General features: G+C 39.9%; 10 protein-coding genes across 20 annotated transcripts; 4 read left to right on the top strand and 6 right to left on the bottom strand.

Moving 5' to 3' along the window:
* Window positions 1-106,709: 106,709 nt before the first annotated feature.
* On the bottom strand, window positions 106,710-116,749 carry LOC139480413 (ELAV-like protein 1). Of its 6 annotated transcripts, none has more exons than XM_071263477.1 (7): window positions 116,442-116,749; window positions 114,513-114,643; window positions 113,512-113,752; window positions 111,315-111,430; window positions 109,863-110,016; window positions 107,916-108,162; window positions 106,710-107,597 (listed from the first exon to the last, which is right to left on the bottom strand). In XM_071263477.1, the coding sequence occupies exons 2-7, from the start codon at window positions 114,561-114,563 to the stop codon at window positions 107,249-107,251; spliced, it is 1,158 nt and encodes a 385-aa protein (XP_071119578.1). In that variant the 5' UTR covers window positions 114,564-114,643; window positions 116,442-116,749; the 3' UTR covers window positions 106,710-107,248. The 6 variants fall into 6 exon arrangements, with proteins under 6 accessions (XP_071119578.1, XP_071119579.1, XP_071119580.1 ...); XM_071263478.1 differs by lacking the exon at window positions 109,863-110,016 and adding an exon at window positions 109,646-109,799; XM_071263479.1 differs by having other exon boundaries at window positions 111,315-111,418.
* A 586-nt stretch (window positions 116,750-117,335) lies between these two features.
* LOC139479960 (cytosolic carboxypeptidase 6-like) lies at window positions 117,336-239,966 on the top strand. 2 transcript variants are annotated; one of them, XM_071262909.1, is made up of 12 exons: window positions 117,336-117,374; window positions 118,098-118,223; window positions 123,682-123,806; window positions 126,489-126,583; window positions 127,484-127,700; window positions 142,618-142,753; window positions 143,276-143,390; window positions 143,561-143,672; window positions 144,443-144,645; window positions 231,605-231,717; window positions 234,375-234,558; window positions 235,985-239,966. In XM_071262909.1, exons 1-12 carry the CDS (start codon window positions 117,350-117,352, stop codon window positions 236,121-236,123), a joined length of 1,590 nt encoding a protein of 529 aa, XP_071119010.1. In that variant the 5' UTR covers window positions 117,336-117,349; the 3' UTR covers window positions 236,124-239,966. The 2 variants fall into 2 exon arrangements, with proteins under 2 accessions (XP_071119010.1, XP_071119009.1); XM_071262908.1 differs by having other exon boundaries at window positions 234,375-234,573.
* Window positions 239,967-241,796: 1,830 nt separating this feature from the next.
* On the bottom strand, window positions 241,797-322,053 carry LOC139478195 (guanine nucleotide exchange factor subunit RIC1-like). Its single transcript, XM_071260567.1, has 33 exons — window positions 321,848-322,053; window positions 294,858-294,965; window positions 293,938-294,026; window positions 290,605-290,715; window positions 279,736-279,878; window positions 278,393-278,437; window positions 275,660-275,793; window positions 275,054-275,145; window positions 274,601-274,689; window positions 273,745-273,889; window positions 273,007-273,055; window positions 272,213-272,392; window positions 270,403-270,633; window positions 270,026-270,136; window positions 269,076-269,165; window positions 268,623-268,788; window positions 268,218-268,325; window positions 267,252-267,379; window positions 265,608-265,736; window positions 264,936-265,032; window positions 263,025-263,140; window positions 262,233-262,279; window positions 261,972-262,096; window positions 260,988-261,130; window positions 260,433-260,519; window positions 259,940-260,024; window positions 257,295-257,541; window positions 256,347-256,520; window positions 255,729-255,841; window positions 255,077-255,274; window positions 254,262-254,430; window positions 249,660-249,848; window positions 241,797-247,898 (listed from the first exon to the last, which is right to left on the bottom strand). The coding sequence occupies exons 1-33, from the start codon at window positions 321,986-321,988 to the stop codon at window positions 247,658-247,660; spliced, it is 4,320 nt and encodes a 1,439-aa protein (XP_071116668.1). The 5' UTR covers window positions 321,989-322,053; the 3' UTR covers window positions 241,797-247,657.
* A 5,633-nt stretch (window positions 322,054-327,686) lies between these two features.
* On the top strand, window positions 327,687-338,075 carry LOC139480308 (dynein light chain Tctex-type 5-B-like). The gene is made up of 3 exons (XM_071263362.1): window positions 327,687-327,805; window positions 336,767-336,980; window positions 337,498-338,075. The coding sequence occupies exons 1-3, from the start codon at window positions 327,687-327,689 to the stop codon at window positions 337,699-337,701; spliced, it is 537 nt and encodes a 178-aa protein (XP_071119463.1). The 3' UTR covers window positions 337,702-338,075.
* Window positions 338,076-356,823: 18,748 nt separating this feature from the next.
* Window positions 356,824-376,960, bottom strand: LOC139480496 (sorting nexin-7-like). Of its 2 annotated transcripts, XM_071263586.1 has the most exons (11): window positions 376,823-376,960; window positions 373,921-374,112; window positions 372,639-372,749; window positions 371,262-371,423; window positions 369,229-369,424; window positions 368,165-368,295; window positions 367,203-367,271; window positions 363,418-363,504; window positions 362,587-362,691; window positions 361,829-361,981; window positions 356,824-359,706 (listed from the first exon to the last, which is right to left on the bottom strand). In XM_071263586.1, the coding sequence occupies exons 1-11, from the start codon at window positions 376,949-376,951 to the stop codon at window positions 359,584-359,586; spliced, it is 1,458 nt and encodes a 485-aa protein (XP_071119687.1). In that variant the 5' UTR covers window positions 376,952-376,960; the 3' UTR covers window positions 356,824-359,583. The 2 variants fall into 2 exon arrangements, with proteins under 2 accessions (XP_071119687.1, XP_071119688.1); XM_071263587.1 differs by lacking the exon at window positions 363,418-363,504.
* A 147-nt stretch (window positions 376,961-377,107) lies between these two features.
* On the top strand, window positions 377,108-392,246 carry LOC139479010 (SOSS complex subunit C-like). Its single transcript, XM_071261739.1, has 5 exons — window positions 377,108-377,193; window positions 385,598-385,763; window positions 387,042-387,081; window positions 389,190-389,240; window positions 390,258-392,246. Exons 1-5 carry the CDS (start codon window positions 377,163-377,165, stop codon window positions 390,354-390,356), a joined length of 387 nt encoding a protein of 128 aa, XP_071117840.1. The 5' UTR covers window positions 377,108-377,162; the 3' UTR covers window positions 390,357-392,246.
* Window positions 392,247-394,042: 1,796 nt separating this feature from the next.
* LOC139480242 (transient receptor potential cation channel subfamily A member 1-like) lies at window positions 394,043-419,146 on the bottom strand. The gene is made up of 19 exons (XM_071263281.1): window positions 418,985-419,146; window positions 418,389-418,539; window positions 417,513-417,677; window positions 413,663-413,772; window positions 413,313-413,400; window positions 412,887-412,912; window positions 412,241-412,332; window positions 411,635-411,767; window positions 411,360-411,437; window positions 408,315-408,454; window positions 407,746-407,921; window positions 407,077-407,160; window positions 403,884-404,026; window positions 402,048-402,163; window positions 401,216-401,414; window positions 398,112-398,177; window positions 395,375-395,570; window positions 394,610-394,673; window positions 394,043-394,247 (listed from the first exon to the last, which is right to left on the bottom strand). Exons 1-19 carry the CDS (start codon window positions 419,144-419,146, stop codon window positions 394,043-394,045), a joined length of 2,394 nt encoding a protein of 797 aa, XP_071119382.1.
* A 6,890-nt stretch (window positions 419,147-426,036) lies between these two features.
* LOC139479026 (transient receptor potential cation channel subfamily V member 5-like) lies at window positions 426,037-472,265 on the bottom strand. Of its 2 annotated transcripts, none has more exons than XM_071261761.1 (24): window positions 472,163-472,265; window positions 470,109-470,241; window positions 469,315-469,451; window positions 460,540-460,829; window positions 459,284-459,434; window positions 458,236-458,400; window positions 458,017-458,126; window positions 457,582-457,669; window positions 452,947-452,978; window positions 451,054-451,145; window positions 447,969-448,101; window positions 447,370-447,447; window positions 446,545-446,684; window positions 446,029-446,204; window positions 445,575-445,658; window positions 444,584-444,726; window positions 444,138-444,253; window positions 442,183-442,384; window positions 441,806-441,874; window positions 436,601-436,814; window positions 434,545-434,596; window positions 433,877-434,016; window positions 433,299-433,357; window positions 426,037-428,992 (listed from the first exon to the last, which is right to left on the bottom strand). In XM_071261761.1, exons 2-24 carry the CDS (start codon window positions 470,225-470,227, stop codon window positions 428,972-428,974), a joined length of 2,811 nt encoding a protein of 936 aa, XP_071117862.1. In that variant the 5' UTR covers window positions 470,228-470,241; window positions 472,163-472,265; the 3' UTR covers window positions 426,037-428,971. The 2 variants fall into 2 exon arrangements, with proteins under 2 accessions (XP_071117862.1, XP_071117863.1); XM_071261762.1 differs by lacking the exon at window positions 451,054-451,145 and adding an exon at window positions 450,013-450,104.
* A 6,099-nt stretch (window positions 472,266-478,364) lies between these two features.
* LOC139479666 (phospholipid phosphatase 1-like) lies at window positions 478,365-488,239 on the top strand. The gene is made up of 6 exons (XM_071262510.1): window positions 478,365-478,449; window positions 483,763-483,914; window positions 484,298-484,596; window positions 486,638-486,695; window positions 487,045-487,221; window positions 487,503-488,239. The coding sequence occupies exons 1-6, from the start codon at window positions 478,377-478,379 to the stop codon at window positions 487,692-487,694; spliced, it is 951 nt and encodes a 316-aa protein (XP_071118611.1). The 5' UTR covers window positions 478,365-478,376; the 3' UTR covers window positions 487,695-488,239.
* Window positions 488,240-499,303: 11,064 nt separating this feature from the next.
* Window positions 499,304-566,710, bottom strand: LOC139478211 (uncharacterized). 3 transcript variants are annotated; one of them, XM_071260589.1, is made up of 32 exons: window positions 566,572-566,710; window positions 564,715-564,940; window positions 562,920-562,952; window positions 559,039-559,224; window positions 556,976-557,077; window positions 555,086-555,200; window positions 554,230-554,392; window positions 552,488-552,571; window positions 552,111-552,247; window positions 551,788-551,922; window positions 540,527-540,774; window positions 537,599-537,642; window positions 522,649-522,855; window positions 521,647-521,866; window positions 520,599-520,709; window positions 519,600-519,703; window positions 518,339-518,486; window positions 516,722-517,001; window positions 515,767-516,017; window positions 514,625-514,744; window positions 514,085-514,240; window positions 510,634-510,750; window positions 509,603-509,776; window positions 508,921-509,154; window positions 508,200-508,286; window positions 507,695-507,781; window positions 506,196-506,291; window positions 505,403-505,510; window positions 504,730-504,885; window positions 503,461-503,553; window positions 502,841-502,984; window positions 499,305-502,011 (listed from the first exon to the last, which is right to left on the bottom strand). In XM_071260589.1, the coding sequence occupies exons 2-32, from the start codon at window positions 564,871-564,873 to the stop codon at window positions 501,967-501,969; spliced, it is 4,344 nt and encodes a 1,447-aa protein (XP_071116690.1). In that variant the 5' UTR covers window positions 564,874-564,940; window positions 566,572-566,710; the 3' UTR covers window positions 499,305-501,966. The 3 variants fall into 3 exon arrangements, with proteins under 3 accessions (XP_071116691.1, XP_071116690.1, XP_071116692.1); XM_071260590.1 differs by lacking the exons at window positions 562,920-562,952; window positions 564,715-564,940; window positions 566,572-566,710 and adding an exon at window positions 561,967-561,992 and having other exon boundaries at window positions 499,304-502,011; XM_071260591.1 differs by lacking the exons at window positions 556,976-557,077; window positions 559,039-559,224; window positions 562,920-562,952 and having other exon boundaries at window positions 499,306-502,011; window positions 566,590-566,709.
* Between the last annotated feature and the right edge of the window lie 10,006 nt (window positions 566,711-576,716).

The raw sequence follows: 576,716 nt of genomic DNA, 5'->3' as shown, positions 1-576,716 counted from the left end.
ACCGCTGCACAGACAGCCGTGCGCCCATTTTACCATCAGTGGAACGCGCACGTTAACGTCCCATAATCAACTGGTAGTCTAATAGGGGATAATGACAAACATCATTATATTTCAATTTATACATTTTTTTTCTGCTTTAAAGCAAACCCTTCCAAAACCGCTTCATAAAATACCTATTTTAAGCAGCAGACGAAGCGGAAATAGCACATAGTGTTACCACCGCTATCATGGCAAATTACATATTCAAATTACAAACCGTTTCAGTAGATAATGAGCCATAAACGACTTCCGATGTTGAAAACATGTTGGCACTCACAGATTGTGTTGGATTAGAACTCTCTCTGGTTCGCGCCAGTACATCTACCTGCCAATTAATGGCCAAACAGCGCTTTATGCCTGTAATGAGATTGGCTCACGGTGCCAAGATTCTCTCCCTATAAACGGAGTCAGATTTCATCGGATTCCAATCAGCAACCTGACTCTCGGAGGCAATTACAAACACCAGTATTAGCATTGCCTAGTGGAAGCAGAGCTCCAAGTGTCCGCTATCTATTTGTGGTGACATGTCATGAGACGAGTGTCCGTCTCATGGGCAGATTCTGATGTGTCGACGCCAGTTTTCGTGGGCATTGATTTCACGAACCAATCAGGGTTTTGTCCAATGGTGCCGGAAGGCGGTGTTTGATCTTTTGCAAGTGTATTTGAAATATCAAAATAGCCATTTTTAATTGCGAATTATTGTTTAAGAGGTAAAACGAAACCAGGCTCGCTATCTGTGACGTCATTCGCGTTTCGTCCTAAAAAAACGTATCAGCCTGCTCACAAGCTTGCTGATCTCAATGAAGCAGTAAATTGGTTTTTGGTATTTGGGTTTCCCGCCATGACGTGGTTAATATTAGTGGACTCATTTAGATATATTCCGCATAATCAGATCTAAACAGTTTGTGTTTAGAGACATGAAGATCCGGGTTAGAATCGGTCTTCAGCAACCCATGCTTGCCGTAAAAGGCGACTATGCTTGTCGTAAAAGCCGACTAACGGGATCGGGTGGTCAGGCTCGCTGACCTGGTTGATGCATGTCACCGATCCCAATTGCGTGGGTCGATGCTCATGATATTGACCACTGGATTGTCTGGTCCAGACTCGATTATTTACAGACCGCCGTCACATAGCTGGAATATTGCTGAGTGCAGCGTTAAACAACAAATCAAGCAAGCAAGCATTCGGTTTTGGTTAACAGAACAAAGATTGTTACATTTCAGATAGTCCCCATTGTTGAAATATTTATAATCAAAAATAACATCCATGCATTCGAATACAGAACTGTTTCGAGAACTGTGTTATAATTTACCATGTGTATCTCATGATTATTTCTCGAGTCCCCCCAAAAAATTCTCCAATGTCAGACCTACTTAAAGTTGTCGTTTATCACACAGACAATTGCGATCATTTGTGATTGGTTTCTGATCAAACTGGCCGTTAAACCTGAAACACGCTCTCACGGCTTATTGTCATTTGGGCCTTGTACAATAACCAGGAAGCGGTAGACAAGTTAACTTGTGTTTATTGACTCAGTCTGCCCCTATAAGTCAATACGTCCAGACCTATTAACCCTATCCTAGCTGATACACACATTGGAATCACTACCCTCACCGTTAAACTGGTTGCACTTTTGGTACGCGCGCACATCTGTGTAGATATTAGCAGACAGGATCCAAGTCCAGGCATCATCGATCATGCTTTTGGCCAGAATAGTTTTAGAACACTGTTACAGGTATGTCTAAATGAAAGGGTCAACATTTATGAATCTATTTGGATGACTATGCCGGGAAAATCCATTTTTTCACGAGGTCATCAACAGAAATGACAACCTGAGTATGCCTTTCCATAATTTCTTTTTCTTATGTTACGTTAGCGCATGTCCGTGGCCAAACGTGTCATTTCGGAATAGTTGAAAAATACACATAGTACGCAGATACAGGGTGCATTTTGTTATCAAAAGTTAACATGCAAGTTCTTTCGGTAATCCTGTTATTTTTCCCGTTGTCCTTCCTTATGCTTGCCGCTCCAATCAACAAAGACTATATCGCGACGATTGTTAAACAATAGAGGTTTATAAACCACTTTATTACATTTGTTTAAATGTCCCTTCTCCTAAACTTTTAATATCTACCAAACAAATCTCTATGGCGGTTCTGGACAGGGGAGGTTTCCCGCCGACTGGCCATGAGAGCATAGTCTGTCGCCCAGACCCTAGATAATAAATGTAAAAAAACGTCTAAAATGATTGGGTAAGTCTAGATTGCCTCAGCCCTGAAATTAAGGATTTTCTGGACCTGATTTGAGTTGTTTCATTTCAATTTGTAGATATATATATATATGTTTAGATAAGATAACTTAATTTCGGGGACTAAATGTCGGCCTAGAGAGAGGTGAGTACTGTGGATCTGACGTGCACGGTGCACGGTGCTTCCTCAAGCTGTGTCCCCGTGCCTGGGCTGTGTGTACCGTTGTTATTGCTCTTTACCAATGGTCTGCCTTTCCCGGATTTCTTTATTTCCATGCCGCCGTTAAGTAGCATGATTGTGGCTGATTAGGGCGTAAAACAGCATCCACTCGCTCAGTCACAAGCAAATAAACAACACGTGTTTATGATAAAACATTGCACTAGTTCCTCTGCGGAATATGCCAGGAATCGTACCCTCGTCACGGTTCCGACATTTGGTAGATTTCCCTCAGTGATTATGTAAAACACACGACGACCTCTCGTACATACACACATATCTTACTGTAATGCCAGAAAAAAACGCACATTGATTGGCAGTGGTGTGAATACAAAAACAAAAGTTGTCTAAACATCTCCGATATGGGTAGACATACGGTAGAACGCGCGATGACAGACACTAACGAGATTCTCGCGGTTCCTCGTAAGACTTATGTCAAAACCAGGCGCTAAGGTGATACATGCGAGGTCAGTCGGCAGATGTCTCTCCAACCCACCAAACCATAAATCCAGCAATTTGGAACTTCGGTGCAGAGGTTTAACGTGGACCTAGCAATTAGTCCCGATAGGAAAGAGTTAAATATGAAGGTAGCAGCAAGTATGGAATGCTCACTGAACGTTGGAAATACGTATTCACCCTATTACCGTCTGAAGTCGTAAAGTACGTGGAAATCAGCGCTTCCGAAACGTAACTTGAGGTCAATCAGTGCAGCACGTGATAATGACCCTTTAAATACCAACCATGCATAATAGTAGTATATCAATACAGTTATACATCTCTCTATCGCTATATATTTATTCAATTGTTTTTCTCTATTTACTCACTCACTATAACACACTGATCCATGTGTATATATAATTAAAATTCTAGTCTGCCATATACAGACCCTGCAACACATATATCCAATACAGCCCATACAAGTCTATAATAGTGGGCAAGTCTAGATTACTGCAGTTTCAGTTTCTGAAAATGAAAGTCTCTGGGCTCCCTTTTATTATATTTTATTAAGATAATTTGATAATAATTTAACTGTTTTTGTCTGTGAACTATATTTATTTCAAAGTCTATTATAATTATTGCAACTGAGGAAGTGGCTTCTATGGCAACAAGTTCCAAATGTGATGATAAAATAGAACAGCACTAAGCCTCACTGCACCTACTGTCACATACACCAAAAGTAAGAAATGTGACCGGCACAGTGGGGTTGATGGAGACAATTGTAGAATTATAAACGAAATATTTCGGTCTGAGTTGTCTAGGTCATATGACAAAATAGAAGACAGGTTGTATACTTTTATCCTTCGGATAATTTTCAAGGAGAGAAACACGGCGAACGCGAGTCAATTTCAGTTATAAATGGAAAATAACTGAGTATGTCACAGGCTATTTGATCGTTGCAACAACTTGTTAAACTGAATCAATATCTTCTACAGCAGAGCTGGACAGCTTACAAATCACATTCTCAGCCATATCACTGAACATAAACGTCTTTTCTTGTATTTCAGTTCGATTTCATTTATTTCAGTCTACGTCACAACATTACTAAAAGCATGTAAGGGACCACCCTATTCTTTCATATTACGGATTAGGGCAGATGTGAAATAGGGTTTAACGTCGTTAATAGGATTGTAGCACTTATATCGACATGCATGTGTGCGTGCGTGCGTGCGTGTGTGTGTGTTGTTGTTGTTGTTTTTTGTGTGTGTGTTGTGTTTTGTGTGTGAGTGTGCGTGTGTTTCTATAAAGTATATATTTTGTACAATTAGGGTGATCGAATAACGCCCGTCAAATCGGACACTATCATTATTGTTGGTATCGAACATGCAAATGAATTCCAAGTCAAATATCAATGTCAAATGAAGTTTGTCTTAAATGGTTTATACGTTTGAAAAACTATACTTAAACCAATTGCACACAGAATAAACTGCTTTTGAAAGGATAAATAGACAAATGAAAAAATGTCCGCGTGTACCTTTTTTCTCGAAAGGGCTGAATTAATAGGAAAAGATACAATAAGCTATCGGACTTGATAAAAAAAAAGAAGATATCAACTACTGACGTTGGAAAGAAGCCAATGCGGGCAGTGGGCGGGGCTCAGAAGCAATCGGAAGCTTCCTAGAGATTACATACAGCCGCGGGTGATTCCGAGTGCAATTATCGCAAACAGCGCAAGGTCATGTTCGATGCATACAAAACAGTTATTGCAAACGTTTCTGAATGTTAAAAAGAAGAACAAATCACTCAAGATGACGGGCATATAAATGGCTTGATTTCGTCAAAGCAGTGATGAAAACATCAAGACAGCACAGCTAACTTCCTGCACAGCCAGGTAGTATACAAACATTTAGCCTCTGAAATCTTATATTACACAATATCCTTCTTGACTCTAAAAATAAAACAAATTCCCAATGCTGATTTGTGGAATAGAGCTAGCTTGAGCTGGCTAGACTTGCTTTTGTATGAATTTCTAGATTATTATTTTTTCATAAAATAAATATATATTCCACGGTCATGGTGCAAGACTACCAGGTAGCGATGGGCGCAGTTCTTGCCATGGCTACTGTTTTACTTTGCAAGTGTAAATGAGTGAAACTTATAGCAATCAGCTTATGTCAGTTTAAAACCAAAATGAACAAATTATAACTGTCGTAGTTTGAGGTTTCATCCATTCTGAATATATCTCTGACAGCCGTGTGTGTGTCCTAAAGAAATAATTTAATCCCGTAGTTACTGATCAAACTTTATTTAGCCTCCGGTTTTACACACACACGCGCACGCCCGCAAACACACACGAACATACACACACACGCACACACATACACGTACGCACGCACACGTGCACACACTTGGAAGTCATACACACACGCACGCTCGATCTCTCTCTCTCTCTCTCTCTCTCTCTCTCTCTCTCTCTCTCACACACACTCACACTCACACTCACACACACACACACACACACACCATCGTTCGGTGTTAAAAAATGAAATTGTTGGTCTCCTATGAAATGTATGCCATCAAAGGTATGGTACATTGTGGCTCCCTAACTTTACTCTTTTTCATATCACAAAAGCCACGGGCGTTTGAAATTCAATTGATTAGGATTGCTCGCCTATCACTTTCTGTAAACAGACACCGCACATGCTGTGTGCATGAACAAGCACATTTAAATTGAACCCCTGGCGATTCCGGTTTAAAGGAGAACCACGGCAACTTACATGTACGATGGTCGCAAGCGGTGACTGAATGGATCGGATGGTGGCCAGGTTGATCTCGTGGATAGTTTCTCCGTCAAATAACTAGATCATTGCTGACTGCGGCGTAAAACAACACCAAAACAAAACTGTTCTATTGAGCATGAAAAAGTAAAATACAATACAAAGATCGTACGCACAAGTCAGCCGTATATTCAACTCCATTCGCTCGGCCCCATAGTAGGCAACGGCTTGGCTGACATTTAGTCCCAGAAATATAGTTATAATATTTTAAATGTATATCTACAAAATAGACAAAATAAAACCCTCGACATGCCAACTCATTCTAGACTTCAGACAGACTAGGCACCGGTAGTTGACTACACATATTGCACCAGTGTGGGGAATTTAACCCGGTGTTTCACAGCAGATGTAATTCAAAATTAACGTATCCTTGATAGTTTCAACAAAATCAGTAATGCAATATCGTGTCATTGGATTTTCTGGTCCATCCCGTGATTGTATGGTTTGTTTACAGGCCGCCGTCGCGCGGCAAGAGTACTGCTATGCAGCGTCAGGCTACAAAATTAATAAACACTTACTATTTTATGAAGAATAGGATTATTTTTTTGTTTGAGTGTCAAATATTGCATACACTGATAGAACAAAAGAAAACAGTGCATTGCAATATCCGGCAATTAAGGCCTACAAGACACTGGTGATATTAAGTATATGCACAATATTAAATAAAATGGTAAAAAAAAGTATATATTTAATAATTTTATAAATACATTTAAAACATACAAATGCAAATTGTGCGAGTGGTGGGTGCTTCCGGCAGGACAGGGTATGCTTACCCGAACACCAGGTGTCATCACTGACTGTCAGTGATCCAGTAATTTACTATTAACCACTATTTTGCTTTTCGTCCAATGGAATCTGTTTCGGCGGAAAACCGAGGCTGGTTACTCTCTGGTGTTGACGTTTGATATTCAGTGTGACGACCGAACGCTTTAAGCACTTCAATATCAACCCTCGAAGGTGCGCATGCTTTTAAATTATTTGAAAACATAAAAATCTTTTAAATGGATCGTTATTAAAATATTATTAACTTTCTTCTCTCTTTTATGAACATTGTTGTTCCAGAAATCATCTGATTCTTTAAAAAAAACATCCCAGAAAAACTATATGGGCACCGATAAGAACCATCTTTTCCCCCACTGATCTGCTGTTTATTACTGAAGTGCCTATCAGGAACTAATTAACACAAGCACGACAGGGAGCAGTCATTTAGCCACACGACCAAGAGCTGTTTGATGGAATCTCCTCTACAACAGTAATTAACAAAATCGCTTGTTCACCGGACACGGATACGGTGCCCTGGGGTAAGCTAATACCAGCCTCACCCCCCGGGGGTTAGGCGATATGTGATGTCTCAACCCGCGGGGCATGTTCAGGTGTAGTGTTATCGCTCAGCTGAATGTGCAACGTGTCAAACTTCACACTTCATTTCCTCGTTCTTTGGCATCGCTTACGGAACTGGAGACCCTGTGGGGAGTGTTGGTGATATACGTCTTCACATATACTTGAAGTTTATTGTTTTTGCGGATCCTTCTGTTCTGGGCTCGTTTTTGCAAGCCACGTGCGTCGTTGAGACCTTTAGTGGTGTATTTCAGTAGGCAGTGATGTAGGAAGGTTGTGAATAAAACTGTATAAAGCTCGGGTCAACTGCCACTCGACAGCCCCTATTTCACACCGCATGTGTGCTTTATGCACTAGGTATCAAATGTTAATTAAGTCACGTACGTAACCTTCGATTGTCAGATATCGTACATCATAAACCCAAAACCGTAGTCACATCTAACTGGACATAAACCCACAGGTCACACCTCAAACCGTACGTCACGCTTTTCACACCACAAATCCCACACCTCACTCAACGCAAACCGCAGGTCACACCTCACTCAGCACAAAGCGCAGGTAACATCTCCATCAGCTAAATGTGTGAAGCCCATTTCTGGTGTCCCCCTCCGTGATATTGCTGGAATATTGCTAAAAGCGGCGTAAAACCAAACTCACTCACTCACTCCATCAGCTAAACGCGCAGGTCACATTTCCAACAGCACAAAGAGCAGGTCACATCTCAATCAGCACAAACCGCAGGTCACATCTCAATCAGCACAACCCTGCAGGTCATGCCTCATACGGCACATAGGGCAGGTCACATCTCAATCAGCACAAAACGCAGGTCTCATCTCACTCAACGCAAACCGCAGGTCACACCTCAATCAGCACAAAGCGCAGGTCACATCTCCATCAGCACAAAGCGCAGGTCACATCTCACTCAGCACAAAGCGCAGGTCACATCTCACTCAGCACAAAGTGCAGGTCACATCTCCATCAGCACAAAGCGCAGGTCACATCTCCATCAGCACAAAGCGCAGGTCTCACCTCAATCAGCACAAAGTGCAGGTCACACCTCAATCAGCACAAAGCGCAGGTCACATCTCAATCAGCACACAGCGCAGGTCACATCTCAATCAGCACAAAGTGCAGGTCACATCTCCATCAGCACAAAGCGCAGGTCGCATCTCCATCAGCACAAAGCGCAGGTCTCACCTCAATCAGCACAAAGTGCAGGTCTCACCTCAATCAGCACAAAGCGCAGGTCACATCTCACTCAGCACAAAGCGCAGGTCTCACCTCAATCAGCACAAAGCGCAGGTCACATCTCAATCAGCACAAAGTGCAGGTCACATCTCACTCAGCACAAAGCGCAGGTCACATCTCAATCAGTACAAAGCGCAGGTCTCACCTCAATCAGCACAAAGCGCAGGTCTCACCTCAATCAGCACAAAGCGCAGGTCACATCTCAATCAGCACAAAGCGCAGGTCACACCTCACTCAGCACAAAGCGCAGGTCTCACCTCAATCAGCACAAAGCGCAGGTTTCACGGCCATCAGCACAAAGCGCTGCACACCACATGCTGCACGCTAACAAATCTGTAAATTACACGTCACACCACGTCATACTGCACATCATACATTACGCACCACGTCACAATGTACATCACACACACACCTTCAAACACATTACATACGACACACACACATCACACCACGTCATACTACACACGATACAACAAGTATATACATACACACGGGTCGTTGTTGTTAAGATTGCGTTTATAACGCAGATCAGTGTTTACAGATATTCTATCTAAGATATACTTCCAGTGAAGCTGAACAGTACTGTTTAGATCAGTTTGCCTACTGGCGTTACAATAGCCCAATTGTTCTCAATGGCGATGTTAATGTGATTGCGCAACATACACACCCACAAGGCATCAAAGCATGCCGCTATCTGCGGGACGCTGCATAGCGCATGGTGCACGCGACTTGCATCAATGCCAGCCTCAGCAAGTTGCAACATGCACCGCGTGTGTCTACGGATTAGCAACATCATATGCTAGCTAACTAGATGCTACTTGGGTCATCATACTGACATTGTAACACTGAGTGACGCCATCTTGGTAATCTGGAGTATTTGCAAACTATCCAGCAGGGCCAGCTGCCTACTGCATCCAAATTAACATTGTTCACGGTTAAACATTTATGAATTATTTTCATATTTCATTAAAACAATAATCATGTTACATTTAAAGAGCCACTAAGCAAAGAAGCCACTAAGCAAAGAATAACTTGCAAATTGAGACATAGGACTCCAAGCAGGATGATTCAAGTTCCTCAAACTCGACTTTGTTTGTAGAGCACTGTCCCTCTTGAACCAATTAACCAAAGCTGTACAAGTATTTTTAGGGAGTGGGGGCATATTGTTCAAAGCTACATGGGTCAACATCACTCTTTTCAATATTGAATCACATGAATCTTTATCGATGCATATATGTGATTCACTTCCTGGTGAATTCGTGTGATTATGTATTTGTGCCTGGGTGAATTCGTATTGATTTCCAATTTGTGATGATAATGAGTAAAACCTTTCTTGACGGCTCTGTGACAATATTTAACAATACCAAAGTCTGATAAGAAGCTCAGAACTCAGACAAGATATCTATTAACTGAACCATCTTCTACAGACTATGGTGTGGACCTTCTTGTCAGTCCATTGTGTAAACGTTCTTGAATGGACCATCTTCTCAGTCCATTGTGTGGACCTTCTTGTCAGTCCATTGTGTAAACGTTCTTGAATGGACCTTCTTGTCAGTCCATTGTGTGGACCTTCTTCTCAGTCCATTGTGTGGACCTTCTTGTCAGTCCATTGTGTAAACGTTCTTGAACTGACCTTCTTGTCAGTCCATTGTGTGGACCTTCTTCTCAGTCCATTGTGTGGACCTTCTTGTCAGTCCATTGTGTAAACATTCTTGAATGGACCTTCTTGTCAGTCCATTGTGTGGACCTTCTTGTCAGTCCATTGTGTGGACCTTCTTGTCACTCAGCACAAAGCGCAGGTCACATCTCCATCAGCACAAAGCGCAGGTCTCACCTCAATCAGCACAAAGCGCAGGTCTCACCTCAATCAGCACAAAGTGCAGGTCACATCTCAATCAGCACAAAGCGCAGGTCACACCTCACTCAGCACAAAGCGCAGGTCACATCTCAATCAGTACAAAGCGCAGGTCTCACCTCAATCAGCACAAAGCGCAGGTCTCACCTCAATCAGCACAAAGCGCAGGTCACATCTCAATCAGCACAAAGCGCAGGTCTCACCTCAATCAGCACAAAGCGCAGGTCTCACCTCACTCAGCACAAAGCGCAGGTTTCACCGCCATCAGCACAAAGCGCAGGTCACATCTCCATCAGCACAAAGCGCAGGTCTCACCTCAATCAGCACAAAGCGCAGGTCACATCTCAATCAGCACAAAGCGCAGGTCACATCTCAATCAGCACAAAGCGCAGGTCACACCTCAATCAGCACAAAGTGCAGGTCACACCTCACTCAGCACAAAGCGCAGGTCTCACCTCAATCAGCACAAAGCGCAGGTTTCACCGCCATCAGCACAAAGCGCAGGTTTCATCGCCATCAGCACAAAGCGCTGCACACCACATGCTGCACGCTAACAAATCTGTAAATTACACGTCACACCACGTCATACTGCACATCATACATTACGCACCACGTCACAATGTACATCACACACACACCTTCACACACATTACATACGACACACACACATCACACCACGTCATACTACACACGATACAACAAGTATATACATACACACGGGTCGTTGTTGTTAAGATTGCGTTTATAACGCAGATCAGTGTTTACAGATATTCTATCTAAGATATACTTCCAGTGAAGCTGAACAGTACTGTTTAGATCAGTTTGCCTACTGGCGTTACAATAGCCCAATTGTTCTCAATGGCGATGTTAATGTGATTGCGCAACATACACACCCACAAGGCATCAAAGCATGCCGCTATCTGCGGGACGCTGCATAGCGCATGGTGCACGCGACTTGCATCAATGCCAGCCTCAGCAAGTTGCAACATGCACCGCGTGTGTCTACAGATTAGCAACATCATATGCTAGCTAACTAGATGCTACTTGGGTCATCATACTGACATTGTAACACTGAGTGACGCCATCTTGGTAATCTGGAGTATTTGCAAACTATCCAGCAGGGCCAGCTGCCTACTGCATCCAAATTAACATTGTTCACGGTTAAACATTTATGAATTATTTTCATATTTCATTAAAACAATAATCATGTTACATTTAAAGAGCCACTAAGCAAAGAAGCCACTAAGCAAAGAATAACTTGCAAATTGAGACATAGGACTCCAAGCAGGATGATTCAAGTTCCTCAAACTCGACTTTGTTTGTAGAGCACTGTCCCTCTTGAACCAATTAACCAAAGCTGTACAAGTATTTTTAGGGAGTGGGGGCATATTGTTCAAAGCTACATGGGTCAACATCACTCTTTTCAATATTGAATCACATGAATCTTTATCGATGCATATATGTGATTCACTTCCTGGTGAATTCGTGTGATTATGTATTTGTGCCTGGGTGAATTCGTATTGATTTCCAATTTGTGATGATAATGAGTAAAACCTTTCTTGACGGCTCTGTGACAATATTTAACAATACCAAAGTCTGATAAGAAGCTCAGAACTCAGACAAGATATCTATTAACTGAACCATCTTCTACAGACTATGGTGTGGACCTTCTTGTCAGTCCATTGTGTAAACGTTCTTGAATGGACCTTCTTGTCAGTCCATTGTGTGGACCTTCTTGTCAGTCCATTGTGTAAACGTTCTTGAATGGACCTTCTTGTCAGTCCATTGTGTGGACCTTCTTCTCAGTCCATTGTGTGGACCTTCTTGTCAGTCCATTGTGTAAACATTCTTGAATGGACCTTCTTGTCAGTCCATTGTGTGGACCTTCTTGTTAGTCCATTGTGTGGACCTTCTTGTCAGTCCATTGTGTGGACCTTCTTTCAGGACATTGTGTGGACCATCTTGTCAGTCCATTGTGTAAACGTTCTTGAATGGACCTTCTTGTCAGTCCATTGTGTGGACCTTCTTGTCAGGACATTGTGTGGACCTTCTTGTCAGGACATTGTGGGGACCTTCTTTCAGGACATTGTGTGGACCATCTTGTCGGTCCATTGTGTAAACGTTCTTGAATGGACCTTCTTGTCAGGACATTGTGTGGGCCGTCTTGTCAGTCCATTGTGTGGACCTTCTTGTCAGGACATTGTGTGGACCGTCTTGTCAGGACATTGTGTGGACCTTCTTGTCAGGACATTGTGTGGACCTTCTTGTCAGGACATTGTGTGGACCTTCTTGTCAGGACATTGTGTGGACCTTCTTGTCAGTCCATTGTGTAAACATTCTTGAATGGACCTTCTTGTCAGTCCATTGTGTGGACCTTCTTGTCAGTCCATTGTGTGGACCTTCTTGTCACTCAGCACAAAGCGCAGGTCACATCTCCATCAGCACAAAGCGCAGGTCTCACCTCAATCAGCACAAAGCGCAGGTCTCACCTCAATCAGCACAAAGTGCAGGTCACATCTCAATCAGCACAAAGCGCAGGTCACACCTCACTCAGCACAAAGCGCAGGTCACATCTCAATCAGTACAAAGCGCAGGTCTCACCTCAATCAGCACAAAGCGCAGGTCTCACCTCAATCAGCACAAAGCGCAGGTCACATCTCAATCAGCACAAAGCGCAGGTCTCACCTCAATCAGCACAAAGCGCAGGTCTCACCTCACTCAGCACAAAGCGCAGGTTTCACCGCCATCAGCACAAAGCGCAGGTCACATCTCCATCAGCACAAAGCGCAGGTCTCACCTCAATCAGCACAAAGCGCAGGTCACATCTCAATCAGCACAAAGCGCAGGTCACATCTCAATCAGCACAAAGCGCAGGTCTCACCTCAATCAGCACAAAGCGCAGGTCTCACCTCACTCAGCACAAAGCGCAGGTTTCACCGCCATCAGCACAAAGCGCAGGTCACATCTCCATCAGCACAAAGCGCAGGTCTCACCTCAATCAGCACAAAGCGCAGGTCACATCTCAATCAGCACAAAGCGCAGGTCACATCTCAATCAGCACAAAGCGCAGGTCACACCTCAATCAGCACAAAGCGCAGGTCACACCTCACTCAGCACAAAGCGCAGGTCTCACCTCAATCAGCACAAAGCGCAGGTTTCACCGCCATCAGCACAAAGCGCAGGTTTCATCGCCATCAGCACAAAGCGCTGCACACCACATGCTGCACGCTAACAAATCTGTAAATTACACGTCACACCACGTCATACTGCACATCATACATTACGCACCACGTCACAATGTACATCACACACACACCTTCACACACATTACATACGACACACACACATCACACCACGTCATACTACACACGATACAACAAGTATATACATACACACGGGTCGTTGTTGTTAAGATTGCGTTTATAACGCAGATCAGTGTTTACAGATATTCTATCTAAGATATACTTCCAGTGAAGCTGAACAGTACTGTTTAGATCAGTTTGCCTACTGGCGTTACAATAGCCCAATTGTTCTCAATGGCGATGTTAATGTGATTGCGCAACATACACACCCACAAGGCATCAAAGCATGCCGCTATCTGCGGGACGCTGCATAGCGCATGGTGCACGCGACTTGCATCAATGCCAGCCTCAGCAAGTTGCAACATGCACCGCGTGTGTCTACAGATTAGCAACATCATATGCTAGCTAACTAGATGCTACTTGGGTCATCATACTGACATTGTAACACTGAGTGACGCCATCTTGGTAATCTGGAGTATTTGCAAACTATCCAGCAGGGCCAGCTGCCTACTGCATCCAAATTAACATTGTTCACGGTTAAACATTTATGAATTATTTTCATATTTCATTAAAACAATAATCATGTTACATTTAAAGAGCCACTAAGCAAAGAAGCCACTAAGCAAAGAATAACTTGCAAATTGAGACATAGGACTCCAAGCAGGATGATTCAAGTTCCTCAAACTCGACTTTGTTTGTAGAGCACTGTCCCTCTTGAACCAATTAACCAAAGCTGTACAAGTATTTTTAGGGAGTGGGGGCATATTGTTCAAAGCTACATGGGTCAACATCACTCTTTTCAATATTGAATCACATGAATCTTTATCGATGCATATATGTGATTCACTTCCTGGTGAATTCGTGTGATTATGTATTTGTGCCTGGGTGAATTCGTATTGATTTCCAATTTGTGATGATAATGAGTAAAACCTTTCTTGACGGCTCTGTGACAATATTTAACAATACCAAAGTCTGATAAGAAGCTCAGAACTCAGACAAGATATCTATTAACTGAACCATCTTCTACAGACTATGGTGTGGACCTTCTTGTCAGTCCATTGTGTAAACGTTCTTGAATGGACCTTCTTGTCAGTCCATTGTGTGGACCTTCTTGTCAGTCCATTGTGTAAACGTTCTTGAATGGACCTTCTTGTCAGTCCATTGTGTGGACCTTCTTCTCAGTCCATTGTGTGGACCTTCTTGTCAGTCCATTGTGTAAACATTCTTGAATGGACCTTCTTGTCAGTCCATTGTGTGGACCTTCTTGTTAGTCCATTGTGTGGACCTTCTTGTCAGTCCATTGTGTGGACCTTCTTTCAGGACATTGTGTGGACCATCTTGTCAGTCCATTGTGTAAACGTTCTTGAATGGACCTTCTTGTCAGTCCATTGTGTGGACCTTCTTGTCAGGACATTGTGTGGACCTTCTTGTCAGGACATTGTGGGGACCTTCTTTCAGGACATTGTGTGGACCATCTTGTCGGTCCATTGTGTAAACGTTCTTGAATGGACCTTCTTGTCAGGACATTGTGTGGGCCGTCTTGTCAGTCCATTGTGTGGACCTTCTTGTCAGGACATTGTGTGGACCGTCTTGTCAGGACATTGTGTGGACCTTCTTGTCAGGACATTGTGTGGACCTTCTTGTCAGGACATTGTGTGGACCTTCTTGTCAGGACATTGTGTGGACCTTCTTGTCAGGACATTGTGTGGACCTTCTTGTCAGGACATTGTGTGGACCTTCTTGTCAGGACATTGTGTGGACCTTCTTGTCAGGACATTGTGTGGACCTTCTTGTCAGGACATTGTGTGGACCTTCTTGTCAGGACATTGTGTGGACCGTCTTGTCAGGACATTGTGTGGACCGTCTTGTCAGTCCATTGTGTGGACCTTCTTGTCAGGACATTGTGTGGACCTTCTTGTCAGTCCATTGTGTGGACCTTCTTGTCAGGACATTGTGTGGACCTTCCTCCCAGTGTTGTCATGATACCTTATGATTTTGTTGAATAATTCCCTCGACACGAAGAGCCAGGGTCAGGTCACCTTACTAAGCCATTTTCAAGGACATTCACATAGGTCATTGTCAAGGACATCCACATAAGTCATTGTCAAAGTCATCTGCATACAAACGCATGGTCAATGTCCTCTTTTGCTATCGAGAAAATTACCAGACTTCAATATCAGGACGAAATGAGAATACTATCCTTACTTTCTACATCAATGTGAGATCGCAATGGTATTTCAGTTTCAATTTTAGTATTCAAATTGCGTCCGAAGTCAGTGAATTTCAAAGATTTGAACATCTGTTCATGGGGAGATATATAACTGTCCATGATGGGTACCAAAGATCCAAACCAAATAATCCCCGATCGCGTAATGTACAAACGTCTTCTCACCAATATTGCATCAAAAACATTTGGAGTTTCTTTAATGTGGTGAAATTCGATTTATGAACTTCAAAATGGTCCTGGTTCATCAGCTTACTTCTGCAAATACATCTTAATGTTCCACAATTAACTATTCTAGGGATTCTTATTATAGTGACAGTATGTCAACCAAGGTCGAGACGACACTGGATCGAAAGATGTCTACTTCACTGGTTCAGGTTGCACGTGACTCATCCTGTCTGACACGACCTTCACTTGGACTTAGTAATAAATGACAGCAGTTTACATACATTATCCCAGTCTCTTACACCGTTATACACGCCCTGATTGAGACACTTTAAAATTCATGACGAATGAGTTTATATTACATCCGCATTTCCAAGGAAACCAAAATAAATAAATAACAAATAAATAAAAAACATATGATTTTAAAAAAAATCTTGAGAAAAAGGGGAAATTATTGCTTTCCCACTATGAATAATTCATCGCTCGCCAAGCCTTTCTGAGATTACTATATGTCTGAAGGCTTTGATTTCAAATTTAATTCCAAATCACCTGCTCACGTGCAATCGGTTGCCATGGCAACCGACAGCACTTCCCAGGTGCTAAAGATAGTTACTTGAAGAATGAGTGCGTTACGTGCTGAGCTGTGGTTTAAACTGCTCAATTCAATACTTTAGGTCACAGCGTCTGTCTGTTTCATTAATAGATAATATTAATAATTGTCCATTTATACAACATAGTGAAACTGTAAGGGACGAAAATATTAACAGCTAATAACTATGGTTATGGTCGCCCAACCAAAAATACGATACAATTACAATTCTCGATAATAACATTTGACGTAATAATCGATAGTTCATTTCTGTTGAAAAACTTATTAATTAAATCATGACGGGAAAATAAAGATGGCTGACAGGTGTCGGAACTAACTTAATCGCATTTTATTGACTCTGTTGAGAGTGTTGTCGTTTGAATAACGCCTAACGCCCCGAAATCGAACGTTCTCAGGAACATGCAATTGAAATTATTGCAGATCAATAAAAACACACTTTCACCTCGGGTTCATCTGAACGGGGATTCTGGTTTAAGTTACAAAAGTAACAAAAGATATTATTGATGAGGGATGACTGGTCCCTAATCCCAGAATACCTAGGTCAACATGGCGGCACCTGTTAACCCTGGCTGGTTGACTGGCTTTGTCTTAACACATTGTGCGCAGAGGCGTCGTCTGGGTATGTGTTCACAAAGCGCACGTGGTCAGAATTATACCCGCGTCGCAGGTTCACATCGATTAAAGCTATACCATTCTTTGTTCGGTTTTACATCGGGATAATTTATATCAATAGCTTAATTGGTTAATCGTTGTAGATCCCTGATGATCTGAAATATACCCGTGCTTATGCTCGTAATTTCGCAAAGAGTATTTTTTGTCAGTTTAAACAATAAAGGGGGTTTAATTCATTCGAATGTTTATACAGTAAATTGTGATAATTAGTTGCTTGTCATTGTGCATTTGTTTTATGAAATGTTCATCCGGTATTTTCGTACGACCCGACTGCACTTTGCGAACACGTTCTGACACTAGATGGCAGTAGCCTGTTTCTGTTAAAAGGTTAACATAGTTCTAAGCAATATTATTACTACCTCGGGGCAACGGGCAATTTCGTTAATATTAACTGTCTAATATAAATAATAGCAAATAGATTTGTGTGATCTATGGATGCTCGGCTTTGACTGTTGAGTAGAGGGTATCCATAATGTTATTTGATGAGATAATAAATATTAAATGATCCACAGTAAACTACGTTTATAACGAACACGTTTATAACGAACTCACAGTTATAACGCACATATTTTTAGGTCCCGATCATTTGCTGTATATATGCTTATAACGAGCTACGGTTAGAACGAACTACAATAAGTGGACAATTTGAGTTCGTTTTAACCATAGTTTACTGCATATAAAAAGATATAGCAAGGGGAACTAGCACACATTATCACTGAGCAGTGCAGTTGTATCCGTTACCGATTACCTATGTAACATCCGTTACCACTTTTGCCTGGAACCTGGTACATCTCTCCTATCTCGTACCCGTTACCGATTACCTATGTAATACCCGTTACCACTTTTGCCTGGAACCTGGTACCTCTCTCCTATCTACTACTCGTTACCGATTACCTATGTAATACTCGTTACCATGTCTCTGTCTGGTACCTGGTACCTCTCTCCTATCTAGTACCCGTTACCGATTACCTATGTAATACCCGTTACCATGTCTCTGTCTGGTACCTGGTACATCTCTCCTATCTAGTACCCGTTACCGATTACCTATGTAATACTCGTTACCATGTCTCTGGCTGGTACCTGGTACCTCTCTCCTATCTAGTACCCATTGCCGATTACCTATGTACAACCCGTTACCATGTCTCTGGCTGGTACCTGGTACCTCTCAGGTATGATACCTGTTACCAAGTTTCTGGTTCTCCTTATCACTTCCCTCTCTTACATTGGCCCTTTCCTTTCATGTACTCTTTAGCCTTCTCTCTCTGGTACCTGGTTCCTCTCAACTAATTGCGTGATACCGGTTACCTCTAAGCTATCTGGCTCTCCTTACCACTACCCAAACTGGTCCCCGTTACCCTCCCAGTTGCCTCTACCCCTCCCAGTTGCCTCTACCGTATAGCACTGCAGCAGGTTACGATGATAGCACTTAATTGGGAACTTTGCCTTGTCTGATGAAAAAACACCCTACATCACGTAGTTAGATGGGCCCTCCCAGGTCTGAAGTTGATGCATTGATATGTGCACATGCTGAATATCATAACCGCCGTCTGTTTTAAGTGGCCAATACATTATTCCATGCGAGAATGCAAATTTAACGTTAACAGCCGCAGGGGCGTCACAAGCGGACTATTTATCCTGTCATTAGTCTTTAGTCAGGTACAGACAGATATAAACCTTCTCACCCGTCACAGAAAGATGATAAAATCGCCTCATCCATATATATAATTCCTCCGTCTCGGGCCCCGAGGGATACCATGTAGTCATATTTCACACGGCCGAGACGTCCCGTTACAAACGAGCAGTTCTCCTGCAATTTAAAACACATGGTTTATTCAAATATGTCTCAATATAAGTGTTTGTGTATTAGACGCAACGCGTGGCCACAGCCCTTGTGGATTACACCTTATCAAATACTTATTGTCCTATTCAACCATGGTACCATCGGCTTTCACTTCTGGGACGTCAAGGTTTAGCATGATTGTCTTCGCTGGTTACCCAACGTCTTGGACAGGCGCCATCTGGATTTGGTCCAGTGAGGGCGGCAGATCAACAGATGAGAATAGAACCTACCCCCCTCGTCGCTCCTAGATCAGTCCAGATATATACTGAATGAATGCAGGTCCCTCCGCCCACACGCCCTACGTCAAGTTGTAGCTAAGTGTGTTCATATCGAGCTGTCTTCAAAGACACGAAACTCGTGGATGGCCGATCTTAGCGGTGTGTTTCTATCTATATATCTGTTTGTTTTGTCTGGAACTAAAGGTTACAGGTTGTTCCAATATATAAAGTATATATTTAGTTAGGAGATTTGTTATATATAGTATAAGATGTTTTGCGGTGAGGAAACGAAACATGACGTTCTCGGGTGACGTTGACGTTGACACATGCTGACGTTGGTGTTAGCATACTTGCTGTGTTCCCTCACTTGCTACAGAGTCAGCTTTGTATGTTCCTTTTGGCGTCATTATGATCACCTTACAACTCAACCTTCAAATAATAAAATTCAGATAAGAATTATTAAAAACCTTCAAACCTCACCTTCAAATGATAAAAACATTGAAAACAATGAAAAAGATAATTAAAAGAAACGAAAAAAGAAAACAGGTTCGTAAAAAACGAAGCAACATGCAACCTGGGTTTTTTTTTATCCAAGTGAAAAATATTTTCTTGCTGACGCCTTTACATCTTGTGCAACCAATATCTACGGCGTGACTTACACTTGACCAAAGTAGTGGCAGTCTGTGAAGTCGACATTTCCTCTCATCCAGAAGACGCCCTGCCGGGAATGTAAAGAGCAGGCGCGCTGAACTCCACCCCGTCGTTCTAGGTGTAAACACGCTTCTAGGCAGAAGGTACCGGAAATGCCACCCTCGGGTCTGCATGTGCAGCCAGAGAGAGACGTTTGCGCATGAAGTGCACCCTGTATCGTTCTTGTGTAACGTGTGTGTGGCGGCATATGCCCCGAAGCTGTAAACACTGGGTAATATGTGGAATCAGCTACAAGATTGGAACAGAATGTTGTTCCATGTGTATGCAGATTTCTTAAAATATGTATCTATTTGTATCTATGTGGGTGTGTAACTTGGTGTTACATTTGGGATGTTATAAAGTTGGTTGAACACCTATTTCAAGATGTTCCTGTTGATGACTTGTTGATATTGTTCCTGAGACCTCACCTTGTGATGAAGCTGTTTATCCTGACAATATTGTAAACAGAGGCGGCATGTTAGTATCTGCAAGCAATCAGCGACTGTGTAATGAGCGAGGGAGGATGGAGTTTGGTTTAACGTCACATCACGTCGTGTCAGGTAACGGATAACGGGGAGGGTGGAGTTTGGTTTAACGTCACACCACGTCGTGTCAGGTAACGGATAACGAGGGAGGGTGGAGTTTGGTTTAACGTCACATCACGTCGTGTCAGGTAACGGATAACGAGGGAGGATGGAGTTTAGTTTAACGTCACATCACGTCGTGTTAGGTAACGGATAACGAGGGAGGATGGAGTTTGGTTTAACGTCACATCACGTCGTGTCAGGTAACGGATAACGGGGAGGGTGGAGTTTGGTTTAACGTCACATCACGTCGTGTTAGGTAACGGATAACGAGGGAGGATGGAGTTTGGTTTAACGTCACATCACGTCGTGTCAGGTAACGGATAACGAGGGAGGATGGAGTTTGGTTTAACGTCACATCACGTCGTGTCAGATAACGGATAACGAGCGAGGATGGAGTTTGGTTTAACGTCACATCACGTCGTGACAGGTAACGGATAACGAGGGAGGATGGAGTTTAGTTTAACGTCACATCACGCCGTGTCAGGTAACGGATAACGAGGGTTTAACGTCACATCACGTCGTGTCAGGTAACGAATAATGAGGGAGGTTTGAGTTTGGTTTAACGCCATAGCACGTCGTGTCAGGTAACGGATAACGAGAGACAATGGAGTTTGGTTTAACGTCATAGCAAGTCGTGTCAGGTAACGGATAACGAGGGAGGATGGTGTTTGGTAACGTCTTATCACGTCGTGTCAGCTAACGGGTAATGAGGGTGGAAAGCGGCGCGGGACCCAGACGTTTACCGCTTGGTGAAGCACACGAGCACGACTATGGTGCTGACAGACCAAGGATAAAGATTGGCTAGGATTTGTGACTTGAACCCACCAAAAGCGGGATCCCCGCACATCCAACGACTGCGACGGTTGGTTACTTTGCTGTTAAACGCCACACTCAGCAATATTCCAGCTGTATAACGGTGGTCTGTAAAAAATCGAGTCTGGACCAGATAATCAAATGATTGATATCATGAACATCGATCCACGCTATCAACCAAGTCAGCGAGCCTGACCACCCGATCCCGTTAGTCGCCTCTTACGATAAGCATAGTCGCCTTTTACGGCAAGTATGGGCTGCTGAAGACCTATTCTACCCCGGATCTTCACGGGTCTTGGCCGCTCGGTCATCTTTTGAATGAATATGATTGTTAATAACATATGTAGGACATTGTCGAATCGAGGATACATTGGATTAGTGAGAAGGGCAACACTATCACACCGAGGGGCTTAAAGAAGTGGTTACATGAGGAATGTCCTTGAGGGGATTCGAACATGGTTTTAAGACGTGTCGTGAGCGAACACGTTTACCACTAGACTAAAGGCACCAAAGGACAGATGATACAGTCTTTAGCTGCACTAATTCTTCTCTACACGTCTAAACAAAATATGCAAGTAGGGTACAACTTCAGAAAGTTCAACTTGAAGTCTGTTTTATGCGTTAACAGTGTGTAACGCCAGTTCCATCTGAGGAGTTGGTATTGATCTTGACAAACGTCCAATCAGATACCATTGTGATATTGATAGCAACCATGTATAATATTCTATCAGTAAACACGTTTCAATAAATCCAGTAAACAAGTTCCTTCAAGCATTTTGACACACTTCACTTGATCATAATACCAAAGGGGGCGGTCGGGTAGCCTTGTGGGTAAGCGAGCGCTCGTCACGCCGAAGACCCGGGTTCGATTCTCGACATGGGTACAATGTGTTAAGCCCATTTCTGGTGTCCCCCACCGTGATATTGCTGTAATATTGCTGTAATATTGCTAAAAGCGGCGTAAAACCATACTCACTCACTCCCATAATACCAAGGTCCTATGGATGCATTAAAGATGGTCATCGAGTCATGCTAAAAGCCCGCAGCACCTAAAGTAACAGTGATCTAAATTGTTATTATTATATTCTGCACATGCCAGCTGTGTATCTAACTTGATAGGTCTCTGTTGTGAATAAAGCATGTACACAATTAATTGACAAACATTGTATACAGCCCTGCGTGTTTTTGTTCGACCAAGGTGACACTAGAACAGTTTGCAAAACGGCTGTTGGTTACCTGTTATAGGATTGCTAAATGTTCTTTGTTACAGTGGTGTTTACGGTAGGAGAGGTCTAGCTTCGGTTTGTACCTCCGTTAACGGAGTAGAAGTGGTACCTGCCGCCGTTTGGGGGGGGGGGGGGGGGGGGGGGGGGAGAGAGAGAGAGAGAGAGAGAGAGAGAGAGGGGGGGGGGGAGGGATCAGAGGGGATATATTCCTGGAGATCACCAACAGACTGATGTAACGCCGATAATGCCAACTGTCAAACGGTTTTAGCGCGCCGGAATGTCGAAATGGTTAAATCAGTGTAGATAAAAGAAAAGCTACGCACATGAAAACTACTTCTGTATTAACTTACAGTCATTGTATGCACCGGTTAGTCATGAAAAACACCCGCTCCATGTCCCACAGGGTTCATAGACTTGTTTAGGTTTGATCGCGAGTACCTAATGGTGTGTTTAAGCTGTATGGCACGCCTCAGTGCCGAGCCTGGAATGCGGGGATTTTAAAAATAATGTTCGTCACTGATCTGTTCTTCATCAATACGAGATGGCCCAGTTGGTTAGCTTTTCAGGTTCGAACCCAAATTCTCTGGTCGGTTCATGGCTTGCGTTAAGTGGTCAACGTCCACGATCTGGGCCAAGTGGATTTATTTTTCCAGGCAGGATGTGTAATTGGAATATAATGTTCAACTGGAATTTATCCTACTCACTCTTTTATAACATTCCTTGGTTTATGCCGCCGATCACTGAACACAGAACGACATGTAAATGTATTAGAGACGCTAATGAGAACGAACCTTCTTGGCTCGAAAACTGGTGGTTTGACAAGCGACTTGACTATACCTTCATTCGTTATTCATTTCGCACTGTAGGCCCATTGTACATTCAGATAGTCAGGTCCACAACTGATGTTAAAGAGCTTGTATTCATGGCATGGAATATATATAATGAGAGGTTTTGCATGCTTGCAGCATGACATGATGACAACAATATGTTAAATTTATGTAATGTAGGATGGACATAATACTTTCCTGAAATATATTTATGTCTAAGATTGTTATATGTTTTACAAATTAGAGAAAACGGTAATCCTTTTCGATAAGACCAATGTTACAGAGGTTACAAAATCTTTGGTCTCTTGAGACATTGTGATATCTTCCAACTTCATGTAGGAGATACGGTTCAACACAAAATTTTACTTTGAATAAGGAATACGTATGCATTTTAGGACTATTGACAATATCTGAATGTCATCCTTGTTCATGAATATATTTTAATCGCAATACAAATACAATATAGTTTTGGAAAAGAAACTGATTGGTTTTCCAAAATATAGTCGAAACCAAATTTATATGAGGTATTTTTACTTGACTATATAGAACTGGTGGTGTGACACTCGACTTGACTACAGAACTGGTGGTGTGACACTCGACTTGACTCGAGACGTTGTTTCGTGACAGTCGACTTGACTACAGAACTGGTGATGTGACAGTCGAAATGACCGCAGAACCGGTGGTGTGTCAAGCGACATAGCTACAGAGCTGACGGTGTGACACTCGCTTTGACTCGAGAACGTGTAGTGTGACACTCGAGTTGGCTATAGAACTGGTGGTGTGACACTGGACTTGGCTATAGAACTGGTGGTGTGACACTGGACTTGGCTATAGAACTGGTGGTGTGACACTCGACCTGAGTCGAAGACCTTCAGCCTATATATAGCTATACGATTTCTATAAAAACAACTTGTTGAGTTCATTTCCCCAACTTAAAACTGTATAACCGTGTATAAAACTGTGGCATTGAGATTTGACATCTAAGACTGTGTTTTTAAAAGCAGTGGTTTTGTCTATAACACTTCACTAGTTTTTAGTGGTCCACACAGCGCTGATAGCAATTGGCGTCGCTCATCGTTACGGAAAGACCGCTTTCTTTATCTTAAGTGGGAGAACTCTCTCAAAAGAGTTTGAACGAATATGCCACGGAGATCAACATTGGGGTTCTCTCTTTTTTCAATCATTTTCTTAACTTCGAAGAGCTAAATTAAGTGGAGGTCTACAGTTGTACAAACCCACGAAGGAGACGTAAACGTATGGTACATGAATTCAAGAGTAACCTGGAATCAGTCTGGTGCCTATATCAAGTCCATATATAGACGTGGAAATCTGTGCCTTGTGCTGGACTAACGGTCGACTTATTTTCGAGTACCCGTCCTTTGATCCTCGACGTCACCACGAGAACTAATGGCGTGACACACGACACGTGATACCCGACTTACACTTGTGGTGTAATACTCGACATATACCCGAGAATTCGTGATGTGATCCTCGACTTGTACTCGAACGCGTGCAATATTCCACTTTGACCCGAGAACTCGTTATGCGACACTCGACTTTAACTCTAGAACTCGTGGTGCAATACTCGACTTTTACTCGAGAGCTCGTAGTGCAATACTCGACTTGTACTCGAGACCTCGCAGTGCAATACTCGACTTGTACTCGAGACCTCGTAGCGTGATATTCGACCTCGATTCGAAAATTCGTGGTGCGATACTCGACTTCGACACAAAAACGCATGAACCTGAGACATTACCTCTATGTAATTAAGGTGATCATTAACTGGTAATTTTGTATCTGTTTTGAAATTTGAGTTCACAGAGAAAATATTTGAATAAATTGAATCAAAGCCTAGACCCTCTTTGATCATACTTTAATATTTAAACGTATGCTACTCAGACAGATCTATATACATCGCTGTCTTTCATGTACATGGCGTTGGGAGTCGGTATTTTCGGAACGAGGCTGAGAGCCGATTGCACTTTGAAAACCAACACTCCAAGAAATACAATAGAGAATGGGCACCGTAGGTTTCCCCTTACTACTGTCATTTAAAACCATTATCAATATCGACAAAGACCAGCAGGAATGCTCGTGGTTGCGCCAGTCTCAAATCAGCTTAAGAAACGCTAGCAATAGACCTTCTCTTAATAATCAATCATGCAATTTACAAAGGTCAGAGTGTAATTGACAGACTGTCTTGATCGCTGGTTTTAACGTACACCGATTCCGGGCCCATGCTACTGTCTGCTTGTTTGAAGTAATGGATATCCATCACAATCTTCCAAATATGGTCCTAGACTCGAAACGGACAGAGATCACTAAATGATATGGACAAACGTGATGAAATTGAAGAGAGCTCATCCGTCTTGACTGTATCTGTTATAGAAATCGAATAAAGACAATGGAATAATGCTTCTTCCACAGAAACAATCGGAAGATGTATTTCAGAAGGTAAATTTATTGTTCTCTTTCTAGTTTGGGAGCATTCATTTTGATCAGATAGAAATCAAACGACCTTATGATTGAGATTTACTGTGTTGGTGTCGTGTGTAGCGAGTGTAGCATAGATATAGTGCTTTTCTCGAGACAGGGGTCTCATAGGACGATATACCCTTGTGCCAATGACTTCTCAGCACGCTATATCTGTGGCTCTCGCCCATTAGGGTCAATATAAGGATATAGAAGACACCACACAGTACAAAGGACATCTTAAACAACACAGAAAAGACAAGCAATGTTATTACAATTAACGACTTGAGTTAAAGGGAGACTATGCATTGGTCAATTGGCAAACCTGGTAAATTTGATGCACGTGATTCACATCTTGTTTGTCTGTAAACTGACATCTGTTTATGTGTGCCAATCATACAGCTGATGAACTGACTACGCACACAGGGACATCATTTGACAAAAGTCACTAATTACAACGTCTGGACCGAAGCATACTGCCTCTTTATGGAGGGTACATTTAGGCCTAGCTCTTCACAGCTATCTTCAGACACGGGCCAATTTGCAGTCCTTGATGTTTTGAAGCAAGTCATGGCCTACTGTGTTTGTCTTCTAACTCAAATTGTAATGTGAATCAGTTTAGTAGTTAATGTTCTAATTGGACAGATAATTGTTCTAATTTCACATATGACGTTAAGCGTAACGTCTAAACAGTGCCTGTAAATGGGCAGCTGGTCATAGTCCATCCCTGTGACTACCACCGTCCTACCAGTTATTGTAATCGTAGTCAAACTGCTGGAATAATGGATTTACCTCGCCTTTGAACAAATTGTCGTGACGCAGATCGTCTTGCTGAAACTCCAAGCCCCTATTCTTCTGACAGACCAAGCGTCATAGCCAGGAGGAATCTTACATTCGAACCCCCGATAGCGGCTCCTGAGGCCCCCTTCGACTTTGTTTGCCAAAGAATGAGAGTTAAGATAGTCTTTGCACTGAGGTCGCTTTCTGGAACATGACACTGGCGGCAAAGAAACGCCAGTCTACACAGCCTGACAGCGCATGGTCTCACGAGTCCCTTAGAGGAGATAGAAGAGTGACACTGAACCGTTAGTTAGTCTACACATGTTGCGGTATGGTTCTGTAATCATTTCGACTTTCAACCTAACCAATTTGATTTTAGTTTTTCTCTTGGCCTGTTTGTATATAACGATTCCGACATACAGTCATCTGAACAGGTCGTTTTCCTGCCGTTGCTGCAGCTGTGTGAATTAAGCCAGTCAGTGGTAGATAGTATCCAGGCTGCTTCACGGAATCATCTACAACGCAGGGACTGCATAGTTTACGGAGTCAATCATTCCTTGTAGCTGTCCAATGTGAAATAGAAGAAAGGGATTGCATAGCTTACGGAGTCAACCATTCCTTGTTCCTCTCCAATATAAAATAAAAGAAAGGGATTGCATAGCCTACAGTGTCAATCATTCCTTGTAGCTCTCCAATATAAAATAAAAGAAAGGGATTGCATAGCTTACGGAGTCAACCATTCCTTGTTCCTCTCCAATATAAAATAAAAGAAAGGGATTGCATAGCCTACAGTGTCAATCATTCCTTGTAGCTCTCCAATATAAAATAAAAGAAAGGGATTGCATAGCTTACGGAGTCAACCATTCCTTGTTCCTCTCCAATATAAAATAAAAGAAAGGGATTGCATAGCCTACAGTGTCAATCATTCCTTGTAGCTCTCCAATATAAAATAAAAGAAAGGGATTGCATAGCTTACGGAGTCAACCATTCCTTGTTCCTCTCCAATATAAAATAAAAGAAAGGGATTGCATAGCTTACGGAGTCAACCATTCCTTGTTCCTCTCCAATATAAAATAAAAGAAAGGGATTGCATAGCCTACAGTGTCAATCATTCCTTGTAGCTCTCCAATATAAAATAAAAGAAAGGGATTGCATAGCTTACGGAGTCAACCATTCCTTGTTCCTCTCCAATATAAAATAAAAGAAAGGGATTGCATAGCTTACATTGTCAATTATTCCTTGTAGCTCTCCAATATAAAATAGAAGAAAGGGATTGCATAGCTTACGGAGTCAACCATTCCTTGTTCCTCTCCAATATAAAATAAAAGAAAGGGATTGCATAGCTTACAGTGTCAATCATTCATTGTAGTTCTCAAATATAAAATAAAAGAAAGGGATTGCATTGTTTACCGACTCAATCATTCCTTAATAATATCCACTAAAAATGAAAGAACTGGATCTCTGACCGTCTTCAAGAACAAAAGAAAAGACTTGATAACATAGTTTATGGAGTCAATCATTCTCTGAACTTCTCCAAGATTAAATGAGGACAGGGGTCGGGTTTCTTGATTTGACATGTAGATTGCTTATTTCTTTATTCATGGTTCATAATGCACTTGGAATGAAGTCCCCTTCCGTCGAGAATCATTTCAGACAGACGGAATCTCGATGATCCATTGTTTTGATGAGCACAACATAAGTACATATACATTGCGTCGAAGACCTGGGTCCCGCTTCACGAAACGATATTAGCGATAACATTGGCTTACATGAGTCTTGAGGGGCCTCGTCAACGCGGAACTGGGCGATTGTAAAATAAGAATTCACTTTACCTGGAAATGCTGAATATTGATTAAGTGTATTGTGTATACACTGTACTTTTGTAATGCAGACTGATGTGCAATGTAAAGACATGTTATCTGTTTGTGTTGTGTATTATTCTAACTTTGCATTTGAGGCTTTAGTGAGTGAGTGAGTTGGGTTTAACGCCTCTTTTAACAGTATTCCAGTTATTTAGCGGCGTGTCAGCTTAATGTGGGAGGAAAGCCCGAAGTGATGCAGATCTCAGACGTTTACCACTTCGGTGAAACCCACGAGCACGGGTATGGTGCAGACAAACCTATAAACATAATCGGGGCGAACTGAGATTCGAACCCACAATCATAGGTTTCTGGCGTGGCAAAGGGACGCAACTCTGCACAGCGAATCGCGGCACCTTAGACGACTGGGCCACCCGTGCCCCCTTTGAGGCTTTAAACATCGTATATCATTTATGATCGAAGCAAATATTCTTCTGTCAAATGTGTCATTGCCTAGATCGGTGTACATGATATCAGCATTTCTCGAAAAAAGAGTAAAAGCGTTTATGGATTATTGTCTTTTTAAATCCTATAAGATATTGCAGCACACGAAATCCTCATATCGACATGGCCCCATATATCCAGAATATACACCCTGCTACTACACTAACACCACACAACAAATCCATTAAAATGATTCAATTTTGCAACATCACGACGCAGTTAACTCAGCTATTCTAACCCATGTACAATCTAATTTATAGGAGTGCATGAAATCCCGCTTCATCGAGTTTCAGTACAATTTCATTTTCTCGGAGCGCTTTCGCTCGTCACAAGCGTTTTTACCGTTATAACTCTCCCTGAATATCCCAGCTGCAACAATTTAGATGATCTATGGGCAAGGACAGGCTAGTGTATTCGCCCCAAGGACCAAGTCCAGTCTTCCAGTCTCTGGACCGACGCTCACCGGGTCTCAAATATGACTCAAGGGAGAGAACTGTTGAGATGCAGGTACGAGTATCTGGCGTATCTGCGTCCTTGGTGATTTGTCACCTGTCTTCCGTTTAATATAGAATCGTTAACGATAGCGAGTGTGCCAAGTTTGAATACTACCAATGTTTAAGAATCACACAGTTAACTTTAATATGTGGACATGATAGTGAATGAGTAGTTTGGTGATTGCGTGCGTGGTTGAGTGAGTGGTTGAGTGAGTGGTTGAGTGAGCGGTTGGATGAGTGAGGTGTTGAGTGAGTGAGTGGTTGAGTGAGTGGTTGAGTGAGCGGTTGGATGAGTGAGGTGTTGAGTGAGTGAGTGGTTGAGTGAGTGAGTGAGTGAGTAACTCTGACATGACTTCCCATGCCTGTCCGATCACAATCATTGAGACCTGTCAATCACTGGATTTTTCTGGTCCAGACTCGATTATTTACAGACCGCAGTCATAAAGCTGGTATATTGCTGAGTGCGGCGTTAAACACCAAATAAACAATCTCAGATGACGCAATTCTTCTCTTTTTACCAAAATTCTAATGTTATGTAATTCGAACAAAACCTCAAAGCTTGCATTACATTTGTCTCTAATATAGCATCTGCTACTGGATTATACCGCCTTTATACACAAACAAACACACAAACACAAACTTACATGTACGTTGCTTTATGAGTGAACGAATCTTGAACTTGGCGACCTTGAAGCCTCACCCCACCTTCCTACTGGAATAAAAATACGGAGACTGAAGCATTCTCATATATGTCTGATCAAAGGTAACCTCTTCATTGTTGACGATAACAACCTTCATCAGTTGTTCCAATATGGACCAAAATATCACGAGCAGACACCTACAACTTGGGATCAAAATTATTATTGATGCTGTCGAAGCATATGCCCAAAAATGGGCCAAAAGAGAAGTGGAATGTGTTTAATGTTTTCCAGGGTGGAGGAAGTCAGTGCGTGATGCTGTTATTGGTAGAATTCACAAACCCAAACCGAGGAAACAAAATGGAATACACCCGTTCTGTCCCAGCCAGGTATCATCCAAAGTCTGGCTGCCCTACATAAAAAGGTTGTGTTTGTTACCACTGACCTAAAATAACATAGCCAATATATGTAAGCCTCACTATATCATTTTTTTAATCAGAGAACATGGTATTATTAAAGTGTCATATCAAATTGTGCCACATTCAGGCCAGTATGTTAACTGAGGAAGACATCTGTCCTAATCATGTATCAGTACCATCAACTTTTGGCTTGACACTAAAACTTGAAGACATGTCCATTCTTCTTTTGTACTCAATTCCAAAGCTCCATAAAAATCCGCACAAAGAGAGGGATATTGCTGGGCCCAGCAAATGTACCACCAAATCCCCGTCTCAAAGATTACCCATATTTCTTAATACAAAGACGGATTTTATATTCACAGAAAGTATTTGAGTCAAGTGGCATTAATACATAAACCTCAAAAGATTTGTTTGACTTTTTACAATCTCAGAAAAAACACAGTTCAATTATTTCAAAACATTTGATTTTTCAGTTGTACACACCACTATCCCACATGACAAACTTCATACAAAACTTAAATCCTGGATCCGTGGGGCGTTTGTTACAAAACGTGGTTACCATAGATACAGTTACATATCTATCTTCAGAGGTTCAGGGCAATTTGTAAAAAATGAAAGCAAATCCCATCTGAAGTTTACTGAGAAAATAATATGTGAAATACTAGACTTAAATTCAGGGGTAAGACATTTTGGCAAGAAGCAGGCATCCCTATGGGCACCAGTGCTAGAAATACGGCAGTGCAGGGAGTCCGCCTCATCTGTTTCATAGTTAGATCTATGCATAAAGATTCAGAGTGACAAAACACTCACCACAAGACTGTATGACAAGAGGGGTGACTTCAACTTCCCAATAGTCAACTTTCCCTTCATATCGGCTCTATTCCTGTAGCTCCAGCCCTTGGTGTCTGCACTCACAACTTTTAAGTTACAATCTAACATGCTCTTTCTGCCAAGATTTCAAAGATCGTCATACGACTTTTGCTCAGAAGCTGTTGGATCATGGCTACAAGATTCAAGGCCTCGGTAAAGCCTTCAAAACATTTTATGGTGGACATGTGGAGGGCATTTCTAATTTTGACGCATTGACAAAAATGGTGTCCCATCCATATCCCTATTTTGAGTACCATATGTTCCCGTTTTTATTCGGGTCAACAATTAACATGACACCGGTGGCGCAGTATATGCTCACCTTTTCGCGAATACCTAGACTAACACCTAGTCTCTGAAATGAACATATTTTACAGCAAAAAAAACAGCTATAAATAATAGTTATAAAATATAATGAAAAGGAGCCCAGAGATAGTGCAGTAATCTAGACTTGCCAAACAATATAGACTTGCATGGGCTGTAATGGATATATTTGTTTGACAGACTAGCGAACACATGGTGTCATCAGTATTTGACAGTGAATCATGAACACATGCTCATGATATAATCGGTATCGTACAATGGACTCTGCCTTTATTCAGATTTCTTCTGAATATGGAAAGGGTTGTGCCGCTTTTATTTATCACTTCTCGTCCACATTCTGTTCAAAGGCGAGAATTGGGATCGTCCCTAGATTTCGCAAATGCAGCGTTCAATACCACGCGTGACGGTGACGGTAGCGGAAACAGTCGAGTGGACATATATGTAGGTCAAGACTACATGACCTAGATTTGACCCGTGTCTGCATTCCTAGGACTCCCCGGCTGTCGTCCAATTAGACAGACTCGGTTATCAGAGTGTAAACAATACCCAGACATCATAAACATGGACGTCGAATGAAATATGGGCACTGATATCATTTTGTAATTTCACCTTGCTCAATTTCCTCTGCAATCAAGGAACGGCAATGGCTGATGTGTGGGGGCCAAACTGTCTACAATTTGTCACAAGTTTGCATGTCCCAGAGAAACTATTTACAGTAAACCCCAGTTAATCCAGATAGCACCATTCCCAATGAAATAGTCCTGATGAACATACTTCTGGATAAACGATGTCACTGTTATTGAACAAGGGAGAGCAGTCCAATCGTTCCTTGTGGTCCTTGTAATCCTGTTTCTATTTTAGAAGATTAGAGTTAACTGTAGAAATTTGATTTTGTCGAATTTTGATTTGTATGCGACATCGAACTTTTGAATTTCTCCCTAATGTCGTGGCGAATATTTAGACATGTAGGTTCCACTGTATTGTCCTTGGAACGGGGTTTCCGGATTAAATTGGTTTCGGGTTATGAGTTTAGCCTGAAGGTTAATAACTGAATTGGTCTACAAAGTAATGTCAGCAGTCGTACTTTCGTAACTCCGACCTTCTAACGTGGATCTTCGATATTGTCGCGATACTATCGGTGTTTGGTGCGGGGCCCTGAAGACATACATATAGGCTCTATCAGAAACCCCCAAGGATAATTAGACAGAGTTGTCTCCCCGGATAATTCTGCACTTCCGGCGTGTATATTCGAAACGAAACATGACAGATGATGAATACGTGACTCTTGTTTATGGATAACAACCACTTTAATCTTTGTATCGACGACTCAGGGTCCCTTCATTAGATGACCCGCATCGAGTTTAAAATATATACATACTGATATGTTTACATAAGGTTGGATAAAAGTACAAAACTAACAATATTCTGACCATTATGACCACCCTATTTTCTGACCACAAACCAAATGTCTCCATGCACAGCGATCACTGGGAAAAACAGGAAGATGTGGTAGAAGGCATGAGATTGTTCTACGCCGTAGGGGCAAGATAACATACATTCAACCACGTCGGACATTGTATCCATCCGATCCTCATTAGTCACAACTTGCCACAATGGGATACAAGAGACCAATTCTCCCTAGGAGTTTTAAATTGAGCTGTGAATAACCAGGAACAATATTTCTAAAACGTTGAAGGTGATGTTTGTTTTGTCGATATTTTTTCGGCTTATTTGGTAACATTTAAGCCAACATGAAGAATTCTCATTCTGTGACAGCATGACAACAAAGACGTGAAAATGTGGCCGAAACGTTATGCCATACGTTTATACAGGATATTCATGTCTAACGACGACGCGTCGATTACTATACTTAAGGAAGGTACATGAAAAGGTGATTTTTTAAAAATTCTCATTTTGATTTGATCCTTGAAGTCAAACTGCCCGTTCACCCCAATACTTACCCTATACAAAACTGAAAGCTCTTATATGAATCAATTTCCAATTTATGAGGAAAATATCCCCAAACAATTTCAGCGGCAATTGTATATGTTGTGCACCTACGCCTTAAAGTTTAATAAAATGTTAACGATCGTATTGCGTAAATGCTGAATACAACGTTTCACCATCAGGTGTGCTAGTCGGTATCTATCATCGTGACGTCACGGTTTTACTACGCGTACATAGCCCCAAGCTCCTCACATTGGTGTTTTGTTTCTTCAGTGTCTGAAACGTGAGCATACCAAAGGTGTCATGTGCTGTGGTGGAGCTTGGAATGTGGATGGAGAGCTAGCACCATGATTAGTGTATTCCTTGGTCGGGTTCGAGTGTTCACAATGAAATATATATAGTCTGTCTCGCTGTCCCTGAACTATATGACGTTCCCTTCCACCCAGCTCTCATTGTAATGCTATAGCTCTAAATGAAGCAAGTCCAGATTTTCCTAAGGTTCTGAAATTTCACTATCCCTTGTGCTCATTTCAATTATAATATAGTCGCTTGATTCCATCAAAATGATACATTTTAAGCGTTACTCCAAAAGATGTACATCAAAGAAGGTTAGAGAACATCAATCTTGTTGGGTATGATGTTTGACATATATTTCATACATATAATAACGTGTCACCTTGGTGGCAAAAACTAAAAATGATCCGAACGGAGTGGAAATTTGGAGGCAGGAAGATTTTGGCATTGCTAAGAGGTTGGAAGCAAAAATGAAATTGTCAGACATATCTAAGGGGGTGTTTTGGGGCTCCGAACATGGCCGAGAAGAGTTGCGCAAAAGCAAAAAATGACTGGTTCGGACCTCGTTATCGACAAGAAACTTCCATGCCCAAGGTCTAAGACCGATCACACAACTTCTTATTTCACTCCAATATGGTGGCCAAAATACAGTCGAAACGTTTTCGCCCAAAACTAAAAATGGTCCGAACGGAGTGAAAATTAGGAGGCAGGTAGATTTTGGCATTGCAAGAGGTTCGAAGCAAAACAGAAATTGCCAGACATATCTACGAACATGGGTATGATACTGACAGGCCAATGGTCATTATATGGATTAACCCTGGATTCGAACCTGACTGCGGACAGGTAACGGGAAGTAACTCTAAACAGTGAATTGTGGCGCTTTATGTACTCGCGGCCTCAGAACTGTGGCATGCACGTGTTAATAACAGATTGGCCAACTCAACTGTTCACTGTTGTTGTTTTGATCCGGTTTGTCCGTTTGTCCATTTGAGAAAATAAAATATGCTTGATGTTGAATTTCAAGGTACGAAGTCGGGTACTCATAACGCAATATTGAATTTTCAAGATAACATGGGTCTTTTACGTAATATGTTGCATATTTCAACGCATCTTGAACATTTCACATACCATCTTGAAAATTCATCTTATGAATTGAATTTTCAAGACATATACATTTTTGAAAGACCTTATTAGGCTTACGGTTTTTCGGTTTTATATGAAATTTGTAAGAAAATCGATATCGAATCATTTCGACTCTGACACTTCAAAAGACACAAAGATGAGACACACGATCTCGCCACAAAGAACACCGCGTGCAACTACAATCGCATTGACCTATTTTGAAGAAGGGATGATATTATTTCTCCGATTATTTGATAAGAAATAACTCAATTCTTGATATGCCCATGATACACTTGGGATCAACTCCCAGGACAAAGTGAGTCTAAAAATAGTTACACGCGTCTACGGTCACCTTGACCTTTGACGTTTAATTAAACCTAATTCAATTTTCCGATTTCGCCACTCTGCAGAAAAGAAAATAACACGTTTCAATTCTTCTCTGAAGACGAGTTATTTCCCTTTGAAAATTAATCTATTTAATTATCGATTAGTATGTCTGAAATCAGTCAGACGGGTATTATGCCGGTCTACAGCAAATTACCATTAGGAGCCGGGATTCAATCAGATTACTGAAATTACACTTACAAAGACACACACTGTAATCGTAGTAAGTCTGAAACGCTCAAAGCCACTGACAAGATTCAGAGATCCACAAATGTCAAAACTTCAGTAACAAATTACAACTAACTTCATCGAAATAATCAATATGGATTTATAAAAAATCATTTTGTATGTTGAATATGACGTCGTAAATGACGTCATTCGTATATAGAAATTGGACAAAATACCCAGCCGCCGGGAAACTAGACTTATAGTTTCACGATGTGGTCAGCACCTTCTACAATATGTTTAATTGATCAAATTTTGTTGTAAAGGTTCAAAGTAGAAATCAATAGTACTATCGTCAGATCTGTAATGAAACCGTCTTGAGAGTGTCTGCGCATACAAGCAGCCTATTTAGCCTTACATCTGGGAGTGTCTGTGTCTGTGTCTGTAGGTAGTTCTCTTGGATCAATCGGCTTGGTTATGTCTACAGAGGGAGTCTATAGTATTTGATCGAGTCAACAAGGAAGATTAAAAACCTGCTTCGCAAATATGTATTTGGTCGATTGAATAACCTGATGCATGTAAAATGTAGCTATTGAATATTTGAAATGTTCTAAATGAATGTTGATGCCTTAATGACATTGCGGTTTCTCCATAAATGACGAATTTGATTTTTTAAGAACGTCTCCAGTGTGGCATTAAAAGTTATAGCAATCATTTAAATAATTATAGAGATCTAAAGAACCAAACCGAGTTAGTTTTTTTTCTAGAACTCCGGAACATTTAATATTTCCATGGCAATGAAACGATTTTAACTGTTTCTCATCATCATCATGACAATTTCAATCATGCAGTGTGAACGATCTTTCAGAAGGCATTCAATTTCTTCTCGGCCTTGTCCATTAAAACATAAATGAATTTCAAGTTTTCAAGCGGTAAACAATTGCCTGGTTACGTGGTCAAAATATTTTGAAGAGAAATATTTTTTCATGGCCTAATTTTGTTCTCACTAATGACAGTACTCGAAAGTTAAAACCATAAGAACACAATAATACAATAATATTTTTACCAGGCCATTGTATTATATACAGCGGTTTCGATCCTGTTTCCTATCAATAGCTCTTTTAGGGTGTACACAATGATTTTCAGGGCACTTGGGTAGCCTAGTGGTTAAAACGGTCGCTCGCCACGCCGAAGTCCTGTTTGAATCTCCTCATGGGTACAATGTGTGCAGAACAACAGTCGTCCCTTAGTATTTGGGGAAATATTGCTGCATGGTTGCCCTGGAAACAATGTTATGTAGTCGCAACTGCAACAAGTGTTTCCTTGCACGTGCGTATGCCAAATTGCATGGCAATGTGCAAACTGTGCTTCTGTTGGTTCTGACGCAAACAATAACAACAACTTTAACGGACAGTAGTAGAAACCCGAACATGGAACAACCCCCAGGACGGGAAACTACAAGATTAAACTCAGTCAGCGTTAAAGTTAATGTCTTTCGTGTACGTAAACCATGCACTCTAAATCACCTTCAACAGACACCAACCTCCAACTTTAACAACCTCCTTGGTTCTAGTTTGAGTATAACAGGTTTTCGTCCCTGCTGTAAAACACTAACTGCTTTGGAAGGGATCAAGGTTGTTTGAATACTTCCGAAACATACCTTCGACAACAATTATTCAAAGTCTAATTTAATTTCAACACGTTTAACACGACGGGGAAGCTAGCCTTGTGTCTTGCTCATCCGAGTGTCAGCACCTCTGGGATCGGCCATGTTTTATTCACCAGATCAGGGGAAATTGAAGCAATGTGCGTGCACACCCCGTCGACAGCTCGAGAAACCATCTCCCTTGTGGCCGATTCAGAGAAGGTTGTACACAGGTTGATGTGTTTTCTCTGCTGATCAAATAAAAAAAATCGAGTTAGCGTCCACGATAGATCCATCATTGAGAAACTCGTGAGATTATCGAGTAGTCACTCCTGTATATCTTCGTCATGCCAACATTAACATGTCTAGTGGTGGTAGGTCGGGTTGTGAGGAATGGTTTCTGTCAGACTTACGAGGGAAGGTATCAGGGGTGGGGGATGGAAGGTGGTGTTATTGCCCAAATCATATTAATAATGAGACGGATCCTGAGTGCCATTCTACGTTCTGCTAACGTCAGCAACTATCTGTGGCAGTTGGGGTAGGCAGATTGTCTGATTATCCCGTGATGCTGTGGAGAATTTATTGCAAGGCCTAATGATTGATAATTGTTGCTATGATTGACGAGGAAATCGAAATATATTTATCAATCATGTTGCCACTAAAAGCTCGGAGAACCCTCCGTCATGTGTAGCGTGATTTGGTGGTTCAGTAGATCTATCAGACAAAGTCTGTCGGTCATTGATCCAGCTCCTGGGCATTCGTGGAGGCGACACAGACGTTGACGTCGTTACTCCGGGCCCTCCTACCAGGTCGTACAGACGTTGACGTTGTTTCGGGCTCTCCTTTCTCGTGGTAAAGACGTTAACATTGTTTCGGGCTCTCCTCCCCTGTCGTTAAGAAGTTGACGTTGTTTTCGGGCTCTCCTCTCTCGTGGTAAAGACGTTGACGTTGTTTCGGGCTCTCCTCTCTCGTGGTAAAGACGTTGACGTTGTTTCGGGCTCTCCTCCCAGGTCTTACAGACGTTGACGTTGTGTCGGGCCCTCCTCCCAGGTCGTACAGACGTTGACGTTGTTTCGGGCCTGCCTCCCAGGTCTTACAGACGTTGACGTTGTGTCGGGCCCTCCTCCCAGGTCGTACAGACGTTGACGTCGTTACTCCGGGCTCTCCTTACATATCGTTAAGACGTTGGCGTTGTTTCGGGCTCTCCTCTCTCGTGACAAAGACGTTGTTTCGGGGGTGCCTCCCACGTCTTACAGACGTTGACGTTGGTTCGGGCCTGCCTCCCACGTCTTACAGACGTTAACGTCGTTACTCCGGGCCCTCCTACCAGGTCGTACAGACGTTGACGTTGTTTCGGGCTCTCCTCTCTCGTGGTAAAGACGTTAACATTGTTTCGGGCTCTCCTCCCATGTAGTTAAGACGTTGAGGTTGTTTTCGGGCTCTCCTCTCTCGTGTTAAAGACGTTGAGGTTGTTTCGGGCTCTCCTCTCTTGTGGTAAAGACGTTGAGGTTGTTTTCGGGCTCTCCTCTCTCGTGTTAAAGACGTTGAGGTTGTTTCGGGCTCTCCTCTCTTGTGGTAAAGACGTTGAGGTTGTTTTCGGGCTCTCCTCTCTTGTGGTAAAGACGTTGAGGTTGTTTTCGGGCTCTCCTCTCTCGTGTTAAAGACGTTGAGGTTGTTTCGGGCTCTCCTCTCTTGTGGTAAAGACGTTGAGGTTGTTTCGGGGGTGCCTCCCTCGTCTTACAGATATTGACGCTGAACGTACGGTAGGTTATATCACGGGACTGTACACTACGGAAGGTTATATCACGGAACTGTACACTTCGGTAGGTTACATCACGGAACTGTGAACGAACGGTAGGTTTCAATCACGGAACTGTGAACGTACGGTAGGTGACATCACGGGACTGTGAACGTACAGTAGGTTATAACACGGGACTGTGAACGTACGGTACGTTATATCAAGGAACTGTGAACGTACGATAGGTTATATCACGGAATGTGAACGTATGGTAGGTGACATCACGGAACTGTACACTACGGTAGGTTACATCCCGGAACTGTGAACATACGGTAGGTTATATCACGGAACTGTGAACGTTAGGTAGGTGACATCACGGAACTGTGAACATACGGTAGGTTATATCACGGAACTGTGAACGTACGGTAGGTTATATCACGGGACTGTGGACGAACGGTAGGTTACATCACGGAACTGTGAACGTACGGTAGGCTATATCACGGAACTCTACACTACGGTAGGTTATATCACGGAACTGTGAACGTAAGGTAGGTGACATCACGGAACTGTGAACGTATGTTAGGTTACATCACGGGACTGTGAACGTACGGTAGGTTACATCACGGAACTGTGAACGTACGGTAGGTTACATCACGGAACTGTGAACTTACGGTAGGTTAAATCAAGGAACTGTACACTTCGGTAGGTTATATCACGGAACTGTGAACGTACGATAGGTTACATCAAGGGACTGTGAACGTACGGTAGGTTACACCAAGGGACTGTGAACGTACGGTAGGTTACAACACGGAACTGTGAACGTACGATAGGTTATATCACGGAACTGTGAACGTACGGTAGGTGACATCACGGGACTGTGAACGTACGGTAGGTTACATCGCGGTTCTGTGAACATACGGTAGGTTATATCACGGAACTGTACACTACGGTAGGTTACATCGCGGATCTGTGAACGTACGGAAGGTTATATCACGGAACTGTGAACGTACGGTAGGTGACATCACGGAACTGTGAACGTACGATAGGTTTTATCACGGAACTGTACACTACGGTAGGTTACATCACGGAACTGTGAACGTACGGTAGGTTACATCACGGGACTGTGAACGCACGGTAGGTTACATCATGGAACTGTGAACATACGGTAGGTTATATCACGGAACTGTGATCGTACGGTAGGTTACATCACGGAACTGTGAACGTACGGTAGGTTATATCACGGAACTGTACACTATGGTAGGTTACATCACGGAACTGTGAACGTACGGTAGGTTATATCACGGAACTGTACACTATGGTAGGTTATATCACAGAAATGTACACTACAATAGGTTATATCACGGAATGTGATCGAACGGTGGGTTATATCACGGAACTGTACACTACGGTAGGGTACATCACGGAACTGTACACTACGGTAGGATATATCACGGAACTGTACACTAAGGAAGGTTATATCACGGAATGTGATCGTACGGTAGGTTACATCACGGAACTCTACACTACGGTAGGTTATATCACGGAACCGTACACTATGGTAGGTTACATCACGGAACTGTGAACGTACGGTAGGTTATATCACGGAACTGTACACTATGGTAGGTTATATCACAGAAATGTACACTACAATAGGTTATATCACGGAATGTGATCGAACGGTGGGTTATATCACGGAACTGTACACTACGGTAGGTTACATCACGGAACTGTACACTACGGTAGGATATATCACGGAACTGTACACTAAGGAAGGTTATATCACGGAATGTGATCGTACGGTAGGTTACATCACGGAACTCTACACTACGGTAGGTTATATCACGGAACCGTACACTACGAAAGGTTAAATCACGGAATGTGATCGTACGGTAAGTTGTATCACGGAACTGTGAACGTACGGTAGGTTATATCACGGAATGTGATCGTCCGGTAGGTTCTATCACGGAACTGTACACTACGGTAGATTATATCACGGAATGAGACCGTACGATAGATTACATCATGGAACTGTGAACGTACAGTAGGATATCACAGATCTGTGAACGTACAGATTGATGTTTTACCAGCTCAAAACTCTCATCTTTGAATATCTAAGGTTAAATCGCGTTGAACTGAACTAAAGAGACAATCAAAATGTCAAGTTCTATGAAATGTGTGGTCATTTTCATTCTCAATGAGAGATTTGAGTTCTCCTGTTTTGGTTTGTTGCGTAGATTGTTAAAAAAAGTTATCAAGCCATATCATATTATCATTATCGTCGTCACTTTTCAATAATCAATCCATGCATATTTATCCCAAATAGTATCACGTTGGGCAATATGTTGGCCATGATCTAGTATATAAACATAATTTATTTATGATTCATCGGTCATTTAATATTTACATCGGACTATTTGTCAATATATGTACATACCTTGATCCGGTAGACGATGGGATGATGAAGCACAAAACATTTTTTTTTTGTCGTGAGTGAGTATGGTTTTTACGTCGCGTTTAGCAATATCCCAGCAATATCACGGCGGGGGACACCAGAAATGGGCCTCAAACATTGTACCCACGTCGGAATTCGAACCCGGGTCTTCGGCGTGACGAGCGAACGCTTTAACCACTAGGCTACCCGACCGCCCCGATTCGTTAATAATTGGGTGTAGTTTTAATCCAATTTGTTAGTTTGACGATTTTCTTAACTGCATATGCGTTTTTTTTCAATAATTCTTTCTCTCCTGCTTCTAAATATTTCTGAGAGATCTTCAAGGCTATTTCCTTACACTTTGTTTCAAATCTAATTACCGTTAGCCACATTTGTGGAAACGTCGAAAGTGATGCAACACTACACTTGATACTGTATCCAGATCAATAGACACACCGCCTCTGTTCAAATAAATAAAGCTTAATGTTCATCGATATTTGCGTCTTTCTCGGTTTGAAAATTTATCACTGTGCTTATTTGCCATTTCTCCAATCGAAGGCGACGTTTTTTCAGGAAAGCGTCAAAGGCACAAAGTCGTTTCCAATCAGTTTCCACCAGCGAGGGAACGCGAAAAGATTTATCATGTTTCAAGCTCGTTCTCTGTATAAAAATCGATGGTTTGCAAACGCGGTTCATGGGCATCCTTGAGGGAGATTGTCGGTCTTGTCTCTAAAACAATACGAGGTTGTACTTAGAAACGTTTAGAGTCCTTAACAAGATGCTATTCCAACTAAGTAGACATATAATTACACAACAACAATTTTAGCGTCTTACACGCTCCGTTAATACGAACGTTTCGGTTTCATTAAGATCAATGGTTTAACAAGTTTCAAGACAGAGTATTATTCATAAGTGGGTGTCCTGTTTAATGAGGTTCAGATGAAAGTAGGTTCACTGTAGGACCTCATGGTCACACAAAGAATGAAGTATTACGTAAATCGTTTGACAAATATTATACTCGACATCTGTCCGTACAGAATTGTTCAAAGGTGTATTTATATTTGCCATCTACTACGCTCATGTACAAGACCAAACAGTGAAAGAAGATACACATTGGTTACTGTAATCCAATATTGTATGTGCGGGGCATCTAAAGACGATAAAGATATATTATTTTGACCATGTGCCAATATTGTAACAAATGTAAGAAAATGAGTAAAAGACATTCAGAGTACGATGAGTATGTTTATTTTCATTTCGAGTGAGTGAGTGAGTGAGTGAGTGAGTGAGTGCTCTTACGGAGCAGTCAAAACTATTGCTCTATTTAACGGCAGTTGGTAAACATAATACATAAATGTATACACATACCAGCCATCCAATCCTCCTCACTCGATTCTCTCGACAAATCCGGGGTATTGTGAACCTAGTCTGCCACAGAAATCACAAAGGGTATCTTCACCGACAGTAAATAAATAGATTAAAAACCGACGTGTTTATACTTACATTACGTTCCCAATGATAAGCTGAGCCCTGAAAACAGCATAAAGAAAAAAATATAAATTAAATCCTTTATTTGAACAGCAGCAGTGGGTGTTTTCTTTAGGAGATCCACAGAGTATCCGGGGAAGATGGCTGATGTGTTCAGATAGTCAACAAATGTATCATCAAATCTGACATAATGTTAAACTATTAGGTGTTCGCGACAAGTTTAAGAGTGTCCTGCCCTACTGGTAGCTCCGGTACACTGTGAAAATATGTTAAGAACGTTAACACATACAAGACATGTTTAGATCTAAACATGCATAGGAAAGTGTTTAAATCCAAAACGGAATACACATTTGGTGATTGTATCTAAACACATGAAACACCACGTAAACACATCCCTAAAATCTAAACCTGTTTAGAAGTTAAACAGTTTTAGAATTTAAGCATGTTTTATTAAAGTGCACAATAAGTCAAATACGGATAAGACTTATATTATATAATGAAATCAGATGTTAAAATCAGATTTACAGGCACTTTCAAAACACATATGCCACCCGCTCTTAAAACGAACGTGGTACAATACTAATATAAAAATAAACACATAAACCAAGCTTGGTCTTTCCCACATTTAGACTCTAAACACGTTCAGCTATTAAACACAACCCTAAACATGTTAGCCCTAAACATGTCAAAATTATGGAACAAGGGACGTATTTAGGTATGTTTAGGGTCTAAATACATTTTTCACAGTGTAGTGTTTAACGAACACTTTGGAGGTTTAATGAAGCAAGCGAGCATTTTCTTGAAACAAAAACAAGCACGGCATGCATTCTCACACAAGATCGTCATGTCAGATCGTGCAAATTTCCTCTTAGACGTAATCAAACTAAATACTTTCACCCCTTAAAAATTTCAAATTTTAAATTCCGATTTTTACGTGTCACTCTTTCGTAAATGTGGCTCTAACACCTTAATACCACCAATTATTTATAAAAGCATTAAATCCAAATGGATGTGAAGGGTTTAAAAATAACGCTATTTATATTATCTCGGTTATTTGCTTCTGAGGCAGGTACGTTGTCCGGTTGCCAGTAGGAGTGGGTGTTCTACTGATCGGGAACTGGAACGGCAAATGCCAATTGATTTAGATCGCCTTGATGGAATGGCGGCCTCTCCCAGCCCATGTGGGATATTGGATTTTGCTTCAGCCATTCCGGGAAGGCCCGGTCACGTTTCCCGTTTAAAATGTAATTTACAATGCGCCGGGGTGATACGACATTTCTACAAAAGACTGCCCAAAACAAATTGATGGTTTAAAACATGCATCTCAGTGACGCAAGTTTCTACAAAATAAAGTGCAGTTTTACAAATTGTGAGGCTCGACAGCCTGGCTTGATCGAGTATAAGATGAGAAATACATGAAAAACTTAATTTTCGATGGTTAAAGTCGAATAATTTTATTTGCTTGAGAATGATATTAGTTAAGTGGCAGTTGTTATTGTATGATGATTGCTGTATTGGAAAGTCAAAATAACAAGCATCCATGCATTTGTAGTTTGTGATTCCTATGTTGCACTCAACTAGATTGTGTGACAGGATGTTGTTTATTTGTTGTTTTACAGTCACGTTTTGCTCTTTAAAATACCAGTTTCGAAAAGCATGCCAGAAATGCGCATTTGACTAAGTGCCTTTTTGCAAATTTTATATTTTATTCAATACTCCACTTTGCCCGATCAAACCAAGACATGATTTATTCAAATTTTTGTTTTGATTAATGCCGGCAGGAGCACATAATATTTTATCATCTGTAACTCGCTCCGGTGCTGGTGTGCTGGGCTGTGAAGCACGGGGTCGTGAAGGCTACTCACTTCACTCCCTGCTGCATCCAGCTTCTCCTCCCCTGTACCCAGAGTCGCCTCACAATGTCTGTTAGTGTTTGTAGTGTTATGATTCATTTTCTCTTTTTATATCACACACCCATATATGTATGTTCTTGTGTTGTTTAATCGCTGCACACCCATACATGTAGGTTCTTGTGTTGTTTAATCTCTGCACACCCATATATGTATGTTCTTGTGTTGTTTAATCTCTGCACACCCATATATGTATGTTCTTGTGTTGTTTAATCTATGCACACTCATACATGTAGGTTATTGTGTTGTTTAATCTCTGCACACTTATATATGTAGGTTCTTGTGTTGTTTAATCTCTGCACACCCATATATGTATGTTCTTGTGTTGTTTAATCGCTGCACACCCATATATGTAGGTTCTTGTGTTGTTTAATCTCTGCACACCCATATATGTATGTTCTTGTGTTGTTTAATCTATGCACACCCATATATGTAGGTTCTTGTGTTGTTTAATCTATGCACACCCATATATGTAGGTTCTTGTGTTGTTTAATCTCTGCACACCCATATATGTAGGTTCTTGTGTTGTTTAATCTATGCACACTCATATATGTAGGTTCTTGTGTTGTTTAAACTCTGCAAACCAATACATGTAGGTTATTGTGTTGTTTAATCTCTGCACACCCATATATGTATGTTCTTGTGTTGTTTAATCTCTGAACACCCATATATGTATGTTCTTGTGTTGTTTAATCTATGCACACTCATACATGTAGGTTATTGTGTTGTTTAATCTCTGCACACTTATATATGTAGGTTCTTGTGTTGTTTAATCTCTGCACACCCATACATGTAGGTTATTGTGTTGTTTAATCTCTGCACTCCAATATATGTAGGTTATTGTGTTGCTTAATCTCTGCACACTCATACATGTAGGTTATTGTGTTGTTTAATCTCTGCACACTTATATATGTAGGTTCTTGTGTTGTTTAATCTCTGCACACCCATACATGTAGGTTCTTGTGTTGTTTAATCTCTGCACACCCATATATGTAGGTTCTTGTGTTGTTTAATCTCTGCACACCCATATATGTAGGTTATTGTGTTGTTTAATCTCTGCACACTTATATATGTAGGTTCTTGTGTTGTTTAATCTCTGCACACCCATACATGTAGGTTATTGTGTTGTTTAATCTCTGCACTCCAATATATGTAGGTTATTGTGTTGCTTAATCTCTGCACACTCATACATGTAGGTTATTGTGTTGTTTAATCTCTGCACACTTATATATGTAGGTTCTTGTGTTGTTTAATCTCTGCACACCCATACATGTAGGTTCTTGTGTTGTTTAATCTCTGCACACCCATATATGTAGGTTCTTGTGTTGTTTAATCTCTGCACACCCATATATGTAGGTTCTTGTGTTGTTTAATCTCTGCACACCTATATATGTAGGTTGTTGTGTTGTTTAATCTCTGAACACCCATACATGTAGGTTCTTGTGTTGTTTAATCTATGCACACCCATATATGTAGGTTCTTGTGTTGTTTAATCTCTGCACACCCATATATGTAGGTTATTGTGTTGTTTAATCTCTGCACACTTATATATGTAGGTTCTTGTGTTGTTTAATCTCTGCACACCCATATATGTAGGTTCTTATGTTGTTTAATCTCTGCACACCCATACATGTAGGTTCTTGTGTTGTTTAATATCTGCACACCTATATATGTAGGTTCTTGTGTTGTTTAATCTCTGCACACCCATATATGTATGTTCTTGTGTTGTTTAATCTCTGCATACCCATATATGTAGGTTCTTATGTTGTTTAATCTCTGCACACCCATACATGTAGGTTCTTGTGTTGTTTAATCTCTGCACACCCATACATGTAGGTTCTTGTGTTGTTTAATCTCTGCACACCCATATATGTAGGTTCTTATGTTGTTTAATCTCTGCACACCCATACATGTAGGTTCTTGTGTTGTTTAATCTCTGCACACCCATACATGTAGGTTCTTATGTTGTTTAATCTCTGCACACCCATACATGTAGGTTCTTGTGTTGTTTAATCTCTGCACACCCATATATGTAGGTTCTTATGTTGTTTAATCTCTGCACACTTATACATGTAGCACCCACAGCATTGTTCAAGGCCTGCCTACCCTATTCTGTACTGTCCTGCATAGTCCAATCGCTGCCTCCCTATTCTTCGTTGCCATGTGTAGTTCAAGCTCTTCTTATTCTAGTCAGTACCGCCATGCATTGTTAAAGGTCTGTCGTTCCCATTCGTTTTCCGAGGAACACGTTTTTCAGAACATGACAAATAGAAACAGACGAAATTCTATTTTTCATGTTTGGTATGTCCGGACACTATCATTAGTCCCTTACCGGTTAATATGACAAATGAGAATTTGCTATATCCTCCTGGCGGAGTCCGGCCACGGATCCTTGTCGTCAGTCCCTTCTTGAATTCAGTGTGTCCTCCGCCACTGCCCTGTCGTATATAGACAACAACTGCTTTACAGCCCACCACACGCATTATCCTTCTCAAGGAAACAGATTGATACCAAGGCCACCATCACCAATTAACAACGAATGGACTCAAACCCAGACTGTCATGAGTAAGATTAATTACCCAAATCATGTCCTGTCTTTCATCTGCGGACAATTTCCTATCGTGACAGATCCTCCGCGTCTTCTGGCTAATCTTCGCATGACGGCTTGTTTTCTATTCCAAGCCCGTAGACTTACGTGATGAAGGCATTACAAACTTAATCATGATGTCTGAAGCGGACAGCCAAACAATGGGGACACGGTCAGCACTGAAGCATTGCCAGAAGACTTGGTCTCCGCACCGCAACGTGGCAACTCTAATAAAATAAGAAACAGTCCGTGCTGCGCTGATATTTGTAAGGTTGGGACCAGACTACCAAATTTAATTTGCATCCGTTGCCCTAAGACTGTGAGGATTGTGCAGCGCTGGTCTGTTTCTCTACATCTTCAAGAGCTTCGTAATCGTGCAATGTAGTTCGTACATCCACGGCGAAAACAAAATTACTGATGGAATCCAAAGGCCCACTGTTTACCTAATTAGAGAACTTGTAGTTGATACATGGATATTTGTCACAATCGTCTCGATTCATGGAACACGAATTCAATGAATCAAACTCCATCAAGTACCCGTTTGTTTGGTCCCATTGTTTGTGCTATGTATTTGTTAGCAGTTACTCATACTTACATTACACAGAAATAATACTCGTTGCACAGATGGATCTAATTAAATCCATATAGTCTTCTGTTTTAGGTCACATCATCTTGAAGTGCTATTGTATTCGATAAAGAGTAGAACAGGGCGTCTCCTAATCGTGAAGACATTCGAAGTGTGAAATGAGGTTTAGCTGGAAGCGCTCGTAAAATGTCAATGTGATCTGTGAGTGTGTTTAGAAGTTGGATGTGTTACTGATGCCTGTGGTGACGACAGGTGACATTCAAACTTCTGTTAACTTGCCCGCTTCTGGAAACCCTCTGGATAAGTCATTCACAGCTGTTTGTGTTTGTATGTGCTTTATTTCATGTATGTACGTTGTATATACCACTCAAAATATGTATTAACTGTTATAAACTATTTCTTCCTGAAATATGGTTGTACTAATATATTACTAACACTTTCCCTGAACTACAATACGGCATTGTATATGTATGTGGTCTTTAACATGTATGCCCATGAATATATGTTACGGAGATCTTTACCTGCTTAGTTTTATGCCCACTATATAAATGTAGATCATAACCTCAAATTGCAAAATAGGTTGAAGAAGGGTGCACTGTCGTGCACCAATTCCTATAATAGAGTTCCTGGGATGTGTAAATCAATTCACTCTTCACTGGCATGTGAATGTAGACTGTATCGTTAACGCATTCGCGCAGGTGGGTACATTCGTCTGTCATCTGTAGTCATGATAGTTCGCTTGTTTCCTCCCTTGCTTGTTATATTTCCCATGCATGACTCTACTCCTCGTTATATTTCTCATGCATGATTTTGTTTCACGTTATATTTCTCATGCATGTCTCTGTTCCGTCTCATATTTCTCATGCATGATTCTGTTCCTTCTCATATTTCTCATGCATGGCGCTCTTCCCTGTTATATTTCTCATGCATGTCTCTGTTCCGTCTCATATTTCTCATGCATGTATCTGTTCCTTCTCATATATCTCATGCATGGCTCTCTTCCCTGTTATATTTCTCATGCATGTATCTGTTCCTTCTCATATTTCTCATGCATGGCTCTCTTCCCTGTTATATTTCTCATGCATGTCTCTGTTCTACGTTTCATTTCTCATGCATGATTCTGTTCACTCTCATATCTCTCATGTTTGTCTCTGCTCCCTTGATGCGTTAAGATCCGGGATAGAACAGGTCTTCAGCAACCCATGGTTGCAGTAAAAGCGACTATGCTTGTCGTGAGAGGCGACTGACGGGAACGGGTGGTCAGGCTCGCTGACTTGGTTGATGCATGTCATCGTTGCGTAGATTGATGCTCATATTTTTCACTCGATTGCCTGGTCGAGACTCGATTATTTACAGTCCGACCTCATATAGCTGGACTATTGCCGAGTGCGGCGTAAAACAACAAACAAACAAACTGTTCCCTCTCATATTTCTCTTGTATGTCTTTGTTCCCTCTCATATTTCTCATTCATGATTCTGTTCCGCATTAGTTTTCTCACGCAGGCCTCTGTTCTCTGCTTTATTTCTCTTGCCTCTGATTCCTGTTACAGTTCTCACGCAGGCCTCTGTTCTCTGCTTTATTTCTCTTGCCTCTGATTCATGTTACAGTTCTCACGCAGGCCTCTGTTCTCTGCTTTATTTCTCTTGCCTCTGATTCCTGTTACAGTTCTCACGCAGGTCTCTGTTCTCTGCTTTATTTCTCTTGCCTCTGATTCATGTTACAGTTCTCACGCAGGCCTCTGTTCTCTGCTTTATTTATCTTGCCTCTGATTCCTGTTACAGTTCTTACGCAGGCCTCTGTTCTCTGCTATATTTCTCTTGCCTCCGATTCATGTTACAGTTCTCATGCAGGCCTCTGTTCCCTGATTTATTTCTCTTGCCTCTGATTCCTGTTACAGTTCTCACGCATGCATCTGTTCCTCGTTGACCATGTCAACCTTTTCTTTTTGCATTGTCCTGTGTCCACGTTTCTCCCTATGCATGTGTCCCTTACCTACACGCTCGTCTCTTACTCGTTCACTTGTAGTACTGCCATTGTCGCTGCACACCGCGAGTCGGGAACTAAATATTGTGTATGAAAAAATTCAACAAATCACACACGTAAATGATGCTTTCGTAGGACAATCAATATAAGCTGGAAAATGTACGTTTGACATTTTCTCTCTTTGTCAAAGCGGTATCGATTGATATTTTTTTTCATATATATCCTTATTGCGTCTACTGAGCTGGTGTATTAATACCATGAGCATTTGGTGGATAGTTGTAGTTTTGTTTCTGGTTGGGAAACATGGAGACTGGATGGTGCAGTCTCTGCATTGGATCTATGCACTATAAATGATGCATTTACTGAATATGTTTAATCATCCCACAATTCGTTTCTCAAAGTTTATGTTAAACGTTTCTATTATTCTATTTCAAGAAATGTTTTATTACTTAAATTAAAAGACCTACTTTACATGCACTCTATTCTGTAACATGTCTGGGTAAGTCGATATATGTTCCTTCTACATCACAACATTCTTAAACATATCTGAATATCTTTACGTATCTTACAGCGACGACGTTTTGCAGCAACACCCCTTTCCTGTCATTGACGTCAATCGTCATTTCCAAACATGGTAACAGCCAGGTCGCACACGGCTCGCGTCAGTGGAGCCTTTCTAGCCAGAAACAATGTAAATATGCTTTCTTAGCCATCCAGATAGCCAGATTTGAACCCAATTGAGCATCATTGGGATGAAGTCGACGTTTACGACAGCGTCAACCACAGCCTACAACACTTCAAGAAATGTCTCCAACACTGCAGGGGGAATGGAGAAGGAATCACCTGGCCAGAATTTAGAGACTCACACAGTCAATGCCCAGATGTTACCGTGCGGTTATGCAATCACGTGGTGGTGATAAGAAATATTAAAATTGACGTCACCACTGACCATCTGCACGCCATCCGAGTGTTATTAAATCCGGAACATCATCCAGACAAACGTTATTGCTCCAATTGTGTGAAATTTCATGTTTTACAGACCGCTTGTTCATTCCCTATCTTGGGGATAAATCCATTTACGGTTAAATGTTTCAGCTATGCCTTTCTATTGTTGGAGAGTATATATAACTTGCCAGATGAAAGCAAGTATGCCCGGCGGGAGGCCATAAATGTCCAATTACACCTAGTCAGTACAAAATGCATGTGTCACAGACGAAAGCCCAACTATATACTTAGATTTAGATAAAGTTAATCAGTTAAAAAATTATTTTTCACCCATCGCAGATGGTGATGGGAGTAAGGCGACATTGCCTAATGTGGAAAAAACATACAGATAAAACATTTAGCACATTGCGAATAAACGTATAATTATGAAATAAGTGATACAATAAAGCTTCGGGCCCAGATCGTATAAGTCATAAAATTCTAAAACATACTGTAGCATTAAGTTAAGTCTTATGTGTATTTTTTAATAACTCAGGGGGCACGGGTGGCCCAGTCGTCTAAGGCGCCGCGATTCGCTATGCAGAGTTGCGTCCCCTGTACACGCCAGAAACCTATGATCGTGGGTTCGAATCCCGGTTCGCCCGATTATGTTTCTAGGTTTGTCAGCACCATACCCGTGCTCGTGGGTTTCACCGAAGTGGTAAACGTCTGACCCCTGCATCACTTCGGGCTTTCCTCCCACATCAAGCTGACACGCCGTGATATAACTGGAATACTGTTAAAAACTCACTATTTAATATCTCATTGAGAACGCGTACATATCCAAGCCAATGGGAATTAGCACATGTTATGCCACTATTACAAAAAGGTGACCCATTGGTATCCTCATATCATAGACCCAATATCTTTGATAAGCTGTATCGGGAAAGTATCCAAACGAGTTGTGTTCAAGCACTTGCACAATTATTTTCATGAGAATTCGTTGCTGTACAAATACCAATCTGGATTCAAATCTGGCCACTCGACCGTCCACCAACTGGCGCATTTATTTAATCAAGTGTGTAAAGCAGTCGATAACAAAGAGTTCTATTGTATGGTATTCTGCGATATTTCAAAAACGTTTGATAGCGTATGGCAGAGTGGGCTTATATATACATTGTCATGTTATTTTATAAACGATGGATTACTAGAGTGGCTGGCTGATTACGTAACAGCTCGCAAACAAACTGGTTTTTTTTTTTTAAATGGAACGTTGTCTAGCACTGAAGAGTTAAAAGCTTGTGTGCCACAGGGATCGGCACTAGGTCCTTTCTTGTTCCTTGTGTATATCAATGATATTACTGATAAATTGAACTGTGCAACAAGATTATTGCCAATGACACATCCCTATGCATATCATCTAAGGACATTGAATAGAAAGAAACTACTATGAATAACAATTTAAACAAAATAAATGAATGGGCTCAAGACCGGCTAATTCTACATAAACCGAGCAAAACAAAATCAATTCTTGTTTCCACAAAAGAGCCTCAGAGTACTTTGAAATTGTTTTTGGATAATCAAAACATTGAAAATGTTAAAACACACAAACACCTGGGTGTTATATTGTCGTCATCAGGCAAGTGGTCATGTCATATTGATTCAATTATTAAAACAACATCAAAGATACTTCATTCAATGAGAAAGCTTAAGTATATGCTCTGTCGCAGTGTGTTGAATAAGATTTATGTAATGTTTATTAGACCACATTTTGAATATGCATGTGAAGTTTGGGACGGTTGTATCAAAGAGCAGAGTGACAGATTAGAAAAAAAAAACTGGAAGCAGCAAGAATTGTTACTGGTTTACCAACCTATACTTCCGTCAAAAATATATATTTCGAAACTTCCTGGGAGCCCTTATCAGAGCGCACGAGAATACGTAAATTGTGTTTATTTTATGGAATATATAACAATATGACACCTTCATACCTGAAAGATCTTGTACCTCACTCTGTCGGGACAAACATAACATACAACCTTAGAACTGCTCCCAAAATAAATATGCCGCTATTACGTACTAAGTTATCTGAATCCTCGTTTATACCATCCGCTATCAAATTGTGGAATACATTACCTACTCGGCAAAGGAATATTGAAACATTCCCTAGATTTAAATCCAGTTTAAGAACAAATAGATCTACAGTTCCATCATATTTCACATATGGTCTAAGGAAAGTTAACATAATACATACAAAATTAAGATATGATGACAGTAAATAAAAAAAATGCTTTATTTAGGAAAGGTTTAAACGAGGATCCAAAATGCCGATGTGGCAGCCCACGTAAAAATTCATATCCTTTTTTTCATTGAATGTCCTTTATTTAAATCAGCCAGAAACGAATTGATAATTGTGAAAGATACATGTGATGTTAATATTGACCTGATGCCAGTAGGCAATGCAATTTTACCTAATCATGTGAAGGAAAGCATTTTTAGGAATGTACATACATATATAAAGAAAACAAAAAGGTTTGTGTGAGCAATGTGAATGTACATACGTTTCTCTCTTTCTTTCCTTTCCTTTCTGTCATTTAATTTATTAGCTGTAAATAAAAATACATGTAAATCTATGGGAGAGGACGTTTTGAGTTGTGATAACTGTGCCCAATCCTTTTCATGGGAATAAAATATGTTTAAACAAAACAACAACTAAAAAAACAATACATGTGTCTAAAAAGTAATCAACAAAACAGTGTCATGGTGATAAACCATATGCTAAACAATTACTTTTAGGGAACGAGAAATTGGGCGGTTTTCCTGTGCGATTTTTTAAAGGGAACCTAGCAGTATTCCATTTATATGAAAGGGACCTGTAAATAAACGATTCTAAACCAGACAGACTAGTGATTGATATTATGAGCAACGACCCACACGTCCGACATGCAATCAGCCAAATCACCAGCTTGACCACCCGGACTATTTCGTCACCATCTACAAGCCTAGGTCAACCTAGTCAACCATGACTTACCACGGGTATTGTAGAGAGTGAGTAAAATAAAATGTAAAGTCGCATCAACCTTATTTCAACCATACAGCAACCACGGGCGAAACCATTTTAGCACACAAAAGAACAATTTCACCTTTAGTCATGGTTAAAAAACTTAATCTGTAATCTACTACCCCCTGCGTATTTTTTTAAACCATATTTACCTAATTAACATCTGATTATAGGCAAGCTTAGATATCATCTGGGCTGGGGGCAGTTCTTGTTTTCAATTATCTTGTAAAATCCGAGATACATTTTTCCTCATCGCTGATAGGTTTCGAATGTGTTTTAGCCTCTGGAAACAATGGTTCAAATTATAATCGTTTGTCTCATTTTGAGGGATTGTTGAAAGAAATGTGAGACAGTATCCGCGTTTTACTATAACAAAATAAAGACTGCTCCAGTTTATAATATCACGTTGCTATGGTAGTTTTCAAGAGGAAGCTCATTTTTATCCCATCATACTTAAACCAGGTCATAATATTATATCAATAAGCAGACAATTTCATCGAACCATCTCAATCTAATCTATATCAAACATCGCTGCAGGTGCCCTGCCGAGCGTAGCGCCAGAACGCAACCTTCGACGTCATTGGCCAGTCTATTGTCTTGAGGCTACGTTTCGTAGACGCAAAGCTTGCTGGGGGCTTCATGTGAGAATTGGATAACGTATAACCAGGCAATCCAGAAAATAGAATGACAATGATTATTGCAAAACATCTGGAAGCCCTCTGGAACCTATGAAAAGAAATCCAAAGACCTAAAATAGCTTGAGCTCACGTTGATATCTGAACGTGTCCTGAACCCATGCTCCCCAAGAGTCGGATCTTTTCATTTCGGATTAAAAAGTGAATGAAAAATTGATTAAGTTCTTTTATATCATAAAGCTCCCAAGATGCAAGGAGCTAATATCGGACATGCTGATGGCACAGTTATTTAATGTGTCTAAGTATTCTTTAGAGTAATACTGACGGTTCGTATTAGGATATTGATAAAAGAAATTCTTTACAGAAACGACAGGAAACAGATGGAAGGGGTGGTAATACAAAACATTATCAAGCACCAAAACAGTAATGCTGAAGGATATTCGTTATATAAACTGCCGGGCAAAAGAAAGTATACACCCATGATTGAAGGCGGTTAAAACTGGAACAAACAAGAAATGGTTATTCGATGCTGGTGTATTTGATTCGGATGTCACATGCGATGTGACTTGCATCATATCAATGAGTGACGTCAACTGGTGACGTGCACGTGACTTCTCAAGGAACACGGGTCGCAATTTCACACTACTCAGTAAAGAGAAAAGTGAAGCGTGGAGTTTCAAGTGTATGCTTTCTTTTTGCGCGGCAGTTTCTTTGACAAGTATCGCAACACAAACCAAATGGTTTCGTTTCGTGTTTACCGTTTGTTTCATTTCACAACTGTTTCTTGTTCACCGGGTTTCAAATCCATTAGAAAAATATTCTGAAATAAGATCAGTAAAAAGGGAAATATCAAGATATTCTTGAAAGGTTAAATACTGATTCAAAGAAATATGACCGGCCTAGGTAATACAGAATGACTGAATGCGTCAGTGAGCAATGAAATATATATATATATATGTGTGTTATTGCACTTCCTTACTGACGGGCGGTGACAGTATGGCTGTATGCATTACACTGACGTGTGTGTGTGTGTGTGTGTGTGTGTGTGTGTGTGTGTGTGTGTGTGCCATGCCCGCTGTTAAAACGTGAATACCCCACTGGGACACAGTATACTGACTCCGAGCCGACCAGTACTTGTTTTGCCGAGCGCCAGGCAGGGTAACAACAAGTACGTCTTTTTGTATGACGCGGCCGTGGATCGAAACCCCGAACCTCCACTTCCCTTGTCGGTAAAACACAAGAGAATACTCAGAGACAGATGTACTTAAAACATAAACAACAAGGGACACTGCACTGTGAGCCAGCACACGTCATCGACACGCATAACCGGGGGAGGAGCCTAGCTGGAACTAGGGCGGGTATAAGATGACGTCAGTCAAGGTCACGTGGTTTTGGACATGGCTACGCAGCAAATGAATGTTTCAGTGTGTGTGTGTGTGTGTGTGTGTGTGTGTACACGTGTTAACTTTGTGTATCGGTATAAACTGACTAACTTCATGTCTAGTTGTTTGTTTGTTGTTTCACGTCACACTCAGCAACATTCAAACTATATGACGCCGGTCTGTAAATTATCGAGTCTGGACCAGACAATCCAGTGATTGATATCATGAGCATCGATCTACGCAATTGGGAAACGATGACCTGCATCAACCAAGTCAGCGAGCCCCTGACCATCCGATCCCGTCAGTCGCCTTTTACGATAAGCATAGTCGTCTTTTACGGCAAGGATGGGTTGCTGAATACCTATTCAAACCTGGGTCTTCATGGTACTAACTTCATGTAGATTTCCAGGTAGTCTGGTATTCCGACTGCTTGTATACGGACAACCGCGAGCAGGATATGCTGCTCCTTAGTAAGAGAAAGCCATCGATCGATACCCAATGGTAGGAAGACCTAAAGTGACACGTGACCTAAATACGTCACAATGAAATTTCATTTCTGCATAACACACAGCTGTTTTAACTGCCACTTAACTCTACTCTTAAAAACACGTGACGCCAAAGATAGCATGATGATGTAGGCCTCATTTGAGGATTAACCAGCTCTTGGAATAAATGCTCAGTGGCTACCTTGAATGCGTTTAATGATCTCCACTGCAGACACATCGGCAATTACCGACGTTTTGTTAACCGAGTTGCGAAACACCCGGAAAAACCCGAGAACGTATATTTTGAGTGAAATCAGTAAGCTCGGCTTTCCATGAGACCTGGCACAGACACTGTGTAATGCTATGGGTATCGTCCCCGCTGTCAAACATATAACGAGGGGTCTATGAGACTACACGTTCACTGCAATCAAACTTTTGAAGCGTTCAAGATTTGCATCGAGTTATGAGGCACACTGTTGAAATCAATTGTTATCCTCCGAGTGACTTCAGCTTTATTTCAATCTTCAAAGGCAGGGTTTAAGTGTTGCACGTTTATTGCTCCATGGAAAACTGAACTGGTGTCTAATATGCTGCGGTACTGTCCAACATGAATCCTTTATCAACTCATGCTTAAAAAACAGCGTCATAGGAAACGTCTTCAGAAGTGCAGTTAGTAAAGTGGAATATAACCATTAACATCGACTATTTAATTGCATGACAAGATCAAAGCATTTTTTCCAATGATTTTTTTTATATATTTTCATTTCTGATGATTGATACTTATTTCAATCTGATTTAAGGAGTCGTGCTTACCTCTGCCTTCTGATAAAGTAACGCACATCTTTAATGATAGTCTGTTGGAAAGAGTGCGAGAATCTGCTATCTGTCCCTAAAGTGACATTACTTCCCTGACATCAACTGGGAGAAATAGAGGCCTTTTTTTCTAATGTCATATGACAAAAAGGTTCATTACCACCAAAGTGCCACTGGCCATTTGTTATACATTTTCTTTTTAAAAAATCTCTGGATTTGAATACCGTATGAGATGCCTTCATATAAATGGTTTGTTATAACATGGAACTTCAACCAACGATTTAATATATATCCACTTTCTACCTTATATATAACCAGTCGGAGCTACCAAGTATCACACAGAGTGTGTGAATGGTGTTACGCGTTGATTCCTAAAATGATACAATATGTTAACCAAGAGATCTGTACGTAAAAGAACTTAGTGTGAAACCAACAAACATCCAACAAGTGGTATACAATCAACAAATATATTACAAAATTTCACTGTTTATACAAATCGATACAAATTACCGCACAGCAATTACAATGGCAGTACACCATACAGTGGTATTACAATATTCAATAACAGTATATAATATGATGGCATCGGTCAGTAACAAATATATAAATACAGTGGTGACAGCAAAAGTCAGTGACAATAATAATATAAATTCATCCAAAGGCGACAGCGGCCAAGCTTCTGGTACATTGTCATATAGCACAAAAATGCATATTTTTAAGTCAGAACTCCTGGTGTCTCCTGAGGCAGTAATTGTTTGTCAATAATAATAGATTATTTTTTTTAACTGAAGAAATCTAGACTTGCCAAAGTATTATAGACTTTGCTTGTGAGATTTCGTATAATTTTGAATCAGGTTTGTATATGAGATTAGAAGTGCCCCTTTTATTATCGTATGTGCAGGTTTGAACACTTCAATTGCTATACCCGTGTAACATTCTTTTGCGGTTCAATTTTCAGGAGTTGGACTCGGCCTAATATAACAAACACAACCCAAACCAACGGACGATACCGTCCTTAACATCGTTCCGTTAACTATATCGACACGCACCCATCGTCCTTAAGGCGAGGTTTGGGCGGTCGGGTAGCCTAGTGGTTAAAGCGTTCGCTCGTCACGCCGAAGACCCGGGTTCGATTCCCGACATGGGTACAACGTGTGAAGCCCATTTCTGGTGTCCCCCGCCGTGATATTGCTGGAATATTGGTAAAAGCGGTGTAAAACTATATTCACTCACTAAGGCGAGGTTTCAACAGGAATTTGGTCTCGCTGTATTTATCATGTGCTGTGATTCAGTCAATAGAAAATAAGTTAATTCATCAACGCCAGGACAATACAATTAAAAATACACCCCATTACTTACTGGCAGCTGATGTTTATTTCCAAAGACATATGACAGGATCTAATGTTCCACGCCCAAGTACGGCCCTGTCGACCCGATGGGCAGAGTCTGACTGCATTCAAACCTACATCTGCAGCATGGAACTGTAACATACAACATGCTCTAAAACCCAAGCACAAATATTCAAAACGGTAGAATTGTGTACCATTATTCCAGGTGAAAACACGAGTTCGTTGCGATACATCACTCCAAGCAGTTCTTTGATAATTGATGTTTAGGCTGATGAGAATTGGCAACAATTCTAAATTCCATTCTTGACATGAATTGAGTAACGTCTGCCCCTTGTGTGTAACACTGTAAACTGAGCTGTTGCGTTGAATTAGTTTTAGGTGCTTGACCCCATGGAAGTTTGCTAGTCCCTGTTTTACAGCCCTCTACTTATCCTATCAACGCGATCTAATCACACCCTGATGCTAAACAAACAAGCTCGCCAGCCTCGTTTGAGGAAGACACCATTCGTAGATGAGCAAGGCTTTCAATTCCGTCTGTACAACAAGGAGAGATATATTGTTTTCTTGTCGTCTGCTCCAGCTTTCCGAGGCGGGAAAGACTGGTGCAACTTTAAAACATTCTTAAATTGAGATACTTCTGCAGTGATCGGCAGGTTGATTCGTTAGGGAAATGTCAAAATTTGTTGCAACGATTTTGCCAAACCAGTTGATCGCGAATGTCACACACGGGTTCTTTTCAACCAATAAACACCGCGAGAGCAAACGGTATGCTTGGTGGTGCAGCAGTCACGTCAATTTGGCTCAGTAATGGAAGAAAAATACAACCCATTCCCAGTTCGCTTAGGAACTTGACTTTGGCCTGCCATTTAACGGCCAATAATCGAAAATTATTGGCTGTCGGCCGCGTCTATCGTGCAAACAAAAGTCGACCTCCCAGTATAGTTACGTGCGTGTCTTCCCAACTTGGAAACATGATTATTACGAAAACGAACGGATATTAAGCAATCTAGTCGTCGAACCTAGAGCATCACGTGACCTTTACCAGGCCGTTACCAATGCGCTCTGGTACACTTGAAGGCCCATCACGACGCAAGCGGCATAGGTGTAGATGAATCTATTTCGCTGATCATATTTACGCATTACCTCTTTTAAATACGTTCTACTAATCTTCAAAATCTGTGACTCTCAACCAGTCACCTGAATTTGGACAAATGCTTTCCCGCAGACAATTGCTTTCGATTTAAACTTGAGACCATTCGTTTAAGACACTACACAACGTCTGTCTTTGAAAGCAGATCTGAAAATACACGCACGGTTTGTATTTCCTGCGTTGGTAAGTTCTGTGAGTTTATTGGCACGACTTCAGATGGAGTTTGTTCATTTTCTCAGAATTGCTGAGTCTTCACTCCAAGAGTATAGCCTGTCACCTCCAGGAGACAAATATACACCTTCAGTTTTATTTTCTATATCATTACGCTGAGTGATTGTCAGTCCGGCGTGGTCTAGAAACCTCTCTGTCAAAAGGCTAGTCGAAACACAGTTCATCACTCGGACAGAAACATTAAAGGCAACCGGAAAAGGTGATATTTTCTTCTTCGATATATAAAACTTGTTATTATCTTGTCAAAATGTACTTTGTGGGGGACAACTACTGATTATCTAGGGGAACCAGAAGTACTGGAACAATGTGATAGAAAACGTTTAAACATTGTTTGGAACTTCTTTCACCAAATCCGGCCGATTCACAAAAACAATCTTAACACTAAAATTATCGCTGCTTTATCTCGTGGCTCTGACTCTGAACACGATCGGACATTTCTGTTGAAAGCAGATTCATCTTTGGGGTTACGAAAAAGGACGAGGTTTGCGGATTGCGTGGCTGCACGTCTAAACCATTGCCGATGAAACATAAAAGGGAGATGTCGGCCATTTTTGCCGAGTTGGTTTCAAAGTGGTGAGTCGACGGCTTTCGGTCGATTATATTATATAGGATTAAAGAATTGGGAGGTGTCATTATTGGAATCGACAGAGTAATCACACTAGACAAGGTAGATATGACGTTATTGTGCCTGATTTACGAGCGGTACTGTATGGAGTGTCTGGCCTTGTGTAAAGGTATAATATAAGAGTGCATTCTGACACGTGTGATCTAGAAATGTTGAAGCAACGACACAAGGGTCTGTGTCCTGGCCCGGAATATAGACCGTGTGCCCGTTCCACAAAGCGGCCTTAGCGCTACGACTGCCATAAGCCAAAGGTAAAGTATGGGACCGCCTTAGTGCTAAGATGTCTTTGTGAAACGGGGCCCTTGGTGTATGAAGGCACGTATATGTAGACGTGTCGCGAAGAGGCGCTGATGAAAAACCAATTGTAGACAAGTGGAAGACGATGTGAGAGAACGACTGAATTTGGTTCCGCGCACTTAAGTTCTTAGTTATATCACCGCGTATCAGCATAATACGGGAGGAGCGTGCTGACCCATGCAACGTCAACGATGATCCACCAGCGTAAGTATGGTGCTGGGAAACCATTGAACATGTGGGAACATGGGATTTGAACTACCGATTATGGAGTCCTGTCGCGACGAAGGTACACTACTCTGCACTTGGTGCAGAAAAAAGACTCAGTCATCTGTGTCTTCTGAGATCATAGAAACAACAGAACGACATGGTCTCAGGTCCTAAAAGCGACTTTAATACTAAGACTGTCGCGACTCCCGCACAGAGTAATGGGATAGTCGCAGTCCTAAGACTGATTTGTGGCACTGGGCCCATGGAATCGCTCCATAAAGCTATCTTAGTGTTATTTCGATCGCCTTGGCACCATGTTGGATCACAATGTGTTGCATAGTTTGGATTTATGTAATTAGACGCAGAGACGAAACTGGGAGCTTTACTCTGAATAATGTAGTTATTCCGTTGGCACCGTGTTGGACGAGCTGCACTTATCGGGTGTTATGTTAATTTCATCATTATAAACAAAGTAAATTAAGTATAGAGGTACTCCATTGTCAGGTTTAGCGACGTTTACAGCGCCTGCAAAAACACTAGACAGGTCCAGACCTTGCTTTTGACAGTGTAACATTTTGCGTTATTTATATGTGTTTTTGTACAAATTCAAGGATACATTCATTGAATGTACTCTCACGAGCACTTCAAAATTTCCATCAGAAATATAAAACCAATATTCTTGGTTTCAGGAAGCTTCGAAATGTTAAAGGGGAATTGACAGTCACAACAACTTAATTTAAGTCGTTCAAACACTGCTTTATCTTACTTCTAACCAAACAAATTATGGTGAGGATCAATTTAACAGTTAATGCACGCCCTTTAATACGAAACAATGATTGAGTTCCATACGAGGCACTCGTTACAATGTCTTGACATGTTACTGAAATGGGCAACGGATCGTGGAGAACAGTCACTTTTTACGTAATGTTCTATATAAATCTAGAAACATCAGTTAAAATGGAAAGAATGAATCCTTAAACAACTGAGAGCATTTGCCATATATCTCTAACACCCGCCACCATGCCGCTTGTCGACACAATCTCTCCATGAGCACATTGGGTGCTAGACGCAAGCTGGAACAGAGGGTTCTGAAGCCTCACAGCCGAGATTGCGCGTCCTTGAAACACGCCAAGCTTGCAACCCGATACCCCGACAACGGAGTCTCTGTCGTTGTCGAAGCTGCAGTTTTGACCAAACCTTCTCTTATCTCCTAAATCTTTCGCCAAAACTAATACATCAGTAGCAGTTTTCAACAAACTATGTGCTTAAAGAGATCCGTCGCCTGCTCCTCTCGTCACAGAACGAGCCAGAGGCACATCAGGCATGTGTTGGGCGGCCAGTGTGTTTACTTACGTATCAGTTACCTTTAGATATATTTCTTTAGGTGCTAAACGTTGTAAGCTTTGTCAGAATATATTTCCAAGGGGTTTTTTTGTGAAGCGCGACGTTACAATTAATGATAAAGTGTAACTGGTAAACACCATCGGGTTATGGCCAACAGTTTCTGATGGGTCATGGGTCATTGTTAACTGTATCTAGAGCCGTGTTGCATGGCTAATGATATTCAAGGTCGAGGTCACGGTAAACATATATGCTGAAACGTTGAACTCCATTTATCGCAATACATCGATCGTTGCGCAGCGCGACAAACCCCGGGAACCCGTTTTAACCCCAGTGGGCGACAGGTTGTCATATTGTATCTTCTGCTTTACGTTATATCCGTTTTCCATAACTGATTTTGGCGAAACCTTTGTGATTAAGCATGCCCTAAAGTATTAAAATCTGCAAATTTGATAATTTCAATGTACTTGCTCTTTAAGGCTGAATTAGTGTTGTTCCAAAAGCTATTGGGTAATACCGTACTCTGCCTGTCTTGAACTACGGAACACGACACACATTCAACATTCATGTCTGTATATAGTTGAAGACGGTGTAATTTATTTTGCTTCCAAATAATCCACATAAGCACCTAGATTTAATACATACACCACTTACCTCGAATCAAGAGAGCTCCGTGAAGATCCGGGTTAGAATGGGTCTTCAGCAACCCATGCATGTCGTAAGAGGCGACTAACAGGATCGGGTGGTTGATGCATGTCGTCGTATCCTAATTGCCATGACAAGAGACCAATCGGATCAGGATAACTTGACATTCATTCGATGGTGCTCTATTGACGATGTTTCACGGTGCGATACCATGGTCTAAAATTAACCAAAATCAGAATCAGGTGTGTGTTAAAAAACCTAATTCAGCAAAAGAATATCGCCTCTGGTCATGGTAAACACGACAATAGCTGACACTTAAGGTTTGCATACTGTGAAGTAATAGTCAATAAATTTCTACATTTGATCATCAACTAACAACAGCAGTGGTCGCTTCCAATAGTTCTTGCCAATTTCACAATACAATAAATCAAAGTATGATTGTCGGGAATGAAAACGAACTAAAAATTAAACCACAATCAATATATTTTCACAAGGTTTTCAAATGATGTGATATTATGTTGGTAACATTTTTCAAAATAGTTTTTCGACGGATGTCCTTCGAGTGAATGTTTAGTTTTACTACGTATTGGTTATATTCAAACAAGGAAAGACCAGACAGGAGCACACGCCTGTAAGTACTTGGCAACATACAGCTGTGAGACAGGTGCTGGTAGTGAAATGAGCAGACGTGAACATCTAATAATTAATTTGTTGTTGCCTGAAGTAGCAAGACGAAAATCAACTCTCTATTTACCAATGAATGAAAGAAATGTTGAGGCTTTCATATAGTTTTCCTCGGTAACTGAATCGATATCCATATCATCTATCAAATGGGTTTTAGTTCATAAACACTGCAGTTCCCGTGTGCCACACGGGCCGTTGAAGCGACAATACCACGTCGACGTGTTGCCGCACACAATACAAGTGTCTGCCAAATGCTTGTCTTTCTTGGAACAAACACAATAAGTCAAAGAGACGAAGTTCACTGGAGCCGTTGCTGTGGTGAAAAGGAACAGTTCTCTTTTATCCAAACGATCTCATTAAAAATTAGCAAAACCGGAGTGTACACGAAATAATGCTCAGGATCATGAAACTTTTTAGCGTGCTTACTAACACTATGCCAAAGGGTGTAACTAACATGAAAATGTTTCTCATCAAAGACGTATCCAGACACTTTCGTTTTCATCTTGTTTCTCAGAATTCAGGTCAAACGACTATTTGATATGGGGTGGGGGTAGGGGTAGGGGTAGTGATGGGGGTAGGGGTGGCAGTGCATGTGTTGGTGCCGTCATGGGGTCATTAGAGATGAGGTGAGGTGAAAGGGGTTTAACGTCGCGTCCAAAAGTATTGCACTTCTCTAGCTACGTGTGTGGGTGCTTGTGGCTGCTTGTACTAGTCCGGACTGATGCCGTTTTTATAGCGCTAGCACACTGAGATACCATGCCGTAGTTTAACATGAATACCCCACTCAGACACAGTATACTGACTCCGAGCCGACCAGTCCTTGTTACCGCCCCTGTATATGCCGAGCGCCAAGCAGGGTAACAACAAGTACGTCTTTTAACGGCTTTTGGTATGACGCGGCCGGGGTCATGAGAGAATTAGAAAATAGTATTGTTTGATCACTGTCTCAAAGTTTTCCTGGACAAGAAGAACTGAAAAATGTAATTTCTTTGACAAAAATATCCAGCAAAACAATTATATTTTCTTGTAAAACCTCAAGCCACTTTCCGAGCGAGTGACACCTTTGTTACGAACTCAGCGAACGAGATACCGCTATGACGAGCTTAGTAAAACCAGAGAGGAAAGATAACTCTTCCGTTAGTTACCACCTCGACTGGACCAAACCAAAATTGTTTAAAACGCCCCATTGACTTCTTCATGGATAAACTAGATCCTGTCTGGAGAAGACGCCATCTTTGGTATAGAAATAGCCCTGATTGCGTCCTCGTAAATCCTACAATATGAAGCCACTCCCGGAGACACTTTACTTTGCTGAAGGCGTTACTACCTCTCCACTGTTGTTACACGTGATGCTGATGCAGTAGAGGGTGAGTGTCAAGGCTGTGGTTATAATGTGAATGGTAATGAACCTACGTGGTGCCGCTGTTGTTATTTATAAGGAAGGTTTACATGTGTTGTGTATCGAGGGCACACTTTAATCAAGAAAATGGTGTAATGGCATTGGTGGTTTGCTGTTCAAAGCATGATTAATTCAATGTTTGATGGAAAATATGCAAAATTCGCGTTAGTCAACCCTTAATTTGTAACTTAATGAAAAATGGGTTTTTAAATCAAGAACTTTTGGAAACAGTTTGTTGGTTTAGTGAAGACCTCTTCGGTTATTGGCCATGGAGCAATGGATGCAATTTACACACTGTATCCTATATGAGTTTCCGTTATACTTTTGATCCCCATCGATAATTCATTTTTGATATGATTAAATGAATTATGGATATCACAAAGTCGTTTTACAATGTCATAAAATATTTCCAAGTTCGATTTTTAGACATTTAGAAATGAATATAAACGTGAGGTGACTTATGAGGCGACGCCAACATACATGTCGGTGATCATAGCGGATGTAGACACACGTTAACCATGGCTTTTACACATATACTGAACCGCATAAGTTTACCATTGAAATACCATTTTTGGAGGTATCTCGTTTTTGACGTTTGTGAATCGATACTAGCGCAATGCTATAAACAGCGCCCAACATTTTTGTATCGTTACTAGCGCCATGCAAAGACTTACGAAGAATAAGAGAAACAAGGCTTTATGACGAATGCATGCTGGCCAGGGTGCACGAATGATTGCCAATGTCCACGTGAGAGCCATCAACAGATTACAGCAACGATACCAGGTCACCAACAGCATGCAGTCGTCCAAAAGCTTGGTTTCTCCATGGACACTTAATACGGTTATTAGGGTCTATATTTAGGGTCCATAGTTTCCCTGATTCTGAAGTTTTGGCATGGCGCTAGTGAGTGAGTGAGTTAAGGTTTAACGTCACATTTGCGACATTTCAGCCATACCGTGACGACATGGCGCTAGTAACGATACAAGAATTTAGGATCCGCGTATTGGGGTGCGTTTATCAGAAAAGGCACAAGGAAACGCAAGTGAATTTTTATTTTCATGGAAAGCATTTGGGACTTTTGTTTGTAAAGCTGCGTTTTGGCGACCGATTATATTCATCTTTGTGTCCATTTTCGGCCGTTAACATTAAAATTTGGGTACGGGATAATGTCAAAAACGAGATACCTCCCAAACATGCATTGATATTTTAATGGGAAACTTTCATGAAGTATTTTCATGAAGTGACGTTTCTTTTGTGGTTCAGTATATGATTAAATACAAATCGCAAGAACACACAACGTGCAACTGTTTATGGTTGACGCGTTACTATGGAAAGGTGGCGGCAGATTGCTTGGTCGTGCAAGAGGTTCCTGTCGTTTTGATTTTTGCGTTTGTACAAACCAAGGGCGGGTAACTCATGTTGTTACTAAACCGAAGACAAAACCTCGCATTATCACGTCAAATGTATATCAGGATACCCGTGGGTATTTTAGGTAAGATTATAGATTATATGCTTGTAAGAGGCGACTTACTGGATCGGTTATCAGGCTTGGTTGATCGCATGCCCATTGTGTCGATTGATGCTCATGATGTAAATCATTAGATTGTCTAGGTCCACAGTCGATTATTTACACACCGAGTGCGTCATAAAACAACAACAGACAAAGAAAATCTGGAGGTTATACATTTGTTATAGATTATCGACGGGGGATTTAGTTTATTTAGTAATGAACAAACTATTTCATTTGACTCTTGACGCCAATGTTATGACATTTTCACAAAATTTTCATAGATGAAACTATTTCCTTTTTTACTAAATATTTGGCGACTCAGCTACACGTGTCCATATATCAACAATGACACGGATTTGTGACAGCGCCGTGACGTGCCCCACATGTGACATCTCGTGGTCACCGTGTCAGGTCACAAGAACCGTGACGTCACCGCCACTGCAGAGTCGTTGTGCAAATCCGGACGCTGGGACAAATGAGCCTCGGATTACACATACGTTCAATAACCTGCCGAGGACATCAAAGCCAAGATCTCCTAACGGGTCTCATAAAGGGTCTCCTGCGAGACACGGAAGCATTCAATGCATCTAGGGATGAAGGTCAGCTCAATTTGCTGCTACTTGCAGATGGTGACATATAGCTGGCATGGCTATTACAAACATCAGTAGGTCTAGAATAAATACCTACATGCACCAGGTCCCTTGATGATGCTGATGAAGTGCCGCTTTTAACCTTTGATTAAAAAGATTTTGTTGAAGTACAAAGAGAGTCGTTGGACGTGTGCTTTGTTCAACGTGGTTGATTTGGTTTTCTCTTCTCGGTGAGGATACAGTTAATAAAATCCCGGTTGGGTAGACGTTCCTGTTATATTAGCTGCGGTTGACAGCGATTGAAGGGGAGAGCGTTGGGGGAGTGTACGTACAGCTAATACGATAAGAAGTGGGTAGCGTTACAGAAGTTAGAAAAAGCAACGTGATGTGTGTCGAGAATTATACAAACAAGAAACGTGACTTGTAATCGAATCGTGAATGTAATGTGACGTATCATGAGAGTTGTAAGTTAGAGCAAGTCATGAACCGTGTCGTGAGAATCGTAAGTGGAAGCAAGTCATCTAACATGTTGCGATAATCTTAAGTTAGGACAAGTAACGTAACGTAACGTGTCGTGTTAGAGCAAGTCATGTGACATGTCGTGAGAATCGCAAGTTAGAGTAAGTCATGAGCCATGTGGTGAGAATCGCAAGTTAGGGCTGGTCATGTGACGTGTCGTGAGAATCGTACGTTAGAGCAGGTCATGTGACGTGTCGTGAGAATCGCAAGTTAGAGCAAGTCATATGACGTGTCGTGAGAATCGCAAGTTAAAGCAAGTCATATGACGTGTCGTGAGAATCGCAAGTTAGAGCAAGTCATATGACGTGTCGTGAGAATCGCAAGTTGGAGCAAGTCATATGACGTGTCGTGAGAATCGTAAGTTAGAGCAAGTCATATTACGTGTCGTGAGAATTGTAAGTTAGAGCAAGTCTTATGACGTGTCGTGAGAATCGTAAGTTAGAGCAAGTCATATCACGTGTCGTGAGAATTGTAAGTTAAAGCAAGTCATGTGACGTGTCGTGAGAATCGTAAGTTAGGGCAAGTCATGTGACATGTCGTGAGAATCGCAACTTAGAGCAAGTCATATGACGTGTCGTGAGAATCGCAACTTAGAGCAAGTCATGTGACGTGTCGTGAGAATTGTAAGTTAGAGCAAGTCATGTGACGTGTCGTGAGAATCGCAAGTTAAAGCAAGTCATGTGACGTGTCGTGAGAATCGCAAGTTAGAGCAAGTCATGTGACGTGTCGTGAGAATCGTAAGTTAGAGCAAGTCATATGACGTGTCGTGAGAATCGCAAGTTAGAGCAGGTCATGTGACGTGTCGTGAGAGTCGTTAGTTAGAGCAAGTCATATGACGTGTCGTGAGAATCGCAAGTTAGAGCAGGTCATGTGACGTGTCGTGAGAATCGCAAGTTAAAGCAAGTCATGTGACGTGTCGTGAAAATCGCAAGTTAGAGCAAGGCTTATGACGTGTCGTGAGAATCGCTAGTTAGAGCAAGTCATGTGACGTGTCGTGAGAATCGCAAGTTAGAGCAAGTCATGTGACGTGTCCTGAGAATCGTAAGTAGGAGGAAGTCATGTAACGTGTCGTGAGAATCGCAAATGTTATAAAAGTCATAACGTTTGGTCGAGCAACGAAACATGGGGTGAAGCTATAAAATATTGTATCTAGTTGGCGAGATATTTTTCAGGTCTTTCAGGTTGTTGCATTTGGTCTGTAAATTTGCACGAGTCTATCAATAAACATACGACATTTAATCCCAAAATCCTTTCCTTATAAGAGTTCCGCTGCTTTTGCTGCTCATTTGAACCTGTGGTAATTGATTTAAAAAATACGTGTGTTTCTTCAAAAGAAAGGTCTCTTTCGAAATAGCCACGGAGCAAGATATGGATAATTTTGAAAGTTATAAAGTTATTATGCTTCTTAATTTTTTAACATCGGAACATATATGATTCGTGCCTTGTTACAACCCTTAATGTAAAACTTACTCTTAATGTAAAAAATGTCACATTAAAGGTTACGTGTTTACATTAAGAGTAACAACCCGCAACCCTTAATGTAAAAAATATTTTTTTACATTAAGGGTTAATATGGTATATATCGCCCCTTAATGTAAAATATTCTTAAAAACAAAGTTTGATTGGAAATACATGTATAGGATACTTTTTGCTATTTTCACGATATATATTGTTTTTGCTCGGTTTCTTGCAATTATTCGTTATAAGCGACAGCGTGAGATACTGACTTTGCTCAGATCTGAGAACATGAGGGGCTGTTATAAGAATGGCAGGCTCGTCATTGAGGACATGCCAGCTTCTACTCTGGAAGGTGATGAGCATCAGTTGTCGGGATCGGCTCCATTCGCAGATCGCAACTCAAGTGGAACATCGTCAACTGTGGATCAGGAGCGGGGGCTGCCGTCAAGGTCGAAGGTTATGCAAAAGTATATCTTACATTGCAAGGGTTGAAACAAGAGTTAACCCGTAACCCTTAATGTAATTTTTTTACATTAAGAGTATTTTTTACTTTAAGGGTTGTAACAGTGCCTTAAAAAAACTAACCATACAAAACGTCAGGAATGACGTTATATAATACTGGTCATATCATTGATGCGGTACAGATTTTGTTCGTGATTTAAATTGAAAAAAATCCAATAAAAATCCAATAACAAGAGAAGCAAAGTAAACGTTTTATTCAGGTCACGTTTAGAAAAAATAAAATGTAACCATATAAAGACACAAGACCTTTGATGAAGGACATTACCAGTAACCCATGCTAAAACCGAACAAAACAAGGACTCTAAGAGTTCATCCCACGCAGCACTATTGCTATCTCGCGAGAAAAGACAGTCGAACCTTGAACCATTTCGCAAAACATCAGTTATATGAGCATCATATAATAGAAGAAATTTTTCACCACTTTTAAGGACGAACTAGCAACACCAGTGGAAAAGGTCATCGACACTCAGTAATTTGAAGACGAGAAAAAGACTGAATCTTTATCTGTCCTCGCTGTGTCTCAAGCAAATTCAGGAAGCTAAATCATCACACCGCTATAGTGAATCAACTGTTAGAGAGCAGACGACATACCGGAGCAGACGACACAATGAAGCAGACGACATTGACCGGAAGGGCCAAATCCACTCATCAACTCCCTGAACCAAAGGCAGAAAATCAATCCAAAGTCGTTATCTTCAGTGCTGTTTTCGTATATTCGTCTTAATGAGTTCTTTGGGGTGGTTAGAATACAAGGTGTGAAAGATTGGCCTATTTTGGCTGTGTATATGGGTTTTCGGCTTGATTAATGAGCAGTGACATGTCACTTACTTACTGTAGGATTTAGCACTAATCAATCAATACAACACTCAGGATTCATGCCACATCATACGTGTCGCGTCGATTGACAGGCATTCATGTTAACTGAACGCTGGCACCGGCAAAATTGATTCGCGGTTATATAGGAATAAAATATGATTATATCAACACTAGAAAAAGAATGGATTTTAATGAGTGAGTGGGGTTGCTTAACGGCTCTTTGAACAGTATTTCAGTTGTATCGGCTTGCTGAGGGAGGAAAGCCCGAAGTGATGCAGGTCTTAGAGTGAGTGAGTGAGTGAGTTTGGTTTTACGCCACATTTAGCAATATTCCAGCAATATCACGGCGGGGGACACCAGGAATGGGCTTCACATATTGCACCCATGTCGGGAATCGAACCCGGGTCTTCGGCGTGACGAGCGAACGCTTTAACCACTAGGCTACCCGACCTCCCGCAGGTCTTCGACGTTTACCACTTTGGTGACACCGAATCCCGGTTGTGGTGCTAGTAAACTAAGACACATAATCAGGGCGAATCTGGGATTCGATCCCAAGATCCTATTTCTGTGGCACGCCAACTCTGCACAGTAAATAGTGGCGCAATAGCCGACTAGTCTACTCATGACCCGAAGCTTGAAGAGTAATCATACTTTCACTGGTATACTAATGGTTATAAGTTACGCAACCATCAAAATTACGTTTGCTTACATATATACCGAAGGTAACATCATACAATTTACTTTAACCTCATAGAAAGTGACATTTGTTATCAGAGAGGTGTGCGATCTGCAACGGGAAAACGATTTTGTACACATAGCTTTGTCGTTAGGTATGTTATTTGTTTGTTTGGTCAAATGTAGTGAAGGAGTGTCGAAAAATACGTAGTAACGACTTTTCATTTTATGGTCATCGCATTTGCAACATTTAAAGAAGTATTAAAAGTTGACAAACACGGCCCATTGTCGACGTAACCTCCAACTTCCATTACTTACAGGAATGTTGTATGTTACTGCACACATCCGGGCTCTGTTCCTCGCGCTTCATGTTTTGCTGTAACCCGATAAAACAATAATCACTGACACTCATGTTTGGATCACAATCATTATTCGGGTATGCTGTTGAGAAACTTTGAATGCCATTATATAGCTGCACGATTAAACTCATAGATGTGTGAAAAATAAACTCTCTGCGTGAAAGAACTGTTTAAACTTTGGACAGTGGGCATAAACATATTATCTTCATATCGTTACTCCCTATTTTCCTCTTTTCATGTGATCTCACAACACCTGCTGTTGGTCATAACGCATAAAAGGTATATTTAACAGTGGGTTCTGTATAGATAGGTTTCCTTTCGGCTGAATGCTGATAGAAGCGGGTAACAGATGGCATGCCGTTGTAAGTAGTTGACATTTTAAACCAACAACCTTTGTAAACATTTGATATTTCAAACCAAGACAAATGGCTGTACATCCAGAATTTCTACTTATATTTGTCACACCACCTGCAAAAATTATTCTGTTTGTCCCTCGATTATCATCATATATACCAGCAAATAAAAGTCAGATACATAACACAGACAATGTATTTCAGTAACAGGCCGCAGGCCTATGATACATTACTATAGCATGATAACTCACGCATGCTAGATTAAAATACATACAATTATATATAAATATATATAATATAAATTTCAATTGAAGAATGCCAGTTTTGATACAGGTTGTCTTTGCTGAAATTCATTTAGGAATAATGTTTTATCGCTGATTTCTTGTTGTAACCAGACCAGACGAAAAGTTAAGCTGAACAAAATGGTTTTAATTGATGTAGCCCATGTCCATATAAATGTATCAATAACTTAAAATGAATATTTATATACACATACATCAAGGGTCTAAATTGTTTAGTCCGACACCTGGTTATTACAACAATCTGTCAAATCCGACCAATCAAAGTTCAAATAACCGTTTCAAGTGAAGCAGAGGCCAATACAACAGTAAATTGTCTCACATATTTAAGAAATTTAGCTACGTTTATTTACCATGTAATGAATGTTAGATATTTTTTATTACGATTTGCAAGCTGTCCTCAGCGTATTGGTGTATAACTGGACTGAGATGTACACTGTACCGGATACCGCACCATGGACCAATGTCCTACATCTGTACCGAATAAAGAATACATAAGTCTCACATATTCACACGTGAAACCTATATAAAAAAGATCATTGTATACAAGAAATAGCTCGACCTACACACTGTTCCTAAACTTCTCCAGGGGGCATGGGTGGCCCAATCGTCTAAGGCGCCGCGATTCGCTGTGCAGAGTTGCGTCCCCTGGACACGCCAGAAACCTATGATTGTGGGTTCGAATCCCGGTTCGCCCCAATTATGTTTCTAAGTTTGTCAGCACCATACCCGTGCTCGTGGGTTTCACCGAAGTGGTAAACGTCTGAGACCTGCATCACTTCGGGCTTTCCTCCCACATTAAGCTGACACGCCGTGATATAACTGGAATAATGTAAGTGTTAAAAGCGGCGTTAAACCCAACTCACACACACTCACACCTAAACTTCTCCCATTGTTGAAGTCCCGGTCTTTCAAGGATTTCCCATTAGGTATGCAGTACTTTCTTGTCACGTGGTCCCTGAATCAATACGTGGGGGTCACACAAGAGGAAGTGTCAATCTGGATGCTGCCAATCTTTGATTAAAATTTGATGATTTGACACTGGTGGCCGAGATACAAAGCGGTTCGACACGAAACAAACATGCATTCACACTTCAGGTGTGGACCATAAGAGTCACGGGGAAGCTCTTCCTTTTAAGCAATTTACTTTCACGCTTTTTTCAGATTGGGTTATCTGCTACTGGCTTCCACAGAGAAGTGCTATGACACAGGCGAATATTTTTGTACACACGAATTGATGTTTTTACACCCCAAAAATCGCCCGGTAGCGGATTCATAATTGACGTGGTTTTCAACTCGAATGTTCAAATTTGGGTTTGGGTGTTACTTCTTCGGCAACGTCGTCGTTGTAAACTGCGTGTGTATGGTTTAACTGGGATGTTCAACGTTCAGCATTTGCCATGCAACACTGCAGGTTAGGAATGTAGTCGTGTTCTAAATGCTGGGATCACAACTCGAACGAGTAGTCTGTCTTACAGACCCTGATACAAATATATATCAAATACAGCCCATGCAAGTCTATAATGTTTGGCAAGTCTAGATCACTGCAGTATCTGAAAATGAAGAGAGTCACTGGGCTCCTTTTTATTTAATTTTTATTAAGATAACTGAACAACTGTTTTTTCAGAAACTAGATTCTAGTCTACTTGAACGAGGTTCAGCAGGCGGAGTGCGGCGGTGCTACTCGCTTCATGCTCTCACGGGTGGCCCAGTAGTCTAAGATGCAGCAATTCGCTGTGCAGAGTTGCACCTATGATCGTAGGTTCGAATCCCGGTTCGTCCTGTTTATGTTTCTAGGTTTATCACCACCATACCCGTGCTCATGGGTAAAAGTCTGATACCTCCATCATTTCGGGCTTTCCTCCCACAGTAGGCCGAGATACAACTGGAATACAACTCACTCACTCATTCACTAACTCGCACACTCTTGCTTTCACACTGAAACAATCGCACCGTGAAGATCCGGGTAGAGTAGGTCTTCAACAACCCGCGCTTGCTGTAAGAGGCGCCTATACTTGTAAGAGGCGGCTAACGGTATCGGGTGGTCCATCTCGCTGACTTGGTTGATGCATGTCATCGTTTCCCAATGCTCAAGACATCAATCACTGGTTCGGCCGGTCCAGACTCGATTATTTACAGACCGCGGTCATTTAGCTGGAATATTGTTGAGTACCAAACACAAAATCTGAAAAAATAGAGCTGGTGACTGCCAAGTGACAGTTTGAAATGTGTTTCTGTTGTTCCCGCCGAGAGGTAGGATTAGAGATGTAATCACTTAGATTGTATATTCCTCAAGAGCTGACAATGAAGTATGAGCTCAAGCTGATCCAATCACTGGACCATAAAGCGTTAGGCCAGCCAGCACGCACGTTACAGTGGTGGGTTCGACTCTCTCTTTTAAAAAGCGATTACTATCCACGAAGAGTGTCATACGTTAGGCGAGCTGGGACAGACAAGTAAAACTAAAGAGCCTTACTATTATCACGTGTGTGACTTGTTTCCAATCAATCTCATTAAAATCAGATCTTAGTTCTCGCTACCGCTAAACAAAAATCTGAGGACATCCCATTAAGGGTCACGTCAGACCGACCTTGCGCGAACTTTGACCGACCAATGGAATGACCAATCAGAAGGCAGCTTTCTCGTGCTTTACGGCAATAATTTCAAATTGGCGACTACGCTTCGAAACATATTTTGACAAATTCTCCATTACAAATTTGAAACCTGAACGAACAAACATTCTGGAATGGCTTATAGATAGTCTAGATTGTAAGGATTCAGTCGTTAAACCCGTAACTATCGTTCGGAATAGCCCATGTTAAAGTTTTCGAGATTGCATGATTAGAAAACACATTCCGACTGTCACTTTCATAATCTGGTAAGCGACGCACTGATTGGTCGGATGAAAGGTCGTTCTGACGTGACCCCTAATCGGATGTCTTCAGATCTTTGTTTAGCGGTATCGAGAACTAAGGTCTGAGTTTAATGAGATTGTTTTCCAATGAGTGAGCAATAGTCCGCGGGGTTACATCAAGAATAGGCTTCACACATTATTCCCAAGTGGGGACTCGACCCTAGGCACCTGGTGGAGACGAGTCAACGATTTAACCACAAGGCTACCCATCCGAACTTAGGTAAAAGATAGCGTTTCTATCTTATATCTTCCCACTAAATCAACACAGAGTCATGTGGCCAAGTGATAGGTACATCCGAAAGTGTCCATCCTTCATCTGTGTACCATCGCCTGAAGACGTTAACAAGCAGACGACACCTCAGACGAAAGAGGTCAAGGACGCTATGCACCATTCGGGGAACTGACGAACCTCATCTATTCTTCGAAAACGCGTCAACAATTTATCCTTAGAATCAGTAAACAACATCGTTACGAACATCATCAATCCTTCGAGACACCAGATTCTTCCTAGCTAGACGAGTTCATTGCCTCAGATACACAGACGAAAATGACACCTGGTGATCAGTCCTTTGGAAATAAAACCAATTTGGACAAATACTGGTAGTATACAGACTGGTAATTCTAAATACAGCAACACTATAGCAACGGGTTGTCGAGGAGCAACGTTCCTTCTGTCCCTGCAGTGTGAAAAATGAGTTTGTCAATATCAGAAGTTCATTCGTATTATTCCGAACAGCAACTACAGAATAGTTTTTGTAGTTTACAAATGAACTATTTTCTATTATGTCCTGTATCCCTGTACCGGATAGGCGTTAATCCAACCGAGAATTACGACGCCACACTCCGGATTATCGAGGTTTCGCAGTATTCCATAAAACTATATGATTAACAACATTAATTTTAAAAGCACCTCCTTAAATCAACATGCCCAAAACGTGTTTAACATCGACCTAAAACACACATGTTTTTTTATTCAATCTGATTTACGAAAGAAGCATTGTCGAGGGTACAATGTGAAACGGTAAAGGAAATCTCTTAAATGCCTCGTGTCCATCCATAGCATTGGAATTACGGAGCAATGAAGGCTATAAAAAGATACTCTTCCACAAGTCGCATTTGTACCTACCCGTTAGTACCTACCCGTTATTATATGCCTGGCAAAGGATGTTCACTTGGAAACAGTCCCCGAAATTCACACACACACACACACACACACACACACACACACACACACACACACACACACACACACACACACACACACACACACACACACACACACACACACACACACTTCCGACGTCATGTGCACGTCACCTGTTGTGAGATACTTATTAATGCATGTGATGTATGTCACGTCGCCTATCATAACCGTATCAAATACATCATCATCGAATAATAATAATAATAAAACTATTAATACATTAATACAGCGGAACCTCTCTAAACTGGACTTATATGGGGCCAGATTATAATCCGTAAATATAATCCGATTTGGACAGAGTCCGGTTTGACAGATTCCACTGAGTACTTGTAAAAACATTACTTGTAAAGCCAGGTAGCAATTTCCACTGAAATGGAGTCGCCTGATTCTGATGTCCACGTACAGTGTTACTAAACGTTTGTTTCCCGTTCAGTCGGTAGGTTACCCGCCATGATCTCATTACCCTGTTTACATTTATACGTCATTAAAACATTATTGTAAATCGTCAGCGTGTTCCGTCGACCGATTCAATTTTGTGATTGATGGTTGACCATGGCTGGGTGTTTGACCGAGCAACAATAAAGTCTAGACACTTACACCAAACCTCATCATCGGAAATGAATAACCAGCCACTAGGTTCTAAATATAGACATTCATTATACTAATGACGGGAATAGCTTATCCCATTTGTAGAAGGCTTTCTACTTTTCTGTTAATGGCTATCGTCTTCTTCGCACCGGTTCCTCCATACATATTTCGAAAACCTTTTTGAAGGAAACTACGGCTTCCATGCCACAGAAGAATGGCCAATAATCTCCAAAGTGCTTCCAATGAACGTTTATGAAGCTGATCGTTCTACATGACCGATTGCTTCAAAATCCCAGTTTGAAAGCTCTGCTCTATGCATTATTATGCATCACGGGCTCTGTACAATTCAGTGTTATTTACCGGCGTTAAGGTAATATATTGATGTGCAAGATTCCGTGATCTCGACTGTGTTGGAAATGCCAAAGTGGTACCAATTATGATGTCTAATGTACATTAAAAACGGTACAATGAAACCCATGCTAGAGTGTAACATGTCAATGTACTAGTATCTATCTGTCGCTTGCATTATGACGAACTGAGGGGGCGTGACTTAGTTGGGGGGAAAAGGCGGAGATATGCTGCGGTTGGAGAACGGACAAAGGCAGGGAAACTGCTGATGAAGACATTTTAAGGCGACACTTGTTGTTATTGCTGTCCTTGTTGTTGAACGACACACTTGGCAAAATTCCTGCTATATGACGGTGGCCTGTAAATGATCGAGTCTGGACCGGCCACACAGACAGACTGTGAATGGTATTGAGCAACAACCCACGCCGTGGGAGTACAATGACACGCAATCACCCATGGGTTGCTGGGGACCAGTTCTAACAGGAATCACCATGTAGGAGATGGGAGAAAACATGTAGGCAGGGAAAAGACTCACCTTGGGTGTTAATTTGCAAATTACATGTTTAAATAAATACTCCTTATCGATATATTTTGCCAATGGGAGTGTTGTGGTTGGGAAGAGTTTATGAAGAAGAGGGATGGCCATGTTCATGATATGATGAACAGGATAAGGAACAGGGGTGGTATGCATGAAATGGCGAGATGATTGATTCATGATTGAGAAATATGCCAAACGATATCGGTTATTGAATGTGAGGGACGTGAAAGAAAGGTTTTTGCATTCCTGAAGAAACAAGAATAAGTTTAAAGGTTTCAAGAAAAAGGGAGTTTCAAACAGAAATATACCACGGCGTCCACTGAGAGCCAAGAGGCGGCGTTCGCGAAGGTTCAAAAGCGTTGTTTAAGTATTATAAAGATTTGGTGTTGATCTAGAATCATGACTTTTGGTCATGCAGAACCAAGAGATGATGGTCATGTAGAACTAGGGTTGGTCGTGTTCGTGAAGAAACCCAGAGGTGATGTTCATGAAGAGCCAAGAGGTGGTAGTGGTTAGTGGTGGTGTTGGGGTTCACGAAACACTAGGTGCAGGTGGGGATAATCACGAAGAGCCAAGATATGTAGTTCATGAAGAACCGTGTGTGTGTGTGTGTGTCGGGGGGGGGGGGGGGGGGGGGGGGGGCTGCTGCTGGTGTTCGCGTTCACCTAAGAGGTGGTGTTCACACAGAGCTAGCGGGAGCTGGTGATGTTCGTGAAGAAACCTTGAGATGGTGTACATGTAAAACCAGGAGCTGGTTGGCGTGTTCATCAAAATCAAGAAGGTGGTATTTACAAGAAAAAGGTGGTGGTGTTCATGAGGAACCAGGAGTTAGGCTGAGTGTTCATGAAGATAAAGAAGATGGTGTTCATTAAGACGAAGGAGGTGGTGTTCATGAATAACCAGGAGTTGGTTGGAATGTTCATGAAGATCCAGAAGGTGGTGTTCATGACGACGAAGGAGGTGGTGGTGCACATGTGGAAAAAAATAGTTACGCAAACACGTGATATCAATAGATATGTGTATATACGATCAAGGTTCATGCCATGTTTATGATCTCAGCAGGTTAAAAAAAACAATATAATCCAATCGCAGGCCTAATGCATTGTTGTTTGGCAACTCGACATTAATATTGATCGTGCATTCAAAGTACGGTAGTCAGTGAACACGTGTCTACGGGGCTTCCTTTCAGCAATTACATAACGCACCCCTAATAGCATGCGATCTTCAGCATCCAACACTGCACAACGGAAGCAGTTAGTGACGAATGTTTCGAAGTCACCATGTTGGTCCAACTGCAATTCATCACAATTACTGCGGCCGTTCAGATTCATATACGTACTGCAGCGTCTTGATTACTTCCCATGGCACAAACAATATTTACAGTTCGGTTATTTAAGTGTATGCCATATGTCACTTAAGAGCATAATGATAAAAGCCTAGAAAATCTAATTGATGAAATAATGTAGTGTAATGAGACCACATTGAGGAACCGTATGTCTCTTCCGCCTGCGCACCGAAAATAGAAGGCACTCGCTATATAGAGTCTTGGAAAATATACCACGCAGTCTGGTCGGTTTAAGACTGTAGGCATCATGATAGTATGCTTATATAAGTATACAAATCTAGCCGGTGACGTCATCCGTTGCCATGACGAATCAATGATCCTGCAATCCATAAAAGCATGCCTTACAGAGGAGGCAATCGACGTTAGTTTCTTTTTGTGCTCTGCTAAATGAGTCCGTCAAACCTATGAGGCTGGCTTGTTTGTAGAAACTGCACAATTCCGGTCACGACCGTTCTTGATTGCTTCCCTTCTCAGTGGATCGATCTCATTTCAATTACGTCACTTCCGGTAAGTGGAAATCGCGAGACGGGGGCGCTTCTTTCGCAGTATATAATAAACGAACGTCACGAACAGATCAGAGGTATTGTTTTCTGTAGCAAGTACGACCTTATCAAAGAAGGCTGAGGACATGCCCAATCAATCCCCGTCGCGTCCACTACGCCAATACGACATCGGAAGTGAACGGTGATGCTGTATTGGATTTGGCAGGACTTGACTCACACACTTTCCGTGTCGTTGGCTGAAAACGTGAACAGTGTGATAAACCAAAGAAGTCAGCTTGCATTGCCCAACTGTCGTGATGGGGGTCAAGGGACCCCGGTCCACAATTGTCATCGCTTTGAACTTGAGTCTAACCCGCCAGCTTTGAAGCTGGGTCGGAGTAGGCAGTTTATTTACCGGGATGCCAATTATGACTTGTAGAATAGATGAAAGATGGTGAGGGGGACATTACATCAAAGATGTTGTAGACGGCAAGTGCCTGAAATTTTAATTAAATGGGATCCTTTTCGGTTTGCAATGAGCCAAGATGCTAGCCAGAATCCATGTCTTGAGCTTACAGAAGAATCGGTTCCTGTGTAGTCTGGGTGTAATTTCATCTAGATGATCCCAGGTGGCAATAACAGATCCGTTATCGCCACTAATTCTAATACCGGCAATCTCCTTAATATCTGCTGTCTACCCATACAAATACTTCAAGGCCCCCTACGAATGACCAGGTTTGGAGCAGAACTTTTGATGTGCAAGACGATTCATCACTAAAAGAATCGGTAAATAAGGAGAGATATTATCAAGCACTTTATCTTGATGAAACCCTAAGGATAGGTCTATGTTGTCTTCAAACACATGTTAGGTGCAGTCACAGCACAGGCCAGTGGTCGTGATTTAACCAACGCTTTAGCACGGCATCCACATTCTGGAGGCAAGGATGTAGTGCATTTGTCATGAAACACTTGGGCTTTCTATATTTCTCAGCACAGTAGTCATCGTTATGTTATGTGGGGATATAGGTGTTTAAACATAACTATCCCTCTCCTCTACTAGCATAACAAATATATGTATATATACGTATTTGTCTACATTATTTTTCGATGTTTCTTGGTCGTTTTGGTTCAAGCCCAATATATTTCAACCATTAACCACATGACCCTCGTTGCCTCTCAGTAACCTCAGCTATCTCCTGATCCACCATTCATCCAAAAAAACATCCTTGTCCCTCAATAACCTCAACCATCCCCTGACCATCCCTTTACCCACAACACCCCCCTCGTCCCTCAATAACCTCAACCATCCCCTGACCATCCCTTCATCCACAACACCCCCCTCGTCCCTCAATAACCTCAACCATCCCCTGACCATCCCTTCACCCGCAACACCCCCTTGTCCCTCAATAACCTCAACCATATCCTGACCATCCCTTCATCCACAACACCCCCCTCGTCCCTCAATAACCTCAACCATCTCCTGACCATCCCTTCACCCGCAACACCCCCTTGTCCCTCAATAACCTCAACCATATCCTGACCATCCCTTCATCTGCAACACCCCCTTGTCCCTCAATAACCTCAACCATATCCTGACCATCCCTTCATCCACAACACACCCTTGTCCCTCAATAACCTCAACCATATCCTGACTATCCCTTCATCCACAACACACCCTTGTCCCTCAATAACCTCAACCATATCCTGACCATCCCTTAATCCACAACACACCCTTGTCCCTCAATAACCTCAACCATATCCTGACTATCCCTTCATCCACAACACACCCTTGTCCCTCAATAACCTCAACCATATCCTGACCATCCCTTCACCCGCAACACCCCCTTGTCCCTCAATAACCTCAACCATATCCTGACCATCCCTTAATCCACAACACACCCTTGTCCCTCAATAACCTCAACCATCTCCTGACCATCCCTTCATCCACAACACACCCTTGTCCCTCAATAACCTCAACCATATCCTGACCATCCCTTCATCCACAACACCCCCTTCGTCCCTCAACCATCCCTTCATCCACAACACCCCCTCGTCCCTCAACCATCCCTTCATCCACAACAACCGCCTCGTCTATCAAGAACTTAAGCTGAAGGCTTTTCCCGTTCTATCGCATCTGTCACACCTATTTGCATGCACATATTTTGTTCGAATAAGAAGCGTCCTGTTTGTGAGCCTTGATTTGCCAGCTCCATACCCTTGCTCGATCTGAGTCGAGTAAATGGCATGACTCGGTGTGTACTCAAGCCTACGCACCATGCCTCAAAGCATGTATATCAACTGTCGACCAATTCCCTCAGGCATATGCATCTTAATTCATTGACGATTCTCTGTATATTTCACCTCGGTTCCAGAGCTTCGTAGGTAGTTGCCCTTTTCCTCCAGTAAACACCGGACATCAATAGGTATCAAAACCAAACACAAAACAGTACGGATTGATCTATTATTTGTTTGTTCTTTAACGCCGCACTCAGCAATATTCCAGTTATATGACGCCGGTCTTTAAAGAGTCGAGTCTGGGCCAGAAAATCCAATATTTGATGTTATGTGTATCGATTTGCGCAATTTGCGCTATGATGTCATGTATCAACCAAGTCACTGCGCCTGACCGCCCGATCCCGTTAGTCGCCTCTTAAGACAAGCATGGGTTTGTTATGACCAATTCGAACCCGGACCTTCTTCCTGATTCAATCTTCCCGGATCTTGACGGATGCGGATTGATCTGTTCATAGAGCCGGGTCTCGCGTCAATAGATTACTTGTTCAATCTACAATGTATAGCTGGCACTGGGACGTCTCGCCATTCGTTTTTTTATCCAACTGGTTTGATAAACGGGGGATATAGTGACCAGCATATCCAGCCGTCAGGCCGTTTCTTGTTGGAATTTTTACTATACAGATCGGTCTTGTGGTGAACTGGTGCCTTTTGGTGATTTTTGTTTATTTATTTTTTAAATTATTTTTTTAAAGACAAATTGGACTTATACCGAAGATGAGGTTAGTGCTCGTTTCCGTGGCAGAAGCCGTTCCAAAGCCGTTAAATATTTCTTGATGAAACTTGCTATACAGATCAGTCTTGTGGGGAACTGGTGCCTTTTGATGATTTGGAATATTGAAAAATACTGAACAGCATTATTTTTTCTTCTCTGAACTGAAGGTATCCAATGGCAATGAACCAAAAGTGGGGTATAAGTAGCCAAACTCCATTTCTGAGTTGCACTGTGGCTTGGTATCTCAGTGGGCTAGCAATATAAAATCGGCAAAACGTTGTTTTTATCAGAGCGGCTCTCATAACACTGAAAAGGATGTCTCGTTACAATTGTAATTCATTAGGTTCATGTTAATTGTAACGACCATAATTTGTAACGTCTTTTTGTCAGTCTTTATTATGAAAAATGTAATTAATTGAAAAGTTGTAGATTGACTTGTGGTAAAACCTGATTGATATTTCTTGAGGATGTTCTGGAGAAACACTAATCTTTCAAACATATTGCCAAACACAGAATTCAAACTGATAGGCCGGTAATTTGAAATAAGTGTTTTGTCACCTTTCCTAAAAATAGGTGTTAGATTAGAGTGTGTCCACTGAGATGGAAAAGCACACTGCGTTAATGTCTTGTTAATTAACACATAAAGGTGCTGTAATCGAATGTATACAGAGAGCTCTCTCTCTCTCTCTCTCTCTCTCTCTCTCTCTCTCTCTCTCTCTCTCTCTCTCTCTCTCTCTCTCTCTCTCTCTCTCTCTCTCTCTCTCTGATCTGCGCCATCTGGAGAACAGAATTTATTATCTAATTTATATCTATAATTTCTTTTTCCGTTACCAACACATGTGTGATACCATTCTTTCAAAAATCATTCAGAGTACGTAAAACCTTGTACGCATCATCAAGAGTAGAAATGGTCATATCTTTAAGTAGCCTTTAGAGGTTGGATTTGTTGATATAAAACGTCAACCAGTTTCGGTTATCCGCCGAAATAGAATTGATTCTATTGGGCGAAAAAGGCAAAATATTGATTACAATTATATGGAATGGGTCACAGAAAATCAGCGACAACACCACTGTGCCCAGGTGTTCGTGAAATGAACTAGTGACTTTCGTACTGGACTCTCCGTTACTGCTCATACTGGACTATGCGTTACTGCCCATACTGGGTTATCCGCTACTGCCCATACTGGACTATGCGATACTGCCCATACTGGGTTATCCACTACTGCCCATACTGGACTATCCGCTACTGCCCATACTGGACTATCCGTTACTGCTCATACTGGACTATCCGTTACTGCCCATACTGGGTTATCCGTTACTGCTCATACTGGACTATCCGTTACTGCCCATACTGGGTTATCCACTACTGCCCATACTGGACTATCCGCTACTGCCCATACTGGACTATCCGTTACTGCTCATACTGGACTATCCGTTACTGCCCATACTGGGTTATCCGTTACTGCTCATACTGGACTATCCGTTACTGCCCATACTGGGTTATCCGCTACTGTCCATACTGGGTTATCCGCTACTGCCCATACTGGGTTATTCGTCACTGCTCATACTGGGCTATTCGTTACTGCCCATACTGGGTTATCCGTTATTTCTCATACTGGGTTATCCGTTACTGCTCATACTGGGTTATCAGTTACTGCTAATACTGGGTTATCCGTTACTGCCCATACTGGGTTTTTCGTCACTGCTCATACTGGGTTATCCGCTACTGCCCATACTGGGTTATCCGTTATTTCTCATACTGGGTTATCCGTTATTTCTCATACTGGGTTATCCGTTATTTCTCATACTGGGTTATCCGTTACTGCCCATACTGGGTTATCCGTTATTTCTCATACTGGGTTATCCGTTATTTCTCATACTGGGTTATCCGTTATTTCTCATACTGGGTTATTCGCTATTTCTTGTACTGGGCTATCCGTTATTTCTTGTACGGGGCTATCCGTTATTTCCCATAATGGGTTATCCGTTACTGCTCATACTATGATATCCGTTATTTCCCATACTGAATTAGCCGTTATTTCTCATACTGGGTTATCCGTTCCTTCTCATACTAGGCTATCTTTTATTGCTCATAATGGGTTATCCGTTTTTTCTTGTACTGGGATATCCGTTATTTCTCATACTGGATTCTCCGTTATTTCTCATACTGAGTTATCCGTTATTTTCCATTATGGTTTATCCGTTATTTCTCATACAAGGATATCCGTTATTTCTTATACTGGGCTATCCGTTATTTCCCATTATGGTTTATCTATAAGTTCTCATACTAGGATACCCGTTATTTCCCGAACTGGGCTATCCGTTATTTCAAATACTGGATTAGCCGTTATTTCTCATATTGAATATCCGTTCCTTTTCAAGTAAAAAGTAGTTAGAAACACTTCGAAACATCTACAAAAAGATATATATTTAGATTTGTTTTCTTGTCTTTGAGAAGATAAAACAAAACAAGCCTAACAAAATTCTTGAAATTAATACGTTTCTGTAATTATATGTCGACCCGTGGGTTAGAATTTGTCTTCAGCAACCCATATGCTTGTCGTAAGAGACGAATAACGGGATTGGGTGGTCAGACTCGCAGACTTGGTTGATGCATGTCATCGTATCCCATTTGTGTTGATCGATGCGCATTATGTCAATAACTGCATTGTCTGGCCCAGACTCCGTTCTTTACAGAACGCCGTATTATACATGGAATATTGCTGACTGAGGCATTAAACAACAAACAAACAATTGTATGTCATTACACAACAATAATGTCATAATGTTCGTCTGTATACTGGGTTATTCTGCACGAGATCCACAGTAAAACAGGAAGAACAAGATAAGGAAATAGACAAGATTGTCCTGTGGGTCGTTTAATAATCTAATGTAGACCCCCCTCCGCCACCGTTATGTGTTACTGCAGGTATCTCTTCGCGAAATATTGCCACAAAAACATGTAAAAGCTAAGGTCCGCTATACATATGTATAAATGTGTTTACTCTATCGCCCTGGTGTCTGTCTCGAATAAGATACCTTATATACTCACAATGCCGATATTTTCTCGCGGCTGTGGTGTGATGCTACTCTTGTGCCGATACATGTCGGATAATGCGTTGTTCCCTGATATGTGCCAGAGGAATTTGGGGTTCCGCGGAGATGTGTGTTTATGAATGCTGGGTCTTTGTAAAGATTGGCGTGCGTGGATGTTCACTTTTTCTCATAAAATAATTAATTTGTATACCTCATAGACAAAGAAAATAACGCTTCCTACGCAAGAACGGGTGCTTTTTTTGTAATGGAATCTGTCGCTATGTCACGTCGGATTTCCGCGGAATCTGTCGAATATTGTTGGTATGTTGTGTCGGCGGCTGATGTTGAGCTGTAGGAGCCAAATGCTGGCACATCATAAAAACACAAGCAATTAAACTGATGCAATACCTCCGAGCTATATTTCACAAATTAAAGCTATTGAATCAAATATTTAAAGTAAAAACTACGTTCTTTCCATGAAATAATTACACAGCTTGAGTAACCATTTTACATATTTTTCAGATCGGAGTTTTGTTTGTAGTAACTCCACAACATGAGTATTTACCTCCCCACGGAGTTTTGAACCAACTGAAATGACGATCGGGTGACTACGTATGTGACCGACTGTGGCAACGTTCCTGGACGTCGTGACCCGATGTCATGCTATCAACCACAGGTGTGTCGAGTCTAAGGCGTTATCTGTGGTTGTCACGACGAGGAATATACAGGTTATTATCCGGGGATGTGTCATACTAATTTTACGAAACGCGTGTCAGAATTCTTTGATTTGTAAAATCAGTATACAAATGCGGGAGTATAATTTCTATATTACCTTATTTTAATTTTGTTAATCCTTTTCAGCTCCCCTTTAGAAAAATGCCAGAAATGACAAAAACAATACACTGGTGCACGTCAAGGGATATTTGCACTAGTGCACATACGATTTTAATGAACTCGGTTATTTACAACCTTTTGAGTAATAATAGTGTAAAAACTCCATCATTCGTATCACCCTGATGGTGGCCTACTTGTCGAGCCTCATTAAATGTGAATTAGTGATATTTGGGTAAAAGTGTTTACACATATCAGTTCTGGACATGTTCTCAACTTGTACAATATCCATTTAGAATATAATGTTGGTATTAAAAGGAGGATTGTAGAGACACGCAACAGCTATTACGCAGCAACCAGGCACCAGCAACAGCGGTAGTTTGTGCCGACAGTATCCTCATGGATGTCCAGTTGCGGTTGTTGATGATTATCTGGCAGATGATGATGTTTGATTATAACACATATCTTTTCCCTCGTCATCAGACACGTGGCTGTGAGAAACGGATTAATGCAAAACGGCAAACATGCGAAACCCCTTTGTTCTGAAAAAACCACAATTTCTGTTAGGTATGAATAAGAACCTTATTATGTTTAAAGGTTTTGAAGGTGCGCGCGAAGAGTCTATGTCCCCTGAAGGGGCGTGTTCCGGCTGAGAGTGCACGCCTATACACGTGTATGGATTCAATCTCCACGTTGTCATTGTTATCTAATGGACATGAGAGTTGATAACAACAACGATCATAATATGTAACAATGATATCTTCAAACCCAATGTAACCATCAATGCGTCCTGGAAATCGGGATCGGATATACGATTTTTTATATTTTATTTTTTATATTTTACGCTGCACTCAGCAATTTTCCAGCTATATGTCAGCGGTCTGTAAATAATCGAATCTGGGCCAGATAATCCAGTGATTGACAACATCAGCCTCGATCTACACATTTGGGATACGATGTCATGCATCGTCCAAGTCAGCGAGCCTGACCACCCGATCCCGTTAGTCGCTTCTTACGACAAGCAGAGTCGCCCCAAGCATGTGTTGCTGAAGACCTATTCTACTCCGGATCGTCACGTTTCTCGGATATACGAGGTTCCACAATATAGACATGGGCAACCGATTCCTCCACTTGAACCACTCATACAGTTAACACATGTTGCCCACTGGCTTCCAGGAATATAGCGGGGGAAATAATTCTTTAATGAATTTATCTGTTAAATGCCATGAACATATATAATGAAATATGCATCCTTTTTTCATTTACGTATACACAAATAATTAAAGCAAGTATTAATGTCAGTATGTACTCAATACAGAAACATCTGTTGAAATAAATTAATATTTTATAATGATGAATCATATTCGTTTATATCAGCTACTATGTACCTGGGTGCTACCGTGCGTGAAAAAAATACATAGAATCATTCGACATATAACATCGGGACGGAATCTAATAGCTTGCTCCACAAGTACATATGTTGGTGGTAACAGGAGTTCTTGACAACCGCGTAAATAAATAAATGTTTCACTAACGCAAAAAAAAAAAAAAATGATACGAAATATCATGATATGCGATGCACGCGCAGTACACTCCGACACGTGTATAAGGGAAGCTCTCGAAAACCGGAGCAATCCAGGACTTTGATCTTAAAATAATTCCATGTGGAATTTGTTTCCTTAAGCCAGCAGTTTGAGCAAACATGGGTCTGCTATGCCGTTTTTGTCATATTTTATGGGTGAATTTTGGCATGTGGTGCTATTTTGGTCTGAAACGATACAATATAACGCTGGAAAGAGCAGGCCGGTGTAACGGCTCTTTCCAACCATGATCGTTGGTTTCCTCGAGCGTTGATTGATGTGATGTTTCGTCCAGATTTGATTGTATCTATCGCCATGTACCGCCGACTGGGTGTAATTGGGGTATGAGCTTGTCACTTCTCGTCATCGTCTTGCGTTTACACCTCAGGCCTTTAGTATACCTTTAAACAGCTGTCAGTGACGTCATAGCGACAGATAACGGCCGAGTTCAAAGGGATGCTTGTGTTTGTATGGCGTGTATCTCACGTGCAGCACGATTTTTGCCAGCGTTGCCGCATTGTTGCGTTTGGGCGATACTTCCAAATTTCACAGGTAATAAAGACGAGCAATGTTCTGCCGGTTGAGTGGAAACGAGATACGTGTTGCGAGAGGCAGTGAGATTGGATGACGATATTTTCCTCTTGGCATGGTACGGAGGTTGATCAAGTGTTGAGACATGTGATCTTGACTTGGACTGAGTGATGAACAATCTCTTTCCGGCGTACTTCCAATGCGTGAATAAGAAACCAGTTTATTTTTTTGTAATTATGTGTGCGTGCACGACGTATCCCGGATGTTATTTGCCAAGAAGCATAACACAACGTCGTGTAAACATACAATGAAAACACCCGACACTACGTCACAAAAATTAGTTGCTCTTAATAAGAGGCTGTCCTTTCTTTGCAATATAGTTGTACACCATAATTCTAAACGTTCCTACCACGATTTCGATATATTAGTTTGAACTTGTTTGTTTGCTTGTTTGTTTGCTTGTTCTTTAACTCCACACTTACCATTATTCCAGCTACATGACTGAGGTGCACACTATCCAGTGACTGACATCATGAGCATCGATCGACGCAGTTGGCATGCATCAACCTAGTCGGAGAGCCTGACCACCCGTTCCCGTCAGTCGCCTCTTACGACAAGCATAGCTTGCTGAAGATCATTCTATCCTGGATCTTCACGATTACGTCGGGCTTGACGACGGTATTATCTGGGTGTGACAAACGCTGCCCTATATTTCAAGTGACATCGTACTGGTATACACTGTTTATCCGCCACAATGTATTCCTTCCTTTTTTTTTAGAGAATGTTAAGATTTTCTTGTTCATCTCGTGGAGTGTCTGGATAAAGTTGAGCGGTGCTTCACTGACCAAATATCATGTTGATGTACATCGTATTGTTGACGTGTAAATTACGTCAAAATAGTTCGTTTGTTGTTTAACGCCGCATTCAGCAATATTCCAGCTACATAATCGAATCTGGACCAGACAATCTAGTGAATGACATCATGAGCATCGATCTACGCATTTGGGATACGATACCATGCATCAAGTCAGCGAGCCTGACCACCCGATCCCGTTAGTCGCCTCTTACGACAAGCATGGGTTGCTGAGGACCAATTCTAGCCCGAAATCTTCACGGGACCGTCAAAAATAGCAAAGACGTCACCGTTACTCTTTGTGAACGTCACGTTGGCTCTGTAAGATTCTCTCCAGTGACGATGATAAATGTATATGAAAAATTATTAATACGTAGTGTATCATAATGAGAATAAGAAGGTCATTCTGGCACCCTTGTTGACGTTATTCACACATCATTGTTGACGTAAATTGTAATGACGTAAAATGAAATCCAAATGACAAGTGAGTTGGGGTAGTCTTCTGGTTAAAACCGTATCTAGACACGCATAGAAAACCCGGTTTCCATTCTCACCATAGGCTTGTTTTTATTTAATCACACGTGAGAATACTTACCGTGCCGTGTAGCATATGTGTGTACAGGAGCTCATGAATATTCATGATGTTATGTTATATGCAATTTACAACGTCGATAACATGATGTTAATAATCAACTTTGGTCGGATTGTTATGACAAATTCAAGGAGACCCCGGCAACATGCTGTGACCGTGTAAACAGTGTGAATGAGATGTGTTTGACGGTACTCGGAACCCTATTTCAGTCACGTCACTAGGTGCTATGAGGTTGGTTTGTTTGTTTGTTTATTGTTTAACGCCGCACTCAGCAATATTCCAGCTATATGACGGCGGTCTGTAAATAATCGAGTCTGGACCAGACAATCCAGTGACTGATATCATGAGCATCGATCCACGCAATTGGGATCGATGATATGCATCAACCAGTCAGAGAGCCTGACCACCCGATCCCGTTAGTCGCCTCGTACGACAGGCATTGCCGCCCATTACGACATGCAGTGGTTGCTGAATGCCTATGAGGAACAAGGAACCAAGTTTGTGTTTATCCCTACTGCCGGGGCTCAGGCCAATGCATTGGTGATGAACAGCTGGTTATTATCCCCCGCCCAACAAAGTTGGCGGGGGATATAGAAACGGGCTCCGTCTGTACGTCCGTCCGTCCTTACGTCCGTCCGTCACGATTCGTTTCCGGAGCATAACTCAGAAACCGTTCGATATTTTTCATGAAACTTTGCAGGTCTCTCAGGTACATGCTGAACTGGTGCCTTTTGCTATTTAGAAATTTTAGAAATTTTTATTTTTCCGTTTCCTTGGCAACAAGATGGACTTATGTTCTGTGAGGGTAGGGTTCTTTTCCGGAGCATAACTCATAAACTGTTCAATATTTTTTCATGAAACTTTGCAGGTCTGTCAGGTACATGCTGAATTAGTGCCTTTTGCAATTTAGAAATGTTAGAAATTTTTATTTTTCCGTTTCCTTGGCAACAAGATGGACTTATGTTCTGTAAGGGTAGGGTTCTTTTCCGGAGCATAACTCATAAACTGTTCAATATTTTTTCATCAAACTTTGATAGTCTGTCAGGTACATGCTGAACTGGTGCCTTTTGCTATTTAGAAATTTTAGAAACTTTTATTTTTTACGTTTCCATGGTAACAAGATGGACTTAGGTTCTATGAGGGTAGGGTTCGTTTCCGGAGCATAACTCATAGACAGTTCAATATTTTTTCATGAAACTTTGCAGGTTAGTCAGGTACATGCTGAACTGGTGCCTTTTGCTATTTAGAAATTTTTATTTTTTTACGTTTCCATGGCAGCAAGATAGACTTAGGTTCCAAACTCTTCTTTTTTTTACAATTTCCATGACAAGTTCCACCTCGGTTAAAAAATGTTAGGGTTTGTTTAGATTTAATTATGTCATAAATTCTGCAACAGGGGCGGGGGATATAGCCACTCTTGTTAATTCTTAAAAACACACTATTCTAAAATGCATTGAAAACACAATAGAAAACTTACGTCTACGAATAGGGACCAAACATATTGTATATGTATTAACAATACCATTGTCCCATAAACTCCCTACCTCTCTCTATGTTTAATATGACATAATTATAAAACTTTATTTGAAATAATTTGAAGGCATAACAATGAAAGTAATAACGTAATTAAAATTATATTACTAATCCGAAACTGAAATAGTCATCTTCACTGTACATTCAATACAGAAACATATGAAAATATGAACGTTTTAGCACACGTACATGTCTTTATCTTTAATGTGCAGTCAATTCGGGAGACAACGAAGTACACCAAGCACGTCACAATGACATACTGGGATACCATGAAGAACACTATTTGATGTCTTGTAGTAAATATTCAGACATAAGGCACTCCCTTTTCAATTCTCTTTCCTCAAAAAATAATTTGAAAGCCTTACCATCACTGAAACAAGTAGCCTAATGTATTTCAAATGATGAACCGGGTGACATAAAAATAATCTGCTACAGGTACCAGCTGGAGGAAGGCCTCTACTGACGAGGGTTGTCTGCTTCGGGAATAAAATAACGAACTTTTTCTATTATTCTATAATGGCCTACTTATAGACATTTATCTTTGACCTTTACAGTTGTACAGTACAGTACAACACAGTTCATGATAGATGACCTGTTCATTACATGTTTATTGTTTGTAATGTGTAAGAAAACGAATATAAATTCATGGAATTACCAAATATATTTATTTTAAAGTTTCATAATCTGCTTTATGGTAATGTGTCAATTTTACACAGGCAAATGCAAATTGAAAAAAGCACCGAAAAAAGTCCTGATTTTATTACTAGAATGGCTAAAGGCGATATTTTAAAAAAATATTAATTTCCTGCTACATATGCCCATGGTAAAAATTCCTCCCTAAATTTCAACTTGTATCCATCACATCACTAGTCAATCAAGTCCATTATTCTTCAGGCATTTTTTTCTTGTTTTCCTGATTATATTGTCAAAAAGCCAGTATGCTGAAGGCAAAATGACAAAAAATAACATATTATCAGGGTTATTTTTTCAGTTAATGTAAAAAAAAAACTCTAACCAAAGAAAACGAAAACACAAACAAGAAAATGGCCAATCAAATTAGACACACTGTTTTAATTACTTTATTTGAAACAAATTAGGGCATACTTATCCTTAAAACAATAAATAAATATTATTATTGAGGCCTTAAAAACGTCCCTGTAATGCGATGGTAGAGCGACAGTGATGACACAGTATGACAGTAATGTCATTACAACGTCATGACAGATGACAGACGGTGTGGTCTGTTTCCCACGCCACCGTCGCTCTCTCCCTATTGTCAGCTTCTTTCATTCAGGGTGAGAGGACTATGACGTAAGTGTAATTGTCTTGGTGACCAGCAATATGTCGCCTCCGCCATGTGGTTTATTGCGGTGTTTCTCGCCAGGTGTCACTAGTCATTGACGTTGTGTAGCGGCCAGCCCTGACCTCCAACAGAGAGTTTACGGTCACCTTGACACCAGTGAGGGGAGGCAGGTTGGACTGTAATTTGGGGGAGACAAAGGCATAGCAAACACACACCAACCCGACCCCGCCGCCAAAATGTATGTTTTATATTCTAGGGGCGGATTTTGTGTGGAGATTAGATATTTTTTTTGCAACCCTGTAATTTAAAAATGAATCAAACTCCAATTTTAAAATTCAAATGTTCATGTTTAGGGTATAGTGAAATGAAGTTCTGTTCTTAAAATGCACAGCAGGTTCTACCTGGCAGAACGCTTGAAATGTGACCTTCATGATGTGACACAAATAGCAATTAATGCGGCATCGAGGTGCCCTGGTCTGTTTTAACAATCGATCGTGTGTGCACAATTAGAAGACAGCAGTCTGTACAGCCATATTGTCGACATAGTTATTTAATTGACATTATCGGTAATCTATGCATTTACACGATCACACTTGCTTTTGCCTATGGACATATAGGCCATACACTGATGCTGTGTTGTGTGTGTGTGTGTGTGGGGGGGGGGGTATTGGATTTGAAGTGATGCAAGATGCAAGTATTAGATGTTTGTCAAGGTGACGTACCAAGAAACATTATCAGGGCGAATCTGGGATTCGATCCCACGATCATATTCTGACAGGGCAAGGGGCGCAAGTCTGAACGGCTAATTGCGGCGCCTGTATGGGACATCATCAGAGTGCAAAACATTTATGGACAGATTCAGTCAATATAAATCATGAACATTTTTTGGACAGTTATTTTGGGAGCTGTCGCCTAAATGACCCATTAGTGATTTGGGTTAGACTAGTTCATAGTAGCACAAGGCGACTAAATTGCTCGTTTTGTCAGCCTCAGCGTCCTAGCAAATTGCCTGTTTTCGTAACCTGGCGGCGTGAGTCGTTGCTCATGATGTCATTCACTGGTTTGTATTCCAAAGACGCAATTATATACAGGCCAACGTCATATAGCTGGAATATAGATGAGTGTGGTGTTAAACAACAAATTAACATACCTACATTTGTAAATCAGCAGCGATGTGACAAAGTAATGTGTTATTGCAATTAAGTTCTGTAGGCAGTCGCAGCGCATTCCAGCAGCAGTGCCAGTTTAAGCAGTCATTCAAATTCCAGCTAAGTGCATGCGAACGACGTTGTGCATAGCGCCCACACCCTGAGAAACTACGGAGGGAGAAAACCTGGTGTGATTGATTAACATTGCCTGTTTGTCTAGCGTGTATTAATTGTTTGCTAACGCATTCTGTCTCTTTGTACTAGGAACAATTGCCCATAATAGCAAAGCCACCGTAACTATAGTATTTATTCTAATGGCTCCCTGCCAATCCCCGCAGAGATATGAAGTACACCTGAGCAGTACCGATATCCTGTAACGAATGTCTCTTCCGTCCTACCGCCAGACTTCAGACGACGCAAACGGTGGATATAAGGAATTATCGTCAGAGAAGTTGCATACCTAAAATCATGACCATTTCACTGAAATTACTCGAAGAGACACTTATCCAACGGGAAACAGATGCGAAACAGACGGCAAGATGTTGCAACGCGGATCATGGCGAGAAAGACTGATCGCCTTACGGCCATTGTTGGCTCCGGACAGCCTGTCGCTGCCCATGTCGATGAGTGCTGAGTAAATCGTGTAATCCGGAGCTTATCCCGACCCATCCCTCTTCTCTCTTGCAGGGTTATCGAAATACCCAGCTTAGAATCAAATGAGTGTTGCCGCAAAACCGTTATTCCCAGGTCCCTGACATCTTTATCGTCCCTGAGTCGCAACCTGTCGCTTACAAGAGCTAATGCAACAGAATGTCGCGAACTTAATGTTTTCGCTGTGCATTAATCAACGGATTAGCCTACAATAGAGATCGTATCCTTTACTAAGCTTTCTGATATGCCCCCAGCAAGACTTACAATCTTTGTCATGCTGTACTAAAGTTGAGGGTCGAGGATCGAAGCCCATAAATTGTGCAATATAAATCTGTCACCAGCTGGCTTGAACAGTCATGATATCCTTGAGGTCTTTTCAATGTGGTACCTTCAATATATCACAGCAGAATCAACGTCATCTGGTCTCCCTTCTGTAGGGCTGGTCACAGATGCGTGGTGGACGCATTCATTACCGCTAGACACACGTGGTGGAGGCTTCCTCGTGTGTTCCCAATGAACCCATATACTCTTCAGTATAATTGCTCAGTGATAAGATCCGTTTTCTCAGCATGAATACCTCTCAGTATCTATAAATGTGTTGATGTATAAATTACAATCATCAATTATGGATCGTAAATATACAGATTTAATCATAATACAAAAAACAGCAAAGCAGTAGTCTTTCGTCGCCTCGCAAAAGGAATGTTTTCGGTTATTCTTCTTCTGTTCTGATGGTCTGTTGACGGTGCGAAAACACAAACATATTCTGTTCCAGTATGACATCCATCTATTTTGTTCCAGTATGATATCCATCCATTGTGTTCCAGTGTGACATCATACATTCTGTTCCAGTGTGCGTCCATCATTTTTGTTCCAGTATGACATCCATCTATTTTGTTCCAGTGTGATATCCATCTATTCTGTTCCAGTGTGATATCCATCTATTCTGTTCCAGTGTGATATCCATCTATTCTGTTCCAGTGTGATATCTATCCATTCTGTTCCAGTGTGATATCTATCTATTCTGTTCCAGTGTGACATCATACATTATGTTCCAGTGTGATATTCATACATTATGTTACAGTGTGATATCCATCTATTCTGTTCCAGTGTGATAGCCATCTATTCTGTTCCATTGTGACATCATACATTATGTTCCAGTGTGATATCTATCTATTCTGTTCCAGTGTGATATCCATCTATTCTGTTCCAATGTGATATCTATCTATTCTGTTCCAGTGTGACATCATACATTATGTTCCAGTGTGATATCCATCTATTCTGTTCCAGTGTGATATCCATCTATTCTGTTCCAGTGTGATATCGATCTATTCTGTTCCAGTGTGATATCATACATTATGTTTCAGTGTGATATCATACATTATGTTTCAGTGTGATATCATACATTATGTTCCAGTGTGATATCCATCTATTGTGTTCCAGTGTGATATCCATCTATTCTGTTCCAATGTGATATCTATCTATTCTGTTCCAGTGTGACATCATACATTATGTTCCAGTGTGATATCCATCTATTCTGTTCCAGTGTGATATCTATCTATTCTGTTCCAGTGTGAAATCATACATTATGTTTCAGTGTGATATCATACATTATGTTCCAGTGTGATATCCATCTATTCTGTTCCAGTGTGATATCCATCCATTCTGTTCCAGTGTGACATCATACATTCTGTTCCAGTGGGATATCCATCTATTCTGTTCCAGTGGGATATCCATCCATTCTGTTCCAGTGGGATATCCATCTATTCTGTTCCAGTGTGACATCATACATTATGTTCCAGTGGGATATCCATCCATTCTGTTCCAGTGTGACATCATACATTATGTTCCAGTGTTATATCCATCTATTCTGTTCCAGTGGGATATCCATCTATTCTGTTCCAGTGTGACAACATACATTCTGTTCCAGTGTGACATCATACATTATGTTCCAGTGTAATATCCATCTATTCTGTTCCAGTGTGATATTCATACATTATGTTACAGTGTGATATCCATCTATTCTGTTCCAGTGTGATAGCCATCTATTCTGTTCCATTGTGACATCATACATTATGTTCCAGTGTGATATCTATCTATTCTGTTTCAGGGTGATATCATACATTCTGTTCCAGTGTGATATCCATCTATTCTGTTCCAGTGTGATATCTATCTATTCTGTTCCAGTGTGATATCCATCTATTCTGTTTCAATGTGATATCATACATTATGTTCCAGTGTGATATCCATATATTCTGTTCCAGTGTGATATCCATATATTCCATTCCTGTGCAATGCCCAGCTGCAATGTTTCAGAAACACAAAACTCTTCCTTTTACATAACACGGCACATCAGCATTATGTAACCAGAAAACCAGTGTCGGAGACGTTAAGTATTCATGATGAGCACGGACATGCTGCTGACATACCAAGAAGTAGGTCTCGAGTCGAAACTAAGATTCGAACTGCCATCACCGGAGTGCCTAAACGATGAAACCCTGCTTCTGTTGAACTATGTACTATACAAATACACTATATTGGCATCGTTCAGTCTCATTAACACATGGCAATAAACCTTTCCGAAGACACCCAATGTCCTAGAAACACAGATGCCAAAGCCATGACTTAAAAAAAAGAACATTTTCTTATAGATAGTCTGGAGTATGACACTGCTTTATAGGTCAAGGTTACCAATGGTGCTCATTGTTCTTTCCAGCTAATGGCTGAGGTCAGACTTGCGACCTATTCACTTCGCTCTCGTTACACGTACAGATCAACGAACTTCACGACGCCTTCCGATGTGATTGTCAAAAGGTCTCTAGGAGCACTGGCACAGAAGAGTGTAATCCTATCAAACTGATCCGTTACACAGTATCAAGGGCATGCTATGTATCTGTAGCATGCAAGTGAAGAACCCGAAGTTCCACCAAAGGATGGCATCACTTAACATTGCTATTTCTACCTATCCAGCTGTAATAACAGTTGGTCTCAACCATCAAGCCTACCATCCAATTGTTGTATTTACTGACGGCTTCAACACCTCAATGTGATTACGAAAACTTTTTTCATATGTATGAGAGCATCTGTTTTGCAGCATGTTAAGCGCATGATATATATGTTTAGATTGGCATAATGGAAGCGATTCCTTTTTTAGGAAACCAAATGTGGAGGGAAAGTAGTAAAAGAGAATTTCATAATGCTAATGGGTGAGATTAAAGAGTATCCTGATGTCATTAAAAGAGCTGTTTGGAAGGTCAGATTAGAAATTGGTAGTATCGTATCAAATGTCAGAACAGTTGAGAAAGAAAATGATCTACAAATGCGAAATAGCAGTGCCTGATCATTATGTCATCCCTCAGATCTTGGGAGAAGGCGTGGAACACAGAGGAATGGCTACCGATCGAAAAGTTCACACGGTATTTATTCAGTTTTTTCGCTTTAAAAAAATCCCGAATGTGTGTTCCATCGGGTTGTTCAAGAACTGGGGTTTTCGGTCGTTCGATGCATCTGTATCCCGAGGCTAGATTTTAACATTTAACAGTGATCATCCACACGTACAATATGTCTGACGTTAACATTTCTTTACACTTGGTATCCATGTGTATATGGCGCTTACAGAAGAGCTGTAGATGAAGCAAGGACGGATTATGAATAAAAACGGCACCCCTTGTACGAGTAAAAGGTTAATAAAATTCAATGTATGGGATTCAGTTCACACGTATGCCCTTGTTTAAGATCTACAGTTGGTCGGGACTGTCAGGTGACAGTACGCCTTTACATGGACAGCGCATGCGTATCACTGAAGGTGAAGGTGAACGGACGTCATGCTTTGAACATGATCTTCGTATTAGATATCTAGGTTTTTGCATTTGAGAGTAACACGCGCAGCAGTAGTAAACGTTTCCTCGCCTACATCAAGAAAAATCGGCAAGGAACATCTGACTTGTAATACTTGACACCTGCCGAGCCATACATCGCAAACGGTTCAGATGTCGAAATGCATATGCATGGGGCACCCGGTTGGAGTACGGTTCAAAGTCTGCATCTCCTTTGTTTGAAAATTGGTATTTAGAAGCATATTCGAATCACTGTGGGATGTATGATTGTATCTAAAACTGACCAATCTTCAATCATTTTGCGCGTGCTGACCCGTGTTGGTGGTACAACAGCCAAGACATTCTCTAGGTTTACAGTTTTCGCGCACCACTGCCGCTGGACTGACAAGGGGTTTGTTTCCTGATTAATATTAGATGCCTGTGGATCAATCTCATTAAAGCTTTTACCCCCATACATCTCTGTGTGGAGATCTGACAACACCCCAATAAAAGGCTGCGACATGTGAACCCTGGGCGAACCATGTCCGACCAATCTAAATGAAGAATGCATCTTGTGCTAGTCAGATGTCAGCTTATTAAAACGTTTCTGTCCCCCCCCCCCCCCCCCCCCCCCCCCCTCAAAGAACACACATATATATATATGTTCGACAGAACTCCCTTTGGGGTATAGATACCATAGCGCTCAGAAACGACGGGATAGATAAAATATCCCAAACAATCTAACAGCTCCCCGATTAAATTCCTTTTCGAGATACAGAAGTCAGATATGGTTGTTTGAATGCTCACTTGTACCGATACCTTAGAAACCCTCGATTCTGATTGGATGATTAGAAAGTTTATATGACGACTTCCTATGGAGGTGTCTAAGGCCTTCTGGGAGAAAGGCATCCTATGTGATCTGATTCTTATGAGATCGTTTGTGGTCCAGATTGGACGAGAGACAATAAGTAATTATGGTCAGTACTCCCTTTTAACTTCTGCTGGCTTGATATTGATCTTAGCAATATGTACTCAATGGTCTGTTAACGTCTTTTGAGACCGGAAGTCATTATCACATTTGGTTAAAGGTGGACGATGCACCGCGATCTTATGACTATGACTAGTGTAGTTCAGAGTAAGTGTATTTAGCGCCTTGTGACACTGTCTATTTCCAAATATGTCATCATGAACTGCTATTTGATATTCATCCCAAAATGTGAGCAGATAAATAAAGTGGCTTTTAAATGACATGGCTGAAACTGGCTGGGACTGCAAAATGGCCCGAGTCTTGTACACCTTTTATGATGATATCTGCCACGTAGTTCTCAATATATTCAACGCATTTACAATCTGATAATCGTTTCGTTAATAACATCTCAACATTGTTACTTTTAGCTACTGACTACTTTGTTTCGCGGTGCTACCGGTAGGACATGGCATGCTTACCATTGTAGCGAATACCTGGTGTCATCACTGATTTTCAGTGATCCATTCATCATTTTCACCACTAATTTGCCTCAACGCCAAATACAATCTGTTTCGGTGGATAATCGAGACTGATTATCCTCTAACGTTAACGATTTAATTTTGAAAGACAACATGTCAAGCTGAGTATTGAAACACTATTAAGTAGTTGAAAAACACATACATGCACAGGTGTCTTCTTTGGATCGAATTTCATATCAGATTCGACCCAAAAGGACTCCCAATTAAAAAACGTGTCAAATAATCGGCTTGTGATGCGAAAATCGATGGAATATTATGCCTAGACAACTTACAACCCGTTAGACGCAGTCTAATCGATTATCAAGCAGTGACATATATTTGGAGCAAATTATCACATATTTGCTCTCACGCCGTCTGGTTTATTTATATTGAGTTGCTATATATGGATGAAGCCATGAGTTTTGACTAGCGTCGGGGTTACAATAGTAGGTATGTGTGTTCCACAGAGATCCTAATTACCTTCATTTGAAGCCGAGCGGAAGCCCTAGCGTGGTCGAACTTTGTAGAGTAATTAACAACGTCAGATATAAAATACGGACGCATTACCGTGGACTGTGTGGGAAAACGACCACCCTCTGACATTTCCAAAATACCGTTGGTTGGTCAGTTTAATTTAAGATGCGAACAAGAGTAAGGAGCTGAGAATGGTTTCTGATTTGGACTTACAATGTACATGTATATCAATTACAGGTAGAATTTAAGAGCTTTTTAGGGATCTAGTAGGCGGAATACGAAGGATGAGAGGTTCTTTGGAGTATATATGACAGGGATTCGTTCCTGGAGGAGACCTGGTTTGTGTCTATTTTAAGTCCTTATAGAGTTTATTCGCCATTCAGAACCCGATTTGTTCTTTCTTTTAACTGCAGTTTAATTAATTATATCAAGCTGTATCATTGTGAGATATCAAAGTCTCGACCTACTCCGAAAATGGGCGCCTGATTATGGAGCATTGTCCCCCCGTAAGGGAAACTTACTGTGGAAATAGTTTCTATACGTAAACGAAGGAAAGACATTTTACTTTGGTGCATATAAACACGTGAGCTGAATAATCATAGTCATATATCTATTTCAAGTGCTTTTCGAGGACCGCTAACCACTTCCAGCGTGTTTAAACATAATTATAGATAGTTTAATAAAAACCTATTTAGGTTAGCCACACTATCATCACTGTGAGAACAAGTGTTTCGTGATTTGATTGTATTGTTACATAACATGTGGGCTATAAGCGAATGTGACACTAGTGCTCAGTTGATGCTCTTCAAAGAACGGCAAATTGTCTTACCCAGTTCTGAAACTGTCGTCACTCATAAAGTGCAACAAGCAGCAATTACTATAGAGTGTTGGCATGGCTGATGATTCAGGGATACCTAATAATGATGCAGCTAGTCCTGCACCATGACTGTGGAATTTATATTTGTTTAGGTATTTTTTTATTACTAAAAGCCAAGGCAAGTCTAGATCAAACTAACACAGTCTAGTTTGCTTGATTCCACACACACAGCAGAAGAGAAAAGGTTCTTTCAAAAAAAAAGAAAAAAAAAGAAGAAATATTTTCATTGACATGCTTTCATTGACTAAGTGTTAGTCTATATGATTCGGGACACTTCAAGAACATGAACGATTTCTGAACCCGTTAAATTTAAGCCAAATTTAAGTTGTTTTATCATTAACATCTTTCCAATTTTGTGTTTTTAGTTGTCTATAAATACACGTACCGACAATGATCACAATAATTCGCTTTTTCAGTTTAATGCAGATTGTAGGAACATTGTACTACCTCAAAACAACTACTCACTGTTATACATACAACTCCGGCAGGTGACATTTACGTGTGGTCATTATGTTATCATGATGGATCAAGCAGATATAAAATAAATCCTATGTTTGTTATGGGTGAAGGAGTACCGCCTCACCCAGGGGCTCGGTTTTGTAAGCACTATTTTGGTTGCAATCTTTGCAACAAAAGATTTTCGAGATGGTGCACCTGCTCTCTGGGACAACTTCCAATTGGTTAAAAGAGGCCTCCCAAGGGACGCATGCGCAGTGAATGAGGACGACGCTCAAAGCGCGCCTGGGTCGGGTCATATTTTCTATACCATCTGTCACCTCGTCCCGCGAACAAGTCGTGTGCCCAGGTTTGGGAACAATATAGATAATGCATTCTCTTTCTCTGTGTGGCCAGCTGTTTCCGACATTGAAAGGATCTGAATACCAACACAGATGCTGCTTCGGGTAGCCCGCGTGGCATGCTCTTATTGCTTGTATATGCTCATTGCGTGGAAACTCCCGACATAAAAATCGCAGAGCACTTGTAGCAATACATTAGAAAAGTATGGTTTGAGATTTATATTTAATTTTTTTTTCTCAGTGGGTGGGTTTTGTAAAACAATTCACGATTAAAATCGAGATTTAATTTTAATGTAATATTTACATCAATCGAAACCTTTTATGAACATACTTTACACAATATTAGGTGTAATTACCAAAATCGGTGGAAAGGCAGACGTAAGTTGTTTAAAATCACTTTTACACAGTGAGAGCGGAACCCGCTCTAGATGATGCTATACGAATCCCGTCTGGAGGGGAAATAGCCACCGCGGTAATCCAATTTTCCTTATCATTTTGTATCGTGATCTTTCCATACTTGTAAATCCTGTGGGTGATGGCCTCGCGTTCGAGGTGTGAGAGTATCCTTGGCGAGGTCTCGGGAGACTCGGCAACTTTCAATGTATCTCGGGCGTTAGGTTAACGGAGTCCTGCATTGAAGTCAGCTACCCCCTTTGCTGTCGACACGGCATCTCGGGGGACCATTCCTGACGGACTGGAGTGGGCTTGGGTTGTATGGTAATTGGGAATGGTTGTATATACACGGGATACATCGTCTTTGATCTGTGTCCAATAGTAACCATGTGTATACCACGGTATAGTCGTTAGTGAATCGAAATGTAACACGATATTCACTAGTTCCACGTTGGCCATCACGCACACGGTATATATATCATAACGGTTATCCTACAGCTATTGGGACAAACAACATTGGGAACTCTCTTCGTACATGTGCTTACGTTGGCCCTGAACCAATAGTAAATGGGACTTTAAACAAATAATTACCATCTATATCGTTTCCGAAATTAGTGAAATTGAACCTACATTTGGAGCTTATTAGAAGCCTAACTGAAAAAATAATAAATACATATTCCACTGAAGTATTTCCTTCCACACAGGACTGATGGATTCATCATACTATATATATATTTATTCTTATTTAGATTTTACTGTAGGTTTCAACATGATCCACCTTGGAGGTTTAGCTAGTGTTGCTCATAGATATCATCCCCCTTTTCTAGGATTATGGTGTGTGACAATGCGCACTGCCTAGCCCAGGTTTTAACCCACAAACACCACCACCTGGTGCTCTTTACCATGTGTTCCCAGACACTTAGGTTGGCTTAAGCAGATTCTTACTGACTACACATAGAGCTGAACCCTGACAGTGTAGACACCTAGTTTCTAATAAGGCCAGACAATTCGGACAGAAGTACATATAAATAGTATTTGTGATGTCAACTGTTTGCATATTTTAATGTCTGCTATACATTGCCATGAGGAACAAGCGGAACACTAATCGAGCTATAACCTCTGTTCAGTAATGGATCACAAACAAGTATTGTTGACTCAGAAAAAGGTAAACATTTTCATGGCTATGATTGCAGTTTGAAGATTTCATAGACCCGATTGATTTATTTAAGAAACACTTATGAAAACATTTTCCAATGTGTGCATTTAAATATCTTGTTGAACCTAGGAATGCAGGACTAATACTTCTGAATTGGTATCTTTCAAGCACCTCCTCAATTCAACATGGAAATGCCATACACCATTCTCAAAATCACAGCTTATACAAGTATAAACAGATCAGCTTTGCAAGCAGAATCATTCCATTTCACCAAAACAGTATTCCCAGTAGTAAAAGCATGATGTCCAAGAGATACTTTATTTGTTTAGAACTAAGTAGCTTAATCATCAAGGGACTAATCTGGTTAATGCTAAGAAATCCTGGCATTAGCCCAAGCTGCGGAATGAACACACCCTGTCTAAGACTACCTCAATGTCATATTAGATGGTTAGTAAGTATGCTGTCTTCAGTCACACAGCCAAGCAGTCATAGTATGGGGAGAGGTCACTGGATCAGATTAAACTGATGTGAAACTATTAGTAAAGTGTAATCACTTCCAAGTCATGGAAGGAAATGAATTCTACTTAAACAATCAAAGATTTTCTTTGGTAGGGATCCAACACCCAAATCCGTTTGAATGCCATCACATGATCACTTCAGTATGTAGGAATGATGTGGCTTTATTCACTGTCTAGTCTATCCATACATTAACAGAGTATGTAACACAAGCAATTATTGGAGTAACACTTTCCATCAAACTTACATAAGCTGGTGTTGGGTGAATGAGGATGATGGGCGGGTCATTAAGTCTTACCTAGGCTGAATGACAGGAGAAATAAGAAATGATGTGAGAGTATAATTTCTTGCAAGTTTTTATTTGTGTAAATAGTTTCACATGTAAAAGTACAAATATTGCAATACAACTGAAACTACGAATAATGACAACAGCTCGGAGCTTCTTGTCTTTGGGTACAACAATACATACTGCTGGAAAGTAGAGAGAGGAGAGAGAGCACATTTTGATTTGGTGGATACTGATTATTTTAGCAACTGGGGGACGAGACAATCTACTACAAGTGATACAAACGCAAAGCTTTAAAGCACACAGAGACGGTGAAATTGAAACTCTAAACTCATTGGGTGGGACTTTGTAGGACATTCTTCTGCAACTGTGTAACCCAACAACACTATATTGTTACCCTTGGAAACAGCCATCCTAACAAAGTCTAACCCCATGTCATTATTTCATGGAATGAATCAAGAGAAAAAATTCTCAAACAAGAAAAAAACACTGAACAAGAAAAACTTTGAAAATTGAAAACTCTCAAGAATACAATAAAATCTATAATAAGATGAAACTATAAATTGAATAAATCTATCAGGAAAAAGCTACACTCACACAAGGAGATATAGCAACGTTCCTGTCAAACTTCAGTTGGGTACTGAAGACAAATTGAAAATTGAAATAGTGAAATAAGAATTGATCCGGGTCAAACAATCATGCATAACTTTTGTCTGCTCTTGCTTGTACTACAGGTAAATAAGTTGGTAAAATGTGCAATTTGAACAGCACAGATTTGAGAACATGGAACAGAAAATCTACCATATATAGCACTGTTGGATAGTTGGCACATGATTTAACTGTAAATTGGGAGAAGAATAATGATAGGTCTAGATCAGCAACAAGACTAGAAGATTTGCCAGTGTAGTTCTGGCCACACATAGTTGTCAAAAAACACATGTAACAAATTCCACTGACCACTATTATTTTCGATAGTCTCCAACAATTAAAATGGGTAAAAGGGATTGCATATATAATTGGGCCTCAGGGCCTACAAGGAGACATCAGTTTGGAAGTCTATGTAAAAGAATATTTGCTGTTTGTCCATAAAATAGAACAATTATACGTCATAAACAGTTTCCAACAAGACTGCCAAAACGTTCGCTCCTTCAAAAAAGAGCAATAAATGATCCAAACATATATTCAATGGTTTCTCTTAAAGGTATAAAAACTTTTATAAACTTGGAATTAGAATCAATCATCACATTTGTGCACTGCTCCTTTTATACAGATTGTTCCCTTCTCAGTTTATACATTTTAGCATGAAGGCTGTTCAATATATACACAAGTATCTATCCTGCATGATCACACATTATGCAATGTATGTGGGCATGTGCATACCACAGTCTGTCTTTCTCTCTCTCCGGAATGTTTCATACACATTCAACAATGTGTAAAGTGTCTCAGTCAAATATGACCAAAACAAATGAGTTTAATTAAAAAATGTTTTGTGGTAATTGATGAAGATGCCATGACTATTGCATCGGATATATATAATATATACATGAAATTGTGACCTCTTCATTAATAATTAATCTTAATAGATTGATCAACAGTTTTGAGTGTGGAAGATCCGAAACCTGATACGTCAGCATGTATGGTCGTAAAATTGAAATGCCTATGAAAAGTATACATACAGTTAACATTGTAAAATATATGAGATGGGATATCTCCAACAAATTCATTTTCATTATCAACATTGAAAATATCCAATTAATTCACACATGCATTGTTATTCTTCAAATGCATGCAGAAATTAAAGAAATAAAGAGAACGGAAATCAGAAAACTTGGCCTTCAAATAAAACTAAACTGGAACGAATAACTCATTCCCATTCCAACTCAAATGTCCAGACAAACAAAAGTTATGAATGATTGGCATCAAAAAGGGTGCACTGAACTCGGTGAGTGGTTGTTATTATACATTCAGTTTTCTGTCAGTCTAGTTCCAAACTTTCACACTGTCATCAGACAGAAAGGATTGGAATTAGGAGACAATGGATTAGTACAACACGCTTTGTAACAAAATAAAATGGATGGGCCTATCAAAGTATAGGCTCATGCAAGACAAAACAGACACAACAAAATCAAATAAACCAAAATTTAATATAACCCACAAAAGAACCGTGGATCCAATATAAATAATGCAATAAATAAATGGACTGAGGGAACATGTAGAACAATACTGAAACAATTCAAACTTGAGCTTGCTACGTGCACTGTAAGCACATTTCTCAAAAACCGATAATAAATTATGCGATATGATTTTTCACAGATCTGGCTCTTCCAGTCTTCCTAAGACACAAAAAGCTATTTTAATATCAACACAAATATTAAATAGAGACAACTCAATATACACCGAAAAAAGGTCAAATAAATTATGCACAAAGAGTAATGAACACAAGTGGTTTTCTTAGGAGATTCTCCCACGATTCAGTTTGATAGATAATGGAAAATTTGACTCCATATATGCAAATTATCGTCATGGATTTCCTGAATGTTACCTTTCATAGGCAGTCATAAACAAATCGAAGTTCTTCATGTCATGTCTGCCCATGACGAATGAAAGTCCGCAATTTTTGTTGTAGAAATGTATGGGGTGACTAGATGATCAGACGTGCGTGTCTTACGCCTTGAATTTGTTGGTTTTGAACGACACCTGCAGTACGCGATTTCCCAGACTGAAGCCGTTGAGGCTCTGTATTGCCATCATGGATTCATCGTAATTGGTCATGGTGACAAATCCGAATCCTTTGCATTTCTGGGTCTGGAAATCCTTAATAACCTTGACGCTTTGCACTGCACCGAATGGTCCAAACAACTGCCACAAAACACTGTCCTCGGTATCCGGCGCCAGGTTATACACAAAAATACACCATCCTGTGCCATTGAGAGCGCCAGCTGATGCACTAGTTGTTGCCGATGCTGTCTGAAGGATTGTGTTCGGTAACAAGCCTGAATCCATTGGGGAATACCTGCAAGGTAGAGATCCAAAATATAAAATCAGGTCTGCATGATTTGAAGACAAACATCTATTCAAAGGAAGTGTGCCATGAAAATACAGGCTACAACATAGCCATGTGACATATAATAAAGAAAGCCAATTTAATTTGAGTTTAGCCTTACAATTCATACACATTCATTACACATCCAATCACTAAAGAACTGAACACACTGCAATTTATACTTGCTTATTTATAACATATTTGCAATTAAGCTTCTGAAACTCTATAGGTTCATTATTGCTAATGTTAGAATATCCAATTAGATGAGTTTCTACACTGTTCACACACCTCAATCTGCTAGCTGCTGTGGGGTGATGAATAGGTCCATAGTACCTCCGTGTTGGGGAAACGTAGGTAGCTGCTAGGGCTAAGGGTGTGAGTGTTGTCATGTTTTTGTTGGAGCTTGGGGAGTTTGCAAATTTGACAGTGATTCCTTCAGTGGCCCCCTCTGGGATATGCCCATGCAGCTTGTTGATTGCTCGTTCAGCTTCCACTCGCTGGTCAAACCGAATAAACCCTACCCCTTTGGATAAACCTGAAATAGTAAAGTAGCATCATATTACTATCTGAACAAGATAAATCTCCATTATCCCTACAAAAGAAAGGAAACTCATGAAATACATCAAAGATGCTTTTCCTTTGTATAGGTCTTGTCTAAACGTTTGTCGTTACATGAAAACTAACCCTAAAGCTCAATTTTAACATTTATGTACATGGCTAAACATGTAGAGTATTGCTGATCAAATTTAAAAATGCAATATTTGATAAATACTGTGCTGACGCTTGACAAATGATTATATTTCTTGTAAGCATATCTCAACTACACCAAGCATTTTGATAATATATACAAGCACCATCGAGTACAAACAAGTTGAACAATCGGCTTGGGAAGTTACTGGTAAATGCAGACTGACAGTGGAAACACCACTACTGTATCATTACATTCAAATAAACAATGACAACTAAATGTGGAAAGTAACTTAACAACTCATGTACATATACTTAAAATATACAATTATAAACATGTAACAAACTAAATATGGCAAGTGTTACAAAATAAACATGTTGATATAAATGTAGGCACTAACCAAGTGTAAAGTAAGGGTGGGTGTACTTTGACTTTTTGAATATCACCTGACATGGCAAGTTTATAAATGATATGTGCATTTCTTTGCCAAAACTATGACACATTTTCTGGAAATTACTGCCTCACAACTGTCTAGAAGGATCTGACCATTTCAATAGGACAAGAAACCCAAAGAAACAAAACCAAATTTTCAACTAAGTTTTCCTCCTTCATGCCTTGGAAAAAATTATTTCACAAACAGACAACAACAAACTCAACATTTCTTGCCAAAATAAACAACAAAGTATTCAAATTACTAAATAAAATTAACCTAGAGATAAACTTTAAACAAGTGGATATAATTCTTCATTGATTTTAGAAGTCCTTTGACGCTTTCACATGAATTCATAACCTTTGTCACTTCTTTCATGGGACACTGAACAAGCCAAACTGTCATAATCTTTACAAAATGAGAATGTTAGAGTAGTGGATAGTTAACTTCCTGTATCTCAAATCGGAACTTAAGAAGTGGGAAAACACACTAAATATCTAGCAATTGACAAAACTTCTTGAACAACATCCATGCAGATATGATCAACAAGCCACTTGTATTGGAAACATACAACGCTGAATGAACATCAAGCATACAGAAACATATGCAGTACTCAATGTAAGATGAACAATCTGCTGAGGTAGATAAATCATATCGGATGAAATGGTAAATCTTGCACAAGTAAAATGTGTTATCAAATCATGCAGATTAGTAGGAAAATGATGATCTAGCAGAAACAAGTGGAAAACAACGCATTCCAACCATGTTTAACAAAATAACATAAGAACAGAAGTGAAATATTGGTCAACGGAAACGAAATGAACGTTGAACTGCCCGGTATGGAGGCTGGACTGACGGACAGACCCATCATGCACACAGACTAATGAGAAAGACTCTGACCTGTGGTATTATCGTACAGAATTCTGGATGTTATAATCTTTCCACACTGTGAAAACAACTTCTCCAAATCCTGTTGTGTCATAGACTTGGGCAAGCCACATATATACAAGTTAGCACCCTTTATACTTTCACTACTCGGTCTTGCATATGATACCTACAAATAATTGTTGAACAAAGTAAATAAATTGACAAAATCAAATAAATCCAAATAGAGTACCTGTGTTTTGGTCATATAGTATTCTTGAAGTTATGATACTTCCACAAGAAGAAAACAGTTTCTCCAAGTCCAACTGAGTCATAGATTTTGGCAAGCCACTAATGTAAAGGTTTGCTCCTTTAATACTTTCACAGCTTGGTCGAGCATACGACACCTGAAAGTTAACGAAGAGACTTAAAATGCAAAACAAAACAGTGATGGAGAAATCAACAGGAAAGAAATCAGGGAACAGAAGTTGGAGAGAACGGCCGAGAACAGAACTAAACATAAACAACTGAAAAACAGAGCAGCTGTAGAAGTGAGACAATTTAGCAACAGAAGACAAGGAATCCTCCACACCACACCATCCACAGTCATCCCAAGTCCACTGCTTGCCCAGTCAGGCTCAACAAAGAAGTGAAATGCTTCTATGTTTTGTCCAATATAGCAGATTTGGTAAGCCTCTCTGTTGATTTCCCTACCAGCTTTTATTTTAGGCAAGGAAGTTTGTCTCACAGCTTGCTAGAATTTCTGGCATACTCACCATTTCTCCCTCCTTTTCAATCATCTACTGTTTTTACCTGTCTGTTATTTCTTTGCATGTGGTCAAAAAGGCAGAAATGTGTGAAGCAGAATGAAATGTGCAAATTGTCTGTCATATCAAAGTGTGATTGACAGCATAAGCACCACGTTAATTACATGTCTCTTATAGGTAATACTGAGCCTCAGCTAGCTGTCTATCAACAATGTGAAATGTGTCATGACGTCCCTGGATCCAGATGAAACATTAGTTTTCTTCTATCTTGTCAATATAATCTTCATAAAAAAATGACATTGCATACCTATGAAGGCTGCAAACAGTTACTGGGGTTGTGTGTGTTCAAATATTCATGTGTCGTGTGAAAGTTATACACAATCCAACAAATGACATGTTGATTTGAGTTCAAAGCCAGCTATATGTTCACAATAAAGCAAAAGTGTTTTTGCCACTAATAAATATCTGAACAAAAGGCCATCTACCAAACCCATGACAGGTTCAGCTGACTAGCCAGGCTGGATGTGGATGAAGGTGGGCGGTGCAGAGCACAAGGATTAATCAACAAATCAAATGAATTAACTAAAATTACCTTAACACTACTACATATAGTTAGTAGAGTGCCGACAGGAGTCACATGACCTTTTTGGACTTGGAGGGTTGTTTTGGCATTATTAATACATATAAGTACAAGAATGATGCAGTCACTCATTAAAACCTGCATGAGCTCTATTTAAAACAAATTGTCAGGAAGATTGGAAAAAATAAGAGAAAAGTTTCAATTAAAAATCAATTCTAATGGTGATGCAATGTCCCATTACCAAACTCAAGAGTTAAGACTCAAATGATGCAGTTACAAAATTATGCAGTAATTGAAAAGAAAGGTTTACTGAAAACGATGTTTATTCCATGTGATGCAGAAAAGCAGGTGTTGGTACCTTTATGGTTTTGTTCTGTAGCCGCAGTCCGTTCAGTGTGTTGATGGCTTTCTCTGCATCCTCTATCCGCTTGTAGTTGACAAACCCGTACCCCAAACTCTGTCCTGAAGGGGAAACTTGAGATGGTTACAGGATCAGTAAAATGAAAATAAAGGTTTCATAACATGACAAATACATCCTAGCTAACAAAAAGTAGTCATTTACATACACTCATGATAAGTTAAATTCAATTTCTTTGATCAAATAAAGATTATTTCTTTGAATGTTTAAGAATATGAGTGGAGATAAGATTAATCGAGTTCAGTGTTTGAAATTTAATTTTACTTTCTGACATATGCAACATGTAACGAACAATAAACTCTGAATTTATCTCACTTGGTAGTAAAAAGTGTTGAATGATGACAGGTTGTCAAAATATTGTCTAATTCCAGCACATAATGAACAAGAAACTACACTCGAGTGCACAAACCTATCCATTCAGACATTCTTAAAGAACAAAATTTCATTGCATGGTTCAACACAGAAATGTGATACTTTGCTCAAGTTTCTGATTCCATCATAGGCACATAGATAACAGAAGGAAAATGTGCTCCCCTCCTACCGCAAGCTTGGCAACTGGCACTCCGCTGCAAAAACAAGCCGAGGGAGCTAGATCTGAACTATCGCATATCCCGCTGGTGATCTACTCTAAGACTAACATCCCAAGTCCCATCTTGAAAACCTCTTATCAAAGTTCCCTGCCCCATCTGCTGCCTGCAATCAGCACGGATGGCACTTCCATGTTTGCCCCTCAACTCCAGTTTATCTAGTACACCGAGACTAAATCACACAACACTATAGACAATTTTAGAGGGTCTTACAAAGTGCTTCCACATGCGCCAGTTTGAATAATGCTGTATGTGTTTATCTGGAAATATGGGTCATCCTGAGCATGTTTTCTTACAGTTCCTGTATTTCCTTGTTTTCTTAGTAGTGGAACAGGGAGTTTTTATTTAGGCTCTCTGAGAATGAGTCAACTACATGGTATTCCCACTACACATGCTTCAGAGCCTTTACAGTAATCTTCTCTACCATATAATGCCGCATATTCCAAAATCAATACTGAGAACCAACTAGAACTCTGAAATGCACCTGTCTGAGTAATGGGCAACAAAATAATTAAATGTGGCATATGTTTCCATCTTAATTTCATTAGCCATCATGTGCAGCTCAATACAAATGCTATTATCTTGTTCCTGACAGATCTCGACCCTTAATTAAAGTACACTATTAATCCTGGCAGGAAATCCCTGAACCACAAGGAGAGCTACCATAATCAACTGACTCACTATACCACTGCAGCTCTTTGTTATTGACAACTCCTGCCCAATTTATTATTCATAGCGGTGTTCTGTGAGCACCAATAACCTTGGTGACAATCTAGTGATCTGGTGACTTATTCCTGTCTCAAAGCGATGACTCAAAATCAATTTGTAATGGCTTATCTACTATAGTATGCTGTTGATTCATCCTGACAACTCCTCACAGCATGACCTCACTACTGAGGCCATTCTATAACCAGAATATGTGTTCTGGAATTGTTGAATCAATACCATTTGGTTTGACTCACACTACCATGACAAATTCAGCCATCATCAACACATGGTTTCAAAATATCCAGACCATCTTAAATAGAACTAAACGTAGTTTACTATCACCATTATTCTTAACTTCAAAAACTAATTTCATAACCCCAATTATCTCCTGAGCTAGAAATGATTTCAGATAAACTTTCCACACCTCGCCTACTTCTAACAAGGAGCACTTTGTTTTGTAAGTACCATACAAATAAGACTCAGATAGACCAGAGAACTCTTAAATATAGATAGTTACACAATTAAGGAAAATACCCAAATGATCCACTATGTACATAAATGAATACCTCAAAAGCCGAATTTCAGGTACAAATTCAAATCTTGCAGCAAATTCCACACTGAATCGATGAGTTATGATTAAATTAGCCTCGAGTCAACATTGTTATGGAGACAGCTGGTGCCCTGCTTATTGTCTGTGTACTACACAAAGGGGAGTGGGGTGTGGGAACAAGCAGAGGGGGAGGGAAGACTACTGGCTGTCTACCCCAGAGGACGTGCACAAGACCCTAAAATATTGGAAATGGGCCTAAAATTGCATATAGCTGTAAGGAGGTGATGCATACCTGTGGGTTTGTCCCTGATGAGTTTGCAGCTCTCCACCTCCCCAATACTAGAAAACAGCGATCGTATATCCTCCTGTGTCATTGTCTGTGGCAAGTAATTCACAATCAAGTTTGTTTTACTGAGATCATCCGAGTGCGAATCTGTGGGTGAGGTAGTACCACCATTTGTTACTTGTGTATGGGCGGCCACCCCAACCTGGGATTGTGGGTCCATCATGTTGTGGCCGTCAGCTAGTGTGATCTGAAAACATGATACAAATATTCATTTTTTAGTTCTTTCTAATAAACCAAAAATTACATTCTGATGATATTATGATCATTCTAGCCTGATTGGGTTGTAATATCACTTTATGAAATTATTCCTTTTGAGAATATTTCTTTTTCATGGTAAAGCTGTAGGAAATACGGGAACTTAAAAAAGGACCTGCCACTAATGCAGAGCACTAATGCAATTAGTTTATTTTTACGCATGCTGAACATGAAAAACAAAATATCATACACAATGTGTTTAACAGATTTTTACATTTTGGATGAAACAAAGTCCAACAATTTGAGATCTACATTACATACATTATAACCTGACTACAGGGCAATTGTCAATCTTAATACAGCAAATTCCTTGGATATTACGGCAAGTTTTATATACATTTACTAGCAGCATTTAGGAAAAGAAGAATGACCCTCTTTTACAGAGCCCATACACAGCACTCCTCAAAACAGCATGGCATTTTTTGGCTGGCTCAAATACCGTTGTGGGTCAGATCGACAATTTAATTAGTCAAAATAGACATGTCTAAAGATACCATTAAACAGAAATATCAAGCCAATCCATGGCAACACTGTATCATGCCAGCCCCGAAGAAAAATCAATGCTGTTTATGGTCTCTACATCAGTGAAACTGCTTCCATTTCTTTGTTACAATCAGATTCACCAGCTCGTTAGCAGCGGCAAATACACCAAACTAACAAATGTGATATGATTCTATCTTACACATACTCACCATACAAGGGTTACACAAAGGATAGCTAGATTGATTGCAGTTTTGTGCCATTATTGCAGATGGATCAAGGTCCTTTGTTCTCGGCTGTGCCACTATTTCACATTCAATAGCAAGCTAACGGTTTAGCACCACTGAAGCAGACGGAGAGAAAAACATCGACTTTAACAGAAGGCAACAACAAAAGTACATACCTGCATTGAGAATATCCTAAAATAACTGAGAGAACAAAAAGGGAAAAAAGGTCCGAGAAGACTACTAGCTGTGTGCACAGTAGCAGTCAACTGTATGAATGACAGGCTTCACTGCCTGACCTCAACATAAATAGCAGCTCGAGAGGGAGAAAATTAATACTGATGTGCTGCTAGCCAATCAAATTGTTCCTAGATAAAGCCAGCTTCTGTTGAGGGGGACTACGCCAAATGTCTCTCTGGGTGTCAGTGATTGTGGTACTTGAACAGAAGGGCTCTACCACTTTGACTTTATTGGTTAACAGTTTACAGTAATATTTGAATATTCACATGATATGTAAAGCTTGACAAAGTGCAGCGGTTGGTCAGATAGAGGAAGCCTCCTCACACTGATTGCATCATAGACATTGGACCACTTTCATCATCGTTAATGTTATTTAGGAATTATGGACATTATCATGAACTTAGTCTCATGCTGGACATGTGTACTCCGTCCATAAAGTGTATACATACTACTTGCAGGTAAAACATTCAACATTCAAAATAAATTCAACATATACATGAACTGTTGATGGTAATATCACAAGAATGACTTACTCTTGTTCATTAATGTCAGAGTCTGAATGTTGAAGGTAAAACTGTTGATATTCACAAAAGATCAGGTAATTTTTTTTATCAATTTGGGCTGCCAAAGTATGAATAATCCTGTCATTTTTTAAATAACTGGTGTCTCCTGGCCACTCCTTATTCATTCTAATTTTTCAAATCCTTAATCTTATGATGCCTCTTAACAGAAACATTAAAATGGAAACATTTATAAAAAAGATAAATATGGTACATAAATATACTGTTCTGTACAAGACTGACACAAAGCAGTATCATAAAGACAGCAGTTGCATACTTAGCAAATAACACTGATTTCACACAGGAATCCTTCAACAAATACTTTAAATGTATTCTAGGTTGGGTTGAAGCGTATATATTTCAAAGGCTACAAAACCGCATCCAAAATAGTCACTATTACAATGACAGAACACGCATGATCATGTGAGGTGTGAACAGCTGGCGCTTTCAAATAACAGGTCAAATTACAATTTGGATACAACGAGATGATGAAGGCCTGTATACGAATTTTGAGTAATCATATAGTATATATACTGGACGGACTTTATCAGATTCTAGATTTATGGCCCACCTGTAAATTTGAAAAGAGACTTAAATGCATTTCAATGTCATTTTACGATATCCAGGTACAGACGACCAGTAGTAAATAAACAATAAGCAGACATCGGAGCAAGATAGCCGTCATGCACGGGCAAGCTACATGAAAGCCATGCCGCTTTGTTGTCATCAGGCTCGTGCCGAGCTAGGCTCCCACGTGCCGTCGACCCCAATATTTGGCAGGTGGCACGCGATAGCCTCGCTCACACCTCTCTGTTCCCGTTAGCTAGTAGCCGCGAAATTTTGACAAGTTAGGTGTGGACAGAATGGCCGTTCGCCACCTGCAGTCATAACATCAATTAAACTAGGTTAAGTCTACGTTCCCAAATCACTGGTAATATAGGTTTCGGTGGCTGGTAGCGTTTAGGGAACACGATCACGGGTTGTGGAACCCAGCAGACGAATGAAGGAAACATCATCTGCCAGGCGGCGAAGGCCCATGTGTTCATCGCGTGTTGTACTCAGTGCTACACACGTTAGATAAACAGTTTATGACAACGGTACATGGAATTTCACCTACCTTAGAAATGTATAATCCTTGAATTATATCGGAGTTTGTGCAATAAAATAACAGCAGTCTCGATGTGCGCGTGAACGCACTTTGGAAGATGTGAAATATTGGCGGCTTTGGCTCCGTGAAGAAATACTCCAGTTTTGTTACAAAATGATATTCAAAGAATGACAGTTTCTTCAAATTGAAATTTAACACTTCTACATCAAACAAGATAAATTAAATTTAAGAAAATGTCACTGAAATAAATTGAAAACGTAACCAAATTTCCACACCACAGCTACTAACAAGAACATAACCAGCAAAGATCGGTCTGTTACTACATGGCGCATTTATACTACGTCACTGAGATCGATCTGTCAATAAAAATGAATTGTGTAACTTTGGGCTACTGTGCTAATTTCTGTTATACTATGCTAACAGACATACGATATCAGTCATGTCAGGACAAAAACAACTACTTAAATTACTATGCTCACAATAAATTACTATTTTGTTATTGGGACTATTTTATTCAGCGGCGTGATATAAACAAGTTCGAGCCGTTAAGGTGGCGGGAATACTCATGGGAATAGTGCTGGTGGTAGAATTTTATGTATGGGGGCTAATGTTTTATTGATCTGCTCGGCATAATATGAAGTTCCTTCTTTCAGATCTACGGGAATTCATACACCGTGCTAATTCAAATTAAAGCACAGTCATTTTATGCACGGCTGCAGGGTCCGTCTTTCTTGACGTCACACTCAAATCATTGAATTCTAAATCCAGTTACTAGTTACTTGACAGACCAGTTGAAACGCACAAAGCAGCGATTGGACAGTTTCTACAGTTGCAATACATTAGCCAATTGAAACACCAGAACGGCAAACCAGTTCCGTTATTATTCGCGCATGCCCACATAGCTTAAAATAACCAACATGGCTGACAAGCGAGGGGATTCAGGTTTGTTTACAGTTGCCTAGTACCGCGAGCTTGGGGTTCTAGTGACGTTTGACCGAATTAAAGTGCATAAAATGTTAGATATCGATGTGCAATAATTAACAACTTTTCCAAATTCCAAATTCCACGAAAGCAACGATTTACAATTCAAATTTAAAAAAAATGTTATTTCGAGGAAAGATGTCATTTGATAATTTGTTTGGATAATGACGTTGGAAACATTAAAACAAAATGATATGCATAAATGAAAAAACTACAACGATGTGTGCATAGTTGATGCCATTATAATTGTAAGTTAAGTCAATGGGTGTACTGTGAACCACTAGATTATGCATATTTTTGAAATTTATCTTAAAATAACGAATATTTAATCATGAATAAAAAAAAGCCTAAATTCATATAGCCTATCTGCTACAGATTAATTGCAAAATAGAGATTGCTTTTTAAGCCACCGTAATGGAAAACAGCAGGATTTGGACCCAGTATTTCAAACCATTATTTGGCTTTAGTCAAAGTTGTTTACAATCAAAATGTACACAATGCTGGTTTATGGCTGAAGAAGAGCATACATTAATTTGTTGAATAACAATATCTGTATCTCATATAGATTTTAATCAAAATACGTTCAAGAGAACATAAACAAAACCCAGGTAGATCATCTATGTGCATACATTCTATCATGGCATATTTGATGACATTGAAAGGTTTGTTTATGTTGTTGACTAGGAAGTGATTCTGATAGCACTGAAGAACCGGTTGTTGGAAATGTCAACAAATTTGCAGTTGTCCCACCAGGCTACAGTGGAAAACCAAAGAAAGGACATCTCATATTTGATGCATGTTTTGAAAGTGGTAAGCCTCTTTCTTTCCTTACTAGTGCTATAATGAGTAGGTCTGTAATGGGACTTTTTGTCACAAGACCATACATATATTAATTATAAGATCACGATATGATACACAATATGAAAAATGAAAACTTGACACATAACATGTTTTGAGCCCAGTTGAATGGCACAACACTAAAAACTATGTGTCCAATTGAACTACTCTTGCAAGTGACGGAAATTCTGTGCTAAGTTCGAGATGAGAGCCAGAGACGTCACTTCCAAAACAAAACTCTTATTGTGACTGGGTCCATTGTTTATTTCAAAATGGAATGGAAAAGTAGTACACTAGTTAATCAGGGATGCATTTTAAGAGACATATTCCATCATCATCATCAGGTATTGGAAAGAAACGTGACCAAACCATATTTAGTAGTGGTGTAAGTATATGGTGATACAGTACTGTATCGTGATAAGAGGCCCATGATCCAATACATCGATTTATGATCACTGTATCGCAGTACATATGATACATTTTATTTCAAGTTATATTGGTGTAAAAACATGTGAATAATAAGAGAAACTGTTCAACCACCAGCTTACATAATTGCTCTAGTATTTCATGTTTGGACATAAATGACATAACATTCACAGCGCCCTCTACCAATATGTTTCTGCCCTACAATATCCCATCTTTGATCTCTGAAATGTAATAACAAATGATTCAGGGTTGTCATTCACCTGAAAAGAGAAAGAATATCAACTTGTGAAAAGGAAGTACTGTCCTGGGATACAAATCTTATCGCACTCATAGTATTGGGATATGTATTGTATCACGATCCCACTGTACCGTTACACCTCTATTATTTAGTAGGTTTGAGTTATATAATCAAACAATGCCTGGAAAAGTCTTGTACACACTGGCAGGAAATATCATTTTTGTATTTTTGCAATTAATTTTCATAAAGTTATATTGGTTACCCTTATATGTATGTGTATCGTATGGTATCAATACATAGTTTTCTGATGCAATACTTGTTTTGTGGCACAGAGTATTGTGATGCATAATATGTATGGATAATCTTTACACACCTAGTAATATTTCCTCAGTATTGGTGCATTGGGATATTTTGTATCATATTGTAAAGTCATTTACCTGTTTTAAGGATGAAATGTACTAAGAGAAAATGAATGTTAAAACACCAGTTTTTGATAGTTTCCAAGTCATTGTTAATTGACTCTAGTTCACTGAATTTATTTTGGTTTGGTGACTAGTGATTTCCTCGTGAAGAAGGATTAGGTTTCCTTAACTTAAGAAGTTTTATATATATTAACATGAGTTTGTATCACAACCTTATTATCAATATACATATCATATAGTGTTCAAATGTGTTATTGTACCTCTGTTCATTATTACTATAGACAATACAACATTTGTCACCACCCATAATCAGTGTAGACATATGGTAGTCAAGTTGTTGCTGACAGTCATCTTAAAGACTCATTCATCTGAATAAGTGGACTAATTTTTATTGGCCCCCTTAGGGAATAAAGAGAAATGAGTTGTTCACACTCTATGTCTTGTGAAAGGATTGAGGTGTCATACCCAGTGGAAGCAGAACTGAAATGAGGCCAGTAACGACTACATATGGTCCTGAACTAATCAGCTAATTAATCTCATTCAATTTTCATGTTTAAACAAATCACAAATCATGACCAATCATCACTACAGGTGACTACTAATGATTATTGATGGATAATGAATGGTATTTGCTTTCTTTCTGCTTCATTATCTCCCAATAACATTAAATGATGTGATTAAGAAGTATGTAAAGAACTTTCGTTTCATTTGTAAGGTCAGAGTGTTTATATCCCATAAGTGTTATATATACTCCTTCTAAAGTGAATTCAGGGTCGTATTTAAGAAGTCTTCAACCAACAATTGATTGAGGTGAATTTGCTTGATACAAATGTCATTAGACATTTTCAAGAGTTTGTATTAATAGGACATTTTTCTATATTGTTATCATATTTTAAAACAACAACTTTAGAGCGTTTTGTTTGACAATCAGTCAGTGCATTGGAAAAGGAACTGAATTGGAGCCCTATATCCTGAATGGCTTGGTGCAAAACATACATTGATTAGACTGATTAATTGGTATATTTCTTAGGATATCATGCCATTATGATTGTGGTAATAAAAGTGACGCAGAATTTGAAGTAGGACGTCTCCATTGAAGGTAATTGAATACTGGCCTTTGCTGAAGGCCTCACTTATCATGTGGGGGAACGGGTGGCCCTGTCGTCTAAGGCGCCGCGATGGGCTGTGCAGAGTTGCGTCCCTTGGGCACGCCAGAAACCTATGATTGTGGGTTCGAATCCCGGTTCGCCTTGATTATGTTTCTAGGTTTGTCAGCACCATACCCGTGCTCGTGGGTTTCACCGAAGTGGTAAACATCTGAGATCTGCATCACTTCGGGCTTTCCTCCCACATTAAGCTGACACGTTGTGATATAACTGGAATACTGTTGAAAGTGGCATTAAACCCAACTCACTCACTCACTTATCATGTGGCATATAATTTTGTTAAGTGAGAAAACATGAAAAGGTTGGGTTATTTCTAAAATATATGTTTAAAATGTTCACATCCTCTCATTTGAGTAAATGTTATTTTGTGAACTATAAATCATCATCATCATCATCATCATCATCATCATCATCATAACCACCTAATGTGCTCAAAGTCAGTATAATGTGTCTCATTTGGCTAGCACTATTATGAGTAGTAGTGGGACGATGCATCAGAGGATCTCAGTTTTTTACTGCTCGATACAAGTATCAATCAATCAATCACAGTCGCACACTCACTAAAAAATATCGATCGTTACCTTGAATGTTGTCTTTAATATCTGTTACGCCAAACACTAATTAGTAGGGAAAATTAATCATGAAAACATAAATATTTTCATCCAATCATGATGTGCCATACCTGACACTGTCAACAGTAAATCATCAGTGTGCCAGGTATTTGTCCATCTTGTTATGAAAAAGATGGCTTACGCACCACAGATAAGAGCACATGCAAGTATTGTGATGCATACCGGATCATGACCACGGTATCATGATACGTATTAAAGCACAGTTGGTGTATTGTCCCAGCCCCATTGGAATTATCGTTGACGGGAAGAAAATTAACGCTTTTTGATATGAAATTGTTGTCATCGATAATACATAAACCATTGTGATGAAATAAAGTTTAGATTTATCGATACAGACTTGTTATTGTCAATCATGTCAATTGTCAAAGATGGGAAGCAACTGCTTTTTTTATTATCTCAAATGTCCACAAAGTAATCTATGCATAATTGTGTCACTGCACACCAGTGGTGTGAGATACATGTACAAATGTATGTTGATTTCTTTTCGTGACTTCCTTGCATGTTTGCTTGAAGTTACTTCTCCGATATTTGTAGGTAATTGATCAATATTTAGTTAGCGAGTATCAATCTCTATTATCAATAACGATTGCCAGCCCTAATAATATCTATCATGGTTTTTATCCTCTCGCTAGATATACACTGTAATCAACTCTTGTCAAACAAACTATAAAGCTCTAGAACAGAGAGTGTATCCTGTGGAAGGCTGCGATCCAGCCACCCACGCCAGCAGCTTGAGAAAATTCTGTTTTTGTTTTCCATTAGAATGTAACAATACAAGATTCTCAACACTGATGAAATAAATCTCCCTCGGCATCAGGAACTGATGCACTTCCTGTTTTTTTGTTAGATTTTTATGTTTAGACCTGCACTTCGGATATATACTATTGATCCAATCTTCTAAAGCAAATAGTAATTTTGCATCTTGGGATTTTCATCAGGTCATATCAGACTTTTCTTTTATCATTGGCAGTGTGGCATTAAAATTCTTGCAGATATCTTTTGAAACTTGGACAGTTATTTATTGCTCTGTTGCTGTGTATCATTTTTCATATGTACAATAGGTTCAAGGATATGGCAGTTGCTTATACACTATGATTTCATGAGTTTTGTTTTATGATTTTTATAAAGATTCCAGTTTAGAAGTTATTGATTTGTTTTTGTATAGTTGGTTGTAAGACTGAAAGGTTATGGAGACCGCAGTCTGCTTGAATGTTTTCAGTGCAAGTCTCCATGGGTTTCTGGTTTAGAATTGGTCCCCAGTAACCTTTGCTTGACGTAAAACTAAATTGATCAGGTGGTCACTGTGACTTCACTGATCGTATACTACTCAAAAGAACTTAAAGAACACCCAATTCTGTCATATTACTTTAGTTAATTAGATGTTCCTTAACTTCTTTTGAATAGTATATATCATGATGCCTCAATGGTTAGGACTGCTGCACTGGTTGTGTCAATCAGCTAAGCATTCAGACCAGCATATCTGATTCCTGTATCTCGAAAACAAGCTGAAATGACCATCTCTGAATGTAATATATTCAGGCTGCACCGTATTATAATTGTGGATATTTTGATCACCCTGTCGTTTCTGAGCTTGATGGTGTACCATCGAAGGAGTCCCGGGTAGCCTATTTGTGTTCTGTGGGTTTTTGTCGCTGTACAAATCAAAATTTCTGAATTGAGGCTAAGAAGTGAAGCTGAGTCATTTAAGAAAGATGACATCCGATTGGCTAAAGAACCCACACACTCTTCATTTAGATTGGGAAGTCAATCAATCTCATTAAAATCAGACCTTAGCCTGCAACCGCTCAACAAAGATCTGACGAACTTTCATCCAACCAATCAGAGCATCACTTACCAGATCATGAAATTGACAGTCAGAATCTCATTTCTGATCATGCAACCTCGAAAACTTTAACACAGGGTATTCCAAACGATAGTTACGGGTTTAACGACTGAATCCATACAATCTAGACCATCTATTAGCCATTCCAGAATGTTCTTTTGTTCTGGTTTCAAATTTGTAATCGAGAATTTCTCAAAATATGTTTCAAAGCGTTATCGCCAATTTGAAATTAGTGCCGTAAAACACGAGAAAGCTGCCTTCTGATTGGTCATTCCATTGGTTGGGCAAGGTCGGTCTGACTTGACCCGTAATGGGATGTCCTCAGATCTTTGTTTAGCGGTAGCGAGAACTAAGATCTGATTTAAATGAGATTGGGAAGTCAATGTTATCTGAGGTTTCACCTGACCTGACGTCCTTGGGAGGTGTCAACAGATCTTGGCTCAGGAAGGTATCATGGTAATAGGTGTGATTGTAATGAGACTAATGTTCATGATAAAAGCGGACAATTTGACTCAAGGGTCAGTAAGAATGCATTATCACCATGTTAAGCTATTAGATGAAATGAACTTATGAATTTTAATTGTGTTAAACTACAGGTCAATTTACACTCTTCCCATGCTTTATGTGGTATCATGTATAGGTTATCTGATGTGTATGTTAGTGTTTAATTCTGTTTTTCTGTACAGTTTGTTCACTGTTTTCAGGAAATCTAGGGCGGGTAGATTACATCACAGAGCATGAGTATGACTTGTTTATACGCCCGGACACCTGCAACCCACGGTTCCGAGTTTGGTTCAATTTTACCGTGGAGAATGTGCGGTCGGACCAGGTGAGGCATTACGGTTATGGAATTGTAGTATTTTCAGGGGTAAAGAATGGCCCAGTTTTTTTAGGCACTACAATTGCTGCCTTAGGCATGCAAGAAACCTTTGATTGTGGGGTTGAATCCTGATTGCCTTGATACTGTTTCTAGGTTCCTCAGCACCTACGTGTCCATGTCAACTTGTTGTGGGACATATTGTTCACATATGCGTGAAATCCACACAAGCATGAGCACAAACCTGGAAACATAATCAGAATGAAACAGGGATGGGTTTCTGACACATCTAAAGGATCTTAGGCCATCCATATATTTTTTTATGTGTTTCTCATCTCCAACCAGAACCAGCAAGAGTGTAGGCGACCTCATTGTTTAACAGCTAGATCTCTGATACGCATTCCCATGTCTCCAGTTATGCTAGAGATGAGATGGCCAAATTACTGAGTCGGTGTGTGGTGGTGATCTTGGCCAAGGCAGCCTTAAGATGTTTCCTCAGGAAAGCCACTTGTCATGACTCATCATAGAGTCCCTGATTAGAAGGCCTGTGCGCCAGGACTGTCTTTTGCTGCTCTAGCCGAGAACCTAAAGCCTGTTCAAGATGACGCCCTAGTGATCAGGAGGTTAGGCCACACTGGGAGTTGTAGTGGATCGTTTTCCTCTGAAGCCCCTTGTTCTCCCCACCGTTGCCCTGGTACTTGTCCCGGCGAGGCTGGAAGTTTCCTTGCGACTTTCCTTGTCCACGCCCTTTGCCACGATAGCAGCTAAAGCCACAGCCATGGTGCACAGGCCCTCTAAATCGGGGACTCTAGGGTGACAAGTGGCATTCCTTTGATTCCTTTTGTAAACAGAAACATCAGGATCCCACTTCAGCGGCTCCTCAGTTCTTTGCTGAATTCCTTCTGCTCCAGCACAGCAAGCAACATCTCAAGGGCAGCACCATCACTACCTACCTGGTGGCCATTAACTCAGTGTTGGCGGTTCCGGAGGATCGTAAAATGACCAAGATTCCGGAACTACTTGGGATCTGAACATTGTTCTTAGGTTTCAGCTTGGTCTGCCATTTGAGCCTCTCCACTCAGCCTCCTCTTTAACCGCATCAAGAAGACAGTGTTTCCCTTGGCTCTAGCTATGGTGGCAATGTTTAGTGAGCTGCACGCACTTGACATCACCCAGGTCTGTTTTGAGCGCAGGGCGCAGGGAACGGTTCACCTTGGGCTGTGCTGGGACTTCATTGCCAAGAATCAACTCCCAGGACAGTCTGACAGGTCTTTCACCATCACCTCTTCTTGATTGTGGGTAATGAAGATGAGGAGGACCTCAGTGCCCAGTTTTTTTGCACTTTGGGTTTTTCACTGCCTTTTTAAGACTCAACGTGGTGCCCAGAAATGGCTTTTCATTCCCATCTCCTTGACATCCCGGACAGAAGTCAGACTTAACACCATGTCCCTGTGGTTATGAGCAGTCATCCTTAAGGCTTATGAGGCCACTGGCCTTAATCCCCGAGGGCCAACAATCCTCACGAGATCAGGGCGGTCATTTCTGTGAAGGCTCCCAACAGCAATTGTTCCACAAGATCCATCATGGAAGGGTGTTGGCCTGAGGGACTTGCAGGATGTGGCCTTGGAAGACGACGAAGGCTTACACAATGCCAGATGCCATTAACATCTCCATCTGTCCAGAGCCAGCCTTACCAACTCTTGCAGTGTTCGTACGCCAGATAGGGAGGTCCTTATGCTACAAGCACTGGCTTGATAAGTCAGTACTTAGTCTGTAGCATATGCTATTTTCTCTGGTTGCCTTTCACCTCAACTTCCTCATACTCTCGTTCCTTTCCTCAGACATGTTTGGTATACTGGTTGCCGACCTGCACACGGGATGTGCCTGCCAGTTGTATAGACATCTTCGTCTTTCCCGATGTCTTCAGATGGTACAATCAAGCAGTAATGTGAAGATACATGACGTCATCACTTCTGTGGCCGTTTGCGCTGTGTAATGGGGTCTGCCACACAACTGATTGGATCACCTTCTTCTTCAGCTGGAGGGGCGGTCGGGTAGCCTTGTGGTTAAAGCATTCGCTCGTCATGCCGAAGGCCGGGGTTTGATTCCCAACATTGGTACAGTGTGTGAATATTGCTAAAAGTGATGTAAAACCATACTCACTCACTCTCTCACTCTTCAGTTGGACCCCACACATCATCGGTTTTCTGTCAAAAGAAAGCAGTAAATGTATTTAAGAGTAATGCAGGATAAGTATACAAATGTAAAAGATATTTAGATTTACTAGATTTTATGAAGTAGATTGATTCACTTTGCCTCGGAAACGAATTCTAGAAAAATATAAGTGAAGAAAGATCATGCTGACCTGGGTCTTTTTATGAGTCTGCAATGGTAATAGTAATTTTTTTATCACATTAGGACATAATTTGAAAATTTTATATCATTTCACGTCAGAATCCATATACAGACCCTAGCTGAGTAAGCCGGCTGTGCCATCTGTGCCCTGAAGTAAAACTTCTGTGTTTAGTATGTACATAACTGTCATCTCATTCTGGGCATGTTGTGTTTAATTGTGATAATGTTGGATGCAGTAATATCAAGCCTGCAATAAAGCTGCAGATCTACTCTTACTGCCCTAGTGCTGCATCTGCTCTTGTTTTTCACGCCAACATTTCTTGCACTTTTTCATTTCAGCGTGTTATCTTCAACATTGTCAACTTTAGTAAGACCAAGTCCCTGTATCGGGATGGAATGTCACCTCTTGTCAAATCAACAAGTAGGCCAAAGTGGTAAGTATTTGACACAATTATCTTATAAACAAGGAGCTGTGTCATTCCAAACAAGCAATCTCTATCAAAGGACTGACTACCTCAGTGTTTAAATGGATAAAGCATCTGGCCGGAGAGCGGAAGATTTGGGTTCCTTCTCCAGGCGTGTCATACCAAAAGATGTTAAAAGATGGTACTTGTTGTTACCCTGCCTGGTGCTCAAGTAAGGGGCTAAAACAAGGGCTGATGGACTCAGAGTCAGTATACTGTGTCTGAGTAGGGTATTCATGTTAAACTGCGGCTTGGTATCTCAGTGGGCTAGCACTATAAACTGCCATGAGTCCAGACTAGTGCATGCAGCCACACACGTGCATGCAGGTTGCTATATAAGTGCAATAATCTTGATCGTGACATGAAAACCCATTTCACCTCACCTCAACTGTCAAAGATCCTCTTAAACTTTTAATGTGTGAAGCCTATTTCTGGTGTTTTTTGCACGATCTGAATATTCACAAAGTGGACACAATTTATGAATGACAACTTTGGTATAGATCCTTATACCGTTGTCAAGCAAGGCAAACCTTGCTTGACATCAGTAAAAGGATCTATACCAAAATGTCGCCATTACAGTAGAATAAAGAAGTTGTTATCCATAACTTGTGTCTTCTTTGTCACTCGTCAACTTCTTAAAAATGCCTTTCAAACGACTGAATAATCCTTTGTTCTCAATCACTTTGATCTTCACATTTCTGTTATTTCTGCATTATAAATTAAAAAAATTAAGATTTTTATTCACCTTAGAAAATGTTTTAAGTCATATGCTGAAAATATTCTTTTCAACTTTTATAATAAATGTTTTTATTTAACTAATCTGTACTTTTGTTCAGTGGCTAAATCAATAAATGTCTTGTCTTTTCTCAGGGTGAGAATCCCGGCCAAACATGTATATTATTATCGCTGCCCTGACCATCGAAAGAATTATGTCATGTCCTTCGCTTTCAACTTTGACCGAGAGGATGATGTCTACCAGTTCGGCTACTGTTACCCATATTCCTACACCCGATTACAGAGCTACCTCGATAACCTAGAGAAGAGAAACTTGGACTTCTTTAGCAGGGAACTACTTTGTCTGACTGTGGTAAGTTGTTTACATGTGGAGGTTGTGGGGTAGCCTTGTGGTTAAAGCATTTGGTCGTCATGCGGAAGGCCTGGCTATCCCAACATGGATACAATGTGTGAATCCCATAATTCCTTTGAATACCTTACCTCTATTACATCATAGCCATAAATTCCTATTTTGCCATTAGTCTTTAGATTTTTAAACAGATGTCCTCTTCACTGCCAACATATGTATTCAATGTAAGTGCCCACAGCGATGTTTGCTTTTTATTTTGGCTAGTGAACAATCCCAATTAGCACCCTTCCGATCGATCAATGCACACAAGACTTATTTATTCGTGTATAATACGCACTTGTGTGTAATATGCACCCTTAATTACAGAAATTAAATTCTTAATTATGGAAATTAAATAATCTGTCGTGTATAATACGCACAGGCTGTAAGCATAAATCACGAAATTTTTGATCTTTCAACTCTTTCACCAAAATCATATTCTAATAAGAGCCCCTATTTCTAATTCTGAGAGCGCCCTGGGCGCTTATTACGTTGGATACGGTAATAGTTGTGAGGCAAACCCTATCCTCCACACCAATGCAGCTGTGATTGTGTGAGGCGGGAAATGACAATTCTTTTGTGTGTGTCCAGATGTATACAAGCCAAAACTTTTTATCTCATCTGAACACATTTGTTTTTTGTTATTTCACACTGTTACTTCTTGTGATCGTCTTAAAGACAAGTACAGACAAGTTATGGGAGTATAAGAAGCAAGATCATTGTCATAAATAGTTAGGTTAGAAACGTAGTGTAGTAGATGGACTCTCCCTCTCATCGCCATCCATGTGTGTTCGGTATGCAGCATTGATCAACTGATTGGAGGTCCCCACCCTATATGCCAAACATGCAAAACGTGTATGTGTTCTCCAAGCTGAAGATATAATCTCTGCAAACATCTATCTATGAAGGAGTATATTTTGGAAGCTTGGGTACTAACCCGGAAACTTCTAGGAGTACTAGAGTGTCGGCAAGGTAGTCTACCCTACTAACTACAACTAAGAAAAGGATAAAGTCGGATAAAGTGTCTCTTCCTGGAAAATATTCCTCCACTGAGTTCAGTAAACACACATGACAAAAGAAATGTCATTAGCAAGAATCTCGAGTCTCGCAAATCCCCGTTTTAACAAGTATCATGAGAAAAAATATGCGCCATATGCGTCTCATCACAGAGGGTTACCTCCAGACGAGTAATAAGTATGCCACCTTGAGACAGTACACCACCTCGAGACATTACACCACCTCGAGACATTACGCCACATCAAGACAGTACGCCACCTTGAGACAGTACACCACCTCGAGACATTACGCCACATCAAGACATTACGCCACCTCAAGACAGTACACCACCTCAAGGCAGTACACCACCTCAAGACAGTTCATCACCTCAAGTCAGTTCATCACCTCGAGACACTACACCACCTCAAGACAGTATGCCACCTCAAGACAGTTCATCACCTCAAGACAGTACGCCACCTCGAGACAGTACACCACATCAAGACAGTACACCACCTCAAGACAGTTCATCACCTCATTTCAGTTCATCACCTCGAGACACTACACCACCTTAAGACAGTACACCACCTCGAGACAGTTCATCACCTCAAGACAGTACGCCACCTCGAGACAGTACACCACATCAAGACAGTACACCACCTCGAGACAGATCATCACCTCGAGACAGTACACCACATCAAGACATTATGCCACCTCAAGACAGTTCATCACCTCAAGACAGTACACCACCTCGAGACATTACGCCACATCAAGACATTACGCCACATCAAGACAGTATGCCACCTCGAGACAGTTCATCACCTCAAGACACTACACCACCTCAAGACAGTACACCACCACGAGACATTACGCCACATCAAGACATTACGCCACATCAAGACACTACGCCACCTTGAGACAGTACACCACCTCGAGACATTACACGACCTCAAGACATTACGCCACATCAAGACAGTACGCCACCTTGAGACAGTACACCACCTCGAGACATTACGCCACATCAAGACAGTACGCCACCTCAAGACAGTACACCACCTCAAGGCAGTACACCACCTCAAGACAGTTCACCACCTCGAGACACTACACCACCTCAAGACAGTACACCACCTTAAGACAGTACACCACCTCTAGACAGTTCATCACCTCAAAACAGTACGCCACCTCGAGACAGTACACCACATCAAGACAGTACACCACCTCGAGACAGATCATCACCTCGAGACAGTACACCACATCAAGACATTATGCCACCTCAAGACAGTTCATCACCTCAAGACAGTACACCACCTCGAGACATTACGCCACATCAAGACATTACGCCACATCAAGACAGTATGCCACCTCGAGACAGTTCATCACCTCAAGACACTACACCACCTCAAGACAGTACACCACCACGAGACATTACGCCACATCAAGACATTACGTCACATCAAGACATTACGTCACAACAAGACACTACGACACCTTGAGACAGTACACCACCTCGAGACATTACACCACCTCGAGACATTACGCCACATCAAGACAGTACGCCACCTCAAGACAGTACGCCACCTCGAGACAGTTCACCACCTCAAGACAGTACATCACCTCAAGACAGTACCTTTATTACAGCCTAACAATAAGGAAGAACATCCAACCAAGCCTTTGTTTGAGTGTGCAGGTTATGAAGAGCCAGTGACAAAGGCAGAGGAATTCAGCACTCTTCCCTTTCTGTTGTATACTGACAACATATTTAAAAGATAGATATGTCAGAAATAAATAAAAATTGGGTTAAACTTCAATTCTTTTTCCTATCCAACATATCTATATGGCACCAGAGTACAAAGACTCATCAATGTTCTATTAAATGTACTTCTGTATTAATAGAGAAGTTTCTATGATCATACACAGACCATGGGAGTTAATTCATATTTCATAAAAACAGGGTCCTCTCCTATGTGAGGCTGGATAATGAACTTAGCCAGACAGTATAAAGTAAAGGGTTGAGGCAGAAATTCCTAATGTATGAGGGTGATGTTATGATGGAACTTGATAGTGAGCAACAGAAGGGCCTTAACTGGACAGAAGGACTTCTATCTGCTAAATGTACCTATATGTCCAAGTACCACAACTTGTACAAGGTGGTCGAGGGGAGTGAGACAAAACAAGGGTCGTTGATCATACACTGCCAACACCAGACTTCAGATCGGTTTGTCCAAATTCCACATTGAATGTGACAGCTTCTGTTTCTTCTACATGAGTGCAGCTGAAAACAGTGTGGAGACAATATTTAAATGTCAAATCATTAAGGACATAAGAGCCAGGAGAGTGTTGTTAAGGCAAAAAAATAGGATCATCCATACACAAAAAAATCCCCTAACAGAAAGAAGTGATGGTGCGCAACATTGTTTACATTAAATAGGAGGCTTGTGACTTCTATGCTGTCAGCAGTGTCCATGCTCCATACTCCTGATATCAGCATCACATTGATTGGCAGGTGATTATCACAGACACACAAATTGTTGTGGCAGTGGTGTCTTATCCTAATTTGTTGTCAAATTCATCAAATTCATCAGTTTCCACAAATTCAGAAGGGAGAGGATGATGACTTGATGGACAGAGCCATCCTTGGGTGCTGTAGTGGACCACAGAACAAAGCAATGTTCATATCTAGGAGGGCGGGCACCAAATGTACTACATGTACCTGGGTACTCACCCCCCTATTACCCGACCCTACCCAGGTACCCACTGTAGATCTATCTCAAGAGATAGGTACAAAATGTCAGGTTGGAAATTGTTTTTACCATATCCCTGGTAAAACATATGTAGATAAATGTATAAAACAGTCTGGTCATGCATACACTGAAGTTGATTTAAGTTATATCTTCATTCAACCACATGAAATGTCAGAAGGAATGTGTTCATAGTCAGAGAGAAATGTTAACATTAATAACTTGTAGTGTAAGTTCCAGATAATTTTTGTCATTAAACAATATATCACGTGACTAACCATGGGTCCGGGTAGTCCTGTGGGTATCCGGTCCTGCTCAGTACCCACCCAACCCGGGTACCGGTACCCGAGTTACCCATCCCAGCCCAAATATCCAGGCCACCCAAATTGTCCCCAGCTTCAGTTTCATTCTTTTTAAATTTGCCTCTACATTCGTGGCAATAACAATCCATGGTCAAATATAAACAGGAAAGACTATAAAGTATGAATTACTGAAAAGTGCAGTCTCCCTACAGGTTACACACAACCAAATGTTTTCCTATAGTTGGATAGATGTTTTGTTGTTTAACACTGCACTCAGCAATATTCCAGCTATATGACGGTGGTCTGTAAATAATTGAGTCTAGACCAGACAATCCAGTGATTAATATCAGGAGCATCGATCCACACAATTGGGATCAATGACATGCATCAACCAAGTCAGCGAGCCTGACCACCCGACCCTGTTAGTTGCCTTTTATGATAAGCATAGTCACCTTTTATGGCAAGCATGGGCAGCTGAAGACCCATTCCAACCCGGATCTTCACAGGCTGTTTTCCTAGAGACTTTTACAGTAACATTATACTTTTTTTAAATAACTAGGCTTTCAACAGGTATTACATGTACATGTGTGCACAGTCTGGCCTTAAAACAGCAAAAAAAACTAAAATATTGGACTAGCTTAGGCAGTTCCTTTTCCGAGTGCAGGAAGCTGAATGCACCATCCCCAGTTCCGCACCAATTGTTATATCTGTGGTCAAACATTGATAAACATGGTCAGTTTCATTTACTGGATGCATGTACTTTTGAAAAACATAAAAATCTTACACAAAATCTTCTGATCACAGCTGCCAGATCAGGCCCCTCACAGCGATAGCCCGTTCCCGGAGCTCTCTATACTATCGCTGCCACCAGTCAAAACTCCCCACTGTGATAGGTGGCCCCAACCATGTTTGGAGTTGAACTCGCAGCCGAATAACCGTTATGTTTACAAACAAGTGACAAGCGTCGTGACGCCAAATACACTTACCGCTGCTAAATTACTGTTCTTTGTTTGTCAATTTGAATTTCTATTTCATGTAAACTATCATGTAATTGATATAGTAAGAATGTAAGGGAGACGTTGGTTGATTTTCCATTAGTCTTCAATCTCGAACTAATCTGATTATTAAAACAACAAAGTAAATTCATCTGGAAAACATGGTCAGTCGTTAACTTTTTCAAAATGAAATATGCTGGCATTTCCAAAGACATAAACAAAAGTATAGACGTTACTACAATTGGGGTTAGAGGGCAAATTTCAAAATTCTTGTAATGGCCACGCCCAAACTGGTGGCAGCGATGTTACCGAGAGTGTAACGAAGGTGTCACGCGCTGGGAAGGAGCTTGCTGCCAGATTTCAGTCTGCGTTCTATCTTCTCTACAAAAACTGCTGGTTGAACGACTGATTTGGTGGAGTACGTAGAACACCCATAGAGGCTGGTTCTAATACCACTATACAGTCAGATATATCATCTGATTAATGTTTCGTGATGGGCAGTAAGCTCAACTGAGCTATGTTATGGCAAAACTTCGTTAATTTTGCTCTTTAGAAAATTCCATTTTTGAATCATTGACATCATTGACATGATAAGATGTGCACTTTTCAGTGTACTTTTCCAGACACTGGCTGATGGCCTGTCATGAGAGTCGGGCCGATCTCCAGTATGCCAGGTTCAGCTGCACCTACACTGTTATATCTGTCATAGGTTGTTGTGATTTATGATGACTTCCTGGAGGTAAAATCAATATTCACAAATAGTGAAGACATCATAGGATTAAGAATACTGGTGGGAATTCAAAAAGGGAAATTTTGGGCATATGCTTTTATATTTACAGCATTGTTTCATTCACATGATGTGCAATTTTGGGAAGGAATGGGTTGTTTTTTTCAAAAATATGTTTTCACAAAGGCTTTACATTTTGAACCCCAATGGGGTAGAACCAAGGTTCTCAGTATCCAATTTTTGTTGGGGTGGGTGGACGGGGAGGTACAACAACATGGGGACAGGGTTGTTGCACAGTGTCACCTGGCTCACTGGTTTCTCTGTTGGCGTGGAGTAGGGCTGGGACGCGTAACTCAGTACTCGTCGGATGGGTCCTGAGTAGGACCTGGGTACCCAAAGGACTACATGGACCCGTGATTAGTCACATAATATATTCTTTAATGACAACAACAATTCACATTTTTTTCTGACTTTCCCGCATTCCTTCTGACCTTAATATGTTTGGGCAAAGATAAAGCTACAGTCAACTTCATAGTATGCATGATCAGATCGTTTGTTACGTTTAGCTAAAATGGTATTGCCAGGGCTCTGGGAAACCAATACCCAATCGGACATTTTGTTCCAACCTGGGTACCTGGGTAGGGTCGGGTAAAAAGGGGTCAGGTATTCGGGTAATAAATCTGGGCTCAGTCCACGTGTGGAGTGTGTGATAACAACCAATGGTTTGCCTTGCACACACTTTACATATGCCTGGTTAGTTTTCATGTCCTAATGTGAGTATTGTATTGTCATGTATCAATACCAAGTGTTACATACATACATTTATTATATACTTCAGTGTGAAAGAATTGAGAAAAGTGATTTTTTCATTGCAGTGAACATAACACTTGATATGACACTGCAGTAAACTTAACACTTTGCCGGAACTATTGTCATACAAGAGCTACCTCCCCATAAATTGTCTCCCTTTATCGTAAGTGTCTCTCCCGTTCACTAACTGTTGACTTCCTTTTTACGTTACTTCCACATTGACAGGCAAAATAATGACAGATGGTCATTTATGGAGTTAATATCGCTCCTTGCTGTTTGCTATTCTCTTGAAAATGTGTAGTTATAAACTGTAATTTTCTCATTTAACTCGTTAATCAAGATTGTTCGTTTCGCAAATCGCGTGTTACTTGATCATCGTGTATTCCTTCGCTTCCAACAGCGGTCTTGTAGCTTTCAAGAACAATCTTTTTAAGTTGATCATGTATGTAATCATTTCCAAATGTATGATGGGGTAGGTGGAAGGGGGGGGGGGGGGGGGGGGGATACTTGGAAAGTCCACCGGCCAGAATGATAACACTCCCCCAAATGTTCAAATTTGAACCAGCCCTCGGGATATCTTTTACATCAGCAAAAATGGCTCGGGCTAGCGGGCAAGTGCTAATTTTGTGGTATGAAACTTAACTGCTCTGATAGAGTTGGCAAAAGGAGCCATTGTTAGTTTATTTTATGCAAGTGCACTTACATGACGTATGTTCTAGTCTCTGGATTCTTTGTTGATGGAATATAGCTTCGGGTGTCAAGTTTTCATGTATTGTAATTCATTGTGACTTACTATCAGTACATATTGAAATGCTAGCAAAGTTCCCGCATTAGGCAGTTTCAAAAATAATAATGTTCAAATAATGCAATAAGAACTTAAAGAATTGTGTGTTTTGTTTCACATCCAACTATGGAAGAAGCAAAATAATTTGTCATTCATAAGATCAATAAAATTAAGCCATACTTGATATATTATTATAAGGGGTGGTCGGGTAGCCTACTGGTTAAAGCGTTTGCTCATCACGCAGAAGATCCGGGTTCGATTCCTGACATGAAGCCCATTTCTGGTGTCTTCTGCTGTGATATTGCTGGAATATTGCTAAAAGCGGTGTAAAACCATACTCACTGATATATTTTCTATTTTCAACACTACCAAACCCTCTGCTGCACACTTTTTTTATACCTATAGATTAAGAAAATTGACTTTAATATTTGAGGTGAAACGATACAGCAAGGTGATGATATGATACATATCACGAAACATGGGTCACAATATGATATGTATCGCGATAGGTCAAATAGCGTGGAAACTTCTTGGCTATAAATACTTCGGAGTAGGTTCAAAAGAGAAAGCTAGCTGTAGACACATTCTTAGCAGCTTTTTATAGTCGTGAACTTCAAATGTTAATTACAATACATTTGCAATATTTGACTGACAAACTAGTAGTATATGTGTGAGTGTGAATTACCATATACGTAGTAATCATGCCAAACTTTCATGCTTCATGGGGATCAGTTAATCGACCCAAATGCCTTTTTCAAGAAAACATCAAATATATGAATAAAAATGATTCCTGCAGATTATTTTGTTAAGAAATGGGTTGAAACTCTTATACTGAATTTATTGTGTCCTTATCCAACTCAATTATGTGCAATGCAACATTAGTTTAATGCTATCTACTTTAACATTCAAATCCTCAAACAAAATGTATGTGTTCAATTTTATGTAAACAGCTCTTGAAATATATTATGTTTTACGCTTGGATTAGAATTCTTGAATACTAACTAACACAACACATGTTGAGGATCTGCCACCATTTACAATATAACCATTTGTTCCAGTGATGGAGTTGTGTTGAGATCACTCATGGTCCTGGCACATGTGGCTAACTACTGATAATGGCATATTGAAATTTCTCTGCACAATAGCTTTCCAGTTTCACCAGGCCCAGCAATCAATAGTTTCTTTATTAATTCTATATCATAACCTTGGTTGGTTGTCCTGGAGATCACTCACTCATGGCCTGAACAATGTTGACATTCGAAGGTTCCACAGGTTTTGTGTCTTGTTTTGATTTTAAACCGATTTTATTGATTCATTAAGAAGCTAACACGTTAGACATATGCGTTGAAGTTAACAAATGAATGTTTTTTTCAAAAGAATAAATTCAGAGTATTTAGGTACAGAATTGATTTTTGTTCAGTGGAAAAAAGAATCATGAAGGTTGTTTACGCTGGTAACAGGTTGTGAAATATTTTGATTGGCATATTGTGGTGTGGAAATATTTCCAAATTGTTATGGATGATGTTGCAACACAGATGCTGCTTGAATATGTGTGACAATTAGGATTCAGATAGGTTGGCAGTGTGTGTGAGCAGGAACATGGATAGAGTCTTTGAAATTATAAATGTTTGATAACAGGCTTTGCTACAGACAGTTATAGGTGACAATGTTTTGAATTGTTTACATCTTTTGTCACATATTTGAAATTGTAAGGGTAGATACCTCAACATAGGTATTTAGTCTCAGATGTTTTCTGCATGTCATAAAGAAAATTAACACTGCAACTTTAGCTTCTTTAAACCTTATCGTGGGATTCCTTCTACAACAGTGCAGGGATATTTAGTATGAAGCACACGAGCTACGAGGATTATGGATTATCTGCCCTGAGGGAATTAATTTTGTAAGTTCTTAGCCAAGGGGCATTAATTCATGACTGACACATAATCCATAACTATTATTTGCAGTTATTTTATATATTACCATGAGTCTTTTTGTAAGAAATTGGATGAAGAATGTATGGATTTTGGATGACCCCAAAAAGTTTCAGCTCGGTCAGACGATTGTTGTGCCATGTGGTGACGTCACATATGATTCTGAACAATGAATGACAACGTCTTCTATTATCATGCTTATTTACAAGAGTGCACAGATATGACACAGATGTATACTGGTGACCTTTGTCCCTGGATGTTGTACAGATATGACACAGATGTATACTGGTGACCTTTGTCCCTGGATGTTGTACAGATATGACACAGATGTATACTGGTGACCTTTGTCCCTGGATGGTGTACAGATATGACACAGATGTGTACTGGTGACCTTTGTCCCTGGATGCTGTACAGATATGACACAGATGTATACTGGTGACCTTTGTCCCTGGATGTTGTACAGATATGACACAGATGTATACTGGTGACCTTTGTCCCTGGATGTTGTACAGATATGACACAGATGTATACTGGTGACCTTTGTCCCTGGATGTTGTACAGATATGACACAGATGTATACTGGTGACCTTTGTCCCTGGATGTTGTACAGATATGACACAGATGTATACTGGTGACCTTTGTCCCTGGATGGTGTACAGATATGACACAGATGTATACTGGTGACCTTTGTCCCTGGATGTTGTACAGATATGACACAGATGTATACTGGTGACCTTTGTCCCTGGATGTTGTACAGATATGACACAGATGTATACTGGTGACCTTTGTCCATGGATGGTGCACAGATCAGCAACAATTGAAAACACCGGTCCTGACAACATTTGTCCAGCCACGATTTCTGAACACTGGCTGAATATAATGTGGCCAAGTCAAGTTTTAAGTATTTGTACATATTAGTTAGATATTTAAGATGTTACATTTCAGCTTTTTACGTTACATACAGTACATTAAGAACCCTTAGAGTTGTACAAGGCCTCAATACAAAAAGCCTAACTCTGCACCCTGCATCCTGCATTTCACAATAGCCACCTTACTGGGTCAGGCCGGGTTCTGACACGTGTGCTTGCACTGTGCACAAGTTTCTTTTGTCTTTCTGCTTTAGTTTCTCTGGTCAGCTTACTATCTATTTTGTATATAGTTTTAGGTTTCTATCAGGCATATGTAGTAGGCAGTCTTACACATATGTTTGAGGAGGTCACTTTGATCGTTTTCCTTAACTCCACGCCCTGCTACAGTAAGATCTTAATCATGTCGATGTCACTCTTATCATCACTTAGGACCGCCTCCGTGCTCCAGTGGTAGAGTGTCCATACCGGAGAGCGGAAGGTGCGGGGTTTGATCCCCAGCCGCGTCATACCAAAAGACGTTAAAATATGGTACTTGATGTTACCCTGTCTGGTGCTCGGCATAAAGGGGCTAAAAAAAGGACTGGTCGGCTCGGAGTCAGTATACTGTGTCTGAATGGGGTATTCATGTTAAACTGCGGCATGGTATCTCAGTGAGCTAGCACTATAAATCGGCATCAGCCCGGACTACTGCAAGCAGCCACACACGCGTGCATGCACGTCGCTATATAAGTGCAATAATCTTGGACGCGACGTTAAACCCAATTTCACCTCACCTTATCACAACTTACAACTTTCTCTGTTTTTGCAACTGAAGAAACTGAGACCTTCATCGGTTTGGATATCCCTGCCATTTCATCCCCCTATGTGATATACGCTTGAACCAGTTAGTCCAATGACCAAAAAGACCTCAAAATATATGAACAGAAACCATATACTGATATGAATCAATGGCGAGAAACTGTTGGAGACAGACGGTTGGGTGTGTGTGTGTGTGTGGCTAAGTTATACATAGGTATATGGGAGTACCTCCCATGTTTTATGAGGAAAAGACAATAAAAAATTCTTCTTTTGTACATACATTTCCTGGGTGCTGAGTAGTGTTGTAAGAGAGTTATTTCTACAATATATTTGCCGGGCCAAAGGTCAGACAGCATCAAAGAGTTCCCTGTTCGAATTACCGGTCAAAACTGGAAATTACCAGTAAACGAACACAGTGACATGGCATTGCCAAGGGCTGTTCGTGTAAACAATCAAGCAATGGAACAATTCTCAGTTAGACTTTCCGAAAAACTGACGTTCTCATTACCAGTGCCCTATGGGTAATAGAGGAATGATAGAGTTGCTGTAGACATGTTCTTCTGCTCTTTTGGTAAATGAAACTCTAACAAGTGGATGTGGGTTTATGCAGATTCCTAGTTGGGCTTTCTTTCCTTTTTTTGCCTCTTTCACTTTGGCTGGGACTTTGAAGCTGAAAATCTAAAACTTCAGTGTAGCGAAAATGTTGCATGTACCAGTCACTACAGTTGCTACATTGAAACAGATACATTTTCTGTAGTCAGAAAGCTGATGTTTTTTCCCACAACATTCAGCAGTATTACACAGGTTTCACACAGGCCTCAAATTTGGCAGTGTTGTCTATAAAAGGCCTTAATTTGGCAGTCCTGTCCTGAAAAAGCCTTAAATTTGGCATTCCTGTCTTGAAAAACACCTGTTTTGGCAGACCTGTCTTGAAAAAGCCTTAAATTTTGGCATTCCTCACAATTTCATAAATACCTTGAAAAGCTCTGACAGTCATACAATTTGGCCCTCACTCTAGGAAGGTTCATACTCCAATGAACTCAAACAAAGTGAAAGTCAGTTCTTAAATAAGATGGTCCCATTTAGCCTTACAAGTCTCTGCTGCTCTGTTGTTACACTGTCCACAGTTGGGAGATTTGGCCTAGTTTTAATGGCACGCTTGGAACAAGTGGCAAACTCTACATGTGACATGGGTAGGCAGCGGGGGGGTCAAGGGGCTACAGAGAGGGGGTTCTTGACTGCTGTTCTTGAGGACAGACAATGAAGATCTTGCTACTGACAAAGCCATTGGGTAACAAAGTATATCCTTAGTTTAGTCGGCTTTCAGTAAGGGAGCAGTGGGTTCCTAATCTGCTTCCGGAGTCCCTAAATGTGCACTGAAGAGCAGTACGATGCTGACTAACCCAGGTGGACCAGTGATGAGTCCTGATGATCATATCTTACACACCTGTGTAGATTAGCATATTTCACACCGAAAAGTCATCCAACATTTCTAGGAAAACCTCCTTTAAGTGCTGCCATCGTTACATTGTATCCAGCTGTTCTGTAAGCTATGATAGAACTTGTAAATAAACACACAAAGTGAATCGCAATAGCTATCGGAACATTGGTACAAGCAAGTGCCCTGTTTGTTTGCTTCAGTGGGTCCTGGAAGATTTTGTTGTCTTAACTATAAACAGTTTTTATGCAGAGATATTTACTCAAGCAGAAGGGCCTGAGAAAAAATAGATATACTTGTTGTTATTGTTATCGTTGTTATGATCCAGTTTGTTTGTTATAGTAAGCAGGAAATATACCACTTTCACCTTATAAGAACACTCACATGTTAGATTTGATGTCAGAGATCCAGCTCAAACATTGATGAAACTAGAACTTTTGTTTTGGGGATAACTGGTCATTACACAAGGTCATTGATAACTTTAGTTGTATGTCCTTTAGGGCAAGAATGACCTGGAAAAATAGCAACGAGCAGAAAAAATATGACAAATGAATTTCACTTTAGGATTGATCTTGTAAATACTAATTATGTACATGTAGGTATGAATACACAATGCCTTTAAGAAAGTGGTCAAATGTAACAATTGTTGTATTTGGGATTACACTGTCTTAGTAAAGTAGAGATACTGGTACTTTGGGGTGGAGGAAAGGACAGTCCCATCCAGGATTCGAACCCTCACTTTCAGAGTGATGCCCCTAATCGCCAGCACAAAGTCAGTGATCTAACCCACAAGAAATGGAGATAAACCTACTTTGTTTTTATATTAGAGGTTTTCATCTCTGATTTGAAACCTGTAAATATTTTTGATTCAATACCTCATGCTGACGGCACTTACTGGCATGAGTAGCTAACTACAGTACAAATAGTATAGTATGCATAGCAGTAGAAGGAATATGTTGCTAGTACAGCAAGCTCTGGTATGAATTGCAACCTAACACTGATTAGCCCCAGGTTAGAAATTACTGAAACAAATTGTGGTGTGCAATTTGATGGATTTTATATATTTTTAATCATTATTAATTTTTGTCAAATAAACAATTGACTTTGCATGGAAACTTGTGATTGTTAATGCCAAGTGAATATATAACCATTATGATTGTCCAGATTACATTTAAATAGTTCATGAGGAAAAGGTCAGTTCTACAGAATACATGGAGTAGTATGGCAATAATCTTTGAACAAAGTAGGATGTTTGAATTTATTGATGCATATATCAAGATCATATGTATCAATGTTGATTTATAGTATTCAGTTTCTCAGTTCTTAAACCGCCTCAGTGATCTAGTGGTAGAGCTTCTGCCCGGGAGCGGAAGGTCTGGTTTTAGATCGCCGGCCGCGTCATACCACAAGACGTTAAAAGATGGTACTTGTTGTTATCCTGCAAGGCCCTTGGCATTAACTTGCTTAACAAGGATTGGTTGGCTTTTAGTCAGTATACTGTGTCTGAGTGGGGTAGTCATGGTATGGTATCTCAGTGAGCTAGCACTATAAAATTAGTCCAGACTAGTACAAGCAGCCACATACACACACACTCACACACACACATGCATGCATGCCGCTATTTAAACCCCATTTCAGCTCACCTCACCTCAGTTCTTAGCAATCTTCAATAGGCTTAAGATTGTAACAGATATTTTCTGTCTATACTAATACACAATGGTTACAAGAAGCAAGGGATACACAGGAATGTCAAGAAATTGTTTATCACTTTCAGTTTTCAAGTTAAAAGTCATAGATTGCAATATGTTGCGTGAGGAAAGGTCAGTAGATGTGTGTGTCTGAGGGGTAGTCCCAGGGGTCTGCTTGACCAGGTCTGACATGTTAATGACTCCAACAAACACTTTCTCTGCCTTACATCTGAAGTACATCTTGCCCGGGAAAAGGAGGTCTGTTTGCCTCTGATGTATTATTACCACCTGCTACAGTATGTATTGGCACTGATGGAAAGGGGTTTCCAAAGCAGTGTCTTAATAGGACAAGTACTAAAGTTTAAGATGGTACTTGGTTATCTTGTTGATAATGTTAAAATTTACTGCTGTGGGGATGCCAGACAGAGAAGGTCCCTAGTGTACCAAGCTTGTTTTAATAGTCAACCGAAATGGAGATAGGGTGGTTACAAGGAGTGAATCAGCAAGGCCCAGACTTGATTATGATTTAGCTGCATTTACCTGGTTAGGATATTGCTGGAATATTGTTAACTGCAACAGTAAGCTACATTATCTCACTCATTCCCTTAAGTAAAGTGTTCTATGTGCATCTTTTAGGGGCAGCAAACAAATATGTTCTTGTGGCAGACACATGTGCACACAGAAGTAACAGCCTGAATCAAATCAGTGATGCAGAGATCATTCAGGTTGATTTGTATCCAGTAAACAGGACTATGTAGCAGGGAGTTCCTGGCATTTGTCTGAGTTGTTTCTTGTGTTGTTTCGGCAGCAACAGCGCCGACTTGACGTGCTGACCATCACCCACCCTGACAACCTGGAGCATGAAGGGGAGGAGAAACAGAAGACTGTGTTCATCACCGCCCGCGTCCACCCTGGGGAGACTCCCTCGTCCTTTGTATGTCAAGGTAACACTGCCTGGGGAGACTCCCTCATCCTTTGTATGTCAAGGTAACACTGCCTGGGAAGATTTCCTCATCCTTTGTATGTCAAGGTAACACTGTCTGGGGAGACTCCCTCATCCCTTGTATGTCAAGGTAACACTGCCTGGGGAGACTCCCTCATCCTTTGTATGTCAAGGTAACACTGCCTGGGGAGACTCCCTCGTCCTTTGTATGTCAAGGTAACCCTGCCTGGGGAGACTCCCTCATCCTTTGTATGTCAAGGTAACACTGCCTGGGGAGACTCCCTCGTCCTTTGTATGTCAAGGTAACACTGCCTGGGGAGACTCCCTCGTCCTTTGTATGTCAAGGTAACACTGCCTGGGGAGACTCCCTCATCCTTTGTATGTCAAGGTAACACTGCCTGGGGAGTCTCTGACATCCTTTGTATGTCAAGGTAACACTGCCCATAACAAAATTCAGCTGTTGCTGGTAGGAAAATGTCAAATTTGGTAAACTGACTTCAGCAGTAACCATTCATATTTGCAGGTGTGATAGACTTTCTGGTCAGCAACCATCCAATTGCCAAGATCTTGCGGGAACACATTGTGTTCAAGATTGTGCCAATGCTGAACCCTGATGGGGTATTCCTTGGGAACTATAGGTAAGATTCCAAGTTGTACTTCAACATTCAACTGCTGCTGTCTTGATTTTGTAACCCTATATTCAGTATATCTACAAACATCTTGACAAACCTAGGTAGCTTCAATAACTCTGTTTTCTATTAACAATTATGTATTGAATGACATTTAGTCTCTTTTCATTTTTGCACAGGTGCTCTTTGATGGGGTTTGATCTGAACCGCCACTGGCTGGAACCTTCTCCGTGGGCCCACCCCACCCTATACGCCACCAAGAACCTGCTGATGGAGCTTGACAGAAGTGATGTAAGTGACACTCAGAGGAGACTGGGGGGGTTTCAGTGGACGTCAGGTCCTGGCAGATGTGGGTCATTGATGATTCAGTGGCAGAGGTGGATCCTGGATGTTTTAAGTGGAGGGGGAGGGGCATCACATTGTAAATGTTAACCTTCAGTGGGTGTTGAAAGGCAGGTGCTCTCAACTCCATCACTTTGGACTTTCCTCCTTCAAAATGGTGTTCAACCAAAATCACTTTTGTGAGTACAGGCAATACTGACTACCGTATTCGACATGATAAGTGCCCTGCTCTAATAAGCTCCCACGGCGATATATGCTAATATATTGGCTAGTGAACAATCCCAAATAGCAACCCTTCTGATAGATCAATGTACACAAAACTTATTTATTCGCGTATAATATGCACTTGTGTGTTATATGCACCCTTAATTATGGGAAATTAAAATCTGGAAAAATATATCTGTCATATATAAACATTTCAGGCTGTCAGCATAAACCACGAAATTTATCTTTCAACTCTGTTTTTTTTCTCCAAAATAATATTCTGAAAAGAGCCCCCTATTTATAATTTTGGGAGCGGCTTGGGCGCTTATTGCGTAGAATACGGTATTTCAAAATGAGAAATTTATTGAAACTATCTGTTGTACATTCTGTTTTTATCCAACCAAAATGTAAATTCCATAACTGTAGTTGGTTATGCATTACAATCACAATATTGCGTAGTCATGGTAGTACATATAGTATGTTGACAGTTATGTCCGACCCTTATTCTCCTGCAGAAATATGAGGTGGACTTTTACATAGACCTGCATGCACATTCCACTCTGATGAACGGCTTCATGTACGGCAACATCTACGAGGACATGGAGAGATATGAACGTCAGTCGGTGTTCCCCAAGCTGCTGTGTGCCAATGCAGAGGACTTCTCCCTCGCCAACACAAACTTCAACAGGGATGCCGTGAAGGCAGGCACTGGCCGAAGGCAAGAATTTAGTCTTTAATAAATGTACTGGATGTAAAGATGATGTGTTGGATGATTGGAGGACAGGTACCTAGAGTTAGATTCTGGAGAGTCATGATGTCATATCTTGAAATAATTACTCCACAACTTGCCTGTATATGTGTACCATACAGGCAAACTGTGTAAAATATAAAAATTTCTCTTGGTTGAAGGATACGTGTTGCATGGGCACATTGTGTGGGGACACGTGTCGCATGGGCACATTGTGTGGGGACACGTGTCGAATGGGCACATTGTGTGGGGACACGTGTCGAATGGGCACATTGTGTGGGGACACGTGTCGAATGGGCACATTGTGTGGGGACACGTGTCGAATGGGCACATTGTGTGGGGACACGTGTCGCATGGGCACATTGTGTGGGGACACGTGTCGCATGGGCACATTGTGTGGGGACACGTGTCGCATGGGCACATTGTGTGGGGACACGTGTCGCATGGGCACATTGTGTGGGGACACGTGTCGCATGGGCACATTGTGTGGGGACACGTGTCGCATGGGCACATTGTGTGGGGACACGTGTCGCATGGGCACATTGTGTGGGGACACGTGTCGCATGGGCACATTGTGTGGGGACACGTGTCGCATGGGCACATTGTGTGGGGACACGTGTCGCATGGGCACATTGTGTGGGGACACGTGTCGCATGGGCACATTGTGTGGGGACACGTGTCGCATGGGCACATTGTGTGGGGACACGTGTCGCATGGGCACATTGTGTGGGGACACGTGTCGCATGGGCACATTGTGTGGGGACACGTGTCGCATGGGTACATTGTGTGGGGATATGTTCCCATTGTTCCCATTTAGACGCCTGCTTGTGATTGGTGTTTCAGTTAGAATGACATGGTGTGTTACTACCTGGTACCCGTTTAGACGCCTGCTTCTGATTGGTGTTTCAGTTAGAATGACGTGGTGTTACCACCTGGTACCCATTTAGACGCCTGCTTCTGATTGGTGTTTCAGTTAGAATGACATGTGGTGTTACTACCTGGTACCCATTTAGACGCCTGCTTCTGATTGGTGTTTCAGTTAGAATGACATGTGGTGTTACTACCTGGTACCCATTTAGATGCCTGCTTCTGATTGGTGTTTCAGTTAGAATGACATGTGGTGTTACTACCTGGTACCCATTTAGACGCCTGCTTCTGATTGGTGTTTCAGTTAGAATGACATGTGGTGTTACTACCTGGTACCCATTTAGACGCCTGCTTCTGATTGGTGTTTCAGTTAGAATGACATGTGGTGTTACTACCTGGTACCCATTTAGACGCCTGCTTCTGATTGGTGTTTCAGTTAGAATGACATGTGGTGTTACTACCTGGTACCCATTTAGATGCCTGCTTCTGATTGGTGTTTCAGTTAGAATGACATGTGGTGTTACTACCTGGTACCCATTTAGACGCCTGCTTCCGATTGGTGTTTCAGTTAGAATGACATGTGGTGTTATTACCTGGTACCCATTTAGACGCCTGCTTCTGATTGGTGTTTCAGTTGGAATGACATGGTGTGTTACTACCTGGTACCCATTTAGATGCCTGCTTCTGATTGGTGTTTCAGTTAGAATGACATGGTGTGTTACTACCTGGTACCCATTTAGATGCCTGCTTCTGATTGGTGTTTCAGTTGGAATGACATGGTGTGTTACTACCTGGTACCCATTTAGATGCCTGCTTCTGATTGGTGATTCAGTTAGAATGACATGTGGTGTTACTACCTGGTACCCAGTTAGACGCCTGCTTCTGATTAGTGTTTCAGTTGTGTCTCTGGCCATTTTTTCTATTTCAGCTAGAGTTTGAACTGCAATGTCTTTTAAAAAAAGGTTTGCCAGTGCAGTGTTTTCCTCAGCCGTAAATTTAACTGTTACTCTCAGTTCTCCCCTGCTACATCCGAGATGGAGGAACATGACATTTATTACTCCAAGGCCCATGGGAATAGGCCATTCGGGAGAACGACAAATACAGAGAAAATTAAAAGGACCTCAAACTCGCTTTGGACACTCTTTTTATGTCACAAGATAATGCTTCCTTATTTGGGAATCTTAGTCAACCCCACTGCAAGATAATACCTCCCTAAGTTGACAAGACGTATAATATCTTTGGGGCTCACATCACAATGTCACTCATGTCACAACCCTTAATGACACATGTTTACTGACACACCCTCTGATGGAATATGTTTACTGACACACCCTCTGATGGAATATGTTTACTCACACACCCTCTCATGGAATATGTTTACTGACAACCTATGATGGAATATGTTTACATACACAACCTCTGATGGAATATGTTTACTCACTCAACCTCTGATGAAATATGTTTACTGACAACCTCTGATGGAATATGTTTACTGACAAAACCTCTGATGGAATATGTGTACTGACACACCCTCTGATGAAACATGTTTACTGACACACCCTCTGATGGAATATGTTTACTGACATACCCTCTGATGGAATATGTTTACTGACACAACCTCTGATGGAATATGTTTACTGACACATCCTCTGATGGAATATGTTTACTGACACAACTTCTGATGGAATATGTTTACTGACACACCCTCTGATGAAACATGTTTATGGTCATAACCTCTGAAAACAATATTTACAAACGGTTGCCGTGAATGGTAAGATACCTGTCGGTGCCTCCTCATCTGTTGAGTGATGCTGTTGTTTTGTTATGTTTGGAAGCTTATTTGTACACATGCATGTTGCCTGACAGAGGTGGAGGAGAGCAGCCAGAAGGTGGACTAGTTACAACCATTAGGATACCTTCAACATGAGTCAAACTCTCCAACTACCCAGACAGTTGAAACTTGGTTTACTTGACAGCAGTTCAGCGAAGCATGTCAGAGACTGGAGTCAGTTTTCAAATTCCTTTTCTTGCAAGAACATCACATAGCCAATGGATTCCTGCTTGTTGTTTGTTTGGGGCTCTAAAGAAACTTGCATTTTTCTCAAACAGGATTTAATGACTTGCTCGTCTTTTCAAATTATTGTCTGAACATCATAAACAGCTGGGAAAAACCTGTTGAAAAGAAAGAGACTTCATGCCTTAAGCTAGCTTGAATTAGAAACCACATGAAATTCCCCAGAAGCAGTCATTATGTCGTAATCAAGGATTAACAGTACAAGCCATGTTCAACAATATGTGTACAACAGAAATTGACAAGCTAGATAGCATCAACAAATTATGTTCATTGATATTTATTGCATCCTTACATAACTTGGTATTTGCATGGAGAATGTTGATATTTTCACTGACAAGAAATGACAATTACCCTCAGTGAAAGGATTCTCCAAGGGAGACGGACTTAACCTCTGTTATTCATACATAACGTGTCATCATTCCACAGGGAAATATACAAATTAATGATCAGAGAGGGTGATATTTACATTTCCTAATTTTCATATTGCTATTCATCTTCGCTTGTGCATCAATTTGTGCATCGATGGGCTTCAGCGAATATCAGATCTTGCTGAAACAGCAGCCCCGGATTTCTTTGTGCGTGATTGATGAATTAGGTAACTGAGAAATGAGTGATAGCTATGTACAAGTGCAAATGACATGATTAAAAATGGCAGTATTGGTTTTTGGGACGACCATTAATCAAGTGAAGACACAGATGAGTAACACTGTAAATGTTAAATAATGAACCATTCTAAGTAATGGAGATCGCATCTTCACTACCTCACTTGGGAAAGAAATGTCTTGCTGGCGTAGCGTAGCTGGTTTGTTATGCGAAATTGATACTTGTTTTATTCATTCTTTTTCCATACAGACATAAACCCTTGTCAAGAACTCTTCTCTGTGACTCCATCATTTGTTGTGTTGATGAATGATACAAGTAGATCTTAGCTTGCAGCACTGGGTGTTTTCAGTGTGTAAATACATCAGATATGATCATGAAACCTGCATGAATGCAGAGCTTGTAATCGTTGATTGACATTCATTATAGTGAGTACAGTACATGATCCATGGCTAGTCAAGAAAATAGCTTCTGACATTTTCTGTGCAAAATGAGAGCTGGAAGAAAATGGAGGGTTGTGAGGTGGCACGTTTTTTGTGGAAAGGAATTGGATGGCAAAGGATGTTGACACTTTAGCATGTAGGTAGTCAGGATAAACAATTCATTAAAATGTCAGAGCGTACAGGATTGTATGTGCTGAATGGTCCTGCTCAACCTACAGGGATTTATCTAGACCTGCTTAAGGCCGTTATTTAGCCCCATAGATGCCAAAAAAGCAAATGTCAGTTAAAGAGGGAATTAAAAATTTCCCAATTCATGTTAATATAGTTATAAGAAATGTTATGGCTTGGCAGAGGTCACTGATAACAGGGCCAATGAAGCAGAAGAGGCGTTAATACTTAGTTTTACATTATCACTCTGAATGCAATGTTAAAATAACTCTGAAATTAGGAAAATAAACCTTTTTAAAAAATCCCAATTTTGGACAACAAAATTTTATTTTGTTTCCAATTTGCCTACTGTGGGCACTTTAGAATCCTAGATACATCCCTGAACTAGGACTGGTGCTTGTCAAATCCTTTACAGCGACCAATGAATGACATATGTGAAGCTTTCATCATTATGAGTTGCAAAGATTTCTTTTTGTAGAATATATTTATGCAGTTTAAATTCATGTTCAAAATGCAAACAGTAAATTATGACATTGACAATTTTTGTGTGTAACAATTTGAAATGGATGACAAGGTGGAATTATATTTGATATATTTGCATGTGCTCAATTATAAAACAGTCTGCAGAATAGTCATTAAACTTGTAAAAAGAAATTACAGTACTCAGTTTTGTTGAAAATATGGATTTAAAAACTGGGATGTCAGGGAATGGAAAACTAGCAATTTCATATGGAGTAAGTTTGAAATAAACAAGCCCTTGTCCTTTTCACTATGTACATATTCATGACGTTGTGATTGCTTCAGGAATAAAAACTTCATCTATTATTTTCAAACAGTCTTTCAGTCAGCTGATCTATCAAAATAAATCTTATTTGATCACGGTTTACGTGGATCGACATCATCGTTATTGTTTGCGAAATTACACTGCCATATTCTGAAGATTGTTAATCAAACTTGCTGGCATATTCCATTGAACAATATGTCTAATAAGATGCAAGAACATAAACAATATTCCCTCAAAGTCAGCTTGGAACAATCGAACGAGGAACGTGTAGAACGATATTGATTAAGCCATTTCACATTGTCCGACAACTTGAAATGAGATTGTTTGAATAATCAGCCTTAATCCGAAGGGGCAACGGTGGTATGTAAAAGTGTATTGTATCTCCGTACAAGTTTTTACAGTGTCAGCATGTAATGATATTGATCAAGTGTCCAAATTGCTAGCCAGCAGTAACTGAATTGGACTGTATGTAGAAATAAACCTTGATCTATGACAAACCTCCTTGCCTTCTTGTGGCGACGTTCTTGCAGCCACACACCAACCTGCTATAACTCAACTATGTTGTGAGAGCTGAGTCATTAACAAGTAGAAAAAGCCCAGATTAAATTGTGTAACTTCAATCAGTTACAATATCTATGTAAATAAGTAAATGGGCAGTCTTGAAGTATCTTGATAGATTGTATCTTGTTAATGACATCCAAATGAAGTTTTTACACGTGAAAAAAGCATTTTCATCAAGTACACTGGTTGCGATCAAATACGACGACCATGGTTTCCATGGATCTGTTTTGGGTTGAGACAGGAGAATGTGATTGCTGCGCGTGGCATGCAGGGATATCCGGGATGATGCTTGAAAGAAGTCAAAACTCTGCCGTAATTACCGTTGATGCTTTTGTTAGCTTTCTGTAATTCCTGGAACTCCTAGGTTGTGTTTGTTTGTGAGAATGGTATGCATCATCCGTAACCATTATTTTTCTTTATCAAACTACAAACTTTGGTTTTTTGGGAGGCTAGAATTATGTGGGAGTAATTTAAACATGGAAGGTGGAATGTGCCATGCATCGAGATATTGGTTGGTGGTGAATCTGTGGCATCAAGGTTTGCTTCATTTTCATGGGATTGACACTTTGGCGCTATACTGATTTGAAAGAGGAATGACAATTGGGAGCCTTTAAATCTGCTTGTGACAAGAATCAGCCACCATTATCTCATTTTAGGACTGTTACTTTTGTAATATCAGTGGTGGAACTTTATTTGTCTGAACTGTTAATCCAGAGAATTGACCTTTTATATTAAGGTCAGGTTATTGCTTGTTCTCCATGTCTCTGTGGGTATCAGTGACTCATTGTGCAGAGTTGCTCCCCTTAACTATGAAAGGATCTGCTGATGTGTTTGAATCCTAGATTTTTGCTGATTATGCTTGTTGGTTTTGTCGGCATCATACAAGTGCTTGTGGGTGTCATGTTTGTTTTTTGTTTGTTGTAAACGCCGCACACAGCAATATCAATATGATCGTGGTCTGTAAATAATTGAATCTGGACCATACAATCCAATGACTGACATCATGAGCATCGATCTACACAATTGGGATACGATGACATACATCAACCAAGTCAGCGACCCTAACCACCCAATCCCATTAGGATCTCATGACAAGCATAGTTGCCTTTTACGTAGTGTATGTCTATGATCTGCGTCACTTTTGGCCTTGCTCCCACATTTAGCTGACCCACTGAATACAACTAAAACCCTGTTGAAATGAAACAGTGTGTTAATCTCATTGCTACATTATTTCCACTGTACATACATTTGTCCTTTTTGGGGGGCGGTAGGGTAGCCTAGTGGTTAAAGCGATCTCATCACGCTAGAGGCCTGGGTTCGATACCCCAAATGGGTACAATGTGTGAAGCCCATTTCTGGTGTCCCCTGCTGTGATGTTGCTAGAAAGTCGAGGAGGGAAATGGAAAAGTCATTATGACTGGTGTTGGGAATTGGTTGTAAAATCATGATTGATGATTGGATCACCCCAACTGATCAATCATCAAAATTAATTGGTTTGCTGTTTTTCAATGTTAAGTTCAGTAAAACTACATCAAACCTAACAAAAAAACACATACTTACTTCAGCACATTATTTCCAAACAAGAAACACAGGCATCACTGTGTCTCACTTTCTCCAAGTACCAAGTTGTAAGTAGTTAATGAATATTAATAAAGTAAGAGAACAGGTGAGAACTTGAGAGATAGGGTGCAAAGTTTGTAAAATTTGTTTATGGTAATTTGTGTTGGAGTACCTTTTTAACGACTAGGTAGATAGTCAATATGTCAAAGACCATTTTTGAAGATCAGTAAAAAAATATTGATTTTTGTATATTTATAGGGAATGTATCATACGACTCAGTCATACCTAATGACATGGAAACTCAATGTTAACTGGTTGATATTATGAATTTGTTTCTGATGCTCTCAGTTTGGACTGCCATATTAGTTTTGTTGAATATGTCTGGTGAAATTTGGCCCAAGAAATCAGTTTGATTTAACCAAATTTGAGAAATCCAAAATGATTCACCCATACCTCATTCTGTGTGGTTGGTGGCAACTTTGCAATCAAGACACAGGTAGGGTAGATGTGAAAATCTTAATTCGTGTGTAGGAGACTCACAAACTCTGCATCAAATAACTCCAGAAAAAGATAATTGATTTTCATGCTTGTTCGTAATTCGTACTTTTAACACAATCATCAAGTGACGCCACGATGTAAACTAATAATTATGTTTTTCCAGAATTCCAATTAAATTGATGTTTATGGTGAGTTATTTTGCTGGCAAAACTAAACAGAGGCAGGATCTTAACAGCAAATTGTGTTTGGATATTGTCTTTAGTGTTTAAGGAAGTTTTTGCCGCGGTGCTGAAATGTGACCGGTATCTGAATAAGATCAATAGCCTAGAAGCAGGATTGCCGATCTTCCATTACCATTCTTCAGACGCTGGACTGACTGACTAAACTCAATCATCACTAGCCTCCATCACCAGCATCCACACCCTGCCAAGTGGGGTGAACATGGAGCCCAGCGTGGCGGACACAGCTGCAACACTGGGCACGTTTTGTGAGGGGAACCTTTGCGTAACAATCTTGGAGGTCTTTACAATATCACAAAGACTGGTATATTTTTTTTAGATTTTATTTTGTTTATATTTTTATAAGAAAAATTGTTCAACACTGCGCAGATATGACAACAGTTGCGTCACATACTTTTCTGTCTTTGTGACCAGATTTGTCTTTCCTTGTCTTTTTTTTTGGACTTACTCCTTATAGTTAGGCTGTCATTACTTAAGCTTACCAGACTGCATCAGATAAGTGGTTAAAGAGGCACACTGTGAGAAATTCAGATTGTTGAGTAGAGCCAGTATTCTAATACTGGGACAGTAGTAATGGTGTACACACAGGAATACACTGGCAGCATGTTGCCTGTTATTGGAAACTGACAGTTGCAGGGCTGTCTTCAGGAACAATAACTATAAATACTAGCCTGGTAAATATTGCAAACTATGGATAGATGGAATAATGCAATGAGATACAAAGTGGGATGCTTCGCATTGCTAAATATCAATATTAGCATAGCAATAGGTTGTAATGGCCATCTGTTGTATTGCTGAGCAATTAATATTGGAAAATGCTTCTAGGAAATATCTTCGATTCAAATTTGAATCCTGAGCTGAAATGGTGCATATGAGTTACTACCTCTGTGTAGCATCAGTTTTTGACTTGAATCAGACTGGAATGTAAAATCAAGAAAGCTGAATGTGGGATTGGTTGGGTTGTTGTTTAACGCCGCACTCAGCAATATTCCAGCTATCTGACGGCGGTTTGTAAATAATCCATTTTTGAGCAGACAATCCAGTGACTGCCATCATGAGCATCGATCCATGCAATTGAAATCGATGGCATGCATCAACCAAGTCAGCGAGCCTGACTACCCGATCCGTTACTGACCTTTTATGACAAGCATAGTGGGTTTTTACGGCAACCATGGGTTGCTGAAGACCTATTCTACCACGGATCTTCACAAGTCACTTGTTTATGAAGGTCAGAATTAATGTGTGCCTAATTGGACACCCTTTTTCAATTACAGGTGTTACCCCATCCCACAAGACTTATCCGCCCACCCACACGCCCACCCACACGCCCACTCACATGCCATCACGCTCCTATTAAACATCATGACTGCAGTTGTCTTTATATCCACGCAGAGGATATAAAAAAGTTATTTGTGAATGATGCCAATAGCAAATTATTAATTGTTTTGTTCGCTAGATCGTCCATTATTACTTTGCTAGCATGACAAGGAAATTATGTTAAACTTTCTGGACTGAAGGTGCCATGCAGGTCGTTTCATTAGCCATTCACTTTGATTAAACTTTGATCAGGCTATTCTTTTCTCATCGGTGTTGGTCATGCGATTGTTTGTTTGCTTCTTGTTAGTAAGTCGGCTCAGCAATATCGGCACTGTTCATTAACAACAAATCTGCAGTCTCACGGCTTGGGAGGCCAAGTGTTGCTTTATCCGATTTTAAGATATGATAAATCTTCTATGACAGTAGTTTGGATTAGTGTAGGTTTTATGGCAGCATATCATTCAGGTCTCACTGATTGTTTCTCTATTCTCTACTAAAGGCCGTTTGTTGCAGGAAGGACTGGGAAGCTGTACTACCTTGGACCAAAATAGTAGGCTGTTGGGTCTGTTTCAGTATTATTATGGGTATATAGATCGAGAATTATTTTATATTTTTAAATATTTATAGCAGAGAGACAGGATTTCAAGGGGTTGAATAATACCTAAGCTTGTGAATGAATATTTGTGAATAAAAGATTATGCCTTGTTGTTGCCTGACAATCACTCTTCGTAAATATCCCTGGATTGTTCCTCTTGTAAGACAAGGACAGGATTGATGACCAGCCAGTTGGTCAGTATGAAGTATGTCAAAGAGCATGTGTCCAGAATAAACTTGCTTTGAGACTTCTCAACAAATGAAACTTTCAATGGATACTGACGAGTCTTCTGAATCTGGTCTTATTCCTTTAGTCACCTGTTAGGACAAGCATTGGTTGCTGGGACTCATATTCCTACACAAATCCCCCACCTAAACATAATAATTCATTTGTAAAAGTAAGCATGTAAAATATCATGCTAACAAAAGTCGCCATTTGAGAAATTTGGAAGGATTTCAAAACAGATTTCTAAACTCTTCAAATTTAGTTTTAGAAACATTTACTATTAGGAGCAGTATTGGTAATACTTCAACACATCTGATTGTCAGTAAAATCGACAAATATTTTCAAGGCTTTCTAATCATGTTTGTAATGTTTGTAATATGATGAGTGACAAACAGTATGTCTACATGGATATGAAATGTCAGCCATAGTATACCAACTGAATAGTGTCACAATAAATACGCCCCAGCAATCACTGCCTGAGTCAGTATACTAATTGAAAGGTGGTTAATAAATTGTAATTGAACAATATGAGAAATTGCTCTCAGAAACTCTGTTAGCTATTGATTGACCTCTGCTTGTTAAGGGCAGATAGAAACCTGACTCAGGGATAAAAAATATGGCAAGGTATCAAAACAGTTTTATTTTTCAAGCAATTCTATTCATCAAACCTGTTTATGAGAAAACAAACTTGTTCCTTCTTTTTCCATTTTTGGCGTCTGATTCAGATCTCTCGTACGTGGACAGTTACGAGATTTTGATTAGTTTCTTGGAAGAGAGTAGCGACTGACATTGTTCTACACAGTACTGTAACGATTTTCTACTTAAGAGAGCTAATTCTCCATGAAAGCCGTCTCATTAGCCAGCAGCGATTATGTAACATTGATTTGCCTAATCAACAAGACTTGAACATTAAACCATAAATTCTCACATGACTCACAGACACTAACAATGCCGAGGAAATATGTGATTTTGAGATTGATGTTTCAAAATTCATATGTTGCGTCAGAAGTGGCTGTATGGCACTTGTTTGAAGGCCAGGATTGGCGTAACTCCCCAGCGTTGTTAACACGTATTGTCTGAAATGAACGCAATCCAATAGAACTCCCTGTATCGACACCCCAGCATACAGTCCACTTGAATAGGAGATTGATTTGTCGTGAATCATGCATTGATACTTGAACTGGGCTCATCAAGGGGAGAATGTTTTTAAATACACTTGGGATTTTTTTGTGACTAGATTTCAGCATGGAGGTCCTTAGGGGTCCTAGTAGCCCTCTGTCTCTCTGGCATCTCCTTCTCAGTTCACACGTCCCAATCTGATGCTTCCGTGGTGAAACAGTTTCCCCTATAAATGCCGGTCTGTGCTCTTGAACCTGTTGTGACTCTCAATTATTAAGTAAATTGTAGACGAGGGATTTCCATGGTGGAAGGTCTTTGTGAGTTGCTCGCCTTGCAACCCGGCCATAAATGTGTCAGAATCGTCAATTTATTTTAAACTGAATAAAGAAATGATTTAGGGTATTTGTGTCCTTTTCATTTCCATTTCAAATTTCATAATAAAATATGACCTGTGGTTTTATGATCCAACTTGAGCTTCTTTTTGTTGCTTTTAGAAGTTAACTTTAGAAGATTACTCAGAAATAGTTCATGGTTTGTTACACATGCAAGACAGTTAAAATTATTTTATTGCTTCTATTGCTGAACTTGTTTTTTAAATCCCTCAGGGTTAAGTCATATATCTTCATCTGACTGCATCCTGATCCCACTCTCAGGCCAAAGACCTCCAGCCCAGGTCGAAATGGCTGACCTTGGACATTCTGTCCTAGACATGATCATCCTTCCACACTGAGATCTTCTGTTGAGGGGACATTCTGTCCTAGACATGATCATCCTTCCACACTGAGATCTTCTGTTGAGGGGACATTCTGTCCTAGACATGATCATCCTTCCACACTGAGATCTTCTGTTGAAGGGACATTCTGTCCTAGACATGATCCTTCCACACTGAGATCTTCTGTTGAAGGGACATTCTGTCTTGGTCCTTGGGTGAAATCTAAAACTTTACAGCCTGTAGTTAAACATGTTATCCCTGTGATTTGCAAGTATTACAATAAATGTTACTTGAGTATAACTACTTCACACAAAAAAGGTGTGGAGTAACGTGTACACATTCATCAGTTTTTAATCATATAATTAACTACCCTTATGCCAAAGTTGTATTTCAGAAAATAGTACATATATCATTTACATTGTTCCAGCGTATTGTTGCTGGTTTGACATTAATGAAGTCAGTTCTTCTCCCCAATCAGTGGGAATGAATGCCATGGTGTCTGTTCGTAATGAACCAGTGATTGAGTTCAGTCCCTCGTGAGTCAGCTAGCGTTAGACCACTGTGTGCACATGGATCCTTCCATGCTGTGGTTGTCCCGACAATGCACATTATTACAACTCAGTGTGTTTAACGGTAAATGATTACATGACAACAATCAGGGATGTCATGATACAGGTGTCACATGATACGATACATATCTCGATACAAAAGCCAAGATGTTATACCTATCTCAATACTGCACATACAACATTTTGTCCAGAAAACTGAGAATAGACTCACTCAAAAATGTAAAGAAGGACAGCTGACTAATACCCATCAACATGACACAGAGTCAAGTCAACTATTCTGTATGGAAAAATAATAAGAAACAAACATGTTTACTGTATTATGGTTTCGCATCCGAAAGATGACTATGAAAGTAAGGAGGAATTTAAAAAAAAAAATTGTACTTCTTTGTTAATATTGATGCGAGATCAACTTGGACAATCGATATGGGGTTAAATGTGAATTGATGCCAGATTAAGTGTATCGAGTATCGTATCGTGCCAAGTTTGCCTATGATGCACCGGTGAATCGTGACTTCACTGACTACAATGCTGCTGAAGTAATGTGTTAGATCACATTGACAGATGAAAAACATACATGGGTCTACATCTCCAGTTACTGATAACTGGTGCCTTGTGCAGTAATGTATTCTGGATATAACATAATGTTTTAGGCCCCTTGTTCAGATGTGACAGAATCATGTGAGATGGATCAGACCACAGCTTTATTTGTTTGCAGGAGTTTATGCTTTATAAAAATAATACAATTAAAGGAAATGTGATACATGGGTGTGAGGGTTTCATCAGATGTGGGAAATACTAATCATATCTGATTCTACATCCTGTTAGATAATTAGGACTAGTGCCTGTAATAAGCATTCAAACGACTAACAAATTGTTACTTTTTAATAACAAAATATTCCTATGGTATGCCTGATTGTGTCAGTGTAGCCTCCCTACAGGAAGCACTGCTGGCTGATTGTGTCAGTGTACCCTCCCTACACCAGGGACCGATGTCTGATTGTGTCAGTGTACCCCTCCCTACACCAGGGACCGATGTCTGATTGTGTCAGTGTACCCTCCCTACAGGAAGCACTGCTGGCTGATTGTGTCAGTGTACCCTCCCTACACCAGGGACCGATGTCTGATTGTGTCAGTGTACCCCTCCCTACACCAGGGACCGATGTCTGATTGTGTCAGTGTACCCTCCCTACAGGAAGCACTGCTGGCTGATTGTGTCAGTGTACCCCTCCCTACACCAGGGACCGATGTCTGATTGTGTCAGTGTACCCCTCCCTACACTAGGGACCGATGTCTGATTGTGTCAGTGTACCCCTCCCTACAGGAAGCACTGCTGGGTGATTGTGTCAGTGTACCCTCCCTACACCATGGACCGATGTCTGATTGTGTCAGTGTACCCCTCCCTACACCAGGGACCGATGTCTGATTGTGTCAGTGTACCCCTCCCTACACCAGGGACCGATGTCTGATTGTGTCAGTGTACCCCTCCCTACACCAGGGACCGATGTCTGATTGTGTCAGTGTACCCCTCCCTACACCAGGGACCGATGTCTGATTGTGTCAGTGTACCCCTCCCTACACCAGGGACCGATGTCTGATTGTGTCAGTGTACCCTCCCTATAGGAAGCACTGCTGGGTGATTGTGTCAGTGTACCCTCCCTACACCAGGGACCGATGTCTGATTGTGTCAGTGTACCCCTCCCTACACCAGGGACCGATGTCTGATTGTGTCAGTGTACCCCTCCCTACACCAGGGACCGATGTCTGATTGTGTCAGTGTACCCCTCCCTACACCAGGGACCGATGTCTGATTGTGTCAGTGTACCCTCCCTACACGAAGCGCTGCTTGGTGATTGTGTCAGTGTACCCCTCCCTACACAAAGCATGGGGGTACACAGGACCTATTTAGACCCAGAATCCCATCCCTCTAGAGTATTGGGGATATCTGAGCTCTATCCTGATCCTGAATCCCCACTAATGACAAGCATCTACATTTCTGGCTTTTAATGTCAGCTCATCCATGAACCAAGTGATGAAAAATAAAACGTCCTAACAAGTTATATGGAAACAATGTACACTCAGTGGTTAAGAATCTGACTTCTGAAAGTTTGTAGTTGAATGTGATCCGTAAGTTGTAACAAAAGTTTGTATTGTCTGGAAGTTGTAAGACAATTGGTTTCACATTTGTTATAAGTGGTTCATGTTTCTGCTGTGTCAATGTCTGTTGACGACCAGTATTTATAACAGTGACGGCTGATACAAATTGCTGTGTTGGATAAAACATCTTATGTGTAATAGACAAGGTAATCATTGAGAATTTCCCTCACTGTGACATATCATAGTAATTAACATTATCAAGGATTGAATACTATACACCATCAGACACCCACATTGGCGGAATTGGCTGAGTATTTTATTCAGATGACTTTTAATGTTGAAATATATTGTATATCTTGATACGAAATATATTGATCTATTTCTTCCAAAGAAAATTACAAATTCTTGGAAGCAAATTCTGGAAGGTGAACCAGCAATTTCCTTTTGTTGTGTGAAGACTATACTTTCAGTGAGTGGTGCAGTCATATGATTATATGTAGATGCACAAGTGGACACATATATGTAAGAATAGTCCAAGCAAATTTACTTATGAAATTGCCAGTTGGTTGATGTTTGGGATGCAAACAGCATCAGAATTGACAAGCGAACACGTTCTATTGCCATTTGTTTCTGCTTGTGTGGTTGATAACTGTTCTGGTATTCATCATGGGAAGGAATTACATCCGAACGTCTTGTCATCTGTATAGCTTTGTGTGACGTGTCCGAGGTAATTCTTTCATGTTGATCCAACTGTACCTGAAATGGACATGAAACTGACAAGGTTATCAATTTCTCCACTTCTAGAAACTGTGGCGGTTGTTTGTTAATTGTCACAGCTCCACTTCTCTGTCTATTGCTGAGGGTTTGTTTCACTCCAGGAACAATTATATAGCCATGGTTATGGGAGGAAGCGTGGTTATAGCATCACTCGGAAACATTGCTGGATCTGAAATTGGCATATATATATATACATGGGACGTGTATAACTTGATTCCAATAGGTTATGAGAAGTATTTTTGAATGTTTTGAAAAAGTATTCAATATGAAATACATTTGGTTGTATGAGGTTCCAGAAATGCTTCAAAACTTATTCCACTTTAAGAATGATCCAATTGTTGATGGAAATTAAACATTTAGCTTCATTTATTTCTCTCACTGCATTGTTGTAGAAAGCAAGCTGGCTGTTGCAAATCGTGAAAAAAAAATCATCAAAAAGGTAATTCGAATACATATGACAACAGTGACCGTTCGTTTCACAGGTGTCCAGAAAGCTATTATGTAAATCAGATGGTTTCAAAAACACCATCTTCAGTCAAGAGGAAATGGAAGAAAAAGTAATCCTTTTTTTTTTTAGGAAAAAACGTCTTTGAAGAAGTCTAGAATGTCCAAGATGATGTACGGAATGCTATTCCTCAGAGTAAAAATTGCAACATTATGAGACCGAGAGCCTTGTTTATGCCTCAGCTAATACTAAATCCTTCTCAGAGGTTTAAAATCTTGTTAAAATTGGCTTACCAAACCGCCCCATCTGTGCTAAAAGTGTTTAAATTGTTGTAAAAACAAAATTTCTTTCTCAGCAGCTGAAAACCTTCCGTTTAACAATGTGAACGACTTAACCTAGGAGAATCTATGACATGTAATTATCTCTCGTCAAGAAGACGCTATTGATCAACAAGGAATGAAATCAGCCATGCAGCCGTAGGCATTTCACAGCACACAAGGCAAGTCCTCTGTTGACGTTTGCGATGGTGTTGCCTGTGCAGATGTAGTTACTGAGATTGGGCTGACTGGAGTTGACTGGTGGCTTGATTGACAAATATTGGTAGGTTGGTGGTCATCAGCTGACAAGCAACAGATCCTCCGTGGACATTTTGATAAGATGACCACTTGACATCCGGGAGGGTAGACTGCCGAATTGAGAAGGAAATTGCTTTAATTGATACATAGCTGACCTTGTGAAACTTCATTAATTGTGTGGTACTGTTGAATTGATTTGGACTGTGTTTATGCTCTTGCTGGGGCTAGCTGAGGTGGTTTGGGTTATTGAAGGTCAAGGGGTCAGTGTTTTTTCCTGATGGTTTGCAAAACAAATGTTGCCCTTGTGATGGTTCCAGTTCAGAATAGATCTGGAGACTGATGGCTGCAGTAAGAGCTGACTGATGAGGATTGGGTGTTTGCAATTTCTGACCTGACTGTGTCCTCATCCCCTGATGGGTTGGATCATTGCCAGTGTTAGTGGGTCTAGGGGTCTAGGTTTGCTCCTATAGTTGGGAACTTTAAGCCCACCATGCTTTCTATATGGGCTATGACAAGGACCCCTCATTTCTGACAATGATTTCTCATGCTGTCTACCTTTAGTTGGCCTTGATAGAGGTCATGCAGCTTGAGCATTGATGATGCTGTACACCATGTCCAAAATAACTTCCTACTTACAATAAGACTACTTACATATTCAGTTTTATTATAACTCCTTGTAGATTCTCAAGTAATTGTTTGATATTATTATTTAACTCAAAACGTCATATGTATCTTTATTCTTGATAAAAAAAAAATTCCTATTCTTCCATTAAAACAATATAAAAAAGTCTTGGGAGCTCTTCCTGAAAGGTAAACCAGTGTTGAAAATTTAGAATGAAAGTCAAGAGGTCCCTGTCATTAGTCTTATGTTAGAAGTTAAGACCTATGGAGTCCAAGATTTAATACTGAGGGAGCAGATCTCCAGGATCCCAGAACCTCACTATATTTGGAATACTTTAAATCATAAGTTGCCTTTTGCTATGTTTCAATTTGATTCTCCATATGTATACAGTGTGTGAAATGGCTTCTATTAGTCCTCTTCTATTTGAAAGTTTTGGTGACTAGAGCCAGAGCCTGATGTCTTGTGTTGTTTGTGTTATGCTCGTTTAGTTTCTGTGTGCTGGCCAGGGAAAGAATATTGATGTAACAATCAAAATAAGGATGACATACAGGGCCATCTTTGAGACTTTCTGTTGACTAGAGGAGGGCTTTAACTGTCATCAAGATGCTGGTTGATCATCCCTAATTTCCTTCCCTCATCAATTGGTCGTTTACTTTCTTTTCTTTGAGGAATCTACAAAGGAAATCTCCTTCCCCGGGAATCAAAGTTGTCTGTCACATTTCATACCAGTTTCCACAAGCACAGAAGTTGCGAACTTGAATCATAGGGAAATGAAAGTCTATTTTTAGCTGCAACTGTAATATATTCAGCTGAAAGCTGACCAAAATTGTTTGTCCAATGTTTTTGAAGTGTGATTGATCAGTGAAAATGAAAAGCTTGACCCAATGTCCAACTCATGGAGTCTGATTCAATATGGAAACATTTTCAATAATCTTGCAACAAGAAGGGCAGCATGTCAAGGGTTTGTTTCATTTGAAGTGAAGAAATCCCTCACAGTGGCACATTTTAATGAATGGTGCCCACTGTGCAGCCATGTTGAAAGGCCTCCATTGATTTTTACACCCAGCTTCATGTGAGGTTTGCCGCTCGACTGAACTCCCAATTGACCTATGCTCTTTGGTAACTTTGTTTAAAATGTGATTTGCTCTATGATGTTCATGCCTTTGATTGGCCAATGTTTGACAATGAGAAAATTGATGTTTGTGATATGGTACTGTCAGCCATTAATTGTGGCCTAATCGGACAGGGTCCAGACTAGAAATCGCTTTCCTATTTCCTGGACTACTTCGGACAAAATTAATAACTAAGGTTCTTGTCTTTCCGTCAGCAAAATGACACTACATGATGGTGATTTTACCCGAATTAGAATTTTAATCAAAACGGCTGTAATTTCCATTGTTTAAACTGACCGAGACTTGTGACAAGTTGATTTAAGTGACCAATCCAGCTGCAGGTCCCGCACTTCATTCCGTTAATGCTCCGAGCATGGAGCAGAGCGTTGCAATTCGGCTATTTTATCGATACTTTTCTCTCAAGATGGCGGACGCAAGGCTAATGGCACAATGCCAATTCAAGTGATTAAGCACCAGTGGAGGAGGTGGTGGGGGAACCTTTCAGATCAATGGACACAAACAAGCAAAGGCAGCCTATACTGTCATACCGTATGTGTAATATTACCTTACAATGACTACCAATACCCGAACAAGCAAACAGCTACCGATCTAATGCAATTGTTCCTTCTGATAGGATTAGTTTAGCTTATTCCTGGTATGGGACGAGGGGTATTTTTCGAAGACATCTATCTTCTGTCCCTAATGGCGCAAGTAAGCGTGGAGAGAGATTAAACTGATCTATTAGATTATTACCTCGCGTCAAGAATTGCACTAAAAGCTGTAAGTCAAGGGTCAGAAATGGTCTTTTGAATTATGCATTGTTTCCCAGGCCTATAAGCGCTTCATATGCCATATCAAGCCAAATTTGTAGCCATGCTGTATATACAATGGCGCATTTGAATATCAATACATTTCCATTAGCTTGATTGCATATAGCTTCGGGCATCTTATATAAGATGAATAGAATTAGAAACAATTGAGTGCCTATGAATATTGGGGAGATACAAAAATAGTTTTTATTGGTCTGGGAGATGACCTTCTTAGACACAAATGTATTCTGACCTTGAATATTGGATTGTATCTGTTTTGATTTGTTTAAGCATTAGAGGACATTCACACTAACCATTGTTTCTGTTTGAAAAAAAAACATCTTTCAAAAAATTATAAGCTTGGACTATTTAGGAAGTATTTTAGATAGTGTTTTTTTAGTGTGCGTGGTATTTCCTCAAGCTTTCTCATTTAGACTGTACAGTTGGAACCTGATCGACGTTTACAAATTCTGGTCAATTTATCGATCTTGGAAGTCTAGGACCTAGACATTGATGATATTGGCACTCCAGTGGTGAATGGTGGTTTAACACTACCACAGCTATCACAGACAAACCGGGCAGTAGTCAGGCATTTACCAGACTAGTGCTTCAAAGAGAGCATTGACCTGTTGTGTAGATATCAAGCAGGGAATACAACAAGAATGGAAGAAAGTTAGGTTTCACAGGTCATTTGATGCATGTTCATGGTATACTTATATCTTTTAGAAAGGGCTGTAGGGTAATCTAGTGGTTCAAGTGTTCGCTCATCACGCTGAAGGCTCGGGTTCGATTCCCCACATGCGTACAATGTGTGAAGCCCATTTCTTGTATCGCCCGCCGTGATATTGCTGGAATATTGCTAAAAGCGGCGTAAAAACATACTGCTAACTCTGATAAAAATTCAGATAAACAAAGCCCTGAAAGTAGTGTTTCAGAGGGAGTGAGCAAATGTTAATTGCAACAGTCGGCAGTATTCCTGCTATATCATGATGTCTTGTAAATAATCAAGCCTGGATGAGGCACACAAGTGACTGAAAGTGGTCCTTGTTTTTAAGGTAGGATATTGCCATTAACATTTTTGTGAGATATGTTGCTCGAAGACGTAAACAACTGACATAATTGTTGGCTGTGATGATGTGCAAACAGAAACAACACTTTGGGCAGCCATTACTGGAGACAATAACTGATGGCGACGGTTGTGTTGGGTGGTGCTGGCGCATGTGTGCTGGAAGCCTTGTTCCTCCGATATGATTCAGAATTATCTACAGCGAGAATGATCTGCTACATTTCCTTCCACTGTCGAACTGCTTTTCCATTTTGTAGACCAAATAGCGCCATATGTTGGCTTTTCCTTTTTTGTTGACAATGATCACATAACTTTTGCCATTTGTAACCATAGTAAAGCTAAACCAAGTGAGGTAAAACAGTGACAATCATCAGTACCTATGTTTTAGTAATAATAATAAATATTATTCGTCTACAAAGAATATCTTAATTTGTTTCATTTTTTATAAAACCCAAAGAAGTACACTAAGTTATGTATTTCCTCAATATTCTGACGCATTTAGATCATGTTGCGAAACATAATGTCGAAGGCTTGTGTCACGGGTTACCCACATGACAAACTATGAAAAAATAACAAATTTCCACTACCCTAAGAATTACTCTATCTGTGGTAGATTGCTTGTGTGACCAATATTTCCCTATTTATTGGCCAGCCATTTAACGTTTGTTGTTGGAGACATATTATTTCTCCAGTCAGCCACTGCTTCAACACATTCAATGTATATCTAGAAAGAAGGAGCTGGACAATTTGTTGTTTGTTCTCCAGCACATTTCATCAGCACATCCTGTGATTTTTGTTTTATCTTAAAAATTCATGGCTTCATTTTCAGGAATAATGTTTATTTATTTTATAACGTGAAATGAAAAAGAAATGTGTGGCCCAAAGGTATTTAGTGGCCTATATTTTCTATTCTTAGTGGGGGCGGTCGGGTAGCCTAGTGGTTAAAGCATTCGCTCATACAGCCAAAGACCCAGGTTCGATTCCCGACATGGGTACAATGTGTGAAGCCCATTTCTGGCGTCTCCGGACGTGATATTGCTGGAATATTGCTAAAAGCGGCGTAAACCCACACTCACTCACTCACTCATTCCATTCTCAGTGGATTTTCTTTTGATCTGTAAAGCAGCATTTTGCCAGGTGATACTACAACATCAAAAAAGGATTTAATTTGGAATGTTTGTATCTAAAGTGGTCATCTTGATCGTGGATGAAAGAGCATGCCAATATTTTAATGCTTATTAATGTGTTATGCTAATTATGGATGAAGTTTCTGAGTGATCTTTTCTTCACTTTTGAATGATTATCTAAAGTCAGACAACTTGAAAGGATTGAAAAGGCAGCCCTCAGTCAGCAAGATAAGGGCTGATGTGCAGCTGAGCTCCACCGCCTTGCTGAACTTTATTAACTCAGTGTAAAGTAATTGGCTGCTTGTGGTCAACTGTTTTGATGGAAACATAATTTGTGTGGATGAACGAAATCATTGGTACATTGTAATGTAAGTTTACTTTGTATAGACATCACAGCTGTATCATCTAATGAGGTTTCAGTGTCTTCTTTTCATTCAAGTGACCCACTATCTCTGTGAAGAACCGGGGCAACCCATGCTTGCCGTAAGAGGCGACTAACGGGATCAGGTGGTCAGACTCGCTGACTTGGTTGATGCATGTCATCGTATCCCAATTGCGTGGATCGATGCTTATGATGTCAATCACTGGATTGTCTGGTCCAAACTCAATTATTTACAGACCATCATCATATAGCTGGAATATTGCTGAGTGCAGCGTTCAATAACAAACAAACAAAACTTTCAGTTATCAGGAATGTAGGACCAGGGGCCCACACTGTTCAGAAATGGAGGGTTTGTTTTTGTGTCAGGGGACAATGACCTTGACCACTGGCAGTATTAAGCTGATGGTTAATTCAGTATATTGGCGAATTTGTTTTATTTGTTTTGGCATTGTTTGAAATTAAAAATGAAAGTGGCAAGGACCTGGTCATAACCTAATGTTAATCACTGAGATGGATGGGGCTGCAGATGGCAATACCATGGGAGGATACTCTGGCACCCCGGCAGCCCAGCACCCCAGCACCTCTGAACCCCATGTAGTGGGGTAATGTTAATTTGGTGATGGCTTCCTTGTCAAGACATTTGTAGAAAAAAAAAATGTTTTCAGACCGTGTATCGAGCTAAATAATACCTAATAGCTAAAATTGATAGAATTATCATTAAACCGCCTGCACGTTATCAAAAATGAGCAGGCCACTGCTACTTGATGATGTCCTCATATTGCTTTACAACGGGCCATTATCACGCCCGTTGTTAGGTGATGTCACGTTCAATGGTGACTTCCTCTGGTTTGTTCTATGATGTTTCCATATTTATAAAAGTGGGTCAGTGACATTCATGTTGATTGCAGTAAATGTTTTTATTTGATAACAAATTCCATCCATTTTAACTATAATAACGGTCGGGCAGTTAATCGAAGACCTTGGGCTTCTGCAAATGATAATGCTCTGAAAAATAGCGTTACCCTTATAATACACAACACTGATCAATGAAGTCCTGTCAACTCTTCATATGTATTAACTTTAGCTTTACTCAGTGAAGATGCAATCTCAGCAAGAAATCAACACTTCAGTGAATTGGTAGGAAAGCTAACCTATCTCTTACTAGTGATTGATGGATTTGTCTAAAAGATGAGGATGGAATTATCATTACTTGTATTGTTTGTATGTTGGAGGTAAAGCTACTGAAGTACCCACTGATGTGACATGAGGTTGGTACACTTTTTTGCCTCAAGGCAGCTTCACACTGACATCATGTTGCCATCACAGGTTGACCAACCACAAAAAGTCTGTCACTTGTGTTTTCACATGACAAATATGTGTTGTTACTCCTCACTTCTCTCAAATGGGGACACTTTTCTTTTAGCAGAAGTAAGTAGAACTCATGTGACACCTGTACAGGAACTGATTGGGAATAAGCGGCCATCTTATATTTGACAACAAAATGTTGGCCAAATTATTGGTGTGAAGAGCGATTTAGATCAGACCGATTCTATTTATTGACAACATATTTCTAACTTCCCGAATAGTTTGCAAACTTTTTTCAAATTTGAGAGACACACATGCACGCACACACACACACACTTTAAGCATAATGTCTCACCTGAAATTGTGTTCTAAACACATTTCTCTTATTGATCTCAAGAGCTTATTATCTATATCATAGAAATCTGAACGACCCGATTTTCATTTAGATAAACTGTGAACTCAGTGTTTTTCAGGGACTCTTGCAATTTCAGAATCTCTAAGAAAATAATGATGCTAATATTATGATAACGATCGTCATCATCATTTTTATCTTCATTCATATATTCTTTTTGCTGTTATCAATTTTTTCTGACTTCATGGTAGAAGTATTTTCTATTTGAACCCATCGTAACTTAAAAATAAAATAGAATTGCAAGACGAACCTTTTGCCCTAACTATCACAGTAGAGGGTAATTATAGCTATCAGATGTGGTGCTTATACATGTGTTCAGTAGCCCTTATAATTTATCAGTGATATCATTGATCACCCCCTTAGATAGGAAATTAATGCAATGAATAAGTGATTATGTTTATAATGAGACATTAGGTGGGATCTAATTCTAGATTGGGCCACACTTACAACGTAGTGTTGTCGAACATGTCATATTAATATTTCAAGGTGAACTTTGTAATCATCCCAGAGCCATTGGTACATGCGTTTCTTTCCTGTATCGCTACAGACTTGTTAGGAATTGTTTATTGCTTCGTTCTTTCCATCAAATTTTAATGTCAATCAATGATTCTCTGCCGTATATTCTCGTATCTCATTTGTGATTGAATAATGAGATATGTTGTGTGTCAATGCACACACTTTTGAAGGTGTTAATTAAGAATGTCAGTTAAGGTTTTCTTGAGAATACCACATCTTTGATGTTGACTCTTGTATCTTTAGAATCATATAAAAAATGTATTTAATCATTGGCATTAATTTGAAATGTTTCAATTAACTATTTTTTCAATTGAATCATTTAAACAGAAAAGAATTTCAAAATATCTAGATTTAAATTTCAAAAGGAAGTTTTAAATATTATTTCTTAAATTGCAGATTTTCTGCAGTTTTGAAAGAAAAAATGTATCTGCATTGTGTATGCAGTTTAATGTTACATTTGACCTGTTATGAAATACAGTAATTTCACTACATTTTGTCAATATGAACCAACGTGCTACTTCATTTTATACCTCTGCAGAGTACAGAGATGGAGGATGCAAGGATGGCTTTCGATGTTTGCCCACTTTGGTCAATTTCACTGCAAGTGCTCGGTGATAACTCAGTTTGTGGGTGCAGCCCAGAGGCTGACAGACAAATTTGAATCATTTACACAGCTCGCATTTTCCACTTGCATACAATGCGAAATGTGGCATTCTTGGAAACACTTGGTAACTGCATTGTCTTGCCTATTTGATAGCATTGTGTGAGGCGCAACTTTCTATTATGCGATACCTTACATGACCTACCGTTCACAGTTTCCACGTGAATTATTCAACAACTCTCAAGAACAAAGTAGAAATTTCATTGATCAACAACATTCATTTAGGGACATGTTCTTGTAATCTAACAGTTGTGTTTTAAACCATATCCTCTTTTCAATTCCCCCATAAATCTCTTTGTGCCATCAAGCTTGCACCGTTATTTCAGACAGTGCGCCTCTGCTCAGGACATAGCTGATATGCAGGCTCCGAGCTGCTCTAATGTCGATTGGTCTGTCCAATGGCATCTCGTTACCATGGCAACCAGCCGTGCTTTCACTGCCCACATCTTGTTGATCAATACCCCTGGTTTTATTATTTAATGAACTCGCATTTTGCCACGCATGAGAGACGTCTTTAGCAGGCCTTCCAAGCGCAGAATGCTTTCAAACAAGCAGAACACTTGATGACATTTGGCCTCGCTACTGAGATAATCTTTATCAACATTCTGCCATTTAGGTTCATATATGACTTTTTTAAAATTCAGTTTAATCAGTTATTTGGATGTGTGTCTACATTGTTTCCAGAACGAACTGGGGGGGGGGGGGGGGGGGGGGGGGAACTGTAATTACCAGCATGGGGTATTGATTATTTGTTGTAATGGATTCAGTGTTGTCCCTGTCTCTTGATAGTGTCCAACCCACATCTACACAGCTCTTGTCATGGTGGTATGCACTTACAACACGACAAGGTCTTTAAAGTCGTGTATTTTGTGCACAATTGCAGTTTTTGTACGGTTTTCACTTTTAATGGGAGAAATTTGACTTGGGTGATAATTCATTTTGATGTTACTATGAAATTGGATAAAAAGAGATATTTGAAATTTGAACATTTTATCGATTGCCTTGGACAAATTGCTTGTGGGACTCAGTCTGGTTGTTCTCAGACTAAGCATATCGAAAGGATAAACTCAAAGCATTGTGTGCAAATTGGATTTCAGATACTCTCAATCTGAATACTGTTTATCCTTTGTGTTTGTTATTTTAGGAATATAAAGCGGGTTTTTTTTGTACATAGGATCTTAATGCATAGAGATAGCTATGCATGTTTCCTTTTGTATTTGGGTTGAGTGAGTCAGTGGGGATTAGTGGTTAATACTTAGTCAGCATTATTTCAGTTCAATCACATGGGTAGGCATGGAAGTACCAAAACAGATGTACTTGTGATACCATATCTACTCATATTTATGGCCTTTTTTCTCCAAACCTATATGGTAACATTTGTGTTTATTTCCATGCTTCTCACAATTTGCCCTCCATGGAATTGATACAAGATTTATGTGCTTTTGGCCAAAGTCAAGGAAATAATAGAGGTTGGGTAGCCTAGTGTTTACTTGTCCTGCTGAAAGTCTGAGTTTGATTTTCTCCGAGGGTACAATATGTGAGGTGTGTTCCCCACGGTCATGTTGCAGGAGTCTTGTTAACTTAAAAGCTGCATATACATGGGAGTAAACCCTGTTTGTCAATATTTCAAGGAGTAAGATGTCAAGTTGAAGCATCTAGGCCTAGACTGAGATGTCAGCTTTCCTGATTATCCTAGTATCCATGATGTGTAGACATTTTGGCCATCAAATTCCCACTGTAGACACATTTTACAAAACAATTGTAGGATACAGAGGATAATCAGCTTACCTTCAAATTACAATTAGCAGTTAAGAGCAGCTTATTTAAAATTGGTTGTTATGATGTGCTAGTGTTAATAATGGACGATGTAAGCCTTTACAATACATGTTTTGTCACATGAAAATCAATAAATTTTGTGCATGTTGATTTTTTTCCCTTAATTGTCAAAACGTGGTTTTAGTTTCAAAAGGATAATTGATATTTTGATGGTAATGCTATTCAGAAGAGTGAAATCAATAAAACAGAAAACTAAATAATCAATAACAACATGTCCAACAGGGTTTCAACAATGAACTAACACTTGACTCCAAACATCCACTTGCCCTGTATGCACATGCAATATTCATTACTTTCGATATGATTATTCTGATAACTATCCCAGGCCTTCCCAGGCTCCACAGATAGAGTACTTTCAAATGCTTAACAAAACGATTTGAACATTAGCTACATGACTTCTATCACTAAATGAGTTATCAATGTCGGACCTCTTGACATCCCAGTATCTCACAAACCAACTGCCATTTTCTATTCATCAGACAGTACCAACAATCTATTTTCCCTTCTTGAACACTACCTGGGAACAAAGGGAAGGATGAGGTTTAATCCAATTTCCGAACATGGAAGTAGTGTTCAGGTTGGTTTCGGAGAGTTGCCCATGCCAAGGGGAAGTGCAGCCATGGTGACAATGGTCGCCACCATCCATTATTGATAGCTGCGTTCATTCAGGTAGAAAGCAGCACTGGAGTGTGACTACACAATATTTTCAGGGAAATTGAACGGGGAAATACAAAGGGTGGAGACATGAATTATTCATGCATTGGTTTACCTTTAAAGTAACGCAATGTGTTAGAGCATGGCAGGCGGAGATAGTGTGAATATTTCATTGACGTTGTGAAATCTCTTTCTGGGGTACGTTTGTGTCACAATTGTTGTGGACTTTCTCCAGACAACACAGCAGTGGTGTGGCTTTGTCTGAGCTTGCTAAATAATTGCCAACAGTGGATTAGGTGTAATTGATCAGTTAAATAACGCTTATTTGTCTATTGTAGTTTGGTGAGTATTATTTATGTAGCTAATGGTGAAATGTGTGTTCTAGTAAATGCTTTTTCATATCAAGTATTGGAAAAGACCAAGGAAGGAATTCAATGTAAGCGTTCACATAAACAATGATGAAATGTAAGCAAACTAATAAAAAGAAATAATTGACGTCCAAAACAATATTTTCAGTGTTAGGTACCTCATGAGACCACAGTGATCACATGGGTGCCCAACTACCCCTTGCACAGAGTGCTTCATAGTGTCAGAAGGTCTGGTAATCTTGTACACTGAGTGCTTCATAGAGTCAGAAGGTCTGGTAATCTGGTACACTGAGTGCTTCATAGTGTCAGAAGGTCTGGTAACCTGGTACACTGAGTGCTTCATAGTGTCAGAAGGTCTGGTAATCTGGTACACTGAATGCTTCATAGAGTCAGAAGGTCTGGTAATCTGGTACACTGAGTGCTTCATAGGGTCAGAAGGTCTGGTAATCTGGTACACTGAGTTCTACATCGTGTCAAAAGGTCTGGTAATCTGGTACACTGAGTGCTTCATAGTGTCAGAAGGCCATGTAATCTGGTACACTGAATGCTTCATAGTGTCAGAAGGCCAGGTAATCTGGTACACTGAGTGCTTCATAGTGTCAGAAGGCCAGGTAATCTGGTACACTGAGTGCTTCATAGTGTCAGAAGGCCAGGTAATCTGGTACACTGAGTGCTTCATAGAGTCAGAAGGCCAGGTAATCTGGTACACTGAATGCTTCATAGAGTCAGAAGGTCTGGTAATCTGGTACACTGAGTGCTTCATAGTGTCAGAAGGCCAGGTAATCTGGTACACTGAATGCTTCATAGAGTCAGAAGGTCTGGTAATCTGGTACACTGAGTGCTTCATAGTGTCAGAAGGCCTGGTAATCTGGTACACTGAGTGCTTCATAGTGTCAGAAGGCCAGGTAATCTGGTACACTGAGTTCTTCAAATAATTTCTTTAAAAGAAAAAATGAAATAATCTACACAGAAAATAGTCATTGTTCACAACAAATGTTTTTGTATAAATTGTTCGGCTGCTCCTGTCAGAGAAAGAAATTGTGTGTGATGAAGCAGTGACAGAAAGGAAGACCAGTGATGAAGATGCTGAAGTAGGAAAGACTGGTATAGTCATGAGATTCTGCCCTTCTTGTATTACCAGTAACAATTCTTGTACCGGTTGTACTCTTTAACATACAGGCTGGGAATACCTGAGTTCACTAGTTCATTCACATATTTGCTAGACTAGGGCCTCCAGGTAGAGGTAACAATCTGTTACAGCCTTGTGTGCAAAGATACTAGCCCTCCTGTAGACCCAACAACTTCAGCTTTTTGGGTTTGCTGGTGGACTTCCTAGAATGTGTTCCACCATATTGTTTCTATGAAGTCTGTGGTGAAAGATGGACACATAGTTAACATAGGTTTCACATTGTGTCTACATTCTGAGGAATGTTTTTAAGGTGACTTATAACTGTGAAGTGCACCATGAATAGGTAAATGTGCTATTGTTTTGGACCTTCAGATATCAGCATCTAATACATCAGTGCAAAATTGGGCCTTCCAGGACAATGTTATAACAGTATCTGATTTTAATGGGATGGTATCCTTTGATCAAGTCATTCAAGGTGTATCCTGGACAGCCTCCATTGTGTGGTGGATAGAGCTTTTGTCCAGAGAGCGGAAGATGGGTGGTTTGAAACCCATCCACATCATACAAAAAGACATTAAAAAATTGTACTTGTTGTTACCCTGCCTGATGATTGGCATTAAGGGGATAAAACAAGGACTGGTCGGAGCTGAGTCAGTAGGTGTCCATGTTAAACTGTGGCATGGTATCTCATTGGGCAAGCACTATAAAATTGGCATTAGTCTGGACTAGCGCAAGTACATCGCAATACAAGTGCAATAATCTTGGACGCGACGTTAAACCCCATTTCACCTCACCTCGCCCCAAGGTGTATGAAATATTTAGATTTAGTACTTATATGCCATAAAGCTTTCCTTTAAAAATGTTTTTGGCTAGACATTGCAATTATTTGTATTAATACTTTTGCCCTTATTAGATTTCATATGAAAGCTCAGCTGCAGCGCGCTTTCATCCCTTCTGCTATTAGGGAAAATAATCTATTCATTATTCAGTATAAATTCACAAATTTATCCAAGCAGCTATCTTTAGCCATAGCTTGAAGACAGATAGGAAATTATATTTTGAATGATTGATACGCTTTGACAATCATGCTTCAACATCTTAATCGTTTCAGGACCAATTTTACATTGTGTTTACAGTGAGGATAAAAAAAATCATCCATACCAATCCTAACATGAACTTATTAAATTATTGTGGTTTATTTTTTCGAAAAAGGAAATTATTTTTCTTGGTACTACTGAAGAATTAGATTCCAGATAGGGTAATTCAACTTTTTGATGATAATTATTTTTCCAACATACTGAAATTGAATCTAGGTCACGAGGGCACATGCTTCAGGTCACATGACTAACACCAAACAGGAGCAAGTTTCAAGGCAGTTTGATGAATCGCAGATTGGCTGAATTTAATCGCGTCTGCATCTGGCAGATTAATTAGATTGGGCAGTATTTATTGTATTGATCGTCTGTGGAGTGCTAATTATGAGATTGCATGCCTTTGCTACATCAGTGGGAATTCCCTTGCGGAGAAGTTTGGAAACTCGACACGTAGGACGTATCACTACTCCTGCTCTTTGCGCCTTGTCTTCATCCACTACAAGAAATAAATCTGTAATTCATGCCAAGACTTTGTAGATGTGTGATTAGGAGAGGCTTAATGTTCTTGGAGGCTTTTATCAGATGACATCTAATTCAGCAGGCTTTGTCGCAGGAACGATCTACACTGTAGTCATATGCACACGTTCATAGGAATCTTGGGTTCTTCTTGTGCGTTGGGAGACTGTCCATTTTGCAAAATAGTCAGACTAATCATGGAAGGATTTTGATATTTGTTGAAATAACCGACAAACTTTCTCCTTATTTGATAATGCTGGCGATATCGTCCTCGGTATAGCTCTGGGGACAGATAATTATCAATGCGTAGTGGTCAATATCTCTGGCAGTTATGCGTGTAAGCTTGTTTTTTATTGATGCTCAAGATCGGTATCAACTTGATCTCATCTGACAAGTTGTGATAAGATTAAATTGATGAGTGTTTTTTATTTTCCATAGATTATTCTTAACATGGAAAGTCATTTATCATGGCTTGGCTAATGTGGAGTTGATTTAAAAAAATTATGTTTTCTTCATGTTTTTCATTTATACTAATTTGTTGAATTAAAATTAAACTATAAATTAAAATTGCAATTTAAGCATTAAAAAAAATACAGATTACATTTAAAGGTTCCCAATTGTATCACAGGTAATTGTGGAAGCAGAATTCATGCCTTTCTGTGTAGTTCATCATGTACTTTTGAATTTTAGCTTGAATTCAGTGACCAAAAAAAACAACCAGTAGCAGATGAAGAAGGTTGAACGCAATCAGCCACTTTTGAAAGTAGGGAGTTGAAATCAATCTGTTGTAACCGAATGACGCAATTTCAAATTTTATAAATGTAATACATTTTCCTCAAATGTTAGAGCACATGATTTGAATAGCAAGTGAATTGTTTTTGTGAATTGATAGAGGAAATTTGAGGAAATTGCTGGTCTCTTGCCACCCTGACAAGAATAAAATCAATTTGTTAAGTGCATGAAACAAAGTGTACGAGTTGGGGCTGCAACCTCCAGCTGTGACAGTTTGATTGACAGGGGATTGCTGGCATCCATTTCAAGCTGTATAAATGCTATAACAATATCCTCATGTCAAAACAATGCATGTCTTTTTAGCAGATTCACATTGCTGTTCGTCAGTCTAGCTTTAGCTTATAGTCACTGAACTGCCACAACAAAAGCCCTTGGTTTAAAGCATTACAAAAATAAGCTTGTAAGAGATTTCATACAATTATTTTCTCACCAATCATATCACGTAATTGATGCACAAAACAAGTGCATTTTTTATTGTTTATTTATTGTCAGAATTTTGCTTTTAATGGTGAGAAATTGGGATCAATACACTAACAGAATATTTGAGGTGTGTTAGTTTAGACTTGGTGATTGATCAAAATTCATGAGTGTCACTGGCCGGATAATTAAATTAAATTTTCACCAAAACCCATCATTTGCAACTTAGATGATGATGAAGAAAAAGACAAGTGGCAAAAAAGGTTTTATGTGTCAGTTTGGTCTGAAATTGGCGACTGTCAATCTCAAGTGAATGCCATGTGCACTGGAAACAGAGTCTTTGACTGGAATAAGCTGAGTGTTATAAACACCCCTGGTATCTGGTGCCTTGCTTGGTTGTTGTCGATGGATGATGCCTGCTTGTTGTCGTCGCAGTGTGGGAGGATCTGGTCGTCTCTGAAGGCCAGAGATATGCCATAAATCATCCCCGTTTATGACTTGGATATTTCCAACTATCACACTGGCATCAATTTCATTTTCCACTTTTGGGCAATATCCAAAGGTGGCTATATCGATCGTAGCATTTACGATAAAATCAGTTTGCGGATGACATGTTTTCACAAATTCTAGGGGTGATTTTGGTGATTTGTGGTTGAACAATTCCTCCTTGCATTGTCCATGAATGTTAGTTGCTTTCATCCGTCAGGACAGGAAATTGAATTTAAGTCTACATGCAGGGTCCTGGAAGGGAGGCACATTCTGAACTGCTGCAATCAATTCTACGATTTTCCTAACGCAAAATAGACACGAATTATATATCCTGATTTGAAGCTTTCATGATGAACTTGGGCCAACGGAAGATTAGTGGTAATTATTTGGTGTCTCGTTACCAGAGTTGAAAGAGAGACTGTCCGAATATCCGACTAAGAATATCGAAAATATTTGGTTGACGCCTTGTGCAATTCCCATCGTCTTAAATACTGTCGATAAAGGGTTTGGACATTTTGATGAAAATGCAACTCTTGGACTACTTATCGACTGGCTTAGTTGTGTTTATTGACATTATTTTTTTGCATGGCACCAGGACATGTTTTCTCAGTATCATATCTAATCCGCTTCCTGGCAAACACAGGGGGAAATTATTGCCTCAAATTAGAAGATATTACTGTCAAAATTATTTCCTCTTTGCGAATATCCTGTATAGGCTGTGTGGATTAATTTCCACACCAGCTGACATAGCTATTGATCTTCTCGTCTTGTTTTCTCCCAGAATATTACCATATTCGCCAAATAAAATGGTTACTCTCTTCCCTATGCCTATTTATGAACATGCATTATTCTGACTCGGTCAAGCACAACGTCCGGATCCCTGGATGGGTTTTTTGTCAGTTCTGCTTTGTTCCAAGCTGTCAAGTTCCTGGCAATAATTCAGAAACTGATACTCTTTCTAATTCAAGGAGTTCATCACAGAATTGCTTCAGTTTTGTTACAACTTGTTGTGCAGTGTAAAAACTGTCTTTGAACAATGTAACAAGGTCCTGGGTTTAAGAGTATCTCGTCGTCCATGAGCTAGATTAGGATCCAGGATGTCTCGAAACTTGATTAAATTTGAATTCTGTAAGTGAATATGTTCCAAACATGATCTGACTTCTGACACACGCTATGGTGGGATCCTTTTTTAGCCTTTACTGAAGGAGTTCCGATACCATCAAATGAGAGCAATTATTTTGTGCACTTTCGGAATAGAAGCTAACTGTCAAAAGATATTTAGTAGATAATGTTTTTAAAACAGTTTCTGATAAAGAAAATTGATCTTGTTTACATGTGCAGCTGCAGATATGTATTTTCATCTTGTGGAAGTCAGAAAGAACTAATTCACTTTCCATATGCAATCTAAGTTTTTTGTATGTTGCCATTTGTTCTGACATTTTGAAATGAGCTATGAGGAACTGCTTCCAAATATTAATCATTTCAGTTGAGACTTTTAATAACAGTTCAATTCAAAGTTAGCATTTTGCTTCCATATTCCTTATTCTATTAACTGTTCCTCATCATCCTGAAATATCTCAAAGACCTGGTTAAATATGCACATTTCCCCTCATTTTATCCTTTTCCATGAATTGCTTTGAATGTCTTCTTAAACATCAAAGCTAAATCATGGATACGCTCTCTCATGAAAGCTGGCCAAACTATCAATGATCTCTGATATTTCAAGAGAAGACGAAGGAGTCTGGTTGTCCAGAATACTGGCTATACGTACTGACCAAACACTCAGTTGTTTTCTTCCATGTTATTTACCTATTTGAGTAATGGCAACTGTTTATAAAGACAGCATTTGTGCAGGAAACATAGACGATAAGCATACCAATTATCCTCTACAGTTTTGGTGTAATTTCACGATTTCTGCAATTAAGTATTGCAGCTTCTTGTGGTTGAGTAGTCGTTTGGTCTGTCTTAACATGTTAATCAATACCGACCTGCACCTCGGTGGTCAAGTCTGGAATTATCTGAGACGAATGTACTAGACACCGTTTTTACAAATCAATGCCTTCACAAAATAACATACAAATGCTTTTTCAAGATGACTAGCACCATTATGCTGTTCTTTGTTACATGCGATGAAGGTTCTGTGGCAAATTCCAGAAACCAAACATGATTGTATTACCGGTACAGCCTCATGTGACCAAACTTAGAAAAGCCAGTCCTAGCTTTTTGTGCTCTGTCACAATGAGCAGTGAATAGCAGGCAAACATGGAAGAATTTCAGCAATAATTGTCAATATGCTCCCAGCAGGACTTGGATCCATATTACTGTACTTAAAAAAGATAACCTTTTTTCTTCCTCGAGGGGAAGAAGGAAAACATTGCTTGCCACAAATGAAAGCTTGGTTTGCACTGTGCATGTTTCCATTGAGAACATCGACTGACTGAACAAACAGATGAAAAAACATCATGCAACACCGCCCAGAATTTTGTTTTATATTGACAATTAAGAAAATTGGCTACACGATTGCAGTCGCCATTATGTCGACCAAGATGCCGTTTCAGCATTGATGACACCATCGGTTGAAATGAATGTCATCAATATTTCACGATAAAACCTTCCTGAACTTGGCCTTCAGTGTGAATGGTTGGCACCAGGTAGAGCTGGTTTAACAAAACATTGAAAGATGTTTTTTCAATTGAATTTTTTATTTTTGAAATTGGAGTACATGGTTTGTGTTTGAGAACTTGTTGAGGTTGTGCTTTGTGTGAATGGTTGGAAGAATGGAGGCAGTCAATAATTGATCAATGGGTTTCCTGTATTGTGGACTTGTTACATGATGGTGTTATTATGCAGGCTTCAGGAAATGAAATATGGTTTGAATGTCAACATGGATACATAATAGGGGATTGTATTTTGCTAATGGTCTTAATGCATGTTGCATGTCACTTGGACCTGATGGTTTGACACATACTTTGCCTGGAGATGATAGAACATTAAGTATATGTCCATTTATTACAAAGTCACTCACAGCTGAACTGAAATCAAGGTTGGAAATACAGTATATTTCTACTAGTATAAAGTTGAATATGAAAAACTTTTTTATATTTAAAATTGTTTGTAAGGCCATTTGGTTCTGGAAAGTTAAAATGTCTAAGAATTCCAGAGATATTGTGCTTTAAATTATTTTGTCTTTATACATAGCATATCAAAATGTCTTGTTAAAATACCCCAAGATGACTTTTTGCTATAGCAATCAAATTCTGAATGTAATTTTGTAAAATTGCTTAAAAAGTCAGTGTGAACTTTGACCATTTACTCACATTCTATTCTTAAGGAGGTGAATTAATCGTTTTCTTCTGAATCTTAAATTTTAAGCTCTAAGCTCCTAAACTGATTAATTGAAAAACTTATGCCCATCAAGGCAAAAGGGATTCATTTATAATTGAAGACCCATCCTTCAGTGATTGAATTTAAGTGCAATTGTGCGCATTCTTCACTCCAATATACCTGTTTGCAGCATTTTATGAAAACATTCTGAAGATTTTTATCAAAACATTTGATACGTATTTATATCGCTTATTTTTAAGAAATTTGATGAAATTTATTGAAGCCCAAAAAGAGTAGCTTCAGAATTTTCAGGAAATGTCCATGTGCAAACAGGAAAATAAAATCGTTTTCTAGGAAACTGATTCATCTAGAAATTCTAGCTTTCATGCAGCATTTTATATCCACATGAGCAAACTGTTGTATGACCTGTGCCTTCTAGTTAAAAATAGCAGTTAGATACATGACATTGTGGAAAACCAAGCACGACTTCACATCCCCAAAATCAAATCGCACAATAATCCAATTTGATTTATTGCTTATTGACTACCAAGTTGCATAGCTGTAATTAATTACATGTAATCCTCAGCCATGGAGTTTGAGAATTTTCAAATCTATTTCAGTACAGATAAAGATTAAAATTTGAAGCAGTAATTCTTCATTTGATCTATGACGTTACTGACTGGCTGTGTAGTGACTCACAGGTTTTGTAGAGCGTGTGCGTGCGTTCTTGTGTCTTTGTCTAAGTCCCTCGATGAATCATGACATTGTATATTGATCAGCAGTTCTCTGGAGACTAGTATCAGTCGGGGAATGCCATTTTCCTGACCACCCATTGGAATGGGCCTGGGAACAATGTCCCAGAATGCATTGTGTCGGCTAACAATTGTCCCTGTCACTTTAGGGTCAGATAGATTAATTGTGTTGGAATTTCAGTTTAAGTTTTTTAATTTTATTTCTATTTTCAGGAAAATCACACAATTTTTGGATCGCAGGTTTAAGGTGATTGAATATTTCTTGCGATGAGGTTAGAGCACATTGTATTTAACATGATGCAAGCATTTAGCTTTGTCATTGAAAAAAACTTAAATTCAGCTGCTCTAGATTCTGAAATTTTAATTTGTTTTGTGATTTAGAAGAAGCCGGTTTTTAGATGCAAAAGTGAAGATGGATAATGAAGTGATACTTGTGTTGTAGATTTGTGGTTTTAATTAAGCCATAAAGATTCTGATTGGGATGATTAACATGACGAAGTCGGAAAGAAATTAGATTGCACTTATTAGATAAAGGAAGATGGTAAATCTTTTAATCTCACTCCAATGATCTGTGAAGTCAATTTGAGAGAGTGTGCTATAAATTTGGGATATTTTACCGCTTGAGGGAAATGGTGGGATAAGTTATGGTAATGAAAGTTATTGTGCCTCATGTTGAATATTGAGAAAAGATCAAACACTCTCCCCACTCTTTGGTAATGTTGAATGAATTTCTGACAGGACACCATTACAAAGGATCAGAATGGTTTGCAATGAATATTCACACGAGCAGGAATTGATCATGATAAAATGATTTTTGGTCTTGAACAAAGAAATACACGCCATGTATTCTAGACTGAGGGCTAAAGTGGTAATGGAATTAGTTTTTTAGTAAAAAATTACGCCTTTTTGTCTTTTTGACCTAACACCCAGCCTTACTCAACTTGAATGAAATTCCCTCCAAAGGCAAAGATTAAAAGTTTTTTGTTGGATTCATCTTTTTTGTACTTGGCAATTAGGTAGGAAAAGTCATTGAGACAAATCAATATTCTTCGACAGAAAATTGTGTACCGGAGTATGTTTGTTCCTTGGGCTATGAGGCACAAGACCAAGTGTTTCCTTGAGAGAACTGCATGGTGGAAGTGGTATGATATCATATGATAGCGTTCATCAACATGCATCTAGCCAGCAATTCATGTGACATTTTATGACACATGAAGTCTGAGAGAACTGATCCAGACTCTTCATAGTGTTGGTAACATGTGTTATAGGTGATGTGGAGCTTGACTTAAGACCTCAAGGTATTGTTTACATAATGAGGATAGATACAATCTGCATTACCTCGGATTGAACAGGTGAATTTTTCAGATTTGTTAATACCATACATTGCTTTGGGCTTTCCTCCAACCTCAAGCTGACATGTTGCAATATAACTGAAATACTGTTCAATAGCCAATTTAAACCAAACTCACTGACCAGGGTTAGAAATAGGGTTTAATGTCTAACCCTGCTCACTCACTGACTTATACACCCTGCTCACCCACTGACTTATACACCCTGCTCACCCACTGACTTATACACCCTGCTCACCCACTGACTTATACACCCTGCTCACTCACTGACTTATACACCCTGCTCACTCACTGACTTATACACCCTGCTCACCCACTGACTTATACACCCTGCTCACCCACTGACTTATACACCCTGCTTACTCACTGACTTATACACCCTGCTCACTCACTGACTTATACACCCTGCTCACCCACTGACTTATACACCCTGCTCACTCACTGACTTATACACCCTGCTTACTCACTGACTTATACACCCTGCTCACTCACTGACTTATACACCCTGCTCACCCACTGACTTATACACCCTGCTCACTCACTGACTTATACACCCTGCTAACTGACTGACTTATACACCCTGCTCACTCACAGACTTATACACCCTGCTCACTCACTGACGTATACACCCTGCTCACCCACTGACTGACTTATACACCCTGCTCACCCACTGACTTATACACCCTGCTCACCCACTGACTTATACACCCTGCTCACTCACTGACTTATACACCCTGCTCACTCACTGACTTATACACCCTGCTCACTCACTGACTTATACACCCTGCTCACCCACTGACTTATACACCCTGCTCACTCACTGACTTATACACCCTGCTTACTCACTGACTTATACACCCTGCTCACTCACTGACTTATACACCCTGCCCACCCACTGACTTATACACCCTGCTTACTCACTGACTTATACACCCTGCTCACTCACTGACTTATACACCCTGCCCACCCACTGACTTATACACCCTGCTCACTCACTGACTTATACACCCTGCCCACCCACTGACTTATACACCCTGCTTACTCACTGACTTATACACCCTGCTCACTCACTGACTTATACACCCTGCTCACTCACTGACTTATACACCCTGCTCACTCACTGACTTATACACCCTGCTCACTCACTGACTTATACACCCTGCTCACTCACTGACTTATACACCCTGCTCACTGACTGACTGACTTATACACCCTGCTCACTCACAGACTTATACACCCTGCTCACTGACTGACTTATACACCCTGCTTACTCACTCACTGACTTATACACCCTGCTCACTCACTCACTGACTTATACACCCTGCTAACTCACTGACTTATACACCCTAATTACTCACTGACTTATACACCCTGCTCACTGACTGACTTATACACCCTGCTCACTGACTTATACACCCTGCTCACTCACTCACTGACTTATACACCCTGCTCACCCACTGACTTATACACCCTGCTCACTGACTGACTTATACACCCTGCTCACTCACTGACTTATACACCCTGCTCACCCACTGACTTATACACCCTGCTCACTCACTGACTTATACACCCTGCTCACTGACTGACTTATACACCCTGCTTACTCACTCACTGACTTATACACCCTGCTCACTCACTCACTGACTTATACACCCTGCTAACTCACTGACTTATACACCCTGCTTACTCACTGACTTATACACCCTGCTCACTCACTGACTTATACACCCTGCTCACTCACTGACTTATACACCCTGCTCACTGACTGACTTATACACCCTGCTCACTCACTCACTGACTTATACACCCTGCTAACTCACTGACTTATACACCCTGCTTACTCACTGACTTATACACCCTGCTCACTCACTGACTTATACACCCTGCTCACTCACTCACTGACTTATACACCCTGCTCACTCACTGACTTATACACCCTGCTCACTCACTCACTGACTTATACACCCTGCTCACTCACTCACTGACTTATACACCCTGCTCACTCACTCACTGACTTATACACCCTGCTCACTCACTGACTTATACACCCTGCTCACTGACTGACTTATACACCCTGCTCACTCACTCACTGACTTATACACCCTGCTCACTCACTCACTGACTTATACACCCTGCTCACTCACTCACTGACTTATACACCCTGCTCACTCACTGACTTATACACCCTAATTACTCACTGACTTATACACCCTGCTCACTCACTCACTGACTTATACACCCTGCTCACTCACTGACTTATACACCCTGCTCACCCACTGACTTATACACCCTGCTCACTCACTGACTTATACACCCTGCTAACTGACTGACTTATACACCCTGCTCACCCACTGACTTATACACCCTGCTCACCCACTGACTTAAACACCCTGCTAACTGACTGACTTATACACCCTGCTCACTCACTGACTTATACACCCTGCTCACTCACTGACATATACACCCTGCTCACTGACTGACTTATACACCCTGCTAACTGACTGACTTATACACCCTGCTCACTCACTCACTGACTTATACACCCTGCTCACTCACTGACTTATACACCCTGCTCACTCACTGACTTATACACCCTGCTCACCCACTGACTTATACACCCTGCTCACTCACTGACTTATACACCCTGCTCACTCACTGACTTATACACCCTGCTCACTCACTGACATATACACCCTGCTCACCCACTGACTTATACACCCTGCTTACTCACTGACTTATACACCCTGCTCACTCACTGACTTATACACCCTGCTTACTCACTGACTTATACACCCTGCTAACTGACTGACTTATACACCCTGCTCACTCACTGACTTATACACCCTGCTAACTGACTGACTTATACACCCTGCTAACTGACTGACTTATACACCCTGCTAACTGACTGACTTATACACCCTGCTCACTCACTGACTTATACACCCTGCTCACCCACTGACTTATACACCCTGCTAACAGACTGACTTATACACCCTGCTCACTCACTGACTTATACACCCTGCTCACCCACTGACTTATACACCCTGCTCACTCACTGACTTATACACCCTGCTAACTGACTGACTTATACACCCTGCTCACTCACAGACTTATACACCCAGCTCACACACTGACTTATACACCCTGCTCACTCACTGACTTATACACCCTGCTCACTCACTGACTTATACACCCTGCTAACTGACTGACTCATGTGCATGTAGTGTAAGGGAGATATTATGATCTGTATGTAGTATGTGCATGTAGTGTAATCAGAATCAGATGGAGTGGTTGTGTTTGTAAAGCTAGACCATCCTGAAACAGAATCAAGCTAGATTATCCTGAAACAGAATCAGATGGATTGGTTGTGTTTGTAAAGCTAGACCATCCTGAAACAGAATCAAGCTGGATTATCCTGAAACAGAATCAGATGGATTGGTTGTGTTTGTAAAGCTAGACCATCGTGAAACAGAATCAAGCTAGACCATCCTGAAACAGAATCAGATGGATTGGTTGTGTTTGTAAAGCTAGACCATCCTGAAACAGAATCAAGCTAGATTATCCTGAAACAGAATCAAGCTAGATTATCCTGAAACAGAATCAGATGGATTGGTTGTGTTTGTAAAGCTAGACCATCCTGAAACAGAATCAAGCTAGATTATCCTGAAACAGAATCAGATGGATTGGTTGTGTTTGTAAAGCTAGACCATCGTGAAACAGAATCAAGCTAGATTATCCTGAAACAGAATCAGATGGATTGGTTGTGTTTGTATAGCTAGACCATCGTGAAACAGAATCAAGCTAGATTATCCTGAAACAGAATCAGATGGATTGGTTGTGTTTGTAAAGCTAGACCATCGTGAAACAGAATCAAGCTAGATTATCCTGAAACAGAATCAGATGGATTGGTTGTGTTTGTAAAGCTAGACCATCCTGAAACAGAATCAAGCTAGATTATCCTGAAACAGAATCAGATGGAGTGGTTGTGTTTGTAAAGCTAGACCATCCTGAAACAGAATCAAGCTAGATTATCCTGAAACAGGATCAGATGGATTGGTTGTGTTTGTAAAGCTAGACCATCGTGAAACAGAATCAAGCTAGATTATCCTGAAACAGAATCAGATGGATTGGTTGTGTTTGTAAATCTAGATCATCCTGAAACAGAATCAAGCTAGATTATCCTGAAACAGAATCAGATGGATTGGTTGTGTTTGTAAAGCTAGACCATCCTGAAACAGAATCAAGCTAGATTATCCTGAAACAGAATCAGATGGATTGGTTGTGTTTGTAAATCTAGACCATCCTGAAACAGAATCAAGCTAGATTATCCTGAAACAGAATCAGATGGATTGGTTGTGTTTGTAAAGCTAGACCATCCTGAAACAGAATCAAGCTAGATTATCCTGAAACAGAATCAGATGGATTGGTTGTGTTTGTAAATCTAGACCATCCTGAAACAGAATCAAGCTAGATTATCCTGAAACAGAATCAGATGGATTGGTTGTGTTTGTAAAGCTAGACCATCCTGAAACAGAATCAAGCTAGATTATCCTGAAACAGAATCAGATGGAGTGGTTGTGTTTGTAAAGCTAGACCATCGTGAAACAGAATCAAGCTAGATTATCCTGAAACAGAATCAGATGGATTGGTTGTGTTTGTAAAGCTAGACCATCCTGAAACAGAATCAAGCTAGATTATCCTGAAACAGAATCAGATGGATTGGTTGTGTTTGTAAAGCTAGACCATCGTGAAACAGAATCAAGCTAGATTATCCTGAAACAGAATCAGATGGAGTGGTTGTGTTTGTAAAGCTAGACCATCCTGAAACAGAATCAAGCTAGACCATCCTGAAACAGAATCAAGCTAGACCATCCTGAAACAGAGTCAGATGGAGTGGTTGTGTTTGTTAAGCTGGAAATTGAACTTAGTGGTCTCACTTACAAATAGACTGGTGGATCGGCAGAATTCAATGTACGGTATTAGAAAGCCTCATTTTTTTTCTTTCTTTTATGCATTGTCTAACCTGGGCTCCGAAGCCCCACAGCCCAAACCATTCAGCTGACAAAACGTGGTGGAGCCATTGTCATGCCTCACTAGACGAATAAACAACCCTAGACATATAAGTGCCATAAAGTGTAATTAGAATTTCTCATTGTCTTCTCTTGTTACTGTGGAATATCACTTCTGGAATAATGGCTTCATTACCATAACAACGAAAGTATAGTAAAAAAGTATTATTGCAGTATTTCATAAATATGGACCTATTTCCTGTATACACTGATGAACAAAAAGCATGGCGATATCTACACTAGCCAAATGTTTGGCACGTACATTGGAAATTGATTACTTCGTCTGTCTGCTTATAAGGCAACAGGTGTGTGTTGCTGATATTTTTGTTACTATAGTAATAGTATGCTGATGATTAAATATCAAGAGGAATTTATGAAATATACAGATGGCTGAGTTCAGCCGACCATGCCGAGTCTGACTCACAGAATATGATGATGATCTGCACCGGTGGAACTGTTAGTCATGTCGGCAGGGAGGGAGCAAATTTAAAGTGGTATTTAAAAATTGGAGGAAATAAGTTGAAAGGTTGGGGGAAATATAAATTGTATTTAGAAGTCTCTCTCTCTCTCTCTCTCTCTCTCTCTCTCTCTCTCTCTCTCTCTCTCTCTCTCTCTCTCACTAACCCATTAATATTCTTCGAGGACGAGTATCAATGGGGTTTTGTTTTTTTCCAAAAATTCCTCATTCCACTTATGACATGAACATTCCATCTGTCTAATCTGCAACATGTCACAAATTGGCCTGCACTGATGAACAAAGAGTGACAGCTATCACCCTTGTGCACCATCTCTCTCACTGTATGGGGAAATGTGAGCGCCAGGTTTTATTGTCTTCCTATATATGCCAAATATGACATTGTAACATGATTAACAATGACATCCAATTGTGAGTAATCAGGTGGGCTAGATGCAACAGGAGAACACAATCACAGAAAAGTGTAGTAGGTAGCCTGCTCTACTAGACAGACCAATTATCTTGGCCAGGGCTGTGCAATGTACACCACTGAAATATACACCTCCGCCATCACAGATGGGATTATACAAGCTCTCATTCTCCCCCCCCCCCCCCCGGGAGGTTTATTGATACAACATATAAACGTTTTTGAAAGATATTTTTTTTAAATACCAGCATTACGAATTTTGCCATAGCAATCAGAGATGTTTTGGTAGTTGATTGGTATTTTATCCATTTTTAATAAATATGAGTGTAAGAGTATAGTTATTGATGTGTACAGTTAGAATATATTGATTGATTTGTTCAGTTAGTATATTCATTGATTTTACAGTGAGAGTATATTTGTGGATCTGAATGAAAACCTGCGTGAAGAAATCCTAAACAGATCAGTCTAGTGGTGAACTGGTGCCTTTTGATGATTTGGGATTTTGAAAAATACTGAACAGCATTATTTTTTCTTCATTGAGCTGAAGGCATCCAATGACAATGAACCAGGCTACCCCATATGTATATGTAGCCAAATACCATTTCTCAACTGCACAGACTGGGGTGATATGTCATCACCTGATGACGCTTATTGATTTGTACAGTAAGAGTATATTTATTGATCTGAAAGAAAACCTGCATGAAGTATTCAATGATATTTATGAAGAGTTTCTATAATTTTATGGTAATGTTGAAAGATGACACCTCAGTATCCAAGCTATATGACTAACCAACTTTCTGTCAGGCGAACCAGTGGTTGATAGCATGAGCAATGCTAAATGACAGGGGGAGGATTAGACACAGCCAGTCACCTCACACACTGACCACCGGATCCCATGTTGGTCAGCTTGTATAACAAGTGTTGGTAATACCCAAGTGATGACACAGCCAGCCAGCCACCTCACACACTGACCACCGGATCCCATGTTGGTCAGCTCGTACAATAAGTGTTGGTAATACCTGAGTGATGGAATTCTTTGTTTACCTTAGATTTATCCCTATGAATGAAACTAAAGAATTAAGGGCGGTGGGGTAGCCTAGTGGACAACACGTTCGTTCAGATTGGGGCCCTTGTTTGATTCCCCACACGGTTACAATGTTTTTATGTCACCGACCTTCTGATCCCACAATCAGGATATTTCTGGAATATTGCCCAAAACGGCATAAAACCACAATCACTCACTCATTCACTCTCTTGTTAGGATATAGGTCACCTTGTTAAATCTGTGGTCTTGTGGTAGAGAGTTTGCATGAAGAGCGGAAGATCGTGAGTTCAAACACTGTCTTACCAAAATGTCAAGTGATGGTACTTGTTGTTATCCTGCCTGGTGCTCAGCATTAAGGGGATAAAACAAGGGCTAGTTGGGTCAGAGTCTGAATTATGTGTCTGAGTTGGGCATTCATGTTAAACTGCGGCATTGTCCTATCAGTGGGCTAGCGCTATGAAAGCTACATTAGTCTATACTATGACCAGCAGCCACACACATACACACTCATTGCAATAGAAGTACAACAACCTTAAATGTGATTTTAACACCATTTCAACTCAACTCAACTCTGGTAGAATCTTCACATGTAAGCATGCTTTAAGGAAACGGTCAAAGATTCCTTAGGCTATAATACATTTATTATTAGATTTACATTCCCGCAGGCATCACTGCCAAGAACACCCACCTCTTTCCATTTTATTGCCCCCAAGTGCCTTCAGAGAAGATGACTATGTGTAGTCATGTTTCTTTATGAAGAAATACACTATATACAACGTCCTACCAAACCTGTTTCCACACTTCATGTCCACAGATGCTTTAGCCTGTTTGATGGTATTTTAAGATCAAGTATTCAAAATGAAATGTCGCATGTTTTTAACAAGTTGAAAATCTAAAAATCATTTATTGTAGCCTTATCGTTTGGTTTAGCTTCCAGTTTGCACCCTGATCAAGTTGATTAGATCAGTCCAATCTGTTGGTATTCTTTTGGTGAACTTGAAACCAGGATGTTCACATAGACTAGTTTCAGTGTTCTGTCATCATTGTCTTCACTTCATTACCAAAACGTATCTGATATTTTATCGTTGGTTATGTCGTGTTTAGTTTCTGATTAATTCAGAGAGACAAACTTGTAGGTTTTGTGTTGTGATTTCATTAAGAATGCATAGAGTCTAATTTCATTTAAATGAATTATTAAACATATGTATGTATCAGAATCTGAGCTTAATGGGTGGTATCTGTGGTACATGAAATGTCATTGTTCTGATGAAAACATGGGTAATGATGAAAATCTTTGGACAAGGCACAGTGCTTCACCTGCTCTCCCTTTTCACGAACACCTGGTGTCATCACTGATTTTCAATGGTCCATACACATAGTTTTAGCAGCTATTTTGCCCTTTACGCCAAATTTTAATCTGTCCCGGGGGATAATCTTGACTGGTTATTCTCTTGCATTGACAATTTATATTCAGATTGCCAGATTCATGGATTATTGCCCCCTTAAAAAATCAAATTGTTGAAAAGAAAAAGGGGGATGCATAACTTTACCATATCCAGAGTTTCAGCTTAATAATTGCCGTGAGGCTGGTTCATTGACCCCAAAAACAAATAACTGTTCACTTCCTAGCAGCATGGGTCTCCTTATTCCTGTCTTTGCGGTATCTGGTCAATTATTTTCACGTGTAATGGGTTGTTTTACCATAACTATTCACATCAGTCTGAAGTGTTGCATAGGCAGTGATCAATTAGTCAAATGTACACTTCATCCGAGATGAAGCATTCCCCAGGACAACATTTGTACAGCAACCATATTGAAAATGTCATTTGTGCCCATTAGGCAGGTATCATCATGTTCTTTGATTTGCAGTAAGTGTCTGGTATCTGGAACAACATTTCATAGGCTTTTGGACGAATTGTATGTTTTTATCCTGCTAGAACCTTTGACCTTCACAAACCCCAACTAGTTTTAGTGCATTTTTTACATCTTCTCAAAAAACGTATATAACTACACTGTCTGTTATTCATGTATCAATATACAATTTATTGTAAATGCAGTGAGAATATCTGTTCTTGCTTCTTTCTTTTTTTGCATATTTTTGTTTATTCATGTAAGACCTTTCTGATAGAAAAATATCTATTCAAGAAAACTTCAGGTGAGCTACAGAGCCTTGTGTTAATTTTGTAAGACAGTATGTTTATGTATAAACATTTTATGGAATGTTAAATTTTGTGTGATATGTTCACATGAGGATAAACCTGATGCTTTTCAGAAAACCTTAATATATCCCACATTGATTGTGCTGCCTGTAATCGATTGTTCTACCCCAACACTGTATTTTTAATTTATTTATATTTTCCAAAGGGCAATCTTCTGTAAATAGGCATTTTACTCAACGTTCAATGTGCAGTGATGTTCCGTATATATATAATAGCACTATGTCACACAACAAGGTTACACAGGAGTCATAGTCAGAGAATGTTGTCTTACAACTAGCACTTACTTTCAGCAAAGCTGTATTCTACCTTGTGTAGCTCTGGGACCATTTATTTGACAGTTTGTCTTTACGTCTATAAGTCTCTAAATATCAGTGATCACATGACAACATTCTGTGTAACACTAGCCGTTATCTGTCCTTTTTGCACAATAAATACACAACATAATCCATCGGAGACTAAAACATTTCCCGTTTAAATGATAGTCAATCACAAGCTATTTTGTCTTTAACAACAGATTTTCCCCATTGTGATATAGATTTTTTATTACAAACCAACAACACCTTATCTTGTATAAGCATTGAATAGCCAGCCATTATTTCCTTCACCAGATACTGTTTATCTTACAACTAGTGTTTTTCAAAATGTATCCAACTAGCAGCAACACATTGAAGAACATATATATTACTCACGTAAATGTAGCTTTGTGTGTAATTAAGAGAAAATTTGACAGTGATGGAAAACATAGCATACAATTTCGAGGAAATCAAGGAACTGATTATTTCATTCAGTTTTTAGCTCAAATACGAATGATATATACTTAGACATAAATACTATAGAGCGTGTCCTTGGTTTCTGTAACCTGTTCTGTAATAAAAAGTTTCAATCCACATTTAAGGAAACAACTGAAATGAGCTGTAAGAACCAGCATCTTCCTGTCAAACTGGATGTTGAGGTGGGCGGGGAAACGTTTCGTGGAAGGCCCATTGCTTCCCACATTCCGGGACATCAACATACAGATTTGGGATTTAAAAAGAGTCTTCTACCTTTATCACACTTTTAGTTCCCAAATTTATAGGTGTTCAACGGTAATTATTGTTTTAAACATCTAAATCAGAACTTTTTTCAGGGTAAAAAATTAACACAAATTCCCGTAGGTTGATACAAATTTTCCAATTTCCCCGTTGTTTTAACATTACAAGGGCATTTTATCTTTACCTGTGCTAGTAAAGCTTTTCAGTTTAGTTCTAACCCTGGAAAAAAACAAGTATCCTTTTGGACAATTATGGGCTTTTGAAATGTTATTTATTTCAGAAATAATATTTCCCTTCACAATTGACCTTTATTCAGCCCAGAGCCATTTGTACTTTTGCCTCTTGCATCTTCACATATTGACCTGAAACAAACAGGGAACAAAGATGATCTGGAATTATAAATACTGTCTTGTTCACTTGATATTGTTCACAGCTATGATATATAGCTATGCAGATAGATCATTCTCTTCAGGTTTTCATTTTAAACATTGTCAATTTCAGTGTCACGTGTAAGTGTCATTATGCAAATAATTGTATCCATGTCCGACTGCCTCTGGCACATTGTCTGAACATATCAGGATGAAATATTCATCAAAGTAACAGCTTTTCTCAAAGCATTATGCCGAACTGTCACCGTTGAAGATCATTTCACCCTCTCCTATAACGAACCTTAAATACTCTTTCAAGTCATTAAATTTTTAAAGAAGATTAAAAATACATGACAATTATTTTGTCATAGCTGTCATTTAAAAGATTGAATCTTTGAACATCAAAGAATTCATGTATTGTAATTCCCATTGGCTGTGATCTTTACACCAATGGACATATTCTAACAGGCTCGTGTTTTTAAAGATTTTTTCATCTCCTGATAGCATGGGTTTATGAGGTAGAAAAAAACAACATGCATTAAAAACATCCTATCTGTATAATAATACACTGCGGTATCATGGACGACTCACACATCAAATTAGCAACACATTTTCAGACATGCTTGTCACAGTTGTCTTAAACTATTCCTATATTGCTAAAAATGTTGACGAGCCATTTTCTTTTAGTGTTTTTCACGTCAAGGTTTATGTTACTGGTGGGTTGCGTGGAGTTGAGTTTTGGTAGAAATCATCAGTCGAGGGTCATTTCCTAGTTTCTAAGTACTACCTGTAACTAGGAAACTGAACAGGATTATATGGCAAATGTTTCTGTTGCTAAGCGCTGCTGCAGGTCAACAGTGTGTGAAAACAATCAGAGTTATTCCTAGACATCACTATCTGCCAAGCATGTAGAATGAAACACATGAGGTATGGAATGACGAGCAACACACAAGTTTCACAAATAATACATGATGGAGTGACCAAGGTCAGGTGATTCGATCAATGACATACTTCTCTGCCATATTTCTTTAAAAACTCAACCTTAATTGGAAAATTAATTGAGTGTTTTATGTGGTTTGTAAATCAAATAGTGTTACAGTATTTACCTGCCTGTCACATTTCTTTGTTATGTACATATCACAAATTGTTAGTGTTTATTTCGAGATTTACAAAATTGACGTGTTATAGACGACTAATGGAAATTGTACTTTATGGTCCATTTAACCATCATTATGTTGCTGAAAGGAAGGCATGAAACATTAAATGTCATCAAATTATTTAATCATTTCCCTCTTTTTTGTCATTACCCTTGTTTGATGCAGCCAATGAGTTTGTTCAGAAGGCATGCTTTGTGAATCAGGGATGACTATATTTTTCTGGAAGAAAACTAATTTTCTCTAAAGCAATAAAGCCTCTGAAATCAACAATATATCAGATGTTTGTTTTCTCGAAACAAATTAAGCCTTGAACATCAATCAATACTTGGCATACCAGTTGTAATTTTCATCTTTTGTCAAAAACAATCTAATCAGTTTCAGATCTGACTGACATGCCTGTGGTATGTTTCAACTTGGCTGTTCTAATCATTGTGATCCTTGTTTGAAAAAAAACAGCAAACTCAGGTGTCATTGCAAAAGTTGTAAATAGTTTAATTCCAAAGAAATATCATTTTGAATTATGAAATATTATCAACCTGGAACATTTGTTAAATAGCTCTTTCAAAAGTATTCAAATTGTTCTCTTGATTAGTAGCTTGTGGTTTAAATTTGAATATTGACACAAAGATATTCATTCACTATATATCTTCATTATTATTTTGAAGGCAGATAGACCATAAATCAATAGCTTCTGACATTTATGCCAGCTTTTATGTATGTGTTTGACTTAAACTATTGCAATTTACATTTAGATGATTTCTTAGTCCCTTCAGTGGCTGCGTTTTCCATCTATGTTCTGATGTGAATTGTGCCTTCATTCAAACTGACAAACCTTTTTTAGCATCTTAGCTGAAAACCTTTGATGTCTTTTTGTGATGATCTTCAAATCCAGTGTCGCTTATATTTGAACAATGCCATTTTGGAAATTATCTCATTTCTGACTTACTTTATCTTTGTGGACAAAAAGAGAATATAATTTGAGACTGCAGCTATGATTGCATAGTGTAAGTTTTAACCATCATACTGCAGAACTTTGTAATCAGTGGAACATATATGAAGTATCAAAGATGAACGTTTGTTTAGCTGCTGAGTTTCAGACACTGTTTTAACATGAGATGTGGAGGTCCAGTGTTCTTGATGTTTTGGCTGCAGTGCATAATAAATGGGGTCCTGGATGCTAGAAGTTTTTTTCAGCTTTTCTGTTATAGTATCTTAATTCAGGGAGCTCTTATGTCTGTTATATTTAAGCGGATTAGGAAAAGAACCCTTTGACTTCAGTCTAGGGACCCTCTAAACCTTTTTTAACATTAGGGTTTTGACAAGTACTTTCATCCATGTGTCCATCACTGTTTAATCTGCTGGAGTCTGGTGTAGACTTGTTTGCTAGTAGGGATAAAGGTGGCTGTAATTGGACAGTGGTGTCCGAAGCAGTTGGTCAAATTGTATGGATATGAATGCTGACCTCAGGGGAAGACCTGAGTCTAGTCTGGATGGAGAAGTGTATAACTGGTCTCTGACAGCATGGAGTACATGTGTTGTATACTTCCACTGCAGACTTTTGTCATTCCATAGCCAAGTTCTTTTATATGTGGAATATTACTATTAATTAGGCATGTTATTTTTAATAACTTTTACAAATCAAGAGTGTTCAAAATTAAAATTGCAATTTCAAGCTGTTTTTGTTTGTTAATGCTGAGCCTAATCTTTTCCATGTTTGCCTGAGACAAGTTATACGTTATAACCAATAACTCAAAAACTGTTAAAAAAAAGCTTCAACTCTACCCCTAACACTGTGTGGCTTTGTTCCCATGTAAACTCTATAAGAAAACTAAAAGTAAAATGGAAAATTTGATATACATGTATATGTTTTCACTGATCCAACTGACCCAATATTCCAACAAAAATATAAATATGTGAAATGTCTAATTGTATTTTTATTTATTTTTTCGACCAGCAAACATAGTTTTGATTTAAAAAATAATCTGTAAGCCAGACTGGGCATGATCATCTAATTTGCTGTGTAGAATGTGTCCTTTAGCTGTGCCAGGATCCTGTGGACATAAGTTTCAATCCCTGTTTTGCCCAGAGTTTGATCTTTGGTTTGTTAGCACCATACCTGTTCAAAATGGTTGACACCTACATGTCTCCCACAAAACTGACATGCTGTTATTATAGTAGTAATATATTAGGGGGGTTACATCCACTTCTGCACCCATGAAGATCTGGGGTAGAATAGGTCTTCAGCAACCCATGATTGTCGTAAAAGGTGACTACGCTTGTCGTAAGGGGCAACTAGGGGATCGGGTGACCAGATTCACTGACTTGCTTGACGCATGTCATCGTATCCCAATTGCATGGTTTGATGCTCATGATGTCAATCACTAGTTTGACTGGTCCAGACTCCATTATTTACCATGACCGTCATATAGCTGAATGCAGCGTTAAACAACAAACAAACAAACATTCACTTCTGAAGAGTTCAATACTGAGTTAATCACAACTCACTTAGTCACAAGGGCCTAAGCCTATCCTACCCCCTCAGCGTTAGAACACATAGGGAGTCCAGGGCCCACTTGCACACAACCATTTTAGCGTTAAGATAAGCCTATGTTAAAGTATGGGAGCTACGACCATCTTAGTGCTAAGATTGCTTTGAGCAAGTGGGCCCAGGTAGGAATACAGCTGAGCCCAGCAACCTACTAAAGAGGTGACTAAATGGATCAGATAGTCAGGTTTCGGTGACTTGGTTGATTGCATGTCATCGTATCCTGGTTGCAAGGACCAATGTTCTTGATGTCAGTCACTAGATTGTCCGGTGCCGACTCAATTATTTATAAACCACTGTCATGTAGCTGAAATATTGCTGATGCAGTGTTAAATTGCTTATCTCATGGGTATATATATATACAACTTAGCAGAATTGGTTATAGATCATAACATCGTTAATGCAAATATCGTATTCAAAACATCGAAAGCGGCGTGTAGATAATGTTTATTTGCACTTTTGTCCTGTCTGTCAATTTCAAAAGCTGAAAAAAAATAAAGCGGAGGCAGAGATAGAGGCTCCATATATGGTCATGTTGGGAGATAATTTCCTTCCAAATTACATGCTTGATCGCACAACAAGTCCGCCCCTCCTGTTCGCACGCTATCAAGACAGGTTCTGTTAATGGTCATGGTTGTCAGCACAAATTCTTGGCAAGGCAAACCTTTTCTTCATGTTTTTAACCCTGAGACATTTTCATATTCACAATTAAACAATGACCATTTGTACACTATACTTTCCTTCTTATGTATGGGATTAAAGGAATGAAATATACTCCTCATTTTTTCATCAAAGGAAATGTGACAAAGGCCATTTTTGAGCGAGAAAACAATGTGCAAAACATTCTCTTTTTTCAGCGTTTTGGTACTTTTATTTATTTTGTGGTGAAACGTTTCTGTGTTTAAAATTTTCGCTAATTTGTGTATAAAATGATGAAGGAACAATCATACTAACATCATTCCTTTTTGCGATGTCCTGATTGCAACTTGCTGATATGTCCGACTCTTGACAGTGACAATAGTTTTCGAGTTATCATGGAATGTGAATGTTTGGTGGGCGGAGTGGGCAAGTGGTCCAAAGCGCCATGCTAGCAAGCGCCAGGTGCTGAGATCGTATCCCGCTAGTGACTGGGTTGTTATCCAGCCTTGGGACCAGCAATGTTTACAGGTCTTTACAGTGTTGTCACTACCCCTAGTGTACAGTACATTCACCATGTGCACACAAGAGAACCCACTCGTCCGATGGTAGATGACCAGATGGTGGAAACATGAATACCTACATACACTAGAAACACAAGTGTAAACACGTGTGGTGTCACCCTGGGCATGTGACTTAGTTCAAATGTGCCTCTGGTCACCCAGCAGGGAATGGGTACCCGATATGTGAGGTAGATGTAAAAACCTTCTAGCGCCCCTGGGCAGCTTGAGTTGTATACTCCCCAGGGAGTTGAGAATGTTAACTGGAATGCAAACTGATCAACTGGTCGGGAAACAAATAAAACCGCATTTGAGCAGATACTAGTACCTGGATACTTGCGGTATTAAAATGTATAGTTTAAAAAGTTTAAAGTTTAGAAAGATAAATTAGTGATTTCAGGAGAAGTACAAGTTAACCCCTACGTGTTTGAACCTGTCACCGACAGTAGTGACGAATATAGTCAAGATGATCCCCATCTTGATGCATGGATCACAAGTGATTGGAAAACACAGATTGGTTTGTCTAGTATATTTTCTCCAAATCACAATATCCTGTTGCGGTCTCGAAATAACACTACAAAGATGAAGTGACAGGTCACAGACTCTTTGAATCTGTATCACTTGCTAACGTGTTTCATTACACTGTACACATGGCTGAGTGTTTTATGATACCTGGACTGACTGCTGACATACATTATTCAATAATCTACTGCAGTTGCATGTTGTTGTGAGATGAGTGACAGTAGGTGGGACAAATACCGTTCTTGTTCGTCAGTACAAATTGGCTTCAAAGATCAAGCAATGTGTATCTTTATAAAGGCATGGATTGAGTGGGGTGCGTGTAGGTTTGGGGGGGGAAGATATCTTACAATGTTAAAATTTATATAATTCACCTTAACTCAAGGTTACTTGACACTTCCCCACTAGCCATTCCCTTGACATACATGGAATCCATACCGGTATTATATATACAAAACAAGTCTCCCCACAACTAATGAAATGATTGCGTATATTCTGTACCTGGTGGTAAGATCCAATCAGCTTGCAGGCCTAGCCAGTCGTGCAAATTAAGCCACACCTCCTCGTTAGCACTATAAAGATTTGTTTGGCTTGTTACAAATACAGACCTCAAAGTATGTACTAGTAATCACACTAGTTTTCACACCTTTTTTTTCTTGGCCATTGTATTGTACATGATACTGGCGACATAATGATGTACACAAACTCTATTACTATATTTCATGATACTTGCACATTATGCACTGACAAACCTTAGATAGTTTTTTTAATGTGTTTTCTGGAAAGTTCGGCTCTTTCTCTATGTAGGTGGGACATAACCACAGCTAAGGGCGGCTCCAGGCTTACTTCAGTCTCAGCACAATCAGTAAGACAATATAAAGGATAGTTATTGTGTCAAGCAGTATTTAAATAAAACATTTTGCTCATTGCATATAGTCCAGCCCGCAGGAAAAAAATAATTGGTTTCTGGTTAATATCTGGTTATCATTTTGAAATTTTATTTCCAAAAATATCTTGATTTCTAATTGTTTTTTTGTCAATGGCCTGAAAACAATTGAAGTGGTGTCATTTTCAAATTAACTGGAAACCATCTGGAAATGAATTTATTTTTTAGTTAAGGATTTGTTTTATGAGATTGGAGAAGGATTGAGTTTGAAATGAAAAGTGTAACTCATATACATGTGTCAAAGTTTTAATTCCGAGTTTTAATTTGTAAGGAAATTTTAATCTACAGCCAGCTCCTATTTCTGAGTCCAGGTCACAAGTGTTGGCCATGAGAAATATTTACAGCTTTGTGTAGCAAGTCCGGATGATGAAAATCATCCACCTTTTGTTTACATATAAATAATGACTATCAGGATAGCAAGAAGAGCCAGATGGCAACATGTTGCTGCATTAAACATGCAGGGAGGGTCACCTATGAATGACCAGCAACAATGGCTGTCAAGATACACCCTGGCTCTGTAGGACCAGATAGGTGGGAACAGCCATCTGGCTTGTGTCTATATTGTACCTCCACAACAAAAGAGTTCCACACCGGGGCGTGAACAGAGGGATCTGAGCAAATAATGAAATCATTTGTCCTCATCTGATGCTTACAGCTTCTCTTTTTATGTTGGGGAAACACGCGTTGCAGGAAGTGTCAGTCAAGTTCCCAACAATAGTTGAAGGATATAATTCACCTTGAAAAATTAGAGGGAAAATCAATTTTCTTCTGTTCAACAAAACATTAAAAAAAATGTGATTGTTTTAGTTGCTTCTTTTCTGCAGTAATTTTCATATTTCTTCTTAAAATATTTTATGAATTTAGGAGCATAAAAGCTTCTATAGATTGTTCTTATTGGTAATACCTGTTCAACCACGGACCTGTATACAAGTCCGTGGTTCAACTAAGAGACGACTGAATTGAACACCACGATTAACACTAAAGATGGGAAAGAAATCTGTCAGTGTTATCAAAATAATGAACACTTGATTTATTTTATTGGCTTGTTTGGCAGATGAGCTTATGTGAGCAAGGCACTTATAGACATCTAACACAGTGTGCCTTTTACGCAAGTCATGACACACTGACAGCAATAGATAATTGTTTTGACAAGGCTCAGACTTGGCAACTTTTAAGAAAGGGATAGCTGTCCCGGTTTGTTAGTTGCAAGAAGTCTGTGGAACTGAAGTTATTTTACCATATGTGATATCTGCACCTTATCAGTCACCTTACCTGTAGCTTACCATAGGCTGGATTAAAAGATTATTTGGTTGAAACACAAATTATTAACATACCACATCCAGTGTCTGGCAGTCGTGTTGTTTGTTTGTTTGTTTGTTTGTTTGTTTGTGTGTGTGTGTTTGTTTGTTTGTTGTTTAACGCTGCACCCAGCGAATTTCCAGCTATATGACAGCAGTCTGTAATTAATTGCGTCTTGACCAGACATTCTAGTGATTGACATCATGAACATCAAACCATGCAATTGGGATACGATGACATGCATCAACCATATCAGCTAACTTGACCACCCGATTCCGTTACTCGCCGCTTATGACAAGCATAGTAACCTCTTACAGCAAGCATGGGCTGATGAAGACTTATTATACTCCGAGTCTTCACTGGTCAGCAGTCGTATAAAGATGTTCATGAATACCATATTCCATCAGTGTAACCTATTCTCATATTAAAAAACAAATATTAGGTTTACACAGGCACTGACAGTTAGTGTCATAATAGTTATGACCTTTTAGAAGAAGGATTATTATCATGATTGATTGTGCAATATTTGATTAGTACAACCTTCAGCTACTTTGAAATGGATATTTTGTATGTTTTGTCATCTGTCACTGTATGTTTGTATGCTACATCTCTACTTTGACCTTCTGACTGAGGTAGAGAAATAGACCCCCAGTGCCTTTAGGCAGTGGAAGGGGCTGACATTATGTGATGATGTGAAATTCTCTTTGAGGATGACATTTAGCATTTACTGTTGGCCTACAAGAACTCAAAGCTCTTTTAGGATCGAAACAGCGGTAAAATTGACTCAAGTAATCAAAAGTTTTTATAAAGAAATCTATTTTCTCTCATTCATGCCAAACAACAAATCTTTTTGGAGTTGTAGTGTTCAAAGTAAAGGGGGACTTGGTGTCCTTGAGGGGTGCTCCTATAGTACTGGATCCAGCAACCTCCTCAATCTCTAACTTACATTCAACATGTTTCAACGCCCATGCATAACTCTGAGCACTGATAAGTACATCCACACAGATGGTATCTAACCTGGAACATTCCATCTGTAATACCTCCATGAGGAGTCTGGTGCAGGGTTTCTACCCAGTACTCAATGCCAGTGGTGCTGACAAACATAATGATTAGGGGGGGCTACTGTGTGATGTGGGTCCCTGGCACTTGTCATTGCTCATCCACTGGTTGACAGGGCCAGGACTCTTTTGTTTATGTTGTACTTCATAGAGCTGGAATATTGTGGCATAAAACAACACTCACGTAACCCCGGGTTTACCTGGGTTGCAGTAGGGCCCGCACCTGTGCTTGTTGTAGATGATTCATGCTCGATGACGGATTAAGTGTTGCCACACTCCGATGCCATGGGGCATTGTTCATAATATCGACCACTGATTCGTCTAACAACTCTTTTATTTACAGGCTGCTGTGACACAGCAATGTTGCTGACTACAGCTTAAACATGCAACATGCACTCATCCTATGTAGAAAACTTGATTGTGAGGATAGATTTAACGTCCAAGACAACTGGTTTAGGACAAGACTGGTGTCTATTTCAATCTCACAAATTTACAAGAACATGTGTTTGCACAAGCACAGATGCCTTGCTGGCAATGTAGCATTTGGTCATTTGAAGTGGACACAATTACTCCAGCCATCAATTGTATAATGTAGCAGCGGGGTGCAGGGAGACAAGAGCACAGGGAATTCCATCAATTACAGGCTGGAGAGGGACGGCCTTGCCAGTATGGAGCCATAATGCCATTAGCCAGTGGTCAAGGGGATTAAACGACCCATGCTGCCTGTGGTAATCTATTTTTGATCTTGTCCACAAACTGACATGTTGGAGGGGTTCGAGGCATTTACAATCATTTCCATATAACTGATATGAAATGATTTGAAGGGCTTGATTATTTTGGTACTGGGATATGTGGGTATTTTATGTTCTGGTAGAGATAAAGCATTATCCTGAAACCATCTTTGGGACATCAACGTTATGTAATTGAGGTTCATAGACATGTAATGCTCTGAAGGGTCTAGCTCCAACTGCACTGTTATTAAGCATCTCAAGCATCTTTCCATAGGCCACAAATTGGTACAAGCTGTTGAATAATGTTCTAGTCAGCATCTTTCCATGTGGCCTGTGGTACGAACTTCATTATCAGCTTCCGAAACACTGGCATCTGTAACCAGCAATGGTTTATAGCCATGGATTTTGAAGACTGTAATTCTGGCAAGATAGTGTTTGAGACTGTTTGAATAGTTGCTTGGTGTTGTTTCACATTAGATGTATTAATAAAAGTCACATTTAGGGTTAGGGTAAGGTCACCAGACAATATATGCACCTCGTTGGTAAAGCTTTTAGGATATCTACTAGTGACTAACACTTGGTCTCTGAAAATACAATGTATATGATTTAGATAGAAACAAATAACTCCGATTTCAATTGAAAAGGAGATGAAGTGAGATGGGAGATTCAGAGCCTGAGGTAAATCTAGACCAGACTTTTCCATTACAGTAAGGGCTGGGAGGGAGGGAAAATAACATGGTTCAGGGACTGTGAGACAGTCTAGGGGTGAAGTGGTAAAGTAGACTTCTTCCAGTGCTATGCTTCAGGGCGGGAATAATAATTTATTGATTTACCAAGTGTTCAGATCAACATTATTGCATTTCTGTTTGACATTACCTTTAGGTTACGTTAAGGTTGCTGGTCAGAAATAAAGAGAATATATTTTTACAATACGCTTTTATTACATTTATTATGGTTGGGTAGATATTTTGAAAATATCGATCAGTGAGAATAAATTAAAATGATAATGCCCTGACTCACAAGAGGGAGGAGAATTGAACAGTATGGATTCTGCTGAATTTCATTTTAGGATTTTCATAAGTGAAGTTACATGAGAGGGCATTCTACAAGAAATTCTGTTTTTATAAATATTCTGTTAAATTGTTGGTCAAGAAATGTAGCAAATCAAAAAACTAAAAGCATGAATTTATTCTATCATGTCATTAAGAATTTGTTTCTTCAGGCCATGTGTAAATGCCTATGAACAAAGCCCATTATTTTAGAAGGGTCAAAGAACTTAATACAACCATGTCTTACATCTCTGTTAGAAATATTTTGCATGAGTGTAATACAAGAACCTCTCCTACATCCAACTGCCTGTTTGAAGTTTCTGCAAATGAAGTCACAGTCGCACATCATGTAGAAGTGCTCATTACGCTGTCTGGGGCAGGTTTGCATGTACCCCCAAACTGATGTTATTACTGCAAGTGTAACCTTCATACAAGTTAATATGCTAAGAATGTTGAAGAAGTTTAAATTATGGGATTTGAAGAAAGAAAATGCCATATATATGCTAAATATAACTGCACATGAAAAACCTCATTTCTGAAGATACCGTTTCTATGTTGATGCTGTTGCTACGGCAGAGATGAGAATGTTTGGCTTGAAATGCCTGATTGATTTGGAGTCGCTGAAGTGTGAAATTGGCCTGTTTGTATCTGTCTCAGTAAGGATTCTGCGTCCTATCACCTTCGCTTACATTACTGAAAGTCCTAATTGACAATTACTGTAATTAACGGCGCTGTTACTGTAGCTTTGACTTGAACACATCTCAAGCGGCAGTCAGGCGTCCATTTTGAAATGAGCATGTATCACAGCGATCAACGGAGAAAGGAAACTGTTGTGACGTTGCACATTTAACCACTATTCAAAATTTTGATTTATAATGGTTATTAACCACCGATTTTCAAATTTACATGTATGATTTAGTTGAGGGCTATTAAACAAGCAACATTGGGGTAGTCATTCTTTGTGAAGAATTGAGCTCATTTTGAATAATTCATTTGAGTCACTTGAATGAATAAATGTTGAAGATAAGCGTTGCCATTTATGGCAAACTTTTGCCTTTTTATTTTTATCTGTTGTCAAAAAAATATGAAATAATGTAATTTTTAATGCTGAAGAGTTGAAGAACTTGTTCAACAGACCTTGCATAAAGTTCAGTTGGTTAGTTGCAAACATCTCTGCATTAGGTCTGTAGGTTTTGCTGTTAAAATATTTATATATCCTTAAAAAATGTAGCCAAAATAGTTGACATTTGAAAACAGAAAATTGGAACCAAGTTAACTGTAAAAGTGAAGTTTCCCAAAAAATTTAACAATACGTTTTGAAAACCTTGAATGGGGAGGCAACCTGAATTTGAAAAAAAATGTAGCAGCACTGTCTTCTTAGTTCAAGCCAAGTTAAAATTCTGTGTTTAGTAGGAACAGTTAATGCTGACAAAACAAAGGTTTCTAGTTACAATTTCTATTGCTTACCACTGATTCTATTCCTTCTTTAAAACGACTTGTGGTTTTTTAGCAAACATATACTTACTGGATTAATTCTTCCCTGCACAATTAAAACTCAAAAGCCATTTTCAAGTCATACTTAAACTGCAAAAGCAATAGACACCTGTTGTAATATTCATAGATGTAGTGAATTATCATATTAGTTCTGTGTCTATGTTTGAGGGGGAGCATGACAGTTTGAGGGTCCTTGTCAAAGCCCTATTTGGGGCAATCCTCAATGACCTCAGGACCCCCCTTAATTTCTAACACTGTGTCTTTGTAGTGTGGTCTGTCAACCATATGATTAGTCCATTAATACCCTAATCAAATACTACTGACCCCACCAAATATATTTTATTTATATTTATTTATATGAGCGGGGATGGACGTTACTACTAGCCTTGGCCTGTTTTGTTAATTTTAAAGGTGTCTTAAGGGCTAGTTGAATTTCAAACATTTGTGGGGATGGGTATGGGGTGGGGATAGGGATGGGGTGGGGGTGGGGGTGGTCGATGTGGGGGTGGGGGTGGTCGATGTGGGGGTGGGGTGGTCGGTGTGGGGGTGGGGGTGGTCGATGTGGGGGTGGGGGTGGTGGTTGGTTGCATGTTATCACTTTTCAGGCTAGTAGACATTCTTGGTAAGTTTCCATCTCAGTTTAGACTTACGATTGTCCAGGCCTTGTTCCTACAGAAACATTGACAAACAGTATAGAGATAGAATAAAACTTTTCCATGGTCTCAAATTCTAGAAGAACTATATACCAATGACAGAAACATGGATAAAAAAGCAACACACGGTAAAGTATCTTCCACCATATGGATAAGATCCGTCTACCTATGCCTGTAGCACTGGGAATGTGTGGGAAAGATGCTGCTGTGATGCTGGGTGCTGGAGTCTTGATGTAGTGTGGGGGTGTGCGTTCCCGTGTACCTGTGCTGAAGGCAAATTGGATACTGTGTCATAACAAGCTCCTTGCTGCTGAAGAATGTTATCCCACACACGGTCTACATGTTGGAGTCATTGCTTCCGTCCAGGGATCATTCACTGTGAAAAAAGATCCTAGAACCAATTTAGTTTTCAGCGTACTTATAACGATTATGAGTTGAAGTTGTTACCTGCACAGGATCCTTTGATAGATTCAGGAGTAGAGCAAATACATTTTTAAAGATGTTTTTCACAGTTTTTTTTATTATTATTTGAAAGTAGAGTAGGAAAGTGCAGAATGGGAAAACTAAGTGGAGCAAAAAGTTTTTAGAAAAAATATGTTTTGACATTTTTCAGGATTTTATGATAATGTGGAAAAGATGCAGGGGAAATATGAAGAGCCAAAAACCTTTCTAGTGGTTTCAAAATGGTGCATGTCAATTCATTAAAAGGTATTGTAATTAATGCAGTAGAGAGTGCTTTTTTATGGTTTTGAAGATACTGGATATTTGTATGAAGGTTAAATATCTAAAACTGGCTTTAGATGTAATGTGCTAGTATTGATTTCTTCTGCCTGTAGGAAAGAAGGATTTTTTTCTGTTTGGGTTTCATCCTTTAAATGTCATGCTTGCATTGTTTGCTTTGAAAAAAATCACAGCATTTAATTGAAAAAAGTAATTCATATTTGTTTAAATGTCAGGCTTCAGAATATAGTTAGAAGTAATCAAAAAAGTAATTTGTTCCATAAAATTTAATAATTTGGATAGAGATTTTTTTGTGTGTGTGACCATGCTCCTGTCATTTCCACAACTGTTACTTCTTGCCTAAGGTCACGGTGAAATGTAATTCCATGTGATGACATCACCAACAATACCTCTGAAACAGGACTGTAATCTTAAAAAACACCTGATTGATTCCCTCGATTGAGTCATCGAATGAGTAACGTAAGTGTCGGCGCCAATCAATAGTCCGACCTGCTGAATGGCTTGGCGCCACAAAGCCGCAAAATGCAATTTTAAACATGCCATCAGAATTACTGAATTTCCGCTGTGGCCTATGCCTTCTATTGAACACCTGGGCCACTTTGGGAATTAGGAATTATGATATTATTTTTTGTGAATTAAATCATCAATTGTGATGCATCTGGAATTTATAGGATTATTTGCTTATAGGGACTGGGAGTAAGTTGGTAGGTTAGTTTGTTGCTTGTTTTGATGTGGTGTTGTGTTCATGTGTTGAGGTCAGCAGGAAACAGCTCACAGAGGTTGTCATGTCAACCACTAGTTGATTCTCGTGTCAGTATCCATGGTTGACCCGTCCTTATTTCAACAGATATTGCTTGATAGGTTAAGTGGTTATTGTTTTAGAATAGAGATTACCTTGTTAGCTATCTTGTGTATTTTTTAAGGACTTAATTTTTTAATCAGGTATTTTGTGCGTAATATGTGGTGACACATAGTTCGTGTAAGTTGTTGTCGGATGTTAGTCATATGTTTGTACCTATGATTCACAATGAGTGTATTGTAGGTCCTGGCAGTGTTATTGAGGCCAGTAGGGAGATATAGGATAGTCAGCTGATCAATGGTCAGGGAAAACTGGGATGATCCCTGAAGACCTGACACGGATAAACTCTGTAGCTCACCAGATCTTTGTGAATGATGTACATGTGAAATTAGTTACACAGAAAATCACTGCAGCTCACCTGGTCCTTGTTAGTGTAAGTCACTGTAGCTCAGCTGGTCCTTATTAGGGTGAGTCACTGTAGCTCAGCTGTTCCTTGTTAGGGTGAGTGACTGTAGCTCAGCTGGTCCTTATTAGGGTGAGTGACTGTAGCTCAGCTGTTCCTTGTTAGGGTGAGTGACTGTAGCTCAGCTGGTCCTTGTTAGGGTGAGTCACTGTAGCTCAGCTGGTCCTTGTTAGGGTGAGTGACTGTAGCTCAGCTGGTCCTTGTTAGGGTGAGTCACTGTAGCTCAGCTGGTCCTTGTTAGGGTGAGTCACTGTAGCTCAGCTGGTCCTTGTTAGGGTGAGTCACTGTAGCTCAGCTGGTCCTTGTTAGGGTGAGTCACTGTAGCTCAGCTGTTCCTAGTTAGGGTGAGTCACTGTAGCTCAGCTGTTCCTTGTTAGGGTGAGTCACTGTAGCTCAGCTGTTCCTTGTTAGGGCAAGTCACTGTAGATCACCTGGTCCTTGTTAGTAAGTCATTATTTGACTCAGTGATTTGGGTGATTGTATGTCATTGTGCTCGTAATTTCAACCACTGTTTTGTCTCAACTGGACCTGATTACTGTAAATCTAGAAAGTTTTGCGCCATGAAAATACTGCAAGTGGCTAACAATAGCCTTAACTGCATCTGGAAAGTTTTGCAACATCCTGTTACGATAACCATATATCAAAGCTACTTTTGCAGGTGTCATATATGATAAGTTGGAAGTAGCACAATAAAATGGTAACTCAGTATCAGTCAGTAATTTGTATACTATAGATGCGTGTGTTGTAGTTGACAAGTGAGGTTGGAGTAGTGTGTTTATTACTTGCCCGTGGACAGATCATCCGTTTAATAAACATACAGCTTATTACACATTGTGTAATACCAAAACTCGTGCTTATGTACTCTCGGAACATGTTTCACGAACAAATATTGAAAGCTCTCAACATCCCTTGGCTTATTCAATGAAGATCCGGGGTAGAATAGGTCTTAAGCAACCCATGCTTGCCGTAAAAGGCGACTAATGGGATCGGGTGGTCAGGCTCGCTGACTTGGTTGATGCATGATGGATCGATGCTCATGATATTAATCATTGGATTGTCTCGTCCAGACTCGATTATTTACAGACCGCCGTCATATAGCTGGAATATTGCTTAGTGCGACGTTAAACAATAAACCAACCAACCAGTGACATTGCATGTGGAGTTGATAGATCACTGAGAGGAGCTTATGCACACTTGATGACCCCAGCAACCTTGTTGATAGGCTGACGTCACATGGCATTGTTTCGCTGATCAATCTTGCAACAAAATTCCACAAATTACATCATCGAGTATTGTGACATTATTGTAAACTTTGAGGTGCAAGGCCCGTTCCACAAGGCGATCGTATTGTAGCGCAACGACAGTCGTTAGTTTAAGTTAAAGTATGTGAGTTCTGATAGTCTTAGCCCTACAATAATTTTGTGAATTTTAAAGGTGGACCGTTATAATGGTATTAAATTCACATGTTTCAACTTTTGAGGTGTTTGAAGTATTATTTTGTTAAACGCAATTGGACTATGCCGCGGAACGTGTAGGTGTCACCCTGCCTGTTCATACTCAACAGTATAATTCTAAAAATGTTATAAATGGCAAGTAATAAATAAAATACTAAACTTGCTACCGTGTAAAACCAATTTTATGAAAGCGGCTGTTCTATGTCTGGACTACTCAGTATTATGTAAGCACCTTGATGAGATGTGGCAGGTTAGTTAACTTAGACTATTTAGACCATGGACACTAAGGGACATTGTGAAATTAGGGAAACACAGGATGTGATGGATTATTTGTTTAATCATGTACTGGCTGGTTTGACAACATGTGGAAGTGAATTGAAACAAATATGTCTCCTAACGTCTTTTGTTTCTTCTTGATCTACAAAAATATGTGCATGATGAAACTATTGCAAGTGTGTGTCACTCACAGTTTTTGCAGTACTGTCCTGCTCGCAACAATTCTCAGATTTATAGAATTTAGAGGCTGCCATGATATTACTTGAACATTGCTAACAATGACATTGAACAGATTAAACAAGATCATTGACAATATGTAAAGATATTTTATGATGTCAAAACCAAGGTATGAAATAAGAATGTTACAATTCACTCATTGTACCGATGCATCGGTAGATAATTCTCACAATACGACATACATGTAAATTTATATCGATACAAATTTTATTGATTTGTTCACGTATCGATTGATATTTCTTTTCGAATCAAAATGCCATAATATTTTCTGAATTTGACACATACAAAAACTTGTTAGTGTCTGAGGTACCGGTATCATGACACCCCTAGAAATATGATTTAGGATGTGTACAGCTTAGTATAAAATATTATGTATGGTGTCTTTGATGAATGAGATGCTTACACAATAAAGCCCTAGAAATCCAACACTGTCACCAAACGTGGATGTATTGCTAAACATAACGGCCCATTCATTGAAATACAGTGATATATATGAATGCTATTGGATGGATACCTTATAGCTCTTATCATCCTGGGGAGGTCGGGTAGCCTTGTGGTTGAAGTGTTAGCTCGTTGCGCCCAAGACCCAGGTTCGATTCCCGACATTGGTACAATGTGTGTAGCCCATTTCTGGTGTCCCCCGCCGTGATATTGCTGGAATATTGCTAAAATCGGCGTAAAACCATTATCACTCACTCACTGTAAACATATGAATTCAAATACTTAGGAATGAAGCGTTGGATGGCCAGTATTTCAAGGCAAACCTCAAACAGTAGAAGTCATTTCTATGACAATGTCTGTCTATCACTAGTTCCTGATATTGTAATGTATCATACTTAGTGGACAGAGATCAACCTATTGGCAGTCTTCAACCTATTGGCGAGTCTTCTACTCGGGGATCCAGGTACCTGGGCCGGGTGGGTACTGAATAAACCCGGATACCCACATGTCTACCCTGACCCGGCATACTGAGTAGACCCGGGTACCTACAGAACTACCCGGACCCATGGTACCGAGTAGGACCCGGGTACCCACAAGACTACCCTGCCCCGTGGTACTGAGTATACCTGGGTACCTACAGAACTACCCAGACCCATGGTACCGAGTAGGACCTGGGTACCCACAGGACTACCCTGCCCCGTGGTACTGAGTATACCTGGGTACCCACAAGACTACCCTGCCCCTTGGTACTGAGTAGACCTGGGTACCCACAGGACTACCCAGACCCGTGGTACTGAGTAGACCTGGGTACCCACATGAGTACTTGGACCCGTGGCTAGTCACATGATATATTGTTTGATGACAAACATTCACTAAAGCTCCAAGGTTACCAGCTGGTTACACTCAAATCACTAATGTTTGCATTCTTTCTGACTATGCACACATTCCTTTTAACAGTTATATGTTTGAATAAAGATAAAGCACCAGTGAACGCATGACCAGATAATTCAATATGTCTGAAGATTCCGATAAAATAATTCCCCATTGGACATTTTGTACCCATCTCTTGAGACCTACAGTAGGTACTTTTTGTATAATGATACAAAGTCTTTGTGGAATTCATTATTCTTCCAAAATGGGACTACTTCTATCAACAATTGTACTTCGTGCTTAGCATTTATAACAACTGACAAAGGGATAAAATCATATCATATCAGAATTGGTAGATTTCCTGTTTGGAACAATTATTGACCTTGAGAATACTATTTGGTGTTTGTAGTCCCTCAAAGATGGTATCCCTAATATTGAAATGTATAACTTGATATACAGTTGATTAATGTAGAGAATTGACTAATGTGTCAAACTTGACATGATGAGTGTAGCGTTGCAGCACTCAAGGTCTACAGTGATTTGTTCGATATCCGAGGCGACCATGCATTGATTGTGCCTTGACAGGGCAACACAACAAGTCACAGATGGACTATATCGGTTTTCCCGTCAAGTATATTCTTCACTGTTGTTCAATAAAATTCATTATTTGATATCATTTTAAGAGTTCTACAGGCCAAGTTTAGCCACTGAATAAACATGCTAACTCTGATTGTGGGCGGGGATGTTTTGGGGGTTTACTTTTGTTGGACATGTATAAATAATTTGAAAAAAAGAAGTTTTCTCTCACACTAGTTTTAGTTTAATAATCATTAATTGTAATGAATTGTTTTAGGAATAACGGAAGTTAAATAGTTTTTCCGCTATTTGAAGTGTCAGATTAATTTATATAATTTGTTTTCGAAAAGTCCCAAGTGAACAGGTTCATAGTGCCATAATCAACTGGTTCCTTTTGATAGTTTTGGAATTTTTAAAAAAATTATTTTTCGAGTTTCCATAGCAACAACTTTTACTGGGAGTGAAAATGGCGGTTGTGACCCTTTCCGGAGCAGATCTTGAAAACCGTACGATATTCCTTCATCAAACTTGGCATATAAATAGGTTTCATGGTAAACTGGTGCCTTTTGATAGTTTGAGATTTTAATTTTTTAATATTTTTTTTTAGTTTCCATAGCAACATCTTTGACTTGTGTTATATGCATAGTAAATTTAAAATGCATATTCAAATAAAAAATATTTTCACAATGTCCTGATAGTTTTCGAAATCAGAATGCATATATGTATGTGTATGCCCTACATCTTTTCATCATAAATTTACATTGCCAGAAAAAACACTTTTTATTCTGAAGCATTTCTCAAAATTTTACATGTACATACAAGGGTCATTTGGGAATATTTGTATGGAATGTCTCTAAGCAATAAAGGAAACCCTTTTGTATTGGTGCATCTTGCTAATATGCAGGTCCTTAAGTCCCTAAGTCCCACCATGAACATTTGCAGACAAAAGGTTGCTGTTTTTCGACAAGAATATTCATTTTATTCATTGAATCTTCCAAAAATCATTGGTTATCGTCAGTTCGTCAAAGTTTATATTGACCCATGCTTCCGGAACTCGATTAAACTGTATGACACTTGGGATCTTTTCCTTGCTCATCTCTGAATATTTTTAATCTGCTATTGTGCAAAAATCCAAGTATCCAACAATGGTTTGAATATTATTTGAATAGGCTCATTTAAAGGGAAACCAGTCCGTCGACACCAGCATCCTCAGAGACCAGCCTGATTTCCTGAATTTTTATCCCCCCAAAACATCATCATTCCTTCATCAAACTGTGGCAAAAGCCATATTTAGAAACACTAGATTTGTATTCATTGGCCTGGGTTATTAAGCAACCTTCTTCTGATGAGATCATCAACATCACTTGATGTTCTGTCGGACATGAACGCGATCACTCCACACTGCACATGCAACTGCACGTCAAAGGCAGCAGCCGCAGCCTTGCGTCTGATGGAATGCTTTCAAATGCACGATCATTGATCTGTATGACTCAGATGCGCGGCACAAAGGCGATCACCTCGATGTGTCTGCAGGCTGGACAAGTGTTTTTGCACGTCCATTGCGTCATGTTCCATCATGAGATTGTTCAACTGGTTGACATTTCCTTGCAGAATGCATCAGTTTCGTTACAACTAGTTGATTTCTTGATTTAGTTTCAAGTATCCTTGTAGATATCTACAATGAAATAGAAAATGTTCTTTGGTAATGGGAAAAGAAGTCTGAAATCTAGATTTGGAAAGGTATTTTGTGTATTACATGAACAATTTTCTACTCTGCTATTGCTGTTTTCAGTCTCGTTACCAAGAAATTGTTTGGAATCAATATGGCCTGATGCTGAAGTGCTCTACATTTCGTAATTGACTTACACAGACTTCAGGAGAAATGTTAACAAGATTACATTAACAGGTTTTTTTCTTCGAATGAAGCCTACAACTGTTTTCAACACATAACCAAAAACCAAAGTTATTTCTCATGGATCATTGGAATTAGTCTTTTGACAAGAATTGTTACATAAGAGGAAATCAGTCAAGATTCTTTATGATACTTTAACTATTGGGTATTTTGGCAAGGACGACAGGACTCGTGCCAGTGTCTCTGTCCAGGATTCTTGACTTTCTCATTGCGTTGTTATTTTTTATCACTATAACAAGGAACAGTTGTGGAAATCTTAACAGCTGAGCCATGTCACACATATAGTCCTAACAGCATGATTGATGCATGGTGTTTTTGGAGTGAAAATGAATACAGGATGTTTTCCTGGAGATTTTCTGTTTGCCACCATTATAGAGCAAACAGTGTCACCTGTTATTAGAGAGATGACAGAGCTCTTCTTCAGGTCTTCATTAGTTTTGCCTGCTAGAAAGATATGGTTACTGGCCTTCTCATGCTGTCATATTTTGATTAAAGCGTGGTCATTAAGTGGTAAAATGAGATGTTTTTATCACATTTAATGTTGCCGTAAGATCATTCTGAAATGCAATTAGGACCTCTGTATTCATGTCAGTGAAAGCCATGAGTGGGAGACAATTATTGAGGTATAATGAACATGTGTTAAAGTGCCAGAGACCGTTTGTTTTATTGGAAAATCACCTTTACATTCAACTTTGGGGAAAAAAAGATCCAGCGGAAAAAGGGAAAATAGGGATGTTTTCTTTGTTGAATGGGATATTTTAGAACAGATTGCTTTGAGTTTTTACGGTGAATTTAATGGAAAAATTTGTTCTTTTCAAATGTTATCAAGGGTCAAACAGATCCTTCTTTAAGTTTAAAGTAATTAAAGTAATGTTTTTGTAATCTATCCGTAACAAACGAATAAAAATATTATTAGTTTGACAAACATGTGAATTTGAACCTATGAAACATGTGCAGCATCTGTTGGTGTATGGTGATTTAGATAAAAATTGTGTTTGAAAAAACATTCAAATATATATCCAAACACATTATCAAATATGTTTGGATTTTCGGAGGTTAACAGTCAATCTTTCTGTTTATTTATGGTGACTTTATTTAAAGATTGCTAGGCTGTATGTTATAGAAAGATTTTAGAATCAAACCTTGGTCAGATGTGTGACAGTTTAGCACACTATCTATTGGGCTAGACTCTCGGGGCCATCGTACGTGTGCTGGGTCATGATGGACCTATCGGCTATGGGATTCTCAGCTACTTTTTAAGTCAAGTGTGACCTGGATGTGGACATATAAATTCGTTTCTCCTCTTGTTGATTCTGATAGCTATCGATATAATGTCACTCCAACTACACCTTTGTTTGTGTGACTGACAGCTTCACCAGTAACTGGATGTATCAGTGTATCGATACAATGTCACCCCTACTACACCTTTGTTTGTGTGACTGACAGCTTCACCAGTAACTGGATGCATCAGTGTATCGATACAATGGTTGGCCAGTGTTGTGTGGATGCAAATATTATTATGAGACCTTAAAAGTTTTTGCTTATGTAATTTTCATCAATATGTGTAGTAATGTCTCGACATCGGTGATAATGGGGATGTCTTTATGAAGACATATACTTTGAGACAAGATACACACAGCTGATAATGATTAACAATGTTTGAAGCCCTAACAACTTAGTATTAATTATTATACATCATTTACCAATGTAGCTTCTATCTTTCTGTTGATAAATCGATACTGATATGTTTTAATCCATGGTGGGCCTGATCTTGGACAATTTATTATCAACATTTTATTTTTTAAATAATATGCATTTCACAAAAAAGGTTGATGAAGCTGAGACTTTCTGAAAATCTAAGTATTGTGACGAAATGGTGTGGAAGATCAACCTCTTGTTACAATTGCAGTGATTATTTTTTAAATAAAGTGTCAGAATCTATATGGTATTGATCATCCATACTTGTCATAGATAAAAATCCAGCTTCGAGATCAGGCTGGAATCTGTTTCAAACGCCCTCACTGTCTTACATCAGATCATCTTTGATATCAGATATTTAAATATCAAATAATTCAAAGTAATTTTAGCCTGACTATTGTTTCAAGTTTATTCTTTTGTAGAAGAGTTGTATTAATATTTCAATGCCTGAAGGATACTGAGGAAAGTCCCCACAGATGAAGTTTTGATCAACTTGTGTGATCAACTTGTGTGATCAACTTGTGTGATGCTTTGAGTACTAATAGTGTAAAGATTTTTATAAGGCTGCAACCTGTTTTTCTGTTGTTTGTTTCATTATTGGCCTCCTTTGTAAACGGATTGGAAGCTGTTTACATAAAATGATGGGTCGTTAATATACGACAACATATGTAGACGTGGAAGTGAAATGAACATATTATTAGAAGTCTATTGCTAGCAATTCCAGTACTGCCTTCAGAGCCTAGGGACAGCAATAGCCTTGAAGTGCAGTGAAATGTATGCACATCAATTTTATGGAGAAATGGCATTGTCTTTGAACGTATTAGCAATACAAGGAAACTGACATTTAGGTAAGCTGTTGAAGAAGTAGCTGATATTGTGCGTATCTAGGATTGGATTTACGAGAAAATGATGCTGATGTCATTTGTAATGATTAAATCCCTGTAATATAGAAGTACGTATTGTGTCTATTGATAATAAATCGTACGCTTATTTGAAACAGAACTAATACAGTCACAAATCATGTGACACACCTGATTTTGTAATAGGAACAATGACATTGAAATCTTTCTGGATTTGGTTGCTTTGGAAAGAAATAAACACAGTATTGGTAATGGAGTAACTCAAATATTTTGTACTTTTTATGTATTTTTATAAAAATTAAAACCATGCATTAACCAGTGAAGTCATGTTCCGAGTGGTACTGTTTTAATTTCCATCAAAGTTGGTGTCTACTTCAAGGTAATCGTTCAATTAGATTGTCAGTGATCTTTGTTTGTGTGTGACTGGTCATTATTTTTGATAATATATTGACACTTTGATAACTGTAGCTGATCTATCCTGTATAGCAGGGGAACCTCAGCTCATCATGCAACTCAAGTGAAAAATTCTTAGGCCGTCATGCTCAAGTCAAAGGGAGAGAACCCATGTTGACATTTAGTCGGTCAGCAATGCTGTGGTGTTTTGTCCCTCTCGGTAACAGGAGTTGCTATGACATTTGACTGTAGACACTTTGGAGGGTTATGGTCGTCATCATCATCATCATCATCATCATCATCATTGTGACAAACAATGGTTTAAGTCTTTTGCATGACATAAATTAGAATTTCACATTTAATGTCCGACAGTTTTGCGGACTAAAATTAAACCTATGCTAGATGTAAGAATCAACTAAAATGGATTGGTGGCTTAGTGACCTGCTTGTGTGGTTTACTGGTAAAGCGTCGACCCGGAGAGTGGAAGGTCCGGGGTTTGATCCCCGTCCGCACCATACCAAAATATGTTAAAAGATGGTACTTGTTGCTACACTGCCTGGTGCTCGGCATTAAGGGGCTTAAACAAGGACTGGTTGGCTCGGAGTCAGTATAATGTGTCTGAGTGGAGCATGGTATCTCAGTTGGTTAGCAGCATAACATCGGCAATAGTCCGGACCTACTACAAGCAGCCACACACACACACTATATAAGTGCAATAATCTTGGAGGCAACGTTAAACCCCATTTCACCTCACCTGGTGTACAGTGCAACTTATTGGAAGCCCTGCCCACAATGTTGGTTTGATGTGGACCCAGAGGACTGATGTCCCTCACACAACCGCACTGTTAACCAACTGTTACAAATATCACCCACCATAACATAATCCGGGCCCCAGTTGCTGCAAATGAGTGTGCAGAGTAGTGTCCCTTAGCCACACCAGAATCCTAGGATCAGGGTTCGAATCTCAGATTCACCCTGATGATGTTTCCAGGTTTGCGCCATACCTGTACTAGTGGGTTTCATTAGTGGGAGACATCCTAAACCTGCATCACTTGGGGCTTTCCTCCCAACTCAAACTGACATGCAGTGATATAGTGTTGTGCTTACTCGCTTGCTCACTCACTCACTCACTCACTCACTCACTCACTCAACCGCTCAGCCACTCAACCACCCACTCAACCACCCATGCATCCACCCAATCACTCACTCACCCACCCACTCAACCACCCATGCATCCACTCACCCACTCACCCACCCACTCAACCACCCATGCATCCACCCACTCACTCACCCACCCACTCAACCACTCATGCATCCACCCACTTACTCACTCAACCACCCACTCACTCACTCAACCACCCACTCAACCACCCATGCATCCACCCACTCACTCACTCAACCACCCACTCAACCACCCATGCATCCACCCACTTACTCACTCAACCACCCATGCATCCACCTACTGCCTCACCGACCCACTCAACCACCCATGCATCCACCCACTTACTCACTCAACCACCCATGCATCCACCCACTCACTCACTCAACCACCCATGCATCCAGCCACTTACTCACTCAACCACCCACTCAACCACCCAAGCATCCACCCACTCATCCACCCACTCACTCACTCACCCACTCAACCACCCATGCATCCACCCACTCATTTACTCAACCACCCATGCATCCACCCACTTACTGACTCAACCACCCACTCAACCACCCATGCATCCACCCACTCACTCACTCAACCACCCACTCATCCACCCACTCACTCACTCACTCACCCACTCAACCACCCATGCATCCACCCACTCATTTACTCAACCACCCACTCAACCACCCATGCATCCACCCACTTACTCACTCAACCACCCATGCATCCACCCACTCATTTACTCAACCACCCACTCAACCACCCATGCATCCACCCACTTACTCACTCAACCACCCATGCATCCACCCACTCACTCATTCAACCACCCATGCATCCACCCACTCACTCACTCAACCACCCATGCATCCACCCACTTACTCACTCAACCACCCATGCATCCACCCACTTACTCACTCAACCACCCATGCATCCACCCACTCACTCACTCAACCACCCACTCATCCACCCACTCACTCTCATTCATTAATTACTGCTTTATCCATGTAATTTGTACGAGGGTTTCATTTCAAGCCTGATTAAATGCATGATTAAAGAAAGCGCTGAGAGGTCATGTATACTTCCCACTGATCTTGAGGCCATGGAACCAATAGTTCCTTTGATACAGTGTGTGCTGATCATCTTGACTCGTGACATATTGATGAGAAAAATATGAAGAGGCGTTTTAATACTATGTCAGAAGTATTTGTAGTCTTATGAAACCAAAAAGATGATTACTTAATTACTTGGTGTATATGTTTTATGATAATCATCGTCATGGTGATAGAGGAATGATGTGTCAGAATTGGTAACATTGGTTTTGACAGTAGTGTATTGTGCTGGGATTTGAAAACAGAACACTCACCACAGATCATGTTATTAAGTGTGTCTTATAATTGATCTGCTACTTTTTAGAGGTCATAAGAAAATCATTGACAGTTTGTGAATCATGCCGTATTGTTATGCTGCTTTTAGGAAAAACATCCTCAGCTGATGCATCATTTGAAGACGAGAAGATTAATAACATCAATTTATTTATTTTCAAATGTCACTTCCAAAATTTATGATTCCTGTAATAATCTGATCTTTTGATGGTGGAAATTTTTTAAGCGTTTTCCACTCTATTCAATCAAGATTGCCATTATTGTTGATTAAAATCACATTTGAAAAAAAATAATGCACAAAATTGATGCATCCCTTAGACCTGCCAGGAATTTGCCGTAATTTCTTTTGAGAAAAACCAACAGAAGAAACTTCCACTCCAATATGGAACAACTTAAATGGATTTTGATTAAAATCATTGGAAATTTATCCTGGCATGCATCATATTATGTTATGCTTCCAGTATATCAAATGGTTTGCATTTTGACAAGAAAACTGTTGCTTGGGCCAATACAGGCTCCATGCTCCAACAAATTGAAGGTTTTCTTGATAGCACAGGGTGGTGCGACAGCTTCGCAAAGCCGGGACAATCATTCTACAGACGCTGTGTGTTCTTCCTTCCACAAGGGTTAATTGAAACTGATAACTCAGCAACAATTTGCATCTAGATTTAATGCATAATGCAAAGATATGAACATGGGATTTTGAAAACGAGGATGCCGCTAGTTGAGGTTGGCGTACGATGTAGAATTATGTATTTAGCTTGTTGTATGCAGCTTCATGTATGCAAATATTGAATCAAGTCTGCATTAGCAAGATGTTATATTTCATAGCAAGTCACTTATGATTAGAGTTAGGAGAACAATCAGGCCAGCTTGGTACCATTTATGATCAATCAGGTGATTGAAATTGACATTGCCATGGCGATGTCCTCATTGCCTTTATCGGGACACTTTACTTCCACCTGGAACAATATTCAGTCAGAGACAGAGTTCTTCTGCTCCCAAATTAACCAAAAGAACAGCGTTGTAGATTTCCATAAAAGCCATTGGAGTATTTCCATAATTACGGCTAACCTATGTAATCTGTGCCGTAAACACTGTCATTGAGGTGAATGGATGACTAAATGTATCTATCTCAACTGGTTAATAGTTACTGTTATTCCGGCGCTAGGATTCCTGGTATTCTCATACCAGTGATTTTCTGTTTGGGGCTAAGTGTTCAAGGCTATTGACAGTTGTCATAAATGTTCCCCACAATTGACATTACTTAGGGACAGAAATGTCTTTTCAGTAGGGAAATATATGCTGAAATTGACAAGGTGTCAAAACCCATTTCAGCTGTCTAATGTCAGTGTCAGGCATGTCATATTTTTGGTTTCAATGGTCAAACCATGTTTAAAATCTGTCACCTCTTTTAACAATACTTTTATTTATAGTGATGCAGGGTTAGAACTAAACTCAAGAGCTTTACTAGCCCAGGTAAAGATAAAATGCTCTTGTAATGTTAAAACAATGGGGGAATTGGGAAATGTGTACTAGCCCATGGGAATTTGAACATGCCCCGGTCTGGTGAGCTAGTGTTAATTTCTAACCATGGTGATGAGTAAAATTGGTACAAAGTACATGTATTTGATTGGGTAAGTAAATAATCGTAATCTGTTGAAATCTGTTCTCAAGGCCGGAAATGAATGTTGTGTCTCAATATCAGTGCTTGAAAAATGTTCCCTCTAGGTTAACTCATAAGAATATCATTGACACCCAATGTCGATGTCAGTGCATGAATACTGCATTTGTGCACTCACAATCACACGTGGAGTCTTGCCAATTACTGATTTAAACCCATTATCATCATGGCACAGAGAAATCCAACACTTGTTCAACAAAATTACGGCATAATGAGTTTTTACAAGTCTACAGTCCGCTAAAAGCATTAGGATGTCTTATATACACAGATGTAAGAAGCTTTTGAAAGCATTTCTCCCCTTCTATCTCGGAGGAGTTGTAATGGTTAGCGAAAGTCGTCAAGTGTGGGGCATGCTGATGAGGGGGTTGGGGACGTGGGAGTTGCAATATTAACCCCTATGAAGTATTCATATTGTGATCTGTGCAAATGATGCTTGTTTGATATTTCGGTAAGGGTTTAGTTTGTCCCTAGCCGAATGTCTGGATCTTTTGTCTCATGGGAGGTAACTCAAGCCCTTCCATCACATCGTCGGATATCCCTAAGTGGTTCTTTTCTCTTTAAGCCTCATTGTCCGAATTGTTCTGGTAATTGATGAAATCTGTAGGGTTTTGAAATTAACGAGCTAATACACTTATATTCCAATGGCACTGGTGTGTCAGGCTGCAATGTATTTGATCCAGCTTCGTTTGACGTATTGTTAATAACGCCCGTTATTGATTCAGTCTTTGTGTGCTTGCTGAATTATATTTGCTTGGTTTTAGTGTTAGGTAACGGACTTCAATATCAGTTTTTAGTTTCTGGCCCAAATATTTCATTGTTAAGTGATGTCATTATTGACAGACAAAAGGGTTGATTACCATCTGTCAAGTTACAACATTGATGACATACATGAGGCACGCTTGTTGATTTCAGAGTTATTTAACGTGCTGTGGTAATGAATGGTGGACAATTAGTTGATATTAGTGTTATGTCAGCTTGCTTCATTAGGGATTCACTGAAAATCAGTTAACATTTTGTTGGTGACATTCAGCTGAATTCTTGGCTGAAGTTGTACGTAATACTGGCTTGAACCTGTCTGTGCTCAGATCAAGTCTTCAGGGAGGAATTGTTCAATTTGAAATACTCTGTAATTTTTTGGATTTGACTGAGTTTTGACAATCATTGGCGTTTGTTTGCATATTTCGAAAAATTATTATTGAGTTTGTGCTTCGGTATCAAGATTGAAGAATAATTTGTTGCTGATGGGGCCACAAATGTTCTACAGTCAAACGTTCAGAATTATAGCTGACTTTATCATGGTTGTCACTAAAATATCTTCTAGTATATTTCTGTGATGATATTCTGTATTCAGAATAGTACATAATCACAAAAATGTGTCATAATTTGTTTGGGTTGTGACTATAGATCTGCTGACTGTTTTACCATTTGTGATAAAAGATATTGAATATTGTAAGTACTTTATGGCTTTAGTCATCATTGACTCCTGGAAGTTAAAACATATCCAGATGTTGAATACAAATCTACATATATGTACAATCATTATTGGCCATTGTCATGGTAACATATGGCACCATAGAGAAATTGTTTATTGTTAGAAATCAGGTCACAACATCCCATATGACAATGCTGGCATCCAATGTCTGTCAGGCATGTTTGTTCACTTCATCAATACCTAGCTTAAGTATGCACAGGCATATACCCCTACACCCCTACATCCCTACATCCCTACATCCTACACCCCTACAGCCTACACCCCTACATCCTGCACCCCAAACACCCCTACACCCCTACATCCTGCACCCCTACACCCCTACATCCTGCACCCCAACACCCCTACACCCCTACACCCCTACATCCTACACCCCAACACCCCTACATCCTGCACCCCAACACCCCAACACCCCAACACCCCTACATCCTACATCCTACACCCCAACACCCCTACATCCTGCACCCCAACACCCCTACACCCCTACATCCTGCACCCCAACACCCCTACACCCCTACATCCTACACCCCAACACCCCTACATCCTGCACCCCAACACCCCTACACCCCTACATCCTGCACCCCAAACACCCCTACACCCCTACATCCTGCACCCCTACACCCCCACATCCTGCACCCCAACACCCCTACACCCCTACATCCTACACCCCAACACCCCTACATCCTGCACCCCAACACCCCTACATCCTACATCCTACACCCCAACACCCCTACATCCTACACCCCTACACCCCTACATCCTGCACCCCAACACCCCTACACCCCTACATCCTGCACCCAAACACCCCTACACCCTGCACCCCTACACCCTGCACCCCTACACCCTACATCCTGCACCCCTACATCCTGCACCCCAACACCCCAACATCCTGCACCCCAACACCCCATCACCCCTACATCCTACACCCCAACACCCCTACATCCTGCACCCCAACACCCCATCACCCCTACATCCTGCACCCTACATCCTGCACCCTACATCCTACACCCCTACATCCTGCACCCTACATCCTGCAACCCAACACCCCTACACCCTACACCCCTACATCCTACACCCCTACATCCTGCACCCTACATCCTGCACCCTACATCCTACACCCCTACATCCTGCATCCTACATCCTGCATGCCTACATCCTACACCCCTACATCCTACACCCCTACATCCTACACCCCTACATCCTGCACCCTACATCCTGCACCCTACATCCTGCACCCTACATCCTACACCCCTACATCCTACACCCCTACATCATGCACCCTACATCCTGCACCCCTACACCCCTACATCCTGCAACCCAACACCCCTACACCCCTACATCCTGCACCCCTACATCCTACACCTCAACACCCCTACATCCTACACCCCTACATCCTACACCCCTACATCCTGCACCCCAAACACTCCTACATCCTACACCCCTACATCCTACACCCCTACATCCTACACCCCAACACCCCTACATCCTGCACCCCTACATCCTACACCCCTACATCCTACACCCCTACATCCTACACCCCTACATCCTGCACTCCTACATCCTACACCCCTACATCCTACACCCCTACATCCTACACCCCAACACCCCTACATCCTACACCCCTACATCCTACACCCCAACACCCCTACATCCTGCACCCCTGCATCCTACACCCCTACATCCTACACCCCAACACCCCTACATCCTGCACCCCTACATCCTACACCCCTACATCCTACACCCCTACATCCTACACCCCTACATCCCACACCCCTACATCCTACACCCCTACATCCCACACCCCAACACCCCTACATCCTGCACCCCTACATCCTGCACCCCTACATCCTGCACCCTATATCCTACACCCCTACATGCTACACCCCTACATCCTACACCCCAACACCCCTACATCCTGCACCCCTACACCCCAACATCCTACACCCTACATCCTACACCCCTACATCCTACACCCCAACACCCTACATCCTACACCCTAACACCCCTACATCCTACAACCCTACATCCTACACCCCAACACCCCTACATCCTACACCCCTACATCCTACACCCCAACACCCCAACACCCCTACATCCTGCAGCCCAACACCCCTACACCCCTACATCCTACACCCCTACATCCTACACTCCAACACCCCTACATCCTACACCCCTACATCCTGCACCCCAACACCCCTACATTCTGCACACCAACACCCCTACACCCCTACATCCTGCACCCCCACATCCTACACCCCTACATCCTACACCCCAACACCCCTACACCCCTACATCCTACACCCCTACATCCTACACCCCAACACCCCTACATCCTACACCCCAACACCCCTACATCCTACACCCCTACATCCTACACCCCAACACCCCTACATCCTACACCCCTACATCCTGCACCCCAACACCCCTACATTCTGCACACCAACACCCCTACACCCCTACATCCTGCACCCCCACATCCTACACCCCTACATCCTGCACCCCAACACCCCTACACCCCTACATCCTACACCCCTACATCCTACACCCCAACACCCCTACATCCTACACCCCTACATCCTGCACCCCAACACCCCTACATTCTGCACACCAACACCCCTACACCCCTACATCCTGCACCCCCACATCCTACACCCCTACATCCTACACCCCAACACCCCTACACTCTACATCTTGCACCCCTACACCCTACACCCTACACCCCTACACCCTGCACCTCAACACCCCTACATTCTGCACCCCAACACCCCTACATCCCTACATCGTACACCTTACACCCCTACACCCCTACATCCCTACACCCCTACATCCTTACATCCTTACACCTTATACCCCTAAACCTTTACCGGGAAACCCCTAAACCCTTAAACCCTTAAACCCCTACACTCCTAACCTACACCCTGAAACCCCTATACCCATACACCCAAACACCCTTACTACAAAATCCTGCCTCTACCTCAGACACCTTCTTTTCACACCTTTACCTCTAGGTTTGTCAGCACCGTACCTGTGCTTGTGGGTTTAAATGAAGTGGTAAATGTCAAATGCATCACTTTCTGATGCTGACATGCCACGTTGTAACTAAAAGTGGCATTAAACCCGACATACTCACCCACTATTGCATGTCCTTGTATAGAATCCAGCAAGTATAAAGCCCAAGCTGCTGGTGGAGTTAAATGTAGCCACACAGTCAATTGTGTTAACAAATATACATGCATACCATCATAATTCCATTCCGCATATTTAACACCTGCATTTATCCAGCACATACATACGTACATGACAAATATTGACTCAATTCTTTCATGGTCAACTGAGTGCATAAACTTTCTGGAAATGTGGTTTACTGATTTTCATAGAAATATCCAAATCATGGCTTTATCATAAAGTTCCACTGTGTTCATATTATCAGGGGGCGGTCGGGTATCTAAGTGGCTAAAGGGGTTGCTCATCACACTGAAGACCCAGGTTGGATTCCAGACATTGGAACAATGTGTGAAGCCTATTTCTGGTGAACCCCACCATTATATTGCTGTAATATTGCTAAAAGTGGCGTAAAACCATACTCACTCACTCATATTTTCAGTCCTTGTTTGATTGTGATTTGTTTTGAGGGCAGGGTGACTTCAACTTCTTTACTCTTACAATGTGATGTTTTGTGGCAGATGACAGCACCTTTATCAAGCAAGCATCTGTACCAAAATGTCCTAATAAAAGAATAAAGAAATTGATATCTATAAGTCAACCCGGTCGCCATTGATACTGCAGCCTCTAACTGTCACTTAAAGATGTTGTAGTTGTTTTGTATTGGGTGAAATATAGAAAGTCAAAACTATCTGTTTGACTTGCTCACAGCTGGTAACATTCTACAAATCAGGTGTCCACTATGAGATGGCAGTTACTGCTGCAGTATTTACTTGAGTGAACCGATATCAGCCTGTCACAGCTGGAGATATTCTTCAGGTCTTAGAGGTGTGCTGGATTTACCAGCCAGAAGACATAAATACTGGATTTGTGTCAGGTTGTAGTATTTATGAGGATACATGTTTTGAGAAAGATGATCTGCAGAAGAATCAATGCTCAGAGCGGCTCTGCAAACATACATTATATATATAGCTCAACTTGTTACGCAAGACTTGACGCTGTTCACTTTCATCTTCAAAAACTCTCTAGCCATCTTATAGGAGATGTCAGTTCGTGAGTTTAATGTCCCTTTCAACAGTATTTCAGTTAACTCGTGAACATCGGGGGTAGAATAGGTCTACAGCAACCCATGCTTGCCGTAAGAGATGACTATGCTTGTCATAAGAGGCGACTAACAGGATTAGGTGGTCAAGTTTGCTGACATGGTTGATGCATGTCATTGTGTCCCATTTGCTTGGATTGATGCTCATGACATCACTCACTGGATTGTCTGGTCCAGACACTATTATTTACAGACTGCTGTCATATGGCTGGAATATTGCTGAGTGCAGTGTTTAACAACAAACAAATAAATAGACAGTAATCCAGAAAGCTTGTGTATATTGAAAAAGTGAGAGTCGATACACTTAGACCCTATTTCATTTTCTTTTTGTATATATAGCTCTTTAAAGTCCCCCCTTTGAAACCTCAACACGGATGAGTGAACACAGTGGTAAAAAAACACCTTGCCTTACAGTACTCTATTGTTTTTAGGTTCAAATTTGAATGACTGGTGCAGCCAGCCCATAATATTCCCTTTCACTTGACGGTTTATTGCATGAGTACCGAGCAACAACTACATGTAGAATCAGCCCCCAGGGATACAGAGAGCTGCAGTGTTCTAATTGAGTAGCGTTCCACATCACATCACTACATTACCGTAATGAATAGCTCATGAACACGACTTGTGGTCCTCATAGCTGATAAACAAAAAACATGAAATGATTTTCTTCTGTTAAATGTTTTTTAGCTGCAATTGCTTTTCTAAGGTGTTCCAATATATTTTGCTAATTTGATTTAAGTCAGCAACATAGTTTCCTTCAGATGGAAATTATTTTTTTGTTGAATGCTATTTTTCCTATACAGAAATGGCTGTGGAAGATGGGCAAACAATAAATATCATCCTTGAATAAATGCCCTACATGTCCAAATGCCAAGCCTGTAGGGACAGTGATAAATATCCATGGAATTGAATCATTTCTAAACACAGTCCCAGTACTCCCAGGCCTCGTCACTAAGTGACGATTTGCTTGATGGCATAGCTAGATAAACAGAAATTTATCAAATGGTTTTTTTTAATAAAGTTTTTGCCCGATTCCCGAGACTATTGTTATCAGTCAAATTGCATGAACCATGGCCAACTGCAGTGATACTTTCTCCCAAAGAAAACTGTAAACTGTATTGAATTATTAGACCAGTGTTGAGCTTGTTACAAATTGTCTATTAAGCTGTGTGATTCATCCCACTGACACATGCTTGGAAGATTCACATGATTTGTACGTCTGAGTCGGTCATCATAAATGGTAGAAATTCAATAATCCACATTCCAATGACAGAATATTTGAGTTACTTCAAAAGAATTTTCAAGAGATTATTTGGGGAAGAGATTCAGTCGAGTGGTTTGCCATCCTAATGATGATTATGCTTTCCTGTTAAACCAGTGCTGGGCTTTTAGACCTTCAGTCAAGAGCATTTACTGGTCCCCACTCTCATATAACAGATGAAATTTTGGTCGTTTCCACAGTTTTGCCATTGAATATCTAAGGCTGAGTCTGAGAAGGGAAATATCTTATTTATCATTATTGTAAGATGATAGTTGATAAGAACATGAAATGTCACAATATTCTGACTAGCTTCTACTCCAGACAGTGAGATTGCCTAGTCGTATGACTAGGGTCACATTCTCACAGACTATATTGTAGAGACAGGATGGATTTGCCCCATGTTGACCCAGCACTAAAGGAATGGCAAGGAAATGAGAATTTTAGACGTGCTAGAATTATACAGCTTTGATATAGTATGTGTATACTGCAAGTCTATACCATATTTCAACTTGGAATAGACTAGAATAATATAAAAAAAATTGTATTTAAAAATGAGTTTTAATTTTTTTAATCTTGACAGCAGTGACATCTTAACTATTGCTTTTGGTATTCATATATTTTTATTTTAATACCAATACTTTAGAGTGATATCTTTTGTATTTCATAGATTATTTTTTGTGTGAAAAATGTTGTATATTAAATGTGTGGCAATATGTTATAGATTTAATGGGTGCCGATATGTGATATGTGATGTTTTCAGTTATATCATGGTGTGTCAACTAAGATAGGAAAGCCAATCTATGGGTCTCCCCTCAAGGGGAATTCTGCTGGAAGTTTCATACATATAGGAGCTTTTAACAAAATCCACTTCCTTAAGAGGGAATAAGGTGCACAGAGTTGCCTCCCTTAGTCATGTCAGGATTGTAGTTATAATTTCAGATTCATTTTGATCATGATTCTGGTCTGTCAGCCCCAGCACCATGGCTTTCACTGCAAGACTATGACCTGTGTCAGTGAGCTGTCCCTGACTTCAAGCTGATTGTATATTACATAACTCAACTACTAATCAGAGCGGCATCAATCTCCACTCACTCACTCACTCACTCACTCACTCACTCACTCACTCACTCACTCACCACAACCCTTGTTGTCATGCACACCCTAAATTTGCTATTCATATTTTCATTGTATTTCTCTCTCCTTGCCTTCTGTTACCACTGAAAGTAAATATTTTCATATAACGTGACTGCCAGTGTAAGTGGCCCTGATACGTGCAACATGCTGGTGGAGGAGAATCACATCAGTCGAGCTTCTATTCATTCTATTCTATTCATATATGCATTGAATCTATATCAGCAGTTGGTAGTGAGTCATGGACAAATGAATTCCTAGACACTTAACTCGTGTGTATCACACACAAGCATTACAATGTCCAGCATGGAGGCCCTCTTGGTTTCTATACAGCTTGACAGCTTGTTTCAGCAGTTAAAATAAAAATAAGTATAAAATTAGACAAAGAAATAATTAGTGTCGGTTGGATGCAAAAATAATGAAATTTAAGTTATCTATTTATTTATTTTATAGATTTTAACATGAGAACAAAGCCTGACTGCTTGGAGTACCAGTGAAGCTAGGAGTAGTATTTTAACATAGTTAAGTTTGAGCCAGGGAAACACATTGTGATTTTTTTATCAGCTTCAGTGGTAATGACAAAAGGGATTTAAACTGGAATTATGTTTTCTTTCCCATTCTTGAATTTTAGAGTCAGCAGATCTGTAAAGCACGTAATAAAAACTACACAACACGTTATTGAGATGATAATTTCTTAAATGAAGACCATGTCTCAGCCAAAATAATATTGAACTATCGGTATGCTTGCTGGTTATTTTTCTCAGTGAATTGTTTCATATAAAAACAAATTCCATGTTTTATTCCTTGCAGAAAATAGCTTAATGGAGGTAAAAACGAGAGTGTGTTTTGGCATGGTAAATATCTGTATTAGAAATATTGTATTTATGCATGCCTTGGACGGTAGATGAGGGGAACACCATGTTTGTAAACACTGAAAGTAGTACATTGTATCTACCTGATATGTTTTATTTGCATATCTATCCTCATATTTATCTATGAATGACCCCAGTGGGTAACGTTTTTATCCGTTGGCTTTCTCCTACTGAGAAACCTACCCAATATATGATACAGAAGGACTGCCTTGTCCATTCCTTGTAGGAAATGAAATGAGATATGAAAAAGTATAAGGTTACACACTAAATTGATTTTTTCCATTTTCACATTACCAAGAACTGGAGCCAGATATTTACTTTATTTACGATTTGAATGGACTTCATTGACAAGATCCCATCTTGTATGTTACTGAGAAAAGCCATATAATGAAATTTAAATTAGTATTTACAAGAAATTATCTGTGAAAACAAAAATGAAAAATGTCTATAATCTAGTTCTGTATCCTGTTCTATACTTTGAAAAGAAAGTTTATGAAGCAAATATATTGAAATTTCTACTGTGATAATCTTCTATTAAATGATGATAGGAACTGAGTTTACGATAATGTTCTAAATCACTTTCCCGAGTTGTTATTTCATCATTTGCTTTTCTAATGGACATTTTTGTCCCCAGTATTTGGTAAAACATCAAGAATGACAGTTTGGTAATGTTGAATATTCATGAAGTATTGTAGATTGTGATGCTGCCATGTTGTATAGTGCTGAGCCCAGCTGGCAGGCTTCATTTAAATAATGGCATTGTTGGCACTGTTTGATTTACCAAACTCTCCAGAATGTCAATAGGTTGTAGTTCACAGATCATATTTCAAGTTAGTTCATTTGATACTGTTTGTGCAATATGGGAAAATGTAATTTCAAGCAGATGAGGTGTTGACACTTTATTGTGTGAAGTGAAGTAAAAAAATAGAGTGCTGTTCGATGGTAGTTATTTTGGGATGCATTAAGATGAAGCTATCTGAGAACAACTTACTTTGTGATTGTAAAATGTGAAATGGTATATGGTAAAATAGTTTTATAACATTGATTTAATACTTAACTTTGATAATTTCCAAGCCTTTTGAAGGGTATACTTTCAAGTGTTTTGTTGTCCTGTTTTAATTGAAATAAGTCCAATGCTATAGTGGGAATCAATGCAGGATAATTGGCCTGGTAGTCTAAGGGAGATAACTCCATGTTACCTTTGTTGAATGATGCTGGTTTTTGGCCAGAATGTGGACAACGCATAGGACACATGATGATTTACTACTACTACTACTACTACTACTACTACTATCGTATTCGACATAATAAGTGCCCAGGGCACTCTCAAAATTAGAAATAGGGGGCTCTTATTAAATTATCATTTTGGTGGAAAAAAACAGTTGAAAGATAAATTTTGTGGTCTATGCTGACAGCCTGAAATGTTTATGTACGACAGATATGCATGACAAAATTCGCCATGGGCGCTTATTACGTCGAATACGGTATTATCTTTTGGGACCTTGTTTTTGTGTTTTTCATCATTTGAACTGAAGGTATTACACAGCAAGGTTTCAAAAGTTCATGTAATGATAGCATTTGATGGGTCCAGCTTTTTGGTCTCTCTAACAACCAATAATTTCATGAAAACTTTCAGTGGAAACTGTTCTGACTTGTAGTTCCATGTTAACTTTAATGACAAACATTTCAGTAACACATGTTTTATGAATAACAATACTTCTTGCAGGTTCAATTAAGGGGCTCATCTAAACATCTCACTGAGTGCTCCTGTAGGAAGACAAACATTATCCTGGTTTGAAACTCAATTTCCCCGCAAAAGTGATCTGCTACAAAATATGGTAAAAGTGGCAGTCCACAAGGAAGGGTCACTATTCGTCCTGCCCGTAGCCCGGGACTGGTGGACTTATCAAAGGCTGATTGTGATCCCTGGAATAGGACAATAGTTTCCTTTTTCAGACAAACATTTTTCACTCAAATTCGGGGCCAGGAGAACAATCTTTATCTTTCCGAGGCAAGGGAGTTAACTGACTTTAAAAGTTCAGTTTCCACCTTTACTGAACTAGGCTGAAATTATGGAGTTATATTTATGCTGAACAACAAGTCTATGCATAGGCCAATCAAAATACCGTAGAGATATTGACATCCAGTTCATAAACAACAATTACACCTTCCAGTGTTGGATGAAAGTAGGACGATAGCAATTAGCATTCCAGCTTGGATTGATCTTTAGATTCATAGCCTAGTGGTTAAATTGTTTGCTCGTCACACCGAAGACCCGGGTTCGATTCCCGACATGGGTACAATGTGTGAAGCCCATTTATGTTGTCCCCAGCCATGATATTGCTGGAATATTGCTAAAAGTGGCATAAAAACAAAATTCACTCACTCATTAGATTCAGTCTCAACAAACCTTGTATCTTATACTGGGCAAAAAATGTCAGGTATCATGAATATTTTAAGGTATAGACATTTTTGTAGTGAAGACTGAGCACACAATTTCATATTTCACACATTTCAGAAATAATTCATGGTCTCCAACTTTCTTTGTTCATATCATATGCTTGAATAAGGTTTGTCATGCTGCACCTTCCTTGTGATATATGTATAACAATATCTGGGTCTCTAATTATAGCACTTCCCTTCATTTGCACTGTTTTTGCAGGAAATTCTCCGGTCCATATGGTCATCTGACACAGTGATGTAGTTCTCAGCCAGTTTGTGTTAAACCTGGTTCACGTAGACTTGTTGTGTTGCAGGACCCTGGGGGGCTGTATGGACGAGAACGCCCACTGCTACACCCTGGAGGTGTCCTTCTTCAGCTACCAGACCAGCACCACCGGCCAGGCCATGCCCTACACAGAGGAGGGCTGTATCCTTCACAACTAGGGGTGGGGAGTATAGCTTCCTATCAACCACTGTCAACTGGTAGATATAATCAATGAAGAATGAGTGCTTCAGGAAGAGTCCTTGTCTGGACATTTGATACGCCTTTAAAAGGGTTGCACACTGGCCAACAGTAGAACAGCATCTTCTTCCATGGGAGTTCTGTGGAAGAATAACTCCCCAGTACTGTATGAAGACCACGTGGTCAGGCCGATTGAGTGTCACAGTGGCTTGAATGCACTAATTGTTGTTCATCAGCTATCAATGACTGGTTTGCCAGACCCAGGTTTGATTATTTACCGGCCAGGTGAAGCTGGAAGACTGAGGTGAAGACAACGTTCTCACACTCATTCAGTGGTTGGAGGGGATCAGAGATACTGCCCAACATATTATACACACACTGCAATGTCACTAGTGCCATTCTTAAGTGATTGCTTTCAAAAGGCCTTACATGTGATGCTCGTGTATACCACAGCTGTGAATATAGTGGGTGTAAGTGTTCAAAATTAGCCCTGAAAGTGGAGGGGTCCTTGTCGCAACTAAATTGGGACCCCCGGACTCAAAGACTTTTGCATCAAACCACACAAAAAAAACAAGATCCTTCACTTTCTAAGACTGGCTGAGAAATCACTTTCGATTATTAATACAGGGGTCGATTTTACTGCTGGCCCATTGGCCCGTGGCCAGTTAAGATTACAATGGGCTTGCTGAAACGTAAAGTAGATGGCCCGTCTGGCTAGTCAAAATTTCACCCCATCTCCATGTATGATTAATCTTTTCATTGGATCATCTCAGTAGAATGACAACCTGACGCCATTTTGTAACTTCTTTTTTTGCTTACCAATCGCCATGTAATGAGCCAAATGGAAGCCAAGATTTGATCTCAGAGTGCAGGAAAGAATGCTTTATGGGGAGGAGTTTTCACTTTTCGGGGCCATTTAGTTATAGGCCAGTTAGTTTGGAGAAGGGCCAGAAACTTTCTAAAGGAGCAAACCCTGCTGGTATATAGACGTTCGTTGTTAAACCTACCCCTGTTCATTTGACAGTATGTTTATCTAAGTTTGCTATGATGATGAAACAGTCTCTGTGAATCTCTGACGCCTTTCTTTGACCATTTGAGTGCCTTTCTAAGTGTCCTGTCTTATTGCCATCTGACAGGGATGGCGTGTTTGATAGAAATACATTCCATCCACTTCAGTTATTTTGCAGCTTTGTAAGAATGAATTACTTAGTTTAGACAGGTTCATATAGGTATTAAAATGTCAAGATGTGAAAAGTTCTCTTCAGAATGAAAGAAACACATTCTTGTTATTGTCAACTAATGACAACAGTTTGAGCCAAACAGCGTCTTCCACAGAACAGATAATGGCGAGACAGTCTTTATGTCTTAATGGAGCTCAATCATAGGGCATTCAAAAACATAATGGACAATTACCAAAATATAATTGGCCATTAATCTTTAGATATTATACCAAGAAGGAGACTTTTGCCATACTTGGAATGGCCCATCCCAAAACAATATCAGATTCTGTCTGTTTCTTCTTGTCTTTGACTGGCCCATCTTAGATTTATGCTTGGTACTTCTACAGGAGACGGAATTTTCAGATGACTTGACAAATGAGTAATTTGGACATGAAATTATGCAAAATAAGAATATAATTACAATATGTCGATATGCTACATACAGTCATTTCTTGTAAGGAAGCAAGAAGTATGTTTCCTATCAATATGTGGTTTATGTGGATGTCCTCATGTTGAAAGTTGGGGCCCAGGTGGCCCAGTTGTCTATGGTGCCCCAAGAGATTGAGTTGCATGACCATGGGTTTGAACCCCAGATTTGCCCTGATGATACATGGTTTGTTGGGACCACACCCATGCCCTTGGGTTTCACCTAGGGGGTAAACGTCAGGAGCTGAAATACCATTGAACGTGACGTACACTAAACCAACTCACTGACTCTAGTCCTATCCCTGCTAAATTCTTCCTTCATCTAGTAATTAGTTGCGATGGCAAATTTTGATCGAAATTTCCAGATTTGTAAATCTATGTAAACGTTTTTTCATAGGTACCTGAGATAGTGTTTTAATGAATTTGAGCATAAGTAGATGTGCATACCCTGGTGTGGTGTGTCAACTTAGTATTTGTATGTGTTGGTGCTCTCAATAGACATATTTTATCTCAGTCTAGCAGTGACATGAAAAAAGTGCAGTCAAGAATTGTGAAATAGTCAAAGATCAGGTTTCACATAAAAGAATTCTCTAAAAATGTATGATGTCACTTATTATCCTACGGTAGGAGTGACACTGTTGCTCCACACAAACTTTGACTGTGACGTCACTACAGTGTCGCCACGTCTTGGCTTTATGGTGATCTCCTCTATGTAACACTGAGCTATGTTCCGTGTTGAAAGTCGGCTTCAACAAGGTTTGTATGTGAGCTGTTGGTAGGTAAGAGTGCAATAGAATGCACAGCAATCCACATATTGTTTTATTGGTATAGAAGCATTGAACATAGTATTATGAAAATAGCTATTAGATTTAAATACTTAAAAAATATATCCAAGACGACATCAATTAATATAATCAATCAAAGTAAAACTTTGTGCTTAGTACCAGTATGTATGTAGCCCTTGACTGTGTTGAGACATGAAGCTGGGCCGGAACCTGGCGCGGACATTCCTGGACTACTACAAGCTCATCGGCTACATCAGCGCCAAGCCTAGCAGCAGCATCGTCCCCAAGCCTGGGATGTACCGACACCGAGAGCGCCAGAACAATGACAGAGCAGCGTCAGAGCCCAATGGGAGGAACCCCCTAGATGACACCAGGTACTACAGCCAAAGGTAGCTAGACAAGCAAAATAATTCAGAGAATTTATTTGGAATCCTGGAAATTAATAATTCTGTGAAATAGGATGAAGGGAACATGATGATCCTGGGTGGGTGGAGTAGCCTGGTGAGGTAGTGAGGTGGAGTAGCCTGGTGAGGTAACCAGGAGGAGTAGCCTGGTGAGGTAGTGAGGTGGAGTAGCCTGGTGAGGTAACCAGGAGGAGTAGCCTGGTGAGGTAACCAGGTGGAGTAGCCTGGTGAGGTAACCAGGAGGAGTAGCCTGGTGAGGTAACCAGGTGGAGTAGCCTGGTGAGGTAGTGAGGTGGAGTAGCCTGGTGAGGTAGTGAGGTGGAGTAGCCTGGTGAGGTAGTGAGGTGGAGTAGCCTGGTGAGGTAACCAGGTGGAGTAGCCTGGTGAGGTAACCAGGAGGAGTAGCCTGTTGAGGTAGTGAGGTGGAGTAGCCTGGTGAGGTAACCAGGAGGAGTAGCCTGGTGAGGTAACCAGGTGGAGTAGCCTGGTGAGGTAACCAGGAGGAGTAGCCTGGTGAGGTAGTGAGGTGGAGTAGCCTGGTGAGGTAGTGAGGTGGAGTAGCCTGGTGAGGTAGTGAGGTGGAGTAGCCTGGTGAGGTAACCAGGTGGAGTAGCCTGGTGGAGTAGCCTGGTAGGGTAGCCTGGTGAGGTAGTGAGGTGGAGTAGCCAGGTGAGGTAACCAGGTGGAGTAGCCAGGTGAGGTAACCAGGTGGAGTAGCCTGGTGAGGTAACCAGGTGGAGTAGCCTGGTGAGGTAACCAGGTGGAGTAGCCTGGTGAGGTAACCAGGTGGAGTAGCCTGGTGAGGTAACCAGGTGGAGTAGCCAGGTGAGGTAACCAGGTGGTGTAACCTGGTGAGGTAACCAGGTGGTGTAACCTGGTGGAGTAGCCTGATAGGGTAGCCTGGTGGTGTAACCTGGTTGGGTAACCAGGTGGAGTAGCCTGGTGAGGTAACCAGTTGGTGTAACCTGGTGGAGTAGCCTGGTGGGGTAGCCAGGTGTAGTAGCCTGGTAGGGTAGCCATGGAGTAACCTGGTGGAGTAGCCTGGTGGGAAAGAGTAGTCAGCTATCGCTTGTCCTAGTGATTCTCAATCCTACAATGAGGCTTTTATTATCAATCTATTTTAAGCATCACAGGTGTTGTCAAAGACCTGCATCACTTCAGGCTTTCCTCCCACATCAAAGTGACACACCATGTTACAAGTTAAATACTCTTCCAGGCAGAGGTAAACTTGTTTACTCTCTTTTAACTGCGAGTTACCAGATATACTTGAGATGAAATTCACCAAGTATCATTATTCAAATTGTAGAATAATTATCCTTTTTGTCATATATGTCATGATTGTCCCCTATCATTAATGCCCAGTTCCTAATGAGACAATACTGTCTGTGTTTGGCAGATACGGAGATAAATCTAGTCGAGAAGAGAAGAGCTCCCGGCGAGGTGCCGACTACACCATCAACAGCAGCAGCAGCGCCTTCTCCGACACGCCGACATCCATCAGACTACAACTAAAGGAGAGAGATCGCAGATTCTAATCTGTGTACGGAATATGACAGTAATCCATGATTAATCAAAATCCCTGACCAAGATCCTCCATGGTGTTCATCCCGTCATTCACTTGTGGGATGTGATACTGTAGCCATAGATTACCCATACCCATCATGTTATAATCCATTCCGGGTGTCACCACAGTGAAGTGACATAGACGACATGTGGGTGAAAGGGACATTTGAGTGACGGCAATGTACGAGTGTCCATTGCAAGTAGGGGAATGGCAGTGTTATTAATGGCTGATGGCCTTCTGTCTACAACCCTGATGACATGGACTTACGTAACATAATACCTGCCTCTGATCTCTCGTTGAAGATGCGTGCTGTATAGATGTATGGAAGTGATATTGTATCGGAATATGCATGGGCTTGACATCCAGCAGGGACTTTGAGCCCAGAAATACAGGACATGGTCAGGGTTCTTCATATCAAATAGGTTTTTGAAGCTAGAGGATACTAGGTAATGAATAGCAAGTAGTCACTGACGAAAGGGATTTGCAACGGAGAACTGTTAGACTTCACATTCCAATTGAACATCCTTTCATGTTTCAAATTAGCATCAATCTTGAAATCTTTCACAAAATTGTTAAGGAAGATAGCTGTATAGCTGTCCTGAGTGGCAAACTGAAATAGGTTTCAGTGTGACAGAGTTAGCATAATCTTCAGTGAACAGATGAAGAGGCCATTTATTCAGTGTCCAAAGTGATGTCACCAAGGCTGTTGACCTTCACCTTCAGAACAATTGAAGATCAAAGTCACCAAGGCATTGACCTTCACCTTCAGAACAATTGAAGATCAATGTCACCAAGGCTGTTGACCATCAGCTTCAGGACAATTGAAGATCAATGTCACCAAGGCATTGACCTTCACCTTCAGAACAATTGAAGATCAATGTCACCAAGGCTGTTGACCATCAGCTTCAGGACAATTGAAGATCAATGTCACCAAGGCATTGACCTTCACCTTCAGAACAATTGAAGATCAATGTCACCAAGGCTGTTGACCATCAGCTTCAGGACAATTGAAGATCAGTGTCACCAAGGCATTGACCTTCACCTTCAGAACAATTGAAGATCAATGTCACCAAGGCTGTTGACCATCAGCTTCAGGACAATTGAAGATCAATGTCACCAAGGCATTGACCTTCACCTTCAGAACAATTGAAGATCAATGTCACCAAGGCTGTTGACCATCAGCTTCAGAACAATTGAAGATCAATGTCACCAAGGACTGTTCATCTTCATCTCAACATTTATATAGACAGAAAGGCCTAAGATGAAAATTTAAAAGTTCAAAGTGATTTCAGTTTTGAAGTAAACCAAGTTATGATCATGAATATCAAAGATACTTACTGTATGTATTTTTATATACATATTCAATCTAAGCCTATGAAACATTTCATCATGCCTCACATCCCACTGAATGAAGTTTGGAAAATAAGTCAACATAGATATTTACTTCCTTAGTCCCTGCCAGAACACTAACAAAATATTATTTTTTAGAAAAAGAGTATTTTTAACCTGTGACTCATTCTAGATATTATTTTTCTATTATATTCTTAGAACCAGAAGTTTTTTTGCCATTCTGATCTTTTGGCAATGAAAATGTGTACAAATCTGTTTTGACGGGAATTCTGCGGCCTGTTACATGGACTGCCGACACGGTACAAGCACTTGGGGCATCCCGTCCTCCATGAAATAGTCCGTTGTCCCCCACAACGCCAGGGATTGCAGGCTCTCTCACATGGTAGTCTAGAGTAGCCGCCTATGTCACGGAACCCTTGTCGCCATGTGCAGGGGAGGAGATGGCAAGATATTCTCATAAACTTAAAATATCTGACAATATTTCATGCATATTAATTTATGGATTCATATTTATCATTGTCAATCAATACTACAGTACAGTATAATAACACAACAAATATTTGTTAGGTTAAATATATTTTAGTTTTGATTGACATTGATTAACATGAATTTAATTACAGTGGTTAAATAATAGATAAATGGTTAAATAATATGTAAAATATTTTTAAATATTTGAAGCTTATATCCTATTTTACCATGATGCTATAGAGGTAGCCAGTATGCCTGTATCTCTCTATGCTTGTCACTGTGATAGTCCAGCAAGTGTTGTGTTGTTAAACTAGTATTGATCAAAGGGGAACAAAATGTTATTCTTGTATATTCCTCTCAGGATGTGCCAACAAAATGTTTTATTTTATTGTTTACACTTGGTTTCCTCACCATCAAGACTGTCCGTCCACTTTTAGAAAGCTTATATTATTTTACTACTTTTTTGTTTTCATAATTTTGCATTATGTTTTTAATATGTACATAATATGACTAGACTGCATAATCTTGCACAATTTTTGTGTGTTCAAGTTGCATATTCACACTCAAATTGAATAGCAGCCTTTGAGATCTTCTTTTACAACTAATAGTCCCACCGGTACATTATTGTATTGTATTGCATAGTCCAGGTGAATAATGAGAATATGAAAATAGGGGGAATAGAGAGTAAGATGTCTGTATTATTTTTGATGTCCTTCTCACCGAGGTACAACGGGTGACAGATCAGTGACTCATCTGTCTTTGTTGTGAGGAATGCTGAATAATGAAACATCTCGGGGGGTCATTTTTCTGGATATGAAAGTATTATCGAGATATTTCTTTTTCTAAACAGGCAGCTGGACAAGACATGTTCCAAGAGGTGAAACACATTGTCTGTTGAGGATGCTGATGTAGTCTTTTTCGGGCACGATCCAATTATTTATTTATGGTTTCATTGGCTGATCAGGCGAGATGTCTGTGTGTGGAAATTACATTACAGGCAAAGCTTATTGAATAAGCAACAAATCGTGAGTTTTTGACACTAACAGGAAAACATATTTGGAGGAGGACCTGATTGACCTGCAGGGCTGTTCCTACGTGATCGTGTGTAATGTAAGGCAGGCAAAGATAATCAAGAGGCAGACATCGTAACTTTTGTTTCCACAATTTCTTGAAGTATTTACCTCCGCAATTGCTACTATTTTCTCAGCGCACTACTGGGTTATGGAATTATGTTTTTTTGCACCAAACTTGAAGTTTATGAGTCTGATGTTGGGAAATGGTTTTTCGTACAATTTATAGACCTAGGCTTAGAGCAGGTGATACCGGGCACTGTACAGATACGCTATGTTCATATGTGAAGATTCTCTCTGTGTCTTTAAGTTTCTGGGGGCGGGTATGTTTATACTTGAGGAAAGGTCATTTAAATCTTGCATGAGAGGAGATTTTGCTTATTAGACATTTCATTCTGTGTCTTTAAGTTTCTTGGGCGGGTATGTTTATACTTGAGGAAAGGTCACTCAAATCTTGCATGAGAGGAGATTTTGCTATTTAGACAATTCTTTCTGTGTCTCTAGGTTTCTGGGGGTGGGTATGTTTATACTGGGGGAAAGGTCATTTAAATCTTGCATGAGAAGAGATTTTGCTATTTAGACAATTCTCTCTGTGTTTTTCAGTTTCTGGGGGCGGGTATGTTTATACTTGTGGAAAGGTCATTTAAATCTTGCATGAGAGGAGATGTTGCTATTTAGACAATTTGGCCCTGGGGTTTCATCATTTTTCTGTTTTAAAAGTACATGTGATTTGGTTTCTGTTTTGTTAGTTTGTTTGTGGTCATAGATTGAAAGATTTGCCATTACCATTGTTAAGCACAACTCTGTCATTCCACATATTACAGTACACAATATATCTCAGTCCATGTTATAACTGTTGACAAAAAATGTGATATCTTGTGATTTGATGTGTTTTAAAACATAGTGTATGTATTGTTTTCAAAGCTGACCTCAGTATCATTGAAATAGAAGAATACATGAACTTTTAACTGTCTTGTCATACATATTTTGGGCCATCATGAAGTATTAGATGTCACCAAAATGTTTAAGAAGTGTGATGCAGGTGGGATCCTTTGTATATATATATTTTAAACAAACAGTTCAAGACATCTTTGACGAATGTGATTCACAGGTAGCTGTCAGAAAAGGTCTCCAGGACCTCATGCTTGTCATAAGCTTGTTTGTTTGTTTAAGGCTGCACTCAGCATTGTTACAGGTGTATGATAGCACTAAGTGATGGCGTTCGTAAATATCCCAGTCTGGACGGGAAAATCCAGTGCAGCTATCCACAAGGACAAGTGAATGACCACGTCAACGTGCCTGCATACCCAATCCCTGAAGCCACCTCAATCAGAATATCATTACATGTCATAAGAGTTGACTCATGAGGATCAGGTGGACACAATGGGGACCAAGCTCACTTGGATTGTTGCTCATGCTGTCAACCACAAGTTTGCCTGAACAAAACCTTGATATTTTACAATCTGACGTGATACAGCTTGAATAGTTCTGACTGCTGCATAAAACAACATTCACTCCCTTATAAAGGAGAAAGGTGGGAAGAGTACTGTGATATTTGATTGTGTAGCACACTGTAATGTGAGGGCGACTTCTCTGAATGTGTGAGATGTCGGCTGGAGCAGTGACAGACAGCTTTATGCATGGATGTTGCTGAGCTGGATGAGGGGCCACTCTTCACACCTGACATAAGTGAGCCCACTTGCTAAAAGCCATTTGCCATGTCTAGCCAGGTTGCAGGCAAGGTGCGAAGTGGTTGTGGCGTCCAGGCAGCCATCACACCACCCTGTAGTCACACTAAGTGACCATTGTCTGTCCAAGATTAACTTGATCAGTGGGAGTGAACTGCACTGAGTTTGTGCAGCAGGGATAAGGTGTTACAGTAAGTGAGTGAGTAAAGTTTTGCGCCGCTTTTAGCAATACATGTATTCCCTCAACATCACAGCAGGGGACACCAGAAATGGGCTTCACACATTGTACCCACAAGGGGAATTGAACCTGGGTCTTCAGCGTAACGAGCAAACGTTTTAACCACTAGGCTATACCACTACCCCAGTAAGGTGTTGTAGCTCATCAAGCCTGAGTCGAATCCAGAACAGAGTGGGTGCACACAATACCCAAGTCACGGGTAAATAGCGGTTATGTCCAAGTGTGGTTGCACCTGGAGCAGGTGCCTGTGCGGTGTGATTCTACTTGGTGCTGGTGCCTAAGTAGTGTTGTCCATCTCTGTCAGGCTATCATGGGCTGGTCAGTCTGTGCTGTTATGACCAGGGTAGAAGTTCCTAGACCAAGGGTCACCTTGTGAAACAGTTGGATAGTGTAGTGACCAGAGTACTGCTCATGATAGCTGGATAAGCCAACAGCCATCACATTAAAGCCAAACATATTAAATGTATTTGATCCATGGCTGATTACTGATACAAACTGTACCTTTTGTGAATGATTATGTTTGGGGCTGGTATTTGTGTGATACTTCACTACAAGGCAGGGCATGTTCAAAGGTGATGACATTCAAATTGCATCCTCACCACTGGAAATATACATGTACACAAACCAGTGATAGTTACATGCATAACAACCATATTGTAAAATTGCTAGACTAGAGAGCCTATTAAAGAGCATCAAGGCATCGGTCTTGACTGAGTATGTCTCATCACGTCTGCCCCAAACTTGAATATTTACAAGTCGTTACAAACACTGCAGCACAAACAAACATTGTCCAAGTGCAAGGAAAAACAAAACAACATTTGACATTGAGATATTTCGTTTCTTTATTCATGATTTGCAATGACAAGTTTTACGACACATGTCCGACATACATTTCACTAACACATTGCAATATACAGCATCAATAACAACTTGACACCAGTGTTGACTTACAAAGATGAACCTGACAGGTCTACTGAGATAAATAATACTTGCATTGAATGTGATTAGATATGTCCATATACAAATGCATGCTTCCGCCTCAATCTACACCATCCATACGGAGATGAATTTGAACTACTATCAAGCTGAGTGACCAAAATCGTTTCTAAAGAGTTGAGCAAGTTTAACAATAAGTTTCCACATAAAAGACATAATTGTAGTTTTGACTGAGTACCACTAAGGACAATTGTGTGACTGCAGCAGCATATACAGAATAATAAATAAAGCTGTTTACATGTGAGGAACTGTACAACATTGCAAGCAGTGAGTTTGTATATGTCAATGTGTAAAATGACTGAAATTTTCACCAAGGCAATTTACAAAACGCCAAAATATCTCGGTCATTTTACAATTATTTTTCCATTTGTTATATTATTACTTCCAAACATTTTCATGCTGTTTCATCACCTAGGGACTGAAAATGATTGGACTAAAAGAAAACGAAAGTCATTGTATTATTTTTGCATTTTGTTTACTTCTAATCCCAGCATAATCAATCTATTGAAAACATTTTTTAACCCCTGTTGAACTTTGTACTAACTTTCAGTCTATTGAACGGGAAAATAACTGTAAAATGACATTCATTTTACACAGTGACTGTAACATATACAAGGAATTGTGGAGTGACAACTCTTCTGTCCTTAGGGAAGCTTCTACAAGGCCCATGTCAAGACTTTTCGTATATTCTTTCAGCATATCCTGGAATGAGTGTGGGAGTATGGTTTTAGGCCGCTACTAACCTATATTTCAGCAATTTTCACAGTGAGGAACCAGAAATAAGCTTCAAATATAGTACCCATGTGGGAAGACAAACTCCGGGCAGGACAAGTGAATGCTACAAGACTATCCCACTGCCCCAAGAACCTGGAATTAGAATGGACCTTATCCCTAAATAAAACACCCATGTGATTGACAACTGACAATGTCTACAGAATAACTAGCATATACCACCACACAAACAGTCAAGACTTTATTGCTGTCCTCTACATCAGCATCCATTCCTAATTACATTGCCTTGAAAAGTGTGAGGCACAAGAAAATGTAATCAGAACCACACAAAGCCTTGTGTGCAAAGGATAGAGACCAGTGTTAGAGTTATCCCCCTTGTTAACACACTTAAAATCTCAAGCATAAAGGCATCACTGTTTTGTTAACAGCAAAACTATTTACTCATAGAGCAAAGCAGTGTGCTGATGGCAACTTTAGCCTAGGCATAAATTATGACGAGTATTAAAAACAAATATCCTGGTCAATATCACTACATCATCTTGCATGCTTAATTCCCAGACATGGACAACTTCGTCTTAAATATCCCTGTTAAACTGATGTTTCATTTTATCCTCATCACTGGTCCATCGTCCACCAAACATGTAACATCTGAGTTGAAAGACACTGGTTGCTCCTTAGTAAACCTGGTGTGGATCGAAGCATAGCGCAAACCCATATCCAACAGTACATAGCTCAATACAGTGAAACATTTTCATCACCCTTTGTTCCCTGTCAAACAAGCTGGGACCACGATCATTTTATTTTCTAATCTCAAAACTTGCTAATACAGATTAGTTTGACTGAAAACAATTCATCCTGGTCAGACACCATACACCCGCAGTGTGCAAATAAGAGCCTGACTGGTAGCCTGTGGCTACTTTCTTTTCAAACTGGCAAGTGAAAATAACAATCTAGGTAACCTAATTTTCTGTCTAACATGAAAAGAGAAGGAATTTCTTGCCCAAATGGTCAGAATTTAAATGGCTGAGTTCAAGGATGTACTGGAACATTGTGTCATGCTTGTTCGGGTGCCTTGTCACTAGTTCTGTAATGACAGAACTTCAGTCCGAGTCAATATGAAATAGGTTTCTAACTTTGTTGAAACATGAACACCTTTTCTCTGCTACCAGATTTCTCCTTGTATTTGGTTGTTTAAGAGTAACCAGCTACTCAAATCTAAACTCGGCTAAGACTGCTCTATCTAGCCTAGTTGGCTACTACAGTTGTGCAACTATTTCACACACTGTATCCGGCATATGCTCTCTGTCCGGATTACCCAATGCACATGGATTGCACTATGTTGCCATTTCTGCAGCAAAAGCTAAATGAATAAAAACTGATATTTCAACATCCTTCACAACATCAAAATATTAAACCCAGTTTTAACAGGATTCTGTCCTCAATCCAGCGAGACAGTCATTGCAAGCACAAGTTAAAATATTCAGCTGTATGCTGATCAGTGTCAAGGTGAGAAAGAAACACTACATATACAGTCAACATTTCATGAGCCAATGGTTGACTTTCATGCAGGAAGATATCGGAAAATACTTTGAACACCTGTATGTGGGAAACAAGTAAAAACTTCATCAAATTGATGACATTTACCTATACATGCAAGGTTTATTATTATAAGGGCACAACAAGTCTGGACCATATGGAAATCATGATTAGCAGAAAAATGCTTTCATTATTGTAAATGAATGATTGTATCTGGGCAAAACTCCAAAGGTCAACATCACAATGAAATATTTAGAAATGTCATTTGCAGCTTCTTGTCTGTGAACTTGTCTGTGGAGGTATGGTGTGGGGTTGTGATGAATTTCTTGCATTACTGGAATACAGGTGCTCATTTTCATCCTGGAAACTCAACAGTCCATCTTCATGAACTCAAGAGGTGAGACAGAATCATGCAGGAAGTGTGGTGAAGGATATGGACTTCATGAATTCATGATACTTTGGTCCCGTGTTACAAGATGGAGAATGAATTCAATCACTGCATGGTCATCTTAGCAGATAGGTATCTTTTTAACAGTTAATCTACAAATATTTAACATATGAAATGTACTTTTTAATCTAAAGAATAAGTTATTAACCTAAAAAAAAGCAGTTTACATATTCTGCATTGGAACCGCTGACAAGTTTTGGCACTCTAGTCACAACATTGATGAAAAAAATAACTGTTCACAAAAATAATTCAAGCATAAACAATTCCATTACATCCTCTAAGCATGAGATTTAATTTATGTACATTCTTTACCCTAATCTCGAAGCATGTTGATCACAAATACTAGCACTATAGTCACTACATAAACTGTTAGAACAGTGGCGGTTCCACACGGACCGCCCTCTGACATCACACACGTCATCAGTCAGAGTTATTCCTGACTCAACATACTTATGGTTCCATTTCAACTCCATCTATTGAATTAATTCCGCACTAAGGGACATGATGCATACAGGGATGGATCGGAGAGGGTTGCAAACACCAGACAGACCTACACAAATGGACAGTCATTTTCTAGTTTAATCAATATCCTATTTGTGACAATTTAATGTTAACAAACTACAAGGATGTAGTCAGAAATATATCATAAACACTGATATACATTTTGGAGTAATCTTTTCAGCTCTAGTGAATTGAAATCTTCGGTCAACCCATCCCTATTATAAATGAGAAATCTCTCAGTAGATTGGACAATGATATGCTTCAGATTGGACAAATAATTATGGCCTTAATTTCATACAAATTGGAAATATTTTTATATATGATCTCCAAAGCTGGAGAAAAGATTTATAAGGACCACTGCACATAATTCACCTGATGTTGATTTTCTTTCACGTGAAGACTTCCATTGGTTGTGCTTAGTCTTTAAAACTAACGACAACAGAGATTTGATAGGAAAGTCCATACTAACCACTGATTATATCTCTGATGCCTTGATGAGACAGACATACTAAATGTATCATACAAGACATTTTGAATTATTTGTATATTTCTAAAATGAAAAATCTGTGTAAGTTCTGTACTGAAGGAAAATGCATTGCAAAGACCATCGCTGTGAAATATTTGATGAAGAATAACAGAAAAATTATCCATGAAAGGGTAATGAGAGAAATTCGAACCAAAACAAAATATAAATGTGGAAGATAAACATTGGTTCAATTTCTGAGCATAGAGTTCTTTAATGAACACAAATTGTAGATTGAATATACCCAAACAAAAGCAAGTTGACTGACAAATTGTGGCATAAGGGAGGTAACTCTTAGTGTTTGCCAAAACATTTCAATATTTCTCCTTTCTGAGTATTTGGGAAACGTAAAATACATAAAATCACAGTTGAAAAACTAACATACTTAAAACAACATATTTAAGAACATAATTGCTAAAAGGTTCGATTGTTGCTGCTTCAAAGAATCTCAAACTGTACTGTTGTCCACTGATGCCAAAGTCGTAACTTGAAACTCAGTGGTTAGAAATCAGTCTTGGAATAAAATAATGGTACAAAGACAAACATGAGTTTACAAACAGATGATAAAACAATTCTGTACATTCACAATCTGATACGAATATCTGTGTAGACAACAATGATATGCATGTGTTAAGTGTGAACAAGGACGGTCCTTGCTATGTACACAGCTGAGTGAGTCTAGCAATGAAACCATCTGTTAGGAGCTGTGAGAGACATCCAGGCCTTACAGCCTTCATTACCACATAGTGGAAGTATCTTTCTACATTAGTCGGTTGATGTTAAGCTGTTCAAAAGTTTGATGCTGGATAAAAACAATTAATTCCTTCAGTTTTCAGATATACCCCTACACGCTGAAAACCTAATTTTGAACATGTTGACATTTGAAGAGAGATTCCTTAAGACAGAAAAACACAAATCAAAGTACCATTGTATTAACAAATCAAAGTACCATTGTATTAACAAATTGAAGTACCAATGTATTAATTGTATCAACACATATATGCAGAGCAATACCAACACCAACATGCCAGAGATTTTGGAACTGGCACAATCTTTCATCTTGTCTTACCTACCATAATGGCAGAGGTGGTGCTGCTTAATTACAGGGTAAAGATGCGATTATTAGAACTGTTTTTGGACTTGAACAGTAAAAAACCTGAAAGTTGATTATGTTGGATGGCAAACTTGCAGACTTGTTAACCCCAAACTTAAGGAGTTCAGAGTTTATCCAACACTGAGTTTTTGACTAGCTCCCTAACCTTATCTGTTATTTCCTGATAATCTGGCTTATGAAGCAAACATAGTCTGGTCCTCTAGCATTGAGGTACATGGGCACAACCTCTCAACAGTCAGTGCTTATAGAACAGGCCCCGGGGGTATAGCCAATTATTCCTGGCAGTAAAGTCTGAAAGAGACATTAACCAAAGATTATTTTGGAAAAGAAATATCATTTTGAGTATTTGCCTTGATTACTGAGATTTAAAAATGGTTGAAATTGAAAATCACTCAAGAAAAGGTTTGTGGGCAATTTGTACAATACTTTGATTAAACTTATACATCAGAGAAAGAAACCTGATATAGTTACTGATAAACACAGGCTCTGATTATTTACAATTTTGACAGCCTGTGGAAATCCACAACATCTAATCACATCACATTATTATCACACCAGCATCGCAGAAAGAAGGTAAAGAGCAACATATCGTCATCTTCTCTCATTCAGAACATCTCATACTTGTGACAGTAAATTTGACATCCTTCCATGATAAGCCTCTCTTTGGATCTTGTTCCCATGGCAACCTGATATATATATATATATATAAACAGTTTCACATATTCACAAATATTCAGTATATGTACATTTTGCTATTGGCAATGTCGCTTCTCAGTTTGGCACGGTGGTTGAGATTTATTTCCCAGTAACATTCCTATAGGATGGCTAGACCTTCTTAGTCTTAACTTATAGAACAATCATTGGACTTCTCATCTTTTGCCACAACTTCCTCAGTATCCGACACGACCTCCTGACTGTCTGAGCGCATGGACTGAGCTTGCGGGGAGGCGTTTTCTTCGTCCAGTGTGGGGGAGTCACATGGCGGGATGCTGACGTCCAGCAACGACTGGGACTGCTCCACCACCTTCTCCAGCACTTGAATCTGACTCTTGATAGAATGGAAGAACGCCTTGTACCCCATGCTGCAAACACCAAACAGAACTGTTCACACAAGTTGTTCTACATAGTGAAACCCACTTGATACATGGTCCAACACTAAAGAGTCTTCTCTCTAAGGTTTATGATTGTGGGTCTGAATCCTGGTTTGCCCCGATTCTAGGTTTGTCAGCACCATACCCGTGCCTGTGGGTTTCATCGAAGTGGTAAACGTCTTCGACCTGCATCACTTCAGGCTTTCCTCCCTCTAAGCTGACACGCCGTGATATAACTGGAATACTGTTAAAAGCGGTGATAAACCAATGAGCTTTGAATTTGTTTACAAAGCCAAGTCGTTATTGTGAGCACGAAACACTGGAAGAAGCATGTCAACAAATCTGTACTGAAGTACGCAAGTTAGTCCTGTTATTACACTATCTGGCTATAAAAGTGTTCATTGTGTATCTGGACTTACGTTTGTTATCCATAATATTACATGTACTTTTATCCAAGATTACATTCAATTCTGTTTACATTAATTTCGGGGAAATCATGTTTGAACTGATCGGCAAATCACATCAACTCACCATGAACCCGCCTTGAAACAAACATTAGTCGTTAGAGATACAACACTTTGTTCTTCCTATGACTGTATTGAAATTTCTTTTCCCTTTTGATATTGGCCATGACATTAAGTATATCTTAAACTAATTCACCCATACATAGGGGAGAAAATGTGTGTAGAGCTGATTTCTATTTTCATGTTATCTTAATCTCTGTATATGAAACATTGTCCAGCATACAGTACACAAATACCATTGAATTTGTAAATCATCATGTCCAGTGATGTTTTATCGTAAAACTTCATGGTTTTCAATGACCAAATTTTCTAAAGGCAAAACAAGCACAAAAAACTCCTATTGCCAGCATGACCATAACAAATATCACTCATATTATGTCAGCTTGCTGTGGGGAGGATGGAGGATGCAGGTGAAACCACAGGCATGGGTATGGTGCTGATAAACCAAGAAACATAATCAGTGCGAATCTAGGGCCACAACTCTGCACAAAATATTTGCACCTGAGATGACTGGGCCACCTGAGACCCTTCTGTTCATTTTAATGTCTGTTTTTTTTAAAGCAGAACTCAGCAATATTCCAGCTATATGACAGCGATCTGTAAATAATTGAGTCTGGACCAGACAATCCAGAGATTGACATCATGAGCATCAATCTATGTAATTGGGATATGATGACATGCATCATCCATCCGAACCCTTTAGTCACCCCTTATGACAAGCATAGTCACCTTTTACAGCAAGAATGGGTTGCTGAAGACCTATTCTAACCCGGATCTTCACGGGTCTTCAGATCTTTAATGGAATAATTGGTTATGTGTAGAGACATCACTTCAAAATGTGGGTTCCTTAATATCAACACTTTATTCCTGAGCATGGAATGGCTGTATAATAAGTTGAGAAACTGAGACCTAAGAAACTCACTTCCTTGAACTTTCTCTTTGCACAAGTCTTTACAAAAATCACTCTTCTAATTTTTACCGAAAGTGTAGACATGTCCTGTGAACAGCTCTATCTTACAGACAGCAATTCCACCAAATGCTAGTGGAATTGTAGCAAGAACATTATCCTCTTTCTGCTCTAAAACATGCAAATTAGGTTTCACAGTAAGCAAATGGTTGTGTTGCTGATGATATGATTGCCAGTACACAGTTGAGCGCAAGCACACAATCTCATGTATACAGTTCTGACCACCATACACCAGACAGTGGTCAGCTAGTCTGCACCCACCACTCTGTGTCTGCCCACAGCTCCAGGTAGGACAGCCCCTCCCTCATCCTGGCCGCCATGTCCAGGGGCGTGTCTGTCAGACTGGCTGTGTTCACCGTCCTCGTCACCCCCAGCGTGTCCCGCAACACCGTGGCCATGATGAGAGCCCACTCCAGACAGCCAGCTTCCAACATGATCTGGAGGAGGTACCTGCAGGAGACAAGGCATGGATGTCACACCCACCATACAGGGAGGTAGATACGGTAGATAGGGGTACGGTGAAGACTTGTCATGTACAATTCTACAATAAATGTGTATGCATTCATTCTCTAAGAAATAGTTGTCAGCCTGTGGTTCTTGTGACAACATCCTGGCCTATACTGCCCTACAACTCAATGCTTGGTTGTTCTAATACTTCTAATACCTTTGATAACTTCAAGATATAGACAAGTGACATCCATTGCCCATTTGACAATGAAAGATGAAAAGGGAAATTTGTAACTTTAGAGTACACTGGTCAATGCATGGCTTGTCAAGGCTTATCACCAGTCCCGGGCTTGTCAAGACTTATCACCACTCCCTGGCTTGTCAAGGCTTATCACCGCTCCCCGGCTTGTCAAGGCTTATCACCACTCCCTGGCTTGTCAAGACTTATCACCACTCCCTGGCTTGTCAAGGCTTATCACCACTCCCTGGCTTGTCAAGACTTATCACCACTCCCTGGCTTGTCAAGGCTTATCACCGCTCCCTGGCTTGTCAAGACTTATCACCACTCCCTGGCTTGTCAAGGCTTATCACCGCTCCCTGGCTTGTCAAGACTTATCACCACTCCCTGGCTTGTCAAGGCTTATCACCACTCCCGGGCTTGTCAAGACTTACCACTGCTCCCTGGCTTGTCAAGACTTATCACCGCTCCCTGGCTTGTCAAGACTTATCACCACTCCCTGGCTTGTCAAGACTTATCACCGCTCCCTGGCTTGTCAAGGCTTATCACCACTCCCTGGCTTGTCAAGGCTTATCACCGATCCCTGGCTTGTCAAGGCTTATCACCGATCCCTGGCTTGTCAAGACTTATCACCACTCCCTGGCTTGTCAAGGCTTATCACCGCTCCCCGGCTTGTCAAGACTTATCACCACTCCCTGGCTTGTCAAGGCTTATCACCACTCCCTGGCTTGTCAAGGCTTATCACCACTCCCCAGCTTGTCAAGGCTTATCACCACTCCCTGGCTTGTCAAGGCTTATCACCACTCCCTGGCTTGTCAAGGCTTATCACCACTCCCCGGCTTGTCAAGGCTTATCACCACTCCCTGGCTTGTCAAGGCTTATCACCACTCCCTGGCTTGTCAAGGCTTATCACCACTCCCCGGCTTGTCAAGGCTTATCACCACTCCCTGGCTTGTCAAGGCTTATCACCACTCCCTGGCTTGTCAAGACTTATCACCACTCCCTGGCTTGTCAAGACTTATCATCGCTCCCTGGCTTGTCAAGACTTATCACCACTCCCTGGCTTGTCAAGGCTTATCACCACTCCCTGGCTTGTCAAGGCTTATCACCACTCCCCGGCTTGTCAAGGCTTATCACCACTCCCTGGCTTGTCAAGGCTTATCACCTCTCCCTGGCTTATCAAGATACAAAGTTATATGTTTTGGCCATATTTTCTTGTGGCCTGCACATTATGCAATTCCTTACCAGCATGTGACACTTGCGTCACACTCTCTGGAACATCGCTGCTGTCAGTTTGGAAGTCGCCATTATGAGAATCTTACCCCTAATTGTAGACACGTTTGTACATTTTTTTTGTCTATGGGAATGGCATCATAGTGAATTTTAAAAAGGTTTACAACTGACCAGATTTGCCACATGAATTGTCCTTTTCGTTTGTTTAATCAGATTTGTTCGAGATTGCAGACAAATGGAAAATCACCCAACTTTAACCTTACATTCTTACTTTACCAATTACATGATATAATGAAATAGAAAATCAAATTGACAACAAAGACAATTATTTAGCTGGGGTAAGAGTATTCAGTGTCACAGTCACCACTGGTTTGTAAACATAATGGTCTAACTCAAAGCATGGTTGTGGCCTTGCACCTATCACAGTGGGGAGCTTTGACAAGTGGCAGCAATAATATAGAGAGCTCCACGAATGAGCTATGGCTGTGAGGAGCTTGACCACACCCTATTACTTCCGGTTTCTTTAGACGCTCGATGTTGTCAGTATCCTTGGCTTCCTTAAATACCATGTTGTGTATGTATATAGATTCTATGAGATTGTGATTTATTTGTGTGCCAAGGTGGGGCAGTTAGTTTCTGGGTAAGAGTTGCCTCGGAGATGGTGTGTTATAGAGGCTGAGTCGATTGTGTCTCTGTCTGTATCCTTGGCTTCCTTAAATACCATGTTGTGTATGTATATAGATTCTATGAGATTGTGATTTATTTGTGTGTAAACACAAAACTGCCCTACACCTCTTTCAATACATACTCCCAGCACCCTGAACACCATGCTAGCCTATAGGAGTAGAGTTAGCCTATAGGAGTAGTTAGCCTATAGGAGTAGTTAGCCTATAGGAGTAGAGTTAGCCTATAGGAGTAGAGCCAGCCTATAGGAGTAGAGTTAGCCTATAGGAGTAGAGTTAGCCTATAGGAGTAGTTAGCCTATAGGAGTAGAGTTAGCCTATAGGAGTAGAGTTAGCCTATAGGAGTAGTTAGCCTATAGGAGTAGAGCCAGCCTATAGGAGTAGAGCCAGCCTATAGGAGTAGAGTTAGCCTATAGGAGTAGTTAGCCTATAGGAGTAGAGTTAGCCTATAGGAGTAGAGCCAGCCTATAGGAGTAGAGTTAGCCTATAGGAGTAGAGTTAGCCTATAGGAGTAGTTAGCCTATAGGAGTAGAGTTAGCCTATAGGAGTAGAGCCAGCCTATAGGGGTAGTTAGCCTATAGGAGTAGAGTTAGCCTATAGGAGTAGTTAGCCTATAGGAGTAGAGTTAGCCTATAGAAGTAGAGCCAGCCTATAGGAGTAGAGTTAGCCTATAGGAGTAGAGTTAGCCTATAGGAGTAGTTAGCCTATAGGAGTAGAGTTAGCCTATAGGAGTAGAGCCAGCCTATAGGAGTAGAGTTAGCCTATAGGAGTAGATTTAGCCTATAGGAGTAGTTAGCCTATAGGAGTAGAGTTAGCCTATAGGAGTAGAGTTAGCCTATAGGAGTAGTTAGCCTATAGGAGTAGAGCCAGCCTATAGGAGTAGAGCCAGCCTATAGGAGTAGAGTTAGCCTATAGGAGTAGTTAGCCTATAGGAGTAGAGTTAGCCTATAGGAGTAGAGCCAGCCTATAGGAGTAGAGTTAGCCTATAGGAGTAGTTAGCCTATAGGAGTAGTTAGCCTATAGGAGTAGAGTTAGCCTATAGGAGTAGAGCCAGCCTATAGGAGTAGTTAGCCTATAGGAGTAGAGTTAGCCTATAGGAGTAGTTAGCCTATAGGAGTAGAGTTAGCCTATAGGAGTAGAGCCAGCCTATAGGAGTAGAGTTAGCCTATAGGAGTAGAGCCAGCCTATAGGAGTAGAGCCAGCCTATAGGAGTAGAGTTAGCCTATAGGAGTAGTTAGCCTATAGGAGTAGAGTTAGCCTATAGGAGTAGAGCCAGCCTATAGGAGTAGAGTTAGCCTATAGGAGTAGAGTTAGCCTATAGGAGTAGTTAGCCTATAGGAGTAGAGTTAGCCTATAGGAGTAGAGCCAGCCTATAGGGGTAGTTAGCCTATAGGAGTAGAGTTAGCCTATAGGAGTAGTTAGCCTATAGGAGTAGAGTTAGCCTATAGAAGTAGAGCCAGCCTATAGGAGTAGAGTTAGCCTATAGGAGTAGAGTTAGCCTATAGGAGTAGTTAGCCTATAGGAGTAGAGTTAGCCTATAGGAGTAGAGCCAGCCTATAGGAGTAGAGTTAGCCTATAGGAGTAGATTTAGCCTATAGGAGTAGTTAGCCTATAGGAGTAGAGTTAGCCTATAGGAGTAGAGTTAGCCTATAGGAGTAGTTAGCCTATAGGAGTAGAGCCAGCCTATAGGAGTAGAGCCAGCCTATAGGAGTAGAGTTAGCCTATAGGAGTAGTTAGCCTATAGGAGTAGAGTTAGCCTATAGGAGTAGAGCCAGCCTATAGGAGTAGAGTTAGCCTATAGGAGTAGAGTTAGCCTATAGGAGTAGTTAGCCTATAGGAGTAGAGTTAGCCTATAGGAGTAGAGCCAGCCTATAGGAGTAGTTAGCCTATAGGAGTAGAGTTAGCCTATAGGAGTAGTTAGCCTATAGGAGTAGAGTTAGCCTATAGGAGTAGAGCCAGCCTATAGGAGTAGAGTTAGCCTATAGGAGTAGAGTTAGCCTATAGGAGTAGTTAGCCTATAGGAGTAGAGTTAGCCTATAGGAGTAGAGCCAGCCTATAGGAGTAGAGTTAGCCTATAGGAGTAGAGTTAGCCTATAGGAGTAGAGCTAGCCTATAGGAGTAGTTAGCCTATAGGAGTAGTTAGCCTATAGGAGTAGAGTTAGCCTATAGGAGTAGAGTTAGCCTATAGGAGTAGAGCCAGCCTATAGGAGTAGAACCAGCCTATAGGAGTAGAGCTAGCCTATAGGAGTAGAGCCAGCTTACCTGAGTTCCACCTCAGACTGTACAGGCCCCTTGTTCGCAATCTCCTGTGACATGTGCTCGATTTCTGGCGTGACGTGGTCACTGTTGAGCGTGTCGTTGACCACTTCGTACTCCCCCAGTAGAGAACTGCTGTCGGACACCTCAAGGGTGGCAACACTACTGTCTTCAGCTGTGGACAGTGGACAGTGAACAGTGAGGTATCAGATCACAGTCAACACAAATAGGAATGATGAACTTACTTTAATCAACCTGCATGAAAGCCTTACATATCTGCTTCAAGACAAAAACTGATAAAAATGTATTATCCCTGTTCCTATCCACAATAGCTTTGTTTGCCTGTTGTTTAACACCGCACTCAGCAATATTCCAGCTATATGACTGCAGTCCCTAGATAATACACTGATTGACATCATGAGCACCGATCTCCGCAATTGGGATATGATAACATGCATCAACCAAGTCAGTTAGCCTGACCACCTGATCATGTTAGTCACCTCTTACAACAAGCATGAGTTGCTGAAGACCAAATCTAACACAGATCTTCACAGGTGTTATCACAATAGAGGAAACGCAAGCTACTCATCTCAAATCTGGAGTTATTGCCTCAGAAACAAAGGTGATCATAGACGATTACAACTAATGAAACCCACAAGCACCAGAAAGTTACTGACTAGGTCATAAACAAAATGAATCTGGGGTTAAACTCAATGAATTGTGAGTATAACGCTTCATAACACTTTGCAACACTATAGATCACAGAGCTAAAGTTATAGGAAATATATCTGACTGTTCTGACTGTGACTGTTCTAACTTACTCTTGGAATGCTGTGGTCTGAGGAACACATCGTCCGACGTGGACTGGGACATGAGCGACTCAGTGGGAGGCGGTCGGACAGTGCAGAATGGCGTCAACAGTACCGGATCCTGGCTGTCTGTCATGGGCTTGTCGCTGTCACTCAGCGGACTAGCCGTGTCCTCCTCTAACAATGATGACCCAAGACTAGATGACGAATCTGAAAGTATTTGTCCGTGTCATTCATTTTCAAACATTGAAACACAAAAAGAAAACTTAAACCACACATTCCTCTCATATTTAGGATGAATAACAGCAATTTAATTCACTATGCCGTTACACAAGGAGCCCTGAAATATCAATGTCAGAATACACAGAATACACAAAAAACTCTCACTAACTTAAGAAATCCTGAAACAGGTTATCAAATCATTTCAGGAACAACTCAGGGCACTGGACAGATAATGCAAATGCTACTTATCATGTCTCTAAAATGTAAAATCAGCATCTAAAAGTTGGAATAACAGTTGTATGTCTTTAAATGCTCTCTAATCCTTGCTGACAAAGACCCCCTGTGGCGTACCAAGAATACACAACTCATTCCACATGTACGATGATACCCCAGGGGGTAGTCACTTCCTACACAAGTCTACTGGTCTGTGATTGGGACGTACATGCCAGACTTTTCTTCAGTTGATGGTAGGATAGGATGGGCAGTGGCCAGTCAAACTGCTGGTGGATGTCCCGCAGGGCTGTCACAAAGTCATCCAGCTTGGCTGCACGGACCCTGCAACACAACATTCAGTCTGTTGTATCATCTGAAGCATGACATGGAGCACAGTTCTAGGCCAGGACTGTGACTGGAGATGGGTTTCATGCAGTACAGACGAATGTCTGACTCTACAGTTAGTGAGAGAGTCTTGTTTAACAGTCTTTTAAGTGAGTGAGTGAGTGAGTGAGTGAGTGAGTGTTGAACAAAGATTTTAAATGTATTTCAGCCATATTCTGGTACATCAGTCTAGCATGTCTTAATGTGTGAGGAATGCCATGAGAAGAATACCCTAACAGACACTGGTCATCAACATTAACCACTTTGCTATAATAAACATACGTGGGTAGGGCTCTCCCTGCTCAACAATTAGCTGCTTAATTGTAGCAAGGTACTGCTCAGCTTCCACCACCAGAAATCTACAGGGAGGTGATACACTGCAATGAATGTGTGGATTGGTGTGAAGCAGACATTAATATGTGAGTGATGGAAACCCATGTCTTCACCCGTCTGTGTGTCTTACCTCTCCCTCCGCAGCCAGGAGACGAGCTGGAAGTCGTCCATGTTGGAAGAGTAGTAGCCTAGCGTCCGGATCTGGTTGGAGCTGAGCAGTTTGCGTGCATGCCGACAAAGGATCATATCTATATACACCTGCTCCGCCGTCGGCTCGTTCATCTTCCCCTTGCCTGACACCGACCTAGAACACCGAGGGGCAACAGTAACCATCATTATCTTCCTAAGCTACTTTTCAATGGGGGCTTCTCTTACTCTTAGGTTGGATTAGGGTGCCTGATTGACTTCACTGGGGAGTCCTGACCTTTGTTCCATATAAAGATGTCTCTACAACTAACAGTTGGAGTAGACGCCAGTCTTAACGCTAAGATCACTTTACAAGTATGGGGGCGCAGATCAATCACATGGGCCACTAAAAAATATGAAGAACTCACAAGCTACGAGGTATAGCTTCCAAAATTCAACATAGACAATCTAGAAGTGAGTTCCAGAAAGTGATCTTTGATAAAGACTGATAATAGTCTTAGCGCTAAGGTTGCAGTTCACAACACTCAAGTTAGATTTAATAAAGTTTGGAATCATACAATGGATTTTTTTGGCAGAGATTTCTTATGATTTAGGAAAGGGTTTTGTTGTTTCTATTTATGAACTTTATTGTTACAAAACATAATATGAGTACATTTCACTAAAGTTTGATTGTCATAAGCTCTTCAAGGAGAGCTCCATTTTCATTCAATGTCTTTCTATTTAGTGCCCTGTGTGAAACTGTGACAGCGTCTCTGGGTTGTTAAGGTATTCATTAATACTATGTACATAATTAAATTTTAGTTAACAGATAGCCAAATTTAAACTTGCATCAAATTTTGCTAAGACTGGCAATTTGCCGGAGCCTAGTCTGCCTCTACAGATAACCAAAGCCAGACATATAACTACACAAAGTATTGTTTCTTTAACTCACCCTTTTCTAACCAAAGGGTCAGAGGCAGTATGTTTGAGCTTGTCTTTTGGTTTCGGCAGATCTCGGACTGGGTCAGCCACCATGCTGGACGTCCGCACTCGGCCAACGTTGCTGACATTACTAAAGTTAAATCCTCCTGCGTCTGTTGGTGAGATCGGCGGACTGAGAGAGGCTGCTGGGTAGGAGGACCCTGACCCCACTCGACTGAACATTCCTATTGGTGGAGACATCTCCGCTTCATTTGGATCTGAAAATAACAAGGATTTATATGACACTATTTAAATCTGTTAAACAAGAGAAGGTTAATCAATACATGATTGAAAACATAATTTATGATTTTGGGCATAGCCAGCCAGCGTGGCTGAGTTGGGTGTTTTTATTGTTTAACACTGCACTCAGAAATAGTCCAGCTACATGATGGTGGTTTGTAAATAATCAAGACAGACAATCCAGTGATTGACATCATGAGCATCGATCGACGCAAATGGGATACAATGACATGTAATCAACAAGTCAGCAAGTCTGACCAACCGATCCAGTTAGTTGCCTCTTTAGACAAGCATGGGGACCTATATTCTTACCTTAAAAGTGATTGAGTGATTGTTGCGTGTTAGCAGTAATGAGCCAATGACGAGGGACACTGGAATTGAAGCTAGGTTTCGGGATGATAAGCAAATCTTTAACCATGGCACCAGCTAACGGCTAACGGAGTGAGTGAGTCCTGTATCAAGTGTACAACTACTCAAGGTGTTCCCTGTAAGGGGGATGTTAGACTACATGTGAGGCTGGTGAGTGTTGTATCAAGTGTACAGCTACTCAAGGTGTTCCCTGTAAGGTGGATGTTAGACTACAAGTGAGACTGGTGAGTGTTGTATCAAGTGTACAGCTACTCAACGTGTTCCCTGTAAGGGGGATGTTAGACTACAAGTGAGGCTGGTGAGTGTTGTATCAAGTGTACAGCTACTCAAGGTGTTCCCTGTAAGGGGGATGTTAGACTACAAGTGAGGCTGGTGAGTGTTGTATCAAGTGTACAGCTACTCAAGGTGTTCCCTGTAAGGGGGATGTTAGACTACATGTGAGGCTGGTGAGTGTTGTATCAAGTGTACAGGTACTCAAGGTGTTCCCTGTAAGGGGGATGTTAGACTACATGTGAGGCTGGTGAGTGTTGTATCAAGTGTACAGCTACTCAAGGTGTTCCCTGTAAGGGGATGTTAGACTACATGTGAGGCTGGTGAGTGTTGTATCAAGTGTACAGCTACTCAAGGTGTTCCCTGTAAGGGGGATGTTAGACTACATGTGAGGCTGGTGAGTGTTGTATCAAGTGTACAGCTACTCAAGGTGTTCCCTGTAAGGGGGATGTTAGACTACATGTGAGGCTGGTGAGTGTTGTATCAAGTGTACAGCTACTCAAGGTGTTCCCTGTAAGGGGATGTTAGACTACATGTGAGGCTGGTGAGTGTTGTATCAAGTGTACAGCTACTCAAGGTGTTCCCTGTAAGGGGATGTTAGACTACATGTGAGGCTGGTGAGTGTTGTATCAAGTGTACAGCTACTCAAGGTGTTCCCTGTAAGGGGATGTTAGACTACATGTGAGGCTGGTGAGTGTTGTATCAAGTGTACAGCTACTCAAGGTGTTCCCTGTAAGGGGGATGTTAGACTACATGTGAGGCTGGTGAGTGTTGTATCAAGTGTACAGCTACTCAAGGTGTTCCCTGTAAGGGGATGTTAGACTACATGTGAGGCTGGTGAGTGTTGTATCAAGTGTACAGCTACTCAAGGTGTTCCCTGTAAGGGGGATGTTAGACTACATGTGAGGCTGGTGAGTGTTGTATCAAGTGTACAGCTACTCAAGGTGTTCCCTGTAAGGGGGATGTTAGACTACATGTGAGGCTGTGAGTGTTGTATCAAGTGTACAGCTACTCAAGGTTTTCCCTGTAAGGGGATGTTAGACTACATGTGAGGCTGGTGAGTGTTGTATCAAGTGTACAACTACTCAAGGTGTTCCCTGTAAGGGGGATGTTAGACTACATGTGAGGCTGGTGAGTGTTGTATCAAGTGTACAGCTACTCAAGGTGTTCCCTGTAAGGGGGATGTTAGACTACATGTGAGGCTGGTGAGTGTTGTATCAAGTGTACAACTACTCAAGGTGTTCCCTGTAAGGGGGATGTTAGACTACATGTGAGGCTGGTGAATGTTGTATCAAGTGTACAGCTACTCAAGGTGTTCCCTGTAAGGGGGATGTTAGACTACATGTGAGGCTGGTGAGTGTTGTATCAAGTGTACAGCTACTCAAGGTGTTCCCTGTAAGGGGATGTTAGACTGCATGTGAGGCTGGTGAGTGTTGTATCAAGTGTACAGCTACTCAAGGTGTTCCCTGTAAGGGGATGTTAGACTACATGTGAGGCTGGTGAGTGTTGTATCAAGTGTACAGCTACTCAAGGTGTTCCCTGTAAGGGGGGTGTTAGACTATATGTGAGGCTGGTGAGTGTTGTATCAAGTGTACAGCTACTCAAGGTGTTCCCTGTAAGGGGGATGTTAGACTACATGTGAGGCTGGTGAGTGTTGTATCAAGTGTACAGCTACTCAAGGTGTTCCCTGTAAGGGGGATGTTAGACTACATGTGAGGGTTGTAGTGAGAGACTGACCTATGGCCTTGAGGAACCTGACCAAGTCCCGACACAGCTCCCACTTGCCGGCGTCCAGCGACGCATCCAGCAGGAGCGTAGCGTGCTGTGAAACAGAGGACAAACATATTACCACACATAATGCATTGTATCAGCCAACATACAAGGTTAATTATAACCCACTAACTGTTACTCATAATCACTATCACCTGTCTGCTGACCTCAACCCCACCCTTCTGCTGACCCCTCTCATCTGTCTGCTGACCTCAACCCCATCCTTCTGCTGACCCCTCTCATCTGTCTGCTGACCTCAACCCCATCCTTCTGCTGACCCCTCTCATCTGTCTGCTGACCTCAACCCCATCCTTCTGCTGACCCCTCTCATCTGTCTGCTGACCTCAACCCAAACCTTCTGCTGACCCCTATCATCTGTCTGCTGACCCCTCTCACCTGTCTGCTGACCCCTCTCATATGTCTGCTGACCTCAACTCCAACCTTCTGCTGACCCACTCACCTGTCTGCTGACCATGGGTTTCTCCAGGTTCTGTAGGATGATGAGGTAGGTTGCTGCTGTCTCCAGGGTGTCATTGATGAGACACTCCTGCAACAAACATACCACTCATCAAGCAACTTCTTATAGTACTCAACAAACTCAGAAAACATAAAACATCAGTTTGCAAATAAGACTATATCTTCAAAAACATTAAGGTATTTTAGTGAAAAAAGCATACAAACTTCATGAAATACTTTCACTGTGACCTTGACATATTGCAAAGGTCACCCAAAACCTTTTCCAATTGTGGCCTGCTCTAAGGATGACCGAAAGGAAATGTTTCATGAGTATGGTGTGGTATAGAAACTTTCCTCCGAGGGCAATAGATACACTTGCAAACGCTGCATGGTTTCAAAAGCAAAGTGAGGTGCCAGGCAGCAGTCAAATTGGGACCAAACCTTAAAGCATTCTCTTATACATGGGGCTGCTTCACTATGGCAAGTGACTGTTCACCATCAGCACCATCTTTTTTTCTTGAAGCTCTTTAATTTCATTCCAGTTCTTCTCCAAACTCACCTCGAACAGATCTTTAGGGTTTCCGACAGTGGAGAAGAGGTAGGGCCAGAGAGCAACCTCCGTCTTCCTGGCACAGTGGACCACGGTCTGGAGGTACTCCGGGAATTCCTGGATAAATGCTACGACTCGCGGCAACAATGGGTCTGTAACAACATGAAACAAAACTAAATACACTTTGGTTCAGGATGTCTGCTGGTCAATGGTCAAGTAGGGGACTTTTTCTAAGATAGGCATTTTCAAAATCCATATGCCAGCAGTCAAATGAAAGAATATTGAGTTGCTCTGCATTCTGTTCAGCAACAAGCAAAGGACCACACACTGACAAAATGTTCACATTGAAGGTAACATTGTGATTTCCATGTTAGTGACTTTATTGTTTTGTAAATGGATAAAAACTTCACATTTAAATATTTCCTTCCATTCATAATGTGCAACTACATTACACTGATGACACCTTTAACATCATCCATCAGCTCATGCAACAGTTACAATGCTACTGCTAAAGAACGCTGTGGCACAACCTTTGTTCATATTTGCCATAAATATAAGATATCATCAAATGGGAACAGGCAATATTTTCATCCCTAAGGGCTATAACTCTCTTTTTCACATGATAATAAAGACAGCCTAACCTGGTGCTTTGTACACCATACCACCAGATTCCCCCTAGACAGGACACCAGATAGCCTAGAATTCCCCTAGACAGGACACCAGATAGCCTAGAATTCCCCTAGACAGGACACCAGATAGCCTAGAATTCCCCCTAGATAGGAAACCAAATAGCCTAGAATTCCCCCTAGATAGGGCACCAGATAGCCTAGAATTCCCCCTAGATAGAGCACCAGATAGCCTAGAATTCCCCTGGACAGGACACCAGACAGCCTAGAATTCCGCCTAGATAGGCCACCAGATAGCCTAGAATTTTCCCTAAACTGGTTCCCTGGTGAACTTGTGACCTTGTGACAGCCTCTACCCCTCGGTTACCTGGGATAGGGTCTTTAGATGTGGCCTCCGCCTCCAGGACCTCATGTAGCAGCAGCTCCAGCACGTGGGGGAAGTAGGGCAGCTCCGTGCAGCACCGGGCCAGGTTCAGAGCATGCACACCCAGGCTGAAACAGGCAGCAACACCTCTCACAACTGTGTCATGCAAAGCCAGGAAATCCACAAGTTTACTTTCTGAACAGCTCTAACTTACCATTCTTTCCCATAAATACACACATTGAAGAATGTCTTGGGTTTACTTACTTTCTTCTCAGCAGTTGCCTCAGGATATGATGGAGATAGATCTGACTCTGAAATATATACACCAACATGTACATAACAAAAGACAAAATCCAGATGCTTGTTCTAATGGTAATAATGTTTCAGCAACCTTGACAGGCTGTGGTTCTCATCTAATCAACTAATTTTCTCATAATTCCCAAGCTGAGACACAAATTGGAAAGGTCAAATGAGGTACATAATATTTCTGACCACGCTGTCTATGCATAATATGGCACAAGAGAACTCTCATTCCCTTAATTCTTTCAACATAATGCTGAACAATTATACCTTGTCACGCTATATCAAATATTACCTCAGATGGGTACAAACAATCCTGATATTCCAAATATTCCCCATTGCTATAGACTTTAAAAATAATGTTTGTTTGTTGTTTAATGCCACACTCTGCAATATTCCAGCTATATGACAGCGGTCTGTAAATAATCAAGTCTGGAACAGACAATCCAGTGTTTGATATCATGAGCATCAATCTACTCAATTGAGATATGACATGCATCAACCAAGTCAGCAAGCCTGACCACCCCAATCCTGTTAGTCGCCTCTTACGACAAGCATAGTCGCCTTTTACGGCAAGCATGGGTTGCTGAAGACTTATTCTAACTGGATCTTTACAGGTCTAATAACAATGAAAAGATATAGCAACATAAACATGAATAAATGATGAAGTTCAGTGGCACTGACGAGTGGAAAAACATTAATCTTAAACAGTTGTACAACATTAATTGCAGCAATGTTGAGTCTGCCTCAACTTACAGTTCTCTCAAGGAGTGACAGAGGAAGTGATGACTTCTCCTGGCCGGGAGAAGAGACATCGTACACTACAGCATCACAGGCAGCGCCCAGGATAACCGCATCCTCAAACAGCACAGCTGCAGACACACAATACACAACCTTACAGGGTGCAAGACAGTAGAGGCGTTGTTGACTGTTTAACACCCTACTCATCAATACCACCTATATGATGGCAGCCTCTATATCCAATTATAAACCTATCACGGATATTAACCATTGTTTTGGACTCCTCTTGTTTTTTCGTAACAACCTCTTAGGAGGTTTTCCATTTTCCTTGAAAGACCTCCACTCAGGTTGAGGTTTTACTTTTTCCTAGAAACACCTCATCCTGGGTATGAGGTTTTACTTTTTCCTAGAAAGACCTGATGAGTTGAGTAGCAGATGGTGTTTGGACTAACTTTACATACGCCCAATGTTCTAAAATTGAAGACTAGAATTGAAATCTTTTGATTAAGGATGAAGGGAAATGAACCTGCAACCTCTCATATCGTGTTAAGTTTTGTAACCAACTGTTTTTCCACTGAGCCATCGGGGCAGGTGATGAAAGGTTGTTTAATTTTACGTCATGATGCAAATGGTGTTTCTCTCGAATGCTTTGATCAAATTACTTTTACACTGCGATACACTGTATTGTTTCATTATAAGGTATTCCAATGTTTTCTTATTTTTTCTGGTATTTCTTGCATTTAGATGGTTGATAAGTAAGTTAAACACTCCTCCTCGGTTTTGGTTAAAAATGTAAAACCTAAGGCTTTTCCCTCGCTTGCTGTTTTACATTTTCAACCAATACCAAAGACAAAGTAGACAACAGTCTTGCTAGACAACAGTCTTGCTTGACAACAGTATAAGGATCTATACCGAAACATCACCTTTACAGCAATTAAAGAAGTTATTATCCATAAACTGTGTCTACTTTGCCATCGGTCACATTCTAAGTAATGCCTATCAAACAATACAATACCGAGGAGTCGTGTTTTATCCTCAGCATCAAATGTCCAAACCAGTGATTGATATTATGAGCACTATCCCATGACATCTTAGTACGATAGTACCCAATCAACAAAGTCACGGAGACTGACTACCCAATACATTTAGTCAACTCTTAGGGCAAAGAAAGGTTGCCGGGGACCTACTTTAACCTGGAGTCCCCAAGTGGGTGGACAATGAGTTCAAGCATATTGAAAATACTTAACCTCTACTCTTCATTCTATTTTGTCCAAGAGTAAATATTGTCCAAGTGTGACATTCGGGGACACATAAAGCAAGTGATTACACAAAACAGAAAAGCTCATGACATTAACGTTTCTTTCTTTCTTGTTTAACGCCTCACTCAGCAATATTCCAGCTATATGACGGCGGTCTGTAAATAATCGAATCTGGACCAGACAATCCAGTGATTGATATCATGAGCATCGATCCACGCAATTGGGATACGATGACATATGTCAACCAAGTCAGTGAGCCTGACCCTCCGATCCTATTAGTCACCTCTTACGACAAGCATAGTCGCCTTTTACAGCAAGCATGGGTTGCTTAAAGACTTATTCTACCCCGGATCTTCATGGGTCTCATGACATTAACAAATCAGTGATAACTGATATTGCATTCTATTCGTCCTCGGGAGTATACAACCCAATGCTGTGCTAGGCTCTACAAGGAATAGCATTGACATTACCATTTTATCCAAAAGGGCAGCCATTTACTACTTGGTGATTAGACCCAAACAAAGTCACCTGCCTCAGACAAGGCCATACCGGTACTACATGAAGCAAAGCCCTAGAGACTGCATGGAGGGAAGCTAGCAAACAGAGGCCACCTACACACTCCTCCACTATGGGAGGCACAGGGACAAAAGCATGGCTTTGTACTCACCTAGAGGATAAATGTCCACTTTGAATGGCAACATTATTCGTTTTGACATGAAGTTGTGAGCTTTTCCTTCATTCTTAGGAAACAAAGGTAACCACACCTGCAACAGATATCCTTATATATATCTCAAACATCTTCCTTCCTTCTCATCACATTTCTAGATCGCAACCAGGCAATAGTAACAGCTTACGCAACTCAAAGGAAATATCTCCAGAAATATCTTACAAAAAGACACTAAGGCATCTAATGTTTAATTACAGGTGCACTGATTATTTTCAAATAAAAGCAAATTAAACAAGAATAAAATTGAATAAATAAATAAAAATATTCATAATTAAATAAAAAACATTAATATAAAAGTAAAACTTATTTAATATGTAGTTTTCTTTGCTAATCTTTTAAAATTGTTGTATGTTGGGTGAAATATCTTTGTGAATGAACATTGAAAGTAAAAAAGGTTACTTCAATTCCTGTGTAGAACTGCTCATATTTGAATTTTTTTACTCAAAGTCAAAGTGGTTAACAGACATGATAGGAAGAACAAAAAGACAATTTTCAAGATGTTAATTTTATTCCATGTTTATGAAATTTTGAGGCCCTATTTCAATAGATCATTTAATAACGGTTATACAGTATAGCGGCTAAGGGCTATAGCTAGCTGGGCCTTTGACTGACCTTCATCCCATGTGAGCCACAGCCCAGCCACATGGCCTCCAGTAATTGCATCTTGCCCAGATTGGCCCTGGAGGTCGTCCAGAGATTCTCTACAGAGGTAGCTACGACAGACGGCGGACAGAACGGCACCTGCAGACACACCAATACACTGTACATGGCGTACTTCATAGTGTTTACATACTGTGAAACCATCACAATGATTAGTGTCAGGCACAAAATGATTCACTGATGTAGATATGGTTGAAGGAGATGTGCGGATGGAAATTTGGAACATGTTGCTAGTTTCTTCAATCTTGCTGATCACAACAAAAACCCATTACTCCAGACCTTGCTAGACTGGAAACCCTGCTTTCCTAACAATTACTGTTGGTGACTTTTACAAACAGTGAGAACTTTCTGTAATATTAGATCATCATTAGGGAGTAATCTCCATTATATATGCACATAGATGTTCCTAAATGTAATCATCTGAGTGAGTGAGTGAGTGAGTGAGTTGGATTTAACGCCACTTTAAACAGTATTCCAGTTATATCACGGCGTGTCAACTTAATGTGGGAGGAATGCCCGAAGTGATGCAGGTCTCAGACGTTTACCACTTCAGGGAAACCCAAGAGCACGGGTATGGTGCTGACAAACCAAGAAACATAACTGGGGCGAACCGGGATTCAAACCCACAACCATAGGTTTCTGGCGTGCCCAAGGGACGCAACTCTGCACAGCGAATCGCAGCGCCTTTGACGACTGGGCCACCCGTGCCCCCTGTAATCATCTGAAAAGAGGGGGTGGAGAATTAATGAGGCCTGGTCTAACAAGGTTTACTGTATGCCATATTTCTTGTCTCTAATGTTCACTTTTTTCTAAAACATATGAAGTACACATGTACCAATTTTCTTGAAACTTGTACCCAAGAATGGGGGTGAGGATTATATTCACTTTTACTGAATGTACATAAGTACATATATATTTTTCCATGACATTGACATGACATTGACACTGACATAGTTTATTTCCATAAATAACCATGCTCACTGGTACATGGACATAGATACTTGGACATCAGCCCCTTTCAACAGGTAGAAAGTGATTGCTAGTGATTGGCATAGCCAGCAATATTCTAGAAAAAACACAGCAACCTGGACATGTACAAATGAATGATAGCATGAGCAACGATCCATGCCATCAGGGAGTACGACACACAATCACTCACTGCAACCATCCAGTAACTCTGCTTTCATTTCGGGGAACTCATGTATTACAGTGTTGTTGGTTAGTTGTTATTTGTCTGTTGTTTAATGCCACACTCTGCACTATTCAAACTATTTGACGGCGGTCTGTAAATGATCAAGTCTGGACCAGACAATCCAGTGATTGACATCATGAGCATCGATCCACGCATTTGGGATACGATGACATGCATCTCCCAAATCAGCTAGCCTGACCACCCGATCCTGTTAATTACCTCCTATGACAAGCGTCGTCGCCTTTTACAGCAAGCACGGGATGGTGAAGACCTATTCTAACGCGATTGTTCACGGGAATACAGTGTTGTGAGCAAACAAAAAGTACTGCATGGCATCTCCTGTCTTACAGTGTCGTGAGAAAGTAACAAGTACAGCGTGCTGCACTAATGAAAACGTCACCTACCGATCTATATTTATGATCTTCATCTTTGATCTGAGGACCGGTGCGGTCTCGTTGAAACATCAACAGTTTGCCCGACACATTCAGCAACATACTCTCAGCTTCTTTGGATGTATGCTTGATTTGTGTTCCTGCAAGCAGGGAAGTACAACAGGGTCAAATGTGATGGAGAACAAACGTTCCATATGTCTTCTGACAAACAATCTTCTTAAAGAGTCTCTGGTCTAAGTGGAATCAGCCTGACAAATGATCATTGGTGAACATGTCAATATATAGATGATTAAATAGATGTTACTTCTTATCTTATTGTCTAGACACATAATTTGAGCCATTTACTTTTCTATGGATGGGGGATGAACTGGTTGAGGGGCACCTGTATAGTTTATATGTTACCTGACTTGGATGTGAGGGAGGGGAGTGTGAGGCCAGCTACACACAGGGGGTGGGGAATAAACTGGTTGCGGGGCACCTGTATAGTTTATATGTTACCTGACTCGGATGTGAGGGAGGTGAGTGTGAGGCCAGCTATACACAGGGGGTGGGGTATAAACTGGTTGAGGGGCACCTGCATAGTTTATATGTTACCTGACTCGGATGTGAGGGAGGGGAGTGTGAGGCCAGCTACACACAGGGGGTGGGGAATAAACTGGTTGCGGGGCACCTGTATAGTTTATATGTTACCTGACTCGGATGTGAGGGAGGTGAGTGTGAGGCCAGCTACACACAGGGGGTGGGGTATAATCTGGTTGCGGGGCACCTGTATAGTTTATATGTTACCTGACTCGGATGTGAGGGAGGTGAGTGTGAGGCCAGCTATACACAGGGGGTGGGGAATAATCTGGTTGAGGGGCACCTGTATAGTTTATATGTTACCTGACTCGGATGTGAGGGAGGGGAGTGTGAGGCCAGCTATACACAGGGGGTGGGGAATAAACTGGTTGAGGGGCACCTGTATAGTTTATATGTTACCTGACTCGGATGTGAGGGAGGTGAGTGTGAGGCCAGCTACACACAGGGGGTGGGGTATAAACTGGTTGAGGGGCACCTCCTGAATTTTGCTGATTGTAACTGCTGGATCTGAAACAACACAAAAAACATGTACACTGAAAAATACTACAAAAAAACAGAGCAACTCTGCTCCACAATCCAGTCTAAGATGAGACATCTTAATCAGTGCCATGTTAGAAAATGATACGATGTCTCTGATTTATTCAGATAAAGATAATAAACTTCGAATTAACAGACAAAAAAATGTTTTTTTATATGCCTTTCATAAAGCCTTCTAGAACTGCAAATTCCACCAAACCTAGTCTTTCCTTAACATAGCTTGCTTTATGACTACAGGTATGTTCAATCAATAAGATTTTCACTTACTTGACTGAGTATTTTTCCTCTCCAAACTAAAGAGCATGACATGGCTGTCAGCACAGAAGATGATGAGGATGTCCCTGAATGTGTTGAGGAGGAGGACCTGAGCAGGCACCTTGGTTATCTGGGCAAACGTGTTGTCCAGCTTAGTGCCACGGGGATAGAATCGGATCTGAAACAGGATTAACAGATGACAGATTTCTAAGGCATTTTTTTGTAATTATTTGTTCTATGGATCTGTTTTTCTGTTAACAAATTTCAGAAATGAAAGATAAAGTACCAGTTAGCCAATAGTCACCTTTTGACTCGTCAGTCCAGCAATATTTTTGATGTATTTGATATTTGAAAACCAAATAATTTTTAAGAAACATAGGCAGTTCTCAGATTCATCTTTATTAAGATAAGCAAGAAAGGGAAACACCTCTAATTCCCTGATTGTATAACATAGGAAAGTCTCACCTCGTCCCTCTGCCCTGGGATGTTGTAGCAGGCCAGGCAGATGAAGTCCTTCCACCAAGTGATGCCGCCTGACACAACCATGTCTCGCTCCTGCAACACACACAACATAATCAATATCTCACACACAACATCAACATCACCACGCCCATTATCAATATGACACACACATCAACAACACACACAACATCATCAATATCTCACACACAACATCAACAACACCACGCCCATTATCAATATGACACACACATCAATAACACACAGAACATAATCAATATCTCACACACAACATCAACAACACCACGCCCATTATCAATATGACACACACATCAATAACACACACAACATCAACACCACGCCCATTATCAATATGACACACACATCAATAACACACACAACATCAACAACACCACGCCCATTATCAATATGACACACACATCAATAACACACACAACATCAACAACACCACGCCCATTGTCAATATGACACACACATTATCAACACACACAACACCACATCAACATCACACATAATCAACATCTTCCAGACATCAACAACACAACATACACATCAACATCAAAATCACATACACACATCAGACCTACACCATCAACATCATCACACCTAACATCAACATCACACACACATCATCACATACACAACATAATCAACATGAGACACACACATCATCAACATCAACTTGACACACAATCAACATGACACACACACATCATCAACATCAACATCAAACACACACATAACATCAACAACACACACATAACATCCCACACTCAACATCAAACTCACACCAACACATGCTCAACAACACAAGGAGCTTCCCTTCCATATACTGAATACATTCAATGGGGTAATAAGGGAATGAGACCAGTCGCCTGCATTATATAACTGATTTTTTAGGACTAATTCTTGGCTGTTCTAGCTGTGAGACTTACCTGTGTTTCATTCCCAAACAGCTTCCACTTTCTGTTAAAGAGAGCATAGTGAGCGAAACCGGTCTTCCCTGCCACCGCCACACACTGCCCAGCTCGGTCCACTGCTGAATACTGGAAGAGGTAAAACATGCCTTGTCATAAACCTGCCCTCATGTTTTTGAAGACTGACACTAGGGCTGGGACAAGTAAAGATTTACTACCTGGGTACCCAACCAATTATTGTCCAATCCTACCCGGGTACCAGCTGTAGATCTCAAGGGTTGGTACAAAATGTCAGACTGGGAATTGTCTTACCGGAGCCCTGGCAAAAACTATTTAGATGCAAAGCACAGCCAGATAGCTGTGTGATATAGGACTGATCCTGGGACTAAACTCACCCTGATTGGCCAGTTGCTGGCCAGATAGCTGTGTGATATAGGGATGACCTGCCATTGCTTGTTGCCAATGAACACATTGCCTAGAAGACATGAGGTGTTGTTGCGTATGTGCGGAGAGTTGTGATGGTGGTGGTGGTGATGGTGATGGTGACTAGACGTCCGGGAGATGGTGTCTCCAGTACTCATGTATAGCTTATCCTCCCCCTGGAGGAACACATGCTCATGGTTGGCCTGTAACAAAAACATAGAGGGTTGACAGACCACTCAACACACAGGGGTCAACTGACACACTGCTCCGACTACAAGGGTTAATTGGCACACAACTTACCACATACAAGGGTTGTTTGCTGTTTAAAACCACACACTATTCCAGTGATATGTCATGTAAATAATTGAACCTGGATCAGACGAACCAGTGATTGAAACTATGAGCATCCAACAAACACAATCAGTAAAGTCACTGAGACTGACCATCACTGAGACTGATTCATTGAGTTGCCACTTACAACAAGCATAGGTTTTTTGGGGCAGATTCTAACTTGGAATCCCCTCAGGGCCATACAAGGGTTGACTGACAAACCATGCACCATTCATGGGTTGACTGATAAAAACTCACCATGCATAGGCTGCTTGACAAACCACGCACCATGCATGGGTTGACTGATCAACAACTCACCAAGCATGGGTTGACTGACAAACATTTCACCATGCATGGGTTGACAGACAAACAACTCGCCATTCATGGGTTGACTGACAAACAATTCACCAAGCATAGGTTGACTGACAAACAACTCACCATGCATGGTATGACTGACAAACAACTCACCATGCATGGATTGACTGACAAACAACTCACCAAGCTTTGGTTGACTGACATATAACTTGCCATTCATGGGTTGACTGACAAACAACTCATCATGCATGGGTTGACTGACATATAACTCGCCATGCATGGGTTGACTGACAAACCACGCACCATGCATGGGTTGACTGACAAACAACTCATCATGCATGGGTTGACTGACAAACAACTCATCATGCATGGGATGACTGACAAACAACTCACCATGCATGGGTTGACTGACAAACAACGCATCATGCATGGGTTGACTGACAAATAACTCTAATGATGGGTTGACTGACAAGCAACTCATCATGCATGGGTTGACTGACATATTACTCGCCATTCATGGGTTGACTGACAAACGACTCACCATGCATGGGTTGACTGACAAATAACTCATCATGCATGGGTTGACTGACTAATAACTCGCCATGCATGGGTTGACTGACAAACAACTCACCATGCATGGGTTGACTGACAAACAACGCATCATGCATGGGTTGACTGACAAATAACTCTATTCATGGGTTGACTGACAAACAACTCATCATGCATGGGTTGACTGACATATTACTCGCCATTCATGGGTTGACTGACAAACCACGCACCATGCATGGGTTGACTGACAAACAACTCATCATGCACGGGTTGACTGACAAACGACTCACCATGCATGGGTTGACTGACAAATAACTCATCATGCATGGGTTGACTGACTAATAACTCGCCATTCATGGGTTGACTGACAAGTAACTCGCCATTCATGGATTGACTGACAAACAACTCATCATGCATGGGTTGACTGACAAATAACTCTATTCATGGGTTGACTTACAAACAACTCACCATGCATGGGTTGACTGACAAATAACTCGCCATTCATGGGTTGACTGACAAACAACTCATCATGCATGGGTTGACTGACTAATAACTCACCATGCATAGGTTGACTGACTAATAACTCACCATGCATGGGTTGACTGATAGGGCACTCTTTAGGAACTGGAACTGCAACAGATTTGACTTGTGACACTGCTGATAGATCCCCTCCCCGTTCTCCTCTCCCTCCCCTTCCTTCTCCTGGGTCGTGCCTCCTTCACACAGTGTTGAAATCATCCATAGATGGTACCCCTCTAGACCCCACTCCTGAAATGAAAGAGAAATGTTGAAGATGATTTTATTCTAAACCAGATCTAGTAAGTATGAACATAACATCAGTTGTCATCATCCAGCGATCATTCCACAAGCTGCTGAATCAGGTATAGTAGGACACACAGTAGAGTGAGACACGGGACCATGTAACTAATAATAATAACAATAAAAAAATCGCCAAAAAATCTTAGACGAGGCAAGTTTTTTTAAAAATATTATTAGTTATATGGTCCTGTGAGTGAGAACACCGCTCATATAGCAGATGTGTTGCTCGTGTATGTTTGTTGTTCAATGCTGCACTCAGTAATACTCCAACAATATGATATGGCCTGTAAATAATTGACAGACAGACCAGTGGTTGATTATGAACACGTCCCATGTCCTATGATGGTTATGATCACACACAACAAAGTCACAGTGCCAGACCACCCAATCCACTTAAGAACCTCTTACGACAAGCATACATTGCTGGGGATCAACTCTAACACTGAAAACACCAAGGGCAGCTGTCATATTGAGGGTTGGTCATCCAGAAAGTGGTCGGCTACCTCCCAAGTAAGCTATGTTACTGGAGTCAATGACATCCACCTCTCAGAAGACTCACTCACCATAGACTTGACAGAGGCAGGGTACAGGTGAATGCCTTCCTTCGGGGAGCTGGAAAGAAACAGGGATCACGTAAGATTCAATTTACTGATATCTTACAGTTTGTGCTTCATATAAGATCTATTTAGGAAGAAAATAGAGTGTACAAGGGTAATATGGATGTAACTATTTAATTCATCATCATCATCATCATCACCATCATGCAGTCGAAGAGCCTGCCACCAACTTGCAACCAATGATAGCAAGGTTTATCTCCCCTCGGAGATATATGCAACTCGTAAGCCACTGTATTTAAGTTAGTAAATTTTGTCTTTCACCACAATCAGAATGTTTTGCAGCTACAAGTTGATGGCATGTTAAGTCTGGACCAGACAAATTATCCTTATCATTGAGGTACAATATTTTACAAATCATCAGGTCATATATTATTGTTTTGATTAACGCCACAATCAGCAGTATTCCAGCCTAATGACTGCAGCATGTACATAATCAAGTCTAGGACCAGACAATCTAGTGATTGATATTACGAGCACAGCTCCACGCCTTCTTTATTCCAATATGGTGCTCCTCCCCACCGTGTAACAGGAGACTCAACTGTAATCCCCCCCAGTGTACAGACCAGCAATGTATATGGTGCTCCTCCCCACCGTGTAACAGGAGACTCACCTGTAATCCCTCCCCCAGTGTACAGACCAGCAATGTATATGGTGCTCCTCCCCACCGTGTAACAGGAGACTCACCTGTAATCCCCCCCCAGTGTGCAGACCAGCAATGCCCCAAACACACTCCACAAGGAGAAGCCGCCATTCTTCCATGTGAGAGCAATGGCAGTGCCATCTGGTGTCCACTTCATGCACTGCACTGAGCCAGCTATAGAGGCAGCATCTGAGGAGAGTGTTATTATGTATTAATGGTGTTACTATCATATAATGGATAGTATTATTTTCATGTAATAGATAGTGTTATTATCATGTAATGGATAGTGTTATAATCATATATAAAATAGCTACACGTTAAATTGCAAAGAACATTGAAGAACGAAGCATGGTTTATTTCATGATAAAACATTTCTTTAGATTCCAACATGCGCTCGCAACTTGATGAATGACATCAGTGCAAACACAGTACCTTTACAGCAACATATAGCCATGGATGTGTTGTCAGTGCATGTGTGTCTTTACAGCAACATATAGCCATGGATGTGTGTCTGCATGACTGCATTGACCTACCTGGATATCACTAATTAGAGATGACTAGTTTATGTGTGTCTACATGACTGTGTTGACCTACCTGGGTAGTCCCTGCTAGAGATGACTAGTTTATGTGTGTCTACATTACTATGTTGACCTACCTGGGTAGTCCCTGCTAGAGATGACTAGTTTATGTGTGTCTACATGACTGTGTTGACCTACCTGGGTAGTCCCTGCTAGATGATGACTAGTTTATGTGTGTCTACATGACTGTGTTGACCTACCTGGGTAGTCCCTGCTAGAGATGACTAGTTTATGTGTGTCTACATGACTGTGTTGACCTACCTGGGTAGTCCCTGCTAGAGATGACTAGTTTATGTGTGTCTACATGAGTGTGTTGACCTACCTGGGTAGTCCCTGCTAGAGATGACTAGTTTATGTGAGATTTCCAGTGCTCCAACTACTTCATCTATCATGTACACAATCCCCTCACCACTGAAACAAACAACACAATCCATAAGAGTCCTTCACAGTTGCCATGTAGTCAAAACAATATTAGACAAGCAACAGTCGCTCATACATAGAACATAAATTTTACAGTTTTACAGTTTTTCCTGGGTTACTAAAGTCACTCCTACAAAGCTGTAACATTAGTTATTAATATGTATAATTCCTATAAGGGAATTTGTACCGACATCTGCTGTAGACTTTGGCCCGTTTATCGGCCGCTGATCAGGTCCAGATAAACCCTTGAATCTGCATTATGAAGGGCACATGAACATGAAGTACGGAAATAATCTGTCATTTCAATTCTGTCCCAGTTGTCAAATTTATCCCTTGTAATTGTTAATAATCTTACCTTTTACATCCAAATGCTATGAGCCTGTATCTGTGGTTGACTGCGAGAGAGGTAGCATTCGACAAATCCTGAGCCCAAACACCATGGGCACTCTGAAAATATGATACAAACTTCACTTGCATCACACATTGATGACACTATATCTTGCACCATCTCACAGACCAGAGAGTCAAAGGCTCTGTACTACATCTGTTTTCATTTTTAAAAAAAGACTTTCATTGGACAGCACATTTGTATATATACATAAACAATGGGCTGTGTGAACATCCCCAACTGGTTGACTGACTGTGAACCACACATCAACCACCCACCCACCCCATCTAGCTTCAACTGGTTGACTGACTGTGAACCAAACACCACCAACCCACCCCATCTAGCTCCAACTGGTTGACTGACTGTGAACCACACATCACCCACCCACCCCATCTAGCTCCAACTGGTTGACTGACTGTGAACCACACATCACCCACCCACCCCATCTAGCTTCAACTGGTTGACTGACTGTGAACCACACATCACCCACCCACCCCATCTAGCTCCAACTGGTTGACTGACTGTGAACCAAACATCACCCACCCACCCCATCTGGTTCCTTCATCAACTCACTGTTTTCTCTGATCTGGAGGAAGGGGGGATGACAAAGACAGCCTTGCCGCTGGACAGCACCATGCTGTATCCGCCCAGCGTGGGACTGTACTCCATGTGAACCACATAGCCATCAGTGTCGGTCAGCTTGGAAGCTGCAAGATACACCACCAAGACCGACTTAGTCAACATCCATGCATCTGTAGCTTCAAAATATAGGTCAAATCAGATACAATCTATACAATAAAAGAAAAAATCACATTTAAAAAAACAAACATATTCATTTTATTCATAACTAATTGAAAAATAACTGATGTGATGACGTAACTTAAAATTCGTCTACAAATCATGACTACATGAAGAATTTGGATTTACTTTTGGATTTCACATGCACTTTACACACCAGCAACTGAAGGATAATCTGATCAACATGATGAACTATGTCCAAGTGTGGAAGGCTACATCATCTACCATGAGTGTCATGCGTCATGGTATAGACACATCAGGGACTGGGTAGAGACAGATCGGGAATATGTAGCAGAAGGGTGTCATCTTTCACATGCTATATACTCAATGCCATTAATAGCAAACTTACACAAGTTGGGTATGCAAAATGTACTACAGAAAGTTAGACTACCGTAATCATAGCTTATACAAAACTGAATCCACCAAAAGACTATGCTCATACTGTTCAATGCCTTTCCAAGGCATTTTATCAAATTTTATGCAGTTTCAAAATTGAAATATTTTCAAAATCCAACAGCCAAATTCAGTGAAAAACTTGCTTATATACATGATCAAATCTGTCTATAAAAATAGATCAAGTTGTATTAATTCATCAATTTACAAACATAATTTGGATGACCTTAGGTAATAATTAAGGGGAAATGGGTGGCCAGGTGGCCAAGTGGTCTAAGGAAAAATAAAGTGCTTTGAGTTGTGTTGTACCCCTTGACCATGCCAGGATGTGCTGATCTGGGGTTTGAATCCCAGGTTTCCCAGGATTATGATCCTTAGTTTGACAGTCACTGTTCCTACTACAATGTATGGAAATACCTATTCAAACCAGATCAAGGTTTTCTTGTGACTGGGTAGAAAGAATGCATAGACTGGTAGACAGGTGACTATAGGAAGTAGGCACTCGGACAACACACCTTCACACCAGCTCATAGGACACACCTGATGAACTCATCAATTCAGAACAATGTGACACAATACTGCAGTGATGAAATATGTTATCACGATGTTAGTAGGCAGGTGAGTGCAAATAGAAGCATGAACAATGAATGAAGCATAGACAATTATTATTATTATTATCATTATTATTAACAACAGCATAACAAAACACATTCCATGTTATGAGCATATATATACATATTACTGTTAGCATGACATATTAAACAGTTTGAGTTGCCTCCCTTTTTACCCTCATTGACAAGCTCCATCCCAGCGTGTGACACCTTCGTTACCTTCTCGGTAACATTGCTACCACCAGTGAGGGCGTGGCCATTACAAGAACCTTGAAATTTGCCTTCTAACCCCAAATGTAGTAACATTTATACTTTTGTTTATGTCTTTGGGAATGCCATCACAGTTATTTTTTAAAAGGTTTACGACTGACCATATTTCCCAGATGAATTAAGCTTTTTGTTTGTTTGATCAGATTGGTTTGAGATTGGAGACGAATGGAAAATCAACCAACTTCTCTCTTCCATTCTTACAATACCAATTACATGATAGTTGTAAAGAATCAGAAATTCAAATTGACAAACAAAGAAAATAGATAAGGAGGGGTAAGAGTATTCGGCATGAGGGCATTCATCACTTGTTTGTAAACATAACGGTCAGACGGCTGTGCGTTCAACTCTGAGCATGGTTGTAGCCACCTATCACAGCGAGGAGCTTTGACTGGTGGCAGCGAAGGAAGAGAGAGCTCCAGGAACAGGATATCGCTGTGAGGAGCTTGCCTCAATGATGGAGAAACTTTGGCCCACCCTGACCATAATGCAGACAGCGCCCTTAGTGATTTGCCATAACACACTCAAATACTGAAATCTCAAAATATTTCCTTTACATGATGCACACTCACTGTTTTGATAGATCAGGGATACCTTCTATCACTACAAATTCATTAGTTGTTTCTCAGATTATTTGGTCAAAATGGAGTAGCTGATGGTGATTTTCAACCAGGACAAATAGAAATGACAAAATAAGAACAAGGATTTTTCCTGGCAGAGTATATTGCAGTAATACCCATGAACACACAATGAGAGTCCACTGAGTTTGTCATTTACATTTTTTCCAAACCTTTGTAGGAAGGAATTTGTCTCCCGTGGGTAATCTTGGGCTCAATGCGACCATTCATGCTTCACCATAAAATAAAAAACAAAAGAGGATATTTCTAAGCCAATAGCAATGATTCTGATGCACAATTAGTCAATTTGCTGTGGCCTTACGAAAACGTGTTAAATCATCTTGGTCCGTTCCACAAAACCACCTCATGCTTACAACTATCCCATGTTGATGATAACACATGTTACAACAGTTGTAATGCAAGGATTGTCTTGTAGGACAGGGTCCACAACACAATTCAAACTCATTCAATAAAAAAAGGGAGACAACTCATATATTTTACAACCCGGCACTGAAAAAACATGCACTGAACATTAGCTTCCGACTCCATGCAAAGCTATTCCATTCACCAAACAATTCCTAATCATTCATCATTCGGTGCTGTTTACACAATGAAATTACCGGGACTGGGTGTGGTTCCGTTGGGCCAATTCCACTGGGGGCACGCTCAAAAACAGATGGGCAAATTCAAATAGCATTTCAACCTAGAACTTTGTGGAAAACATAAAAGAACTCTCTCCTTAATATCCACAATGATGAAATATTCCGTAACGTCAAAAAACATTTCCTCTCACTGACCATCATTTTCATTTAGGTTACGTATAAGAAAGAAACTGAAAATGCTGAGACAAAATTCTTCAAGACGATGTGAGAAAATCATCAACCACATCATAACTGAAGTCTCACAGTGTATTTTATTCTTGATGTAAAACATGCAAATGTCGAGAGTTTAAGCCCTCTATTAACACACATTCCCCACCCACCCCACCCCCACCCCCACCCCCACCCCCACCTCCATAGCATTAAGCAAAGGCAGCCTACACAAGCTAAATGATGTGAGAGGCATGGATAGACCAAAACATTATTAACTTTTTGCAAAGCTTTGCATGGCAATATCCTGAACATAGAATTGACAATGTTATCACTACCATTAATCCCTTCATCATGTTAATGTGCAAATAGACTGATTGGTGTCTAAGTTGTATCGCCTAATTGTAAAAAGTGAAAATTAGTGGCATATTATTTCTAGGTATGAGAAAAGTACACAACTAGCTTTAAACAGAGAGAGTGATGTGATTATTAACAGTTGAGGTACAATGTTATGATGCAATGAAAACCTTTCTTTCGTGACATATGACAGAAGTGACAGATGGAGACATGAAATGCATGGCTGTCAGTTAATCAGCTGATGACAGTTACCATGGTTACATGATCATTAAAGCGCAGTGAGAGGTACAAGTGTTATTTTTGCTATTACTTGAAACTAATTGGTTTCTAGCAGGGATGGTTCTAACACAAAACAATCTATTTCGAGGTTTCTACGCTAACATATCACAGATATTTCCCTTAAGTCATATATGATTGGTAAATCTGTAAATAAGGCCACTTGAAATTGTTTGTTTATCATCGGAATCAGCATATAAATAATTCTAAAAGGAAAACTGATACTGATTCAAAGAAAACATACATTTCATATCTCAATCTTCGGTCAACAAAGGTGAAATGCATATATTTTATAAAACTTAAGTTACAACCTGTTAATTCTACAGTACCAAATATTCTAGGCATCTTTTTTCTTATTTGTAAAATGTCATCCCTTTATGCAAAACATAAACCTAGAAATTCATTTTTCCCAACTACAACTGAATCCTTTATGTGAAAACACTCCCACAGCAGACACAAGAGGTCGGTCACACTGACATTCCCTATCTTCTGTGAGGGTTCTACAGAGTCAGGCGCCCTACCTCTAAACTGCTGCAGGTCTGTGGACACCGGGATATCGCGTAGATGCAGTGTAGCCTTGTCGTTCTTGTTGCCGTTCCAGCGAACCCGGTTCAGATAGCCGTCTGCCGTGCTCACCACCAGCTCGTCACGGACACTCAGACAGCTGAAACAGACACTCAGACGCTGAAACAGACACTACTCTCAGAGACTCAACACAACTCACACACACACACACACACACACACACACACACACACACACACACACACACACACACACACACACACACACACACACACACAAAACTGGATCAGACAACTAGAACAGACACACACACACAGCTGGAACAGAATCTCAACCAACTGACACGGACACACACACAGCTGGAACAGAATCTCAACCAACTGGAACAGACACACACACAGCTGGAACAGAATCTCAACCAACTGACACAGACACACACACAGCTGGAACAGAATCTCAACCAACTGACACAGACACACACAACTGACACAGACACTCACACAACTGACACAGACACTCACACAACTGACACAGACACTCACACAACTGACACAGACACTCACACAACTGACACAGACACTCACACACAGCTGGAACAGAATCTCAGAGATTAAAACAGTGATTGAGTGAGTAACTAGTGCACATCATAAACATTGAAGCTATACATGGATCAGATGAAACAGACACACAACTGGAGCAGACAATCAGACCATAACTGAAGCAGACATGAAACATCTTGAAAAAATACATTTCATCATATGTCTAAATGCTTTTTTTTGTTCTGATGTGACAATATTTAGAACCTTATTGAACTTTCACTGCACACTGACATTAGTGATACTGATGTGGTTATTGTGATGTCTAGTGTGGATTGTCTGAATCTACACTCGTTTAAATAAGACATATAAACAAGATTTTGTCAGCCATAAGCTATATTTCCTGGGTATATACCACTCAAAACAAGTAAAAGAACACCTGATTTTTGCATATCACTAAATTTTTACAAACCTGTAGAGGTTATGAATTCTCTGATGAAATCCTCCTTGGGGCACTTATTGCATTTTCCTTGCTCAAGAAAATCTACATGACATAGTTGTAACCATTTTCCTTAATAAAAAATGTTACCACACAAAAAACTTCGTTTTTGTATGATATACGACCACCCTTACGGGGCCTCACCACCAACGGCGCCTCACGCCAGGGGGAGCAACTCTCACCCAAATCACTTTCCATATGTCAAATGCTGACGGAATGTGGGGAGGTGGGTGGCCGTGCCCCAAGGAGGATTTCATCAGAGAATTCATAACCTCTACAGGTTTGTAAAATTCTCTTTCTGATTAAATCCTCCTTGGGGCACTTATTGCATCAGTACAGACTCCCAAAGATAATCTAGGAAGTGGCATCCGTCAGCAACAGGCGTAAATAAATACATCGTATTTGATTATTCAACAGAATAAAATATTGAGTTCAATAAATGGAACCAACCTTATCGTGAGGCACCACCGTCGAAAGGCGGGGGCTAGAGACAGGGCGTGGTCGACCATATATTATGATAAAGCCTGTTTTCGCGGCTTGTCATAAGTTGAGAACTCGAAACACCTCCCACCCCCACACTTTTTTTGAACAAGTGATATAGGGGCATAGATCACGAGAGACCATAACCAGCGCTGAGCTAGGCCAGAGAGTCCCCGAGGATCGAAGGAGCGCGTGCGCAAAATACGAGTATTATCGAGTAGTAAGGACTGATATTTATCGACCGCAGAAGATAAAATCCGGACCATTACCGAGCAGTATAACCGGAGGACTGTCTAAAATCTCGAATGCTCAATTGGCTAGAGATTAGAACTTTGCCCCGTTCGGAGAACTGACTGACCAAACCGAGTACGCTCGCTTGAGTGTTTGTCGAGTTGGTAAGGTTTGATGAATCGTGCTCGGCTGGCTCCAAATAGCCGCGGAGCAGATCTGCTCAATGTGCAGAGCCGCGGCGTACGCTTTTGACGCAGCCACTGCTCTAACCTAATGAGCCTTCAACCTGGTAGGGGGGTCCCTGCCTGTAAGCGTATACGCTGTACAAATGGTTGAAACTATCCACCTCGAGATAGATTGTTTACTCGCAGGTGAGCCAACCTTCCTACCGCCGTAACAGCAAAATAGTTGGTTATCCTTACGGACACCAATATTTCTGCTGATATAGGCCATGAGAGTCGTGCGGACATCCAAGACATGAGCATGTCTTGCAGTGGTCCCCGACGCGGAAGGCTGTGAAAGAGCAGGTAGCTCAATAGGAGCCGTTCACGTGGAAGCGTGTGCGACCCTTTGACAGTAAGAGTCCGGTAGTCGAAAACTGACTCTGTCCCGGTGATATTTATCGACCGCATGGAAGACAGTTATTTCGGGATCGGCTGACATAACACGAATGTCGTCTACCCGTCTGCCGGACGTTACCACCACAAGGAACGCCGTCTCCCAGCTCAACAGCTGAAGAGAGAGAGACGACAGATCCCGAAAGGAAGGACCGGACAGCCAATCGAGAATGATTGACAAGTCCCAAGGGGGACTGATCCGCCGGACTGGCGGTCGGATCCTGTCCACACCTGCTAAAAAGCGCTGCACTAATGGGTGTGCACCCAGAAGTGCCCCGTCGACAGTGACGTGAAAAGCTGCGATAGCTGTAGAGTAACCCCGGACTGTTGATGCGGCCAGGCCGTCATCTAGTCGCGACTGGAGAAACTCAATCACGGATACGAGATCTGCAGAAAAAAAACCAAAAGATCTGCAATCCCTCTATCGACACACCAGGGCGCATAGCAGGCCTATCTATCGTACTGAACGTTTGTCGAATCTCTCCGCGAAGCCAGTATTGTGTCTGCAACTCGTGCAGGAATACCGCTCTTCTGGAGGCGATTCCTGACAGTGGCTAAGCCACCCATTGAATCCTTGGATTCGGGTGGAGGGCCCCGTTCTGGGATAGGAGGTCCGGTCATAAAGGTAATATAACAGGAGGCTGAGACAGAAACCTGAGTATTACTTGAAACCCACTCTGCGCCGACTAAAGAGGTGCCAGGAGCACAATTAGTCGCGCAGGCTGAGTGCTTAGCTGAGACAGGACCTTGGAAATCAGAGGTACTGGGGGGAATGCCCACAGAATTCTGTCCGTCCAATCTAGCTGGAAGGCGTCCGGTGCCACCGACCTCGGGTCGTGGACTCGGGAGCAGAACGTTGGTGTCTGGTGATTCATCACAGACGCAAACAGATCCACCTGTAACGGCCTGTATAACAGGGAGAAAATCCCGAATATCCCCGGGTCGAGCCTCCACTCGTGAGGAGCGAGGATCCGGCGAGACAGAGCGTCCGTACGGACGTTGTCCACCCCCGGGAGATAAACAGGTAGCACCCTGATATCGTGAGAGTCGCACTATAGTAGGAACTGCCACGTCTTTCGTCGAAGCGACGGAGACGCCGTTCCCCCCTGCTTCCGGATGTAAGTCATCGCCGTTTGGTTGCCCATCTCTAGACGAACCACTTGGCCACGAAGCAGACCCGGGAAGCGTTGGAACACCAACCTGACCGCTCTCAGTTCTAGCACATTGATATGCAGTTTGATCTCCTGCTGGGACCATAGTCCCGAGGCAGTGTGATCATTCAGAACGCCTCCCCAGCCGGAGAGTGACGCGTCTGTTTGAACTGTGAGAGACGGAACGGGAGTGTCGAGGGGGAGCCCCCGGGACAGATTCCCGACCTCGGTCCACCACTGGAGGTGTGTAATGAGCCAATACGGAGTCTCGAGCACAGTCTCGAGATCTTCCGAGTTCGCCCAAATTCGACAGAGTGCTTGTTGAATGGGACTCATTCTCAAGCGCCCCGCCAGACCAAATCCACTGTCGCCGCCATGTTGTCCAGTAACTGGAGCTATGTACGAGCAGTGTGACTTGCGCTGAAGGGACTTGATATCTTGTGACAGAGATACACGTCCTCTCACCGTGTTGAAATTAGCCACTAGGAAGACTAGATTCTGAGTGGGGCTCAGATCTGACTTCTTGAGACTGACCATCCACCCTAGCGTGATCAGAATATCTATCACTTGTTGTGTAGCTATCTGACTCAGGGATTGCGATAGAGCTCTTAGTAACCAGTCGTCGAGGTACGGATGGCAGAACCGACCTTTTGACCTGGCCACTTGGGCGGGACTCAACATCAGCTTGGTGAACACCCTCGGGGCCGTGAAGATCCCGAATGGTAGAACCCTGAACTGATAACACCTCCCGTCGAAAGAAAACCTCAGGTATTTCTTGAACTCGGGGTGTATTGGTATGTGGAGATAGGCGTACTTAAGTCTATTGACGTTAGCCATTCTCCTGTCTCGACAGGTGAGATCACTGTTTGGTGACTAGGAAACAAGTCGAGTAGAAGCCCTCGCTTTCCTGTCCCTCGGGACCCGGTTCGATCGCAGCTTTCATAAGTGCGTCGACCTCGGCACGGAGGAATTCCGCCTTCTCTCGGGTAGCAGGCACCGGAGTGTGCTTTATCCCGGAGAAGGGGAGGGGCGGATGATGTTTCCACCGAGGCAAATGGCCATCCCTTAAAATGGACGGGGTCCGGGGATTGTGATGTAACTGTCTCCGATTCCTTCAGGAATAGAGCCAGTCGGCCGCCTACGGGGACATCCGGCTGGAGGCAGTGAACCCCGGCTGTCGGCAGTTCGATAACTTGCGACTGTGGGTTCACCCGGGGCTCTTCGGGCGCTAATGGGAACCCATCGTTCCCAGCCCCGCGAATAAGCTGTTGGTCTCGACCAGCTGCCTTGCCCCGGCCCGTGCCTCTCTTGCTCCTCCCGGCGCCCTTATACCTGAAGGAAGCGGCGGCTTCCAAGCAGGTGTGGACGTCTGACCCGTGCGTTAGCGTAGGGGGGGACAATTGGAGAGGCCCGCTTACGCGGTTTTAACGCTTGGTACCTCCAACATGGCCTCATGAGTCTTTGATGGAAGTATACCATTGAGCGGCCTCTCGGACCACCTGCTGAGCCCCAGGGAAGAGGGTGGCACCCTCTTATACGGCAAAGCAAGTAAGTCTTGGCATGTGTAAGTCGAGTATTTAGATACCGACATCCACCGCCTGCGCATGCCCATAACAGCGCACATCATCTGCGAGGCACAGCTACGAATAGCGTCCCGCGTAAGATAACTGAACTTCCGTTAGTTGCGCGGCCAACTCCGAAGAGTCGACCGGCCCCTCTCCCGCTAACTCCCTCTGTACAGCCGACAGATACGCGGAGTGTACGGACACACGGAGCTGTTGGCATGCATTATGATATTGCTCCTCGAAGCATATGTAAGCAGCCTTCAATTCCGCACCGCACGCGGGAAAGGGGGGGGGCAACAGCCGGCCCTGCTTGACCTTAGTCAAGTTGGGTGTCTCCGACTCTGGCATGGGCGCAGCCACCTGAGGCAGTACCTGGACAATCCTGTCCCGCACGTGCCTCTGCACCCGGCCCGATGCCGAGTCCCGGTGCCGAGTCCCGGTGCCGAGGTGCCGGAGGTTCAAGGGAACCCACCTGGCACCGGGCTAGGTATCCACTAGTGGAAGCCTCGGCCTCGGAAGAGGCGTCTGGCTCCGCTAGGGAAAGTTGTGCGTCGGTAGTGCACGGGCCGAGCCGGCGCCCGCCACCACTACGCTGGGGATCGACCGCGAGCCAGAGCCGAAGCTCGGTCTCGGATCGTCCCCGAGACAAAGGGAACCAACCTTGCTCCGGGGCAGGTATCCACTAGTGGAAGCCTCGGCCTCGGAAGAGGCGTCTGGCTCCGCTAGGGAAAATTGTGCGTCGGTGGTGCACGGGCCGGCGCCCGCCACCACTACGCTTGGGAGCGACCTCGAGCCGGAGCCGAAGCTCGGTCTCGGATCGTCCCCGAGACAAAGGGAACCTCCCTGGCTCCGGGCTACGAATCCACTAGTGAAAGCCTCGGCCTCGGAAGAGGCGTCTGGCTCCGCTAGGGAAAGTTGTGCGTCGGTAGTGCACGGGCCGGCGCCCGCCACCCCTCCGCTGGGGAGCGACCTCGAGCCGGAGCCGAAGCCCGGTCTCGGATCGTCCCCGAGATCAAGTGGCCTGCCTCGGCCGACGCCGGGCATAACACAGATCTCGAAGCCGCGTCCGGCGCCGACAACGGGGAAGGCTCAGCCCGTAGCTCCTCCGGAGCCGAGACTTCACCTCCTCCATCATCGACGCCATCGGCGACTTAAGTAACGCAGAACAGTCTGCCAAAGACAGTGCAGGAGAGGGTGCAGTGCTTACTACGGGGACCCTCCAGCCTTCTCCCCCGGCCCCCGGAGAGGGAGCGGGGGAGACAATCTCGGCAGCTTTTTTACCCTTTTTAGATGGGGAGGGGGGGGGGGGGGGGATGTCTTAGTAGATCTGATATCTACCCCCGCCTTTATAGACCTCTTTAAAGTGGAACAAGTCAACTTGTCTCTTTTGGGGGGTAAAGGCAATGTCCTCCGCCAGACATATCAGGCAGCGTTCGTGCCTGTCTTAGAACAACCCGTACACAGTTTGAAGGTCTTTGTAAACAAGACCGTAATTTCTGAGGTGGGCGGGAAGGGTATTAACGTGTATCAGTGCGATATAAAGATCGGAAAAATACGTGCATAAATTGTGAAACTAGAAGCAAAGGCGTAATGTAGAATGCGATTTGTAACGCGATACTAATAGCCAATGTCGTAGTTTAACTATAACACCAAAGGGGCGTGTTACGCGCTAAGGTGAAAAAACCCGTAAAAAAATGTAAGTGTAGTTTATAAATTAACACACCACCTTGGGTTTTGTAAAGGAAAAAATTGTAGTCCAATGCTGTATGATATAACAAAACCCCAAGCCGTTTCTTAATGGCCTTGGTGTTACATGTATCAGCCCGTGGGACTACAATATGGACGCCATTACGGCCATTTGAATTCAAAGGTGCCGTGCACGTGGCGTCAATTACAACTCTATAACTTCACAATGCGAGGTATTACGCCTTTGCAATGAAAGAAATGTACCATACATACAGTTTGGTCAGCCATGGTTCTTGTCGAACGATAGATTTCTCTTATTTTGTCTTGTGTGAAAAATCAACACGTCTGTCTCTTACAGATGACATAAGGAAAGTGATTTGGGTGAGAGTTGCTCCCCCTGGCGTGAGGCGCCGTTGGTGGTGAGGCCCCGTAAGGGTGGTCGTATATCATACAAAAACGAAGTTTTTTGTGTGGTAACATTTTTTATTAAGGAAAATGGTTACAACTATGTCATGTAGATTTTCTTGAGCAAGGAAAATGCAATAAGTGCCCCAAGGAGGATTTAATCAGAAAGAGAATAATCTGCCATGCCATGCCACGCCACATTGACTATGGTAATATGAACAATAGCTGGGCTTCTTTAACTTCTTTTGACTAGTATACATTGCTTGAAATATACTAGACTTTGAAAAAAAGGCTACAAATATTATTTGTGGTACATAAAAATGATGAAAGATGTGGGTTTTTTAAGTTAAATGGGTAGATCTACTTTTGTTTGAAGTTCTTTTCATTGATGAAATTAATTAACAGACATGCCTAATGGAAAGAGAGAATAATCGTAACATTCTTAATTTGTGAAATTGAACAAAGTAAATATAAAGGTCCTGCTCCTCTCACAACACAAGGCCCTCCACAATAAGACAGAGCTAGCTTCTTTATGACATCACGATAAACATGATGACACACGAATGAAAAAGCAAAAAGCCATTTTGAAATGTGGCATCTAATAACATGTTCCCATTAAATGTGTCAGCAGATGACATACCGTATATCGCTGTGTATAAGGAGAGTTTTTCAGACCTAGAATTAGGGGGCTTTCAAGGGGGTCGCCTTATACACAGGGTTGAAAAGTTTTGATGGTTTTCGCCAACACAGAGACATTACTGTGAGCACGTAACACTGGAAATACTATGTCAACAAATCCGTACTGAAGTACGCAAACTAATCATGTAATTACACTGTCTGTTATATAAAGTGTTCACTGTATAGCTGGATGTATGTTTGTAATCTATCTTATTAATTTTAACGTGTGTACAGCTGATTGCTACTTCCAGCTTAGTTTATGAAACAGTACACACTGTAATTTGAACCTGTGCATATAAAACAATGCCTAGCACAACAGGAAACAGAATTTAAAGGGTAAATCATCATGTCTAGTGATGTTTTATCTCAAATTTCAATATTTGTATTGACCAAGCTTAATCATCTCTTTGTTTCCCTCAATTCATTGAAGGGAATCAATATAATTTTTTTATGTGGAAGAGAAACACATTTTTATTGCAAATCTATGGATTGTGTATACGCTGGTGATGTGCATCAGGTGGTGGTGGTTTTCTAGACAGTGATATACAGTAACATTCTTCACTGCAACACACAACAAACCAGGAAATCCATTAGCTGATAAATGCCTACATCTTGAGAGGCCTATTCCAGTGGCATACTGAGCACATTAAGTATGTAAGGAAATAAGTCAAATGAATAAATAAATATATTGGTATTGTTTGGAAATATACTCGATGTGATTCTCCATCAAATCACACCTATATGCTAGGTTGTTACACGTCACAGGGACAGATGTCTGTTTCAGGTAGTCGATCCTGGAAGCTGTGTATATCCTATCACTAAACAGGTTATTCAGGTGTCAGGCATAACAATTTATGAGAGTGAAGTATACACATAACCAACCCTGTCACATGTGGGTTTAATCATGACACATGTCATAATGTTATTTTTAACTTTTTCTTATCATCACTCACTTAGTGCAAACATTAATAACCTTAATTTAATAGACATTTTTTATGAATTGCTTGACGTTTAGTTACCTCTTAATGCAGTAGACACTCAAATTCAGAAACTATGAAAAAGAAATCATTATATTACAACAGTTTATTTTGATTTCAAGACATGCCAAAACAGCTTGACAGTGCCCCAAATCCATGTATACAAATATCTGACAGGTAAAGCTATTGATAGAAACATAAATATATCTGGTCAGTATTCATAAACACTCCGAATCTGGGTCAGGGAAGTAAGAGGCGTGACTGCCTGTGGGTATGGGTCAGCTTGCCCTGCAGGGCAGACACACCCTCCCCCACTCTGTCCTGCTTGTCACAATAGCTGGTGGTTTGTTTGTATCAAGGGGACTGGGTGAGGCGTTCCCCTTCTAAGGGTAGGGATGAGGCGTCCCCCTTCATAGGACAGGGACGAGATAGTCTCCATTAAAAAAAGGGGCCAGAAGTTCCCATTCTAAGGGCAGGAACAAGACGTTCCCATCAAGGGGACGGGGCAAGGCGTACCCATCGAAGGGCAGGATGACATGTTTCCCCTGCAAAAGGGCAGGGGCAAGGTGTTCCCCTTAAAAGGGCAGGGGCGATTGGTTCTCAATCCAAGGGCAAGGACGAAACGTTCGCCTTCTAGGGTACAGGGTAGATGATCCCCTTCAAAGGGGAAGGGGGTAGGTGTTCCCCTTCAAAGAGCAGGAGTAAGGCATGCCTCTTCAGAGGGCAAGGCGTTCCCCGTCAATAAACAAACAAACTTCAAGGAAGTCAATAGAGCACGATCGCAGTCAGTGAATTGAATTGGCATGATTATATGCTTGAGTAAACAGTGTCGATTTATTTTTACTGCCAAGGGCCATAACGAAAATACATCATTGACAAGCTGAAAAGTGCTTGAGAGTTATGGTTATAGTCATCTCATGTTGAGAAGGCAGTAATAGTCAGAGTTTTCTAAACAACAGAAGAAATGAGCCATACTTTTATATAGCAAAGACATATCATCAAGTACAGAGTATGCGTGATATGCACATTTACTCATCTATCATTGTCTGCCTTTTACAATATTATTTACATGAAAGATTTACAAAAATATAACATACCATTTACTTAATTCTTATTTTGTGAGAAACAGAATATGCAATACATACTCATATTTTTATCATTATCTTCCTTATTAGAAAGCAAGGCAATTTTATTTATTTTTTGTTTCCAGATTCAACCGACTGAAGCCAAAAGTCACAATCAGAACTCAAAGGAGGCATAGTTTAAATCCTGTTTCTTGCCCAACAGCCCCAGATGCAACTACAAAAACCATACAAAATTTAAGTAACAATTTATCATATGCATTGTATTATGTCTCTGACGACTGTTGTTTTCTTAGCCTTCTCAGGAGTAACTACATGTCACCCTATTAGCAAACATTGTTAAGAGTCCGGTATGGTTTGATGACACTAAAACAGGTCTCCTAACTTGAGCAACAAAGCTCAATAATTGTTTGATGCTTGTTGTTTGTTGATTAATGTCCCACTCAGCAATATTCCAGCTTTATGATGGTTTCTGTAAATAATCAACTCTGGATCAGATAATCAAGTGATAGACAGCATAAGGCATTAATCCATGCAATTGTGATACGATGACATTCAACCTGTGAAGATCCGGGTTAGAATAGGTGTTCAGCAACCCATGCTTGCTGTAAAAGGCGACTATGCTTGTCATAAAACTAAACTACCGAAGGCATGCAGACTTGATGCATGTCATTGTATCCCAATTCCGTAAATATCGATGTCAATCACTGGATTGTCTGGTCCAGACTCGATTATTTACAGACCACCGTCATAAAGGTTGAACATTGCGAAGTGCGGCATTAAACAACAAACAAACTAAAGGATGACATACAATCAACCAAGCCACCAAGCAGGACCACACAATCCATTTCGTTGCCTCTTACAACAAACATGGGTTGTGGGGGACCTTTTTACCCAGAATCCCCATGGGGTGCAAACCCCCAAACATACCAGGCTTTAGGGTCTTGTTCATACTCACCATGATATTTTATCTGACAGATGTATCTGTGACACCCATGACACTTTCAGGGCAGGAACACTGTCACTGTCTAAGATGCCATTGATGTTGTGACGTGGTGTCGGAATACTTCTGAAATATGCAGGAAACTTATATGATGCTGTTGTTACTTATTATTATTCGTTGTTGAATTTCTAGAGCTTATAATCCTCACAAAATACAAAATCTTGATGTGTATGACATGGCTGAATCAGTTCATGGAAGTAGTGTATCATACAGCTGAATCAAAAAAGTTCTCCCTGATGGATGCAAATATTTCCCTGATCCTAAAGGCTTAATGTCCCTGACACTGACAATTTGTCACATGTGTACATGTGCATTACAGGGGTGAATCAATTCATTGATAGAGTGTATCACAGGGCTGAATCAATTCATTGATAGAGTGTATCACAGGGCTGAATCAATTAATTGATGTCTGTATATCAGGGCTAAAGCATTTCATATTTCATGCAAATAGTGTATCACAGGGCTGAATCAATTCATTGATAGAGTGTATCACAGGGCTGAATCAATTCATTGATAGAGTGTATCACAGGGCTGAATCAATTCATTGATAGAGTGTATCACAGGGCGAAATCAATTCATTGATAGTGTGTATCACAGCGCTGAATCAATTCATGGGAGTAGTGTGTCACAGGGCTGATCAATTCATTGAAGTCCATTTTACAGGGATGAATCAATTCATTGATGTCTTATTATAGGGTTGAATGAATTAATTGATTAATTAGTTCATTCAGGACTGAATCAGTTCATATTTTGCTGCCTAAACATAAACACCTGACTTCAGTATAACAGCCAAGTAGGCAGAGATGAATCTGACATTCCTTTGACTGGCAGGTCACTGTAACAGTGACGACCTGCCCTTCTACGGTATTTTCACTATTCACTTTCAATACCCTTACACCAAACATATGCAAATCCCACTGACAACCTTTCATACACTATCATGATTCACCCCCATTCATTACAAGCTCCCACGGCTGCAAAGCACCAATACCCTCCACATCCATAGCATGTCAATTACACTGTATCTTGTCACCCTCCTATACCCTTGTCAGTAGCATGTCAATTACACTGCAATCTCACCCTCCTATACCCTCATCTATAGCATGTCAATTACACTGTAACCTCACCTTCCTATACCCTCATCTATAGCATGTCAATTACACTGCAACCTCACCTTCCTATACCCTCGTCTATAGCATGTCAATTACACTGTAACCTCACCCTCCTATACCCTCGTCTATAGCATGTCAATTCACTGTATCATGTCACCTCACCCTCCTATACCCTCATCTATAGCATGTCTATTCACTGTATCATGTCACCTCTCCCTCCTATACCCTCGTCTATAGCATGTCTATTCACTGTAACATGTCACCTCACCGTCCTATACCCTCGTCTACAGCATGTCAATTCACTGTATCATGTCACCTCACCCTCCTATACCCTCGTCTATAGCATGTCTATTCACTGTAACATGTCACCTCACCCTCCTATACCCTCGTCTATAGCATGTCTATTCACTGTAACATGTCACCTCACCCTCCTATACCCTCGTCTATAGCATGTCTATTCACTGTATCATGTCACCTCACCTTCCTATACCCTCGTCTATAGCGTGTCTATTCGCTGTATCATGTCACCTCACCCTCCTATACCCTCGTCTATAGCATGTCTATTCACTGTATCATGTCACCTCACCCTCCTATACCCTCGTCTATAGCGTGTCTATTCACTGTATCATGTCACCTCACCCTCCTATACCCTCGTCTATAGCATGTCTATTCACTGTATCATGTCACCTCACCCTCCTATACCCTCGTCTATAGCGTGTCTATTCACTGTATCATGTCACCTCACCCTCCTATACCCTCGTCTATAGCATGTCTATTCACTGTATCATGTCACCTCACCCTCCTATACCCTCGTCTATAGCGTGTCTATTCACTGTATCATGTCACCTCACCCTCCTATACCCTCGTCTATAGCATGTCAATTCACTGTATCATGTCACCTCACCCTCCTATACCCTCGTCTATAGCATGTCTATTCACTGTATCATGTCACCTCACCTTCCTATACCCTCGTCTACGGCATGTCTATTCACTGTATCATGTCACCTCACCCTCCTATACCCTCGTCTATAGCATGTCTATTCACTGTAACATGTCACCTCACCCTCCTATACCCTCGTCTATAGCATGTCTATTCACTGTATCATGTCACCTCACCTTCCTATACCCTCGTCTATAGCATGTCTATTCACTGTATCATGTCACCTCACCCTCCTATACCCTCGTCTATAGCATGTCTATTCACTGTATCATGTCACCTCACCCTCCTATACCCTCGTCTATAGCATGTCTATTCACTGTATCATGTCACCTCACCGTCCTATACCCTCGTCTACAGCATGTCTATTCACTGTATCATGTCACCTCACCCTCCTATACCCTCGTCTATAGCATGTCTATTCACTGTATCATGTCACCTCACTCTCCTATACCCTCGTCTATAGCATGTCTATACACTGTATCATGTCACCTCACCCTCCTATACCCTCGTCTATAGCATGTCTATTCACTGTATCATGTCACCTCACCCTCCTATACCCTCGTCTATAGCATGTCTATTCACTGTATCATGTCACCTCACCTTCCTATACCCTCGTCTATAGCGTGTCTATTCACTGTATCATGTCACCTCACCCTCCTATACCCTCGTCTATAGCATGTCTATACACTGTATCATGTCACCTCACCCTCCTATACCCTCGTCTATAGCATGTCTATTCACTGTATCATGTCACCTCACCCTCCTATACCCTCGTCTATAGCATGTCTATACACTGTATCATGTCACCTCACCCTCCTATACCCTCGTCTATAGCATGTCTATTCACTGTATCATGTCACCTCACTCTCCTATACCCTCGTCTATAGCATGTCTATTCACTGTATCATGTCACCTCACCCTCCTATACCCTCGTCTATAGCATGTCTATTCACTGTATCATGTCACCTCACCTTCCTATACCCTCGTCTATAGCATGTCTATTCACTGTATCATGTCACCTCACCCTCCTATACCCTCGTCTACGGCATGTCTATTCACTGTATCATGTCACCTCACCCTCCTATACCCTCGTCTATAGCATGTCTATTCACTGTAACATGTCACCTAACCCTCCTATACCCTCGTCTATAGCATGTCTATTCACTGTATCATGTCACCTCACTCTCCTATACCCTCGTCTATAGCATGTCTATTCACTGTAACATGTCACCTCACCTTCCTTCCTGCTGTACATACAAACAGTTGTGGTTGGACACGGAGATGTCGATTTCCACTTTGAAGAACAACACATAGCACTTGGAGGTCTGTAATAGAGAAATAACATCAGGCTGAGAACTCGGTGTTTACATCACATAACTAAACAAATACACTAAGCCTATATAGATTACTGCTGTGTGTGTCAGGGAGGTGACTGACAGCTGTCGTTGCTGAAGTGCATTATTTTCATATTCATGATTAAGTTTATTATGATTTTAAGACAATGTGTAACCAGTGAAAAATTGGAGCTTTGATAAACATGATAAATCGATCAACTTTTGACTTTCATGAAAATTCCTGATTCTGTTCGATCACACCAAAGGTTTTGTTTACAGAAAAGTGTATAGCTTAGGTGTGTAGACAGTATTCACTCAGTCAAATAAGTTCTGTTGCAGGTGTGTGATGTGGTCTTAACAACTTGCAATCTGCAGACTTACAGAACGGCCCCATTCAAAAAGAAAATACTACTATATTTTAATCAATTATTACATTTCCATCCATATATATACATTTCTTTTTAAACAAACTGTTAATGGCATCCCATTAACTGTTAAATGTTAATCCATAGATACCTTTCACTAGACTCTGCTACACCTTACCCAACAAAATGTATAATAGATCCATACACCATGAAGAAGATATGCTTCCCACTTAAACATGTGAATGTCATTTGAAAAGGAAATATTGAAAATTCTCAATCAAAATATGTTTCTACGTTACAACTTATGCATGATCTCAAAAGCCTTGGGAAAGTAGTTAAAATAAGAGTGTATGTGACATCAGTATTAGGTAATCATGGTGATGATATTCCAAAACTTGCACTTCAATAGCCATGTTTATACAAAAACAGGTGAAGCGTGAGAGTTATCTGCCCTTACAATGACAGCCAGCATGGAGGAGTCCTGCTTCCATTCTGCCCGACAATACACTCCATATTCTTCCTGCTGCTTCTGTGACAGACTGTGACTTACTATTTGTATTGAGGGCTGAAAAATAGAACAAAATAATTTTATTAAGACATAAGATAATAGAAAGTTGTGAAATCAGATGAGTGAGTGAGTATGGTTTTACACCACTTTTAGCAATATTCCAGCAATATCACGGCGGGGAACACCAGAAATGGGCTTGTGAAATCAGATGAATTATGATGCATAAATCATAATGGGATGTTGGTTAACCTAGTAATATAGATATTACTAATATGGTCGTTACTGATACTCAGGTAGTAAACAATAAATCAACAGAAACAAAAAACAACCATATAAAAGACATGATGAAGGATGCCAACATTCCAGTGAGAGCTGTATCATAATTTCTGCATGACATAAACAAACACGCAGACAAATGTTTCAAAAATTCACACACATATATTTAAAAACAAAAGTTTGCCAAACTGATTATGTAACACCTATGATGTTCATAGTATGTGAGTATGGTTTTTACATCAATATTTCATCAATATGACAGCGGCAGCGGGGGACACCAGAAATGGGCTTCACACATTGTACCCATAACCTGGATCTTCAGCGTTTATCAGCGAATCATGCTCACAATACTCAAACAACAAATCCAGATTTAGAATGACACTCCCAGGTCAAAAACAAAACAGATCAACACATAACAAAAACAAGAATTCCAAAAATATCAAGAGTACAGTTTTACAAGTTGCAACATTTAATGTCCAAAAAGTGAGCCAGGAAAGTTAATTATACCACATTCTAAAAACTAATCAATGGCGCTAAAGACAAGCCGACAGGTGTAAATGTACAAGTAGCACGACTTCTAAAGAATAGCGTAATCAATGGTCGTAATTGAGATTGACAAGGGTGTATTTGTCTTAGCACGAGGTGTGTAAGGAGAGGGACCCAACTCAACAACACAGCTGTGCCCCTCGTGTAAACACTATACACTTGTGAAGGCACCACCCAGTACACAGACTCAGCCCACAAATACCAACCCTACATATATACACACACTTACAGGGGACTATCAGAAATACTTCAAGGTACGGGCATGCGAACTTGATACGAACGTCAACGTCATCCCATGGTTGTTTTGGGTGTTTTTTGGCAAAGGACTAGGAGGCATGTGTGACCTATTTGTATGCAGGATATAATCATAATAGACAGTGAATATTTAAGGAGACAACTCAGACAAGGAAGATGAAACTTCTGGTGATACAAGCATCTGAATGCATAAGTGTGAACTTGAATAATGCTGGACTGGTAGATAAACAAGTTTAGTGTCATGGGACAAATCCTGCCTTTATAAATTACCGACACTTTCATGAAAAATCATTCTATGGTGTATACTTTCGTGTAGATGAATACAGCCACCAGATCAGCCAATTTCATGCGTCTGAAGTCTCCGGACAGTTCAAGGCTTAATAGAGAACCATAATCTTGATAATCCTTTACAACATTGTCATGTTCTTCCATATTGTTTCAGATTTTTTGTATTGTTCTAGTCCTATTTCCTGATTTGCAAATCAAACTAGAAGTGAGTGCTGTTCCACACTGCAGTAAGACAATTTCCAGCTATATCACAGCAGACTGTCATGGACCAGACAAACCAGTGATTGACCCCATGAGCAACAATCAACATCAGGTCATGATGACATGAACCTGTCAAGTCAACCCAATCCACTTTTCTTGCTTCTTAAAACAAGCATGGGATACAGGGTACCTGTCTTCCATGACATCACATCATAATAAAGTACTGCCTCTTCAACAGCAGCATATCCAATGCTTTACTTGACACATGACACATGCATATGGAAATTTAGTGCTGACTTTGACAATATTTTCCATCAAAACCCACAGATATATATTTCTAACGACCATACTGCTGATCCTCTTGTCAAAAACAACCTTCAGCATGGTTAGCAGCTAATAATGTGTGATCAATAATACAGTAAACTGACTTGGATCTTGAATTTTCATTACCTCATGCGATAGGACTAGTGCAAATGTGCAACAACTAGAATATTGCTAAGAAAGCAGTCTGCAACTTTAGCACCAAGTCTGAGTCTTGCAAAAAAATTCTGTCTAGTATTGTTTGTCGTTTAACACCACACTCAGTAAAATTTCAGCTATATGATGGTAGCCTGTGAATTATCAAGGACCAGAAAATTGAGTCTGGACAATGCTTGATATGGTCAACAATCATCCACGCCAATCAACAAGGTTACCAAGTCTGACAAGCTGACCCATGTGGTCACTTCTTAGAACCAGCATAGATTCCTGGGGACCAATTCTAACCAAGATGCCCCATGTCAGCGTTAGAAATTGGCAATAGTCCTGTAGTCCTTACCAAACTGCCCAATAGTAAAGGTATCCTAAGGACTAGTAGAAATCAGCCGATCTTAAGGGTTTTGCTCAATGTTATCATTATAAGGACTAGTGGACAAAAACCGTTAGTTTCTAACACTGCATGGTGTTCAGGTTTGGTCTAGTAAGCTTAGCCAATAACAATCCATGCATTAAAGAGAGATGCCAAGAGAAATGTTTGGGCTTGTAGACTCATACATTTTTGGCAGAGACTGAGCAAGTAAACCCCCCATAAATCAGAACTCCCAGAAACTGATGGGGGTACTTGACACACGTGTATGTCTGGCAGACAGGCTGGACAACACTTGACACCCTGACCAGGGTAGTATGACAACACAGTATCACATCCATTGAATGTTTCACACATGGCCTGTGCCTTCATATAAATTTTGGCTCTAAAAAACTGATCTCAAGAAGTCTGACATTGAGTCGCGTAATTCAACAGTCAGTGCCAAGTCTGACATTACATTCCCCACTCAGTACCAGCTGAATATCAGACAAGTAGAGAGAAAACTTTCAGACCATAGTTATTTCAACACTTTATAATGCATTATCAGTTTTATCACAAGGAAAAGAACTAGGTCCTGTCCATTCATCCACAGCAGACAACATGTAACAGGTATCCTTCAGATAGGCAACAATTCATTAATATATCTTGCTAATGGTAATTTATAGTTTATCTATGTCTATATTTTGGCAAGGGGTTAATATCATAATCATTAATGATAAATGAGTTACATTCCCCTGTAACCATGGTAACAGTGACTTATTGCAATTTGAGGACTAAAATACATGATAATAACCTTTATCCATTTCTAATCATGCTAATAACAGGTAAAAATTGTCCTTTACTCTATATGTATGGATTTATGAAAGTCCTATGCTACTTGCATGCTCAGCAAATGATTTTACAGATAATGAACTTCTTAGCCAATATCCTTCATGATGTGCCAATATCTGAGTATCATGACAATTGCCTTTAACCTGCTTCACAGGATCAGAGGAAAGACAAATCAATATTTTCACGGTTCCATTTCCACGATAAAAAGCGCTTTGTATTGGCTCTCAATTTCCATATTTGCATCTCCCATAACTGCATGATATATTGCCATAGTCAGTGCAGTATTCAAAGAATCGATATAATAGATCCTTACACATAGAGTACATTTAGTACCAACATAGGCAACTAGCACCAGCAAATACTCCATCAACTCCTCCACATCATCAAGACAAAACAGAAAGGTTTGGGCGGAACAATGCCACAGATAATTTGATAGAATGATTGCATAAAATATTCATGTTACATAAGAGTATCTATACCATTGCCATGGTTACAATAAATGTCACACCAGTCTATGGAGTTACAGAGTTATCAGATCGTCTGGACCCCAAATTGATTTATTCAAATTCTCTATCCAAATGACTATACTTCTATACTTATCCACATATTCTTACTAAAATCCAGTCTTGAGGCCTTAATTCAGTTTGTGTAATGGCAGGAAAGCTCGTTCCACGTTCACATACAAACAAATCAAATTTTCCCAAAATCTCCCGAGAACCATTAAGTGGAAGTCTGGCTATTAAGTCTGAGGAGCACTGCAAGTGTTTGCATACAAAAGACACATCAGTGATCAAACAGTGAACTTCACCGACCACCAGCCACAAACAGATGATAAGCCAATATCCAAGCTTGGAGTCACATTTCTCTCAAATTAACTGTGTGAAATGAGAGCTCTATGAATAGTATGATGTTAAAGAAAACAGATCGCTTCTGTTCTGTGTCCTCAAAATACAGACAAATAAGTGAAACGAGTGAATGTTGCTCAAAACTGTAGGCAGCATCATTCTAGCTTTATATACTACCCAAAAAAAATAAAGGACGAATTAGGCACCACCCAAATTTTTCACATAACCATAGTTAATCTGTCATGCTTGGACAGATAAACCAAAGTAATGTGAAAGAACCGAGTGGTCCTTAACTTCTTTTGACTAGTATATCATGGCTTTAAATAACTGAGTCTGGGCAAGACAAATGGATTGCCACATAAATTTTCTGTCTTATTATCGGGTAACACCCACTAGGGCTGCAACGAATACACCATGAGGCGAATACGATTCGTATCATGAATATAGGGTAACGAATACTAAATATTAATTCACGAATACAATAACAAGTCAGCAGTTGATGTATCATTTGTCATATTTAGCATGTTCAGTGAGGCAACAACATAAATCATTTAACATGGTTTGCTAATTTTTAATATATTATTAAATATATTTTTCATTTATATACTGCATTTATCCAGGTACTAGTATCTGCTCAAATGCAACAATGACCAGTGCCCACAATACTGTCCAATTAAATAGTATAAGAGTGTTGTCTTTTGAAGAAATCTATGCATAAAATATGTTCTTATGGGTACTTTTTTTATGTAAATAGATATGCTTGCATATTCAAATATATTCAATTCTAGTGGCCAGGAATAACAAATTCAATTCATGAATGGATACGGTTTGATTCACCGAATACGCGAGTGAATCGTAACAGCCCTAACACCCACTGTACATTACATCATTGCCAGCACTCAATCCTCATCTGTCTGATAGTGTTCAGAGTTGCTGACCCAGTGTCCTAGCCTCACCATGGGTATACAGACAAATAGTCAGGCCTGTTCATCACATCACATCAATCACATCACATCACATCACATCACATACATGATCAATGTAATTGTTTACCAAAACATTAAATCATTTCTCATGACAGGACAGACTGAATGGGAAAAATATGCTGGACATATGCTACATTTGTGAAGCAAGGACAGAGAATTGCCAGTGTAACATCTGTGAGTGTCTGCCTTGAAAACCAGAGGTCCTGAAATAATCTTGTATGCGACATCAACCCAATTTAATTTCACACAGCAGTTAAAGTGGGATGAGGCTAAGGTAATTGTCTGTCTTAGCATTTCTTATTAAAGTCACTAAAAAGTTGAGCCGAAACCAGTCTTATGACTGGGTATATCAACTAGCAGATACTAAATACACTTCTTGTTCCACAAAGATAAAGACTCAGTTTCATGGCACTAATTATGACACCTGTATTATCAAAAGTATGCTTACCCTTTTACGTATTGGAGAACTGGGAATTATACATAACACAGGAAGGAGATAAGACACCCCGGTTTTGTCCATAGTGCAAGTAAAGGGCAGTTGAAAAAGAAATTCATTTCATTCTTGTTTGCCCTATTCATATTCGTTCAAAATATTTCCCATATTTAGGGATTATTAATAATAATAATCGTAAAGATATACTAGTTAGAATGTTAAACTCTTCTGATGTAAACTGTCTTGAGAACTTAGCCAATTATGTTAAAGATGCTATCTGTCTTCGTTCTTCTTACCTGTAAATATTATTTCATGCAGCATGTTTCGCAGTGGAATGAAAAAATGAAAAATAAATTTTTGTAATCACCTTTTATTATCCCACAATTAGTATTTACATACCAAGCAATTAAAGGCAAAGCACAACACTAATATTGTAGTATTACCTTTTTCTAAAGCAGTCCTAATGTGACTGAAGGTTGAACTGCAACTAACAATGTCAGCCTAACCATGTGTTCTAACATCTAGCCACCACGATGGTTGGTGCTAGACTCCTTTAAAGCATTATAAACATGCTTTTATATCAAACATTCATGAAAATCACGTGCATTTCAGTGTTCTCCTCGAAGCTGAATGCGTTTTAGAGTTCATTTTCCGAAAACATAACAGTCACTGAACATTCCTCCTGAACGTTCCTCCGATACGCTGAATTCACGTGCACCTTAAACGTCATTCCGCAAAGTAAATGACATGGTTGTATTTTTTCTACACAACCGACTATCCACAAACAGTTCTGCAGTCCACAGCACTTGATATGAAACTAAATTGTATATATCTGTACGTGGGCCTGAGGCCTTATTACCGAATGAATTGATTGATTGATTGAATTATGACACCTTGAAGCAGACTAGAAGTAGATACCAATAAGGCATAGTCTGTGTATGTATCTACTGCCCCTGTGTATAAACCCACTAAATGAACAGATATCACCCAGTCCTCTAAATCATATCACTATTATGTCATGCTATTGTCTTGTCACACAAACTACAAACAGAGGCATGTCACATTAAGAAACAAACACCACAGCTAATGAGAAAATTTGCAGACACAAAGTTGTGGGTTATCATCCCCATACTATCACTTTATCTGACAAAAAACGAAATCCTGTGCAAAGAAACGAAAACTCTGGAAAAATAATCCTTTCTCAAGCCAAACATGTTAAGCTGACATGTGTTTGATTTAGCTGACAAAAACATTTGGGGTCTGACCACATCTGTGTCGGCTTGTAGACACATCTTATTTGTAAATCCATCTGGGGCAAACACAGATAAAGGATGTATGATATTCTCCCTAAAAATATGCCTCACGATTCAAGTTAACATGTCATTTTTATGTCAGTGTAATATATATAGTTTCACACATTCCTGACCAGACAAGTCTTTTACAGTGCCAAGCATTCAGTACTGTCATGTCATGTTTATTGGAGAGATTGACAATTCCTTCACCAAGCACCAAGCTGGTTCTCACGACATATTGTTATACAGTCAAGTCCTGTTAATCTGACATGGTTAGTTGCATATGATTATGTCGGATAAACAAAATTAAGTTGTATCAACGTTCGTGATTGAAAATCAGACAATTACACGATTATCAACGATACAAACACGTAATAAAAATATGAAAAATGAAATATTCATATATCGTTACATTGTTTGCGGAATATGTTTTCTAATCATGCAACCTCTGAAACTTAACACAAAACTACTGTTGACTGATTCAAAACACTTTTGAAAAAATAGTCTGCAATAGAAGTCGCCAGTTTGAAACTAGTGCTGCAAAGCCAAAGAAAGCAGCTTTCTTAGTGGCCAATGTAGACTTCCTGTTTGTCATTTCATTGGTCGGTCAAAGTTCACGAAAGGTCATTCTCATGTGACCTGTCATGGGATGTCGTCAGTGGTAGCGAGAACGTGTATCTGATTTTTATGAGAATGGGGTAATCAAAGCCTGTGATTTGTTTAATCCTAATTTGTTATTTAAAGCATTAATTGTTTACTGTTGAGCAAGTTTATCTCTGCAGACATTGTAATATGCAGCTACTAGCTGACTCGTCGCATCAAGACATGGACTGTGTACTCGCGGGCTGATGCCCAGGGATTATGCTGATCGCTGTGTCGGATTTATGAGTGATTTCAGTAATTTCGGTAAAAATTAGGTGTGTCGGAGTCGGTTTCCATCATTTGTGTAGGATAAAGCCGATTGTCGGATAAATGAGTGTCAGATTAACGAGCCTTGACTGTACCTCTATTCAGAATCTTGCAATTCCATTCACATTGGTTAATCCACACCACATGACAAACAAAACAATACATTTCAATGTAGACCCAGAAATCATGTGACTGACCTCAAATATTGACTCGTCACATGATCAGTATTGACCTGTCACATGATGAATATTGACTCGTCCGCTAGAAAACAAGATGGCATCTGATAGTTACATCTCACGGTTCACAGATTACTGTAATGAAACAGAGGATGGTTTAAAGGCCTCATCAACTTTCAAGTGAATTACAGAAATGCTGAAACGAATGATTACTCTTGATTAGGTCAATATGCTAAACCAAGGACACTCAGACCCGACCCCTTCGGCAGTCTGACCGGACCTCGGCCTACAGCCATGGTTAGGTCAGACCACCCCTGGGGTCAGGTCCTTGTTTTCGCATACTGACCTCATCAAGAGTAATTATTTGCTAATTGATTCATGGAGGCTCAATACTGTAGCTCACCTTCATATTTCACAGCCCTGTTCATAAGGCCAACTGCTTATTACATGGATCCCAGTCATATTCAGGTGAGGTTTTGTGGAAGGACAAAAAGAAGCACTGAACATGCTGAAGCTGCATTAAGTGTGAAGTGTGACTTGCTTTGAACTGATCATGACAAACTGGAAGTACAGTGTTATATAGCAATTACAGGGACTAGTGATGGAGTACGATCTAGTGGCTGTGACAGAGACTACAGATGCCTGGCAGTGTGAGGCCAAAAGATAGCGAGCATGAAGGGATTATTAGTCATATCATACGTTTTAGGTGGTAACTTTGCTCTGCTCAGTGAATTAACATCAATACTAAGTACTCCTTCATATGTTCTTATTCAGGTTTTCAGGAATAGTTTCAGAGACAGATCCCATTGGCCATTTCCAACTTCTCCACAGCACACTTTGGACTAGTGGTCTACAAAAAAAAACATACTAGATTTTGAGAGAAAGCAACTAGTCCCTCTAGATTTTAACTAGTCTTGGACTAACAAACAGGTGGCCATGTCAAACCATGAATTTTCATGACACTCCCACATCTTTGTATCTGTCTGTGCCAAAACATGTCTTAGCATCATTTCCTGTAGTTTTTAGTGAGTGAGCATTGATTTCATTGCTTTTATAAGTATTCCAGCAATATCATGGTTAATATATGGACCATTATTGATATTTACATTAAAAGATGACAGTCCTTCTCTATTATTTCCCTTCCAAAATTTGCATAATCTTTAAATATCCTACTGTCATAAATGTTATAAATGAAATTATACCTATGACCCTAGGAATACTGTAGAATATATTATTATCTAATAAATATGTAAACAACATTTGCTATCAACATAATAAACACTAATAAATTCAATTTCATTTTTCACAGCCATTATTTTTTTTCAAAATGCTTTTGAGCAGGTATTTTTTTCATTTGAGAAATAGGTGCAATCCAAGTGTTACATTACCATACTGTGTAACGCAGTGATATTTTGCTGACCTGGCTGGACCAGTGAGTCAAGACTATTTTCACAATATGGCCTTGCACACAACCATGAAACCTACTCAATCTAACTTCATGTTTGTGACAGGGTTGTTTCAGAATATATGCAAGCTTGTCCAGTCCTATCTTTCCCCTGTGCATCCCGGCAAAGTGCTCACATTAAATAACAGCTTAGGGGAAACACAGTAAATAGCTCTGAGCTTGTTCATATTTGCTGTCGTCTAATGGAGATCCGTGAAGATCCGGGTTAGAACAGGTCTTTAGTAACCCTGCTTGCTGTAAAAGGCTACTATGCTTGCTGTAAAAGGCTACTATGCTTGTCGTAGGAGGTGGCTAACGGAGTCGGGTGGTCAGGCTAGCTGACTTGGTATCCAAATTGCAAGGAACAATGCTTGTGATACCAGTCACTGAATGGTCTGGTCCAGACTCAGTTATTTCAGACTGCCATTATATAGCTGGAATATTCCTCAGTGAAGCGTTAAACAAACAAACACCTAATGGATACACACACAATTCATCTCATCTATTCCCATGCAGTCAAATGCTGCACACCAATGTTGTACCATATCTCCATCTTACCACAACTCTTGCACCAATGTTTAAGCACTGCTTGCCAAAAATAACCATTTTCATGGTAACATGTCTTTTTCATTAACTGTTTAAAAGTACACATCACAACATTCCCCCGAACATGTGAACAAGCACTGTTAAAAAGGACAATACTCGTTTCTCTAGTGCCTAGCAGCGTTAGAAACAAACAGTTTTCGTCCACTAGTCCTTATAATGATAACATATACCAAAACCCTTAAAAAGGGCAAATTTCTACTCATCCTGCCAAATTCTACTGCTGCCTAGTCATGTCTTCTCCTGTACATGCTACAGTCATGCATCAAGGCTGCATCAAGGAGCCATGTAACCATTACACTGATGAACTACCTATTACATCAACCTGAACATATGCCCCATAACGCTAATCACTTGGATTGTAGAGCCTGCCAAGCTTTGTCAATTAACACGAATACAAATTTGAGAATGGCAGCCAACAAGGTCAAGGTGAGTGAGTACCGCTTGGAACAAGATTTCAGATATCACATGGCGATTTACAATATTGTTCATTTCTGTTGCGTTTATCATGATATGGTCTGCTAATCATCAATAACAACAACAAAAACAAGACAAAAAAACAATCCGTTGCCACTGTCAGTCAATAATTGCTGGACAGGTTTTGTTTGGTTTGATAAATTATGTAATATACTTTTGGTTATTTTATTAGAACCAGAACAAAAGTTCTATTTTAAGTGATTTCTGTCTTTTGTTGAGTTTGCCTTGAAGTATCTGAATCCTGACACATGGTACTAAGTGTGACTCCGTAGCTGTGGAGAGACACACCTTGTCCGACGTGGTGAGAAGGCTCTGTGAAATGGCTGGATTTGAGGGATATTTCACGAATCATTCAATTCATGCAATGCCAGCAACACCCCTATACAATCGCTGATCGCTGAAATAACAGGACATAGATCCACGGCAATCAGGGATAAAGTAAGGGTCATTTTTATAATGTCTAAATAGCTCTGTTTATTCTGTCCTGTTCTGTCATTACGCTCTCTTATACATCTCAACACAAAGAAAAGCAAATAAGTGGACAAGATTGATTGAAAATGAAATGATTTCTTCGATATTACTTCTTACAGGTACAAAAGGACAAGCGACCATTTGTTGAAAGTAGTGGGCGATGTTGAATAAGGCAAACGTCTCGTAACACCTGCTACTTCTACTGGGACAACATCCTCTTCCAACGAGGAACCACATGACCTACTTCGCCAGTTCCACAAACCTTGCAAACCATGCCCATATCCTTCACAGTTGAAAGAAAGGGAACAAAGACTCCCTTCAAAATGTAAAGGAAAATAAATTCTTGAATAATTTGTCTTGTGTGTTTTTAATTCCAATATATTATTAGACTAAGACACTGTAAACACTTCCTCTTTCAGGCTACTGTAAGTGGAACAGTATTTGCTCCAATTCATTTAACCCTACGACTAATAGCACCTGTTAAGAAATCTACTGGCGCCCAAATAAGAACTATTGTTTGTATTGATCAAACTTTTGAACACTAATTTAGATTCAACATGATAATAAAAGCCTATTAGTATGAGTTAACAACATTAACACTGAAGTAATCTGGGCCCCTCCTGTACCGAGTACAGGATTTTGGTGCATGTCTGTGTAACATGTGTAAGTATGTTTATTTCCATGAAAAACATTAGCACCGCCAGCAGTCCACTTTTAAGTCCAAAACCTGAAGTTTGTAAAATTTCTTTGGTCTGGAAAACTCAGCACATATAATCTCTATATCAACAGACAAAGAAGCCTGCTAAAGAGGCCAGTTTAGGCTTGTAGAGCAGTACTGACAGTTACATACAGGTAACTTTGTTTATAACGAACACCCTTATAACAATCTGGATATAATGAACTGGGGTCCGTCCATTTGCTCTATGTATCCTGTATATATGCTTATAACGAACTAGGGTTATAATGAATTAAAATCAGTGGTCCCTTTGAGTTCGTTTTAACCATAGGTTACTGTATGTGATATATGTAGCAACAGTACTTTGACAAATCTGGATCTAACACTGCCTTATAACCTATTTTTATCCAAATTTTCATTCATCAACTGAATGTCATGGCAGCTATTGATCACGTAACAAAATAGAATCAGGAAGAATATCTGATAGGATCATATGAACTTGGCGAGCATGGCAGCGAATATTGTGGAGTTGTCAACTCTACTGCGCTGGTGGCCAGACAATTGTGGCATCTTAAATCTACCCCTGCAATACCTGCTTAGCAATATCTTTCCATTACAATTGCACCTCCCTATACATGACATTATCAGGAAACAGATTGTGATTGTTAATGGCAGGCAGTTCCTGGGACTGACAGTCGTGATGATCATGATAATCAACCTCTTGCAGCTTCCCAGAATACACTGCCATGGATGATTACATCAATACTCAACACAATATGGGTTATATGATTATATCTCAATATCTAGCCTACATTAAGATACATATCAAATTCACAACAGCTATTCAGTGTTCATTCTATAGCATGGCACTGTGGCACAGGCACATTACAAAATCAATTTCAATGATGATGCACGATTTAACACCTAAGTGTGGCAGATCCATAGCTTCCAATGCAAAAGAATTTAATTTTGTTCGCGATATTTTCTATTTAATAATAGTATTTAAATATAGGACCCCTTAAGTTCTGATTTTTAACATAACAAGCTATGAAAAGTACCCATTAAGTCTCCATATTCAATTTTAACACTGCCTGTTAGGCTAAAGGTCTCAATGTTAAAACTGTTCTCAAATAATGATAAGGCCTTTTTTCCACTAGTTGGTATTAATTTTTTTGTCTTGAAATGAAATGTATGTGATCATTCAAGCTTGTTTGTTGTTCTATACCAGCATCGGTCTTATTCCAGCTATGAAATAGTGTGGCCAATAAATAATCGATTCCTGGCCAGGCCAACCAGTGGTTGATAGCATGACAGGGATTTACCAACACCTGCTGAGAGGCCAACATGCGGCCCCAAATCTACAGCAAAATATCATCAACACTTCCCAACTTGAAATTAAACATTTCCCTTATTTCATGCTGTTAGTCATATCTAAAGTTATGGCTTTGAAGAAGGGACAGGGCCAATAAAGTAGAAGAGCAGGGCTTAAATAATTTCTTAAACTCAACTTGTCCTGCAGGGCAAGCAGATAATAATACTTTGTACTTGTCCTGCTATATTTTCACTTGCCCTGTGAAATTTCATAAAGATATTATTTATGGCAGACAGTACAAAATAACTCAAAGTCCCCGTCATCTACGTTCACCTCCATCCATTCCAACTCACTCAACTATGCATCTTACATGGTTCGTTTTCTCTATTTACAGCCACACTGTTTTTGAGAATTGTTTCTTCTCTCAGCCTGTTTGTTATTAAAATCATGTTTTTTTGTCCTGAACTCCACCATCCACTATATCACTATTATCAGCCATTTCTCTCACAAAATCAATCATCAGCTGTTCACTATTGCTTTGACATTTGAGCATCAATCATAAGTCGCTTACAACAAAATATTTTTTTAATGTCTCTCTTTTAGTTTAAAAACTAGTTTCAATACCTACTGCGCAAACGCACTTTCTGTTTATTTCTGTAACAGACAGTTGCCAAGTATGCCATCTATTTATGACATGAGCAACATGTATTTCGTCGTTATTGGTTAGATCGTGCGAGAAATGAAAACGTATCTTAGGTTAGAAATTATCTTGCACATTTTATTGCAAACGATTTGAAATGAATCGATACGACTGAAATATATGTACTCGTCTGGAAGGACAAGCGTTTCTTCAATTCTTTCTCTCCCTGCACAAGCTGCCACTCATCAATACGAGAAGACAAGTGGTTTTTCGAGCCCTGAGGAGACTTTAATGTTTAGTTTTACATTATTGCATCAAATCTAATGTTAATATACAATGTTAAACGACCTCTGAATGTACCAAGTATTCCCCATTTGCCTGAAAAAGGGGACTTAGCTTGGAAACCTACGTAAATCCCTGCATGAGAAACATCCCATGTTGTTGGTGCACTTGTTGGTGCACTAAGATGACACACAGTCTAAGATGAAGATCTAAGATGTGAAGAGTCTGACCTACTACAGCGGATCTGAGGACCTACTGAAACCTGAATCCCCATTGGGGAAACACCTAATGTAATGAACACAAGAAAGGCTGACAGTTAGCACACACTTGATAAATATTAGCAAATATGATTGCATACCGTATTTTCTTGAGTATAGTGCGCACTTTTTTTCGAAAAAACACAGCTGTGTAGAAGGGGGTGCGCATTATACACGAATTATGAGTTTGGATGTTTTTTTCCCCATGGAAAGACATTACCGTGAGCACGAAACACCGGAAATACCATGTCAACAAATCCATACTGAAGTACGCAAAATAATTATGTAATAACACTGTCTGGCTATAAAAAGTGTTCTTTGTATATCTGGACTTATGTTTGTAACTTACTTCATTAATTTTATTCAAAATTCCTTATGATATTGTTTTTATTAATTTCGGCGAAATAGTGTGTGAAGCGATCGGAAGATCGCACAACTCACTGTTATTAACAGCAACCACGGTCAGAATAGCGCTATTGACGCCTTGAAACGAACTTTAGTTGACAGAGAATGGATACATATATCATAAATGACATACTTTGACTCGTTAAAAGGGTACGGTGTAAATTTTTTCTGCGCATAATATTCAAATTTCTTTTTTTCCAAAATATTGAACCCGCTAGAGGGGGTTGCGCATTATACATGGATGCGCACTATACTCAAGAAAATATGGTATATGTCACTGTGCAAGTGTGACATCAAGTGTCAAGTATCGTGTTTCAGGTGAGTCTTCACCTCCCTACCCCACTTACTGACGATGACATCAGGTTTGTTACTGGCAGATCCAGAGGAGGGTACAACCACCACCACCATCCCCATCCTACACAAAACACAATCCCAACATTCCAGACACCTGCCATGCCAACCTACCATGTGCTTTGCTTCACTTCATGACCTGTGCATAATGTGTCCCTATCTACTTAAATTTCCATAGAATGTTTTCTACAACACTGTTTCAAACACTAATAAATTTGAATCCCTGCATACAACACTGTACAATGTAACATCCCACATCAACATAAAATCCGTATCGTAATAATAGACAGCAGTTGACACCTGGACACAGTCAATAATATATAATATCTCCAGATATATCTGTTTGAAAAATCAATAACTCAAACATCAGATGTTTTATCAAATTAAATCAAATCATACTTCAAATCATAAATCAATATTGTATTTTGTGATATCCAGATTTTCGACAGCCTAAAATACCTCATTCACTATTATTGTACAAAGTGCTCTGTTCAAGAAAGGACTGTGAAAATTAGGAGCAATTAAACATGGAAAGATGGAAGTTAAAACTTAACCATTTAATTTTCTGTGAAGTCATCCAAGAGTAATAAGGCTTGTTAAAATCAATTTCTTGCTTTTTATCATCAACCAGCACCTAACATTCTATAATTTTTAAGCAATAGAAGCAACTTTTCAGAATGACATTTCATTTTTTCACTGGATTTTCACTTTTTGCACATGCCATCTCATGTCATCCATAGTGAGTCATATTTGCAGGAGAACTCAGGCAGGGTCAACATGGCCTTAGCGCAGTGTCTTCATACATCATACTACATGAGCATATAGTAAAAGAAAGTCACTTGGTTTATTAAATTAGAGTTTACTTTTATAGATTTTTGTAAAATCTACAAAACAGACAAAAATATAAAATCCTCCCTCACTAGCAAGTCAGTCTTGATTAATATAGCTTATCACAGATTGTCTGTCAGGCTCTAGATCAAGATATTATCATCTTTAAAATGTCTGCATTTTCTACATCGATGTTATCGAAAAATTCTAGCTAGAAATATTATAGGGATTGTACACAACATGCACACAGATAAAATGGTCAAACTGTAAAATAAAATTGTACTGCTTGTCAGCTATTCCTGTGAATCAAAATAATTAACAGTGATCTGTATCTGTTTGAATGTCAGGCCTATACACATGTATTTAAACAGTACACTCAGCAATATTCTAGCAACATGACTGTGGCCTGATAAATATTCATCTCTGGTTGAAATAAACCCGTGATTGACATTATGAGCATGTCACACACCATGGGGGTATGATGACACTCAATTAACCAAACCACCAGCGGATCCATGAAGTTACTTCAACAAGCACAGGTTGCTGGGTTCATACTCTAAACCGGGCTCACAATTAGGCACTTCATTTCTCTTTCCCCCCACCCCCGACATAATACACAATTTTGTGTAAACAGCATCACAACCCATGTATCAAAGCATGAGAAGATGGATACATACATCTTCCCGAGACAAGAGAGTTAACTGACTTTAAAAGTCCAGTTTCCTCCCTTGCTGAACTAGGCTCAAATTCCTGGGCTCGATCATAGCGCCACCTGCAGCCATTACGAGTTTTGTCCTTTCTATACCTCTACTTTGGACCAATCAGATTCCACCTCTCATATCACTTGCATTTGCCCCAAAGAAGTACAGCCAAAATGTAACTCCATAATACCACCCTAGTTCGGCGAGGGTGGAAACTGGACTTTTAAAGCCAGTTAACTCTCTTGCCTGGGGAAGATGGATGGATAGGGCATATTCAAGAGTGGAATGTTTACAAGAACTGAATGCACCAAAGTAGCAGTCACTGATGACCTGGTTACTTTCAACTTTTTATTATGATGATTATAATCATGATAATAGCCCAAATCAACTGTATGAGAATCAACATTTCAGGATTTTCAACCCAGACACAAAGCCACCTAGAGTATTCCTTACAAGACACCACAGTCTGGTACTGTGTACATAGCCCGAGCCACTGGCAATGCCAGCTCCATGGAGGGGGTCAAGCTGACCTGGCACTGACCCTAGAAGATTACAGGTTAACAATGTTAACAATGAGATGGGGATCTCTCTGGGATGTTCCTTCTTCATATCTCGTGTAGACACATGCCCACAGGCAATAGGCTGGTCAGTACCCACCTACAGCAGATCAGTGTTATTGACCATGGCCACATTGGACAGACTAACTGGTCATGGATCGAGTACACAGTCCTAACATGGTCTTCTGTTTGGTTCAGATAAAATGCTACTTCTTTCTGTAAATTCCATACCTTTAGAAGATCTAGAAAACTTGACCAGAACTGAGATAAACTAAGAGAAACTAATCATTAGTCAATAACAGCCCAGGTCTATAATAGTGGGCAAGTCTAGATTACTGCAGTTTCAGGTTAAAAAAATGAAGAGTCTCTGGGATTCTTTTAATTATATTTTATTATATTTTATTACCAGGGAAGATAAAAAAAAAAAAAAATCAACAAAACTTTTTTAACAACTACTTTTTCTGTAAGATATGTTCCATTTAGAGACTAGATGTCAGTTTAACTGACAGTGTTCAAGTTTGAAAGATTAACAAGTCAACTAAGTATATGTCCAGAACATATTGGTATTCCTACAAAGCAGTTTTTCAAATAAAACAAATTGCTAGGCTGCCATCAGGACCTACAGACTTTAGAAGATGCAGAATCTGTCTAACCTCTTCAGGCCTTCATTTAAAAAACTGCAGCTTATTGTGACAAATAAATCAACATGTAAATTAACTGCAGGCCATATGGACCCATACAAATTTAAAAATACAGGCCCGACACAAGATCTACCTGCCACAGGCCTGCAGTCAGGCACTTATTTTGAACACTGTAACAAAGTAAAGCACGGACTTGTATTTGTAACAGTTATATAGGTCCGTGGTAATAGATATACCGTACATGATATATTCTGGTACATTTGCCACTTTTGATACAAGGAAAACAAAGTGTCGAACAGCTTTCTTAAAAATGCAAACAATTGAAATCAATCTATTTTCAACTATTATTCAGATGAGCATGGTTTTGATAGATAATATCCAACTGTTGTTTTAACAGAAAAAGGATAAATATAGTCAGCACAGATTGTGAGGATTCTGCCAGCTAGGTGGTAATATTCTAAGACAGAGAAATAGTAATCCAATTAAGAGATACAGGATACCAGATGGGAGATCCTGGAAACTGCAAAAGAAACTCCTATGGCTCTACAGATTGTACGGACGATTTGTCAAAAGTGGCATCATGACCCATTTCTCAATTAAACTACAAGATCTGTTTAAAAACAACTGACATCTAGCGACACAAGGCAAGATCCTGTGGGAACGGGGCTGAATCTTCCTGACATAAGATCCATGTTCCTGAATATCTTTCAGATCTCTCAACCAATATTAGACATGATAGACTTCACTTCATCCTATTACCCTTGAGCTGACCTTGGTATTTATACCATAGCTGACAGATGCAACTTGACTCACCTCATGTTTCTGCTGATGCATGCATATTCATTTGCTACTCTTCAAAGGGAACCTGGTGTCAATGTTTCCAGACAATCGTATCAGTATCAATGTTCCCTTTACTAAGTAATGATGCAGTAGCACCGATGAAAGTTCAATGGCGAACATGGCTAAAAGAACTGAACAGACATGTCATGATAAACTTGATAAATACATATTATTATCACACATATTTTCTAATACTGCTTTAACATGCTTGAGGCTATCTCCTTAGGACCGATTCACAAACAATTGCCATTAAGTAGCTATAGCAGAACCACAATATTGAAGATTTAGCTGACGATTTTAGATCATAATCCTATTTAAATTCTTTTTCCTAAAGGAAAGGATTGCCACAAAACAAGATCAGATGTGTATTTTCAATCATAGAGACACGGTACAGAAGGACCAATCTCATCCCAGAGTTTGTGTTCATGGCAAATTGTGTACCAGGCATTACTGTCCCCACAAAATAATCACTGATTACAATTACAAAATATTTTTGCTGATGTACTCCTTCCACAGAACCAAATGGGACATTTCTGTTTCTAATGGCTACTCAAGGGGCCCATCTACTTCACAGGCAATTGTCACAGACAGTAATCAATAGAAAACATGGACACACATGGAAATTCAGTTCTTGCAACATTTCTGAAAGACTACATTAGATTTACTAAATGGATAAATGTGAGAATTCCATGCTGCCAATCCACAAAGCAATCTTAGCGTTACAAGTTACAACTGTCATCAGTCAATGTTTAGGTATGTCATACACATGATATTAAACTGTGTTAGAGCTAGGAGTGCTTCATGCAGCATGGCCCAGGGCTGAATATGTATCTAATTCTCCCGTGCTTGTCACGAGAGATGAGTGACTGTAGCTGAGTGCAAGAATTGCTGCTCATATTATCGACCACTATTTTCTGGACCACAGTTGATTAGTTAATATTCCTATAATGATGATGTCAACTAAAACAACACTTACTCACTTGCTGTAAACATACAGATGGTAACAAACAAGTGAATGATGTTCACTTGACAGTCAGCACTATTCCTGAAAATCACTGCCACCTTAAAATTGAGCAACAATTCATCCAATTGAAGCATTATGATGGTAGTCGCAATATGACAAAATAATGCTGATGCGATGTTAAATTTTAACTCAATTACTCATTATGACATTATGGACACAGTCAGTGATGTCACCTATTGTAACCACCAAGCACTCATTAGTCAGCTTGTATGGCAAACATAGAAAACACCGCACTCAGCACTATTCAAGCTATATGACGGTGGTCTGTAAATAAACAAGTCTGAACCAGACAATCCAGTGATTGATATCATGAGCATTGATCCATGCAAATGGGACACAATGACATACCGTCAACCAGGTCATCAACAGGCCTGACCACTCTATCCCTTTAGTTGCCGGTCAAGACAAACCTAGGTTGCTTGGGGCTTATCATCCCCACATCTCCATCAGGAACATACAGATAGTATGTTAGTTACATGCTTTGTACATATTGTCAAACAACAAGAAATGAACTACATAACAAGGATGTTGTCAAGAGTGCCCAAGGGCTTTTGAAAGATGTGAAGTTGCCAACAAGAAGAACTACTATCAACCTAATATCATTTCACAATGAGACAGGGGGCACGGGTGGCCCAGTCGTCTAAGGAGACGTGATTCGCTGTGCAAAGTTGCGTCCCTTGGGCATGCCAGAAACCTATGATTGTGGGTTCGAGTTCCGGTTTATGTTTCTAGGTTTGTCAGCACCATACCCGTGCTTGTGGGTTTCACCGAAGTGGTAAACATCTGAGACCTGCATCACTTCGGGTTTTCCTCCCACATTAAGTTGACATGCCGTGATATAACTGGAATACTGTTAAAAGTGGTGTTAAACACAACTCACTCACTCACAATGAGACAGATAAAAAGCAGCTGCAATTTAGAAAGTTGCCCTATTTCTTTTTGCTGTAGTTGCTAATACTCCACCGTTGTTTTATTCAATTTCTAAACCCCTAGGAGTTTATAGAATCATACTATGCATTATCATGTTCATTTCTCATGAGTATGTCAAGATAGAGCACATTAGTAACCGCGTTCATAAAATAAACATCACAAGGTATTTTTGAAAAATATACAGTAAACTACGGTTATAACAAACTCAAAGGGATCACTAATTTTAGTTTGTTATAACCGTAGTTCATTATAAACAGATATACAGCATATATACAACAAAAGGCTGGGACTATATAATAAGTTCGTTATATCGGTCAGTTTGTTATAAGCGTGCTCGTTATAACTGTAGTTTACTGTAATATGATTTCTATGTGTGTCCCTCTGCACCTGGAGTTTGAATTATTTTAACTATGGCATTATGACTGTAAATGTTGCACCCAAAAACAAGGAATTTTGAAAATGATTTCAAACGCACACAAAGAAGCAAAAACATTCCAAGCACTTTCAAGGCAGAATGTCATTAAGATATTTGCAGCAGAACCCCAAACAGAGCCTCTCCCATCAGGTATGTCTTCTACACCACTATAACCAGATTGTAAACTTCCACTAAAAGGCTTAGATTTATTTCTCGTGGAAGGATCATGACCAATGTTATCATGATGATCAGTTTTGCCCGATGCAAAGCTCTGCCTGCGAACAATGTTGGGAAAATCAATACAAACAGCGAATCCTCTACTTGCAAGCTATAAATAAACACATCTACCATGTTTACTTTTCCTTTACAATCTCACTTACTGAAGGAAGAACAACTTTTGTCAACACAGCAAATAGAAGTCTAAACTCTCTTTCAAAAGATTGTTGACTTTTTATCACCATGAGAAATAAAGCCTTGATTTGTTGGAAACTAAAATTGCTGACTGTGTTATATCTCTGTAAGCAGGGGAGACCTAATGTCTCTGGGCTTGTTTATATTGGGAGCCATTCAATACTAACGCTACTTCATAGCTCCCAATCTACTAATGGTTAATAAGATCTAGGCAAGTGTGTGCCCAAATGCTTGTACGAAATGGAAACTGATAATGACATGTACATAATGTAGTTTGCAAAAAAAGAAAAACATAGGGAACGTGTCAATATAGATGATGGGACTGGACCATCATTTCACAGGTTTATTGCAATGATCTAACTCTAGCTGTTCTAACGATTAATGACTGACAATTATAACTGATTGATCACAACTCCTGTAAGCATGGTAATTTGAGTGCAACCATGGTAACGGCACCATCATTAACCATAGGTGTCAATAATTCATTATCGGGAACATTCAATTTTTAATAAATACCTTGTAATGATGTATATTAGACGAAGTAATTGATCAACGGTCTTTAAAAAAATACATTTCCATCCTTAGGTGAAAAAAAAGTAATGACGAAGAATAATGATAAAATCAAAAACAATTTTCAACACCGAAAATAATTCAAATTCATAAGAATTTTAATTACCCATTAATAATTCAATATGCCATGCTTACTCTACTGTACTTCTAAGTCTAAGAAAATTCACTATGCTAAGTACCACCTGGTGTTCAGGAAGCCACTGGTATTAAAGTACCACTGACATAAAAGTATAACCATAGCCATGTTATGTCAGATTTTGCACAGAATTTTCAGTGTATACATATCATGGTATGGAAAACGATTTCTCCAGGTTTACCAACACTTCCGACTGAACATGCTGAATGACAAATATCCCATAAATCTCATATATACATTCATGTAAACAATAGTGTGTCCCCTGGGGCAATAGAGTGACAGATTCTGGTTACAAACATCAATAATTCCTTCTTGACTTAGGTTAAACTTTCCAACACATGCTGAAATGTGTCAGTTTGTTGAGAATTTGTTGACAGAAACAAACAATATCTATTGAGCGAGTACATGGTTTAACCATGAAAACAGTGTTTCCAAATCAAGCATGAAATTCAAGAGGTCGTTGCTGTAACCCTAATGTTGAGAATGAAAGAATTATGAGGTTTATAGATTCATAAACCTCAAACAACAGGCGTGCTTACTCATGTTAATTTCAAAAAATGTTAGGGTAAAGAGTTCTTATGTCAACATAAATATTTTACACCAGTTTACATTGCTATCAAATTATAAAGCAAATCTCTTTGAAAACTTTCAACAAACAGGTCTGCGTCAACATAAAACGAAAAAACAACTTGATGGAGGTGCCTTGAATGATTCAATAATCTTTGATAAATTATGTATCCCACGGTTTGGTTTAGGGGTAAATATTTACGTTCATGAATGAAAAGGCTGATATATTGCCCATTTGAGGAGATACCAACGTAGCAACTCCAAATGAAGATGTAGATAACATTTCCTCAGACACATTGATGAAGGATGCCATACAATATTGACATATACAAGTTTCCATTACTTTTTCATAGAAATATGTTTATTTAGAAAGAACGGTTGATTGCATTTTGGGGGGTGGCATGGGGGTGGGCGGTGGTGTTGGGGGGTTGGCTAAAAATTCTCAGCCTAACTATGATAAACTGAGTTGATAGAGTTGGATGCTAATTACTTTTCAAGACAATCCCCACCGAGGTCTGAGGCGTGGGGATTTTAGGGGCAGGTGGTTCATTAAAAACCGGAAATGTATACATCATGTTTATAAGACTAATTTCAGAATTATTTTGTTGAAACAGAAGTTTTTTCACTTAATAAACAATTCTGCAACATGATTTAGATATGTGTACGCAATATTTTTTCTATCACTAGTATCAGTATATGATCATTGGATCCATACCACATTATTATGAAGTATTGCTCAGTTAATGTTTTTACGGGGGTCAGTGACAACAAACATGAACACGAAGAACCACTGTTTCATCAGGGAAAAACAGTGATATAGCTTCTAAGTACTGAAAGTATGAAGCATCTATTTTGACACTAAACAGTTTCCTGCCACCATGTGTAGAACATTGTGTTTACAGGAAGCAGGGTTGGCAGCTCAACTCCATATGTTTAGAGTGGGCAGATTTCCTCATGTTAATAGTACCACCATGACCAGGACCTTTGTACAGTGTTACTGTTGACATTTTTCTCATAATTAACATCATTAACACAGACTCTCAGTCAAGATAAGAAAGTGAACTTAAAAGGACATCATCGATCCCTGCATTTGGGATACGATGGCAAGCAATCGATCAGCAATTGAACCTGACCAAATGATCCATTTAGTGGCCTCTGATGACAAGCACAAGTTGCTGGGGAGTTGGGACAAATATTTTTACTAAGAATCCCAGCGTGTCCATTTATGTTTTAAAGCTGTATTTCTTTTCTAAAAGTAATATTTACAAGGTTATGCAAAAGTGGTGTCACAGGCTGATAACTACATAGGATAGCGATACAACACTGCCTATCATGAAACCAAATACTAATTCTGATTGCATAATCCTATAAGAACAAGTCTAAGTTAAGTCATTCCAGTAAAACACTGGTTTATAGCCTGGAATCTGATAACATGGAACCCGGAGAGGTTCACATCAATGTATAGTGTATAGTGACTCAAATATTGCAATATCCAGGGATGAGAATGGATATTTTCCTTTTCAGCTGGAACTTCCTTTACAATGGAGGTTGGTTCATAATTTGGGGGTGTTCATGGGGATCATCAGAATGTAACAAATTTGTGGTCACTAAAATGTGTGGATCCGCGGAAAATTCTCGTCCCTGAATATCATGATTTATGTAGATCTTCTCAGAAGCCAATAATCCCCAAGTCTGCAGCAAGTACAAAAGATTTCCAAATTAAGTTCCAATTTCATGTGTATACTTATACTGTATAGTTAATATTAGATATACAGTCTGTGCCAAAAGCATTTTATTCTACTCGCCAGAACTTGGCTATAAGTATAAGCATTATTTTCAGTAGACTTTGATGTTGATATTAGACTATTACCAACTGAGCTCACTAGACTGAATAGAACTTTACTATGCATCTGTTTGGTCTAGTAGCTAACATTGCAGACTGGTTATAGCTAAAGTGACGGCTTTGTAGAGGTGACTTGTATTTCACTGAGGAAGAGGCTTTAGTTTAATGTTAAGTTTTATATTATTACACTGAATGTAATGTTAGTATACAATGCTAAAAGATCTCACGACGAACAGGTATTGAACAAAATAACATACATTATCTCCTACTATGTTTGCCAGGATCACAGAATTTTGAATCCTAAATATATCCCTGAATATGTATTGATAAGATTGCTTGTTGTTTGTTTGTTGTTTAATGCCACACTAAGCAATATTCCAGCTATATGACCGCAGTTTGTAAATAATCGAGTTTGGACCAGACAATCCGGTAATTGGCATCACCCTATGCATATTGGATATGATGACATGCATCATCCAAGTCAGCAAGCCTGACCACCCAATCCTGTCAGTCGCTCTTACGCCTTTACATAGTCACCTTTTGCAGCAGCCATGGGATGCTGAAGACCTATTCTAACCCGGGCGTTCACGAGTCTATTGGTAAGTGAGGAAGGTGTATGACGACCCACCTGGTCACTATCAGCATGATCAGCCAATGACACAATACCTGTTAACATGGTTAGCACTGGGTTTATAATGTCGATGACAAGCGTTGTTTTCAACCCCTGCATTCACATCCATTAAACAACTCATGTCTGATCCAGATTCTTTCCTGATTGTGTACAACAATATGTCAGCATCAGTAATGAGTTTACCGGTAGGTAGACAAGATGATTTGTGCTTGAGTGACCATGCCTCTAGGCAAGTGGTCAGCAAAGGTCAGTACAGAAGATGAAACAATTGTTGCAGAAATTGACACACACTGTTTTCAAGACTGTGTTTTCTATGATAGACTGTAAGGGCTATTCTGATGTCAATTAGTTGGAATTTCATCAAGCATTGTCATTTAAATCAAGAGAATTTGATAATTTTTTAATATCTACTGATATATTTGATCATTCTTGGGACAGGCAGCTTGTCAACTGGTCAGACATTTGAAGATTCTACACTGCACATTTTAAAAGAACACCCACAATGTCCTGTATTTTACAGTATTTGATAGATCCTCGGCATATTCCACAAGGCAGTTTTAGAGCTATGATTGTCAGAATGCTAGTATATGACATGTTTAACATAACGTTTACGATAGTCATAATGCTGCAGCCACTTTGTGGAACCAGTCATAGGTGAATAAAATGGTCAATACATCATCAGTCCAAGAATCTACACCTCCATCATGACCTAATTGTCTGCACAGCTTAGCAGTATATGTCAAGGGATGGCATCTGTGCGATCCATTACCAATCATATACATCTCTGTATGAGTAGGCACTATCATCGTAAATGGTATTTCGACCATAATGCACCATAGTGGACTGATCAGTGAACATGGTACATTGTAATATATAGAAATGACCTACAGCCCACAGCAAAATTACCATATTCTCTCAGACATATTACAACGGTGATTGATACCTAACTTTTAGCATATGTTTAGCATATATTTGATAAGACCCTCATCAATCATGTTTGGACAATATATCATGAAACCTGGTTTTAACAGCTTTCAGAGATAAACATTTTGACAATCACTGCAATCAAAGGTAAATCACACTAATTAGTATATTGGGTAAGGCAATCTCCAATCAACTGTCCTGCTCCCTGCATACCGCCCTCTGGTCACTGTACGCCATAGGTAAATAGGATAGGCTGAAGACCATAATTAAGAAAGCAATTGGGTTTAAATGTCTGGAAATTGGTGAGTGGACTTAAAACATTCTTACCCCCATTTTACAGTATATGTTATAACTTGATCAGGGTTTGACATAGAGATGAACCCATTAGTTCCATGGAAACCTGCTTCAGTCAATTAAAGTGTCTAACAGTCTTATGTGATTACATGAATTGCTACTGGTAATATATGAGTACAGAGAGTGTTCTTTAACAAAAAGGGGCGGTGGGGTAGCCTAGTGGTTAAAGCATTCACTCGTCATGCAGAAGACCCGGGTTTGATTCCACATGGGTACAATGTGTGAAGCCCATTTCTGGTGTCCCCCTCTATGATATTGTTGAAATAGTGCTAAAAGCGGTGTAAAACCATACTCACTCACTCACTCTTTAATGAAATCAAACTTATCATATTCTTAAAAAATAATGGAATATCTGGAACGAGAGGGTGACAGTAAGTGTAGAATTGTCACATTTCATATGGACATGATATTGCAGAGTAGACATAACAACACACGTTCTTTGGAATAAAGGTCTCATTCAGTAAATGTATCCAGGGATAGACATGTATCGCTGGTAACAGATTAGGACCGACGACAAACTGTCTGATTAAAAGAAAACAGTTCAAATGAAGGCTGCTGAAAAGCCTGCAGAAAAAAACAATGAAAACTTGACCTACCATTGCGACACATATTCCGTCATCAAATCTACACACGATCAGTATACGTCAAACTTTGAATATCATAGCAATTTCACTGAACTGAATTAAGGTCAACATTTATGAAAATAGCCTGTAAGTGATATAAATACAGTGACAGTGTCAAAAAGATGACAGTGCAGACTCACGTACCTTTGAATACCAAATTGTCAGAGTATCATCCGAGAGAACGGCAAAAAACATCCGATCACAACTACTGACAATGAAATCGATTGGAGAGGAATCATTTCGTGAATTCCTAAGACATTTTGGCCATCCAATTGGGAAATACATGTTTGTTGTGATAAAATTTGGACAACTTGTCCTGCCACAAGTACATGTCAAGAGGCCATATTGCAAACAGAGTTATTGTTAGAAAGAGTATTTGTAATTGGATGTAGCTTAAAATACATATCCAATCAGAACTCTTGTAACATACATTCATCGGTGTCCACCAAACGGGATTCCCTTCCGGTAGAGGCTACAATGGGAAAGATAGCACTCATTTTCGAATACATAGAGAACGTTTGTTGCTTTATAACGAGTGTATAGTCACAATTTCTTTCCTATCCATATCCTAAATATGTTGTGAAAAGCAAATCGTTGATTGAATTTTGAAGTTATTTTGAATGTATTAAATGTAAACATAAACATTTGGGGTATTTGATTAACAGACCCCCTTCGAGTCTCCAACGAAAGCATCCAGTCACCAAGCAACTATCGCATCAGAAGCAGGTGCGCTTGATGCATTTGGAACCGAACAAGGGCCTACCATTTCCAAAGGTAATTCATTTAAGTTAAGCACAGGCGTAATTAAAAATCTTTTTTCACTGATCATATTTACATATTCTGTCGATGTTATGGCTTGTCACTTAGTGATGAAATAACACTAACGCTACTTTCTTCCACGTGCTGCACGAGGGAGGTCAACAGTTGACGATAATGAATTGTTGGCCTAGTAAGAATCAGCTGTAATCTTTATTGACATGTAACATTTCTTTCTTTACAAAACAAAACAGAAAAACGCGCATTTCTTTTAACTCCAGATTTTGGCAAAATGAAATTCTTTTATTAAGAGTTTGTACTAATCATTTCTAATGACCAAACAGAATATCAACAACGACCTAACAGGTTTGCAAAGAACGTTAATTGGGCCAACCGTAAGTGCACTAGTGGTTAACATTAACATTGGTAACAGCCTAATCTTAGATTAGTCATTCATAATTCATGACATGTGATTAGAATGTCAGTGACCGTGTAACTTTATCTACACAGCATAAGTCGCATCATGAGGGTTATACAGTCAATTGTCTGCTCGTCCCAAACTAGTGAAAACAGCTATAGGACTGCCAGTATAATCTCGAAAAATCTAGTTATGATACATGAAACCACTATTCTAAAGTGCTGAGGACTAGTTGGATTTAACTCTAAACCTGGCATGTTACATGTTAAAAAAAATATCATAGGAGAAATAAAACTTGTTAGATGATATTTTTTGTTACTGATGTTTTTTTAATAGATCTAGATATTCCATTTATATCTTTAGCAGATAAGATTGTAATTTTGGTACATTTGTATCATACACTTTATGAATGATTGCATATTATATATCATAGCCATATCATCAAGTTACCAACAAGATCAGTGCCACAGAAAAATCTCTGGCCTTAAAGAAAACTTACAAGACAACTGTAAAAAGTTAGTTGAACCACCTTGATTTTTATATTACTGGTCCTAATTCATGTTTATATTTTTTCGTCAGGTGGAATTTGTTGAACCCAGCGTATGGGTGTGGGGAATAAAGTCGTTTTTGGTATAATTTAGTTGTCCGTGACATAGTTGACAAGTTCAAAATTCTCTAGAAACAAAGATGAAAGATGTACACACTTAATCAGATGACATCTCATTATTGTTTGAAATTAAGAATTAAAGCGAAGAGATTTTGTCATAAATCCCTTCATGTATAGATCAATGTTTTAGGGAGACCTTATAGGTAGATTCAAGTGATAATTACTATATAAATAGTACACTACATTTTCCTCTGGATAAGAGAAATTGTATTTGTCATATCCCTGTTGCTATCCTGCACATGCCTAGTGGTTGAAGCTTTTTCTAGTCACATTGTTACTAGGTAATTTACAAACTGAAGCGCAAAGGTTCATCCAGGACTCGGTACATGTATACAGAACTCGGGGATTTATCTAGGATTCCAAACTAAAAACCATTGGCTAGAAAGTTGGGAAAAGTAATTGTTTTGTTCAAAATTGAGATTTTTAAAACTTATTATTATTAAATTCATGGATATTTTAACATTGAATTTAATATTGCAATCAATGCAATGATGTTAAACAAAGCAATAACACCTCTTCCTCTATAAAATAATTGGTCCTGTTAGTTAAATACAAGTCCCTTCTACAAAGCTACCATTAGTTAGGATTATAGCAGATGTATTGAGAAATGTTCAGTTTCAATTTGGTATTTTTACTGACATTTGCTGCAGACTTGGGGCCAAATATCAGACTCAAGGCAAGTTTGGATTAATCCCTGGAACAAAATTCTGAATCAGTAAATAACCACAAAAGATCAATGAATAATCAATCATTTATATTCAAACACACAGGTTCACAATATAATAGGTCAAATATGTGGCACTATAATTAATGATAGTGCACTCATGATTGTCCAGAATATTGTCACTGTCTGTAAATATGGGCAGCCATTCGGTACACCTTGACATGCAGTTATCAATACACTGTTGAACACACCGATTAAACTCAGAATGTTAACAAATTACTGTGCCATCTGGCGTTCTTTATTGACAACGTCCTTCAGCAGTTTAGTGTCCTTTCGTGCACACTGACATTCTTTAGTACACATTGTTCTTTCTTTTCATATGACGTCTTTTCGTAACATTTGACGATTATATTGCATACTTTTGTCTTCTATTTCAACTTTGTATTTTTTGAACGAATGGCCGCCCATATCTATTCTCAGATCAGCGTGACCTGCAACTAAAATAATCCAAGACAAGAAAAAGATACAGAACGTTCCTCTCACATTTTGTAAGGAGGAGACGGAAAAAAAAAAAATTCAATTCTTTATAATTTTTTCTGCCCCACTACTGGTCGAGTGGTATAAAAAAAAATGGTTTAATGTGGGAGGAGAACCTGCAACACAGCTGTTGCTGTAAGCAGTGCAAACCCAACGATTCCACCGGGAATACTGTGTTGCATCTATGCATCCTATCAATGTTTCTGGAAAAATAACAAACATTATTTTCATGTTAAGAATATGTCAACTTAAATGGGTCCTTGTTTAGAAAATGTTTCTTGGGTGCAAAATGTTATCAGCTTTTCGGCAGGACAAAAGAAGCGAAAGTTCTGATTTATGTTTAAAATGTTCAATTAAATTTACAGTCGGTGGATCGAGAAACTATGATTGTGGGGTTGAATGGTGGATGACTGTGATATCATGTCTACTGGCATGTCAGCACCATACCTATGTTTTCACCAAAGTAGTATTTGCTCGTCACACCGAAGACCCAGGCTGGATTCCCCATATGGATGCAATGTGTGAAGGCCATTTCTGGTGTCTCCCTCCATGATATTGCTGGATATTGCAGTGATATTACTCACTCACTCACTCACTCACTCACTCAGTAAACATCTAAACGTGCATCATAGTGTTTTGGTAAGCTAGCTCTACATTGAAAACTCAGTTTGCTTATCTCCATTCTGCCCAATGTGTGAAGCCCATTTCTGGTGTCCCCCGCTGTGATATTGCTGGAATATTGCTAAAAGCGGCATAAAACCATACTCACTCACTCACTCCATTCTACCATTCTAAATAAGAAGCAAACTCTTTGGTGTTGGCAAATATTTTAATTGAAGCCGCATGGGTTGAGTCCATCGTTTTGAGTGGTTTGTTTATCAGAATTTATGGAATCACCTACAAGAGCCTCTAAACAAAATATGGAAATGTTTATACACCACAGTTTGTTTACACCATAATACTTCAGGGGGCACTGGTGGCCTAGTCGTCTAAGGCGCTGTGATTCTCTGTGCACAGTTGCGTCCCATAGCACGCCAGAAACCTATGATTGTGGTTCGAATCCCATTTCACCCTGATTATGTTTCTAAGTTTGTCAGCACAATAACCGTGCCTGTTGGTTTCACCGAAGTGGTAAACATCTGAGACCTGCATCATTCAGGCTTTCCTCCCACATTAAGCTGTCATGACGCGATATAACTGGAATAATGTTAAAATCAGCGTTAAACCCATCTCACTCACTCACTCACTCATAATACTTCACTTGAACATATGGCAGGCACTGAAAGCATGTAGTACGACAACTTCGTAAGCTAACATGAGGTGGGCACCCCTAAAGAGAACTAAGCAAGCCTTCAATACCGCACGTTACTCTTATGACATCATATCGTTCATTGTGAACATCACAGTCGTATATAGAAAAGCACCAAATAGCGCTCTGTTGTCCTCAAAACTTGAAATACATTCTCCTTGTAGATTTGTGTCGTGTTTTCTATGTATTGCCACACATCCTTTGAATATTGCAGTAACTGCAACTTTGCATTTTGTAGCCTATATATTTATACATATATATTATTGTACATATAATTATATAAATATGCCTACAGACAAAGACTGTACTATTCTAAAAATGTTAGTTACCGCAGTGATGCAGCCGTCAAATCGGCTGTTTCAATCAGAGGGGGTTTATTGTGATTTGATACCTCTGATTAACCAATCAGAATCAGATATTTCTCTAATTCATGGTTGAATACAGGCTTCCTCCCACAGATGCCACATCATGATATAGCTGAAATACTGATCAAAACGGTGTTAAACTCAACTCACTCACTCTGATATGTTTTTGTCTTTGCCTTTTTAGGACAAGTTAAAGAGTTACTGATACCCTAACTATATAACCTAGGTCATACCTAGTGTTTGAAATTAGTTATCAGACTCATCAAAAGAAGAAAAGGTACTCAAACCTGTCGTTTCATACCGTATTTGTTAAATGTTTGGCTGGTGGATTTGTAAACAAAGTAAATAAAATTATAAAATGAAATATGATACTGAACAGACAAGACAGTTTTTTTATTTCTAAAACAAAGCCTATGTTGGAATTATAATCCTAAATAGAAGGCATTAGAGCTTGGAATGATGGCTAGTCCATGTAAATTTCTACTAGCCACAGGCTAGTGGGCAGGCAGTTATCACTGTCACTGGATATACCTGTTTGAACACTAAGACTATAAATGCGATTGATGCCATCAATTGTCAAATGCTGAGCCAATGTCACTTTAATCCATCCGAGTGAAATGTATTAGGGCCCATTGTAGCCAGACCATAGTAACGTCCATATCAGCAATAGACAGCACTTGTGGAGCTCCTAGCACTGATCTTGTGAACCTATTGCTCGTACTTCAAGCCTGATCCATGTTGATTGACATGTGACATGTCTGATCTCTCTCAAGTTGCACAAGTCTTATTGCCTTCCCTCCAGTCAGCTTTCATGGGTTTCAGATTGTAAGATGTGTAGTGCTGGAGGGTTGCTTTAGAACAGGGCAGGTATTTTAGTGGTATGCTGGGCTGTTTCATGTATTTTCATTTATTTTGTTTCTTTGAAGCAGAATTTGGTGTTTTGGATGGATGTTCAGAGCAAGAAATATCATTAACATGAGAGGCTTAGAATCAAGGAAAATGTTTGGTTCTTGAAAAATGAAATGAAATTTTTGCTATTGATTGTTGTTTTTTTTCATATATTTTGATTTTTCAGAGAAACATGTTGATGTTATCTGTTAATTTATCTGTGTTAGTTTGTACTGAGAGTGGAAGAAACTTTATAATGCTTTATTGATTTTGGAATGGGTTCTGTTCCCAGTTGCTTGCACCTATCGTGATGAGGTTATCGATCAGGTTCATATTTCATGTCAAATGTTTTTATTCTGTTTTCCAGAACTAGTTGAGCATGATGTCCGACCGAGACATTGCGAGGGACAAGGCAGCCCGGTTGCTGAAGAAGCAGGGAAGTCTGTCATCACTGGCCAGCAGCGAGGCCACACGCCAACATGGAGCGTACAAAGTGGGGTCAGTAGGATTCATGTCAGGCCATCTTATCAATATTTCAGGGATTAAAAAATGTAAAAATTATTGGCCAATATAATTATGTGGGGTAAAAATGTAAATACCCATTGTTTGTTTGTTTGTTAGTTTGTTGTCGCACTCAGCAATATTCCAGCTATATGACGTCAGTCTGTAAATAATCGTGTCTAGACCAGACAATCCAGTGATTGACATCATGAGCATCGATCCACGCAATTGGGATACGATGACATGCATCAACCAAGCCAGCGAGCCTGACCACCCAATCCTGTTAGGTGTCTCTTATGACAAGCATAGTCGCCTTTTATGGCAAGCATGGGTTACCGAAGGCCTATTCTACACAGGATCTTCACAGGTAAAAAAATACCCATATGTGAAATGTAGAAGGTGTTGCCTTTCGTAGTTTTCACACATTCATATTCCCCTTCTGGAGCTGGGATTGGTCCCTAACACACTACTGCTTGTTGTAACAGGCAACTGTGATTTGGACATCATACCCCTGATGTCTCCACAACAGGGATGTGTTCATAATATCCACCACTGGTTAGGCTGGCCCAGGCTCAATTACTTAGGTCAACGTTGATAGCTAGAACATTGCTGGCCGACAACAACAAACAAACAATCTTCTCATCTTCACACCATCCTGTGAGACTCGGGTCAGAATCTATTTCCAGAAGAGCCTGCTACAATAGAGATTTGATGTCATCATACTTTATTGTGTGGATCGTTGCTCATGATTTCAGTCACTGGTTGCTCTAGTCCAAGCTCAATTATTTACAGGCAACCGGGATATTGCTGGAATATTGATGACAAACACACTAAACAACATCTTAAACTTCATTTTGGATACTGGTAGATAGGTACAATACTTAAACACTGGGAGGTTTTGTAATTTTCGTGGTCAAAACAAAAACTGTAAAATAAATTGTCTTCAAACAAACATGTTTCACTGTGGTCACACTTTCTGAGTTTCCTGGATTTATGCCCTGTCTACGGCACTCCTGAGGCACATGATCGTTGTGCTCAAAGGCCCCCTTTAAGGAAAATTGCTGTTTTCACCATTCATTTATACTCCTTCCAGATTGGCATAATTAAGTCTCCGTAGAATGCCACCCTGTTTACTTACTACACACAGGCATGACTTTCCCCATACAATGAGCCCTGTGTATACAGTGGTGTCAGGAGAGTTTTGACTCTAGGAGTGTTTAACTCTTTGAAGTCAACATGGACTCGACTCGATCTGTTACCTTTAGAATCAAGTTGTGTTTATGTTTGGTGTAGTTAATCAGTTGCCATAGTGATACAGATTTTCACCAGTATTAATGGCAATTTGAAACATGGATATTGAAACCTTTGAAATGTTAACAGAATTTCTGCTGTGTGTGAATTATTTCATGCTTTTGTTTTCATTCTCTTTTTCATTACCAATTTTTGATAACATGGATTGTGCCCAAAATATTTTGAGCCTTGATGACAAATGCCCTGTTCCCCCAAGCGATCTAGGCACTATGAGGATTCCATACTTTAACATTGGCTTATGACAGTCATAGCTCTATGATCACTTTGTGGAACGGGGAACGGGGAACAGAACATGTATCACAGAATCATATTCAGGAGCGTTTAATCTGAGCTTGTAGATTATTAGCTAAGCAGAAATACAAATCTTGAGGGGAGTTGGGATCTTTGATGTTTTCCACCATATTAATCTAATCCTTAAGCCTGAAAGTTTTAACAGGTGGTAATGACAAAGACCCCATGACTTTCTTGTATAATCATGAACACTTAATATATTTTACTAGGCTTGGAATAGTTCCAGATTGATGTGGTTGTTCAATGTGATCAAAGGCAGAATATTTTTTCATTTTTCAGACTGTTGAATACCACAAGACATTTCTCCCCCTGACCACTCAATGTATAATCAATACTGGAGTTAGGATAGCCTTTATATAGTAGTTACGCTATGAATTTGTTTTTTCAAATCTGTGGTTGTTAGTTGAATTAATGAAATTCAATTTCCAATATATTTTTGTGTTTGTAAGAAAATATGGTTAGTAAAATAAGGAAAAGATCTTTAAATTCTCAATTATTTTTGTTTTGGTTTAATAGCCACACACTAATAGTAGTACCAGTGAAGCCAGGAATAGAATATGACCAAGGAATAAGATACAGATGTCATTGAGCATGTACCATTGTTTTAGTGTAATCATAAGTATGAATATCAGGCGTAAAACAATTCTTTAAACTGGATTTGTTTTTTTTTTATTTCACATTCCTGACTTTTGGGGATCCATAAACCATCCATGTGTGAAAACTAAAACTCTTAATTTCTTCAGACATCAACTATAATGCAAGCCAAAAAAGTAGAACATTACAATATTGACAAAGCATCACTTAACTCATTTCTCATAAATCACTGTGTAGGTCATTTGCCTGTAAGAAAGGTCTATTGTCAGCCCATTCTGGTGGTATAAGATGACCATATTTCCCCGTTTGGTGATAAACTGCTCTCCATGACCTTCTTATCAGCTCAAGTGGGTAGAGGGCCAGTAAATAACTTGCTTTGTATTGACCGTTGCAGCTTTGTTTCGTGGGGGCCATTTATCACCTGAAGGGGGCTATTAGTTCGGCCCTGTGTATATGGGGCACGGGCTGTCTGGAGACACAAGTGCAGGAAATAATTATACCTTTAGTGTTGGATATAGCAGGCTGAAATATGTTGGACAATTATGTAGCTGGGTTTTTTCTGTTAGAGCTGATTCATATATTAAAACGATGACCGTGAAGATCTGGGTTTGAAAAGGCCTTCAGCAACCCATGCTTTCTGTAAGAGCCGACTATGCTTGTTGTAAGAGGCGACTAATGGGATCGGGTGGTCAGGCTCCTAGATATATATCATTGTATCCCAATTGCATGGATCAATGGGCATGATGTCAATCACTGGATTGTCTGGTCCAGACTCGATTAGTTACAGACCGCCGTCATATAGCTGGAATATTGGTGAGTGCGGCGTCAAACAACAGACAGACAGACAGACAGTGTTTTATTTATTATGTGTTTTCTCAAATGATTGTCATGATCTTACCCTGAATCAATAGTATCATTGTTGAAGGGTTGACAGTAGTTTCACTTGGAGATAAATACAGTATTTCATCACTAAATACATATTCATTACCAATACACTCATTGTTTTTCATTTTCATCTATCAGGATTGTTCCGTTTGTTTTCTTCCATTGGGATGTTGATGTCATTCACTGTTGTTAAATCAGACATATCCAGTATGGTGTTTCTAATTAGTATCCAATAACAATATGTTTTTAAGGCCACAATAAGTTATTTATTATTTTTTTCCAGGGGGTGCGCATTATACACGAATTATGAGTTTGGATGTTTTTTTCCCCCATGGAAAGACATTACCGTGAGCACGAAACACCGGAAATACCATGTCAACAAATCCATACTGAAGTATGCAAAATAATGATGTAATTACACTGTCTGGCTATAAAAAGTGTTCTTTGTATATCTGGACTTATGTTTGTAACTTACTTCATTAATTTTATTCAAAATTCCTTATGATATTGTTTTTATTAATTTCGGCGAAATCGTGTGTGAAGCGATCGGAAGATCGCACAACTCACTGTTATTAACAGCAACCACGGTCAGAATACCGTATTCATGGTGTCCAGCCAGGTCCTTCTCAGTACCCACCCGACCCGAGTACCCGAGTTACCCGTACCAGCCCTAGGCTGGTGAGTATACTTGATTAACTCCATCAAGGGACAAATCAGACCTAATTGTTATTATCTATTCCTTGTGTTCACTGCGTGAGTTTTTGAGAGTATCAGTATTTGATGACTGAACAAACCATCTTTGTTTCTTCACAATGAGTGCAGACAACTGAACTATGTTGGGACACATAGCAGTTTCATACAGGAAATCATGACTTATACTAGCAACAGATCGATACGACTTCCCTTTTGTGTGTGTGTGTGTCATTTAGGCAGCAGATAATAAATATGAAAAAATATTTTAAAAACAAGATTGGTCACATGCATCGTATCAGCAATGGATCAGGATGCATTGATATCTTCATCTACAGTGTGGCTGACCTGGCAGCCATTTTGAAGATACCAGTGTCTCAGGATAATGCATTTCCTTGCAGTGATTGTGCAAGATAAAAATGACATAGGACATTTACATGATTATCTCTACTTTGAATAGGCCATTAATCTATATTATTACCAGTTGATTATGAAATCTGAAAACATCTATAGAGCATGTTAGATGTCAAAAATCATTGTCCTAAAAATGTCCTTATCTGAAACCCTACCTTAAAATATTGTTTATGGAGCTTTATTCTACAGTTCTGACAAGGAAAAATAAACAGAATAGGGTATCCAATAAGTTTGGCTTCTTACACTTAAACTCTTCTATGTATTGTTCTCTGTCTGAGAATGAGGACGTCATATTCAGTATTCTTGGCCTCTCATTTAGCCTGTTGATAATTAACTTAGATGAGACTGAGACTGATTTCTTGATACAGGATTATATTTTTAATCAACACTTAAAAAAAGACTGTTCTTGATGAGTCAAATTAAATTGAGAAATACAGAGTTAATTGGGTTTGTGTTTTGAAAATCCATGTGTAGACTAATTGTACAGAATTGTGAAGACCTACCATAAATCTCTTGCATCCACACGACTCTGTGAGTGAATGTGTTATTCTTGTCCCTTGGAAAAAACAAACCCTTTCTTACACCATTAAGTTTTACATGGGGCTCCTGCTACCCTTGGCCTGGAGCCTCGCCTTGTAACAGGGATTTCTGAAATGAAAAGATAATTATGACAAAAAGATTTGTTACGACCGTGTGTAGGTTTTATGGCACATAGTGATTCCAACATATCTTCAGTTCATCAATTTATGAACTTTGCAAAATGTATGTAATAGCTATGGGCGATTTCATCTGTGGAATATATATTATATCTGTGGATTATATTGTTATATGTAGAGATCATGGAGTATATGAAGAAAGATAAACCTTGAACATTTAACTGGATTGTCTGGTCCAGACTCTATCATTTACACAGACTTTATCATGCCGTCATATAGCTGGAATATTGCTGAGTGCGGTGTTTAACAACAAACAAACAAACAAACAAATCTAATAACTGCTCATATAGATTTTTGATCAGAAGTCTTATATAATACCATGATTATGTTTTGTATATTTACTAGGAGAATAGCCTTTCCAACAAAGTTGAAATCCATATGAAATTAGCCATGGTATAAATCCACTTCGTAAATCTACCTTTAGCCATTATCGTCAAGTGGTCGATTCATGTCAAGGTTGATTCTTCAATAGGCTTTAGACCAAAGGATCATTATGCATGAAGGAATGGATTTTTTATGGCCTGAAATAGGAAATGAGTTTACTATGAATTAGTATTTGGTAGTTATAGTAGCTGGGAAGTCTACACCAGATCATGACAATGAATGGGTGTTGATCCATCAGATGTACATAGGGAACCCACGTGAAGATCCAGGTTAGAATTGGTCTGCAGCAACACATGCTTGCTGTGCGGAAGAGACTAACGGGTTCAGGTTCAGTGACTCACTTGATGCATGTCATCATATCCAATTAGGTAGATCAGTGCTCTATCCCCCTCTTGTTTGTATGTACATGTGTCAACATCTTCCCGAGGCAAGGGAGTTAACTGACTTTAAAAGTCCAGTTTCCACCCTTGCCGAACTAGGTTTGAATTCCTGGGCTCAACCATAGCGCCACCAGTGGTTATTACCAGTTATGTCCCTTCTAAGCCTCTCATATGGACCAATCAGATTCCACCTCTCGTATCACTTGCATTTGCTTCAAACCAAATAGCGGCACCCAGTAAAAACGATCTGATCGACAGTCAAGATCTATATTGTGATAAAACAAGTCTTACATAGCGAAGTGCATCAAATCATGTGAGCACCTTGATTAAAAACATGAAAAGACTTGGAAAATATCCTTTGACAATGAGTTGGCGGTGCACATGCTTTGCAAATCCTGCAATCGACAGAAATCTGCATGACATTTTACAAACCGGATTTCGATTTCGGTGCTCGATTTTGATTGGACTATGCATAGACTCGTTAGTCCAGCCAAACTGTAACTCCATAATACCAGCCTAGTTCGGCAAGGGAGGAAACTGAACTTTTATAGTCAGTTAACTCACTTGCCTCGGGAAGTGTGTCAACAACTAATGTACTCTCACACTGTGTCATGTTATAATATGACATCACATGCACTGAATGAGTGAGTGAGTATGGTTTTACGCCGTTTTCCAGCAACATCACAGTGGGAGACACCAGAAATTGGCTTCACACATTGTAACCATGTCGGGAATTGAGCCGGGTCCTCGGCGTGACAAGCTAACCCTTTCACCACTAGGCTACCTGACAGCCCCTCACATGCACTGACCCATGTACTGTTCTCAGTAGTAGTAGTGGGATTTTTTATTTCATGATACAAATATCGATCATACTCACACACTAAGTAGAAAGTGTCGATCCTTATCTTAAATGAATTCTTTAATAAATGTTACACCAAACACTAACTACTAGTGTAAATGAGTTGTGAAAACAAAAATATTTTCATCCATTGCGCCATACTTGACACTGCCAACTGTAAATCATTAGTGTGCCTGGTATTTGGCCATCCTGTCTATGAAAAAGATGGCTTACACACCACAGATAGAAGTACATGCAAGTATCGTAATACATATCGGATAGTGAGCAAGGTATCGGGATATTATCGGATCGCACAGTTGGTGTATCATCCCAGCCCTACTCACTGGACATCTGACATGCTTTGATGACGAGGAAAATAACATAGGAACTAGGGCAGGGATGGGTAACTCAGGTACTCGGGTCAGGTGGGTACTGAGTAGAACCCAGGTACAGGACAACACAGTCCCATGGTACTGAGTAGGACCCAGGTACAGGACTACCCAAGCATGTGGTGCAGAGTAGGATCCAGGTACCCACAGACTACCAGAGCCTGTGGTACTAAGAAGGATCCAGGTACCCACAGACTACCAGACCCGTGGTACTAAGTAGGATCCAGGTACCCACAGACTACCCAAGCATGTGGTACTAAGAAGGATCCAGGTACCCACAGACTACCAGACCCGTGGTACTAAGTAGCATCCAGGTACCCACAGACTACCAGAGCCTGTGGTACTAAGTAGCATCCAGGTACCCACAGACTACCCAAGCATGTGGTACTAAGAAGGATCCAGGTACCCACAGACTACCAGACCCGTGGTACTAAGTAGGATCCAGGTACCCACAGACTACCAGACCCGTGGTACTAAGTAGGATCCAGGTACCCACAGACTACCAGACCCGTGGTACTAAGTAGCATCCAGGTACCCACAGACTACCCAAGCATGTGGTACTAAGAAGGATCCAGGTACCCACAGACTACCAGATCCGTGGTACTAAGTAGGATCCATGTACCCACAGACTACCAGACCCGTGGTACTAAGTAGCATCCAGGTACCCACAGACTACCAGACCCGTGGTACTAAGTAGGATCCAGGTACCCACAGACTACCAGACCCGTGGTACTAAGTAGCATCCAGGTACCCACAGACTACCAGAGCCTGTGGTACTAAGTAGCATCCAGGTACCCACAGACTACCAGAGCCTGTGGTACTAAGTAGCATCCAGGTACCCACAGACTACCCAAGCATGTGGTACTAAGAAGGATCCAGGTACCCACAGACTACCAGACCCGTGGTACTAAGTAGCATCCAGGTACCCACAGACTACCCAAGCATGTGGTACTAAGAAGGATCCAGGTACCCACAGACTACCAGACCCGTGGTACTAAGTAAGATCCAGGTACCCACAGACTACCAGACCCGTGGTACTAAGTAGCATCCAGGTACCCACAGACTACCAGAGCCTGTGGTACTAAGTAGCATCCAGGTACCCACAGACTACCAGAGCCTGTGGTACTAAGTAGCATCCAGGTACCCACAGACTACCAGAGCCTGTGGTACTAAGTAGCATCCAGGTACCCACAGACTACCAGACCCGTGGTACTAAGTAGGATCCAGGTACCCACAGACTACCAGAGCCTGTGGTACTAAGTAGCATCCAGGTACCCACAGACTACCAGAGCCTGTGGTACTAAGTAGCATCCAGGTACCCACAGACTACCAGACCCGTGGTACTAAGTAGCATCCAGGTACCCACAGACTACCCAAGCATGTGGTACTAAGTAGCATCCAGGTACCCACAGACTACCAGAGCCTGTGGTACTAAGTAGGATCCAGGTACCCACAGACTACCAGAGCCTGTGGTACTAAGTAGGATCCATGTACCCACAGACTACCAGAGCCTGTGGTACTAAGTAGGATCCATGTACCCACAGACTTCCAGAGCCTGTGGTACTAAGTAGCATCCATGTACCCACAGACTACCCAAGCATGTGGTACAGAGTACGATCCAGGTACCCACAGATTACCCTAACAAGTGGTATTGAGTAGGATCCAGGTACAGGACTATCTAGACCCGTGGTACTGAGTAGGACCTGGGTACCCACAAGACTACCCAGACTCGTGGTACTGAGCAGGACCTGGGTACCCACAAGACTACCCAGACTCGTGGTACTGAGTAGGACCTGGGTACCCACAAGACTACCCAGACTCGGGGTACTGAGTAGGACCTGGGTATCCACAACATTACCCAGACCCGTGGTACTGAGCAGGACCTGAGTACCCACCGGACGGGAACCTGGGTAGTAAATTTGGATTCGTACCAGCCCTAGTTGGAACCAGATGAACCCGTAGGAAGAAATCAAACTTGGAGGCCTGACCTTAACCTATAATAATCATTGTATAAATCTATCTGCATTAATTTCATATGTGTTAAGTATTTTGTGTTTATTTTCCAGTTCCATGAGCACAGTGTCGTTCCTCGATGAGCCTGGTCATGACGAGACGTATCGTGTCCCAGTCAGGTTTGAGAACACATACCAACTTTCCCCCAATAAACGCTTCCCATACTCCAAGGTCCAGAACATTATAAAGGATGTTATGGAGGCATATTTAGCAGAAGAGAGATACGAACCAGAACTCTGCAGACAGATGTCCAAAACTCTCTCCGAGGTAGGCAGCCAGCAGACGGCATTGGTTTTATCCTCAAAAAAAATTCCTTAAATTACATTGTGTTTGTATTATGGTGAGAGGTACAAGATCAACTACCCTTTAGTCGGAGTATATACTTACTCCTTTATAAGTTGTGCTCCTCATGTTAAAGAAGTTGACATCCACAAATTCTCTCTTTTATGTGTATCACTTCTAAATGCCGTTTAAAGACTTAATCAGTGGAATGTCGAGTCCAGACTCGATTATTTACAACCCACCGTCATGTAGCTGGATTATTGCTGAGTGCAGCATTAAACAATAAGGAAACAAATTTCTCATACATTGTTCAATATATGTCTATATTTTGTACCTATGTAGATAGATTTTCATAAGCCTGCATTCGATGATTAAAAGGTTATGTTTACAATGGTTAAGAACAAGGCTTTTATTAAATGTGACATATGCTTTGTGCATTTCACAACTATTCTGTTTGCGATGCTTCATGTCAATCAATCCTGATGTCTATTTCTCTCTTTAGGTGATCAAGGCCAGGGTCAAAGAGTTGATGATCCCTCGCTACAAGATCATCTGCCTCGTCCACATTGGTCAGCTGGGTGGTCAAGACATGCGAGTCAGCAGCCGGTGCTTGTGGGATGCCGGCAGCGACACTTTCTCCACTTCCGAATTCCGCAATCAACATTTATATGCAATAGGCTCTGTGTATGGCGTGTACTATGAATGAGGAGAACTGACATGTATTACCGTTATGAACACTTGTTGATAAGCTATAGGGGGTGTAAATTTCAAGTTGTAAATTGAGTGTTGACAGCTGTGGTATACAGGAGTTATCAACCCCCATGCCATTCCTAACTGTGATAGACCAATATTGTTTGTTCATTGGCCAGTGGCCATGTTTATTGTTTAATTGTTTTACCTATGTGGAGATAATACGGGATCTGATTTTATTCAACTGCTGTTAAGGATAAAAGCATATTTTAAATTTTGAATTCAAGTTGGTTGTAAAGAATATTATTTATACATATTTGCTATCAAATGTATATTTTTAGTATATTTAAAAATGTTAGAATTTTTTACTGGTCCATTGACCCAAGTTGAAGAATGTGCTGACTTTACCAAAATGCCTTTTTAGTATTGTTACCTTATTTCTTGGCAGTTTGAATAAAATTTAAATAAGATTTGAATTAAAGAATTTGTAAAAGAAAGTCTGCCTTCATGTGTGAGGGAGCTTTAATACCAGGATTGTGTAGTACATGTAATGCCTTGTGGTGGATGCAAACAGCTGTTTCATGTGGTATGTTCTATATAACGCACAATGGTATATTATCATGCTTGGTGATCATGAATATAGATGCTACATTAACTCACCTGATTCACTGACTGAAGTAGGTGATAAACTACCCAGATAAATTGTATAGATAATATAGAAACGTAAAAAAACTGATTTTTCCAAGGACTACCAATGCATTTTAAATGAAACATCGGATACCATGCACCAATATTACGTGACAGGTGTACAGTATATCTGGCAAGATTTCTCAGACCCTTAGGGCTTACTTGAATTAAGTAAACGATAAATCTTAAAATTATTTGGACAAGTTACTGGGTAATAAGGCAAATGTTTGTTGGAGAAAAGCTTCACATCTGAAGAGATCCACACTCTTCTCCAACTGCAGTAGAAGTACATGAGACAATTTCGGTCTTCTCTAGGCAGACCACACCATTGACCTCTCTCTATTGGTCGGTTCTGATGTATGATCAAAGGCATAAGATAGACATGTTGTTTTGAAGAAATTGAACCTTCCGTCCTTATTAATGTCATAATAGAGCAAAATTTGGGAACACCTTTTACAATAGTTGCAAACTGGATGAGTATATACCTTCAGCTCTGTCCCATGATTTGCCACTCAATGAGTTGGCTGTATGTCCTATGTTATGTTAAATTTCATTAATTGAGTTGTTTCCCTTAGCCATGCCAGGATCTGCTAGTCATGGGATTTACCTAGATTGTGATCCCTTGTCAACATCACACTTCTGCTCATTGATTTCACCCCAGTAGGTTGTAAAGGGGTGTGGAAGTCTCAAGACTGAAGGTCTGAAGGAATTCATTTGTTTCCTGCATTGAACTTTGGAACTGATCTCAAAGTTAACTCAAGTTTCTTTCTGTTGAAATTTACACATGTAGATTGACTGGTGAAATACGACACTGTCAGTCACGCAGTGAAATGTACATATCAGTGAGCAGGTGTTATCTGTGTGGAGGACACTGCATGCTTTTCTGGCATGTGCATATCATTGTCTGTTGCCACTGTAGCCAGGATACACAGTGATCACATGATCGGCAGAAACTGACATGTTTTGTGTGGGATTTCTGTTTAGGGGTTTCAGGGATAGAATAGTGAGCCATGCATACTAACAATACTGAAATGAGATACCATGTACTTTTACTGTTGACAACTTGCCTTTTTCAATTTCTTGATTTTTCAAAGTAAATATGAAAGTCAATACTCAGGATTGTTTGCAATTTTGTCGTAAGAAGCACATTTTCAAGTTTTTTTCATGTTTGCTAGGCAAATAGAAATTAAATGTACAACTTTAACATTTGAAACTTCCTAATACAGTATCATGTCATTTCAGTGAATATTTTGATCATGTCATCTCTTGGAGGAAAGTGTTCTTATTTTCGTAACCTGTCTTATGTAGCCATATTTGTGAAGTTTGTCCCGATATGGCTATTGTAGAATCAGTGTGATAGTTTAACTCATGTTATGAAGGTATTTCTCCTTCTGTTTATTTTCTAACTTTGGTGTGAAGTTTTAAAGTTGTGTTGAGCTAAAATCAAATACTTCAATAGCTCAGTCATGTACCATGTTACTTAGAGTATTTTTATGGTGGATGATGTTTTTTATATAGTGTGGTCTTTTTCAGATGTTTAAAGGAGACATACTGGCATCCTTGTTTACCCAGTGCATTAAATCACCATTCTAACATGATAAATACCCTTGATCCATTCTCCAACATAGTTTTCGGTCCAGTTCTGATGACTTGATGCTTGTACTAGATTTCCAGTCAAGTTGAACTGTTCTTTCAGGATTGAAACAAGTGGCAGTATCACCTGTTCTCAACTCGACTTTGATATATGACCAGAACGTGTTGGAGCATAATGACTTAACTCCCCAGTCTTGACAATCAGGTGAACGCCTCTGTAGTCTTGTGGATAGAGTGTCTCCCTGTAGAGCAGGTCAATGGTTTGATCCCTGGCCATGTCATACCCAAAGGCGTTAAAGGATGGTGTTAGTTGTTACCCTGTCTGGCACTCGGCATTATGGGGCTAAAACAAGGGCTGGTCAGCTGGGAATCAGTCTGAGTGGGGTATTCATGTTAAACTGTGGCATGGGTTTGTAGTATAAAACCTGCATTAGTATTAACTAGCACAAGCGCACACAATGCTATATAACCGCTATAATGATAACCTCATTTCACCTCTCCTCATTATAATAGTTAATTAATAACTGTCGTGTGATGAGTTTGCAATATCTAAAGGTTGATCTCACGTTCAAGAGGCATTTGGATTATAAGCTCATGGAGCTGTTGATGTCACTTCTGAAATGAAGCTATGGTGGGGAATAGGTCCCGAGTTTGTTTCATATTGGAATTGAGATATGTCATACCAGATGCTCCTCGGAGATAGGCCTTTTTTGCTTGTCAAACTATGTTCGATTTCAGCTCCACAGCCTCTGAAGAAAAACACCATTAACATCCAATTAACATCACAATGCTTCCATCCCAGCGTGTACATTTCAGATATGTCGTAAGTGAAACATACCTGCATTGTTTACTTGTAGGTAGTTACATCACCATCATTGAAATAGAAATGTCATTAATGTATGTACATGTCCATGTTGTTTATGCTTGCTGATGTATATATGTTGATGGCAGCCTTTCCTCTACTGGGACCGCTCCACAGATTAACCTTGGTGTGCGACATGCAATGTACGAGGTGCATCCAGGGGGATTGCCCTGCGTAGGGTGGCCAGGGTTGAAATGTACACCTGCTGACAGTGATGCCTTAATGTCTGGTGTACAGAAGAAATGTACATAGCTTTAGTAGGGTGGTGTGTTATATGCTGTGTGGAGTAGCATGATCAGTTTGATATTCAAGTCATCCCAATAGATTTTCTGTTGTTTTTTTTACTTGTGGCTTGAAGATGAAGTTTAAAGTGTTTGTAGAAGACTGCATCAGAGACCTACATTTATTTTTAAATTGTTTGATGGTTATTGTAGTTGAGCCTTACATGGTCCTTAGTGGCCTAGTGGTTGAAGGCCCCACATTTCACTGTGTGGTCTATTAGACGTGCCAGGATCTCCGGTTGTGTTTTTAGATTCTATATTCACCAGTGATCCGGAAATTATTTTGCCAATTGGACATTTGCATGTTGGTCATGCCAACCTTATATCTTTCAACCTATCGGTATGTAGGTCAGTGTGGCTGTGGTGATTGATGTTGACCGAGTTTTAAAATGTCCGGTTTACACAATTTCAAATCGGACATTTTCACTCACAAGTACAGCGCACAAACCGATTCCTGGATCCCAGATATTCACTCTGATTATGTTGATTCTGCACTTAGGGTTTATATACCGACACCTGATTTAACTGAAATACGGTTCAACCTATACCTGCTATTTCTAAATAGCACAATATTATTGACCATCACTTGCAGTATAGTGATTAGTCATAATGAATAAATATGCACTTGAGGTGACCTAGCAGGAGGTACTATTGATAAGCTCTATGCATCGGTGGAATGCCTGCTTACTGGATATGCTATTGCATAATGTTCCAAACGTTTAGATAGTATGTGTGAGTGCTGTAAACAAACACGGCTGAAATCAGCACTATGTAACAAACAGGGCTGTTTACTCAGGCATTGTATTCATACGCAGTTCCTAACATTACTTTGCTAATATGAATGATGTTTTAAGAAAACAATTGTATTATTTCTCTTACTATAGCGGAATGCTTATTATGTTGAATACGGTATATGTAATATACTCCCAATGTTAATTTTTGTGACATTTTGATACAGAAACTCGCTCATAATTTCTGAATAACACACCTGATCAATTTGTAAGTAGTTATTTTCAGATAATATTGTGCTCCAAGTACACTTTACAGACTGCTAATCAGATGTAGCTGACCTTGAAACATGATGTAATACATGTGATGTAAAAGTTGTCACAAACTTTCTTTGCCTAAAGGGGCGGTGGGGTAGTCTAGTGGTTAAAGCGTTTGCTTGTCACGCCGTAGACCCGGGTTTGATTCCCCACATGAATACAATGTGTGAAGCCCATTTTTGGTGTCCCCCTGCCGTGATATATGCTGGAATGTTGCTAAAAGCAATGTTGCTGAAATTAATGTAAGTGATCAGAAAATTAAAAAATAATCAATTCAGACATGTCCAAATTGATTTTATTGGTGAAGGTAAAAACACGAATCAAAAACACCACTGACTCCGAAGAGAATATGATATGAATGTAATTTTCTTTAACTTTTAATTAAATCAACCATTTCAACAAATAAGCTTATGTTGTCTTGTATTTTTTCCACCTATGAAATTGCCAGACCCATAAATTTTCAAACATCAATTTCTTCTTTCTGGATTTTTTAATATGTTACATCCATAATCCAACTAATACTAAATAAATGGCTTTAGAATAAGTGAACTACCATCATTTGCCTTAGCATATTTACATGAGGAGAACTTGATTAATAATAAAAGGGACTTTATCAATCTGGACATTGTATCTCCATTAACACCAGTTGGATTAATGAGGTCTTGATTAAAAGGGTTCAGTTTTATGAGGCTTTTCTTCATGTAAACATGGTAAAGAGTAAAGTTATAATGTTCATGTCTGAAATGTGATGTCATGGCTCGATACAATCCTGTTAAAATAGCCATGCATGTTTTTACATAGTGAAACAGGCTTCTTACTTTCGGTGACTGTTAGCAATAAAATGTCACTCAGATATTCATAATGATGGGAAACAGTTGATGAATTGAATATACTTTGAATGTTTGCAATATGAAGAGATTTCATTTATCATGTTTTTGTTTTTTTCTGAATTTATAGCAATCCTCACATGTGAACGTTTTGTTTCTCACCACCCATTTTGTGTTGCACATATATTTACAGTGTTAGAGTCATCACCCTTGTTAGATGTACCATGTTAAGTTGAATTTTACATGTTATTGAACTTAGATATGTATGCTTTAATCAGAGTAAAATATTTTTGAAAGTCATTTTCAGATATCTCTGGCAAAGTACCATCCTCGATTGTCCAGGGTATGATGTCACCATTCTATTCTGATAAATACCCTGGACCCTTTCGACACCATAGTTTCATTTTGAGCCTGTTTCATATGGCATGACACTAAAAATAGACATCCATTCAATCTCCTATTAGAGAAATTCTGTTCTGAGTCAGTGGAGGGATCAATGGCTGTAGTGATATCACCAAAACAGAGCTATGATGATAAATGACCCCAGAGTAAATATTATAATAGAATGGAGATATTATACTTTGGATAATCGAGGATGGCGGAGTATCAACAGACAATCAGTTGTGAAATATTTTGTTTACATATTTTAGTGTCTTAATTTTGATACATTTGTATCCAGCTGGGGTAAAACCTTTCATTTCTCCTGTCTCAGCCATTGGTTGACCTCTGTCCACACGAGTAGATGGAACTGGGGATCAGGGTAATTTGCATCTTCCTGAGGCAAGAGAGTAAACCCACTGTAAAAGTCCAGTTTCCACCCTTGCCGAACTAAGCTGGAATTCCTGGGCTCGATCGTAGCGCCACCAGTGGCTATTACCAGTTATGTCCCTTCTATGCCGCTCCTATGGACCAATCAGATTCCACCTCTCGTATCACTTGCATTTGCTTCAAACCAAATGGCGACGCTCAGTCAAAACGATCTGATCGACAATCAAGATCTATATTGTGATAAAACGCGTCTCACATAGCGAAGTGCATCAAATCACGTGAGCACCTTGATTAAAAACATGAAAAGATTTGGAAAATGTATGTTGACAACGAGTTGGCGGCGCAGATGATTTGCAAATCCTGCAATCGACAGAAATGTGCATGAACCAGATGTTGATTTCGTTGCGCGATTGTGATTCGACTATGCATATTCTCGTTAGTCCTGCCAAAACGTAACACCATAATACCAGCCAAGCTCGGCAAGGGTGGAAACTGGACTTTTATATGGGAGATGGGAGATGGGTAAATTGTAACCTGCGATTGTTGTGTCAAGAATATACACAGGGTTTTAATTGCATATTTTGATTCTAACCATCAAGTAAAATTACAATATTAACATAATCATATTATGTTATGTTTTTACAGCAGACCAATTTTATGTTTTTGTACAGATTTCTCGCTCAGGTGCAAATTATTAAGAAACACAGTAATTTCATAAATAAACTCCTAAATATATAATTTCATAAATAAAGTTATAAGTAACATACAAACTTTAAGATGATCAGTGTTAGAATATTTTTCAGTAAAATATCATTTTTACTTTTAACTCTTGCACAAACCCTAAAACAAGAAATGGGTGTAGTCTTATATTGTGGTTTCTGCTGTGAAACATCTTTATATTTAATGGTGTTTTTATCATTTTAATAGCTGGTGCTGTATGAACTTTCAGTACACAGTGACATTATGTATGTTCTTTCCGTGTACCTAGTGGAGTCGGTCGAAACATCAGCTTTCTTGGGGAATGTTTCATGCACAGCAGTCATATTTATGTTCTTTGAACCGGAACAGTTTTATTTCTTTTCATCTTCAAATATCTCTGACGGTGAGAAGTAACTTGCTTTGCCTCAGCCTACATTCACCTCAAGGAGTGACATATTAGGCTGGCTTTGTGTCTACTTCATGTACCGGAGATAGCTACTGTCAAAGCAGCAGTAGAGTGGAACTGCACCCCACCCTCTATAGTCTACAGTATACAAACCATTGGTGTTCTGTGAAGCAACAAACCGACCTCCGTCAACGCCCATAGCAGTTAATGACATGTATGTTGTAACAGTAGAGGACATTCTGCCTATTTGATAACATTTTTATTTCATGTCATTGAAGTGTGCTGAGATCATGGAATTATGGCCTTACTTCCAGTTTTAGCTCAGTCTTATGTTCAAGTGGTTGGATTTGTCGCAATTTGCTATTCAGAGTTGTGTTCCTTTGTTGCCCCAGGATATGCTGATCATGTTTTTGAATTTGACGTTAATATAGCCACTGATCTGTAAGCATCTCTGCTCATGGATTTCACCAAAGTCATAAAGGTCTATGACCTGCCTCACTTTCGGCTTCCCTCACACATTAAGCTGATGTGACTGAAATAATATTCATAGTGTCTTCAAACCAAAAGAATAGGTCTCCAGCAACCTAAACTTGTAATAGGCGGCTGAATAGGGTCAGACTTGGTGACTTCGTCAAATGGGTTTCTTTGTACCCCAACCACATGGGATGTTGCTCATAATATCAATCACTGGTTTGTCTGGCCCCGACTCAATTTTCAGCTGTATCATACAGCTGGAACATTGTGTTTCTGAGTGAGGCATTTAACAACAAACACTTTTTTGTTCATTGTGCAACATCATATTCATGTGTGTTCTTGTATATTTTGTTTACTAAACTTACAGACTTGAGAAAGGGAATAATATCAATATAATAACGGTAACGCTATTTTTCAGGGCATTATCATTGCAGAAACCCAAGGTCTGCCATTAACTGCCCAACGAAGGAGGGCAGTTGAAAAGACCTAGGGCTTCTGCAAGTGATAATGCCCTGAAAATAGCGTTACTGTTATTGTAGCTAAAATGGATGGAATTTGTTATCAAATAAAAAGAAACAACAATATCGGTTTTGAAACATTTACTGCAATCAACACGAATGTCAGTGACCCACTTTTACAAATATGGAAACATCATAGAACAAACTAGATGATGTCACTATTGAACGTGACGTCACCTATCCCTATCCTATGACATCACCTAACAACGGGCGTGATACTGGCCCGTTGTCAAGCAATATGAGGGCATTATCAAGTTACAGTGGCCCGCTCATTTCTGATAACATGCGGGCGGTTTAATGATAATTCTATCCATTTTAGCTATAATAAGAAATACATGTGTATTGTACCTCAGGCTGATGCTAGTCATTCATGCACTCAAGAAAACCCCAGATCTGAATCTAAAAGACTGTTAAAATAAACGATTAGCTTAGATGCTAAAGTTGTTTTTAAAAAATCTATTTACATGTGACAAGTGTGAATATATTATAGTACTTAATCGGAAAATATGTTTTAATGCAGGCTTTAAATTATGATGATAATGATACAAATTCTGTTCATCATTCTGTTCAAATGGTTTAATCTGTTTAAAGACATGTATGCATTACAATCAGCAGAAGAGTCCATGTTGGGTTCATCGAGTTTGTTATTTGCTTTATTAAAATCTTGGTCAGGAGGTGATTTTGTTGCTAAATATTGTCTTAAGAACCTTATGCAGTCACAGCGAAAGAAACAATCACTTCCCTAGCTTGACTACAATCATTGTGATGCAGATTTTATTGCTCCTGTGTTTACTTTTATGTGATCAATGATCATTTCCCTAGCTTGACTACAATCATTGTGATGAAGATTTTATTGCTCCTGTGTTTACTTTTATGTGATCAATGATCATTTCCCTAGCTTGACTACAATCATTGTGATGAAGATTTTGTAGCTCCTGTGTTTACTGTTGGCTGTTAATGTGATCCATGTTCAGTGTATAGACTGAATGTATATCATCACTGCCTGTGTCGGAGTTACTCAGCAATGTCATACATATATGTTGTTTCTGTTTCTTTTGGACACTTTTTATAGCAATATTTATCCCGATACACCATGTCAGATTATATAACTTGCAATTAAGCTGTATCATATTCTTCCATATTCAGTTATGATAACTCAGTTATCGCAACATTTTGGCCCCTGTTCCACAAGTCACAAAGGTCATCATGGGTCTTGATGTTAGGACAATATAAGATGCTTTGTCTCCTTTGTTTTGGATTATCCAAGTTATTTATGATGATAAATAAATACAGTAATTGCAAACATCTCAGTTCAACATGAGCCATGTGATCTGAGATGAAAGTGACATTCAGTCAATAGTATTAATGAACAGTTTCTTGAAACAGGGCCCATATTCACAAAGCATCTTGTCGTGGTAGACTGATGTAAGTCAGTGTTAAGTATGAGCATTACAGTTGTCTTAACTCGAAGGATGCTTTTGAAACGGGATCAGGCCCAGAATAGTATGTTTAATACAAACTGAACTGTATGGATTTTATATTCAATGACTAGAAGTGTATTTTTGTGATGTCTTGACAAGAACCTACTTCTTGTCTATGATGAACTGCTGATTAATGTTAACTCCCCATCATGTGAGCGTTTCCCAGACATGTTCACATCCAGAATGTTGTACCTTCAAAACCGATGACATCCTTGTCAAGTATTGTACATGTGGGGTGATTGTTGAACCAGTAAATATAGCAATATAACTTGTGGTCGTCTATTTGTGAGAGGAGACACCAGTATCTGTGATTTTTGCCTTGTGAATTAACACCATTGACCATACAGTATCTTTTTTCATAGATAAAAATATTAATATTTTTTACACTAATGGATTATACTTTATATTTGTTTTAAGAACTGTGTTATAAAATGTGGGAATAAATCAGAACTACCAGAATTGTGCCTCTTTGTTTTCCTTCTTGGGGATAGAAAAGGTCTGACGTGCTTATGGATGTTGCTAAGATGCAGATCAGATGGTTGAGACATGCGACCTGGCTGATTGCGTGACATTGTACATGGATGTTGCTAAGATACGGATCAGATGCGACGTGGCTGATTGCATGACATAGTACATGGATGTTGCTAAGATACGGATCAGATGGTTGAGACATGCGACGTGGCTGATTGGGTGACATTGTACATGGATGTTGCTATGATGCAGATCAGATGGTTGAGACATGCGACATGGCTGATTGGGTGACATTGTACATGGATGTTGCTAAGATACGGATCAGATGGTTGAGACATGCGACCTGGCTGATTGGGTGACATTGTACATGGATGTTGCTAAGATGCGGATCAGATGGTTGAGACATGCGACGTGGCTGATTGGGTGACATTGTACATGGATGTTGCTAAGATGTGGATCAGATGGTTGAGACATGCGACCTGGCTGATTGCATGACATTGTACATGGATGTTGCTAAGATGCGGATCAGATGGTTGAGACATGCGACCTGGCTGATTGCATGACATTGTACATGGATGTTGCTAAGATGCAGATCAGATGGTTGAGACATGCGACCTGGCTGATTGGGTGACATTGTACATGGATGTTGCTATGATGCAGATCAGATGGTTGAGACATGCGACGTGGCTGATTGGGTGACATTGTACATGGATGTTGCTAAGATGCAATCAGATGGTTGAGACATGCGACCTGGCTGATTGCGTGACATTGTACATGGATGTTGCTAAGATGGGGATCAGATGGTTGAGACATGCGACCTGGCTGATTGCATGACATTGTACATGGATGTTGCCAAGATGACGATCAGATGGTTGAGACATGCGACGTGGCTGATTGCATGACATTGTACATGGATGTTGCCAAGATGCGGATCAGATGGTTGAGACATGCGACGTGGCTGATTGCATGACATTGTACATGGATGTTGCTAAGATGCAATCAGATGGTTGAGACATGCGACGTGGCTGATTGTGTGACATTGTACATGGATGTTGCCAAGATGCGGATCAGATGGTTGAGACATGCGACGTGGCTGATTGCATGACATTGTACATGGATGTTGCCAAGATGCGGATCAGATGGTTGAGACATGCAACGTGGCTGATTGCATGATATTGTACATGGATGTTGCTAAGATACGGATCAGATGGTTGAGACATGCGACGTGGCTGATTGCATGACATTGTACATGGATGTTGCTAAGATGCAATCAGATGGTTGAGACATGCGACGTGGCTGATTGGGTGACATTGTACATGGATGTTGCTAAGATACGGATCAGATGGTTGAGACATGCGACGTGGCTGATTGCATGACATGGATGTTGCTAAGATGCAATCAGATGGTTGAGATATGCGACCTGGCTGATTGCGTGACATTGTACATGGATGTTGCTAAGATGGGGATCAGATGGTTGAGACATGCGACGTGGCTGATTGCATGACATTGTACATGGATGTTGCCAAGATGCGGATCAGATGGTTGAGACATACGACGTGGCTGATTGGGTGACATTGTACATGGATGTTGCTAAGATACGGATCAGATGGTTGAGACATGCGACGTGGCTGATTGGGTGACATTGTACATGGATGTTGCTAAGATCCAATCATATGGTTGAGACATGCAACCATTGTTTCAACAGACCGCCTCCACAGTCTATGGTAGAGCGTCCACACTCAGAGCGGTAGGTCCGGGGTCCTTACTCCAGCCGCATCATACCAAAAGATGGTCCTTGTTGTTACCCTGTCTGGCGCTCGGCATTAAGGAGCTAAAACAAGGACTGGTTGGCTCGCAGTCAGTATACTGTGTCTGAGTGGGGTATTCATTTTAAACTGTGGCATGGTATCTCAGTGTGCTAGCACTATAAAATCAGACTAGTACAAGCAAATACACACATGTACACATGCTATATAAGTGCAATAATCTTCTATGCGACGTAAAATCCCATCGTTTCATCAGGTTATTTCTTCCAAACTACCCTGTATGTGTATGTGCACACGATTTTATTTAGATGAGAGGCTAACACCTCGAATGTTGAAATCCATATCAATCTTGAGGGTGTGGCTAACGTGTACATAACAGCCATGCAGGACACTATCTATCCACTGTTCAGCCTTGTGTCCCTTAGATTGGCCAGAAACCTACGATCATCGTTAGGAATCTGAGAAAGAAAACCTGACTCACATGTGGCATTCCCGGGGGATCTTGAAGCCTCAAAATACAGCTCGGATAGTCATGCTGCTGGAAATGATAATGATGCTGACTGTGTCATCTTTCATGGAGGATGTGGATTGTTCATCACATTGTTGACCACAGCTTCGTCTGGTTCAGAATCATCACTAAGCAGTATTAGAGCACTATTGTACAAATCAGTACAGCCTAAAACATGATTTATTCACTCACACCCGTGAAGATCCAGGTTAGAATAGATCTTCAGCTTGTCGTAAGAGGCGACTAATGGGATCAGGTGGTCCGGCTCACTGACATGGTTGATACATGTTATCATAGATCCACATGATGTCAATCACTAGATTGTCTGGTTCAGACTCTATAGCTGGAATATTGCTGAGTGCATCATTCAACAACAACCACTCACTACATCCCACTCATGGCTTGTGTTTCAGTATGGATTCCTTTTGTAAAAAGGAACTGTACTCACATCATCCTTAGCCTTAGGTATGTGCCTCAAAAGCGTGGCTGGACAGTTACCTCCCTTTGACCATCAGATAAGCTTAATTCACCACAATCAAGTAACGAAGTAAGGAGTCTGGGATCTCTGTAGGATGGACAGAGAAACAAATTGGGTGTGACTCCCTACAGAGCTGAAATTGTGGTCCTCGTGTTTGGCTGCCATTCAGGGATCATAAGGAAATGTATTTCAGCGGTCCGGAGATCCAGACTGTTCGTCTTCTCACTGATAAAAACAACACAAGGAAAGGAATTCACCTTTGATTTCCTTCACATCGGATGATCAATCTGCATTTATAGAACACTGATCTGGCATGTCTACACACAACACAACAGGATGTAAACATAGAAATGTGTAGTAAAAATGTGGTCCTGCAAAATGTAGAAATCTACACCCATTTCCATATAAAACCATTTCCTTTCATCCATATTCCTTAAATTCTGATCACTCTTCAGATATGATTTCAGATAAAACAAAAAATCTGTAAGCAAATGGGAAGATTGTGTTCTCTAAAGTTTCACCCTAAATTCTAAATGTTTTGTCCCTTCTCTGTTGCATTAATAAAGTCTAAATCCTAAATAGTCAATCTCAACAAGTACCGAACAACAAAGGTGGGGGAGGTCTTATTTTTAAAGGGAGACAACACTCAATGTTTCATTTTTAAATAATTTACCGGCTTTCCAGTTTGAGAAACAAAAATAACAAATATTACCTAAGATGTTTCAAGGGATTAGAGACATGCCCAACAGATGAAACAATATCTTTATGATGAATACAATCATCAGTCAACTGACTACTGTGTCATCTGTGGTATGTACTATGAAGATTAGGAATGACACATTATACAGACTTCAGCAGTTACATAGCATGAACGGTACCAGTTCCCAAATCATCTCAGAGTTGGACAGAGAGGAGAAGTACATGTTACTCTGCATCAGCAAATTCCGGAAGTTTAGGATGAAGTTGAACACTGAATCTGACGTCCCTTTATCATAAGTATGGAAATACAATGTTGCCTCTGGGAATGATGGTTATCATTGAGTTGTTCAATTTGAAATACTACCAACACATATATCTTACACATCACTCAGAATCCTCATAGAATTACACATGACTTAGGCCCCAACCACTTAACAAGTTCAATATTCTGTTCTGGGTCATTACTTCAAGACATACAATTTCTTTCCTGAAAGAAACCAAAGATTTTTTTTAAAAATGAAGACATCCAGCATATCCAATGAAAAAATTGTTTTTGTTTTTAAAAAAAGGTCAAAATGCTTTCTTTCAGCTTTTCTGGAACAAATTAATTAAAAAAAAGTCTCAGGTCTCCCTCCTATAGATTATCAACTTGTCGGCCCCATGTCAAGAGGATCACATTGTATTCATAAGTGAATAGAGTCACTATCTGACTTTATCAGCTATTCCTGACCAACAAAACAACTGTTTCCCTGGAAACTGATTCTAATATCATGCAACATGGTGATCATCAGTAGTAGGAAGTTGATTAAATCATGTACAAATGTAACAGATACTGTTACAAGTAGGTGATCAAATATGGTACTAATAAACTATCCGTCTCTGTCAACAACATAAACACTTCAACAGGTTTTGTTCACAAAGTTGACTGAAATCAAATCAAATTGAATTTAAACGTAACACACATTTCCACATATCAGAAGCCATTAAGATATCATCAAACATACACGGTCAAATAAATCATTTCATATTAACAAACATGAATAAATGTATATGTGTTTCTCTACATTGATAGTCATTTACTTGAAATAAGGAATTGGTATCAAATAAATTACTAGGATTGTTTGCAGGTGTTTTCATACAAGTAACTAGCATTTGCAAACAGGTCATGGAAAATAATATGCTACACTAAACAAAGCAAAATATTCAGAAATAAACAACATTCATGCTTCAAAATTCCAAGCAACAATTCTCAATATTTAAGTATGAAAATGATAATCAATTCACGATATACTGATATAGCTTTCTTATTTAACAAACATTCCTATCAACAATACTATGTAAATAATTGGTCCCTTGTCAATTTCATCTTGGATGATGCACATTTCACTTTAAGTATATTTCAGTTATATAACCTTATAATGTTACCATCTATGATCTCAAGCCAGCAACAGTCATTCAATAATCTAACCAGCATTGATCTTACTTCAAGTACTGGTAATTTTGGTAATCATTCCAACAACATTCCTTCTCAAGCATTCACTAACATGTTGTAGGTCCACAGTTGTTTGCCAAACCCAGGTAAACAATGATATACCTACGCAGATACATAGATATAGATATATATACACCAAAACACCACACGTATCCAATGCACCAAGTTTTGTATTGCACATTTGTGTTAAGTACTGTGCATCACCAAGACACAACTAATTGTACACTTAAACCCTTATATTATTTCAGATAATTGACAATGGTTGTCATGGTATATTTGGTCTTATATCCTGTGAATGACACATCACAGGCAACAATAGACATGTGCGTCACTTGATTAATGTGCATCATTTTCATGCTCGCATTATCTAAAGTCCTGCTTGAAAAAACTACTGTAGCATTTCAGAGATAGGCCCATCTTCAAGCACTGGCCCACTGGCATGGGTATGAATTTGAAACAAACAAAAAAAAACCTTTCCTTATTTTCATAAATGACATTGAGAAAAATGTAATTAATTTTGTATGATGGGAATGCCAATGTTCTTTGTAGGCCATGTGCACCAAACAAACACTTTACTTAAGACATAAAATTTGCTCTACCCCAATATGTAGTGTAATAAAGTATAGTTTTGCCCTGAACTATTATAGTTAAAGCATGATGATGCTTGAATTTATGAAAGTTCACAGCTGTTGCATGGACACAGTGGTTTGAGTATGCTTGGGATAAGCCTGCGGCATGAGAGACAGTTCACATCATCTTGCCATATTTCTTCCAAGGTAATAAAATCAAATTGAAAACTATCTCACTGAAGATTGATGTGGATGAGCCCACTTGATTGCCAGGAATGAAAGAACAGTGCTATGATGTCAGTCAATTATGACATAACTCAAAAGTGTACTTTCACACAGGATAAAGTACAGTTGGCACCTTTGACCTTTTAGCAAAGCATCTTTGAATGAATGTTAAACAGATTGTCCTTCTATTATGGATGGTTTCCACTGAATATGTGAGTATTTGCTACAGAAACCTTTTTACTTTCAATCATTCTGCCAACCATAATGCTGTTTTCTAGCCAGAATCATGAGAAGCAGAAAACAGCCTGGAGAGTCACAGAGGTCTTGCTACGGATTGCGGTTACCAATGACAACTCCCAACTGATAAGTACTCATCACATGGTGTGCAGGAATCATCCAATCTCATGACATCATAATATCCTATTGTGTTATTCTACTGTCACTCACTATTTCTAGTTTACATGAATGACAACATTTTTTACAAGAGTTCTCTGAACACAGGAAAATCAAATGGCAATCAAATATAAAAAACACAACAAACAAAATAAAACTCACACTGCATCTTGATTTGTTTCTACTCATTGATGGTTTTGCTGCCAACAGTCCACAACATGACTAACACAGAACTCCAATCATGACGGTTCTACATGGAGGTTGTACACACAATTTCATAGATATGTACAACTGTTATGTCAGCGACTGATTAATGGAAACATCACCATGATGACAGTAAATATACACATCGAAAAGAATTAAGCATTGCTCAACATATATTTCCCCAAATATAACTCATTTTTTTAAAACTGTATCCTTTATCAATTTTATGATGAAATACACTTAGTTTAGTTTACATGACAAAGAAATACAGAAACTGAAATTGATTAACGTATTCGACATAATAAGCGCCCAGGGCGCTCTCAAAATTAGAAATAGGGGGCTCTTATCATTTTATTATATCATTATTATTTTGGTGGAAAAAAACAGAGTTGAAAGATCATAAATTTGTGGTTTATGCTGACAGCCTGAAATGATACAAACGAAAAAGGTGCATATAACACACAAGTGCGTATAATACACAAAGGGGTGATAATTGGGATTGTTCAATAGCCAATATATTAGCAAATATTGCTGTGGGCGCTTATTAGAGTGGAGTGCTTATTACGTCGAATACAGTATCTTATGACATGTTTTCTACCTGATCTGTGGGAATAGTTATTTCAATATCCTTTGGAGGTCTTCCTCCACTTTTTTGCATCATATGACATGACCCAGCACTTGCTATCATCCAGAGGAAGAGTGTGTACCACTGCCCAAGGGATGGCATCTTAGGCATTCATCAACATGATATCAAGGTCATATGAATATATTTCTAAAAGATCCACAGAAGTTTAGGATACACGAAAATACTAAAGAATTGTGCCTATGTTTTTTCCAGGTGTATACAAGCATGAGTCTATAGCTAACAGTAAGCCACAAATTACTGACTGACACTTGATTGCAGTATTTCCAAGTGGATGATGTTATTATATACATTTTCACAACAGTGATCGGTGGACAAGAGACAGGTCAGGATGTAGTAATGGCCAACATGCAAACCACAGCCTTCTTATCTACTGATGTTACAACACGCTGTGCATATTATAATCTGGCTTGTCATTTAGCATGACCAAAAACATTTCCATTTTGTGATGAAAAATTGAAAATTTGACATTATTCCTCATATATTTCTCATCTGGAAAATAGTCATGACTAAAAAATGAGTTTTGAGAATTTATGAAAAAAAAATGACAACCAATTAATTACAGCTTGACTTTATAATAACTGCAGAGCATGAAGATCTTGGTAAGGAAATGGGCTTATCTACCATAAACATCAGTTATAGCTTGATGAAAAAATACATACAGAGAGACCTTGTCTGTCTGGAAACCCTGCATTCTGGATGATGGGTCATTAATCCAGACATCCAGTCTTTATCACAAGGCACCAAGAAAAGAGAACCAAAACAGTGAACAACATTGTACTTCACAATCAAGATGGCCACCCCTGCCTCAAATCAAGTAGGCACCATAGCTGGCAACCAGTAAGTTTGATGGTTCACTGAAGATCAGGACATTTGTTAGGAAGGTGTCCAGATTAACAAGGTTTAACTGTGTACTAACAAGTCAACAGTCCACTCAGGAATCACAACTACCCTACAGTTCCCAAGCACCCACTTGCTATAGCGACTGTTAGATGCAACACCAGGGAGGTGTACAGCAGCTCGGTGGTGCAGCTGGTTTAGACAGCTGATTCGCACAGCTGATAACTCATTCGGTCAACTTAGGTCTGCTGTTATTGCTGTCTTATCTAGATATGCTGACAAACCTTGAACACTTGGATGGTTGAACATCTCACTCTCTCTCTCTCTCCATATATATATATATATATATATATAGGAATAGGGTACATACTGCACTTCATGTAAACCCGCAATTCCTAGGTGGACAGATGTATATTAAATGCATTTTTCTGAGCAAATACAAGATTCTAAAACATAAATAAAGCATTGGTTGTGTTTGAGCTTCAATAAATTTTAGTACTCTTGCAAAACTTAAATAAACATGTGAAATTAGATCCAAATATTTTTTGACTGGTAGTATTTTCAATATTGCACACATAACCCTTTAAAACATAAGCTAACTACCCAGCCTAGCATGCCTACAGACTTTAAATTATTTCATGTCACTGTTATTTTCTTACAAATTAACCTCCATATTGAAACCGAACAGCCTGTTCTTTAAGCTTCATTCAGCCACAAACACACCTGATATGATCATTCTGATTCCAACAATTATCACAATACAATCATTAACAACGAAGAATTATCTAGAAACAACAAAGACAGGCATGGTATGCCCGAGATCAAATCAGTTCACATGACCTTAATAAATAAATTGTTTGTACAGGATAAAGTATGTACAATTATACATCAACAAATCATCTGTTGGACAACTCAAGCACGACATGAACACAGGACTTGGTACCAATCTACACTCAAAATGTATTGCATCCTTACATGAGAATTAAAGACAAAGGTTATGTGCCAGGGAACCCATCAAGTGGCAGTACATCCTCGGTTATGCAATGTATTAAATCACAATTCTATTATGATCAGTACCATGGACCTGTTTGCATCCACATCTTTGTTTAGAGTTCAGTTTGAATGACACAATGGTCAAATCGGCATCCAAATAAATTATTTCGTTCCTTTCATGATTGAAATATGGCAATATCACCAGGACTCACTCACATTTGAAAGAAGTATTTTGATTGGTTGTGGATTTCATGCTCTTGAGCTGAGAGAAATTCTCTGCTAAATTAATAGCAGTAAGAGAGATGGAGCTGGTGACATCACTACCAAAATGATGCATTGCTGGTGAATTGGTCCAGGGTGTAAATCATAATACAATGGAGAATGTAAACTTGGATAAGCGAGGATGGTGGCAGTCACAAATAGGAAATAACATTAATTTCTATTCAGTATAATAATGGTAACAGAGTTGCACCTAAGACAGGACTGCTGCCACAGCTGAGGTTGTAGTTGATGGTGCTGGCAGTAGAAAACAAGCAATAAAGAGCCATTCATATATTTAGATAAACAATTCAGACAAACATTTGTAAGGTAACAACCAAGAAATATATCCTGAAGGTATCATCAGGTGGACCATGGTCCGACAAACACAGGTATGTTGTATTAACAACAATAACTATTACCATGTGCTTATTCATGAGTAAGAATGCAGGTGAATAACAAATTTTGTTCAACAAATTGACATATAGCAAACCAATTTTACGCATTCTAGAGATAAATTTAAAAACTGACAAGCGTCAAGTAATGTCAGCCACCTTTAACAATAAAAGGTATCTGTCATTACAGTAGATTTATTCTGTTAAAATTAGTGAGCATCAATTAAGGTAAATCACAAGCAGTGAAGCTACCCTGACTTTGACACTACATTCACACTGAAGTGCACTGAAGTGAAAATGACAGACATAGAGGTAATCACGCGAGTGTGTTTGGTGATGGTAAATACTATCCCCAAACACACAAGCATGATAACCTCTTTATCATATAATGTCATTCTTTAATTCTTTAATTCTGTGCTTCTATATTAGACTGTTCTTTTGATAATGGTAGCAATTATTCCTGTAGTTTATCCAGATTCCCGGTGGTTAATGCTGACTCGCTCGACGCCATGTTTGATTATAAACACTAAAAAGAGTCCCTACTTGACCTTTGATATTTGCATCTCCATCCGCATATGACTCCAACAGATATCGTTTTTATCCGTTGGCTTTATCCTGCCGAGAAACCAACCCATTATATGATAGAAGTTTTTATCTGAAAGTAACAATTGAAGGTTATTTGAACAGTTCCTCCATGCTGGCTCCAACTTTAATATGTCTTACTGTAGCCTGGCTTGAATCAAACTTGCTAGCAGTGCCTCTTTGTTTGAGCTTATTCCCCCTTTAAGAAAGTCAAGATGTCCATCTCTGTTGTATGACTGAAAGGTAGTCCTATCATTGCATCATGAATTATTCATGGCATCTGACTATCTGATTATGTGTGTGATCTTTGCTCCAGAGGACAACTGATCTGAAGTGATCCTTAAAATTACCTTTGATCAGTTATCCTTGATCTTGTAAGAAAATGACTATATGTTGTACAGGAAGTTCACAAATGTGGCTGACCATGTCTTTAATTCCATTGCTTACAATATGATGTATCTATGGTGGATCAATGTGGATGATTTAATATACAGTATGCTCGAACACCTCCTGGGAAGGCCACCCTCACCTGACATCTTGGTGGGGGTATTTGTACCACAGAAATCATGTCACCTTTAAACGAGTGATTTGCATGTAGGTGCTTGAAATATCTATCAAATGTTTACTCATTCCAATATTACCACTCCAACTATCAAATCTCCCACTAGATTCAGTTTTAATGTTGCATGTTGACAGTATCACACTATCAAATCATCTAATAAGAAGAAATGTAATGACAAATTGATTAGAGACATTCTCAGAGTACTGGGTAATTTCAAAGACACATTATAAGAACAAATAAACTAGTCTTTTGTCTGGACAAATGAGATCACTGGCTATACCTAACACAACAGAGGTCACAACCAGGGTATCGTGCTGTGAGGTCAGGGCAGGGCACAACAGTGTATGTACACACAACCTGGGGAGATAACTCTACACAAAACATTTCTTGCTGCACACTAAAAAGAAAAGTTTATAAAATGCTGTACTTTGTGAAAAACATTGAATCCAAATTCAATTATCTCCAATTTTACTGTAGATTAAGGTCAAACAGTTGAGGAAGAAACACACAAGATGGCCCCTGAGTGAGGATTATTATTTGGGCTGAAAAGGTCATATTTGTACATGTTATTGCAACAATGTACCCCAGGTACTGTATACAGTGGTTTGGCTTACCTAAAGTCTGCAGAGAACCAGTTTTGTGCACTGTTGAATGGCCTCATCCAATGGCACCCAGAGACCATTTAGGGTACATTTCTATATTCTGATTTCGAACAGGGTACATTTCTGTATACAAAAGGGTACCCGGGATCCATATTTGTAATATCATCAACAACAATGCCCTTTTCAGCATTACTTGGTTGTAAAACATCCTTGCCATTATGAATAGGGTATATGACTAGAAGAAATATCCACACAATAAACAAATGTAAATATGCAGTCTTTTTTAAAAAAAAAATGTACATTATACGTTTAATATTTACTTCATAATTACAAAATCATCTTTCAAAATAGACAATACCTGTCACATTTAAATAAAAGTCCAGCAAGAAATACATTGGTACCAGGTTCAACTTCAAGTCCTTGAAATCAATACTACACCAAGTTGACCATAATCAGGATAATATGAGGACTTTCAATATGACATCTAAAGCATGCAGCTGTATGATAATATCATCTAGTGCCTGTTATAATATACACACTTTAAAGCAGTAATCTCTCATCTAGGTGACTGTGTCTCTATGTTGTGTCTGCACACACATTGTCTGTGTCCTCAGTTTTCTGTAGGTTGTCATCTGGTATTGTGATGGTTTCTCGCGGTGTCTGGATTGCCCTGATAGCATCCTCCCAGGCTGCAAGGCACTGCAATCACACACAACTCAGTGATACAATCACAAACAGACATAATTCCACTTTTTTTCTTCACAAAAATTCCCTGATATTTCCATGATATTTCCCTGATTGTTTTTGATTTTTTGGTTGTTCAAACTAATACGTAACCAAATAAACAGCTGTGTTACCAAATAAAAAGTTGTGTACAATCAACCTGGGACAGGGCCTCCCTACATCAATGTATTCTTTGATGAGTAAAAAAGTGGAATACAGTATCTGACTACTGTTGGATTGGGAATATTTAAGAATTTTTAGGTTTTTTAAAAATGAAATAAAAATGAAACGTGTGGCGGACTTTATGATGAAGCGGGCGGTGCGTGAGAACCAAGATTATCTATTTTTTTAGCGTTAAGTGTGTTATTTTTTGTGTAAAGAATACTAAGCCACCCAGTAATTATCAGTCTGCCACCAGTTAAAGAGTTCAAACATGAAAACTAAATATTAACTCTATCAATCATTTCCTCATCAAAACAAGTAGCTGTCACTGATACGAGGGCTGGTCAAAAAGCTCTAAGCCTAACTAACAAAATCAACAATTATTAAAGTGTTTTTAATTATATTTTTCAACATAATCTCCCTGCTTTTCAAGACACTTCTCATATTGATAGTGAAGCTTTTCAATTCCAGTCAGGAAAAAGTTTTCTGAAGCCACCCTGAAAAACCCATTTACGGCAGCTTTGAGGGCATCGTTGTCATCATAGCGCTTTCCATGATGGTTTTCTTTCAGTGTGGGAAAGAGGTGGAAATCACTTGGTGCCAGGTCTGGCGAGTATAGGAAGTGAGGAAGCTCTTTGAACCCACATTGTTGCACAGCAGCCTTTGGAAGTCAAGAGGTATGAGAAGAAGGATTGTCATGAAGTAGTAGAACTCCAGCAGTCAGCATTCCTTGAGCTTTTCTTTGATAGTATCTCTCAGGCGATGAAGCAAATCAGCATAGTAGGCACCGGTAATCGTCTTTTGACTTTCTAAGTAATCAACAAGGATCACACCCTTTGCATCCCAGAATACAGTGGCCATAACTTTCTTCACTGATCTTGAAGACTTTAATTTCTTTGGCGCCGGAGAAGTGGAATGGTGCCTTTCCATGGATTGACGTTTTGACTCTGGATCATAGTGGTAGACCCATGTTTCATCACATGTCAATAATCTTTCTGAATTTGCGAAATCCTCCTTAATTAGCTCTAAATTTTCTCTGTCAATGTCAGTTCTTTTTTCCTTAAGATCAGAATTTAGAAACTTGGGCACCCAATAAGTAGATATCTTATTCATTTGTAGGTGTTCATGAATAGTAGTTTCAATGGATCCACTTCTTAGACCTGTGTCTTCCTCAAGTTCACAAATGCAAGGTACCAATGTAATACGTCTGTCTGACAGTATAAGTTTTTCTCTCTCTATCTTCAAAAAGTTCTCCCAGCCTTAAACATAGCTGCCCAACATCTAACAGTGGAATAGCTAGGGCACTTATCCCCATACACTTGTGACATGCGGTCATGAATTTCTTGGAGAGTACTTTTGTCTGAAGTCAAAAACGTGATGACTGCTCGGTACTCGTTCTGTTTCATTTCTGTGTCCATTTGGACCCCTATCACGTTCAACTGGCTGTCGCTAATACACAAATGGCCTCAACAGATCACATACACTTGCAATGAACTACTAAAAAAAAGTACTACATTGACCAGCTCACTTTGTTATGGCCCATAGTTGAAAGTTAGTCAGGCTTAGAACTTTTTGACCAGCCCTCGTACAATCACACACAATGTAGTTGCACAATTACACACAACATAGCAGAGTGGTTGATATTTTGACACACCCAATACAATTTTTTTGCCTCTTATGACCAGCAATAGAGCGCTGGGGACCTGGATAAACAATGTGATTTGCTTTGACCATCTGGCATATTAAGGGTGTCTGAAATACTATGAATTACCATGGATTAGGAAATCACCCAATCCGATCTACATCCAGATCACAGGTCTTTCAACCAAGATGGCGCCGACCTCGCCCAGTCCAACACACATCCTTACACGAGACCCAGTGGAATCTACCCAACTCCAGGATGCACACAATAAGATGTACATGGACAATGACTCACCTTTTCATAATACTGTATCTGTCTGTCGGCCATGTTGACCAAGTTGTCCTTCATGTCCCTCTGTTTAGTCTTGTGCCAACGCTCCATGTCCGCCTTCAAGTCCGCATTCGCCACCACTGTCCGGTCATTTAGCATTTCCATCTGGCGCTGCAGCTGTTACCATGACAACATCAGGAGTGAGTGAGTGAATATTTAGCAATATTCCATCAATATGATGGCAGGGGACACCAGGGCAAATGGGCAACAAGAGAAGGAATGTTACTAAAAGATTCAAGTCCACTAAACGTATTACATTTGCACAATCCTTCCCCAGTGTTACATTGTGCAGGCGTGTACAATACATTCAACTGCTATTCTGGCTGATAGTGGCATTTTCTGACAAATTTGATCATTTCAGCTTAACAAAACAAATAGTTCTGTTTTACTGACCACAGTTTGATATAGAAATAAAAAGTTCTCTATTGATAAGTAATTCTGTCTCAAAGGTGTTTGTGTTTGTTTGTTGTTTAACACCGCACTCAGTAATATTCCAGCAGTGTGACAGCAGGCTGTAAGTTATGAAGTGAGCACCAGACAATCCAATGGCTGATATTATGAGTAACGATCCACACCGTCAGGTTACGGTGACATGCAATCAACAAGTTCACACAGTTTGACCGCCTAAACCATTAAATCAATTTGTACGGCAAACCTGGGTTACTGGGAACCAGTTGTAACCCTTAATCCACCATGGGGACCCTACTGGCAGACAAACCTACATCAGCTATCTGTTGTTCCAGCCTATCCTGCTTCTGCTGTTTAACATCCTCCGGGTCCTTCCCAAGGAAGGCACCAATAGAATATGTCTGGTCCGATATTTTCACCTGGAAGCCAAGAGGGAAATTACCACTAAAAGAATTATCAGAAGTCGTGACAGAAATACCAGTAATAGCGAGAGAGTGAATGTTGTCTTAAAACTCAGTCAACAATGTCCGAGTTATATCACACCAACATGCAAATAAACAGGGTCCCATTTCACAAACTCCTTTACTTTAACATAGACTTACAACAGTTGTAGCGCTATGACAATCGAAACGCCTTTACTTTAACATTGACCTCCAACAGTTGTAGCGCTATGACAATCAAAACGCCTTTACTTTAACATTGACTTACAACAGTTGTAGCGCTATGACAATCAAAACGCCTTTACTTGAACATTGACTTATGACAACAGTAACTCCTTTACTTTAACATAGAGACAACTGTAATGCTACAATCGCTTGGGGAAACAGGGCCCAGGTCTTATCCAGGCAAACCAGTGGTTGATAGCGCAAGCGACAATTCTGGTGTGGGGGACAATGGCACCTACTCAGGTAGGTAACACACTGGAACCTCCCAGTCATCATCAGTCCGACCTTACAACAAGCATGGCATGAATCCCCACATGGAAGCAGATATTGTCACCCAAATACACTGAGACTCGGCACTGATCTAGGTATAAACTTAAGGCATCAATCTAGGTATAAACTTAAGGCATCAATCTTGGTATAAACTTAATTTGTCTCATAGCGATCAGCTCATGCAAAGGTTCCTGAAAAAATCCTCCTTACATGCTCTCTTTCGTCTTTCTTCTTGTTGAGTTCCTCAACAATCATGTCATACTCCATTTGCATAGCATCACGGCGGCGCAGCACAGCCTGGGGAAATAAAAGTGTACATGTCATATGACCAGAGTTTTACCTAGACTTTAAGTTTAAGGGTCCAGTAAAGTATTAGTGTAGTGTACTGTGCGTATTGCTGATTACTTTAGAGCCTGGAATGAATCAGTGATCATGTGGACAGTGGACATGAATGTTGGGTGAAATGACAGACACCCAAATCTGCTCTTCATGCACTGTAGGTACATTGAATATTATTGTGCATCCCTTGGGACACATTATTTTTTTTTCTGCGTCCATTCTTGGGTGGGGTGAAACCCTATATGACAGAGTTAACTGTCATATTCCTCATCCGTGGCTGCATGTGTGCTGTGCACGACTGTGTACATCTGTATGCACATCTTTATCTAAGCCAGTGTGCATAATTGTGTGTTTGCAAGTATGTCTGTGTGCATGCATTTGACAGTGCTTATGTGAGTTCCTGTATGTATTCTGGTGTGCATGCATGCTTGTGTGTATGCCTGTATACATGCCTGTGTGTATGTATGGCTGTGTGTATGCCTGCGTGTATGTATGGCTGTGTGTATGCCTGTGTGTAAGTCTGCTTGTACGTATGGCTGGGTGTACACCTGTGTGTATGAATGCCTGTGTGTATGTACACCTGTGTTTATGTACACCTGTGTGTATGCCTGTGTGTATGTATGGCTGTGTGTATGCCTGTGTGTATGTATGGCTGTGTGTATGCCTGTGTGTATGTATGGCTGGGTGTATGCCTGTGTGTATGTATGGCTGTGTGTATGCCTGTGTGTATGTATGGCTGTGTGTATGCCTGTGTGTATGCCTGTGTGTAAGTCTGCTTGTACGTATGGCTGGGTGTACACCTGTGTGTATGAATGCCTGTGTGTATGTACACCTGTGTTTATGTACACCTGTGTGTATGCCTGTGTGTATGTATGGCTGTGTGTATGCCTGTGTGTATGTATGGCTGTGTGTATGCCTGTGTGTATGTATGGCTGGGTGTATGCCTGTGTGTATGTATGGCTGTGTGTATGCCTGTGTGTATGTATGGCTGTGTGTATGCCTGTGTGTATGTATGGCTGTGTGTATGCCTGTGTGTAAGTCTGCTTGTACGTATGGCTGGGTGTACACCTGTGTGTATGAATGCCTGTGTGTATGTACACCTGTGTTTATGTACACCTGTGTGTATGCCTGTGTGTATGTATGGCTGTGTGTATGCCTGTGTGTATGTATGGCTGTGTGTATGCCTGTGTGTATGTATGGCTGGGTGTATGCCTGTGTGTATGTAAACCTGTGTGTATGCCTGTGTGTAAGTCTGTGTGTACGTATGGCTGGATGTACACCTGTGTGTATGCATGGCTGGGTGTATGCCTGTGTGTATGTATGGCTGTGTGTATGCCTGTGTGTATGTATGGCTGGGTGTATGCCTGTGTGTATGTACACCTGTGTGTATGTACACCTGTGTGTATGCCTGTGTGTAAGTATGTGTGTACGTATGTCTGGGTGTACACCTGTGTGTATGTACACCTGTGTGAATGTACACCTGCGTGTATGCCTGTGTGTATGTATGGCTGGGTGTATGCCTGTGTGTATGTACACCTGTGTGTATGCCTGTGTGTATGTATGGCTGGGTGTATGTCTGTGTGTAAGTCTAGGTGTATGCCTGTATGTATGCCTGTGTGTATGTATGGCTGGGTATATGCCTGTGTGTACGTTTGTGTGTGTGCCTGTTTGTATGTATGCCTGTGTGCGTGCATGTGTGTAAATGTGCATGTGTGTAAACATACCTGTGTGTATGCATGTGTGTAAACATGCCTGTGTGTAAACATACCTGTGTGTATGCATAGGTGTTAACATGCCTATGTGTAAACATGCCTGTGTGTATGCCTGTGTAAGAATTAGTCTCAATGATCACAGGGTTAACACAGACAGTAGCTGTGTGTTTGTGTCACAGGGTTAGCACAGACAGTAGCTGTGTGTGTGTGTGTCACAAGGTTAACACAGACAGTAGCTATGTGTATGTTTCACAGGGTAAACAGACAGTAGCTGTGTGAATGTGTCACAGGGATAACACTGACAGTAGCTATGTGCGTGTGTGTCACAGGGTTAGCACAGACAGTAGCTGTGTGTATGTGTCACAGGGTTAACACAGACAGTAGCTGTGTGTATGTGTCACAGGGTTAACACAGACAATAGCTGTGTGTATGTGTCACAGGTTTAACACAGACAGTAGCTGTGTGTATGTGTCACAGGGTTAACACAGACAGTAGCTGTGTGTTTGTGTCACAGGGTTAACACAGACAATAGCTGTGTGTATGTGTCACAGGGATAACACAGACAGTAGCTATGTGCGTGTGTGTCACAGGGTTAACACAGACAGTAGCTGTGTGTATGTGTCACAGGGTTAGCACAGACAGTAGCTGTGTGTATGTGTCACAGGGTTAACACAGACAGTAGCTGTGTGTGTGTCACAGGGTTAACGCAGACAGTAGCTGTGTGTATGTGTCACAGGGATAACACAGACAGTAGCTGTGTGTATGTGTCACAGGGATAGCACAGACAGTAGCTGTGTGTATGTGTCACAGGGATAACACAGACAGTAGCTGTGTGCATGTGTCACAGGGTTAGCACAGACAGTAGCTGTGTGTGTGTGTATGTGTCACAGGGTTAACACAGACAGTAGCTGTGTGTATGTGTCACAGGGATAACATAGACAGTAGCTATGTGCGTGTGTGTCACAGGATTAGCACAGACAGTAGCTGTGTGTATGTGTCACAGGGATAACACAGACAGTAGCTGTGTGTTTTTGTCACAGGATTAACACAGACAATAGCTGTGTGTATGTGTCACAGGGTTAACACAGACAGTAGCTGTGTGTGTGTGTGTCACAGGGTTAACACAGACAGTAGCTGTGTGTATGTGTCACAGGGTTAACACAGACAGTAGCTATGTGCGTGTGTGTCACAGGGTTAACACAGACAGTAGCTATGTGCGTGTGTGTCACAGGGTTAACACAGACAGTAGCTGTGTCTATGTGTCACAGGGTTAACACAGACAGTGGCTGTGTGTGTGTGTGTCACAGGGTTAACACAGACAGTAGCTGTGTGTATGAGTCACAGGGATAACACAGACAGTAGCTGTGCGTGTGTGTCACAGGATTAACACAGACAATAGCTGTGTGTGTGTATGTGTCACAGGGTTAACACAGACAGTAGCTGTGTGTATATGTCACAGGGTTAGCACATACAGTAGCTGTGTGTATGTGTCACAGGGATAACACAGACAGTAGCTGTGTGTATATGTCACAGGGTTAACACAGACAATAGCTATGTGTTTGTGTCACAGGGTTAACACAGACAGTAGCTGTGTGTATATGTCACAGGGTTAACACAGACAGTAGCTATGTGTATGTTTCACAGGGTTAACACAGACAGTAGCTATGTGTTTGTGTCACAGGGTTAACACAGACAATAGCTGTGTGTATGTGTCACAGGGTTTACACAGACAATAGCTGTGTGTATGTGTCACAGGGTTAACACAGACAATAGCTGTGTGTATGTGTCACAGGGTTAACACAGACAATAGCTGTGTGTATGTGTCACAGGGTTAACACAGTAGCTGTGTGTATGTGTCACAGGATTAACATAGACAGTAGCTGTGTGTATGTGTCACAGGGTTAACAGACAGTAGCTGTGTGTTGTGGAGGGTGTGGGACTGACCTTGATACACTCAGTGTACAGGATGTACTCCTTGACAGGCTGCAGCAGCTGGTCATCCGTGGAGTCAATCTGAAATAACCACGTCACAAGTCTCAGTAGATCCACAACATTCTCTGCACTTCACTTACAGAAAGAAAAAGTGGTGTCATCAAATCATTTTTTCACAAAACAATAAATGAGAAACATGACTCTGTTTCGCTAAATCAGTTTTACAAGTAGGTTTCATATATTCCTAATGACAAAAACTCAATGAACTAAGGCTGAAAGTCTTTGTGCTAACTCAGATCAAAATAAACCAATTCACCTGTTCCTTAACCCTAATATACCGTACTGATATTGTCTTACAGCAAATGTGACATGAGTGAGTGAGTGAGTGAGTATGGTTTTATGCCGCTCTTAGCAATATTCTAGCAATATCATGGCAGGGGACACCAGAAATGGGCTTCACACATTGTTCTCCTGTCGGGAATCAAACCCGTGTCTTCAGCGTGACGAGCAAATGCTTTAACCACTAGGCTACCCGACTGCCCGTAAATATGACATGACAACTCTTCAGTTCAGTTATACACCTTACAAATTGACCATACAAAAGATAACAGTATTATGCATTATGAGAGCAAGAGATTATTTATATCCGTTATCCTGCAGGGAAACAACTCAAACAAGGCCTTGAGCATGCAAACCAGGAGTTGATAGTGTGAGCATCAGCTTGTTGTATCAGAGTATCCATCAGGGTGATAAGACCCAGTCTTCCTCCGTAGTCTCACATTCATATACCATCCTAAGAAAGCAGCCACAAGGGCCTCACAATACTGATCTTAGTCACCTCTAATGACAACCATGAGATTAGGGAAGCTATCCTTCTCTGGGGTCCCATGGGGACATTCCCCTGATGGGTACAAAGGGCCCTGGTTTACAGAGGGGTTCAAGGGTCCCAGGAGTTGTAGAATATAGGTACTTACGATGTCCTTGAGGATCTGACAGGTAGATTCTATAGTCCTGGACATCTGGACAAGAGTGTCGCTGAGCTGTTCCTCTGAATTAGACCACAGAGTGTACACAGGCGCCCACTCATTCAGCTCCCCCAGCAGCTCTGAACAAACGATGCAGGCAGAATGATCAAAAACATCTAACCTACAGCGGTGGAAACTAACACTTCTAATCCACCAGTCCTTATGATGATAACATACAGCAAAAGCCTTAAAAATGGCAAATGTCTACTAGTCCTTATGGTACCTTAACTATTGGGCAGTTTGGCAAGGACTACAGGACTAGTACCAATTTCTATCACATAACCTATACAAAGATTTTATCAATTTGTATTTTATGACACCCAGAATTCAATTCAGTTCAATCCTGTATATTGGCCCTACCTTCAAGAACAAATAAGATGAGATGACAAAACTTATGTCTTAAAAAAATCAACTGTTGTATGAAAAGTACTTCAAACTTTCCATAATAGTTACAGCTATGATGGCTGCCAACTTTCCCAATTACAATTAGCACTTTGTCACAATGTTCTGGTCAGGACATAAAAGCCCAACAATTTGGAATTGTCTACAGTACAATACAGACTTGTGATTCCGAAACTCTTTTAATAATTTTATCACTTAGTTACTGCCAACTACAGCAACTTTGAATAATATGAATGGAGTGTAAGGGTTAGGCAGATGCAACTCAATAAATAGGCTTCATAACAGTCGATAAACAAGATGCAACCATGTTCATGTTCTCTGTTCACGGTGTCTATGAAAATTTGGTCCTTGTGATTTTTTTCCGTAGATTTGCATATTATTTGTATGAATTAAGGAAGAAATCATATCTTTGTATTTAATTTGCAAATTTGTAACAAATACGAAAAATTGATGACAGTTGACAGCTTTCTGATATGTATATCTAGAACAAAGTATAGCAATACATATTGTATCATGACATTGGTTTTTCATTTGACCCTTTGTACCCTCAAGGAGACATTGATGGTGCACTCTAACCTCCTGGCCACACTGAAACTCTGAGCAGTATATACCTGTTTGTTCCTTGACGATCCTGCTGGCGATGCGATCCATGACTGAGACTTTGTCTCCGAAGGTGTGGATATACTCATGCATCACCATAAACTCCGGGGGCCTGTTCTTCATCATGTAGGATGCCCCCATGTTGTGAAGCGAGTCCGTCACACGGCTGATAAATCCTGACCCCTGTTTCTTATGGGCTTGGAACTCCTGCAACAACAGAAAGACATTTTAACACATCCACACTTCTGAGTGAATGAGCAAGGTTCATTTGTTCATTGCAGTCAAGTCTCGTTAATCGTGGACCAAACCACAGTGGGGTTCAGTCACCCGGCTATACATGCGCCATAGGAGAATGGACCATCAGCGTCTCAACTACAAGATATTCAAGTGGAGTCATCAATGGGCAATAAGATGAAAATCCAACTGGACCTTCCGACTACACAAGAAGTTACAGGAATCAAGCCTAACTCACATTATACCACTGGACAAAGTATATGGAAGTCAGTACATTGTGAATACCATCCAAGATAACACTATGCAGCAATTTAAAGATAATTGGAGGAACGAGGTTTCACAACAGGAATGAAAGAGAGGAATCGGCGGAAATAAGCTAAAAACATACAACAGTTTCAAGGAAGGTTACGAAACGGAGTATTATGTTCGAACCCCTATGCCGAGGAGATACAGGTCGGCTTTAGCCAAATTCAGGAGTGGGGTGGCGCCCCTCAAAGTAGTGACTGGACGCTACACAAACACGCCCCTAGATGAAAGAATATGTCCATTTTGTGCTGTTGGTATAGAAGACGAAAAGCATGTATTACTAAGATGTCCTAACTATGAAACCGAAAGAGAAGAACTGTTAAGAAAATGTTGCGATGTAGAAGACGATTTCAAGAATTTTGATGATCCAAGAAAAGCCAGTTTTATCCTGTCTTCCAAAGACGTGATATATTTAAGTGCCAAAACCTGCTTTAACATTTTATCTAAAAGATATGATTGCCTTTATTCTTAATTCATGGTTTTACTTTTATATGCGTTGTAGTTTATGTACCTTTTATTTACGGTATATTTTAATATGCTTGTTTTTATGAAAAGTCTCTCGTAACCCTGTATAGGGTGGCTCGTTACATTTTATACTTGTATACTTTTACATATGATATGTATTTGAGATATAAATTTTTGTATTTTAAAAGTATGTATAAATCATTGTAATGAGGTGAGACTATAATAAACTGTCTATCTGTTTACAATGAACAATTAATCCTTTGAATAAACAAAACAGGATTAATCACAGTCTAGAATACTGAGGTCATCTCATTACAGGTCATGTCAGAACGACTTTTCACGATCTTTGACCGACCAATGAAATGACTAACTGGAAGTAGACATTAACCAATAAGATAGGTGCTTTCTTGACCTTTGTGGCACTAGTTTTAAACTGGTGACTTCCATTCCGGGCTACACATTCAAAAGTATTTTGAACCAGTCATACAACTCTGTGTTAAGTTTATCGAGGTTGCATGATTAGAAAACATATTCTGCTAACAATACAACATAACAGTATGCATATTTCCTTTTTAATTTTTTTTTCAAACATACATGTTTCATTATCTATCATGTGGTTGTCCAATTTTCGATCACGAATGTTGATACTACTTTATTTTGTTTATCTGACATACTTGTTAATCCAACATAATCATATACAACCAACCATGTAGGATTAACAGGATTTGACTGTAATAATGTAAGTTATATCGCAGCGTGTCAGCTTAATGTGGGAGGAAAGCCCTAAGTGATGCAGGTCTCAGACGTTTACCACTTCAGTGAAACCCACGAACACGGTGATGGTGCTTACAAAAGTAAAATCATAATCGGGGTGAACCAGGATTCAACTTGGCACAGAGAATTGCAGCGACTGGAAAGTTGCATTGAAAATCGACAATAAATCAACCAATGACTGCTTTTTCAAACCAACTTTCAATCTCAAAATCTGAAACCATTCCTACCAGTATTGCTATGAACCAACAAACTGATGACCACCTACCCAAGCTTTAGCAGTGAGGAACACATGGAAACTCTTGTCAAAGGAGAGGACTGGGTGGTCGGCCAGTCTGGTCAGGAACTTCTGTAAGGCTGCTTGTCGGACACGCAGAAACTCGGGGCTGAACCTGTCCATTCTCTTCAAGGTATGCTTCTCTGGCAGGGGCTGACACAAAACATGTAGAGGCAAATTTGAACAAATCAAGAAACATCTAACCTAACATCCCATAATTTAGCAATCAGCAGTCACAGGGTTCATACAGATCTTTTGACTCAAAATTCAAACACTTTTTAAGCACTTTTCAAGGAAAACCATTTGTTTTCACAGACTCTTTTCTTGTTTAACAATGCCCAAGTCCTGCAAATTTAATCCCAACAATGACTGGTCTTTTGTTTCATCAACCATTTGAAATTTTGAAAACCAAGTGTGATTAAAACACATTCATAACCTCATTTTGATTTTATTGGGAACAAGTTTCAAAAGACTGGTTGTCGCTCATAACATTAATTAAACTATATTCAGCAATACAATGCGCAAAAGAATTAACTCACGTAACCCATAATAGACAGTCTTTCTTCTTTGTTGTAAGTGACAGGAAGTAAATGATGCATTAAATCTCAATCGATATTAATTTTCAGTAGCGATTTTGTTATAGCTAGAAAGATTTTATTTATCAAGGATCATCAATAAAATTCCGGCACTTCGAATGTAAGATGGCAGAAACAAGCACTCTTCATCAGACGTGGTAAAGCACTTGTGAAATCTGTGTGAACCCTGAGTCATGTTGTAACCTCTCACCCTTGCACTAGTTGAAGCAGATTCGAACATGTGCTCGCATTTTGATGCAGTGATTTTTTTTAAATTTTGAGAGGGAACTGTCAAGTGAGTTGTTCCTCACAGATGTAGCTGGGCAACGTAGATAAACGCAATGGCCGAAGGATTGCTTCCAAAGTGGGAGAGATATGACTATGAGTATTGTGAGAAAAGGTACAGATAATCAATGTGAAAATTGTGCGAATACACGGGAAAGATCAAATTTATCCCCCTTGTTCATAAAATGGACTTGTCCGAAATTATCACGGTCGGATTCTATTCATTATTTAAATACAGGTAAATATTTGTAAGGGTGTACTTTTTACTAACATAATAAAAGAGGCTGAACGTAATGTTAATATATTATATAAGAAATAAATAACTCATTGTCGTTGTTTATCATACAATAAAACACTGCAGGGAGAATAAACCACTAGTTCATGAAACAAATGACACATGAATTGTGATTTGGGGGAGAGAAGCGTAATTTTAGGCTCGAAACCGTAACTTTTAACCCCAAACCGCAATGGTTGGCATCTCTGGTAGTAGTTTCAAGCATTTGCTTACCGGCACTAGATGGGTCTGATAGTTTTCCTCAAGTCGCTGTCGTAGCCACAGGAAGTCATTGTAACGCCTCCTCACTGCATACTCCGACGTATCAAACTGACTTCTAGTTGTCTGCAGATTAAATCAATATATCAGTTAGATAGCTGGTATAAGAAGGTCACAACAGGGATGTATTTAGGTCTGCTCAGGGGCTCAGAGGAACAAAAAATTTGCCAAGTCATAATGTTATGGTAATAACTTATGTTATTGCTTTTCAGAGGTGACTGCATTTCACAATTAACAGGGCCAATAAACTAAAAGAGGCCTTAATGTTTAGTTTTACACTTTTGAATTGAATGAAATATTAAAATACCCCTGAATTTATTAACATACTTGGTGTTTTAAGTAAATCCAACTTTTGAACCAAATTTCAAATCCTGACACAATAGATGAGTGAGTGAATGTTGTTTTATGCAGTAGCCAGCAATGTTCCAGCTATATCACCGCTGCTAGTAAACAGAGACTGGGCCGCCCAAACCACTGATCCTCTAGGGAACTACTCAACTCCCCACAGGGTCAGAGTACAGTCCTTAGAATCCTCACAGGGAAACTACACATCCACATCACTGTCTTCCTGTCGTAGCACTTCACCACATGTGAGTGCATGAGTATTCTTCAAAAGTTAAGATGTGTTATAAAAAAAGTACAATATTCACTGTAAATATAGTAAAAACACTACATAATTCCTTTCATAAGCATATGTGTATGATCAAAACAGAATCCCCTCTACAGCAATAATTCTGAAAGTTTACTAATTAGTGGAGAATACATGTATGAGATATTATGTGTATTATCAACATTACAGCATGTACTTACAGAATAATAAATAGAATCTTGCCATTGTGTTTTTTATATCAAATATATCATCACATCTTGCAACACATTTATCCACTCATGCTGATATAATTGATATCCAAAACACTCTGGTGAGATTCTATATGACAAGTTGTTGTTCTTCATGTCCCACTCCCCATTTCAACCTGCAATATTGCATATAGTATACAGCACCCTTCTATACTGCGTGTCTCATTCCCTACATCACCCTATTATAACACATATATCAGCCACCCCTTGTAAGCAATGGTCAGATAAACAATGTTTCAGTTCCTCATATTTTTCTACTTAGACAGTAAAGTCTGAGATTTCTTGACACAAACAATGCATATGGTTACTTGGGTACTTCACATTAACATCCCAGAGTATTTAATGCTTGTAATTCCTAAATCAGGTCAATACAGCTCACCTTCGTGGACACCCTGAATGTGATATATGATTCGATTGTTCCTGTGTGCTTCTCTGGATTGTCCACAATCACAAAGAGGTCCTTCGTCTCTCCATCAAAGTCATCGTCCAGACGGAAATTGGCGATCAGACTGGAACTTCTTGACACTGTGATGTCGGACCTTGCCGAGGCATCAAGGTCAAGACTCTCCATCTGTCACAAAAACAACCAAGAAAACAGTGTTATCATTATCCATTATTAGAATTTTGTTTGTTCATACAGTAGTGAATATACACGGAGAAAGGGAGGTAAACTCCTGAACAAAAACATTACGGCATCAGTCTTGACAAGCTCACTGGAACTTTTCATGAATGGCCTAATTGCAAGGACCCAAAAAATTATTAAACCCACTGTGAGGAAGAAAGCTTGATCGGGTGCCACTTGTAAATTGTGGTTTGTGACTTTTTTCACTATTTACCATATATCTTGTACAAGTTCCTTTGTCTAATGTAAAACATCTCAACAGTTCTCGGACAACATTGCATCGATCCTTTAGCAGACAATTCAAAATAGCATGACATTTTCAGTACTCTATTAATATGGATATAAAGTTTCATTGATAATATTTGAAAACATTATGGATACATCTCGTATGATCCAGAAATGAACACGACAACTCATCTGGTTTTTAACTTAAAGTCTGGTGATAAAAGTGACCTGTATTTGGGTTCAGTACAACTTGTTGCCAAAGAAACAGCAAAAGGCACCAGTTGAGCATGTGTTTGATACATATGCAAAATTTCATATTATCATATTAAACTGGTCGCGAGTTATGATCTGGAAACAAATGCTATGCATATTTGAGTCTAACTCTGGTTTGTTGCCAAAGAAAAACAACAAATATATTGTTTAGAAATACCGAAACATCAAAAGGCACCACATCAGCATGTATTTTGAAACAGATATAAAGTTTCAAAATAAAATATTAAACGGTTGCCTAGTTATGCTCCGGAAAGGAACGCTACACATATTTGAGTCTCAGTCCAGTTTGTTGCCATGGCAACACAATACTTTTTTTCAGAAATACCAAAACATGAAAAGGCACCAGTTCAGCATGTGTTTAACACATGTGCAAAGTTCTGTAATAAGATACTGAGTTAATGTATGCTCCGGAAACGCAATGTGACGGATGCACGGATGGAAGGAGGGACAGCACCCATTTTAATATCATTCTCCCACATTTCATGATGGGGAATTACCCGGATGATAACTTACTTGTTATGCTTAGGCGATATATTTTAAAACGATGTTATTGGTTTGCAGAGGTGACTTGTATTTCACTGATAAAAGGATCAATATACAAGAAGAGGCTTTAATGTTTAGTTTTACATTTTTGCATTGGATAAAATATTCAAATACCCCCGAATATGTGTAAATAAGGAGTTTTAAGAACATTCCACTTTTAAACAAATTACATTTCTTTTCAATTTTTCTTACAAATATGCCAAAGGCGCTTAGCTTATAATCCTACTTTTGAAACAAGGTGCTTTAAAAATAAAGCTGAATTGTTTTAGAAAGTTGACATCTGACTCAAGACACACATCCTTCACTTAGATTAGGTGGTGGTGTCCTCAGATCTTCTCATAGAGAGACATCATACCAGAGTAAAGGTCTGATCTTAATGAGATTGAGACAGTGTATATAACATCAATAATAATAAAATTGTAAGCCTTTCGTTTATGTTCATTTTGGGGATATGGAAATCACAGAAGCTCGTTTGAATGCTTTGCGAAGAATTTAGAAGCCTCGATACTGATTGGATGATTACACAGTTCACCTGACAACCTGCTATGGAAGTGTCCATTGATCTTCACACACAGGAGTAAATATCTGCTTTCTTTAAAATAAGATTGCAGACATTATTTCCTTTCACCATTTAAACATCTACAGCAATAATCATTATTATTCTGGTGGCTCCTTCATGAAAAATGTCAAACAAAAACTTATTAGCATTGATATTTCTCCTGAACCATAACCTGGTTATTGCAATTAACATGATTCAGACTTGTTATGGTAGAACACTTCAAAATTTTCATTTGTTTGTGTACTGTACACGTCATGACAATAATAAGACATAAATAGAACATGCATGAACATCCTGCAACAGCATATATCATGTATATCTTTACATGATTAATATGGAACTTTAAATCCATATTGTTTGAAAATATAGTTTAAACCAATTATTTATTAACTATAATACAACTGTTTACATCTTTTAAGTTTTGTGTAAGGAAGACATCTATAATTCATATGCAAAACAAAATAAAAAACAAAGAACTTCACATGTTTACATAATTTGTTAGGTATTTGTCTCAATGGACTGTAAGAAATCTTTGTTTACGGAGTTGCATCAACAGTTCTTGTGTATGCTAATTGCTCCACTGATCTCAATTTCATCTACGATCTTTGTCTTTGTAAGTGTAATTTCTTGGCATGGCGGTCTATCTAACAGCTGTCCAATGCTATCGAAAACTACACCTGGCAATATGCAGTAGCCTACATACACATGAGAGTTACATGGTTGAAAATGCCAAATGTACGTTGTGCGTTTTTCCAAAGGTGATTGCTTCTAGGCCTATGTATACCTGTACTGGGGCCATAGTTACATTAGCTTCAAAATCACCCTTCATCGTTATACGATTATTTAGATAAGTCTTAAAAAACATTACAGCATTTGCACATACGTAGATATTAGCACATGGCTGCTAAGATGAAAATGAAACTATGTGCATTAATCTGCAAAATGTACATAATTAGACTAATTAATATTGAATAAACAAAAACACAAGGGGGTGGATCTCTCCCGTTTTTACAAATGACATCAAATACATAGTAGATAGGTTAGTTATGAGTTCCTTACCCCGTCATCGTCACTATCCTTTTCAAGACCAGTTAGTAATGGATCTCTAAATTTGACATTGTCCTCCGACTGAGTGGAGGAATTGTTTTCTTCTTCTTTCAAGTCGATGCTACCTCCCGAATCAGCCATGTTTTGTCAATTATGTCCCTCCGATCATTCACAAATAGAGATATATAACAATATTTGTGATTGGTCAGAAATAGTAAATATTGAATAAGAACAGCCAATCAAGCAACAGTTATTATACCCATATCATTTGACATTGATATAAGCGGCCTAGAGTAAACGGGCACTTGTCACTGTAATCAGGAATTAATTCTTTGATTAAGTTGCAATTGCAATGGCCTTCCAAGCTCCACATACCGGTCAAGGTCTGTGAACTAAAATCCTATTTCTTTCGTTGATTGGGCCTTTGTAATCATCTGTAATAGAGCTAGAAACCAGTACTATGGCTTCACGTTCAAGTGGCACAGTTTTCGTTCACAAACTTGCGTCAGTATGCTGAATCCCATGTTGTTGTGTTGATGGTTCAAATCTTATAAACTTATATGAAAAATGGTGTCACTACTAGGATAGTCACGTAAGAACAGCTAGAGCATGTATTTTGTAGGATTTATATCTTACTTCTAAATCTTCGATTGGGTTTAAATCATAAAAAATGGCAGCATTGCAGGTTACCGGTCGCAACTTATAGCGGCACAGGCTGCCGGTTGTCGATCTCCCTTCACAGATCTCGCGTGCCTCTTTGATCCTCAGGGTTATGTTAGGGTAGGTAATCCCCAAGTGTAGCCTTAGCCCTTTCGATCAAACACCATTTCGCGATCCTTAGGGTTCGGCACCTGTTTATAACTCTTGGGATTAGTTCTTAGTTTAGGCTATGGGTTATGTATCTTTTTACGGAATTAATCATATGTTATTTGAGGAAAATCTGTACATTACTAATCAAGTTTTGATTTTCTTGGGGAAGCACATGAAGGTTAACAATCAGTCCATGATCACTTGGTAAACGAGCACCAATTATTAGTGATAGCACCTGTGGTGTCCTGGTTAAGTGTTGGCTACTAAGATTAACTCATTAGCCTACCTTCGCTTCAAGCTAGCAACATGAGGTCAAACCTACATGCAGCAATTATTGAAATCTGGAAAAGTGTACCTGTTAAAGGGGCACTAATCTCTGGCTTCTTCTCGGCTGTCTCACACTAGACATTTGTCATTTCTTGTGTCCGGGGTAATTATTCAATCTAAATCCAGGTTTGTCATGTTTGTAGTGAGGTGAAATGTGTTAGGTAATATGCATGTGGCAGCCCAGCAAGAGATGAATGATCAGTTGATTTGCTTTTTTCTAAATCAACGGATTATTCCTAGCCATCAAAGGATTAACAGAAAATATGTTGATTGATTAATCACTGTTATCTTGCACAGCGGATATGTCAAAAGTAAGTGTAGGTCTAGGTTTACTAAAGCAAAGAGAATACACTCATATCATGGTGTGCAGTGCCGATGTAAAAACAACATACTTTGTTAAAAGGGTTAACCGATAATACGTTGATTGGTCATTGTTATCTAACCCAATGGATTTTATTAAGAACAGCGGACATTATGAAAATAGTTCTCAGGTGGGCTTTCTCAGCTGACATTTGAGACTTGACACCTATGTGAAAGCCCTGAAACAAACTAGGTGATCAGTTGAGAAACGAACACGGGTTATCATGTACCGGAACGATATACATGTATATATTTTGAAATATATAATAGTTACAGAGACATGTGGCATCAAATAAGTTTCTTTGTACAGCTGCAGATGTACGGGACATTGTTCCTTTATGTGGATATTCACGGATACATTCCTCTAACAAGGACGCTGCCTAGAATTATACATATAATTTTGGTAGGTTGTAATAATGATGTTTCCATTATGTTTTCATTCATTTGCTGTAGCATTGAACAGATTCATTCTTGTTCCTCTTTGTCTTGTTGGGAAATTCTTCGAGGCGCGATAGACGTTGTTTTCACAAGTCTTTTGCTTTGTAAGCGTGTATATATTACAGTCAATTTGTAAAATGTGATATACTCAGGCAATTTATCAGTGTTTATAAAATGTCTAAATATTTCAGTCGTTTTACAAATTGACTGAAAGATGTGTCCATTTATTTAACAGATTGACTAAAAATGATTAAGAAGGTTAAAGGGCTTAAAAACATCACAATAGATTAATTATGCAAGGATTAGAAGCCAAACAATAAAGAAATGTACTTTTAATCCTAACATTTTCAGTCACATGGTGATGATATTATACATGTTAAACATGAAAATGTTTGGAATTTGTTATCATTATAATACGGATGGACATATTTTTCAGTCAGTTTGTAAGATAACTGAATATTTAGGCGTTTAATAAATTTCCTAAGTGAAAACACGATAAAATAAGCAATGCTTAGGTGTCATACTTTGTGTTGCAAGTCAAAATAGTGTAAATGAAAATCGCACAATTATCAAACAAGTGACTTATCAAAAACTTTGTCACCATTACCAATGCTACCCACAAAGGGTATACCTACATTTCCTTATTATTTCCCAAACTGTTTTTCATTTTGTTGATCAGTGTGACCATACACCCTTATAATGTCAATAAAAGTGACAAATGCGCTTACATAAGCGCACAGCACAGGTTGCGAACTAGACTAGATTTCTGCATGTATCATCCGGGTACTCATGGAGAAAAACAATAACAAAGGCAACAACCAGTCCTGGGGAATTGCTTTAGATCAGAGCCCCTTTAAAGTGCAATACTACCAACATATTTACTTCCTAAATCAATTACCTCCAAATACATATGCTATATTTAACTGAAAGGGAACTTTAAATAAGTATTCCAGATCGAAAACAAAAAATGTTGTCGATTTTGAGGTGGGCACCAATTTTAGATTCAAACCTTGTACCGATTTTGTTTTTTTCAATCTAGAATCAAAGTTTTGTTTTGATGAAATAAAGCATATGTATTTGGAGTAGATATAAGTGATTAAGGAGAATCTGATATGTTTTAAAAATACTTTATGATTTAGAGCTAATTGGAGATGTAGAAGTGTGCTGTAAATTCAGTGCAAATCCAATAACTGTTTCTAAGGGACGGTGTGTACTGATATAAAATGAGAAACGGAATATAGTAACCACAAATAGATCACATAGTAAACTAGGGGTATATTAGGTGTTATATGCGACCTGTGTTATTGTTCATATTCTTCATGAGAAAGAAATATTTCAACTACAGGTTCATTTTATTCAAAAACTATTCTAGACAGCACAGTTTCTAAATCTAGCTATAAGATAGCTACAAGATAAATTGAAAAAACCCAATGAAGAGCGAAGCGTGGTTTATTTCATGATAAAACATTGTTCTATTATGGCATCATTTCTGGAGATTCAAACATGTGCTCGCAACTTGATGACGTCGTCATTTTGACGTTACTTTTTAGTATCAAGTGAGTTGTTCCCCATAGATAGTGTTCGGGAACACAGATAAACGCAATGGCCGAACGATCCAAAATTAACTTTTCCAACATTGCCAAGGTTGGTTTGCATTCAAGCAACGTATGAAATTGGCAGTAATCCTGTAGTCCTTGCCAAACTGCCCAATAGTTAAGTTATCACAAGGACTAGTGAATATTTGCCATTATCAAGGGGTTTTCTATATGTTTTATCATTATAATTACTAGTGGACTAAAACAGTTTCTATCACTGTCAAGGAGTCATCATTATTGATTGTGCTCAATCAGAAAGGGGATCCAAGGGTTATGAATATAGTTATAGTTAACCCACCTTAACCCTAACACAACAAACCGTAAGGATCAAAGACCCGTGAAAGATCAGTGAAGTGAGATCCACACATCAGTGCGATATGGATTGGCCTGATAAACGTCCTTACCTTTGATCATCCTTACATTCATACATTCATTGATGCAGTCAATGATCCAGACATTGCAACAGGAACAGTTTGAGTTTTGTCACAACATATGTTTTTCAGGGCGTCCAGCATGCACAGTGTACAATTTGTGTTTTGTGGAGTACAAATGATTTTTACCCTATTTGTTAGGGTGACTATTGGTCTGGAAATCACTATTGCGATAACTATTGATATTGAAAGTAACTATTGCAATAACTATTGATATTGCAAGCAGCTATTGCGATAAATATCGATAGTTTTCAGTGTATAATTTTAGATGGATTTTAGAGTTGAATTAAACTTTGGAACTGAAGTTTCTTTTGAATGTGATAACCATAACAACAAATAAAAAAAATTAAGTTTTAGATATGACTGATTTGTTTTTCTTTACCCTAATAATTTAAGAAAAAGAAACTTCCACATTACCATGTGTAAATTACTACCACTAATGATCAAAAGAAAAACAAGTTTGAACAGCAATGCATGTATTTTATTGATATGGTAAATACAATCAAAACTATCTCTATTCTTAACTGAAATCGAAAATCTTAATTGAAAACTGATTTAACAATCATTTTATTGACTTTAAGTGCTTACCAATAGCAATATAGCAATATTTCAGTTTATCGTCACACTCCTACTATTTATAACATGTATACAGGAACAATTTATTGGAAAAACAGTCCCAGCCAACAAACCAAACCCCCACCCCCATGCCCTTCCCACCTTATTTTTTATTTTAATCTTATATAATCTTTACATTATAATTACGTCTTCAAACACATATACTGTCTTCGACGTAATAAGCGCACAGGGCGCTTTCAAAATTAGAAATAGGGGGCTCTTATTAGAATATTATTTTGTTGAAAAAACAGAGTTGAAAGATAAATTTCATGGTCTATGCTGACAGCCTGAAATGTTTATATACGACAGATATATGTTTCCAGAATTTAAAAGCCCACAAATAAGGGTGCATATTACACACGAGTGCGTATTATACATGAATAAGTAAGTCTTGTGTACATTGATCAATCAGAAGGGGTGCTAAATGGGATTGCTCATTAGCCAATATATTAGCAAATACGCCGTGGGTGATTATTACGTCGAATACGGTATTGCGTGTATATTAACCTTACAACCAGTGGCATGTGGTCATGAAAACAGGATCATGATGGTAATCCCGTTTTATTTTTTCTTCAGAACTTGCATCACGTGAGATGTTTCATGTTTATTTGCTTGTGTGGAACTTGTTCATATCATATCATATAACCATGATAAGTTATAGTTACCTGTAAGGTTGATAGAAACAACTGGATCCCAAGCTTGTCAAATATTAACAGGTGGAAATATGACCTGTCATGTTTCTAGTTGAAGCAGTTTGTCATTAAAAGCTGTGTGGGTGCATAAAAAGTTGTATCCCTTAGCCATACCAGGATCCGCTGACCATGAATTCCAAATTTGCTCCAGTTATGATCCAAAGATTTCTCAGCCTTATTCTCTTGCATATGTTCATCAACAAACTGCATCACCTTGGATTTACTCCAAGCCATGATGTAACCATGGTAACAGAAAGCCTGTCGAAGGTAGTGTTGTAAACAACTCCCTCAATCGATTGACCAGAAAACCAAGACTTTATCAGCCTAACATTCAGAAAAGGGATAGTGATGTAGGGATGTTTCATATATGAGCTGTTACATTATTATCATACTTATCATGCTTATGGTGGTCATGAACATTTACTTTGGTGCATGGATTGGGAAGAGTTCAGGACAAGACATACTTCTTGTGTCATTTAATGCAGGTGTGTTTATGTAACAAAACAAAAGAATGTTTTTGTTTGGTAAGAAGTGATAGAGTGGATCTGGGGAAAAAAAGAAGAAAACGACAGAGAATTGTTGTGGGTTTGGAATTTCTCAACATTTCAAGTCCATTTGGCATGTTTGGTGAGTAGATTATTTTATAGATAATGGTACAGTATTTCCTTGTCTGCTAGTTGAATAAAGAATCACCAAAGCCAGGGCCCATATTTCTTATCTATGGGATAATTACACCCTGCATTTGATATAACTGCTAAGTCTTCGCCTGAAAACTTGGTTTTCTTCTACCTGACTTCTCAGGGTATTATCATATTGCTGCAATTCTGAGTGATGACTTGGATCCTCTCTGTACAAATGTAACTGTTGACGAATATCATTATCAGTCTATATGCCAGGCCCAGATACAGAATCGTTTCAGGATATTGTACCTCATATGTGATTGTGGCAATATAAATATCCTGAGAATATTTATGGATATTTTTTGGGGATTGCTATAATAATCACTTCTCATCATCCTGTCACTCCTACGGTAAGACTGTTCATAATATACAGTGATATATCTGGTGTGGTTTCTGTTTGGGATTTGTGTCTATGTGCACATATAGCACAAAGGAGAAAAAATGTGACAAAAGAATTTCATTTTTGACTTGATGTTGTAAATTAAAACCATGCATGAAGCGGTGCAAAATGTGCGTGTTTTGCCATGTTAAGGCATTGATTATCTCCCCTGTTACTCTCAAAATGAAGGTGACAATGAAAAAAGTAAACAGGAAAACTGGAATATTGGCTTCATGTGAATCTGGTGTGTGATGGCCAGAAATATTGCAAACTTGACAAGGCTACTCAGAAAAGTGTGGTCATATTTGAAGCAGGTGAAAGTGCTGAGTGAAGGCCGGGAGCAGGACATTGGCCGACTTTCTGTGTGAATGGCAGACATCAGATAGCAGTGGCTGGATACGAATCACATGACTGTCTTGAAAATTCACCTAATCTCAATCTGATAAAAACATTTTGGGCAGGTGATGAAAGATAATGTTGAAAGGACTGGGGCATCAGTCAGTGTGTACAAGACATTCTTTGTGAGAAGATTTGTGCAAAATATAAATGAAATTCTGTAAATATTTATGAAATTATTGAACCTTGACATTGTCACATTTTTTCTGCTTGTTACTACATGTACCATGTATCTGTTTATCTTTACCTGTTCTCAAGGCCAGTCAGTTTGAGATGATGTCGGTTCATCATGTTTATTAAGACAGGACGTTATTAAACACATTAGCATAAACTAGTTTTTGAAAGACCTTTTTACTGATGCTGTTATCAAATTAGACGTTTGTAATCAAGTTTGTTGTGTTCGTATGAGAGGGTCCTTTAAATCGTCACCACCTCCGTGGTCTAGTGGAAGAGCTTTTTCCCCGGAGAACGGAAGGTCGGGGTTTGACTGCTGGGCGCATACCAAAGTACATTAAATGATGGTACTTGTTGTTACCCTGCCTGGCACTCGGCATTAAGGGGCTGAAACAAGGACTGGTCAGCTCGGGGTCCTAGTACTGTGTCTGAGTGGAGTATTCATGTTAAACTATGTCATGGTATCTCAGTAGGGTAGCACTATAAATCAACATTAGTCTGGACTAGTACAAGCAGCCTCCCATCCATGAACACACACACTGAGTTAAAACTGCAGCTGGCTTCTTGAACCACTGATAGTGATGTACACATGGAATCAATAATTAACATTTTTTATTGAGGGTCTATATTACTAGCAAGAGTCATAATAAAAAATGATCCATGAAGATCCGGGGTAGAATAGATCTTCAGCAACCCATGCTATGCCATAATAGGCGACTATGCTTATCATAGGAGATCGGTTAGTCAGGCTCGCTGACTTGATTGATGCATGTCATCGATCCCAATTGCGTGGATCGATGCTTGTGATATTAATCACTGGATTATCTGGTCCAGACTTGATTATTTACAGACCACTGTCATATAGCTGAAATATTGCTGAGTGTGGCGTGAAACAACAAACCAACCAACCAACATAATAAAAAATGCATATTTTTATGTTTAATTCATATTTTATCCAGCTGCTTCTCAGTAGGGGTGTCGGGCCCATGAAAATATAAAAAGAATGTGTGGTCTAATGTTAAAATGATTAGTTACAATGGCAGGAGGGAAACATTGTACATTATTGTAATTTTAATTTATGATACCAGTTTATGGCAATCACTTCATATAAATTCTGTGTCCCAAGATTTAAAATAATGTTTGAAACTTACTGAAAAGCATAAAGTTGGTATCCTCCAAAGTGTAAACAATATGCTTATGTACCATGACAGTTAATCTTCACTGATACGTCATATTTTGTTTGAGCACAATTTAGGATTTGTGTGGATCTCCCAAACTATTAAGGAAACAAATGCCTTCCTTAGAATCTTAAAGAATGTAGCTATCAATATGTCCTTCACAACTGCCAGAACAGTACTCTTCAATGTAGCTCAAGATATTGTATGTCTAACATGTCTAAAGAATATATTGAAGAGTCAATTGAAACCTAAACTATTCCTTAATGGTATAACTGAGAGAAAATGTAGAAACATTTTACAGTTAATGATGACGATGGTAGAATATTGATCTGTCATTACAAATTTGTCAAATCTAATCTTGGAATAGAAGATGAATATCATGAATAATATATGCATGCTATGATAATTTAAGACTGAGTTATCTCCCCAACATATACTGCCATAAACCCAATATGATTTAATTGAAAACCATTTTGTTAGAAAAATAAAACTTTCCTAAGAAATGTATGTACATTTGTCTTCCATAGATACGAGAACAGACAATCCATATTGAATAAGCAGATCCCTGATACCATTGTATATATTTGTATGCACCAAACTGTATGTATTGCATTGTATTTGTTATGTATATGTTACTGTACCCTACCTTGCCTTGAACTGTGGAAGCATCAGTTAATGAGCTGAGATATAAATCTTGCTGTGTCATTTTCAGAGAAACAGAACCGTAAGATTCTGGAGCAGCTTGAGGAGCAGAAAAAGAGGCTAAGGATGGCAGCTCAGGGAGGGGGCGTGGCAGGAGCTGCTGGGGCAGTCATAGGAAACTCAGCCAACCTCAACCCAGCCCCACCCCCTTCAGCTTTACCCGGGGTAGTCGCTGGGTAGGCATTTCACTGGGTGCATGTCTCCCCTTTTTCAGACACTTTTTGTGTCAGCTTATCATGTGACTTGGGTACTGTGCACTCCCTTGTTCTGTATCCTGTATCTGGATGTGTTAAAGCTGTGTAGATGTATCAGTTGTAGTGGGTGTCAGCGTATCATGTGACTTGGGTACTGTGCACTCCCTTGTTCTGTATCCTGTATCTGGATGTGTTAAAGCTGTGTAGATGTATCAGTTGTAGTGGGTGTCAGCATATCATGTGACTCAGGTACTGTGCACTCCCTTGTTCTGTATCCTGTATCTGGATGTGTTAAAGCTGTGAAGGTGTATCAGTTGTAGTGGGTGTCAGCGTATCATGTGACTTGGGTACTGTGCACTCCCTTGTTCTGTATCCTGTATCTGGATGTGTTAAAGCTGTGTAGATGTATCAGTTGTAGTGGGTGTCAGCATATCATGTGACTCAGGTACTGTGCACTCCCTTGTTCTGTATCCTGTATCTGGATGTGTTAAAGCTGTGTAGATGCATCAGTTGTAGTGGGTGTCAGCGTATCATGTGACTCAGGTACTGTGCACTCCCTTGTTCTGTATCCTGTATCTGGATGTGTTAAAGCTGTGAAGGTGTATCAGTTGTAGTGGGTGTCAGCATATCATGTGACTTGGGTACTGTGCACTCCCTTGTTCTGTATCCTGGATCTGGATGTGTTAAAGCTGTGAAGGTGTATCAGTTGTAGTGGGTGTCAGCATATCATGTGACTTGGGTACTGTGCACTCCCTTGTTCTGTATCCTGGATCTGGATGTGTTGAAGGTGTATCAGTTGTAGTGGGTGTCAATGATGGATTAGGTTAATTTGAACCCAGACCCACTCCCTTCTGAAATGTCCCAGTGTGGCGCCACAAGATTCCAATCTGTGCCTCTATCCTCTTGATTCCCCTTCGTTATGATCTGTGGTTTTACCAATTAGGTAACCCTGCGACTGTTGAGGATTATTGGTTAGATAATTTGAAAAAATAGGCCCCCAAAACCACAGTTATGTAGGTGTAACCTGGGGTGTTCTATGGTTTCCACATTGTGTTAGTTGATGCTCCTGTTATCAAGTTTTAGTTTGCCTGGCAAAACCTTGATTTGTTACAATCTCCTGTGGTGATATGGTTTAAAAGTGTAAGCATGGTAAATATCTCGACCTATGCCCCTTGAGTTATTTTGATCTATAAACCATGATAACACTGAAGTACTGTACATAGAGATGTGTAATTCCATGTCACCCACTGACTGTTTCAGAGGACCGACTGTCCAACAACCACAGCTGACCAACTTGCATGTGAGTTCACATTACATCATATCCATATGGAGCTTATACCCTTGTGGATAGTCTAACCAATGTTTGAAATAACCGCCTGCCCACCTGTCCATGTCTGGTAACTTTTCTGTCGGGCTGCATGAAATTGACCTCCACCTGCCTGACTGTCTGGCAGATAATGTTAAGACTACGTACAATTCAGTTTCATTATAACTCCTTGTAGGTTGTATGCATTATTTCCACTGAATCAAGACACTATATGTCTCATTATTTGCGATTTCTCAACATTCATCATGTCTGAATGTGGGCAGGTAACTTCGAAAAAGGGAAGGCAACACTTACGGGTCACCTGCTCGACCGTCTTGTTGGGTTTTAAGATTATTTCAAACACTGACTTTAACAGGGGCACTACTCACTGACGATGATTCTTGGTTTGACAGCATCCTACTTGTGCTTGTAGATTTCACTGTAAATGTCCTACATCACTTCAGGCATTCCTCACAAGTCAAACTTACTGTTACATGCCATGATATGACTTGGACAACAAGTAACATGAATAAAACCAGAATATGTTGGCCTGTAAAGTAGCATAAGTGAAGGGTTGATCTGAGTGAGATGTGTGTGATCTGAGTGAGATGTGCGATGCTTCAGATGACCTGAGTGAGGTGTTTCAGATGACCTGAGTGAGATGTGAGATGTTTCAGATGACCTGAGTGTGATGTTTCAGATGACCTGAGTGAGATGTGTGATGTTTCAGATGACCTGAGTGAGATGTTTCAGATGACCTGAGTGAGATGTGTGATGTTTCAGATGACCTGAGTGAGATGTTTCAGATGACCTGAGTGAGATGTTCCAGATGACCTGATTGAGATGTGTGATGTTTCAGATGATCTTGGTGAGATGTGTGATGTTTCCGGTTACCTGAGTGTGATGTGTGTGATGTTTCAGATGATCTGAGTGAGATGTGTGATGTTTCAGATGATCTGAGTGAGATGTGTGATGTTTCAGATGATCTGAGTGAGATGTGTGATGTTTCAGATTACCTGAATGAGATGTGTGATGCTTCTATTGATCTGAGTGAGATGTGTGATGTTTCAGATGATCTGAGTGAGATGTGTGATGTTTCAGATGATCTGAGTGAGATGTGTGATGTTTCAGATTGCCTGAGTGAGATGTGTGATGTTTCAGATTACCTGAGTGAGATGTGTGATGTTTCAGAATACCTGAGTGAGATGTGTGATGTTTCAGATTACCTGTGTGAGATGTGTGATGTTTCAGATTACCTGAGTGAGATGTGTGATGTTTCAGAATACCTGAGTGAGATGTGTGATGTTTCAGATTACCTGTGTGAGATGTGTGATGTTTCAGATGACCTGTGTGATATGTGTGATGTTTCAGATTACCTGATTGAGATGTGGAATGTTTCAGATCACCTGAGTGAGATGTTTCAGATGACATGAGTGAGATGTGGAATGTTTCAGATCACCTGAGTGAGATGTTTCAGATGACTCGAGTGAGATGTGTGATGTTTCAGATGACCTGAGTGAGATGTTTCAGATCACCTGAGTGAGATGTGAGATGTTTCAGATGACCTGAGTGAGATGTGTGATGTTTCAGATGATCTTGGTGAGATGTGTGATGTTTCCGATTACCTGAGTGTGATGTGTGTGATGCTTCTATTGATCTGAGTGAGATGTGTGATGTTTCAGATGATCTGAGTGAGATGTGTGATGTTTCAGATGATCTGAGTGAGATGTGTGATGTTTCAGATGATCTGAGTGAGATGTGTGATGTTTCAGATGATCTGAGTGAGATGTGTGATGTTTCAGATTACCTGAATGAGATGTGTGATGCTTCTATTGATCTGAGTGAGATGTGTGATGTTTCAGATGATCTGAGTGAGATGTGTGATGTTTCAGATGATCTGAGTGAGATGTGTGATGTTCCAGATTACCTGAGTGAGATGTGTGATGTTTCAGATGATCTGAGTGAGATGTGTGATGTTTCAGATTACCTAAGTGAGATGTGTGATGTTTCAGATTACCTGAGTGAGATGTGTGATATTTCAGATGATCTGAGTGAGATGTGAGATGTTTCAGATGACCTGAGTGAGTTGTGTGATGTTTCAGATGGGTGTAGACCAGCAGCACATGACGCCACAGCAGAGGGCAGCCTTGCAGGTGAGGTCAGCTCCATGGATGGGATGGGGAGGATTAAACAGAACATGTACATAGTGTATTACAGACTTTCAATTCCTCAGGCAACTTTTAAATGCAAACATTTCTTCTTCTGAAACTATGTGGTCGCTGGTCAAAATAAAAATCAAAGCTATATTTTGAAAACCAAGTTTTCTCTAACCCTAAGACTGTATGTGGCCGTTGTCACACGGAGAGCAGGATAATTGTAAGCCCAGCTTGTGTGTAGGCTATCATTCAGTAGGAAGAGCCATATTTTGATTGCCCTAATCACATGCTTTACAGTGAAATAAAATGAGTTTTGATATGATGCATCTTTCATCAAGATATCATAGACCCTTTTTTATAGTTTATATTCACTGCTATATGAATAAACAAAATTCTAATGTGCCCCAAGGTAGGGGATAGTGAAACCCTGTTTTCTTGTTTAAACTTGTTTAAACTTGGAACAACCACAACACCATACTGAAGTCAGACAGACGCATTATGTCAATCCAAAACCTGAATAAGGAGATATTCTGATATAAAAATCAAACCTTATGTTTTGTGCAGGAATTTACGTTCAAAGAATTGGCTACATTCCAACTGGTAAACGGAAACATTTTTCCAACGTTCTTTCAATATTCTCTGAAGTAATTTGTGAATCTCCATCTAAAGTTCTATAATTCATTATGAAAGTACACATTAAGTACGAATATAGCCTCAGATACTTAAATCTTTGGGTTGATAGCAAAACTTAAACAATAAGTTCGGTTGTGCAATTTTTGAAAATGTAACTATCATGATAAGACTTTAACCCGTTAAAAATGGAAATACCGAAACTTGATTGAGATCAGTACCCTCATGTGAGATTCCTCAGTTTGATTCCTGATAATATAAACTTGAAATTCCAGTACAAATATTTAAAATATGTATATGTGATTATTGGATGAGGAACATTGTTAACTGGAAAGTAACATACACAGCTTGATGTTATTAAGTTCTTATCATCTGATTTTCCAGCATGCTCATGCCAACTCGGTGGGATATTTCATCACTCAGGACTCGTCGTTTGGTAATCTCATACTTCCTGTGTTACCAAGATTTGAAACCAAGTCCTGACAGGGGGGATAACTCTGAAGGCAAAATGTGCTCTAGAAGTATTTGTGCTGGGCCCACTTGCACTAAGAAAGTTTAGTTGCAATTGATCTTAGGAGCTTACAACCATCTTTACAATGGCCATACCTAAGTCTTAGTCCACTTGCACAAACCGATCTTAGCAGGATTGTAAGACTGCCTGTATTTGAGATCGTGATCTTAGCTAAGATCAAAGTCTCCAATGGTGGGGGGCGGTCGGGTAGCCTAGTGGTTAAAGCGTTCGCTCGTCACGCCGAAGACCCGAGTTCGATTCCCGACATGGGTACAATGTGTGAAGCCAATTTCTGGTGTCCCCCCGCCGTGATATTGCTGGAATATTGCTAAAAGCGGCGTAAAACCAAACTCACTCACTCACTCACTCCAATGGTGGAGGTAGGAATATCTTAAGCTTGTCTCTCCTGTCTGAAGTTGTCTGCAACAGTGCATAGCTTGCTGTGCATACCAACAGTGGTACCGGTTACGATATACTACATGTACCTCCCTCCGAAACACCTTGTAGTTTTAAAATAGGTCTCAAGTCATTCAAGGAAATGACTCCGACTTTCTGCATTGATACTGTCTTCATTTAGGAATTGTGACTTTGATATTGCAACAGGAGAAATACCCTACCCATGTTTTATGAAAATATTGAAGTACAAATGAACACCTCCATACATATGAATGTACCACAAGAGAAATATACAGGGTAGGTGGAGCTCAGCAAGTTTACAACAAGGGTATATATTGGGCAAGGTCATCCATGGTCGAGCTTGAGATAAAAACAATTGTCAGGCCGCCATGAGGACCCACAGACTTCAGAAGCTGCAGGCCCTGACTAAACTCTTCAGGTCCACACTTTAAAAACAGCCACCTATTGTGACAAATACATTGACATGTAAATTTACTGCAGGTAAGACCCATACAACTTTGAAACTACTGGCCCGAGTCAAGGTCTAACTGCCACAAACCTACAGGCAGTCTTATTTCGAACATTGCTTCACGGTTGACGGCATATATACAGAGGGAAACCATGCCCATTTACTGTATGAACTAAGATAAGTTACCCAAATGGTCACAGCCATTACTATAGCTTACAGACAACTTATGTTTTTATCCCTCCCTTGATTATCGAAAAAGTATGTTTAACGCTTCTTTCAGTATAGAGTCGGTGGGAATGGTATCAACTAAATAGTTATGTGGTTCACAATTGCAAATAACAATTTATGTAATGTGAAATCTGGATCGTTGTTGTTGAAGTGTTCAATCGAATTGTACAAAATTTAACAAAATGTATGGGCGATGTAAATTAGATAATTTTTGTGTATAGATCCCATTTTGTCAGTGATTCAGGGACTACAATGATATTAGCTGGTTAGGATTGGTTTGGACCAATTGGAAATGTTGCTTGTAGCTTACAATGATATTAGCCTAAAATTGCTTTGTGCAAATGGATAGAGATTGTAGCTGAAGCTTAAAAATAAGATTGTGATCTTAACCTTTACAATAATCGTAGTGCTAAGATTGTTTTGTGTGAGTGGGCCCTAGTGATGTGAAACTGTCACAGTGATATTGACATCGACAGTCAAGTGATGAAATGTGTTGATGTTCTATCATTGGTGAAATAGACATGGAGGATTTCATCGGTGAAATAGACGCCCGTTTGCACCGGGACCTGGATGTGAGACTGACGAAGGATTAAGCAATGCAGCCATGTTGCCATGGCAGTAGAAATATCTTCTTTTTCTGATGATATCTGAGAAGATTTTATTTTGCAAAGGTGTTATGAAATTTATCTTTTTGTATCAAATATAAAAATTCTTAAATATGTTATACTACCTTGGATGCATTTTAAGATTATTGACTGATGATTTTGTAATAAAATATCTATGAACAATTTGTGTTTTGTGCTGGATGAATGTCAATGATGTTCACAACCATGAGCCTTCCTGGACCCATAATGAAGCATCTTCTCGAGGCAAGGGAGTTGACTGACTGTAAAAGTCCAGTTTCCACCCTTGCTGAACTAGATGGAATTTCATGGCTCTATCATAGTGCCACCAGTCTCTATTATGAGTTACGTCCCTTCTATGTCCCTCCTATTGACTAATCAGGTTCCACCTCTCATATCACTGCATTTGCTTCAAACAAAATAGCAGCATCCAGTCAAGACGATCTGATCAATAATGAAGATCTATATTGTATTAAAACGGGTCTTACTTCACAAAGTGCATCGAGTCATTCGAGCACCTTGATTAAAAACATGAAAGATTTGGAAAAATCTATTGACGCTGATATACTCAGTGAAATTATATTCCCAGTGGAATCATTAACTCCTGTGTTCATAGAATTTCCTGTGAACAATATATTGCAGAATTCACCTCATGTAAGAAATAAGTTTATTAACAAAATATAAACATATAAAACAAAGCAATAAATAAGTGAACAAACTCTATTAAGATCACAGTTATTTCACATATCCTTTCGAGATTTTGGAACAAAAACCCAATCCCTTATATCATCATGCCTGTTAGCGTCCCATAGAAAGATCAATCTATGTTACCTTTCCACTTTATGCAGGTGCCAGATCGGTAATATACAGTAATTGAATACAGAAGTTATCAGGGATTTATCTAGACCTGCCCAGAGGCTGATATTCGGCCCAAAGTCAGCAGCAAAAGTCAGTAAAAATTCCTAAATGGGAATTAAAAAGTTCTTACTTCATGTAACTATAATTATTCTTGGTCCAGGTGACTTGTATTTTACTGATAACAGAACCAAAAATATTTAATTTTACATTATTGTACTGAATACTAGTACATTGTTACAATGCAATTTAAAATGCCTCTGAATATAAGAAGAATTTTTTTTTAATTCCAACTTTGAACAAAATAAAACAGTTCAAGGCACAGAGACTACATTTGGCAACTTTTGGACAATATTTTATACTTTCAAATCCTGCTGGTGTTTCACATTTTTCAGGATAGAAAAAAACAGTTTTGACTTGGTTCAGTTTACTGTGACAACTGAGTTAGGTAATTCCCATGTAAATACAGGGGAGCCATAGTTTAAGAAAAGATCATGGAAAAGCTATGGCATAATTAACATTAAGATGGTTAAATATTATCTTGAAAGACTTCCTGAAAAGATACTAGGATAGAACTGAATCATCCTCATTTATTCAGGGAATAATCTTCATGTACATTGTTATACTAAATACCCTCACCAAATAGCACAGAATCTCTCTCACTCATCAAAAAACAATCAAAATCACTCTTTTGAGCAAGAGCTTGGCATAGATCTAATTTTAAAATTGTGGTCTCGTACATGCAGCCATCAAAATCTAGACGTTTTCCTGAGTGTTAAGATAAGGGGAGGTAAGTCTTTATCCTATGAGGTGTTCCCAGTTGTATTGGGACGGTATGCAACCTCATAGTCACTGACTGGTGATATCAACGCTTGGTTCAATCATGAAAGAACATTGTAGTTTCCCTTGACAACGTTTTATGGCACTGATAACAAATCTCTGGGCCGAGGGTATTTATGGAACTTGATATAATACTCTAGATAAAAGAGACATGTATACTATGTTCCCCGGAAAACGAGATAAATTTGTCTGATGCAATCAGTAGCAAATGCTGTCTCCCACTTGTCCTTCAGTTCTGTGCATGATGCTAGTCTGTGACATCAAGTAGATTGGTGTTGAGATTAACTGACACTCTCTTCCTCAGTTTACTGAAGGTGCCGCTCCGTGTCAGCCCCGGCACTGACCCTCGGTCCAGAACGTGAGGCTCTTCCTCCACCTCATGGCTCAGTATACCAATAGACTTGTGGTTTCTTTTCTTCTTCTTTTTCTTTCTTGGAGCGTTGGAGTCCTCACTAAACAAACACATATTTAATAAATTGTAATTGTTTTTTACATGTTCTAGGAAGTTTGTTTTGACTTCATAAAATGTAGTACTGAAACGCCAGAATATGTGTCTGAAAGGTCAGAAGGACACCTGTAGATGGTTTTTCTGTCAGGGAATAGAGGAAAAATCAGACATCTGAGTCATTTCAGCGACTTTGCACAGTGTGACCCAGTTGGAATTCCAAATTTGGCTGATTGCGTGTCATCATACCCTGATGGTGTGGGATGTTCTTCTTGATATCAATCAGTGTTTTTTTCTGACCAAGGCTCGATTATACAGAGGCTGCTGTCATATAGCTGAAATTTAGCTGAAATTTACAGTGTTACTGACCCATTCTGAGGACTTGTATGACCAGTATCAGCCTCTGTGCCATCGTTACCATCAGTGCCATCTCCTGTAACCATGATAACAGAGCGAACTGTTTAATTTGCTATTTATGCAATGATATTCAAATTATCAAGTTCATAGTTTTAGATGATTTTACATGGTTCATGATTTCACATCCTCGGCGGGGTGTTGCGTGTAAAGTAGGTTCCAGTACACCATACTTGCCATACAAGCCGACTAAAATGGGAACATTACTGTGAACGGACTCGTGGTGTACTTGCTCATGCTATCAACCATTGATAAAAGGTGGGTAATAATAATAATCATCATCATCATTAGGAAAAAAATATTTTAGTTTAATTTAACACCACAATGAACAGTATTTCAGTAACATCATGGCGTGTCAGCCTGAGGTGGGAGGAAAGCCCAAAGTGATGCAGTTCTTAGACATTTGCTACTTTGGTGAGACCCATAAATAGGGCAAATCTGGGACTAGAGCTCACAATCATAGGTTTCTGGCACACCTAAGGGAGGTAACACAACCATAGACAATGTATTCATTTTCTGTACAGTGCTGGAAAATTATTATTTGGAAACTGAAATATATGGAAAATGCTATTATCTAAAAATGCAGTAAAACCACTTATTAAATAGATACATGAGCACATGTGGCACATTTCCTCTGTCCATCTTTATTTTGAAAAGGGGTTGTTTTCACACATGCAAGTTATCTCCCTTGATTTTATGTGCCATTGTTTGCAATCTAACCCGGAGCAGGTCTGTTCCGATGTACAAGGCGCTCAAGTTGCCCAAGTATGGTCTTCATGTCGTGGTTATGAGATGCTATCATGGCCTGCTGTTTGTGCTGAATGTCCTGTAAAGTCAGCTGGAGACGGTATATCTCCCTGTGGAACACCATGTTGCTCAGCACCTGACTGTTGACCTGCAGAGACTGGTCTTGTTCCTGCAATTGGGTTATCACCGATAAAAGTAATGCAAGGCAATAGTCCAGTCTAGTGAGAACAGTGTGATAACGTTGGATTCAATTTGGTGTTAACAATACCCTTAGTTATTCACTGGTGCAAACCAAAAACATTCTACCAAATAATGATGCACTGCATTACTGTTTTATGTGATCATAGACAGGGTGTTTCAAAAAGCAAATATTATTTTATTGTAAATACGCCGCACTCATCAATACTCCAGCTGTATGACGGCGGTCTGTAAATAATCAAGTCTGGATCAGACAATCCAGTGTTTGACATCATGAGCATCGATCTATGCAATTGTCTGCAAGTCGATCTATGCAAAAGTCTGCAAGTCTGACCACCAAATCCTGTTAGTTGCCTCTTATGACAAGCATAGTCACTATAAAGTGTTATAAGCAAAATATATACGGGTGTTCTCAATAACAGCCTTTCCAATTGGGCAGAACTAAAGGACAAAATACCAGAGTCGCAGGCAGGTTTCCGATCTGGGTATTCCACCATCGATCATATTTTTACTTTACACTCTATTATAGAAAAGTGTTTGATTAAAAAGAGGAAAAAACTATATGTTGCATTTATAGATTTTAAGAAAGCATTCGACTATGTAAAAAGAAATAAACTATGGTACTGTTCGCAATGAAATGGCCTGGGTGGAAAAATGTTATCAGCCCTAAAAGCCATTTACTGTTCTGTCAATCTTGTGTTCGACAAACTCCCTCATGTACCGATTTCTTTGACTGTCCAAATGTTGTACGCCAAGGTTGCATACTTAGCCCTTTGCTATTTTCTATATTTATAGGGGAACTTTCAAAAGCTATAAATGAAAACGGTAAATATGGCGTACACTTATTTCCAGATATGTATGAAATTTTGTTACTGTTATTTGCAGATGACGTCATCCTTGTCTCAGAATCTATTGCCGGTTTACAGACTCAGCTTAACATCCTTGGGGGGTTTACAGCTACATGGGGATTAACTGTTAACATACAAAAATCAAACGTAGTTGTTTTCAGAAGGGGAGGCACCTTATCTGCCAAGGAGAAATGGACATACAAAGACATCCCCCTGCCCATAGTTAACAGTTATAGGTGTAATATTTTCTTAAACTTTCAAGATGAAAGGTACACACAGGTATTACCAATACTTTTATATGGGTCAGAAGTATGGGGTTACCAGTGGTATGATCAATTAGAACGAGTTCATCTTTTGGCATGTAAAAGTTTTTTAAAGGTGGGAAAACAAACGCTAAATGCCATTGTCTATGGTGAATGTTGTCGCTACCCGCTGCATGTCAATATGCAGGTCAGCATTATAAAGTATTGGTTAAAATTAACCCGAATGAAGGATGTATCCCAAGAAAAGTATGTAACATGTTGATGTATTTCGACAACATTGGTCGTAATACTTGGGTAGCATCTGTTCGTAACATTTTATTTTCGCATGGTTTGGGATTTGTATGGTTAAACCAGTCTCTTGGGGACAACAGTCAAAACTGGATGTCAACACTCAACAGTAGTACCCGATATATGATGTATAAAGAATATAAAACACGGTTTGAACCTGAAAGATATTTGAGCATTTACAATGGCAAACATGTACGCAGTGTTTTTATTAAATTAAGATGTAACGTTTAACCTTTACGACAGAACGAGGGTAGATGGCAATCTATTGAATCCTGTTTGCAATATGTCTGTTGAAGATGAATATCATTTCGTATTGATCTGTAAACATTATACTGAGCTGCGTAAAGTTTATTTGCCAGAATTGTATTGGAAGTTTCCAACTATATATAAATTCAAAAAATTATTGTGTACACCTCAGGATGAGTTATTAAAACGTCTTCAATATTATGTATATTATGCGTATAAACAAAGACATAAAGTCGTAAAATCTATGTAATGTGCTTCACATTGTATTGTTGTCACTGCATTTTTTTGTATATGGGCCAAAGGCCTACACACAAATAAACTAATTTTGACTTTGACAAGCATAGTCGCCTCTTACAGAAAGCATGGGTTGATGAAGAACTATTCTCACCGGTATCTTCACGGGTCCTTTTATTTTAGTAAACACAATGATCAGTACTATTGTTTGATTCCACAGTCAGCATTATAACAGCTCTATCACTGTGGTATGTAATCTTTGTGTGTTGTTCATTTCTGCTATATGACTGTGGTCTGTCAATAATCGTCAAAACAAAGGTTGCAGGGGACTTATAATCTCACCCGGATTCCCATGGGTGATTTGTAATGAATAGAATTTGCAGCTGATCATGTGAGCAATGACCATATCATCACACATTGTGACCAACTGATCCACCTTTTAGGCCTCTTTTACACATTGTGTATTGGACCCATCCTTCCCAGAAGTTCCTAAAAGATGCTGACACAACATTCCACTCAGTAAAAGTCATTAACAATGTGAATAGTCCATTGAAACCCATCTTATTAAACATGAATACTGCCTTTGCAGCTGGAAGCTGTTATGTTAACCTATGGAAGCTAAAAGGTCCTCACCATGTCCATAGTTTCTGAATCACCGAACCTTTCCTTCCAGCGTTCCTGTAGAAAGTCCATCTGACCCTGTTTGGGAAACAATGGAACTGATACAATATTTCAACCAACTGAAAGTGATCACAATCACAGTAAGGCCATATATTTTTTATTTTTCATTTCTCAGGCCCGTCGCCCATACTGAAAAGCAGCTGGTCTAAGAAATACATTAAACTTAAAAATATTTAATTTTATTATGTCTCCTGCTAGTAACATGGGCCCTCTTATACAGTATAAAATGTTATTTAAAATTCCATGTCTACATCACTATCAGTGATTTAATAGGCCACCTGCAGTTTTAACTCCACGGCAGAATGACTTTTATATATATGATACAAAAATAATTGACATTTATTTTATTTTTATTTTGGCCAACCCTGTGTGGATAATAATAATAATCAAGTCTGGGCCAGCCAAACCAGTGGTTGACATAATGTGCAATGTTAGGATATGATGAAGTGACTCAACCTATTCACCACGCGAGACCAACTCTACGCCACCCAGCACGAGGCACAGGATCCCCAAGGGTTAGTTTAGATATACTTAATACAGTAAACTATGGATATAACGAACTCAAAGGGACTGCTAATTTTCGTTTGTTATAACCGAAGTTAATTATAAGCATATATACAGCATGTATACAGCAAATGACCGGTAAATAAAAAAACAGTTTGTTATATCCGTCAGTTCGTTATAAACGTAGTTTACTGAATGTTATAATTGTGCTCAGTCCCAGTGATAATGGAATGTAGACCCTTCTGTTTCACACTTGAAGTTGGGCAGGGTTTCTATTCTATGCCAGGTTTACACACTCCAAGCTCTGTGACACTACATTCTGTGGATCTTTCATCAGCTACCATTGCAATAACAAGTAGAATCTACTACAAACAACAACAAATGAAGAGGTTGAGGCAGAGAATGGCTTCCACCCGTGCCCCCTACCCTAAATGACAATCGCTATGTTAAGAGACTACTTGGTGAACAGAATGACAAACTCCATCAGCCATTAAACACAAATATTTAGGCCTAAACCCCTTCAGAATTTTTTTTTATTTCAGACAAATAACTTAACAGGTTGTAATGAGCATTTAAAGTTTGAACAGAGTGGACAGTGTTGAACAGAGTGGACAGTGTTGAACAGAGTGGACAGTGTTGAACAGGGTGGACAGTGTTGAACAGAGTGGACAGTGTTGAACAGAGTGGACAGTGTTGAACTGAGTGGACATTGTTGAACAGAGTGGACAGTGTTGAACAGAGTGGACAGTGCTGAACAGAGTGGACAGCGTTGAACAGAGTGGACAGTGTTGAACAAAGTGGACAGTATTGAACAGAGCGGACAGTGTTGAACAGAGTGGACAGCGTTGAACAGAGCAGACAATGTTGAACAGAGTGGACAGTGTTGAACAGAGCAGACAATGTTGAACAGAGTGGACAGTGTTGAACAGGGTGAACAGTGTTGAACAGAGTGGACAGTGTTGAACAGAGCAGACAATGTTGAACAGAGTGGACAGTGTTGAACAGGGTGAACAGTGTTGAACAGAGTGGACAGCGTTGAACAGAGCGGACAGTGTTGAACAGAGCAGACAGTGTTGAACAGAGTGGACAGTGTTGAACAGAGTGGACAGTAGTGGACAGTACTGAAGAGAGTGGACTGTGTTGAACGGAGTGGACAGTGTTGAACAGAGCAGACAATGTTGAACAGAGTGGACAGTGTTGAACAGGGTGAACAGTGTTGAACAGAGTGGACAGCGTTGAACAGAGCGGACAGTGTTGAACAGAGCAGACAGTGTTGAACAGAGTGGACAGTGTTGAACAGAGTGGACAGTAGTGGACAGTACTGAAGAGAGTGGACTGTGTTGAACGGAGTGGATAGTGTTGAACAGAGCAGACAATGTTGAACAGAGTGGACAGTGTTGAACAGAGTGGACAGTGTTGAACAGAGCAGACAATGTTGAACAGAGTGGACAATGTTGAACAGAGTGGACTGTGTTGAACAGGGTGAACAGTGTTGAACAGAGTGGACAGTGTTGAACAGAGCGGACAGTGTTGAACAGAGCAGACAGTGTTGAACAGAGTGGACAGTGTTGAACAGAGTGGACAGTAGTGGACAGTACTGAAGAGAGTGGACTGTGTTGAACGGAGTGGACAGTGTTGAACAGAGCAGACAATGTTGAACAGAGTGGACAGTGTTGAACAGAGCAGACAATGTTGAACAGAGTGGACTGTGTTGAACAGAGTGGACAATGTTGAACAGAGCAGACAGTGTTGAACAGAGCAGACAGTGTTGAACAGAGTGGGGTGTGTTGAACATAGTGGACAATAGTGGACAGTACTGAAGAGAGTGGACTGTGTTGAACAGAGTGGACTGTGTTGAACAGAGTGGACAGTGTTGAACAGAGCAGACAGTGTTGAACAGAGTGGACAGTGTTGAACAGGGTGGACAGTGTTGAACAGAGTGGACAGTGTTGAACAGAGCAGACAATGTTGAACAGAGTGGACAGTGTTGAACAGGGTGAACAGTGTTGAACAGAGTGGACAGCGTTGAACAGAGCGGACAGTGTTGAACAGAGCAGACAGTGTTGAACAGAGTGGACAGTGTTGAACAGAGTGGACAGTAGTGGACAGTACTGAAGAGAGTGGACTGTGTTGAACGGAGTGGACAGTGTTGAACAGAGCAGACAATGTTGAACAGAGTGGACAGTGTTGAACAGAGCAGACAATGTTGAACAGAGTGGACTGTGTTGAACAGAGTGGACAATGTTGAACAGAGCAGACAGTGTTGAACAGAGCAGACAGTATTGAACGGACTGGATTGTGTTGAACAGAGTGGACAGTGTTGAACAGAGCAGACAATGTTGAACAGAGTGGACTGTGTTGAACAGAGCGGACAGTGTTGAACAGAGCAGACAGTGTTGAACAGAGTGGACAGTGTTGAACAGAGCAGACAGTATTGAACGGACTGGATTGTGTTGAACAGAGTGGACAGTAGTGGACAGTGTGGATAGTATTGAACAGAGCGGACAGTGTTGAACAGACTGGACAGTGTTGAACAGGGAACTGAAGCTCACCTTTATATGCATGGTGACCTTCTTGAGGTCATCATTCTTTCCAGTCACATCATCATCATAATATTCAATCAAGGGAGAGCACTTTTGGGCAATGTGCTGTAGAAACTTGTTCTGTCGTCTCTCGGACATCGCCTCCCATATGTGGAGGACGGTTATTGCTTTCTGCATCAATGCATTAGCCTTGGCATTGTCATAAACACTGAAAGGACAAAGCATGACTGAACATTTAATTTTGCGCCAACTGTGTTAACATACACATCTCATTTAGAACAGATAGCAAAAGTGTTAAAATTTTCGAGCATTATATTCATATGAGACAATGGATGACGTCATTCGCTTCTTTTATGAATACAACTGCCTGTTTAGCATAATGTGGACAAAAGCAATTTGGGGCGGAGAAACATAACAGAAATTCATCAAGACAAGTATTCATGCGCAGTGAACAGTTCAAATAGATCTCCAGAAGCCAATCCCATTTCACAGGGTTTATCAACAGATTGGAACACATACTCTCATTTATTTAACAATACGGTAAATACTCAATAATTAAAAACTCACTTATGAAACAGGGTTGGTTGTTTAAATTAAAATTTAGATGCAGCTTTGAATTAATGTCTTATTAACCATAGCTGGCTATTCAATTAATTGTGGTACTTATTCAGCCAAAATGTGTTTGTCGGTCAGCACTTCAAGGATGGTTCGTGAAATATGAGGACAATTATTTTTTCCAGCATTTCCTGGGACAGATTTTTTTATTTCGAAAATCACTTCCCCATCTCCCCTCACCCCTGGAAATGAAATGGTTGGCTCCCCATAGAGAACATCAACTCACATCTGGAAGGTGTTGGTCAAGAGGGCGATGAAGAGGTTGAGGCAGAGTATGGCTGAGAAGAAGAACCAGGTAGAGAGCAGCAGGTACGTCATCAATGAATCCACCTGCAGCATGTGCTGGATGGCGTGCGGGGAACATAGAAACAACAGTCAGTTTAACACTGTTTGAAACAGTTTTCAGGTACCATCTTTCCTAGACAAGGGCGTTACCTGACTGTAAAAGTCCAGTTTCAACCCTTGTCGAACAAGGCTGGAAGTCCAGAGTTACATCTTGGCTGGACTAACGAGTGCAACAAACTAGAGATCCGCTTCGTAAACAACATGGATTTCAACATGCAGATTTCCATCTACTGCAGGATTTGCAAAGCATGTGTACTGTCGCGGACAGCTATTTTCCGAATCTTTCATGTTTTTTATCAACCTGCTCAAATGATTTGCTGCGCTTTGTAAGGTAAGGCCCGTTTTATTACAACATAGATCTTGATTAACGATCAGATCGTCTTCATTGGGGGCTGTCATTTTGTTGAAAGCAAATGCAAGAGATATGAGAAGTGAAATCTGATTGATCTATAGGAGGGACATAAAAGGGATAGAACTCGTAATAGCCACTGGTGGCGCTAAGACCGAGCCACTAAATTCCAGTCCAGTTTGGCAAGGGTGGAAACTGGACTTTTGTAGTCAGTTAACGCCCTTGCCTCAGGAAGATGTTCAGTTGTATCTCATGGTGCAGGTCTTTGACATTTACCACTTTGGTAAAACCCATGCGCATGGTGCTGACAAACCTAGGAACATCATTCAGGCGAAACCAGGAGGAGAACGCATGGTCATAGTTGAAGATGACTGTTGATTGTTGTTCAACGCCGTATTAAACAATATTCCAGCAATATGACGGCGGTCCATAAATAATCAAGTTTGGACAGACAATCCAGAGATTGACATCATGAGCATCGATCTAGGCAATTGGGATACGATGGCATGTATCAATCAAGTCAGCGAACCTGACCACCCGATCCCGTTAGTCGCCTCTTACGACAAGCATAGTCGCCTTTTACGTCCAACATTTGGTTGTTGAAGACCTATTTTAACTCGTATCTTCACGGGTGTGTACACACTGATGTAGACATATTGGTTGTTGCAAAACACAAAGATGTGATAGTTTGCTTCTAATGATATTTTCCTAGTAGCCAAGGTAATATCTTGGAATCCCACAGGAGACAAATTTTAAATGGTTTCAGGTTTATATGAGTTACATTATCAATGCACAAAACATCAATACAGTAATTTATCAGGCTGTTATGTGTTATGAAGATCATATATCAAAGGTGTAGAAATTGATACCTTTTATTCAATTATTTGCACTCATCAAGTGGTTTTGACACAAGGTAGCTTCATGATTTGGAATATGTTACTGTGTTGCAGTGTGTAGGCCCCACTATTTTGAAGCAAACTTTAATATCATTTTCCCTAGAAAGCGTTGAAATATGATAACGTAAATGAGTGAGTTGGGGGTTTAACACTTTTTAAAACTGTATTTCAGTCATAACACAGCATTTCAGCGTCATTTGAGAGAAATACACAAAGTGGTGCAGGTCTTAGATATTCACCAATTTGTTGAAACCCATGAGCACAGACAAATTTATCAAGTGACCTCTCTTGGCCAAACTATGTGGCGCCATGTACATACAGGTGGTCAAAGGTCATGGTGACCATGGCTATGTTTCTCTGCGAAATCTGAGGTACCATGAAAGGCACCGCATGAGAAGACGAGATACAGTAGACAAATGAAATTGGAAAAAGTTGATCTAAACAGCGGTTAAATATATATACACACACTGACCTCGAGGTCGTACTCATCCACCAATGTGAGCTGGAAAAGGCTGAAGAAGACTTCACCGGGATGCTTGAACCCATCCACCTCGACCAGCTCCTCGCCATTCTCCTCCACCTTGTCTCCACCATAGATCATCCAGAAGGCACACACTACACACAGCAACAACATCAATATATACATTCATCATAGATCATCCAGAAGGCACATACTGCACACAGCAACGTCAATATATATATTCATCATAGATCATCCAGAAGGCACACACTGGACACAGCAACATCAATATATACATTCATCATAGATCATCCAGAAGGCACACACTACACACAGCAACAACATCAATATATACATTCATCATAGATCATCCAGAAGGCACACACTGCACACAGCAACATCAATACATACGTTCATCATAGACCATCCAGAAGGCACACACTGCACACAGCAACATCAATATATATATTCATCATAGATCATCCAGAAGGCACACACTGGACACAGCAACATCAATACATACGTTCATCATAGATCCTCCGGAAGGCACACACTGGACACAGCAACATCAATATATACATTCATCATAGATCCTCCGGAAAGCACACACTGGACACAGCAACATCAATATATACATTCATCATAGATCCTCCGGAAGGCACACACTGGACACAGCAACATCAATATATACATTCATCATAGATCCTCCGGAAGGCACACACTGGACACAGCAACATCAATATATACATTCATAATAGATCCTCCGGTAGGCACACACTGGACACAGCAACATCAATATATACATTCATCATAGATCCTCCGGAAGGCACACACTGGACACAGCAACATCAATATATACATTCATCATAGATCCTCCGGAAGGCACACACTGGACACAGCAACATCAATATATACATTCATCATAGATCCTCCGGAAGGCACACACTGGACACAGCAACATCAATATATACATTCATCATAGATCATCCAGAAGGCACAAACTGCACACAGCAACATCAATATAAACATTCATCATAGATCATCCAGAAGGCACACACTGGACACAGCAACATCAATATATACATTCATCATAGATCCTCCGGAAGGCACACACTGGACACAGCAACATCAATATATACATTCATCATAGATCATCCAGAAGGCACACACTACACACAGCAACATAAATATATACGTTCATCATAGATCCTCCGGAAGGCACACACTGGACACAGCAACATAAATACATACATTCATCATAGATCATCCAGAAGGCACACACTGGACACAGCAACATCAATATATACAGTCATCATAGATCATCCAGAAGGCACACACTGCACACAGCAACATCAATACATACATTCATCATAGATCATCCAGAAGGCACACACTGGACACAGCAATATCAATATATACATTCATCACAGATCATCCAGAAGGCACACACTGGACACAGCAACATCAATATATACATTCATCATAGATCATCCAGAAGGCACACACTACACACAGCAACATAAATATATACGTTCATCATAGATCCTCCGGAAGGCACACACTGGACACAGCAACATAAATACATACATTCATCATAGATCATCCAGAAGGCACACACTGGACACAGCAACATCAATATATACAGTCATCATAGATCATCCAGAAGGCACACACTGCACACAGCAACATCAATACATACATTCATCATAGATCATCCAGAAGGCACACACTGGACACAGCAATATCAATATATACATTCATCACAGATCATCCAGAAGGCACACACTGGACACAGCAACATCAATATATACATTTATCATAGATCATCCAGAAGGCACACACTGGACACAGCAACATCAATATATACATTCATCATAGATCATCCAGAAGGCACACACTGCACACAGCAACATCAATACATACATTCATCATAGATCATCCAGAAGGCACACACTGGACACAGCAATATCAATATATACATTCATCACAGATCATCCAGAAGGCACACACTGGACACAGCAACATCAATATATACATTTATCATAGATCATCCAGAAGGCACACACTGGACACAGCAACATCAATATATACATTCATCATAGATCATCCAGAAGGCACACACTGCACACAGCAACATCAATATATACATTCATCATAGATCATCCAGAAGGCACACACTGGACACAGCAACGTCAATACATACATTCATCATAGATCATCCAGAAGGCACACACTGGACACAGCAATATCAATAAATACATTCATCATAGATCATCCAGAAGGCACACACTGGACACAGCAACATCAATACATACATTCATCATAGATCATCCAGAAGGCAGACACTGGACACAGCAACATCAATACATACATTTTCCATCGGTCGTCTGGAAAGCACACACTTGGGTCAATAAGTTTCTTAAAAAGATACTGGAAACATGGACAAAAGCTAAACAACGGAATCAAAGTTGCCTATAGTTGCTTTTGTATTTTCATTTTTTTACTAAGGCCTCACCTTTTTAATTTTATATTTCACGAATGTATTCTAGCTTTTCCAAACAAGATTTGTCAAAAAAAATAAACATAAATGTCAGTTATTTATTTATTTATATGAAAGTAATTCTGCCGTGGAGCTAAAACTGCAGGTGGCCTCTTGATTCACTGATAGTGATGTAGACATGGAATTTATATATAACATTTATACTGTATAAGAGGCTCTATATTACTAGTGGGAGACATAATATAAATCAATATTTTTATGTTCTATATTTCTTAGACCTGCTGGTTTTCATTAAGGGTAACGGGTCTGTAAAATAATATGTGTAGCCTAAATATAAACAATGAAAAATCAAATCTGGTATGGACATTTCATGACTTTTAGGTAGCCAAGTCTGTGATCATCCTTCAATAAACATGTTATTGTTGTTTCTTCACAAGATGTGGCCTTGGTCATGTGTTTTACCCACATTGTCAACCATGGGTGTTTCGCTATGACCATTTTTGTTGACAGCAACTATACAAGGATTTGGAGTAATGGTAATTTTCAGTCCCTCAATATCGATACATACCATTACCCACAGACTAAACCGATAACAACAAAATCTTAGTTTTATGTTTACCATCAGTACACATTGTAAAATTATGATTAATATTTTGAGGTAAAGATTATGCGAAGAAATGAAGTGTGCACAAGTATGGCACTCACCGTATGGTATGTAGAACTCCAGGAAGAGGAAGAGGAATCGGAGGAGGTCGGTCATCATGTGCCCCAGCATCACAATGAAAGGACCTGGAGTTAGTGGAGGAGTGAGTAGGTAGGGTTTTACACTGTTTTCAGCAATACTTCAGCCCAAGAATAGGTTTCAAACATTGTATTCTTGTGTGTAAATAACCATGATCTGTCACATGACAATCAAATACATTACATTGTTGCCTCAAAACACAGAAACACAGAGGTTATTATGCAAGGATCTTTGGAGGTAAATCACAAATTACAAATCAATCTTTGGGACCTTCGGAATTATAAAATTAAGACTCTATGGATCACTGGATCATTTGTATTGATTGAGAAAGTGTTTCTGTTCGATTAAGTTAAGTGTCAACTTAATGTAGGAGGGAACATCGTAGAGTTTGTATAATTTGCCAACTTTGGTGGAACCTACAAGTATTATATGGTTTCGAAATATCAAAGATATTTAAGGTTCAAGTTCATGATCAGTGGATCCTTGGTTGCTAAGGGACACAACCCTGCATAGCTTATTGCTGCGAAGTAGGCCACTGGCAACCCATTCCCTCTATCGTTATGAAGCTAAAGGTTTATTATTATGTGTGGATGTTATCAATGGTTCCAGTTGAACAGAAGGAGTTCACTCACCGACAACTGTAAAAGCCCGAACACACTTCATGAGTCGCAGCCAGAGGAGGATGATTGTGACGCACATGATGCGGATGTGCCATCGAGCCAGCAGTTCCGAGTGCTGCACCACGTCCACGAGATGGGTGACCACACACACACCCAGCAGCAAGTAGCACACCCAGTCAAAGTAGTTCCTGAACAATGAGGGATGCAGTGTTTTAGCAGGTACTCACTCACCCACTCACTCACTCACGGTAAACCAAGCTGCAATAGAACACAGTCAGACACTCATAACTACGGACATTGTGATGCAATAGTCTACACACTTACGTCTTTGGGAGGCATTTAAAAGTTGGAGTAATAAGTAAGGACAAGATTTACGGATGAGCAACTTCTTTATTGCAATAAGGAGCGACATTTCGCTGTAGGTTCTAACACCGTTATCAAGCATTGCTTTCGGTGTAGGTTCTAGCACCATTATCAAGAACCGAAACGTCTTTCCTAATTGTAATAAAGAAGTTGTTCACACATAAATCTTACCCTTACTTAGTTTACACATTAGTTGGACCCAGCATCTGAAAACTGACCACTTATCCTGGAAGTATTTCAACTGGAGACTGTTCAGATCCTGGAGTTCCCGGTTGAGGAACTCTGCCTCCTCCGGCCATCTTGGATGACAGAACTTCATGTCCTTCTTTATCTGCTGTGTCCTCCACGCCACCCACTCCTGTGGAGACAGACCAGAACAGTGGATGTGTGAACGGGGACAGAACAGTGGATGTGTGAACAGGGACAGAACAGTGGATGTGTGAACGGGGACAGAACAGTGGATGTGTGAACAGGGACAGAACCGTGGATGTGTGAACGGCGACAGAACAGTGGATGTGTGAACAGGGACAGAACAGTGGATGTGTGAACGGCGACAGAACAGTGGATGTGTGAACAGGGACAGAACAGTGGATGTGTGAACGGCGACAGAACAGTGGATGTGTGAACGGGGACAGAACAGTGGATGTGTGAACGGGGACAGAACAGTGGATGTGTGAACAGGGACAGAACAGTGGATGTGTGAACGGGGACAGAACAGTGGATGTGTGAACGGCGACAGAACAGTGGATGTGTGAACAGGGACAGAACAGTGGATGTGTGAACGGGGACAGAACAGTGGATGTGTGAACGGCGACAGAACAGTGGATGTGTGAACGGCGACAGAACAGTGGATGTGTGAACGGGGACAGAACAGTGGATGTGTGAACGGGGACAGAACAGTGGATGTGTGAACAGGGACAAAACAGTGGATGTGTGAACGGCGACAGAACAGTGGATGTGTGAACGGCGACAGAACAGTGGATGTGTGAACGGGGACAGAACAGTGGATGTGTGAACAGGGACAGAACAGTGGATGTGTGAACGGCGACAGAACAGTGGATGTGTGAACAGGGACAGAACAGTGGATGTATGAACGGGGACAGAACAGTGGATGTGTGAACGGTGACAGAACAGTGGATGTGTGAACGGCGACAGAACAGTGGATGTGTGAACGGTGACAGAACAGTGGATGTGTGAACGGCGACAGAACAGTGGATGTGTGAACGGTGACAGAACAGTGGATGTGTGAACGGCGACAGAACAGTGGATGTGTGAACGGCGACAGAACAGTGGATGTGTGAACTGACGATGACCAGGTGCAAGCAAATTAACAATTGGTTGTTATGGATTGCAGCCATCTGTTTGGCAGCCAAACATTTGATATGATCTAACTTGGAAGGAAAACTAACATTTTAATCCTAGCTTCCACACACAAGACTGATATGTCTTGAATTGAATAAAATTGTTCCAGAAAATATATTGTAAATTATATTGTGGATGTCCTGAAAAAATATGTAAAAAAAGTCGTCTGTTCCTCCTTTCAGAGAAATGATTGTATGTCTTGAAGCAGTGACCAACGACATATTCCTGTCTCTAACAAAAGCCCCATGCCCAGCCAGAATATATCTGTCCTTACTGTAATATAAGGTATAAATACACCAGATAATAATCAGTCTTGATTCTATGTTGAAACAGATTCCATTGGCCGCAAAAGTCAAAACAGTGTTGTAAATTATATGAATGGATCACTGAAAGTACTGGATGACACCAGGTGATAACGAAAAGAGTAAGCATGTCCTGCTCTGCCGATAGCATCGGTTATGTACTACAACTGTGGTAGTAGTCACGTTTCATTGGTGACATATACTCCTACTTTACCAAAGTTCGTCACAAACAGTTCAGGTGGAATCAAACACCATGTCTTGATTCCATTGTCTGTGTCTTATTTCTGTACCTTAACTTTCTATATTAAGCACATTCCATACTGACGTCAGGTACAGAAGAAGATTCAATGAGGTCAGATACAGAAGAAGATTCAGTGAGGTCAAGTACAGAAGAAGATTCAGTGACGTCAGGTACAGAAGAATATTAAATGAGGTCAGATACAGAAGAAGATTCAGTGAGGTCAGGTACAGAAGAAGATTCAGCAAGGTCAGGTACAGAAGAAAATTCAATGAGGTCAGATACAGAAGAAGATTTAGTGACGTCAGGTACAGAAGAAGATTCAGCAAGGTCAGATACAGAAGAAGATTCAGTGAGGACAGATACGGAAGAAGATTCAGTGAGGTCAGATACAGAAGAAGATTCAGTGAGGTCATATACAGAAGAAGATTACGTGAGGTCAGATACAGAAGAAGATTCAATGAGGTCAGATACAGAAGAAGATTCAGTGACGTCAGGTACAGAAGAAGATTCAGTGAGGTCAGGCACAGAAGAAGATTCAATGAGGTCAGGCACAGAAGACGTTTCAGTGAGGTCAGATACAGAAGAAGATTAAATGAGGTCAGATACAGAAGAAGATTCAGTGACATCAGGTACAGAAAAAGATTCAGTGAGGTCAGGCACAGAAGAAGATTCAATGAGGTCAGGCACAGAAGACGTTTCAGTGAGGTCAGATACGGAAGAAGATTCAATAAGGTTAGATACAGAAGAAGATTCAGTGACATCAGGTACAGAAGAAGATTCAGCAAGGTCAGGTACAGAAGAAGATTCAATGAGGTCAGATACAGAAGAAGATTCAGTGACGTCAGGTACAGAAGAAGATTCAGCAAGTTCAGGTACAGAAGAAGATTCAGCAAGTTCAGGTACAGAAGAAGATTCAGTGAGGTCAGATACAGAAGAAGATTCAGTGACGTCAGGTACAGAAGAAGATTCAGCAAGTTCAGGTACAGAAGAAGATTCAGTGAGGTCAGGTACAAAAGAAGATTCAGTGAGGTCAGGTACAAAAGAAGATTCAGTGAGGTCAGGTACAGAAGAAGATTCGGTGAGGTCAGATACAGAAGAAGATTCACTGAAGTCAGATACAGAAGAAGATTATGTGAGGTCAGGTACAGAAGAAGATTCAGTAAGGTCAGGTACAGAAGAAGATTCAGTGACGTCAGGTACAGAAGAAGATTCACTGAAGTCAGATACAGAAGAAGATAATGTGAGGTCAGGTACAGAAGAAGATTCAGTGAGGTCAGGTACAGAAGAAGATTCAGTGAGGTCAGGTACAGAAGAAGATTCGGTAGTTCAGATTCAGATCCACCACTTAAGCTACTTACCTTGTTCGCTTTCCTTGACCTGTAGAACTCCTGAATCTCCTCCACAACCAGCCACCCCGTGAAGCCAACAGCAACTACCTGGTACCCACGATACACAAGGAATGATCAGACAGTATCACTGACATCAACACAAGAGAAGACCAGGCTTAGTCAAAGTAAGTGTTAAGCTCAAGCTTTTATGAGAACCAAATGTTTAAATATGATATTTATTATCCTTCATCGGCACAAATATGACGTAATTTGGACACGTTGGGCATTGGGCAATACACACTCACAAAGAGGGCAATCCTCCACCAGTCCTGAGGCAAGGTGTAGATGTGTCTCTGATCGTACTCTATCAGGACTCCCTGCACAGTCCACAGCAGGATGTACACAAGGTTGAGGAGGAGGTTCAGGCATGCACCAAATCTACACACAAAGGATGTTTGTTTGGTCGGGCCTCAGAATAGTTTAAATGGAATGTCAGGTTAAAAGTTAAAATCACCTAAGTCTGCCTTAGATTGTGTGGAATCCCTGGTTGTACTCACATTACGGTCGTGACAAACTCTTTAACTACTATATTTATCGCTATTTTAACTGGATGTGTACAATATTTGGTTATCTCAAAACCAAGAGTTAAAAATACGTTAAAACTTACCCTGATAATCAAATTCAAAATGTTTGAAAAAACATTTTACACTACAGAAGTGTCACAGAAGAGGTAACTGTATATCACAGACAATGTCCACAACGGTACAGTTAACCCAGGGTCACACATGTGAGGTTGACATATTCAAGATGGGTATGAGAAATACTCACAGACAAAATCTGTCCCTCATCACCTGGAGCAGACGTGTCATGCAGGGGTGACTTACTATACACATGTCATGAGAGATACTTACAGACCAAATCTGTCCCACATCATCTTGAGCAGACGTGTCATACAGGGGTGGCTGACTACATGAAACTGATGGTACAAAACTGCCACTTGCAACTAGATAGCGAACAATAGAAAAGGTCAACATATCAAGAAGATGACAGTACATTGATCACAGTTAAGAACTTTGATATACAAATATAAAATATATACTGTGAGGCATTAAAAACATAATCTCTCAGTGAATATACAAAACTGCTTTTAAAACTGCTATCAATGCAAAATAAGTCAAGGGAGATGAAAATATTTTACAGAACAATGCCTTGTGTGACAGCATGCAGCAAGGCAAGGTACCATCCACCAACAACACCTGTGCAGTCAGTTCTAGTTCCGACCAAGATGACCACATTCAGCAGGGCAATGAGGTGATAACCTGTATGTCCAGAAAAGCCTAAAGACGTCAGGCACCATGGACCTCATTTCAGCATCACATTTCATACTTTAGTGAAAATGTGCCCTAACTCATAATTAATTTATGAATATCCACCTTGTCCACATGACCAATGAGGTTACCCCATCAGGAATCTGACAAGATCTTGAGAGAATAAAAGTTAATACCATTACTTATTGAAGAAACATTGGTAGTGTTTATAATTTCAGTATATACTTACAGGTGAGTGACTATGTGTATTCCTGTCTGTAATTAGATTATACTGAATATGTAACTTACACGAATATTAATAATCACAATAATACATTGGAAATACTCGTTTTACCACAAATTACTGCATATGAATATATCTCTTGACAAGTGTCTGTCTTATTCCTATCCCATATTTGAAAATGTGGCAATGGAATGGAATATGTATTTTTTAGATATGATGAATATTTTGTAATGTATTTCAATACATTGTATATCTTTACAATATCAGTAGAAATTATGTCTTTTCAGAATTGGTGGTATTATTGAGTATTTTAAGAGCGAATAATAATTTAACATTTGAAACAACGTTTTTACTGTTCATAGATTTCTATGTGTTTAATTGTGTTGGTTCCTGGCAACATGACGTTCCTGATGCTGTCAGGTTGATTCTTACTTTTGCCAGGCACCAATTGTTGCAGCAGATGATGCTGTTTCCTGTTCTGGCTGTCAATCTGTCGGAACTGTGCAAGTGCTTCATGAGCCTGAATAATGCCAAGGTCATGAGTTCACACAGGGATATTCATTAATATAATATATAATGTCACTTGTAAAAATCATTAAAAAGTAAATAGATGGACCTTTGCAGACAAACCTCCAAAATGTTTTCACAAGGCATTTGCATGTTTGTCACTAAAAGGCACTTCAATTCAACGAAAATTTCACAAAGTCCCTGAATAGTGCCCACCTATGTCCATGTTTGAAAATGAGATCTTAGTATTGCATTCTACACAAAGTTGAACTGACCACTTGAGGCATCTTGGCTATCATCCATGTTATAGTTTTCTGTTCATCGTGGTCTTTGACAGCAGCAGAGGCCTTCTTCTCCAGCAGGTACCTGGCAGCATGACTTCGATCTGGCAACACAGGCGTGGTAGAGACCCAGCGTCAAACACAGAAGATGTGAGTCAGATAGAGACACAGTGTCAAACACAGAAGATGTGGGTCAGATGTAGACACAGTGTGAAACAAAGAAGATGTGGGTCAGATAGAGACACAGTGTCATACAAAGAGAACGTGGGTCAGATGTACACATGGTGTCAAACACAGAAGATGTGGGTCAGATGTACACATGGTGTCAAACACAGAAGATGTGGGTCAGATAGAGACACTGTATCAAACACAGAAGACGTGGGTCAGATAGAGACACAGTGTCATACAAAGAGGACGTGGGTCAGATGTACACATGGTGTCAAACACAGAAGATGTGGGTCAGATACAGACCAGTGTCAAACACAGAAGACGTGGGTCAGATAGACACGAGGTCAAACATTGAAGATGTGGTGAGATAGAGTCCAGTATCAAACACAGAATATGTGATTCAGAGTCCACTCTGACAATGTGTTTACAGTGATTTTATGATTTTATTCCAGATGTTTTAAGAACCAAAGTGCACCAGTAAGTCTCCAGTAAACTATACAGGAAATATTAGAGGGAAACTCACACTTTTACCTGAAGGTTTGCTGTGGTAATCTGCAATGTAATACCCTCATGCAATTCTGTCATTTATGGTGTTTGAGTTCTTTAGAAAGCCATGTACAGTAAGCAACTCTACACAATGCCCTCGACGAACTATTTGGAGCTGCATAACCATCTCCACTTTACCTTTAAATGGGCTTATATGTGAATGTATGCCTGCAGTGTGACCAACTCACCAACTCAGCGGCCAGCTGTAGTGGTGTCCTGCCCTTGTAGTCCGTCGTATCATCATACTGTACCTCTACATGGGCTTATATGTGAATGTATGCCAGCAGTGTGACCAAATCACCAACTCAGCGGCCAGCTGTAGTGGTGTCCTGCCCTTGTAGTCCTTCACATCATCATACTGTACGTCTACATGGGCTTATATGTGAATGTATGCCTGCAGTGTGACCAACTCACCAACTCAGCGGCCAGCTGTAGTGGTGTCCTGCCCTTGTAGTCCTTCGTATCATCATACTGTACCTCTACATGGGCTTATATGTGAATGTATGCCTGAAGTGTGACCAACTCACCAACTCAGCGGCCAGCTGTAGTGGTGTCCTGCCCTTGTAGTCCTTCACATCATCATACTGTACCTCTACATGCTCTTATATGTGAATGTATGCCTGCAGTGTGACCAACTCACCAACTCAGCGGCCAGCTGTAGTGGTGTCCTGCCCTTGTAGTCCTTCACATCATCATACTGTACCTATACATGGGCTTATATGTGAATGTATGCCTGCAGTGTGACCAACTCACCAACTCAGCGGCCAGCTGTAGTGGTGTCCTGCCCTTGTAGTCCTTCACATCATCATACTGTACCTCTACATGGGCTTATATGTGAATGTATGCCTGCAGTGTGACCAACTCACCCAACTCAGCGGCCAGCTGTAGTGGTGTCCTGCCCTTGTAGTCCTTCACATCATCATACTGTACCTCTACATGGGCTTATATGTGAATGTATGCCTGCAGTGTGACCAACTCACCAACTCAGCGGCCAGCTGTAGTGGTGTCCTGCCCTTGTAGTCCTTCACATCATCATACTGTACCTCTACATGGGCTTATATGTGAATGTATGCCTGCAGTGTGACCAACTCACCAACTCAGCGGCCAGCTGTAGTGGTGTCCTGCCCTTGTAGTCCTTCACATCATCATACTGTACCTCTACATGGGCTTATATGTGAATGTATGCCTGCAGTGTGACCAACTCACCCAACTCAGCGGCCAGCTGTAGTGGTGTCCTGCCCTTGTAGTCCTTCACATCATCATACTGTACCTCTACATGGGCTTATATGTGAATGTATGCCTGCAGTGTGACCAACTCACCAACTCAGCGGCCAGCTGTAGTGGTGTCCTGCCCTTGTAGTCCTTCACATCATCATACTGTACCTCTACATGGGCTTATATGTGAATGTATGCCTGCAGTGTGACCAACTCACCAACTCAGCGGCCAGCTGTAGTGGTGTCCTGCCCTTGTAGTCCTTCACATCATCATACTGTACCTCTACATGGGCTTATATATGAATGTATGCCTGCAGTGTGACCAACTCACCAACTCAGCGGCCAGCTGTAGTGGTGTCCTGCCCTTGTAGTCCTTCACATCATCATACTGTACCTCTACATGGGCTTATATGTGAATGTATGCCTGCAGTGTGACCAACTCACCCAACTCAGCGGCCAGCTGTAGTGGTGTCCTGCCCTTGTAGTCCTTCACATCATCATACTGTACCTCTACATGGGCTTATATGTGAATGTATGCCTGCAGTGTGACCAACTCACCAACTCAGCGGCCAGCTGTAGTGGTGTCCTGCCCTTGTAGTCCTTCACATCATCATACTGTACCTCTACATGGGCTTATATGTGAATGTATGCCTGCAGTGTGACCAACTCACCAACTCAGCGGCCAGCTGTAGTGGTGTCCTGCCCTTGTAGTCCTTCACATCATCATACTGTACCTCTACATGGGCTTATATGTGAATGTATGCCAGCAGTGTGACCAAATCACCAACTCAGCGGCCAGCTGTAGTGGTGTCCTGCCCTTGTAGTCCTTCACATCATCATACTGTACGTCTACATGGGCTTATATGTGAATGTATGCCTGCAGTGTGACCAACTCACCAACTCAGCGGCCAGCTGTAGTGGTGTCCTGCCCTTGTAGTCCTTCGTATCATCATACTGTACCTCTACATGGGCTTATATGTGAATGTATGCCTGAAGTGTGACCAACTCACCAACTCAGCGGCCAGCTGTAGTGGTGTCCTGCCCTTGTAGTCCTTCACATCATCATACTGTACCTCTACATGCTCTTATATGTGAATGTATGCCTGCAGTGTGACCAACTCACCAACTCAGCGGCCAGCTGTAGTGGTGTCCTGCCCTTGTAGTCCTTCACATCATCATACTGTACCTCTACATGGGCTTATATGTGAATGTATGCCTGCAGTGTGACCAACTCACCAACTCAGCGGCCAGCTGTAGTGGTGTCCTGCCCTTGTAGTCCTTCACATCATCATACTGTACCTCTACATGGGCTTATATGTGAATGTATGCCTGCAGTGTGACCAACTCACCAACTCAGCGGCCAGCTGTAGTGGTGTCCTGCCCTTGTAGTCCTTCACATCATCATACTGTACCTCTACATGGGCTTATATATGAATGTATGCCTGCAGTGTGACCAACTCACCAACTCAGCGGCCAGCTGTAGTGGTGTCCTGCCTTTGTAGTCCTTCACATCATCATACTGTACCTCTACATGGGCTTATATGTGAATGTATGCCTGCAGTGTGACCAACTCACCCAACTCAGCGGCCAGCTGTAGTGGTGTCCTGCCCTTGTAGTCCTTCACATCATCATACTGTACCTCTACATGGGCTTATATGTGAATGTATGCCTGCAGTGTGACCAACTCACCAACTCAGCGGCCAGCTGTAGTGGTGTCCTGCCCTTGTAGTCCTTCACATCATCATACTGTACCTCTACATGGGCTTATATGTGAATGTATGCCTGCAGTGTGACCAACTCACCAACTCAGCGGCCAGCTGTAGTGGTGTCCTGCCCTTGTAGTCCTTCACATCATCATACTGTACCTCTACATGGGCTTATATGTGAATGTATGCCTGCAGTGTGACCAACTCACCCAACTCAGCGGCCAGCTGTAGTGGTGTCCTGCCCTTGTAGTCCTTCACATCATCATACTGACATCCAAGTTTGATGAGCATGACCAGGGATTTGCAAGCATCATTCCGGGCAGCAAAATGAACAGGAGTTTGAAGCTGTTCCTTAGATCTAGCCTCTTTATCAGCTGAGGGTTGAGATAAATGAAAACTCATTCTTACATTGGAAATAATTACTAATAGAAGAAAAATTAGAGCTCAAGCTATGTAAAGGCAAAACTATCACACTTAGTTGCCACTTAATCCTTGCTTGTTGTTAAGTATGGGTTAGATTTGCAGTAAAAGAATGCTTGAATCCAAATCCAACTATTTTGATTGGAGACATTCATGAAAAAAGATGAAGCAGACAAAAGGCTCTACCCAACAAATAAGGAGATACCCAAAATACAGATTACTGTATTCGACATAATAAGCGCCCCGCTCTAATAAGCGCCCACGGCGATAATTGCTAACATATTGACTAGTGAACAATCCCAATTAGCACCCCTTCCGATTGATCAACGTACACAAGACTTATTTATTCACGTATAATACGCACTCGTGTGTAATGTGCACCCTTAATACATTTCAGGCTGTCAGCATAAACCACGAAATTTATCTTTCAACTCTGTTTTTTCCACCAAAATAATATTCTAATAAGAGCACCCTCTTTCTAATTTTGAGAGCGCCCTGGGTGCTTATTACGTCGAATACGGTACTGTTAGGCCAGGATCATAGTTCTTGAAAGCGCACTCACTGATGAAAGAATCTCTAACCACCCTTATACGACTAGGGTGAGTTATGTCCACCTAAAGCTGTACATATCATGCAACCATCCAGTGATCAGTGTCTATCCTCACCTCCGCTGTCAATGAGCAGCTTGATCATCTGAGGGTAGTCACTAGCTGCAGCAACATGTAGAGGAGTGCGGCCATACTTGTCAGCCATGTCTACTGCAGCTCCAAGTTTCAATAAATACTTTGCAACGTCTACATCCCATTGACGGGCTATCTAGAGGTATGAAAAGGTGTGTTCATATCAATTAAATGACTTTTGTCTTTTCATTAATTACGTGGTTTGTTTCTTACAACTCGTCAAAATAAGGCTACAATGTTATTCTTGGAGAGGCAAATAAGAACCACACATACGAGTACACAGGGTAAAGATATCATCTTGGAGCATGGCCTTATTCATAGCTATTACGTTTGTCTTGAAGTTAAGCAAATCATCTTTGATCACATCATACTTGCAAAACAAAACTTGCAAATATAAGAATGGAGAAAGGCTAGTTATCAGTTATATGATATCAGAAAATATCTTTATCATTATTTCAAAGTTAAAAATTTAATGTTCAAATAAAACAAATTTAACAGTTCGAGTATCCAACATAACCCTTGTACATAATGTACCCCATCCTTTGGAAAGCGATGACATGAACGCGTGGTACTCTGCATACCTCGTGTAAGATGGTCTGTCCGTACTTGTCTCTGCAGTTGATGTCAGCTCCTGCAGAAATCAGCTCATCTATGTCAGACACATCAGGCAGCAGCTCAGGATCTCGGGATCCTCCCAGCTTGGAGAAGTACCGCAGCAGGGCCTTGTTCTGGGTGGCAGCCATGTCTACTCACACCGGAGAGTTGGAAGATCTGATTCCATGTGTCATTGTTATAGGTATTTTTGTAATAAAATGAAAATGTATTTACAGTCACAAGATCAACTTTAAAACATCTCACACACTTACAAAAGACGATTTTATCTTCAAAACAAGTCATCACCTGAGTATTTACAATGTCTGTGTGACCCCACATACCTCGTTATAGCATGAGTGATCGCGATAAACATGGATGTCCAAAAACGCATGATGCCCGAAACATATGATCCGACGATAATAATGAAGAAATACACATACATTCAAACATCATTTTTGTCTTGTGATGTTTTGATATTTGCTGGTAAATAAAATATATATCATAAGGAAGAGAATTTATAGATGTCAACTTCTTTATTTTGAGGAACACAACGTTTCGGAGTATATGCTTACTCCTTCATCAGGTGAATGAGTTTTGGAGTAAGCATATGCTCCAAAACGTTGTGTTCCTCATAATAAAGAAGTTGACATCCATAAATTCTCTTCCTTAACCGTGTCACTTCTAAGTGTCTTTCAGAGATGTTAAATGTCATGTTTACAAAAGGTATTATTCTTTTAGCTTGCACAGCTTGATCACAGAAAGCAACAAGAAGCATTAAGAAGATGAAGCTGTTTTTGAATGAAAATGTGCCCTATTTCAAATGATTGGTTTGGTTATCCTTTTCCTTTTGTAAGAGCTTTGTTTTTAGTAATTAGCTTCCAATAACACTGACAAAAAACTTAACCAAGTTTTTGCTCCTGCATCTTGGTATACTGACCAAGAAAATGAAAAGAAACAAGAAAAGAATATATGGTTTCGCCCGAGTTGTCTCCTCTGACCTGGTGAAAAACACAATATGTGCTTTGATTTAAGTCTTTGAAAGGCATTTAGAAGTGAAACACATGTAGAAGAGAATTTATGGATATCAACTTTTTTTATGATGAGGAACACAACGTACTTACTCCTTCATCACTTGTAAGTATATACTCCAAAACGCTGTGTTCCTCATAATAAAAAGGTTGTCATCCATAAAGTCTCTTCCTTATCCTTTGATTTACACTGAAAACAAAATCTGAAATACAACAGAGGATACCCCCTGAACATAGTGGAACACAGTGATCTGTCAGAATCCCCAGTTAACAGCCACCGTGTACAACAGAGGATACCCCCTGAACATGTGGGACACAGTGACCTTTTAGAATCCCCAGTTAACAGCCACCGTGTACAACAGATTGCAAACAAACTACCCCTAACAACAAGAAGGAAAGGTACCTTCAGTTTTCTTAGATCCAGATTATTCTCCCAAAACCAGGATCTGAATATATGTATGGTGTTGCATAAGAGGTATTTGAAGGCAAGTCCACAATAGACACAATAAACCATTTATGATGTCTCAATCACTTGCACAACTATAGTGAACAGAAATATATTTCCCTCTTGAGTATGTTGAGAGCCACTGCATGCCAATTTTGCCTTGTTATGTTTCACCACTACAGGACGCAGCTGACGTGCATTGTCCAATTTTGGCAAAGAAGTCAATGTAAGTGGTTGAAACAGTTTTATAAACAGTCCATGTTTAAAGTGAGTGAGTGAGTATGGTTTACGCCGCTTTTAGCGAAAAACCAGTAATGTCATGGCGAGGAACACAAGAAATGGGCGTTATACAATATACCCATGTGGGAAATCGAACCCTGGTTTGTTGTTTAACGCCACACTCGACAGTATTCCAGCTACATGACGGCGGTCTGTAAATAAACGTGTCTGGACAAGACAATCCAGTTATTTACATCATGAGCATCGATCCACGCAATTGGGATTCGATGTCATGCATCAACCAAGTCAGCGAGCCTGACCTCTCGATCCGGTTAGTCGCCTCTTACGACAAGCATAGTCGCCTTTTACCGCAAGCACGGATCTCGAACCCTGATCTTCAGCGTGGCGAACGACCGTTTTAACCACTAGGCTACCCCACCGCCCCATGTTTATAAATGAAAAACAAACTTTAATTTAAAAAGTGAAGGAGATCATCAACACATGTGTCGACAGGGCATCAGTTGCGTAGATTCAGAGCCATCAGATTGTACATGATAGTGGCCTTGTGCTCCAAACAGTTATACATAAAAATGATAATATATTCTAGGCGGCCAGTGTGTTGTCTTATATATAGATATTGAGGCTGTGTGTATGGTGATGTTGTTGGTATGAATGAGGCTGTAGGTTGCGTAAGGTTGTAGATGGTTGAGGTTGTAGCTGGGGTCAGGTTGTGGGTGAGGGTGAGATTGTAGTTAGGGTGAGATTGTAGGTAAGTGTCAGGTTGTTTGTACGGTGAGATAGTAGGTAAGTGTTAGGTTGTTGGTAGGGTGAGAATGTAGGTAAGTGTAAGGTTGTTGGTAGGGTGAAATTGTAGGTAAGTGTCAGGTTGTTGGTAGGGTGAGATTGTCGGTAAGTGTCAGGTTGTTGGTAGGGTGAGATTGTAGGTAAGTGTCAGGTTGTTGGTGGGGTGAGATTGTAGGTAAGTGTCAGGTTATTGGTAGGGTGAGATTGTAGGTAAGTGTCAGGTTGTTGGTAGGGTGAGATTGTAGGTAAGTGTCAGGTTGTTGGTAGGGTGAGATTGTAGGTAAGTGTCAGGTTGTTAATAGGGTGAGATTGTAGATAAGTGTCAGGTTGTTGGTAGGGTGAACTTGTAGGTAAGTGTCAGGTTGTTGGTAGGGTGAGATTGTAGGTAAGTGTCAGGTTGTTGGTAGGGTGAGATTGTAGGTAAGTGTAAGGTGGTTAATAGGGTGAGATTGTAGGTAAGTGTCAGGTTGTTGGTAGGGTGAGATTGTAGGTAAGTGTGAGGTTGTTGGTAGGGTGAGATTGTAGGTAAGAGTCAGGTTGTTGGTAGGGTGAGATTGTAGGTAAGTGTCAGGTTGTTGGTAGGGTGAGATTGTAGGTAAGTGTCAGGTTGTTGGTAGGGTGAGATTGTAGGTAAGTGTCAGGTTGTTGGTGGGGTGAGATTATAGGTAGGAGTCAGGTTGTTGATAGGGTGAGATTGTAGGTAAGTGTCAGGTTGTTGGTAGGGTGAGATTGTAGGTAAGTGTAAGGTGGTTAATAGGGTGAGATTGTAGGTAAGTGTCAGGTTGTTGATAGGGTGAGATTGTTGGTTAGTGTCAGGTTGTTGGTAGGGTGAGATTGTTGGTAAGTGTCAGGTTGTTGGTAGGGTGAGATTGTTGGTAAGTGTCAGGTTGTTGGTAGGGTGAGATTGTTGGTAAGTGTCAGGTTGTTAATAGGGTGAGATTGTAGGTAAGTGTAAGGTGGATAATAGGGTGAGATTGTAGGTAAGTGTCAGGTTGTTGGTAGGGTGAGATTGTAGGTAAGAGTCAGGTTGTTGGTAGGGTGAGATTGTAGGTAATTGTCAGGTTGTTGATAGGGTGAGATTGTAGGTAAGTGTCAGGTTGTTGGTAGGGTGAGATTGTTGGTAATTGTCAGGTTGTTGATAGGGTGAGATTGTTGGTTAGTGTCAGGTTGTTGGTAGGGTGAGATTGTTGGTAAGTGTCAGGTTGTTGGTAGGGTGAGATTGTTGGTAAGTGTCAGGTTGTTGGTAGGGTGAGATTGTTGGTAAGTGTCAGGTTGTGGGCAGACAGTGGGGCTCAACGGTAGTGTCACCGTGTTGATATTAATGTTGGAGGGGTAATTTACCACATATATGTACCCTAGGTACTGTATTACATATATATTGAACTATAACCCTTCCATAACCTTCTACAACACTGAAGCAGCTGGACGAGTCTATACAACGGTGGTCAATTATCCATAATATAATCCCGATTATCCACAATGTAATATTAGTATTTAATGTGTGAAGTTTCAATTTCAGCATCGTTTACACTTCCAAAACAGAGAAAACGGTTGTTTTTGGTATTGTAATACTTCTTATAAAACATGCAGGGTCAAATCACAAGCCCTGTATATCACCCTGAGTAGCTCTCTCACTGGCACCGACACTTTTACTGCCTGCAATAAGACAACACAGGCGAATGTGTCAGCCTAGCAACCAACATGCAGGGTCACCTGGCAATATCCGACCAGGTCATACAGATGGTTTGCATTCACATAACCTATATTTTAATATGTTAGCTACAGATTCTAATTTTGGGAAAACTATTCAGAAATCTTCAGGTTCACTCAGCAAAATCTGCTTTGCCAACATTAAACCAGTTCATGCTGTTTTTCTGAGACCGATTCAATATTATGACTTTTATTCAGGTGCGCCAACTTATCCCATAAAGACTTCCCCCTGACGTGAAAGGACAGTATTTTCCCGCTACAAATGACCACCAAAAATGTAGAGGTGTGAATTATTCACGAGCAGCTCTGGTAATAGGCACAATGCAGAAATAATTGCAGTCAATAATTGTTATTGGTTTAAGAGTTATTTTTATTTCATATTTCTCCATCCCTTCCCCAGGTATTTTTACGGATAAAATTCTGTATTTATTTTTATCTATTTGGATTTGGCTGAATCAGGAAAATATGCTATGTATACAATATATTTTATTTGTAAACAATGAATTCCTTAATCATATAGAAAGACAATTGATGCACAGACCAGAAAGTTACATGTGCAGCAACAGGTTGAAACCAAATACATGAAATTAAACATAATTATTGGACTGCAAGTATTCCATAGAAAGTAAAAGATTTTATTAACAATGAAAATAATTATATTGATCACAATTATGTTGACATATACTTTAAGGTTTATGGCATCATCTGTGGGAATGGAACTGAATTTGTCCTAACCGACTCAGCTTTAACCTTCAAATAACTGGAGTCAACTGTATTCTGTTTGATAAATGACAAAGAGAGGTTTGATTCAGCAGGAAACTTGTGAAAATATACTTTGCTCGATGTTACCTTACTTTGGTAGAATGTGTTTGGTAGATTGTAACTCCTGGGTCTGGTTGATGGGATCCCGAAACCGAAAAACAGTGTTGCTGAAGTAGTGAGTGAGCATGGTTTTACACCGCTCTAAGCAATATTCTAGCAATATCACGGCGGGGGACACCAGAAATGGACTTAACACATTGTACCAATGTCAAGAATCGAACCCAGGTCTTCGGCGAGACGAGCGAACGCTTGAACAACTAGGCTACCCGACCGCCCCGTTGCTGAAGTAGGTTTCATGAACAAACATCACACAATCAGTAATATAATTAAAAGGTATAAAACTTGGGTGGTCAGACACAGTGACTCGGTTGATATGTCATCATATTCCAATTGCATAGATCAATGCTGATGATGTTAGATTTGATTATTTACAGACCGCTGTCATATAGCTGGAATATTGTTGAGTGCAGCGTTAAACAACAAACAAAACGATATATAATTGAGTGAGCTGTACAAAGAACCGAAGAGAATTTAACATAAAAACTTGCTTCACCAATTACAGATATTTCAGAAAAAAATTGATGTTTACAAAGCAATCCCTGTACCTGCTCTCTGAACTGTAAGATGATCCTCATTCACACCTGCACCAGGTGATGTTACCTTGCCTGTTAGATGTAATGCTTTGTCCAGGTGTACAAGCGGTAGTGTATCAGCATCACGATGCAGCATGTACCATGATGAGGTGGAAATATCTGTAGAGATACTGCTACGATGTCCGGTATTGTGTGACACTTGACATGTTTCTTGTTGAAGCCACTTCAACTGAGAGCATCTAATTCTACAATAAACCTGCACTGGCTCATGGGAAGAATGTATCTGAATCCAATTACATCACACCATATGAGCAGTGTTGTTGAAGCCAAATGTCCCCATGGGGATGCTGGTTAGAATAGGTCCCTAACTACATACGCTTGTCATGAGGTGATCAAAGTGATCAGGCTCGGTGACCTCGTTATTATGTACCATTGTACCCTGACTTCATGGGGGATGATCATAATACACTATTTAACATACATGTGTTTTTCACCATAAGGTGTGACAGAAGTTACCATGTCCATGATATGACACCATGCTGTTGCTGAATACTGTGATATCTATTGGGTTCTTTGTACATATACTCTGCAAAAACAGAAACACAAAAGTAGTAAAATCATCAATATCTGACAGTTTTGTCGACATGCATACAAAATTAATACCAAATATGAATTGGTGATTTCTGCATAGGTTGGGATTGATTTGTGTGGAATGAATGAGGTACTGCAGACATTTGTTGAAAAATGGAAAAATCGCAAAAACACAACCATGCCTGGCGCTGAAAACACACCAACATGGCATGCACATGCACCATGACTTGTAGGGCTATAAAAACGTTGGGTTTTCATTTGCATGCCATCAGAATCTTACAGCAAGTGAACAGCATAAAAATGTCACAACAGACCGAAGCCCAACGCAACAGCGCCATCGGTCATCTGCAGCTGTGGCCAGGTTTTTCTGCTAGCAACAAGCACCATTACAAGACCATGACATCCCAGGACTTCCATGATCTGGTCGACAACGTATCACTGCTAGAACACAGGTCGACCACGTATCACTACTAGAACACAGGTCGACCACGTATCACTACTAGAACACAGGACGACCACGTATCACTACTAGAACACAGGTCGACCACGTATCACTACGAGGGCACAGGACAGATTCATATGGCTATGTCACCCCGGCCACCTCTACAACTACGTCAGTACCAGGATTGTGTAGGACATCAGCCCTGACAGTAAGGCACCGATTACGAGCTGAAGGTATCCATGCTAAATGACAAGTTCCAGGTGTCATTTTGATGGACCTGCACAGAGTATGTCCACAACTGCGATGGACTTTTGCGTTTCTTTTTTTTGGCAGGGTATATTTCACTATACAAGACAACTGACAAACAAGTATCCTTTATCATTTATTTGATATATAAAAATACATATATTTTAACATTTTCTTCAAAAGAAATCCTGTTTCTCTCCTTAGGGAACACAGAGGAGCATGTACTGTGGTGTAAGACCCCCTCACTTGTAGCTGTCCCACTCTCCATGATTGCAGGAAATGGACATTTAGAGACATTTGTAATGTCATACGTCAGATTAAGAAACTGTTTACAATTTTGTTCATTTTCAGACATTTCAAACCAATAGCAAAGAATACCTTGCTGAAACATGCACAAATTGCCTTCTGTATACATAAACAGATTCATAAAAAGATATCAATCAAATTCAAATTTCTTGCTGTATTCACCTAAAAATATAATATATATAGCAACACAGAAGGCTGAAGGAATGTTCAACCCATGACACACAGCTACACTTGGCTGAATGCTCAAAAATGAGTGTCACAAACAGCCACAGCGTTATGAAGCAGGGTCGGGCAGCAGAAGGGTATCTATGAGTGTCACAAACAGCAATAGTCTTTTGAACAAAGTCACCTTTCTGAGGATCAGCATTAGAGTGTAACAATTATGTGTCATGTTTTTCAACCAATTATCCACAAACTAATAATGTAATGTATAAATTTAATTATTCCTATCTTGTAAAAATGTGTTCTCAGATGTGAAAGTCTTTCATTTGTCAAAAAGAGATTAAATATATAGATAATTGAAACAATATTTGTTTTGTTATTTGCTGCTTTCAAAGCTTGTATGAAGCACTGAGACAGATAGCAAGTGCTACATGATTGCTGTCCTAACAAGGGGAGGTAAGATTGTAACTACCAGTGTAAACTACATATATATCATTAACTACATATATATCATAAACTACATATATATCATTAACTACATATCTACAAAAGTATACTACAAAATTTATTGTTTCTGTACAAATATACATGTATAAAAACTAATATCACGAGAATATCACAGTTCTTCCGGTGACAAGGCACCTACTTCATAAATAACATGTAATACTGGCACTATATGTTGTCATAGCAACCAGACCTGATACACATTCATGGCACATACATTTGCATCATGAAAATATATTGGAAGATTAAAATTTTGTCAAGGCATATGATGTAGGTAAAAGATCGGCAGATATATCACTCAATGTCAAGGGAAACAATCCAATTCACCCTCCTTCATGCAAAGCCAACACTTAGCCCAACATATACAGATGTCGAAATACCATTGAGTCGCCATGCCTTATCATCTGAGTGGATATTCAAAGAAATACATTTGAGTGAGAATTGTACATCCCATTATTGATGGATCGAGTCAGTGAGATATGTTTGTCCATGCTGTAAACAAACAAATAATTCTTGTGTCATATCAATACACAAATATGCTAGAACCAATGTGTTCGAGGGCACAAAATATACAGCACTGTTTAACACAATGTTTAAGTCATGCGAAATATCAATTTGTTCCAAGAGAATCCTTACATTGCAGATGACTTCAAGAAAGGTCAATATATTCTGTATAAGTCGGGTGATCCACTGTGTCCTTATGTCAGAACCATTACACAATCAACACAGGGAACTCATGTCTCCAGACAATGTCACATCTCCACAGATACAGATTAACAAGGTCAGGACGTTGTCAGGGTTGTGCTGTGAAGCAGAGCAGCGAATAGCACTTTAGTATTGTCACAGTAACACAGCATCACATTCACAAGTAGTACATGTCCTATCATCTCTTTCGTCTTAAGTACATTGGAAACCACTTCCAAGCAGTGTTTGAAATAAACAAATTACCAGGCCGCCATTAGGTTCTACACACTTTAGAAGTTGCAGGCCCTGACTAAACTTCAGGCCCTCATTAATAAAAACTGTTTTGTTTATTGAGACAAATAAATCAACAGAAAATGTTACTGCAGGCCATAAGGACACTTACAAATTTGAAACTACAGGCCCGACTTGAGCTCTACATGCCACGGGCCTAGGGGCAGATGTTTATTTCAAACACTGCTTCCAAGGTCGGGTTGTAGAGCTTATTCAAAAACTAGAGTGGAGGTAAAATATTTTCTAAAAGCATAAGTTTATCCAGAAGATGCATACACTTGATGTATCTCATCACATGACTAACTCCTGAAAACAAAACATCATTAGTAAAGTAATATTCTACAGCATCTTCCTTTTTTCATCTTTTCTTTTGCAGAATTTCATTCAAAACTCATTCTGTTTCTATAAGGAAGAAGCAAGCATGGCAGCAACAGACACGTGTGTGTGTATTCCTCAAGGTTTTAAATCTTTACAACGACCAACAGATTACAGGTGAAACAATAAACGTAAGAAAAACAAGACGAGGTAAGCAAAATGTTGAAACATGTGGCTAGCAAACAATGATAACATTTTAAGGAAACTGAATTCCTGCTGCAATATAATAAAAATAAATAACATGGTTAAATAAGAACTAAAAGTTAAACATAGTGTGGTTTAGTGTAATCATACACTATAAAAGTAAACAGTGCATGAAAGTACCTTCAGATGAACACACGCCTAACACTATGGCACCTTAAATTGTAACACACCACTTGTTATTACATGAAGTCATGTTCATAAAAAAAAAGTTAAAGTATTACAAATGCAATTTTCTTGAAATTTCTGTAGTAGAAAATAGCTTAATATATAACGTTCAGCAAAATGATAAACATCAAAACAATATGATTCACATATAAAACATAATTTGGCCAAATAACAAGACAATGGTACAACGCTGTTTGAGCAAAGTTACAATTACAAATTTCAAATATGACTTAATTTAAACAAATCAAACATATGTTTGAAAAAGGGTTCATTCCAAAAAACTATGATGTATGTAAAACGCTTAAACCATATCCCAGTAACAGCAACAATCCATTCATGAACTTCATCGTTTCTTCAGTGGTTGGTTCAGAGTTGTGTCCCCTTTAACATTCTGTGAGATCAGTCTGTAATAAAAACAAAAATCCATCATTAGATATTTATTTAGTTTTTCTTAATAAATGGTTGAAGCTTTAATTTTCTACAACACATAATTATCAATAATTATCTATCAAGGTCCATGGTAAAAAATGTGTGTGGTGGTGATCAAATAAGAGGGTGATTTTCTTTGTAAAAAAACACATATAAGCAATTTATATGTCACTGAATCTAAAGGAGCTTATGTCTTATATGAGCAAAGAACTAGTTTTGCTTTTGATAATTCTAATGCAAAAACACAGGGTCAAAGGTTGTGATATCATGACTCAAATTTAATACCAAATAGATGTGGTCGAAGAAGTTTTTGTATATATTTGTTTTAATTTCATTCCTTACTTACTTACTTACATTGGAGATTTTACGTGCGCTTTCCGACTTGTAGCGTATTCCTGGCTTTTTACATATATTTATCATATATAATTAGTTGCTAGTTTCATTATGTTCTCCCAATCATCTGACAGTGTATCTGTACTTCTGCTCACTGCCCGATGCCCAGGAGCTCTATCTGCTGATTTCCAAGCTAACATAGGAGTTCTTCTCCTATTGTTAAGACTGCGTGCTTTGGTGCAACCTAGTTTGTCTAGTGCAACTTGGTTTTCAAGTCAACATGTACCTGGTGCATGTTAAATCAAGTTCCTTAAATCAAACCCTGAAGTTTTTCTGAACATTGTTTGTAATATACAGATTCAGATGTACATGTACGTAAGTAGAATGTGTGTTTTACTGTGTTCAGAATATTAAATAGTCTAACAGTGTAGTTAGTCTGTGTATTATTCCATTATATTGATGTTGCCATAAGTGTGACAGTTCGGAATCATGCCTTTGTGTAACCTACAGGGTAGGCATCAAATTGTTTATATTTGTCGGAGACTTAATGAGTGAGTGAGTGAGTTAGGTTTAACGCCGCTTTAAACATTATTCCAGTAATATTGCGGCATGTCAGATTAATGTGGGAGGAAAGCCCAAAGTGATGCAGGTCTCAGATGTTTACCACTTCAGTGAAACCCACGAGCACGAGTATGGTGCTGACAAACCTAGAAACATAATCGGGGCGAACCTGGATTCGAACCCACAATCATAGGTTTCTGGCGTGGCTATGTGACGCAACTCTGCACAGCGAATCGCGGCACCTTAGACGACTGGGCCACCCATGCCCTCTAAGACTTAATGTGTATTTCAAATGTTATATCACATTTAATTGCATTGTCGATGTGACTTTATCCATCCAGCTCAGCAATATCCTGGAGATGCTAAGCAAGACAGTGTCCCAAGATCCCTGTAAGAATTTCCCGGCCATGCCTGGGGTAAGTACAATTACTCTGGGGGGAATGGTATCGGTGGTGGAGACAAATCCTTAAATGTTGTCTTTGAGCAGTTAGACTCAGGCCATGCGGGACCCTTTCCATGACTTTACAGTCAGCTCATGCTGGGTCAAGGTGCTCCAGGTCAAAGTGCAGGCTTATTCATAAATGCTCATAACTGCGATGAACTACATCCTGCTTATTGTTTTCACGCCAAGAGGGGTTGTTCACTAGATAATACTGCATTGGCAACTGTACAAGAAATCTAACTATGTCATTTATTCATTACAAGGTCTTGAATCAGGTTTTCAACAGGAATATAGTGGTCCCCGCTTGAGTTGTTGGTCTAACAATCTGCGTTCAGCCAGGGACCCCATCTTACAACAGATAGTAGCTGCCAAGTTGAAGAAGGCAGTACACGGAGGTAGGGTCCTTTCGATGCCCTTCCTCTTACAAGTTTTACCTGTCCGTCTCATCCCCAAACATGCAGACAGGCAAGAGTCAGTGCCTGCCTAAGAAGGATGATTTTTGTTTAATACATCACCTTTCTTATCCACACAGGTCAGTTAACGACATTAACAGTAAAGCATGCCCGGGGTCTCATGCACAGTTTGTCGAGGCTGTCAGTATGGTGCAGCAACTAGGTTCAAAGGCACTGCTTGCAAAATTCAGGATTTTGAGTTTATAGGCTTGTCCTTTCAAGGTAAATATTGCTTTGATAAGTGCTTGCCATTTGGCTGCTCCATATCATGCTTAGTGTTTGAGAAATTCAGCACTTTTATGCAATGGTGTTCGCAGCTTGTGCATTACCTTGATTTTCTCACAGGCGGAAGTGGAGGGACGAAAGATTGCTGTGATAACCTTGGTAAATGCCTCAGTACCTTCCAGGAGCTAGGTGTACCTATTGCACATGAGCAGACAGTAGGTCCTGTGTCATGCTTAAGGTTACTAGGGCTTGAAATCGACACTCAAAGGATACAGGTCAGAAATACCACAGGAAGAGATTGTAAGTACCATCATGATTTGCTGGTTCTAAGTAAGCACGAAGTCAACTGAAAAGTTGGCAGTCACTGGTGGGTAAGCTAAATTTCATGTGCCGGGCCATACCCGTGGGTCGACCGTTCTGCCCTCGACACTATAAGTCATCAATCACACCGTATCCACATCATGCAGGGTAGTGTGGGAAGGCCTAGAGGTTTGGCTAGGGTGCCTGTTTTTCTAAATGGTGTCAGTTATTCAGAATCAAAAGTGGGCTGACAATACATATCTGCCCTGCACCACGGGGTTCAGGCACACTGTAACAGGATCTGGCCAAATGGTCTCTGGCCACTTGAAACTCATGTTTCCGATCGTGCTGTCAGTTTGTCTCTGGGGCACAGCCTTTGCTATCGGGAAAGTACTTTTCTTTTGTCATAACCAAGCTGTCTTCAGAGGCACCCAGAATTGTCACTGACAAGGCAACATGTGCTGCAAAAACATTTTGGTCAGGGCAAGTATAAATACACATGACAATAATATCGCAGGTGCTTTGTCGAGATTTCAGTGGGACCAATTCTGCAACACAGCTCCAGCAGCCAATCTGCATCCCACGCTTCGGGGGAAACAGGTTTCCTAACCTGCCATCACCCAGCAGGATTAACAGCTTTATCTGCGTGACGATGTTCATTTGTCTTCATCCAAATTGTTCTTAGCTCCTTGTCTGCAGTACAGGTAATGTTTAGGATAACGTGGTGGGTGTACATAAGTGAGAATGGTTTTGGGTGTGGGGTACATTTGGCATCTTGGGATACATCCAAAATTGTAACTTAAAGGATAGGGATGGCCACTTTTCAGCAGAAACCAATTTTATCCATTCTGCATCACAGCGGACAGTGCTTACTGCATTGGGGTCGCTTAACAAGGGTTTATTCAAGATCGCAGTCCACATTACCTCCACGACCATTTCATGCAAATAACATCTCTTGTCTTAATTTCAAGTTCACACAGAATATCAGAGCCCAGCCTAATGTTATAATATCATTCTGTCTTTATAGTACAGTATATGTTTATACAATACTGTGTAAGCTTAATGAATTGATTTTGATTATATAATCAAGATAAAGGAGTTATTTTCCTTGGATTATTTATGTAAACATTGCATTGTATATGCTATAGTATTAGCCTTTAGCACATGCTTATTAACTGTCTGTAATTAATGACAGATAGGTACTTATTACATTGACTGAAAAACAAGTCATGATTATATTATAGCTGTTATTTATGTAAATGTGTTTCAGGGTGTCTTTGATTTTCCACTAATTGACATCACAATAAAAATCTCATACCTGTGTGTTTGTTGACTGTATGAAAGACACACACTGTGCTGTTTTCAAATTCATTACCAGAGAAGCTTCCAAAAAGAGTTCAAAAGCTCTAAATGGAAAATGCAGTATTTTTATGTCCACCATCATAAAGTTGGGAAAAAAACTCCAACTATTTTGTCTTAGAGGAAATGATAAATAATGCGGCATCAGTTGAGTCTAATATTTCAGAAGGTTGACAGGTTGCAATGTTCTCTATACTTATATATATATATGAGACAAAATCATTCAGTTTTAATCCCAACCGAGATATTGCAGCCCATGCAACGTTGAGTTCAAAAGTACACTCCACTTTCATGATGTCATACGGACAGATGGCCAAGCATTGTGACATCATAGTATGTGATTCGAGGAGCCAAATGTAAAGCTGTGTTGATGTTAATGAATTTTGCAATATTTGCCCAAAACACGACATTTTGAATAATTTTTAATTTAAATCAGTACACTGGATGAGTTTGTGAAATGTGCTAAAGAAAAAACATGATCTTTCACAATCAAAATCATGGTCTAACGTAGATCTGTCACCGCTGGAATGATCAGAATTTGAAAATGACATCAAAATTGGAATCCAACATCTCCACGAAGTGCTGTAACTGTAGTGTGTAACCACCTACCTCATGCTCGGCTGTCTCGGAATCCGGGAAGATTATTGTGGAGATATCTGCTCTCTGCCCTGCAACAGAGATGCCAACATGGCAGACAACTTCAATACAAATTCAAATATGAACCATCATACTGATCGGTTTCCATTGCAACTTAATATACCCATTCTTAAACTAAAGCACTTGTCTCCATCCTGCCGTGAGGGAGTGAATTTTAGTGCTGCTTTCACCTGAATATTGGTGGTATCTGCTGCCCATTTCCTGAACATTATCCATTGTAATAACATCATTACTTACAATCATTAACCGCTTTATTGATATGCACAATTACAACTTGAATCAGCTGACAAAGTGATATTCAAAGGAATGCCAATTAGCCTCCCTTTAATGGAGGAGGAAGTCCCTAAGTGATGCAGGTCTCTTCTTTTAGTCCATTTTTTTCGCTATTGTACAATACCGACTTTTAATAAAAAAATCACTTTAAAGGAAAATATGTTTTTAAGTGTTATTTTGATGTTTGTATTGAAACCACCAACCCTTGGTTTGAGAGAAGAAGGTCTATAAACCATGTAATGAAAGGATGGACTCACCACCAATCCTGATCCTCCTGGGATCGGCAGCTGCCTGGTCCTCCAGGGGCACCCTCAGGTCCTCGTGCTGGTAGGGGCCCTTGGGGGCCTTCTTCCTCTTCTTCATCTTGCGGACACTGGTGCCAGGCTGGGCCTCCTCTCTGTGGGGAGAACATAACATTGGATGTGCTTCAACAGGAACCTCATAGTGCATCAGGGGAGGTCGGGTAGTGTAATGGTTAAAGCATTCGCTCATCATGTCGAAACCCCGGGTTCGATTCCCGACATGGGTGTGAAGCCCATTTCTAATGTCCTCCGCCATGATATTGCTGGAATATTGCTAAAAGCGGCGTAAAATCATACAGACTCACTCACTCACTCATAGTGCATCAGTTTGTCAGGGAGGACATATTCTGACACAATGAATTCAAATATAGATACATTCGTCTGTGCAGGTAGCCCATTCCTCTAATAAATTTCTAAACTTGACTAAATGTTCCCAAACATGTTTCTCATTGTGATCTTCTAGCAAGTTATCACCTTGTATCAGTTCCTGACCATGTTGAGCCATTAGTCTGCTTTATATTGAACAATTTTGCTAATAATGAAATCTGATTTGTTAGTGTGATTTTTATGGCAAACATGGATGACTAACTGTCTATGGTTGCAGACACAAGTAAGTCACTCACCCTCCAAACTCCCCTGACATCCTGCTGTCCCGAATCTCCAGCTCAGTGAAACCTGATCACAAAAACAAGGCACTTGTCACAGAAACAGAAACATACACAGCTGTCATATTTGTTTCATTCATTACTCTGAAATGGCTGCCAGTGAAGAATGCATCATCATTTCAACACAACACAAAACAAATGATGTCAACCCAAAGACAAAAGTATACAACACACAATGCAGGGTTTGCCCTACACTACGCATGACAAGGATCTGCAATGTTCTACACTTCAAAGTGAAACCTCGTTGATTCAGTCCCTGTTCATCTGGACACCATGCCTTTGGATGATTACTGCTGAACACTTACAGTTGGCATTATAACATCAACATTGCATTAATCTGGAAACTTGTGAATATGAATAGGTTCTCAAGGAATCCAGATTAACAAGGGGGTCACTGTATATCTACTACATATCCCTTTTTATGCAAAATGTTAAAACAGTGAGTCATTCTCTCCATGTCTGTATAATAATTTTAATACAGCATGAATTTGGTTTTCTAGTTATATTGCACCTCCCCCAATATATAATCTACACCGACCCTTTTCCTTTGACATTTCTACAGTTAGGTATCATCTTTTTGACAATCTATCTTAGAGCTAAGTACCAATACTCTTAATACAGACGTCATACACAAAACCATCCTGGTGATTACACAGGGCCATACACATTCAGGATACATTCACACACATTCAGTATACATTCAGGATACATTCACACACATTCAGGATACATTCACACACATTCAGGATACATTCACACACATTCAGGATACATTCACACACATTCAGGATACATTCACACACATTCAGGATACATTCACACACACTCAGTATACATTCACACACATTCAGTATACATTCACACACATTCAGTATACATTCACACACATTCAGGATACATTCACACACATTCAGGATACATTCACACACATTCAGTATACATTCACACACATTCAGGATCGATCACACACATTCAGGATACATTCACACACATTCAGGATACATTCACACACACTCAGTATACATTCACACACATTCAGTATACATTCACACACATTCAGTATACATTCACACACATTCAGTACACATTCACACACATTCAGGATACATTCACACACATTCAGGATACATTCACACACATTCAGTATACATTTACACACATTCAGGATACATTCACACACATTCAGGATACATTCACACACATTCAGTATACATTCACACACATTCAGTATACATTCACACACATTCAGGATACATTCACACACATTCAGGATACATTCACACACATTCAGTATACATTCACACACATTCAGTATACATTCACACACATTCAGGATACATTCACACACGTTCAGGATACATTCACACACATTCAGGATCTATCACACACATTCAGGATCTATCACACACATTCAGGATCGATCACACACATTCAGGATACATTCACACACATTCAGTTTACATTCACACACATTCAGGATACATTCACACACATTCAGTATACATTCACACACATTCAGGATACATTCACACACATTCAGGATACATTCACACATTCAGTTTACATTCACACACATTCAGGATACATTCACACACATTCAGTATACATTCACACACATTCAGGATACATTCACACACATTCAGGATACATTCACACACATTCAGGATCTATCACACACATTCAGGATCTATCACACACACTCAGTATACATTCACACACATTCAGGATACATTCACACACATTCAGGATACATTCACACACATTCAGGATACATTCACACACATTCAGTATACATTCACACACATTCAGGATACATTCACACACATTCAGGATACATTCACACACATTCAGTATACATTCACACACATTCAGTATACATTCACACACATTCAGAATCGATCACACACATTCAGGATACATTCACACACATTCAGGATCGATCACACACATTCAGTATACATTCACACACATTCAGGATACATTCACACACACTCAGGAGGGAGCTGGGACCCACCTCCACCATCTCCATCACCTCCCCCATCTTGTCTCAGCAGCTGCTGCAGCAGGATCTTGACGGCCTTCATGTCACGGCGGGAACGGTCTGCAATCTCCTCCTGCTTCAGCTTCAGTTGGTTCATGCTGTCCCGGAGGATGTGGATCTCATGGTCAAACCTGTCATTGGTGACAATACTGCCTTTGATGTTGGTGGTGGTTACGCCACTCTCCTCCTGAAAGCAGACAGAAGGCTTTCATATCATAGATGGCTGGAGAGAGGGGCGGTAGCAGACAGAAGGCTCTCATGTTACAGATGGCTGGTGAGAGGGGAGGGCAGCAGACAGAAGGCTTTCATGTTATAGATGGCTGGTGAGAGGGGAGGGCAGCAGACAGAAGGCTTTCATGTTATAGATGGCTGGTGAGAGGGGAGGGCAGCAGACAGAAGGCTCTCATGTTATAGATGGCTGGTGAGAGGGGAGGGCAGCAGACAGAAGGCTTTCATGTTATAGATGGCTGGTGAGAGGGGAGGGCAGCAGAGAGAAGGCTTTCATGTTACAGATGGCTGGTGAGAGGGGAGGGCAGCAGACAGAAGGCTCTCATGTTATAGATGGCTGGTGAGAGGGGAGGGCAGCAGACAGAAGGCTCTCATGTTACAGATGGCTGGTGAGAGGGGAGGGCAGCAGACAGAAGGCTCTCATGTTATAGATGGCTGGTGAGAGGGGAGGGCAGCAGACAGAAGGCTTTCATGTTATAGATGGCTGGTGAGAGGGGAGGGCAGCAGACAGAAGGCTTTCATGTTATAGATGGCTGGTGAGAGGGGAGGGCAGCAGACAGAAGGCTTTCATGTTATAGATGGCTGGTGAGAGGGGAGGGCAGCAGACAGAAGGCTTTCATGTTATAGATGGCTGGTGAGAGGGGAGGGCAGCAGACAGAAGGCTTTCATGTTATAGATGGCTGGTGAGAGGGGAGGGCAGCAGACAGAAGGCTTTCATGTTATAGATGGCTGGTGAGAGGGGAGGGCAGCAGACAGAAGGCTTTCATGTTATAGATGGCTGGTGAGAGGGGAGGGCAGCAAACAGAAAGCTCTCATGTTATAGATGGCTGGAGAGAGGGGCGGTAGCAGACAGAAGGCTCTCATGTTACAGATGGCTGGTGAGAGGGGAGGGCAGCAGACAGAAGGCTTTCATGTTATAGATGGCTGGTGAGAGGGGAGGGCAGCAGACAGAAGGCTTTCATGTTATAGATGGCTGGTGAGAGGGGAGGGCAGCAGACAGAAAGCTTTCATGTTATAGATGGCTGGTTAGAGGGGAGGGCAGCAGACAGAAGGCTTTCATGTTACAGATGGCTGGTGAGAGGGGAGGGCAGCAGACAGAAGGCTTTCATGTTATAGATGGCTGGTGAGAGGGGCGGTAGCAGACAGAAGGCTTTCATGTTACAGATGGCTGGTGAGAGGGGAGGGCAGCAGACAGAAGGCTTTCATGTTATAGATGGCTGGTGAGAGGGGAGGGCAGCAGACAGAAGGCTTTCATGTTATAGATGGCTGGTGAGAGGGGAGGGCAGCAGACAGAAGGCTTTCATGTTATAGATGGCTGGTGAGAGGGGAGGGCAGCAGACAGAAGGCTTTCATGTTATAGATGGCTGGTGAGAGGGGAGGGCAGCAGACAGAAGGCTTTCATGTTACAGATGGCTGGTGAGAGGGGAGGGCAGCAGACAGAAGGCTTTCATGTTATAGATGGCTGGTGAGAGGGGAGGGCAGCAGACAGAAGGCTCTCATGTTATAGATGGCTGGTGAGAGGGGAGGGCAGCAGACAGAAGGCTCTCATGTTATAGATGGCTGGTGAGAGGGGAGGGCAGCAGAGAGAAGGCTTTCATGTTACAGATGGCTGGTGAGAGGGGAGGGCAGCAGACAGAAGGCTCTCATGTTATAGATGGCTGGTGAGAGGGGAGGGCCGCAGACAGAAGGCTCTCATGTTACAGATGGCTGGTGAGAGGGGAGGGCAGCAGACAGAAGGCTCTCATGTTATAGATGGCTGGTGAGAGGGGAGGGCAGCAGACAGAAGACTTTCATGTTATAGATGGCTGGAGAGAGGGGCGGTAGCAGACAGAAGGCTCTCATGTTACAGATGGCTGGTGAGAGGGGAGGGCAGCAGACAGAAGGCTCTCATGTTATAGATGGCTGGTGAGAGGGGAGGGCAGCAGACAGAAGGCTTTCATGTTACAGATGGCTGGTGAGAGGGGAGGGCAGCAGACAGAAGGCTCTCATGTTATAGATGGCTGGTGAGAGGGGAGGGCAGCAGACAGAAGGCTTTCATGTTATAGATGGCTGGTGAGAGGGGAGGGCAGCAGACAGAAGGCTTTCATATCATAGATGGCTGGTGAGAGGGGAGGGCAGCAGACAGAAGGCTTTCATGTTATAGATGGCTGGTGAGAGGGGCGGTAGCAGACAGAAGGCTTTCATATCATAGATGGCTGGAGAGAGGGGCGGTAGCAGACAGAAGGCTCTCATGTTATAGATGGCTGGTGAGAGGGGAGGGCAGCAGACAGAAGGCTCTCATGTTATAGATGGCTGGTGAGAGGGGAGGGCAGCAGACAGAAGGATTTCATGTTATAGATGGCTGGTGAGAGGGGAGGGCAGCAGAGAGAAGGCTTTCATGTTACAGATGGCTGGTGAGAGGGGAGGGCAGCAGACAGAAGGCTTTCATGTTATAGATGGCTGGTGAGAGGGGAGGGCAGCAGAGAGAAGGCTTTCATGTTATAGATGGCTGGTGAGAGGGGAGGGCAGCAGACAGAAGGCTTTCATGTTATAGATGGCTGGTGAGAGGGGAGGGCAGCAGACAGAAAGGTTTCATGTTATAGATGGCTGGTGAGAGGGGAGGGCAGCAGACAGAAAGCTTTCATGTTACAGATGGCTGGTGAGAGGGGAGGGCAGCAGACAGAAGGCTTTCATGTTATAGATGGCTGGTGAGAGGGGAGGGCAGCAGACAGAAGGCTCTCATGTTATAGATGGCTGGTGAGAGGGGAGGGCAGCAGACAGAAGGCTCTCATGTTATAGATGGCTGGTGAGAGGGGAGGGCAGCAGACAGAAGGCTCTCATGTTATAGATGGCTGGTGAGAGGGGAGGGCAGCAGACAGAAGGCTCTCATGTTATAGATGGCTGGTGAGAGGGGAGGGCAGCAGACAGAAGGCTTTCATGTTATAGATGGCTGGTGAGAGGGGAGGGCAGCAGACAGAAGGCTTTCATGTTACAGATGGCTGGTGAGAGGGGAGGGCAGCAGACAGAAGGCTTTCATGTTATAGATGGCTGGTGAGAGGGGAGGGCAGCAGACAGAAGGCTTTCATGTTATAGATGGCTGGTGAGAGGGGAGGGCAGCAGACAGAAGGCTCTCATGTTATAGATGGCTGGAGAGAGGGGAGGGCAGCAGACAGAAGGCTCTCATGTTATAGATGGCTGGAGAGAGGGGAGGGCAGCAGACAGAAGGCTTTCATGTTATAGATGGCTGGTGAGAGGGGAGGGCAGCAGACAGAAGGCTTTCATGTTATAAATGGCTGGTGAGAGGGGAGGGCAGCAGACAGAAGGCTCTCATGTTATAGATGGCTGGTGAGAGGGGAGGGCAGCAGACAGAAGGCTTTCATGTTATAGATGGCTGGTGAGAGGGGAGGGCAGCAGACAGAAGGCTCTCATGTTACAGAAGGCTGGTGAGAGGGGAGGGCAGCAGACAGAAGGCTCTCATGTTATAGATGGCTGGAGAGAGGGGAGGGCAGCAGACAGAAGGCTTTCATGTTATAGATGGCTGGTGAGAGGGGAGGGCAGCAGACAGAAGGCTTTCATGTAAAAGTTGGCTGGTGAGAGGGGAGGGCAGCAGACAGAAGGCTTTCATGTTATAGATGGCTGGTGAGAGGGGAGGGCAGCAGACAGAAGGCTCTCATGTTACAGAAGGCTGGTGAGAGGGGAGGGCAGCAGACAGAAGGCTCTCATGTTATAGATGGCTGGAGAGAGGGGAGGGCAGCAGACAGAAGGCTTTCATGTTATAGATGGCTGGTGAGAGGGGAGGGCAGCAGACAGAAGGCTTTCATGTTACAGATGGCTGGTGAGAGGGGAGGGCAGCAGACAGAAGGCTTTCATGTTATAGATGGCTGGAGAGAGGGGAGGGCAGCAGACAGAAGGCACTCATGTTATAGATGGCTGGAGAGAGGGGAGGGCAGCAGACAGAAGGCTTTCATGTTATAGATGGCTGGTGAGAGGGGAGGGCAGCAAACAGAAGGCACTCATGTTATAGATGGCTGGAGAGAGGGGAGGGCAGCAGACAGAAGGCTTTCATGTTATAGATGGCTGGTGAGAGGGGAGGGCAGCAGACAGAAGGCACTCATGTTATAGATGGCTGGAGAGAGGGGAGGGCAGCAGACAGAAGGCTTTCATGTTATAGATGGCTGGTGAGAGGGGAGGGCAGCAGACAGAAGGCTTTCATGTTACAGAAGGCTGGTGAGAGGGGAGGGCAGCAGACAGAAGGCTCTCATGTTATAGATGGCTGGAGAGAGGGGAGGGCAGCAGACAGAAGGCTCTCATGTTACAGAAGGCTGGTGAGAGGGGAGGGCAGCAGACAGAAGGCTCTCATGTTATAGATGGCTGGAGAGAGGGGAGGGCAGCAGACAGAAGGCTCTCATGTTACAGAAGGCTGGTGAGAGGGGAGGGCAGCAGACAGAAGGCTCTCATGTTATAGATGGCTGGAGAGAGGGGAGGGCAGCAGACAGAAGGCTTTCATGTTATAGATGGCTGGTGAGAGGGGAGGGCAGCAGACAGAAGGCTTTCATGTTACAGATGGCTGGTGAGAGTGGTGGGGTACAGACAGAAGGCTTTCATGTAAAAGTTGGCTGGTGAGAGGGGAGGGCAGCAGACGGAAGGCTTTCATGTAAAAGTTGGCTGGTGAGAGTGGTGGGGTACAGACAGAAGGCTCTCATGTTATAGAAGACTGGTGAGAGGGGTGAGAAGGGTGGATGGATAAATGTGAGCAATGTTGTGTAGCAAAAACAGATAGTTTGACTTGTTAGATAAAACAAAAATCGGAGAGATTTGTACTCATATCCAGATCACAGGATAGCATTTCATAGCATTCAATTTTCTGTTGTGCCATCAAAAATAGATTTTCATTAATGTTTCAATCAATTTCATAAAATCCAGGGCCGTGACAAATGTTTGGTATTTCGAACTTTCAATATTGTTACTTACAAACATTCCTGAAGTTTCTAAACCTCCAAACTTTGTTTTCCACTGCTCTTGGAGGTCATCAAGTTGTTCCTGAAAGAAAAGAATAAGTACAAAAGTAGTATTTGATGACTATAGTTCACATTCAGCATTGTCAGCTCCTACCGTCCTGATTACTGATGCAAAGACACATTTGACATATTACTGGGTAGTTTTTTGATACAGCTGTATTTTCTGCAGAAAAAGTCTATTAAACAGAAGATAATACAGACTGTCATATAAACTTTTGGGATTAGTATGGGTGCTTATAAGCAGACTGGTGAAAAACTGTAACAGGGTGCTTATTGGAGAGGACAGCTTAATATGGCACATACGGTAATTGTTGAAGATTGTTTCCTTACCTTGATCTGTATGGTGACTTTCTTGAGATCCTCCTCTCCTGCTTGGGTGAGATCATCATCATAGTAGTCGGACTGGGGCGAGCATTCATCTTCTATGAAGGTGAGGAATTTGAGGCGACGCTTCTTGGACATCCCTTCCCAGATGTTGAGGATGGTGATGGCCCTCTGCATGACTGCATTAGCCTGTGCATTGTCATACACTCTGGGGAGGGAATACATTAGTTATCAGACATTAGTTAGGGAGACATTAGCCTGTGCATTGTCATACACTCTGGAGAGGAAATACATTAGTTATCAAACATAAGCTTGGGACACATGAGCCTGCTCAGTATGATACATTATTATGAGTTTAGCAGATTGTAAACTTTAGAGAGGAAAGACATCAGTTACACATAAGTTCAGGGAGACATTAGCCTGTGTGTTATCATACACTTCGGAGAGGCAAAACATTCATTATCACACAATAACTTGGGGAGACATTAGCCTGTGTGTTATCATACACTTCGGAGAGGCAAAACATTCATTATCACACAATAACTTGGGGAGACATTAGTCTGTGTGTTATCATACACTTCGGAGAGGCAAAACATTCATTATCACACAATAACTTGGGGAGACATTAGTCTGTGTGTTATCATACACTTCGGAGAGGCAAAACATTCATTATCACACAATAACTTGGGGAGACATTAGTCTGTGTGTTATCATACACTTCGGAGAGGCAAAACATTCATTATCACACAATAACCTGGGGAGACATTAGCCTGTGTGTTATCATACACTTCGGAGAGGTAAAACATTCATTATCATACAATAACTTGGGGAGACATTAGTCTGTGTGTTATCATACACCTCGGAGAGGCAAAACATTCATTATCACACCATATTTTGGGGAAGACATTAGCCTGGGTGTCATCACACACCTTAGAGTGGAGAAACATTAGTTATCACCCTTAGGAAACATTAGTCTGGGCAGCAAGTTCCAACTCTCCTCTGGAAGGTGTCCGACATTAGGGCAATGAGGATAATGAGGCATAGATGACAGACATAGCCACCATGAGAACTTACAATCTCACTAAAATCAGATCTAAACAAAGATCTGAGGACATCCCATTACGGGTCACATCGGGACAACCTTTCACAAAGATTGACCGACCAACGAAATGACTCAAATGAAGTCATAATTGGCCAAACAGGAAGCAGCTTTCGAACTTCATGGCACTAGTTTCAAACCAGTGACTTCCATTCCAGATTACGTTTTGAAATATATGAAAACTGAACAAAAGAAAATTCTGGAATGTCTTGATAGATTGCCGAGGTTGTGAGGCAGTACTTCCCACGAGCTATGGAAAGTCTCTTACGTTCGAATGCTTATCCCACTGAAGCGAGAGATGGACAATGATTTTGACAGAATCAGTCATACAGGCCGTAAATGTCATTCGGAATACCCCGTGTTAACAATTTCGACTTTGCATGATTAGAAAACACTTTTCGACTGGTGATAGGTTGGTTCTGACATGTCCTGTAATGGAATGTCCTAGGATCTTTGTTTTGTGGTAGTGAGAAGTAAGATTGGATTTTAATGAGATTGAAAAACTTAAATTTGGAAAGTGTCCAATGACAAAACAATAAGGAGATTGAGGCACAAGATGACAGACAGAGCCACCATGACAACCTACCTCTGGAAGGTGTCCGACAGCAGGACAATAAGGAGATTGAGGTACAAGATGCCAACCTATCTTTGGCAGGTGTCTGACAGCAGGGGATTGAGGAGACTGAGACACAAGATAACAGACAGAGTTGCCATGACAACCTATCTCTGGAAGGTGTCCGACAGCAGGGGATTGAGGAGACTGAGACACAAGATAACAGACAGAGTTGCCATGACAACCTACCTCTGGAAGGGGTCCGACAGCAGGGCAATAAGGAGATTGAGGTACAAGGTGACAACCTACCTCTGGAAGGTGTCCGACAGCAAGGCAATAAGGAGATTGAGGCACAAGATTGCAGACAGCGCCAACCATGTCCCCACCAACAGGTCCGCCATCAAGGAATCAACAAGCTTCATGTTCTGAAAGATTAAACATTGCCCATAGAAACATCTACATGACTGTCAAAGCATTATGATATAACAGACCATAGCTAAACATCATCTTTTTATCCTGCCATTTTTATTCTCCATGTAAATCTAAAATCAGTTGGCATGATGGTGAAAAGCACATCTGTTTTAGCCTGGTATAGACTGGATGAGGACAATTTGTTTCCAACAGAGAACAAGCTACTTCAGTTTCTCACGAAAGGTTTATCTCCCAGGACAGTTACAGGTTCCTATTATCCCTGTGGCCTGTTCCTCGGTACTTGGTCTCTGCAGCTGGCTTGATGATGGAGCAGAAATACTTACAGCGTAATCATACTCATCCACAAGGGTGAGACGGAACAGGGTGAACATCATAGCGGTGGGGTAGCCGAAGCCGTCAACCTCAACCAGTGTCCCATCAGACTCCTTTTGCTTGTCCCCACCAAAGATCATCCAGAAGGCACAGGCTGGGAAGGAAACACACTTTCAACAGGGATTTGTCCAGGACACATCAAAGTAGACACAATTTAAGGATAACAACTTCTTTAATAATGAATACTGTTGTCAAGCAAGACAATAATACTGTCACAACATGATGGACAGAGAACACATAGGTGGCCAATGGGACATGAAGCCAATTAGACAGTATAAGTTTACATAGGTGTGGTGATTAATGCTTAAAGATTTCATAGTTGTATTAAAGAAGTTGTTATCCATAAAATATGTCTACTTTGTCATCCGTCAACTTATAAGTAATGCCTATCAAACAATTCAGGACATATCATCAATCATTTCACCATTGGAAATCATTTTACAGTTAAGCAGCTGACACAGCTAGACTATTCACTAATCACACTTCAGTTTGGGGCAGAGGGGAGTCTTCAGCCATAGTCCAGTTGCCTTTGAAGACAACGCAATGCAAAAGGTGCCTGCAATCCTCAGGAAAATATTCTGCACAAGTTCTTCAAGAAAACCAATTTTCTGTGGACAAACCTAATTACTATCCTGCAGTCATTCAATTTCTGTGAAATCAATCTGTGACAGAGGAAAGCTTCATTTCAAAGCCCAGAAGGCCACAAACCAGCAAGTCTGATGACTTCCCAGTTCCCACCATATCAAATGTTGAGCCCCGGGCAGAGTCAGCCGACTTATGGTACCCTCAATAGACAAACAACACAATGCCAGTCCTGATGACAAACACATGGCCAAAGTTGGGAGTAGAGCGAAGTCCAGTCTAATATCAAGGGACACGGGTCCCAGGTGTTGAGGCACTACAAGGCTGACAACAAGCAGCCAAACGGACACACTGTCTTACCATAGGGAATGTAGAACTCCAGGTACAGGAAGCAGAATTTCAGCAAGTCACCGATCATCTTGCCCAGCATCACAACAAATGGACCTACAAGTAGAAGAAATCATGAAGTTACATTAATCAAGACCATTTTGCCAGAAAACAGATTAAATAACATTTGTTTAAACACATGAACAGACGCTTAATTGATTGCATTAGTTTTTGTACTGACCCATTACAAAGTGTGGCTGTTCTGTATTCAATAAATAAACACTGTGAGTAGCTGTAAAACTACTACTGATATGGGGTCATTATTCCCTCAGTCACACACCATAACCAGGAACCTCCTCAAAGACTCAACCTTCAGTTCTAGTATTCTGAATACATGCAGATCACACACACAGACACATGGTTTATGACAAGTGTTAAGGCTGAGCACGGCTGAGAGACTGTAACAAAGGTGAAAGGCCACACTCACCCAGCGTAGAGAACGCCCTGGCGTTCTTCATGAGTCGCAGCCAGAGGAGGATGATGGTGACGCACATGATGCGGATGTGCCAGCGGGCCAGCAGGTTGCTGTGGATGCCGATGTCAGCAAAGTGGGTTGTGATGGACAACAGCAGGAAGAAATAACATGTCCAGTCAAATATGTTCCTAAACAGAAGGACAAAAGATAACAATAACCAAACTAACAAAACTATATTATAGGACAGTTCAATAGGGCTACCACATTCCCGAGTAGTCATACCACAAATTCTTTGTTTCCCGGCACTTGTCTTTTGTCTTTGTCATTTGTAACAAGTCTTATTTTCTTCAGAAAAATACAAGAAAAAAGAAGATGACATAGTTGGTCTAAGATCATGAAATAATATGAGTTATGGTCGTGAGTGAGTAGAATGCAAACTAAGCCTTTCGTGTCATTTTGGTTTGTTCACTTCTTTTATTTAAGATTAACTTTACAATTCTCCTGGTTACTTGAGATAGGAATTCTTACCATGCATCGTTGAAGTATTTGGGATTAAGTTTGTCAAGGGCCTTAAGTTCTGACTTTAGGAACTGTTTTTCCTCCGGCCATCTTGGATGACAAAACTCCATATCCTGCTCGATCTCCTTGGTGCGCCATTTTACCCAGTTCTGGAAACAAGGCAACATGTCCAAACTGATATATCTAAACCTGACATGGATACACAGCATGTCTGTTACTGACAACTCCCTACTCTCCTGCACCATTATCCTGTAAGGTCAGTTGAAAGGTAAATACTACTGTGTGTGCTTATTCCTACTGCCATTGTTGTATCGGGAAAAAATGTTGTTTGCACGAAGCTTAGTTTTTAGTTGTCATTGTATTAACTTGGTACTGAATTCTTGTAACTAAAAAGTCACAATATCATCTTGACATTAAGATGGCATGGCTATAAGGTAATTCAACCTCTTAAAATATATGTTACTGACAAAGGTTATAATAAATTGGACAACATGAAAAGATAATACACTAAACTACGTTTATAACCAACACACTGATAACAAACTGACGGATATATAACAAACCGGGTTTTTTTTCCGCCCAGTATATTATAGTCAAAATTGTCATAACGTACTATGCTTACAACTAAAATTAGTGGTCCCTTTGAGTTCGTTATAACCGTAATTTACTTCATTTCCATTCCTTATGGTCTATACCATGGAAGTATCAAATATTGCAACCACCTGATCCCAATTTAAGATGTTTTTTATAAAAACAGCATGTACATATACTAAAATTACAAAATGTAAGTCAACATCGTGCAATTTCAAAGACATTATTTTGATTTGACCTCACCGTGTGTGATCTTTTAGATCTGGAGAATTCCCTCACTTCTTCAAACACCTGCCACACTGTAAACCCTATGGCTGTCAGCTGAAGAAATCAAAATGACTTTTGTAACTTTGATAACTGAAAGAAGTATCATATGAATCAAAATTCACAAACATATGATGACAGTCTACACTTACCTTTGAGTCAGTGCATGTTGTTGTTTAACTCATGACTTGTTTGATTGCATGTCATCCTGCCCCAATGGTGCAGAACTTTGCTCACAATATCAACCACTGGTGTGTCTGCTCCAGACATGATTATTTACAGACCGCCGTCATATAGCTGGAATATTGCTGAGTGCGGTGTTAAACAACAAACAAACAAACATCTTCTTTAAAGTTCCACAACAAAGCTAAAAAAAAGAAACAAATGTCCATTTCTTATGTAATCCTCCCAATATGTTTTGAATGACCCTGCCCTTAACTCCTCCCCAGATTTCCCCCAGCCCTTTGGTAATGAATAACAAGTCACTAATCTTTGAAACATATATAAGGAACTACGTTGGGATGATAAAACTATTTAGATAAAACTGAAGATGGCAGCCAATGGCATCTGCTACTCACCAGAAGGACAATTCTCCACCACTGGTCAGGCCAAATATACTTATGTCTTTGATCATACTCCACCAGAATACCGATGGCTGACCAAAGGCATATGTATACAAAGTTAATTAGTAAATTGATCCATGCACCTCTCCTGAAAACCAGACATGATATAACTATAGCTTCACATAGGGATACAGTCATGGGGAACAGGTTGGAAACAAGACATATTTGATGTATTTATGAGCATATACTCAAGCACACACTTTACATAATAACCATATTTAATCCTTTCATTACACATTTTAATTTGTTTCTAAACAACTGTTCATATATCATTTACTGATTCACAATCACTTGTTAAAAAAATCAAGACTGTATCAACATCTGATCCAACAATAGATTGTTTTACGTCTACTTAGTGTATTAGTGGTTAGACCCCTTGTTATAAAATGTACCTTATGCTACAAGAGTGAGTGAGTGAGTGAGTGAGTTCGGTTTTACGCCGCTTTTAGCAATATTCCAGCAATATCACGGCGGGGGACACCAGAAATGGGCTTCACACATGGTACCCATGTTGGGAATCAAACCCGGGTCTTCGGTGTGACGAGCGAACGCTTTAACCACTAGGGTACCCGACCGCCCCTATGTTACAAGATCGTGCACTGGAATTATTCACTATAAGAATAGAGATTACATAAAATATCAAATATCTTTCTAGCTGTAGACTTGTAACAAATAATTCTGGCTTGATATATGTGGAAAAAATCCCTTTTGGGATTAATAAATAAATTGACAGATATCAAAAGGGATTCTTTATAGAGTATTATGGATTTGCCACTTCTGTTATAATTGGAGATCTTCAAAGCAAATTAAAAAATGATAGATTATGGACCATGTAATCATTAGGTAAGTGAAATAGACTGATATGTTGTCCCAGAAATATAGTTTTCTTATTTAAAAATATAAACCTACAAAATAACAAATAAAAATCAAAAAGGAGCCCATAACAATGCTTAGAGCTGAGGCAAATCATCACAGCAGACTAAAATGCATATCCTTTCCATGCTGCCTTGGTACAAGGGCACATTTCAACAGGTAACTCGTTTCCATAGTGGTCAAATGTCCACGTACAACTTGGCAGCAGCCATTTTGGCTACCCAATTCCCACTTTGGCCACCTTTCAAGGCAAGCAATGGGGTCTGGCACTCTACTTCACCAAGACTACAACAGAGTAGCCTGTGCAAGTGAGACATCCAACAACTGAAGTGGACACACAAAATAATGAGCACCAGTATCGTAATCCAGTGAGGTACTGGATGCTCCACTCCGTTTTTGGTGATCACGTGACAAAGGACACGCTTAAGGACAAAATGGCTCTGTCAAACTCATTGTTGAGTATCATGGTGACATCTCGACATGGACACCAAGGCTACATCCCCTGGTTACCAGCTGGTTACTGACTGAGAATGGGAGTCAAGCAGCATGCAGACATGGGTCTCTCTGCATCTGATCCAGAAAGAAGGCCATTTTATAAGGATATCATTAGGGCTGGGACGGGTAACCTCGGGTACATGGGTCGGTTGGGTATTGGTAGGAGTCGGGTACCCACTACCCGGACGAATGGTTAGTCACATGATATATTGTATAATGACTATAACAATAACACCCATCGTTACACTACAAGTCGCAAATGTTAGCATATCTTTCTGACAATGCACCCATTCCTTCTGACTTTTATATGATTCAGGAAAGATAAAGTTTCAATCAAGTTGTATCCATGATCAGATCATTTAAAACATGTATTTAAATCCTTTTTTTGCCAGGGCTGGGGTAAAACAATTCCCATTCAGACATTTTGTTCCCAGCTCGTGAGACCTTAAATGGGTACCCGGGTAGGGCAGGTTATAGGGTGTTGGGTACCTGGGCTGTAAATCTGGACTCAGCCTAGCCCTAGACAGCGTGTCCTGTGTCACGTGATTAGCAACAGTGAGAATCATGGGAGATCTCGCAGAGCAGAATGTGGCTTGAAGCAGCCACATCTAGGAATGCTGTACACACTAACCTGCCAAATTTCATCCACATAGTCTCAATAAGTTTTCCGAAGACTGTCGACATAAGCAGATCATACTGGCGATAACTGGTTGCCACTTGCAACTACTCTCAATCAAAATAGAAAAGTTGTCTATGTTAGTTTCCAGGTAGGATAAAGAACTGGACTATTCTACCTGAAAGAAATACTGTCAAAAATACTAATGTCTGGAGAGCAATCTACTCCTCAAGCTGCTGCATGCTGGGTTAATGACACACTGTACAAAAACAAAGACCACGTAACCAAGGCCCCAAAAAATGAATGACTTGTTCATTTGTATATGTCTTTGAAACAATGCTCATATATGTTTGTTAATTGAAAGAGAAATTGCATTATTGATACCAAAAATTGAGTATCTCAGAAACCAGCAATCAATTTGTTGAGGCCTGATGTCAGATAGTGAGAGTCATTAACCACTGAAAACAAACATATTGCCACAGTCATGCTAGAGTTAGAACAGTGCAGTGAAGACACCACCAAATGGCATCCTGAATCCTATCCAACATACACATCCATCGACCCTCATGGTCAGTGTTCCTTGCTCAAGAATCATTGTTAGGATGGTTACCATCACATCAGATTATAATACATGAACACGGAATAAGATTAAAGTAAAAGGCTATTGCTGCAGTGTGAAATATCTGGAATACACACATCTTAGACCCCTGGTAGCATATACTTCCTTCCACTTCAACCCCAATGGAATAAAGTTCAAAATAAACACTATTGCAGGAGAATGATTCAGTTGTCATTTCTCCAATAAATCTATAATTTTGAAACAACACAGATCTACTGACTCCTCTATTCTTGGTTATATTTTGCATATTTTGTTTGGACCGTGTATACAAGATCCTTTGCTTTTGTTGTTATTTACAACAAATATTTCACACTCAGCTATACATCTGGAGTACATCTAGAGGGTCAGTCTGCACTAGTCGATTATGAATGTTATTATGTTAGATGCATTAGCGCACATCTATCTGAAAGCAGCAAGCAGGGCTCGGCCCAACGTACGCTCCGAACTTATTCCACATGACGAGGATGAGTCGGTTGACGCTCTCCTGCATGACAAGGTGGAACTGGGAGTACTGCACCATCACCTGCAGCTGCAACACACACCCACATGCATACACATACACTGCACAACATGCACAGGGGACATGCAGTAATGCACATAACATAGTTCCACAAAACTCCTGGAGACGAGACACACTGAAGCCTACAAATACCTGCTGTGGCACTCTAGATGTTTTAAAGGTTAAGGTACAGAATTCTCAATTTCACAAAGGAAACGTTTGAGGATAGTCATTTTTTGTTAACTAATTTCATTACAGATGAAATCCATTAGGTTGGGTTTTTTAGAAGGCAAAATGATTTCAGCTCAATACGAGGATGTGCCATCACATGGGCAATCACCATGGGCAACACAGAATACAATAAAAGCACAAGATTTCCAAAGACCTACACATGGACATAGGTTAGCATGTGGTTATCAGAGTGTCTAGTGTCTGGTGTCCACCTCTCCGTTAGATAAAGCTCAGAAGTAACACAGGCAAGGAAAACAGTAGGATTATTGGGTGACTCCTGAAATACAACTGAAATACTGGTAAGTAATGGCAAGGCAGATGTCAGTGCTTTAGGCCACACATGTACAGGCATCAGAAGGACTGGTCAGTGGTATTGATTATAACAGAATGGAGATATGATACACTGGAAAATCAAAGATGCTTTTAATGCAGCATGTGAAACAAGTTATCATTCAGAAAAAAACTTGATTTATTGATGTTCTATATCATCTTGTGATTATTTGGTGATGTGGTTGACCATCAACTTTGAACTGTCTTAATATACATAAGTGATCGATCTGGGCACATAGCTACAGGGTAGGGGCACATTGTTTCAGGGTAGGGGCATATTGCTTCAGGTGAGGGGCACATTGCTTCAGGTGAGGGGCACATTGCTTCAGGCATGAGGCACGCCACAACAGGGGAGGGGTACTTTACTACAGGAGAGGGGCACATTGCTTCAGGTGAGGGGCACATCACTACAGGAGAGGGGTACATTGCTATAGTAGAGGGGCACATTGCTCCAGGTCAGGGGCACATCTGAACAGGGGAGGGGCACATCACAACAGGGGAGGGGCACATTGCTTTAGGGGAGGGGCACATCACTACAGGGGACGGGTATATGCTACAGGGGAGGCGCTCATCGCTACAAGTGAGGGGTACATCACTACAAGTGTGGGGTACATCGCTACAGGTGAGGGGGTATGTCACTACAGGGGAGGGGTACATCGCTACAGGGGAGGGGCACATCACGACAGGGAAGGGGTTCATCGCTACAGGTGAGGGGTACATTGTTTCAGGGTAGGGGCACATTGCTTCAGGTGAGGGGCACATTGCTACAGGGAAGGGGCACATCGCTACAGGGAAGGGGCACATCGCTACAGGGAAGGGGCACATCGCTACAGGGGAGGGGCACATCACTACAGGGGAGGGGCACATCGCTACAGGGATGGGGCACATCGCTACAGGGAAGGGGCACATCGCTACAGGGGAGGGGCACATCGCTAGAGGGGAGGGGTACATCGCTACAGGGGAGGGGCACATCACGACAGGGGAGGGGCACATCGCTACAGGTGAGGGGGTATGTCAATACAGGGGAGGGGTACATCGCTACAAGTGAGGGGTACATCACTACAAGTGTGGGGTACATCGCTACAGGTGAGGGGGTATGTCACTACAGGGGAGGGGTACATCGCTACACGTGAAGGGTACATCACTACAAGTGTGGGGTACATCGCTACAGGTGAGGGGGTATGTCACTACAGGGGAGGGGTACATCGCTACAGGGGAGGGGCACATCACGACAGGGGAGGGGCACATCGCTACAGGTGGTGAGACTTACAGGTGTCTGTGTGTGGCCACCTGGATCCAGTTCTGAAAAAAGATGGATGACATTCGTAAATAAAAGTTGAAATGAAATTCACAGCATAAATTAAGGAAACCTAAATATAATTTACATTTCTAAATTCTAGGAAATGCATGTTGATATTTACCAAAGACATTTAAATATGTGTAACATTTTACACAAATAACATCTATCCATTATAATTATGTCAGTGTGCTAAATCTAATATGGGCATGTTCTTCATCATTCAACTATAGAAAGTTAATTCAGCTAAAGGAACTTCATTCTGCCTCCAGTCCCTCTAAATCAGCTTTGCTTTCACACGAACGAAAGAATATATAACAGCCTTCCTTGAAAACAACATCCTGTTATCCTTGTTCAGGGCATACAGGATGAGAGGCAAACACAGTAGCCAAGCTGTAGCTACATATACAATACTCCGCCATTAGCATCTCAAATAGGGCAGAGGTACGTCCAGATATTATGAACATGTTACGACAAATTGTTGTTATGGAACATGGAATGTTATACAAAAAGAAACAGAGGTCTGATGAACAGATTTTGTTACTAAAACATATTGTATAAAAATAACAGGAATCAATTTCAAATTTGATTTAGTTTTGAATTGGGTTAAATAGTGTCAATGGGATAAAGGGCAGTAAAACAGGGAATTGAAGCAAACATTAGCAAGAGCCAAGACTTGCCCCATCAACCAGACTGTGGCAGCAGAGAGGCAGCCATGAAGTCACTGTTCCAAGCAACAAAAGGCCATACTCTAATACTCTATTCAAGTTATATTTTACATCAGGTCTTGGTAACAGGATTATAATATACAATATATAAGTTGGTGTGACAGAGAACTGGCTATATACTAATCGGGGAAAGTGGTGGGGTGTCATGACTTGATAGGAAACCCACCCGTGAAAATCCGGGTTAGAATTGGTCTTCAGCAACCCATGCTTGTCGTAAGAGGCGACTAACGGGATCGGATGGTCAGGCTCACTGACTTGGTTGATGCATGTCATCATATCCCAATTGCTAGGATCGATGCTCATAAAATCAATAACTGGATTGTCTGGTCCAGATTGGATTATAGAGAGCCTGCTGTCATATAGCTGGTACATAGCTGAGTGCTGCGTTAAACAACAAACTAACTTACTTACTGATAGGAAACCGTATTATAGAAACCCATAGTGTAATGTATCTGTGAATTTCATAGAATTTTAGAACTTACACATTTTCAAAAAAATGTAAAGGTTGTTCAAAGAAGACATTGAAATCAAGAAAGTTGCTGGACATTAGAAAACCTTTAATAGAGATCATGCACAACCATGCAAAATCATACATGAACAAATATTTGTATGAGTAAATTTTCATATAAAGCTTAGTTTATCAAATATTTCCTTTCCTTAGAAACAGCAGAGTTTAACTAGACAGCACTGTACTACTGACAAGTCTGACTGTCAGATGCAGATGCGTTGCCAGGCAGTCAGGTATCATATTAAAGCATCGATCAAGATATATGCCTAGATCATGAAAGCTACCCTGGGCACATAAGCAAGCATATATATTATCTATGTTGGCAAAATCGATGATATTGTTAAGTAGCAATTGTCATCATATAAATAAATGAATGAATAATTATGTCTCAATCCTGTAAAAATCATGAACACTTATCCTATCATATTTCACGTTAACCAATTCTTGTTCTAGGTTTTTCAACAGCATGTTTATATGGGTGTGAGGCTGGCATTACAATATGTCTAGTTATGTCATGGACTTTTGCATCAGCAAAAGCATGACGTGCATGAAAACGGGGTGGGGGAGTTGAAGGCTAGTCCCAGCATAACCGCTGGTTAGTTGAATACAAATTGATTTCTTGAACAATTGTGTTGTCCATGTTATTACAGCTGGTGACTTGAAGAATCAACCAGAATTTAAATTTAACTATGGCCAAAGGGGAGGTAACCTACCTGTTGTATTATGGACAAGGGGAGGTAACCTACCTACTGCATCAACCACAACCATGACTAAATAAAACGGCTGCTGAAACAACAGCATGACTGAAGGGAGTTACTTACTGAAGCCGTGTCAAAATTGGAGTTTAAACAAACCAACCCCAACCTAAGGGAGGTAACCCAACCAAAACAATTACCACACTGATGCCACAAATTAACAACGCTCAGGTGTGACCACAACCATCAAGCTCCTTGCAGCGATATCCCATTCACGCAGCTCTCTATACCATTGCTGCCACCGGTGATAGCTCCCCACTGTGAAAGGTGACCACCACAACCATGCTAAGAGTTGAACACACAACTGACTGACCGTTATGTTGACAAATAAGTGATGACTGCTGTGATGCCAAATACTCTTTCCCCTGCCAAATTATTTTCTTTGTTTGTCAATTTGAATTTCTGTTTTATTACTATCATGTAATTAGTATAGTAAGACTGTAAGGGGGAGGTTGGTTGATTTTCCGTTTGTCTGCAATCTCGAACCTATCTGACTAAACAAACAAAAAGGTAAATTGATCTGGGAAAAATGGTCGGTCATAAACCTTTTCAATATTCACTATCATTCCCGAAAGACCTAAAGAAAAGTATAAACGTTACTATATTTGGGGTTAGAGGGCAAATTTCAAGATTCTTGTAATGGCCGTGCCCACACTGGTGGCAGCGATGTTACCGAGAGTATAACGAAGGTGTCACATGCTGGGAAGGAGCTTGCACAACCATGACCAAAGGGAGGCAACTCATCAATCATTACCATGAAAACTTAAATAACCAATGACAATGAACTAGCTTTCTAACTGTAACACGGATGGTAGGTAGCAATGTATCTACTTCTGACCACTAAAAAGGAAACTTGCAGAAACAACTACAGCATTAACAGACCTAGTCATTTATCTGTGTCCAACCACCTTGATCATAGCCCTGCTTCTACCACAGCAATGACAATATATTGAAAAGACGAGCTCCACAAGTCGGGATCAGAAGCCTTGGTTGACTTGTAACTGAGAGAATAATCTCAGCACAGGTGAAGATGCCATGAAGCTAACAAGTTCCAAGCTCAATTCAGAAATGTGATTCAAGTACTTGAGAAAACCCTTCAGAAAATGTTTATTAGTTTGCATGCAGAAAAACATTGATATGCCACAAAGCACATCCAACTTTCACATGCAGTAAACAGATTGTAAGTGTAACAAACTTAAACTGTGAAATGTTGACTTGTGTAGAAAACACCAAATTCAAGAAAATTGAATCTGATTTTCAGGTCGTCTTCATCGTATTTATATTGGTACATCCCCGTAACTTTAAAATTTGACCTCAAATTTGAATTTCAACACAATTTTCTAGAATATGGCGCAAAATGGCCTGCAACAAATGTATGTTTGGTTAATGTTACAACACAAAGACAACGCTGAACGACACACAAGCATGCGACCACACAAAGGAGGGGATCTCACCACCACTGCATTGTGATCTAAGGGGCTACTTACCATTTCCTAGACAAACAAAAACATTCCAAAAGTCAGCAGAAGCAATGCCAGTCACAACATTAAATATCAAATCACACATTTTATAAGCCTGCAGAAATCACTTTAAAACAATACTGACATATTTTTTAATTCCCAATGAACTTATAGATACAAGGCACCTGTGAATGTTAATAAGTATTACCTTACTTGCTGCATTGTGCGCTCTATTAACCACTACCCCAACAACTTCAAGACCAATATGTAAGTAATCTTTATAAGGACCACCTAATAAGATCAAAACTTTACATGACAAATTATAGGTCTGTTTATGTTACAGATTTCTTTTTATAGAAGACAGCAGTGTAGAAGGGGCATTTATTAGCCTAGCAACTATTATTGAAAACATTTTAGCGTCGTTGATTTATAAACCACTCTTGGATCTCAGTAACTCACTGTGTATGGTCCTATTAAGCCCCCACCCCACTAATGTCATAGCTGTACATGCCTATTTATACCAGTACATGCCATCCTAACCTTCGTATCTGCCACCCCAGCTACTTTACCTGATACGAAATAATATCAAACTTTGGATTTGATCATTTATACTCTATAACAACATCAACTTCATTGTTACTACCAGCATTCTTCATAAAACACAATCTACGTATAGTTTCAGAAGAATATCAGTCACAACCAATCAACATATTAGTGAGTGGATCATACAGTATCTATAGAGTTCATTTCCAGGGAAAGACAGGAAGAAGAGAAAGCAAGACAAAGAAGAGTGCCTTCTAATTACAAAAATATGTTGTCCTCATTAATTCATAAAATATAAAAAAATAAAATATATAAAAATTAAATATTACAATTTTAGAAACAATAACATATATTAGAAAAAAATATTATATGAGAATAGATCTATCTGAAAGATACATTTATTGATAAAAATATACACAATAATATTGGTTCCGAGTCGGAGTTTTTCTGTTTATTATCATGGAGAGAACTGTGCTCGATAGTGAGTGGTAGAATGGCCTCCTCCCCATGCCCTACACATGTAGAATGGTGTTATGCAGTTCAGAGTCTACTGGTGCACATTAGTAAATCCACTAGGACAATGGCAGGGATATCAGGGACATCAAGATACATACTTCTGTCTTGGACCAGTAGGTTCAGGTAATAATACTGCTTCCTGTTTGGCCTGTCTGTTGTGCGGAACTGTTTCAGTGCTTCACTGGCCTAGGGGTAGACAAAACAGTTATCAATAAGAACAGGCAGTTGAACATAGGCCATGAAATGTAGAGTTAATCAGCACCACCTGTACATTAAGAAGATAACATTTGCTTTTGGTTATGCTTGTAAGATACAACAAAAATACTTCATTTTTCCTGTAAAATAACTCAGGTAATTATGGATACTTAACTATCATCAAGTTTTAAAAGTGTCTGTAACTGCGAAAATCATAAGAAATATCTGCTCATAATGTTTGATGCAGATTGATATGATACAAAAACATAATGCTGTTCAAAGTATCAATTTTCTAATATAAAAACAAAATCTTTATGACTATGACTATACTGGCATACCACGGGCGCCATCTTGGTGATCATCCACGTGATGGCCTTCTGCCCCTTGTTGTCACTGACCCCAACTGGAGCGTTCAGTTCCAGCAGCACCCGCGCCGACTCACTGCGATCTGACAACACAAGATACAGATACAGAACCTGCCATATCAACCGAATACATAATTAATTACAAAGCAATAGATTCCATCGTTTCCAAACCCAAACTTCCTGTTGCCGTACCTAGCTCTGCTGCAACATGTATAGGTGTCCTCCCCTTGTAGTCCTTGACCATCTTGTAAAGGCAGCCATTTTTGATAAGAGCCTTCAAGGAGCTGACAGCATCATTCTTGGCTGCGTAGTGAACTGGCGTTTGGTCCTCTGCGACTGTGCGTGCCTCCTTCTCGGCTAGAACAAGACTGGACTATGTCAATACATGTACAAGGACTTCCCTTTTTATTATATAATAAGAATTTTTGCATGAACATGACAAAATATATTTTCATGACAGAGTTACCTTCCACTCCATACCTAAGATTCACCCTTCTTTTCACTTTTCTAAGTGACTTGGGCATTTATTACGGCAAATACAGTATTGTAAGCTTTATTCATGTTCATGAAATCTATTAGAGCATAATATGCTCAAATGAACGATCACCTCATGGTTGATCAAGGTTCTAAAATAATTGTATGTGTCCTATGCGTCAAGGGCACATTAAAATTCCCCTGACTTAATCTTGGGTGTTTTTCCTTATACATACCTGTCTTCACCATTTATACTACCAAATAGATTAAATGTTTAGCAAATAAAGTAACTACCAGTTTATACCACATCATTTCCTTCCATGGCATTGTCAATGCAGTAATATTTGTCCAACAAAGCACCTGCACAGCCTAAGGAACAATGTTCACAGCATCTAGAGGAATTAATGCACATGGGAGCTCAGATACAGTGGTGCTTTTGAGTTGTTTGTTGCTCTATACTGAACTCACCAATACTCTAGCTACATGACGGTGGCCAGTAAATAACCATATGGACTAGACTCCCCAGTGATTGATATTATGAGCAACGTCACAAGCTTTTAGGCAATGATGACACACAATCAACTGAGTGAGTGAGCCTGACCGCCCGATCCACTTAGTCCCTCATACAAGAAGCATTGGTCACTGGGAATCTACCCAGGTTTAAAGGTGTGGAGTGCTGCAACGCTGCCAAACAGCACCAGATATTTGTTTCTATACCACCATGTCCTTCAGATGACACCAGATGTGTACACAGAAGTGACCTCACCTCCCCTGTCTATGAGAAGATTGGCCATCTGGGGGTAGTCAACTGCAGCAGCAACATGCAGGGGACTGCGGCCATATTTGTCCTGCTGGTTGATGTTGGCTCCATGCTCCAACAGGAATCTTGCTACATCACAATGCCAGTGGCGGGCAACCTGAAGGCAACTCAAACATGTCAGAGACTGGTAGAGTCAGATAAAGTGATTGAGTTGTTTTATGGACAAGGAACACCTTAATGAATGGGTGACATCCTTTTCAAAAGTGGTTAGGGACTGGTAATTTAATATAAGGGTGTGCTGTATCACATATTGTATGACCCCACCCCAATAATAAATGACCAGTCCCCCAAAATTATGTTCAAATATACTAAAAAACAGATTTTAACAAATAGAAGTCATTTTTATCATGAGACTCGACCCCACCCACCCCCATGTAATATGACCAGACATCAACACGACACTGACCTCATGTAATCACAATCACCTCATGTAATATGGTCAGACATAACAACTACACTGACCTCATGTAATATGGCAAGACATCACCACCACACTGACCTCATGTAATATGGCCATACATCACCACCACACTGACCTCATGTAATACAGGCAGCCATCTCTACCACACTGACCTCATGTAATACGGCCATACATCACCACCACACTGACCTCATGTAATACAGACAGACATCATCACCACACTGACCTCATGTAATACAGCCAGCCATCTCTACCACACTGACCTCATGTAATATGGCCATACATCACCACCACACTGACCTCATGTAATACGGCCAGCCATCTCTACCACACTGACCTCATGTAATACGGTCATACATCACCACCACACTGACCTCATGTAATACGGCCAGCCATCTCTACCACACTGACCTCATGTAATACGGCCAGACATCACCACCACACTGACCTCATGTAATACAGACAGACATCACCACCACACTGACCTCATGTAATACAGCCAGCCATCTCTACCACACTGACCTCATGTAATATGGCCATACATCACCACCACACTGACCTCATGTAATACGGCCAGCCATCTCTACCACACTGACCTCATGTAATACGGCCATACATCACCACCACACTGACCTCATGTAATACAGCCAGCCATCTCTACCACACTGACCTCATGTAATACGGCCAGACATCACCACCACACTGACCTCATGTAATACAGACAGACATCACCACCACACTGACCTCATGTAATACAGACAGACATCACCACCACACTGACCTCATGTAATATGGTCTGCCCAAACTTGTCACAACAGTTGATGTCTGCACCACTCTTCAGGAGGTGGTCCACAAAGTCCAAGTTCAGCATCTCGTCTTCTTGTGACTGACCCAACTTTGCAAAATACTGAATCAAGGCCCTATTGCTGGCAATTGACATCATCTGCTCCTTGTGACCTTTGCTAACACTGCGTATCGTCTCCGACCCAGGCGTGGCATATTCGTTGTGGATGTCACCCAGACCGATGCCGCTAGTCTTTGGTTTTTCAGTTTCGTCGTCATCCCCCTCAGCTTTGAACAGATTCATACAGGTCATTGTATAGTAGATTATGTGCAGACTTCCAGATACCAGCAAGGAGGCAGGAATGTACAAACCTTTTGGTTAACAGACATCTTTTCTCAGCTACATATCTAAACTGAAAAACATCTAATTGTAAAACTCAAATCAAAAGTTCATACTTTTCATATTTCTCAAGAAAATATCCACAGAAATGTAGACAATGTATACTGTGCAACATAAAAATCGATAATCAATAGAAATTAACTTAAACCCTTTGTTAGGATCATATATACAATTAGGATTTCATTTATGGTGCGGAGACCCATGCAGGCTGATAATCTTAATCTTACTATCCATACAAATATAGACTGATACACTGCAACAAAAGGAACTACATAACTTGTTAGATCTTTCCTACACTTGCTATAGAAGTCATGCAACAACTGTTTACACACATGTACAGACGTCTGCAACTGAGGCTGCTGTGAGACCCAGCCAACAGATAAAGCAACAATACATGTATGTAGCGTGTGTTGATAAAGTCCTGAAAGATCTTTCTCGTTTTGTTAAAAGCAGACTGTATATATTTAAACGAAGTGTAAATTCTGGCTATTAAATTTGCTTCATCTCTTCATTAACTGAACGTTTTGTTGAATATCAGCATCAAGATAACAACCCATGACATTTTCTCCTATTTTCACTCGTGAATACACTAACCAAGTTTAGGTCTGTTTCCTAATTATTTCAGCCAATGAAAATTATATACAAATCATACTGTCTTCCATATTTCCACCCCAACTGGTTGGACGTAACTATTGTAAGAAATATACATTCCCTCAAACAAAATAAAAGTGCTAAACAACAAAGTTCACCATAAACACTCAGTTTCAATACCATAACCAACTTTATAATTGCAATTAAACAACAAAAATCTTCAAAAACCACTACCAAGAAAAAAAGAACTGAAATATAATAAATATGTCCATTACCAAACCATATGTACCATGTGTTCATAACAGACTCACCATCTAGGTGATGGTGTGGTATAAAAAGTGGTGTGTGCAGTCTATAGACAGACATGTCACCATGAAATGTGCTGGTTTGCCAATATACGCCCAATCTCATTGAAATCAGCTCTTAGTTCTCGCTATCACTAAACAAAGATTTGAGGACATCCCGGAAGAGGTGTTGCACGGTACATGGGAAGCACTGCCATACCATCTCAACCATACATTAGAGATTCCAGAATGTTCATTGTTCAGTTGTTCAGCTTTCAAAATTTTAATCGAGAACTGTTTCAACATATTTTTCAAACATGTCCTGAAATGGAAGCCTGGTTGAAACGAGTGCCGTAAAGCTCGAGAATGCTGCTTTCTCATTGGCTGATGTCGAATTCTTGTTAGTCATTTCAGTGGTTGGTCAAAGTTCCCAAAAGGTCGTTTTGACATGACCCGTAATGGGATGTCCTCAGATCTTTGTTTAGCGGCAGCAACAACTTTGATCTGATTTTAATGAGATTGAACTACACCTCGAGGCACTCCTTGTCCACACTGTCAACCCACAGTTAAAACTCATGTCATAAAGTTATTGTCAAGAAAGAGATTTTAAATGAGCACAGAAACATTTGGTGATAAAATCATTAATAGAAGAAAAGCAGAAACCATAGTTCCTAAGTGACGGAGGTAAACAAAGTACAACTGGAAATGGACCAATGCCAGGAACAAGGGTTCACATGAGTTGAGTGTAGAGTTGAGTGAGTGTGTTGGTAGGATAGGCAAACAAACACAACATTTCATTTTGGCTTTAAAGTGTGACTGTGTTTCTTAAGCATGAGACAAAACTAGAAGTGTGACACCACAAGACAACACATGGAAACATAAACAGAAAGATGGCAGGAAAAGGCAAGGTTCACACGCTACTTTCAACCACAACTAGAGGTCACGTAACACGATAGCTTTCAAAGAATTCCTGCCTTTCTTTTCCTTTAATACACAGCTAACACAAAGTATATGACACATAACAGTAAATGATGATGATGATGATGATGATGGATTTAGATAATGTCAATCTTTCAAACACATCACTGATTAATTCCATATCGTGAAGCAATTGATATTGTTTTCTATTTTAGTGACTACAAACATTATGATAGAAACAGAAATAGTCTAATGATAAATCTTAAAGCAATGATACTGTGTTTCCATGTACTATTTTGGGCAGCAAGATCTGCAGTTATTCTACACAGGGATATAATAAATATATAATTGTCATTTATAATGACCATCCATTTTCTCAGTGAATAATATGAATGTGCAGCTATGTGCGTGCCTGAAGAAACCTGTGAATGGCAGGATATACATACCATAAACGACTCTCTCTAGTTATGCATTGAGGAACAGAGGGTAAATTGTAGGCTTGCCATGCTAGTTGAGGTATTTCATTACAAAAATGAAGAGAAACTCTTGACAAAAATATTTTCAAAATGCAACACAAATTGGAACATAATAACTTTGTCTTCATATGTGATAATAATTATTTATTTTTTCATTTATAATGATTATATTTCTTATAAAGTATTATTACCCTTTTCCTCTGAAATAAAATGGAAAAGAAAATTATTCATGAATTTGAGAAATTTTTAATTTTGTAGCTAAAAGGTGATGCTGCAATAGCGTATCCTTGTAGTACACCATGCAGTGGATGAATTCTATTTAGTATTCACAGTAATAGTTTTGATTTGAGGAAGGAGAATATGGACATAAACCCCATGGTAGATCTCTGGATATTCCCTGTGGAGCTTCCAGGGCAGGATAGTTCCCTATTTCTGATACATTTAATACAGTCAATATCAGTTTATCAATAACCATTTCAGCCTAACCTATTACTTCATACTAATTTATCCAAATAATTCTAGACTATACCACACAATTCCAAGGCATTGTCTTATTCATTAGTTTAGTCAGGAAGGAATAACATAAAAGCTGAAAATCATAGTTGCTGTAACTCCAGTATAAAACAATCAAGAGAACATGTGGACATGCATGAGTGAGATGCCACAGTGACCAATGTCCAGTGGATGACAGACGCCATCTTTCCACCACCTACACGAGAGTGCCACCCCATGCTGGCCATGTCACAACAGGCTTTATATGGAGTCAGAATTCACACCTGTCATACACGTTGAACAAATGGTTCTAATTGTTGCGCAGGTCAATTAATGCCAAAATATATTATTTGGCTTTATTCTGGTTACAAATCCTGGTTTTATAAGAGTCCTAGGGATGTTTGGAATGTCTTGATTTTACCAGAAGAGTTATCTTTCCTTTGTATAAACCAGGCAAAGCTCTTTTCCAGCGTGTGATATTTTCGTATCATTGCTGTCACCAGTGGACAGGCGGACACTACAAGAATGTTGAAAATTTTACCTCTAACCCCAAATATAGTGACATATATATATGGTATTTGGGAATTGAATAAGTTAGCAACTGACTTACTACTTCCCGAATGAATTTACGTTTGTTTATTTAATCAGATTGGTTCGTGATTGCAGACTAACAGAAAAGCAGCCAACTTCTCCTTTGCATTCTCTCCAGATTAACCAAGTGACAGTTAAAATGAATAGAAATTCAAATTGACAAACAAAGAATAGAATCAAGGTGGAGGAAGAGAAATGGGCATCATGACAGTCATCACTTGTTTGTAAAGATAACAGCCAGTTGGTTGTAGACCGCCTTGACCTCTCATAAGGACTGGTACATTGCCCACTAGAAATGAGTGGGTGTGTGCAGTGCTGGGTGGAATGGGATGAGGTGGGTCCGGCATTGTGGGAGAATAGGGACCAGGAGACGATGATGACATGTAGAAATGATATGCACTGTTTCCATCACCAGTTGTGGAAAGTAGCTCTGACTGTCAATACTGCTAACTATGTAACAGAATCTTCCCAAAAGAAGTTAGCCTACAGAAAAACTGTAAAATCCAGCATAGAACAGCTGTCTAATAGGGCTGGGATAGGTAGCTCGGGTACTCAGGTGGGTCCTGAGTAGGACCCCGGTACCCACAGGACTACCCGTACCCATGGATAGTCACGTGACATATTGTTTGATGACAGAAACTCACTATAGCTCAGTGGTTACACTACAAGTCACTAATGTTCGCATTACTTTCTGATGATGCACATTCTATTTTACTTGTATATGTTTAAATAAAGATAAAGCTTCAGTCAACTTCAGTGTACGCATCTGATCGTTTGATACAGGTGTCTAAATTGTTTTGGCAAGGGCTGCGGTAAAACAATCCCCTTTCAGACATTTTGTTCCCAACTCTTGAGACCTATGTTGGGTACCCGGGTAGGGTCGGGTAATAGGGGGTCAGGTACCTGGGTACCTGAGTAGTAATGCTACCTTGAGCTGTTCGATTCCAAACCAAGCACTCCAAATTTCAGCACTCCAATTTACATTATGTTAATATGTTAGCATTTTCCTTTCAAAACAGACCAAGCTGCCTTTAAATGTGATCAAGCTGCCTTTAAATGTGATCAACACTTCTATATTCAAATGTTAAATGCATTATATAGAACAAATACCATACGCATATACATATTTCTTATTTTTAGATCAAGGATGTCTGCTGGTATATGCGTTTGTGTTTATTGCGCAACTTTAATTGTCACGAATTGGGAGTGTTTTACTACATAGTTTATATTGACCTATCACTGATATGAAGCAGTGGTGCCAAGAAACATAGACCATAAGTCAAATCATCAAAAATGCATCTTTATATATCAAACAAAAAAGGAATTAATTCTCACTTTACAACAGGTCAGTGCAAAAGGGAACAGTTACTGCGCCGACAAGTTTCTTAATGTCACTGCATTGTAATACACTGAAAGGCATAAGAAACGTCATGTGGATGTATCATTTAAATATCTTTATTTTCAAATGCTTATCTATGTAAGTAAAGACATAGGTGAAAGTCAGTGTTTGATCCACATGAAATTAACAGTCTTGGGAATGTTTTTGCGAATCGTGAATTTGGGGAGGCACCAGAAGACATCACAGCTGGGCTGTTCAAAATCAGTACCTTGTGTGGCCACCACGGGCGATGACTACAGCCACACATCTCCTGTACATGGAGTGGACTAGCCTGTTGATGAAGGCCATTGGGATATGGGCCCATATCCTCAGGAATGCTACACGCCATAGTGCTGCAGTTGTCGGCCTTGGGCGTACATCATTGAGTCGGCCTTGGATCTCATCCCACAAGTGTTCAATGGGATTCAAATCCAGACTGAGGGCAGGCCAAGGCATGATTTAGATGTTATGCTGCTGGAGGAAGTCCCTGGTGACTCTGGCAGTGTGGGGACGGGCGTTGTCTTGCTGAAAGGTGTGGTTTTGATGACGGGCAATAAAAAGGCACGATATGGGGTCTGAGGACTTGGTCAATGTAGCGGAGATGCCATTACCCCTGCCTGGACAAATATTCTGAAATACCACAGGTCCCACTCTCTGGTTCAGTCCGATTCCACCCCAAACCATGATGCTTGGGCCGCCCCACGGGTCTCGTTCCATAACACAAGCATCAGCATTACGTTCGCCCCTCCTTCGCCAGACCCTGACTCCGCCATCCACCGTTGAAATACAGTAGCGACTTTCATTAGTGAAGATGATTCTTCTCCATTGTTGTTGACACCAATTTTGATGCTGTCTGATGATATCGTTCTGACGATGACATTGAATGCATTTGCAACAACCTGTGCACTCTGGCCTGCTTACAGTCTTCCGACCGCTTGTTGTCTCTCATTTCCTGATAATCTTGGCATGGCTGATGAATCGAAATAACGAAAACCAGCTTAACAGTTTTGGGTGTCTTTCATACCCATACCATCCACGATATGCACGTGCATCATGTTTTTGACAAGACTTTTCCGCAACTGAGTCCCATTGCACTTTTGTAGGCTGCGTTTGGGCAAAGCACTCCATTTTAAACTCAATTGTTAAATGGACTTTAAGGCAACAAAAAGTAGAACATTAAATGAGTTTATTGACCACAGAACATGTAACTGCCTGTGTCTGTTAAGTTTTATCAGTATTTAGAATGTCGTTTCTTTAGCCTTTCAGTGTATATGGTCATATAGCGGTGAACAACATTAGAAATTTGAGGTAAATACATAAATGCAAACACATTCATCAGCACACTTATCCATAGAAATAATAATGTTTGCTATCAGATGAATGTTTTATCTGTATGAGGTTAAAATATTTAGATTCAATACTTTTCTCTATACAGTCCAGCTGTCTCACCATGGTGAGTGCTTTCCCTATATGCTTCTGTGGTGTCAGTTTTGCATTGCAGTTAATAAGGATGCACACTAACGCCATTTTTTCCCCAATTTGAAAATTAGATTATCATCATCTAATTCTAGATTTTAGTACCCATCTTAGGAAAAGTTTAATACTTTGAATATAGACCAGCCGACATCCTAAGATCACATCCTTTCAATGATGATGTTTGAACCTTTCAGAACAAAACAGTTGACAGACATATACAGAGAGCTCGGAAATGTCAAGTTATTCTATTGTATTAAAATCACATACTTGTGCATTGTTAATGTAGAGTAAAAACACTTTTACAAAATCTGCTTTTCCAAGTCACAAATCAAACACACAGTTTGTTGTGTTAGGCTATATGATCTGTAGTGTTCAGTAGATATGAGTTCAAACATCACGTCAGTTACCTTGTATCAAACTATCTACCACAGCCATTTCAATGAAGAAAATAGTTGGGACGGTCATCAATTATGTTTTCAAAAGACATTCCAGTAATTCTTTCTTGGTTTCAGATGTCTTTTTAAATAAGGTACTGCTATGTGATCAGACAAAGTGAAATTTTACCATGACTTAAGAAAGTTCTTTATTCTTCCATGACTCCATGACTCTTCCCACATCTGACAGTATGCTGAACGTATCTCAGTGTAGCAGATAAATTTGTCCCTATGTCATATCTGCACCAAACTTTACATGTTTACATTTGAATATTTTATAACATATACAGTGAACTACAGTTATAACGAACTCAAAGGGACCATTAATTTTATTTCGTAATAACTGTAGTTCGTTATAAGCATATAGATAACATATATACAACAAATGGACGGGACTAAAAAATATCCGTTATATCCGTCAGTTCTTTATAAGCGTGTTCGTTATAAACGTAGTTTACTGTAATAGTATCCATATTATTTTTAATATATTCTGGACAGCAGTGCAGTTGAAGCAGAATGTCTACTATAACAGTGACCCCATTCCCTAAGTTTCTGTCACATAGCAGCATGCATCGGCCTGCCTGCACCAGACAGACTCATCAACAACAACTGGACGTTATGAACAGACAGCTGAATCAACAACCCTCTATATTTGCAAACATGACATCCCCGGATCCCGGAACACAAACCTCCCAAGTCATCATGCCACACTGAGACAACACAGACCGCTGGGCTCTGTCAACATACTTTGGATGCTGGGAGAAGGATGAGGGGCACAATTCCATATCCTAACTGAACAACACACATGATTATCTGTGTCACTTACATATGATGATGCCCTTGTGAATATCTTCATATAATTGCATTGTCCAAAAAGCCAATGATTTAAGAGTATGGAGGCTTGTGGTAGATAGGCTACATGGGATGAAGTGTTATATGACAAACTGAAAAAAGCCAAGTCTCACTCTAAATTCCAGAATTTTATCTGATTGAAGTTCTTCTTTCTAATGTGAATGTTTATTGACCACTTTCAAATGAATCACTGTTGTAACACTCCTATTTCAAAACTATTGACAGTTCTCTGACAAAATCCTGGAACTTTTATTTCCCATTTTGTTAGTATAGAAGCTACTTACGTCTCTGGGATTTGACAGGTTTCCTCTTAGGGAGTTCACCGTGTTCAATCTCTATGGTATCATTTGGGTCTATATCATAAGCAGATTTGTGAGAAAACATGCATCTAAAGGATTACCCACACCAACACAAAAAATTTGTATGTTAGGTTTTTTTTCACACTGAAAACACTCCTGGAATTGTTACCAAGGCTGTTGTTTTTTCTTATATTATACATTTATATACCACAGGTATCCAGGTACTACTAGGTACTACCAACTACTACCAGGTAGTATCTGCTCAAATGTGGTTTTATTTGTTCCCCGACCAGTGGATCCATTTGCATTCTAGTTATCATTCTCAACTCCCTGGGGAGTATACAACTCAAGCTGCCCAGGGGCGCTAGAAGGTTTTCTACCTCACATATCGGGTACCCATTCCCTGCTGGGTGACCAGAGGCACATTTGAACTTAAGGGAAAAAAATACAGAAATAATAGCCTCACATTTGATCTCAAAGTGTATGTTATTTTTCTGATTTAGGAAAGTTAGTTTAATGTATCTATTTGACATAACATTCTACTTTCTTACTTTCTACAAAGGGATGGGAATTGACACTTACTGTTTGGCTTGCGGATTCTTTTCCTAGCTATATAGTTATTCCACTTTGAGGCCACTTGCTTGACATTGCTGATCACGTGGAGGGCATTAGATTTCTCCGTCACCTCTCGGGAAAGTTCTCGGAATTTGGCTGAGTTACTACAAACAAACCATTTAACCATGTTATGAATGAGTGAGTATGTTTGGTTAATGCAGTTTGAACACTCCTCCCATTATATCATAATGTGTCAGCTTCATGTGGGAGAAAAGCCTGAAGTGACACAGGTCTAGGATGTCAGACACTTTGTTGAAACCCATGAGCATAGGTATGGTGCTGATAAACCTAAAAGCATAATCAAGGCCAATCTGAAATTCAAACACACAATCACAGGTTTCTGTTACGACAAAGGGAGGCAACTCTGCACAATGAATTGTGGCGCTTTAGATGACAGGGCCACCTGTGCCCCCTAACAATAATATGATACAAAGAGACAGATGGCAGTACAGCTACTGGTGGTGGAGGACACAGATCCAATAATCAGAAAATATCTACCATTCCTTTTTCCTCATAAGGAGACACATAAAATGTGGATTGTGTAGCCACAGTGGCTAAAAAACAAAACAGATGACTGTCACTCATCATGAGTTATCATGCCAAGACAACATGAATAGTCCCAGTATTAGCCACAGGCCTGGGAGAATTCTTTCCCAGTCAGTTTAGCCTTTGTAACAGCAACACACTCCCATGCTGTACTCCCATGCTGTACTGACATCACAACAACCATGTCAAAACACTGGCCTCTGTCACTACTTCACCTGAGGTTATTGGCTCCTCCCTTGCTGGACATTTCAAAGCCTGGGTTACTGAGGCCTTGCAGACTGTCAGACTCTTCAGATGGAACTATCTTAGATTTACCTTTCTTCTTTCGATCCATCCTAGAAAAAAATCCTGCAAAAGTGCAAATCACCTTTCAGATTCTTTTTATACATCGTCAGTCTTATAGATGGCCTTGACATAATTATTGTCTTTACCCAGGAATATATTAAGGCATTCTCAGAGGGAGATATCTGACACCATGATTGAGGGCAAATGTTGGTGCAAATGTTGCAACTAACTTGGTCTAAATTGAGATATTATGATAACGTTTTAATTTTGCACAGGTCATTTATATTTCAAATAAAGAAAAGGGCTTTACTACTTAGTTTAACACTATTTCGCTGGATGCAACCTCTGATATTTGAAATAAATGGTACTAAAAAAACATTCCCAATTCCCACTAAATTACAAATCCCAGGTATATCGCTGTTACCAATTCATTACTGTAGATATACAAAACTAAAGAACAAAAAAAGAAAAGAACAAAAAGTTGAGCTGTAAGATACCTGTAGAAATACCTGTGCTAAGTTAGAAATGGAATTGAATGTGCAGCATGAGATTTTAAATGTTAACTTGAGCGCAGTTACATCTACAGGTAACCTCGCTCAACATTAAAAACACAATAGGCTTATTACCATTCTTCTATGAAAAAAATAAACTTTGGTGTTACTGAAGATATTGAGTGAAGTAGCCTTGGTTGAGTACATTTTTCTTTTAGGTTGTCAATCTCGATTAAAGAAACACCAATAATACCCTTAAAGCAAGGTATGGGCATATATACAGAAACATATTTTCACATCATTATACTTCAATTACTGTACATATATATGCGAGGCACTGAATGTGTGTAGCACCGCTACAACAGTGCCAACATGAAGTGGCCACCACTAAAGAAACAAAGTTCATCGGTGACTCTACACCATGCAAACGTCACTATTATTACGTCTAACTGCTAATTGTGACACAGGCCTATTAGTCTATTTCTAACATGTTTCCCAACTAAAATGTATTGCCACACATACTTCCAATATTGTAGTAACTGCAACTCTGCATTTTGTGACCCATTATTGTACATACAATTATTTCAAAAAGCCCTTTGACAACCCACCCAAAACATGGGACACAACCCTTCACGCTTCACTCAATATAACATGGCTAACACCAAAGAGTTCACATTGAATTGTGTCATGGTAGAATGGAGATAAACCTACTGTGTTTTCAATGTAGTGAGTTGGGTTTAACATCACATTGAACAGTATTCCAGTTATATCACGGCATGTCAGCTTGATGTGGGAAGAAAGCACAAAGTGATGCAGGTCTCAGACGTTTACCACTTTGGTGAAACCCATGAGCAAGATATGGTGCTTACAAACCTAGAAACATAATCAGGATGAACCTGTTTTCAATGTAGAACTAGATTACCTGTAGATTCGATCACACTAAAATGACTTCGGAACTGAATGCGCAGCGTAAGTGTTACAAGTGTTAAATTTAGCACTGTTAAATCTACAGGTAACCTAGCTCTACATTGAAAACACAGGTTTATCTCCTATCAATGCTGGTATCATAATATAGTCTTCTATTAATCAAGAAAGATAAGAAATAATTAATTCACAGTCTGTTGTTTTGCTTCTATTCCTGCCTCTCATGTAAAATTAATCAGTAGTAATGTTGAAGGTATTCCTCCATGCATATCTATAAGTATCAATTAAGTAGGAACTTTTATGCCTGTACTGGACAGCTTATGCAAGCTGCTGTGCGGGCAATTTAGTAGTAATTATAGCAGATTAACATATCTATTATTTGTTGGACAATCTTTCAGTTATCATTTACAAAAGACCTGAAAACAACTGATCTGAATGTAAACATTTTTTTTCACTCGTGACAACGCTGAATGTGAATGAACAGATACGTACGTCCATATTTGTGAATACCACTTAACAGAAAAATTAAAGATTTTTGCCTAATTCTCTAATGTTTCATAAAAACATACCTAAAATTCATGATATCCTGTTTGTTTCAAAGACGTTTCTGTACGCACTTGCTCAGGTAAAACACAACGCGTGCCTACTGACGGACGCCATCTTAGTTGTCGGGTTTACCTTCGTCGCTCATGGCAACGCGCACCTGGCCGCACCGTTTGATGTTCACGGCTGGGGACTTTACCAATACGGTAACTGTGTACATGATCTATATACAATCATTCTAAGAGTGTCAATCAATAAAGGCAATATATCAATGCACATTGTTGTTTAATTGTCGAAAGTGCCATTCAGGCATGCCTATTTATTGATATGTATCCCTACAGACGGTTCTATAACAGTACATGCCGAGTTGTAATTCCCCAATGTTAAGTTTTATCGTTGGATTTTTAACATTGCAAAAAACTCGTAAACATTTACGATATGTGGAGAAGTGGACATATATATGTCATACATATATTCTTAAAATATTATTATCTGGACAGGTGAAATATTTAATGCAACAAAGAAATCAATGTTATCGATCCTAAAAACAAAAAGAAGAAAATATACGTCACACCTTACGAGTTATAGATTAGATTGTGACAGCAGTCTTAAGTAAAGGAATTAAGGACACGGGCTGAACAGAATACGGGGAATTCTATGACAGTGAACTATGCATTACTAAGATCAATGTAAGATTTTGCTATGGCAAAATCAGAGGAACAACTGAAGTAGATTGTGATTTGATTTAACGCCGCTTTGAACAGTATTCCAGGTATATCTCGGCGTGTCAGCTTGTGTGTGTGTGTGTGGGGGGGGGGGGGGGGGGGGGGGGGTTGCAGAAATGATGCAGGTCTTAGACGTTTATCACATTGGTTAAAACCACGAGCACGAATAATTATGCTGATACACCTATGGAAAAATAATCGAACACATGCTATCCTAGGTTTCTGATGCACCTAACGTTGGTTGATTGTTGTTTAACGCCGCACTCAGCAATATGACGGCGGTCTGTCAATAGTCGATTCTGGACCAGACAATCCAGTGATTGATATCATGAGCATCGACCTACGCAACTGGAATAAGGGACTCCCCTTAATGAAACACTAAAGTACATAACAACGAACTTAAAGAATAAACTGGAACAATTTTAAAAATACTAGGACAGTATTTGATGCGAAAAAAATGTACAATTATGATTGTACGGACTTTGTGTCAGTTGGCCTAGAAACGATAATTGATTGATCGATCGGTCGGTTGATTTGTTTATGCTTTCACTGAAAGTATGATGTATGCGTGTTTGCTTCTTGTTGCTTAACGCTACAGTCAGCGATATTCATTGTTTGATTTGCGAGCAGAACTCTGCTCTGGAAACAAGCCACAAACTACACCCGATTGAGTCCATGGCACGTACATAAATTAAAGATTAAACATATCTATGAGGCACGAGTTCACCACCCACAACTGAGTACCATTTGTTTTAGGAAGACAAAGTGAACGGATGTTTTGCTCTGGAAACAAACCATACAACTATCTGTCACACTTGTTTCCTAGACATGTCGACAAATAACGTTCACATACCCTAAATAACGTTACATGGGCAAAGGCATAGTGGCCCTTTGTATAGTTCTGCCCAGGAAATGATAGCTGCATCCACCCGCATGGTATCCAGTAGATTAACAAGTGCATCCTTGTCCTGCTGGAGTGAGTGAGTAAGTCGGGCATAACATTACCTCGTTCAGTCTGTCAGTTATTTGAGAGTAACACACGGAGTGTGCATGGTTTGACCAAGGGGTGCCTTGTCCAGTTGCACCGAGGCAACTCGCGTTACCTGGCCTTTGGAAAGTTCCGACTTGTAGTGTTTATTTAGGGGGCACGGGTGGCCCAGTCGTCTAAGGCGCCGCGACTCGCTGTGCAGAGTTGCATCCCTTGGGCACGCCAGAAACCTATGATTGTGGGTTCGAATCCCGTTTCGCTCCGATTATGTTTCTAGGTTTGTTAGCACCATACCCGTGCTGGTGGGTTTCACCGAAGTGGTAAACCTCTGAGACCTGCATCACTTCAGGCTTTCCTCCCACATTAAGCTGACACGCCGTGATATAACTGGAATACTGTTAAAAGCGGCGTTCAACCCGACTCACTCACTAATGTTTGTTTATGTGGCCGATGTAGAATTTGTATTTATTTGTTTTCATTTCATTTCATGTTTTTTACATATATTTATTATATATAATTAGTTGTTAGTTTCATAAGTCAACGATAACACAGCGTATCTGACCTGTTTTGCCTACTAATTGACCCATGGCCAGGAACTTCATATGCTGATTTGCCAAGCGAACACCTGTTGTTAAATTACATGCTTTGATGACACTGCATATTCTCTCAGCACATGAACTGACAGAACTTATCAGACCAGCAAGGACATACAGTTATAACAGGTGAGTTAAATTGATATAATCTCTATCTTGTGTTGTAGTGAAATAATACAGTATGTCTAAAGTGATATATTAAGTAAACTAAGTGTGGGTAATCCAATATAAATGTTGGTTACGTCTAATTATTTAAATCTGCATAGGGAAAGTAAACAATCAAAATTTATCACTAAAAAATAGTCTATCCTTCACCTATTCGCGTATAATACGCACTCGTGTGCACCCTTTATTATTGGCAATTAAATTCTGGAAACATATATCTATCGTACATAAACATTTCAGGCTGTCAGCATAAACCACGAAATTTATCTTTCAACTTTTTTTCACCAAAATAATAATAATAATAATAATAGTAATAAGAGTCCAGATTTTTCTAATATTGAGAGCGCCCTGGGAGCTTATTACGTCGAATACGGTATGTATTATTTATTCAGATCCATGAGTATGGTGTTGCCCTATATATGTGGCAGTGGTGAGTCACACTCTTGTATCACCTACAGGGTATGCATTGCTTTGTTCATATTTGTATAAGACTTAAGGTGTAACCTATATGTTATGATCACATTTAATGTAATATTATATATCATTAATTTCTGTCTTATTGTATATGTTTACAGAGAATGTGTAAGCTTTATGTATTTATTTTGTGTACATATTATTTGGCATATATAAAAGTCAAGAAGTTATCTCCCTTGGATGTTAGTATTGTGTAGCATGTTTATTACTGTATATGCTCTAGTACAAGCGTTTAGCACATAGTCTATCTTGTGTTTTAATGGATGACTGGTATGTGATACTTACACGTGATAAACCTATGCTATGTATATGTATCGTTGATGATAATGTTGTACCTAATTACTATTATGTAATTATGTGTTTCAGGGTCTCATATCTTTCATCTGTGATCTTTGATCTCCTAATACAAGGCATCCTATAAAGACCTCAATCCCGTAACATGTGTGTGTTCACTGTGTGACAAGACATACACTGAACTGCTACATTTACAGGGTGAATCTTACTCGCAACGTTGTAGAAGACAAACTTATCACTTATTCAGTTAGGTGCCATGTTGTCAACAAAACTATTTGTTCATAATTTAACGAATGTTTTTGTTGAGTTATTCACATTCATCACGCACGTTGTATTTAAAACGGTGTTACTCCATATGCAGATAAACTACATGCTGATGTTGCCACTATATGTTTGAAGTCTTGTTCACTATTCTGATTACAGACTTTACGTAATTATATACATAACCATTGATGCTTGTCATTGTGTTATGTATTGGTTTATAGAACTAATTTAGTCATGATGGCCATTGGGGACCCTGTCATCTATTGCATGACAGTTCGCTGTTACGTCTCAGGTTAGTTCGAATCCCAGATTTTGACTCTTGGTTTGTTAGCACCACATCCGAGCTCTTGTAATTTGTAAATTGTGTAACTTCGACCTATGTCCCTACTATGGACTTTAAGCTGTCAAACTCGTGTAAGGACCAACTCGCTCACCCACAAATCACGTTATAGATTTCCCCACTCAAATGCGAATTAATTTATTTAAGAAATTATAATGGTATTTTGTAGACATGTCTTTCCCAATTTCATCTGAAGGAGTTTCAGTGGACGATATATTTAGAATACTAAACGAGCTCCCGTGTAATACCAATTTTATGAAACGAGTGAATAGTTGTGGTATCTGACTCGCTTTCGCTCGTCAGATACCACAACTATTCAAGAGTTTCATAAAATTGGTTTTACACGGGTGCGAGTTTAGTATTTTATTTATTACTTGCTATTTATAATGTTTTTGGAATTATACTGTTGAGTATGAATAGGCTGACACCTACACGATCCACGGCATAGTCCAATTGAGTTTAACAGAATAATACTTCAAACACGTCAAAAGTTGAAACGTATGAATTTAATACAATACAACGGTGTACCTTCAGAATTCACAAAATTATCGTAGGGCTAAGACTATCGCAACTCACATACTTTAACTTAGACTAACGACTGTCGTTGCGCTACAATACGATCGCCTTGTGGAACGGGCCTTGCACCTCAAAGTTTACAACAATGTCAAAATACCCGATGACGTAATTTGTGGAATTTTGTTGCAAGATCCATCGGCGAAACAATGCCATGTGACGTCAGCCGAGCAACAAGGTTGCTGGGGTCATCGAGTGTGCATAAGCTCCTCTCAGTGATCTATCAACTCCACACGCAATGTCGTTGAAAAAGCCAAGGGAGGTTGAGAGCTTTTAATATTTGTTCGTGAAACGTGTTCCCAGAGTACATAAGCACGCGTTTAGTACATTACACAATGTGTAATACAGCTTTATGTTTATTAAACGGGTGATCTAGGGGGCACGGGTGGCCCAGTCGTCTAAGGCGCCGCGATTCGCTGTGCAGAGTTGCGTCCCTTGGGCACGCCAGAAACCAAGCTCCTTCCCAGCGCGTGACACCTTCGTTACACTCTCGGTAACATCGCTGCCACCAGTGTGGGCGCGGCCATTTCAAGAATCTTGAAATTTGCCCTCCAACCTCATATGTAGTAACGTTTATACTTTTGTTTATGTCTTTGGGAATGCCATCATATTTCAATTTGAAAATGTTTACGACTGACCATGTTTTCCAGATGAATTTACTTTGTTGTTTTGATAATCAGATTGGTTCGAGATTGCAGACTAACGGAAAATAAACCAACTTCTCCCTTACATTCTTACTATATCAATAACACGATAGTTTTAATGAAACAGAAATTCTAATTGACAAACGAAGAAAGTAATTTAGCAGAGATAAGTGTATTCGGCGTCACGACAGTCGTCACTTGTTTTGTAAACATAACGGTCATTCGGTTGCGAGTTCAACTCCAAGCATGGTTGTGGCCACCTATTCACAGTGGGGAGTTTTGACTGGTGGCAGCGATAGTATAGAGAGCTCCGGGAACGTACTATCGCTGTGAGGAGCTTGCGCCAGAAACCTATGATTGTGGGTTCGAATCCCGGTTCACCCCGGTTATGTTTCTAGGTTTGTCAGCACCATACCCGTGCTCGTGGGTTTCACCGAAGTGGTAAACGTCTAAGACCTGCATCACTTCGGGCTTTCCTCCCACATTAAGCTGACACGCCGTGATATAACTGGAATACTGTTAAAAGCGGCGTTAAACCCAACTCACTCACTCACTAAACGGGTGATCTCTTCACGGGCAAGTAATAAAGATCCTTATGTTTATGACAAGTATCGACGCGTTATACACTTTGTGATCTGACTGATTAGTTACCAAACACTTACTCTATTCCACCTATGTAGGGTCCTCAAACCTGGTTCGTCTTCTCCCGAATTACTCTCAGAAGCGTAATTGCTGACTGCAGCCTAACAAAGCACCCACTCAAATACAGAAACAGTCTTTCAGAAACTATCCAGACATAATTTATTAACTATAGTTAAAATCAATGTTAAATTACCGTTTGCATAATGATATACATTTATATGTAAATATATGATGTTTGGTATCCAGTGTGACTATTTTTCATGGGCAATGTATAGAAATGTAATGCCTTTGTATCTACTTTCGTAAATATAATAATGACACATACAATTAGTCAGTTTGAATGAACAAACATCACGAGATGTGCTTGTGTTTGATAAGTAAATTCTAAGTTTGTAACTACGATGACGTCACAAAACTACAGGCGACAGTGTAGGCGGTCAGACCACTGACAGCTCAATGTCAACATCTTGTCAACCACGCCCACCCATAAGTTAGTAATTGAGAGTAATCTGCCCCTGATCGCACGAAGAAAGCGAGGATGGCGAACTCACGACCAAGCAGAGGCAAACTTTGTGTGCGAGTTGTCATAGACATTGTATGCATCGCTTTAGGTAAGTAGATTTAGGTTATTACGACTATATCTGCCTACGTTATTAGAGTTATGTGTTACTAGGCGCCAGACGTTGTATTAACAACGGCTTGGTGATGTTGTCAGACAGCTTTGATGTAGTCTTTATATTGCCCGGCTGTCAATCATATAATGAGTGTTGACAGTGTTTGTTTTTTTGCCTTTCACTCTGTTCATCATTGTGTCAACAGCAGAGATAAGGCTTGATGAGATCGTTTTGCATGAAATTGGGAGTTTATCTGCCATATTTATTGTTCAAACTGATGAAATATAATGCTAAAGGGTTGAGGTGTAAAAAGCCTGCTATTTCTGAAACACAATTCATAAGAGGTTAACTTTATGGTATAATAAGCGGTAGGTTTGAAGCATTAACGACAATTTTGTATGAGTTAAATCAAAAATAAATCACAGAGTTTATTGATTCACGATGTAACTAACATTCTATACTAACAAACTCCTGCCTTGGATGATGTAAGTTAAGTATAGAATATAATTACGAGGTCCTGTGATTTATTACCCTTTAGTTGGTTTCTGGTAACACTGTGATTGTATAGTGGAAGTTAATATAATGATTGAGAAATATCTTTGTTGTTTGGTCCTTTCTTAAAACATAAACATCTTGTTCCCCGTGATGCACTCACCTTCCAGCTTGGCACCATGGGCAGAGAGATAAATAGTTCAGTAACTGACAGAAAATTGTGGTATCCAGCGCTTGCTACGTTTGGAAAGAAAAGCTTTTTTGTTTGTCCAGTAACTGACAGAAAACAGTGGTATGATGAGGCCCCGGGTACCAACATGCCCGGACCTTTGGGTATTCACGTAATATATTGTGTAATGACAAAACTTGAACCCAACAAGTCACTTATGTTCACATTTCTTTCTGACTATTCGCACATTTTTTCCGACTTTTATATAATTGAATAAAGATAAAGCTTCAGTCAACTTCAGTGTATGCATGACCACATCAGTTACTAATGTATCTTAATACTTTTTGCAAAGGCTCCAGTCAAACAACTTCCAAGTAGACAAACTTTGTTTGTTCATAGTCTGTAGACAGGGGACACTGGTGGCCAAGTTGTCTAAGGCGCCTCAATTCACTGTGCAAAGTTGTGTCCCTTGGACACCCCAGAAACCTGTGATTGTGGGTTCGAATCCCGGTTTGCCCTGATTATGTTTCTAGGTTTGTCAGCACCATGCCTGTGCTCGTGGATTTCACCGACATGGTAAACGTCTGAGACACTGCTTTACTTCGGGCTTTCCTCCCACATTAAGCTGACACGCCGTGATATAACTGGAATACTGTTAAAAGCGGTGTTAAACCCAACTCACTCACTCATAGTCTGTAGACATGTACCATTAGGTTGTAAGTAGTTCATCCCCCAAATGTTTGGCAATTTAAGGACAAAGACTTTTCCTTGTAAATGTATTATTCAGTTTATAAAAGAAAAGCAGAACAGAAAGGTCGCAATATTGTTTTCAGACTATATTTTAATGAAAATGAGAATGAAAAAAGCTTATTCATATGCTATGACACATATCCTTAACAAGAACCTACTACCAGAAATTATTAGCATTGAAGCAAATATGGCTTCAATGCCTGCTGTTACCATGAATACATGATTTGTTGTTTTGTAAAAGGATATCAATGAATTATACATATTATCCTTATTCCTAGGAAGTAAATCAAATTCATGCAAGTCCCTGACCTGGTATAAATGAGTTAAACTAATTCATAAATTAGTTGTGCTCTGTAATACCGGGTCAGTGTGTATTTTTGTCCCTTTACATCAGGCATGTCAGCATCAATGCTCGTATTGATCATTACAGCTGAATACGTTCATCCCATGTGCGTCACCTTAGTTGATTACGTGATTCCACCATCTCCAGCCTAAATCTGCTTTCGTCATGTCCAGTACGGCGTAGTTACTACATCATCCTGAGACGAAGCTACACAACCCTTTTGCATTCGCTCTCCACCATTCCCTGCTGCGTTTACTTTTTATTTATCATGTTCATCCTCAGTTTCATGTCCTCTGTGTCTATGAGGAGCTAGACAGATGTCAAATAGATGGGTGGGATCAGGGCCTATGAGATTGGAGGTATACAGATTCTCCACCCTTGGGTTGGCAGACTCAATGACTTGGTCTATTACATGTTATCGTACCCCGATGACAGATCGTCACTTACAATATTAATCACTGGTTTGTCTGGTCTAGACTTGATTATTTACAGGTCTCTATCCAATAGCTTGAATATTTCTGAGTTTAGGAAAAAAACATTAAGCCACAGAAAACTTTTTATCCTGAGATTTTTTCTTTCTGCTTAAATTCTTTCTGCTTAAATTGATGAAAGACAAGGCATAAGGAAATGAAGCTTAAATAAGTTTGTTTGAAGCTATTTTAGTAAGCCTTAAGGAAGTGTTTAACATTCTGACTTTCTTCCAGTGATTGAATGGGCAGATAGAAAAGAATTCTGGCTAATCCATTACCTGACCTTTAAAACATGTTTGGCTGTCATATCAGTTTTGGAAAACGATACATAGAAGATGTTTTATGTGTTGTACGCAACAAGTGAAAATATCTCCTTTTCCCTGTCGCGAGACGAGAGAAACATGATGTTTCATGAGACACATGTAATATCCTTCTTTTGGGTAGTTGTCTACCGTAAAATTAAGGTTTTTCATTACAAATGTAAAAAATGAAGCATACGTTCTCCCTACCTAACATACAGGGACCTTTCACCACCCCTTGCATTTGCGACTTAAAAAGTAGTTCCATGTTTGCAAAATCCACAAATATATAAACAAAGGTCACTAAAAGTCTATATCATACATTTGGATATGATTATATACAAAGTCACCTAAAACAAAATAATTCTTGAAAGCTACGATACCTATGTTGGAAGCAAAGGAATACATGCTAGTCAAGTAACAAAAATTGCACTTTGCAAAATGAACTGTCATGTTTGGCGAGTTAAATGAGAAATTTACAGTTTATAATGAAACATTTTCAAGAGAAAAACAAATGGCACGAAGCAATATTAACTCCATAAATGACAATATGTCATTATTTTGCCTTGTCAGTGTGGAACTAACATAAAAAGGAAGTCAACAGTGTGTGAAACTTTCGATAAAAGGAGACAATTAGCCTGAAGGTAGCTCTTGTATGACAATAGTTCCATCAAAGTGTTAAGTTTACCACGGTGAAACCTCTGCTTTATGCATGTGCAGCCTGCTATTTATTCAAAGATCCTTTTTTTAATTGTGGATATTGTCAATCTATCCTCTCCTTGTCTTAGCATGCTTCAATTCCCCGAGCGGCTTTGATAGCTTTGATGAAGGGTAAAAACTTTTGCCAAGTAGGCACACTCTATTGTCAATGGAAGACAGTGCCGTGTCCAGTCTTGTACAATTGATTGCCTGGAGACCCCTTCCGGATCGATTGTATGTCGTCCACTATATCAATTATTATTTATAACTACATGGTCGTTCATGTAATGATGTCATATTTGAAAACCTGAATTCATGCTGTTATGTACGACTAATGTATAGGGATCATATCACCTGTTATGGTGTATTCTCCTGCACACAAGTGTTTTTGTCTAGGCAGTGTTTTTTTGTTGTTTTTTTCATTTGTTTGGGTGGTAAGCATGGTGACGCTGTTCAAACACATTTTCACATAGAATAAAAAAAGATGGAAGAAATGCATAGTGTGAGATAAGTATTGTGAATATACAATTTATTGTAAGATTTACAATTTCTTACTTTTCCTTAAAACTCCATTGAAACCCAATCATCTTGAGGCAAGGGAGTTAACTGACTATGAAAGTCCAGTTTCCATACCTGCCGAACAAGCCTGGAATTATGGAGTTATATATTTTTGCTGGACTAACAAGTTTATGCATAGTCCAATCAAAATCACGTAGTGAAATCGACATCCTGTTCGTAAACTGCCTTGCAGATTTCGGTCGATTGAAGGATTTGCAAAGCATGTGTACCGTCAAATTAGCGCGAACATATATATTCCAAATCTTTTCATGTTTTTCATCAAGCCATCACGTGATTTCATGCACTTTGCGAAGTAAGACCCATTTTATTTAAGGATTGACTGTGTATTTTTTGGGTCATTGAGGTATGAATCGAAAAACCATTGTGCAAACTGCATGAATACGCATAGCAGATTCTTACAAAAGTTTGTGCATCGGTTGTTTTTAAATTCATACCTCAATAAACCGAAAAATATATCCAGTCAATGCTTATAATTATATTCAACATGTTTTATCTACAATAGTTTAACCCAAAATAGTTATGTATATCAAAGCAGACAAAAATGACGACATTTATAAACATTCCAGGTGTAGGGATACATACGGTGGTGTGACATTAATCAGGTGACTGTTTAGTTTATGCACATAACTTGACATGCCTACAAAGTCAGTAGCCAATCAACAGAGAATAACATCAAAACAATGTTCATAGGACCTGTATATCAAGGCAATAGGCGAGAAGAAATGCAACAGTCAGACTGTCACGAACCAGAACAAATATGTCCGGGAGAAGGCGGCTGTTTCAAATTAGTTCCCTGAGAACATGAAGACGCAGTTGGATAGTTAGAATTGAAACCCAAAGACATTAAAGTTGTGGAACCGAGGTGAGCAGGAAAATAACAGGCGAGCAGGCCTGCATGTTTGCAGTTTTATGCCTTTCTTGGCCTACGGTCTCAAAGGGTTGTTTGGACAATGAATATGCGTGAGTTTCCCTAAATGTCCTGCGCATAACCATACACTTGAGCAGAAAGGGAATTCCCTCGACTGTAATATTGGGATTCCCCGACATTACGCAGTAATAAAGTAGTGCGCCTTGGTGGGCATGGCTAAATATGTTACATTTATTTGGAAATGAATGCAATAACATGTGACCAATTCAGCTAATCAGGATGCAGGAATTTCAATGAACACAACGAAAATTTCATTATTACAATATAGATCTTGATTATTGATCAGATCGTCTTGACAGGGTGCTGCCATTTTGTTTGAAGCAAATGCAAGTGATACGAGAGGTGTCATCTGATTGGTCAAGAGTAGGGATATAGAAGGGACATAACTCATTATAGCCACTAGTGGTGCTACGATCGAGCCCAGAAATTCCAGCCTAGTTTGGGAAGATGTTAAAATGTCAACGTGAACTGACATTGCCACCAATCTTTTCCAGCTGGTGACTGTGACACGCATTATCAGACGGGTGCTCCTCAGATGGAAAATCATTAGCTTTTAAATTTCTTCTTCTGAATGTTGGCAGTTGCGATCCCAATTGGTCTGTTCACCTTGATTGGTGTCCCATACCACCGAGGGTTCTTCTGTAATGACGAGAGTCTCAAGCACCCCTTCCTCGGGAACACCATCCCCACTTGGCTGCTGGGTGTGGTCGGCCTGGGACTTCCCATTCTGTGTGTAAGTAGATACACCTGGAACGTTATATAAATATTATTGTACTCAATGAAATGTAACATGTTAATTACATTGTAATTCCTTCTAATGGGATGCTGGAACAGAATAGGTTCCCAATTCCCAGTGCTTGCCATAAGAGCCGACTAACGAGGATTGGGTGGTCACATTAAAACATGTGACCTGGCTGATAGTGTTATCATGTTGGTGTTATCTTTTCTCAAATGTGTGGACGGTTGCTCATGGTGTCAACCATTAGTTTGCCTGGCCAAGACTTAATTATTTAAAAATCCCTTGGGAGGGCTAGCATCATTTTGATACTTGACATATTGATAAAATGCATTTCATGTTTCTTGAAAATTCTTGCCCAAATTTTATTTTTTCTCCAGATTTTGGTCATTGAAGCCCTTCATGAGAAGAAAACCTCCTGTTTTGGGATCGTTTCCACAGACCCAAATGAGCACACGAAAAGTTACTTTGAAAAATGTTACAAAATTATCATCGTGTTCATATTTGGGTCAGCTGTCACTCAACTTCTGACAGAAATCGGCAAGTTCAGTATCGGGAGACTCCGCCCACATTTCTTTGCAGTGTGCAACCCGGACATGGCCAACATAGACTGTAACAGTGGCTATATCATGGACTTCACATGTAAAGGAACAAATTCTTATCGTCTTCGAGATATGAGGTATGTTGGTGGAATAATCATTTGAACACCTAAAGTTTCACACTGTTTTTCATGAACGTACCCTCTTGCAAGAATGGCCAATGTGCATGAATTACAAATTTTGAACTATTTCCAGCCGCCAAACAACAACGATATGTTTACATCTAGATTTCTCAGTATTTATTGAAACCTGTGTCTTAATCATTCAAATGTAACTCATAAGCATCATGAATGTCAACAATCTTTTCAACTTCCAGTTACTTGTAAACATTTTCTGGCTGCTGCACATAGCAATCATGACGCCTTCTGTAGAAAAAAATGACTTAATTGTTGCTAATTAAATTAAAAGTGTGAACCTGGAGCAAAAATCATTGTACAATGAACTGTCACTTCTAAGTTATTAAAAAAGTCCATATTGATAAGGTTTCATTTGATTAGACACCCGGTCTTTGATAAAGTACACACAACAGACAGAAAAAAGACACCAAAATTGCCAAAAGCACTGGAATGTAAATTATATATTTTTTGCCAACATACTGTAACACTATTTACGACTGTCGCTATTTCATGTCATCGCTTTGAATATATTAAATTACGAACTCAACACACATTGTGGAAGACCTAGAAATTGTTTGTTCCCCCGCATGCCAATAAAATAAACAGCTGATGGTGGTAAACATGCCTTAGCTATAATTGTTCTCGCAAATAATTCCTTCTAAAGTCAACAATGAACTGAAATACATAAATATTAATGTATTTTCTCCTAATGTAGACAATGAACAGAAATATAAATATTTATGCATTTTTTTGTTGACACTAATGCTAATATTTTTAAATATTCACAGTGGAATAATCAATGTTTGAAAATATAGGAGGATGTATCTATATAATCTAGTAACGTTAATTGCAACATAATTGGTGTCACAAATACCGAATATCAAATACAATTTCAACTCTGGGAAGACCACATGTCTCTGAAAATTTGCAAAATCTCATCACATGCAAAAAAATCTCATTGCTTTTAGACCAGTGGGATTTTCTCTCATAGGAACAAAATTCAAGGATAATCCTTGAGATACTGTAGAAAAGTGAACTTGTTGTATATTTATGTGAAGAACATGCGCACAAAGAGTAGTACAATAGGTAGTACAATATTCAATGGCAACATATAATATGATGGCAGTGGTCAGTATCAAATACACAAATACAGTAGTGATAGCAAAAGTCGGTGATATATGACCATCGGCACTAGAACATTAAAGAAGTTTCCATAACATACTATAGCTGTCCGCAGTATACCAGACTGGAAGTTTACACACCATGTATCAACTAAATATAGTAACTACCTGACAACTGATCACTGTCCAAACACAGTGCAATGAGCATCTACCGTATCTAAATAGAAACAATATACCACAGCTACAATCATTGTTCAACAAGAAGATACACTGGCATACAACACATGAAACACTCTTCCAAACTACTGCATTTTACTTCATAGTCAAATAAGCTATGAAATGAATCCCCCTGATCATGCTGGTACAAATATATTTCCGTTTTGGAGATACCATGGCAGTGTAGTATGTTTTAACGTCATCGGGATTTCACGAGAAAATAGTTTCGAATATAGCTGACTATCAATAACCAATATTAAAATGTGTACTGCGGTTTTAACAATATACAATAGCACAAAGTCTGTGAAACACCTAGATACGGGGTAGAATAGGTCTTCAGAAACCCATGCTTGCCGTAAAAGGCGACTATGCTTGTCGTAAAAGGCGACTAACAGGATCGGGTGGTCAGGCTCTGTGACTTGTTTGACGCATGTCATCGTATCCCAATTGCGTGGATCGATGCTCATGATGTCAATCACTGGATTGTCTGGTCCAGGCTCGATTATTTACAGACCGCCATCATATAGCTGGAATATTGCTGAGTGCGGCGTTAAACAACAATCCAACAAAACAAACAAACAAACAAACTGTGAAGCACCTAGTGAACCAGTGAAGGTGAGCTTCTGTACCTAGCTGTTGTCTTCACTGAAAACCTTTTATGTTGCCAGACTGTCCTTCCCCTCGGGCCATGCCTCCATCGCTGTCTACTGCATGATCTTCCTTATGGTAAGGACTTTGGAATATCCTGAAGAAGTGTAGGCTTTGGTATTAGTTCCATGTCTGAGACACTGTCCGTGTCATTGTGGTAATCATTATCTTTGATGTGGATGTACGTTATGGAGGCTTAGTCTGCAGACAAATTCAAATTTAATTACACTTGCTTGGACTGCTGATTTGTCTGAGCCTAATGCTGATGTAACAGACATTGAGGACACAGCTAATTTACATCCTGTAACATTTGTATAAGAACTATATTGATGACTGACATTACATTTGATGAAAGTAAACAAGGATAACAATACTGATGGGTTTATGTGATGCAGCAATTACGTAACACTCCTCTCTACTACTGCAGGCATATCTCCAGGCTCGACTGACTACGGCCAGAACTAACCTGATCCGCCCAGTTATGCAGCTCGTTGCCTTTGGTCTTGCTTTCTTCACGTGTTTGTCACGAATCTCAGACTACAAGCATCACTGGAGCGATGTGCTAGCTGGTGCCATTCTTGGCACCCTTATTAGCTGCCTCGTGGTAAGAGAGATAGACAATTTTCTGTATGTATGTATTATTTTATATCATCCCATGGCTATCACGTGTTTGAGTAAGTCTCCAATACAGTGTTCCAAATAAGCTCCTGCGACATTAAACCCCATTTCACCTCACCCGCTGGATTTCCTGGAATGTTGTCATTATGTGTTGAATTCTTATGTTAATTGTAACACTTTTCTTTACTATTATTATAGGATTAATTGTGTAAACTTGAATACTGAAGGCATAGATCACAGCTAATGCTATCAACCACTGTTTTTCAGATAACATTTCTGAGCAGTTTCCGCTTGGAGCGAAGATCTGTGATGAGATTTTACAGAAGTCGCCATGAGAAATTCCCTCTCTACCATCAAAATGGCCGCCAGGAGACTTCCTCCTCGGGCCCTAGTGATGACACAGCAGAAATGAACGAGGAGCTGACGCATGTCATTAGTCATGTGAGCCGTGGCAAGTGAGGATGTCATGGCTGGAACATGTGGGTCATGCAACATGGTTGTGATAATCCTTGCCAGTTTCTGTGTCTTGTGGAGTCAGTTATACGCCATCATGCAAACCTGTGAAATGTGCCTGAGCTTATGTGTTGTGAGAGATAGGATTGTTGTAGCATATCATGAAAGTAGAAATAGCAGTATTCGATATTAGCATTTCATCTTGCAGGGTTTGAAACTAAGTGACTACGGTTGTATATTGAATGTACTTGATATTATTTGTCACTTTAGATTCAAGTGTATTACTGTATTCATGGAATATTGTGATAGGCAGCATATTTGAATATTTGTCTGAGGCCAGGCCACAGAATGTGTGTCCCACAGCTCGGTCAAATGTACAGTGATGGTAACATGCGTACAAGTCTTGTTTCCGGTGAACACTTTATATTATATACACCACTTTCCTGTTGCCATGGTTTCCTTTGTTTTAACTGAAGGTCTATTAGCTGATACAGTTTTGCTATTCATTTACAAGTGAATGCATGTCAACTGTTTTCATGTTGACATGTTGTGATGTTGTGATGTTTATGTGAAGGATTTCTTACAATTCCAGACGTGATTTTAAATCAAAATCATGAGTCATGTAAACCTGGGGTACGAGCTCTTAACCTACTGATATTACTAGGCTGGAGAAAGAAGGATTTAGAGAATATTTTTGGACGAATATTCTCTATTTGTTACTTTTATCAACTGTGATTTGTAAATATCACATTCACTGGAAAAAGTAAATAAACGTATACTCACCCAGAGTGGGGTATCAGTTAGCTATTCATCATATTTTCCTCCGTGTATTGACCAATAAAACCCCCAAAACCGTTTGTTCAAATAGCACCTCAGAGATGCAACAATGGAAGTCTAGGCGGTAGAGGACGTAATTCATATGTGAGACAGGTCCCTCATAAAGCATACAAATGACTCCATCACATAGCGTCACTTGTATGCGTGTCTGCCTGTCAGTGGACCACAACATGCAAAAATAATTCTCTTCAAGTATTATTTTTATAGAAAATAATTAAAGCATATTACATACTGTTATAGACAATTAATCTTGTTATAGGATGACATGACCAAAAAACGAGTTAACAATTGTAAAAAAATATATTTAAAATATGTTGAATTTTGGCAAAGTTTTTGTTGTTTGTTTGGGTGCACATAAGGTGTTGATATGGGTATGTCTCAAGTGAATGTGCATGGCCAAATTAATATTTTACATTACTCATAAGTGTATATCCTTCAGGTTACTTGGCGATTATGCATAAGAAAAAGGTTGATTTGAACTTAGTTGAAACATCTCGGTAAGAATAGACAAAAATACCAGGAAAGATGTCTAAATTAAGCATTTTTATTTTCTTCTTTTTTGATTATTGTGTTGTTGCAACATTTTGAGTAAAAAACATCTTTATACATCACTTACTATTGGTCTGTTTTAATGTAAGAATGTAAGTCATTGTTTACCAATTAGTAATCAGTCTTCAAATAATAATATAAGTGAACATGAATTGTGAAATGAAACAGGTCTAAGCACATTTCAGCAGTAATGAAATTTAAAACAGGTCAGTAAGATACTGGAAACTTAATCTGTTAAAATTGTCTACTTATCGACGTTTTATAATTTAGAGCAATCTAGCAGTAACTGACTACCAAATAATATTATCATGTCTCCCATGGGTTCCAGGGTTAGGATTGGTCCCCAACAACCTATGCTTGTTGTAAGTGGTGAATAAATAGATCAGGCTGCCAGACTCAGTGATTTGGATGGCTGCATTTATCATACATGATATGGTGTGGGTCGTTGCTCATAACATCAATCACTGGTCCCGACTGGATTACCAGTATTTACAGGATGTCATACAGGTGGAATATTGCTGAGTGGGGCTTTAAGAAACAAACAAAACAGCCATGTTCTCAGTTTCACACAAGACACGACTGGGTAATTCCAAGTAGACAAGACATGGAATCTTGCAACCCTGTATATAATGATGGTTTTGGTCATATTGAGTTGTTTTGTCAAGCCATAATTGTCAGTATGCACTAACCATCTGTGGCCATATGTTCCACAGCCCGCAGCCCATTTCCAGTCTGTGTTGAAGGAATTACCAGATTTTGCTGTGTATAGTGATAAATGGAATCAAGTGGTCAGGCTCTGACTTGGTTTATGAATGTCATGATATCCAAATAGCGTAGTTTGATGCTCAGGATGTCAATTACTGGATCAGTTGGTACAGATGCTATTATTTCAGACTGCCTACATATAGCTGGAATATTGGCTTTCTTTCGCTGTTCGTTCACTTTCACAATATGATCTTTGGATGTTTTGAATTGATTTTAAAATGGACATAGTAATAACGGGCAATCAGTACTGTAAATGTAACGGGTAGTAAACATTTTGATCATTATGCACTGAAAATGTCATTGCAAGTATTTTTATTTTTGTGTGTGTGTGTGAAAGAAAAATCATGTGAAACCCTATTGTGCCTTGTGTGAATCTGAAACACTGTAATGAAGGTAAGGCCACAATGAATTAATTAATTCATCCCAGTGTTTCATTAATGTAAGGAGGGAGCAATTTTCTTCATCTGCAGGTGCTTGCAGACAACTAGATGATGATAGTTGAGATAGAAATCTTATAAATAATTTATAATCGCCTTGGTTTAGATTATAAAGTTTGATTAAGCATTTGTGAATAAAAATGAGTCCTGAGCCTACATGTGCTGTATACTCCGCCTCTGGTGGTTGTAGAGCACCAGCTGGAGACAGCTGGGTGAAGATGCATGACCACAAGCTGTGGTATCATCACCAGATAACATCGTGTTTGGGATCTATTACATTTATATTATGTTGTTGAAACAGTTGCACAGTTTTAAATTGAAATTCACAAAAGCAATTTATTTGAGGACAGATTTCTACTACCGGTAGATTAACACATGGATTTCAGCGTGTTTCACAGAGCTTTGTACAGAATTAAAGGTTGCCATCACCTGCTTATTTAATTCTGACATGGGGTTTATGTCAATATTCCCCACCACAAAGTGGTGCGGTGGTATAATCCGTCTTTCCTTCCCTTCTCAAGACAAATTTTCAAAAAGTGGTGTAGTAAATTAATTTTTTACAGAGTTATGGGCCTTGTCCTGTGCTTTTCAACTTACTGCGTGAAATGGGAACAAGTTTTTGTCCGAAACTTCTGCAGTTACTTGCTTATTTAAATATACTTGTCAAGACTGAGTTCGAAAATTGGCCCCTTAGATTTTTCACAGAGTTACAACCCTTGATCCATGTTATTTTACTTGGTGCATAGTATCTGCAATGGGGAAAAGTTTTCTCAGAAACTGTTGAAGTTAGCTTGTCTAAGAGATGCTCATCAAGAGTTATTTTTTTCAGAGAAGGGGCCTTTGTGTGTATTAATTTCACATTTATTCATTTTTTCTGATGACACAAACCTGTCCAAGTGCCTATCTCTTCTTAAGGCTTTATAAGGACTCTTTTTTTTATAGTTTATTTTGTTTTGTGTCGATTCCAAAATTGAAACGTAAAAGAATTTAGTGTGAAACCAACGCACAACCAACAAATGGTATACAATAAACAATTGTATGAAATTAACTAGGTTTACAAATTAATACAAATTACTGCACAGCAATTACAATGGCAGTACACAATAGAGTGGAAGTACAATATTCAATGACAGGATAAAATATGAGCGCAGTAGAAAACAGTGACAAGAATAATAACCACCTTGTTGCATCAGTGGACAGGCTTCCAGAGATAGGCCTGGGTTGAAAACAAGGGTGAAAACTGGTCTTGATGTAATGTCAGATGAAATATGAGATGCGACAGGCATGCTCCACTTGTATAATTCAACTAGCTTCCAGCCATCTTCCCAAAGCAAGACTATGCAAGTCAAGTTTCCACCCTTGCCGAACTAGGCTGGTATTATGTAATTACATTTTGGCTGGACTAACAAGTCCATGCATAGTCCAATGAAAATCGTGCAACGAAATCGAAATCCGGTTCGTAAACTAATGCAGATTTCGGTCAATTGCAGGATTTGCAAAGCATGTGCACTGCCAACTCGTCAACGTATATTTCCAAATCTTTTCATGTTTTTTAATCACTGTGCTCACATAATTTGATGCACTTCGTGGTGATAGACACGTTTTATCGATCAGATCGTCTTGACTGAGCGTAGCCATTTTGTTTGAAGCAAATGGAAGTGATACGAGATGTGAAATCTGATTGCTCCATAGGAGAGAAATAGAAGGGACATAACTCGGAATAACCACTGGTGGTGCTACGATCGAGCCCAGGAAGTCCAGCCTATTTCGGCAAGGGCTGAAACTGGACTTTTAAAGTCAGTTAACTCTCTTGCCTCAGGAAGATGGCTTCCAGCACTTTCCACACAGTACTTGACCAGTCCAGTGACACTAAAACATTACACAATATTCCACATGTTTCTATAACGCTTGACATCCATCCATGCTATTCCGGAAGTTTACCGATAGTTCGAGCATCTAATTACAATAACTTCCTCACCACTGCTTACATTAAATAGTACTACATTCATGACAACTGATCATTGTCCAAATACAATGCAGTGAACTGCTACTGAATCTCAACAGCAATAATGCAATACAGTTACAATCAGATTTTATCAATAAATTACACTGACATATAACAATATTCACTACTATATGAACAACAAAATTCTAATGTGCCCCATGGAGGGGGATAGTGACGAAGCTGTATTCTTCACATGAATGAGTAATTCTCTTTTCTTTGTTTAAGGTGTGTTTACTCTGCTATACTGATAACTTGTCTCCAAGAGATCTGTCTGCCACTTAAGAAATTTCAACTTCTGTGGCTGGATGTTATTTTCATGAGCCTGAATTTGTGTCCATGCATCATTTGATGCACTGAAGGGGGCCCTAGAACCTATAACAAAAAGAATGGAATAGAACAGAGTTAAATGTTTCATGTTAGCCCAAACATTGTGACGCCATTGTGACAGTTGACATCTAGCTTTGCCACAGTGTGCAGAGTGCATCCCTTGCTTGTTCTTTTCAAGCCTTGTTTCCAAACTTCATCATTTTGATGCTTGGTTTTGTCAGCATCATTCTAAGACCCCTCTCCTTCCCAGAGTTCCATGCGGCCAGCAGAGTACCTCATCTTGCACAGTCCATTCAAGATATTGCATATGTTTTCCATCTGTTATATTTTTTACAAGCTTAAACATCAAGATAAACATGTCATAGAATGGTTAACCTATTTCCATTTGCGTAGTTATACTTTGTTTATATTGATTAGGGGCCACGGGTGGCCAAGTCGTCTTAGGCACCGTGCAGAGTTGCATCCCTTGGGCACAGCAGATTGTGGGTTCGAATCCCAGTTCACCCCGATGACATTTCTAGGTTTGTCAGCGTCATACTCGTACTCATGGGTTTCACCGAAGTGGTAAACGTCCAAGACCTGCATCACTTCGGGCTTTCCTCCCACATTAAACTGATAGGCTGTGATATAACTGGGATACTGTTAAAAGCGGTGTTAAACCCAACTCACTATTGAGTATACTACTGAAAGTACGGCACCATGTGCTGTCATCGAAGCCCTACGGAGAGCTTACAATTTGGTCAGTTTGATGGAGAAGTATATATTGTCACTGTTGCAGTTGCACATTCGTATCTATATAATTATGCAAAACAGTATGTAAATCGCCCCAAAAGGCTTGCATTAGGCCAGTCTGTTCTGAATTCGGGAAAAGCGTGTTTGTTTACAAACAAGTGAAGCCTGGTCATGTGATATGCAAATTAGCCGGTGGCGATGGTGTTATGCTAAGTCACCACTGCGGTGGAGTGTGACTAGGACCTGCACCAGTTTGGGCTTTACTCCCGCACATAAAGCAGAGACCCCTGGATATAACTGAAAGAATAACCCAAACAGTATAAATTGTGTTAATTTTGATACTTTCTTCCCCATTTATTTTAAAAGTAATTCAGCGAATCTGTGTTCATACAAATGACAAAACGGTAAGCTAAGGCATGTCTGGGCATTTCTTGGAATTTCTTGGTAGCTTATGCATTATAGTAGACATACGGTACATGTTCATCGTAAGTGATGAGTGTGATGACCTATTCACATAACACATTGAATCAATATGCTTGTAATTAATGCATAACATCATCTGTACAAAGTGTCACAACAAATGTTTTCATGTATTTTTTAGCTTTTATTGGTAGAGGTATGTTGCTGTTTTTTAGTGCCTTGCATCATGATTGATATTGATATGTTGTGCTATTTATGCTGGGTTTATTTCCCACGGAGTGGTGTACCTGTGCAGTCTTTCAACATTTACCATGTTGGAGATACTTGAACTGGAAGGCCAGATTTAATTTGTAAACTGGCTCTTCTAAGCCTAGGAGCTTACAATGCATACCTTTCCTTGATACTAGACGAGTATTTGCAGTTCAATTGAAATGAGTTGTGTTGCATTACGCAAGCTGGTATCCCAACTAGATGCTACCTACAGGTAAGTACAGGTTACAAGGTTTTGTATTGTGAAAGCTGTCTGTTTGCCTGAGAAGTCTGGGTGCCATGATCTATTCACAATATTGATGATACCAGAACATGTTCGTTTGACACTCTGATGACCATGTATCATATATTTACATATAGACATGCTCTATAAAAAGAATAATGTCTAAAGAAAATCTCCTCAATGCTTAACCGATTTATAACTACGCAATAGTCTCCCTTATTTACACATGTGGCTTGGCTGGTGTCTAGCATGTGTAGAGAGTGAAGGCTGCTGCCTGTTATCTTTCATAATAACATGCTTGATTAACTATTAACAGAGACCATATAATAGATATATGGTCTCTGCTATTAAGAACTGTAAAATGAAGTCATTCACAATTGGATAAATCGCCGATACACTTTTTTCCTGTTTACAGAATATATGTCAGATGTATTCTTTCTGTATACAAAATGTATGTTTGTAAGGAAGAGAATTCACGGATGTCAACTTCCTAATTATGAGGAACATGTTTCACCTGATGAAGGAGTAAGCATATACTCCAAAATGTTGTGTGCCTCATAATAAAGAAGTTGACATCCATAAATTCTCTGCCTTATGTGTATCACTTCTAAATGCCATTCAAAGACTTGTATGTTTTTAAGTTTGAAGGATGATAGTTGTTACAATTCAGTTTGTTTTCATGTTTTAGCTCACCAGGATCCAAGGTCTAAGTGAGCGTCTGTCATGGTATATTGACAACTTTGTTTTAATAACTTCCCGTTTTTCTGGGCATCTGCTTTCATGCAACTAGTGCTGTACTGGAATAATTATTTCTCTCTCTATCAGCTTGATAGTTGAATTGATACAACTGATTCCTGATGCTGGATATCAAGAAATATAGTTTTGTGATTTATCCTTCCGTGAAGCTGTAGATATTGGTTAGAGCTACACAGTGGTTGTTTTTCCACTAATCTCATGGCAGTGCATTGACTGTAAACATGAAGCTGAAACTTCAAGATGGCTGCCATGGCCTCCATTTTTAAAATTAATCAATATGGCTTCTTACTTGCATGGGGACACAGATGGCCCAGTCGTCAAAGGTGCCGCAATTTGCTGTGAAGAGTTGCGTCCCTTGGACACACCAGAAACCTATAATTGTGGGTTCGAATCCCGGTTCACCAGATTATGTTTCTAGGTTTGTCAGCACCATACCCTTGCTCATGGGTTTCACCGAAGTGGTAAACGTCTGAGACCTGCATCACTTCCTCCCACATTAAGCTGACACGCCATGACGTAACGTGAATACTGTTAAAGCGGCGTTAAACCCACTTACTCACACTTGCATGTGTTTCAAGTAGAAGGAAAATGTTATGAATAACGGAAATCAATATTGGGAAATCATAAAACATATTAACATTTTACCGAGACACAATGTAACAAAATATTTTTTGAAGGTGAGCTACATGCCTTCATTTTCTCAAACAACTTTTTGTTGTACAGTTAACAACTAATCATCAGTGCAATTGTTATCAGTGGTTATTGCTATTCACTATTGGGTACAGACAGGTTTTTGTGTCAAACCATGCACTTTGATTGCGTGAAATGTCATTTATTTATTTTATATATCATGTTTATTTGTTATCTCATAATGATGACAATAAATCTCTGATTGATATTGTAGAACAGTAAGTTATGTTTTGTCTGGAATTACTGGTATTCTAAGTCTATTTTTATCCCACCCCTTGAAGTGGGACTGAGGATATAGAAACGGAATTTGTCTGTCTGTCCATCCGTCCATCGTCTGCTTCTCAAAGGGAACAGATTTTCTCAAAGTTTGAGAAAAAAGGTTTTACACACTGCTATTAGTCATGATCATAAATGAGTTAAAAAATTGGAACTGTAAATTATTTTTTTTAGTTAAGCTTATCTGAGATGTTTGTCAAGATTGAGTTTGAGAATTGGTCCCGTAAATGATTTTTTCTCGATGTTACTTCCCTTGCAACATGTTTTTAGATTTTGAGCATACACCGTTATAGCCCTTGATCAATGTTATTTTGCAAAGTGCATAGTTTCTGCAGTGGGGACATGTTTTCTAAGAAACTACTGAAGTTTGCTTATCTAAGTTAAGCTTTCACAAGCAGAGTTCAACAATTGGTGCCATATTTTTTTTTCTCTCTAGAGAAGGAGCCTTTTGTGTGTATTAATTTCACATTTTATTATTTTTTTCTGTATTAATTTCACATTTTATGATATTTTTTCTGATGACAAGGTGCCCCTAGTGCCTCTAGTGCCTATCTTTTATATATGCTTGTGGTATAAAACCTAATGCAGGACACATAAAATCCCATGTACCCGTCGTGAACCTGCTACAACTTATATTATGCTCAGACATACCTGGTCTCCCTTACGCAAAGTAATTTTGGCAAAGAACCACTTCCAAGGTGTTGTGGACAGAGTATCTGCCTGGAGAGTGGAAGGTCAGTGGTTTTGACCCCTACTGCATCATATCAAAAGACATTAAGAGATGATACTTTTTGTTACCGTGCCTGGCACTCAGCATTAAGGAGATAAGACGAGGGCTGGTCGGATCGGAGTCTGTACACTGTGTCTGAGAGGAGTATCCATGATAAACTGTGGCATGGTATCTCAGTGGGTATCACTATAAAACTGGCATTAGTACAGGCTAGTAAAAACAGCCACACATACACCCACTCTCACTTATATCTCTATAAGTGCAATAATTTTGAATGTGATGTGAAACCCCATTTCACCTCACCTGTGTAAGGGAATGGCAATTATGCTAGTGGTAGCAGTATCATCGTTTGCTACTGAGTGAGTGAGGGAATGCTTACGTCATGGTAGACTGTAATAACGAGCCAGCCAACCATTGTTTGTTTCTTGTTTAATGCCGCACTCAGCAATACTCCAGCTATATGAAGGCAGTCTGTAAATAACTGAGTTTGGACCAGACAATCCAGTGATTGACATCACACACAATTGAGATCGGTGACATGTATCAACCAAGTCAGCAAGCCTTGTTAGTTGCCACGACAAGCATAGTAACCTTTTACAGCAAGCACGGGATGCTGAAGACCTATTCTACCCCAGAGCAATAAGCCATATGATGACAATCAAAGTTGAACTCAACTTGATCTTTGGCCAAGCAACAGGTTTCCGTTGTTCTGTTCCCCTCAGGGTTAGTTTAGTAAATTATATCTTGAATCCTTCCCCATGATGATGAAATACAGCTTGTGTCACAGAACGTCTACAGCGCCAGTAACCAGGCTGTACAGCCATGCCGTGATACAAGGACGTAAGCCACCAGAGACTCAAGTATTGATTAACACTTCACCCGCAGCTTTATGCAGCTATTGACAGCAGTAATTAAGCGGCAGAAAGGTAAAATAACACTGAGCTTCCACAAAACCTTTTAAGGCCTGATTCTGATAAACTAGACAGAAAGGGATTTGAGAGGCTCCTGTTGATGTATTATTCCTGGATTCAGCTTAACCATAACCAACACCAATTAACTTTTATTGAAAAAAGCATCAATTAGATCTAACCCAGATGTCTCAACTGATCATAACATGATGATAGGATTTACATGTTACATGGAGATCCATTAAACAAAGTAGTGTCAGCTTGATTGAACACAGACATGTTTAATGAAAGCATGTTTTTAACCAAACATCATTTTTGATCAATAGTTTTTACTTTTGCAACAGTTATTGCGTTTTGGAAAAATGGGAAAATAAATTGGTCTGACCAAACAGCAGAGACAAGGAATCATTTAAGCAGCCACATCATTTAGAAGTTCATTCATTAATGAGTGAGTGAGTTTGGTTTAACGCCGCTTTTAACAGTATTCCAGTTATATCACGGCGTGTCAGCTTAATGTGGGAGGAAAGCCCGAAGTGATGCAGGTCTCGGATGTTTACCACTTCGGTGAAACCCACGAGCACGGGTATGGTGCTGACAAACCTAGAAACATAATCGAGGCGAACCGGGATTTGAACCCACAATCATAGGTTTCTGGCGTGCCTAAGGGACGCAACTCTGCACAGCGAATTGCGGCACCTCAGACGACTGGGCCACCCGTGCCCCCTAATTCATTAATGAACTGACTTGCAAATAGTTTCATTCAGAAAATACTGTCAGTATGGTATGGAGACGTAAGTTTGTGTACACAGTAACTTGAGTTTTTTTATTGGAATTTTGACAAAACAGCTAAATGATCTTTTTATGTCTCTATCTTGTATGAAATTTTGGGTGACCTTCAAATAAGGTCGAGGTCGTAATGTGGTTTGAATTTAAGAAAATGTTGGATTGACAAATACAAAAATGAAGATCACTCAACGTGAAGTAGGCTCGTGTACAAGATAACTTATGTTTTTATTATTGGAATTTGTTGCGAGATATTGTCGAGGTCGGCTGTCACCTGAGGGGAACATGATACATACATGTTTCTGGTGGGAAGGATTCGGAGTATTCAGGTCGAGGTGGAGATGGGGCTGCTACATCTTTCAAGTTAAACCAGAAAATTTAATAAACGAAAATCTGGTAACCTGTGCATTTAGTAACAACACCATGGGTGGAACGTCGACCTGGTTTAGGGTCTGACATTTCTATTACTTCCAGAAATGATTTCTGAGGGACAAACAAATCTGTGACATGAACAACTACAGTGCATGTGTGGACATGGCACACTGATGAATACACACACAGCATAAACTACATGCATACCACCTCACACGCCACCATTCTTGTTGCATGTATAGCGCTAGTGTTCCACAGTGTGATGTTCATGCATATTAATCTGAAGCTGTTTAGCAGCAGTACATGGTACAGGCCTAGGCTCCATGGTAGGGTGCCAAGTTCAGATCAGTTTATTGACTACATGGAAAGTATACATGAAAAACAATAATTGAACAAACAGGAATGCATCTTGGTGATTTTCAGAATAAACTTTTTTCTAAGCACTAGAAACAATCTGTTAAATCATTTCATAATATATAATAATTAACCATAAAATATTTATCAACATTGCATTTGGATATCTTTTCAAATAACAATAAAATCTGTTTATACATATATAAAATACAATAATTTTTAAATTGATTAGTTTGGGAAGGTTGTACATCACAGATTACTTGAATATATATATTCCACATAGAAAATAACAAATGCATAAACATTAGACAGACAGAAAGTAAATGTCAAACATATGACATACCATATTCACTGTAATAAGTGCCCTGGGCTCTAAAAATGACTACCGGTACCTTACACAAAGAGTTAAATCTGTTTTCACAACAAACTAAGTTCAAACGTTGATGAAACCTTTTTGATAACAGCTACAAGTCAATGATGTACTCCTGTGCTGCTGCATTTTCTGTAACACATCTTATATATACGCCTGAAAATATGGACTGTCATATTTTAGGGCTTTGTAGTGGGTGCTTATAAAGATAACTTACAGATTGGTCTAAATTTGGGCAAGGGGAGAACGGTGCTTAATATGGCAAATATGGATAACTTACTGAAATAACATATTTTGTACAAATACAAAGATGAGTGTGAGCAGACAAGAACCTATTTGCATTGGACAGTACCATGAGGGGGCATTCTGTCTCCTCAGATTCAACATTCTCTATAATGTACAGTGTATAAGCAAACATGTCTCACTATAGCCTGCATCACTTTGTTAGACCGTACCACAATGTCAGTGGTCATTCACATGATCTACCAATTACCTGGCCTCTAACACTAACAAAGCATGACACAAACTACTTCAGAAAAAACCCAAAGTATGCTAAAGGACTGAAAGTATCATCTAAAAACCTGGGTCCCCTTCCTTAACACAATCTTAGCTATGTTAAAGTATGGGAGTTATGATCAACTTAGCGCTAAAATCCCTTTGTGGAGCAGGGCCCTGGAACTGGCAATAAAGCAACTAACATATAAAGTTTTACTCAAGTTCTCTTCCAGTTGTATTTGGTCAGGAAGGAGAACTTAGATCGGCGAACTTAGTACGATACCTATATGTAAGACACAGATCTAAGACAGGACATGGTAGAGAGAGAGAATTCTAAGAGGAATGCACTATTTTTCCAGGGGCAACATGATCCTAAATCGTCTAATGTTAGATTTTAGACTTATTCTTGGTTCAAATCAAGGGTGCGATCTGCAATCTATTTCATATTTTTGTTGTTGATCTCTTAATAATCATAGATTCCTGTTCATGGAATACTGTTAATATATTTTACACCTCCAATATACATGTTGCCTGATTTCTCATGTAAGCCTACAGATTAAAGATAAACTGTAAATATTAACAAATGTTATCACCATTTGGTGGCTGGTATAACATAAATGTCCTCATGACATGATAGATCATGTAGTTATATATACAGCTGTTTCTTTATATAGACAGTTGTTTAAAAATAAATAAATAAAAATAAATATTTAACAAACCAAAAGAGCAAACAATATTTGGGTTGAATTTTCACCCTATGTCATTATAGATGACCATTTAGCTCTCTGCTCCGTATCTTAATTTGAAGGTCATCTGTGTCATCTGTACCATCTGAAACTAATGTTGTAGGTCTTCATGTGTAACAACAGTTACAGATGTTGATGTAACAGCATCTATTGATGTCTTATAACGGTGTTGTCACACTTCCCACATCATCTGTAGATGGAATAGATCTCTTGTCACCAGTAAATATCCCAATGCCACTGGTCCCACACAAACAAAAACACACACACAGGTAAATGTTTGTCAAATAAGGTTCAGAATCAAGAAAACAACAAAATCGGTTTAAAATTGTCTTGAATTCTAATGCTGTGAGAGGTTTAAAATTTGGCAGCATCAACCCCTCAGAGCACCAAATTCTGCAAAAAACACAGTTGACTGGAAGACTTCATAATACTGTCAGTTCAAAGCGGAGATTTCAAATCTTGTACGGCAGCTTCAGATCTTGAGAGACTCCAACTTTTCCCCATTGCACAGTCGTGTATAAATCACTTTGATTCCTCTTTCCCACTAAAGTCTGTGGTGGCAAGACTTGAACCTGAGAACACCTGGACGGAACACAATAATCACCATACCTACAACCAGTAGGTGTGTCACAGTCTCTACACCTTCTACATCATACACCATGGTTATCAAGGAACAACTGTTTCCATGGAAACATGTGGCTTCTGTTCAATCAGCATCTTCTTTCAGCATCCATATTGTTGAACAGCATCACATTTTAAGACCTTTAATGATCAGCATAACTTGAGACTGATCTTGCGAGAGGTTGCTAACCATCATTTTACTTCCATACTATGTCTGCATGGGATGAGGACATAAGAGGCTTCACAAACTGTTCCTGAGGAACAAAACCAAGCTGTCTGCATGACAAACAAAAACTGACCATTAGCATATGCCATGGTTCAAGTATGCCCAGGATGACATTGTGGTAAGATCTTGTCAAGATTTGTCAAGCCTTTGCGGTCAAGCTTTTGTCCTGATTTGTCAAGCCTCTGACTGTGGAAGTAATCTGATCAATGATTTGGTTGTATGCAACATCATGCGAATACTTATCCCTCTGTACACTGGTTGTCTGGCCACTCTGGGATTCGGAGGCAGTTTTGATTGAGCATCTTGGTTACATCTGTGCTACTGGACTACCCGTGAAGGCAGCTGTTGCTAGATCTAGTCTTCTAGTCTACACCATCCTCTGATGTCTAGTTCTTGGAGATGTTTCCTTCTTCATACAGTTTGTACACCAACTGTAACAAACAATATCATATTTGTGTGATGACGTGGCAGTAATTCTGGTCACAGTTAACACTAAGAAGACCCTGATGGGTTCTGGGGCAATAACGACTCTTGCAAAACTATACTGTTGTGAAACAGAGAATGTTGCCTTTCGTTATACCACAAAGAATTCTAATTCTGGTTGCCAAAGAACACACATAGTTTGAATCTTATATGGGTGTCCCTGACTGCCTCCATGGTCTAGAGGAAATAGCACCTGACCAGAGAACAGAATGTCAGTGGTTGGTTCCCTGGCCGAACCATACAAAAAGATGTTAAAAGAAGGTACTTGTTGTTACCCTGCTTGGCGCTCAAAATTATATTAGGAGCTAAACAAGGACTGGTTGGTTCGGAGACAGTCTGAGTACTGTGTATGAGGTGGGCATCCATGTTAAACTGCTGCATGGTATCTCAGTGGGCAGGCACTATAATATATTGGGCAAGCACTCGGCATCAGTTCAACTAGTACAAGCAGCCACACAAACACATGCACGTCGTTTAATAAGTGCAATAATCTTGAACATGATGTTAAACACCATTTCACTTGCCTCATCTTTTAAAATTAACCAGAAAAATAATAAAAAACAATCAGTATAATATGGAAACCTTGTAACAAAGGGGGATACTGCTTAAAACAGTAAATTAGTGATGCAAGCAATACACAAATGTGATCTACCATTTACCAACAGTTAGTATTTCTTTGCTAGTAAATGATAATTTTGTTTGATCATAACGTAATGTGTTTTCATTATATTAAACAGCTCTTTTTCTGCAAGTTGACATGATGAAACCTATCCTTACACTCTTGAACTTGGTGCTGAGGCCCTCTATAAACTGCTCCGGGCTTTTCCCAGTGGGTACCAGCGTGGCCGTCGGCCGGCCAGGCCTCTCTCGGGAGTACTGCTCCTTCACACCGTTCGGGATGTAGTCCATGTTGATCTCAACCTGGAGTGACGTCACATATATTTATGATAGTATTCGAAGCAAACTTCTACTTGTTCCTGTCTCAGCTAGAATTAACTTCTCAAACCTCACTAGAAAATACTACTCAACCTTTGATACAAATCATTTGGCCTAAAAACTTTTCCAGGCTACACCAAACCGATTTCTTATTACATGAATATATATACATAGAATGAATAAGTGTGTATCTCTATTGAAAGGTGAGTAGTAAATATAAGATACCAAATATTCAGAAAATCAATACATGGAATTCAAATTAGCATAAACTAAAAGGCTCAAAGGTGACTTTGATTTAAACATATCTCAAGATTCAGCTTGGACCAGAAATGTCCTCAGATATGATTTAATTAAAAAAAGGTACAATGTCTGGTTGCCTTGTCAAAGCAGATTGAACCATACTGCAATTTGTATATAATAAACTTATTCTGAGAGTGTATCATATTCTACCATCAACTGACCAGTTTGTTTGTGGGGATATCAGTGATCAGCTCATCCTCTCGTCTTCCGTCACTGACTCGCACAAATATGGATGCTCCTTCTATCAACTTGATCTGTAAGTAAGACAGGCTCCATCATTACCAATAGTCTTCTCCATCTTGTCCCAGCTGTTTCATGCAAACTCAACTACTGTTCTCGATCTAGTCATGTTCTTGGTAATAATAAACTTGTGCCCTGCACTCAAGAATTGTTTCTGGTGTTCACTGTATTCACAGCATTTCTTCATCACTGGCATTGTACTTACAGTACTGTTCCTGGTACTAAAGCCTTCCCTCCCTATGCCAGTACAGTTACTGTTTCTAAAGCCTTCCCTCCCTATGTCAGTAATGTTCCTGGTACTAAATACTTACCTCCCTATCCCAGTATTATTCCTGGTACTAAATCCTTCCCTCCCTATGGCAGTATTGTTTCTGGTACTAAAGCCTTCCCTCCCTGTGCCAGTATTGTTCCTGGTACTAAATCCTTCCTTCCCTATGCCAGTATTGTTCCTGTTTCTAAAGCCTTCCCTCCCAATGCCAGTATTGTTCCTGTTTCTAAAGCCTTCCCTCCCAATGGTAGTACTGGTCCTGTTTCTGAAGCCTTCCCTCCCTATGTCAGTAATGTTCCTGGTACTAAATACTTACCTCCCTATCCCAGTATTATTCCTGGTACTAAATCCTTCCCTCCCTATGGCAGTATTGTTTCTGGTACTAAAGCCTTCCCTCCCTGTGCCAGTATTGTTCCTGGTACTAAATCCTTCCTTCCCTATGCCAGTATTGTTCCTGTTTCTAAAGCCTTCCCTCCCAATGCCAGTATTGTTCCTGTTTCTAAAGCCTTCCCTCCCAATGGTAGTACTGGTCCTGTTTCTGAAGCCTTCCCTCCCTGTGCAAGTTTTGTTCCTGGTACTGAGGCCTTCCCTCCCTATGCCAGTACCGTTCCTGTTTCCAAAGCCTTCCCTCCCTATGCCAGTATTATTCCTGGTAGTAAATCATTCCCTCCCTATGTTAGTATTGTTCCTGTTTCTAAAGCCTTCACTCCCTATCCCAGTATTATTCCTGGTACTAAATCCTTCCCTCCCTACGGCAGTATTGTTTCTGGTACTAAAGCCTTCCCTCCCTGTGCCAGTATTGCTCTTGGTACTAAAGCCTTCCCACCCAATGCCAGTACAGTTCTTGGTACTAAAGCCTTCCCTCCCTGTTCCTGGTAATAAAGCCTTCCCTCCCTGTGCCAGTATTGTTCTTGGTACTCACAGTATTGTTCCTGATGTTCCTCTCCATCCACTCCCGACACGGCTCCCGAGCCATCTGTTTGAGCATCTGTGGGGAGGGTGAGCCAGCAAACAGCGGCAGCTGGAATGTTGTGGTGTAGGCATACTTGTCTTTGAACATCTGTACTGCTGTCCATGCCTATAACACAGAAAAAGAGTTGAGAAAAATAGCTCTAATAGATTCTAACATTTCCAAAGCATGGCTTTTTTTGTATTCATACAGACTAACTTCAGAGGAGGTACAGGTTAAAATACAGGTGACAAATACCCAATCAGAGGCAACTTAGACTTCAACCCAGCAATGAGGATCATTAGAGGTCAATGTACGAATATTTGAACCTCTGAAAACAATAGGAGAAATCTGAGGAGGTTCCTAAACAGTGTTTGAATTTTTTTTTGTCAGGATGCCATCATGACCCATAACCTCCAAAAGCTGCGGGCCCTGACTAAACTCTTCAGGCCCTCATCGTAAAAATCTATGCAGCTTATTGTGACAGATAAATCAAGACGTAAATTTACTGAAGGCCATAAGGACCCATACGAATTTGAAACTACGGGCCCGATATGAAATCTACCTGCCACAGGCCTATAGGCAGGCACTTATTTCGAACACTGTTCCTAAACAAAGGTAATGTCATGACTTGACCTCCACTGACCTGTTCCAGTAAACCATACTTGTAGTTGTCCCGGGAGACAGTGACAAACACCTCCTGCAGGTGGATCACGGCCGTCAGGAACCGATGGTACGAGCGGCGCGGAAAGTGCTGAATACAAAACAGGCTTCATTACAGTGCATCAGTTTTTTGTAAACAGGGTCTTATATATGTTTTTCAATAAACTTCATTATCATCAATGGGTCAGTATTTTAACTGTTACCATAATCATGATAATAACCCGGTATAGTGCATAGATACTTAATAACATTAATAACAAAGCAAAAGGTGATCAGGGCTCACTAATACTGACTTTTGACATATTTCTAAGTTCAAAACAAGAAAGGAAAGCAACATTTTCGCAGAAAATCGACTAATGCCCAGCACTTCTCCTATTGGTATAGAATCTGTACCCCTCAATTGGAAAAGAATCCATGAAGCAGTTCAAATCCAAAAAACAAAATCAAACTTTGCACTGCACCTGTTCTAATAGTATGGAAACTCTTGGTAAATTTGAAAATAATCTATGCAGTATTGTTTTAAGTTATAGGTTGCACAAATGTTTAAATAAAAGATTTCTAAGAAACAAAAAGTAATATAGTCCATTCATAATGTACCAAATTCCATCCACCAAGTGAAAGCACATGGCGCTAGAGACCATTATTGGATCAACAGATTTTCATTCTCAGCTCCCTGGGGATATTGTGACCTACACACTGGAGACAGAACCATATTCGAACGCATCATATCATATCTCATACTGGTTGAATAGAGCAAGTTAAGGGTTTATACTGACCTTGAACCCATCTCTCCAGGCAGGTGACGTGTTGGTGCTACGAAGGTCAAGGTTTTCTGTGAATGTCAACTTGTCATAGGTTGCATGTGGTGTTCCCTGTAACATGGAACACAGGAAACTTGGTTAGAGAGGACAAAATACATGTGCTTGCTTGCTGGTTGATAGCCTGAGCAATGATCCATGATGTCACACACCGCATCCCGATGACATGCGTCCCAAAGTCCCAAAGTCAGTGAGTCTGAGCACCCGATCCTGTTAGTCACCTCTTACAACAAGCATAGTTGCCTCATACAGCAAGCATGGGTTGCTGAAGACCTTTTCTAAACCAGATCTTTACAGAGATCAAGATTACTGCACTTGTTTTGCGAGTGTATGCATGCGTGTCATTAGAAATTGGCACTAGTCCTATAGTCCAAACTGCCCAATAGTTAAGGTATCATAAGGACTGGTAGAAATTTGTCATTTTCAAGGGCTTTGCTATATGTTATCATCATAAGGACTAGTGGACTAAAACGGTTAGTTTCTACCGCTGCATGTGTGTGAGTGTATCAGACTGCTTATAATAGTCAAGACTAATACCAATTTTATAGTGCTAGCCCACTGAGATACCATGCCACAGTTTACCATGAATATCCCACTCAGACACAGTATACTGACTCTGAGTCAGTCTTTGTATTAACCCCTCAATACCGAGCGCCAGGCAGGGTAAAAACAAGTATCATCTTTTAACATCTTTTGGTATAACGCAGCCTGGGATAAAAAAAAACACCTTCCACTCTCAGGACAGTCGCTCTACCACTAGTCCATGGAGGTGGACCACAGACATTTATGAACATTGTCAGACATACTCAAATGGCTGATAACTACACATAGTTTCTTACACCTGCAAATTGTGTGCTTCTGCTATAATCAATTGTGGGCTAACAGTAGTATGGCTAAAATGAGTGAAAAAGAACAATAACAACTATTTCCAAGAAACGATTTAATTATGAGCCAAGATTTACTTTTATATACTGTACTGTCTTTATCTATAGCTTCTGTGAAAATCAACTCAGTGGAGTGAGTGAGTGAGTGAGTTTGGTTTTACGCCGCTTTTAGCAATATTCCAGCAATATCACGGTGGGGGACACCAGAAATGGGCTTCCTACATTGTACCCATGTCGGGAATCAAACCTGGGTCTTCGGCGTGACGAGCAAACGCTTTAACCACTAGGCTCCCCGACCGCCCCCCGAAACACGCTTCTTGACCCTATTTCATCTGTTTTGACTCATGTTAACCCTGAGCTACACATTTAGTGTTGCTATGCAGGTGTTGAAATGAAGTCCTATTCTCATTCATATGAACTCATCTCAAAACTTTCAGAATGATTTCTAAAAGTTTTGCACATTTCTTTAATCATGCAGATCCTGTGGGTTAAAACTACCCTTATCATACCAGTCCCTTAATGAGCAGGTCAACAACAGTGTCTCAGTCCCTAAGAGTCCCTCTTTACACTCACCAAGTAGAATGCTCCTGGTGGGTTGAGACACATGTGACAGTGGGTAAAGTTGGACCACGGCAGATTGACGGCGCTGTCTAAAGCCACCTGTACAACAAACAACGATGAGGAACATCAAGCACACAAATAATGCAATAACAATACATAGTGTCACATGCATCAGCCCATTGGGGCTAACTCATGTATAAAAGTTTGGGGGTGAGTAATTGCCCTTGAGGGACCCCAAGTTTGTCTTCCAACCATCCCTGATGCAAGATTCTACTGGTATCTGCAAGGTATGTAATTTTGTAGTTCTTGATAAATAAATAAATAGATTTTTCCATTTCACAATCCAATTCTGCATATGAAGTACAGATAAGATTGAGTATCAGATTCTACAGGGAATTTGCAGGTCCAAATGATATGTTATAATGAAAACGCATTAAAAGAGATAATTAATTTGGTATGAACAACACAAATCTGTTGCAAGAGACTTGGACAAAGGAAAATAGACAAAAGTCTGTACCTTGACACCATGCTTGGGGCTGTACTCAGCGATGAAGTTGAGGTCCTGCTCCAGAGGCTTGGAATCCATGGACTTTGTCAGCTGATTCTGTAACACACGCAACCCAGGTGAACATCAATCTATGAGGGAATCCCTGTTTGGGAATTTTCCCTTTGACTAAATGTAGGCTGGACAAGAAGTTGACAGAACAACCGTGATCTGTTCACCAAGTTTACCCGACAGTGCTGTTAGTTCACCAAGCTTACCCAACAGTGCTGTTGGTTCACCAAGCTTACCCGACAGCGCTGTTAGTTCACCATGCATACCCGACAGTGCTGTTTGTTTACTGTGCATACCTGACAGTGCTCTGTTAGTTCACTGTGCATACCCGACACTGCTATTAGTTCACTTTGCATACCTGACAGAGCTCTGTTAGTTCACCATGCATACCTGACAGTGCTTTTAGTTCACCATGCATACCTGACAGTGCTCTGTTAGTTCACCATGCATACCCAACAGTGCTCTGTTAGTTCACCGTGCGTACCCAACAGTGCTCTGTTAGTTCACCGTGCTTACCCAACAGTGCTCTGTTAGTTCACCGTGCGTACCCGACAGTGCTCTGTTAGTTCACTGTGCGTACCCAACAGTGCTCTGTTAGTTCACCGTGCGTACCTGACAGTGCTCTGTTAGTTCACCGTGCGTACCCAACAGTGCTCTGTTAGTTCACCCAGCATATCCTCACCCTGATGTACTGCTCCATGTTCTTGTCGCTGCGGAGGAAGCTATCCTTGGCCTGTGTGTTCCTGGCCACAGCCTGCCTCACAGAGATGGGCGTCCTCTTCATCAAACCATGGAACAGTTTGCTCTCGCCCTTCGTGGGCAGACACTTCATGGAATAGTAGATACGGTCTGAGTACTTCGGTCGTGGTTGCCACAGGCCCAACCGAAGCCAGTCTGCTTGAGGCACTTTGCTGCACTGCAACAAATATGATGGTAAACAATTCAATTACAGGAATTCAAACCATCTGTTTGAAATGTTCATCTAATGCATGTTGAAAGTACAAGCAAGACCATCACTATCATGACAAAGTCTAAATGTGTATTTCTTTTGAGAGGAATATTAATCCAGTATATTGTTCATCTGGTGTATGACTCTTACTCAGGGAGGGATCATTTTATACTCTGTAGTCACTGCATCAAAACCTGCATTTTATTTCCAAAAAAAGAAAGTGCCAAACAATATAATTTTTTCTTGCAAGTAATCTTTTCCAAGACATTCAGCATGTCCTGTGAATAATTATAGTTTTTCATAAAATTTGAGGCAATGTTATTTCCCTAGTACTTTGTGGAACAAATTATTTTAAAATAACTCCCATGCCTCCACCCAGAATATCAGCTGGTCAATCCTGTGGTCAGTCCCTTACCTCTAGTGGTTTTCCCTGAGGGCCTTTGGGCACCTTGGTGATGCGGACCAGCATGGAGGTACAGGGCACAAACCTGGTGTTGTTGGTCCTCATGGAGGTGTCGGAGAACGGGTCCACACCATTAGGTCCCTGGTTGTAGACCCTCAGCTGGTGGGCACCTGTGTTGAGGGACACCTGCAGCCACAGTCAGGTGTTAAGCTACATTACTGATTCTAAAAACAATGAATGGATTGGTGAGTGAGTCAGTCAGTTGAGTTTTACACCGCTTTTAACAGTATTCCAGTTATCTCACGGCGTGGCAGCTTAATGTGGGAGGAAAGCCCCAAGTGATACAGGTCTCCGAGTTTACCACTTCGGTGAAACCCACCAGCACAGGTATGGTGCTGACAAACCTAGAAACAATATCGGAGCAAACCGGAATTCGAACCCACAATCATAGGTTTCTGGCATGCCCGTGCCCAAGGGACGCAACTCTGCACAGCGAATCACGGCACCTTAGACGATTGGGCCACCAATGTCCCCGAATGGATTGGTGAGTTCATGTTATTTGTTGTAGTCTCCAATAACTCAGTCATAGGACAAACCAACCTGAAAAACAGGTCCACAACTGACAAACTAATGGCAAAGGTCTGATACACATGCTCTCAAGCTCTTGATACCTCATGTTTTGGCCCCTTGATTCCATTTTTTTCCATTCCTTTTACAATTAGCTGTGCGAGGCTAAGAATAAAGTATATCAAAGGAAATAGTAAAGCATCATTAATGTTCATTTTGCATATTCATTGCCAATAACAGGCTTACACATTACTCCTTAAACAAAGTTCAAGTCCCTGAGATATGACAGAAATTGGTGTACAGGTGTAAGTCCTGCCTGTAAGCCTGTACAGTCAGATGGACCTGGATGATGTTCTATGAAACAACCTTAGCGCTATGACAGTTGTATGTCTATGTTAAGGTATGGGAGTCATGATCGCCTTAGCGCTAAGATCGCTTTGAATAACGCACCCTGGGTGTTTAGATGTAAGTCCTACCTGTAAGCCCTGTCTGTCTATAGCTGGTTGTCTCTCCGATCCAGACTCCACAAAGAGGTTGAGAGTAGCATACCCGACCACAGTCAGCTTCTTGTAGAACTTGTCCATGGTATATATCTGGAACAAGTCATTCAAACCTCTCATGATTACCACCCATTTATCCATCACAAGAACTGTCCTTCAAACGTGTCCATCATCAAACTTCACATATACGAGGGGCATTCAATTAGTTTTGCAACTTCAATATAAGACTATGTCGCAGAATATCTTTTGCACTTTTATTTTTCAATATGATCTCCATTCACCTCAATAAACTTTTTCCATTTGTACTACAAGCTTTTGATACCACTTTTATAGAAATCCGCAGATTGGCCCTCTAACCACGCCTCTGTGGCAGCCTTTATGTCCTCGTCATCCTGGAAGCATCTTCCACGTAGGGCAGATTTCATTTGCCGGAACAGGAAATAGTCACTGGGGGCTAAGTCTGGGCTGTAGGGTGGGTGATTTAACTGTACAGCCCAGACTTAGCCCCAAGTGACTATTTCCTGTTCCGGCAAATGAAATCTGCTTTACCTACATACTAATGGTGAGGTGAAATGTGGTTTAATGTCACATTCAAGATTACTGCACCCATTTAGCATGTGGCTGCTTCTACTAGTTCAGAGGAATGTTGGTTTCATAGTGCTAGCCCACTGAGATACATTGCTGCAGTTTTACATGGATAACCCACTCAGACACGTTATATTCTGAGCCGAACAGTTCTTGTTTTATCCACTTAATGCTGAGGCAAGGTAACAGCAAGTACCATCTTTTAACATCTTTTGTTATGACACAGCCAGGGAATTCAAACCACTAAACTTCCGTTCTTTGATATACTATTGCATCCGCCAGTGCTTCTTACTGGCTGTGGTGCTGTTGTAGTGCAACAGTGTTGTCATGAGTGCAAGTGTGCAGTGAAGCAGTCATAAAATCAAACCCATTTGCAATCCAAATTGATGTCTAATTTTATTGTGATTTTAATGATTGTCTAAATAAATTTGAGTATTTCTTGAAGTCATGATAGAATAATTCAGTATCTGTCCCTCAAATTTTGCAACAACTTAATAATGGACAGATAATCTAGAGAGCCACTTAACTCATTAGCCATTCTTTAATGATTGTCCCGGAAAGTGGGTCTGTTATGAGGCCTAATCTATGTGTATAATTATCTAACAAAGCACAATTCTATATTCTACCATAACTATGTGAAATACTTCAATTTGATTGTGTAGCGGCCATAAAATTTTCGAGTCCCGTGATGGGATTTGAACCACGGACCTTCTGATCCGAGGTCGGACGCCATGTCCACATGACCAAAAAGGTTAACCCCGTCAGCAAGCTGACAAGGGAAGGATGTCATCTGTGGGATGACTTCACTACTGCTACAATTGGACAATCAATAAAATAAGACAGAATCAACTTGGATTGAAAAATGCATCTGATATTATGAATGCTTCACTGTGCACTTATACAAATCATTTGTGGTCAAATCAGATGTTGGGATAGAATTTATTACAATGACCCATTCGGAATCAATCAAAAGTCATCCAGGGGACTTGCAAGATAAGAGTCAGGTAAAACCCTAAATTTAGGCCACTCATACTCCCTCGTACCCTATTCCATCTTTCTAAAAATACATGTCAAAATTGAACCACCAGAATCCTGCTTTCTACCAGCGTCCCTGCAAAACTGTCACTGCTGGTGCTCCGTGTTGGTATACTTTAAAACTGCTTGGCCACATATCCTCTGTCCCAAATGATGAAAACAATATCCAAGGAATCCCAAGTTAGTTGCATTTACACAAATCATTGCATTAGTGTGGCCGATGTAGTTTTTGTATATATTTGTTTTAATTTCATTTTAGGTTTTTACGTATATTTATTATATATAACTATTTGTCCGTTTCAGTCAGCTATAACAAAGAGTATCTGACCTGTCTTACCTACTAACTGCCCCATGGCCAGAAGCTTCATTTGCTGATTGGCCAAGCTAACACCTATTGTTAAACTGCATGCTTTGATTACACTGCATACTCTCTCAGCACATAAACTGACAGAACTGCTCAGACCAGCAAAGTGTAAAGAGACAATATTAAATCAGGTGAGTTAAATGGTTATAATCTCTATCCTATGTTGTATTTAAATAATACAGTATGTTTAAAGTGTTATATGAAGTAAACTAAATGTATGTAATGTAACCTAAATGTTGATTATGTCTAAATATTTAAATCTGCTTAAGATAAGCTAAACACCCATACTTTATCAATGAAACGTGTGTATTACTTTGTTCAATTTATTTAATGTTAAATAGTGTTTTAGTCTATGTATTGTTTATTCAGATAATCTATGGTATTGCCATACGTGTGGCAGTTGGGACCCACACCCTTGTATCACTCACAGGGTATGCATTGTGTTATTTATATTTGTCTAAGACTTACAATGTAATCTAATTGTGATGACCACATTTAATGTAAGATCATGTCATTAATTTCTGTCTTAAAGTATTGTATATGTTGATGCAGAATGTGTAAGCGTTATGTGTATATCTTATAGTCAAAAGAAAGTCAAGGCGTTATCTCCCTTGAATGTCGGTATTGTTGATCATGCATATTACTGTATATGTTCTGGTATAATCGTTTAAGGTTAAGTCTATCTTATGTTTAATGGATGACTGATAAATGTAAATATTTACTTGTAATAAGCCTATGCTATGTATCTAGCATTAATGATAATGTTTAACTTAGTATTTATTGTGTAATTATGTGTTTCAGGGTGTATGATATATAGATCCTTATCACACTCAACGCATCGCAATAAAGACCTCAACCCCGTAGTATGTGTTTGTTCGATCTAAAAAGACATACACTAAACTGCTACTGTCACTCGGCCACCACTGTCACTCTTTTGTTTGCATGCCGGGGTAGAGGCACGTGAAATCCATGTGGGATATTCCATGTTGTGTTGGCAGGGGGTACAGGACTACACACCAAACAGTAAGCTGGATTGGAGGGTTTATATAACCAAGCTGTTACAGCATAAAAAACTGTTGCATTGAACAAATAGTTGTTTTTCTTTGGATGAATATTTTTTCACATTACAATGTTAAAAAAACACGAAAGACACCTACCTCCCCTTTCACAGACATGTTCAATTTGCCTCTCGTGCCATCCGGATTACGCGGAACAAAGGAGTTCGATTTTAAATCGGTCATGGTAGAATGGAGATAAACGTACTGTGTTTGAAAATTAGATTAATGTTAGACTGAAGTGATAGTGTCCATATTAATCATTTGAAACCTCACACTGAAATTTAGAGACTATCAATTCGGTTTAAGATTAATCTTATTTTCAAACACAGCATGTAGTCAAGGTTCTCTGGTTCTATGGGTGACTGTAAGCTCCCTGCAGTGTTACCTTGAGCAGCAGTGTGGAGGAGGGTGCGACGGTGGGCAGCCTGTACTCCTCCTTGTGTTCGTATACCGGGTTGTAGCTGTCACTGTCCAACTTCACCCCGGTCGAGATGTCCTTGCCGTGCACGTCATAGCGACGGTCAAGGATACGCCCGGCGACCTGGGAACATACACATAACTTGTGATCTTCATAGATTATATCTTACCAGCAGGGTACTACATCACACTTCATCAGCCAGTCACAGCTGAGAGAGCAGGGTCCATACAAAAATTCAAGGCCTTTTCAATGCTGCCTCCCCAAAATTCAGGTAATACAAATTAATTATTCTTCATTCCCTAAACTAGTCACACTTGATCTAGCAAACACCATCCTGTTATTTCATTATTTAAATGTGGCACACATCAGGACCTTATGTTCAATTTGTTACTGATATAGTTTTACTATGAAATAATTTTATAGCTTTTGGGTTTAGATATTTTTTCAGATTTTACACAACTGATTCCCTTTAACAGGCCTCTGATTTTGAACTGTTTAGTTTCCTACCTTAGAAAATGTGACTGAGTCTGGCAGGTATCGACAGCCATCAATGTAGACATCAAAGCCATCTCCGGCCATGAAGGGTTCTGTGGGTGGGTTCTTCCTCTCATAGGGCAGCCAGGCATACTGGGGACAAAGTCATCACTATACATGACTGCTGCCTGAACATGTGGGAACACAGTTGGAGTGATCGAGTTGGTGAGTGAATGCTGTTTTACACTACAGTCAGCAACATTCCAGCATTATGAGAGCAGCAAGAAAACAAGGCCAGGGCCAGGGCCAGGGCCAGGGCAATGGGAGTTTGAGAGCATGAGCAGGACCCATGTCAGCAGGGTACGACACACAATCAGGTCACACATTTAACCCACCTGATCCTCATATTAGATGACTGTCATGTTTGTTTGTTTGTTGTTTAACACAGCACTCAGCTATATTCCAGCTATATGACGGCGGTCAGTAAATATTCGAGTCTGGACCAGGCAATCCAGTGATTGATATCATGAGCATCAATCCACGCAATTGGGATCGATGACATGCATCAACCAAGTCAGCAAGCCTGACCATCCGATCCCGTTAGTTGCCTGTTACGAGAAGAAGTCGCCTGTTACGGCAAGCATGGGTTGCTGAAGACCTATTCTACCCCGGATCTTCACGGGGCAACATCAGCATCAGATACTGGGACCTGTTCTGACATATTACACAATGATCTGGTTCATAATAAGTTCATAACCTGTAATTGATCACTTGATCATTCTTGAAAGACAGGGACAGTGACACTTTATATACTGTTATATTTGTATTTGACTTACGGATTAATCACCTGCAGTCAAATATAACTGATGCAAACAAACTGAAATTTGAACTTGTTGTTTTGGATGGATACGATATACTCATGAAGTGTCATTCTTTAGGTTTTAGGTTTAGGTTTAGGACAAAATAAAATAGTGTTCCTCCCTCTTCACTTTTGTTTTCAATAAGAAAAAAGGAAAAATGTCTGACTGCTCTCATCACTTTGAAAAAAATGTGCCTCAGAAACATGTTTTTTTTAATGCAGCCACTGCAGAAAGACATCTAACAAGGAGAACAAACTCTTTTCCGATGGACATACCAAAACTAATCTGTTGGCAAAAGAACTGCAACATTCCTACCTCGGGTAGATTGTCCTCCTGATCATCAGAAATGTCGCTAGGTGTCAGTGAGCCAGGTCTTGGGTTGCCATGGAAAATATGAATTCTCAATGATCCACGGCCATATCTTTTATAATCATGTAAACTGAAGTCTTCCAGTGGGAGGCGAGATGCCTCGGGTACTGGTGGGGCGAAGAGTTTGAGTGTGTGTGTGCCATTGTTTATCCTCATGAGAGCAGGGTTAAACTCACGGCGCTCTCGAGAGGAGAGATCTGGAATTTAAAGACAGAGTAAGATCAAAAGACGCAAGAACTAAGGGAGATAATTTGTATGATTATTTTTAGTTATTTTACTTGCTGTCAAAAATGAGTGAGTGAGAAGTGTTTTGAGCTGCTCTTAGCAATATTCCAGCATTATTGTGGCAAGGGACACGCACTGGTCTTTATACACTGTACCACCCAAGTGGGGAACTGAACCTAGGCTTATGGTGTGATAAGTGAGAGCTTTAACCACTAAGCTATCCCACTGCCCCTCTATGCAAAATGAAGGTCAGCTGTAGTGCAAAGGGGTTCATATTGATTCCTACAGCTTTAGATTATGAAAACACACAACCTTATAATTGACATAATTAATTCATATGATCCCAGTTTTGCCTGTGATTATGTCCACCCAAAACATGGATGGCTTAAGTGTCTTTCTTACAGATTTCATACACTATTAGCCTGAAGCACTTCCTCCTCTTTTCCAAGGTATCATGCCAGATTTCAATGATATTGTATCAATAAAAATCACAACAACCAAAACAAACTTTGGGAGGGGCTTGCCAATGGTATAATTTTCCTCCCATTGATATTTCACCAGAAAAATATAACTGGTATGAATATATAATTTTTCCATGACTTTTACAACTTTGGAAACTGAAACTTAATTCCACAACTTTTCCCGGATTTATGACTCCTCCGAACTCTGTCCTCACCTCTGATGTGTGAGATGACCAGTGGGATCGCAGTCCACGCAATTAGAGCTTCCTCGTCGTACAGAGATGCCTCCTGGGAGTGAGGCTCAAGGTAAAGGTCATCCACGTAACCTCCGAGTTTCTTTCGTAGATAGAATCGAGCGATAAGAATCATGTCCCCTTGGAATGCTACATCCTGGAATGTTGCTTCTTGCTGCCCAAACACGTGGTAGCCATGCTTGAAGTTAGAGCGTACAGCCGTCGTACTGCAGGTCACAGGACTAGTGCTGGATTGTACAACCTGGATGTAAAATAATGTCATGATCAAACAAACAATTGAGTGAGTTGGGTTTCTTTCAGTAATAGTGAGGTGAGGTGAAATGGGGTTTAACATCGTGTCAAGATGATTGCACTTATGTAGATACGTGTGTGTGTGTGTGTGTGTGTGTGAGCCGACCAGTTCTTTTTTAAGCCCCTAATGATGTGCGCCAGGCAGAGTAATAACAAGTACCATGTTTTAACTTCTTTTGGTGTGACATGGCCGGGGAACAAACCCTGAACATTACACTTCTGGGAGGACGCTCTACCACTAGACCATCGAGGCAGTCCTGTTTCAGTAATATCTCAGCCTGACAGTTTAATGCTGGAAAACAGCCCAAATTGGCACAGGTCATAAATGTTTATTCCTCTTTGAACCCCATGATGTGAGGGTGAGGTGACTGATTAAGTATATAGATCAAGTCCATGGAGGCAAGACATTGATTTGTGTTGTTTGGGTAAGATGACACACCAATCCAGCCAGGTCAGTGCTATCCTTTCTCGACTTATACCTATTACATACAAATAATATATGCGATATTATGACAAAAACTTATATGCAAATATTAAGTACTTGTACATTCGACCAAAATTTCATTTAAAGCATGTGAGTGAATGAGGTTTAATACCACTTTTCCAGCAATAGCATGGTGTTAAACACCACTAATGGGGTTTTGGTGTGATAAGCCAACACTTGAACCACTAGGCCACATCCTCCATCACAGAAATTGAAACAGACAAATAAAACATTCAGAGCAACATAAAGAAGTTACAAGAAGTATGTGTCCTTTTAACGTAACATAATTTATCTCTTTCGAAGAGGGCATGGGTGGCCCAGTTGTCTAAGGTGCCGCGACTTGCTGTGCAGAGTTGCATCCCTTGGGCACGCCAGAAACCTATGATTGTGGGTTCGAATCCCGGATCGCCCTGATTATGTTTCTAGGTTTGTCAGCACCATATCCGTGCTGGTAGGTTTCACTGAAGTCACTTTGGGCTTTCCTCCCACATTAAGCTGACACGCCGTGATATTACTGGAATGCTGTAGAAAGCAGCATTTAACCCAACTCACTCACTCACTCACTCTTTCTTTCGACATTACTTGATGAAGCAAAATGAGTTCAATATTACTATTTCAGTTTTATCACTCAGCATGTCAGATTTATGTGGAGGAAAGCCCAGCTGGGTAAATCAGCAGATCCTGGCACTGCGAAGGGACACAACTCTTAATAGCGCCACAGCCACCTGTGTTCGCTTAATGACAGTGAAATGTCAGTGACAGAAGAACAAATATTTCACACAGTGGACATGACATGGACTGACCTTCCCAGTAGACTTGTAGTAGGCGGTCAGTCTGACCTTGCCCTCCCCAGAGTCCGCATGCTTGATGCGGTCCACCTGGAACCCGAGGGTGGGCTCCAGGGGCGTGCCCCCCGATCTAATAGGCGGAAAGACCTCCTGCTGTCGGCTGCTGCAAGACACATACACATATACATGCACTGATAGAGACAAATAGCAAAAACTCATCACTGTGATGTCACTGCTACTGGGGCATATCAAGATATGGTAAAAATTGACCTAAAACATGAACATTTCAGTAAAAATTCTGTAGTGCATGGAATATTGATTTCTTTGGTATATGTTAATACAAATAAAACTTAATAATGACACTTAATATAGTAGGGCTAGGACGGGTAACTCGGGTACCCGGGCCGGGTGGTTACTGAGTACGACTCGGGTACCCACAGGACTACCCGGACCCTTGGTTAGTCACGTGATATATTGTTTAATGACAAAAATTACCTAAAACTCTATGGTTCCACTACAAGTCACTATTGTTCCCATTTCTTTCTGACAATGCACCCATTTCTTCTGACTTTTATGTGATCGAATAAAGATAAAACTCCATGCAGTAAACTTCAGTGTATGCATGACCAGATCATTTTACACATGTATCTAAATACATTTTGCCAGGGCTATGGTCAAATGTTTCCAAATCGGATAGTTTGTAGCTATCTCTAAATATAAACAACGGGTACCCGAGTAGGGTCGGGTAATAGGGTGGTTGGTACCCGGGTAGTAAATTTGGACTCGACCCAGCCCTATATTATAGTGTCTGATCTAGCAAATAGTAATTACAGGACAACAGAAACAACAATAATAACAACAATAATAACAATTGCATATCTGTTCTGTGCTGTATCAATGCCCCAAAGCATATAATTATTATTAGAATTCTTATTAGGATATGAAATTCATGTTACAAAAAGAACATCAAACAGAATACATACATTTCATGTAAGCATCACAAACATGAAATAAATATTTTTGCAACACTCTTTTCTATGAAGACGTGAAACTAGAACTATATAACTACAAGCTGAGGGTGATTTGCCTGGTCGCCATTGTATCTCCCCGAAATATCCAAAAATATTTTTTGTCAAATCTGGTGAAGACTTTTTTAAATATCTTATTCTATGTTATATGAAAACAAAACAATTTCAGTTTAGGAGACAAACTTCTTATATTCAGAATTTGTCTTAGAGGCTGCCAACTACAGTTTGAAAAAAGTGTATGTCCCTACCTTCTCCTTGGCGAGTGGTAGTTGGGGGTTAGAGGGGGTGAGGCCGAGGGGGGTGGGGGGATTTGGTGGGGAGATACAGGGAGCTGATGCAGGATCATCCCTCCCTGCAAAGATACAAAGTACAGATCCTCAAGCTGGTTAACAATTGTTACATTTCTTTCTGAACATTTAAACTTAGATATAAATTACTTGGTAGACAATAATAGAATTGTGAACACTGTAAATATTTTTTTAAGTTACAGACAAATCTGGAATTTTCAAAGATTCTCACTGTTTACAGTTATAATGCAGTTATACATCATATCTGTGACATGCTACTGGGGTGAAGGGTACTGTTAATAAGACATGGTTAATTCATTTGTTAAATTCATTATAAAATATGTTGTTAATTCAAGCATAGAAATTCAATGTCATCATAGGGTGAATGGGTTATGTGATTAAGTACTTAATAAAATATTAACTATCACAACTTGACATCAGTTAATTTCTTTGTTATTAACTATCACAACTTCACATCAGTTAATTACTTCGTTGCGGAACATGCCTACTGTTCTTTTATGCAGGATCCGTGAGTTACAAGGTTTGTCAGTTCTATGGTGAGTGCTACAGTGCCTTCCAACAATATCTAAGTGTGGTCACTCTGTGATAGTGCACTTTCTTATTCTTAACACTAACTGCGGTGAGAAGACATGAATATTTCGGTCGAACAGGAATCACAAATCAAAAGCAACAGGCTCAATGATCAAGTCAGTATTTCCAAATATTTTCCAAAACAACAAATGTCAAACACACATTTACTACTTGTGTGAAAACTTGTCTTCAATCCAAAATCAGCAGATCCTGACAAGGCTAGGGGAAGTGATTCACAGTTTCGATTTCGAGAGTACAGTTAATTCTTGGTCCTCTTCATATAATCTCACTTCAAGTAACACTACAATTACTGTGTACTGTCACTATTGCTGGACAACAATCACTACAGAAGACAGTCTGTGTGTCTACCTGGGGAGCCAGACTGTAGAGATCCCTGTTGTTGGCGGCAATGGTAGACTGAGACTGAGACGGCACATCACGCATGTGGACGATGCGATAGAAGAGTTCTGCATCGGCATACTGAAAACATGGGATCGACACATTGGGGAAGGAGAAAAGTATTTGTCAATGATGAAGAATTTTCTATTTGGAATTCATGTTAGCGGAGAGAGCTGAAGGTGGTTTTATGACCCTTTTGTCCCAAAATGTTTGAATTTGTTGTTCATATTTGTAATTAGTCTGTCATACAGAGCCTGACAGCGCATGCAAGTCTAGATTAGTCTCTGGGCTCCTTTTTATTATATTTTTTTTAGATAATTTGATAACTGTTTTTTCTGTAAAATATTTTCATTTCAGAGACCAGGTGTTAGTCTGATTTGTAATATTTGCTTTTCCCTTCCTTGAATAGGGTTTAATGACATCACTTATAAGTTTTCATTCATACAAAAAGTGAGAAATATGAAAATTGTACCCATGAAAATATACAACTCTTGTTTCGGGTTAACATTAAGGCACTTGTTGAACAAGGGAAATTCTTAATCTATAAGCATTCATAGATATGAAGACGTAGAAATAGTAATGAGGAGTCATCAAATTCCAAATGTGTTCGGACCACCTCCTTGGTCTAGTCGTAGAGCGTGGAAGGTCCGGGGTTCAATCCCCGGTCACGTCATACCAAATGGCTTTAAAGGATGGAACTTGTCATTACCCTGTCTGGCGCATGACATTAAGGGGCTAAAACAAGGACTGGTCGGCCCGAAGTCAGTATACAGTGTCTGAGTGGGGTATTCATGTTAAACTGCGGCGCTCTCGCACACGCACACACACACACACACGCACACACGCACACACACATACACGTGTCGCTATATAAATGCCATAATCTTGAACGCTACGTTAAACCCCATTTCACCTCACCTCACCAAAACTTGTTCATCTAAAAGTTTCAAACAGGTTCAAGCATGTAAAATGTCAGTAAATATACCATGGTGCTGGGATTTCACACCGTTTAACTTACTGGAGGTACTGTGTTGAGCTCGTTGAAGGTCATGAAAGGTTTGATTGGGACATTCCTGAATGGAATCTTGAATCTGCCAGCTTGCAGTTTGCCATTAGAATCAAATAGTGGAATCTTGGTCCACGCCCGTGTGATGAGTCGCTGTGTGTCGTGGTCTGACGCTGGGCCACCCTGGCACTGAAGCTCCACCACAATACCCAGGTCTTGTTGGGGAGGACATCTGTAGACACATTTGGGGCAACATATCATACACATGGAACACCAAGGCTACAGCACAATACCCAGGTCTTGTTGGGGAGGACATCTGTAGACACATTTGGGGCAACATATCATACACATGGACCACAAAGGCAACAGCACAATACCCAGGTCTTGTTGGGGAGGACATCTGTAGACACATTTGGGGCAACATATCATACACATGGAACACCAAGGCTACAGCACAATACCCAGGTCTTGTTGGGGAGGACATCTGTAGACACATTTGGGGCAACATATCATACACATGGAACATCAAGGCTACAGCACAATACCCAGGTCTTGTTGGGGAGGACATCTGTAGACACATTTGGGGCAACATATCATACACATGGACAACAAAGGCAACAGCACAATGAAAAGATGAAGAAGATTGCCGAAGAACACATAGAGGCTAATCAGAGAACTGTTTGTTTCATGACTGACATGAACCCACAACAAACAAGATTACTTAGACGAACAAGCAAAGTCTCGAGACCAATCCAGGGCTGAGTTTCGGGCATCTTGGGCTGCCTTTCATGATTTGATTTAAAGTTCTATAGAGTACCTCTGTCCAAATCCTACAAGAATCTATCTCTGGCCCAAATCACAACAAACTGTTGTTGTCTGGTGACAGGTTCAAGGTATGTGTGTGTATAAACTCACCTTGGAACAGGCTGTCTGGCACCAATCACAGCATTGCTGATGTCAATGTTCTGAGGTTGTCTGGTGACAGGTTCTAGGAATGTGTATGTATAAACTCACCTTGGAACAGGCTGTCTGGCACCAATCACAGCATTGCTGATGTCGACATACTGGTGTTGTCTGGTGGCCGGTTCTGTGTACACCATGGGGAGGTATGTTGGTTCACCCATCTTGGCTGTGCTGCTGTGAAGGCCCACAATGAGTCTGGCTGCTGTTATCTTGGTATCCAGGTTCAGCAAGAAGTCGTAGAAGATGACAAAGCCAGCACTGGGGAGACAAGGCAGAAATACAGGTGTAAGATGGCAAATAGAGTTATGTGAGGGTTAGCACTTTCCTGTGACGCATATTTATATTCTCTTGCATCCCTCACAGAGTTGAGATGAAATGCATTTTTATGTTTTTGTATGTCTGTGTTTAAATGAGTGCCTAAATATGTTTAATTATTGTTGGATTTTAATTTGACACTATTTCTCTTCCTACACTTCAAATGCAAGAATTCTGGCACATAATATGAGTATGACACAAACACTCATGTAACTATCTCCATGCTTGAGAGGATGCACTGACACAAATACAAGTTCCACAAGACTTGCAACTAATAACAAAAAAATGCGGAGTCACAGAACTGTGATGTTTGTATCCTCATGAAGCATTATAACAAGCATATGCAGTGTCCTACAATAAGGAGTATCCTGGGGTCCTTGTGGTTTGCTGCTATAGTATTTGAATCCAGTGATCTAAATATTTTACTTTCACCATTTGTGTTAGGACAAGGACCCCTTGACTTTCATTTTGGATTTAAAAACACTGATATTTCAAAGAGTATCTGCTGTGACTTGCTACATATTCTATAACACACTTCTTGTTTCAGTTGTATACTTTGCAGGAGCTCACTATGCAGGGATGCCTCCCTTAGCTGTATAAATGAGTGAGTATGGTTTAACACTGCTTTTAATAATATTCCAGTAATATCACGGTGGGGACACCAGAAATGGGCTTCACACATTGTACCCATGTGGGGCATCAAACCACTAGGCTATCTCACCTTTCCCTCTGTATGAAGAATGCCACTGATCGTGGTTTGAATTCTAGATTTATCCTGCTTATTAGCCTTGGTCCGTCATCAACATATCAGTTTCATTGTTGTAAATAATCCTAAACATCGACAAACCATGGCACATTTGGATTTCCACCCACCTGAAGATGAAATGTTGTGAAGTAAGCCACAAACTCTTCGAAACTGTATGACGTGATTGATATAATGCGCCATGATCCACACCATTGTTGTACATGGACACATTATCAACAAAGTCACATGGATAGGTGACTAGGGACCAATTCTAACCTGGAATCCCAACTGGCGATCTCACTGATATGTTTTCATATAAACCCTCATATATTTGTCCTTGCAGACGTGCACTCTGTCATGTTGTAAAATTCAGTCACATCATCATCCATCATCAATCATAATCATCTTTTATATGCTGGTATTATTAAACTGAGTTACTTTGTCATTACTTTATACATCAGGGTTGTACCTTGACTTACAAAAGTGGGGGCTGAGGGGACTCCAATAATTACTTTTAAGGGTCCTTACAAGGGTAATATGAGGGTCCTGTAGATTAATGAAATGGTTTAGTGTACTGTACGTTTTGATAATTACTTTAGAGCCTAGAATGAATCAAAGATCTTGTGTCCCTTGGGACACAGTATAATTTTTTTCTATGTCCATTCTCTGCGTTTGTACTTACTGGACGCACATTTGTGTGTCTCGTAAAACCCTGTACATTTTCTAGGATTGTTAGGCATATGTAAGTTTGGTTACACACAGGAAAAGCACCTGAAGGAATCAACATAAGAATATATGCACACAAGCAAAGGCAAATGTGCCCATGCTGGCATAGTGTGTGTGCTAGGAGGAACCTACAATGGGGCATGCTTAATGTGTATGCGAGATCAGAATCTTAAATAAATCTGAACGAGCCCTCTACTATAAACAATGGACTCCAGGATCCCCTAATGTCTCACGCTTTGATATTCCTACCACTCGTGTAACCAACTCAAGATTTGCAGTTCTCTGTTAGGTGCCTGTAGATAGCAAATCTATTTGAGGGTAATAGTAGGCCTTTGATGTGATTTAGTAGCAGTGTGACGTCTGCACTAAACGGCTGATTACAATTGAAAGGGAACACTATGTTACTTCATTGTGACTGCTGCACTGGACAATTTGGAATAAGGGCAAGTTCTTTACTTACACTGGAGAATTATTTAATAAGAGAATAATCTTTCATCAAATCGGAGCATGTCCTTTTCACTAAAGAGGAGGAATTTGTAAAAGAGGCATAGTTTATAATTAAACTGGAAAAGATGGAATAAGGTCATGATCATTCAATAAAATGGAGAATGTTAGAATAAGGACAGTCTTTAATTAATCAGGACCTTTCATTACCTGGTGAAGGAAGGAATAAGGGCATGATGTTTCATTTACTGAAGAAGGATGGAATAATGGCATGACCTTTCATTAACTGGAGAAGGATGGAATAAGGGCATGACCTTTCATTTACTGAAGAAGGATGGAATAAGGGTATGACCTTTCATTAAGTGGAGATAGATGGAATAAGGGCATGACCTTTCATTTACTGAAGAAGGATGAAATAAGGGTATGACCTTTCATTAAGTGGAGAAGGATGGAATAAGGGTATGACCTTTCATTTACTGAAGGATGGAATAAGGGTATGACCTTTCAATAAAATGGAGAATGTTAGAATAAGGACAGTCTTTAATTAATCAGGACCTTTCATTATCTGGAGAAGGAAGGAATAAGGGCATGATGTTTCATTAACTGAAGAAGGATGGAATAATGGCATGACCTTTCATTAACTGGAGAAGGATGGAATAAGGGCATGACCTTTCATTTACTAAAGAAGGATGGAATAAGGGTATGACCTTTCATTAAGTGGAGATAGATGGAATAAGGGCATGACCTTTCATTTACTGAAGAAGGATGAAATAAGGGTATGACCTTTCATTAAGTGGAGAAGGATGGAATAAGGGTATGACCTTTCATTTACTGAAGGATGGAATAAGGGTATGACCTTTAATAAAGTGGAGATGGGTGGAATAAGGGTATGACCTTTCATTTACTGAAGAAGGATGGAATAAGGGTATGACCTTTCATTAACTGAAGAAGGATTGAATAAGGGCATGACCTTTCATTTACTGAAGAAGGATGGAATAAGGGTATGACCTTTCATTAAGTGGAGATGGATGGAATAAGGGCATGACCTTTCATTTACTGAAGGATGGAATAAGGGTATGACCTTTCATTTACTGAAGGATGGAATAAGGGTATGACCTTTCATAAAGTGGAGATGGGTGGAATAAGGGTATGACCTTTCATTTGCTGAAGAAGGATGGAATAAGGGTATGACCTTTCATTAACTGAAGAAGGATGGAATAAGGGCATGACCTTTCATTTACTGAAGAAGGATGGAATAAGGGTATGACCTTTCATTAACTGAAGAAGGATGGAATAAGGGCATGATCATTCAATAAAATGGAGAATGTTAGAATAAGGACAGTCTTTAATTAATCAGGACCTTTCATTACCTGGAGAAGGAAGGAATAAGCGCATGTTGTTTCATTTACTGAAGAAGGATGGAATAATGGCATGACCTTTCATTAACTGGAGAAGGATGGAATAAGGGCATGACCTTTCATTTACTGAAGAAGGATGGAATAAGGGTATGACCTTTCATTAAGTGGAGATGGATGGAATAAGGGCATGACCTTTCATTTACTGAAGGATGAAATAAGGGTATGACCTTTCATTAAGTGGAGAAGGATGGAATAAGGGTATGACCTTTCATTTACTGAAGGATGGAATAAGGGTATGACCTCATAAAGTGGAGATGGGTGGAATAAGGGTATGACCTTTCATTTGCTGAAGAAGGATGGAATAAGGGTATGACCTTTCATTAACTGAAGAAGGATGGAATAAGGGCATGACCTTTCATTTACTGAAGAAGGATGGAATAAGGGCATGATGTTTCATTAACTGAAGAAGGATGGAATAATGGCATGACCTTTCATTAACTGGAGAAGGATGGAATAAGGGCATGACCTTTCATTTACTGAAGAAGGATGGAATAAGGGTATGACCTTTCATTAAGTGGAGATAGATGGAATAAGGGCATGACCTTTCATTTACTGAAGAAGGATGAAATAAGGGTATGACCTTTCATTAAGTGGAGAAGGATGGAATAAGGGTATGACCTTTCATTTACTGAAGGATGGAATAAGGGTATGACCTTTAATAAAGTGGAGATGGGTGGAATAAGGGTATGACCTTTCATTTACTGAAGAAGGATGGAATAAGGGTATGACCTTTCATTAACTGAAGAAGGATGGAATAAGGGCATGACCTTTCATTTACTGAAGAAGGATGGAATAAGGGTATGACCTTTCATTAAGTGGAGATGGATGGAATAAGGGCATGACCTTTCATTTACTGAAGGATGGAATAAGGGTATGACCTTTCATTTACTGAAGGATGGAATAAGGGTATGACCTTTCATAAAGTGGAGATGGGTGGAATAAGGGTATGACCTTTCATTTGCTGAAGAAGGATGGAATAAGGGTATGACCTTTCATTAACTGAAGAAGGATGGAATAAGGGCATGACCTTTCATTTACTGAAGAAGGATGGAATAAGGGTATGACCTTTCATTAACTGAAGAAGGATGGAATAAGGGCATGATCATTCAATAAAATGGAGAATGTTAGAATAAGGACAGTCTTTAATTAATCAGGACCTTTCATTACCTGGAGAAGGAAGGAATAAGCGCATGTTGTTTCATTTACTGAAGAAGGATGGAATAATGGCATGACCTTTCATTAACTGGAGAAGGATGGAATAAGGGCATGACCTTTCATTTACTGAAGAAGGATGGAATAAGGGTATGACCTTTCATTAAGTGGAGATGGATGGAATAAGGGCATGACCTTTCATTTACTGAAGGATGAAATAAGGGTATGACCTTTCATTAAGTGGAGAAGGATGGAATAAGGGTATGACCTTTCATTTACTGAAGGATGGAATAAGGGTATGACCTCATAAAGTGGAGATGGGTGGAATAAGGGTATGACCTTTCATTTGCTGAAGAAGGATGGAATAAGGGTATGACCTTTCATTAACTGAAGAAGGATGGAATAAGGGCATGACCTTTCATTTACTGAAGAAGGATGGAATAAGGGTATGACCTTTCATTAACTGGAGAAGGATGGAATAAGGGCTCGACCTTTCATTTACTGAGGAAGGATCAAATAATTGTATGACCTTTCATTAAGTGGAGAAGGATGGAATAAGAAGAGCATGACCTTTCATTAAATGGAGGATGGAAGGAATAAGAGTATGACCTTTCATAAAGTGGAGATGGGTGGAATAAGGGCATGACCTTTCATTTGCTGAAGAAGGATGGAATATGGGCATGACCTTTCATTAACTGGAGAAGGATAGAATAAGGGTATGACCTTTCATTTACTGGAGAAGGATCGAAGAAGGGTATGACCTTTCATTTACTGAAGAAGGTAGAATAAGGGTATGACCTTTCGTTTACTGAAGAAGGATGGAATAAGGGTATGACCTTTATTAACTGGAGAAGGATGGAATAAGGGCATGACCTTTCATTTACTGAAGAAGGATGGAATAAGGGTATGACCTTTCATTAACTGAAGAAGGATGGAATAAGGGCATGATCATTCAATAAAATGGAGAATGTTAGAATAATGACAGTCTTTAATTAATCAGGACCTTTCATTACCTGGAGAGGGGAAGGAATAAGGGCATAATGTTTCATTTACTGAAGAAGGATGGAATAATGGCATGACCTTTCATTAACTGGAGAAGGATGGAATAAGGGCATGACCTTTCATTTGCTGAAGAAGGATGGAACAAGGGTATGACCTTTCATTAAGTGGAGATGGATGGAATAAGGGCATGACCTTTCATTTACTGAAGAAGGATGAAATAAGGGCATGACCTTTCATTAAGTGGAGAAGGATGGAATAAGGGTATGACCTTTCATTTACTGAAGGATGGAATAAGGGTATGACCTTTCATAAAGTGGAGATGGGTGGAATAAGGGTATGACCTTTCATTTGCTGAAGAAGGATGGAATAAGGGTATGACCTTTCATTAACTGGAGAAGGATGGAATAAGGGTATGACCTTTCATTAACCGGAGAAGGATGAAATAAGGGTATGACCTTTCATTAACTGGAGAAGGGTGGAATAAGGGTATGACCTTTCATTTACTGAAGAAGGATGGAAGAAGGGTATGACCTTTCATGAACTGGAGAAGGATGGAATAAGGGTATGACCTTTCATTTACTGAAGGATGGAAGAAGGGTATGACTTTTCATTAACCGGAAAAGGATGGAATGAGGGTATGACCTTTCATTTACTGAAGGAAAGAATAAGGGTATTACTTTTCATTTACTGGAGGATAGAATAAGAGTATGACCTTTAATTAACTGGAGGATGGAATAAGAGCATGACCTTATATTAACTGGAGAAGGATGGAATAAGGGCATGACCTTTCATTTACTGAAGGATGAAATAAGGGTATGACCTTTCATTAAATGGAGGATGGAATAAGGCTATGACCTTTCAATTACTGAAGAAGGATGGAATAAGGGTATGACCTTTCATTAAGTGGAGAAGGATGGAATAAGGGCATGACCTTTCATTTACTGAGGGATGGAATAAGGGCATGACCTTTCATTAACTGGAGGATGGAATAAGGGTATGACCTTTCATTTACTGAAGGAAGGAATAAGGGTATGACCATTCATTAACTGGAGGATGGAATAAGATCATGACCTTTCATTTACTGAAGGATGGAATAAGGGCATGACATTTCATTAACAGGAGGATGAAATAAGGGAATGACCTTTCATTAACTGGAGGATGGAATAAGAGCATGACCTTTTATTAACTCGAGAAGCATTTACTGAAGAATGGAATAAGGGTATGACCTTTCATTAACTGGAGGATGGAATAAGAAGAGCATGACCTTTCATTAAATGGAGGATGGAATAAGGCTATGACCTTTCATTTACTGAAGAATGGAATAATGGCATGACCTTTCATTTACTGAAGGATGGAATAAGGGGATGATCTTTAAATGAATGGGAGAAAGATGGAATAAGAGCATGAGCTTTAATTAACTTAAAAAGGATGAAATAAGGGCCTGATCTTTCATTAACTGAAGGATGGAATAAGGGGATGATTTTTAAATGAATGGGAGAAAGATGGAATAAGGGCATGACCTTTCATTTACTGGAGAAGGATGGAATAAGGGCATGACCTTTCATAAACCGAAGAAGGATGGAATAAGGGCATGATCTTTCATTAACTAGGGGATGGAATAAGGGCATGACCTTTCATTAACTGAAGAATGGAATAAGGGCATGATTTTTCAATGAATGGGAGAAGGATTGAATAAGGGTATGATCGTTCATTAACTGTGGGATAGAATAAGGGTGTGATGTTTTATCAACTGGAGAAGGATGGAATAAGGGCAAGACCTTTCATTAACTGGATGATCGAATAAGGGCATGACCTTTCATTTACTGGAGAAGGATGGAATAAGAGCATGATCGTTCATTAACTGTGGGATGACCTTTCATTTAGTGAAAAAGGTTGGAATAAGGGCATGATGTTTTATTAACTGGAGAAGGATGGAATAAAGGCATAATCATTCATTAACTGGAGGATGGAATAAGGGCATGACCATTCATTAACTGGAGAAGGATGGAATAAGGACATGATGATTCATTAAGTGGGTAATGGAATAAAGGCATGACCTTTAATTAACTGGAGAAGGATGGAAGAAGGGGCATGACCTTTTACTAACTGGAGAAAAATGGAATAAAGGCATGATCGTTCATTAACTGGAGAAGGGTCCAAAACAGGCATGATCTTTCATTAACTGGAGAAGGGTCGACCCAAGCATGGCCTTTCATTAACTTGAGACGGTTGGAATAAGGGCATGACCTTTCATTACTTGGAGAAGGGTAAAAAATGACAATGCTATTTTGTTTTAACTTGAGATTCTTGGGATATGAATATGTTTTTTCCTAAACTGGAAGAGGGCTAGAAACATTGAAAACAGGCATGATCTTTCCAAAAGTTTAATAAAGTTATTTATAAATAAATGTCCAACATGTATTTTTTTAAAATCACAACATGGTAATTGGTCGTCATGCAGCTAGAGTTGCAATAGTGGCCTCGCTGTCATGTTTTAGCATTTAGAGAGGGTGATTAACTAGAGTCAGTTGCAGAATATCAGGTACCGGTATACGTTTATTCATTTATACATACACACATTACAAATATACAGATATAAAACACAATAAAATTATTATAACACTCTAGGTGAGGGCACAGTAAGGTTAAACCGAATTAAAGACAGCTTGACTTTTATAGCTGCTCTATCACATATTGTGACATAATTTCTTATGCATCACAATGAACAGACTTCCGTTCTGTCGAACTTTGTGACATCATAATAGTGGTGTGTACATGACATTACAAAGTTCCCTTCATTTTTTCCAGAGATGTCAGTTTGAATAATGCTTACAGAATATCTGCCTACATGATTTTATTGTGCCTAAGTGAATAGGTTTCAGCTAACGTGTTCGGTTTCAAATGAAATTTACAAGGATCGAATCTATGTTGAAACCCTCTACACTGAAAACACATTAGATTTACTTCCTAAATGACTCTTACAGGAAAAAAACAAATCATGGTAAAGAAAATATGGTGCTAATCAAGCGTTTGAAGTGCAAGCAAGATGGTGATGTGGGCAACGCTCGTGGAGCAGATGACTGTGATGGAGGAACATTCTTGCATGTACGTGTCTATGTTCAACTATTTAATACTAAAACCACCTCTGAGGTTTTCTTCCCCTCACTGATGAAGCTAAAGAATTACACAACCATGAAATTGACTATACAACTTTATTTCTGATCAGGAAATACAAAGAAAAGTAAGAAATTAATATATGTGAAATAAATTTGCAGAGTGCATCTAATATCAAGGGAGTAGAAAAGGAACTGTGCATTTTGTAATCTAAATATAAATATCTGTTTGGAACACATAAACACATGTGAGATTCAGTCCCCAAATTTATATATATTGCTATAGAATTTGCATTATTATTTTGTCAAATGCTCATGGTATTTAAATATACATTACTGAAAATTAAAATAGAATTTTAATGGTTTCCATTGTACTGTCCAAGTTTTGTGCAAAATATCAAGAGACATCATAAATAGTAATTTTTATTTTCATACATCAGTTGTTTTGTTCATGCACATCATGACCTTAGCTTATGTCCACATCTCTGACATAAATGTGAAAGTAAATTTGCACTAAATCCTTTTCAGTATTCATATTAAATATCTAGTTAATATATTTTCGGTAATTAGGGCACTACTAACTAAATCACATCCATAATCTTGCATAAATATTAAAATATAATGGTCATAGTTTTTGTGTGAAAAATATTTGGTTAACATGGATCTTTAAGAAATTGCCAAGTTTCCTTCATATATATTTCAATGAATAATATCACTGAATAATGAAATATGTATTAAACCTGTATTTTTTAATATCATTACCAATTGGAAGCATGTTTTGAGTGTGTGGTCAGAAGTATGTTTTACAGAATAAAATACAAAATATCAAAAAAAATATCCTACTCATTAACAATGGCTACAATAATTGCTACAGTATTGTAATTATTGTCCAGGCCAAATTTCTTTTCATCACTGGGATCCCCAATTCACTGGTCTCATTTCGAAAATGTGTTGGTGGAAAACTGAGACTGAATATTACTGTTTCCTATCATCATTTTAATAATTGAACAATAAAGGTCATTGACACCTGTTGCAGACACAGCAAAGGTTGGACTGGGAGAAATATTGAACTGCTTCTCTCCTTTTTGAAAAAAAAGAACAGAATATCATTAAGGACCAAAATGAAAAATAAAATGACTCTGTTTTATTGAAATATTTGTGTATATTGATAGGTAAACACTCCCACAAGCCCCACTAAAGTGACAATTCAAAAAGTGCCCCCACCCCACCCCTTAAAAATCCTGGATGCACCTCTGTGAATCTGTGGTCCAAATAACTACAAAAAAGTTGGCCTTTATATAAGTCAGCAGCAGTTAGCATCTCCGTCACATCATTGGTGCAGGCTGATAAGTTCCAGGCAACTGGGATGGGATGGCCGGTAGAGTCACATTTCTGTTGATCATTGGGCCCATAGTTGGGCCCATAGTTGGGCCCATTGTTTGCCCCATACTCATACTGCAACAAAGACAAGTAAGATTAGGCCACTAGCTACAACACGGTTAGTGACAGGTCACACTTACATTGAGTTATTGTCAAACATTGTATGGTGCAAGGTGATTGTTTTACGCATTTTTTTTCTTGGCTAAATGTGCAAAAATATGATTCTTGAACTGTTCAGTAAAATATTCACATAATATCAAGAAATAAATTCATTAATATCTAATCTGCTCGACTGCAAACATAAACTGACCATATTTTATTAATATCAGAGACTATATTTATATTCCTATATGCTTTTATTTATAATACAATATGAACCATCTTTCTTATGTCAACTGGAATTTTGATTTATTAGAGTCAGGTGATAAATAACTATAATTAGAAAGCACCAGAAAAGCTATTGAGTAATATTTATATAAACCACAAAAAAAAGGATCTAAGCTACACATAATTAGGAACAATTAACTTCTAGCTACAAAACTGATCAGGTCAATTGCTTAGTAAATGTGAAAAATTACTTTTAGATAAATGCTACAGTAAAATGTTATGATATGATACAGTTTACCAGTATAAAAATTACACAAGTACATATATATATATATATATATATATATATACATTGACAGGCTATATATACTATGTGCATAGACAGAGAAAAGCATGCTAAGCTTAAGCAACAGAAAAAAACCATCTACTTGTCCACCTTATCTACATTAGGTTCAAATATATTTGACCATTACTGTCTACTCTTTCACAGTAGAAACTAAACAAAATCACTTTACAGACTCTTTGAAAATAGAATCAGATTCAATGATATTATGACAGGAATGTTAGTTTTGATCTGATACCAAAATTGACTAGTTTAACCAGATTATCACAACTCATATTTCCAAATTTGTTTGAATTGCAATTTACAATAAATCAATCAAAAAAATTTAAATATGGTGAAATTGTGTTTTATAATAGTCTGATTTGAATAGATGTTGTGACAATCTTTTCCTACTTCCTACTATAACTGACACAAGATAACTAGCCGAAGAATTGTGAAAACTCCACAATTGCTTCAAAACTCTTCAGTGCTATTGAATCAAATACTTACAACTCCACCAGTCTCATTCATATATTGTAAACACGGCTACTGAAAATAGTCAAATTTTAGAACATAATTTCTTCGACTAGTTTGTTGTGTCAGTTGTGGAACATAAGTACTGAAAATAAACAGATGGCTGAGTGACTTACATCTTAAGACACCTCGGATTCAACTCGGCGTGTTTGCGACTGGACCCACGACTGTTGGGGCATCCCAGCCATGGGTGCCCCTATGGGTATGGATTGACCCATTGGCATCATGGGTCCCATTTGCGGGGGCATTGGCGTCATGGTCTGAAATGGCGTGACTGATGTCACCCCGCCGTAGTTCATGCGGGGACCATAGCTGAAACTGGTAACGACGATCAGTTTACTCTATTGAGATGCAAGCTAGTGGGGAGTTCGCGATAAAATTTCAGAAATACCCGAGATTGTAAATCGTATTTAGTAATACTTTTGGTAGACGATTCTAAAAACATTTCAGCCAGCATATAAAATAAATGCAGGATGGCATACTCATGGATTTGGCTTCTTGGTTTCATTTTATAGTTAGAAACAACATTATTATTGAGCATTATTGCCTCTGGAACAGATACATAAAATCCTTGAGTGATACCTCAACTTTGAAATTATCTCTGAGATTTGTAATGGATGATGAAATGATGATGATGATGATGATGATGATGATGACGACGATAATTGTTATTTAACCTGAGACACACCAATCACATTGAAATCGGATTGAAGTACTGGCTACTGCTACACAAAGATGTGAGGGCATCCAATTGTAGGTCACGCCAGAACGACCTTTTGCGAACTTTTCCCAAACAATGAATGACTAACATTTCAACATTAACCAATCAGAAAGTAGCTTTCTCGAGCTTTACGGCACTAGTTCCAAACTGGCGACTTCCAATCCAGACAACTCTTTTAATAACGTGGAATCAAAACTTGAAAACTGAATGAAAGATAATTTTGGAATGTCTAATAGAAGGCCGAGATTATATGTCATGGGCAATGGAAAGTCTCTTCCGTTTCAAATATTTATCCTCTTGAAGCCGGATTACGTAATGCACATTCTGTCATTCGGAATGCCTTGTGTTATCCTTTTAAATGTTGCATGATTTAGAAAACACATTCCAACCATCATCTTCCCGATTTTGAATGGTCAGATGAAAGGTCATTCTAATGTGACCCGTAATGGGATGTCCTCAGATTTTTGTTTCACGGTAGTGAGAACTAAGATATGATTTTAATGAGATTGGAGACACATATACAACAATTCATCTTGTATACAATGAGGAATGAGTTTTTTTTGTCATGTTATTAGCATTGTAGGATTATATTTTACTATTTGAAGAAGAATGCAATAAAAAAGGATAATCTGTCTGTCTGTTCATGATTTAAATAAACTTTCATTAAGTTCTTCACATTAATATCCATCAGTCTCCGAGTTGCTGAATGAGCAGGTTATATCCGCTTTGTATCCCTACGTAATATGTTTTCGAGCCTCACCTCTTTTCAGTCCCCTAAACAATACGTAACCATGCGATTAATGACATAATCAAGGTCGATGCTTCAAAGCTCACTGAAGACATCAAAGTGTTAGCCACTTGTCGCTGAAGTTATGTTACGAATTAAGCTACACGAGGTAAGATATTCAGTAAGTAATGAAAACACACCACAAAACTTACTTTTTCACTAAAGCACATTTTAATCAGACTTGATTTGATGATAATTTTGCATCAGAACAATTGTATGCACCGATTTTGAATCGGCTGCTGTTTGTAAACATCCTGTCAGTAATGTCATGTGACTGATCATGTTCAGCATCTATTCTTAACTTGAATGTCATGGAGCAGCTCGAAATCATGTGACGGTAACAAGTTGGCACCTTATTGACTCATCTCTCTTTGCAAGGTACTATCACAGTTAAATTGACAAGATGTGGTCATTTGCCTATCCAGTCGTAAACAGAAATAAATGTTCTCGAAGGTAAGATGTAATTTTAGTGTATTGCGATTGCCATGTATTTATATGACAATAGTTGTGATTTATTTATTTAAAAGATCATTAATGAACACAGAGACTGTTCCTCACTGGTAATTGAGTGAATGAATGTTGTTTTTTGCCATTCAGCATGGTCAGCAGTAGAACAGCTAAATCATGACACCCTCTGTGGTTGGATGAGTAACTGTTTAAACTGTCAGAGCACAATGACACACAACCAGACAGGTCAGAATTATATATCTGGCTGGCTGTCAGCTAGCAATTATTAGGCTTTCATCCCTGTCGGGCTCACTACCAAATACCTTGCCTCCCATAATTGTGTTCCCCAAGTACCTACAGACCTAAAATGTGTGATGTGTGTTTCCTTGCTTCTTTACTTGATTAAATATATAAGTTGACCTACCACAGATTCATTCATGTGAATCACATCAGCTTGCAGTTTATATACAAATTTGCCTTGAACAGTTAAAGTTCACCCACCTCACAATTTTGGAAAGATTCCTCAAACTTTTATATTTGGTTTATTGTGACCATGTGCATTTGGTTCTGGAGTCTCCGACTTTCTCTTGTAAGACATAGTTCCAGACGATGAAACTCTTCCCCAGAAAGTCAGAATTTAGTTTCAAACCTCCAAGATGTATGAAGAAATACTTTCTACAATAGTATCTTGACATGAAATATGTGTACTGCATTGGCTTTTCTCAGCATATTGCTTCCATGGAAGGAAACAGCAGTCACACATTACCGGTACCCATCATGTGTATCCACAGGTGATCGTATTCATTTCCAAGGAATAAAATGGACAAAACTGTAGGGCAAGATTATAGGAGTGAGTGAGGCTTGCTGCAAGGAGATGGCAAGTGCATGTGGGTGAACTCAGTGAATGGTATTGACAACAATATCGATACTTTGAACCTGATCAACTATGTGATGCTAACCCTCCATTTTATCCTCCTCCACCCAAGTGATTACACACCTTTATCACACTATAGACCTGCTAAGGGACTCTTCTTCTTCAGTCCTAATTTGTTTGATTAGCTCAGGAAAACATAACTAACATTAAAAATATCTTTGAAAATTGCCTTAGAAAGAAGAAGATAATTTCACTTGAAGTCTTTTTCTAATGGTAAAAGTATTCAAATGATCCCATGTTTGACTTCCGATTCTCAGACATGAAGGGTTGTCAAGTGATCACACCAGTGTGCACAGTGCATGGTGATGCATGGGTTCAAGAATATACATTTCAAATAATTGTCAGGGTTTTATTTGTAACTTGTCTGGATATGAAATGAATCTTTATTAAATGAAATTTTCAAAAACATAAAACAAATATCAAATGTTTAATAGCAAAGCTATTTATTTTGGATTGAAATTATCATATGCTTTGAAGTTTACAAAAATCTATTCTACAATCTGATATAAAATGACAGTTTGATAAGAACAGTTTGAAATATATTAAGATTGCATAAGAGTGTGAATTCAACATCAGACCAAATTTGTATACAAATAAAACCCTTGTGTGAAGGAAATATGACATATTGACTTACTATTGGTCATAGGGAACCACTTGCTCAACCTCCATATATCTTTGCTGAAACATACAAGACCAGAATATACACCAGTGTCAAGTCTCCACTCACTGCTACCGAGTCAGACCCCTGTTATTTAGACATCTGAAAAACAAGCATTCTGCACAATGTTCTTGCAAAACAAATAACATACACATAACAAAGAGATTTGATCAACTGCAATCAATATTGTTAGCCTTGACATACCCAAACTGTCTCTGTATCAGTTCTTTTTCCTACCCTCTTACAGATAATATTTTGGCAAACAATTTTGTAAATTCAGCATCTTCTATAAAAAAGGGTCCAGGTAATGATAAAATTTGTCCAGATTATGTTTTGAAAAACGAACTACTGATAATTAAGTTTAATATGATCCATAGGGCCACAATATAGGTGAAATTATTTTCAGTCATTCTCACTGAGCATTATTGTTGATAGGCTCATGTGAATTGTTCCATTATTTCGTTCATTGTAGAGCAGGGCATGCTCATCAGTTTTAGGAATTCCTGGCATCATCACTGATTTTCAGTGATACATTCATATAATTTTCATCACTGTTTTGCCTTTTACACCCATTGGAATCTGTTTTGGTACATAATGAAGACAGATTGTTCTCTGGCATTGATGTCTTATATTTTTGCACAGTGGTCCATAGAAAAGTGATGTCATATTAGTACATTATTGCAAATAATTGATAATGACTTCACAGACAACTTAATGTGATGTTCTAACAATATATTGACTGTGGTGATACCTCCACTTGAGATCTGGAATCCACCTTTTTACAAATTCTTAGAAAAAAGGACTATGGGTGATTTACTAGAATAACAGATTGTCTGTCCATTGTGCAGTAATGTTGAAATCCCTTGTCAAGCCTCAGGACTTACCCACTTTATTGACTATTTGGGACAGATGATCTAGAACTCATCATAGCTCATGGGGCATGCTCAAAATTTGCAAACATGTTATACACAGTCAAACCATGTCAAGGTCTCAAGATTTCAGTTTCAATGGCATTTCAATGAAGGCAGTAAATGTTATTGCAAAGTTTATACCAGCAATAGGGAACAGATGTGGGGTAGGAAGATAGAATTTATTTCAACAATGGCAAAGTGTAATGTGGGTAGCCATATTGTTGATGGAAAGCATATGGTTGACATCAGCTGACTTACATTTTGAACCTGAAAAGTCACAAAGGGACATTTATGGAAATGCCAGATTAATTCTGAGTTTTCTTAGAACAGGTTTTGACTACACACAACAGAGTTAAAAGAACACATTCTCAAAATTAGATTGTGCAAACATATGAAAATCACACACATGAAAGATCATTAAATGAAAATGAAATAAGTGGGATTAAACATGTTTGTGAAATATGCAGGTTAGCGTGACTGAAGTGCTCTCCTTTGCTGGACTTTGTCAGAGTTATCTCCCTTTTAAACACATGCTCAAAGAAGGATTTTGATCACCAGAATAATTTCATTTGTGATGGTGTATATGAACAATCCACTAATGTCATAAAAACTCTTGACGATCTTACATTAAGTTTCATGAATAGTGAATAAATTTTAAAATTATCTGGTCACAGTAATTGATTGATCTTATATTCCTCCATCAGTACTTGTGACAAAACTTCAAAAGATATTTTGATGAGACAGACGCCTTTTGCCCTATGATATATGTTTAAGTAACTCTATCATTCTTGGCCTTTTACTGTTTTTAAATCATTATATATATACATTCCACACTGATACTATTATAATGTGTATACCGTAGAGATGTACAGTAGAAATTAAGTAGAGATTATAAGTAGTAGTATAAGTAGAGATTTCGTTTGAATACGGGAAGGGTTTTGTCGCTTACATTTAAATAATGGACCCACAGTAACATTTTCAATATGGCCATGTCTAAAAACAAATAAGACTAATGTATCCAAATTGATGGCAACCATGGTAACAGATGTCAGCATTGACACAAACCAAAAAAAACATCATCTGTAAAAATAACTACATTCCGTTCAGTGTATGCCAAGATTTATATGCGTCCAAATACAAACAGTTTTCTTTTATTTCATTTGATTATTTACAGACTGCGGTCATATAGCTGAAATATTGCTGAGTGCGGCGTTAAACAACAAACAAACAAAACATCCTGGAAAGGTATTAGTAAATTGACAGTGTGTTATGCTAGGGGTGAATCTAAAGTGAATAAGGTGCATATTTTACAAACTACAGGTGTCATACATGATGTAGTTCCCTTTCATACTATCTTCTATTTGGTGTCCACACAACTGTTTACAAGATTTTGGATGTTTGATTACTAATGTGAGAAAGTGAGTTTCAATGCAGATTCAAAAGTATTTCAGTCAATGTGGGAAGAAATCCCATAATAATGCAGGTTTTGGATGAGCACAATTTACATGGTGCAGACATATCAGGGGTCATAATCAGGGCAAATCTAAGATTCAAATCCAAAATCCTGGCATAACCAAGGGAGGCAATTCTGCACTTTAAATCGTGATGTTTTCATCATGTGACACACTCTTGAATACTAAATAGACTGATCTGGTTTAAAAAGAACAAGATATATCTAAGGTAAGCAATTAAAACCTAAAAGAAATCTCTTTTCTCCTTTCAATTGTGTATGAAAATTAGAAAATTTAAAAAATATCTTTCCAATTAATAATTCTCAAATTTGGATCTCATTGGTAAAAACCATATAAGTGTTTATGAAAATATTTTGAGACAATTTAGTGTAAGTGCAGTGCAGTGCAGTGCAGTGAAGTGCAGATATTATGATCATCATAATGACACACTTGATGATGAATATAATCTGTAGTGACAACCTTCTGAAAGAAATGTGCACTGCTTGCATCATGTATGACAGCCCTGTTGTTATCCCACTTACTTGAGGTTGTTGTACCACCTGGGGTTGCTGTATGATCTGTGGGGGTGGGGCAGCCTGCTGGATGATCTGCGGGGGTGGGGGTGGTGCCTGAGCGATGATCACTTTGGTTGGATTCTCCACAACTTCATGATGGTGCTGGTGACAGTGCAGATAATGCTCCTGACGGATGCGCTCGATCTCGCGTTGAAGCTCGTACATTCTGCGCAGGTGTTCTTGCTGCAATCGACGGATCTCTCGCTCGAGCTCATCTGGAGAACATCAGGAAATATTAATGGCTTCACTTTGTATTGTGTTGGCCTTTTCCACTTGGATGGAAAGTATTCCTAAGGACAACTTACAGTGGCCACATGTATTATGATCAGTCTCAATAATTTTCCTCTTTGTCCAAGAAGTCTTGCTGATTTAATTGTATATTTCCTTTTTTGCTTCATGATGCATGGGAAACCAGTCATACCAGTGATTGATATTAAGAGCAACGTCCCCCTCTGGCAAGGTTTTATGACACGCAAATAAATTATGTCACCAAGCTAGACCATCAGATCCAATCAGTGGCCTCTTACGACCAGCAGAGTTTGCTCAGGACAAATTCAAACAGAATCCCAACAGTGAATGTATTAGTTAAGAATATGTGTACATGTATTATGACCAATATAACCCAAATTGGATTCATGGGTAAGACTGGTTCCAAGCACCATATGTAACAAGCAACAGTTGATGAAAGTGGATCAGGTGATCAGGCTTGGTGACTTGGTGTTGATTATGGCTCATGTTTTCAGTGACTGGTTTATCTGTATAATGCACTATTGATGGCATCTAGGTTGCCATGCTTTCCAAGCTTTCAGTGGAATGTCTAACCATTAACTTGTAGCTTGTTAGTGTGCCTCAGTTTTCATTCCAATAGTTTGTAATTCTGAGTTCTGATTAAAAGCAGTGTTGTGCACTGTTACTTTCAGAACCTTAAATTCCACAACTGATACAACTAGACTAAGGAATTATTTTCTAAAATTTGACTTTTTTCAGTCATCATGTTTACTTTCTATTCCAAGCTTCTATTTTGAATTGCCGTGAGATACCAAATTTGGTAGACATCACTACCATGGCTAGTAATTTCAAACTGATAACCTGTTTCCTTTCACAAACAAAAATATCAATGCAAAACCTGCGTAGATTGTTTATAGATATTTGTAGACAAGTTCCCTCCCATGAAGACCCTCGATAGGTGTCATAATACTATCTTCCAGTAAGGAAGAGTATTAGAAGTGATAGCTATGTATACACCATTCAAAGCCTGTTTGATTAACGTGCCTTTCTTGCCACCAACACAAAGGCACATCAAGGTAGATATGTAACTGGATATCTGACCAACAGTAAATCAACGTTGAACTGTCAACTGGATTTACACAAGGGCTAAGAAAAAGTGGTTTTGAGGCTTACTTGTGGTATGATTATATTTCAAAGGTGTTTGAAATTTGCATGATATTTTAGTACCTTTATTTATGAATACAAAAATATCCATTCAATTAGATCCGGACTTGTGGACTCAAATATGTTGTTGGTGGTTGGAAATGAAAAAATGACTTTGAGCAGAGACCATATTCTGATATATGGTCATTGACATGACCTAGAATATCAGAACATTTTTTTAAAACATAGTGATTCTCTCCATATGTGTTTTGATTAGCACTACTGTCTTTTTTTCATATTTTTCAAAAATATATTTTTGTGTTATTTTGGAATTGGTTGCTTGGTTGGTTTGTTGTTTTACGCCACACTCAGCAATATTCCAGCTATATGAAGGCGGTCTGTAAATAATCAAGTCTGGACCAGACAATCCATTGATTGATATCATGAACATCGATCCACGCAATTGTGATCGATGACATGCGAGGCTGTGTAATTTGAGTTAATCTTGTTTTATGCTGTAGTCAGCAATATTCAAGATATATCTTGTTGGCCTGTAAATTTGACACTGGTCAAGGAAATCCATTGGTTGACAGCAAGAGCAGCAATCCACTCAAGCCATACACAGTAACCAAGTGATATTCATTGGCCAGCTCTGATAACCAGCAATTTGGTAATGGGGACCTATTCTATCCTGACATCGTTTGGAGCCTTTTAGTAGAAAGTTAACCATGATAGGTATGACGTTGTTTCTGGCTTAGTAACAAAACCTTATGCAACACATTTTGTCAATAGCTGATATGCAGCAAGCCAATGAAGTCAAACTCAGCTTTCTGTGTGAGAAACACACAAAACAGAGCCACTAATGGAACGTGATCCACCAACACTTTATTGTTGTGCATCTACTCAAGGCAAGAGGGTTAGCTGATTTTAAAAATCCAGTTTCCACCCTTGCTGAACTAGGCTGGACTAATGAGTCTATCATAGTCCAACCCAAACCCCCTAATGAAATCGATATCCGGTTCATAAACAACAGGGCAACTGCCATGCTGAATTCGTTCAATTACAGTCAGTTAACTCCTTTACCTTGGGGAGATGACTGGTATATATGCCCACTGTAGACATTGTTTTTCAGTACCCAGAGGTTACAGCTGATTTATAAACATATTCAGTTTTCATTAAACTTGACCTTTGATCTCACTGCATGACAAGATCAAAAGAAACTAAATATCATCCTTCATGGCAAATTTCAAAACAACTTCTTGCAGGTATATTCATTTGCATACAAAATTGGGCAAATAAAAGCTCTCTGGCCAAAATATCAAAATATCATTTAAATAATTTTCTCATAAACGTCATGAGAATATTAAGTTCTTACAGCAAGGAGATGGTATTACCTTGGTCAGAAAGGGTATAGTCACCCCTGGCAACCAGCATAAACAAATCGTATACACCAATCAAACAACAAGCACCATTTTGACACCTTTTATAGATCCTTTTAATGATCCTGAAAATACAATAGCCTATCTAAGCCAGACTCACAATTCATAGTAAGGACACAATGGTTGCTATGGGTGTTCCTCAACAAGATTGTGGAATCTCAAAAGAGTCCTGATAAGTAAATTACCGGTCCTCACCTCAAGAGAGTGAAACTCTGGCTAGCAGTTTGGTGACCTGTGAACATGACTCAAAGGAATAGACTTGCTGTGTTATTCCTCTCACAGTGACTCACATTCACAGAATGTTAGGTATAATACATGTTTGTTGGGTGAGTGCAGCAGGTTTCTGATAAAGCCTGTATGAATAATATTGTTTATGTATGATAAACAAACATTATAGAGAGTTCACAAAGTGATTTTCTGTTTGTGTATTTACAAATAGTGATGATTCAAATTTGGGGGTTAAGTAGAGCACATGTGCATTTTATACCAGAATGTGTATCTGGAGCAAGGCAGAGCACAAGTCCATGTTATACCAGAATGTGTATCTGGAGCAAGGCAGAGCACAAGTCCATGTTATACCAGAATGTTTGTCTGGAGCAAGGCAGAGCACAAGTCCATGTTATATCAGAATGTGTATCTGGAGCATGGCAGAGCACAAGTCCATGTTATACCAGAATGTTTGTCTGGAGCAAGGCAGAGCACAAGTCCATGTTATACCAGAATGTGCATCTGGAGCAAGGCAGAGCACAAGTCCATGTTATACCAGAATGTGTATCTGGAGCAAGGCAGAGCACAAGTCCATGTTATACTAGAATGTGTATCTGGAGCAAGGCAGAGCACAAGTCCATGTTATATCAGAATGTGTATCTGCAGCAAGGCAGAGCACAAGTCCATGTTATACCAGAATGTGTATCTGGAGCAAGGCAGAGCACAAGTCCATGTTATACCAGAATGTGCATCTGGAGCAAGGCAGAGCACAACTCCATGTTATACCAGAATGTGTATCTGGAGCAAGGCAGAGCACAAGTCCATGTTATACCTGAATGTGTATCTGGAGCAAGGCAGAGCACAAGTCCATGTTATACCAGAATGTGTATCTGCAGCAAGGCAGAGCACAAGTCCATGTTATACCAGAATGTGTATCTGGAGCAAGGCAGAGCACAAGTCCATGTTATACCAGAATGTGTATCTGGAGCAAGGTAGAGAGCACATGTGCAAGTTATACCAGAATTATTTTGTCTGGAGCAAAGTAGACCATATGTCCATGTTATACCAGAATGTTTGTCTGGAGCAAGGTAGAGCACAAGTCCATGTTATACCAGAATGTGTATCTGGAGCAAGGCACAGCACAAGTCCATGTTATACCAGAATGTTTGTCTGGAGCAAGGTAGAACACAAGTACTAAGTACATAACACATGTCCATGCTACACCAGAACACATGGCCAGGTTGTACCATAACACATGTCCATGCTACACCAAAACACATGGCGATGCTACACCAGAACACATGGCCAGGCTGTACCATAATACATGTACATGCTACACCAGAACACATGGTCAGGCTGTACCAGAACACATGTCCATGCTACACCAGAACACATGGCCAGGTTGTACCATAACACATGTCCATGCTACACCAAAACACATGGCGATGCTACACCAGAACACATGTCCAGGCTGTACCATAACACATGTCCATGCTACACCAGAACCCATGGCCAGGCTGTCACATAACACATGCCCATGCTACACCTGAACAGTCCATGCTACACCCACACCAGAACACATGGCCAGGCTGTACCATAACACATGTCCATGCTACACCAGAACCCATGGCCAGGCTGTACTATAACACATGTCCATGCTATACCAGAACAACAGTCAATGCTACAGTAGAACCCATGTCATTGCTATACCAGAACACGTCCATGCCATACCAGAGCAGACCGCCTCCGTGGTCTTGTGGTAGAGCGTCCGCCCGGAGAGCGGAAGGTCCAGGGTTCGATCCCAGGCCGCGTCATACAAAAAGACGTTAAAAGATTGTACTTGTTGTTACCCTGTCTGGCGCTCGGCATTAAGGGGCTAAAACAAGGACTGGTCGGCTCGGAGTCAGTATACTGTGTCTGAGTGGGGTATTCGTGTTAAACTGCGGCATGGTATCTCAGTGAGCTAGCACTATAAATCGGCATCAGTCCGGACTAGTACAAGCAGCCACACACACACATACACGTGCATGCACGTCGCTATATAAGTGCAATAATCTTGGACGCGACGTTAAACCCAATTTCACCTCACCTCACCATACCAGAGCACATGTCAATGCTATACCAGAACACATGTCCATGCTATACCAGAACACATGTCCATCTCCAAATGGTATACTGTCATTGCCACAATTTAATAATGGTCTTGACATGACTTTTGTAAATATATCCACGTCAAGCAGCTCTACTGATATACCAATAATGCATAGACCATCACCAATGCTTTGAATTAATAAGTGTTAGTAAATATTAGAACTGATATCGGCCAAGTAAACAATTTTCTATTTTTCAGAATCATTTTTGAGCACTGAATAAAGCATGTATGAGGCAATGCCAAATAAAAACACATGTAATCACTTTATGATCAAAATATTGGTACAGCATTCTCCTAATTCAAAGCATTGTGAATTTGATAACTGCATTAAGAAATTATTACATAAGCTTAAAATTGTGTAAAAATAACTTTATTCCCTATAGATCAGGGTTATATTCAAAAGTAGTGTACATTCATGCTGTCCAATACTCAATCACAAAATGATTTTTTGTACAGGTTCAACTTTTCACAAGCTATGGTAAATATTGCATTGGTTTCATGATATATTTAAGTTGCACGTGCCAAATCCAATTGCCCTAAATCACAATGTATGAAAGTAACACATTTGAGAACATATTTCAATTTCAAAACTTGATATATTTTGAGTTCCTTCAATATTTACCATACTTTTACAATATCAAAGAAATTGTCATTCTATATACATAAGATACTGGTATACATGCATGATGTAAACTAATCTTGTGACAAATCAGTTTTTTTACTGTACTGATCAAATATGATATCATAACCAAAGATTGAGTAACATATTCTTACTATTGAAGTTGAGATGTATACATCCAAAAGCTCATACAATGCATATAATCAGTGCTCATGCATGCTAAGTTTGATGAGAGTGAAGGCATACTGTACTATTTTTTCACAGAAAAATTACTCAAGTACCAGTCCGTTGGCCTCATAAACAAAATCTTAAACAAGAAACAAGGACCTCTTGTTCACATCAACAATAACAATTCACAAGGTGATAATGTCATAAAATTGTTCCAAAACATAATTAACCATATTTTTGCCAATATGTATATGAACAGCAAGTTTGAATTTTGTATACACAGATGTTATTTCAAAGGTTGAAAACGTAAAGTTCTCATAATCTATGAAGACAAGCATATATAGCACTTTGGTTGCATTCACTAAATACTATAGAAAAGTGTTAAAAACTAATGGCATGATCTGATGAAATACCTCAGAAAAGCTAATGTGAGGCGAGCTTATTTTATATCACAAATATGACCCTGGTTAAATACTGACTAGCACTAATTAGAGGAGCTTTAAGCTAATGTTAAGAACATCCTCTACAAGCAAGGCTATTCTAATCCATAAACTTCATGACCCTGAAAAAAGATAAACTTGTAACTTGTTAAAATTACTTGCATATAAATAATATTCAAACACTGGTATTTTAAAATATGTACCAAATCATTTAGAACCACATCTAGTTGAAGATGTGATAAATATTTCAGGGTGTGGTTGTTCAAAACAACCTTAGCGCTACGACTGTCATAAGTGTATGCTAAGATATTAGAGTTATGATCCCCTTACAGCTAAGATCGCTTTGTAGAACAGCACCCAGGATTGCAATAGCAGGACTAACACATAGGCTAAAATGTAAATGGTTTAACAGCTGATAAACTTTGACATGGAACTTAGTTCGTGTCATTGTTTTATCATGTCTAAGATATCAAATTGGAGTGGCACTATTGAAAGTTTGAACATTTTTCAGCAATTCCTGAATCAAAAGATAATATCTTTTTAGGAAGGGGTTATATGCAGTTTAAGTACCCGAAATGCCTGCTCTTTGAGGATGACACACTTTCCTTCTTGGTATACAGATTTCATTCCTGAGAGAAATGTTTATAATTTAGAATAAAACACAGGCAATAAAACAACTGTATTTTGTCACATGACATTCTGATATCTGAACAATTCATATAAAAGTAGACATTGTTTCAGTGTGTAAAATTAGCTGTTGACATATCCTGCCACATTTCAGATAGGAACAGTTTTGGAGGAAAAGAATTTTTTTTGTTTCAGTATACATTTATTTTTTCATTTTAATTTGTTTTAGGTTATATCGGTAATTCAAGAGTCTGGTTTGGCCATGCATATACACAATATGACTAGAAGAAACTACTATAACAGCTTCTGATTCTTGTTACACAGGGAATTCAAAATACAACAATATATAAGACTAAAATGGCATCAAAGGTGTTGGATTAGAAATAACTCATATATAATGGGGCTTATCATCCTATAAATATAATTTTTGTTATATCAGATAAGTTACTGGAATCAGTTACTTGTAAAAACATTTTATTTATTTGAGGTTTATCTAGCTTGTAAGTTTCTTTATTAATCTTGAGCCCAAATAAAATGTTAAACATTTTTCAAACTTTTATACCTTGGTAAAATATTAATGCAACATAAATCTCAAATTTAGTGCATATCCAACATTTGTAAAAGGTCATAACACATTAAAAAACATTATTACTGTACTATATATAGACAAGCGGTATTTTATCTTAGAGTTTTTGTTCTAAAATAGATCTATCAATATTTTTAAAACCAAAAGATATTTCCAAAGAAATATCGGTTATTTAAAAAGCCTTGAAAACCAGTTACTAGTTTAACAAATGCATACATAATCAAGTTAGCAATAGAATAAATGACTGAATGTCACTAATAGATCATGTACATCTATGCCAGGGAGAGATTGTCCTAGGTGTTGAAGCTCATCTACGTCATTAACAGTACTGACAGTAAGGGCAATATCTGGAAGTGAGGGGGCTGTGGCTATGGGTGTACCGGATGGTATAGTCACCTGAAATAAACACATGTCAAGCAGGGTTACACTAGCTACCTCCAGCAGTATAGTCAAACAGATCAGTTGTCAATAGCGCAATATACAACAGCAAACAATGAGGTCAACGTGAAATTCATTCATTTCAAAAAGACAGTAACTCGAAAGAAGAGGTGAAAATTTGTTTTAAATAAAATCTTAAGCATACAACCAGCTTTACATTTCATCAATTCCTCACTGTTTGCCAATAAATCCTAGCTCAGAAATGTTAGGTGGTTAGTAAATTAAACTCATGTTATTGATGAATCATATCAAAATATTCTCTAGCTCCAGACATGCTACAAATTAAATAGCGATGCTATTATTAGACAATATACCAATACACATTTGAAACTTTGGCATTCAATAGCATTAATAAAAGAAAGCTAATGAAAGGGTATTCTTGAACTATAACCAAATGTTTTCCAACAAACAGAGATAACCAATGTCAAACCCTGTGACATATGGTATTACGAGTGACGTGTGACGGCATTATGAGTGACAAGTGACAGCATTACGAGTAAAAGGCAACTTGTGATGTGACAGATCCTAGCTGTGCAATAGGGAAGAATATGTCATGTCATGACAACTATGTGACATGTGACATATGGTATAACGAGTGTCAGTTGTGAGTGACAATTGACCTCTGATGTGACAGTGCACAGTGCAACAGGGATGCATATACCATGACATGTCAACTCTGTGACATGTGACATGTGACATGTGACATGGTATTACAACCGACATGTTGTGACAGATTCTAGTTGTGCAATAGGGAAACATATATCGTTGCACGTCAACCCTGTGACATGTGACATATTGTATTACGACGGACAGGTATTATGTCACTGATGGTATTATGAGTGACAGGTACCTGTGATGTGACAGATCCTAGTTGTGAAGTAAGGAAGCATATATGGCATGCCAATCCTGTGCCATGTGACAATATGAGTGATGGGTGAAATAAATATGTGAAGGTGCTTAGATTCCATGTGCATCAGCGTTAATATCAATGTGATAGCCTTGGCTCAAGGAGCCACAAGAGATCAAGAAACTGGGAGAAATAAGTTGCAGTGTTGATGTGAATGACAAAACACATATACCAGTACCAATATCTCCCCTGACTGACAGGCAATATGGCCAACATCATGTCAGTATCATTTCTTTTTGGTGGGTTTCTTTTCTGTTTTGTCTCCTTTGTCAGTTTTGGACTTGGACTTGGATTTAGCCTTTTCATTTCCCTCCTCAGGGGGAGGCTTGTAGGATTTTGATGGAGGTTGGAAGCTGTCTCGGCCTCTATAATATGTTGGGTTCGATTCATAAAAGGCAGCCCAAGATGCGTGAGACTCAGCCCTGGATTTGGCTCGTGACTTTGCTCGTTCGTCCAAGTAATCCTGTTCTTGTTGGCTCATGTCAGTCATGAAACGAACAGTTCTCTGATTGGACTCTATATGTGCATCAGTCATCTTCTTCATCATCTCATTGTGCTGTTGCTTTGCCTTTTCCTTCTCCTCAGCTTTCCTCTCAGCCTCTTCTGCCTCCACTGCCACCTCGGCTTGTTGCCGAGCATACTTCTCCCTGAGCTGATGCAGTGATACAGCTGCTGACTGTAGTCGACCAGCTAGGTTGGGATCAGTGGCCATGGGGTCAGAAGCTTGATCAGCAGCTGTGCGGGGAATGATAGGAGGCTGGAACACCGGCTGGCCAGAGGCTGGAGTGCTACCTGTCTGGCCATCTGCTGATCTGTTGCTGAACCGGGAGATGGCCTGCAGAGCAGTACCTGCTGCATAGAATCTGGCAGCTAGCTGAGGATTGGTTTGGAAAGGATCTCCAGATTTGGCATCTTTTTTCTTTTCTTCTTCTTTTGATTTGTCATTCTTTCTGAAACTGAAGTTAAACCGTTTACCTTTTGGCTTGTTTTCTTTGTTCTCATCTGAGTTAGTCTTACTGTCTCTGTCCACAGGAATCACCCTTACAGAGGAGTTAGCATTCTGGTAGACAGTTGAGTAGGAGTTAGGCTTATCCAAAGGGATATGTTCTCCTCGATACACCAATGTTGGGTTACCAACAGATGAAGGTGTGTGAGACCATGACTGTGAGATGTAGCGATTTGACAGAGGATAACTCTCCATGTATCCACTTGATGACAAGGGGTACCTGTCAATGTTGTGACTTGACAAGGGGTACCTGTCAATGTTGTGAATTGTTGACAAGGGGTACCTGTCAATGTTGTGACTTGTTGACAAGGATTTACTGTCCAAGTAGCGACTTGTTAACAAAGGGTTGCTGTCCAAATAGCGACTTGTTGACAAGGGGCTACTGTCCCGGTACCGACTTGTTGAGAGGGTGGTTTGAAAGTCGCTCCGAGACCTGGGGAGTTGGTAGACTTTAGTGTACCGACTTTCTGATGGAAGACTGCTGGTGAGCGCACCACTTGAGTAGCTACTTCTACCAGTAGTGAGTGGTAACAGATTCTGGTATCTGTAGTTTGGTGTGTAGGCAAAGGTTTTAGTGAAACCATTATGAGGACTTTGATAGGTGAAGTGCTGACTGCCAGATAACACAGGCCCAGCAGAGCTCCAGAAAGGCCTCCCATTGACAGAATATGACCTGCTGGTTGTGTTGCCATCTCTTGGGGTGTGTTGTGTGTAGACGGTATTCACACGCCCATCTGTACTCCTGAAACTATGAATCGCCTGTGGGATCACCGGACCAGCATCATCAACTTCTTGACTGGAATACACCTTCATCACTCGCTCCCCCTGCTGGAACCCAGACACCACGTTCTCAACCATACCTCTCTGCTTAGGCTTTTTCCAGATTCGAGGATAAACAGAGAAGGGCAAGATAATCTTTGGCTTCTCTGGTTCCTCTTCTTCAACAGTTGTGGTTGTCTTTTTGGAAAACCTCATCATCGTCCTGAGTGGACTTCTGTATGTGCTGATGCGACTAATTGGGTAATAGTCATCATCATAGTCATGGTAAAGAGGCGACAGGGAAGAATACCCATAGATAGAACCGAAAGGAAAGCTAGCACCTAAACCGTACAGCCCTAAAGAAGTGTGAGGCCTACGTGAGCTGAAAGAAGTCATAGATCTAAATGCATCATCATCATCACTGTTGTTGAGCATGGAAAGGTATCTCGTGGACACAGATGGTTGTCGGACAAAGCTGCGCAGTCTGCTCCACAGATAGGTGCTCCTACCTTCACGATCATCCTTGCGGCGGTTGCGTGCCAGCATGTTCTGCTCCTGCAGCAGCATCAACTCCCTCTGCATCCTCTCATTCTCCATCTCCAGGGCCATCATGCTGTGCATGTACTCATTGCTGGTCTTCTTTTCTGGAAGCAATGAAGACAAATAAACTTAGCATTGTGCTCTCTCTTTGGCAGTACTTTATAAACAAGTCATATGATTTAATTGTTGCAGAATAACTCATGACTCAATGACAAATTTAAGAATTTATTTATAAGAAATGGCTGAAACTTATTAAAAAAGATGTAACTATAACTCCATCTTACTATCCTACCTTTGACAACCTTTGTTTGTTTGGGAGCATTGCGTAGCTGATCTTCTATAGCCTGAGCCTCTGCCAACATCTGAGCCAGCTGAGCCAAGACCTCAGGATCTTGGCCACCATTCTGGATGTATGCCTGTCTGATTGCACTGGAACAACAGACATGTCCTTCAGAATCACAACACTTACATCAAGGGCACATAGAGCAATGGTGGGATGAAGATGAGGTGAGAATGTAGATGTGAACATGATATTGTTAAGGATGTAAGCTGGGTATCAAAACAGATGTATGAGTCAGGTTGTATGATATGGTCACAGAGTGGATTGACATGGATTGGGATCGAAGTAGTTTGATGACACAGATTTACAGTGAAAACATAACAGCATACCTGATTTCCGCCACCAAGGAACTGCCATAGTAGATAGGGTATGTGAAAGGCTGCTTCTGTTTCTGCTCGTACCTTTCTTCAGCTCTGAAGCAAAGATTGAAAAAACATTAAGCATGATAAGCAAAGTATATCATGAGCTATTTTATTCCAACAAAGTCCATAGAAACATTTATCATATCAGTGTCCGTAATCAGTCATTACTTTATAGATGTAGGTATCTACACTTCCATCACATTCCAAGAATTTGGATTACCAAGGACAATTTGTCTTTAGGCTGAAAGAGTTTCAGATATCTGGATGATGAAACACTGAATTATGACTCTTCCCATCCCTAGAACACCAACACATGACAAATGCAAGAAGAACTTCAATTAAATTGTGAAGTGGAAAAGTCAACACAAAACAAAGAGAACTAAGCAGAAAAAAAGAAGGAACAACGAACATGGAAAGATAGCTAAACAATGATTGCCATCAATAATAAGGAGCAATAATGACAATAACTGTCTGAATTGTCAATCTCACATTCTGTATATTTGATTGTCTCTGTAACCCTTGAATCCAGGTTGAAACTGTCCTGCCATATTCCTTCCCTTGCACATCACACATTTATTACCATAACTGGTCACATCATGGGGAACGCCACTCTGCCCTCTTTGATTAAAAGCCGTCAAACATTCCCTCCATCCTGACACTGGCACAAATGGCTGTTTCTGGTCACCTTGTGGGTGTGACATTTGGGCAGCTTCTGGATGTGTCATTCCCTGGACTAAACCAGGATGTGTCTTTTGCTTCGTATTTGACCCAGGGAGAGGAACAGTCCCAGTGTTCATATCTGATTCATGCTGATTGGCTACGTTTGTGATACATTTCAGTGAATCAGTTTCCTCTGTTCCAGATGCTTTTTCTTGCAAGGATGAGGACATGTCAGATGACGACTCTTTCTCGATCCAGAATTCTCGAGATGGCTGTACACCTACCTCAACTCTGGACAGAATCTTTTCATGCTTCTCATCTCTTTCCTTTCTCACCATCTTATAAAATCTATCTAGCAAGTCTGACGTAAGTTTCTCATTGCGGGACAACATGTTTATGTCGCTGTAAGAGACAGTATGCTGAAGAGAATACAGTGAAACCTCATCTATCTGGACTGTCTCGTTCTCAGTGAAATAACCATGACTAACCATGTTAACAGATTTCAGTACTAACAAATCATGCAAACAAAGTAATATCCTGTGCAGAAATTGTCTGGAAAGATTTTTTCCTTAACTAACGGGGTCCGAATAAACAAGGTTTCACTGTAGATGCTTACAGAATGAGGAAGTGAGATATGAAAGATAGTATCATTGTGTTCACTGTACCCAAGTCTGAAGAAACTACATTTATCAAGTGACCCTTGATTCCGGTAGAGAAAATAGGTCTTCAGCAACCCATGCTTGCCATAAGAGGCAACTATGCTTGTCGTAAGAGGAGACCAATGGGATCAGGTGGTCAGGCTCGCTGACTTGGTTGATGCATGTCATTATATCCCAATTGTGTAGATCGATGCTCATGATGTCAATCACTGGATTGTCTGGTCCAGACTTAATTATTTACAGACCGCCGTCATATAGCTGGAATATTGCTGAGTGCGGCATTAAACAACAAACAAACAACATTTATCAAGTTATCAGCTGACAGTGTTAGGAGAGAGATCGGAATGTGTATAAGAGTGACAGCTCCTCAAACTGCCTGATGGTACATACATGATGTTGATGGGCTGCCTGGCTTCAGCAAGTTGTCTGCGCAGCTCTTCGAGCAATCTCTGGTTGCGTAGCTCCTGTTCCCTAAGTTCATCCAGCAGTGAGTTTGATGGGTCTTCTTCTCTCACTGGTTTCCGTCCAAGCTCTTCTAATCGACGCCGGATTTCTGTAGGTATTGAAAGAAACAGTTTTCTACAATGCTTGGGATGGGTTATGCCAGTTTTAATTTCAATTAATATTTTGAGATACATGGAAACTATTCTGCGACATATATTTGAAACCTAATTGTGTATAGTTTAGCTGGTTGATGCTGTTGTGTTCTTCTTTTGTGCCTTGTTGTAGTCAACATTCAACAGGAGAAATTGGAACACATTTATATTACTACAACTGTACCAGCAAGCTTTCCTTTCTTTGCCTACTAAGGTTAAAGTAAGGATTTCATGTTGAAAAGACCCTCGTAATTAATTTAACTTCTGGATATTTTTTGTCACAAATTGAGTGGTAAATACTGCAAAAGTACGAGCTTAAGTTTGACTTGTACTAATATTGACATCTGTATATTAATCAAATAATTTCTTTGAGATTTTAAGATCTGCATCAATGCTCATAGTAAAATAAAAATGACTCAGAATGGTATTGATGAGTAACAGTGCATCAATATATCATTCCACAACAAACTCCAGTGTGACTTTTAAATCTTGCCATGTTCCCAGGGTCACAGTAGGGAGATGGTCAATTAAAGTTACATCTGTAACTGGCCTCCTCATCAGCATTTTAACCACCTTCCAACTAGCATCTGGTGCTACATCAAACAGTTACTGGAACCACTATATAACTATTCCAGCTGATCAGTACCCACCCTCCCTCTGTCTCTCAAGGTCCTTGTTACGTCCCTGCAGCATCTCCATCTGACGGCCATGGCTTGCTGCTAGTTGAGCCAGCTCTGGGTCAGGGTTCCGCCTCGGGATGTCACCCTGCATAAAACAAAGTTCGAAATTAAGCATGAAAGTCAAAGTGTCCTTGTCATAACACTAACCTCAAACTCTAAAGATTTGGAGGTTCCTAGATATAAATACTACAGCATTAAACTGGAGTTCCCACTTCATTTCGAACACAGCACACACATATCTCACTGAGAGACTCAGGTATAGTAACCATTAAACCATGAAGGTAGAGTGAGTGAGTGAGTATGGTTTTACGCGCCTTCAGCAATATTCCAGCAATATCACGGCGGGGGACACCAGAAATGGGCTTCACACATTGTACCCATGTGGGGAATCGAACCCAGGCCTTCGGCATGAGGAGCGAATGCTTAACCACCGCCCCCCCATGAAGGTAGAAAAAAAAGCTGGATACAACATTTCTTTGAAATCAAATAACCAGACACCATGAAGTAATCCCAACTAGTACACAATTAATTTATCTGTTTAAAAACTATGACTATATTTTGGAGCAATCTATTAATTCTAGAAAATAGTGGCAAAGTTGGCAATATCAGTCTTGTCAAACTGTGCAGTAACATAACATCTATTATCAGATTATATGAAAGTTAAATGTGCACTGATAATTAGAAAAAAAAGGGTGCATTTCAAATATCATTACTGGTATATTACAAGGTGATTTACACAATTTACAAGTCTACTCAAGTCTCATATCAAATGGACAAAACAGTATTGGCATGTGCAAGATACACGTGATCAAAAACTTAAAAAAGCATATCTATGTCACACAAAACACCATTCAAACTAATCTGTGATCAACAAAATATATATATATATATATATATAACACAAAACATGAAACAAGCACACGTGCACATATGTATTTATGTATGTATGTATCATTTATACTTACCCTGACTCATACCCATGAGTAATAAGTATGAGTCAGGGTAAGATAAAATTAACACATTTTGAGTGAACACAATTAGTAAGTGTTGCAGATGATTCACAAGTCAAGAGAGATGCCTAGCAGCATCAGTTGTTATTGTTAATAGGAAAGCTAACTGTAGTCAACTGCATACAATCCCAGTGTTCGCTGCACTGGCTCCATTTTTCTTAGCAGTCTGTGATTTTGGCCACTAGTCCTAAGCCTGAATCTAGTAAAATTCTGTTCGTTCTTGTAAGATCAACGACTAAAACCCATGCTAAGAGCCAAGTCGGCTAGTAAACTCAAAAGTATTTGGCAGAGTCTGTCAGTGTGGTGCCTGTTTAACTCTATACACCACTGATATTTTGAGATTCAAAGCCATGTCAGTTAAGCAAATCAAATAACCATAAATTTAAGTGAGAAACTTTTCAAGCTAGTGCTGGAAACAGTAAGGTCAGACTTTTCCTCTTGGTTTACATATTATTTTGTAAATAATCTTGGTTGGCAGTTGGGAAACAAATACAAAAGACATTTCACATTTCATTTTTGATCTCCAAGAAGACATTACAATGTATTGATTGCCATATGTAAAGTGTTTAATAAGCCAGTCTCATTGGTTCTACTGTATAGCATAGAATCGTCTCAATTTTATACAGAAAAATTTTCCAATTTGAATTTGTACCCATTTTTATTTTTTTAGAGTTGTGGATCTGTAAACCAATTTTCTTTTAAAAGTAGCACCTAAAGATTAGGAATAAAAATAAAACAACAATGACATGCATGAACTGTGTAACATGCTGTGACAAAACATGCACTGTGATCAAGTGCCTCCATGGTGCATCTGGCCGCTCCAGCCGGCTGCACAGCATCAGGGACTTACTTCATCAGGGAGGTGTATGCTCATGCTAGAGTCACTGTTCATGGAAAAAGTACTGTGTCTGCCGGTGGGGTATGAATGTTCTCGTTCTCGGAGTCTCTCATACTGAAATACAATGGAACACACACTGAACAATCATTGTGGAACATGAAAATGTCATCACATGCATTGTTTGGTAATATTCCCTTTATTTAATCCACTCCTACCACCTGATATTTATCATCTGATCATGTTGACTCATGCATTCAAATCTCACCATGTTGACTATATTTAAAGTATTGATAACAAGGTTGAATAAATATGGACTGGAATAGACAGCTGTGATGACAAAAAAACTAGAACATATGAGTCATGCTGGGGATACTTTTTAAAAAAATACCATGAAATACTCTAAAATGAATAACAAAGTTCAGGTGACATTAGCAAAACATTTTAATGATGATAAGACAAAAAGAAGAAGAGACTAGCAGTTTGTGACTTTAGCCATTAGTCTGAAGCCCATGTCCAGTAAACTTTCTTATGTTCTAGTAGTGAGTATGGTTTAACACGCTTTTAGCAATATTCTAGCAATATCACGGCGGGGGACACCAGAAATGGGATACACACTGTACCCATGTTAAGAATCAAACCCAGGCCTTCTGTGTGATCAGTGAATGCTTTAACTACTAGGCTACCCCACTGCCCCTTATGGTCAAGTAACATCAGCTTGTATAAATCCATATACTCACACTTATAGCTACTGAAAATAATGCCAAAAGTCTGGGCTACTATACATGGTAGACTCAAAAGTTTTTTGCACTCATCAATAATAATAAATTGTGATGTAGACTATCATAATTATGAATAAGATTGTATATCATTGTATACTATAACATTACTGCCTGCATCAGAAGTGTCATTTAGCAGCATTACAACACCATGAAATGAAATTCCTTGATATGGTAAGAGATAATCTGTTCAGGTGGGGTACAATCTCAGTTTTCACAAATGCACGATGTTCAATTTGTCATGCATATAGTTGATGGATTTTCTCAATAATAATACATCAAACACCCAGACCAATTAAAGGTGTGGCATTGCACTCATAAACATGATAAACCACTAATTTTAGAATCTAGATTAATCTGATATTGCTATAAAAGATCTTTTAGGTTCTACTACACCAAATCAGAACCAGTTTGGACAGTGCGGTTTTCGTAGGGAGCCTTCAGTGCAGATCGAGAGATATCTGCAGGCTGTGATTGGAGGATATTCTGTAAGATTTTTATGTCTTTCAAATGTACATCCATCCAGTTATTAAAACTGACCATGTTTTTCTATATTTAGTGCTGTCTTTTTCAACATGATGACTTATGCTTAATGTGACCACAGCCATTTTCAAGTAGGTGACATTTGGTGCAAAACTGGGGGTGGTGTGTTTAGCTTCCTGCACTCGGAAAAGGAGCTGGCTAAGCTAGACATTTTTTATTTTTTTATTGCTGCTCTAAGGCCAAACTGTGCACACACGTACAGGTAATAGCTGTTGAATGCTTAGTTATTTTAAAAAAATATATAATGTTACTATAGAAGTCATTGGGAAAACATTTGGTTGCGTGTAACCTTTAAGCTTTAATGTCATGAAAGTCATGTGTATTTTACATAATCTTGAGTGCGTGACTGAGAGAATTGAAGTTTAATGACAATTTAAAGAGTACAATGAACATCTGGTTGAGAAGAGTTTGAAGTAATGATTTAGAACATAGACATCTTCCATTTTGTAAAATTCATGATGATGGGTCTTGTCTTGACTAACCAACTATAATGCTAAACCTGTGATTCCAAACAGACATACTGCCCATTAAAAATCTTTTACTGAAATATTTGGGGCTAATTTCCAATATCCCCTTCAGTATTAATGTCTGGACTGACAAATCTTGTGACTCACCAAGAAACAAATATAATGCAGACATTATTTTAAAGTGAACAGACTTGTTAAAGTTTCATCCATAATAACAGGTATATTTCGGCAACTTCTGTAACAGTGCATTCAACTTGTAAGTTTATGAAATAATCAAGTGCATACTTACATCGATCTGAAGCTGCCGTACATCTTTATGATGAGATAAATGAAGTCTTCCTTTGTTGTGTTTTCCCACTCCAGCATTAAGTTTACGTTCCGTGTTGTCCAGCTTGTCCAGGAGCATCCGCTCCTCCAGATCCCGGACCTCTCGCATACGAGATCGCCGATCCTTTAGAGCCTGGAGTTCGCTTACCTTTTTGCGGTTAGGCATTTTAGAAAAATTTAATTGCTGCCTTGAAATTAAATTTTTCACAGATTTGTTAAGTTCTTATGAAAAGTTGCAACGACAAGACTATTATGATCTTGTTGGTTTATACTGCCCCGAAGCCAAGCTGGAGGCATAGGGCTTGACAGTCTTAGGTCTTTCATTTTGGAAAATATGTGAAAATTTCGTAAATTCATACTGCCAAAGGATAAAGATCCTCCCAGGAACAGAATTGACTTCACACAAAATTAGTGTTTAAGGTTCAGAGATAAAAGTAAACAAGTCCAAAAATGAAACATAAACTGTCTTGAAATGTCCTTCAAACTTAAACAGAATATTCTCGTAACATTTGGATCAAATCTTCTCAGCCTCTCTCTGACCAGAAGGCGAGCCCTAAATGACTTATCCTTGTGAGGTGTGACTATTGGCAACGGTCATTTCTATCTAAACAACTCCTGTGACAGGTTTGATCAGTCTTCTTGCATAGAGAACCCACAGAGGGTGAAGAATAAATATCAAAGGACACATTATGTGAGCTATCAATTTGACTTGCAATAAAAACCCACTCGCAAATTCATCTTTTATGTTCTAGACAAAAACCACCTCCCCAAACAAATAATACCTGGCCATGTTTTGATTTGTAACCAGGTATTTTCAACACAGCTACCAATTTAAAACTTGAGTCGTCACTCACAGCCACAACTCTCAATGGTCTGTACAACATGCCATAGAAAAGGCCTGGTATATGTTGACAATGCATAAATAGATAGGCACTTGGCCATGATAGAATAAAAGCTTTCTATGGTCTTGAAGGGTAGGTATGGCTAAGCAGGGAAGGACAATAACATTGGGGATAGACTGCTTGACAACAGCATGCTGATATAGAATGCTAGAGAGTACATAGCAGTAAGGTACAAAACACTGAATAAAACTGACATAGACGATGATCTGGTGAAATGAACATGATCCATCTTGAAATGCCCTGTGCACATATCAAGAGAAACAGAACGTCTCTTAAATGAAAAAAAGAATATACCCTTGTCCTATTGAAATACATACTTTGAATATTTTAGAAGTAAAAATAATTTTATGATTGCATATAAGGACTTGTTGCAATAAGAATATTTTCAACTGACTGCAATATAGTTATCATCATGTTCATAGGTGTGGGCTTACAAAATGCAAAAGGCAGATAGCAATAACTGTTTCCTTTGTGTTGTAACATATAGAGTCACATTTCACATGGACATGAATGACACATGTTAATAGTATAAATCATATTTTAGATTTGTGGTTATACACATGGTAAATTGATAGCAAAGAATTTACTAGCAGATGGGGAATTTTGTTGGAGAAAAAATATTTTTTGTTCTCACATATGTACATACATGTACTTATAAATTTTGCTGACACATCATGTACGCATAATTTCTTAGGTCTTCTACATTAATGAGGTTCCATGCATCATTCTGCAATTTGATTTTAACTATTGGTTTTAACGGTTTTGTGGGAAAATCTCAGGGTTTGTGCCCATCATCATTAAAAATGATAATAAACCATGTACATATATCAACATTTTGAAAAATAGTGGTTACAGTGTCCCTTCAGTATTCAGCTATTTAGCAACCCATTAGAAGTATGCCAATGTGCATTGTTACTATCTTGTAGGACTTAAAGTGAATTTCAGGGTTACACATTCACGGATAGTCCACAAGGTAATATCCTGCCTGAACTTTACTCGTCTCGGACGAGTAGACTTATGTTAAGTTTGGACCCATAAATTATTTAAAAAAACTATAAATCTACCTGCAGTTAACATATCTTCAAATATCTCCACTATACTTTATTGCATCTTCAGTGAAGTATGACTAAGGATTACTGATAACAAACTGAACTGACTTAGATGTGGAATCCTTATTCAAAGGAACCATTTTGGAATAGTTTGCCTTTTTGTAGTAACAATGCATTGAGCATCAGTTAATATTCCATCAATAAATGAGTGGATATGTTCACAGCAGTCCGTTTCTGTGGACTTACACTCATATACGTGACAAAGTATCATATCTCTCATCTTTCCGAGGCAAGGGAGTTAACTGACTGTAAAAGTCATTTCTACCCTTGGCAAACTACGCTTGAATTCTGGAGTTAAAATATTTGGCAGGACTAGCCAATCTATGCATAGTCCAATCAAAATCTATGAACTAGACACCTGGTTCGTAAACATGGATGGCAGGATTTGCAAAGCATGTGTTCCGTCAGAAATTTTCCAAATCTTTTCATGTTTCATGTTTTTATCAAGGTCCTCAAATGATTTGATGCACTTCTTGAAGTGAGGCCTGTTTTATTACAACTTAGTACTTGATTATCGATCAGATCGTCTTGACTGGACGCCACCATTTTGTTTCAAGCAAATGCAAGAGATGTGGCCCCTGGTGGCCCTACAATCGAGCCACGAAAACCAGCATAGTTTGTCAAGGGTGGGTACTGGACTTTTGCAGTCAGTTAACACCCTTGACTCGGGAAGATACATATCTCTTTACTCATAAATAAATTTCACCTATCCTGACAGAAATGTTACCAGCCACAGGGTGTGGGGAGGCAGCTATTTCAGACATGGCTTTGTAATAAATTATAATTTACTCTTCAAGAGGACCAGAAAATATATATGGGTATGTTGTATTACCACAGAAAGTACATTAACATAACGAAGGAAGGCTTGGAATATCTCACCAGTTTCTGAGCCACTATGGTGTTTCCATTCTGAATGCATGCAATTAGAAATCAATGGGCAAACTGGCAAAACTGTTTTTGTTAAATATTTGAACACAGGGATGGGAAATGCAAAGAACAAAAAACAGACATGCATAGAACAAAGGCGACACAAAACAAAGAACACACATATAAAAGTGATTTTATTTTGAACAAGTTGAAACTGAAATAACAAGAAGTAGATGAAATGAACTACAGCATTAGCACCAAGGCACATTGATTCACATGCTACACTTGTAAATAAAGAAGTGCTTCATTCATTTCACTCCAGTGTTCAATAAAGGAATTGTATTAAATTATTAGTATCATGATTATGATGTTCAAATATACATTTATGTTGAAAGGTTTAAACTCTCGTCAATATTACTTAGATACAGGAGTTATGATATATACATGTACTCAGCAAAACAACTTTTGCGTATAAATATTTTGAACATTAATAGTATAAATTATAACTTTAATTAAATCTCCAACCAAGGAATCAAGCAAGATGAAGATTTGAGTTAAGTAGCATGAATAATCACAATTGTAATCACAATTGTCATAAATCATTAAAAAAACCCACAGATCCACAGAGGAAAATGGGAACGTTCAACAGGATAAAGACATCAGGAAGCAGGAGATACCAGGATATGCATGAAACAGGATTGCAGCTAACATGGTTGCTAACAAACTTGGTACAAAAAAGCTAATATTATGCAAATGTTTAAGGACCAACATATATTATATGACACAATATTGCAATGATTCATCATATTTTTCAAAATTATTTCCAAGACATTGGACATTTAGCTTAATGTTTTAGTGTTATAATAATACCAAAGAATTATCAGAACATGATAGCAAGACCAACTGGAAATGTGACAAACATTCAAACCGAATAAGCACACAAATAACATGACAATAAAACTTACCTTTTCCCCTATTGAACTAGTTTGTTTCTGTAACTATTAAACATGATAAAACTTACTTAAATATACAAGTCAGTAAATGCACAGAAATAGTAAAATAACCAACACTTTGCACTTAGACCAGATCAACTATTTTTCTTGTTTTATTGATGTAAGGCCAGATCAACTATTTTTCTTGTTTTATTGATGTTAGGATACAGGAGGTAAAAGATAAAAACTGTAAACTGATTTAAGTGATTGTAAAGTTAATGAAAGGATGTCATATTTAAATTGCCTAACGATTAAGAGTTTGAGTGTTTGATCACATGTTTCTTGCTAAAGGTTATTGAAATTAAATAAACTCTACCAAGAAGACATTTGAAAGAAGCATATTTTAAAGCTGGATGATTTATTTGAGTTCCTTTTACTTTTCCAAACATTTAGTGAAGGTGCAACAATAAAACACGAAAGAAACATTGATCTCGACTTATTCAAGTTATAATGTTTCTACATACAATATACATCAAATAATATTAAATTCTTTATGCCACTCAAAACTAGCATAAATAATATAAACAATGCAATACCACATTAAATTCAAGGATACTGTATATTTAGGTATTTGCTGAGAGTGATAATCATATCCAGTTCTGCAGCAAAAGTCAGTAACAATTCCCAAAATATAATTAGAAATTTCTCAATTCATAGTTTATAATACAACCTGGTTAACATTTCATCTTTGAAAAGCTGACTTTTTACTTACAGATAACAGAACAAAAATTATCTGTAAAAGGCTTGAATACTAAGTTTTACATTACTTCTTTCAAAAGAAGCTAAATATACTCCTATATCTAAACCAAACAAAAAATCCCTATTTTGAACAAAAAAAATAGTATCTTCCTAATTTGCCTGCTAGAGGCACTTGGCTAGACATCCTTGATAAATTCCTGTACTTAAAATAATATCATTCCAATTAAATGAGGACTAGGCTTAGATGAATTGGCAGTCATTTTCACAATATGTGCCTTACAAGTCTATACAACTAGGCTGCATATTGGTATAGTGCACCTTTGATGGTCAACAACAGTTATTGGTTAAATCGTAATACAGCTTCCCTGAACCATATATAAAACCTAAGTAAACCTAGCAATTTCATGCCACCTTTCTACTACATTTTCCTACAGTGCGTGGGCCTGATCTACTTGACCCAATGTGTATGCATTCCATAAGCTGCCATCCCAGGGGGCTAATCAGAATATTTACATGCCAGACACAGCCACAATGGAACTGAATGTGTAATAAAAGAAACCCAGCGTAGAAAATTCAGTCTTCAATCATTTCCATTGTTGATGCCAAATGATTTATTCACCTATGGAGACAAATCAATGAAGAAGGTGTGACCAGCCTTCTAGGCTTTGTCTTTGATGTTTTCTGCCTTCTAGAATATTCTTGGTTCATGGAAAAGGATATTACTGTTGGTTTGGAAATGAACAGATTGGTTTTGACATGTCTCTGCATACTTCCACATAAGTTTTATCAAATTCTAAATGAACATCTTAAGTTTGGCTGTTTTTAACATCATTCATAGAAAAAAATCTAACTTTTTAAATAATAATAATAATAATAATAATGATAAAAAAAATTCTTTTCATGAATATCATATGATAAAGTCATAAGATATTCCACAAACCTCATTACAAAATTGAAAATTATTTTTGAACAATCATTACGGTCATAATGACATAACGCAAACAAATTCTTTCACTTTTCCAGTTTTTACTTCTTAACCATCAATATTAAATGTAATAACATCACTCACCTCTGGGGAGTCTGGCCTGGGAGAATAGTCTAGTATCCTTGTAGTCCGGCTTACTGTGTTCCCTGGGCAAAACTTACTCTTGTGTTTTGCAAGCAGCCCAGGGCTGGTAAATGTCATGCTACACTCATGACATTTCCATATTCCTAATACTGATGACATGGCGACAAATTACTGTCTCTTTTGTCACTTACATCTTTCTTGTCTCTCAAATGTCACAAAGTAAATTCTGAAACATAATGAAAACATTTGAAGAATAATTGGGGAAAGAGAATCAAAACATTTTCTTCAACATGCTCAGGTTTTCTGTTGATAGCTAATATCATATACATTACAACTCCTAATTTCACCCTTTTGTGTCAAAGAAAACAATGTGTTATAATGTACCTGGAAATTGTAAACAATATTTCATATTTCAAGGAAATGTCTGTTTTGGGTAACAGAATTAATAACATTTGGACTACCTTTGAATCAGCCCATTTCATTTGGACATTATTTAGGACTTGGGTCTTGAGAAAATTTGACAAAATAATCAGGGAACTAAGAAATATCTTAAACATATTATATCAATATGATACATTGAGAACTAATGATTGGGAAAACATTTCCATCAACGAAGAGTAATATATTTGATTTAGTGTGTCTCTAAGCATGACAAGGATGTACCAAAAGCTAATCAACACTGGCATCAAACCTAGGTACAAAATTGCACATTTGATGTTGTTTCTTTTAACCTTACATTTGATTACAACTTTATGAATGGGTGCAATAGACTTCTCATGTTTGTCATAGGTTTAAATGAGAAATTGACAAATGAAAAAATAATTATTATGAACTAGAATAATAAAAAAATATGACCAAAAGACTTAGGTCTTTTTTTCTCAGTATCCTTCTTGTAAATATCAATGAATAAAATGTCAAAAAGTAAGAACAAATATTTTCAATACTCACACACACATCTAGGCCTACTGGGAAACCAATTTAATGCATTGCACTAGAAACACTATAAATCCGCCTGTTAACAGATTGTAATATGCAATATAAAGAGGATATCTGTATTTCCTTGTCAAATAACAAACTGATATTTCTCTGAGAAAAGGCTATTAAATAGAAGTCTAGTAATTCTATGTTTTCTGTATTATGTATTTTCTTACTATATTCCTACTCTGAAAACCACTGAGTCATAGTTTCTGCAAAAAGAGTTCTTAATAACATATCTCAATTGAGTGAGATAAACAAAATTCTATTCATTATTAGATTCTAAATTAAAATGAATAAAAATGATAAACGTTATTTGAAAATAATAAATCGAATATTTCTCATGATTGATTCCTTGTTTGGAAACTAATAATGACACCAACGCACCATTTTTTATATTACTGTATCTAATTAATTGGAAATAAGTAAAGTGTGTTTAGTTTTAAAAACGAATTTGAATAATAGGCAGTTGTTATCCACAAAAATAAATGTCATGTAGGGACTGTACAATTTTTTCCAACTTCTAAATGCCTGTCAAAGTTCACCAATGCCAGACTAGAATATTTTGGCATTTATCTAGACTATTTTGAACTTCAGAAGAATATTTCTCCCATACAGAATGAACATTATTCAAAGTATACATATTTTAATCTTTCTAATTTTAATCTGAAAATTGAAGAAAAATGACAGCAATTAATTCTGGCTATCGGTCATCGAGAATCGGTGAGGGGAACGCAGACGAGTCTTCTATCTTATCTAATATCTCCTCGACAGCAGACAACTTTCTGAAATCTTATTTTCGAATTAAAAAACAATGTGTGTTTTCCAGAAAAGAAAACTCGTTCAAACATGAACCAGGGCATATACCGAATAATCACTTACGTTGGCAAACTATCATACCTGTAGATGATCCAAATCGGCTTAGCGCCGAAGGAAAGTTACCCCAACTTTCTCTCACATTTTCGTTTGCTGTGGTCATCGACCGCCATGTTGTTTCTAGCTGCGCACGCACCTGTTTCGCGTGCCCTCATTCGCCGTTGTCATGAGAACGTTTACACCACATGACCCACCCAGCTAAGGTAAACAAAACCTCATGCTCTATAGAAAGACGAGAGACGTTTATGAATGAGAAAGTTTTGCTAACTTGAATAGCGTAGCTTGTCAGCGTAAATATAGGCATACCCTTCAACAATACCTTGTTCGACAAGTACCGACACTAAGTGCGTATATAAATAGACTAGCTAGAGCTGCCAACATGTCTCAAAGATCAATCACATATCTGCCAGCAAACATGGTAGATATACCCATCTTCCCGAGGCAAGGGAGTTAATTGACTATAAAAGTCAAGTTTCCACTGGAAAATGTAGGTGTATATTATTTACCAAAATCTGCAAGAATGACCGTTTGTGTGATATAGTCAACGTGTAAAATGTGTTTCAGTTATGCAAATATATGCTTAAATATTTCATTCATTTTACAAATTAATGTAACATCTGACCATTTATTTGACAGGCTAGCTAAAAATTGTTTAAAATGTTTAAAAGGGCTTAAAAAACATTACAACATGCTTATATTGCTAGGATTAGAAGCCAAAAAATGAAAAATATATTCATTGACTTTTCTTTTCTTTTGAACCTATTATTTTCAGTCACTAGGTGATGTTTGAAATTCTTTATCATAATAACATAATTGGAGACATTGTTCAGTCAATTTGTAATATAATTTAAATATTTAGGCGTTCGCATAACCTTTATTTTCTATTAGTATACTTTGGGTCCTATATAGACACATGTCACTTATGCAATGATCAAACTGAAGTTTTGTGTTAGATAACCAGCTAAGAAAATTTTCGATGAAGTGACTGCATGCTGGTGCGAAGTATCCATGCCCGTATTCATAAATTATGTACATTCCATTAAATGAAACATTCCCCACGAGGTTATAAAACCTAACGTTGGGATCATAAAACCACATGTACCCCGAGTGATACTGCTACGAAGAATTTATCTTACCGACATGTTATAATATGACATTGTAAAAGAATTACAATAAATTCAAAATTGATAGAAAACAGCTTTCGATTGAGCTCAAAAAGAAAAGCACAAGAAAAAAAAGTCTTTTTGGCCATTTGTCATGCCACGCCTTTCAAATGTGCAACATGAACGTGCCATCGGCATGTTGCAGACGGGAACGTCCGTAGCTGAAGTCGCAAGGACGATGGGTTGTAGTCGACGGACTGTTTATGATTTACAGACGCGTCTACAGCAAACGGGTACCACCGCTGATCGCCCTCGGCCTAGGTCGACCACGTGTGACGTCACATGCAGAGGATCGTCAGATTGTCTTACGTCACCTCCGTAACCGATTTTTGACGGCTACATCAACCGGAAATGAACTGTTTAGGGGTAGACTGAGTGCGCAAACTGTTCGAAACCGTCTGAGAACTGCTCACCTTCAAGAACGACGGCCATACTGCGGGCCGATTCTGACTCAATTACACAGACGTCAACGTCAATTGCAGATACAGCGACACTTACGATGGACTCAGAGGAATTGGAATCAAGTCGTCTTCAGTGATGAATCCCGATTTAATCTTCGATTTGCTGATGGTAGGGCGAGAGTGTGGAGGCGCCGTCATGAACGTTACGCCCAGTGTTGTGTACAGGAAGTTGACAGATTTCGAGGCGGAAGTGTCATGGTGTGGGGTGCTTTCTGTGGCAATGTACGTTCCAGGCTTCTTGTCATCCATGGCAACCTCAACGCTGCTGCTTACCGCGACCAGGTACTGGCACCAGAACTTCTGCCTTTTATGGCAGCACATGAACCCGGTTTGATCTTCCAACACGAAAATGCCAGACCCCACACAACAATTTTGACAAGGAATTTTCTTCAGAATGCGGGAGTCAACGTCATGGACTGGCCGTCGAGGTCTCCCGACCTCAATCCCATCGAACACGTCTGGGATGCTCTTGGCAGAAGTCTGCGCACTCTCCAGAACCAACCACAGAATTTGCAATATCTTGGCACTATTTTGCAGCAACAATGGCGTCGTCTTCCCAATCATATGTTCACAAGCATCACAAGGTCCATGCGGAGGCGTTGTGTGGCAGTTCTCAACGCACATGGTGGCCATACACGCTACTGAACTTGTGTGCCATCAGATTCTCGTGCCTGGGACTTATGATTTAAACTGTTGATGTTATTACCGAATACCGTAGGTGCTTGGAACAAATTATGGTTACCACCGTTAATTAAAATTCTTTTTTGGACATTAATGATTAAAAATTACCTTCTCTGATACATTTGTCCGTTGTATATCATATATGGGATTACTTTTAAAAATGTGAAGTTTTTAATTTGACTCAGTATACATGTTTGGCTCACTGATGCTAACGTGTGTGTATTTACAGAGTGTAAGATGGATGATCGGTTAGTTCTGAGTCAAGGTGAAATACTCATCTTCCCGAGGCATGGGAGTTAACTGACTATAAAAGTGCAGTTTCGAAAAGGTCGGAATTTTGTGGCTCGATCGAAACGCTACCAGTGGCTATTACGGAGTTATGCCCCTCCAATGTCCCACCTACTGACCAATCAGATTCCATGTATCGTATTTATTTGCAATTGTTTAAAACAAAATGACGGCGCCCAATCAAGACGATCTGATATATACTGCTCACACAAAGTAGGGGATATTGAAAAGTTACGACGAAAAGCTTCAGAATTATGTTTAATTTTCATTGGGAAACAATAATGTGGAAATAAGGATGTAAAGAAACAGTTTTGAAAGTAATGACTTTGATCAAGCTGCAATTTCATTTTGTAGACACTGGAAAGTTCATGAGGGGTAGAAACCCAAAAGTCTAAAATGGGTTAATACCGGGTTGGCCCACCATTAGCAGCCAAACAAGCATTACACCGACGTCTCATCCTCCTAATGATGCGACCAATGTGAACTTGGGGAATCCTCTGCCATTCCTCTTGAAGTGCCACGCCCAGTTGTTGCAAGTCTTGACATGGGGGATGCCGCCTCTGCACTCGTCTTCCGAGCATATCCCACACATGCTCTACAGGGTAGAGGTCGGGGGACATCGCTGGCCATGGAAGAGTTTCAATTTGGTGCCGCCGCAAATGGTTAAGGACGACGTGCGCACGGTGAGCCCTGGCATTATCGTCCTGGAAGATGAAACCCTGTCCGTGACGGTGTGCAAATGGCAGGACATGTGGCGTGATGATGTTGTCCCGATAGTAAACACCCGTAAATCTTCCTTGGCAGATGTGGAGATCGTTTCTGCCTGTCACCGTGATTCCACCCCACACCATAACAGAACCCCTCCCATACCGATCATGTGGAATCATGGCAGCTGGCTGATGACGCTCACCAGGACGACGCCAGACACGATGACGGCCATCATTGAAGTCTAAAGAGAGCCTCGACTCATCACTGAACATCACATGGGATCACCGGGCATTGCTCCACCTCTGGTGACGACGACCCCACTCTCGCCGGACTTGTCTGTGACGGTTTGTTAGGGGTAATGTGATGTAAGGTCACCTTGCTCGAAGTTCTGCAGCAGGTTTCGTACCGTCTGTGTGGAGATGAGATTCCCGGTGGCATGTCTGTGAACCTGCTGCAGCTGTGTCGCATTTTAACGTCGATCACGGAGGGCTCCAGTGATGATCCGCCGGTCATCACGTCTGGTCGTGCATTTTGGACGACCACTTCGGGGTCTGTCTTGAACCCTTCCAGTGGCAATGTAACGTGCCCACAATTGGCTGACTACTGACTGTGAGACATGCAGTTGTGCTGCTGTGTAGGCCTGCGTTCTTCCGGCCTGGATCATCCAAACTGCTCTCAATCTTTCGTTTTCTCGTAACCTTCGCATTGTGGTGAAGTGATGGATGAACTTGGTCCAAGACCCATGTTAACACCCATTTTTGCACGTGAGGCACGTGGATTTTGTCATTTGCACGTGTGACACAAGAGGTGATTTCTCATCCCCACCCCCTGGTACGTTTGGGTGCAATTTTCCTGGATTCAAGGGCATCTGGTGGTCATTGTGAGGCATGCTCAGACGGACCTATGCTTTTCCTCAATCATACATAAATTATTTGTAGGCCTCTATATTACTGTCTTTGTGCCACTGATTTTAATTTCAATATCCCCTACTTTTTGTGAGCAGTATATAATCAAGATCTATAGTGTAATAGCACGGGTAGCGAAGTGCATACATGTACTTGAAAACCTTGATTAAAAACTGGTGCTGACATCTGAGTAGATGTTCTGTCCTTCTAGTGTATCTTGTGTGGGTGGGAATTTCTCCATGCAGGTCCAAGTCTTTTGAGTGTCATCTCTTAGTGAATAAAAAGGTTATTACAAAAAATGAAAAAGTGGGAGCAAAAATAAAAAAATAAGCCTCTTTTCCTCTGGTGGCCAACTGAGATAACTTGATTCAAACATATTTTATGTGTGAGATCGAAATCTAATCTTCTTAAAATCAGACCTTGGTTGTCATTCATTGATAAGTATTTCGTGCTTCAGTCGGGGCGGTCGGGTGGCCTAGAGGTTAAAGCGTTCTTTGCCTTGATAATTCACAGATATGGCTGCAATATGTTTGTGGAGGGGGTCAAACTAGGTATTAGTAGGTATAAGCCGACAGACGTCACTCATGACCGTTGTATAATGTATTCACGCTGCACTGCGATCATGAGAGTATCTATCGAGCCAAATGGTATCTGACAGACACTCGTGTAGTAATCCATATATGACCCTATGAAGGGGTTTCTTCCGATGGGTTCTCGGATAGAGAATTAACCCGTGAACATCCGGGTAGACAATAGGTCTTCGGCAACCCATGCTTGCAATTGCCGTAAAAGGCGACTATGCATGTCGTAAAAGGTGACTGCGTGTTGTACAAGACTAACGGGATCGGGTGGTCAGGCTCGCTGACTTGGTTGATGCATGTCATCGTATCCCAATTGCGTGGATCGATGCCCATGATCTCAATCACTGGATTATCTGGTCCAGACTCGACTCTTTACAGACTGCCTTCATATAGCTGGAATACTGCTGAGTGCGGTGTTAATCAACAAATAAATAAACAAACATAAATCAACATTTCCTTCCTTATCTTGAGTGCGGTGTTAAACAACAAACAAACAGAATAAGCCAACATGGTTGTTTGGAAGGTAACTATCGGATATGAGCTTGGATTGGTATCCACCAAAATAGAATAGTCCTGTTAGACAAACCAGTGTTAGATATTATGAACAATGCCCAACGCAGACAAGGTACAGTGGCATGAAATCGACCAGATCACAGAGCCTGTCCGCCCGATTGAGTGTAGTCGCCTCTCATGACAAGTATAGGTTACTGGGAACCAATTCTACCCGGGAATCCCAACGTGCGAAAAACATACTATGTACTATGTCACACATTCAATTTGACAAATATCTGTGCATTGAAATAATTAATATAATACAAAAAGTATAAATAAGAGGAGTAAACCCAAATGTGCATGAGTTATGTTGAAAAGTGAGATGATCGTGCCAATGAAAACGCTTTTGACGTTGGAAGGCGTAATATACGTGAGGTAACAAGCATGTTTTGCACGTGGAAAATCGTGCAATGCATGCAATAATGCGAGTGAGATGCCTACTTAAAGCCCACACATGGCCATTTCAAACGTTCACATTTTCAACTGAAAATCTCGACGCAGCCCGCCTAAACGCCATGCCAAGACTCAACAGCCGAACGTCATATGGCCCTGGGTATGCTACGGTCTGATACCACCCAACGGGCGGTTGCTCAGCATTTCAATTGTCATCGTAACACCATATCCGCATTAGTCCGTCATTATGCACAACAAAATGACGTCAGAGACCATTGTTGCGTTGTGGGACCTGTCTTCTACATCGTGTACTTATTTTGGCTACCACAGACAACAAGACGCCGTTCTTTTGCCGCCATATTTTGATCTCTTCAACCTTCACCTCTGCTTATGGGCAGATAATCCCAAACGTCATTTCTTTTCAAACCGCCAGAAAATAAAGATGCTTATCCTTATGTGAAATTTACATTCAAATTTACTACAAAATGTACTCCTTTTTGCTACGCTACACCATCAACGTTCAGCGAGACCGAGGATCACCACACCTGCTCAAGATCGATGGATTCGACTGCTTCATCTCCGAAATTGGCACCAAGCAACAACAGACCGTGTTTCATCCAAACACTCTTGTCAGCCGTAAGAAGGTACGACCTACGTGCTAGGAGACCTGCTATTCGTCCCATTATGACATCACGTCATCGCCGGGCACGTCTACAGACAACATGTCAGGCAGCCTCTGTCCTCGTGGACTCGTGTGATGTTCACCGACGAGTCACGTTTTGTTTCATGCAATATCATTGATTTTGAATACATTTCTACTGTACATTTACTGTATTCACTGTTTGCTATGCACAGTTTCTGTTTTAGTATATTAAATAGTACTAATTATAACAGAGGAAGAGAGTCAAAAGGCATGACATAAAGCATTTATTATATACATGATGTGCTAAATTACATGGAACTAGAACGTTTGTTGATAAATATTCATACATATCTAGGTGAGGAAAGGCCAACATATGATATTCATTAGGTCTGCTTATGTCGCCTGATGTAATAAGTCACTTTCTCTTGGTGACACAAATAAATCAAGCAGTTGTTACTGTTTCAATCACAGATCATGACGCTGTGTGAACTAGTCGGCGTTCTCAGTGTCCTGACGTAGCCTCATTAACTTCAGGCATGGTATCAGGCGACGTACAGCGACGACGGTGTCGAATATCTGTTCCATCCGAGTGGACCGCCTCCGTGGTCTAGTGGTAGAGCGTCCGCCAGGAGAGCGGAAGGTCGGGGCTTCGATCCCCGGCCGTGTCATACCAAATTTTGTTAAAAGATGGTACTTGTTGTTACCCTGCCTGGCGCTCGGCATTAATGGGCTAAAACAAGGACTGGTCGGCTCGGAGTCAGTATGCTTTGTCTGAATGGGGTATTCATGTTAAACTGCGGCATGGTATCTCAAAATCGGCATCAGTCCGGACTAGTACAAGCACACGCACGCACGCACGCACGCACGCACGCACGCACGCGCGCGCGCGCGTGAATGCATACTATATCAGTGCAACACTCTTGGACACGACGTTAAACCCAATTTCATCTCAAATCCCATCCTAGTGAAACAGCAGTTCATTCTTCAAAACAAAGAAAGTGTTCTAGTTATTTTTTTTCGTAGTCTCTGAAACGTCGACGGCCTTGTGTAAGTTCTTGCTCTCTTTGGAGGAACAATAAAACCTACCTCAGATTCCACAACACTGGAAAGGTCCTCGAAGGCATCCACCAGTAGGGAAGAAGTGGGACCCGGATTAGATTCATAACAGTCAGGATGCGTACACATCCCAGTGTGCTCTGGTTTGACAGTTTTCAGGACGACGGGTATGAATTTGCGGCGGTCTTCACTCTGTATCTCCTTGCGTAGTTGTGTTGCTGCATCAAGCGCTGCCAAGTCAAAGAGTATGATAAAGGCATCGCCGTCTTCGATGATCTCCCGTCGGGTTGTTCCATCGTTGTCCGAAGGATTATATGTGACCATCTTGTAGTCCACTGAGACGCCTATAGTCCCCGTGCTGTAGATGCCTCGACCCTGCAGTGTCTCCTGTATTCTGGCCTGGTACAACACATGGAACTGTGTCCTCATGTCATCCCTTATCCTTGAGGAGAGTTTGCAAGGGAGTAGGTTAATGACCACCACAGTGAAGATATCATTCATCTGTGCCATGTTGGTTTGGTTAGATATTCTGGGCAAGGATGAGTTAAGAGTCAGAGATATAAAATCAAAGTGCTCTTAGAAGAAAAATTGAAAGTTTATATAGTCCATGAAACGGTTTCAACAAAATGCTATTGGCTGACAGGCATGTAACCATTCTACGTCATTCAGGATGGACACGCCTTTTTCTCACCTGTGAGAAACAATATTTATGTGAAATACTTTATCCAATGGAAAAAGATCATGAAATAGGAATAAGAACACTGATACATTATATGCGCACTATGGTTACAGGGTAAATGCTATCTATTTTTTGATAATGTTCAAACTGCAATGTAAAACCTCTTTTGTATTTTCTATTCCCTTTCTACTCTTGAATGACACCATGACATATTCACAAGAAAAGACTCAGTTGAAAAGTATTCTTATTGTTATTGTTATTCTTATGATCATGATCATGATCATGGAAGGGGGTTTGGCGTTTGTATTGATTGAAACAGGGTCGGTCACTCATTTTATAATTGGCAATACTTCTGTCACTCCTGATTCATCCGCCCAAATTTGACGAACAGATTCATATGTAGGCTCATGTTAATGAAAAATGTTGTATTTATCTTTTGGCCTACCATGGCTAACAATAAGGAGATTAGTCATTTTATAAATCCTCTCACAACCCTCTTCAATAAGAGACGCAAGGCTCGTTCCGTGTGGCAGTTCAAGTAAGTTTGATTAAAGGTTTTCAACTACAGCGAATCCATATAGATCCGGGTTAGAATAGTCCTGTAGCAACCCATGCTTGCCGTACAAGGCGACTATGCTTGTCGTAAGAGGCGACAAACGGGATCGGGTACTTAGGCTCGCTGACTTAAAAAAAAATTGGTTGATGCATGTCATCGTATCCCAATTGCGTGGATCGATACCCGTGATAGCAATCACTGGATTATCTGGTCCATACTCGAGTGGGTGGGTGAGCGAGTGGGTGGGTGGGCGAGTGAGTGGGTGGGTGGGCGAGTGAGTGGGTGGGTGAGTGGGTGGGTGTGTGTGTGAGTGGGTGAGTGAGTGGGTGAGCGAGTGGGTGGGTGAGCGAGTGGGTGAGTGAGTGAGTGAGTGGGTGGGTGAGTGAGTGGGTGAGTGAGTGGGTGAGCGAGTGGGTGGGTGAGCGAGTGGGTGAGTGAGTGAGTGAGTGGGTGGGTGAGTGAGTGGGTGAGCGAGTGGGTGGGTGAGTGAGTGAGTGAGTGGATGAGCGAGTGGATGGGTGGGTGAGTGAGTGAGAGTGAGTGAGTGGGTGGGTGAGTGAGTGAGTGGGTGGGTGGGTGGGTGAGTGGGCGAGCGAGTGGGTGGGTGGGTGGGTGGGTGGTTGAGTGAGTAAGTGAGTGAGTGAGTGAGTGTCCAGGAATATCACAGCGGGAGACAACAGAAATAGGCTTCACACAATGTACCCATAGGAGGAATAGGATTCGGGTCTTCCGCGTGACCAGCAAACGCTTTAACCACAAGGCTACATCACCGCCCTGATAATGAAACAGTAGATCCAGTGACGCGATAGCGCATTTTTTTGTTTTGTTTAACTAAAATGCTATGTTAAACAAGTGCAGAGATTGTACAGCTTATAAGTAAAGAAACACTTTTCAGAAATTTATAGAAATTTATAGAAATGTTTTTAGTCATTTTTACCACATCGAGATCGTAACCCGTATTCTATACGAAGGTTGATTGGTGTGTTCTGAGCCTCACAAAGAAAGGACCTAAAGACATTAAAATGATTCTTTTAAGCTTAATTCTTTTCCAAATACACTTTTGCAAACAGAGGAATTGTATCCCAGTTTCGAAGAAATTCGTCTTGGCTGTCCAAAATGTTCTCCACAGCTGTTATGAACGCTCAAGGGGGTCTATTTATGAGAAAGCATTGTGTTGAAATATTGTTATACCCATATGATCATATAGCTATCTATTCATGGAAAGGAAGTGCTTGTCGCTTAGCAACACCCAGGAGTAGCAACACCCAGGAGGATTGAAGGACAGATGAGGAAATGTTGATGACAACAGTACTGTTATATACTATAAATGCAACAGGACATAGATAGATGTTTTTCACGTCTAAATAAAAATCAATGAATCATTAATCAAAGACAACAAATACTTTTCTGAAAGACGTATACCTAAAGTCGCTATATTGTTGAAATAATGCCGATGCGACGTTAAATTTTAACTCACGCACTCAC

Source organism: Haliotis cracherodii, unplaced genomic scaffold (assembly GCF_022045235.1).
Source record: "Haliotis cracherodii isolate W230 unplaced genomic scaffold, xgHalCrac1.p SCAF_4, whole genome shotgun sequence".
NCBI lineage: Eukaryota > Metazoa > Mollusca > Gastropoda > Lepetellida > Haliotidae > Haliotis > Haliotis cracherodii.
The sequence above is the reverse complement of the archived record's forward strand: the minus strand, read 5'-3'. Positions and strand labels throughout refer to the sequence as shown.

Bases quoted from the DNA above. Each gene is read 5' to 3' on its own strand.
- LOC139480413 (XM_071263477.1), bottom strand. From the start codon at position 114,563: ATGGCACAAAACTGCAATCAATCTAGCTATCCTTTGTGTAACCCTTGT. The intron at 111,431-113,511 runs GTATGCATCACC...AACCATCTCAAG, and splicing joins CATCAGGGACAAACCCACAG to TTTCCCCTTCAGGACAGAGT. The intron at 110,017-111,314 runs GTACCAACACCT...GTTAACTTTCAG, and splicing joins TACAGAACAAAACCATAAAG to GTGTCGTATGCTCGACCAAG.
- LOC139479960 (XM_071262908.1), top strand. From the start codon at position 117,350: ATGGCTGACAAGCGAGGGGATTCAG. The intron at 126,584-127,483 runs GTAAGTATTTGA...GTCTTTTCTCAG, and splicing joins TCAACAAGTAGGCCAAAGTG to GGTGAGAATCCCGGCCAAAC. The intron at 143,391-143,560 runs GTAAGATTCCAA...ATTTTTGCACAG, and splicing joins GTATTCCTTGGGAACTATAG to GTGCTCTTTGATGGGGTTTG.
- LOC139478195 (XM_071260567.1), bottom strand. From the start codon at position 321,988: ATGTATTTCCCAATTGGATGGCCAAAATGTCTTAGGAATTCACGAAAT. The intron at 270,137-270,402 runs GTGAGTTTAGTC...TACCTCTTCCAG, and splicing joins CCAGCAACTGGCCAATCAGG to TATTCAGCAGTGGACCGAGC. The intron at 261,131-261,971 runs GTAACCGAGGGG...ATGTTGTTACAG, and splicing joins ATCTAAAGACCCTATCCCAG to ACCCATTGTTGCCGCGAGTC.
- LOC139480308 (XM_071263362.1), top strand. From the start codon at position 327,687: ATGATGTCCGACCGAGACATTGCGAGGGACAAGGCAGCCCGGTTGCTG. The intron at 327,806-336,766 runs GTCAGTAGGATT...TTTATTTTCCAG, and splicing joins CATGGAGCGTACAAAGTGGG to TTCCATGAGCACAGTGTCGT. The intron at 336,981-337,497 runs GTAGGCAGCCAG...TTCTCTCTTTAG, and splicing joins TGTCCAAAACTCTCTCCGAG to GTGATCAAGGCCAGGGTCAA.
- LOC139480496 (XM_071263586.1), bottom strand. From the start codon at position 376,951: ATGGCTGATTCGGGAGGTAGCATCGACTTGAAAGAAGAAGAAAACAAT. The intron at 369,425-371,261 runs GTAGGTGGTCAT...CTGTTGTTGCAG, and splicing joins TCCTCACTGCTAAAGCTTGG to GAGTTCCAAGCCCATAAGAA. The intron at 367,272-368,164 runs GTAAGTACCTAT...TGGTTATTTCAG, and splicing joins GTCAGATCCTCAAGGACATC to ATTGACTCCACGGATGACCA.
- LOC139479010 (XM_071261739.1), top strand. From the start codon at position 377,163: ATGGCCTTCCAAGCTCCACATACCGGTCAAG. The intron at 385,764-387,041 runs GTAGGCATTTCA...TGACTGTTTCAG, and splicing joins TTACCCGGGGTAGTCGCTGG to AGGACCGACTGTCCAACAAC. The intron at 387,082-389,189 runs GTGAGTTCACAT...GTGATGTTTCAG, and splicing joins CACAGCTGACCAACTTGCAT to ATGGGTGTAGACCAGCAGCA.
- LOC139480242 (XM_071263281.1), bottom strand. From the start codon at position 419,146: ATGGCTGCCACCCAGAACAAGGCCCTGCTGCGGTACTTCTCCAAGCTG. The intron at 394,674-395,374 runs GTTAGATTGCAA...TCATGGTTACAG, and splicing joins TCGGAACAGACCTGCTCCGG to GAGATGGCACTGATGGTAAC. The intron at 394,248-394,609 runs GTCAGTAACACT...GTGTTTGTTTAG, and splicing joins CATACAAGTCCTCAGAATGG to TGAGGACTCCAACGCTCCAA.
- LOC139479026 (XM_071261761.1), bottom strand. From the start codon at position 470,227: ATGGATCGAAAGAAGAAAGGTAAATCTAAGATAGTTCCATCTGAAGAG. The intron at 448,102-451,053 runs GTACGTTGGGCC...TCTGGTTTTCAG, and splicing joins ATGTGGAATAAGTTCGGAGC to GAGAGGTGCATGGATCAATT. The intron at 434,597-436,600 runs GTGGGTCCCAGC...TTTTGTGATCAG, and splicing joins AGGTGATGGAGATGGTGGAG to GTTTCACTGAGCTGGAGATT.
- LOC139479666 (XM_071262510.1), top strand. From the start codon at position 478,377: ATGGCGAACTCACGACCAAGCAGAGGCAAACTTTGTGTGCGAGTTGTC. The intron at 486,696-487,044 runs GTAAGGACTTTG...CTACTACTGCAG, and splicing joins ACTGCATGATCTTCCTTATG to GCATATCTCCAGGCTCGACT. The intron at 487,222-487,502 runs GTAAGAGAGATA...ACTGTTTTTCAG, and splicing joins CCCTTATTAGCTGCCTCGTG to ATAACATTTCTGAGCAGTTT.
- LOC139478211 (XM_071260589.1), bottom strand. From the start codon at position 564,873: ATGTCATCAGTATTAGGAATATGGAAATGTCATGAGTGTAGCATGACA. The intron at 518,487-519,599 runs GTAGGGACATAC...TGTGTCTTGCAG, and splicing joins TACCACTCGCCAAGGAGAAG to CAGCCGACAGCAGGAGGTCT. The intron at 514,745-515,766 runs GTAGGAATGTTG...CTTTGTCCCCAG, and splicing joins AGGAGGACAATCTACCCGAG to TATGCCTGGCTGCCCTATGA.